This window comes from Podarcis muralis, chromosome 5 (assembly GCF_964188315.1).
Source record: "Podarcis muralis chromosome 5, rPodMur119.hap1.1, whole genome shotgun sequence".
In the NCBI taxonomy this organism is placed as follows: Eukaryota; Metazoa; Chordata; class Lepidosauria; order Squamata; family Lacertidae; genus Podarcis; species Podarcis muralis.
Genome location: NC_135659.1, coordinates 70,044,273 through 70,505,622, shown reverse-complemented (window position 1 = coordinate 70,505,622; position 461,350 = coordinate 70,044,273). Strand labels below are relative to the sequence as shown.

General features: G+C 42.9%; 14 protein-coding genes, 1 long non-coding RNA gene and 1 pseudogene across 42 annotated transcripts; 4 read left to right on the top strand and 12 right to left on the bottom strand.

Annotated features, from left to right (window-relative positions):
* Window positions 1-3,663: 3,663 nt before the first annotated feature.
* Window positions 3,664-28,688, bottom strand: LZTR1 (leucine zipper like post translational regulator 1). Of its 4 annotated transcripts, none has more exons than XM_077929133.1 (20): window positions 28,413-28,683; window positions 28,232-28,294; window positions 25,309-25,365; window positions 24,271-24,350; window positions 23,613-23,721; window positions 22,719-22,802; window positions 21,844-21,901; window positions 20,282-20,421; window positions 18,469-18,670; window positions 18,169-18,279; window positions 17,119-17,211; window positions 16,183-16,278; window positions 15,405-15,585; window positions 14,963-15,132; window positions 14,587-14,743; window positions 12,417-12,543; window positions 10,389-10,538; window positions 9,422-9,527; window positions 7,831-7,984; window positions 3,664-4,827 (listed from the first exon to the last, which is right to left on the bottom strand). In XM_077929133.1, exons 1-19 carry the CDS (start codon window positions 28,577-28,579, stop codon window positions 7,832-7,834), a joined length of 2,304 nt encoding a protein of 767 aa, XP_077785259.1. In that variant the 5' UTR covers window positions 28,580-28,683; the 3' UTR covers window positions 3,664-4,827; window position 7,831. The 4 variants fall into 4 exon arrangements, with proteins under 4 accessions (XP_077785259.1, XP_028590563.2, XP_077785260.1 ...); XM_028734730.2 differs by having other exon boundaries at window positions 7,904-7,984; window positions 28,413-28,678; XM_077929134.1 differs by lacking the exon at window positions 10,389-10,538 and having other exon boundaries at window positions 7,904-7,984.
* A 3,594-nt stretch (window positions 28,689-32,282) lies between these two features.
* On the bottom strand, window positions 32,283-66,737 carry IPO9 (importin 9). The gene is made up of 24 exons (XM_028734728.2): window positions 66,492-66,737; window positions 53,786-53,847; window positions 52,348-52,434; window positions 51,932-52,133; window positions 50,727-50,815; window positions 49,403-49,489; window positions 48,069-48,188; window positions 47,231-47,331; window positions 46,464-46,522; window positions 45,882-46,033; window positions 45,524-45,622; window positions 44,987-45,093; window positions 44,135-44,274; window positions 43,577-43,736; window positions 43,096-43,322; window positions 42,184-42,332; window positions 40,443-40,571; window positions 38,677-38,952; window positions 37,969-38,135; window positions 37,588-37,721; window positions 36,768-36,887; window positions 35,720-35,824; window positions 35,345-35,421; window positions 32,283-34,328 (listed from the first exon to the last, which is right to left on the bottom strand). The coding sequence occupies exons 1-24, from the start codon at window positions 66,640-66,642 to the stop codon at window positions 34,218-34,220; spliced, it is 3,111 nt and encodes a 1,036-aa protein (XP_028590561.2). The 5' UTR covers window positions 66,643-66,737; the 3' UTR covers window positions 32,283-34,217.
* Window positions 66,738-73,201: 6,464 nt separating this feature from the next.
* On the bottom strand, window positions 73,202-121,698 carry KDM5B (lysine demethylase 5B). 4 transcript variants are annotated; one of them, XM_028734724.2, is made up of 28 exons: window positions 121,173-121,686; window positions 110,948-111,025; window positions 107,997-108,119; window positions 107,485-107,655; window positions 104,336-104,392; window positions 102,021-102,155; window positions 100,645-100,747; window positions 100,062-100,171; window positions 98,809-98,967; window positions 97,417-97,557; window positions 96,048-96,206; window positions 93,988-94,169; window positions 93,605-93,767; window positions 91,763-91,882; window positions 90,916-91,110; window positions 89,131-89,312; window positions 87,388-87,512; window positions 86,452-86,602; window positions 84,252-84,366; window positions 82,879-83,234; window positions 81,287-81,425; window positions 80,808-80,987; window positions 79,195-79,353; window positions 77,977-78,462; window positions 75,674-75,785; window positions 75,325-75,479; window positions 74,351-74,668; window positions 73,202-74,050 (listed from the first exon to the last, which is right to left on the bottom strand). In XM_028734724.2, the coding sequence occupies exons 1-28, from the start codon at window positions 121,308-121,310 to the stop codon at window positions 73,913-73,915; spliced, it is 4,650 nt and encodes a 1,549-aa protein (XP_028590557.2). In that variant the 5' UTR covers window positions 121,311-121,686; the 3' UTR covers window positions 73,202-73,912. The 4 variants fall into 4 exon arrangements, with proteins under 4 accessions (XP_028590557.2, XP_028590558.2, XP_028590559.2 ...); XM_028734725.2 differs by having other exon boundaries at window positions 97,417-97,536; window positions 121,173-121,677; XM_028734726.2 differs by lacking the exon at window positions 104,336-104,392 and having other exon boundaries at window positions 121,173-121,698.
* On the bottom strand, window positions 83,767-83,836 carry LOC114600010 (U6 spliceosomal RNA; annotated as a pseudogene).
* A 15,419-nt stretch (window positions 121,699-137,117) lies between the features above and the next one.
* LOC114599454 (tubulin alpha-1C chain) lies at window positions 137,118-146,326 on the bottom strand. Its single transcript, XM_028734723.2, has 5 exons — window positions 146,217-146,326; window positions 141,776-141,998; window positions 140,635-140,783; window positions 138,747-139,427; window positions 137,118-137,635 (listed from the first exon to the last, which is right to left on the bottom strand). The coding sequence occupies exons 1-5, from the start codon at window positions 146,217-146,219 to the stop codon at window positions 137,342-137,344; spliced, it is 1,350 nt and encodes a 449-aa protein (XP_028590556.1). The 5' UTR covers window positions 146,220-146,326; the 3' UTR covers window positions 137,118-137,341.
* On the top strand, window positions 146,286-158,587 carry LOC144327829 (uncharacterized). The gene is made up of 2 exons (XR_013392986.1): window positions 146,286-146,905; window positions 156,224-158,587. It is a non-coding gene; the product is annotated as an uncharacterized LOC144327829 (long non-coding RNA).
* Window positions 158,588-162,445: 3,858 nt separating this feature from the next.
* RABIF (RAB interacting factor) lies at window positions 162,446-165,879 on the bottom strand. The gene is made up of 2 exons (XM_028734722.2): window positions 165,676-165,879; window positions 162,446-164,447 (listed from the first exon to the last, which is right to left on the bottom strand). Exons 1-2 carry the CDS (start codon window positions 165,826-165,828, stop codon window positions 164,202-164,204), a joined length of 399 nt encoding a protein of 132 aa, XP_028590555.1. The 5' UTR covers window positions 165,829-165,879; the 3' UTR covers window positions 162,446-164,201.
* A 2,060-nt stretch (window positions 165,880-167,939) lies between these two features.
* KLHL12 (kelch like family member 12) lies at window positions 167,940-190,334 on the bottom strand. Of its 7 annotated transcripts, none has more exons than XM_028734717.2 (12): window positions 190,185-190,308; window positions 188,181-188,420; window positions 186,717-186,870; window positions 185,069-185,286; window positions 183,185-183,334; window positions 182,039-182,153; window positions 179,264-179,370; window positions 177,673-177,868; window positions 177,335-177,493; window positions 171,111-171,209; window positions 170,136-170,322; window positions 167,940-169,618 (listed from the first exon to the last, which is right to left on the bottom strand). In XM_028734717.2, the coding sequence occupies exons 2-12, from the start codon at window positions 188,361-188,363 to the stop codon at window positions 169,492-169,494; spliced, it is 1,695 nt and encodes a 564-aa protein (XP_028590550.1). In that variant the 5' UTR covers window positions 188,364-188,420; window positions 190,185-190,308; the 3' UTR covers window positions 167,940-169,491. The 7 variants fall into 7 exon arrangements, with proteins under 7 accessions (XP_028590550.1, XP_028590549.1, XP_028590551.1 ...); XM_028734716.2 differs by having other exon boundaries at window positions 189,971-190,275; XM_028734718.2 differs by lacking the exon at window positions 188,181-188,420 and having other exon boundaries at window positions 190,185-190,334.
* Window positions 190,335-198,551: 8,217 nt separating this feature from the next.
* On the top strand, window positions 198,552-218,790 carry SHISA4 (shisa family member 4). Its single transcript, XM_028734714.2, has 5 exons — window positions 198,552-198,710; window positions 211,948-212,119; window positions 213,823-213,956; window positions 215,560-215,739; window positions 216,939-218,790. Exons 1-5 carry the CDS (start codon window positions 198,653-198,655, stop codon window positions 216,983-216,985), a joined length of 591 nt encoding a protein of 196 aa, XP_028590547.1. The 5' UTR covers window positions 198,552-198,652; the 3' UTR covers window positions 216,986-218,790.
* A 1,475-nt stretch (window positions 218,791-220,265) lies between these two features.
* Window positions 220,266-225,232, bottom strand: LOC114599450 (uncharacterized). The gene is made up of 2 exons (XM_028734713.2): window positions 224,267-225,232; window positions 220,266-221,001 (listed from the first exon to the last, which is right to left on the bottom strand). The coding sequence occupies exons 1-2, from the start codon at window positions 224,700-224,702 to the stop codon at window positions 220,463-220,465; spliced, it is 975 nt and encodes a 324-aa protein (XP_028590546.2). The 5' UTR covers window positions 224,703-225,232; the 3' UTR covers window positions 220,266-220,462.
* Window positions 225,233-229,168: 3,936 nt separating this feature from the next.
* Window positions 229,169-254,856, bottom strand: LMOD1 (leiomodin 1). The gene is made up of 3 exons (XM_028734712.2): window positions 254,420-254,856; window positions 234,600-236,279; window positions 229,169-232,064 (listed from the first exon to the last, which is right to left on the bottom strand). Exons 1-3 carry the CDS (start codon window positions 254,678-254,680, stop codon window positions 232,038-232,040), a joined length of 1,968 nt encoding a protein of 655 aa, XP_028590545.2. The 5' UTR covers window positions 254,681-254,856; the 3' UTR covers window positions 229,169-232,037.
* A 3,938-nt stretch (window positions 254,857-258,794) lies between these two features.
* Window positions 258,795-266,132, top strand: TIMM17A (translocase of inner mitochondrial membrane 17A). The gene is made up of 6 exons (XM_028734711.2): window positions 258,795-258,952; window positions 260,733-260,832; window positions 261,258-261,321; window positions 262,889-263,017; window positions 263,470-263,580; window positions 264,962-266,132. Exons 1-6 carry the CDS (start codon window positions 258,927-258,929, stop codon window positions 265,030-265,032), a joined length of 501 nt encoding a protein of 166 aa, XP_028590544.2. The 5' UTR covers window positions 258,795-258,926; the 3' UTR covers window positions 265,033-266,132.
* Window positions 266,133-266,863: 731 nt separating this feature from the next.
* LOC114599446 (alpha-1,6-mannosyl-glycoprotein 4-beta-N-acetylglucosaminyltransferase-like) lies at window positions 266,864-295,965 on the bottom strand. Of its 8 annotated transcripts, none has more exons than XM_077929128.1 (6): window positions 292,398-292,504; window positions 278,976-279,410; window positions 278,367-278,400; window positions 277,173-277,419; window positions 274,275-274,422; window positions 266,864-270,478 (listed from the first exon to the last, which is right to left on the bottom strand). In XM_077929128.1, the coding sequence occupies exons 4-6, from the start codon at window positions 277,272-277,274 to the stop codon at window positions 269,334-269,336; spliced, it is 1,395 nt and encodes a 464-aa protein (XP_077785254.1). In that variant the 5' UTR covers window positions 277,275-277,419; window positions 278,367-278,400; window positions 278,976-279,410; window positions 292,398-292,504; the 3' UTR covers window positions 266,864-269,333. The 8 variants fall into 8 exon arrangements, with proteins under 8 accessions (XP_077785254.1, XP_077785257.1, XP_028590538.2 ...); XM_077929131.1 differs by having other exon boundaries at window positions 277,173-277,352; XM_028734705.2 differs by lacking the exons at window positions 278,367-278,400; window positions 292,398-292,504 and adding an exon at window positions 295,698-295,965 and having other exon boundaries at window positions 277,173-277,352.
* Window positions 295,966-304,233: 8,268 nt separating this feature from the next.
* Window positions 304,234-312,485, bottom strand: TMEM183A (transmembrane protein 183A). The gene is given in 9 exon segments (XM_077929127.1): window positions 304,234-304,524; window positions 304,744-304,899; window positions 305,106-305,180; window positions 307,660-307,840; window positions 309,455-309,614; window positions 310,390-310,542; window positions 312,070-312,159; window positions 312,255-312,327; window positions 312,330-312,485. Coding segments are annotated over 9 exon segments (1,101 nt in total). The 5' UTR covers window positions 312,360-312,485; the 3' UTR covers window positions 304,234-304,341.
* A 3,451-nt stretch (window positions 312,486-315,936) lies between these two features.
* Window positions 315,937-424,394, top strand: PPFIA4 (PPFI scaffold protein A4). 9 transcript variants are annotated; one of them, XM_028734699.2, is made up of 32 exons: window positions 315,955-316,054; window positions 321,732-321,818; window positions 351,873-352,751; window positions 371,018-371,119; window positions 372,850-373,014; window positions 373,647-373,721; window positions 374,630-374,731; window positions 375,136-375,357; window positions 376,425-376,571; window positions 379,368-379,502; window positions 380,408-380,491; window positions 381,368-381,499; window positions 385,157-385,219; window positions 386,119-386,210; window positions 391,130-391,271; window positions 392,936-393,141; window positions 394,852-395,092; window positions 395,457-395,492; window positions 399,143-399,276; window positions 401,144-401,310; window positions 402,151-402,244; window positions 402,828-402,909; window positions 403,881-404,081; window positions 405,404-405,466; window positions 407,038-407,064; window positions 408,206-408,381; window positions 409,348-409,445; window positions 410,058-410,233; window positions 410,947-411,015; window positions 419,635-419,812; window positions 420,664-420,760; window positions 423,182-424,394. In XM_028734699.2, the coding sequence occupies exons 3-31, from the start codon at window positions 352,515-352,517 to the stop codon at window positions 420,720-420,722; spliced, it is 3,705 nt and encodes a 1,234-aa protein (XP_028590532.2). In that variant the 5' UTR covers window positions 315,955-316,054; window positions 321,732-321,818; window positions 351,873-352,514; the 3' UTR covers window positions 420,723-420,760; window positions 423,182-424,394. The 9 variants fall into 9 exon arrangements, with proteins under 9 accessions (XP_028590531.2, XP_028590535.2, XP_028590534.2 ...); XM_028734698.2 differs by lacking the exon at window positions 321,732-321,818 and having other exon boundaries at window positions 315,937-316,054; XM_028734703.2 differs by lacking the exons at window positions 315,955-316,054; window positions 321,732-321,818 and adding an exon at window positions 353,135-353,308 and having other exon boundaries at window positions 352,616-352,751.
* A 1,376-nt stretch (window positions 424,395-425,770) lies between these two features.
* MYOG (myogenin) lies at window positions 425,771-432,725 on the bottom strand. The gene is made up of 3 exons (XM_028732041.2): window positions 432,053-432,725; window positions 428,962-429,043; window positions 425,771-426,695 (listed from the first exon to the last, which is right to left on the bottom strand). Exons 1-3 carry the CDS (start codon window positions 432,605-432,607, stop codon window positions 426,574-426,576), a joined length of 759 nt encoding a protein of 252 aa, XP_028587874.2. The 5' UTR covers window positions 432,608-432,725; the 3' UTR covers window positions 425,771-426,573.
* Between the last annotated feature and the right edge of the window lie 28,625 nt (window positions 432,726-461,350).

Here is a 461,350-nt window from a genome sequence, read left to right as displayed (position 1 = left end):
AATGAGAAAAAAAAGGCTGAAGGGCTCCAAGATGCTCGCCAAAGCATGGGGGAAAGTATCAGCAACAGAACGGGCTCTAAAGTTCTTTTGGCGCGCAATCCTCACCATGCCTACTTGGAAGTCAGTCCTTTTGAATTCAAAACAAAAAAAATATTCCTTCCAGTAGCACCTTAAAGACCAACTAAGTTAGTTCTTGGTAACTTAGTTGGTCTTTAAGGTGCTACTGGAAGGAATATTTTTTTGTTTTGACTATGGCAGACCAACACGGCTACCTATCTGTAGCTTTTGAATTCAGTGGCGCTTGCAACCTTAGATATCAAGTGTCTTGATTGCAGGTGGTCACCGTGTGAAAGTTCCTGATGCTGTTATCCTGGATTATTCAATCTGAAATTATCCACCACTGGCTACCCCTTTAAAGCGTCTTTGGTATTTTATTTTTATTTGTTAATACATGCAGACTTGAATTACAACCCAATTCTATTAAACACAATGACTAAGTAACATTGTATAACGGGGCTAACTTTCAAGTGGTTTCCCCCCCATTATTATCCTTTTTACTCCACTCTCGGAATCCCTTCATTTACTAGTAAATTTGCTTCAAGGTGATGCTTATCACTTCCATCTCCCTAATTATTATGACCAGTGTCCCCCCCCTAGAAAAAAAGGTGCAGTGCTGGTACTGAGTACCCTTGAATACCCCTTGGAAAAAAGCACTGATTGTGACCCAACACCTCCCCCAGAGGTTTAAGTGTATTGAGAGGTAACCTAAGTAATTTTAAATGTGCAAACTTGTGGCTCTCATACCAAGTGAGAAAGCAGGGGTAAACCAAGTTCTGAGAAATATCGTTTAGCTTTTTCATTGTAGATATGGAATGCTAAATTAGCAGGTTAGAGATCTATGATGACTGTGACACAATGTCATGGTCTGGTTGGACGCAGAGGAATGGTGGGAGGAATGAGCTGGAGAACCACCATGGGAAGAAGGCTCAGAGCCCAGGGAGGATTGATGGGACCACCACTCCAGTTCTCCTATTCCCTTAAAGGTGGCATGCAGGGCCAATTGCGCTGAAAGAGAGAGAGAGACCCTCTTGATGTAAGTGCAACCATGATTGCTTCTCTCTCAGTCAGACTCTGCTTGCAAGCAGCATGACCTATTTAGCTAGTACCTGCTCTTCTTAGAAAAAGTTACAGTTAACCTGACACACTTTGTGGTTGGAAGTTTACTGTCAGTGTCAAAAAGGCAATGTCCAAGGAGGTGATAGAAACCTGTGGAAGCCTGCTTTTTAGGGACCTAAGCCTAGTCCTAACTGAATGCTGACCAGAGTGTTTTTCCATTTTGATACCCATGTCGAAGATGGATGCTAATTAACAAGGAGTTGAATGCTTGTTTTTAGACAATCATTTATGTATTTCTATGATCACGCATGTATGTGACCATTAGGTATCACGGTCACACTTTTTTTTTTCCATGTAACAATGTATTGGGACCTTAAAGGTACCGACCAGGCACTCTGAGGAGTTTTTGGGTGTTAAACCTATTGAAATAGATTTAGAAAATCAGTTTCCTCCAAGAGCACATGGATGTGGTCTGCAACCACCCACTCAATAACCTTGCCCAAGGAGGAGAAATTGGCAACTGGCCAGTAGTTACTTAGATTTTCCAAGTCCAGGGTTTCTTGAGGAGTGGTTTTACCACTGCCTCCTTCAAGCAGGCAGGGATTACTCCCTCTCACAAGGAGTCATTCATCACCTCCTTGCCTAGCCAGCTGTGACCTCCCTGCTAGTTTTCAGCAGAATCACTCCAGAGCCAGTCACCTTGGCATGGACGACACTTAGTCAGATCTAGTGGAAACCCCACTATTAAAAATAAGTGCTTTGCTCAAGTAATGGTTACAATTGGATAATAAGTTATCTCTCTCACAGGTTGATGGGTGGGGTTATCCGGAGGTTCAGAGTACGTTGTCAACAGTATGCTGATGACCCTCAGCACTATTTCTCCTTACATCTGCAGGTGTGGCAGTGGAAGTTCTGGACCAGTGTCTTGCCTCTGAAATGGACTGGATGAGAGCCAATAAACAGGAACTCATTCCAGATAAGACTGAGGCACTGTTAGCGGGTGGTTCCTTAGACCAGATAGGTGGGAGATCGCCTGCCTCTTGATGGGGTTACACTTCCTCTGAAGGAGCAGGTTTGTAGCTTGGGGGTACTCCTGGATCCATTGCTGTCGCTCGAGGGTCAGGTGGCCTCAGTGAGCCAGAGTGCCTTCCATCAGTTTCAGCTGGTGGCCCAGCTACACCCCTATCTGGACAGGGATGGCCTAACTACTGTTGTCTATGCTCTGGTAACCTCAAAGTTAGATAACTTCAATGCATTATACATAGGGCTGCCTCTGAAGATGGTTCAGAAACTTCAGCCTGTGCAGAATTAAGACGGTTTGAGCATATTGCACTGAAGGGTTTCTGTGTAGCAAGTTTAAAACTGACTCAACCCCCCCCCCTTTTGTTCTTTCAAAAGAGAGCACTTTTAAATGCGTAAAACTTGAACTGTTGAGCAAAAACATCATAAGGACACAGCTGCATAAACAAGCTCTCTCCTTTATCAGTCACGGCAAGGGATGGCCTAGGGCAGGGGTCTGCAACCCGCGGCTCTGGAGCCGCATGTGGCTATTTTACATCTTTGCCGCGGCTCCGGGGCGGATACTAGCGAGGGGAGGAGGCGCATTGTGTGCCCCGACACTCCTCACTGTGGCGGGCGCTGTACTGGCTGTGACGTCGCATGGGGGCGGTGCGTGCATTGGTCACGCACCGTCCCGACGTCACCTTCCCGCCCGCTGTCAGATCGCGGCTCCGGAGATATATTTGTTTTAAATGTCGCAATGGTTTTGCGGCTCCCAGTTGTTGTTTTTTCTTCGGAAATGGGTCCAAATGGCTCTTTTTGTCTTAAAGGTTGCAGACCCCTGCTCTAGGGGAACAAAGAAAACACGTCAGAACTTTATCTTATGTGCTGACCACAAAATACACGCAAGACCAATGTCCGGGAAAAACGCCAAAAGCGTGTTCCCGGAGATCATGACCTCTTCCCAGATAAGTGTAGGAAGAGGAAGATCCTTTTATGGTCAGAAGTACAGGAAGGAAGATCCTTTTATGGTTGAGAGTACCAGAGCAGGAACATATGTGATGTCAACCTGCGTATATAAGCTGACGTAGCTAGGGAAGGGGGAGAGGATGCCTGGAGGATATATATACTGCATGAAACTTGCCATTTCTTTGGACTTGCTGTGGACTCACCAAGCAAGTGCCTTCTGCTATCCGGAGAGCAGAATAATCTCTTTCTTTGAACCAACTCGGTGTCATTTTGACTTCCTTCCTCCTCTCCCGGAGCAACGCCGACCCAATCGGTGAACTCCAATAAGGCTACAGCACCAATCCTGGTCTGACTGCACTGGATACCAATAAGTTTCCGGGCCCAATTCAAAGTGCTGGCTTGGACCTATAAAGCCTTAAACGGCTCAGCACCACAATACCTCAAGATACCTATTTCCATATGAACCTACTCAGACCCTGAGATCACCTTCTGAGTTCTCCAATATGGCATACCTGTGCATGCCTGTTACTCAAACTTGTAACTAACATTTTGATTCAACTGCAAAACATGCTCTATTAGTTAATTGAAAGGTCTGCTTTATTCAGATACATTTTTGTTTCCAAAAGCAGTACACAGTGAGAGTAGAGAAGCAAGCAAAAAGAAAGCAAGCCAGCAATTCAGCTACACTCCCTTTGTGGGCAGGGGCGGGGGAATGTTGAGGTTTCTAATGAAAACACATATTTTTTTTAAAAAAATGCAGACAAACAAGGAGACAACTTTTATTTGATCAATTTCTATGTGAATGTTTCAAGGTATACTGAGAACTTAAGTGTGCAAAATATCAGGTATTAATGTTCCCTAATTAAAAGATTGCGTCAAAGGCTTTCGAGAGTACACCACATTCCAATATACATTTACATTTCTTTGCCACTCTGCTTTTCAGAAAGTATATTCAACCTTTAAACTACAAACAGACACAATGAAAGGTATAACATTGTTTTGAAAAGAGTCTTTGGTGACATCTGCTTAGACGCTGGGAAAGGAAAAACATCTACGACTTAACAAATATATGCTGGATGCACCTTGTCAACAGATGCTCCATGTAGTGACTTGTTACACTGACGGAGAAGCAGAACACAGTTTTGGCTGCTCTACTGCATTCATAATTACCTGAAACCATCAGGCACTGAATCGTTTTTCCTTCAGCTTCTGTATCTCAGTCCACCTGATTGAATGTGCCAGGCATCGGAAGTGTACTGATGGGAAAAGGAAGCAACTTCTGTGTTTGGATAAAACCATCTTGTCGTGGTTCAAATGTGATGCTCTCAAGGACAAAGAATCAAAGAGGCATTATCAGTAATAAAGTTAAGTAAATATTTGTATCAGGCTTGTTTCTTAGTAGTGCCAACATGCCTGAGAACTGTCGTATCGTCTTCTCTTTGCATCCCTGTGGTCAGGTTCAGGTTCAAATTTACCTTTCACACATTCAAAGGTTTTCATGCTTTGAGGACGTTCTTCACCAGATCAACGTGGAATGGTAACAAAGGTTAGACAGAGACTGGTGGTACAGGTAGGAAAAGTGCCATCTTTTGAAGAAAAAGTGCAATATGAAGAATACGGGAAATCTTAGATATCTGAGCCAAGTTCAGCACATTGCTTGTCTGATATGTGATTTGCTAATGATTCTATGATGTCAAGTAAAAGAGGCTGACCGAGGGACCGAAGGTTTGGCAATTTCGAAACCTTCAAGAGGAAAAAAAGAGGGGGAGGGAATTAGTTTTCACTGTAACACAACAATGTTTGAAACACATAGAATAATAAAAATGATATTTGTTTATTTTGTAGGAACCATAGCCCATGCCCATCTGATGCCCTACAAATGTTTTGAACTACAACTCTAATCAGCCCAAGCTCACACAGCTGTGCTGGAACTGATGAACGTCAAGGGCATATGGGCAAGTTTTGCAATGCCTTCTTTCAGCCTCATTGTATCCTGTTTGTACAGGTACATTTTTATTATTAGTTTATAGCATTTTAATATAATACAGCACTTAATTTGTTCAAAAACATACACACAAGAGCACTAAGCATTGTGTACCAGAATATTTACATAGTCAGGGATTAGGTTTCCAAACATCTCAAAATTAAATATTGGAAGCAACATGAAAGATTCTGTAGGGTTGTTGTTGTTTTTAAAAAAGCAAGTGTGCACCCTTGTATTTTGAAACTTTGTATTCTTTTCCCTACTTTAAAAAGTCCTCACATTGGTGTCATTTGTAACCAGTTTCAAAAGACCACAGCACTTGCAACAGACTTGCTTTTAATTGACTCCTTTTAAATTCTGAGCAACAGCAATACTTTTCCGAGTAGACAGTACAATCTCACTTCTAAAGTAAGCAAGCAAGCAAGCAAGCAAGCAAGCAAACAAACAGCATCAAAAACATGTTGCATTTTTATTATGTGTCAATACCTAATATTCATAATAAAAGAGTGTGGGTATGTGTAAAGTAATAACACATTCTGCTTTTCAAACTGAAATCACAAGTGTCTTAACTTGGACTTTGTTATTTAAACTCACATGCAACTACTCATTCTACTTGCTTATTTTATAGCTTTGTTTTTCATCTTTTAATTTTCTTCAGTTGTTATAATTATACTGTGTTTTCTATACATTATAATAAAAAGCTTTACCCCAAAAAAAACCTGCCACTGAAATCACAAGAAACTCATAATACCCTCTTGACCATTAAGTATTGCTAGTTTCATCCACCAATTTATGCATCAAGGGTGGAAAAGGCTTTTCACTAAGATTACAATACATTGGCTTATTCATATATAAAAATTCTATTTCAGGAATCTATTATACCCTCAGCATATGTATTTGACTTTAAAGGTCCCCAAAAAGGGGACAGTAGCATTATCAAAGAATAAAAGAGAGTAGTGCTGTTAACATTGGTGGAAATCTGCCATTTATCAAGGAGGAAAAAAGGTACTGCATTGTCCTGGACAGTTAGGTCTCCAACACAAAGAAATAACAGAACATAAAACTCCGGCGGGGGGGACGGGGGACGACGACATGATTTAACACTTACTAAACTCTGAACAAGATTTTGTAATGAGGCGTAAAGCTTTATTCTTAAAAAACCAACCTTTCTTTAGCTTAATAAAACTGATCTGTTCAGGAAACAGAATTCCAATAGAATGAAACACTTTTTACTTGTTAAGCAAGTGGGTTTAGTGAAGATGGAACCTCCACCCCCCACACACAAAAGCATCTCCCTTCGTCTCTTCTAGTTTTCATCTCTCTGCGACTAAGCAGAGGGTGTTTCTGGAACTCATTTTATGATATTTTTCAGAAGTCAACAGAAAGAGGTTTTATAAATATTTCAAAACACTGTAAAAATGTAAATAATTCAAAGAAAATGGCCAACCTACAGAGAGCTAGGTTTCTTTTAAAAATAATAATAATACAAGGATAGTCTGAGCCACAGTGGAAGCTTGGGTTCTTGCTGGCTTTGCAACTGAGATGACAGGTGTGGACCAACAATGTTTATCCAATAATTTTTAATTTAAAGTTAGAAGACAGGCTTTTAAATATATATATAATTGGCCTGCGGTTGGACAGGCAGTTTCTTAGTGACATCACAGACACTAGCCCATCAGCCCAATGCACAACAGCTTCTACTACAGCCCTGCAGATTCTCCCCCAACAACAACAACAAAAACAACCCTGAGAAAGGAAAGGCATGTTTGGATTAAACACTGCAAAGGTACTTCAAATCAGCTTCACTGCTGTTAAATGCTATGCATTTCTTCATCCTTATTGGGCTCTTGAAATGGGCTAGAGGTAGCAATATGGAATTTTGAGGATTTGTTCCTTTGAGCAGGTGACCTTTCTATGACATATCACATTCCCTGCATTTCAAGAGCAGGTTGTCATGCTGTGTGTCTGGGGGTGGGTGGCAGACCTCCTGCTTGTGAAACACATATCTAAAGTCTCCTTAGATTATCAGAATATTTTCAGAGATTATTTTTTTAAATCTTGACCAACACAAAAGTATATTGCAATTCCATGAAAATAGCATTTTGCAAAGTTGCAGAAGATCTTTTCCCTGGAATAGAAAACTGAGAGTTCTATTTACATTCATTAAAGGTACCCCTGCCCGTACGGGCCAGTCTTGACAGACTCTGGGGTTGTGCGCTCATCTCACTCTATAGGCCGGGAGCCAGCGCTGTCCGCAGACACTTCCGGGTCACGTGGCCAGCGTGACAAGCTGCATCTGGCGAGCCAGTGCAGCACACGGAACGCCGTTTACCTTCCCGCTGGTAAGCGGTCCCTATTTATCTACTTGCACCCGAAGGTGCTTTCGAACTGCTAGGTTGGCAGGCGCTGGGACCGAACGACGGGAGCGCACCCCGCCACGGGGATTCGAACCGCCGACCTTTCGATCGGCAAGTCCTAGACGCTGAGGCTTTAACCCACAGCGCCACCCGCGTCCCTATTTACATTCATTACCAGAAAGTAATTTTTATGCTATATGGCCAAATGAAACACATGGAAACAAGGTACATAGAACAGTCAGTATTTAAGAAGACAACAAATAAAAGGTAAAGCGGCACTGAAGAAATGGAAAACACAACCACAAACATGTAAAAATCATGTTAGTGACTATATATTTATCAGACAAGTTATAAAAGCATAGCACACAGTCCAAAGGGAGGAACAAGAATGAAATGGAGGACTACCTTAAGCTGTTTTCAACCATGGCAGTGAAAGGGGACAGCAGATGCCCAGAACCCAAGAAAACATCCAACCAACCTTGGTGAACTGGTGAACAATGATATGCAGGCAGTGTCTCTTCATATCCAGAGCCTGGGTCTTGTCAGCTGCCTCTAAAATCTGAAACAGAGTTTCTACATGTTTACTATATTAAAAACAAAAACAAAACAAACCATGCTTAATTGTTTAAGAGCAGTCTTTATAGATTAATGGTGCAATCCTATTGTAAGACCCACTGGGGTGAGCAGGATTAGGATCCAAAAGATCTCCAGCTGTGCTGAGAGGTTCCCAGTACAGACAGGCTATACTGGCTTCCTCATCCTCAGCTCAGACACAGAGACACCAACAGAACTCCCCGATCTTGGCTGAATCAGGACCCAGCTGGCTGAGCCAAGCCCAGTGACTCTTAAGCCAATGTAAGCCCTGAGAAAGGGGAGTTGCATACAGCTCAGTCAAGGAAACTGGCAACTGAGTGTAAATTAGGCCATCAAAAGGGTGCTGTAACACACTATTTTAAAAGCTTGTTCTCCCTCTGCTAGGCTTAGGCTGCCTCAGCCAGCTGTACCCCGACTCCTGAAATGAGTTTGAATCGTAGTGTATTTGCACCAGCTTAATTTACACCAGGCTTGCTTTATGCCAGCTTCTTGTGTATAGGATCGCTCCCAGGATTTTCGTGTTTTCTTGTATTTGAGGCAGAAAACAGCATAGAACTAGATACTGATTATGCACCCTCCATTTTTAACCTTATGGCAGTCATAAAGTAATTGGGGCAATTCCATAAACCTTAACAAACAAACAAACAAACATTTTTTTAAAAAAACCAAAACTTTATTTAAAAAGTTTTCATTTAGAAAATAAAATAGTAATTGAGGCAATTCCTATGATACTGCATCAGCTCAAGTCTGTTGTAGAAATATATTAAGGATTTAGCCACTTTGTAGGGTGTCTTTACACCATGGGGCCAGTAGGATGCAATCCCAACCTATGCACCATTTTCTACGGGACAGAGTGCATTTAACCCTCTTTAGGCAGTGGCCATAGGGACGCAGGTGGCACTGTGGGTTAAACCACAGAGCCTAGGACTTGTCAATCAGAAGGTCAGCGGTTCAAATCCCCGCGACGGGGTGAGCTCCCGTTGCTCGGTCCCTGCTCCTGCCAACCTAGCAGTTTGAAAGCACGTCAAAGTGCAAGTAGATAAATAGGTACTGCTCCGGCAGGAAGGTAAACGGCGTTTCCGTGCGATGCTCTGGTTTGCCAGAAGCGGCTTAGTCATGCTGTACACCGTCTCCCTCAGCCAATGAAGCGAGATGAGCGCCGCAACCCCAGAGTTGGCCATGACTGGACCTAATGGTCAGGGTTCCCTTTACCTTTAGGCAGTGGCCATAATGTTCATCTGGGAATGTGAATTCATCTTACAAACCTCCAAGACAAAAAATTATGGGCCTTTTATTTGACAAGTTTCCACAGGAAAAAAAATATGTTAGGAGCTAATTGCAATTACAGTTATTAATTGTAATTGTAATTACAGTTAGTTCCTGATTAGGTGGTAATAAGTACCTGGAGCACGTTTTCCACAGTAACATTCATTTCTAGGTTCTGCTTACAATATGCCTGGAGTCGGTTATTGTAGAATCCATAATAATAAGGGGCAGCAAAGAGGTAGCTAAAAAAAGCCAGTTAAAGAGAATTCATGTTTCAAGTTGCAAGGAACAGAGGTACCATAAACCTAAATGGAATGGCAATAAGGATGAACAGAGATTTGACCTCTGTCTGCTGCATTCTCTCTAATGTGTTATTGTTATAATTGCTGCTGGCTGCCTCCTTGAAAGTTGTCTTTGGCTCTGGGCCATGCATAGCACTGCCACATCAACCATGCTATATATGCAGCAGCTGTTTCCAGGTTTTCTGTGAACTCAAACATTCTGGAGAGACAGAATAAGCAAAAAATGGAACAAAAAAACAGAACTGGTGTCCTTGAAGAGGCTCAATTCTTATAGTAAACTGCCAACCAACTGGCTTCCTAAACTGAAACTATCTGTTTGTCTGTCCAAGGATTTTGGCCAGGAACAGCACTAAGGAATATCATAAACTATACAAAAGAGTCTGGGAAAGATGCCCTGGGAAAACTACCCTATATTTTTACACCAGATGGGAGAACCAAAGCAAATATTCAGTGATTCTCCAGTCTTAACTGTGTTTGGAATATGCTGAGACAAAAGAAAAATGAACTCATCTGAGCTTTTAGTTTAATGCTCACAAAAAACATACTCTATTTACTGTTCCGTTTGACTATGCAAAGCTAGCCCTTTCCCCAAAATCCTATTACACCCTTTAAGATTCATTCAAAGACTCAGCCTAAATGTACAATATACTGATTGACAAAGAATTACTGTTCACCTTAGTATGGTTTTTGCATATTTATAGCTGAGGAAATTGTGTGAACTGGAAACACTAAAATGTTAAGTACATTTTTATAAAAGTATCAAGGAAATAGATCCAGCCTATATAGTCAGATAAAGGATACAGAGAATCTTCAGGAGGCATGTTCACTTCACCATAATAAATATATCTTAGCATAGACTCAAATGCTTGTTTGCTTGGAACCATCTCACCTATTGAAATATTAACTTGCCCATCTTCTGGCATAAAAGAACGAAACATAGCTTCAAAGTAACTGGAAAAAATGCAAATGTGGTGATGCAAGAAGAAACAGGGTCAGCCAAAATAATTAAGGCATTTTTCTGCTACTGTCTGCTTTTCATAAGATTGTTTCACTAATTTTTAGCCAGCAAGAAAAAAATTGGATGGTGGGAGGCCTAAGGCATTTCTAAATGCCTCTTTTATATATTAAATTGCTTAAGTCTAGGCTTATCAAAATGCAGAATTTTAACAAGCTTTTTCAGAAACACATCCCATATCATGTCTTGAACAAACAATGATTAATGCGTACCAACTAACTAGCATTCCTAAATTTATTTCTTAATAATCTATTTCCCTATACTTTCCTTCAGCAAATTTGCTTTAGGATTATACTACATGCATCTATAAAGTAGTCTCTGCTCTATGAAAGCTTACGCCGTATTACAACTCTTCAATAAATTCAATGCTGTCCCTTGTAGCTTGACTTCAGAAAGTGGGTGGTTTCAAACTAAATGACTGCATAAGCAGAATGACTTCCACTTGAACAATGTGGCTTGAACAATGCCCTCATCCTTCCCCTGTGCTGTCTACAAATCTGTTGCTCGACTCATGCAATAAGTTATTTAGTGTTGCTTTAGATATAACCTTATGGATTTTTATCACGATGTGTTGATTATCTTACCAGTGCCAGGATGTTTGTGTTATAACCAACACTGTCTTGTCAATTGCCACTTTATCCATTTTGCTTTTACATAATTCTTAATATTCTTTTTGCATTTGGTTCCCCTCTAACTTCACTCTTCCCCACATGTGTGCACAAGCTGACCAATTTACATCAAACACCCGTTGAAGTGGACTCAGGTCCAAAAAAGCTTTCGCTATACAGTGGTACCTCCAGTTACGAACTTAACTTGTTCCAGAGGTCCATTCTTAACCCGAAACCATTCTTAACCTGAGCCGTGCTTTCGCTAATGGGGCTTCCCGTTGCCGCATGACTTCTGATTGCATCCCGGGAAAAAGTTCGCTAGCGGGAGACCTACTTCCGGGATAGTGGAGCTCATTACCTGGAGCATTCATAAGGAGGATGGTACGTAACCCAAGGTTCCACTGTAATAAATATGCTAATCTTTTAAGGTGCAACAAGACAGTGTTGTTTCCCCTGCAACACACTAAGTTGCCTAACCCAGAGAAAAAAAATACTTTTGCATTTCTCATTCCCCAGTAATTTCTGCAACCTCTCTTAGCAAAACATTCCATTAAAAGTTGATAGTTTAAGTGTGGTAGTGGCACAGGTATCCAGTCAAATTTACAATCAAAGTTATCTATGCTTTCCAGAGAGGTAGCCTGGTTAGTATGTTGCAGCAAAAGCAATAGTCCTGTGGCATCTTAAAGACTATGGTAAGATACTATCTTTCTTAGCGACTGTTTGACATTACTCCTGATTGTGAGAACAGGAGCAGATTTCAGCTTTTTATACTCCCCCCCCCCCAATCTCTGCATATAAGCCAACACCCAAACCGGGGCAGAGGGCACAATTATTTTAACATGGATCTCCGATGTTCCTGGATATCAAATCTGTTTTGCACTGTGTATTCAATATCCATAACACATCAAGGGAGATTCCCATTCCAACAGCAACAGAATTCCACTCAGGAACTCCCTCCATTCAGGAACTTGCCATAAAAAGAACAAGGAGAACAGAAAGGAAACAGAAACCTAAGAGAAATGAAAGGAGAAAGTAAAACCCCAACAGCTGAAAGTATAACTCTGTACCACTGAATGACTGATCTAGCAACAATAATTAATAATAATATTATTATTTGCACCCCGCCCATCTGACTGGGTTGCCCCAGCCACTCTGGGCAGCTTCCAGCATATACAAAAACATAATAAAACATCTAAGTGAACATACCTGGAGCGGGCTGCAAGAATAGCTTTATGAGCTGGCCTTGGGTGACCATCTAAGAGTAGAGTTATATCACAGAATTCTAGTCCAGCACCTTCCAGATAGGCCTTCATATCCTGAATCAATGAGGTTCCTGAACATGAACATGCAGAGAATAAATGTAACACACAAGTATGGATCAATGTATAGTTCAAATGAATATGAATCTTTGATCTTTTCTGTGAACCGCCCTGAGACCTCTGGGTATAGGGCAGTATATAAAATAAAATAAATAAAATAAGTAATAATAATAATGAGTCATAGTTGTATACTGCTTTCCTTTGAGGGAGGAAGTAAGCAAAATATCACATTATTAAAGGAAAATTTAGTCCAAAATTATTAGTACTTATTTCATTTAACTACCCATGAAGCATCTCAAAGTGGTTTCACCATACAATAAAAACCACATATAAAAACAACTGCACGTATACAAACAGTAATTATATATGTAAAACAGTTTCAAAGCCAATACAGACACTGTCTGGGATAAAAATCTCCACTTAGAAGGTTTTTTGAAAGAGGAAAGTTTTCAACAGGAACTGAAAAAACAACAACAAACAGTGCCTCTTTGATATGGGGGGGGGGGGAGGAGTTCCAAAGGGTAGGTGCCACCAGACTAAAGGCTGGATTTCAACGCTGGGCAGAACAGACCTCCTGATAAGATTGTATTTGCAGGATGCCCTCATCTGCAGATCACAGCGACTGATTGGGTATGTAAGGAGTCTTTTATGTATCCTGGTCCCAAGCTTTTTAGGGCTTTGTACCAGCATCTTGAACTTAGCCTGGAAACTAACTGGCCACCAGCGAAATTCATTCAGAAGTGGTGTAATATGATGGCAGGAAGCCACCACATTTTGCACGAGTTGCAGCTTCTGGGTCAACCTAAAGGGCAGCTCCATGTAGAGTGCACTGCAGCAATCCAAACTGGATTTTCCAACACGTGGATGTCAGACTACCCCATTCTAGAAATGGTTGTAAATGTATTACCAGCTGAAAGCAGTAAAAGGCATCAAGGTCACCCGGGTCTCTAGTGACAGAGATGGATGCAGGCACATCCACAGTTCCGGAATCAGAAACCACCCTACCAACAGTGTTTCTGTCTTGTCAGAATTCTGACTTAGTTTGTCCAGCTCACTGCCAAATCCGGGTGCCAGTCCAAGGTTTGCCCAGCCTCTCCCAAATCAGATGTTAGAGAGAAAAAGAACTGGAACCATTAGCACACTCATGACACCTCACTCCAGATCCTCTAATGACTACTCACAACAGCTTCATGTAGATATTAAATAGGAGAGTACACTGTGATCCCCCTTAGCACAACTGCTAGGGGTGTTGAGCGATAATCACCTCAAATCAACCAAATTGATCACCATCAGGAATGAGGGGGACTTGCGCGGCTTAAAAATAGAATTTGCAAAGAGAAAAATGGTATCCAAGAGTTTCACTCTGTTTGCCTGTGCTGAGGAATCGTTTCCTATCCTATAGTTTGGTCAAATGATTCTCTTCAGCAAGCCACTGAGTTTTATTTTAAGGACGGCCCTCTACCAGCATTATGCAATAAAATGCTATGGGACTAACTATGTATGCAGAACCAGATACTGATAGGTACTCCAGTTCTCAATCTGGATAAAAGTTACACTATTACTCAACCCAGCTACTAAGACCAGCAACAGGGTCTCTGGTCTTCATGACCCTTTAGTGGATGGTAACCTCTTGTCAGACCATCAATAAGAGCTAGCCAACAATCAGATTTCCATTCTCTCCCCGCTAAAAACTACGAAGTGCCACTACACTATTATTGTTGTTAGCCGCCCTGAGCCCGGCTTCGGCTGGGGAGGGTGGGATATAAATAAAATTTATTTATTTATTTATTTATTTATTTATTTATTAATTAATTATTATTATTATTATTATTATTATTATTACACTATCCTCTTAAGATACATTTTATTTCAAAATAACTTTTTTACTGAATTTTGTTCTACATCCCTCTATCAACTCTTGAAAGAGTTAAAGTAGTTGTGCAAGCAGAACTAAATGACAGCAACAACTGGAGACAGTCATGTTCAGGATCTGGGTCATTATTTACATTCACCAAGAGCCACAAACTATCTTTCATTCAGGAAGGAAGGTGCGTTACCAATATCAAGAGGCTGATCGGAATGTGTTCGAAGTGGAGGTTGCTGTTTTCTTCGTACTATCTCCACGATCAAAGCTGAGGAAAGGTGTTCAAATTCTTTCATCATTATTACTTGATTAAAGTGGGATTCTTTTACTACAAAATTCAGGCAGTGTTCCTAAAGGAAACAAATAGTTGCTTGTCATCTGAAGAACCACCACCACTTTAAGAAAAACACAAGCCTGTCATATTTCTCATGCAAGTTAACTTTGAAGAATCTACCAGCAAGTCTTTTCTCCCTCAGAATGTTCTAGAATGGGATTTAACCAATTAGGTTGGTTCTATTTGGACTAGGGTTTTTTAATGAAATCTTATTCATAGTCTTGCGCACACCTACCTTTAGCTGATCTAACTGAAGTTTGTTCGCATTTTCACACACAACAAGCACATTCTGCAGATCGACTGAGGCCTCAATATACTGGACACACAGCTGTTCCAATCGTGAGAGTTTGAAGTTAAGGGCCAATTTGTACACATCCATAATTAGCAATACATCTTGCACATGCCCTGTACAACACAAAAAAAATGTATATAAAATAATTCAATTTCATGTACTGAAGACAGAGAGAAAAGTGTGACAGCAGGCAGGGAAAGGTTCCCTGTTCCAATATTAAGAAAATTGGGCTCTACTAGCACAGTATGAAAATGCCCTTGAAGCACAGATAAATAACAACGTGTTTATGATTGAAACTACATAGTTATTATGTGAAGAAACTCTGAAAGAGGCTGAGACAGAAAATGTACGCTTCTTCTCCTAGGAAGCCATTCTGCTACCCTACCTCTGCGTGGGTATTTGATTTTGTCGGTGTACAGGAACTGCATGAGCACCTCAAAAGGCTGGGCTTCAGCTTCCCGGATGGTCACCTCCAGCAGCGGCTGCAGCTTCAGCTTGACATTGTTGCCTGCTGTCTCCATCTGAGGTGTCCCTTCTCCTTCTTCATCAACATCTTGCTTAGATTTCTAACAGCACAATGGGAGCAAGGAAAGACTGAACCATCTGGGCAATCTTACAGCACAACAGCACCCCAAAACCATTCATGCATTTAACCAGGTACAGACAATATCAGGCAAACCAACTTTTGTTTTTAACATAACTTCGGTACTAAACACCTAGAATGGGGTCACCAGTGTTGTGCTCTCCAGATGTTGTTAGGCTAGAACTCCTATCAGCCCCAGCCAGGATGGCCAATGTGCAGGGATAATGACAGTTATAATCCAACAGCATTCAGGTTATCACGCTAGCTATCCCTGACCTAGAACATCCTATTTCTTAAACAAAACAAACAATTCTGACATAGGTGCGCATCCAGGTTAACAGAATCCAATCACAGCCTCTGTCTTTCAATTTACCAAGACAAACTTATGTAGGTACTTAGAAATAACGTGTCACCGTTTTTGATAGATATTGCTGTGCCATGTCAATGAAACTGCAAATCTGGAAGTCATAAGATTAACCACAGAATCAATTCTTCAAAATGTTTTTCAGAATGCATGCCATGACAATGACGGCTATAATAGCTAATCGTCCCACAAGGAAACCTTCTCAGTAAATCATACCTGCTTCAATCTCTCTCTTGCCTGTGTAATTTTCTTCCTGAGCCACTTACAGCGGGCTGTGACAATGGCTGTATGTCCTCGCACTCTTTCTTCCTTCTGTCAAACAGTTGAGAGAAAAAGAATTCTTTGAGTTATAGGATTTGACAGATAGCTGAATTTTAAAATCTTTTAACTTGCTGGAGTAACAGCTGATGAGAGGCAACACAGCAAAAAAACCACCCTTATTTTCATTTTAAATACATGCAATTCCCCATTTACATGGGAGTTATGTTCCAAGGCACCGGGAAGCCTGTAAGCTTGCCCCATGCTGCCCCTTTGCAGTGCCAAAATGGTGCATGCATCAGCAGTCACGCACATGCCAACTGTGCGAAATGGGGAGGTACCTGTACAAAATGAGGAGATTGCGACTGATGTGCAATAGCTAGTATAAACCTAACATTATTTCAATATTTCCCAACATCAATATTACACCATCCACGTTGATATCATACAAACGTTAACATATTCTTGCTGGCAACTTTAAAATCCTGAAACTAGGGGTACAAAAAGTGACAAGCAGAGATAATAGGCAATATCCAGTTAAGCATACTACAAGTTAAGCATACTACATACTACATACATCCACAGAAATCAATGAATTTAAGTTCAATGGGTCTACTCTGACTGGACCTCACTCAATGTACTACTCCATTTCCCTATTTCCTAAATAACAGTGGAATATGCAACTATCATACCTACCCCTATAACCTATACATAGAGAAAACTCTTCAGTCAAAAAGCACATAAAAAGCCAATATGCAACATCTGTTTCTCTCCCTCTCCATCAAAGTACTGTATATAATTAAAAGTATCTGATGTAGTATTGTATCACAACTGTATCTCTTTAGCCAGGAAGGAAACAACTTCTGCTCAATATTTCCATTAGAACACACTCACCTCTCCAAGAACAAATTCCAGGTCACTGAATTGCCTGTTTTCCCACAGTCTTCCATAGTCATCATGTAAAGTGCATTTGGGATAACAAGAAAACTGAAAATGAGAGTTGAAGTTCTGTTAAAAGTCTCAAATGGAAAAGTTCTGTTGTTGCGTTGCCGTATTACAAAAGTGTAATTATTAAAGTTGCCATTGGAACCAATGTATTGTTGCAGTATATAGCAGCCAGCTGTAGAATGACTTACAACATTTGAACAGGAGCAGTGCGAAAGAAGCATCCAGGCCTAATTCACAGGTGCCAACAGCGGTGTAGGTGGCCACTTGAAATATAACCAAGTGGGGGCAACTCTACATGGAAAGCTATCTGAAATGTGTGTAGTATTAGTGAATTTCAACATACATCAACACAAATATACAAAAAAAAATCAGGAATATATGAATAGCTAGAATAAAAGTATATCACATGAACAGCTTGTTGCACTGAGCCATCTCAGAATAGCTGTGTTCAAGCAGCCACCCACATCACTTCTTATATTTGCAAATCAAGTTTTCGCTAAGTAGGCAGAGGAGAACACATTTCCATGATGTACTTGTGATTCTATGATGAGATGCCCCGTGCTCAGGTAGAAGGATATATGCTCTGGCAGGGAAGTTTGCATATATCAGGCAGGTGCAGCAAAAATTAATATGAAGCTCCTGTTACATTTAAGCATCTTTGTTTTATATTTATATGGGTGCAAACTCATACTGGCAACTATTTTGGAGAGCTGCCTAAGGCTATTGTTATGGATATGAATGCTGACATAGATGTGGCACTCTCTTCCTGGTCACAGGGCCATGCTTCAAGATGAGTTATTTAAAGAACATTGTTTGAAATGTTGATGAAATGGTTGAACTTACATTGATTAAAGTTTCACGTTATAATTTAGAATGAAGCCAAATATATATATTTTTTAAATAAATTGTTCTTTGCTGTTAAACTTGGTCATTGGGAAAAAATAATATTTATCGTAATCTTAAATGAAATGAACACCACTGGTTTTAACGTGTTACCTGAAATCTGTACATTTCTCCACTCCTAATGTTGTTATCCACTGTTCCACCAAAGATGTACATTGCATCACAGATGACTGCTGCAGCATGAAAAAGTCTTCCAGTTGGTAGCTAGAAGGGGAGGTCGGGAGGAAGACACACAACATGAACAGACATTGTATCTGTCAAATATATAAAACAAGAGATTTTTCAACCCAAAGGCCACATTTCCCTGATGGCAACTTTCTGGGGGTTTTTTCAGCAACATCTGGAGGGCTAAAGGTTCCCCACACCAGATTTAAATCTTAATCCTTTTTTTACCTCGCTATCTGGGCTTGGCTGGATAACTTCCCATGTCTGAGAATCTACATCATAGCAGTGAAGTTCATTAGGCAATGTGTTGTCCGCAGCGCCACCAAACACATAGAGATGGCGATCAAAGGCAACCATTGTGTGACCATATCTCCGCTGTGGGGGAGGAGGAGAGCCCCGTAGTAAATGCTCAGTCGGAATTCTTGTCCAACTGAAGTAGAAAACAAAAGGTTTTAGTGGCTCAGTCCCTAAAGGCACACATGAATCCATATACACAACTATGTTATCTTTCATTCTCATAGCATACCACAAGCTGTAGTATGATATCAATTCTATAGCTCTTTTTTATGTGTATATTATGTGTTTTGGATCTGTTGTCTTGTCTAAGATGCAATACTCACTCAGACTGCAATCCTAATGACAATCCTGAATACAGTGGGAATATTTCTGAACAGACATAAAGGTAAAGGGTAAAGGGGCCCCTGACCATTAGGTCCAGTCATGGCTAACTCTGGGGTTGCGGCGCTCATCTTGCCTTATTGGCCAAGGGAGCCGGCGTACAGCTTCCGGGTCATGTGGCCAGCATGACTAAGCCTCTTCTGGCGAACCAGAGCAGTGCACGGAAACACCGTTTACCTTCCCGCCGGAGCGGTACCTATTTATCTACTTGCACTTAGACGTGCTTTCGAACTGCTAGGTTGGCAGGAGCTGGGACCAAGCAACGGGAGCTCACCCCGTCGCAGAGATTCGAAGCGCCGACCTTCTGATCGGCAAGTCCTAGGCTCTGTGGTTTAACCCACAGTGCCACACAACTATGTTATCTTTCATTCTCATAGCATACCACAAGCTGTAGTATGATATCAATTCTATAGCTCTTTTCTTTATGTGTATATTATGTGTTTTGGGTCTGTTGTCTTGTCTAAGATGCAATACTCACTCAGACTGCAATCCTAATGACAATCCTGAATACAGTGGGATTATTTCTGAACAGACATACGATTGTGCTATTTCTTTTAAACTTTAAATGCATTGGTACAATGAATTTTGTTTGTAAGCAATAAATGTAAACATTTGCAACATATGGGAAAGAAGTACAAGCTTTTGTTTGAGTAAGTGACTTTAGTAGGTGCATATATTATAAGTGCCCCAATATACATCAAGTGAGCAGAAGAGCAATCTGTAATGACAATCCTTGCCTTTCATGGGCGAGGAGAGCTACACTGCTTTGGCTTTCTGGCTCCAACCTGGTGTGTCAAATGCATCAACAATGCATGATGTCATCTCACAATATTATTATACAAAAGCAGGGATGGCTACTCCCAAACTGGGGGCCTAATTCAGTACCCAAACAAGTGTTTATACTCTCACGGTCCCACTAACTTTGATGGGAGCAGAAAAAATATAAAAGCAGACACAGTGCTGGGGTAGGAAGAAGAGGCTTAAAACTGCTCCACCCAGTCCAAATGACAATCAGCTGCAGTTACAGCCCCCTTTACATTTTTATTAGAATTTTCATACTTTTTCCTATTGAATTGAACCCCCCCCCCAATATTTTTGTGGGCACATTATAAAAATCACATTAAATACTTCAACTGCTTCTATTTCACAGTACAGGCAACCCCCAATTTGAGTGGGGGTTTCCTTGTCACATGCAATGGCAGAGCACACATAAGTCCGCCCTGCCTTTTACAGCCTCGTCTGGGTCCAAAAATGACACGCACATGCACCATCACAAGTGCTTTGAACATGCACAAAATGGTTGTTCCTGTATTATTTTTAATTCAGCCACAATGTGGTTTGGGTTGGGTATTTTGATACTCACATTTTTTCCTTGAATTCAAACTGAAACAGATTATTGGTGATCTTTGCTCCGCTCTGACCAGAGAAGACAAACATCTTCTCTTTGCAAACAGCTACAGGAAAATTGCAACACGAAGGAGGAATCTCACCCGTTTGTTTAATCTGAAAAGCAGCAACACAAAATAGACCATATTTCATCTTGAAATTAAGCCAAAGGTCAATTTCAAGTTTGGACTGCTCACTCAAAACATATACATATATAAAACATATACAACAACTATGCTGTTAGCAAACCATGCAATTGTTAACATGCCCCAAATGTATTAAAAACACAAACCTTACTAATATCTTGCAATACAATCCTATACATATCCACTAAGAAATATGAGCCACTGAGGTCAACGAGGTTTACTCTCATGTAAGCAGGCATAGGACTGCAGCCTTGTTTACTCAAGGTGCAATCTACCAGGAAATACATAGGTGGAATCAAAGTAACTGCACACTTAGTTATGAACATTGGTTCTCTACTATCAGTGTCACATGATGAACTAAGTTTGAAACTTTGGAGACTTCAATAATAAGATATTGCCAATAACAGTTTTTGCACTGAATGTTAGTGATATTGTAACAATGACGCATATGGATCAAGAATATTCTTGGCAAGTTCAACTATTCATTGTTTACTACTACACCAAAACATATAAAATTCAGTCATTATTTAACTTAAACTACTGAGTTAAGTAGTAAAGACATCAACTGAGAAGGATAGCAGCACAGGTGTTCGGTTGTATGAAAATGTAAGAGTTTAGGTCATGCAAATATGAAGGAGTAGATTTCAGAATCCTGAAAAAGTTTTAAGCTTTGAAAACATTCAGCTTTAGTAAGTTCAGAGCCCTTGTTATTATGAAGAAATGTTGAAAGTATGTAAGCAATATCTATTGGTGGCTCAGGCTATTTGGGTCCATCTGAATGCATCTCCCCTTTTATTAAAATTAAAAAGCATGCTATTCCATATTTTCTCCAACCTGGGAATGATCCAAACAGCCTTCTGTATCCATGGTTCTCTAGCAAGAACCCTTGCTCAGCACTAAAAGACACCTCCCTCTCCACATGAAGGAGGCAGGGGAAGAGAAAGGCTTCTCATGCTGTGCTGCTAAGCTCTTGATACAACAAGCTCCCTCTTCCCCAATTCTCTGGCAAGTGCAAAGAACTTGGAAGAAGAGAATGGATGGCCATCTCTCCTAGATGTTTAGCTGAGATTTCTGCGTTGCAGGGAGTTGGACTAGATGACCCTTGGGGTCCCTTCCAACTCTACAATTCTATGATTCTATGAGAAGGCTCTGTGATAACCCAAACCAGTCCACAATTTGTGGACCCTTGGATTCAATAAAAAACGTGTGGCAAATGCTCCATTATAAATGTATATCAAAGCCATCAGGGTGTTCTGGAGAAATGGTTAACCTTCACTGTTACCGAGGAATTTAATTTTGACAAGACTAAGCTTTTCTAGATCAGATAAGTGACACAAACTATATCAAGCATTAAAATGAATAGTTACATTTATAAAATATCCATTCCTCTTACCTCTTCCCAACAAGTTAAATCCCTGTCTTGTAAACTAATGGTCCACATGTCATTGAGTCTGCATCAAGAGGAAAGATCAATTTTAAAATACTCTTTAAAAGCTGATCACAACCAGACTGGAGTATATTTTACTCCTTTCACATATATAATAAGATTCCTTCCAATTTGGAGACTGAATAAAGACCAATCTAGACATTACAGATACATGCATGCAACAAACCTCTCTCACCTTTCCCCCTACAAAAAGCAGCTGTGGGGAGAGGGGAATATGAAATGGAGAGACAGTATGGGAATTAGCCACTTATTTTGTGCTGCTCCCCACACTCCTGACGTCAGCAAGCCTTTTATTAGGGACTGAGCCTTCAGTGTGGCAAGCCCTGTCCTGTGGAACTTATACTCTCACCTCATTTTATGAGTTACACTGCCTTTCTGTATGTTATGAAAATGTGGTTTCTAATGTTTAAATAAATAAAAGTGCTTAGCAAGGCATTTGGCACAAAGTATATTACTTCTAGTTTGTTCTTGTCTGCACAAGAGGCTCTAAAGGATGGGAATTATTAATTCCCAACAGTGAACATATTTCAAGACTACTTTAAACATGTTATTTGATCTTCCTTCACATCAGTTTCAGTTGCTCAATAAGCTGCACACATGCCAGATCAGGTCTTATTAACTACAAGTTTCTAGATGTCATCATGGTCCGACTCTAAACTTAAAATACTAATTAAGAAAACAGTAGGACCTAGCACAGATGTCCTAAGAGAGAAGAGTTTTTGTTACAACTCAGAAAGACAAAAAACCCTGTTTCATATTTAGCAATACGGAAGCTGGATTGTTGTGTGTGAATCAGGAGAGACCAGAAAAATGCTACCTACCGCGCATTCCCATCATATCCTGCAAAGATCCACAATTTGTCACTATAGACTGTTGCACCATGAGCTGACCGGGCAACAGGTAATCTGAAATAAGAACAGAACTATCACTCATTTTACATGACAACGTGAACACACATTTATAATAAAGGCAATACGTGGTATTCAACTAAGTTTTCCTCTGAACATACCCACTGAAATAAATGAACACCTCTGAGTTAGATCCATTATTTTCAATTACGTAGTTCACTCTGAGTAAACTTCCAATGAATATCTCGCCACCACCCAATATTTGCCTTGATGCCTTAGTAGTATCTAAACTTTAAGAACTGGATCTAGAGAAATGCCAGAAGAAGGGAAAAAGTAACATTCATGCCCCCCTACTCACAACATGGCAGTCCCCACATAAGGCTCTCAAGGGCAGTGCCAAAGTGCTGTCTACCGGCACCGGGTGCAGGAGCGTGTGCTTGCCCCCCCCCCAGCAGGGATGGAGCGCACCAACACAGCCCTCACCACTGCTAGATCAGAGCAAGGGCACAGAGGGTGAAGAGCACTCTCTGCACTCACCCTGTCAGCTGACGGGCGGGCATAGGGGCATTGCCCCGCTGGGGCCCCTACACTATGCTACTGCTTGATGGTCGGGAACCCTGCTGAATGGGTTAGGCTGTGGTGCATAACATTGGGGGTGGGGTCCTAAAAACTCCATGAGTGGAGTTTACTGACTTTAAACAGTGCAAAAATTGTTGTTGTTTATTGGCTGACTAGCACTGATGCTTTTTTTTTTTTTTAAAAAAGGACAATAAATTGCAAGAATCTTTGCAGGCTTTACAATCATATTCACTATGGTATAATAACAATCTCCTTTTAAAAGGTTTACACTGATGCACAGGCTTTTACCTTCCTTCAATCTTCCACTCAGTCCATTGACCAGTTGCAAGCTTGTATTCAAAAAGGTCATTTTTATTCTTCAAATTGGAATTGGAATAAATGTCTCCAGTATAGCCACCTAGATGATGATAATGTGATTGCAGTAAAAGGGATATTAGGCACAATTTCAGATTCAAAATATTATTTAATAAAATTATGGAGCTGAACAAGGCAAACCAATTGGGGTGTAGATCGCTATATAGCTATCAGTAGAGAACACAGCCCAAAATTCAACTTTGATGTTTTTTTTAAACACACACACACACACACAGTTTTGATCTACTGCATCTGTATGCTTTCAAGATCATCTATAATTCCCATTGCTCAATACAGTATTATTCATATATTTTAGTATCCTGAATACTGTACATAAATTATCAAGAATTAAGCTGTTTGTTTGGATATCCATATTCATGCTACCTGTTTGAATTAAGTTGTGCGCCCTCTCTACAAAACTGGCAAATTGGCAATTATCTACTATACGATGACACAAACACTTTTATGATTCCACTTGTCAATTCTTGCACTAGTATTTGCTGGACAGCACTTTCACAAATCCAGCAAGACCTCAAACCTATATTTATTCAGACTTGCTCACAGATAATGATGTAGCTTACTAATAACTTACCAAATACAAACATACTGCTTCCATAGACTACTGCTGAATGGTGATATCTGGGTGCTGGAGGGGTCCCTGTAGTAAAAGCCCTGCACAGTGTAACACAAAGCAGTACAAATGCAAGAGTACTCATTAATGTGACAATATTTTATTTGTAAGGTAAAGGTAAAGATACCCCTGCCCGTACGGGCCAGTCTTGCCAGACTCTAGGGTTGTGCGCCCATCTCACTTAAGAGGCCGGGGGCCAGCGCTGTCCGGAGACACTTCCGGGTCACGTGGCCAGCGTGACAAAGCTGCATCTGGCGAGCCAGCGCAGCACACGGAAACGCCGTTTACCTTCCCACCAGTAAGCGGTCCCTATTTACCTACTTGCACCCAGGGGTGCTTTCGAACTGCTAGGTTGGCAGGCGCTGGGACTGAGCAACGGGAGCGCACCCCGCCGCGGGGATTCGAACCGCCGACCTTTTGATCGGCAAGCCCTAGGCGCTGAGGCTTTTACCCACAGCGCCACCCGCGTCCCATTTTATTTGTAAGGATATTTAAATATTCATAGTTTGGTGTGCATTTTAAGTGCATTTTCTATTGCATTATTGACTCTAATCTGATTAAATAATTTGTTCATTTCACACTGTTACAGATGCATGTAATTTGTGGCATTTTGAGAATTTTCTTAGAACATTTTAGAGTCTTCGAACTGCAGAAAACAGCAGCCACTAGATATATTTTGTTTTACTTTAAGAAAGCATTATTGTAAATATAGATTTTTAGCAGACTTCCAAGTTTAGGATTGCATCCTAATTTTATAAACAAAGGGTTGAGGCCTTATTACAAGTTTCAAAATTGCCCTTCTTTCCCCATCTATAACACTTCAACGTAATTTGATTACAAACCCACAGTAGATAGTTATCAAGTATACATTAGCCATTAAAAAAATGCCGCATACCAATAATATCTAATTTTGTCAGCCATTTAGAAGGTCTAATCGGTTAGGCTTTAAAATGGATGCCAAAATAATATATGAAATATTCACTAGAAATATAGCTGTACCTGCACCAAGAACAGTCCTTCACGTCAAATCTCAATAGGTCATTCAACATGGTTTTCCTTCAGAATAAGGGAAATAATATATACAGTTATCTTCAGATATAACATGAAATATACAGGCATAATGCCGACCTCCACATTATTTAGTTTTTAGTCCCCAACCATTCCAAGCAGCAGACAGTACAAACGAGATGCTTTGTACCCAAAACAAATGAGAGCAAACACAGTAATTCACACTGGCCTGGTTCACTCACAACACAAAGCCTTGGTTTGTTTAACCAAAGTATACTTTGTTTGAATATTTGAACCAGCCTATGGGCTTACCAGGATTTGTTTTCTGGCAACAAGCCAAAATATTGAACCATTGTTTGTTCGTGGGTTACAAATCTTGGCTTTTTTAAACTATGGCCTATCTTTATGTCTGAATACAACCATCTTGATGAACATTGGTTTGTTTGGCTACTCTGTCCCAGACTTGGCCAAGCTACAGGGGCATAAGACAAGAGCAGACAAAACACAAACCAAGATTTGGTGAAACAAGCCATAGTGTGTTTTCTCATCTGTGAGATGGCTTGAAGTTTGCTGAACCATTGTTAACCCAAAAAATGGCTAAGCAATATATGTGAATGTTGCTATTTATAGCACTTGTTTATATTACAATTAACTATACCAGCTGTTACACTGATTTGCTAAAATATTACACATTTATTATTTGCTGAAACCGTGCTGGCTATGCCTATCATAATTTGGATTTAATTACTGTTAACTAATTTGCCACACACATATAATGTGCATTTGTCTCTATTAGTAAATTGCTTTGAGAAATTATACAGATCTGCCATCCCTCAACATGGACTAAGTCAAGATTGCAATTTTCTCCCACAATAATTCTACCACTTGCTTTGAATCCCACAATCAAGATCCAATTTTATAATCATAATGTTTTTAAATATAAATTTCTTCCAGCATATCCACTTCTAATATCTTACCGAGTTTCAGAAGTTACGGGAGAGATATGACAACACCAGGACAGAGGGTTATTTTGTTTGCAAATGATTTTTCCTAGCTATCTTTGAAGACTTTGCCTTCTCTTTATTACAGTGGAAATAATGACAGCTTATCATATGAGACACTGAAGGAAAATTCATGATTTTAGTAATTTGCAGGCATCATCCCCAACCCTCGAGCATTTTATAGCTGAGGTGCCACCACAGAGCGGGCCCTTTCCCAGCTTCCTGCATAGTAGACTTCTATTCTCCCCCACCAATGATCTTACCACATCAGCAAGTCTATATGTAAGGCGATGCTCCAAATACTTAAATCCCAAGTTGTACAGGACTTGACAAGTCATCACAGTACTAATACTCTGAATGTGGCTCAGTAGCAAATTGGCAGTCAGCGCAGGATCAGTGGAATACAATCCTGGTAGGCTAAACCACTCAACAGCCTTGCCAACAGTTCTTGCTGAATACTATTGGACAGCTATAGTCTAGATTGTGGATAAAGACGGCATAATGCTGGGAATGGGCTAAGAGGAAGCAGCTTATACAGTTCAATATTATTGTCCCCATGAGAGTGGGGAATGATGTTGGAGACAAGGCAATACTCAGTTTTTACTGTTAGTTTTATATGCTGCCAGTAACTTTGTGTTGATTGTTAATGCTATCCATTATACTAACACTACCCTTAATAACATTGTTATTATTCCCATATTGCCTAGATTTGCTCTAAAACAGAGATTTTAGATACCAAACATAAGAAACCAAAAGATAATAAGTAGGCTTTTGGTTTTTTGCTTCCTTAGTGGAGTTTGTGTCAGAACTTCTTTATATTCAGCAGAAAGCAAAACTAGAGGTTGATCTCTGTTAACTGTAATTTGTGAAAACAGTTTCTAAAATCACACATAATTTGAGCTTTTGACAAGGACTATTTATTTATTTATTGAATTTATATACCGCCCTATAACTGGAGGTCTCAGGGAGGCTCACAGAACAAAATCAAAATATAAATCCACAAAATATATAATCAAAATAAAAACAACAATCCAGTAACACCCCCCCTCCCAGAACCTCTAGACACTTATAATATGATTTGGCATTCTTTTATGACACATACAGAGGAACCATCATTTTCAGGGCAACCCCTTTCACAAGCCTGGCAAAGCTGGAAGGATGCTTGATGATCTGATAAAGTGGTTAAGTCTTTATTTGTTATTTTAACTCACATGCAACTGCTACATGCCTATTTTATAGCTTTGTTTTTCGTATTTTAATTTTTGTCTGTTGTTATAACTGTTCTCTCTGTTTTATATACATTATAAAATGAAACAATAATGTGTGTGTGTGTGTGTGTGTGTGTGTATATATATATATATATATATATATATATATATATATATATATACTGTATATATCTTTCCCTACCCTCACCCCCAAATCACAACAGCAAGCAACAGCAAATTCAGCTCCTCTGGGCTGCTCTTTGTTTTTCCCTATTTCCTGTTTTAGATACCAAACATCAGAAACCAAAATATTTTTATTTGCATGCGTAGCTTTTGATTTCCAAGGCAAATCTCTCCGGCAAGAAAAAACACTTCCTCATCAATCACTGCACACTTTCCAGTTGGGTTTAGGGTTGCCACTCGCTCCCCCCCCCCCAGCGGGGTTCCCCAGCGAATAAAAGCGTGTGACAAGCAACAATTCCACAGGGGAGCTTTACTGGTAGGGAGGCAGTGATGGGGAAGGCTGGGGAGTTTGTGGAAACCCCCCCCCCCCCATCGCACTGCTAAAAGGCACAGAGGGAAGGGAGAGAGAAAGCGACGGCGGCATCAGCCTCGCCTACGCGAAGGCGACCTGGGATCAAGACCTGGGGATTATAAACTGCCGCCTGCAACGGGGTATCCGCGATTCCCGGCAGGAGGACTCACCCATTATCCCCGCCGAAGACGTAGATGGCGTCTCGATAGGCGACCACGGTATGTTTGCTGCGGCTGAGAGGACGAAGAAGAGAAAACGGCCTTATTTATCCCTCTGATAACCCGTCAGCCGCCGCCGCCCCCTCAGCGACAACCCCCCTCCCCTCACACCGCCGCCCAGCAGCCTCCTCACCGAGCCCCGACGAACTCGTCGCAGGGCGGGAGGCGGCGCCACCGGTGCACGGCCTCGAAGGGCCCGAAGTTCAGAGTCAGGTATTCGACGCTGTCCGAGCAGCTGTGGTCGAAATCCACGCTGGGAGCCACTTTGGAGCGCCCGCCCGAGCCGGCCGCATCCGCCATGGCCCGGGCAAGAGAGGAGGAGGAGGGCCAACGACGGCCGGTTGAGGCCAGGGCGGAGCAGAAACTACACTTCCCGGCATTCCCGTCTCGCCTCAGAGGAACTGATGCTACCCAGGAGCGCTTTTAGTCGTCATCGTGGCCACGTGAGACTACAATCCCCAGCATGCCAAGCTCGTTCCGAAGCCGGCGTTCGGAGGGCTGGACCGTAAACTACAACGCGGAATGAAGTAGTCGCAGAAACGTCGCCTGGAAATGGCCTTTTTTGCCTCTGTCGGTTTCAGAGATGCCCCAAAGAACAGACGCAACGAAGAAAACCCGGAGCTTAGACGTGCAGCACTTTCTTCCCAGCTCACCAGACGAGACCTGGATGTTTGCCTCAGAAATGGGCATAAAGATAAATAAGAGTACAGTGGTACCTCGGGTTAAGAACTTAATTCGTCCTGGAGGTCTGTTCTTACCTGAAGCACCACTTCAGCTAATGGGGCATCCTGCTGCCGCCGCGCCAACAGAGCACGATTTCTGTTCTCATCCTGAAGCAAAGTTCTTAACCCGAGGTAATATTTCTGGGTTAACGGACTCTGTAACCTGAAGCGTATGTAACCCGAGGTACCACTGTACTGTGCTGGAGAGTTAATGCAAGAAACGTAGCTCTTGGTAAACGGTGGCATTCAGCCACCAGCATTTAAAAGGGCGTTAGCCAAATTCATGGAGAATAGGGCTTTCCATGTACTAGTATCGGAGGCAGTTTAGGAATCGTAAGCTGGGAGAGAAGAGCGCAGCTGGCTGGCCCTTGTGAGCACAGGATGCTGGACTACAATGCGCCTTTGTTTTAATTCAGCCGGGCTCTTCGAACGTTCTTAAGGATTTAACCATCTTTAGCAAACAGAAAACTCTGCTCTGCTCTATAAGCCCCGAGAAAGACAGCTTGCTTTCCACACTGGTGCTACAACCCTTAAGAAGCAAATCCAGAAAAACCAGTCTTAACTTGAATTTTCTCACTAAGATTCAGGTAGGTAGCCGTGTTGGTCTGACACAGTCGAAATAAATTAAAAAATTGTCCAGTAGCACCTTGGAGACCAACTAAGTTTGTTCTGAGTATAAGCTTTGGTGTGCATGCACTCGGAAGCTTATACCCAGACCAGGTGCTACTGGACAATTTATTTATGCTCCAGAAAGCATTTAACTAGTGTTTATCAAGCTTCCCTATGTCCAGTAAGGCAAAAGAATAACATGAAACAGGTATCAAGTTCTTGTGAACAGAGAGGAGATAAGATTAAGAGCTGTTGGAGGCTGTGCGCCTCCTGCAGCCTTGTCAGGTTAGAATGCACAGAATCAGAGGACACACCTAATCAAGTTGTATTATTTGTAGAACTGTTATCAAGAGCATTAGCTAACACTAGGCAAAATCTTGATGATGTAGCACACTCAAGATTGGAATTTTGAATCTAAGAAAGATCAAGATTGGCAAGCATTTCCCCTGCATTAGAATAGTAGACCAATAGTTCGCCCCAGACTGGTTTTTAAAAGGGCAGGCAGATGCCCTGGGAAAAGCTTGCAAACCAGGCATGATAGCTAGAAATGTAGTGCTTGCCAAATATTGTGGGTGTATGGCAACAAATAGATGTAATTTTTAGGCACCAGTGCCACACCTTCTAGCATCAGCTAGCTAGTAGCCGGTAAACCAGGGCTGAGGAACTAATGGCTTTCCAGCAGTGGATCATTGGCCATGGTGGTTGAGGTTGATGGGAGATACATCTGGAGGGCAAGATCCTTGCATTTAACAATTTAATGGCAATTAAATTCTCTGATAAATACATCCTTCCAGTTATCTTTTCCTGAGAGTCCTTATATAGCCTGGATTATATTATACTTATCCCTGCCAGGGCTAAAGAACATCAGGAACTAAGGCTGCAGTCCTATGTACTTAGTTGGGAGTAATACGCATTCAATGCAGGACTTCTGAGTAAACATGAATAGAATTCCACTCTAAATTGCTTGTTGTTATGGTTCTTTACCTGCTAGATTGATAAGGCAACATGCACATGTACAGATGCTGGCCAGACAACAGTGCAAAGTTAACCAAATGGTAAGCCTTGTTGTAAAACTAAATACAGAACATATCCAGGGTTAGTCGTCTGAATGCAGGCAGGCAGTTCTTGCATCATTTAAGCAAACAGATGCATATTAGCACAGGAAGGCTTTTGTGTAGAATAAAGCAGACACTGAACATTTGTAGTGTTTATTAAATTTTATCTACACAGAATCAAGACACAAACAATATTTATGGATAGCTTTAGCTCAGTTTCTAAAATTGCATTTGACCAGATCTAACCTCTGTTCAATTTATATGAAGCTCTGAGAGTTCCTCAGCAAGATAAATACATATAAAAAGGGGGAAGTTGCTTGCATTTTCTTTCATCAAGGAGATGTATAGCAGGCATTCATTTTAAGAAGCAATAAAAACATGAGGTACTCAAAGTCCATCCTTTAGTGTGCAAAGATAGTTTAAGATTACAGGATGATATTTTAAGGGACAATGAATGTATGAGACATAAACTGTTTCTAGTATCCTAAATAATAGTTTAATATGCTATCCTGAGCTATTAACTCCTGAGTATACATTTTAGCTTTATGTACTTCAAACACAGGATGTTGTGATTTGTACAGTTCTCCTATGTAAAACACATTTTATAGACATACCTTAGAAAAGGAAACAGAAGGGAAACCATTCAAGTGGATGTTTCACACTTGGGGTAGAACCAAACATAGCACTAAATCTTGCACAATGGAACCTCTTCTTCCTCTCCCCACCCCATGTGTGCCCCCCTAAATGTACTCTGGAACATTTTTGGGGAGGAGATTCCTGTTGCACAAGCAAAAATCCTTGTGCTAGCAGGGCATGGTAGTTGAATCCCATCCGTGGTCTTTAAAGTTGGTTGTGTCACAAGATTGTTCTCGGCTAACTGGTCTTTTTTCAAGTTTCCTAACTTGCACAAAAAAGCCTTAAGGCATTTCTTTTTTACAGTTCAACGGAATATTTTTGGCAAGACAATAAAAACAAAGATTATTTTTTAAAGAATTGCAAATGTCGTAGCTTTCGATACTGCCCTCTTTAAGAAGTTGGCGTCACTATTTGACACCATTTCCATAAAATAGTCTAAATTCAGCTTCAGTTTAGAAATGGTTTATAAACTATTAAAAAAAATATTTTCCTCAGCTATCTCCAGTCTTGCCGCCTAGATGGCTGTTACAGGAATAAGTAGAGGAATACCCCTCACTGTACTTAACATATATAACTAGGTTTTTATTAGGAAGACATTTAAGATGGCTAACTTCACAAGAATGTCAGCTATCTATATGTTTTGTCTTGGCACAGTGGTCCTAAATTTGTGGAGTGCTATAAATTGCATTGTTTTATGCTACCCTCTCATATGCCACTATGAGAGAGATGACTCAAAGTTCAGACCATTGCTTTCACTTCAGCTTCTTTGCCCTAGCCTAATATTTGCTTGGTTAACTGCTATTTTCGCAATTTTCTGGAAGTGGATCCATAGCAAACAGGTTATTTTTTAAAATCTTCTTGCAGTAAGCATTTTTTTAAAATCATGTTGTGAGGTAATAGATTAAGTTGGTATGGACTGACAATAAGAAAGTGAAGTTATAGCTTCTGATACTACAAAGAAAATTAGACATTGTTGCTCTGTAGATTTTTTAAAAAGTTTATTATTTTGTAAAACTCTTGTAACTCAGGCAACAGCCTCTAATGCAGAACAGAACTTCAATGAGACTGCTTCTTACTGGCAAATTAGGCTTGAGTATAAAAATGCTGTCAGCAAACAACTTGAGTTGGAGAGACATGCATCCTACATATTGCATCTCAATTAGATTTAACAAAAATACAAAATAAACTTACCTTCAATTGTTTTTTGTACTGTTCTTAAAACTATTTTAGCTGGTTTTATGGTATAGTTATAAATTGCCTTAAGGCATATGCAAACAGCAATTCATTGATGAATAAATAATAACCTGGTCCAAATGTGCTCATACATTCCAATTGAATTACGGGGAGGGTGGAACTACAGTTAATATTGGTCCCTCAATTAACAGTCTCTTTTTGTACACTCAGCATGCAAAGCTAAGCTTGGCCCCAGCACGTTTGAGATCTTATTTCCCTTGCTGAACCCCTACTGCTTTTTCCTCCTAGGCAGTGTACTGCAATTACGCAGCTGAAGTCTCAAGTTGGGGCTGAAAGCTGTTAAACTGACAGCTGTTAAACTGAAACACTCCCCAAACCTCCAGCTTCTCACGATTCATTAAATTTTATCCATTGAACATTAATAAAGTATTATAAATCCAGTTTTCAGACGTGGCAGCCATCACTCTCCTCCATAATACAGTATATCATCCAAACTGTTGTAATACACACATGAACTGTCTCTACTGTATTTTTATAAAGTTGATAGATCATGACATCATTAAATTACATCATTAAATTTGGGTTTAATTTTGTAAGACTCATATAACCTTTAACATAAAAACCAGTGAAACAAGCTGTGCAAGACCTCAAATTAAAGATACCTATACCTGGTTCAATGCAGTGGCAATTAAAGGCTGGTATGCTTTTCACATGTGAATTTTAAAGAGATTACCAAAGGATGCAACTTTGTTACCTGGATATTTTAAAAAGAATGATAACAATGGAGGTTTGAACAGTTTTATTTTTAATTTCTTTCCCAAAAAGGGAGAAAAAGGCAAAGAGGTGTTGTGAGATGCATCACTGTACTTGCAGATTAGCCAGTAAATGTTAATTTTATGGCCCTATAAAAATACACATACTAATTTGTGGACTACAGCTTAGCCATATTGTGTGATTTGTGCATGTGAAGGAAGCAAAAAGTATATGAAAGCTGTATTCATGGAGTAAATAGACAAGTTAAATACAATCAAGATTTTGTATAAAAATGTTTGGTTGCAAAACCAGTCATCAGTAACCACAGGAACTGAGTTTTTAGCAAGCCTGCTCAGAATGGGTGCATGATAGCTTTAGTAAAGAATCATGAGAATAACGGAGCTCACATAGGAGTCGTTTACTTCTATATATGAACGGTAAACAATTTTATTTTTCAGGTTTTAATCCAAGCTCTTGTATTGTAAGTGGATTCCATTTCCACTCAAGTGTCGGTAAAAAGATGCCATATGGTAAGATCAAGATAATTTACCCTGTGTGACAGAAGTGCAAAGTGGGACAAAACTTCCCAGTTTCAATACACATCCGAACGAATGGCGATGTCTTCCTCATTTCATTAAGCTGTGCTGTGAAAAGTCAGTGAAGTGCTTTTTCAGTGGAGGAGAGAAAGTTGGCTTCAGGGCACGATACTTAATTTTTCTCCTGAAAAGCTGATCTGAAGAATAGTGTTCCCATTGTGCAAATCCAGTGTGCAAAATTCTATGCACATCTGCCTCTTGTTGCCTTCAACAATCCTTCTCTTAACCCTACATCATGATAAGATAAGGAACAGTTCCTCAAAATAAAGATAACCACATCTGGTGAATAATGGAAAATGTTTCATGTTTCAAGTCACAAAACATGAAATAAACCAGAAAAATATTTTCCAGATATGTTCACAATGCTCAGGATTTATAAGCCAATGGTCTGAAGAACTCTTCTTTCATTCTCATTGAGGTGGTCTGAGAACATTGCATAGCAAGGCTGCTGTGCAAACTGACATAAGAAGTTTGTAAGGTAAGCCTATAAGGAAGACAAATAGTTGTCAATTCATTTCCACAGGATACTGCACAATTATTTATACGTGAAATTATTCTATAATACAGAAGAACAATATATTAATGCAAGAGAGTGATAACAATATAAAATGCTCAAGACCTTAGTTTAAAGGTGCCAGGCAAAATACCTTTTTATTTTTCCACCTGAATTGCTCCCTGTCAGATACTAATACTAATACTAATAATCTGTCACTGCTTTGCCTTTATTGCTTCTGTTGTTTTAGTTTATTTTGTTTTGGTATGATTTTACCAGTTATTTTAAAATAAATGATTGCATTTTAACCCCAAAGAGGAGTTTTATTGAATTCTAATTTCAATTTTGATGTATTTCTTTTTCTTATACATCAAACTCAGTATTGTATAGCTCTCCTGCTGTTAAAAGAAACTTTCCTGAAAGATGAACCTTCCTCTCCAATTACATACCCTCCACTGACTAGAACAACTGTATGGCATTACTCATCAGTTACAAAATTTGTGTTGGGATAATATAACAGCAAAGCAGTTTGGGAAGGGGGAAAGAAGCAGAACGTTTTCAGTCATTTTCCCACTCAAAATTAGAACTCCAGATGCTTCCTGTCCCAAGATTTAAAAAGCTTTTCTCTTTAAAGAACAGCAGCAGAGCACTATTACATCCCAATATTCAGGACCACTGGTTGGCAACACAGAGAAATCTAAATTGTTCTTTCTGAGTCCCCTTATTTACTGACCACCAGATGGATGTACTGATTTTTGTCTACAGCCTTATGTGTGGTGCTATGCATTACTGTGATATAAAGCTTTCAAAGTTAATTACAGTAGCTTCATGCTGTTGTGAAGGCATGTTAAACAGATGAGAATAAATATTCAAGTCAGTATTCAACAGTATTAACTGTATTCCAGGTATCTGAATTAAGTATTTTAAAAGATCAGAATAAGTATTTATTAGAAAAAGTATTTAAAAAGATTAGTAAACAGCAATAAAACCTTGATCATTCAACCTACCTGTAGGTCTATCTGATACAAAGGATCCTTCAGTGCATCTGGATCGTCTTCATCATCATCTTCATAATAATCGTCATCTGTAAACAAACAATGTGATATGTGAGCCATCATATTGGCAAGAAAACACCAAGATGCACAATTACAGAAATCTGTCTTTTTTGCATACACTTTTTGCACTGAAAGGAACTACAACACTTTTATTTAGACACTGAATACATTTGAAAGAAGAAATAAATTGGTGTTATTTCAGTTCTTATACAAGTCACATTTGTAAACAACACAGTGAAAGTGGTTTGTAAAATACTTTTACTAAAGGTTTGGGTCTACCGCTCCCTGCACAAATAATCTTCACAAGTTTAGAACTGCTTTGCTCACCATACTTGTTTGTAGCAAGAATATCAGACAATAGCTGCCCTGTTAACCCTTCCTCTTCCTCCTCCTCTTCCTCTTCTTGATCTTCCCACATATCATTGGATTCCTCTGTTAATTAAGAGAGAAATAGTTTTGCCATGAGGAGTGTGTTTTTTTGTTTTTGATGTAACGTTGATGTAACGTTTTGCTTTGATGTAACGTTCACCACCTGGACATCACTTTTTAACTAGGAGGCATACTGGAAATTTCAATTTGGACAGAGCTGTACATTTCTGAGCAAGCAGAATATTACCAAGGAAGCTGCAATTCTCACCAAAAAGAAAAATAAACTGAAAGTGCCATGGTTGACAATGGAATGCTCTATATGGGTACATAGAAAGCTCAATTCTAAGCACATATACCTACAATTAAGTACTATTTTAAGATTGTATTTATTGCTAAGTAAATTTGTTATATTATTTTGGTTAGTAATTCACATACTTCTAATTGAAAATATTTGTTTCATGGAATACTTAGTATTTCTAGTCACTGTGGAAAATTACATAGAATTGGGGCATATAAAGGGGGCAGAGCTCTCACTGCTAAGTAAGAAGACCTATTCCCAGGACTTCTATTCTCTAAACACCTGAGCTCTCATGCAGCTTAGTGCAAATCTAAGATTGTCCACAGCATGTGAGCATTCTCTATGATTTATGGGTTAAAAAAATTAAAACCAAACACCCCCCCCCACACACACACACCCAGCGGGCATAGTTGACATTTTGTGCTACAGAAGCAGCAGTCATATATTTTAATGTATTACATTTATATCTTACCAAGGAGCTCATTGCAGCATACTTGGGTCCCTATCCCTCCATTTTATCATCACCACTACCTTGTGAGGTAGGCTAGGCTGAGAGACAGTGACGGGCCCTAGTGTGAGATTCATGTCAGAATGGAAACGTGAACCTGGTCTTCCTAGGCCTAGTCTGAAACTCTTTACCACTGCAACATATTGGATGGCACCAAATGATAACCACCATAAAGACTGAAAGCCACATCAGTGTTGTACCTTGACTCCATTCTGCAGCAGTTTGTCGAGAAGAGCTTGCTTCCATTGCATTAGAAAGTTCATTTATTATCAATTTTAAGATTTTAACTAACAAAGGAATGTTTGTCCAGCGTTCAGGATCTGAGAAGAACAGAGGGGGGGAAATTGATACATACAGCTAAGAATTTAGGAAACTCGATGCAATTACGTAAACGTTCACAACTGTCTGAATGGGCATTCCAAATCTGTTAAACTCTTCAGTTTTTAAAGTTGTCACAAAAAGCAGCAGTAGTCAACTTTTTTCAACACTATATATTCACTATGATCCCATGAGTTTGACCAAGCTGCGGGAGGTAGTGGAAGACAGGAGTGCCTGGCGTGCTCTGGTCCATGGGGTCACAAAGAGTTGGACATGACTAAACCACTAAACAACAAATGATCCCTTTAACATTGTTTTCCAAACTAATGACTGAGTATACATCCTGTTGAGCAGTTACATTTGCAGCATCAGGGAGAACTGGATGACTAAATGCCAATCCTTTGCACAGTCATCATCACTTTATCTTATTATTTAAAAGGTGGCACTCTTCTATATATGATTGCTATTTGTAAGTCAGCAACTGTTCAGTTTCTGACCAACATGCATTTAATATTCAACAACTATCAAATCTCTTATGTCTGTGTAAGCCTTGCATTGTACATTAGTCTGAAAAAGACCAGAAAAATTCTCTATCAGTGGCACTTAAGTCCCACTGGTTTTGATGGGAGTTGTAGCATATTTTAATGGACTTTCTATGCCTCTTACTTCTGGCTGATTCAATCTTGAAAGAATAACACTTACTTTTAGCTGCTTTTGATCGTGTGCGTATTCCTTCTTCCATATTAAATATTTCTTCTCCCTTTACCCTGATATCCTGCAGTCGCTTGTCATCTGTATTGATACCATGCTGGAGGAGTTTACACAGGGCTACAGAGCTGAAAATTTTAAGAGGCACATACTTGAAGATCAGCTCCATTCTTACTGTCATCCTATTTACAAGACTTTAGAACTAGTTTTCCCTTATCTACAAATTTGGGGCAGAGTGGTTTGTTCAAAGAGCAGGTTATTAAAGCAAAACCAGGAACAAACAACTATCTACAATGACATAGGATTCTTTTAAAATGAAAGGTATGAGCATGCTCAAGTATTTCAAGGCATACATGTGATCAAGGGACACCTTACCTGACCTTGCCTTCATATTGTCCATAGAACAAATGTTGTCGACTCATCCACTCTGACATTACAAACTCCAGGGCAGGCTTGCCTGTTGGCCCAGGTAGACTACAAAGAAACTCTAGTAGTGGTTCAAGTTGAGAATGAACCAAGTGAGCAAATACCATGATCAAAGACTGCAAGAGAGACAAAGTAAGATAGACATTTTGACTTTCATATTTTGGGAATTTCAGTGGTTTTACCAATGCTTGAAACTGAACTCAACAATAACATCCTGCAAAATCAAAAAAGGATTGCAGGATCAGTCACTGAACTTGACTGAAAAAGTTACAAAGCACCTAGTCCCCATGAACCCTGCTAAGAAGCTTAGCCATCTTTCATGATGCATCTCAAATATAATTTTAGAATTTTAGAAGTTCTCTGCTTAAGTAGCAGTAATGAACACAAGTTGTTTTGTACGCTAATACAATATTTGTGGTAATCATAGGGAATATACTGTTTCATAAGCAATGGATAAACAAACTTGTGAGTTCAGTTCAGAACACTCACTTACAACTGGAATACCATCCTGCCAGGCATTAGTGAACATATCCCTCACCAAATTGGCTTTGCTCTAAGCCAGGTCATCTTCATGTATAAAACTACAGTATAGCTAAATACATCAAGGGGTTTGGGCAAGGCAACTCATTTTATCAACTTAAGTTTTGAGCCTCTTACCTGCATTACAGTGAGTGTTTCTGCTTGCTGCATTTTACTAAGAATTGCTCTCAGAATCTGGTCGAGATTCTCTCCTAATTCACTCCCTGCTTTAGAAATCAACGTGGAAACTAATCTGCCTACAAAGGCAGCTGTGAATTCTGAAGTGCGTGGATCAAGAAGCTGGCTCACCACCTGCATCACATACCACAGTCCATTGTGGCCTTGCTCATCATGCCACTGTGCAATTTGCTCCAGAGCGACTGAAATGTATGCACGTAGACACTCACCCCCATTCTGAAAGAACAAAGCACATGAGAATACACACTTTCAACCTACCAAGTGCTTCAGACATTTAACAAACAGTATTATAGGCCCAAAGGAAACAAACTAACTGGCAAGAGTTTGTACGAGTCAACAACTGTATGTGGAGTATCTTTTTCATGCAAACTTGCTCCTTTCCTTTTATGCCAGGGCTAGGAAATAGTCCTGAGTGCCACCAAAACATTTTTATCTGGCAAAACTTGCACTTGGGAATAATCTGTTATGATGACAATATTCTGAGCTCATGCATTGAGAGAATGCTATGAAAACACAGGATGCATTTCTGGTCTTGTTAGCTGCTGCATAGATGGGAGACAAATCCTGGAACTGTATCTGAATATAAACATGATCTACAGCCAGCCAGCTGTGAAAGACTCAACTGGGGAAATGTTACTTATTAAGCAATAACAACTTACCTGTATTGCAGGCACAGTAGTACCAGTGCCAACAAAGACATGATGGAAGGGACCCCATAATTCATTAGTTTATGCTTTATGAGTTATTGTTTTGGATTTGAATGGGAACTACCTTTCCTAGGAAATCAAGGTCAGTGAAGCTTGCCTCAAGTACATGCAAACTCTATTACGTATTATTTATTTTATTTATTCATCACTTTGCTCACAAAAGTGACCTACTTAAACCAATTACAAAAGCACAACCAAAAACTATTTTAAAAATCTATACAAACAGAAGACAGGTCTTAAAGATCCTGCCCCACTACAAGAAATCGTAAGTACTTAATAACATTCAAATTAATGCTCAAAACTCCATGTAAAAAGGAACGTTTTTGCCTGCCACCTAAAAATAAATAAAGATGATGCCAGGCAAGCCTCTGGGGAGCATTCCACAAACAGGAGCCACCACTGAAAAGGCCCATTCTCATGTTTCCACCCTTCAGAATTTCTGTGGAAGGGTTACATTGAGAAGGGTCTCAGATGATGATCACAATGTCCAGGTTGGTTTATGTGAGGAGCTTGGACTTCAACTCACAACCTCCTTTCAAATATTCCTCTGTGAATAGAATTCATCTTTAGGTTTCTTGCTTCTCTCCAATTCAATCATATAATTTGAGTTGTGTTAATAGTCTAAGAATAGACAGTCTCCTATGAAAAGTTATATCATTCTACAATAAAAAAGTTACTAAAAAATATTCTTAAGGTACTATCAAACCCATTTATTTCTCTTAATTCATCCTATGATAGATTACCAAAAGAAAAAGAGAGGAGCATGAGGTACTCACTCGCTCTAGTATTTTGGGGGCTTAAGCAAGGTAAATTTCAAGTTACTATGACCAAGAATTATAATAAAAACAAGATACTTATGCTTTCAATAACAGATCCAGTTGCAATTTCCAGTCCATAAACCTAAACATGATATGCAGTATGAAGTGGCTGGCTTCACCTCAGAAGCTTACAGACAATGCAAGATCTAACAAAAACTTCCCTCTTCCAAAAAATGATTACCTGCATGGTAGCATGGTCATCTGTGTGCAGACTACACTGAGCCACAGCAGGAAAAGCTTGGCAGATTAGGAGCTGTGAAAGGGGAGGTTTAGTATTCCTCACAACAGTTGTTAATATGTCTATTGAAGTCTGAAAAAGAAAAATTCAGATAGATGGTGAGCAGTTTTGGAATAAGGAGACACAGCACAACGTCAGGAAAGGAGCAGATCAATTTGCAGAAAACATTTTTGTCATTGCAAAATATTCTTGCAGAGATTCTTCCAGATGGTCGCATCAAGAGTAGTCAGAAGAGTGGTAGTTTTAGTGTGCTGGCTAGAACCAAATTAAGATGTTGAACTTAGGTCCCGTTGAACTCGAAGAGTTACATTAGTCATGACTAGCTCTCATGGAAATAAATTATATTTAAATTCAACTAACGTGCCTGGTCCAAACACTGTGAAAAATCCTCTCAATCTGGTTAACGGTTCAGTTTTTACCAAGAAACAGTTACTGAAATAACTAACTGTGAGACCTAAAGGACCAAAGACAAGGTATGTGGACTGTTCTCAAAATATATATGGTGGGAGCACATCTTACATGCATTCTATTTATGCAGATCCAGCTGCAGTGGGTCTTCCTCAAGTGGGGAGCGAAGGGGGGGGTCCCGTTTCAAAATGGTGTTCCCATCACTTCTCCACAAGGAATATCCCCCAGTGGAGTGGAAAAGGGCACCTCAGGGGGCTTCCCAGTTAGCAATGGCCCACCCCACCTGGCCCCATAACTCCTATCCCTCTCCACATGTGCCTTGGCAACAGAGGTGAGGTACCACTGCTCTCCTGGCTTCCAAACATAGCATGTTGCTTGAATGGGAGGGAGAGGCACAGGGAGCTCGGCACTGTGTAGCTGTGTAATGGCAAAGAGTAGAGGACTGGTTCCATTTTATTGTACAATACTGAACTCACAGCACCTTATCTCTGCCTCACTTCCTCCAGTATGTGCCAGCAACATGCTGTGCTTGGAAGGTGGGAGAGCAGTGGTGCGCAGCCTCTACCACCCCGCTGGCTGCCAATAAAAGAGAGGGTGAACCCAGCAGTGCTGTACTTCTTGAGGCCATTAGGTAGCTGGAGGTGCTAGGGTTCATAGTGGCAGGGGACAAGAAGAAGAGATGAAGAGGCAGGGCAGATCTGCAAGTGCCAAAGAAGCTGTGAAAGGCCGCTGGGTTGTAGCAGCAGTTGGCGGGCTGCTCAAGTGCTTGCTGCTGCCAGTGAGAGGAAGAACGACCTGTTGCTGCTGGTGATGGAATTTCTTCTTCCTACAGGCGACTCTCCATTTACATGGGGATTATGTTCCGAGCCCCTGTATGCATAAGTGAAATGCGCCTAAGTGGGGAGCACCCTGGAGAGTCCTTGTGGCTTGCAAAGAGACCATCCCCAGAGCCCAAAGAGGCCGATCTTTTGGGGCTCTGGAGTCTCCCCGTGAGTCAGACTTTCCAGGTCTCTTCCACAACTTTCAGGTTCCTGGCACTGTGCATGTGTGCAGTTGTATGTAAGTAGATTGCATGCAAGTTGGGAGTTGCCTGTACACAATTTTGTGTATATGTGCTTTGTCAGAAACCAAACCCACACATAAGACATGATCCAACTGTATGCCCTTCTCTTCCATGACTATGTATTTTTCAGTAATAAAAAATATTTCTGTTTTTATAAACCGCATTAGGCTATATAAAGCATTTCACGTTCTGAGAAGATACCCTCATACTTACTGCACAAAGCCCTGCTGGAATCTTATCAGCAGGAGCCTGCATGATGCTGACAAGGGTTGGGATCAATCGCATCTGCATTGCATCTTGGCAGGCTTCTATTTGCGCTAATTCCTTAAAGATATCTTGAGCAAGTGAGGCCACAACAGGATCTAAAGCAAGGAGAACACCCAATTACCAAGAGTATAAAATTACATCAAATTATATTACTGAAGTAAGGAAATGAGGCATGCTAATTTTAAATCCTCCTAGATCAAATATGATGCTCTTCCATTATATGTGGCAGGGTTCCTCCTTTCTGCCTAAACAAAGCAGTTTATTTTAAATTATAAAGGTCAGAAAGAAAGTCACAGCTGTGATGTTTGCCTTTGGTGATTCATGCACTGTATGTGGGGATGCCTTAGCTTGACTCATCTGCAGTCCCAATGTCATGATATCTGGTTAGAAGTATCAACAATCAAGAGTAAAATACTAAACAGTGGGAAAGAATGCTTGATTTCCACATACTTAAAATATGTCCCTTGCTCCTAGCTACTAACAGTAATTATTAAATGCAAAGGGCGGAAGAGGTGCTACCAGAACTGGGTGAAGAAAGATGCAGAGATTCTGATCAACCACACCTCAAAATTTCTGGCATTATTTACGAGAAAACAGGATTGAAATAATATATAGCTCTAATTATTATAACTACCAAGTTCACCAAGCTCTAGCTGGGACATTTTCACGGATTAAGAAATGAGAATGTCAAACACAATTTCTTGATGGATTTTCCTATCCACGGAAATTTCAAAGTTGTCTTTCACAACAAGGCATTGGGAAAGCCAACACATACATAACCCTGTTAACTGAAGATAGTTTCATGAAGATTATCTGTATCCATAATATGATCATTAATAGTTTTGCCTGAGCACATACCATTACTATATTTGAGAAAGATGGCAATGGTAAAGGGGCAGATCTTGTTCTCTACGCTTGCTGTAAAGGCTGGATCTACTGTGCAGACAATGCAAAGTGTTTCCATCACAAGATTGAGGACCTCAGAACTAAACTGAGCTGCTAAGTGAATTAGTCCATCAAGGATACTGGGAAGGAAAGGCTGCAAGACGTGGGTGCTTTCAGATATCTTCAACTGGTCACAGTACCTAGGAGGGAAAACCCAAAAAACATCAACAGTAAGTAATATAGTAATGGTGTCCAATATTTCTTTCAGGCTGCAATCCTATCCATACTTATCCAGACATAAGTCTGGTTAGGGCTTATTTCTGAGTAGATATGCACTGTCATAATCACAGAGTCAAGGTTACAGCTTCAACATTGTCACAGAAAGAAATTGTGAACATTTCCTTGTATAAGCCTACAATCAACTAATATAGGTTCCATTTCTTGACCTACTTACCCCCAAATAGCCCTTACTGCAGAAATTCGAACAGAAGGGGGTTGAGTTTCATGAAGACCACTAACTGTGGCTTGTAGGAACTGCTGGATGAGCTCTGGAGACATTGCGACTGTGAAACGACTGGCAGCCCAAAGAGCACGACCAAGGAGGAAAGGAGACACTGGAAGAAGGAAAAAAGCATTCGTGCATTTCTCCCTCATTACCATTAAACAGAAGGATCCAATATATTATTGAGAAGAGCTGTATACAGAGTTACAGAATGGTCTTCAACTGTTTACTCATTGTAACTTTACTGAAATTAATGGACTTAAATTAGTCATCTTCATGAATTGCAATGGGTCTACTCAGAGTAAAACGCCTCTCCCACACTGAAGCTCCTGCTATTTACATTTTATGGACTTCATTTTAGCAAATGTCTCCCTCCTGCGTTAATATTTTGATGTTAATGTTTTAGGCTAGTTTATCTTTTTAGAAATCTATGGGTAACAATTTCTCCAACACAGCTTGAGTTTCAGGTTATTTTCTAGGAACCAATCAGTAAACCAAATGATGAAGTACCTGACAGGTTGAGGTCTGCAAGAACTACATTTGTTAGAAATCCATGCATATCAAAGTGTATTCTACCATTCTTCACACTGTCTGTGATAAGAGATTTGACAGAACCTAAAGCCAGCATGCAAGCTTCATGTATCTTCCACCTGCAATAAATAAATAAGTTAACTTAGGTCTTCCAATATTCATTTTTCTAATTTACTTCTGGAGAAATTATACAGATATGTTTTGTTACCCTTAATAACACAAAAGGTAAATATTTGTATATATGAACTGTAAACATGGAGTACTGTATAATTAAAAAGAAAGTGGAAAAGAATTTCTATAAAATGCTGTACTGGGGGGGACTGGGGGAAAGTTAAGCCATTCAGAACTGCTGTAAATTGTATTATGAATGAATTTATGCTTTTCTATTAATCTGACTCCATTAACAGATTTAATCAGATCAGTGGTTTCCAATTAGCTAAGTACTGAGGCCCCCGTTTTCAAGAGTCAAGCCACTGACCCCCTACTTTTGAAAATTTTGATATCTCGATGGTAGCTTTTGTTATGTGAATGGTGTCACAGACCCACTAGGTGTATTACACGGACCCCCAATTGGGAATTTAGATTATAAAATGCATAGTCCCCCCCCCAAATCCTACAATAATTTGGATAATCTAACTGGCATTCGAATAGTACCAATATAGTGCATATGCACTATAAATACAATTTTAACAGCTGGAAACTGGAATAGTTAAGACTTTCAGTTAATATAATTTCTGACTACATCAATCAATAAAAATGATTTGTTTTCGTTGCCTGCTAAATAATCTGAGATAGTACCATCAAATGAATAGCTGCCACCCAGAGTCTTACCAATGCTCAGCACCACTGTTTTTAGCTTGCTCAGCTTCCTGTAAGTGTCTTGTAGCTGCTGCAGCCAATGCTGTTGCACTCTCATTCTGGAAATCAGTCGCAACAGCCTACACAGAAATATGACAATAGGATACATTTTGCAGACAAGAAAAAAGGGAACTCATTTCACACTACACCTTGTTGAAAATCAAGCTAGATGTTTAAGTACTTAGTCCTAGAACACAGAGAATCTGGGCATGATAGAAATGCCCTCAACTCTTCATTCTCTGTTTCAAATTGACTTTTTCCAAGATGCTTAGTGGAATATCCAAAGGGAATGAAATCACAGAATCATAGAGTTGTAGAGTTGGAAGGGATCTTGAGGGCCATCTAGTTCAACCCCCTGCAATGTAGGAATCTCAAATAAATCATACATGAAGTGGCTCTAAAGAAAATACTCAAGTACTACGTATATGGGTTTGTATTTGTGTATAAGCTGCATGTGAAAAATCACTACTATTTACCATTACTGCAAAAACACTGCATATTATTTCTTACCAGCAGTAAGTCCTGTGCAGCAATCCTAACTGTGTAGGAAAATGTATCATCATCTTCATCTTCAACAAACTGTTGTGGGTTTGCAGTCCAGACTTTTATCTAAGAAGGAGAGCACAATACGTCAGTAACTTATAAGAAACCCTTAGCCTATTCAGGAATACATGCAACTAAATTAACCAATACATGCAGAAAGGTTCCAATGTTATTTTTCAGATCACTGGAGACTATTACAAAGGAACTGATTCAATAATCATAAATATTGTATTTTCTATCACTAAGTTCTAACCAGCTTTAAAGGCTGTATACGAAGCGTTAAAAAATCATTTTCTAAATAATAATGTACAGTAAATATACTTACCTGCTCTTCTGTAATCTGCATATAGAGAATGATGTAATATATTAGCTCTGGCAATGCTTTCTTCACTGTGCTTTTAAATTTGTGGTTTTCCAACAGAGCATGAACAAACTCAAATATGCTGAATACTAGGTTTTCAAAGCCCAAAACTTCACCTAAATTTGAAAAAAGTAAAGATTGTTAAAGTCAAACTTTTTCTGTGATACGAAAAATTATGAATAGTTTCCAAAATTAATTCAACTTATTGCATGACAGTCAAACTATTTCTTTTTTTTTTTACACAGTTTCAAATCTTTGCCAACAGCAAGGATCTTGTTGTTTATGTTGCTGTTTTAACATTTAAAATCTCAACTCTAGTTATATAGAAATATATTAAAAATTATTGGCTTCACCTAAGTTAGTCAGTTTTAAATTTTTTCCCAAGGTTTCCAACAAAAAGTACTTAATCTTATAATATTCGCACAGCATGCTTTTCAAGGATGACTTCTTTCTTCTAGAGATCCATGTGCTGTGAGTGTCTTACAGATGTTTCTTATAGATGTTTAGATAGAGTTTCGATCACACCTGTAACAGTGAGTTTCTTACCATCAGAATCCACTGGGTCTTCTACTTCTTCTGTGTAATTTACTTCTGTTCTCACATAGGTATGTTAGTTAAGGAGAAATAGATTCAGTTGACATACTACCAGATCATGGCACCTTTTTTTAAGGACCAAATCCTTTGCAATGAAATTACTATACTTCAGTCAGCCTAAGTGAGCAACAATACCCCTTGAACAGGAAATCAATACCATATTGTGGCTAATTCTTTTTTTAAAAAATAGACAAACTGGCTGCATATCACAGCCATCTTTATTACAGACATTAAAATGATTTTTTTCTTGCAACTGTTGATTATGTGATACTTTTTTCTCGGGGTTGTAAGCCACTTAGAGAATAATCGTTTTGTGAAGAGGTGGTATACAAATAAAGTGATAATGAGATAATCTAAGGTCCAAACAACAAGTTATGACACAGATGCATCCATGTTCTTTCTTAGAACATGCATCCATGTTCTTTGAGGAGGCCCATTCTGTATCAGGCCTAGGTTGAGGGTGTCCCCTCAAAGCTGCTATTTGTTCCAGTAGCCAAAATATTCATGCATGCCTTCACCTTCTCATGTCAATCTTCTCAGTAAGATATATTATTCAGAAATGCCACAAAACTAATTCTTTCAGCCTCAAGTCATTTGCTTGTGAGTAAAATGCTTGTTGCATGTTCAAATTTACACCACCACTGCTGTTTACTTTTTCCTGCCTTAGTACATCTTTCTTGAAAACCTGCTCTTATTTCAAAATGCAGAAAAAAGGATATAAGGCTGCACTTTCTGTAAGTGTATTCCACACAATAGGAAGGATCTGTTGCATGGAGGAAATCATATGCCTTGGGTAGTTTTTCACTAAGGCTGTCACTGCCTGCAGAAGGAAAGGATCCTTAGAATCATTTTTTTTTACAAAATTAGTAATTTCCCCTCTAAAAACCACTATATTCACATTTCTCCATCTGAAGAATAGACTTGTCTGATATATATGCAAGTGAATGCTAATACTGAAATGGGTAATTAAATGAACACAAACATGAATCTATTATTCTCTGATTCTATGATCCATAGACACAGTATGACCCAAAAATTCATTTATGTCATTAGGAGGTAGCAGCTGACAATTGATGGGAGAGCTAGAAAGCCATGTCCATCTTTAAGAACCCAACCGGAAACATATTACTGTCTTACGAAAAGCTAATTCAGGGGTTCTGACAAAGGACAAACATTATCATTATATAGTTAATTTATCATTCTAGATAAATTAACTATATAATAAAATATCCTGGAGTAATTTCTAACAAGGCATTCATACCACTTCTCCAGGAGCAGCATTTGTAAAATGAATACTTATTTTTGATCCCTAACAGAGCTATTTTACTCCTATGTAAGGGTTTCTAAAGAAAGATATTTCCTGAAACTCTGTTGTGTTGTATTTTGTTTACCTAAATTGAATGGCACCTGTTATTAACTGCTACATTAGTATTGTTATAATGTCACATACCATGTAAATAAAAACAAAGCTTAAGAACACAATTTTTGTTGCCCACTACAGCAAGACTTTCAAAAAAAGGTTCTCTGCTTACATGCAGGTGTATTTTATATACTTACCTTTAAAACCTCCATTTTAAGTCCACTATCTGATGTAGGTCCATCAGGCAGTTGTAGGGCCTGAACAAAGGCTTCAGTGAATTGCTGCACCACAGGGAAAATAAGGACTTTGGCTGCTCCCTACCAGAATAAAAAGTATCATTTGGTTTTCAGTTACAGCAATGTGTAAACTGCTTATCCCTGGAAAAAACAGTGAAGGAAACTTGTGACTCACATGCCCCAAAGCTCTTCATGGTCTCCCTCCTCCTTAAAAACAACTAACCGGTTCTAATTGCTGCAGATTTTAAAGCTACACATAATCTCTACATCTCATTTATTTGTCACTTAGTTTCCAAGCTTTGTATTCAACTAAGACTTACAGTAGACCCACTGAAATTAATGAACCTATGTTGGTTGAATCCTACCCAAAATGGCTGCTTGCCCTTGGCTTCCCCCTCTCTCTTAGAGTTCCAGCAGCTGCCTTTATAAACCCTCAATTACTTGGCTTCTCCCTATACCCCCAAACACAATACACTCAAATATTGTCAACCAATTGGATTGCATATTCAGCAAGCCTCATTTGAATCCAACTACTCTCAAGATGAAGGCACGCAGGTGGCGCTGTGGGTTAAACTACAGAGCCTAGGACTTGCCAATCAGAAGGTTGGCGGTTTGAATCCCTGCCACGGGGTGAGCTCCCGTTGCTCGGTCCCTGCTCCTGCCAACCTAGCAGTTTGAAAGCACGTCAAAGTGCAAGTAGATAAATAGGTACTGTTCCGGTAGGAAGGTAAACGGTGTTTCTGTGTGCTGCTCTGGTTCGCCAGACCTGGACCTAGCCACATGACCTGGAAGCTGTACACCGGCTCTCTCGCCAGTAATGCGAGATGAGCACTGCAACCCCAGAGTCGTCCACGACTGGACCTAATGGTCAGGGGTCCCTTTACCTTTTTACTCTCAAGATAGGCTCTAAAAATGGACTAAGCATACCAGCTTCCATTCCTGGGAGACTGCTGGAGGTCTCCCCTTGCCACACATTATAACCAAGTTAAAGGTTCATGACTGTCATGCTAAAAATTATAGAAATTACCATTCTCTCAGTTTGGCAACACATTTCGCACCAACAGGCTACCTTCCATACACTCTAGTCCTATACAATGCAGGGTATAGATTGGAGGGTTTGGACATAAAAATTCACATTCAAATCTCCTTTCAGTCATGATGCTAGAAGAAATTTTTGATCTTGTCACCTCTTTTTTAACCTATCACAGTTAGTACAACCCTGTGTCAAGTATAATGGAAAGAATATTATACTACTACAATCAACACAACTCATAAATAAGGAATCAACAATTTACCTTTTCTAACTCCTCCATGTTACAGATCATATGGGCACAAGTAGTGAAGATTTCCACAGCACGTGATCTTGTACGAATACCGTAAACCTAACAGGAAAAGCAACTTGTCAAAATATGAAAACGACTAGTGTTTGTTAATGTGTTATCAGCAGTTGCCACCCACAATACTAGTTCTTCCTGCTTCACAATTCTGCAGAATTGTATCTAGTAAAAAGTAGTTAGCTTTCTAATTTTTCACTGTGCAGACAACCTAAAATTAGCACGATTTTCACTGATATTTTAAGATAGAATAATATATACTTTCAAACTAGCCTTTCAAAGCATTCCTAGCTGAAATGTTCTGACATTTAATTTTCTGTCACACATACTTTATTAATCTGTTTCTACTGAGAGAAAATCATTTCCTTGTACAACCAAAATAAGCAAAGCACTCATTTTTGTAAGAAATTTTCCTTTTGTAAGATATTCATCTAGAATCATCACATAACTGGACTTTGGATTTGATATCCCACTTTATCACTTCCCTAAGGAGTCTCAAAGCGGCTAACAATCTCCTTTTCCCTTCCTCCCTCACAACAAACACTCTGTGAGGTAAGTGAGGCTGAGAGATTTCAGAGAGAAGTGTGACTAGCCCAAGGTCACCCAGCAGTTGCATGTGGAGGAGTGGGGAATCGAACCTGGTTCACCAGATTACGAGTCCACTGCTCTTAACCACTACACCACTCTCTGTGAGAAAAATACTACGATCACTGGGGCATTAACAGAATTGGCTTAGGAGGCAGATAAGCATTGAAGAAACCATTATATACAACATGTGTTGGTGTAATCCTTGATATAGCATGTAGCTAGTAGTATATTTATAAATATCACTCTAGACCTGGAAATATGAAAACAAAGCCCAAAGGCATCTTCTCTGTCTATATTATGCAGATGCTACCACATCGGGGCCATCAGCTTCTTGCAGCAGAGCCAAAAACACACCTAGAGGATAGTTCTTGCCACACACCATGAGCGTAGTCAAGGGGGGACAGGGAGGGGCAGCTGCCCCCCATCAATAAAAATACATAGCTAACTGAGGTTCTGCCCCCCCAACAAAAGGCCTGCCCCCTCTAACAAAAATCCTGGCTACACCCATGCCATACATCCACATTTCAACTTGTCTAGGGATCCTCTAAGTACATATTTAGAAGAGAAGCTAGAGGAAGTATGTGTTAACTATGCAAGAGCATAGTAGATCTAAACATATCAGTACTTAGTAGGATGGTTCCTCTAATGAAAATTTTGTTATTCCTACTAGATGGAAGTCATCCATTTTCACCCATACCTCTGCCATTGTAAAAATCTTGTACATCTCTGGAAGAATAACAGGAGCTACAAGGGGCATCTGTGTATCTGTCACCTCCCGAGTAAACTCTAGAAAAAAGAAAAGTAGCAAAGTACTTATTCAGAGATTATTCAGAGTAACATCTCACTTCCATATTGTTCACACACATTCACAAATGGGCAAGGGTTAAGTTTCCTTTTAGGATTACATAAAGCAGAAGTCAACTTCCTTCTGAGGTGTTAAACTGCATGTGGGTTGTATTGCTTCAGACTACAGGCAGTTGCTCACATAACTGAAGAGTCCACCATGCATAACAAATATTTGTACACAGAGGACTAAACTATGAGGCTGAAGAGTTCTAGCCTAGCCTTCTCCCCAACATCTAAACCAGCCATAGTTTTACAACCTCAGTGAGAACTAGGCTTATATCCAGTACAGGAGTCATTCAGAATTCAGCATTAATTCTCTCTCAGGAGTTACATGCAACTGTTTTGAAATTATCCACTTAACATTCACCCTAATTCTCACATTGTATAGCCAAGGCTCAGGCTTGATAGAACTACAGAGGTTCATTATGAAAATCCACAAAAAGAGGATGGTGGTGTCCATGAACAGAGCAATCACTGATTGCCTTTTGACTAAACCCAAAGTATCTAACATTTCACTCAACAGTTTCAAGAATTCAGTGTAGTTGAAGTGGGGGACTACAAGATTCAATTTGGAACAAATTTGACAAAATACTGTTAGCCTGATGCTATATTACAATCTTCTGTAAAAACCCAACCCTGCAGAGGTAATAAAAAATAAATCCCAGTTCTACTGGATTTTTTTCTGTTTTGATTTAACATTTATGAACACCATAGTTATATGTACCCTGCTAGACAGATGAACTAGTGACTACGTGCAAGGAAGATGGCTAGAGTGGATTATTTGCTGAAGATTTACTGGAATCAACAGTCTCATCTACAACTACACCTAAATTATTTTATCATTACGCAGCTTCCAGAAATTTGTACAAGGAGAGGGGGAGCTAAAAGTATTTCCAATATTACAAGCTGCAGTATGAACAATGTAATTTATAAGGCAAAGAAAGAAGGCAACACCAAGTTTCCTATCTAAAAAAAAGTCAACATATTAAAATGGTTTGGAAGCCCCAAAACAAGTTGCAAGAACTACTCAGTTAAGACGACACAATCCTCACATACCTGTAAGCACTCGCATAGCTCCATGCACTGCATTCAGATCCCCACTGACAAGCATTTCCATCAACAGATTGAAAAGCTCAGGCCAAGCTTCAGGCCAATCCCAATGAGCTATTGCTGAAACGGCATACGCAACACTTGAACGTACTTTGCTAATAGATTCTCGCAACCCATTGGGAAGCAGTTCCCTAATGGCAGCTTTTGCCTGTGGAAAATGAATGGTGGAGGAACTTAGCAAGGGACACCAATCATTTGCACAACACAGTAGGATGTTCAGATGATATACTATTCCAAGTCACGTATCAGTAAATATCCAGTTCTCTATACATTTATAAATGGCTTTAACTTGGAAATCAAGGAAACACATCTCTCTTCCAAACTTAAGCATTATGTAACTGAGCAATTAATGAAAGTATTACCCTTTCTGTAGTCTCAGGAGGTCTAAACTTGTCTGACTGGGAACACCAATGAGTTTCCACATATTGTTTCAAGATCACAGAAGCCAGCTGCGAAGGAAAGCAAGGAAGATAAAACAAAACTGAGCTGTTGAAATTTAGGTCTTCAAAGGTTCTTTTTATCTCTTAGATTGCCCACAGAAAGGGCAAAGCTCTCAACATTAGATAAACATGCTAATTAAGAAGATGCCTGCTTCTTTGGTGTCAAAGTACAAGAAAAGGAATGTCAACCATCATAGATACCATCGATTCCGGCGTATTAGGCGACTGGGCGTATTAGACGACCCCCCCCAAATTGGCAGCTGCAATTTGGGAGTTCATCTTATAAGCCCAGCACCGGGAGAAAGCCACCCATCACGGGGCTGAGCCTGCCGCCCATTTCTGCTGCTTCCGAAGAAGCAATGGGGGGCGGGATCCGCACCAGGCGGTTTTCTCCCGGCACGGAGCTGAGACTGCCGCCCGCTGCTGCTACTTCGGAGCTGCCGCAGCAGCAGCAGGGGGCGGGCTCCTCTCCGCGCCGCCCATACCTGGTGTATAAGACGACCCCCGACTTTTTAACCTCTTTTCCAGGGTTAAAAAGTTGTCTTATACACCGGAATCTACGGTATGCGCAAAGAGTGAGGATTTTGTTGTGGTCTGTGCTTCAGTAATAAAACAATGTAAACATTCAGAGGCAAGGCAATAAATGCACTTTTCAATAGACAAAAAGAACACTTTTTACAAGGACATCATCCTGTCTTACACGATACCATGTTCAAGAGTTAGCTTTCTTACATTCCTCACTCTGACAAGGGAGATAAGGACTGCCATTATCAACATTCCAGTGAAGTCACTTCCTTTTGGATTGGCATGATCCTTCCTACGTTAAGCACTTTTGTTTTCAAGGAGAGAAATTTAAGCATGTACTCTCTCTCTCATTTGATTTAATGGGACTTAAATGTGCTTAACTTTAAAATGTTAAAAATTTAATGTCCTTATTCATGTCAGTCTGTCTATTTTAAGAAAGGCATCGTGATTATACCAGAAAATGTGACATACTTCAGCAGTAGCTTACTATTTTGTAATATGCATGTTCTGCTTCTATCTCAACATAGCTAATGCTCCCTTCTTGGGCAAGGTTCTGATGACTGCATTCTTCTGCACTGGCTCTCTAGGATGAAGACTGGGGCACTGTTTTACAGTGGTTCCACTCCTATTTGGGCAGCTGTTTCTAGAAAGTGGTGCTAAGGGACTCCTACTCAGATCTGCAGTATTAACATCTGTGGAAGGGGCAGGGAGAAGTGAGTCATAATACATGAAAGTGAACATCCTCTGTACCAAAATAATTGCTCACCTGGTTATAGGGATAACAGGAAGCGGCTCAGCAAACAAATACTTTAACTTTAAATTATTTGAGACTGACCTGACGAATGGCCAGTGCTCCTTGGGGATCTACAGTCAATTCTGCCAAGTGAACACCAAATTCTGAAATTAAAAGGAAAAAAAGTAAACTACTGGTAACACAATATCTTGTTTCAGAGGTTATAACGCTTGGGAAACTACATTGTCATTTTTCATGTGTGACCCTTTATTCCTTGCACAGTCCATTCCCTATACTAGTTCCTGCCCTATTCTCAGCTTCTCTCCACCAACCTTTTAATTCAAAAATCCTATGAACAAAAGGTATTTTCAATGAATGGGTTATAGCAGAAAGTCGGAGAAAAGAGGGGACATCTAGAAATCTGAACCATTTGAAGAAAATAACACTTTGTCATTACTTTGCCACTAATACGCAAATATAGATGATAAAAAATAATGTCTGGTTGGACCAGACATTGCAACCCAATGATTTACAAAGCAAAAAGGTCATTACAAAGCAAGAAGCTCATACAATTTGAAAGTGAAGCTTTAAAATTACAATCCTGTGTGTATCTAAGCAGTAAATATTTTATTTACAGTATTTTCCCCTCTATAACACGCAGATTTTTTCTCCTAAAAAGGAAGGGGAAATGTCTGTGCGTGTTATAGAGTGAATGTGTGGTCCCTGGAGCCAAAAAATCAGGCAAAAGTCAAATTGGGAGTCACGGAGAAGGGAAACCTGAAAAGAGGAAGTGGCTGCTTTCCTGCATTCTGCCTCAGGGTCTTACTGCCCACCCTTCTCTGTTTCGTTGCTGTGATTGCTGAAACGGAACAAAGAGCAGGGAAAGCCCCTCCCCTCCAGGCAAGCAGAGTGTCGTTCTTTCTAATTCCTCTCTGTGCTCCGGTGCTGCTGGGGGAGAGGGAGAGAGAGTGGGGGAGGGAGAGGGAGGGGGGGAGGGAGAGAGAGGGGGGGAGGGAGGTAGGGAGGGAGAGAGAGGGAGAGAGAGAGAGAGAGAGAGATGGCTGGCTTGGGGGGGAACTTTTGCCTTTCTTTCCTCCCACCCGTTAAATCCCTCTCCAGCATTCTTAGCCAGCTGCTTCTCTGCACAACCCTCTCATGTCCCTTCTTTGTTTTTCCTTCGCTCCCCACTTAAAATGTGGTTACAAAGCATAGATCAACATGGATCCTCAGGATCTTTGCATTGGGTCACCCCAAATTCACCATCAGATCACATAGCATGTCCATGGCTACAGCCTGCCCCCCCAAAATCACGCACCCATTGTTGCCTGGGGCTGCAATGGTGCAAAACGTGGTTTAAAAGCATGGATCCACATGGATCCTCAGGATCTTTGCATTGGGTCACCCCAAATTCACCATCAGATCACATAGCATGTCCATGGCTACAGCCTGCACCAAAAAAATCACGCACCCACTGTTGCCTGGGGCTGCAATGGTGCAAAAACGTGGTTAAAAAGCATGGATCCACATGGATCCTCAGGATCTTTGCATTGGGTCACCCCAAATTCACCATCAGATCACATGTCTGTGGCCACAGCATGAAGCACAAAAATGATACATCCACTGTTTCATTCAGAATGTTTTTTCCCTTGTTTTCCTCCTCTAAAAACAATGTGCGTGTTATGGTCAGGTGCGTGTTATAGAGCGAAAAATACGGTATTTAGATCAGAGACAGCAAACTGCTTTCAGGTGGAGGGCCACATGCCAGTAGTGAATGGGGCTAAAAGCAGAAGTACGTGGAGCAACAAACATGACCCAGTCACACAAAATGCTTAAGTTTCCACAAGCACATGCATATATATCACCTTTCTCAAGCATCCATCAAGATAAACAAGCATTCCAGTCAAGCATCAACTCACAAGGAGGAAATGGAGCATGGTTGCTAAGCTATGTGGCCCAGGAAGAAATCAAAGGGCCTGGAGGGTCACATGTGGCCTTGAGGTGTGAGATTCCCCACGCCATTTTTTTTATTTCTACCTCCTTTATAAGGTAAAAAGCTTTCACAAAGGAACTTATAACTACGCTAACATAAATATGAGTTTAAAACTATAAACATTCAATTAAAACAAATAATTCCTAATGTCTCCCAGTTCTATGGCTAGATTCCAGTTCTGCCAGTTCTATGGTACAAGAGAAGCTTTTGCACTTGGACACCATTGCTTCCCTGTTTACCTATCCACTTCTTGCTTTGGCTCCAGCATTAGACAGGTTTTCCCCAAAAGAATGTGACCCTTGGGGGGCAAAAAAGATTTCCCAACGTCAAGATTGGCCTCATTCCCACAACCCTGCATGATAAGGCAGTGTGCAGCCCATGGGTTCCATGTCAAAGTAATCTTGTAGCCCATTTGGTATGAAAAGTTGGACTGCCCTGCCTCATATCATTATGTCAGGTGACTGACAGCCATCAACATTCAAAATATGCTGACCATTATGCAGGAAGGAGGGGTAAGTGATCCTAAAAACTGAGCACCTTTTCCTCTGCAGAGAACACCTTTGTATTCAAAGCACTTCTTCCAGCACTCTCTGAATACAAGGCTTTCTGTGCAGCTGTTTCCAGCTGAATGTATGGGCTGTATCTGTGCAGGGCTCTCTCCAACACCAATATATTAACTGATCATCTGTGACTGCAGAGAGCCCTAAGCTGTGCTTCAAACCCCAACAATCAGCTGATAATTGGGACTTCAAAGCACCACGAAGAGGGCTTTGCTGGCACCTTTCTGGTCCATCGGTGACTTTACGTGTCCCACATTTGACACCAGAAGGACAGATAAGCATGCATTGATCAAAATTGCCTGGCAGGACATAAGGGGAGGCCCATGGGCTATAGGTTCCCCATCCTGATATAGAAAATGCAATGAAAAATTCAAAAGGCGTCCATCTTTCTTTCTTGCTCCTGAATTTTTATGGGGCACAGTTCCTATAAAAGCAGGAGCATCCTAATTAAAAGAAGAAGCAATGTTAAATGTTTCTCTTGTTCAGAAATATTTTCTCAAACTACTTGTGGAACCAAAGCCAATACTAGTAGTAAAAAACTGCAAAACTGGCCTTTATCCAAGTACAGGCTCCATCAGCTAGGCTCAGTGAACACCACATGCTCAGGACTGAGTCTTGATCCCCGAGGGTTCTCCCTTCGCAGAAGAACATTGTTTAGGCTATACTGGAAGAGATCCAGAAAACCTCAAGTGAGAATAGGAAAGCAATTTCCCCCTCCAGTTCCAAGTTAATGGAATCATTATATGACCACTATGGTCACCTAGTCATAGAATCATAGAGTTGGAATAGACCACAAGGGCCATCGAGTCCAACCCCCTGCCAAGCAGGAAACACCACCAGAGCACTCCTGACATATGGTTGTCAAGCCTCTGCTTAAAGACCTCCAAAGGAGGAGACTCCACCACACTCCTTGGCAGCAAATTCCACTGTCGAACAGCTCTTACTGTCAGGAAGTTCTTCCTAATGTTTAGGTGGAATCTTCTTTCTTGTAGTTTGGATCCATTGCTCCGTTTCCGCTTCTCTGGAGCAGCAGAAAACAACCTTTCTCCCTCCTCTATATGACATCCTTTTATATATTTGAACATGGCTATCATATCACCCCTTAACTTCCTCTTCTCCAGGCTAAACATGCCCAGCTCCCTTAGCCGTTCCTCATAAGGCACCGTTTCCAGGCCTTTGACCATTTTGGTTGCCCTCCTCTGGACACGTTCCAGTTTGTCAGTGTCCTTCTTGAACTGTGGTGCCCAGAACTGGACACAGTACTCCAGGTGAGGTCTGACCAGAGCAGAATACAGTGGCACAATTACTTCCCTTGATCTAGATGCTATACTCCTATTGATGCAGCCCAGAATTGCATTGGCTTTTTTAGCTGCCGCGTCACACTGTTGGCTCATGTCAAGTTTGTGGTCAACCAAGACTCCTAGATCCTTTTCACATGTACTGCTCTCAAGCCAGGTGTCACCCATCTTGTATTTGTGCCTCTCATTTTTTTTGCCCAAGTGCAATACTTTACATTTCTCCCTGTTAAAGTTCATCTTGTTTGTTTTGGCCCAGTTCTCTAATCTGTCAAGGTCGTTTTGAAGTGTGATCCTGTCCTCTGGGGTGTTAGCCACCCCTCCCAGTTTGGTGTCATCTGCAAATTTGATCAGGATGCCCTTGAGTCCATCATCCAAGTTGTTGATAAAGATGTTGAATAAGACCGGGCCCAAGACAGAACCCTGTGGCACCCCACTAGTCACTTCTCCAGGATGAAGAGGAACCATTGATGAGCACCCTTTGGGTTCGGTCAGTCAGCCAGTTACAAATCCACTGAGTGGTAGCATAGTCAAGACCGCATTTTACCAGCTTCTTTACAAGAATATCATGGGGCACCTTGTCGAATGCCTTGCTGAAATCAAGGTAGGCTACATCTACTGCGTTCCCTTCATCTACCAGGCTTGTAATTCTGTCAAAAAACGAGATCAGGTTAGTCTGACATGACTTATTTTTCAGAAATCCATGCTGACTATTGGTATCACAGTATTCCTTTCTAGGTGCTCACAGACTGTTTGCTTGTAACTATGGTCTTGTAACCATAGGAGTAATCTGAACTCAGGAAGACTGAGGAGGATTTAAAGCACTGCTTGGTGTCAATTTTGGATTGGCAGTGAGCAAACAAGCTGCAACTTAATCCAGACAAAGTGGAAATATTGTTGGGTGAGGAGGTTGGAAACTGGGAGGTAGATGTAAAACTTGTTTTGGATAGGACTGCACCACCCTGAACAACAGACTCAATACTGGAGTGCTCCTGGATTCAGCTCTGTGCCTAGAAGCCAGATAGTGAGGGTGGGTAGAATGCATTTTATGGTTTCAGCTGGCACATGGCCTCTTTCATTCATGCTGTAGTAAATGGGCAGCTACACTGTGAACCAAGGCATTAGACTCACAGTTTAGATCATCTCTCTACAGTGGTACCTCGCAAGACGAATGCCTTGCAAGACGGAAAACTCGCTAGACGAAAGGGTTTTTTGTTTTTTGAGCTGCTTCGCAAGACGATTTTCCCTACGGGCTTGCTTTGCAAGACGGAAACGTCTTGCAAGTTTGTTTCCTTTTTCTTAACACCGTTAATACAGTTGCGACTTGACTTCGAGGAGCAACTCATAGCACGCGGTGTGGTAGCCTTTTTTGAGGTTTTTGAAGACTTTGGTGATTTTTGAAGCTTTTCCGAAACTTTCCCGACACCGTGCTTCGCAAGACGAAAAAAATCGCAAGACGACAAAACTCGCGGAACGAATTAATTTCGTCTTGCGAGGCACCACTGTATTATCATCTGATCTCCATTGGTTACCAATTTGTCCCTGGGCTAAATTCAAAGTTCTGCTTTTGACGTTAAACAGCATAGGACCAGATACTAAGAACAGTCTTAAGAATCCAGCTGAACACAGAAGTCATCTTCAGAATCCCAACTCTATGCCCCTCTACCATAAGAAGTGAAGCTGGTGGGCATTAGGGACAGGATCTTCTGTTGTGCCGCAAAGATACTGAATACCCTCGCCAAAAAGGTATGTACAAAATATGTAAACATACATCCTTACAAAAGACTTTTTGGGTGCTACACTTTAGTCATAGGGTGCTGATACTGCCATTTAAAAAAATACTGATTCCTGATATTTTAAAATTGTGGTTACATTTGTTTTTTAATTTAAACGTATACTTCAATTTGATTATATTTTGTTAGCAGTTGAATATTTACCTAAGACAGAAACACAAGACAAAAATATTCTGGAAAAGGTATTTGTTTACAGTAAAGTTCCAACTATGCTATCACTGCAAAGACAAACATCTATAATGAAGCAAAGACATAACTACTGAGAAGCAATACTGCATTCAGACTGTTTTTTAAATGGAACCAGGTACTTTAACTTATTCACATAACAGCAGAAGATGACATCCTTAATGCTGATTGTTGACATTCTTGCATGGACCTTGATCTAATCCAGCAAAACCTAGCTCAGTGGCTCATGGTTTGGCTTGCAAGCAGAAAGGCCCAGGTTCAATCCCTGGCACTACCAGTTAGGATTGAGAGAGACTCCTGCCTGAAATCCTGGAGAGCCACTGCCAGTCAGTGTAGACCATGGGTGTCAAACACAAGGCCCGCGGGCCGAATCCGGCCCGCCAGACCTTGTCATGTGGCCCGTGTAGCCACCAGCCTGGCCTGCCTGCTTCCCCCTGCGAGGCGGCACGCTGTGGGCGGGGATGGGGGGCTGGAAGGCGGGCTGTGGAGAAAGCGAAGGCGCTCCCTTCCTGCACCGTTACTCGGCCGGCCTGAGAGAAAATTTCTGAGGCGGCGGCGGCCTTCGTCCAGGGTTGGGGGGCCATGGCGGGACTTTGCCCTCCCGGCGGCCTGGAGCATCTGGAGCTGGGGCGGCTGCGGGACCCGCCGGGCAGCAGCGACGGCGGCGGAATCGTCATCGGCGCTTCTTCTCCTTCTCCTTCGTCTTGCTCGCTGTCGCCGCCGCTCTTGTCTTGCTCGAGGCAGGCCTGGAGCCGGGACAACCCGGGCTTCGAGCCCGAGGAGGAGGCGGGCAAAGCGGCCAGGGCAGCTGGCGGGAGCGCCGCGGCGGGGCCCGTGCTGCAGATGGGCGTGGTGGAGTGGGGCTGAGGAGGGGCGCCTTCGCCCTCGGAGCCTGACAAGGCCTGCCGAGAGCGGGAGGCAGCGGAGGCGCAGGCGGTGCGATGAAAAGGAGGAAGGCGGAGGGGAAGGTTAAGGCCAGCAGCGTTGCTCCGCCGGAGGCGCCCCGCCGCCACATTTCCCTCACGAGGAGACCGGCGAGGAGGTCGCCAAGCAGCCGTCGCCTCGCCTGGGCCAAAGGCATGGCGCACCGCCTGCGAGGTGAGTCGCCGCCCGGCCGGGCCCTTCCGTCGCCCTTCCCGGCTCGCATCTCTCCTGTTTCACCTTATTACTTTTATGTTACTCGCAAGTCTTCTGCTCTGAAGACAGATGCAAATAATCCGTTCAGCTCCTCTGCAATCTCCTTTCCCATCTTTAGCACACCTTTGATTCCCTTGTTGGCCAAAGGCTCTACCACAGACATATCCAAAGTCCATTTTGGGGGCCTAATCCGGCCCCTTCGGCAGTTTATGGGGTAAAATCCTCAAAAAACCCCTCAACAACTTCAACCCTAAAAAAAAAAAAAAAGCTCAACAATTTCAATCCTAAAAAAAGCGCAACAACTTTGGTTGGCCCTCACGGCCCTTCACTTCATCAAATCTGGCCCTCCTTGAAAAAAGTTTGGGCACCACTGGTGTAGACAATACTTAGCTAGATGAAATAATGGCCCAATCGTGGTATAAGGCAGCTTCTTATGCTGTCATAAAAAGTGCATACTCAGGATCATCTAGCACAGATTAATTATGCACACTTGATTTAGACCAGAGGTGACTAACCAGTAACCCTCCACATGGCTTTGGACTCTCAATTCCATTAGCCTCAATCAGTATGGTCAATGGTCAGGAATGATGGAAGCTGTAGTCCAACAACCTCTGAAGGATCTCGGGTTAGCCACCCTTGTTTTATACGTTTAAAACATATTGGTGATTTGAGGTGAGGCAAGACTGAGGGCAGTCCTAGAACCTCTCCAGGGAAATAGGGATGGCCAGCTGTGGGGTGGCCACTGAGATACATCTCATGTGACATGCTCTTTCACATAATTTAAGTGCCCTGACAGTGATGCTGTCATATGCTATCTCAACTGAAGCTTGCAAAACTCTTCCTGAGCAACACTATGTAGAATGCTTCACACTAGCCTATTCTCAAGGTTATTACTTAAAACCATTAACTATTTTCACTAAATCGCAATCTCACAGCCATTGCTTTCCCATCAAATGGACTCTGTGAAGAGGTATCTTTGGCTGTGATATGGGTCAAAAATGCCCCCGTTTTGAAACCTGAGAGAGATTCAGGGCCCATCTCAGCTAGCAATAGGTTCACAACTCTTAAAATTCAACTCAGAGCCCTCTGGATAAGAAATAACTACCTGAATAATTGTTAGGGTGGAAAAAAACTACTTCAATAATTGCTAGGGCAAACTAGTGTTAATTTGCCCGTGTTTCCAATTTCAGCATAACAAAATCTGCAGGTTCTGCCAAATACTACTACTACTTTTAAAATAAATAACCTATTCAGAAGGTGCAGTATGAAAATGTGATAGTTGTGAATGATGTATGTAAGGTACAACACATCAGAGGGCCCAAAGGTGGTTGCTCACCCCATACTGTACCATTACATGATCATATAATGCAACAGTCTGGGCTTGCTGCTAAAAGTAGAAGTGTGACATGTTCCCAAGCTTGCTTGAAGCAGCCACTCCTAGAATGAGCAATTCTCATTTGTTCTGTAACAGGAGGGCTGACCTCAGATCTTCAAAGCAGCTATCAGCTCATATTTGATACTACAAGCTGCATATAAATTTTCCCTGTAGGTGCAAGCACCTGACACTTGGGTTATGTAAGAAATAGGTTAGGAATCGTTGAATTTGTATGGGGAGGAGGGTAAGAGTGTGTGTGAACAGGCCAATACTATCTTTTCAAGAGTCTGAAATCCTGCACCTCTGTCAATTTGCCTGTAGTCCCTGAATATATCCTGAGTTTAATTTTCAGTAGTACATCCTCAGATTAATCCTTTATTTACAGTGGGTCAGCTAATCTGAAGTGGCTTGCCTTACGTAATATAAATTTAGTGCTGTTGAGGTGGACCCAGCGTCTAAATAAATTTATGATCAGCCGTCACTATCATCAGGAGCATTAACTCATGATTGGGCCAAATGACCATCAGCCCTCATTAAGAGGATGGTTTATATTGGTTAAGTACGTAATTCGTTCCGGAGGTCGAACCGAAACTGTTTTTAACCTGAAGTACCACTTTAGCCAATGGGGCCTCCCGCTGCTGCCGTGCCGCCGCTGCACAATTTCTGTTCTTATCCTGAAGCAAAGTTCTTAACCCAAGGTACTATTTCTGGGTTAGCAGAGTCTGTAACCTGAAGTATATGTAACCTGAAGCGTAGTAACCCAAGGTACCACTGTATAATGAACTTTTAAAAATGTTAAAATATACATTTGTAAAGAAACCAGAAGCCTTCCTATTGGGTATTGTAGATAGAGAAATACATAAGCAAGATAAAATATTGTTTTTGTATGCAACAACTGCAGCAAGAATATTACTGGCCCAAAAATGGAAACAGGAAGAGATCCCAACAAAAGAAGAGTGGCAGATGAAGTTAATGGACTATGACGAGTTGGCAAAACTAACTGGGGAAATTCGGAACCAGCAGGACCAGACCTTTTCAAAAGACTGGAATAAATTTACATTGTATTTGAGAGACAACTGTAAACAATTGACATCTTTAGTAGGGCTACAAGAAGTTTTGTAAGATTAGAGATATAAATTATTATCAATATGATGTTAGTTAAGGAGGAGGGAAGTCTCAAGCCAAGATGGCGAAGTGGTTTTTATATATCATATGTAAGATGGATGTTTTGTCAATTTTTTAAATTTTTTTTTAATAAAAATTATATATATATATAAAAATAAGGTTCCATCAACAGTGTTTTGAAACCGTTCAGCCAGGTGACCACAGATGCTTTCTCTCTGAATCTCTTTTCTAGGTACTCTGAAATATCTAACTAGTTAAGTCAATATATTGACTTAGTTCATTTTAAGTCTCTCTGTGTGTTTTTGCCTTCCCTTTTCTTTTTCCCCACCTTTCACCAAATAAAATTTCATATAGTTTGACATTTGGCTTCAATTGTTTTAAAAGGCAATTATCTGGAATGTCTCATAAAACTCTTCCCCACATGCTCAACAATATGGTTAAGTTTTGTGTTTTAAGGATAGTTTATGACTTGGTGTACTCTAAGAATTGGAAAAGTGAGTCAAAAGCTGCTTCCCGTTTAATATTTTTACGAGCTCTCAAAAAAAATGAGGCAGCCTAGAGTTTTCTGCAGGTTAGTATTATCCTGTTGTGATGACCTATGGCACTCTTATACTTTCATACACAATAGGGTGCTGTAAATTCTCTTCGATCCAGCATTCCTTAGTGCAATCAGCTCTTAAAATATAAGAATTAAGCAAAAAAAGTGGGCTGGCTTGCAGGATAGGTACAGATAAAGCTAAGTTACAAAGAAAACATGCGCAACTTACTTCTGATCTTAAAATATACATCATTAATGCTTAATCCTATGTGAAGAAGCCTCATGGATAAGCCTTCTCAGAAGGCTATACAACTGATTTCTTTTATTGCAATAATTAGTGACACTTTAATAGTGCCATCTATGTCCTCTTTGTACGATTAATCTTTCTGCCCTCTCCACCAATACCTCAACACACATTTGTACTTTGGAGCAGACATCTCCAATTAAGTTGTGCCAGAGACAGAAGTTCATCAACTGAAAGAAACCACATTGGGAGAAGCTTCAGCTGGGTTGGGTGTCTGAAGGAAGTTCCCTTTGAAGTGACATAATCAAACTGCTTAAAACAGATAAAGACAGAAAATATAGTACAAATACGCATAAATATTGGTACTTCTCCTTCAAACAATGACAGCTTTCAAACAACAAGGACAGCATCACAAAAGTGCTATATTGTTCATGACTTGCTTCTGAAAGTTGGTAATCATGCCTTTACCCCCTATAGCTCCACTTGCCTGCACAACAATGACCAAGGAGCAATCCTATCTGCCCACAACACATTACAAACTACAATCTCAGGAATTTTCTTCTCATTAGTCATTTAAGTTACCAGACTGGGGGTGGCAAGAGAGGGAAAGGAGATAAATTTCTTAAAGGCTTATTTAACTTGAATTTGCTATGGAAAACATTGTTTTTAAATATTTTAACAGAATATTCCTAACGCATAAGCACATAAATAATTCAAAAATCGATAAATAAAGCTAAAGCAGATTTTTTTTCTATTGTGGTATTTTGGCAGGAGAAACTAATTTCCTTAGCACAGGGTTGGGGAACATGGTGTCCATCAGCTAATGGTTGGAATACACGTCTTATTACCCCTGATGACTGACTGTCCTGGCTGAGACTGGTGGGAGTTGGATCTAACCACATATAAGCACACATCTGTGGGTAAAAGCCTCAGCGCCTAGGGCTTGCGGATCGAAAGGTCGGCGGTTCGAATCCCCGCGGCGGGGTGCGCTCCCGCTGCTCGGTCCCAGCGCCTGCCAACCTAGCAGTTCGAAAGCACCCCCGGGTGCAAGTAGATAAATCGGGACCGCTTACCAGCGGGAAGGTAAACGGCGTTCCGTGTGCTGCGCTGGCTCGCCAGATGCAGCTTGTCACGCTGGCCACGTGACCCGGAAGTGTCTCCGGACAGCCCTGGCCCCTGGCCTCTTGAGTGAGATGGGCGCACAATCCCAGAGTCTGTCAAGACTGGCCCGTACGGGCAGGGGTACCTTTACCTTTTATGTATGTATGCATATGGGTATATATCAACACATATAACACACACACAAACAACTAAAAACCACACAGAATTCAGATCTTATTATAACTCTCTACATTAAACTGAAGTAATTTATTATGCTTATGGAACTGCTATGTCTAAATCTATGGAGTTTAAATGGGTTTTAGAGCACATTTAAAAAGCCTAATTTGGAAATGATGGAGTGAAGTATCAGCACGTTCAGACTCTGCAATTCAGACATGCAATGCTTCAGCCCTTGTTGATCTGCACCAGTTCACATGGTAGATCACAATCTGTGTGGGAATATTTATATACCAGGCACTCCCACGGCTAGCTTATCACAGTGAGCATAACAATGCTCCAGAGGAGAAGTGGGAGAAAGACAGTATACCCTGTGACAGTACTGTATACACCTAAGCTAGTCTTAAGTAGGGGAGAACGCCTTTTTGAAACATTTCTGCAGAAGGCTTTAAGATCTACATCTCTATTTAATTCTATTACACTTAATGAGCACAGCTTTTTCTCATTAAAACCCGGCTGTACGCAACCCTTTAGGCCAACCAATTTTACTACAGAGATATTACTATCTCACTCAGTTCAGTGCTGCTCTTTAAAGCCTGAATAATTTAGCTTGGAAACCCTTAAGGCTGCTTTATAGGCGAACTTCAGCAAGGCGCCCAGACAAAGCCCCCTCCTTCCCCATCACCCAACCTCATCCCACGAGGAACCCTCTTCAACCTTTTCTGACCAAGGACCCGCCGTTAGCACAAAAGGGAGGGAGCCACTTTTTAACTTCACCCTATAGTAGTTGTGTGGCCGCACCGCTGCGGCGACACTTAGGGTCAGGCCGACGACACTTACCAGACGAAGGCCGATTTATGCCTTACATACACAATGGTCACAAAAGGAGAAGCGGGGCCGCCGGAGGCAGCCCACTCCGAGATATATAAACTCCGGACGACCTGGAAAGGAAGCCTCGGCATCTCCGGTGCCGAAGAAGAGGCGAGACTGGGGCAGGACCATGAAGGGAGCGCGGAACCGGTGGCAGCAGAGGCAGGACACGAGTTTCCCCGCCCACCTCGAGCTCTGCGAAAAGTCCCTTCCAGCCCCTGCCCCACAAAAGGCCCCCCCCCCAAAGGGGTTAATCCAGAACTGGGAAACCGAGGAGCAGCTCCATCTCCTTCTCTGCCCATCGCCCTGGCCGGGGAGACCCGAGGCCCACAAAAGGGAAGAAGCGGGAGGCTCCGCTCCCCTCAGAGCCTTCCCTCCCGCCGGCGCCCCGTCGGCAGTTGCTGCCCCCACACTCACCCTCGGTGACCTCCAGCACCTTCACCTGCTCCTCGGCAGCTGCGCGAACCCCTTGCACCGGGCACAGGATGCCGTTCAGGGTCTCCACCAGCGCCTCCTTCAGCCCCTGAGCCACAGGGCCCGGCCCCACGCCCGACGCGACGCCCGCCATCCCGCCGCGCCCCTGAGGAGAGCAGCAGCAAAGGCGAGGGAGAAGCTCTGCGGGGCTGGGGGGGGCGGGGAGGAAGCGCGAGGCGGGCGGAAAGGCAGCAGCGGGTGCGGGTGAGGCGGCACTAGGCGGGCTGAGGGCCGCGGCTGCTGCCGCCACCGCGCGCCAAACGCGCACGCAACGACGTGCTCTCGCGCGGAGAGCGGCGCCGGCGAGGATCCCGCCGGAACCGATTCTCGGAGAGCGCCCCCTGCAGCACGGATGGATGCATCGCACCCTTAGGCTGACAACTTTTACTTTTTTTTTTTTTTAATTGGAGGAGTCCTTTATTACAGATCAGGCAGATTAAAAAGGTAGACTATGTAAAGCAGAAGACTGAAAGAAAAATGTACCCATTTAACCGTTTCAAAAAACCATGTACGGAAAGAAGCTGAAGGAAAACACCCGAGAAGAGGCAGGTGTACCACCGTTCCCATTATACGCTGGGCTGGTGGAGCCATTTCTCTTGCTGGTCTGCTAAAGAGAAATGTTGACAGCATGCCATCTCATTCTGCTGGTACTTAATGGGACAGGCTGGCATGGGTCAGAGGCACCATCATGACAAACCAGAAAGTGCTGGATGAAAAGTGACTCATGGTCAATGGTGACAGAAATGCCATGCCATGGAATGGCAGGAAGTTGCTGTTTCTGCAGTAACAAGAAAGATAGCAGTGAGCCCCACCAAATGTCTGCTTAGCTTTGCAGACAGCAGGGCTGCTGGACTGGCTGCTACAAGTGAAGGACAAAATCTAGGTGTTCATCAGAATTTAGTAAAACCCCATTTTCAGTGGCAAGGCATGGTTTCCAGTCCTAAAGGTTCAGCAAGGTCAAATCAGGAGAATTTCCCATCCATCATGTAGTAGTGATACATCAGTCCCAACACTATGGCTCCCAAAACAGGATCAGATGGACTGTCCAGAAACTTCATTCTTTCGAGGGAGACTTGTTTGGAACCTTGGAGGCATTAGGATTACTGTCATATGGATGAACCTCTCCTATAAGGCATTGGTCAAGCATTTCTCGGGCATCCAAAGAGTGGCCAACATCTTCAAATTTCTCAGTGGCATCTCTACCAGCTTGTTTGAGCAGAATCTCCTCTCCACCTGGATGCTCACTGAGGAAGCGGGTGACGTCATAGACACGCCCACTGATGACCAGTCTCCTAGTTGGTGTTTCGCTTCACCACTTTGTCCAGGGTGAAGACCCCTTTCGCGGGTCTCCAGCATGTCCTCCTTTCTTGCTCCCCATTCAGACTCGCCCGCCTCGACCGAACAGGCTGACTTTTGAAATAAAAAAATGGACGGTGGGATCCATCCATTTTTGGCTGGCTTAGGGGTCCAGCTCAATAGCTTTTGCTGGAAACAGGGATGGGCAGATACAATACAAAAATTGACTGTTCACCTACATCTTAAAGCAGGGGGTGGGGAATGTTTGGCTCTTGCTGGACTACAACTTCCTTCACCCCCTGACCATTGGCTATGCTGGCTGGGAATGGTGGGAATTGGAGTCCAACGAAGATCACATGTTCCTCCCAACTGGTTATTGGTTTGTTTGTTGATGAGGATGAGGATGATTATGATGTGTTTTTTGTTTTCATTTTGTATGTTGCGAACGGCCCTGTGATCATCAGATGAAGGGTGGTATACAAATTTAATCAATAAAATTTAAAATAAATAACAAGACAAAAGACAGGGAGGAGAAATGACCTTGCTTCTTGACTGTCGAGGGACTATACGAACTTATTTCTGACCAATTAGGGAACCCTGATTAAAATGGGCTTACTCTCATGTGTGCTTAGAATTACATTCTTTACATTCATTCTGATTTGGTCTGGCCATTGCAAAGCTCTGGACAGTCAGCTGAGCAGTGGTAAAATGTGGAGATGTACTGAAGGGGCATCTGAAAGGACTGCAAGCTCCCACTGTCTGGATATTAAGATAATCAGAGCTCCTTCTCTGGGTGTCCCCGATATCAAAAGTTAGGTGGGTGGTGACCAGAAAAATAATAATTGAGATGGCACATGGTTGTATACATGTCATGGGCCCCTGCTGGATAGCATACATGATTGCTATTAATGAGCAGCCATCACTGTGCATACACAATCTTGTGTCTCTAAAAAAAATAAGCATTTTTTTCTTCTTATTGCCACCATCAGAATTAAAATGCCTTCCCACTCACCCATCCTTCTCAGTAGTGAACTATGAGATAAAAGTAAGCAGAGCTGTAGCTTCGCATCATTCTCCTGGCTGTACTTCAAATAGGGGTGAGGCAGTAAAGAGAGAGAAGATTGCTGAAAGCCCAATAAGGGCTGCTTTCTTAAGCCAACTGCTCATACAGCCCTGGAAGAACAGGAGAACTGAAGGGCTACACTGTGTTGCCACAGCTGACTTCCCTTAGATGGATTGGATGGGTGCTATGGAGGATACAAAATACAAAGGCTGCACCAAGAGGCCCCTAAGAATTGACCAGAATTTGGTTGCATTTATAAATTTTATGTCTGTCCTGGTCTATTGTCTGCTGATTTATTTTGTACTGTGTGTTTTTTATTGTACATTGCCTTGTAATTTCAAATCGAAGTTGATATATAAATATAATGATGATGAGAGGGGACTTTTATTAATCGGAGCTGAAAAGGAAAAAAAAAATACTTGCAACTTCTACATGCCTGGAGGGCTTGCCTAAACAAAAGATGTTTCAAACAGGCACCATTAAGATTACAGTGGAAGTGCCTACTACCTGACCTCATTCACAGGAAGTTCCACAGTGTACATGCTGCCACACTAAAAGACAGATTTATTACAAGTGCAGAACAAGTATTATGTGGCAGCTGTAACAAATGTCCTGCAGCATCAATACATAGTAAAGTTCTTTTTCCTCCACCCCCACCCCCCAATTGTATGCTGAAGCAAACTGCTGAATGGCTTGCAATGCTTTTCTTAAGAGTGGCTGAAATGCATTTAATTAATCATGCAAAAACCACAGACAAAAATGTGTGGATTTTTCACAAATCCAACATGTCCTATAAATATCCCATTGTTTGTCTTGCAGATGGATGCATGAAACCACAAGCATGGTCTGACTATAGGCATCTTTCTTTTGAACTAGCACATTCTGAGGTAAAGTTGGGTTGCAGCCAGAATTAAATATGCCAGTTCAGATCTCATGAGCAGGCAGTAGTGAGACATGTGTCATGCCAGTGAAGTGCATGCCAGAGCCTATAAACATCCAGATGATCAGAGACATTATTATTTCTGGCCTATTACCAATACAGTATTTGTACTAACCCAATTTCATTGTTGCTATTTTAAGACAAAACTCCCTAACTGGCTTTGTTGTGCAATGGCTTTTACTAAAGAGAATGCCTGAGAGGACGCTTTGCATAGATCAACACGGTGACAATTTAAATGTTTCCAGCACTGCCTTGTTACATCAGCACCCATGTGTTCTAGAGTAAATGCTTGAGAACACTGCTTTGCATAGACCGGCATGGTGAGAAAACAATCCTATTTAAGTGCTTCCATATGAAAGATCACACTGTTTTCTTATACCTTGTGTTCTAGATCTGACTCTGTCAAAATGATGGCAATCTCTCTGTAATAACCTCACTATTGTACAGGAAACCAACCACACCACTGTATGTAACCCAATTTCATGCTGGCTGTGCAGTGGTGATATGATAAAGTCTGGTTTTTTGTTTCCTTCCCACAATGCAGTGCTTTCGAAGCCGAGGGCCTTTGCAGGAACCTGGCAAAACAATGTAATATTGGCCACTCTTTCTCACACTCCCATACAATAGGTGCTCCCCTCTCCCCAAAATAAAAACACTGTCATAGGCCAATAATGTTTTTACCTTTAAACATGCATCTCTCATAAGGGGAAAAGGCTGGCAGCACTGGCTCCAAGGTAACATTGTTGATTGAAATGAGATGTTTATTGGTCTGAAGAGGGTACATTTCTGAAAATCTAAGGGCTGAACAGTCTACAAAACTTTTGTTACTACTATATTGATGCTGCTACTTTCTGTTTTTATGGTACAGTGGTACCTTGCGTTAAGAACTTAATTCATTCTGGAGGTCCATTCTTAACCTGAGGTACTTTAGCTAATGGGGCCTCCCGCTGCCGCCACGCCACAGCCGTGTGATTTCTGTTCTCATCCTGAAGCAAAGTTCTTAACCTGAGGTACTATTTCTGGGTTAGCGGAGTCTGTAACCTGAAGCGTCTGTAACCCGAGGTACCACTGTGTAACTTGGATGAGTTGTGCCAACTCAAAGATACGTGTAGTTCTTAAGCTCACAAGAGGACTTTTGATTCAGTAGGTGCTTCTGCTAAGCCAATGGATGATCACAGAGGGGGTTGTTCACCATTTCTTCCTTGCCCCCACAGGTACAAGCATTTCCCCAAAATCAGAGCGAATGTTGAGGGATATGAGAGGTGGCATAGGTTGACTACAGCAGGAAGAGCTAGTCTGCAAAAAGCACGTTCCCTCAGAATCTGCTAGCAGAGGTGTCCACTGATTTCCCACCCAAGCAACACAGCATTTTGGAAAGGAACACACCTAGGACAGTATTTCTCTCTCACACAATCTTTTTCTACACAGTTCTGGAACAGGTTTCTTCATAAAGGAGCAAAATATTTTTTATTCTGCTCCTCCGCCCAAGTGTTGATCAATATGCTCTTTATTTATTAAAATAAATAAATAAAATAAAATAATAAAATAAATAAATGTGGCACTAGGATTGTTTTGGGCATGGCTTTCAAGGAAAGGCTTTCCCTCAGGTAGCCTTCCTCAGGCTGGTGCTCCAAATGTTGAGACTCCCAACTGCCCTCAACCCCAGCCATCATGACAATGGGTAAAGGATTATGAGAACTGCAGTCCCAACATTTGGCAAGTGCCAGGCTGGGGAAGGCTGTCTTAATATGCTTTGTTCTCAAATAATGGGAATTCTGAAAGTGCTACTGGTCAGTGCACCCAACCCATTGCAGTTGGGACAATACTATTATAAAACACAGTTTCAATTGCTATTCTGGAACCACTACAAGGGCTGAAGGTAGACAGAAGAAACTCCTGGACTATAGCATCCATAATTTGTACTGCTTGTACTCACTAGCTGTCAGATTTAGTGCAAGTCTTAAGAACTAATCCCATAGCATATTCCCACCACTAATTCCAGAAGTTAAAATGAAATAAGAAGCCTGTAAATAAGAATTCCATCGCCATTCAATTTTTGATTTTTGTGTTACAAATATGTTTTATGCTTTAAATGTATTGGCATTTTTTAAAAAAGGTAACAGCCAGCCAATGTTTTTTCGTTCTGCTAGGAAGTTACGTTTTAGGCCAAATGTATGTCAAGAGTCTCATTCTCTGCTGACTGAGCTATCATCTAACATAACATTGATTATGAACTCAGTTGGACTTGTTAGAAATGGCAGTTATATAGAGATAGAAGCAAGAAGCTGCTAGGAATATTTCTGTCCTTTTTCTCACTGGTCAAGAGTTCCAAACTGTATTCACATCACCCATGAATTGGGAAAGAATGGCATCTGGTTGTGAAGACTGCTGTCCAAAAACTTACCGAAGTCAGAAGTGAGCAAATATATACCATGAGGAATTAACACAAAAAGGAACACCAGTCCAATACACAAGATAGCCGTGGGCAGGGCTTGTGCTGACAGAGCTCACAGATGAATCCTGACTCTCATACTGAATCAGACCATTAGTCCATCTAAGCTCAGGTACTGGCTGGCAGTGGCACTCAGGGTTTAAAACAGTGGTCTCTGCCACCCATATCTAGAGATGCTAGGGATGGAAGAAGACATTTATGTCCATTCTGCTGCAGTTTGTCTTCTGACACAAACTACATTATTAGCCTCATTTTCCAATTTGGCAGAGTTTTACATTAATTGCTATTATTACGTTATTACACACCATTTCAATGCAATGGTCATTCATTTCAATACACAGGGAACTCAATACAAATGGGGAAAGAAGCAATCAATCATGCACCACTGGCGAACTCAAAACAAGAGCGGATACCAATCGTATTCACTAAATTGATTTCTGTTCCAGACATGGGACAAATAAGTGAACATCGGCATTTTCCACACCGATTTCCATCAGAATTCTGTGACAAGTCTAGAGATGCTGAGGACTGAACCTGGGATGTTTTGCCTGCAGAGCATGGACTCTACACGGAGCCAAGGCTCTTCCATCATTTATGTCATCTGAGAGACCTATGTAAAACATATCTACAAAAGTTACTACCTCATAAAACCCACTTGCCTACACATTCGTGGTCTTGGAAAAGAAACAGATTTGTTAAGTTTCTATGCCTATTTGCCACAGGTAATGAGGAAATAGGTTTTTACAAGGCAGATCTAGGCTCTGTGGGATTAAGGAGAGAAAGATGTCTGAAAATGCAATGGCATGGATGCTTTTAAAAACATAACATGTGAAAACATGCATCATAAAAGAGATCAAGGTGGGAAACAGCTGCAATGCAACATCTTTGAAGACACCAGCATGGAATTTTGTAACATAACCAAGGGTTTATTCCACAATATAAACTGCAACATTTGATACAAGCTACCAAAAAAGAAGAAAAAGCCAAAATACAGCTGTGGCCATTACTTTACAGAGCTTTCTTGTCTCCTACATCACTAGTCCATCAGTGACACTAGAACCTAAACATTTGCTTTCTGTACATTAACCAATGCTAAAAGCACCACACGCTGTTCAGAAATAGAATTCCAGTCACTGAAACCAGACACAGAAGTTATTGCTCAGATAAATAAACCTAGTCTACAAAATCAAAGGGGGGGGGGGGGAATCTAAAGTTTTCAAAAATGTTCAAAAGAGTAAACAGGGATTTCTTCAAAAAGAGGAATTATGGGAATTCTTAGTGCAGTGTTTTGCACCTAAACAGAGTTGATTAAATGTGCTGGTAAATTTCAAAGAGGTAATTTAATGCTATACATGAAAAGGTGCATGTTTTGATGCCTTCAAACTGGCTAAAAACCCCTGTCTGAACAGTCAGCATTTCAAACCTCAATAACCACAAACAGCTTAAAGGATAAAAATACAAAAGTGTCAAATTGTTTTAAGGTCTGAAAAATGATCCCATTAGGATAGAAGTAGCACCATTTGCAACTTGGCTCTAAAACCAGCCCAGTGGCTTTATGGAGGGGAAAAAAAAGCTAATCTTCTGTTGTAGAGTCCTTATGTTCATCAGGCATGTTACTTTCGATATGGGGAGTCCTTTCCCGTACAGCTCACACATATGTAGTCTTCTTTTTCTGCCATTTCTGGAGAGACACCCACACATACTTGATGGAACCACTGATTGCAGCAGCCATCACACTGGACCCAGTCCACCTAGACACAAAGAGAGAGTTAAAAGTCTTCACACAACAACAAATATGGTACATCACTTTTATATCTGTTTGCTAGCAAGTTTTCTGTAGCTACGTCTAGCAGTCTACTAGTACCATATCCTGTACTGGGCACAATACTTTGAGGAGATAAAAAAACTGGTGTTCAGAAAACAGTCTTAGGGTGAAAGGCTGAAAGAACTGGGTTTGTTTGTTCTGGGTGGCCTACAATGCCCCCTCCAACTCTATGATTCTACCAAACCATGCATTTTTACATCCTTTACAGATATTTCCTTCAACTTACCTCATCACCTTCAGGCTGCAGGCAATTGACAGCTGGGCAGATGGCATCCTCATCTTCAGATTCTTCTTGTTCAGAGAAGGACATATCCGAAAGAAGCAACTGGCTTTCACCAGACCGCTGTATGTCAAACAACCGGTTTCTTTCCAGCTTGCTAGCACCCAGCTCCCTCAAATGAGATAATTTCAGTTTTTTCTTGTTGGGAGCTATTTTTCTGACTCGTGTTCTCATCTCACTGCAGAAATCTCCTCTCTCAAAATGTCTCTTCAGCTTCCTTTCCACAGAGCAAATTCCATCTCTCTTCCCTCGACAAAAATCAGTCTACAAGAAACATGCATTAGAAGATCATAAAGTACCATGTAGCCAGTTCCTTATACTTCTGCATGCTATGCGGTAACCATCCACACATTTAATGAGAAGCACATATTAAGCATAATACTTCAGCATCTCTTTCTTATAGCACTTAAGAATGAGATTTTTTTGAAAAGTTTTACCATTTTTTCAACACAGATACAAAAAACCTCCTTTCTTCACCTTTTAAGTGCAAGGGAATTAATATTGAGAGCACACATATTGGCTGTGAACTGCCACAGCATGCAAGCTATCTCTAACCACTTTTGGAGCTCGTAAGCAATGTCACAAAGACCTGCACATTAGAGCTTTGGTTTGGCAAAGCTTATGCAACAGAACATTTGTAAGAATTCCATTGCAACTGCACATCTGGTGTGTTTTTTGGGGGGAAGGGGTACAGAGAAACAACTGAGCTGGATTTCTAGTGCGCCCTCTCTATCATCTCCTGGTGGCTGATGTTGAGGGAGGGGAGAAATAAAAGTGATACACAGGAAAATGCTTCTGTGTGTGCATGTGTACTGTTGATGAGAGGGGGGAAGCCTGTATTTACACTACAGCAATTAAAACAAGATTTTCAAAACCAGCAGATTCCCTTTCTGAGATGGACCCCAGTCCTAAATACTTACCTTTTCACTTGTTGGTCCTACTGGTGACCTCTGTTCTGTCTTTGCAACTGGGCTTTGCTTTGTGAATAAGATCTCATACAGCTCTTGTATTTCGGGTAGTGAAACCTGTAGTAGTTGGGCTTCCATCATCAGTTCATTCAGCTCTGTACTTATGGCTAGAGTGACAAACACAATAATTTTTAATTATCAGTGGTGAAGTTACATAGCTTTAAAACTTTTCTTTCCAAAGCACATCAAGCAAATTGAAATTATTTTTACAAATTCTCTGCCTACAAGACCCTACACAAAGGAGCTCATAATGTTATGTTTAGGATTTCACACTGATGAATGATAAGTACAGCATACTTACCATGAAGGGGGATGCAGTTTTGTCCTGTAGAGAAAGGAGAGTGTAAATGCATGGGTCTGTTATTCCAGTCATGTGGCAAAGAGAAAGATGTAGCACCAATTGTCTGTGAAACCTAATTAAAGAGAAGCAATTAAACACCACCTTATTTCTTTAACATGCTGTGAACTTGAATGATTATGGTGTTAAAATGTAACTTTAAATTAACAATTGATTAAAATGACATGCCCGATATCTTAGTTTTAGAAAGTTCTATTATTATTATTTCAATTTATTACCCACTCTTCACCATAAGGTTCTATGTCTGGCTACAACAATTTAAAACACAATATTATAACCATCTAAAACAAACTGAAGTCACTGGATTAGGTCCTCTTTTGGACTGGAAACTGATTAAGGAACAGGAAGCAGAAGTGAGGAATAAACAATTTTCCACAACAGAGTAATGCATGTAGGCAATATCAGTATTGGAGCAGGTGCTATTTAATTTAGTCATAAGTGATCTGGAGTTAGGGGTGATGTAGGAAAGTTTGCAGTAAATACAGTACCAATTTATCCAGGATTGTGAAAACTCAACAAACATGTGAGGAGCTCCAAAAAGCATCTCACCAAACTGGGTGGACGGCCAGCAAAAAGTAGCAAATGAAAAGCCAAATGTGAAGGGGCAAAACATTCTAACCACACATTCAGTAATAGGGTCTAATCTGTCTGTGACTTGGGGGGGGGGGGGAGAGTCTTAGGGGGTTAAAGAGACAACTAACGAAAAATGTCAACTCCTGTGTGTAGAAGTAAAAAAAGCAAATTCCATAGAAAACAGGGAAGAAAAGGGCAACCAACATTGTTAGGAGCTGATCACCTTCCTGAATGGATTTGGGGCTTTTTAGATAAGAATAAATGATGAAATGGGAATGTGACAGAAGTTAACAATGTTATACTGTACGTTATGGAGAAAGTGAGTGTTTTATTTTTTACTCTCTCTTATAACATCAGAACTTGGGGTAACTCAATGAAACTCCTTGGCAGTAGATTCATGACAAACAAAATTAAGTACTACCTCAACACACTACTGGATAAATAGTAATTTAGAGGGCTTTTAGAGGGCTTTAAAAAGACACCTTATGGAGGTGGTCTATCAATGGCTATAAGCCATTATAGCTTAAAGGAACAGTTGGGGGGCAGGGTAGTGGGACAACAGTGAGGCTATTCTCCCGAAGGTATCTGGTTGACCACTGTGAGACACAGGATACCACACTAGACCTTTAGTCTGATTGAGCAAAGCTTATCTCACATTGCTATACAAGATGTGCCTGTCCTTTGCAGACAAAAGACTGTCACATTAAGGTAGGGGAGAAAGGAGCTTCATTTTCCATGAGAAACACATAACCATTTCATTTGGGGAAGTCACTGGAGGGGTCAACATTTACACCACTTTAAAATGATGGCAAGTTATTGCCTTCTCTCCAGTTTGGCTTTGTGATACCACATAGGTAAAGGGGCCCATGACCATTAGGTCCAGTCGTGACCGACTCTGGGGTTGCGGCGCTCATCTCGCTTTATTGGCTGAGGGAGCCGGCGTACAGCTTCCGGGTCATTTGGCTAAGCTGCTTCTGGCGAACCAGAGCAGTGCACGGAAACGCCGTTTACCTTCCCGCACTTTGACATGCTTTCGAACTGCTAGGTTGGCAGGAGCTGGGACCAAGCAACGGGAGCTCACCCTGTCGCAGGGATTCGAAATGCCGACCTTCTGATCGGCAAGTCCTAGGCTCTGTGGTTTAACCCACACGCCACCCACATCCCTTGTGATACCACATAGTCAACTCTAATTAGACCTTGGGGGAGGGGGGTCTTTCCCTCCAAGACAAATAGTCAAACAAGTTTCATCCCAACCCAGCTAAACAGACTGTGACATCAGATCAGCTGGTCCACAAGCAGATTGGGGGTCCATGACAGAGTAGCTGATGAAGGGCCAGAGACGCAAGACTGATAAGAGAGCCCTCTGTTAACAACTGAGCAGGAAAGCAGGGGTACAGGAGGATTTACTTTATTCTAAATGATACAGTTTAGGACAGGAACATAAGGCAGCTTAAATCCACAACAAGGCTACGTATCAAGGAGGGAGAGTAGAATTCATGGCCTAATAGGATAATCCATTAAGTAATAAATGTGTGTGAACCAAGGCTGGGGAATTAGCATGTAATTCCTTAATAATTTACCACAGTATTGTTGGCTCAGAGTTTAGATAAATGTGTCAATTGGATGTTGCACAACACATCCTGGTGAGCTCCCCGTATCAAGGAGAACCTTACCTTACTTGTCTCTTGCAACTGGCCTGCCATGGTTTGCCATCTGCTGTACAGTATACCTGAGCCCACTTTGTCTTGTATAAGTTTTATATTCCCTGAGGACAACATCTGCTGTGCTCTATGTTGCCAGTTCACGGTTCTCTCTATCATATACCGTAAAGCATCTCCCTCAGGCAGTCTCACTCGAATACGCTGCAAGGAAGCCAGTAAAGGTAGAATCTTTTCTAAAGGTGGCTTTTCAGATCTATGACAGTGAGGGCAGAGCCACACCCGAGGTTCCTGCAAAGTTCTGGGCACTGAAACACAGCTGGTATGGAAGACCGCTCTGCATAGTTCACACTGTATCATTGGTGCTGCGGGCTCACTCTGGCAGAGACAAACTTTGATCTCTACATCCTGTTCAGTGGAGAATATTTTTTTTTCATTTGCTGCTCTAAGTGAATGCAGTGCTTCCATCTCCTTTAAGCGGGCTTCACCAAGTGTGGCCATCTGGAAGAAAATGACATGAAAACAGTCAAATTCCTCAGAGCAAGATTTTTAAACTGAAGGGCTTAACTATAATTTTCTCCAAATCTTGCAAGAAAGCTTTAGATGATCCTCAGGGTCCCTGCCAACTCTACAATTCTATTATTCGAACTAGGGAGTCAAACCAGATGCGTTCTTTTTGAACCTTTTTTTATTTAATGGCACATTGTCTGACACTTCATCAAATGTTAAGGGATACACTTACATGTAGAGTAAGAGGCTTGACTTTCATTAACAGAAGATCCATCCCAAACACATATTATCTCAATCCTCAGAAAGTCCAATTTTTAAAATGTATTAAAACATGCCCTCTTTATCTGGGAGAGAACACAAAAATCTATACAGTCATACCTTGGGTTACAAACGCTCCGGACCATGCTGAACCCGGAAGTACCGGAACGAGTTGCTTCCTGGTTTCGGCACTTGCGTATGCGCAAAATGACATCACACGCATGCGCAGAAGCGCCAAATCACGTCATGCACATGCACAAATGCAGCGCTGCGGGTTGCGAATGTGCCTCCTGCATGGATCATGTTCACAACCCAAGGTATGACTGTACTAGACAAAAAAGGATTACTGTGCATCTCCATACCGAAGGAAATGGAAGAAATGAAGCATCATAAAAGAACAAAGCAAGAAAAAAGCTTAATCTACTGATCACCTATTTCCAAACTCATTTCTAACAGTATACATACCGCAGCAGCAGTTTCCTTACTCTCAGATAAAGCTCTTTCCAAATCATTTAAACTCTCTAATTTGGTGCTCTTCTTTTTTCCATTTGGGACAGGCTCTTTTAATTTCTTCATTTTTCTTTTAAATCCCAATGTTCCAATATCACATCTTGGACACAACACCTGGTGAAGAGTCAGAACAACCATTATTCATCCTGGTGTAAAACAGCATAATCATATCTTCCTTGTAAATGGCCAATCCACAGTAGCTGTGTTAGTCTGTTGTGGCAAAAGCAATAAAGATCCATCTGAATCAGGATATTCTCAGCTATGCAAGGTCATGCTGTCAAAAAAGAGAGATGCAACAAGACACTGACCTGTTTCACAAAACACAGCAAGACAAACTTCTAGGCTCCTGGAGAGGAGCTCACAATAATTTTACTCCTCCCAAGTACTTTTTACTACTGTGCCACACCTAGTTAAACCAAGGTTTGGCTTAATGCTTTACCAGAAGTGCTACTCACGGTCCAGGGGTCCTTTACCTTTACCTTACCATTTACTCATGGTTAAGCTAACTGCTCACTAAACATGAGCTGTAGCCAAGAACAAACATGGGAGGGGGCATACGCTACTCAGCAGTGACCATCTATGAGAAACAGCCTGGAAACAGAAGACTGCACATACATCTTTTAAAATCTGATAGTCATCAGTCACCTGAACCTTGAGGGATGTAAGTTCCAGCACTTACTTCTTGTATAACCCCACTTCCCATATCATAGTTATTTGGGAATCTCAAGGGCCAAACTAGTTACTGCACAGAGTCATGTATAACATCGTCCTGATAGACCTCTCTGAACCATGAAAGTCACCTTTTGGAGGGATGATTAGGATTAATGTGGTCCAGTTCAGGACTTCATGGCTTCCATGATAACCATGGATCAGTCATAAGTTTGTCACTGGCCTGACACAGAAAGCATATACTTTTGTCTTTGCCTTGGTGAGGAACTTGTCAATATGGATTCTTGCATTCTAGGTGAATTCCTGGCAGCTTAAGATGTGGAGGCCTTAGTTTCACTGTGGAATGGTGAGAAGTAATAGGCCACTGGCACGATGGAGCCTGAATGCCCCTGTGGTTTTCTGTGGAGCTTCAGGCCAGACAATGGCTTAAGCACAATAGGCATGAGGCCTGCTGCGAGGGTAACTGAACATTTACTACTAGAACACATAATTGTGCCTACTGCGTAGTGGTGAAGGCAACAATGAAGGTTTAGTTTGCAGCCTCCATCAAATCCTCGAGTAGCTGCCCAGCAAAGCTTTTGAAAGAGGTGAAAGGTTTGCTGATATCTGCCACAGGAAACAGTATGCTGGAACCCTCAGAAGCCTGCTATGGGAATTTTGCTAGGCAATTTTAGGCCAAAAGTCTTGATTTCATAGTGATCCAAATACCATAGTTGGGACAAATCTATGTCAGGTGTCTTGTCCAGTTTTGTGGGATACTTTCAGTTGATTTACCCTGTGGATGTGAACAAGATACTTGTGGTATTTCAGTCAACCCTTGACTCTTAATTTCTATGTGGTGGGTGTATATCACAAATACTGAATTGAAAGCAAACATGTATACACCATAAACTGCTTACCTCAAGAAGAGAATACGGTGAATTCTCAGTCAAAAAAGTATTGCTTGCACACTCTTTCCAAGTTTGAACCTCAGCAACTAATGATTCTAATCTTGGCAGATATTCAAGATGTACTGGAATAGAGCGACTTCTAGACACAAGTTCCACAAGTGTATCTAACACAGGCACACGTCCACCAACCTAACAGTGTAGAAACATTATTTTAAAAAAACATTAAAGTAATTGCATTATTCTGCTGCATGCCTATCTAAGGCAGATAAGGAGAACTTGTGGAACTACTGATATTGCTGGACTACATGCTGGCTGGGGTTGATGGGAGTCCCAACAAGATCTGAAGGATCACAGGTTCCCCATTCCTACCCTAAGGAAACATCAGTTGTACAACTTAAAATTTCTGCCAGCAGTTGAACACCACACAGTCTACAGAAACAAATGAAGTTAGAGTGAAATCACTGTTGAACATCACTGATGATTCCTACCTGCAAGCCCTCCACTTCCTGTAGCCAGTCTCTGGCCTTTTTTACAGCCTCTTTCAGAGCTATGCCATTTGGAAGGTAAGCAGGAATTTCCTCAATCTCCTTCACTGCTGCTTCAAGACTACTTAATGACTGCCGTGGTCTTAAAATAAACAAACATATATGATCAAAATGTTGTATTATTACTCAAACGCTAGTGCCAAATTGCTATTGGCCAAACAATTATAGTATCATAAGGCACTTCTTGTCAGTATGGGATGTCAACAGACAAATTAGAAGCATATATAATTCAGTTTAAATTACAGGCAATCCCCCATTTATGTAGGGGTCACATTCCAGGTCATCACATGTGTAAGCCCACCCTGCTTCTCTTCCAACGCTGAACATGCACAAATTGAGAATTGCCTGCATAAGGTTCCCATATCTTGAAGGCCAATAAGGAGGACGCGGGGGGAGGGATTCTGGGGAGGTGGGGGATCCTTTAAACTTCTCCACTGGGGGTATGCAGCTGCCCGCCTCTCAATGGAGAAGTTTAAAGGAGACCCCCACCATGCCTCCAGCAGACCAGGTGAGGGATCCGTTAGACTCCCCCCCACCACCACCACCAGGCAGCAGCAGATGAGACAGGCCAGCGCACTTGCCCCATCCAAGGCCGCCTTGGCGCATGGGTTGGGCAAGGCAGAGGCAGAGGTAGCCCAGCATCTGCATCAGAGAGCCCTGAAGGCAGTGCAAGGGCTCTGTTGTGATGCTGCTGCTGGGCTGCCACTGCCTTGCCCAGCTGGGGAGCAGGAGCAAGCCAAAGCAGCTGTCTCCTTCCATGCTCTCTCTGCCTGCATATGCTGCTTGCAAGGCAGTTCAGCAAACACATGCATACACACACAGACTCCGTTCCCCCACCCCAAAACGCTTTTTTGCTAAGGAAAATATCCCCCACAGATACATTTTTTACATTTTAATCAGGGGAATAGGGACAGAGAGTTGGAGGATCCTCTCAGCCCGATGGTGGTAACATAAAAATAAGAGGGAGGAATTCAACATTGCACTCTGCTGATCTTTCCTCCTCCTATGTGCTGCTCTGGGGAGTATTCCTGACCCTTCTGAGTGGATTTGGGGAAGTGGGGAAGGAGCAAAGCCCATATACACTAGTGAGAGCCCTTGTGCTGATCTTCACTAGTGCGCATGGTTACCTGAATCCGGGGCAAGGTTCTAGCCTGGTCACTTTCCTGACAAGTTTTTTATGTGCAGAGACTCTGTATGTACATACTGTACATACATACAGAGAAGCATTGAGACACATAAGGCTCCATCTTGTAGTCTAAAGTGGTACAGGTCAGAAACAAGTTAATGCCTGTAGTTAAAACTAGGCTCAATACATTATTGTAGGACTCATCGTCACCCAAATGCCTTCAAGTGGAAGATGGGTTAACCATTTCCTGCCTGCTGGGACAGAGAATATACCATCTCACTCTCTTTCCTGTACACAGAGTGCTACAGACTCACATTTCCTCATTTTTGTGAAAGTTTGGGAAAATAATTACTTGAAAGCAGTGTGTGGTAACTGCAATAGTTCTGTAAGAGGAAGATTCAGTTTTTACCTGGCTTTTATCAGGGTTCTAGCCTTGTCATCCCAGTGTTCAGATACTGTCAACAGCTCTTGCAGCTTAGCCATTGCCTTCTCAACAGCAGGATGAGGAGCGAGCCCAACACCAGAGTCTATAAGTCTTCTCATATCATCCAGAGTAAGAGAATTTTGGTCCAAGCAAACATGCTGCACATCTTCCAGCCAGTGGGCTTGCTCTAGGCGTATCCGTAATTCACTTAGCTGGGGAAGATCAACATCAAAGTCAAAACTGACATCCAACAGTTCCTGTATTTCTGAAGCACTGGGAATTTCTTCAGAGAGGAGTTTTTGGCTATACTTCTGAAAGTCTTCCACGCGATTAAGAAGATCCTGAAATATAAAGCAGCAAAATATGTCAAGGGTTTAAAACTCTCCCACCAAAATATCATGAAATCTATTCTGTCACTTTCACCTGAACAGCAAGCCACCTAGCAGGTTTTTCAGAATGCCAGGCATATTTGTTTCCAAGAAGTAAAAAAATAATAATTCCTCAGATTTTAAGATTTCTGAACAAATCTCATTTTAAGAGCTTATCAACTTTGCCAAGATCTGCTTAAAAAAATAATGACCAAAAATTCTGATGCGTTTCAGAATTTTGTATGAGTTAACCAAGTCAACTTTATTAGATGTGGATTTTGGTCAGGGAGAGCTCCAATCTGAATTCATATTCTTCCTGCTCTTAGGAAGTGACAACTCCCTGGGGTAAGATTTCTACACCAAGAAAGCATAGAAAATTAGTAATGCAGACCTGCCAATTTACATTCATTTAAAACTATGTTCAAATACACACACCAAAATATGATATATGTCTGGTTTGCACAAAACACTAACCCATGGTTTATTAAACCCACTGTTGGTTTGATTGCACAGGGGCCATGCTAATCTCCTCTGTATCGTTCCAATTTTAGTATATGTGCTGCCGAAGCGAGCACGTATTACAGGGGAGAGACCAGGAGCTCACCAAGACAGTAGCTGAGTTCCTCTATTTAATTTTTTGTCGCTGAAGTATGCTACAGGATCCTGCCCTTGTTGGAAACCCACAGAGATGAGGCAGATTGCTCGCCTCTTCTGCCCTTTGGCAGGTGACTGTGCTGTTGGGGTGGTGACGAGATCGTACTGGCCTATCTATTCTGAATGTATTCTGAATGTTCTTATATGATGCCAATAAAGGTTACGTGACTTGACTGTTTGATTGCCCAAACCCTGCCCAACAGCTTAACTACTGTTTGTTTATTCCCATTAAGTTGTTGGCTCTAGTGCCATTTGTTTCTCTATCCAAATTCTTGGAACATTCAGAAATCTGAGTCTGTTTTCTTAGTATTTATTATCTGGAGCACTATAATTTACCTTCAGCAATGTTGTTTGGCTGATGACACATGGTAAAGCATAGAGCTGCCTAACAAATAAACGGAGTTCATTCACAGTCAGCTGATTTTGAGATTTTCCTCCTCCAGACCGATACCTGCAATCACACAGACATAATTACAACATGCTTCCAATTATTTGCATAATCAGAAATGATTTTTTTAAAGGGATTTCTGCCCCGCTGTTCAATGACATTCCTACAGCAGATGGAATTTTGTTGCAACTGATACTTTTTCACCTGCTATTTAAACTTCATATAAGCTAGGGGTGGGGAACAACATGTGGTCAATGCCAAGTGAAGTGTGAATGTGGCAATTTTACTCTTCTGAGAGAATAATGAGGCCAACACAAGTTTCATACAACAATGGCAAATCTTAAAGGTGCAGAAGAAAATGGTCTAATTTTTTTTACAAACACACTGCAACGCACGAACATTAGAAGAACCCTGCTGGATCAGACCAAAAGTCTTTTAGTCCAGAATCCTGTTTCCCACTATGGCCAACCCAATGTCTATGGGTAGCCCACAAGGAGGACATCATGGGGAAAGTTCTCAGCCACTGTTACCCCACAATTATTAATATTTAGAGGCATGCCACCCTTGGAACCTGCAGACAGCATGCAGCCATGAATACTAGCCATTGCTAGTCTTGTTGTCTATGAATCTGCCTAATCTCCTTAAAAAGCTAAAGTGATGGACACCCTCAGATCCTGCAATAGTGAATTCCAAGGTTTAGCTATATGAAGCACTCCCTTTTATCTGTCTTGAACCTCCCATCATTTAGCTTCACTGGATGACATCTCTCCACTTTCTGTACACTAGAGGTGGAGAACATCCAGTTTGCAGGCCAAACCTGGTACACTACTGAGTTAAAACTGGTCTGCAAGGCCGTTTTCTCTAAACCACGTCCAACCGCCCATCAGCTGACATCACTGGTCACGTTTTACTTAGTGCCAATGTGCGTTACTTTACACTTACATGCACTGAGCTGTATTTCCCATTTTAATCCCCAGTTAGGAGACATATCTTTTATTTTTACTACCTTGAATAATTTGGTGTCTCTGTTGGCCATCTTACTGCTTACCATGCTCATTCCAATTGTCTACCGCCACACCAAACATAAATTCCTCATTCAAAAACTGAGAAGCTGCTACAGTTACTGAAAGAACTGGTGCACTCAAAATACATTAAGTGTAAAAATAGAAAACTTGAGTGATTTTGAAAGAAAGTATTTTCTTCAGCACCATGTGATGCTTGCCTCTGTGTCTTTTCCCACTCCTGTTTTGCTCCTTCTAATCTCCTCTGGTGTTTACCATTGTTAAAAGAAGCCTAAGAAAGTTACACTCTGTTCCTGCCAGCACCCCTCCCGTCAAGATATGGGAGATTGCCACCAAGGTTCCTTTGATGATGCAGGAATGTCTGCAGCCATTTCCTATTAATTAGGTCAATGTGGCTATCTGAGAACAGCAGAATGAACAAACAATTACTTCATTATGTTATTTGCTGCAAACATGCACGCCTCCCAAAGGGAAATTGAACATTGCTCAGCTCTCTTATAGCTCCACGTAATGCCCATCACCAATGAGGGTGGCACTGTGGGTTAAACCACAGAGCCTAGGGTTTGCCGATCAGATGGTCGGCGGTTCAAATCCCCACGACGGGGTGAGCTCCCGTTGCTCGATCCCTGCTCCTGCCAACCTAGCAGTTCGAAAGCACGTCAAAGTGCAAGTAGATAAATAGGTACCGCTCTGGCGGGAAGGTAAACGGCGTTTCCGTGTGCTGCTCTGGTTCGCCAGAAGCAGCTTAGACATGCTGGCCACATGACCCAAAAGCTGTCTGCGGACAAATGCTGGCTCCCTCGGCCTATAGAGCGAGATGAGCGCACAACCCCAGAGTCGGTCACGACTGGACCTAATGGTCAGGGGCCCCTTTATCTTTAATGCCCATCATCATAGTAACTGATGATGCCAAGCACAGATATGCACGTTTCTATTCACATTTAACCTCAATAAAAATATAGGTAATTTAGCTATTTTCAGCACTTTATACTGTAGGGTTGTATTCAGCATTTTTAGAAGCAAAAAATGTTTAAACACTCACAATAATTTAAAGACATGAAGCAAGTTTTCCTAATAAACCCCGTGGGAATTTGAAATCAAGCTACAAAACACATATTAAACATACCTAGTTTGCCGTTTGCCATTAAGAAGCTGTTGTGCAACTGAGGCACATTTCTCTGCATCCTGAGTAACTAAACGAAGGTGTCGCAGCAAATCATTGTCTGGAAACTTCCTCATTTCAGATTCTTCAATTAAAGCTTTGAAATTCATGAGACCTTTGGGAGAACCAAAATTTTTGGTAATTAGAATAGTAAAGTGCACTATTTTGGGTCTGTACTTTTATAGTAAACTATTATACTTACTTACTTACTTACTTACTTACTTATTTTAAATACTGCAAAGTCTTAAAAATATATCCCATATTTTTCTGTCTATAAGATGCCCCCATGTATAAGACCCAGATTTGGGGGACCCAGATTTATAAAACGCCTAATTTTTGACATTATTTTTTAGGAAAAAACCTAGTCTTATACACGGCAAAATACGGTATATCAAAGCAGTTTACAGCAATAAAAACCATATAAAAAGTATAAAACAGACATTAATTAAACACTGTGGAAAAATGTATTCTTAGTTGCCTACATGGCCTGGTGAATCTCTATTAGCAGAGTATTCCACAGGATTGGGCCTTTGATATTTGTGAAATGAGCCTTCATTAACTTGGGGAACGACCAATGGCATTCCTGCAGTTGATTTCAGTGACTGAGCTGGGGGGAAAGGGTTCAGGAGAGTTCTGGGGTACCCTGGACCTAAGTTGTTCCGGGCTTTGTAAATTAATACAAAAAGCTTGAACCTGGCTTGGTAACAGATGAGGTTGCTCATCTTCAACCTATACAGAACTAGGCTGCAGTCATATGTACATTTAGTGGAAAGTAAGTATCACTGAACCTAGTGGAATTTCTGGATACATGTGATAAATAACAGCCTGATAATATCAAACTAATAACAACATTTGACAATATGTAGTCATAGCACAAAACAAAAAGGTAAAGATACATACTTTTTTTATTGTTAACTTTTGCCTCCAAAGCTTCATTTACATTAGAAGCCCATTCATTGTAGGATTCAGCCCGCAGCTTAAGTGCATTCATCATTGGATAGAGTTCATCTAATGTGTAACGATATCTGGAAATAGTACAGAATTTCAATAAATACTTGCAAATTTGAAATTCTAAGTGAAGCATTTTGGCATGTACTATTCCACTACAATCTGCACAGTATGCCGAAATGTTAGGGAGACTGTAGCCACTGCCAAAGGTAGCAGCCTCACTTCTCCCCTTTCTAACAGCTAAGAAACAAAAATGAATGAAGCAATGTCACTGTGTTTTAAAGCTTCCCCACCTCCACAGCCAGAATTCAATAATGTGAACTGGGGATCACTGAGCCTGTGATGCAGTTATGTCATATTGACACATTTTTATTTACTAATTGTTGGGGGAGGAAAAGGAAAGGAGAAAAGATGTGGGGTTGACACATTCTGTCAATTCCCTATGGGGAAGGACAAGTTTTAAAGTGCAGGAAGACAGGGAACTGAACTTGCCTGTAGTTTCCCCCATCTATTCTTCTCTCATTAAGAGTTACTTCAGGCCACAGAAGTGGTCCAAAGGTCCAGACAGTTGTGGAGAAGTGATTCCGAAAACAATGGGATGGGGAGGGATTTGCCCTCCCTGTGGAACACCCTCCCATCAGATGTCAAAGAGATAAAGAACCATACAACTTTTAGAAGACATCTGAAGGCAGCCCTGTAGCAGGAATTTTTTTAATGTCTGACATTCTACTATGTTTTTATATGTGCTGTAAGCCACCCAGAGTGGCTGGGGAAACCCAGCCAGATGGGTGGGGTATAAATAATAAAATTATTATTATTCCATGCAAATGAGATTATGGCCATTTGCCTTCAGTAGCAAGTAAAGCTCTACTGGATGAAGTACAATTGCCTCTGGTCTATTTTTTGAAAACTCTGCTACATGTTTAAGTTTTTCCTCCTCCAGAGATGATGCATCACTCTACTCTTTAAATTTCTCCTCAACCCCTGCTTTAGAAGGAAGGGATAACAGGTAAATCAAATGGCAGGGCTGAAGTGTGATAGCCTGAAAAAACCTGAAGTGTGATAGCCGCAGCAACAGGTCTGTAACACAACCATGTCTATATAATACACCCCCCCCCCAAATAACATACACAGTGGCAAACAGCAGCATGGAAACACTTCCTGGTAGTTTGTACCTGCTTTTCAGAGATACAGTATTTTAGAGCAATAAGGATGGGGAAAACTTGGGAAGGAAGTCATAAAATCAACTACATAGAAAAGGTATACATAACTTAAGTCACATAAGATAGAAAGGACCAAGCATATCATTTTTTCAATCCAACAGCTACTTCCAAAATAATGTATTACAATATTAAGGTATTTATTAGCTAAACACTGAGGGGGGAGCAAATCCAAAAGATACACTGCCTGTCCCCAAATGAAACTGAAAATGCAAAGAATTCACCTAGAACTACCCCAAAAAAGCTATGTAACTTCCCTCCCTCCTATATACAACTATGATCTGTTGCTGTTTATTTAAAAATCTAACCTATTATAGGCTGTGATAATAAACCAAACAAAATTTGTTGTTTGAGCTTCTAAGATGCAGTCTTTTATTACACACAATATTCAGCAAAAGCAGGAAAAAGAAATGCAATTATACTTTAAGAGAAACATTTCTATTCCTCAGAATAGATTTTGCAAACAAAATCTTACCCCATTTTGTATTTATAAGCGGGACATGTGCAGAGGTCCTCTACATGATACAGGCATGCCAATAAGTCAGGATTACAAGAACAGTAGACTGCAGACATGTAACAAGTGGTTTTACACTTTATGCACTGTCGTTCATCATCGGGCAATATTTCCAAATTCACTCTCTCTAAATCAGTAACCCCCTGTAATAATCAACAGTCATTCACTTCATAGGACAGTAAAAACAAAACAATTCATGGATGTAAGTAAATTTCAAGAATGGCAACGTACCATCCTGAGAGATTCAGGCATAGCTACTTTCCATAAAAATAAACCGATTCACTGCATGTAAACTGTACATTTATGAGTAAATTACCCCATCATGTAGATTATCAACAATTATTATTTTTTGGAATTGAGGATTTTAAATAGTGAAGTTAAACAGTTAAGACATTAATTACCTTACCAAAGTTAGTAAACAAACAATAAAACTTTTCAAAAAAATAAATGTTACCTCCATTAACGACCAAACATTCTGATTGTTTTTTCTAATACGGACTATTCATGAGGCAGCTACCATGCAAGGAATAGAAGTAGGAATCTCTCTCCTTGCTAGTTGAGAGTACAGGACATAGAAATTTAGGAAGCTGCCTTATGCAGAGTCAGAACATTGATCCATCTACCTCATTACTGGTTGGCATGTTTGAGAGAAGGGACATTCCCTGCCATACCTAGAGATGCTGACATTGAACCTGGAAGCAGGGCCAAAGAGAGAGGGACCTAAGAGGGCCATTTGCCCCGAGGACTCAAGTTCAAAGGAAGCCTCAAATTTAATTCAACACTTGTTATTTTGGGGGAATTTGATAAGTTTCACAACTTGTTTTTATATACATTGGACCAGATTGCGACACACCCTCCCAGCTTAGAAATGCAAATTTAAACAAATGGATGATTTGCTAAAAGACACCATTTTTGTTTAACTGATATGGATTTCTGTCATTTGCTTAATATCAACTGCCATATTACATGAAAGTACCATTTTACCTCAGTAATTTATGCATTTCCACAGGAAAAGGGTAGAAAAGCCTAAATTTAAAAAAAATCAAAATATGTCTATTTTTTTGTTGTGGTTCCTTATTTTGTTTTTGTTTGTTGTCATGTTTCATAGTTATTATGGCTGGGGCAGTGGAGCTGTTAGGGCAACCAGGGCTTAAAACACCAAGTGCTTTTTAACACCCCCAAAAAATCACAAAGGCACATTTTTTCCAGTTCCATATATCCTTCCACAACCAATTTAAACTCTGAGAGAAGTGTGTATTCTCCAGGAGGACCTTCTCCAGCTCCTGTTCACTGGCCTATCAACTCTCTGCACAACTCAGTCACTCAGTCCAAAAGTACTGCTATGGCCAGGAGGTCTCATCCATCTGAGCAGTGTTTTTAACCCTTTATCTCCCAAGTCCCATTCCACTCAATATTCAACACCACTTTAAGTATTGAAGTGAATAACTTGGGAGGGGAAAAAAATTCCCCATAGCTTGGAAGTTCATGGGGGCCCTTGTATGGCACCTTTAACACTAGCGGTTTCAGGCTGCAATCTTGTACATACTTATCAGAGAGCAATTCCCATGGAGCTCAGTGGATCTCAGAAGCAAGCCACCACTGGCTAGGGGGCATGAAAAGTTGTAAGTGGCCCAGGGCTCTGAGATGGCCTGCTCGGAGAGACCTGCAAGCAAAGTAGGTGGCTACCACTGAGCTGCTTGCTTTGAGACAATTTCACTGCTAATCGCTTAACTTCATAAAACATACCAGTTTACACACAGCCTCCCGTAAAGCCTTTTCATCTTCAATCATAATAGCCATGTCTTTCTCAACAGTAGATGCTACTACTACATCAAGAGTCTCTGCTTTGGCAGCCATTCTGCATATCATTTCATCATGAGAAAACACACAATAGCGGTTTAATAAGCGATAGTGCTCCACACATTGACGTCCCAATGGCAACTAGAAGAAAAAATACAATAAACGTATTTTCTTAATGTTCTCAGGAGAGGTGAAGCTGTATAAAGCAACAGGTTCTTGCCAATACATCACTGGCCAAAATATTAAATTAATGCAGTCCACTTGATCCAGAATAAACAAGGTAAGCACAGCCCATTCTAGGACCCTGTACAAATAAATATTTAAAACCATTCTCTGCAGAAAGGAATTCAATGCTAATTAAGATTGTACAAAACTGAAGCATAACCAGAAACTTGACAGCACACTTCCAGCTGAAATGTTTCAACCATTCACACAATTTGGAATACATCGGCAGAGATATATCCATTTTACTTCAGTGGATTCAGTGGATTGGAAGATCTCGGCAGTCAAGAATGCTATATGCACAATGAAGCCCTGGTACAAAATTTTGAACCAGAAACAAAATGTATAACATTCGTTTGCTTCTTAAGGTGAGATGATGACAAGGTGTCCAAAGAATACAGCAAGATCTTTTAAAACCGGATTTCATATTCTAAAAAAAGAATAAAACTCATGCTATCCACACTGTGATCCAACTCACAGAAGTGTTTTGAAGGTTAAAGGAAACAATGGCCACACCTTCAAATTTCAGAATATGCTTTCCAACAAGATGGCAATAAAATGGAAAACTTACCCAGTCAACAGTGCAAAAATTAACAGCTTCAGCAAAGTTGAAACCTTGATTAAAGCCACTATGATAGGCTCTTGGAAACGTAATCACAAATTCACCAGCACACTGGTTGGTACGGTAAATCTATGGCAAAGCAAAGCAAACCAGAAAATGCTGAAGTTGAAAATTTAGAATTTTTAGGAATCTTTTAAAAAGCCATCTAGATCAGACCAAGCATCCATTTGGATTCTAACCATAGTTAATCATTTGCATCCAAGAAACCCATAAATGTGGTGTAAAGGGAGAAACAACCCTCCATGTTCTTTGTCCCCACCATCTGGTATCCAGGAGTATGGACTGCTTCTGTACATTTACCTATCAAATATATTTGGTGCTGATAGAAATATCCTGTGAGTTTGTCCAAGCCTTTTTTTCAAGCTATCTATGATGACAGCCATCATCATCATCATCATCAGAAAGAAGTCACTGCTGTTCGCAAAGTGGGACAGCTGTCGAAACCCATGGATACTGAGGGGTTCAATTATCCAGGTGACTCAGCCTCTAACTCTAATACGCTCCCTGTCACATTATGTTGGCAAACATAAAGGGGCTAAATATTAAGGAAGCTATTCAACTAAGCTTTTACTCAGCGCAGAGCCACTGAAATTAATGAACATGACTAGCCCAGAGCTAGTCATTGCAACAGGTTTGCTCTTTTTTATTTAAACATATTTATTAAAGTTTTGTAATAGTACAAAGAGAACGTTCAAGTAACTAATCAATGTCTCTGCTACGAGTAAAACCAAGTTGGACACAACCTGTTTTACCCAGCCTACAACCTGTTTTCCAGTGACAGCATGCTACTGGTGCTGCACAAGATGATGCAAATTAAATGGGATGCGTAATGCTGTGGAGCTGCTTTTGTGGCGAAAACATGAATGCAACTCTCAAATGTGATCAGGAGAGTTTGGTGCTTTAGCTATTTTATATTGTTTTGATTTACCTTTTGTATATTTCTTTTGTACTACTATGTCATTCACTGCTTTGGGGGGTTTTGAGCCAAAAAGTGGTATGTAAACAACCCATAACTCCACATCTTTTGGCACCAGGCCAAGACTCCTCGGCATTTTATTGTAAAATGTTTTCTCTTGCTACCTGAAGAGTTTTGTTAGCTCCATATTGTAATGGTTATCTTACTGTTGCAGCAGGGGAAGGGGGATTTCAATAGCTCATAATTGGTATATAATCACTGTTATAAGGATGCTTCCATCTTCACATTAAGCCAGACCGCTGGTCCATCTAGCTCAGTATTATCCACACAGATGTTTTGTTGCATAGAATGTTTATATCTTACTTCTGCAAGTCACCTTTAAAGCTTTGTAGTATTGGGAGAAGGAGAGGGAGAGGAGAAGAAAAACTAATAATAACTCTTTCCGTTTATATTTTGCATTCTGATGTAACTTTCCACCTTTATTCCTTTATAGGAATTACTCCAAAATAGTGCCCTTGAATAAAAATCATTACATCATTTTACAGTCACAGAATTCCTACCTGGAGACTAATTTGCACAAAAAGCAAGCAAAGTGTAACAAAGGAATTAATAATCTTCCACTGTGGAATTGTGCTCATTTTTTGTGCACAATAGGAGCTTGGAACAGCAAACAAAAATTGGTTTTGATAGTTTCAAATTAATTATTGAGAAGCAAGGACAGTATTGCTCTTTCTATAGCTATACCTCATGAAACATCACAACTATTAGTGTTTGCAAAAAAGCTTGAAGTTTGTCAGGTACTACAAAACAACTGCTTAAGCTATGAACTTTGCACTGGAAGGGGTAGGGGTGAAAACAAAAGCTCAATGACATACAGGCACACCATGAGACATTAATGTATTGGGATTCATAATTGTAACCAGCTGGTGTAAAAGGTCTGGCTGAGATTCAAATAGCTCAGGAGCCAACTTCTTCATTACATCTTCCAGTTGCTCAGCTGCATATCCTGGGGCTCCATACCATGTTTTAGGCTCCCCCCTGCAAACATAAAAAAGCAGATAAACTACAATAATCAACCATTTGCAGGTTTTAGGATCATAATTATGTCCTATAAGTGGGGAGACAATTTAGGTATGCAGAGATACAAATACCTAGATATTAATGTTAAAAGGAAAGGAAACATTATAATTTAGTCTGGTGACCTATATATATCAGGTTGCACAAACATATCTATATGTTCCATTCCCTATAAACTCACCAGTGCAGATAGTTGATGGAATAGCTCCAGTGGTCCTCAATATGCCAGCAAAATGAAGAAAAGCACATCCCTACATATAGCCAAGGCAACTTCATTCCACATATATCTGCAGTGATGTGAGCAAGTACAGACTGTTCCATCACAGGCATATTGTTCAAATTCCATCCACTATCAAGATACTCCTGAAAGCAAAGCAAATGGGAGAGTCCACAGGTTTAACACAAACCACATTTAAAAAGCAGTTTTCTATTTGAGGAGGACATTTTTCTAATTTGATAACTTTAAAAAAATGCCACAGAATATTGCATGGGTACTTTACCACACGAAGTCTAGCTATTGCTTTAACATTAGCTTTTCCAGTAAAATAAATTTATATTCCTATTAAGTTCTTATTGCACTTGTGTCCTAATACATGTATTACAGATCACCTGGGCTGCTTGAAAATAGGATGTCTTAGCATTGCTGAGGTATAATTCTCAGCTGTAAAATAAAATAAAAATAATGGTTCCATACTGCAGTTAATACTGTTGCTTCATTTCCATTAGCATCCAGGAATGCTCACCCGTATGCTGAAGGGCCAAATGAAGATGGGTACATGTGGATGTCCACACACAACTGTAATTTTACAGAACTTATGAAGAGAAGGGGATGCAAGAAGGGTTCATCCAGGAGCAGGGAATTTGTGGTTCTCTGGACTCCAACTCCCATAATCCCAGGCCACTAGCCATACTGACTGAGGCTGATGGGAATCCGATAACATCAGGAGAGCCACAGGTTTTCCCACCCTGGATTACTCCTCCCTCCCACATTTCCTTGATGTGCTGAACATCAGAACAGTAAAATGTCTCTCAGTGCAGATGGCATGGATTTCCCCCTGCCTTTTCTAACTCACATGAAGCTGCAGAAATCAGAAAGCAACAAGAGATCCTGCTGCTTTCCATCACAGCCCAGTGCAAGAGAGAGCGAGATCTTCCCTTCTCAGCCTTGAAAAGCAGCAGGACCTCTCACTGATTTCAAGAAACAAACAAATAATATTATTATTTATACCCTGCCCATCTGACTGGGTTTCCCCAGTCACTCTGGGTGGCTCCCAACAGAATATTAAAAACACGATAAAACATTAAACATTAAAAACTTCTATAAACAGGGCTGCCTTCAGATGTCTTCTAAAAGTCAGATAGTTGTTTATTTCCTTGACATCTGATGGGAGGGTGTTCCACTAACTCCAGTGCCATATGAATCAGAGAAAGGAGGGGGATTTCATAGTGTCTTTGAATCATTTGCAAAAGGTATTTCACTGTTTTGCAAACCTCCCCAGCTTTATGCCACACAAAGTCCTCTTCCTTCAAATTGGAGTCTAAGGGCAGGGGGTCGGGTGGAATTATGACAGTAATTCTATTCCAGTGCAACAAGGAAGGGTGGGTGGGAAACCTGGGCTAGAAATGTAATGAAGGGAGGTATGGGACTGTAGGACAAAGGTGATATACACCAGGGCTACAATGGTCTTCTGATTCCCTCCCCTTGCAATAGTTGGAATTTATGTGCTCCAAAAAGGAATGAGAGACAAACAAGACAAAGCCAAAACAACAATCATTTGATGGCCAAATCATCTGGATGATTTGTTAAAAATATAGTATGTGAACAAAAGATTGTGATTTTGGACTAAATAGCTAGTTTAAAAGCTTCCATGGTTGAAATAAGCATAGAAACTCTGAGCAGCTAAGTAATTGGCTTCAAATTATTCCCATCTGGGATATTTTTGGCTTATTTTACCACATTGGAAAGGAAGTGCTTGATCTGGGGGAGTATATTGTTGTTCCAGAATCTCATTCACGTCTAAAGTGATAGCAAAGTGCTTTCCTCCCTCCTCTTGGAGAATCAGCAAGATGGCCATTTTGGAACTGAAAAATACCATAACAACCACCTAATTCACAAGCAGAGAAACCGCCAAAAGGCTGAGGCCAGTCCGAGTTGCTCATTTCTTACTTTGAATCCATGAAATTTTATATATGTTTCTAAACAGCCTACATGCCAAATATAAGTTAATAATCAAATCTTACCTCTTCTTCTGGTTTTAATTTGATTTTCCCACCTCTCACAGGAAACCCACTGCCAAACTCCTTTGAAGCAATATCAGCACCATATTCCACTGTAACATCCTCTTCAATTGTGCTAACAAGACGCCAAAACTCTTTCTCAACCAATTCTGTAGGAACCATCTGAACAAGAGGCAGGTAAAAGTTACTCACTAACAAAAAATAAAACAGCAGCATGTTATAAATATAAAGGGCCGAAACGGAATTGTGAGGTGGTGAGGGTTAAGTGTTACTATCCCTAACACAGAATGCCACCCCCTATCAAAAAACAGGGGGAATGTAGCAGGTATGCTGCAAATATAACTAGGAGAGGCCACAATGAAATGAGAGCTAGAAAGGAACTAGAAGTGCACTTTAGTGGTGAAAACTATGAAAACAAAGGAAAATACCACTTTCATACTTTCCCTGGACCAGTTGAAGTGAGACATAGAAAGAAACTTGGGGGTCCTTGCATGAATAGACATGCCAATGAGAAAGATGAGATGGACCAGTGGATGATTCAGGTATCTCAGGTTAATAGTTAAAATATTTTAGGTTGGGGAAATTCTATTCCTAGGGTCATAGATTTAATAGTCTCTAATGGGCATCAATAAGAATTATACATGCATGCAAGTATCACTGGTCATTTCAACATTTTGCAGTGGTCAGTACTTGCTTTCTGTTACTACAAACACATGCAGTTTTAGGGAGACAGTAAATTTTTTTTATTATTTACACTGGTACTGTTAGAATATATTGTACTCCACAACTCAGTGTTAAACCCTTTTAACAAATGCATTAAATCAGAATAAATGCTAGAGGAAACATTAGAAAAAGTGACAAGACAAGTTTGTCAGGTAGTAACTAATACCAAAGGACTTAGCTTATGGAAGTGTCATGGCAAATAAATAAGTACCAAGCAGGATATAAATCCTTTCTGGGGCCGTCAAGTTGTTAAAGTAGCCACCTGTTCATTAAAATGTAAGTTACACTGAACTCCTTTAAAATGCCAGGATAGCAGTGGGAGAGGGAAGCAAGAATCTCTCAACACCTTAACTCCTTCCCCACACTGGTTCTGCCCAGAGTGTCAATTCTGAATCTTCAACTTTATCACGTAAAAAACCAAATGGGAAACAGCTGCCATTCTGTCTTATAAATAATCGCATTGCCACCCACTTTATAAGGATGAGATAGAAACCCTACTGCCAGCGTTTAGTTTCCCACTCCAAATTCAAAACTAAATTCTCCATTTTTGTTTTCTAGATACCAACACAAGAGTTTCCCCCAAATGCAAATTTTAATAAACCCAATAATGAAACCCAAGTTAACAGACTCATTAGAAGTGTGAACATACATGCACTGGCATATTGAAATAATCTGACTTGAAGGCATCTGCCATTTCTCCAAATGTGCGAAGTGTGTAGTCTCGTGCTGCCTGTTCAAAACCAAATGCTTCTTGTGGTTTATTACACTCCTGTGTAATTAAAATACAGCACTGAATTAACAAAGAGAAAACATACCATACACAAAGCAAGTATTTTTTTAAACAAACAACAAAATGGGCTTCATCTAAGATGGAGTAGCATGGATCCATTTTTACAGGTTGACAAAAGGAATTGCAGGTTACACTACATGGATAAACAAGGAGTAGAGAAATGTAGATGGTGCTCTTCAAAAGCCCCACCACCTTTTTCTCAAAATGAGTACAAACCATTGGGGAGAATGCTCATTGGCAGTTTGGGGGACAGAGGGCTGACAGTGGGAGCTTCCCATCAATCCTGGGTCACAGGGTTCAATCACTCACATCTAATTATCTAAACCAAAGGTCCCTGTGAGGCATGTATTAAAAACTGACCATAACTGGATGGAGTGCAGCATGGTGGCAGTGTACATTTAGCATAGTGGTAAAACAAATCACCTGAGTAAGAAAAGATGTCAAGCATGCACATATTCTGTACCCTTCTGACAATATAAAAGAGTGTGGCCGGGGTGTGTGTGGAGAGAATGAGGCTGGACCAGGACACAGAGCAACTGACTTTGAAAGTTAATAGTAGAAGGCCACTCTTAACATCCCAGACCCATAAATTACCTTGAAGAGGGAACTGCCTAAAAGGTAAGTGGGAAAGCTACTGATAAGAGGAGTGAAATTAACTTCATAAATACAGGACAGTATTGGAAGGGGTTTTGTAACAAGACCCAGGCAGACACACACTATATTAGATATGTGTGGGTGCCCTGTGATGAGAAGAATCTTAAATTGTTTCCAGGAGGAACAATGGAGCCACCAGAACCCTATGTTGAATGATAAGAAGGGTCTGGGGCTCTAGGAGTATGCTGAATCTAAACAAACTCTTATACTGAATGAGTAATTGCACCATGGGGTTGGGTAGGATGAAGGTGTACAACAGTGGATTTGTCTCCAGAGTAGCTTTAAGTTGCAGTCCCATCAGAAGAAGGATTACTACTTGGATTACTACTTGTGCAACAGAACTCCTCCCCCCACACCTCCATACACCCTGTACAGCAGATCTGGGGAAGGCGCAGGCCACTTGTGCAGATATAGTACCTCTGGAAACCCTTGTGTTGATGGGACATATTACTTGGATACCACTCAGTGACCTCCAAGGTAGAGTAGAAGTCAAAGAAAAACAAAATTTTGCTTAATGTATATTAGTCTACTTGGGTGCTGACCTTTTATATTTGTGAGCCCTAGGGGGGAAATATTTCACCCATATTTTATTATTACCTGAGCTAGGCATTGGGGGCATCTCCAGTCCCCCTTGGGAACATCATGAAGAGGTGGTATTAAGCAAAAGGTATGGTAACTGTCATCACAGCCATCACATAGGAGCAGACGATCCTCATCATTACCACTGCCGCACAAGAGACAAACATACAAATCCACCTGTACAAAAAAAATTGCCAAAGTGAGGGATGGGGGATTGGTCCCATCATTACCTTGCTTACTTCTATGCATGGTTCTTGGTAAGAAAACACTTGACAGATAGATATGATGCAGGCATGTCATGTGTATGCAGAAACACATTTCATTTCTTTATTCTTACAACCATCTCAAGCTAGAAGCACTGTGATCCAAACGCCCTTTGAACTGGTGAGAAGATTCATGAACTGTATGTTTGAGAAGAAGTATAACCTACTAGCAGCACTCCACAGAAAGCTCCAAAACAGGGCATTCTGGGGGAGCAGGTGTGTTGCCCCAGGACTTCACTGCTGTGACTTGATGGCACTGGGCCCAAGCCTGATAGCTGTGCCGACTCCGGACTGGTGCAACCTTCAGTCCTGGGCAGCTTGAGTGGCAGGGATACAGAAGCATCCTGCCACTTCATTAAACCCTACTGCTGCCAGGCCAGGTTTGGATTGCACCATTAATGTCCCAATTGTTTGGAGTGCGTTATCTATGAATAGATGGATAGAAAAAAAGAGTAAAGAAAACATGGTGTGCTACCATCAAAAACACCCTTATTTTCTAATAGTTATCCCACCCTTCCATCAAGGAGCATAATGGGATGCATGAGCCACCTCATTTTATCATCTCAGCTGTGGCTGCTATAAAGAAATATGCAGTCAGTCTGTCTCCTAGAAGAGAAAAAGGATCCAGTAACAGTTACAAAGCTTCCTGCATCTCAGCTTTTCAGAAAAAGCAGCTTTCCCATTGCATAGCAAGATGGAGCACATGACACAGATATCAGATGGAATTTGCCATATGTCTACTGGACAGCTGAATGCCAAAATTGAGATCTCATTCTAAATGAATGAGGTAATTGTAGAACCTCATTTGGATCAACTTTTTGCAAAAACATGTTACAGTTAACACATCATATTTTTTCTATCTTAACCAAGAATCAAAAGTATTGCATCACTGTATTTCACAATACAACATACCAAGAAATTCTTTTTCTACTGACTACTAAGTTCAAACTACAAGCCCATAATTTTCTACAATCAGCATTAAAGGGGGCGGGGGAGAAGAGTACTCACTGCATTAAAGCTTTTCTTAGAACGTCCCTTTGGTTTTTCTCTTTCTGTTTCCCAGATGGGTTGCTTTTTTTCAACCGTTTCCCGTTTCACAAGGCCTTGAGACTCTTTATCTGATTCAGCAAAATACATTTAGAAAATATTACTCAAAAGTGTTTGAGACAAAATAGAAATGCTTTTAAAAGATTTTAAATGGGGCTGTCACCCACTTAAAGAATCCTTAAGTGATTAAATTGTGTGAATATTTATTAATTTATTAAATCCGCAAGTCAGGTAAAAACAAAGAGAAAGAGAATAGGTTCTTCTAAGATGGTGCCTACCACCTACTTACAATTTGTTAATTTTTTTTTTACAGAAGTTACATTTTAAAAAACCAACAGTCTCAGCAATGAATTTTCTCTTGTTAAAGTTCAGCAAGTTCATAAATTTCAAAGCTTTATTTTAAAATAAAAGATTTTGCTTCAAAGCCACCACAATTTTGGCAAATACTACATCCAAATGAATACTGGTCAAGCTATAACTTGGATGTTAAAAAGCAAATGCCTACTATTTTATTCCCCCCACCCCACCCCATTGATACACTTACCACTTTCAGGCTCAAGCTTTGGAGGCGTGGTTCCCATTCTACGTCTCAAATTGTGAGTTTTGGTTTCTGTAGCTTCCTCCAAATCAGTTTTAATATTAGTAGCCTAGAAGGGAGGGGAATTAAGCTTAATCTTTATTTATTCTTCCTTTTTGTTCAGTACAGAATTACCTGTCATGAGCTTATAATATGCAACAGTAGACCGCTCCTGGAATAGTTATTTGGATGTGTTCAAATGTATAGTCTGCCCCATAACTTATTGATGACAATAGTAAGATTATGCAAAGGTGAAAAGGAAGGAGTGCTTATGACTGCTTCCTCAACTGCTGGCATTTCATTTTCTCTTATGGAAGCACAGTAACGACAATGCTGAGGAATGTTTGCCTGAAGTATCCAACACCTACAATTAATATTTTACTGATAAACTAGAAGAATGAAGTCCCATTCATAGACATTTTGTTCCCTACTAAAAGTAGGTAGGAGTTTCATGTGCTGATATTGCTCCTGCACAGCTGTAGGTGGATGCCTAAGTCAAAGTCAAGGCAATTCACACAATCCAGGCTAAAGCTGCATCCTAGACTATTCAGAAAGTTTAGATTCAGCTGCTTTAAAACAGATGTGCTAGTATATGATTAAAATTACAAAAAAACCCACACCAATTCAGACAATTGATAAGTCATCTTGGTGGTTCTCCAGAGAACTGTAAAGCTTCAGGGATGCTACACTTAGTCTAAGACACCCAAATGGAAATTTTTCCTAAACTAGATTCTAGTAGGAATTCAAAAGAATGTTATGTTGCTTAAGGCCTTCCGTTTTCAAGGGCAACCAAAATTGTGCGTGACTCATGATTTCTGGATAGTCAGCATTTCTCAGCCTCACTTTACTCAAAAGTGGAAATTATGACATATATTCTACAGAGCTGTTGTATAGATGACTACAGGAGATTCTAAACCCCAATGTGTATAAGAAATGTTGTATGAATATAAACTGCATTACTTAAGATGTCAACAGGTTCAGACAATATGAGGAAATGCTAGTGAAATCTAGACCCTAGTTTCAAATCCTTGTTAAATGGGAACCCTGGTTATCCAGTTGCTGTTAGTGCCAACACAAGACTTCACTGTGGTTAAGGCTGAAAGATTTGTTCCCACAAGGGAAGGCAGTGTGATCCTACAACCCACTCATAATCTCTTAAAGAGTATGTCTGCATCAGTCCATAAATAAAACTGTATGTGCTTCTCAGAACCATAGGCAGCGATGATGTGGAAATATTGGAACTGCTGTTTAATTTCTGGCAAGGAAAATAACTACTTATAAAGTACTTCTGTGGCTTTGAATTATGGCATTTTAGAAATCAATACATGAAAAGTCAATCCTACCTCTGCTCTCATGCGTTTTGCTCGACGAGCAGGTGGACAAGTTTCAGACAGCTGAACAGACTGTCTTTGAGGAATATCATGTGGTTTATATTCCTTGTCCTTTGTGCCACTGGTAATATCTGGCTTCTGAAGACACTAAAAAAACAAGCAAAAGTGATTTTTTCCTCTCTCTATTTCCTACCAAATATTTCACACATTTTTTTAAAAAAACAACAACCCCAATGTAAAGTATTTTTAGTAGCTAAAATAAAAAAACCATACATGATTATATTCACTACAGATGGATTGGAATGACCAATCTGTACTTTCTGAAATGGTTTAATAATGGCAAATTTATTTGAAAATAAATCTGTTACAAGTTTTGTGTTCTATACGGCATTCCAACAGTAACTGCAGAAGTAAATCTGGATCCAACAATCTGGCAGTTTTGCAGTGGTGGCAACTAATGACAGTGGATAGAAGAGAAGTAGATTGTGATCATTTACATCCAAGTTACTCTGCATGGGACCTGCAATAGAATTCTTGACAATTTCACCATTTCTGTGGATTGCTATTGATAATAACACTTGAGTTTTCTGGGCAGCGGGAAGAAAATACCAAATCTGCTATGAATATACTGAAGTATTACTTGTTTTTTTCACCCTTCATTCCTAGAGAGAAGGATAGTGCACATTTATTCCCTACCATGCACATTTTATTGTCACAACAATGCTGTGAGATAAGGTTAAGAATAGAGTGGTGACTGGCCCAAGGTCTCCCAAGGAGTGTCATGAAAGAGAAAGGAATCTGAAATTGGGTCAGTCCTGGTACAACATTCTGACTGCAGCCCTCCAACCACTGGCTCTCATGTAGGCACAAATCATTAAATGTTTTGCTGAAGAAGCAAAGAGCACAAGTAGTTACCAAGCATAAATGTTTTACTGCTAGGGGAAAAAGAGAGCAATATTTATATTTATGTATTTATTTCACTAAAGTTATACACTGCTTGATGTAGAAAATACACTTTTTCTCCATGCCCACTTTTTTAAAAAATAAAATAAATCTTGATTGCTATTCTAATGGAGGGAAAGATTAAGTCAATGTACATGTACCTGTACCTTCCCCCAGCAGGATTAGCAGCAGATTTGCAGCAGGCGGATATTAAACAGAGAGTGTTGCTTTTCCCAGTATTAAAAAAAAAAAGGGGGGGGGGAGAATTGCACATCTGTTTTGACACCAAGGTGCTATTGTCATAAAAAGCTAAACCTGAATTCTTTGTAGATTTAACAGACACAGTGAGAAACAGTTCTCAACCTTTTGATCATTCCTCTTCTGCCAGCTGTGCATTGAAATATGTTTCCTAGCAAATCTACAACTGAACCTACAAATCTACAATTGAACTGAAGTGTTGCCTGATCAATATGTGGTACATAGGTAAACACCACATGGTGGTAGAACAGGGATGCCCAGACAAGGAAAAGGCCAAAATGGCCTGGATGCATCTGAAAGTTCTCTCTCTGCCTGATCATGCCTTTTAAATAACCAGAATTTTAATCGTTCACCAAACTACTTATATAAACCTCTACATGCACAAAATGGCTTTTAACTCTTTTTCCACACAGCTTTCAAGAATCCAAAAGTTACAGAAGCACCAATAAAACAAAATTCCATAGAAGGTTGTCAATTCTCATCACAATGCTAATTGTTCTCCTGAGGAACATTTAGACTTCAAACAAAAAGCTATGAAGATACAAGTAATAGACAGGGGAGAAGAATAATCATAGCTGCTAAAGAATCATTTTGCATCCAAAAACAGCACTTGCTTGAAGGGTAGAAGCTTTATATATGAAAAAATAAAATTTTAAGTAAATATTTGCAAAGGTGTATACAACTACAAATACCACAATACTCCATAATATCACAAATATATAGCTGCTTAAAAATGAAAGCAAGATATTAATAAGAGGCAACTAATTTTTTATACAGCATTTGCCTCCAGTTCTCCCTCTCTGTATTATACACTAACACACAATCACGGAATACAGGAAATACTGTCTGTGTTAGGCAATGAACACTCCACACTAAATTAAAACCCAGTGAATAGGCCTGAGTCAATGGATCAAGGATAAACCAAGTTAATGTAACATGCTTTTATAGAAACATTATTGAAAAGCATATAATTGAAATCCTGTGCCCAAAACACAGATTCACACAATTCCTTGATGCACTTCACAGAATATAGAACTATTTTGCACAGGTGGATATAGAGGAAGCACCTAAAACAGCTTAGAAGAGAAACGGGAAAGGATCATCATTTAAAAAAATGTTGAACATACCTTTTCCAGAACTGCATCATCCACTAAACACATCAGTTTGGAACAAATGTCTGGCGCCTATTGCAAGAGAGAGCTTGGAGAGTTACAATTTAAAGAATTGTGACCCTGTGAAGTGGGGTCACAAGTAGCTATTTGAAAGTCATTTCCTTCTAAGTGGTCCTTTTCTGAAAAGCTGCAAGTTTTCATTTCAGGAATATAAAGACACCTATACCAGGACTAGATTTTCAGTAAGTACATGGGCATTAAGACAGCCCTGTTTTAAGATGGAACAAAAAGATCCTCTTCTGTAAGTTCCTATTACAATAACTATAAAAACCTGATTACACAAGGCCAAAGCAGCAGATCTTCATAAGATGCTACCATGACTATATAGCCTTTAGAACAAAACACAGACTGCAATGATTTACTGGCTTCTACTGGACAAACAATAGGAATGTATTAACAAAGATAATGACAGAAACACTAAAATCGCTTTTCTGATACAAAAATCTAGTATTTTTACTTCAAAGGTAAAAATCCTTGCATCATTAGCATTTTTACAAATAACCAAAACATTCAGAACTTTGAAAAAACACACATATATACTTAATTGAGAAAATATGAGTTTTATTTTTACAACCTACAATACACCATTATGGTTATTTAGTAGAAAGAAAGGAATCTACTTTCTATGAGTTAATTAAACCCTTTTAGCTCATCAGCAGCTATGTTTCAGTTGGCCTATTACAGTCCCCCCAGAATGAGGTGGTTCTATGCATGTTGTGCAAACACAGCCACTGTAAGTAAGCTTATGACACAAAGACCATTAAGTTTAAAGGGCCTGTCATATTGCAGAATGGGATAAAATTAGTAACAACAGCTTTCTGCATGATCCTTGAATATGAAGAGATCCCTGTTATTACAGACACAGAGTTTGATGGCTATTTTGATCACTACCATACATCCATAGCCTTTACTGTGTAGGCTAACTTAGTGAATAAGCACCACAGTGCCACACAGACCTACAGATAGGTTAGTAAATGTCTTAAAAGACAAATTCTAAAAAACAATACTATGGATATTTAGAATGACCTCTAATGTGCTGTCAAACAGCACAACTACTATGAAGAATAAACAAAGACTAATTCAAAGTATGCTATGCTCAAGATGGGAGGTAATGCAAGCACAGCCTTTTAATTGTGATAAACAAACCTTGCACTAAAATGTGCAGCTTTCTTTGCAACTTCAGACTTCAGTTTAAAAGCCTATCCACCTTCTGAATTTATATCAAACCAAATAATTTCAACTTATTTTTCTTTTTTTTAAGGAGAAAGAAAACAAGATCAGTGTAAAAGAAAGGATGGAAGGGTATAGAGGAGTCTGTACAGACAGGGATACAACTTCTCTCAAATTCCAAAATAAAAATGCCTTTTAGCAGACCAAACTAGTTTTAAAGCTAGTGTTACATATATAATTTGGATCTCTCTTTTTGCTCAAAATACTTCAATTATTTAGAAATTGCCAGAAGTGATCTGTAAATCTTTAAAACTCCTGTATTTGTGGGTAAGGGGGGAACCCTTTATGTTTTTCATTTGACAAGAGCAAGAGAGAGAGAGAGAGAGAGAGAGAGAGAGAGAGAGATGTCTGGGAAATCAACCTGGATCATGAAGTTCTTCCCATTCTGTTCACTTATTTATCGGATAAATTTCTACCCTGCGTTTTAGGGCTTGCAATAAACAATTTTAGAACAGAACTGACATACAGCATAACAAAAATAGCATTTGATAAAGTTGATGGGAAGGGAACAAAAAATCAAAATCTAGACAGAATAAATATTTAGGACCCAATTAAAGAGTTCTAGGGAGAAGAAATTCTACAAGGGTAGGGACATCACTATACAGGCCATGTCCCTGGGACCTGGCTGCCTGAATAATGGGGCTGAGATAGGACTTTAGAAATCAGTACCAGCATTTAGTCCAGAAACAAAAAGGTAAACCAATGCAACCAATACAAAATTAGTATTATATAATCAAACTGCCTAATCCTCACAAGCATCTGGACATCTGTTTCCAGACTGTCTTCAGAAACAACTCTACATACAGAAAATTACAGTAGTCTAGTCTGGATGTACCCAGTGCATGTGTAATGAGTTCTTTGCCATAAAAGAACTGCAGTTCAGTGAAATATAGCATCTGCTTTGCAAGCAGAAAGTCCCAGGTTCAAAGCCCAGAATCTCCACATGGGGCTGGGATTGTCCCGTCAGAACCCCTGGAGAGCTGCTGCCAGCTGCTGTAGTTAAGTGGCCCAATGACTTAAGTATAGGACAGCTTCCTATGTTTCTATAGATCAGCGGTTCTCAACCCATGGGTCCCCAGATGTTGTTGGACTACAATTCCCATCATCCCTGAGCTCTGGGCTTGCTAGCTAGGGGTGATGGGAGTTGTAGTTCAACAGCATCTGGGGACCCACAGGTTGGGAAAGGCTGCTATAGATGGTCTAAACTGGTCTTTGATCATATGAAGCCTATCCTATCTACATACATTTCTACTCTTTCAGTAAAGCAGTGTCATGTCTTTTCAGACATACCAGCTTTCTATATACCAACTGCACAACTATCTCAGATAAACTTTAACCACTTTGAGGTCCAATAAAGTAAGAAGCTTACTCCCATTCAATGGAAGTAATGGGGAATGAACCCAAGCAGGCTAGAACTGCACAACTGTAAGCTAAGAAGATTAGCACACTGAAAATGTGTACTGTAAAAAAAGTGCTGCATAGAGCCCTCAAAGCAAAGTACAGCTTTAGATGTGGTTCAAAAGCTAACTACCTTGTTTCTAACTGTGAGGAAGGAGCAAAGCAGTCCAAACCACTTCCTTTCTACTAGGCAAGAATAGCCATTGTAAGTATCAACTTCTTGATCAAGCAAGAAGATAAAAACCCTAAAACACAGCAGCTAATATACAACTATGTCTTTGTGTTCAGTGAAACTTAAAAAATATATTAAAATTTCCATGACTCTGCTGTAGTAAGTCTTTTTTAGAACTCTAAAAGCATTCACCAAGAAAGAAAATTGAAAGCAATGTTGAAACACTGGAGAACTCTTTCCCACAATGGAAAAACAGTCAATTTGTAAAGAAGTACACAATCTAGGAAAAGTAGTCAATACTCACCAGCAGACTAGCTCCAGTCTGAAATAAATTGTAAGGGTAAAGAATGCGCTCGTAATGAGCACGAATATGTGAGCCCACAGCTTTTCCAGGAGCAAACCCCATCTTGGTAGCTATTTTAGTCCATTTTCTGTCCTTACACACCAAGTCAAATCCACCTTCTTCTGCAACTAGCTGCAAATGAAAAGGATTGCACATCAAGATTTACAAATTTACAGGGTCATTTCCGACAAATATAACTCAGAAAAGGAAACTGCTTAACTCCAGTGAGCAGGTGCTATCTTATAAATAAATGTCAGATCCAGAGGAAGTTATTACCTTAACACAATTACTTAGTGTGTCAGACAAAAACAAAGCTTTAAGTAATTAATACAACTACTTAATTCCCGTTTATCTAGATGCTACATTCTAAAATATTTATCAACTCAAGGGCCTTCAGGACCAAACAAGTTTATTTTTACTTGCTTACTACTGAAAATTAGCATGACTTCAGCCTAAAAGCATGTGAAACTTACCCTATTAAGCTGGAATAAATCCAAGATCTTTCTTTCTACATGTGGAATTTTCAGTGTGCATCCCTGAAGTTCCCAAAACTTTGCAATCTGGTCCAGAAAATTCAGTTTTACGCGGGTCTGAGCCTGTTCAGAGTGTGGATTTATTATACAGTTTAGTTATTATTTTCAAGTAATAATTTAATATTCTCCAATCTATTATGCATAATGAACAAAGATAGTGAAAATAAAGGTGCGTCAGGTTAAGACGCACTCATTATCCTGTGACGCAAGCAGCAGTATGGAGGAAGAATCTGCTATGCTTTTAAGCAACCATGTACACTACCCAAATGTGAGTTCTTCTCGGTGTAAAAATTAGCATGTAAAAACTACATCTGGTGGGACTTGAGCTCTACCTACCTGTAGCAAGCAGAATTTGCTGTTTTAAAATTCTGAATGTTCTAGAGCTCTAGTCCTTTCATGAAGCTAGATCTTTGGAGAGCTAGGAGCACCATGTGGATTCCCATAGATGGGTGGAATCTATGGTGAGTGGGAGAACATTTGAGCAAAGCACCACAAAGGAAATGTTTGACATATGGATGAGAAAGGACTGGTGACTGGAGCTTTAAGGTATTAGGTTTGAAGCCCGTGCTCAAACCGGCTTGAGGTAATAACAATTCTGAGATTCCAAGCTTTTTTGTGTGTGCAAGAGCCCTTTCTTATTACACCATTTAGATAGCACTTTCCAAGTGCTTTGATATATCCAAGGAAGAAGGATGCTGGAGGTCAACATGGTATCAGCTGCTGGGAGAAGGGCCCAACTTGATTGAGATACTTCCACTCAGTCTTCAAACATGCAGGTTCTGCCGCACTGGAACTGGATAATGAAGCTCTCCCTAAGTCAAGAGGTTGTCATGCAAAAGAAGAGTCCATGGGAATGCTATCCCCATCTCGGAAAACCATGGCCTTTAAGGCCAGTATCGGGCCACAAAGTGAATTGAACCCTCTCTTCTCTCACCTTCTTCAAGACTTGGGAGAGTAGGAATGGGGGGAAGGCATAAAGCATTCCTGGAGGCCATGGTGAGGACAGAGCGATTGACTAAGGAGGTGAAGAGGTCCACCTGGACTGTCCCAAAAGTGGGACACAATTTTTCTAAACACCTCAAGATGAAGCATTCATTCTCCACAAAGGAGGTGCTCCCTGCTCAGTCAGCTGGCTTCAGCATTTTCAATCCCTTTGACTGTCCAAGGGGGTTGTCTGAGAGGGAATCCCTGGTGAAGGGAGGATTTCTGAAGCCACCACTGAAAGAGTGACACACCAATCTTGGCAGGGAAATGAGGATATGTCACTTGGCAGCTATGGAACTTTGATGAGAGAGCAGCAGCCACTGAAGAGGTCAAGAATGTAGTATTGCCATGAGACCCAGAATTTGCACCCTGAGGTTCACTCATGATTTTGACAGAACTGAGTGCCGCTTTGACCTTGCCTATCCTCTCTGGAGACAAGGACATTGTTCCCACAACAGAGTCCACCAGGGCTCCCAGATGAAGAATATGCTGCAATGGAAGGCTTGAACCATGCAATCAGAAGAGGTCAAAAAAGTGGCGAGATAGAATTTTAGACTGGGTCCATGAGAGAATTAACGCTCTAGAGCATTCAGAATTTTAAAACAGTGAATTCTGCCTGCTACCACTAGGTGGCATTTAAGTCCCACCTGATGTCTTGCATGCACAGGAAAAGACTTCTGATCAAATGCAAATACTGTATAGCATTTTAATACACACTACATATATTTATTTAAATTACTCCTGCTTCTTTAAAATGACAAAAATAATAATCATCTGATATTTTTGGTAGAATGGAATGTTAAAAGTAGTCAAAAGGAGCTTGCAGAATGAGCAGAACAAGCTTAATGACTGTTCAAAACAAAATAGCTGTCAACACACCACCAAAATGCATCAACTGGCACTTCTGAAGCACCTCCACATCGTAACCACTGGAAAGGGGTAGGCATGACTCAATGTCACATAAAACATGTAACAGCCAAGATATTTAGAGGAAAAGTGGTAGAAATACAATCTAAGATTGACTTCTCCTGAAGTCCTTGCCAAATGAACCTTTAGTGTGATTTTTCCAGGCTTATGAAGTACCCCTTCTTCACATTTCTTCACATTTGAAACTTTCCACTTTTCTGTATCTTATTTCCTATCTCACTCCTACACGGATACTATTTTAGGATATCCTCATGTTCATTACACTTAGATGAGGAGGCCCTCTTGGTTGCGCTACACTTTAGAGACGTGAATTTGGCAGTAACCAGGAAGAGGGCCTTCTCTGTAGCAGCACCTTCCCTATGGAACTATTTACATCTTCTGCAGACCAAAACTAGTGTATTTCAGCACTCATAAAAAACATACCAATGCCCCCAGGCTTTTGCTGGTGTTTGATTCCACTATAGGGTATCAAACTTTAATTTTCCTTGGATCACTTTTGTATTTTTAATATTTTCGGAATGGATCTTTACTGATTTTAATTGTTCTTAATTGTTTAATCTGTTTATACCTTTGTATACCATGAGATGCCAAATGAAAGAAAGCATACTTAAATAATATATCCCTGGGAAGCTGAACATTAGGCAGAAAAATATGGTGTATACTGTCTCCAAAGAGACATCTTTAAAAGGTCAAAATGTTTGAGACGCCAGCCAGAGAGCTAGCAGCTGAGGCTCTCCAGCTAGAATTTATGTCTTTGTCAGATCCTCAAACTGTTGAGGGAGAAGTAGCATTCTAGAACTTCTCTATCTGGCCTTACAGATCACAACAGAATGGTGGCTAATCACCACACCTGTTTCCTCTTTTTGTCTGAAAAGGAGATCTGATATTTTAATTTAAAATACTGCATTTTTCTCAACAGTTTTAAGCACCCAATCCATCAGTGGCCACTGGGAAGTATTTACTTTTAGTTAATTCATTACCTCCAACTCATTCAGCCTTTGGATCCGTGGAGTAAAGTGAAGTTTATCAACATCACATGCAAATGGAGGCTGCCAATCCTAGGAAAGGGGGAAAAAATAATTCAGTACAGAGAATTGTTTGACAAACCAAAACTGATATACAATTTAAAAGATCTTGTTCACTTTATTTTCAGATGTAGAAAAATCTAAAAGAAAAATATAGTTCACAGTTACTTCTTACTGGCATTAACCTTCATCCAGCTTTGCAGGGTAAGAAGACACTTACTGCAGGCACATTTCTCACTGTGCAATTTACTCACACACATAACCACACACAAATTGTCAGCTGTACAGCATTCCCAAGTTTGAGCCAGTTACCACTTACTGATTTAGTAGTGTAAACAAAAACCACCTGCAGCATAAAATGGCCCAGAAAAGCATTGAATTTTGCCACTGGGGTGTGTTTATTACTCCAGCCAATTTAGTGGATTGGGGTAGTAAAACACTTCACTGTTTTTTCATAGACAAATGGTCATGGAAAGGTCAAGAAAATGTCAGTTGGTTGGCACAAACTATGTTAACACCGTTTGGGGGACCTTTCTCTAACCAGGAAGAGTTTTCTTGTAGGTTTCTAAATGGGGTAAGAAAAACATTCCCCCCCCCCAAAACCCATTAATGTTAATTCTCAGTTGTAATTTCTAGACATTTTACAGCATTTTCTAGACATTTTACAGTATTTCCAGAGCATTTTTAAAATATAGTTTTTGCACTTTGGAATTGTTTGCAATTTAAAATAAAAACATTACTTTCTTGTTTATACAATATCCCATGAATATGTTTTCTAGCTCTGGGTGTTTGGGTTCTGCTGAGCACACTTCATCCGATACAACAAACACAAATATTATATGGGGTAAAAATGCTACCTCACACCATACAGTGCAGATCTCATTGGCATTAGAAAATGCACGCCAAAAACCACTAGTGCTGGAAATCTAGTCAAATACAGTAGAATGCTGTCATCACCAATATTACTACCTTTTTAATCTTTTCAAACACTGGAATTAATCCAAGTCGTTGCATGAGCAGAACAACTTTAGCTTGCATAATGGAACCTCTCATCCTTCTCCGACCACACACCACCCCCAAATCTGTTCCAGGGGAAGGCCCAGAACAGGTGCGGGTGGGGGAGGGCATGTGGAGAGAGGAGAGGAAAGGGAAGGTGCACCGTGTGAGTAGAGATTGTTTCACTTGCAGTGATTAAGATGGATACAACTCACTGTTTCCAGTGTGGTGTAGTGGTTAAGAGCGGTAGACTCGTAATCTGGTGAACCGGGTTCGCTTCCCCGCTCCTCCACATGCAGCTGCTGGGTGACCTTGGGCCAGTCACACTTCTCTGAAGTCTCTCAGCCCCACTCACCTCACAGAGTGTTTGTTGTGGGGGAGGAAGGGAAAGGAGATTGCTAGCCGCTTTGAGACTCCTTAGGGTAGTGATAAAGCGGGATATCAAATCCAAACTCCTCTTCTTCTTCTTCTTCTTCCTTGTTTTAATTTTTTTTTTATAATACTCTCTAAAATTTAGTAATAAAAATTAAAAGGAAAACAATCTGTACCAAGTCAAAGTAAATATGTATTTATATGGAAATATTTTGAAGTATGGAAATCTATATAGAGAACATAGATTCTATGAGTGTGGGTGAATGTGTGCAGCTGTAGGCTGACTGATGTACAGAGGAGTTAGCAGATGTGGATACTGAGAGAGGATAAGTGTACTGAGTGAGTGCAATTCTACATTTTGGAGCTTGATCTCTTATATTTTCTTATATTGTATTATTTATAGATTTTGATATTTCCCATAATGTATCTACTTTTATTGCATTTTTTGCTTTTTCTTTGCATACTGCTTTGTGATCTTTTCAATGAGTGATGGAGCGGTGGATCCACTGCTCAAGCAGCCAAAAGAGCCTTAGGGTTAAACTCCTCAGGGAATTTGTGGACCCAACCTCAAAATACCTCATTTCAGAATGTACTGCCTGCTTCTGCCAATGGGAGAACTATCAAGTGGGAGCCTTCCACCAGGCTGAACACAGCTACCTCTCCCACTAACTGTGCTTCACTCTAATGTCAGAGGCCAGCAGAGAAGCATCACAATCCCATCTTAACCTTCTCCAGCCATAAATATGGAAGGAGGAGGAAGTACAGTTAGCCTCTGTTGTCATCCAGAAAGACAAGGCAGCAGAAATTTAAATTTAAAGAGAGAGTTACACAACTGCCATACTAATATGTAAGGACTGCCTAAACTAGAAATCAGAGGTGGATCTATTTAAACTCAAGATGGCTACATCACTTATGTTTCTCCCCCGCCCTCTGTAAAACAGCTACAGATTTAAGAATTAATCTAATCCCATACTGGTGAAAGTGAATCCAACACCTACCACTTCTCTGCTACAGCAAGCATACTGACATTAAGGGCTAAAGTATACATTCTCAGGAACAATAAGGTTCCAATCCCAAATGTTCTGATAGAGTGGGGAATGCAGGAAGTGCTGATCAGAAAGCAGAAAGGAGGGCTATGTAATCTCTCTAGGACCTGCCAATTTCTCCTACAAATGCTACCCACAATGTAATTTTCTCCTCCCCCTCTGCAAGTCCTAAAATCATAAATCAGAGAGAGAAAGTAAGTGCCCAGACAGTACCTACAGGAGAGAACCGATGGGTAAGAACACCCCACCCCATACACAACAACCCACTAGTTTTCTTCTGCAAATATTCCCCAGCCCACGTTGGAAAATACTGGGAAACTAACTAGTTTTTCTCCCATAATATCAGGTTTGACCCATTTCACACAGGACATTTTTTTCCTATATAAAGATGGCTTTCAAATGGTCTAGTAGTTCACACATCACATTAAGCCATAGTTCAAAGTTAACTATGGTTTAATATGAATGCTCATCATGCTATCACATGCAGCTAAGGATTTCTCACTCTACCTTCCCAGCTCCTGCCAGAGTCTGGCTTGTGATTATATCGAAACAAGGATTCCTGGTTCTTTCAAAAGCACAAGCAGTGGCCAACATTTGTTTTGGGAAAACAAACCTCGAGCCCAGGTCTGGACACCAGGACAAGCCAACGTTGCTTATTTCCTAATGGTACATCAGGAGGCAAGGAAGAGAGCAAAAACTTTCCAGTGGCATTCACTACAGTGCATTCATTAAAAAAATTTTTTTTTGAAGTGTGGTTTAATGTGACTCGTGAAGCAGACGTATAGAAAGTGGTCCTGATACAAGCCCACTCTGGAAACTCTCTCTGTTCCCTGTTAAGTGTATGTTCTGAAATCTCATAAAGTTCTCCAATTCTGTAGACTTCAAGTGCTATTTTTCTCTGCTACATAACCTTTTCACACATGTTACCACACTGAAAATTTAGCAAACCTATCATCCCTTTTCCTGACTTGGATTTTAAAATATTGCTAACTTTTCCAATACTGATTTATGTTAATTTTCTCCACATTTGTTCTCCCTTTTCTCTTCACTTATGCAAAGTAGCTGTCACCCCAACTACTCTGGAATGAGTTATAAATCAGCTACAACAATATTGTGTGTATAATTTCTAGCTCATCACAAAGCCATGAAATTAATCAAAAATTTGCTTGAGTCCTTTTCCTTAATATAGAAGGATTAATGATAAACTGTTGTTTTCCTTCACAGAACTGAGTCTTGCTGTATGAACATCAGACAGAGAGGGACTGTGGTACAGTGATGAAATTATTTTTCTAGTATGTTCCTTCAAGATAAGAAAACATGAAAAGACATGGTCCACGGTATAAAACAGTGGTGTGCCAACTTAAAGATAATAATAATAAGGGTAATTACTGGTAGGAATATCTAAAAAATATATTTGATGGCATGCTCTGGAATTGTTTTAATAGCATTGAAAAGGGTCAATGAAGTCTTGAAGACTTAACATAAATCCATAAATCCAGCATTTCAAATACTAAATTTGCCATTTTTTTTAATTGCCCCACACAGATAACCCAAAAAAGCTTGATCATACAAAAAGTACTTCGTATTCAACTGCCATCTTACAAGTACTACCCAATTAGTGCTTCATACTGAACTCTCCAGCCCGGGTTGTTTTAAGGTGTGTGTGTGTACACCAAGCTTCTTAGTTTGTGCAGTACACCAACTCCAGGCTGTGTTCACTGCCTTAGGTGCATTCACTTGTCTCTGTCTGGTTCATAACACATTAGGCATGCCTCAGCATGCCATAGTTCATACAAATAACCAGATTGGTTTCTACATGTTTCTACAGGGATGTGATAATAATGCACAGGTTTTGCACAAGAAATCACTTTGATCTATGTATGCCCTTTTAGCAAGACTTGTGTATTACCAGTTGAAGTTTCTCTTGGGAATGAAATTGCAATATTAAATTACATTAATATAAATCAGACTTGTGAGGTATAGTCTCTGTAAAATTCACTTCTAGGTCTCTGAGAAAGAGGGGAGGACTGATGCTCAATAAGGCATCACTGATCAAGCCCTAGACCAAACTCCTAAAAGTTTTTTATAGTTAGACCAAGATTGGGGATATAACCTGAAGGTAGAGGTTGGCTAGAATTTCTTCAGGTAGGATGTTGGGTTTATGAGGACTTTCCAAGGGCAAGAAAGCAATTGGGAAAAACCTCCTTCACCAAGAACTGCAGATTTTCACAACCAGTCAACCAAATTGAGACTACTAAGAAGCAAGTTCAGAGAAGTGGTATTTAGCAAATGAATTGCAATGCAACTGGTGATCCTTTACTAACAATGGCTTGAAAAGAAAACTTAAAAGGACCATGTTACAAATTTTCTTAGAGAAACAGAAGCTACCATTTGAAAAATTGCACAGCCCCAATTTTAAGTCATGGAATGTAGAGTTGGTTCCCACATCCCTCTGTTGGACCTCCCAAAAATAAGAGTGTACTCTTGAGACCAATAGCATGCACAAGGAAAGTGTTGAAAACTATTCCAGAATTACAAGTTTTTCATCTGATTGTGCCATCCCAACTGGAGAATATGAAAACTAAGATACAGATTAGATTTAAGGTAATGTCCATCATCAGCAGGTAGGTCCCTGCTTCAGATTTTCCAAATGTGCATATTTTGAAAGGCATATATTTTGAAATTAACATTTATACCACCTGAATGTATAGACACAGGAAACTGCTAGAATTTAATCAAAGTACCAGTGTGCCAAGCTTTGGCAAGTTTAGGTCTGGTGAAAGTGTTTTTCTTGGCAAAGATCATGCCCTTTTGACAGCAAAAATCTAATATGCATGACCTCCTAACTCCATTCCAAGAGAAGCACCTGTTGAATTCAGTTTTTGCTGTCAAAGGTACAATGTCTATGCCAGGCAAATACAGTCAAGAGGTCACAAGCTTGATTGAAAGCTATCGTCTTATGGTAATGCTAGAAGACTTTGTCAGGATTCTCATTACTCCATGTTGCTATAGATATGACACTTCATACAGAATAGTAAACAATACTATCATAACCTCATTTCATGAAGCAAAATGCCTAAGAAACAGACTAAGTTTCACCTTTTTATGAAGGTATGTATATTAAGTCTTCTACAACTGGAAGGAATAAGGCATGTGATGTTGAGAGTGATTCTGCTATCCCAGTTAAATAAAAGTTGTTCACATCAAAGGATCGCTTGATAATAAATAAAATTGGAAGCAAGATGCATATTCTTTATGTTCAAAATAAGGGCTTCATCAGGGGTAATAAAAAAACCATAGTGTGTTGTTACATGAACAAGCTCAAACAAATCTTAGGTATGTGCACTTCCTTTCCCCTTCATATAAAAAAAGAAAGATGTAAAGCTTCTATTCCTGGTTAGAAACAAATTGTGGTTTGTTGGGTTTACAAACTTGGCAAATGGTGGTTTGTTAATAAGTTAGGCTCAAAACCTGGGTCTGATCCAAGGCTTGTGCCAGCTCATTCAAGTAACAACAACCTACTTCAGTGCCGCCACCAAGAAGGCAATGTCAAATGCTGAAATGTGCACATTTAAGCCATTTTAACTGTCTTTTTTTCTATGAAATGAACATTATTTGAATCCAAACATTCCCGTTTGACGATTTCTGGTTGGGCTATTAGGAAAACGAATTCTTAGTCCAGAAAGGAGGTTTTCGGTTACATTATCAACATTGCCTTTATAGTTCTGGTGCAGATGGAAAAAAACATTTGGAGATCTGGAAGTCATTTTACCTGCCTGCTAGACATCAACACAATTACAGCTGGGAACAAGCTTTAATTTTCAGAACATCGCTTGCTACAGCACCTTTTCCAGGGAAGTCCTGGGAGTGAAGATTCATCTGCCTTCTGGATAGAGCTCCAGAGAAACAATCATCCATCCCACTTAACTTTACAGCATCTCTACAACAAGTAGGCATTTAATTTAGCAGATGGTGTCCACAAAACCCACTATCCTTTGGGTGGCATTTTGGACTGGTAATTTATGGTGTGGGCATTTCTTTTCTTTTTAAAAAAAATATAAAGGTTACCGCCCCATTTTTTCTTTTTTGGCTTCCTTTATCACCCCACCCCCCCTTGGTGTACAGGATTTTAAGTCTGTAGATTTAATTCAGTGCACAAGTTGCACTAATTTCAGTGAGACTCAATTATCCGTAACAATCACCCTGATCAGAGTTAGGAGCATCTAAACCCTTTGAAATCCATGGTCTTAGGCATGCCTAAGCACACAATCAGGCTGTGTGCTGGACTGCAGCCTATAATATTAAGTATTCTGAGACCAGTGCAAAAAAAATCTTCAGTTTAAAAGCAGATGGAACCTACAGTCCAGAGTTTAATTTCACATCAAATACAGCAATATGAGGTGTTGAGTAGCATTATTTGGCGACATTAAATTCCATGGGCATTTTGTGTGCTTCATTATTCAACAGCTTCATTTGAAAACATACAATTCTCACAAATGTCCCTCTTTTAAAAATATTTGTCTGCTCATATAACCAACAAAAGTTGGAGTAACAAGTTTAAAAGAAACACACTCAAAGAACATGGTGGTAGAGTGTACCTCATTCAAAATGGCAGCAGACTGCATCTTGAGTCAGAACAAAGCATTAGTGTTATGGGTTGGAGGGATTATTACATACATACAATTCTCATTGCTCCCCCCCCCCCCCTTTTAAAAAGCTCTTCAGCAAGGCAACAGAAACAAAAGGGATGTCATTTTGTCTCTGTAGAGCTGGAAGCAAGAAAGCAGGCTCCTATAAACAATTATTTGCTACCAAGCGCTGCCAAAATTAAATGACAAAAAACAACAACAGGCAAACACCCAGCAATGAATCCTTTGGAACAGAGATGGCCAATTTGTGTCCTTGAGGGTCATATTATAGTCTAGATACTAATCCATGGGCCATCAATATTTTGTGCGCTCTGACCCACTCAGGGATGAGCAGGCCCTTTTATAAATATGGTGTCACCTACCAGCAAGGATCTCAAACGTATGGGACACAATGCTTTCATATGATAAAAGGCCTGTGGTATGTGCTTCCTTAAAAAATCACCTCAAAGGGCAGCCTGGCAATACTTTGCCTTTCTAGAATGCACCTAAGCCTGAAGTAATTTCTGTGAAATGCATGTCTCATGACTTATTTTCCTAAAAAGTAAATCTTGATTGGTAGGACCACTGGGACCAAACAATCAAGCCAGGCCATCTCAGCATTAACAACATACATAACACACACACTTTACCTCCACCCTATTCAAAGGGGCTAAAATAAAACTACAACCAACCACCAACAATAATTTTACAAACACAGGGATTTAAAATGGATGTCATGTAGGTAGGAATGATACACAATCTTAGGTGCAGTTTTTATCTTGTTCAGCCACAGACTTTTTAATGCATACACATGTACAATTAAAACATAAAAATGAAACTGAAGAGAAACTTTAAAACATCATATATTAAATGGAGTTACTTTCAAATCAAAAGGCTGTCCTACTCAAGTGTATATGTGAGTTCCACCCACCAATCACTCTTTGCACACAAACCTTACAGAAATAAATGGAATTTAACAGGAACAAAGGTTGACAAGATTTCACCTAGTAGAATAAGAAAAGTTCCTACAAGCTACTTTCTTCACTCAAGGGTCAATCTTCAGTTATGTTTTCCAGTTAGGACTGAAAGTCATACTGAAATGTAACTGGATACAGAGAATGAATAAAATTCAAGTTTCATTGCAGAACTCAAGTTCATCAATATGTCTCATTTATACTCAGCTCCAAATTAACATTTCTAGTATTTTAACTAGAATGTAAGTTGTTTGAATCCATATTTACCAATACATCTCCCTAAATGAAGATTGCCTTCTTTTTAGTGAAAGTAGTGTATACCCCTTGTAACAAACAAATCTTTGTTTCTTCAAATCCTTCCTCAATCACAGTTTACCTTTTTTAAAAAGGAAGTGCAAATAACTGGGGTAATAAAGCTGAAGCAAATTATACTGAGAAACAATTTTTTAAAAACTGAATTGAGTTAGTGGCTCAAAATCACCCCTTCTATAGCCCTCTGTAGTGTCTGTTTATACTGGTAATGATGAAGACTTATCACCCTTCCCACTATGTATCGCACTCTAAAATGGTGGCCATGTCTGCCTAGGATTCTGAAAGAAAATATCTCTGAAAACTCAATGGCTTCTATTTATATATTCCCAACTTTAAAATATGGGTGCCAGTATTAAAATTAACCCAGATGGAACTAAAGTGGCCACAGAAAAGCTTTTTGTGGGTACAGAAAACATGGAAATAAGAAAATCCACAGTCCTAGCTCAACCACAATGCCAACATGGAGGGCAACACCCAAGCAGCTGTCTCAGGTTTTAACACAGTGACTGCTATAAAGTATTTCTCTTGATATTAGTAGCCCAGTCCCCAAGAATTTGACAATGCTTAAACTTTGTTAGACAAACCATGTGGAACAAACACTTATTTACCTTCAAAATACCCTACTATAAAAAAGGTAAAACTGTGACAATGGCTGCCTCTTTCTAGCCATAAAAAAAATCAACTACTTCTGCTGCATTAAGTCTTTAGGAAATAAATAATGTCTTCTTTCTTCACTGTAGTTGCCTGTGAAGTAAAACTTGTTCCCTCAATTTAAAAGTGGGCTTGCAAGGCAGGTTTTGAGCCTTAATAAAGTTTCTTCCACCTCCCCCTTCCTCACTCATGCTAAAAGCTACACTCTTTATTACTTAACTAGCTGCTAATATGTGCAGAGAAACAAAAGCCTCAACTGGGTCTTGAGAGGCTTTCGCCACTGGAGCTACCCTAGGACGAGTCATCCCAAAGGAAGCACTTCGGGACCAACTTCCCCGTTTGATTTGGAAAACTAGCAGCTGAAGAAACGTGCCTCATTGTGTGAACGGTGTGCGTTTCTTGCTCCCCCCCCCCAACCCGCGGGATAAGACACACAAGGCAACTTTATTTGGGTCGTGGTGGAGGAGGAGATGGGGGAGCCGCGGGAGGCGAGCTCCCCGAGTGGAAAGTGAGCCAGGGGCCAAAGTGAGAGAGCCATAGGGGCGAGAGAGAGGGAGAGGAAAGGAGGGAGGGAGGCGAGGGAGAGAGGCAGAAAGCTCAGAGGCAGCCATATTAGAGTGGGTCTCCCTCGGGGAGCCAAACCTCAAAAGTCCGCTGGGCTGAAGCGACACAAGAGGGCCATTCTGCCCTCCAACCCATGACCCCCTTTCTGTGGGGTAAACGCCAGCCTGGCCTCCAAAGCGAGTCCATATGGGGACAAGGACGCCTTTGAGGACTCTCTCAGAGCTCGTCCACAAACCCAACGCTTGCCCATCATTCAAGGGTCAATGGGTGGAGGTGGGGGGCTCTTTCCCCCCATGAAGGCGTGCAGTGGGGGGGCCAATTCAAGCCCCCCGAGACGCGCTGAAGATTAAAGGGGGGAGGGGGACCGACGGAAGATGTACAAGTTTACTGAGTGGGGATGTGTAAAATGATACCTGCCCCCCCCCCCAATGCAGGGGTCTTGGGACCGGGAGTTTTTAGGAACTTGGACGGCGTGGGGGGGCAAAAGGCTCGAAGAGGGAAGAGATGTTGTGGTTGCCCCCAGACTCTCTGCACGCAGGCGCCCCCCCCCCCCGGTTCCTGCTCGGCCGTCCGCGGCGTCGCTGCTGGGGGTGGGGGGTGAAGGCGGCGCACAGGTCGGTCGCCCGGGCTCACTCACCGGCGGCGGCCGCACCTTGCAGATCCCGGTCTGCTCGGCTATAGGCCGGATCTTGTGGATGAAGGCGAAGGGGTCGGCGAACTCCTCCCAGCTGGGCTCGAAGACCGGGCACTCGGGCGGCGGCAGGAACTCGGCCATGGTCAGCCCTGGGTCGCCGGCAGGACGGGCAGCGCCGAGTCAGGCAGCCGTTCCGAACAATCCCCCAACAGCCAAAGCGTCGCCGAGCGCCGCTGGAACGGCCCGTGTGCCTCCGCCAAAGCGAGGGCGGGGGGGAGGGGGAGAAAAAGAGTCCCGAGGAGGAGGAGGCCCGGCCCTATGGAAAGTGCCTCCTGAGGGACCCGCCCGCCTGCTCCCCCACGCCACATGGGGTGCCAGCCCCTTTTCTCCACCGCACCCCTTTGTTCGGGTTGGCTCGCGGACGCCCAACTCTCTCGTCCGAAAGAGCTTGCGCAAAACACGGGTTGGTTGGTTGCCTGCGTGCGGGCGTGCTCGCTCCTCTTTGCAGAAAGGGCTCTTCTGGGACGGCCGAGTATAGGGCCCGTCTTGGCTACGCCCATGGGGCCCATATGCGTGAAAAGTAATGGGGCTGCAGCAGGAGCAGAGAAAGTATTGCAGCCGGGGCTGGTTCAGCTGTGTTTCTTTCCCCCTCCCCCAAAGGGAATGTGTCTGTTTTGGAAAGAGGGAGCGTGTTCTCCCTACGAGGTTAGGCCTTCAGGCCCCATGGCAGGCTTTCATTGTTTTGGTGGGATCGATCCAGTGATCCAGGAGTCCATTTGGACTCCTGTTTGCCGACAAAACGGGACTGAGGAAAAAGGAGCAACCTTTGCAATTCGCTAAGGATCTGGGCGTTCTTCGTCTGGGTACCCATTATTTTGTTTCAGGGTACACAGTACACTCAACATGGTCACTCCATTTTGTTTCTCTGACAAAACCAGGAACCCTTAACAATCATCTTCATTACATGCCTTCCACTCTAAAATCTGTATTTATAACTTAATTTCATCGTTTTTCCATAATTAATAACTAATAAAATGATTCAACTAGCTGTGCTTTAAATATCTCTTTCTGACTTACTCGGCACCGATTACGACAGAACAGTTTGTCCATAACAGGAAAATGTCCATTTTTATGTGATAACACCCAAATGTGCAAAGATTGACATTCTGATTATGAGCATATTTTCTTGCTGGTTTTAAGTGAAGTTGCTTTAATTTTGCCAGCCCCAGGCACTTTTAAAACAAAGCACAACATATTTATGCATTTAAAATAAGTTTGTTTCACATATGGTGGGATGAAAATCACATTTTGTTTTATTAGGATGCTGTATTCTCACATTGATACTGCCAAATGATTAGCAATTACATAATTCTGAAAAACTTGTAAATGTTTTAAATGTGCTATAGCTTAATGTTGAAATACTTAAATATGCCTAAATATGCTTCACGTGTTTAAATATGCTTCAGTAGGCAGGATTCTTACCTTTTTTATTTATAAACAAACAACAGATCCACATGTGTTTTCAGATGCAGTAGTTAATTCTACAAGAGAATAATGCACATGCAAGGAAGATTAGGACTCCGTGGTTTTCATAGAATCATAGAATAGAATCATAGAATCATAGAGTTGGAATAGACCACAAGGGCCATCGAGTCCAACCCCCTGCCAAGCAGGAAACACCATCAGAGCACTCCTGACATATGGTTGTCAAGCCTCTGCTTAAAGACCTCCAAAGACGGAGACTCCAAAGACGGAGACTCCTTGGTTTTATTTAGCCATGCATTGTTCTAAAAATACTTCATTGTCAAAAATATATTGTGTCTCTGCAAGGTACGGTATATGAAACAAATAATAGTCTGACATTTAAAACTGAGTTTGGGTTTGCTTTATATTCATACTGTTTCATAGATAGAATTTTGGTTTCTTTATGTGCAAACCATTCCTAATTCAAAATGGAGATTGAGCCAATAGGGTTAGCAGTATGTTTTGTCTCACATTAGTTTTATTTTCTTTCTTTCTCATGCATTTCTAATATTACCTTTGCTTTTTTCAAATTAAACCAAATAACAGCTGATTATATTGTATGTAGGCTTATGGGTAAAGCCCGCCAACTTCAGTTAATTGTTTAATTTTGTAACTTCCCATAATGCAATTATTTCTTGATCTTGGCCTCTAAAGCCAGAGCTTTCCAAATTGTGTGTTGCAAAACGTTAGTGTGTTGGCTGCAGTGTGTAGGTGTGTCCGCACAAACGCTCCCAAAGCTTCTGCTGGGGCTGGAAAGGGGTTAGTTTAACCTCAGGTTTGCTAGGAAAACTGGATCACTGTGTCACGAAATGATGCATGTCTAAAAAGTGTATCACCAACATGAAAAATTTGGGAAGTTCTGTCTAAAGCTATGATCAAAATCAGGCGGTTTTGTATTGATTCCAAGAGAATGCTTAAGGCTGCAATTATAACTTACTTACTTGGGAGTAAGCCCCATTTAACTCAGTAGGACTTCTTTCTGGGTAGATACATTTATGCTTGCTTTTTAGCTCTAATAGTGGAGGGGGGGATACCATGTGCACTGAGGGAAGTTTATTGTGTGGCTTGTACATTTTAAGTCATGCACAGATTATGCATTCGATCACCATAGTCAACATCACAGGATATAAATTGTGGTTGGCCTTTCAAGTAGGTATGGATCATTTTTAGTACCATGCATTTTGTTACAAGACTGAAATCTTCAGTCCATTTCCTTCAGAATAATACTGTTGTTTTAAATTTAGAACTAATGAGGAATAAAATGAGGATACATATCTATCCCAAGTGTGTGTGTGTATGTGAGAGAGGACTCCATTATTAAACCACAAGAATTATTTTATCCCTAAAATATTATGTTCTGTATAAGTTAATGGCTCCTCAACCAAAAGATAAAGGCCTTTTCCAAACTTCTTATTAAATTAAGTAGAGCAGGAGTACCGCAGCATTGGCAAAATCTCCTCGTTTAGTCATGTTGTGCAAAACTTTAGGATTTGTCTTTGTGGCGTGGTTGTGGGGACCTACAACGTGACTGCTGCAATGACAGATTCCCTTCAGTTTCGCCAGCAACAGGGGATCACTAGAGGCCTCTAAGCTAATGAGCTCCATGCAGAGAACGCCAACCACATGGGTCTCTACTCTCTAATCCACCTTCTTCGCCTTTATGATCTATGTTTACATGTGCGGAGGGATCCTTCACAGCTGACAGCCACCTCAGTGCCGGCACTTCTTTTTTTAAAGAGCCTCTCTATTCTCTGGGATAGGCCAGGGCTTGGGGGGACGTCAGAGGGGGAGGGAGGCCGAGCTGTTTCATTGTCTGCGCCTGGCTCTGTGCAGTGGGGAAGCCTTCCCTTTCCAGTGCAAAGCAGTGCGTGGGGCAAGGGGGGGAACCCAACTGTAACGCTGCTATCCCTGTCGCTTCTTAGCTCTCATACAAGACTTGGAGGCCCCTTGGTTCAGAGGGGACTGTAGGCAGATCACTGGAGTCCCCAGGACAATGGGAATTAATGGTTGGATGGGAGGAAGGGGGCGGGCATTGCTCGGCGCAACTATCGTACAATCCTACCACGGGTTTACTTAGAAGTAGGCCCCACTGAGCTCAATAGGATTTACTCTCGAGCGTAAGGCTGCAGCCTTAACGTCTAGGCTATTTTGATAAACGGTGCCACGCTTCAGGGGGAGGGGCGGTGATCCACCGGGGAGCTGGCAGTTGTTAACAGTGCTCCGCCCACTGATCTGTTCTCCCTGGTGGGGCTTCTCCCCCTCCCCCCAAAAAGGTAGCTTTGTCGCTGCTCCTCTCCCCACACCGGGCCACAACCTTTCCCCTCCCCGCCCCATACCTTCTCCATGAGATGAACCATCACCCCCCGCCCCCCGTTTTATAATCCTTCCTTCCCCAGCAGAACCCCTTCGCTTCCAGCAAAGACCGGGCTCCCTTCCAAGGGGGTGGGGTGGGGGAGATATTGGAACTGTTCCAAAAGTTGTGCACAAAAGAGGTTCCTCCTCTTCTCGCCCCCCCCCCAAATGGAGCCACTGACAAAGGTTGCTGAAGGGGTCCGCTCCACAGTGTGTCCTCAGAGGTGGGGGGGGGGGCGGCGGTGGATGTACTTAAGAGAAAACAGATCAAGCCATCTTCTCAACAGTACCCCAACACACACACCCCAAATCTGGACACGCCCATTGTAATCTCTTCCCACCCTGAACTCCTTAGTAGTTCTGCCTCCGTCCTTTAGTATTGCACAAAGCTCGTGCGTTCCGCTACCTACCCCACACCTACCCCTGTATCACTTCCAGCAATTCTGCAGCAGCTGTCCCAACCCTCCGGATGAGTATCTCCCCCCCCCCCCCCGTGTAGTCTTCCATGCTACTCTAATCCTGCCTCCGCACCCCCAGTTTCATTACTGGGAGAGGATGAGGAACTTGGGGTTCGGCCGGGTGATCCTGGGGGGTGAGCAGCCCTAAAGGCGTGCAGGTTAACAAACAGACACCCCCTCGGGCCCCTACTCCGGGCCACTGCCCCCGTCGAGGCCGCTGAACAGGACAAAGGGAAGGGGCAGCCCCCTCCAGTGTCAGCTTCTCCAAGGGAGGCACAACCCACCCCGGACGCAACCCAGGCCCCCTCCCCACCCCCTCCGCATCTGGCAGGGGTCTGCCTTATGGAGGCCGGCGAGGGGAGTCGAAGGAAGCGCCTCCATTGGTGAAGAAACACATCGAGCATTATTACCAAAGGGAGGTAGGGCGTGTTGGGCTGGCGGAGGGGGGAGAGGCATGAGGCTCCCCTCGGGGGTCGACCCAGCCAAGAGGGATGGTGGAGCCAAAGAGCCGATCGACAAGGCAGCCACCCCACAGCACCCCACGGAGGTGGCTCCCCATTGAGGAACTCTCTAGGACCCAGGGGAGCAGCGGGCGCTGCACGTAGCACACGTGTATTCGCTCCCGCATTTCTGGGCCAGCCTGCTCCTCCCTCCCGCCCCCCTCCGCCGTCCAACCTTGCAGCCTTCACTCCTCTTTCTCCGCGGTCCTGACACCGCCCCCTCTATTATCCCGACTTCTCCATTGCCCCGCGCCCTTCTCTAAGTATGCGCTAGGCAACTTCTCTAGCATAGCAACAGCTTAAGGGGAGTCTTTGCCGTCGAGCCACATGGGATCAGGTCTTTTAACTTACAGCGCCACCCTGAATTTCGTTTCCACACTGTGGAGTGGGGGCAGGTTTGCCAAGCTCTAAAGCGTGGGCCTTTTATCCACGCGAGTCATCTTCACGAGGAAGTTACTGAGTTACGGAAAGCAAGGCGTTGCCCCATCTCCCAGTACACACTGTGGGTGAAGTTCAGCACAGCTGTAATCTAAGTTAGTTGCTGTGTCTACAGAATCAGGGAGTAGTATTTTTTATGATGGATTAATAAAAAATAGCAAAAAGGGCATGTGTATATTAAAAGCTACAGTGGAGCACAATCCTTTGTATGTTTACTCAGAAGTAAGGGCCATTATGCCCGAAAGTAAGGCCCAGGTAACAGCACAATTCTAACCTCAGTGTGATTTCAGTGTGGCTCATTTCCAAGTGAAAATGCACAGAATTAAACAGATGTAAAGAAAGCTTTCATCAAATGCATTATGCTAAGAAGGCCTTTGTATGATCATGATAAAGGTCAAATATATGTGCCTGCATTAAAAACAAATAAACCCACAGCCTTAAAATCCCATTCCTCCTCTGTAGACCTTATACTGTACTGATATCCAATGCTCAGCACTTCTGTATACAATATTTAATGCTACTTGATATTTGGCATTCAATATTTATTAGTTAAGATATTTTAGGCCGTCTTTTAGGACTAGGATCATGACAAAGCAGCTTCCATTAGACAAATACAGAATCATATTTAATAAAAATACAAAACCACCATAGAACATCTGAAAACAATAGGAAAGCCGCAGAAAAAGCAGCAGAAATAATCAATAACTGTAAAAGAGCAACAAAGCAAAATAGTGACAAATAGCAAGGTCAATTCAGCACATGCTAGTCACACTTCCTGAAAGACTCTCTTTTACTCAATTGTTTGTAGCCCTGTCTTCTTTGGCAATTGGCCACTCTTGAAAGGGCTAAGGTGGGATTCAGGAACCAATCAAGAAACATTGCATTGCCAGTAAAAAAAAAAGCATGCCCCCCACAGTCTAAAGCACTCACATTTTGAAATAAAATTTGAAAATCAAAGCTGAATTTTTAAATTTCAACAGCCATTGACATCTTGAGAAATTCGGTTTAAGCTCTCTTGCAAACATCTTCCTAGCTGACTCCAAGGCTTGAATAATTCCAAGGCAACCTCCTCCTGCAATAAAAAAACAGCAAACAGAAATGGCCCACATATTATTGATAATCCACTTCCCCCACTGACTGGTTCCCTACAACTCCTATATAATGGACCAGACATGGCCTTCAAATTCTAGCCAAACTTCTTCACTCTGTTCTGTGTCCTTAGACCAGGATGGGGAACATAAGTAAAATGGGGCAGAGCAATGGATGCAACTCTTAGCTTTACACAAAAGGCTAAATGGCAACCACTAAAAAATCAATGGTATCTCTACATACGTCTCTCCACCTGTCCCATTTTGCTGCCTGAGGCGAAACAGAAAGGTGCCACCTCCTGTCAAGGTCATGCTTACTGAGGTTAAGCGGCAGTGTCTTCTGGTGAGATCTTGTGAGGTGGTAGGCCAGGAGTTTGCAGTGATGCCACCCACAGGATTCCGTCGCCCGAGGCGGCTGCTTCAGTCTACCTCATGGGCAGGCCAGTCTTGCCATCTACGCATGCAAGAGGCATTATCACAGTTCAAGGACACATTCCATTCAAGTTAAAGCACGCAAAAAGGGCCAAAGGGAAGGCCAGTGAATGTCTGACATTATTTTATTACATTTCTGTCCCACCTTTCTTCCATTACAGAAATCACAGCAACGTAATGGGATGCGCAGGCAGTCTCCTATCCAGGCCAGAGTTAGATCTCACCAGACTGAGATGTGCAAAAGATCACCAAAGAGGCTGTGCCATATGCCTTCAGACCAAATCCTGGAAGGATGCTGGGTATTAAGAGTAAAATGGTGTGATTATTTTATCTGTATATAGATATTGGTTCCCCCAAGCATACATGCCTACTCATAATCTCAGACTCATGTGTGGATGGTGCTATTTTGGCTACTACATAAAGATCCATCCTAGGAGGACGAATTGATGCTTAGAAGTAGGATGCATGGAATCTGAAACCAAAATGAAAATAATCCAATCTTGATTTCTTTGCAGATTTGGGGTTAGCAACGGCCAGGCAACAAGAATCCACAGGAAACCATTTGTAGTGTTTATAGTAAAGTGACGATTTCTGGCAAACTAGCCAACTCATCATATAAACTCCTCATATACCAGATCTGTTCTTATTCACATGTTCCACTAGATGGCAACATATAAAACAGGATGCTTTTGCCTCTAATGGTCAAACGTTAGGACACAAAAAGTTTGCTTCAGAATACAGGCCAGCGCAAAGCAAGCTGAGTGATGAATGGGGTGGGATGTTAGGCAGTGAGAGTTTTCTCTCTTACACACACACACAAACGCAGCAGCCTCAGATTGGGGGAAGAAAGAATTTTCAATGGCAATAAGAAACAAAAATCTAAGAATCAAACAAGCCACACATACAGAGGACGTCCTCTTTCACATGCTTTTATCAACAATTGGATTTGTGGAGGGAGTTTTTACTGGCAGCCAGATATGTATCTACCCTGGCAGGACACAAGATTCACTTTAAAGCTCCTGCCATCTGCAACAAGCTATGCAAACACATCTATATTTCTGTTCTGATATCTCTCTTGTAACAGCTCAAATAATCTTCCCCTTAAAGTGGCCTCTGCTTAAGAGAGGGATAGGTTATCTATTAGGAAAGTTTTTGAATGTCTGGAACTTATTTTCTGGCTATGTGATTCAAGGAATTTATTTCCCTTTCTCATTCTATGATTCCCATAATGCTTGTTCTGCTTTGGCAGAAAGGTGTGGCAAATAAATAAACTTAACATCTTAAATGCTGCACTATAAATATTAGTATTTTAATATATATTGCATTTCTATTTATTTATTTTTTGGCAAGGGGGTTGCTAGTTATTGTAGAGAAAACAGACATGACATTCGCAATGTAGGTTTGCCAATTAACCAGAAAAGAGCTGCCAGGGTTGCATGTGTACCTTCAACAGTAGCCTGATCTGTTAAAACCAGCAGGTAAAAGTTTTACATGGGGCCAGCTAGCACAGCTGATGGGAGCTGTGGTTCAAAACATCTGGAGGGCACCAACTTGGAGAAGGCTGTGAGATAGCAATTAATTCCGGTAACCGGGTATCTCCCTTCTGCAAACCCCTATGCTGCGAACAAAGAAAAAGAGGCCAGATCCCACATAGTATTCCACAAACATTCTGCAATATAGAAAGATTGAGATGTACCTTTACACAACTAAGAAAACACACATTTTGTGACTACTTAAAATTGTGACTGCATATATGGTGCTTTACATGGGAGAAGTCTTTTGTTTGTAGCCAGTTAAATTACCAAGTAGTTCCAGCAACTGCACCATGTCTCTTCACATCATAAGAGACTGTTTGCATTGGCTATGTGATGGCAAATAGCTGATTTATCCAGAAAATAAATCAGAAAACCATCAGAAAATAAAATACTTGTTAAGCAGAGCAGCCTTCATGCAGGAATTTCAACCAACTACCAAGTAGCTGATTGTTTGTATGAATGGAACCCAGTTATCTGAGACCAAACATCAAAAGTATTCTCTCTGTCCACTTGGGGGCTTAAATAAATTTGCAAGTAAGGGCATTCAATTGCTGCAATGCACATGGAATTTTAGAAAACTCATTCTGCCAAATAGCCTCCTGGGAACAAATGAATTTAGAAATGGAGAGCATCTGTTTCTGATCAGGCCAGACCAGTTTTGCTAGGCACACAACCTACCTACACATGCCTTTTCTCACATAGCACTGAGTCATCAGCTGTGGCATAAGTTTCCCTTGTACTTTCACCATCTATAATACGGAATGGCTTAACAGCTTTCATTTCAGACTTTGCACCTCAACAGGACCTCAGCTTTTAACTTCTAAAAGGATTGGATGAGTTTTATCTAGAAGCATAATCTGTAATTGTTGCACAGTGCACTGATACCTCCCTGGCACCTTCAAAGTCTGCAAACCCCAAACATAGATAGCATCCAGAGACTTCACAATCAACCAAGGAGCCATGAGCCATGGCAAGATATACTATTGAGACTGGTGTTAACCACTGGTGGAGGAACAGGGGTGCGGGGGGAGCGCACCACCCCCGGTGGCACAATCCTGGTGGGGTGTCATTGCAGCTTCCCCCCCCCCCCGCTGGGTGCCATGCCCCCGCAGGTGGTGTGGCACGCCACACCACGCCCCAGGACACATATCACGCCACGCCCCTGCCTGCTTTCCTCCCCCCTCTCTAGAGCTTGAAGCTCTGCCACTGGTGTTAACACCCATATTAACCTCTGGCAGAAACCGTTGCTCTGGCCCAATCACAGCTGAGCTGGTAGTTGGTCCCCTAATAGCTGATTGTGGATCACAAGGCGGCTTGTGGTCAGAGTTTGTCTGTTTGCATGGCTTTCTGAGGAGGTTGATCGCACTGCGCCAATTCAACAGTTTCTACAGGCAGCACTTTAGGCACTCTGTCGTCAGTTTAAGGCAGCTGAAATTATTTTTTTGCCACTCCTCTTTTTTCTTTAAGGCTGCTGCAGCTTCAGATGTGCATTAATGAAACACGTATGCTGCATAATTCAATGCATACATGCACATGAAGATGAGAGAATTTCTCATTCCCCTCTGTAAACTGATGTAGTCCCACTGAATGAGGATCAAGAGCCAAAACTGGCTTCTGGCCTTGTACTAGAGCAGCCTTTCTCAACCTGTGGGTCCCCAGATGTTGTTGAACTACAACTCCCATCACCCCTAGCTAGCAAGGCCAGAGCCCAGGTATGATGGGAGCTGTAGTCCAACAACATCTGAGGACCCACAGGTTGAGAACCAAGGTAAAGGTAAAGGGACCCCTGACCATTAAGTCCAGTCCTGACCGACTCTGGGGTTGCGGCGCTCATCTTGCTTTATTGGCCGAGGAAGCCGGCATACAGCTTCCAGGTCATGTGGCCAGCATGACTAAGAACCACTGTACTAGAGCTTAACTGGGTACTGTATCCCCCCCCCCCAATGTATTAAAAGGTCTGGATGCATTAGGAGGTAGACAGCAAGTGCAGAGATGCAAAAAGAGAGCCAGTGTGAAGTAATGGCTAAAGTGATTTACTTAGGCAAGGGTGACCCAGCTTCACATTTCTTCTCAGTCACAGAGCTCATGGGGTGCCCTTGGGCCCAGTCACTCTGGCTAATGGACTCCAGAGGGTCATTGTTGTGGGGAGTAATGAGGAAATATCATCTTCTTCTTGTTTGGCGATCACTCGTAGCCGAGTAAGATTGTCTTCCATAAACACAGTTTTAACAGTGAGTCCGTCAGTGACTGTGGAGGCCAATTCTGGATCCCTGCACTCCTTGGAGTAAGAGGATAAAAAAAGGAGGCTCACAGGTTCACCAACCCTGCTTTAGTCATTTGTATGGCAAGAAGGATTAAGTTTGCAATTTCCTTTCCTTTCCCTCTTCTAGTTCAAATTCAGTTTCTTTGTTAAGCTCTGACGACTGATGTTTAATATGCTGGTCTGGGATTCCAGACCTTCAAAGGAACCTTAATGCAGCCATTTATCACCACGGCACAAAACTCTCTTGAATTAATGTGGGCGACCAGAAACCAGACCACATGGGTCATGGAACAAGAAGCAACAGCGGCAAAAGAAGACTTGACGGGAAATGATCAACGCAGGAAGGAAGTCCTATCATGCTTTTGGCAGCACTCTGTAAACAGTTATAAAAAACAACACAAAACAATGTCCCAAAAGGCCTCCAGTGTGAGTATTTGTGTGTTTTAAATAGTATCAACATTTCTAAAACAACAGTCATTACCTTTTGGAAGTAATAATTGGGCTTCAGGTTTGCTTCAGCAGATTTTGAAGCTGTAAGGATCACCACTATACACCTTTACCTGGGAGGAACCCCACACGGTGGCACATACTTCTGTGTAGACGTGCCGAAATCTACACTGTTACTACATACTACTATCAGTATGCAGATGATACCCAGCTCTACCTCTCTTTCAAATTGGAACCAGTGAAGGCGGTGAAGGTCCTGTGTGAGTGTCTGGAGGTGGTTGGAGGATGGATGGCGGCTAACAGATTGAGGTTGAATCCTGACAAGACAGAAGTACTATTTTGGGGGGACAGGAGGCAGGCAGGTGTGGAGGACTCCCTGTTCCTGAATGGGGCAACTGTGCCCCTGAAGGACCAGGTGCGCAGCCTGGGAGTCATTTTGGACTCACAGCTGTCCATGGAGGCACAGGTCAATTATGTATCCAGGGCAGCTGTCTACCAGCTCCATCTGGTATGCAGGTAGAGACCCTACCTGCCCGCAGACTGTCTCACCAGAGTGGTGCATGCTCTAGTTATCTCCCGCTTGGACTACTGCAACACACTCTACGTGGGGCTACCTCTGAAGGTGACCCGGAATCTACAGCTAATCCAGAATGCAGCAGCCAGACTGGTGACTGGGAGCGGCCACTGAGACCACATAACTCCGGTCTTGAAAGACCTATATTGGCTCCCAGTTCATTTCTGAGCACAATTCATAGTGTTGGTGTTGACCTTAGAGCCCTAAATGGCCTCGGCCCAGTATACCTAAAGGAGCATCTCCACCCCCATCGTTCTGCCCGGACACTGATATCCAGTGCTGAGGGCCTTCTGGTAGTTCCCTCACTGTGAGAAGCCAAGTTACAGGGAACCAGGCAGAGGGCTTTCTTGGTAGTGGTGCCTGCACTGTGGAACACCCTCTCATCAGATGTCAGAGATAAACAACTATCTAACGTTTAGAAGACATCTGAAGGCAGTCCTGTTTAGGGAGGTTTTTAATGACTGGTGTTTTAGTGTGTTTTTAATCTTTGTTGGAAGCCGCCCAGAGTGGCTGGGGAAGCCCAGTCAGATGGGCGGGGTACAATTATTATTATTACAAACATAGGCCCTAGGACAGGGTGGGCAGCTTGCAACATGTGGCCTAGTTTCGTAGAGTTTGTATTTGATATCCCGCTTTATCACTACCCTAAGCAGTCTCAAAGCAGCTAACATTCTCCTTTCCCTTCCTCCCCCACAACAAATACTCTGTGAGGTGAGTGAGGCTGAGAGACTTCAGAGAAGTGTGGGTAGCCCAAGGTCACTCAGCAGCTGCATGTGGAGGAGCGGGGAATCGAACCCGGTTCACCAGATTACGAGTCCACCGCTCTTAACCACTACACCACACTGGCCTCAAAAAGGGCTGGAGTGGTGGTGGTGGTGAGCAGGGGCCAAGGCAAGGGTGTCAGAATATGTTGTCAGGTATGGGCCAATGGGCAGCAGTCTGGAGAATACCAGAAGCCAGGAACAAGAGTCCAGTGTCAGATGACTTACCAGGATCCAAAAGTGATCAAGTGGCTGAGCTGGAAAACAAAGTAAGGAATGCTGAAGAAAAATCAGGATCAGAGATCAAACCACAAGACAGAAGGGCTTTGCTAGAGCAGCATGGTGAGAAATGCAGGACATGCTAGAGCTCTGGTAGGCCTTGTTCAAGAAGGAACATAACAGTGGACCACCCTTACTGTGGCCAACTTGATGCCTATAGGTCACAAGCAGGGCTTCCCATGAGCTAATCCAACTGGAAAAGGAAGTCCTTTGGCTCCTCTTAGGCTGGAAAGAGTCTAATGGGAAGCCTGGGTTGAGAGAACCAGGTCAGAACTAGAAGATTATTCTCAAAGAGGCTCACAAAGCTCACCGCATAGGGCCGTGGCCAGCAGTTATTGAGAGAAGGGGTTGGCCGGCTTCCCTTTGGCTCTGACCCCACCTTTTTTTTTTGCTTAGGACCCACCTACTCAGTGTTGGATTTCTTTTCCTTTCACCGTGCAGATATTGTGTAGAATTGGCTCATCACATGTCTGTGTTATGCATTCCAGCACCAATTGTTGGAATCAGTGGAGCAGATGTTGACTGTACTCTGTTTCCGTTTGCTTTTGCTTTCACTTCTGACTTCTCTCTGAGGAAGATGAGCGAGAGAGAGGAGACATGTTTTTCTTTTGTTCTCCCTAATGCTTAATACAGTAGCTTTTAGTGCTCACAACTCCAGCGGAGATAAACGCAGACAGCTAAGCTGGACTCTGAATATGTGCTCAGTGTCTCCAGGACTTGAGTCATTATAAATCGTCAGGGAAGGCTGTAGAAACTCCCTAGAGCTGCACGCTGAAGGGAGAGTCAGGCTGGAAACATTCCTGTCGTATGCCTGGGGGTCATCCTAGCCCCCAGCTGACCCAACACTCAGTCCCAGCATGCTTTACTTTACAGTGGTACCTCGGGTTAAGAATTTAATTCGTTCTGGAGGTCCGTACTTAACCTGAAACCATTCTTAACCTGAGGTACCACTTTAGCTAATGGGGCCGCACGATTTCTGTTCTCATCCTGAAGCAAAGTTCTTAACCCGAGGTACTATTTCTGGGTTAGCAGAGTCTGTAACCTGAAGCGTCCGTAACCTGAGGTACCACTGTATTGACAAGTGTAAGGTAAAGGTAAAGGTACCCCTGCCCGTACGGGCCAGTCTTGACAGACTCTAGGGTTGTGCGCTCATCTCACTCTAGAGGCCGGGAGCCAGCGCTGTCCGCAGACATTTCCGGGTCACGTGGCCAGCATGATGACGCTGCTCCGGCGAACCGGCACCAGAGCAGCACACGGAAACGCCGTTTACCTTCCCGCTATAAAGCGGTACCTATTTATCTACTTGCACTTAAGGGTGCTTTCGAACTGCTAGGTGGGCAGGAGCTGGGACCGAACGACGGGAGCTCACCCTGCCACAGGGATTCGAACCGCCGACCATGTGATCGGCATGTCCTAGGCACTGAGGTTTTACCCACAACACCACCCGCGTCCCCCATTGACAAGTGTATTGCCATATAAATAATTTAGGGATATCATGCCTCTTTGATCTGCAAGGTTTAGGAACAAGATCCTGCAGTATATGCCAATTTCAATGCTCCCTGTGACAGAGGAGCATCTCTCCCCATAAAATAAGCTAAAGGAAAAATAAAGATGCCTACAAGATTACTACAATCATGAACTCCCCATAGCTTTCTGCAAAACGTCTGTTACTGGTAGTCAAGGCCAAACATACAAGGTTAAACATACATCAAACCTATTCTGTTCCATGCCTCCACTGAAGCTTGGGCAAATAAGAGCATGACCTATTTTCGGGAGTCTTAAGCTTTTTTCTTTTTGTGCCAGGAACAGCATGTGACTGGAAAGTGACATATTAAAAAAGGCCTTGCCTGCTTTAGGCAATGACAGAAAATTATAAACAGGGAACTCAGACTGTACCCACACCATCACATCATAGCTCTGTGAAATGTGGAAATATAAATACACACCAATAGCATGATGCGTTTACAAAAGTGGATCTGATCAGAAATGTAGTTTTCTCCTCCCACAACCCCCATTAACAAATAGTTTTTAAAATATTCCATATTTTTTAACATCAGGAATTGGTCAGCAATAGTAACAAAGACCAAATTTATTAGATTACTGGCACATTGCCAAACAGCAACCAGTGGCAGAACTCCACAATTTAAGTGATCTAGTAAATATATGTGATTTTAAGGCCTACCTCCCGCCTCCTCAGACATTTTATATAACTAAGTAGAATTTGAGCAGCCATGTGCCACAAACAGACCTTCGATACTATCAGATTACTTTAGATTGCCACCTGTAGCTAAGCAAAACTCTTTACAAATACATAGGTAGGCTGCTGAAATATGCCATCTTCATACAATACAAACAGGCATCAACTGGTTCACATAATTAGGGCAGCAGCAGTTGATACAGTATATCCAAATTTTCATTTCATCCAGCAATTCCATCTTACCTGGATTCCTCTGCAGCTTCTCTTCCCCTTTTCTCATCTTCTAGAATTGATGCTTTTGAATTATGGTGCTGGAGGAGACTCTTGAGTCCCATGGACTGCAAGATGATCAAACCTATCCATTCTGAAGGAAATCAGCCCTGAGTGCTCACTGGACGGACAGATCCTGAAGCTGAGACTCCAATATTTTGGCCACCTCATGAGAAGAGAAGACTCCCTGGAAAAGACCCTGATGTTGGGAAAGATGGAGGGCACAAGGAGAAGGGGACGACAGGACGAGATGGTTGGACAGTGTTCTCGAAGCTACCAGCATGAGTTTGACCAAACTGCGGGAGGCAGTGGAAGACAGAACTGCCTGGCGTGCTCTGGTCCATGGGGTCATGAAGAGTCGGACACAACTAAACAACAAACACCCTCTTTCATCCTATTGCATGTGGTATCTTGTTCTGGAGGTGTATTTTCCCTCCAGTGGGTGGGCAGGTTGTGAGGGGCTAGCCATTTATTCTTTTGTTTCTACTTTTAATTAGACCAATTACAATATTTAGAAGTTTTTGTTATTTAGCATTTTGCAATTCCAAATAAGCATGTCTAGGACTGGAGTATTTCATTAGCTACAAGTCGAATTTATATGCACTACTCACAACAATGATTAACATTTTCAAGCACATTTGAAAACATATTGGCTTTTTGTTTGTTAACAACTACTTGCTAGTGCAGGAGCAAGCAAACTGACCACCGAAGTTTGTTAGTGGCTAAGCCACCAACGTAACCCAACTTCTTCCCAATGATCTATCTCCTCTCCCTAAAATCTGCCTGCTTCAAGTGTTTAGGGCATGTAGCAATGAGACAAGTACTCCATGTTAGTAAATAGCAAGGTGGTTTTATTTGTTTGCATCCAGCTGGATGCTTTAATGTTTGCATCATCATCATCAACTGGCAAGATACCTCATTTAAAAAAAGTGTTTATTCCAAGCGCTCTGGCATGGAATGCCAGGTGTTCTGTTTACATTTGAGATTTGCTCCCCATTTACTTTATTACAAAGCAGCAAATGGTAACAGCCATACAATAGACATGCGTGCAAGTCTAATACTCCTCGCCTTCGTCGTCACCATCCAAGGAGTCTGTGCCCACTTCTTCATAATCCTTCTCAAGTGCAGCCAGGTCTTCACGGGCCTCCGAAAACTCCCCTTCCTCCATTCCTTCTCCGACATACCAATGGACAAAAGCACGCTTGGCATACATCAAGTCGAATTTGTGGTCCAGGCGGGCCCAGGCCTCCGCAATGGCTGTGGTGTTGCTGAGCATACAGACCGCACGCTGGACTTTGGCCAAGTCACCACCAGGAACAACCGTCGGAGGCTGGTAATTAATACCCACCTAGAAAACAATAAATAGAAATGCAGACAATGTAAATTTTCCTATATCACAATAGTATCTAATTTGTGTGCATTTGCAAGTCAGAAAGGAGCTGCATCTGTACACAAGCCAGCAAGCTCAAGGTCAAGGTCACCCTGCGTTAAGAACACCGGGGCTGGGAGTGTAGAACTTCACATTTGTTCTAAAAACCTTTTGCTCTGGGCTCCTTTCCCACATTGATTTAAATGTAAGAGATGTCTAGTTATATCCATTTCCTGAGGGGTATCCTGATATGTTCCCCACAAAGTAGATTTGTGTTATGGTGAAAACTTTTACCCATTTGCAAAGTGCAGTATTTTGCACCGCTATTCTTCACAGCTAGCATAGTGGGCAGCTCTTATAACTGACACATGGATGGGACTTTCAGATACCCATTAGAGCAAAGGGGGGGGGGGGAAATATCTTCTTCCAAAGGCTGCCTGTTCTTTCTTTCACCCTTTTCTCCTCAGCCAGTGGGAAGGATTGACAAATAGCTCTTGCCAGAAGTCAGAACAGAGAGATTTTCTACCTCCTCCCATTTCAGCTTTCCTTTGTTTCCCGCCCACTTCTCTCACGTGGCATCTCTCACGAGGGATGCAGGTTTCCCACTCCTACATTAGAAGCTGAAACATCCTTAGTCATCAACATAATTCTCTTTTCTCTACAGGCCTACATCATTTTATAATTTTGTTAGGAGCTAGTGCTCCCATTTTAAACTGCCCCCACAAATTGTACATTAATCTACCATGACTAACGTTAGAAGGCATTTTTATATTGAAAAGTCCTGATCGTCAACGTTCCAATCAGCTTTAGTTAGTTCATATATATGGCAAGCTGAGTATTGACTGAGTATTGACACCCTCCTTCATGTAGGGTCTGCAAAAGCAGGAAATGGTAGATACCCTTCCACCAAGATTGTGATCAACCATCCAGTTCAAAGGATGGCTGCATGCCTTTAGGTCATCTTAAGACTGAATCACAGTTAATTAAGCCTGCCTACACCATTTATAAAATTATATACTTGAGATGTGCTTATTCAATCACCTATCTTGACATGAATCAGACCATTTTGAATGCAATCAGCAGCGCTTACCTTAAAACCAGTAGGACACCAGTCAACAAACTGAATGCTACGCTTCGTTTTGATAGCGGCAATAGCAACATTGACATCCTTGGGGACAACATCTCCACGATACAGCATACAACAAGCCATGTACTTGCCATGGCGGGGATCACATTTCACCATCTGGTTGGATGGCTCAAAGCAGGCATTGGTGATCTCAGAGACAGAGAGCTGCTCATGGTAGGCCTTCTCTGCTGAGATAATGGGGGAATAGGTTACCAGAGGGAAGTGGATCCTGGGGTAAGGCACCAGGTTTGTCTGGAACTCTGTCAGATCCACATTTAAGGCACCATCAAATCTGAGAGAGGCGGTGATTGAAGAAACAATCTGACCGATGAGGCGGTTGAGGTTGGTGTAGGTTGGGCGTTCGATGTCCAGATTCCTACGACAAATGTCATAGATTGCTTCATTGTCAACCATGAAGGCACAGTCAGAATGTTCGAGGGTGGTGTGGGTTGTCAGGATGGAGTTATATGGCTCAACAACAGCAGTTGAAACTTGGGGCGCTGGGTATATGGCAAATTCCAATTTTGATTTCTTTCCATAGTCGACTGAGAGGCGTTCCATAAGCAGAGAAGTGAATCCTGACCCAGTACCACCTCCAAAGCTGTGGAAGATCAGGAATCCTTGCAAGCCAGTACACTGGTCAGCCTGGGGAGGGGGGAAAAGGACATTATAGCAGGCTAGTAATCCTAACATTTGAGAATGGGTTTTGCCCATTCACTTTTCTACCTTCTAGTGTGGTATTCTGCCCAGCAGCAAAAAGTTCATTTATCATTCAACTCAACCACTAAGCAGTTGTAAGAAAAAAGCAGAGACCAAATGTAGAACTCATCTGCAGGAACTGTGAGCAGTTCCCACACCAACCAAACAGATCTGCCAGTTGGAGGTAGATATTTCTTATTACATGGAGGTCACAAGCAAATTTTGCAAGTTCATTGACTGAGCAGGCCATATGTAGTTTTATTTATTTAGAGTATTTCAGTCACCCAATAACTTACATTCTCTGGGCAATCACAGCCTAAAAAGATTTTTTAAAGTCACAAAATAAGCCCCCCCCCTTTCAGTTCTCTAACCCAATACTATTTTATACATAAAAATAGAGAAAGCTAAAATCTATACCAGACCAACAAAAATTGCAATCTAAATATTTTAGAGTGTAAGAAAGTCATAGCCCCCAGAATTATCTTACTGTAGTTATCTATAGCCTCATTCTTCTTTGACTCAATTCTAAAACCATGAGAGACGGGACCAAATCCATAAAAAAATGGCAGAAACGAATGTAAAACATTGTATTAGTTGCCTTACATAGGCCTCCTAGACAAAGAGGTAGTACAGTGGCTAGGGAAGGAAGAGGGTATGTTTGCTCAAGTCTTATTAGTTTAACCCATGGGTAGGCAAACTAAGGCCCCGGGCAGGATCCAGCCCAATCGCCTTCTAAATCCGGCGTGCTGATTTAGTGTGTTTTTACATGAGTAGAATGTGTCCTTTTATTTAAGATGCATCTCTGGGTTATTTGTGGGGCATAGGAATTCGTTCATCCCCCCCCCCCCCATATAGTCTGGCACCCCACAAGGTCTGAGGGACTGTGGTAACCACACCAAACCTGTCACTTCAGGACTGCCACATGGTTTTAACCAGAGTAAAAAATACATGAAGCAACAGTCCGTGTTCTAGTAGCATCAAAAGTTAAATAACCCCCCCCCCAAAAAATTAGATGGAGCTACAAAAGAGCTCGAGGATATTTACATTTTGACAGGCACAGATTGACGGGTGAACACTTGTTGACAGAATTAATTTTTAAACAGGGCGAAATGTTTCAATGCAAGTTTGACTGTGCAAAAGCAACAGAACTTACCAGTTTCCTGACGCGCTCCAGTACGAGATCAATTATTTCTTTGCCTACAGTGTAGTGACCTCTTGCATAATTATTAGCAGCATCTTCCTTGCCAGAAATCAGCTGTTCTGGGTGAAAGAGCTGTTTATATGTCCCAGTCCGCACTTCGTCTGAAAACAAAACCACAAGTTATTGTACAATAAAAATGAAACAAATAAAATTTTGCTTGTGCTTGAAGCACCCTAAGTAGTTTTGCAGGTTTATAGAACTTAAAGAGAACTTTTTTTTCTACTGACAGGCACTGCTAGCGATTGCCTAGAACAGGTTTTATTAGTACAAGAACAACTGATTTTTAAACAATATACATAGAAGTATAAACAGCTGGCAACAGTATCCAGTATGTGGGTTAAAATGTTTTTCCAGCTACAATTTCCACAGGGTAGCCATGCTAGTCTGTTGTAGCAGAGTGGAACAAAGTCTTCAAACATCTTAAAGCAGGCATGGCCAAACTTGGCCCTACAGATGTTTTGAGACTACAATTCCCATCATCCCTGACTACTGGTCCTGTTAGCTAAGGATGATGGGAGTTGTAGTCCCGAAACATCTGGAGGGCCAAGTTTGGCCATGCCTGCCTTAAAGACTAGGAAGTATGTTAAGTGTTTTACCCATTACACGCAAAGTAGACCCACTGAAATAAATGGGCATGACATAGTCCATTAATGTAAATTGGTCTACTCTGAGTAATAATTACTTGGATATAACCTTTCACCTTTTAAGATGCCACAAGAATTGTCCTGTCCCCTCATCTGTAAACACTTTCTTGTAAAAACTTAGGCAAAACTCCTGCAATCCAGTATTTCACATACATTTGACAAGTGACATCTTAACCCAGGCTTCACTTCCATCCAAGTCACAGCAAAGTACTACCTAATTTCTCAAGGATTACTGTATCTAAACTTAAATAATAATAAATATGTTAACCACATGTTTAGAAACACTGTGCCTTGCTCTGTCTACAGTTAAGGTCATGCAATGTCTTTTATACAGAATCTAAATTACAACAGGGAAAAACTGAAACCTCACATTCCAGACTTTTTATTATACAACTGTCCCACATCCCATCTCACATCCATTCCAACCACACAGGCTGTATTTACTTTACCTATCACTGCTGGCTCCAAATCCACAAATACAGCACGAGGGACATGTTTCCCTGCACCAGTTTCACTGAAGAAGGTGTTGAATGAGTCATCTCCACCACCAATTGTTTTGTCACTTGGCATGGTACCATTAGGCTGGATCCCATGCTCCAAGCAGTAGAGTTCCCAGCATCCATTGCCGATTTGCACACCAGCTTGGCCAACGTGAATTGAGATGCACTCACGCTGTGGGGAAGGGAGACAGACAGAAAAGGTTAATGCCCAGTTTCCTCCTCTTTTGTTCTTTACTGAAACTGAAATGCAAACTGCCACCAAACCCATTAAAAGGGGAATATGCACTGAAAGAGAAGCTGCCAAGCACAATTAAATTTACAGTTACCAATGTCCTGTGGGATTAAAAAAAAAAAGGATTCAATAGTCTCTGCGTCCCGTAACTGCCAACCTAGCCACTACTGAAATAGTACTGATAGCAGATGGCCCATCATTGATTGCATATACGATATATTAATTATTCAGTTGAAAACAAATAAACCCATCTAATTTAGGTTGAAAACTCAGCTTGCCAATAACCACCTCTCTAGCTGCTGTATAGCTCAGTCGGTAAATCATGAGACTCTTCATCTTAGGGTTGTGGGTTCAAGCCCAATGTTGGGCAAAAGATTCCTACATTGCAGGGGGTTGGACTAGATGATCCTCATGGTTTCTTCCAACTGTCCAATTAATTAATTTTGAATTTATATACTGCCCTATAACCAGAGGTCTCAGGGTGGTTCACAGAAAAGATCACAATGTATATAAAATGAAAATAATAACCCAATAACACCCCCCCCAAAAGAGCCACATTTTAAAAGGGTATAGGATGTCTACTGCTCGAATTATTTCCCAGTTACTATCTTGCCCAAGAAGGAAGTAGAAAAGGTCCATGGCCATCTAGAATCCCTGGCAGCACTGCTTTTCTAGAACCAATCAAGAGAACAATATTAGAAACCCAAGATGCTTGAGCTTTGTAATTAGATTCCCATATACATTCCTATAATGCACTGTGTTATTAATTATTAATAACACTGTGTTATTAATGCACTGCATTAATAATTATTTATTGTGAGTCACCCAGGGAGTCTTGACTAAAGAACGGTATACAAATATGCCAAATAAAGCATAGATTAGTTCATTTAAAGAAAAAAGTGGTCTTTTTCCAAGGAAGTTGTCATCAGTTTGGATTGTGATGTTCATGTGCAATCATCAAGCCAGATGGTGATATGTTACCATACAGAAATTATGTTTCAATTGGGCTAACACAAATCCTAAATCTACCCTAGTTAAGGTTTTCCCCATTCCAGTTACACTTTTTTTCAAGGTCCTCCCCCCAATGTAATCTAAATATTCATCTCTCATACTACTTGTTGACTGATGCTTTTTCTTAGTTTATTGATTTTTAATGCAAAAAAGAAGAAGTTAAGCTTGTCCTCAAAGTATTCTTTATCTAGAAATAATGATAAAGCTAACTCAATTAGCAAGCTATTGGTGCACTTTTAATTAGCTGTCCTACTTTGTTAACCTTACTCCCTTGTGTCTCAAAGCTCAGGTGATCCTCTCTTGTAAGACCTATTTTGAGATATCCCTCCAGTTCTTACATTTAGATATTTCTCTCATCAATTAGCCATACTAGGTAATTTTCTTCTACCATGGAAGGATAATGATCTAAATTATACAGCTCACAACGGTATTTCAGTTTTAGCTTAAGCAGCAGTTAATAACTTAATTGTATATATTTTTAATGTTAGTAAGTGCCTTAAATCTCGTTCTGCTCTTTTCCCATCAAAACTTGTCTCCCCTTTCAGAAGGTCTCTTTCTTTCCACCTTCCACCTTCCTGACACCTTCTTAGTGGTTCCTGGATAAATGGCCAAGGATATAGTGCATGAGGTTTAATGCCCCCACCATATTTCAAGGTGAGTATTTGCTTAGTGTGAAAAGTGCCACAGGATTCTCACTTCATTTCTGCAGCAAGCTGGGAGGCACAGAACAGGAACATCCAGTCCTTGGCTTGCCAACACTGAGAAAACAGCCTCATGGCTGATTCATGTTCCTGCTATCTGCCTTTCATCTCTTAAGCAGTGCACTTCATAGGACACCCATCGAGAGTGGTGGCGGCTTACTGGGCAATCCAGCAGTATTGTCAGGATTTGCAGCTACAACAAAAAATCTGGAGATTTAGTTCTCAGACATCTGTGCACATTCAAGGGTTGTACCCAACTTAAGTTTTTATGTGAGTGGAACTAACATTGGTTTACAACCCCAAGTCTTTTACTGCACACCCCCAAAGCCAGGGACAGCTGTCGATGGAGCGCAGGCACACCTCAGCTAAGGCAGAATGAAAAATATGAATCACAGACAGAAAGATGCTGTAATCAAAGTAAGGGAAATAGGTCCACAGCTAGCTGGCAGTGGCTGTAGCTATAGTGGAAACCTGCAAACATTAGTTCAGTCGAAATATCATACACGGGAGTTAAATCCTATCAAAACTGCAACCCTGAGTGTGTGTGCTTGTGTATGAGGTTTACTGGCTTCATAATGGAATAAATTCTCAAGAATATTAGGACAGCAGATGAAATCTTCAGTTGTTGATTAGAGTTTCCTTTGCCTAAGGAATCATGAGGAGGAATGATCAATAATTTCTGCTACCTGTTACACTGCTCCCTGCTATTTCATGTCTGGAGGGGGGGGGAATCACATCCTTTCCTGCAGTTATTTAACTGGCACAATCGGAATTGTTGGCAAGTCACTCTTGATGCAAGATATTTGTAATCTAAAATTCAACTAAGGCCATAATTTTGATGGACAGAATACAGGACTTTAGCCAGATGTTAAGAAATGCCCTCTAAGACAGAATTCAGGTCTCTGTAGTCATTTCAAGATTTAGTGTCTATCACTATTACAGCAATGTTTCTCTTGCCTTTTGGATTTTTTTGGTGTGTGTTCACAAAGTTGTACTTGGAGAACTCACTAGCAAAAAAGGATGGAACGTAACAGGAAAGCCCTGGTGCCAATTTTAAAAGAATGAAGTGTGTACTTGTGCATGTGTGTACGTGTACACACACACACACACACACACACACACACACACACACAACACAGTCAGTTTGACAGGATGGAGCAATTCACATTAAGGGATAACACAAAATAGCAATGTGAACTTTGGGCTAAAAATCAAAGAGAAAGACTTAAAAACAACAACCCTAAAACCCCAGGATGTTGAAATACCAGGGAAGGGAAGGACTGAGAGAGGCAGCCATCTTCTTTAAAAACTTCCCACCATTTTGCAGCAATGCTGCTTTATAAACTTGTAAAAAGGGGAGTGCAGTGAGTGGCCAACACAGCATCAAACTAGTTCTGATACCCAAGAAAGCTTCCAGCACTCTTAAGAAAACCACAAAAAAAACCACTACCTGGTCAAAAATAACCAATTAAGTCTTGAAGGACTTAAAGCGGAGGCAAGCAGGACAGAGGGTGGTGGATCAAAAACTCTCGCCCCTGCTGCCCCTCCTTCCCATTCCAGACAAAGGAAGATGTCAACTCGAAGTCTCCCAGACAAATGAGTCATGCCCAAGCCATTTTAAGTCTCAGCTTCCTTTTTGTTGGTCCTTTGATTTGATTTGAGGGCATGCAGGCATCTCTTGCGTATCCCCAAATGCATGTCTAGGCCCTGAGACGATGAAGACCGAGAATCTCAGCAGCGGAGGTTTCAAGAGGAGCTGGCAGAAAGGACAAGCGGGGCAACTCGAGGTTGAGGGACAACGAGACACTGAATCGGAGAAAAGAGTCCAAGGGCAGCAGCTGTTGGCTGGTCTCCCACGCGAGGACTTTGGACACTGACCTTTTGCAAAAACCCGAAGCTCACCCCCCCCACTCAGCCTACACCAGCTGGGCGCGCGACTCGGGGGGGGGGACCAGGAAACGAAGAAAGGCCCGATCCTGCCTTACTAGCTTCACAGAGGCCACCCTTAGGGAAACCTGTGGGCCTTCCGAGATCGACCCCCGCCCGCTCTGAAAAGTCCTGCACCTCTGTCGTAGCTGCTTTCTATAGACGGCATGGGCTGCGGTCCTAACCGCGTCTACTCAGAAGTAAGTCCCGCTGCATTAAGCAGGGCTTACTCCTGTGTAAGCGGGGATAGGATCGTTGTCTTAGCAAAGACTTTCCGCTCTGTTAAATGCGCATTACACACCGATCTACAACCCTCTTTCCCGCCCCGAAGGACGCGGAGAAGCCCTTCGACGCCCCCACACGCCCCTAGCGCGGCACAGAAAACGGAAAGGGAGATGTTGGAAAGCCCGACGGCATGACATTACGTAAGGCAAAAAAAGACATAACGCGCGCCTTTATTAATAGGCACCGAGGGGGAGAGGCAGGAACCGGAGGGAAGAAAAAACCAAGCAGCCCTCACCATGTCTCCGACAGGCTACGAGGAGTCTGTGAGGTTGTCGGTGCTCTGGCTTCAGCAGACGCGCTACGGGTCTGATCAGCACCACGAAAACAGCTGCTCTGAGGTCCGGGCATCCCTTATATAAGGGGCTCCGAAGGAGCGCTTCTCCCCTCGCAGCCGATTGGACAGCGCCAGAGTCCCCTTGCCCCGCCCCACGCGCCCCATTGAAGAGGGAGCCAAAAGGAGACGCCCCCGGCCCGCCACCATTGGGCAGCGGATATGAATTTGCCCATTTGCGGACAGCCATAGGATAATTCGTAACGAGGCAAAACTGGGAGACGAGTTCCCGCCAAACCAAAAATGATCGGAATAGGAGCGAACCCCGCAATCTCCCCCTCTCTCGTGCTATTTCCACCACTGGCAGAACCTGCTTTTATGTCAGGTTCATATACCTGGGCTTGACTGCGGCCTTGCGGAGTCCAGCACAAGGCGTTGCTTCCCTGATTTTGGAAAATTTCCAAGTGCGTTGTCCCCCGAGGCTGGGGGTTGGTCAGTTGTTTCTGGACGTGTCCCTTGAGCAGGCAAGCCTTCCGCCCACCTTGTGCCGAGCCGCTTGCCGGAGAACCCTGCGCTCCTGTTTTGGCTGCGCTTTTCTGCACCACTTGGCGACATCCCGCCAGCTTGCAAGACGGATCAGGTTGAAGAATGAGGTGCGTTGGACGTGAATCCGACGGGTGCCAAGAGATGCACTGATCGATTCCTTCCAGACACACTTCGAACCATCGATGCGATGGGAAATAAATCCACTTTAAATTAGGTTGAACCCAGCGCTCTATATGGTTGTGATGAACTTACTTCTCCAAGAGTTGCCAGGTTTGGGTCCCTTTTGGGAGGAGGTTACTAAAGGCTCACTGGAACTTTGTAACATTTGCATTTGGGGACAAATATGCCGGCTGCCCAGTTTAAACACTCCAGCAGGCACAGAAAGGCCGCTGCTCCTGTGTGAGGTCTCCAAGAATGAGAGCAGGGTGGGTGGCTTAACTCTATATCAGCGACCATTAGGAAAGAGATTAAAAACTGCCCTTGATGGAAATCCATGGTAGAGCCACACTTCGAATACTGCATATAGTTCCCATTGCTGCATTTCAAAAAGAAGTTTGCAGAGTTGAAGGAAGGGATAGCCAACATGATCAGGGAACTGGAGTAAATAGCCTAACACAATTTGGAGCTTTTTTTTTAGGTTGGGAGAAAAGAAGAGTAAGGTGTGTGTGTGCTGGGGGTGTGTGTATATGATAAAGGTGTATAAATGTATGCACAATGTAGAGAAAGTGGATAGAGGGAAGTCTCTCCCCGCCAACCCGATACTAGAAGCTGGAGTCAATCAATTAAGCTGAAATGTGGAAGATTTGGGACAGACAAGAGGGGCTACTTTTTCCGCACAGTGCTAAACCATGGAATTTAGCTACCACAACTATGGTGATGGCAACCAGCTTAGAATTTTAAAGCTCTCTACAAGTTGTCTTGTGGACAACTCCACCAGAGAATAAAGCTGCCATTGGCTACTAGTCATGGTGACTATAGTATTTCTCCCTAGAATCTGAGGCTTCCTGCTTTTCAGTGTCATTCACTGGGGAGCCCAAGCAGAAGATAAAGATTGTGCTTTCCCCCTGCTTGTGAGCTTCCTCTGGGCATCTGTGGGAAACAAGATGCTGAACTAGAAGGTATTTACTCTGATCTAGCTGGGCTCTTGCGTGAAATATCAAGCAGGGCTCCCACACTGTTAATAATTGTGTAGAGATTTCAGCAGGTTGGGCTTGTCATGCAAGTTACACATGCCAAAATTCTCTCTCCTACATAACTATTAAAGGTGTTGGAGTCTTGTCCACTCTTTCATCTAGTAAGACAGGTGGGGTGAACCTTCAGCCTTCCAGACGTTCCTAAGCTACGATTTCCATGAGCCCCAGCTAGCACAGCAAAAGGCCAGGGAGGGTCAAAGGTTCCCTACATCTGTAGCAGGGAGGCAGGTGTAGCATCCTAAAATACTGATAAAGCCCAAGCTGAGTTCTCTGTATATTTCCTGTTTTTTCTCAAACTGCAGTGTATGTTTACACATAGATTAACACATCCTTAGCTAGGAGGGGGCTAGTACCTTCTCTGATAGTTGTCCAAATCAGTAATCAGTTGGCTAATCATTTATTAGTTCCCATGCCAACACATTACTAGCACTCTTGTCAGGTCTACTTATTGCCTCAGGCGAACCCAGACAGCTGACAGAAATCTGATAGAAAACAGATACAATATAACTGAGGTTGTGCCAATATGTTACATACTGTGAATTGTCATTCCAAACACACTAACTAGTAAATCCCATTGAGTTTGGGGATACATACCTGTCAAAGTAAACATGTATAGGATTCTGTTGATAGTTAACTAATCATAGATAAACTATTATTTCCAGGAATGATAATAAGAGAATGGATTTTTTGGTAGTAGCTCCCTGTCACCATTTAGTAAAATCCTGTGATATGTAAATATTAGTTAGGGTAGTTATGTTTTATTATTGGACTTTGGACAAATTGAGGTTCATTGGCAGCAGCAGGAGGGGGTCTGGATAGATCAAGGGCTCTTGGGTATTGAGTATCTCATGAAATAGCTTCCAGCTGCTGGAGATTTACAGCCCCTCATCTCAAGGCTGGTACCCAGGTTTCTAGGACACCCACCTATTCCCAACTAGTAACATCTTGCAGCTGGGCCTGTTATGGGTTTTTATCTCCCGACTAATTCTGGAATGGGCATGTCTGTATTAGCACAGGGCCACCCAACCCATCCACCCAGGTCTCAGTTAAATATGCCAAGTCTGCCCCTTCATCCACAAACAAATCATGGATGCTTGATGTTTTATTCTGGACAGGCCTGGCATTTAGCAACAATGCCACCAGTTTCTGCACCATGGCTATGGAGGAGCCATAATCACTGTAAATGATAACAGCAGTATTTAAATATCATGTTTCAATGATATTTAGCACTTCCCATACATGATCTCAAAAATCCTCCTTACAATAACCATCTTTTGGGAGATCAGAATTATTATTCCTATACCGCAGAAGGGATTTGTACAAGAGGCTAAGATAATAATAGATTGTTCAAGATAGCCTAATGAGGTCACAGCAGAATTTGAATGCAAGACTTCCAAAGACACTGTTCTTGATTGATTGTTTGTGTGTGTGTGAGCAAGCCTCTTTCTCATTTAAAGCAGCCCAGCAAATGTAACCTGGTTTGTCCTTGGCCTTTTCCCAGTAGGAGACTCTTACTATAGAGAATTTAATTATTGCTTCATGGTTTCTGGAAGGAAGGAACATGACCAGGAATTAACATGGTATGTGTGTGTGCAAGGGGAACGTGGGCTGGTATTCGTAAGAGAAACACAGGAGGAGTATTTACAGCTCTGGGAGTTGCCTGCCTGCTGTAATTGCTGTATGTGACTTACTTATTAACCAGTCAGACAGGCCAGGCAAGATAGACCAGGGATTATTTTGCATTCTTGAGTGTGTTAGGTAAGGCTGAGGGATTTTTAAACACCCACATAATACATTTCGGTGGTTTTTTTCCCTTTCATGTTCTTTAAATACTTGTGCTTTGCAGCAATCCACATAGCACTAGGGTGCATCACACACTTGGTTTCAGAGCCATTGGGTGAACAAATAAATCTAATTTTTGATGGCATTTGGCTACTTTTTTGGCTGTAGATTTTACTTATGAGTCTGCTTGACTCCGTGCATGGTGTTTTAGAAAAATTGGGGTTGGCTTTTGCAACCCAAATTCCCTTGGGACTTAGAGTCCCCTAAGTCCATGATCGGTCAGAGAAGAATGGATGGAGGCAAAATCCAGTGAAAGAAGGAAGATATTTATTTTTCTGTTGCAATGAGTCCTCCCCCCCCCCTTTGCAAGGAGGTGAGCAAGCAAGAACAAAGGTGTGCAAGCCCCTTTAAAGACTTTTGAAATTGCCCAACCCCTTAATCAAAGACCACCCCAAAAGCACCATACATCCATCACAGGAGGCTGTCTATAGCAGAAATTTGAGTACATGCCTTCTCTCCTGTCTGTCAAGATAACCTATAATGTTTTGCTGATTGCATTACCTGGACAGCCTGACCATGCTTTTGAGATGGCAAATACTTTAGTTCTTGAATCCAGGTAACAGGCATACCCTATTCATACACAAAATATGTCCTCAAGACAGGATTTGAAGGATTTGTAAGTGAAAGAACTGTTGGGAAACATTTCCCCAATGTATTTCCGTCTGCAGAGGAAATATTTGGAATCATTAGGAAAGCCAAGATGGATTTTTGGGATTGTTCTGCCTGCTAAAATAAAGTAATTTTTCTAAGGGAATATTCTGTGTGTCTGCTGTGTGTGTGCACCCTAAACTTTTATAGCAATGGTAACTGGTTTTGTGAGCAGGTTTGCCACCACATGTATGAATAACTGATGTGCCTCTTTTGAACTGCGTGAGCTCCCAATACATGGGTTTGTGTAGTACAGAAGATTCAGCTGGGAGTAGATATTGGCCAATGAAATACCTTTGAATATGTCTTACTGCAGAATTTCCCAACCTGGTGCCCTCTGTGTGTTTTAGACTACAACTCCCATCAGCTTCAGCTAGCATAACTGTTTAATTTTTCTTCCTACTTTTGCTATTGCAGACCGGGAGGTTTGAGTTACCTTGATGCTAGACCCAGCTCTCTTCTCACATTCTTGATCAGCCTCTGGTACAGTGGAACCTCAGTTTTTGAATGTAATCTGTTCTGGAAGTCCATTCGACTTTTGAAACGTTCGAAAACTGAGGATCAAAGGGCTGGCAGCAAAAACCATTGAAAAAATGGAGAAATGTGCCTCAGAAGACATTTGACTTCTGAGGTGCATTCGAAAACGGAAGCATTCACTTCTGGGTTTTTGGCATTCGGCAGCTGAGACGTTCGGAAACCGAGGTTTGACTATACTCTGCAATGTGAACTTTACACTTACATTGGGCTGTATCCAGCTCAAACTTGAGAAATGTCCCATGGCAAAAACAGGGCCCCAGGGCACTCTTGGCTGAATCTGGCTTCTATCAAAATCAGTGCTGAATGATTCACCAATATTACTGGGTTTGAGTTGAAACCCAGAGCCAGGCAGTATAAAGATCACACATGCATATGGCAGAATAGCTGGAAGGAGCTCTGGATGTTGTGTGTACTTCTAGGCAGGGCTGTAACTAGGGGGTGGTGAGGTAGGCCCTTGCCAGGGGTGCAGGTGAGGGTGAGGGCACAAAATCAGCTAGAAGTATGTCAACAAATATGTCTATAAATAAAAATATTGATTATTGCCTCATAAGAACATGTTTTAAATAGAGGGTGAATTGAATGGGTGGAAGAGAGGTGGAAAAAAGAGCTAATTTGTCAGTGTCTAGGGGCCGCAATCTGGACGGTTCTGCCAGGGGTGCAAGATCATCTAGCTAGGGCTCTGCTTCTAGGCAGGAGTGAGGAACCTTTTTCGGCCTGAGAGTCACAGGCCCTTCTGGGAAGCCTTCCAGGTGTCACATGCCAGTGTAAGTTTTAGGGTTGTACAGGAGGCTGTTTTCTACATACACTCATACACCCCTCTCTTGTCATTTATCCAGGCACACAAGAGGCAATATCAAGAGTACAAGGACATATTCCTTGGGAGAATTCCTAGGGTCAGGTGAAAAGGCCTGTGGGAGGCACATTCAGCACCCGGGCCTAAGGTTCCCCACCCTGTTCTAAAGGGATGCGTTTTCATAGAAGTGTAGCGTTGGAAGGGAACATAGGGGCCATCTAGTCTAACCCCCTGTAACGCAGTAATCTTTTGCCCAATTCAGGGCTCGAACCCCTGACCCTGAAATTAAGAGTCTCATGCTCTACCAGCTGAACTATCTCTATTCCCCTTTGCTGTGATTCTAAATGCCAGGTATTTTTACTGAATTGCACAAGGCTTGAAATTTAACCTCACGGGTTTCATTTTGCAAATAACAAGATGAATCTGGGGACAGTATCAGTAAAGGATAGTTTGCAGTGTTGTCCTTGACTCATCATTTGTCACTCAAATTGGAGGAAAAGAGGATAGGAAAGCTGGCACTTTTAACTGGGGTGGGAAAGTCCACACAAGGAATCACAGAGACAGTGCTGTTTCAGCTGCTAAGGTTGATCCCATAAATGGTTTTGCAGGACAGTCTTCCTCAATTAATCATTGCAAGAGTTGATATAATAAATGTGTGATTTATGAGGTGTAAACCAACAATGCTGGATTGTTATGGGTTTTCTATTAGTTCACTATGAATGGGTTTTTTGTCCATGTGAGTTGCCTTGAAGAAATACCTGACTAGCCTCTTAGATTTGACAAGACAATTGATAGCTATATTAAGATGGTGTGTATCTGTGTTAACTAAGATAGCCCAAGAAAACTAAGTGAGCCTTGGGAAATTTTATTCCTTTTAGTCAAGGGAAGCATGAAAAGGTGTCTCTCTGTGAGAAGAACAGTTGACTACAGTTTTGAGTGAGACCAGAGTTTTCAGAAAAGCCCAGAGACACAGAACTGCTTAGCTTTTGGACTTTGTGAGCTGGCAGTGTTTTGGAGTGCTAGTTTTTCCCCCTGGCTGGAGTCCTGAAGTGAGAGCATTGAACTTTGGCTCTCATGTGGAGTATTTAAGCTATGATTCAATGTGGACATTTCCTCTCTGCATATATAATATTTATATATCACTATCGAACACCTAATTTTATCTTTTTTGTCAGCTGAAAATCAAAGAATACAGACAGCTTCTCTTTAATTTAAATTTTAATGCATGATTTTATGAGATTTCCACTATATTTAAAAATGAGACTTGCAACCGTACCATATTATTTTGCATACCAAAGACTGCAGAACTTTATTTCTTGTTTAACCTGTTAGGAAGGAATCGGGCCTACGTAATTGCATCATAATATTTCTTAATCCATTCATTACCAAATGTCTTTTTAGTCTTTCATCCAGTACAAAAACTCCATAATAATAATAATAATAATTTATTATTTATACCCCGCCCATCTGGCTGAGTTTCCCCAGCCACTCTGGGCGGCTCCCAATCAGTGTTAAAAACAGTACAGCGTTACATATTAAAAACTTACCTGAACAGGGCTGCCTTAAGATGTCTTCTGAATGTCAGGTAATTATTTATCTCTTTGACATCTGATGGGAGGGCGTTCCACAGGGCGGGCGCCACTACCGAGAAGGCCCTCTGTCTGGTTCCCTGTAGCCTCACTTCTTGCAATGAGGGAACCGCCAGAAGGCCCTCGGCGCTGGATCTCAGTGTCCGGGCTGAACGATGGGGGTGGAGACGCTCCTTCAGGTATACAGGACCGAGGCCGTTTAGGGCTTTAAAGGTCAGCACCAACACTTTGAATCGTGCTCGGAAACGTACTGGGAGCCAATGCAGATCTCTCAGAACTGGTGTTATGTGGTCCCGGCGGCCACTCCCAGTCACCAGTCTAGCTGCCACATTCTGGATTAATTGCAGTTTCCGGGTCACCTTCAAAGGTAGCCCCACGTAGAGCACGTTGCAGTAGTCCAAGCGTTAGATAACTAGAGCATGCACCACTCTGGCGAGACAGTTCGCGGGCAGGTAGGGTCTTAGCCTGCGTACCAGGTTGAGCTGGTAGACAGCTGCCCTGGACACAGAGTTAACCTGCGCCTCCATGGACAGCTGTGAGTCCAAAATGACTCCCAGGCTGCACACCTGGTCCTTCAGGGGCACAGTTACCCCATTCAAGACCAGGGAATCCCCCACACCAACCCGCTCCCTGTCCCCCAAAAACAGTACTTCTGTCTTGTCAGGATTCAACCTCAATCTGTTAGCCGCCATCCATCCATCAACCGCCTCCAGGCACTCACACAGGACCTTCACCACCTTCACTGGTTCTGATTTAAAGAAGAGGTAAAGCTGGGTGTCATCTGCATCAAATGTATATCAGAAAACCTGCTCTTTTAAATATGTCTTAATCCCTACAACAATGTTAACCATAATTAGGAATGAATTGCAACATTTAGGGTACAACATATATCACATGACTGCTTTGTTGCAGAAGGAAAGCACCGTTGTTACGTGGATCTACACAATACTTTTCAAGCGCATTCAATGCAAATTTAAAACACGTTTGCACCTGAAGTTTGCACATTCCCTAATTAATTGGCAATATAATACACTTGAGTGAATACGTGACAAAATAGCTGCATGGGCTCTCTCAGTGAAATTGCCGCTCTTTCAGAAGAACGTGAGAAAAGCCTGCTGGCTCTGGCTAATGGCACATCCAGGCCAATGTCTCTGTTCGCACAGTGGCCAACTGGATGCCTAGAGCAAACCTAAAAACAATATCTAAGCCATGGTTAGGCAAACTAAGGCTCGGGGGTTGGATCCGGCCCAATCGCTTTCTAAATCCAGCCCGCGGACGGTCTGGGAATCAGCGTGTTTTTACATGAGTAGAATGTAATTTTATTTAAAATGCATCTCTGGGTTATTTGTCGGGCATAGGAATTTGTTCATTCCCCCCCCCAAATATAGTCTGCCCCCCACAAGGTCTGAGGGACAGTGGACCGGCCCCCTGCTGAAAAAGTTTGCTGACCCCTGGTAACCACACCAAACCTGTCACTTCAGGACTGCCACATGGTTCAGTAACTGGCATTCAGAGGCATACTGCCTTCAACAGTGGAGGTGGCAAGGAGATATTGCCTTATCCTTCACAAATTTTAAGCCTTCCAAGCTGGTGGCCATCACTACTTCTTGTGGGAGCGAATTCTATAGTTTAACTATTATCCACACTTAGCTTTTGCCCTGCTCTTTCCAGGCACAGGCCCACGCTTAAAAGCTCAGTGTCCAAGTTGGCTTGTCCCCCTACCCCGGAGCTTTCCCCACAAAAATCTGCCCTTTAGTGCTTAATCAGAGCAAATTTGGGTTTTCTGTGGATTTTCGCTTGCTCCGATTGAGCTTTAAAGAGCAGGTTTTCACGGGGAAAGATCTAGAGTGGAAAAAGGGTGCTTAGGCACAGAGCTTTAAGGTGCAGTCTGTGCCTTGAAAACATGGATGAAAGTTAAGTGTGGATAAGTGCTATGTGTGTGTGAAGAAGTGCTTTCGTTTGTCTATCCCGAATCTTCCAACATTATGGGATGTCTCCAGGTTCTAATATTACAAGAGGAGGGAGTAAAGCTTTTCTCTCTCCATTCTCTCCAGGCAATGCATAATTATATACTTCCTTCTGCAAGATAGTGATATCTTGCAAAGGGCCTCTTTCTGTTCAACCAGATGTTCTGAGTTTGCAGGAAGAATGATGAGGTGAAATTCTCTGGCGTATATAGTAGTGGAGATATGCCTGGGTCTAATTTTTACATATGATTTGCATTTATTGTGCCAAAATGGTGTCTAGTTTCATCAGTGGGTTTTAGGAATCTATGACAGATACAGACATCACTCCATAACAAATCAGTGCTTCCTCTGTATTTTTAATTATTTAAAAATTCCCCACTTTCCCCTTAAATAAGGTAAGGGTATAGACATTATAGATTTCTAAAGAAGTTGATCATTGTAATTAATGTTTCTGATGCACAATTTTCACAAATGGCAAAGAATTCTGAACAATAGTATAAATATTTTATTAAATTGGTAAAGTAAATACCTGATTTTTGAGTGAACAGAGATTTACCTCCCAATCTACTATATACTTTGCAATGTTGCCTGCTTTGCTATGCATTTAGATACATCTCAAGATATAACCAAATTTTGCATAGAATTGTGGAGAGCAAGGAGCAGGTTTTCAAATATGTTTTGATGCAATGGGGTGGCAGTTTCGATCAAAATAGCAGACTGAACTTTTCAAACCAGCACTGATGTTTCGGTTTCTTAGAATTACTGAGCAACAGAGGACACAATGCTGCGAGCTGTAAATAATATGTCCGCGGGTCTTTCATCTTTCCTCACTTTTTTCCTTTCTTTGTTATTACAGAAAAGAAAACATTATCCCCAAAATCTCTATATAGACATCAATAAATTAAGGTATATTGTCCAGCTAATAAATGCAATGCAAAAATGAATAAACATTTGAGGTATTGAAGTATGCAGTAAACTAGGGGTGGCTAATTATATTTGGCTAACCTTGGGCAGCCCTCCAGGGGCTGCATACCAGCAATGATGTCCAGTGACTGACAGGTGGGTAGCCATGTTCACTAGTCAAAGCTGGTCTGCACAGGGGTGGGGTGGGAAGATAAAGATCTGGTTTGCCAAGCCAAAAAAAATCTTCACCCTGGCTTAGAACTTGGATACCTGAGGGAGCACCTTCTAACTTATGGACCTGCCTAAGTGCCACACTTGTCAGGGATTGAAAATGCTGCAACCTGAGGAAGGGCACTCTGGTTATTCCTCAGATAGAGTTGGTGTCTGGTTTTACTGTATGTTGATGGCTTGCATGGTTTTATGGTATTGCACTTCCGCTTTGGGATAATTTTGTAATAAAAAGCAACATGTAACACATTTTAATAAATAAATACCATATGGTGGTACTTTAGCTGAATCTACTTCTTACTGAATCTGATATTCTTTATGTGCCAACACGAGAAAGGGCCTTTTTGGTGGTGGCTCTCCATTTGTGGAAGGCTCTCCCCAGCGGGAATCACCTGGTGCCTTCATTACATATCTTTAGGCACCAGGCCAAATTGTTCCTCTTCCGTTAGGTCTTTGCCTGATTAAACAATCAAAACATGGACCACTTATAAACTCCATCTCCAATTCCTCAAAAGATTCCATCAACGGTGTCTCTGAAAAATTTTACACATCTCTTGGGAATGCTGGAGAACTAATGACAATGTACTGGAAGAAGCAACGATCACCAGTGTTGAAGCAATGATTCTTCAACATCAACTTCGTTGGACTGGTCACATTGTTCAGATGCCTTCCAAAGCAACCACTCTACTCCCAACTTAAGAATGGAAAGCAAAATGGACAACAAAAGAGGTTTAAAGATGCTCTCAAGGCAAATCTTTAAAAATGTACGGTAGTTTAAACACTGATAACTGGGGAACACTGGCCTGCAAGTGCTCCAATTGGAGAATAGACTTTACCAAAGGTGCCATGGACTTTGAAGAAGCATGAACTCGGGGCAAAAAGGAGAAAGGAGCTAAGAATAAGGCACTTTTGGCAAACCCTCAGCGGAAACCTATGTCCCCACTGTGGAAGGACGTGTGGATCCAGAATTGGCCTTCACAGTCACTTACACACTCACTGATAAGACCATTTTATTGGAAAACAATCTTATTCGGCTAGAAGTGATTGCCAAAGAAAGATGGGCTTTTAAATGTGCTTGTAGGAGTGGTTTTTATGTTGTTTTTAATTTTTATGTTATAATGTTATGTATTTTGCATTTGCATTTTGCATTTTTATGTTGTACAGTAGACAGTATAGAACACCCCACTTTTTTCTTATCTGATAGCATGATTCAAGTATCCCTTCTAAATTTAATCCTACCAGATGTTCCCCACATATACCTATTGCTTAACAACTCCTCTTCTTCTTCTTCAAATTCAGTATTGTAATAGGTGGCTGTCAAAGGAGACAGCCCAGGAATTAACATGTTCTTGGATTTCTGCCAGTTCACAAATAGAGTGCTAGTACACAAATAGATCTCTGTCTCTAGGGGTAGAATTTAATAGTTAATAAAAGTTTTTGATTGCAATACCATAATGCATGCTTTAAATTTGCTCTTATGCCTTGCTGCTCCAAGGTCAATAAGGAACTTTCTCATGGTTTTTTGCGTTAACATGCAACTTGGAAGCTTAACTGAAACACTGTTGAAGAAGCACACTTTACACTGAGACTCTTGAGTTTTGAATATAAGAAAGCTAGGCTTATTAAAGGAAACACATTCTTGATAGGAAAGATCCTAGTTCTCACTCAGGTGGAGATACATGGAGCTATGTTTGCTCACTGATGTCTGCTGGAGAGACTCATGAAGATGTCTCATCTCCCAGGATGAGCATGAAGAAAAGGAAGTAGGAAATGAGGCCAGGGGCTCTGAGAGTATCAGTATAATACTGAATAAATAGATCAGCAAAAGGAAGACTGGAGGTTCCTCCCTATTTACCCTCCCCATGCCAGTCTACAAAGCAAGGTGAGTTGAATTCCAACGCCTCCCTCGGACAAAAATTTAAAATGGGCTAGCATGGCTACTTTATAATTCCACTTTAAGCCGGGGTCAGTGGGGCTTCCTTTTAAGCACTTAGGACTGTAGCCTGTCATAAATGGATGTATATGCAATGGTTCGTGAGCATATAAAAAGTATTGATTAAAAATATGATAAATATTGTTTTAAAGGAAAGCTGCTTGATATTTGATATTCCTTTTTTGTTGTTGTTGTTAAAGAAGAAGTCCCCAGTCTAGCAAACGTTAGTCATGAGTTAAAAAAGGTAAAGGTACCCCTGCCCGTCAGGGCCAGTCGTGACCGACTCTAGGGTTGCGCGCTCATCTCGCCCAAGAGGCCGGGAGCCGGCGCTGTCCGAAGACACTTCCGGGTCACGTGGCCAGCATGACGAAGCTGCTCTGGCGAGCCAGCACCAGCGCCGCACACGGAAATGCCGTTTACCTTCCCGCTAGGAAGCGGTCCCTATTTATCTACTTGCACTTAGGGGTGCTTTCGAACTGCTAGGTGGGCAGGAGCTGGGACCGAAAGACAGGAGCTCACCCCGCCGCGGGGATTCGAACCGCCGACCTTACGATCAGCAAGTCCTAGGCACTGAGGTTTTACCCACAGCGCCACCCACGTCCCATAGTCATGAGTTAGGTTCCACTGAAAATAAGGGAAACTTGGTTGATTGGGAGTAAAACTCCAATTCTAAACATGCTTCCCACTGAACTCAAAGTCCCATTGTGCTAGCAGGAGTCCTGGCACTGGCTCCAGCTGGCAGACCTACTTAGTTGAATCTGGCCCACTGCAATGTTCTTCAAATCTAGTTCCCTTTATAATAACCCTCCGCCTGCCAAATTTTCCTATGGTACTCACTGCCTAAAGAGCCAGTCCTTCATTGTCTTCTTCAGCTTGTCCTAGCAGAATGAGCCAAGTCATGATCCGCACAGAAAGGAGAAAAAGGAATCATTCCATAATGAAGGAAAGGCAAGAATTTCCTGGCGCTCCACACATCGAAGGAATGTTCTCCGGCTAGCACTAAACAGTAGCTAGGGGCCTTTTGTTCCATCGCAGGACGGTGCTGCCTGAAGCAGCCTCCTCTGACAGGTGCTTGGGCTGAAAACTGTTGATGTGGCATCCTTTTCCTGACTGTTCTTAGAGGCAGCTCTCTTGGCTGGGGGACAAACACACTATGGTACACCAGTCCAGGTCAGTTCAAACAGGAGCGGCCAAACAGCTTCCTCTCAAAGGCCACATTTCCTTGAGGGTAGTCTGTCACTGGCCACATGTTGACTATGGGTAGGGCTGAACAAGCAGCTGGTGGGAGGCCACCCTGTTCTTTCTCTCTCCCACTGTTGCATGTCCAGCAGGCTGCTGTAAGAGGGGCACATCACTCTTGTCAGAGGCCTGAACCAATTTGCTTGCAGAAATTGAGCCAGATGGGTGGAGTATAAATAATAAATAAATGATGATAATGCTGATGATAATAATAATAATAATATTGCCAATACAGTGGTACCTCGAGTTACAAACGCCTCAGGTTACAAACGCTTCAGGTTACAAACTCCGCTAACCTGGAAGAGTTACGTGTTGAGAACTTTGCTCCAGGATGAGAACAGAAATCGTGTGCTGGTGGCGCAGCGGCAGCAGCAAGAGGCCCCATTAGCGAAAGCATGCTTCTAGTTAAGAACAGTTTCAGGTTAATAACGGGCCTCCGGAACGAATTAAGTTCATAACTAGAGGTACCACTGTACAGTGGTACCTTGGGTTACATACGCTTCAGGTTACATACGCTTCAGGTTACAGACTCCGCTAACCCAGAAATATTACCTCGGGTTAAGAAGTTTGGTTCAGGATGAGAACAGAAATCAGGCAGCGGCGGCACAGCAGCAGCGGGAGGCCCCATTAGCTAAAGCGGTGCTTCAGGTTAAGAAGAGTTTCAGGTTAAGAATACACCTCCGGAACGAATTAAGTACTTAACCTGAGGTACCACTGTAATCCATTTATCCTCCAAATGCCTACTGAAAGAGGTGCATCTTAACCAGGTGCCTAAAACTATAAAGAGTTGGGGCCAGGTGCACCTTTGTAGGAAAAGTGATCCACTTGCAAGGCACCACCATAGAAAAGGCCCTTGCCTGGGCCACTCACAATCTTGCTTAGGGACCACCAAGAGGGTGTCACCTGCTGATCTTAAAACACAGGTAGGTTGAGTTGAAAGGAGGCATTCCTGCAGCTATTTGGGTCCCACGCCATTTAGGCCTTCAAACATCAAAGCAAACACCTTGATTTTGGCCCAGAAAACAACTGGCAACCAGTGTAGTTTTTTCAAGATAGGAGTAATGTGCTTACGGCCTGCTGTTCCAATTAACATTAGTACTGCAGCATTTTTCATTAGTTGTGATTTCGAGAGAGTTTTCAAAGACAGCCCCATGCACAGCAAATCAGGTTGTAGCTTATCAGATTGTGAATAACTATAGCCAAGGTATTCCTATCCAGAAATGGTTATACAGTGGTACCTCGGGTTACATACGCTTCAGGTTACAGACTCCGCTAACCCAGAAATAGTACCTCGGGTTAAGAACTTTGCTTCAGGATGAGAACAGAAATCATGCTCCGGCGGTAGCGGGAGGCCCCATTAGCTAAAGTGGTGCTTCAGGTTAAGAACAGTTTCAGGTTAAGAACGGACCTCCGGAACGAATTAAGTACTTAACCCGAGGTACCACTGTATTGGTACATAAGCTGAAGCTGGACATAGGCTTTCCTAGCCACGGCCACCTTGGCCTTGAGTGACAAAAAAGATTATTTCAGGAGTGTCCCCAAAATACACACACTTCAAAAGAAGTGCACCCTATCAAGAACAGCTAATTCTGCCACCTCCTGGACACCCATAGCACTTCTGCCTTGTTTGGATTCAGCTTCAGTTTATTTATATTACATTTCTATCCCATCTTTCCTCCAAGGAAATCAAGGCAGCAGATATATTGGTTCTCCATTTTATCCTCATAACAACCCTGTGAGGTAGGTTAGGCTGAGAGACAGTGAACTGGTCCAAGGCTACCCAGTGAACTTCATGGCGGATTGGGGATTTGAGCCCATCTCCCAGGTCCCAATCCAACACTATAACTACTACACTACACTGAAGATGAATTATTGGGCCAGATCTAGCTCATTACCACCTCCAGGCACTGACTGAGCAGTTGCAGTGCCTTGCTTGGTACAAGTGGAAAAGAGAACACTGTGTGTGATATCAGCATACTGATGACTTGGTGCTCTGATGACCTGATGGCTGCTTCCAGTGGCTTCGTACACATAGCATGGACAATTAAGACTAAACCATGTGCGATTCCACAAGAAAGCTAGCTCTGGCCCAAGCAGAAGTCACCCAGGGCTATTGTCTGAAGCTGCCACAGAATATGAATGGAAGCCCTGCAAAGGAGTGCTTCCTACCTCTCACAGATGGCCCAGAAGGATAACATGGCCAGTGGTATCAAAAGCCACTGGGAGGTCAAGGAGAATCAACCACTTAAGAAAATGTAGTAAAGAGGTATGAAGGAAGCTGCTGCACTGGAAATAACCACTGCTTTAACAGAGACACATTCACTTATTTGCAAGACAAGTGCTGGATCCCAGAAGCCAAAGAATCCACACTACAGCCCTGAAGCAGTGGTGCCACCATGAGGTGTACATTTGAAATGGAAACGTCATCATGCCCTCTGTTTTACTTTCCAGGTCATTTCAGATGCTTGCCAAGAAGGGCAATGGCTTCTCTGGTGTCCCAGAGGACAGGACAAGATCTAATGGGTTTAAATGATAGGAGGAGAGACTTTAACTAAATTAGGATAAATGTTTTGATGGTTGAGAGCACGTCAACAATAGAACTAATTCCTTAGAGCAGTGTTTTTCATCCTTTTTTGGGCAAAGGCACACTTGTTTCATGAAAAAAATCACGCGGCACACCACCATTAGAAAATGTTAAAAAAATTAACTCTGTGCCTATACTGACTATATATAAAGTAATTCTCTTGAATAGGAATCAAATAAACACAAAGAAAGTATTTTATAATTACTTTATTATGAAATAGTAAGTAAACAGAAATATGAAAAATTATAAAATACTTTATTTTTAAATCTTTCGAATTTTTCAATTTTTCCCACGGCACACCAGGCAACATCTCGCGGCACACTAGTGTGCCGCGGAACAGTGGTTGAAAAACACTGCCTTAGAGGGCTAGAGGGCTTCAGGAGAGGTTGGGGGTGCTCTAAAGCTGGGTTTTCTCAACTAAGCAGGATGTTGGCACGAGAAATCTACTCACTAGACAGGGGTAGCCTAAAATCCAGGTGCTGCTGGACTCCCAACTGCCACCAGCCCCTGCCAATATGGTCAGCAGTCAGGGATTATGGGAGTTGTAGTCCAGCAATAGCTAGAAAACAGCACATTGGCTATTGCTGGTCTAGAATATTTTTGCCTAACAAAAGCATTGGACATTTCTCTTCATGAAGTCCTTTAGCAATGTTTTGTAGCTCTAATTTACAAATAGTTCCTTTGATCTATCACAGAATCATAGAAATGTAGCACTGGAAGGGATCCCGAGGGTCATCTAGTCCTACCCCATGAAATGCAGGAATCCCAACTAAAGCATCCATGACAGATGGCCACCCAATCTCTGCTTAGAAACCTCCAAGGAAGGAGAGTCCACAACCTCTCGAGGGAGTCCTTGCACTGTCAAACAGCTCTTACTCTCAGAAAGTTCTTCCTGATGTTTAGTTGGAATCTCATTTCTTGTAACTTGAATCCATTGGTTCAGGTCCTAGCTTTGGGAGAAGAAAACAAGCTTGCTCCATCCTCCATGTGACAGCCCTTTGGGTATTTAAAGATGGCTATCATCTCTCCTCTCAGTCTCCTCTTCTCCAGGTTCAACATTCTCAACTCCCTCAACTATGCGGAGAAGTGGAAGTAAATCCAACTGAAGCATTCTTTCTTTGTCAAGATTTGCTGTGTTTTTAATTAGCTAAGATTCATTAGGTTCATTATCTCTGGCAACATTTTATAGAAAGATCACAACATACAAATTGAAAAGCTTGGTTTACATTTAATTAAATACAAATATTTGTAAAGGATTAGAAGGTTAGCTCCTCCAATGACATTTTTTCTTGTACTTTTCTTTCTGCACTCTCAAAAGCTTCGTTTTATTTTCCCACATTTAAAAAGTCCCGCAACCAAGACTTGGCTTTCAATAACAGTTATAAGATAGAAATTATAAAATGTCAATTATAAAATGTCAATTGACAGAGATATAGCAGTCATGTCTGTAAACATTAAAGTCAAAAGTATGCACCCTTTGGTCCAAAATACAGCAGAAAACTATAAATCTGGATATGATACTGCCCAAAAGCACAAAAAAAAAAAAAAAGGCTAAGAATTCTTCCAGTTGCATTAATATGCTCACTTTACAGGGGATAGATGGTTCAGTGTATCTCAATATTTTTCTTTCACTCAATAATTAAATAAAGCGAGGTCTTTGCTTCAAATTACACCAATGTAATCTGCAAGATTTTAGACAAGAACAGGACTCAGGGCAAGAATTAAATGGGGAAGAAGGGGTTCAAGGGAGTCGTAAGTCACTTGACAAGCAATATAAGCAGACACTTCTTTCAATGCAACATGTTAGGGCACCATTCTTGAGCCGTTTTCAAGGCTGCATGTTGGCATTACAAAGTAGACATTAGTCTGCTAGAGAGAAGAGTAGCTGTAACATGTCTGAACCAGCCGACAGGAAGATCATTGATCTTTTGGTCACCAGCCAGCACATCATTCATGGGACACACGGTCCAAGGCCACGTAAAAACTCTTTTTGTCATCCAAGCAGTGCCAGCCAATAGGCCCGATTTCACAGTCTGCACAGATCAGGAACTTTATATTTCCAACATCCTTGGTGAAGCCAACATTTTCAAAAGAGAACATGTCATCAACCAGCCAGTGGTCCTGTAGGACATCCCCATCCAAGTCACTGTTACCCACCAGGGCGGTCTTCTTCTTCATAGCAGGGAGGAAAAGCTGTCAAGCAACAAAACAAGCAAGTCAGCTGCTTTTATTGTGAAAGAAGCAACATGGCTGGCATGATATGCTGGTACTTACTATGGGATAGTTAGAGCTTTCTACAGTTTCCCAAACACACAACTCCCTGTCTCTTCACTCTTACAGTGGTACCTCGGGTTAAGTATTTAATTCATTCTGGAGGTCCGTACTTAACTTGAAACTGTTCTTAACTTTAGCTAATGGGGCCTCCTGCTGCCGCCGCCGCACAATTTCTGTTCTCATCCTGAAGCAAAGTTCTTAACCTGAAGCACTATTTCTGGGTTAGCGGAGTCTGTAACCTGAAGCATATGTAACCCGAGGTACCACTGTACTTTGAATATGCATCAAGAGTGGTTAACTTGTGGCCCTCCAGATGTTGTTGGACCACAACTCCCATCATCCCTGACTATTGACCACGCTGGATGGCGCTGATGGGAATCAGAGTCCAATAACACTGGTTAGCCTCCCCTAGCATACACAAGTTGACTAGCTGCAAACAGGGGTGTACCTGGGAGCTGCCTAGGTTGGCCCCTGCAAAGGGTGCAGGCCCAGGGTGCAAAAATTGTGCCTCTCCACAACAATAGATCTCCTTGCCAAGGGTGCAAGGGAAGACAGGGGCGAGACAGCTCACTGCGAAGAGTGCAAAGGAGCCTGGGTACGCCTCTGGCTGCAAAGTAGGCTCTCCACCTAGATTTTGGATTCAGGGCTTCATTTTAGGCAAGACTTATCTCCATAACTGTAAAGCATGTGTTAATAAGAAATATGCCTCTTAGGATCTGCAGGGTGTCTTCACAGTCTTCCCATTCTGCAGCCAGACAAGTCGCCAAGCGTCTTTCTAAATGTCTTTCCTTTCATAGCCATTATTTTCACTTATACCCCGGACTATAACAAGCTCAACATTGCAGATATCAACCCCCCTCCACACCCGCAATATATCCCATTTTTAACTCGCAACCTCCCTGCAATGTAGCATTAGGCGAGTCTGAGAGAATGACTGGCCCCAAATCACCGAGGGATCTTCAGGGCTAGGCAGAGATTTCTACCTCTGGCTCTTATTAATCAAAGCACCACCGGAGGAACGGGAGATTTCCGGGGAAGCTCCTCCGAAAACCCCGCCCTGGCCTCGGCAAGCCGGTCTCGCGGCGCCCGGAGGCTGGCCGAGGACGGGCGTCCCAGCAAGCCCTTCTCCCGCCCGCCCGCTGCCTACCTCTCGGCGGGTGAAGGTGGCGGTGCCAGGCAGAAGCACGCGGGAGCTGCAGCGCTGGCACAGGACGGCCTTGCGGTTCCGGCCCCGCGCGCACACCAGCTCCTCCGGCCCCGCCGCGCCCGCCGCCTCCATCTCCGAACCGGGCGCCGCCATAGCCACGCAGGCGCAAGAGGGCGAGGGCGGGGCGACACCAGCGGGGACGAGAGAGGCGCCCCGCTTTGTTCCCCTCGGCCGGCTCTGCAAGGCGCGCGCGCAAATTACGCGGCGGCTCTGGAACGGGAAAGCGGAGAGGAGACCGAGCGAGCGGCGCAGTCCAGCGCTCCTCAATGCTAAAGCTCTTTGCTTCCTTTTGCAATCCTGCTATTGCACCAGTTCGGGGTTTTTTTAGTACTAATATAATACCGAACGGAAATAGTAAAAGTAGACGCCGGCTGAATTCATCAGCTACGAACCCAGTAGGGGGAAAAAATATGAGCAAATGGCTCTGCGCCCTTGTTCACAGTACCGCCAGCTTGCAAGTTGCCAGGAACACGTCTGCGTGAATGGAAGACAGCTTCCCGTTATGCCAGGAAAGGTGGTAGCGCCCACATCCCACTTTCGTTTTGGGAAGAACGCCCTGCTAGTGCTGTTTCTTCTTTGTTCCTGTTTGCTAACTGGGGAATTATTGAAGGCTGGCATAGATGCCGTAGTGTTAGTGTTAGTGTTGTTAGTGTGTGTGTGTGTGTGTGTGTGTGTGTGTGTGTGTGTGTTTAAAAAGGTAAAGGTACCCCTGCCCGTATGGGCCAGTCTTGACAGACTCTAGGGTTGTGCGCCCATCTCACTCAAGAGGCCGGGGGCCAGCGCTGTCCGGAGACACTTCCGGGTCACGTGGCCAGCGTGACATCGCTGCTCTGGCGAGCCAGAGCCACACACGGAAACGCCGTTTACCTTCCCGCTAGTAAGCGGTCCCTATTTATCTACTTGCACCCGGGAGTGCTTTCGAACTGCTAGGTTGGCAGGCGCTGGGACCGAACAACGGGAGCGCACCCCGCCGCGGGGATTCGAACCGCCGACCTTTCGATCAGCAAGCCCTAGGCGCTGAGGCTTTTACCCACAGCGCCACCCGCGTCCCTGTGTGTGTGTTTAGGCGGGTGGAATTAGAGTAAGTAACCGAAAGTCGTCCCAAAATAAAACGTGACTCCATTCACACATGCGGCCATTGTGCCTTCCAAACAACTCATTGTGCCCATGGTTTCTCTGTTCAGACTACTACTCAGTTTTCTCTCCTGTAATGTATTTCACTGAGTTCGATTAAAATGCAGTACTAAAGAGGAAGAAGAATGTGATGGCTTCTTGTGTAAGGAGATTGATACCTGGCTAAAGCTCCCTGCCTCTGTTTTATGATAAGATATTACAGAGAAAAGTGGAAGAGCTCAAAAGAGTAGGAAAACACACAGAATTATTTCTTGGCAACTTCTTTACCAGATGATGAGATGCATTATTCATTTCATTCAGAGCCTGCCTCAATAGATGACAGCTCCCTCCCTGAAAGGAGCAATGGGGTCATACTATAATGTAAGCAAGAGTGGAAAAGGAGATCTGAAGCTATGCAAGATTAAGAAAGCAGTTTCTTAATGCAGTTTGCGCATCAAAGTAAAAATAATCTTCAGTTAGTTAAGAGTGTGGTGCTGATAACGCCATACGGGACAGCTGCATATTCCTGCATTGCAGGGGGTTGGACTAGATGATCCTCAAGGTCCCTTCCAACTCTACAATTCTATTATTCTATAAACATTTTCTTAATCCCCATCACTTTACTTTCTCTTTAAGAAATAAGCTGTAAAAAAAGAGATGAATTTAAGAGAAAAGTGGGCAAATGTAGACTCCACCAATGCCCATTTGGCACCTCTTCAGAAGAAGCCTACATAAAAGGAGCACTTCACCAACAAATACTTTATATTTTTAGTTACAGATGGGTAGCCGTGTTGGTCTGCCATAGTCAAAACAAAAAAAATTCCTTCCAGTAGCACCTTAAAGACCAACTAAGTTAGTTCTTGGTATGAGCTTTCGTGTGCATGCACACTTCTTCAGATACCATGCATGCACACTTCTTCAGATACATCTGAAGAAGTGTGCATGCACACGAAAGCTCATACCAAGAACTAACTTAGTTGGTCTTTAAGGTGCTACTGGAAGGAATTTTTTTTGTTTTATATTTTTAAAAATGGTTTAAATAATAAATGCTACTGCAAAAATAAAGGCAACCTACTTGGAGAAACCAAATGTTCACATGTACCAGAGATACTTTTATTAAAAAATACGTAAGAAATGAATCACAAACACTGATGTGATAGGACAGGACTTATAAACTCAGTGTTATTCGAAAGTGCATCATTCTCCCATGCTACCATATCCCCAAAGCAAGGAGTCACTAACACCCAGCAAATAAATACATTCACCCCTTGGCTCCCAATAGAGCTGTGTGACAGGAAGAGGCTCAGTGGGTCATGGGAGAGAGAGAGCTCCGGGATCATGCTGAAAGTTTAGGGCACATCCATGAGGGGTTGGAGGCACATTATCCACAGGCTCAGGTGTCCATTTCAGCAATGTGGTGTGAATTCACATATCTAGTACAAGCTGCATAACACACCAGAGGGGTATTAAAATAGGCAAGGAGAATCATAAATATGCCATGAAAGAGATGCCTTGAGCAAATGTTCCAGTTCACGTGAAATGCCTTGTTGTAATTGGGTCTGGAGAGAAATGACACCAGGTAAAACTACAATGCACTGTAAACATTAGTGTGCTCTTAACGAAATAGAACGTATCATGCTCCTACTTTGGTGCTAAAGCAGAAGCACAATAAAAGCTGAGTGTAAGACAACCTGTGCTGACAATGCTCATGCAGAAGGCCTGCACAGGGTATCAGGCTTAAGACCAGTGTGGGGTTGAGAAGAGATGTTCAGTGATTTGTGGAGATTGAAGGGACATTCGCAAGACAGCCTAAGTGGCCTGGGCAGATGCACCCTTTCCAGAGCACATTATACTCTTTCCTGCCAATATGTCAAGATTTCCTACTTCACTGCTCCACCAACACTAAAAAAAAACTTGGCTTAGATAGCAGATGTAAACAGGTTTTTCTTCACAAGTACTAGAACACACACCCTCTCTTCAGGTAAAAACACGAAATTCAGTATTTTCTTCCTGTCTGCTTGCCTTTCTTCCCAGCAGATAAGACTGAATATTCCAGCAGGCTATAGTCTCCGCTGCCCCCTTTTCCGTTATGGTGGAAGGCCAGATTGCTTATACCAACACACAGAGTCTCTATCAGTTGCATGCATCAGCCTCTGGCTCTTCTCCCCAGCACCATGGGCAAGTCTGTGCAGAACGTAAAAAGCGTCCAAAAACAAAACACAGTGTGCCCACACAATGCTCACTAACAGTATGTCTGCACTGCAGCATATTTGGTACATGGAAACATTCAGGCACAAATCGTTGGTGCCATTCTCAAACTTCCTTGTATGTGCCAATGTTCTAGAGATGCAGCAGGTCAGAAAGCATAGACATCTTTACTGCTTTAGGCAACTCACTTTCACAGGGTTATCATTACACGAGCATGTGATTTCTCTGTTTTCAGTTCAAAGTGCCTTGTGTGTGGATTGTTTTTTAAATGGAATCAGTAGCTTTGAAGATGAGCCTGAAGGTCTGCAGTGCAGGCCAGATAGCAATGGTCACTGCATCCACAGCTACAAGAGCAATAGCTGCAAGTGAGCCAGTACTTTCTCCCATAGTCTCTTAGTTCCACAGAGGTGCTCTCGCAAGGCCTTCCCCCTAAGGTCACTTCTCACGCAGCACACAAACGCCAGCATCACACCTTTGGGTTCCCAGTGATGTCACCACTTCCCAGCTGTCAATGATAGGGTCATAGCACTCAATACTGCTCAGAAGCGAGTTCCCATCGTACCTACACGTGAGAGAAGATTACTGATGAGAACATGTTGAAGCCTGGAACTCTTAAAAAGGAGATGACTTGATAATAGTTTGGAGACGTGGCACACCCACCCCTATTAAGTCATACGACGACAGAACTCTTGTATTTTGTGAGAGGTCAGTGCAAGGAAACACTTGCCATGTCCATCTTTGAACATGTTACCACAAACCCACCCTATGGACCAATCTACAGATTACAATTTCACAGAAGGAAGACTCCCGCCTGGTATGCCAGTAGCTCATCTATTTTGGCATCTTGTTCTCACAAATACCTATAGGGAGGCTGCAAGCAGGGCCTTAGCGCAACAGCATTCATCCCTCCTGCATTTTTGATCTTGATCATGTGCCTCAGTGTGCAAAAACAAATGCTGTATCAGATGGGCCTTTTGCCTTGTTACTGGGCATCTAATACACTTATAAAAAGTATAGCCAGACTTCCCCAGCTATGCTAGGGCTTAGAGGTATTTCTGAGTGAAGCTTGGCCCCCTTACCCTGCTATGGCATAAAGTCGCCCCCTCAGGACTGTTGCTCCCACATAACAGCGGGGGGTTGTCATGCTGGTCACTGTGGTCCATGAGTCTGTGCGAATGTTATACGCCTCTACAGAGGAGAGATGTGCTGTTCCATCAAACCCTCCAACCACATAGATATGATCATTCAGCAAGGCTACTCCAGCTCCTGGGAAAGAAAAACCATGGAACGTGGCACCAAATCCCACAATAAGGCATGCCTAGATGGATATAAGGCATATCTGGATGCCTCTTGCCTACTGAAAATGAACAAGCCCCTTGGTGGGTGAAGTTATCATAATGCCTGCCTCTTTTAATAGTCACAGTCTACCACTGCAAAGGCGACAGGGGGAAAGTAATCTTCCTGGAACTGTAATGTTTGCACAGGATGTCAAAGCTGCTTAAAGATATCCAAGAAAAGTATACATTTATATTCATTTAAAGACAGTATGCAAACTGTCTTAATTGTATGAAGGAGTGAGAGAAAACAGATGTTTTATATTGTGAAGGCTATTCAGATATTATGAATTGTATCCAACAGTCCTCACAAAACAGGCTTGTGCAGTGTAATAGGACATCTTCTCTAACCCTAACCCTAACCACCACTACCCCCCAAAAAAAAATCTGCTCCAGGAAGCTGGGGGACTGTCTGGAAGAGATGTTGGGAGCATGCAGGGAGAGGAGAAGGGGAAGTCACATTGCATGAGCAGAACTCCATGCACTGTTTGATACAACCCTGTGGTAGTTGGAGAGCTGCTGGGAAGAGAGGGCTGGTTACTGGTGTCCTTGGCAATTTCCAGATTCATTATTTGGAAACTTCAGGAGATCTACTCTGTAAGAGTACAGTTGCAGGGAGAAGCAAGAACAAAATTCTCACTCTAATCAGATGGTCCCTATTAAACCACCATTACAGCTGGTATACTGCCAACACCTCCCCACCCTGATCAGGACTCTCACCTGAGCGCTTTGTGGCCATTGGAGTGACATTTGTCCAGTGCCCAGTGTGGGGATCATATCGCTCCACAGAATTTAAGATGTTCAGACCATCATAACCACCTGAAAACAGAGGAACCCATTAAATTACTTGTATTACTTTTATGAGGGGCTATTGCCCCTGTTCGCTTCACTTCACTCACCAAGCCAACCTCTGCACCAAAAACACCCACATCCCCTTAAGAGCTCACCAAAAGCCTTTTACGATCTCCCCGATCTCCCAATTGCCGCCACTTCTCCTTTGCCTCTCCTGATGCCAGAGGTGCAAAGGAGGAGTGCAGGGAGGTTCATGAAAGGCTTAGACTTTCTTGTACTGTTGCCAAAAAATTTAGGATGAAGAGTCAGACTGGCAGGAGGAGGACTGCAGGAAGAGGAAGGCAGCAGCAAGCCAGCCTAGAGATTGGCGGTGGCGACTGCAGCAGTGGATTATCAGGCCAGCTGTCCACTGCTTCTACCAACTTTCCTTGTTCCCACACTCCTCCTGTCAGACTGACTCCTAACTGGCCAGCTGGCAGCAGTAGAAGCAGCAGATCCCCAAGCTGGCTGGCGAAGTAAGGTGGCCAGTAGTGGCAGTGGCTGGCTTGGGCATCTGGATTCTGAAGGCAGAAGCTTCAGGGTGGTAGGCTGAGAAGCCTGTGGAGCTGAGGGCTGCTGCATCTACTGTGCTGAACAACTCTTAAGCACCTACTAAGGATTTCTTTGGGATGGTTTCTTAAATATTAAGTCACCTCTTTAAAACCAAAAGATACAGGACCGATGCAATGCAACAATTTCTGAGCTCTGTCCTGCAAAATTCATTGCCTTTGCTCTGTTTCTATGTTTATATTCATGGAACTTTGGAGTGTCAGGCATAGCCCTACTGGCTTTAGCCCAAACGTAGCAGAGTTTTCCTGCACAGCGAGGAAGCTAGTTGCGGCGGTAATGACTAGTCAGCTAGACTCAGAATAACTATTTACAGGATTTATTAAAAGGAGAAAATAAAACCAGCAGAGTTTCTGCATACAAAACAAAGCAAAATAAATCCTCTCTTTCTCTCTCTCTCAAAACCATACACAGCACTTCTACTCCTAACAACACCTCAATTCAAACTGAGCTAGCAATCCCTTGATAACAGAGCAGAGTGCTGGTCGTTAACCAATCAGAGTGAGTAGTTTCTAGGTCAAGCAGACCTGGGCTTTCTGCCAAGAGTAAATTGACACCAGCTTGAGTTAATTGTGCGAAGCTAGAATCTGCAAGTTTCCCACGAGAACCAATTAACAGAAACTGAACACCCCCTCACAGATTCTGCTGAACAATTAACACCAAATACACCTATGTAGGAGATTATTTTTCCAGCAAACCTAAACCCTTGCACATTCGCTTGTTCTTTATCTTTGCCAATGGTTTAGTTAACACATCTGCTACATTTTCTTCACTTGATACATAAGTACAGGTGATTACATTGTCTTGTACACAGCAACGTACATTTTGGTATTTTACAGAGATATGTTTGGAACGCGATTTGAAACCCTCTGTTTTACTTAATGTTATACAAGCTTGATTATCAATGTAAACTTGTACTGGTTCTCCACAATTTACATTTAAATCTGCTAACAAATGCTTGAAATAAATCACCTCGTTGCACAATTCACTCAATGCGGCGTACTCTGATTCCGTTGATGACACACTTACAACGTCTTGCTTGCGTGACCGCCAGCTGATTAAAGCTCCACCGACCATTATGACTAGTCCTGTGACAGATTTTCTATCCGGCAAATTTCCCCAGTCACTATCACAGTAGCAACTCAACATTTCATCCTCTGAAGAATTTAATTGTAACATATAGCCAATTGTCTGTTTGAGATACCTCAGAACTTGTTTTACCCCTTTCCAGGCATTTAGTGTGGGTTTTGAGACCAATCTACTTAATATGCCTACTGCGTAGCTAATATCAGGTCTGGACCACTGTGCTATATACAATAAACTTCCAATTACAGAGTGATATACATCAGGATGTTCAAATTCAGGACTCTCATCTGTATGAAGTGTTTTTATGAAACCTGGATCCATAGGCACCACTGCCCCTTTGCAATCCTGCATCCTGTATGTAGTCAGTAGTTGTTTAACTTTGCTCTGCTGACTAATTAGGCAGCTGCCATCTTGGGCCCAGCACACTTCCAACCCTAGATATGTCCTAACCGGGCCTAAGTCTTTCACTTTGAACTTACTGGACAATTGCTTGGCAAACCTTTTAGTTTGTTTATCTGTTTTGCAGGCATACAAAACATCATCTACATAAATCAGACAAAACTCTTGATCACTGCCTGTACCACGTACATAAACACAATTGTCAGCTGTACTCTGCTTGAAACCAAATGATACTAAGGCCTCATGGAAACATTTGTTCCAAGATCTTGCAGCCTGTTTGAGACCATATAGAGCTTTGTTTAATTTTAACACTCTATTGGAACCTGTCTCATAACCAGGCGGTTCGGCTAGATACAGGTCTTCTGATATTGATGCATGTAAATATGCAGTCTGAATATCAAAATGGTTTAACAGGAGTTTTCTCTTTGCTCCAAGCGTTAAAATCAGCCTTACACTGTCCCCCTTAGCAGTAGGGGAAAAAGTCTCGTCATAATCTTTTCCAGGCCTCTGAGAGTATCCTTGAGCCACTAAACGAGCTTTGTATTTGTACTCTCCTGTCACCAGAGGTTTAAGTTTGTACACCCACCTGCAGCCTACAATCTTTGCCCCCTCAGGCGCTGCTACTGGTGTAAAGACCTTGTGCTCATTCAGAGAGGACATCTCTTCCTCCATTGCCTGTTTCCAGCGCTCTGCCTCCTCTTTTGGTAACTTTAACACCTCCTGAAAACTCTTGGGTTCTGCACTTACACTAAACACATTTGCAGTATCTGGGGAAAAACGCACCGGAGGCACTCCTTTGTTTTGTCTTTTAGATCTTCTGGGAGAAAATTTTTCTTCTGACCCACTTTCCTCCTCAGAACTACGACCTCTCTTTTGTTGCTTAGCAACTGGTCTTTGGCTAACTCCACTTTCTTGAGAGCTCTTATCTGAACTTTCCTCCCCCTCAGACTCTGATTCTCTTTGTTTACCTTCAGAGTCATGAAGCTCCTGGGAAGGTTCAAACCAAACCTCAGTATTGGCATGTAGTCTCTCCCAGCCACTATGTTCACAAAAACTGGCATTCCTGGAGATCACAATGCCATTTGTCCCTTCAGCAAAACGGAAACCTTTTCCCAGCTCCTGGTAACCCACAAACACTAACTGTTTGGTCTTAGGATCTCCCTTCTTCCTCATTTGTTTTGGAATTAATACCCAGGCTTTTGATCCAAACACATGCAAATGGTCAATTTTGGGTTTTTTCTGAAACAATTTAAAGTACGGGGTTGTACCTATTGTTTGATGAAAGAGCCTGTTTTGGAGATAACACGCGGTGAGCATGCTCTCCCCCCAATAAGACATGGGCAAATCAGCATCGTCAAGCATGGCAAACATCATATCTTGTAAAGATCTGTTTTTTCGCTCTGCAACGCCATTCTCCTCTGGGGAAAAAACGTTCGTTTTTCTATGCCCAATGCCACGCTTTTGTAACCAATCTTTAAAGGCATTTGACATAAATTCACCACCTCTGTCCGTCTGAATCCTTTTAAGTTTAATGGACAGAAATCTTTCCACAGATGCCACCCAGCCTTTAAACTTAGTGAACACATCACCCTTATTCTTCATGGGAAAAACCCAGGAGTAACGCGTGACGTCATCCACAATTGTTAGTGAAAAGCGCGATCCACCCCTGCTTACAGCAAATGGACCAATTACGTCCATGTGAACCAGCTGTAGCGGTGACTCACTAACTCTGTCACTTCTGGGGTAAGAGACTCTGTGGGTTTTAACCTTTTTACACACATTACAATCAAGGTACTTGTTACAACTCTTTAAATTACCCCCATCAGCCAATTCAGACATTTTTAGTACACTTTTCCAGCAAGCATGCCCCATTTTCCTATGCAATAAGTGCACACAGTTGTCATGTATAGCTTTGTTATTCACTGCAGGCTGAGATTTACTGACTACTGCTGCAACTTGAGATCCTGCTTTAAGCCAAAACAAGCCTCCCTCTGACTTAGCAGTGCCTAAAATCTCACCAGCCTTCTTAATAATGCAACTGTCTCCTTCAAAATACACTTTAAACCCAGCTTTTAGCAAACAATCTACAGACATCAGATTGCTCCTTAATGACGGCACACAAAGTACATTTTGCAGGCATTCACGAAGACAAGGAACAAAAACTGCACCCCCCGAAATCACTTCGGAAGTACTTCCGTCTGCTAGAGCCACCTGGCTGCGCTGTGCTGAGTTCTTGGAAACAAACAATTCATCTGTATTTACGATGTGGCGAGATGCTCCCGAATCGACCACCCAGACCGCTTGTTTCTCATCAGCAATCTTGACCTCGCCGGTCACCAGCTGAGCCGACTGTTTTTGTTTGAAGAATTTCTTTTTCCGCTGCTGCTGCTGATCTCGTCTCTGCTCCTGCACCGGCAACTGAGACTTGACCAACTCCGGACATTGCCGTTTTAGATGCGCTGAAGACCCACATCGGAAACAACGCCTAACAGCAAACGCTGACTCCTCACCGGTACGCTGCTTTTGCTTCACCTCTGGCATGGCATGAGAACTCCTTCCAAACCGCCCGCCTGTAGAAGCCTCTGCAGCCAACGACCTTTCTTGCCGCTTCTGCCATTCTTCAATCAAACGCCCAGTAACGTAACTGACTGATAAATCATGCTCCTGCATGCCTTCTAGAGACAAAACTAAATTATCCCAGCTTTCCGGGAGAGAACTCAAAATAATAGCCACCTTCTCCTGCTGGTCTAACGCACAGTCTCTTTCCTGTAGCGCTGCAAACTTTAACTGTAAACTGTGTAGGTGTTCCTGCATTGTAACCCCAGGCTGTAACATTGCCTTGTACAATGCTTTGCGAATGAACAGCTTGGAAACCGCTGTCTCACGCACATGGAGTTCTTTAAGTGCTTGCCACACACCTCTAGCTGTCTTGATTCCCCTCACATACGGCAACTGGGAATCTTCCAGCCCCAAGACAATTGTGGCCCTTGCTCTTTGGTCTTTATCGAGGTCTTCATCATCAGGCTTCGCAGGAAACTTACTCACCACTTGCCAGAGACGATCCCTCTGCAGCACTGCCTGCATGCGTTCCGACCACAGCAAGTAATTGGAGTCATTCAGACGCTCAAAAGCCATCTGAACTGGTTGTGAGGCCATCTTGAGAGCGATGTCCCTGGAACCCGGAACCAGCTACTCACGACCACTGAGAGAGAAAACAGGAACCACAGCACCCAGCACTCACACGCTGCAGCTGTTGTCCTTGTGTCCACTGCGTCACCAGCTCACCACGGTCAGGAACCAGCCAGGAACAACAACCTCTGGAACTACTGGAACCAACGCCGTTGATGCTGACACCACCGCAACTCAGGCTGGCAGCACAATGCCCATAACCTCATGGAACTTTGGAGTGTCAGGCATAGCCCTACTGGCTTTAGCCCAAACGTAGCAGAGTTTTCCTGCACAGCGAGGAAGCTAGTTGCGGCGGTAATGACTAGTCAGCTAGACTCAGAATAACTATTTACAGGATTTATTAAAAGGAGAAAATAAAACCAGCAGAGTTTCTGCATACAAAACAAAGCAAAATAAATCCTCTCTTTCTCTCTCTCTCAAAACCATACACAGCACTTCTACTCCTAACAACACCTCAATTCAAACTGAGCTAGCAATCCCTTGATAACAGAGCAGAGTGCTGGTCGTTAACCAATCAGAGTGAGTAGTTTCTAGGTCAAGCAGACCTGGGCTTTCTGCCAAGAGTAAATTGACACCAGCTTGAGTTAATTGTGCGAAGCTAGAATCTGCAAGTTTCCCACGAGAACCAATTAACAGAAACTGAACATATATATGGAGCCTACTGCTTTCAGATATTGGAATTCTGAATTCAAAGGCTTTCCACGGAAGAAACCTTTCATACTTGATGGGCATTCCAGGGCAAAACAGAACTTACAAATGCTGTGAAATTTGCAAGATCACTTCCTAATTACAGCTTCTTGCATAGTCTTTTTACCAGACTGCAGCTGAGGCACTACCATATAAAAATTTGTAAATACACTGAGGTTACCTACCAAGACAATAGATAACATTATTAGCAACCACCAGTCCTGCTCCTTCTCGAGCTGTCTGCATATCTCCCAACATACTCCACTGATCAATGTTGGGATCATATCTTTCCATACTGGTGTGGCGCCGACTTCCATCAAAACCTCCAGAAACATAGATCATGTCTGTAACACAACAGTTAACTGAATTAAACAAATCACAGTATTTGAAATCAGTATTTTACAAATATGCATTTATGTTGGTTGAATAAATGAATTAATTTCCCCGCAAAATCAAAGTACTTAAGATTGTTTCCAGCAATGATTATCAGTAGGGGAATTAGAATACGTTTACCAATACATACCTCCTAAGGTTGTGGCCCCTGCTAGCCCCCGTCGAACGTTCATGGGAGCCACAGAGTACCAGATACTGTCTTCATCAGATGTATAATCTAAGCATTCCACAGAACTGAGGCGAGAACGACCATCATAACCACCTATTACATATATCCGATCATGCAAGGAAACTGTGGCAACATAGCGTCTTTTACGGCTGATACTCTATGCATAAAGAAAAAAAATGGAAGCAATTTTTTTGGGTATCTTTAGGTATGATGGGCACCTGCAATTTCCTATTGATTCCATACAGAGATAGTGCGATCAATACAGACAATGCTGCACTAATGTGTCAGGGCTTATCATTTCTATATATCCTGTTTATCTACAACAATATGTTCAATATATTCAATTTCACATGCTCACGTCTTCAGTATGCAGCACACTTTTGAGGTTCTCTGCATGAGACGATAAGAACCTCAATGGAATGCAGTATCAAAAGGTTTTGACATACAGAAAGCAAACAGCTCACCAGGGGATTTAGAAAACATTAATTTAAATTTCAGATGGCTCTGTGAGGCATCATCCAGAACCTCCCCAATTCTTCATCTCAGACTACTTTACACAAGAGGCCTTTCTAACATTTATATATGTACAATGCTTTCATGGGTTCAAATAGTTTCACATGCCTTCTGGACAATCCTTATAATAGCCCCATTAAGGCAAAAAAAGGGCAGTATTTTATTAAAAGCCTATGCCACTCTTCCTCCCAAAGGAGTTGAGGGTGGAAATTATTAGGGGGGTGTTGGTGGGAATGGAAGAGCGTGGCTTGCCCAAGATTATCCAGTAAATTCTAGGAAGAGATGAGATTTAAACTGGGGACTTCTGACTTGCAGTCCATTCTTGGTAATTATTATCCTAGCATGTGTGCAAGACTATGTTGCCACCCACATACTTGGTGTGAAGTCACCATTCAGCTCCTCATCAGAAACACATGTATTATTGCCCACAGATGATGCTGTATGGCTGAGCTGGCTAACCCTTTTTTTTAGCCAGATGTTAGCCAACTCCATGCCCCTGAGACACACATGTGAGATACACACATTGCAGAGAGTTAAACACCTCTCAGCCCAGTGCTGCAAGGGATGGTAAGATTTTGCCAATGTGTGGTGAGCTACCTGCATTGGTTTGGCAGGCTGAATCCAGCCCACAATTTCACAACAGTGATACTACAGGGTTTATCCATTTTCCTACGAGGAGAAGATGCCTGCATTAGAAACATCTTTGTGAAGCCCTCCCTGCAGCAACTCTTCCAACCACAAGGTTCAAAAGAAGCATTTCCAGTTGCAAACGTATGTCCACCCCGCGGAGGAAAAGCAATCACAGGAAAAACAGAGGGCAGGGAGATGGTAAAGCACTCCCAGCTGCTGCTTCCCTGTTTTAAATCCCCTCATCTCTTTTTTAAAAAAAGGTGTTGAGGCACTGTTACATGCATCAGCTAGTAAGTGCAGTTAGCCCCTTAGTAAGCTTAATCAGACTGGTCAAACATGTGGTTATTAAAGTATATACCTGGTATTTTACTGTTGCAAAAAAAATGTGATAAAGCAAACAATTACATACTGGTAGGAAACTCCACTCCTGTGTCTTCGGATCATATTTCTCCACCACATCAATAGGTGACTGCTGACTTCCAAAGCCCCCAATTACTAAGAGAACCTCATTGGCACCTGAATAAAAACGGACCACTTTAAGGTGAATATCCTAGAGTATATACTTTTTACTTCCATTATTGGTGTACCGATCCTCTAACTCTAAGTAGTGGGTCAAGAATAGTAGAACTGAGTGGCACACTAGGTCAGCCTTGAAAATAAAAGCACAAGTGTTAATAGCCTTTATTTTATTTTTTGATAACTTGGCTAAAAAGCTAGTGGCCTGCATTTTCATGCCAGCTGTGGAGAACAGAAGTCCATCACCTGTGGTTGGCATGCAGGCTACTAAAAAACTGCAGACTGGTGAAAGGATAGGTGTTTCATTCTGCCACTGCATTTCTGTGATGGTTGTGGAGGAAGAGACTTTCCTTCCTCTGTTGCTAGACTGGAAACCAAGTGGGGTGGCTGAGGAGGATGGAGTAATCCATCTCTCAGTCAGGCCTTTAACGCATCTACATAGAATTCCTATGGCTGCTAGGTAAGTTGTTAAATACAAGGCTACATACTCTTAAGCTACTCTTGACAGATTGCCTAATGTTTTTAAACTCTCCAGCAAGAGACACCTATTTTATTAAGCAACTGATTTCATTGCACTTTGTAGTCTTAGTAGTCCCCCACTCCACTTGCCACCCCTGAATTATGCCTAAACACAGGACACAATTTGCAAATCATGAAGCTTAAGCATTTAATTTTTTTAAAAATTTCAATAGCATGTAAGCAAACCTATCTATGAGTTGGTGTATTTCACTGCATTTTGCTTTTTCTTACATGATTGTGAGGAATAGTTAATCCTGTTTTAACAACAGCCTTGAGATTGCTATTTTGCCCATCAATGTACTAAAGGCTAGATAAGTGTGACAATAAGAATCTAGTTTTGGTTTAACGCCAAACTGAACTGTATTAATATCCTATGTCTGTGAATCCAAGCCAATAACCCTTGCTCTTTTCTTTTCAACACCACCACCACACAGATGACTCATGCTTAGCTTGTGCCATATAATCTTCATTTCTCTCTCTTGACAACCTTACAGCCCATTTTGCAGCTGTGCACTTGGGCTTTGTTTCCCAACCATATTTGCCCTTGGCAAGTCCATTCTATTAATTTCCAATTAATTGCTCCAATCCAGAAGATAATAGTGAAGCTTCAAGGATATTTGTCATACCACATGAGAAGTCTTTTAGCTCACTTTCCAGAACATCCTGAACATGTTGTCTTAAAAAAATATGCTTTGAATTTCTCCCAGCATCATCAGTTTGTCATTAACAAATTTAGGTTGAATTTTCAGCTTTATACAGAATCTAAGAATAGTATCTGTATGCCTGTCAGGCAAAGGCTTGAGTATCTGAAAATTACCTCTGAGCCGTAATATTATCTAATAACTTACTTCCATTTTCTTCTAACAAGCCTTCTTTACACAATGCTTCAGTTGAGAGTAATATTAAATACCATACTGCAGCAGAAGTATTTTTATATGCTTGCTTATTATATACAGAGGTTCTCTCTTGCTTGGAACACACGTTAAGAATTATATTTATCATTTATACCAGGTTTGTAAGATGCAATTTATATGGCTGTCTTTCGTGATTAACAATAGCTTCCAGGCATGCATGCAAGCAAGCTAGTATTAACCAATTTCATTCTCTTTTAAGTCACATATGCTATGTGGGCAAGTATGGACAGATAGCAAAATTTTCTGAGGCTAGACAGTTTGCAGAAGTATTTGCAAGGCAGTTAACATCCATCTATACTGCACACACAGACACACTAATCCAAGTAATTAAAAGACCTAGCTAACAATTATTTGTTTTCTGAGCATTGTTTATGTTTGTGCAGGACCTAAGGTATGTAAATGAATATGTTGGCTAACTACAGGTAGCTTTCAGCAATTTTACTTCCTCAAAGGTGTGTTAGGGGCAACAGCTGCTATTCCCAGTTTTTTCTGGGGATATGCAAGGATACGCATACCCCTAAACATTTTGTGAATCTTTGTACTTTTGTCCATTTACTGTGTTTATTTTTCCCAATTTGAACTATAAAATGGTGATTTTCTTGAGTCAAAATGAGAGTACCCCTAAACATTTTTTTAGGAAAAAAAGTATTGGTTATTCCTATAAAGCAGTTATTTAGACAAAGCTGTGAAGGTGCTTCTTTTGTATCACACAGCTAATGTCTGGGTCCTTGTACCCACATGTTTATTATTATTAGGTCTGTGCAAACGAGCAGCATCCCCCCACATCCTTCCCTATATCTCCAGGGATGATCTGAAGGCACAGCTTTATTTATTTTTAAAAATCATATCCTGCCCTTCCTCCCAAAAGGTCCTGGGCGGCAAACATTTCCATAATAAAAACATTATTAAACATAAAATAACATATTTAAAACATTTCAAGAATGGTTAAAACATCTAAAAGCAATAAAAGCATAACAAATTAACAACAGATTACATATCAAAATTATATGTCTGGATAGGCCCACTGAAACAAAAGTTTTCAACAGGCACCTAAAGGATTACAGTGACAGTACCTGTGTAATGTCAACAGGCAGGGAGTTCCAAAGTTCAGGTACACTAAAGAACAGACCCCTTATAACCATGAAGCATTGCTTCATTCTAAGCTGCCAAATGGCAGAAGACATTAAACCATACCCTTTCCCAGCCATTTTGATATGCACTTCTCTGATGCTTACCCAAACGTGCTCTGGTTCTGGGACCTTGCATCTGACTCCGAAGTTCAGGTCTTAGATGAAACTTCTTTGCTTCATCTACAAGGTCTCTGCATTGCAAACTACATCGAATAAAAGGCTGCAGAAGACATACAGGCATTATTTTCACTTTATCCAATTCTTTATACACTTTTACAATTCTTCAAAATACCCTATAGCTAGTAGAAGAATGGAAATACTTGCACATTATGACCCACTGCAAAAAAACCCTAATATTTAATGAAATTAATCTAAAATTAGTCCAGTTACATTAATTCAAGTACTGTAATATAAAACATGGAAAAACCATGCTGGCGGAGCATGCAACAGAAATCTTTATTCAAATACAGTTTCCAGGATTAAAACTTAAAACACTGGTTCCAGAAAACCTTTGCAATAACTTAATTGGTTTGAATGTAAAATTATATACTAAGGATACTGATTTGTGAATTTGATTTTGGCCAATTCTTTCTTCCTTTAGCAAAGCCCTATGCCTTATCCCACACCACTCAGGAAGGTCCCCTTTTTGAGGCAATGCAAAGGACAGCCTGGGGTAGGGTGGCAGGTAGCCTTCTGTGAGCTTCCTTCTATTGTCCTAATTTTCAAGGATACAGCACAGAAATTCCTTCCTCAGTTATTAGAGGGAAGAACCCATTGGCCAAAATTGCAAAAATCTTGTTTACCTACTTGCTAATACTAAAAAGAAGGCTACTCTAAAAGCAGCCTAACTTTTCTATGGCAGCTGCAAATATTTGTCCAAGGAACCTTGACTTGTGTAGTAGACTGCAAATTAGGTGTATTACATTTATTAGAACTGATGTTATTTTGTTATATTAAGCCATCTGAATAGCTAAGGCCTGTGACTAAATAACTGAAAATTATGGGTTGGTTTTCTTTACATGGATGCGGAAATTAAAAATACACAAAAGTAGATGGGTTTGAGGTTAGAGTTCCTCTTAAGGGAGAATTGCAGGGGCACTAATCTTTGTTCCCATATTCTAACATGTATATATGCAAAGGATCAGCTAGAACACATTACAAAGTTACTATTATGAGTGAGGTTTTCCTAAATACAGCAGTTGTTCTGCAGGACTTATTCCATGAGCTGCATAATAGGGCAACTGGTCCTACCTCAGTGTCTATGACATCGGTAATGTAGCGTGGAGTGAGTAGTGGCATGCGCACATACTGCAGAAGCTCTGGCAGGGATGCTTCCCGTTCCTTCTTTGAATGCTTTACCCAATTAATAACAGCCTCAAAGACAGGCTCTTCAGAATCCACCTATAAGAAAAGGCATGGAATTAATCAGTCTTTTGAAAAATAGATGGCTACAACACGGGAGGAGGGATTACTTTAAGGGGGGGTGTAGCATAGATTGTACTTCTGGTGTGGGGAAGCTGCATTTGCACAGAAAATTATGGTGGTTGGAAAGCAAGATCCACCTTGCAAAGCAAGCACAGGCAGCTCTCTAGAGGGGGAAATGCGTAACCTTGTCGTGTAACTGTGAGAAGCATAGAATGTGCAATGTCAATGATGTGATATGCATCCTTTTATTTGTATGCCACCTTTCCATAGCTAAAACCATGCTCAATTTGTTACAGCATGAAACAAATTACATAGTTACAAATATAACCATAGCAGTCAAAAACAACAGACACATCAAAAAGTACACAACCAAATCGAACAATTTCCACATAAATCACAGCAAGATTTAAAAATAAGGGTAGAAAAAACAATCAGTTAACAGCAACAAACACCCCTGCAACCCTCCCTAAACAGTACCCTAACCCAAGACCAGCACACATTCCTCACCATCACCATGCAATATTTTTTCTTTTGAAAAGCATTTTCTCTGAAGAAAGTGCAGTCCCTTTTATTGTTATTCTTTATTAAATTTCTATACTAATCCTCTGTCTGAGGATCTCGTGGCGGTTTACAACATAAAAACACAAAAATCCATATCAAAGTAAAAAACAATAACACACACACACCCAACTCAACTTTGGGTTTGCTCTTTTAAGAGCAATTGGGTTTTGTTCATAAAGCAAGTATCTCCCATAATGTTAACCTAGGCAAACATATATTTAACAAGATAGGGTTAGCATGAGTGTAGAACAAAGAGGGCTCTTTCCCACTGATAAAAGGGTGATCATATTTACAAGCACAAATGTGCTTAAGATCTGGGTGGTGCCTTACAAAATGCTTTCAGAGTACATGCCTTACAAAATCTTTCAGAGTAACTAGCAAGACTGCACTTCGCACTTTAACATTCTTCAATGGCTTCATTCATTTACTGCCAATGATTTTGTAGCACAAAATTAAGTATTGATTTGTAACTCTTTAAGAGCATGGACCAACTGTTAAAAAAACCCACACCCTGTGCCTCAAAAGCCTTGTTTGGACATTCAGAATCTTGGTTTAACACACATACATGGTGGGAATGGGCATGAGCTCTGGTCACTCCCCTGTTCCTCTGAGAGTTCAAGGGCTACTGTTTGCAACAGGAAACCTCCTGTACTTGTGGAGACACCTCCACATTGTGTCACAGGGAGCATTCCTGGAGAAGCAAGTAAGGGCTCCTCTTGAGCGCAGAGCTCTTCTCTAGGTCTTCCAGGGACTTTCCTTGTAAATCTATATTGATTATTCCAGACTTCCATCTTGTACATCCTCCTATACCCTGCCCCCCTTCTGCCATAAATTCTGAATTTTAGCCTTGCATCCATTCTAACCCCTTTTTGTTCACATTCTCTCTTTTGCCATTGCTTCTTTAAACAGATCTTGGTAACTGTAAAGGCTACCAACTTGCTTTTATATTGAAATGAAAACTAGGATTCTCAGAATTCTAGTGAGATCTAACAAGTGCTCGTGGATTGTAAATTGCTAACCTCCAAAGTATGAATTCCATCGGTCAGCTCCACAGTATTTTACTGGTTAATTCCTAGGTTGTGTTTGGTTCCTGTATCAAATACTAGAACTTAATAGCATTGCTTTGGACAACAAGAAGGAATATTTTACCTGAATCTCATCACATTTTATTAGCTTTTCCACTTCTTCTTGATTTAGGAGAATAAATTCTTCATGTTGAACTACATCTGGGAAGTGCTTCTGGCTAAAAACTTCGGCTGCCTGCATTAAGTCCACACAATTGTGTGTTTCAGCAAAATCTCGAATCCCCAAACAGTTGGAAGGATCCAGCTGGCTTTCCAGGAACTCACAGCAAGCCTGCTTCACTCCTGTGAGAAATGACATGATTTGCACTTCAGAGGGCTAAGTCACTGTTCTGAAAAGTGTTTAAGAGGGAGGAAAACTGTGCTTAACAAATACATCCATTTTCCTAACAAACACTAAATCTGGTAAATAAAAAGCCATCTCTTTTTATCTTAACCAGCCTGCCATTTTCCTTGGTAAGTAATATTGAGATTCTTTTTGGTGGTAATAAATTCTAAAAATGGTGTGACATCAGTAAAATACATTCTTAATTAACTATTGTATTTTATCCATATTACAAAAACAATATCTACCCTTTCACAAAGACAAATATTTTACTACCCAGAAAACGCTCCCAAACTACTGTACTAATCAACAGCTTTTACAGTTTTACAATTTTATATTTTCATTTGTTCTCAGGATTGCATTTCTCCCAGAACTCAGATAACTGAATGTTCAGTATCTTAGTATATAATAAAATTGTAAGCTAAAGTCTGTGTGGCCAATGGGCAGCCATGCAAATTGTGACATAAAAGGGAGGGGGTTTGGCCAGGCTTAAAAGGAGGGGGTTGGTAAGGAGCAGTGGGGCTGGCAAGAAGTGCTAGCAGGGATGCAGTTCCTAGTATGCATATAATTTCAAGTTTAACAATCTTAAAATGGGGAGACTCTCTCACTAAAGAGTCCCAGTATGAAAATTTGCAAAAGTATATACCTTTTACTATGGTGTAATGTGGGTTTTAATATGATTTTATATGTAGTGCTGATAGTATAATTTTCTGTACATTGCCTCTGAATGCATTATGATAGGCAGTTTATAAATTTCAGTTTCTATATAAAAAGTGTGGCACTAGAGAACAGTTCCTACTTGCTGTCCAATTACAAAATCAATGCATGAGGCATGAAACCACAGAAATACCACATCCCCACCAACATCACCTGATGAAGAATGTTTTACTGTGCTTGAATAAGAACAGAGATGTTTGTGATCCTTTTATTCATTATGGTAAAATTTCTACTTTTAAAAAGGAACCCTCCTTGACTTTTATATTGTTCTTGGCTTTCCTTATTAATCAAGCTACACTTCTGGTGAATCCTTGGAGCACCTTCTGCCCGCTGAGAGCATGGTTCAAGATATTTCTTCAGACCCCAGCCCACTAAAGTATCACCCACTGGTATCTGCAATGTGGCATTTTCAATCATATTACCCAAGTGGTTGACACACTCATTTGAATAGGTTCACTCAAGCTACAATGCTTTTGTTCATGTGGGCTTTTAGACAAGGTTAAGCTCATGTTGTATTAGAAGCTGCTGGTTTTATATTTGTTTATTAGTCTAAATATATTTGTTTTCTAATTGTGTTCACCACTTTATAAATCTCTTAAAAAATGGGCAATACAGATCAAGGATTCTCAAAAGCTCTTCGCTCCTGATCTACACTGTATGTTTTTGTCATTACCTTTCAGCTGAAGCAAACAGGCTGCTGGAAGCAACTCCTGAACATTCTCCACTGTTACATGAACGGTCTCTGTGTATACGAAGTCCAGCAATATTTCCATAGTTGAAGCTGTTAGCCCTTGAATATCCACATAGGGTTTATCCTTCTCTGAAAGCTGCGAATTATAAACAAGGGAAGTACTTTTTTATTCCCTGGGTTTTACAGGGTTCCAAAACATAACCTGGAAAACTACAGTGGGGGCAATGGGGAAGAGATACAAAGCATTAATAATCTCACATGAATATTTCAGCAAATGGAACATATAACAAATACCCTACAGACCTTTTGGTGCAAGGATAATACTTTGAAAAGTTCTAGTTACAGGTAGGTAGCCGTGTTGGTCTGCTGTAGTCGAAACAAAATAAATAAATAAAAATTCCTTCCAGTAGCACCTTGGAGACCAAGTAAATTTGTTACTGGTATGAGCTTTCATGTGCATGTATCTGAAGAAGTGTGCATGCACACGAAAGCTCGTATCAATAATAAACTTAGCTGGTCTCCAAGGTGCTACTGGAAGGAATTTTTATTTATATATTTTGTTTCGACTTTGAAAAGTGTTATTTTAAATATCAGAGAAACAAAGACTTATAACATGCTGTCAAGGGGCAGGCAAATTAATTCACCAAAAGTAATTAACATGCACCTCTACATATAAATTACAGCAATGTCCTTATTACACTGAGTTCAGGGTTGAGAGGAGAACATAGTAATGCCTTTCTATCCTACAAAAATTCTGCATGGCTTGTTTACCCATTATGTACTTACATGGGTCACTTGCAGCCAAATTAAAAAAGAACCACCAACATTTGTAAAGCTTCCTTCCTGGTAGACCAGAAGACAAAACACATTTGCCAGCCAGCTTAGTAACAATTTAAAAGTGTGGATTTGCAACAGAGATAACATTTTTTTAAGCCTAGTTATCCAAGAAAGCTAAATTGTATATAAAGTTGAAACATTAGGAAGCCTACAATTTAACTTTTCTTATACTGTACTGGGATGTTGAGATCTGCTAACAAGACTGCCACCATATGATTCTTGTGGCAGTGCGGGAGAGGGCCAATTCTATGGTGGCCCCCAGGCTGTGGAATGCCCCCCATCCAAGGGGCAAATGGCCGTGTCTTCGTACGCTTTTTGATGGCAGGTGTCTAGATCTTTAGAGGTACAGGATAAGACCTGATGTTCCCTACTGCAGTGCTGTTGTTGACCTTAATTGCAATTTAAGATGGATTTAATTGCTGAGTAAGTGAAAAGCATTACATGGCTTTGTGCATAATGTGCATTAGGGCTGCTTGGTGAAGAGCAAGCTATAAATGCATACAGAATTGCAACCTTAATGACATTTTTGCACTTTTAAGTTGTATTACAAGCTACTTTCTTATTTGCATGAATAAAAACAAAAATGTGTGTAGTCTGCATCTTGCCTACCTCACTGGTGAACATAGCACAGAAGTAGTCACTGCAAGCAGCTAACACAATACGATGGGCTGGAAAGTCTTTCTGCTCCACACGAAGGGTCACATCACAAAGTGTGTTACTTTTTCGTAGAGAGTTCATTGCATTGAGAATGGACTTGGCATGAGAATTAGTCATTATATCTTTAGGAGCCATAGTGAATTACTCCAGTCAACAATAGCGTTGAGAAGGTAGGTTCAGAGTATGAGTAACCTGTTAAGAGAAGAGTCTGCTTCACTAATGGAATCAAGCTTGAAAGAGGTGGAGAATGAGGATCTTGGTTTCTGCCGGTTCTCTCTTCTATCCCATGGGCCTGTCGTCTACCTTGATTCACTTCTATTTGCGCTACTCAACTACATTCAGATGACCACCATCCCTACCTAACAGAAGCATAGGCATATCATAAAACATAGAAATTCTATGTTTTAATGCAATAAAATCTCAGAACAGTACACATTTATTTGCAGTGAGATGTGTGCTAGGCAAATTGTAGAACATCAAAGCATCTCAGAACTACAGACTAATAAAGACAAAGACAAGATTAAGTGCAAGGACAATGGCGGAGCACCACCTGTCCAGGAAAGCACAACAGTGTGGCCAAAGTTAAACCATATATTGCCACCTATTTAACTTTCCCCCATGTCAATTACTTCAATTTTATTTGGAAGTTAAAAAAGAGACAAATATATGAATATTTCCTAATGTAAATCAATAGAACAAGACTTCTACAATCAAAGCCTCTGCCTTTGTTTTATAAAGTGTATAAATGTATATTAATTAACCTTCAAGAACTTACTATAGCAGATACTCAAAATCATTATCTGCTGTAGTAATTACTTAGAAGCAAGTACCACTGAATTTGATGGAACTCACTCCAAAACAAGGGTGCACAACTCAGAATAGTAGCCTAATCTTTCTTGTTTCAAAGGTTGTTAAGGCTATACCTCCTAGCCACCCCTAGCTTATCAATGTAATGACAGGTAATTTACTGTACAAACAAGTTTTACTTGGTGTTTAGTTACAGCAACTGAAGTAATGGTTCAAAGACAAACGCATTTGCAAATAATTTGAGCAGAAAACATCCATTTTAGAGCTAATTCTGCTCCCTACCACAAACAGTTGTTAACTGAAGAGATTCATTGATCATTCCAGTGGCATTCTAGTGTGTGATAATATTCTCTTGGGAGTTGAATTCTCCAACGAACCTACAGAACTTCCCTCATAACATTGCAACTCTTGGGCATTCCTAAATGAGATACATAGACCTCAGCTCAAGCAATGGGTCCCATTACCTAGCACATAATTGGGGAATCTCAGCCCAGAGGCCAAATGCAGTTCCCCAGGGCTCTCTCTGTTGGACCTTCAGGTGCCTCCCCATGCCCCACCTGCCAATTCCCTTGCTTCACACCCAAGTATTTATCCTAGTTGGAACTCACCCCTGACCTCTGACCATGCCTCACGCTTTTCCGGGTGGAGGTTAGAGAGCCGTGTGAATGTGTGTATAAACTAGCCTAAGAGTACAAAGGCAAAATTTAAATTTGCTTCTTTGCCCCCTTTGGCCCCAACCACCACAGGCATGCGGCTCCCAGAAGGTTGCCCAGAAGGCAATAAATATGGCCCTCCGACTGAAAAGGGCTCCCACTCCTGACCTACCACAACCATCAGTGCTTAGGAGGTGGTTTAGCTACCCAATTTGGTACTATTCCCGGTGCGGTCGCCAATACCCACAGCAGGGCAAGACCTCTATTTTGAAATACTGGTACCTATATATTTGGCTATTCAGCAGCAGCTGGGATGGGAGCTGTGGCTTCAGCGAAAAGGGAAGCTCTCCTTCTCCCTTCTTCCCCAGGGCTTCATGGACTTCTTCCCCTGGGCCCGTGGAAGCCCTCGGCGGGAGCGGGGGTTCAGCAGCACATGGAAGGGGGCGGGCCGCGCAGCATTTCTGCCCTCGGAGCCTCCTCCCCCGTCCAAACTCACCGCCGCACCCTCCCCGTGAGGGGAGAGATTCCCGGCTCGGCTCCTCAGGCCCACACGTCTCCTTCCTCCTTCGCATCTGGCGCGCCTCGATGACGTCACTATGGTGGACGCCAAGCCGCAGGCTTCGGGAACCATCTTTTAAATAGGAAGAAGCGCGGCGGCGGATGGATTCTGCTCGACCTCGGTTGCTAGGCAACAGGGATTCACAACGAAGCCGCGCGATGTCAGCTCCCGCCCGCTGGATAACTCCGCCCGAACGCTGCAAAAGAAAAAGGAAGAAAAAAGGCTGTTCTTTTCTTGCCGTCGTTGGACTGCCATACGCTCTGAATATTCCCGGACATAACCGGTAATCGTCGAGCGGAGTTTTGGAAAAGCGGTTAACATGTCCGGTAAATCCATGGGCGTATGGCAGCCCAAATAAGAAGTGTTGATTTTTATTTTTTTTTGCGATTTCCCCCAAAATAGGTAAAAAACTTCATTTTGGGGGAGATTTTGCAAAAAAAAGCACCCTCAATTTCCGGGCTGGTCAGATTGCATGCAGAGGCATGGAAAAAGCCACGACTACTGTATTATTATTACTGTTATTGTTGTTGTTTTAAATAAATGAATCTTTCAGGTGTTGCAGGGGAAACGATTAATCTAGCCCAGTATGATACACTCTCACTATGCAGGAGAGAAGATAATGGAGAGTGCAGTTGCCATTGTTGGTGAACCGCTAAGGGCCTAACCTGCATACTAAGTGTGCATTTAAAAACAATATTCTCAGACCACTTAAAAAAAAACAAACTGTGTGGATCCCACTTAGGATTCGGATAATGGAGATTTCACCCTTTCCTCCGAATGCTGTTTTCCTGCTGCCCCATGCCTTTCCCCAGTGACTGCTTTTTTTGGTGTTTTGGTTTTCTTTTCTTTTTTCTTTTTGGGAAAGAGCACCTTTGGGTGTTAGCAACAACTGGGGGACCTTTTAGTGGGAGAACAGTAAGTGGAGGGAAGAGTAGGCCCACTCCTTGGCTGTGCAGCATGGTTCTGATCTGGATCAGGGCTTCACGTGACTCATTTTTCTAGACGTGTACTTTGATCCTACACCACATATTGCTGGATGGACGTTCATGACTGATTTTTCCTTGCAGGATCAGATATATGACATTCGAAAGTAGAGACAGAGTTCCTGAGCGGGGATGTGCTTATTACCACCCCCATTGTACTTATTTTGCTCTCTATACATTGGAGGGGCAACCTATGTAATGGGGAGCCTGCTGTATTCATTGGGTTATTAGGATTCTAAATCATACAGCAGTAGAATAGCCTCCCCAAAGCAGAAGTTACCCTTCAGACACATGGAGGGTAATGGAACATGGGGAGCTGTCTTATACTGAGTCAGACCACTGGTCCATTAAGCTCAGCACTACACTGACTGACAACAGCTGACAGGGGCTTCAGAGAGTCCTACCTGGACCTGTGACCTTACGCATGCAAATGAGATGCTAATTTGATGGAGGGAGGGAGCTAATCAGCATGTTCTGTTCTGTCACATCTTCCTAATTGGGAGGCCGAATGATTTTTGTTTGTCTTTAATTAGCCACTCTGTTATATATTAAAATTCAAAAGCAAGCACAGAACAAAATTATCACAGAAAACAGGTATGAAATTTGAAAAAGAGACAAAAAGCAGGCCAGAAACATCAGTAACACATTCCAGACTTTTTATATAATAGAAATGATAACAAGTCACACCGTCCTAATTGTATTGTTTTACTACTTTGGTGTGGGCTCCTCTTAAAGAAAGAGCAGGATAGAAATTAAACAAACAAACAAACAAACACACACACACACAGACTCCCCTACCCCCATGGACCCACACTGATAGTGCCACAATACTGTTGTTTTTGCTGCAACATGCTACTACTGTATTCTGGAAATTACCAACTTGGGAATCCTTTTTTCTTCCAGAAGATGGCAGACTTTCCTAATTGTTTCACATTTAGCTGTACAAATTTAGCAAAACACTTTCATGGTTGATTGGGAGAGGGAGAGACATTGTAGACAAGAAGGAAAGGAAGAAAGGGAGAAAGGGAGAAAGGAAGGAAGGAAGGAAGTTTAATAACATTTGTGCTATTCCAGGCAAGTTGAGATAGTGGTATTTTTAGCCATTCAATAAGATTACTAATACAATATAAATACACTATAAATAATTCCAGACTGTATCTGGGAAAAAAGCTTTGGTCCTATTCAGAGCTTTACCTCTTCTAAGACAGGATCAGTAGTGGGACCTCTACTTTTTAACTTGTTCACAAACATTGGGTTGTCTCACACATTTTGCTTGCCTAGGAAATGCCAGCAGCTTTTGATAAAGAGCCAGAAAATCTGGGCATTAGAGGCTGTTAGTTACTGCAGCAGTCGCTGCTCACAAATTGACAGTTGATACTGCCTATAAACTGAAGTAAACTGAAAGAGAACATAATTTTGTGGCATACAATCATGGTAATGCATACTTTCTGGGGGGGGGGAGGTGCTAGGTTCAAGCCTAGTTGGGAATGCACATATGCACAAGTCTGTAATGTCAGATTACACTGGCTAACAGGGCTTATTCATTGAAGAAGGAGGGCGAGAGCACATTTTGCATGTGTGCTAAGTCCCCTTCTTCTTGTCTGACTGTTGGCTTGCTATGCATGCCCTGCTGCTGTTTCCAGGACGGAGCACTAGTTCCGTTTAAGCTCCCCAATTCTGGCTCATGACACCTCTGGCATGATCCTTGGGTGGCCAAGGATTTCCCCTAAAAATAAAAACAAAAACTTTTATGATGCTCTCCTATTGTCTCGTGTGGCACTTCGCTGCATTTCCCAGAGAAGTGCTTTGGGGTGCATGCATGAAATAAAAAGCTACTATAACCGACGTGAGATATGCGAGGCGATTTGAAGGGGGTCCGGGTCCTCCACATGACCTCGCCCCCTCTCGCGCCCCAGCAGGCCTCGAGGAGAGGCGAGCACTTCTGCACATTGGACCTGCTCCTTCCCTCGTGGACGGTATTCTGGAGAGGGCGGAGCCAAACCAGGGAGCGTCGAGGCGGGGGGCGGAGCCGAAAGGCGCGGAGGGCGCAAGGGACCACGTCGATGGCGGTGGGGAAAGTGGAGCTAGCGAGCCGGGAAGAGGGAGAGCAGCTCGCGGGTGCGAGGATCAGGAGGAGCCTCGGCAATACCTTTCTCCGTCCCTACGCTTAACTCCTCGACAGCTGGCTGGATGTCATGGCCTTCCCGCCCCCCAATCCCGCGCTGCTATCACGGCAACCCCGTGGCGGGATGGAGCAAGGAGAGATTCGCACCCGTGCCAATCTACCTACTCCTAGGGGCCGAGGTCCCTCCAAATAAAACTTTGGGACGCCCTCCGCCCCAAGTTGATGGGCATTGCCATTCAAATAGTGTGCATGTGCCGCATCATGTGATCGATTATGTGGGGCGGGGCTTACCTGTCCCCCCCCCCCCCCCAATATCGCTCACACACACAATTTTTGTTTATTTTCCATGTAATAATATACGTTCACATCATTACGCTCCACTTTACGTCCCTGGCTCTTTAGGGCTTGTCAGCTTCCTTCCCTCCCGCCTCATGACTTTCAAAATTAACCTTTATATCATTGCCTTTTTTACCTTTTCCAATTCTAATTACACACATTACAAAATTACTCAAAATTTAAATGAATATAGAAAGGTAGAAAGCTTCTATTATGTAGCCTTTCTAGGCCTTTTTCATGGGTAGGAAGAGCATTGCGCCCGGGAGGGAAGAAGGAGCCAACACAGACACCGAGGGGTTAATTCAGAGAAAGAGCTTTATTCTGCCATCGGGGTACCCTTCTCCCCCTCCTTAGGAGCCCTGCCTCATGAGTTTACACATGAATGTTGGCACAAACAATCTTCCATATAATTGTTTCTTTCTCGCTCTCCTGGCGCCGTTCCCGGAAGAAAGTTGCAATTGGTAAGACAAGGCCACTGAAAGCCTGGGAAGCAAAAAAAGCATTGTTTTCTCAGCCTTTTTTGTTACAGCAAAGCTAATGCTAGCTAACGCTTTTTTAGCTACTGAACCCTCCTCAGAGAAAGTAATTTAAAAGTCTTGAGGCCTGCTTGGGGTGTGTGTGTGACTACACAGGTTTTTGGGTAACCTAACCTGTCCCCTTCAATTACAAGTCTTCAAACAACCCTGCTAGTGATGTTAATTGCTTACAATAACCTTTCAAATATCGTATGAATTTACTTCAGTCCTTTTGGAATACTTGATCTTGCTGGTTTCGGATTTTTCCTCTCAGCTTTGCCAGTTCTGCAAAGTCCATCATCTTCATCTGCCACTCTTCTTTCGTTGCTACTTCTTGTTGTCTCCATTTTTGGGCTAAGAAGAATTCTTGCTGCAGTTGTTGCATACATAAACAGTCTTTTATCTTCGCTTGATATCTCTTCACCCACTAAACCCAATAAAAAGGCTTCTGGTTTTTAAACAAAAGTATTTTTAAACATTTTCTTTAACTCATTATATATCATTTCCCAGAAAGCATTTACCTCTTTACAAGTCCACCACATGTGGTAAAAGATACCTTCCTTTTCTTTACATTTCCAGCACTCATTAGTTCTTGTCCTATACATTTTGGCAAGTTGAGCTGGTGTTAAATACCATCTACACATCATTTTCATAACATTTTCTTTAAGTGCGCTGCATGCAGTAAAATTAATACCTTCCTTCCATAAACTTTTCCATGATTCTAATTGAATATTACCGTATATCCAAAATCTTTAGCCCAGGCATAAGCAACCTTGGGCCCTCCAGATGTTTTGAACTACAATTCCCATCATCCCTGACCGCTGGTCCTGTTAGCTAGGGATCATGGGAGTTGTAGGCCAAAACATCTAGAGGGCCAAAAGTTGCCTATGCCTGCTTTAGCCCAATGTATCATCACAACTCCTCCCCAATATTTTATTCAAGTTGGCACCCCTGGGCCCAAACCGCTTTCAGCTCCATCACGTGGCGTGGCAGTACGTAGCCAGCAGAAAGGGTGGTGTAAATCAAATGCCTCCGAAATGGAATAGGGGCTAAATTGTGCCAGTGCAATTTATGCTGACGTAATTGGCGCAGAATTCCTATAGTTAAGATTGCTCTGTTGCAAGATGACTCCTGTAGGAGTCTGCTGTGAAATACTGGGTGCCACAGCTGGGAAGGTGAGCCATTGTTTATGGGCTCACCTTCAAGTTTTGCACTAGTTCTGCATCAGTGTGTGTTCCTGCCTCTTGGACATTTTATGGGCCAGGAAAGCTTCTGGTCTTACTATGAGGTTAAGAAACAAAGGAGCTTCCTAGCTTCTCAACCTTCCTGTGGTTTACATTGCCATTCCATTTCGCAACATGTAGAAACCAAGCCTGGGGGTGGGTGCATGAGAAGATGCTTGGCTCAAAGTACCATATTTTTCGCTCCATAGGGCGCACCGGACCATAGGGCGCACCTAGTTTTTTTTTGGGGGGGGATTTATTCCCTCCCCAAGCCCCAAAGAGCAAAGAAGCCAAGACAGCGAGCGGGATCCATCCCGCTGGCTGTCTTGGCTTCCTCTTTAGCCACACGCAACCTCTCCAGCTGGGAGAGGCTGCGCGTGGCTTTCGCAGAAGCCAAGACAGCCAGCGGGATGGATCCCGCTCACTGTCTTGGCTTCGTTTTTAGCCGTGGGGCTGGGGAAGGCTCAGAAGGCTTGCGGATAGCTGCCTGAAGCCTGGAGAGCAAGAGGGGGCGGTGCACACCGACCCCTCTCGCTCTCCAAGCTTCAGCGAAAGCCTGCATTCGCTCCATAGGACGCACACACATTTCCCCTTCATTTTTGGAGGGGGAAAAGTGCGTCCTATAGAGTGAAAAATACGGTACTGTATATCCATCTCAACAATGTTTTTGCACTGTTCTTGCTTTTTGAATCTGGTTACAATGTGGATTATTTTAACAGCAGTTAGAGATGTACATGGTGTTACTTTGGTTGAAACAATTTTGTATATAATTCTGGAGTGGGGGATGTGTGGGTGATGTTTCTGGTGATTTGCCTGAACATCAATGTTTTTTTTAATTCCCTGCTACTCTAACAGTACCTTGCTAGCAAAATCCCACCCCGGTAAAATCATTGGAATACAACCAAAACTCACCAATTCATGCTGTCTAAACCTCCAAAAGGACACCAATTTATGCTCCATCCTTAACCCAAATTCATTCCATTAACTTTCCAGGTCAAGAATTAAATTCTTGACTTCTATTCTCCCCCTCCCCAATCAATTTAATACATTTAACTTCCTCTTCCCTCTAAAAGTTATTTAATAAATCTCTTCTTCCAAAATTCATTTCCTTGCCTTCAAGCTTATTTGACAGCAGTCCAACTGCCCCTCCCTGCCCAACACCATTTGTTCTCCATTACAAAGACTACAAATCACAACACACAATTTGCTCACCAGTGCTTATTGTTAAGTGCTAAAGTGGTGCTGCTGGCTGCAACTGCTTGTCCCCACTCTGATGTATTCAGCAGAACTCTGGACAGATTGCTGAAGGTCCACACTTTGGCTGCTGACAGCATCGCAGGCAGCTACTGAGTAGTGCTGTGTTTATTTTTATCTTATTTTGTGTGGGCGCATGCAAAAGAATAGAAACAGTACCAAAAAGCAGCAACAACAGATGTAGATGGTGCAAAGAAAATATTTGGACTGTTTCATTTATTGAACGCAGTAAGTATCACTGCTAATAGTGCTGCCAGAAATTAAGGCAAAGCTTTCTTTATAACATGGAACTATAAAGAGCTAAAAGGGAGCCATTTTGGGGGTGTATTTAGAAAATTACAGAGATGAAAATTACCCATATTATACCCAAGGGTTCTTGGGGAAACCTGGGAAACCCCCCCCCCCAACCAGCACCACTGAATTTGCCACCAATAAATGTTGGGGGTCCTATGGGCCACGAAAATTACCGTATCTTGGCAGGCCACATACTGCCCATGAACTAGCCATTTCTGCTTTAAGGGCTAGCTATATATTTTTAAATAAAAGTTGAAATTCTCATTTTACCCAGAATAAGTATCTGGGCTTTTGTAGTATGATCAAGGAACTGTAGAATTCATTGTTTTGGATGATTTTGCTCACAGGCTTAGTACGTGAATGAGAATAGGTTTGGTGGAAGCTTGGTAAGGTTGGTTCACCTGGATGACTTCAGAAGCTCCTTCTGCATCAAAGGGCCTTGCCCTCTGATAACTGAGCTGAATACATTTCTTTCAGGCCAGGGTGAGATGATACTAAGGAACATAGTGGGGAGGGTTTTGGTTGTTCTCAAGTCTGATGCTCCCAAGTATGTACCTGGGGACCAAGGTGTATGTGTGCCACACAGGTGACTCTTAATCATGGAGAGATGCTATTGAGTGGCAGAGGAGAAAGTGGAACTGCTCAAAACCTGCTTTGCCTCTGCCTTTGCTTTGCCCAAAAAAGAAAACAGTGCTCAACAACCTGGTGATGATAGAATAAATTCATAAAGGGAGCTGCAGCCCAAGAGGTGATAAGAGAACACCTAGCTACTTTAAATGAATACATATCTCTAGGGCCTGATGAACTGCTCCCAGGGATACTAAAGGAACTTGCACATGCAATTTTAGAGGCTCCGTCTATATTCTTTGAGAATTCTTTGGGGTTCCTGTGGGCTGAAGGCAGGCAAATGTCCCTATCTTCCAAAAGAAGAAGAAGAAGGGACGACGACCAAGCAACTACCAACTGGTTAGCTTGACGTTGGTACCAAGAAAGGTCCTAGAACAGAGAATTAAACAGTCTGCAAGCACTTAGAAAATGATGCGTGGATACAATTTCGGCGCATGTTAAAACTCTCCCTTGTTCAACACAGCCTTTTCCCGCTGTTGATGCTGGCAGCTGTGGAAATGTTCAGCATGTTGACTGGACTCGACCGTAATTGTGTTAGTTTTGTATGGTGTTTGATGGTGCTATTGCACGTCGCCACGAAACGCCCAACTAAACGCACGACGCGCAAAAATCGCAGTAGGTCTAAATTCTGCAGTGGGGGGGGGGCATCCTTCCCGTCCTCTACGGCTCTCTTCTCTCGCATACCTAGCAAAACGTGGGGCTCTAAAAGCCCTCCAGTTTCCAACCTCTCGCCATCGATTTCCAGCCGAATAGACTAGTCCTCCTTTCCCTTCCCGATCTCGCCCCGCGCCACCAGCGGCGCCAAGGAGACGCACCGAGGGGAAGCACCGCGGAGCAGCCTCCCGTCTGGCTCCCCAAGGCCGGCCGTCGTGCTTGCCAGAGGGGTGGGGTGGGGTGGGGTGAAGATCTCCGCCCTTCCCGGGAGAAGAGGAGGAGGAGGCGTCGCCTCCGCCCCCCCCCCCCGGATCTGGTTTCTCTGCTCCCGCCCTCTCCCGCAGCGTCGCCCTGGGGCGCGCCGAGCTGGTCTGAGCCGTCGGGAGCTGCCGCGATGGGAGCCTGGGGCCTGGCGGCTATGGTGCTCTGCAGTCTGGCTGCTGCAAGCTTCGGTGAGGCGGTGGAGAGGGGAAGGGAAGGCAAGGGGGCCCAGGCGAGGTGGGGAGGGGGGCAGGAGGATGGGCCGCCCCAAGGCTACACGCTGCCCCGCCCGAGGTGCCTTTCTCCTCCTCCCGCCCCAGGAGAACAACAGGGGCGCTGGGGGGCGCGCCTGCTTCGGGCCCGATCTGTGGATCCAACAGCCCTGCCTTGTCCTGGCGCCCCTTGGAAATATGGGTCACGGGTCAGGGCGCGCCTCTGCTGGGAGGAGGAAAAGCTGGGGGGGGGGGAGATCTGTTTCTTCCCCGGAATTCGAACCCGGGGCAAGTTGTTCCCCAGATTGTTTTTTTCAACCTGAGAAGCCACGCCTCTGAGCATGTGCAAAATGCCCCGGGGCCCCTCACACAGCTCCCATTAGTTGGGAAGAAGCGGATCCCCGCGTGGTGCCTCTGTCCGTGGGCACTTTGCTGCTGCTTGCTTGTGAACTGGGGGCTGCCCCCACCCCATATATTTCTCAAGGTTTTCTGCCTTAGGAGTTACGTCTTAGACTGAAGCTAACCAGAGGTGTGCACGGATTTTTCATGGTGTGGCGAGAAAGTGGATCGAGAGAAGTTTCCTAACCCTGTATAGGAAGCTGGGTGGTGGGAGATTCAGGACAGAGAGGAAGCGCTTTTTGAAGGTGCAGGTAGTTAAAACTGGAATTGATTACACGCAACCTTTCTCAACCTGTGGGGCCCCAGATGTTGTTGAACTACAACTCCCATCACCCCTAGCTAGCAAGGCCAGAGCTCAGGGATGATGGAAGTTGTAGTCCAACATCTGGGGACCCACAGGCTGAGAACCGCTGGTACAGGTAGATGTGGTGATGGCCACCAACCTGGACTGCTTTAAAAGGGGGACTAGAGGAACAATAGATAGTAGTGGATAGATGGCTACTAATGATGACTATCTATTGCCTCCTTTGTCAGAGGCAATAAGCCTCTGAAACTCACTTGCTGGAGAATTAGAGCCCTGGGGAAAGGGCTATCACAATGCACTCATGTCCTGCTTGTGGACTTCCTATAAGCATATGGCTGGCCCCTGTAGGGGCAAAATGCTGGACTTGATGGGCCTTTGGTCTGATCCAGCACAGCTCTTCTTATGTTCCTATATGTGATGTGATGTTTGTAGAATTTCTCTGGATTTATTCCTATGGAGGTAGACACCCTATGGAGAGTATCACACCCAAACTGGTCTTTGACCATATGGATTGCCTAGAAACAAACCCAACAGGAATCTACTAAGTCTTCTTAGAGTTTTGACTTAAAACTATGTATTCCCTCAATTAGTAATTTTCATTATTATTATTTAAAATGAGGATCTTAAACCACTTTTAGATATAGTGAGAAGCTACATTATACCAAGCTAGAACATTGGTCTGTCTTGCTCAGTATCATCCACACTGTGGATCTCCAGGACTTCAGACATTCCCAGCCCTATCTGGAGATGCCAGGGATTGAACGAGGCACCTTCTGCATGCATAGCAAATGCTCTACCACTGAGTTACATTCCTTATTTTTTATTATTATTTTTTATTAAGTGGTATGTAATCTTCCCAAGTAAACAAGTAGAATTCATGGATTGGTTTTAGGAGCCAGAAAAGAGTCAAATATAAGAAACTTGCCATACTAAACATTGAAAATTTCTGAGTGTGCTCCATTGAAGTGAATGGGAGCCGTGCAAGAATGGGAACATTTATCTCTGTGGAGTTTGTGCAGGGAAAAACTTTCAATGGTATTTGCACTTTGTAGGTATTGTGATCACTGCCACCGATCCATGCATTCTGTTGCTGCATCTTGGGCACCTCTTGGAAGCCACTGAAAAGGCACATACCAACGCCTACCTGCTGAACCCTTTTTCCATTTCCTGCCACGTCCCCATTGAGTTCTTTGTGGGTAATTTTTGTCTGTGGCTAAGGAAGGATGTTGAACCTGTAATTAGAGGGGACCAAGAGAATTAAATGTCTTATCCAGTGTGAGTTTCAAAAATAACTATGCCTTTCTTTTTTTAGAAATGTGGATTTGTGCATTGGCTTGAGTGCATGCAGTAACTTATCCCTGGCAACTGAACATGCTGCTGTCTGACTCTCTCAATAATTCCTTTCTATTTCCCCAAAAAGTGGGGTTATCTGACTATACTATAGAAAGAGCCAGAGTGTAATTGCTAGTGCTCTTTTAATTGACTATTCAGATTGTTGCTTTGCAGTTTGAGGTTTGCAGAGCTGATTCAAATACTCAGGGGAAAAATTGTGACACAGGAAACAGCCATATACTGAGTCAGACCACTGGTTCATCTGGCTCAGTATTGTCTACACTGACTGGCAGCAACTCTCCTAGTTTCAGACTTGGGGAGGGGGGCGTCTCTCAGCCCTATTTGGAGATGCTAGAGATTGAACCTGTGGCCTTCTGCTTGCAAATCAGACTCTGAACTGCTGAGCTGTGGCCCTTCCCAGTGCTACTTACCACATAAGGATATACCACTTCAGAAGGTAGAAGTGGGGGACCGCATATTTTAATACACTCCCACACTGAAAGCTTATGAAAAGCTAACCTGTTAGATGTTATGGAAGAACTGGGAGTGAAACATACTAAGCGTACTTTTGTGCGCTTGAAACGCTGAGCATTTTCACATTAGGCACCTCTGTGACCATATGAAGCTGCCTTATTCAGAGCATTGGGCCATCTACCCCAACCAGGGGTGCCAACTTGAATAAAATATTGTGGGGGCCCAGGTAAGGTAAAGGTAAAGGGACCCCTGATCGTTAGGTCCAGTCGCGGGTGACTCTGGGGTTGCGGCGCTCATCTCGCTTTATTGGCCGAGGGAGCCGGCATACAGCTTCCGGGTCATGTGGCCAGCATGACTAAGCTGCTTCTGGCGAACCAGAGTAGCGCACAGAAATGCTGTTTACCTTCCTGCTGGAGTGGTACCTATTTATCTACTTGCACTTTGATGTGCTTTCGAACTGCTAGGTTGGCAGGAGCAGGGACTGAGCAACGGGAGCTCACCCCGTTGCAGGGATTCGAACCGCCGACCTTCTGATCGGCAAGTCCTAGGCTCTTGATCACATGATGCCATGCAGACACACTATTTGAATGGGAATGCCCATCAACTTTGCAGGGACTTGGCCCCCTAAAATATTTTATTGTGGGGGCCGAAGCCCCCATGACCCCTAGGAATTGGCTCCTATGACCCCAGTACTGTCTATTCTGACTGGCTGCAGCTCTCCGCTGTATTAAGGCAGAAGTATTTCTCCTTAACTGGAGGTGCCAGGGGTTGATGAGGCTTTCTGTGTACAAGTTGTGTGCTCTGTCACTGAACTAAGGCCCCTCCAATAATTTGCTTGTAGTTGCTTTTCCTTAAATCTAAAGCAAATGGAAAGCCTGTATTGGCCGGAATGCCCTTGTTGTTTCTTTTACACATTTTATCCTATGGTAACAACTATTGCTATATGTAACAAGAAGTACTAGAGAGCCTCAAATATATTTCTGCATGTTTTATGAAAACAGTATCTGTATGGAATCTATAAACTCTGTCTCTCTTGTGGGGTGCCATTTCCAAAATAGTGCTGATAACTACGATGGGCCTGTGATTAACAAAGTAAATGCCAGCAATGATATTTACAAGAGAGAGATACAGAATTGATTCCTCAATCCTAAAAAATAGTATCTCCTCAGAGTGTTGTCCCAGACTGCTGTCTCAGATTAACTTAATATAGATTACTTATCCCTTAACATACCCATTAGAGTTATTACTTGTTTGTTACATTTACGGTATATCCCAACTCTCCTCCAGGGAATTAAGAGTGCCATACATGGTTCTCCCCCTCCCCATTTCGACCTCACAACAACTCTGGCCCATGGTCCCCCAGTGAGCCTCATAAATGGAGATATGAACCCTGATCTCCTGGGTCCTAGTCCAAACCACTGGACTCAGTAGTCTAAACCACTGAGTCTCTTGGGCTTGCCAATCGGAAGATCAGCGGTTTGAATCCGTGCGACGGGGTGAGTTCCTGTTGCTCTGTCCCAGCTTCGACCAACCTAGCAGTTGGAAGGCACACTAGTGCAAGTAGATAAATAGGTACCTCTGTGGCAGAAAGGTAAACGACTTTTCCGTGCGCTCTGGTTTCCGTCACTGTGTTCCGTTGCGCCAGTAGCGGTTTAGTCACACTGGCCACATGACCTGGAAAGCTGTCTGTGGACAAACGCTGGCTCCCTTGGCCTGAAGCGAGATGAGCACTGCACCCCACAGTTGCCTTTGACTGGACTTAACCATCCAGGGGTCCTTTACCTTTTTTTTTTACCGTCCAACCACCAAACTTACTTACTAGTAAGTCACAATTTCCTGCTGATTTCAGACACTGACTTCCACCCAGCTTCTTTATTTACTTCCATAACAGTTCCTAGAGACAGAAGAAAGCTTATTTTTCTTGCACCCCAATGTTTATTTGTCCTGTTTTCCTACTGAGGAGAAGAAAAACCCTTTAGTCTTGAAGCTACAGTACTCATTGGGCAGAAAAACCTCTCCAGTGCTTTGGCAGATGGAGTGTTAGGGGCTCTTTCTGTAACAGTTGTAACAGTGTTTGGTCTGTGGCAGTAGTTCTGTTCAGTAGAGGAGTAATCTAAGATCTATCGCAAGTCAGATGACTCTGCCTTAGATCTAGATATAGGGTGGAATTCAATGGAGTCATTGCATGCATGGAATGAGCTCTGCTCATGCAGTGGGATTTCCCTCCTTTCCTATCTCCTCTCTCCTCTGCCCCTTATATCTTCTCTGGAGGGTTGGGGGGGAATCCCAGAACAGATTTAGGGGGTGTGCAGGGGGAAATGTCCCACTGTGTAAGTAAACCTTGTTTCCTTTATTAGTGCTACATTGAATTGAGCTCCACCCACAGTCTCTGCCCCACACTTGAGATTAAAAAAAGTTTTCAAAGCAGTTTTCAATTTGTGACAATTAAAAACACATACAGAAGTTATGCTGCTATTCCCAACACAAAATACAGCTGCAAGGTTTTTTAATTTTAAAAAATTAAGGAAAGGTTCTGGCAAGAGCAAGTCAGTGTGGTAGGAGAAAATGTGAGCCACAGATCTAAGTAACCGAGGTTCAAACTACGCATTATGGTGGCAGAACTGCTAGGTTGGCAGGAGCAGGGACCAAGCAACGGGAGCTCACCCCATCTCGGGGATTCGAACCGCCGACCTTCTGATCGGCAAGTCCTAGGCTCTGTGGTTTAACCCACAGCACCACCCACGTCCCTAATCTTTCATTAGAACTGTGCTTTTTCTAAAGCAAACATTCTTCTTCTATTCACTATCCCACAGATTTCAAAAGTAGCTGTTCCATCTTTTCCTTACTAAATAACTATTTGAAATACTGCATAGAAGTTATAGATTTGAGATCCCCCCTGTCAGATACATTTAAAAGCTGGTTAAAGAACTCAGCCTCTGGAATTATATGTACAATGCAGTGCCACTTGGGCGGTTTCCTGTTTTTTAACAAAGATTACTTTTATTAAAAGATTTTCTTGGATAACAAAAGTACATACAGCGTATCTGTTTGTAATTCATAGAGTCCTTTCTCAGGGGCGCCGACTTATAAAAAATATTGGGGGGGCCCATACCGGGGTCCTGCCCCGGGAAGTTTTCTAAGTTCCAATGTCAGCGGCGCCCGGCAGAGCAGCCCTCTCGGCCAGGGCAGCCCGGCTCTCCCAGCCCCCGGGGGCCGCCCTCCTCCCTCGCGCACCCGCAGCGTTCCCGCCCGGGGAGGCGGCGCCCCCAGGAGAGGCGGCGGCGGCGGCAGCAGCCGTGCGTGGCCCGGGCTCCCCTCGCCGACCGCGGGAGCCAAGGCGCGCGACGAGGGAGCCAAGGCGCGCGATAATTTTTTTAATTATTGGGGGGGCTCCGCCCCCCAATAAAATTTTTGAGGGGGCTCGGGCCCCCTCAGGCCCCATGGAGTCGGCGCCTATGTCCTTTCTACAGATTGGTTGTCTGGGTTTTCTGTTTTGTTTTGATATTGGTTTATTTCCCCCCCCCCTCATTATCTGTAGCAACACCAAAAAAAAATTGAAAGAGAAGGAAGAATTAGAACAAAAACTTGGAATTCTTGAAATACAGATGTTCTGTGTTGTCCAAAACTATCTGGAAGATAAGAGACTTCTAGTCATTAAATGATGCCTATGTTCTTGCAGCTGAGCTGCTCCTTGTCACCTTCTTAGAGGATCAAGGATGGACTCACTTGCTGTTGGTGTGTGTGTGGGGAGGGAGAGAGGGAGTTGGTGGCTTCAGAGCTAAATGCTTTAATTGAGGATAATCAGAGGAAGATGTATATCAAACAAATATTAATCAAAGGAAGACAAGATAATCCCATGGTGGAGACAGCAGAGGAAATGAATCTACTTACAGTAACAAGAGTGGGTTCTTTTGTAGCTAGCTAAATGTGAAAGACTGAATGACAAATTGCTGGTGATGGTGGTGGTGGAAGCTGGGAGAATGAAGTCTGGGAACCCTTAAAGGGAAGGAAATCCTGACAGCAAGGGAGGAAAAATAAAGCATGGGGGGAGAGGCACGGAAGAAGGCAGATATCTGTTGGCAGAGCACGAAACTTTTAATCTCAGTGTTGTGGTTCAAGTCCCACATTGGGCAAGAGATTCCTGCACTGCAGGGAGTTGGACTAGATGACCCTTGGGAATCCTCCCAACTCTACCACTCTATGCTTCTAAGGGGGAGACTGAGCAGAAATATGACATTTGAGATCATGGCTCATGACAGAAGCCTTGTAAGAGGTCAAGTGCTGAATTGCCTTAAGAAGGTTGCCACTGTCATGAGTTTGGTTAAATTTATCTTCTTTTTTTCTTTTAATATTTTTTATTAGTAATTTCAACATAACATTTTATCAAAAAACATATTATCCTTAAATCCCCCCTATTTTTCCCTCCCCCTCCCCCCCCAGACATCCCTCAGCTCCTCTCTCTGGTTTATCAACATATGTTATTTTCTGCATGTTACAAGGTTGAATTTATCTATCCATCCATCTGCCAATCATATAATGATTGCCAGGGTCCCTTGCTCATTACCTCAGTACAGTGGTACCTCGGGTTACAAACACTTGGGGTTACAAACTCCACTAACCCGGTAGTAGTACCTTGGGTTGTGAACTTTGCCCCAGGATGAGAACAGAAATCGCGGTGCAGCGGCAACGGGAGGCCCCATTAGCAAAAGCGCACCTCAGGTTAAGAATGGTTTCAGGTTAAGAACGGACCTCCAGAATGAATTAAGTTCGTAACCCGAGGTACCACTGTATTAGGTTTAATGTGAGTTCCAATTGTACATCTTGGTGGTGCTGTCCATGGTACCATCTGTGGTACCATTTTAATGACCAAGTTACAGTACTGTGAGGTATTGCTTCAGAGCCAACATGGGGCAACTTCCATACTGAGATTCCTACTCCCACCCCCACATTCTGTGCACTTGTGATCTGCAAGCTATAGAAGCAGAATTTTTTATCAAGTTGATTGGATCTTAGTCTTTGGGTGGTTGGTGAAGACCTTTTTATTCTGAAAAACTTCTGAGTGGATCTGGTTAGATGCTTCTGTTAAAAATGTCCATCCCTACACTTATCTTTCTATAGACATTTGTTTCTGTCTTGGATCTGTGTTGCTTATGACCCCGATAATACTAGGAGAGTGGTTTTTCCTTTTTTCCAGTTTTGTATAAGGAAGAGATGTTTTTACTGCACTAAAGGAGTTGGTGCCAGAAACGTTAATTATTCAAGCTCTGTTGCAAGAGTGTTTTTTCCATGCTTGGCAATATCTCTGCACAAAACACTAAAGAGTGATTAAACTCAGTAAATCGACTATCTAGCCAAAAACAAGTCTGTTGTACGAGCGTCTCTAAGATCATATTGAAATAGACAGGGAGGTATACGATTCAGATTTCTGGTTGGAAGACACTGAAGAAATTCCGTTCCGGTGTCCAAATCTTCCTACAGATGGATAGCTTACATGTTAGAAGGCTACGCTTGTATTAGCTTGCTTTTCTACCTTTCCATCCTGTCACCGCAGAGCTATTCCTACTGCATGCCTCAAACCCTATAGAAGAAGTAACATGAGAGTGTTAATGGTGGCTGTGCACACCGTTTCTCTTTTCTGGGCTTCCAGTGCCAGGGGAAAGAGTGATGCTGTGGTCTGCAGAGAAAGGGAGGTGCAGCTGGTCCTCCTACAAAAAAATAAAATAAAATAAATAAACTTATATACAGTGGTACCTCGGGTTACATACGCTTCAGGTTACATACGCCTCAGGTTACAGACTCTGCTAACCCAGAAATAGGGCTTCAGGTTAAGAACTCTGCTTCAGGATGAGAACAGAAATCGTGCTCTGGCGGCGCGGCGGCAGCAGGAGGCCCCATTAGCTAAAGTGGTGCTTCAGGTTAAGAACAGTTTCAGCTTAAGAACGGACCTCAAGAACGAATTAAGTACTTAACCTGAGGTACCACTGTTTTGCCTATCCTGGCTGCTAGTCCAGGCTCAGTGAGTGAGCACAGCAAATATGGGCCCTTGATGAGATTGTTTTTCCTGAGACCCAGTATATTTCCATTCCTTTTTTTGGACCAGGTGGCTATGACCTTTAGGTGTCTGTCAGCCTTGTAGTTTTGTGGTCTTGTGGCTGTTTTTCAACTTTCTTAACCCACAAAGCCCTGCAACTTCTAGCTAATGTTTCTCAGTCAGTCTGTATTGTGGGTGGGACAGTGGGGACTGTCAGAGAAAGGGCCTTTTCAGCAATGGCATCCCAATTGTGAAACACCCTCGAATCTTGCGTGGCATCTAGGTCATGTTTTGTTTTATTTCCCCATGTTTTGTTTTATTTCTATTTTGTTTTATTTCCCCCCAGACATTTTGAGATTACTTAAAGATTTTTGATATTTTTAACTCTGTTGTTTTCATATATGTTTTGCTGCACCTGGTTTTATGTAATTGTTTAATTTTGTAGTGCAGGTTTCTTTCTGTTTAACTTTTAGGGTTCTGGTTTTTTAAAATGACTTTAACATTTATTGTTGACTGAGAGGGTAGTGCTAATTGGGTGCCTTAGGGTGAAGGGCAGTTAATAAAATAACAACAATGACAACAACAACAGTAATAATAGAAATGCAAAATATGTTCGTAAATAATAAGCACAGTTTCCATGGACTGGGGGACACTGAGCACACTCAAGATAAAGGGAAGTCAATGTACCAGTATTTATTAAAATGTATATATATTTTATTGATTCATTACAAAGAGAAAAGTGCAAACATAACAAAAAGGAAGAAAACAAAGAATAAAAAATGCAAACCATAAAGCATCACAGCCTGGAAAGACAAAAGTACAAAGACAGAAGTCACTGTATGGGAATCGTATTTATTGAGTAATCATCAGATCATTACTTTTGAGATTTGCCTTAATTTTGTATTTACTGCCAGGGATTACAAACACATTTCTAGATTGTGTGGCATGGTGAGAATACACCTTCTCTGTAAGGGAATTGCTTGCATGGTGGGGAGGGTCTGCTTTTAGAATTGCAGATGTTGAAGGGACTAAAATTTGTCAAAAAATATAATGCTGTGTTAGTGGTTGGTGTTATGGACAAGGGCTGGTTCGGAGCTCCACTTGGGCATGAGTGTGTGATGTTGTAACTTAACCTGTCTCACAGGATTGTTGTGAGAATATAGTGGTGGTCATAAGAATCATGCACATCATTTGGAGCTACTTGGAGAAAGGACAAAATATTATAAGTAAATAAAATAGCTTGTGTACGACAGACGGTTATGACAGTTTCTTCAGAAGTTCAGCATAGTTTGAAAACAAAATGTATTAAAATAACTTATGGTTTAAGTACTGGTCATTATGATGGCACTGAAATTATCTTGAACTGGATGGATTTGCCGATTTGCCCCATCATCGCCCAAAAGTACTAGATAGTTTCCTCACTGCTAAAATACAAGCAGACCCTGCGTGCTCTATGCACCTAGTGCATCAATACAGCTTCCTAAAAGATTTGAGAGCTTATGGCAGTTGCTATGGCCCAAAGGTCACAGGCAGAATGACAGGAGGGTGGGATTCCTGAGTAAGGAGCTGGACCTGGCTGGATAAGGCAGGTTTCATGAATCAAAGCAGCGCTGTGTGTATAGAGCAGGGCATGCATCATTTCCATCCATTCCAAGGCGGCCGATCATGTTCCATATGTGGAGATTACATTTGGAAGAGAAGGGGACTTGGAGCGTGAGTATGAACTTCCAAAACATGATACTCTAGGTGGCAATATAAAACCACAGCAGCTGCCCAGTCTACATGTCTCAAAGAGCGGAGGAGTTTCAGTTTCCTGTTCCCCTGCTGCCCTGACTCACGGCCAGGTCTGATGTAATATGATCTATGTGTGCCTGATTTTTCTCGCCTGCGAGAGGCTTTATATATGCATGCTCATCTACATTTCCAAGAAGGAAGGACATGCATGCGACTTCAGCACCTGCCCCCTCGTCTATTTATTATAAAAGCAGAATGGCTACATGTGGACCATGTTGTCTGGACAACAGGAAAAGTAGTTTTGTCCTACATTTTGTTCAACTGCAGATAAGGGGTGACAATGAGTTAATACAGCCCATGAAAAGAATAAAAGAAGAGCCTGCTGGATCAGGCCAAGGCCCCATCTAGTCTACAGCACTCTTTCCCCTCACTTGCAATGCTCAGCAACTGGTATGCCAAAGCACACTTCTTCTGATATCCATAATGGCTAGCGAGCATTGCCATAGACTTGTCTGCATGAATTTGTCTTATCTCCTTTTAAAACCATCCAGACTGGTGGCCACCACAACACCTTTCAACAGTGTGCCGTTTAACTATGTGCTGTGTCTGTCCTTCCAACATTTGGCTTTATTGGAAGGTCCCAGTGATCTGTTACTTCTCTTGCTCAGGACATGTATCTACATAGGGAATTGGAGGCTGTCTGGTTAATTGTTTCTGCTTCCGAGGGAAAAGGAGAAGGGAATTGAAGTAGGACTTGAAAAAGTGAAGAGGGCGAAAGTGTGCCAAAAGCTTACATATCCCCACTGGGAGATGTTTACTCTAGAACAGGCATGTCCAACTCCCAAGAGACTGTGATCCTACTCCCAGTATAAAAAAAGTGGCAGTGATCTACCAAAGGTGGCAACTAAATGGGGGGAGATTTGCCAAGGGTTGTTCAGCTTTTTGGGGGGGGGGGGGGAGAGGCCAAAGCTGTTTCTCAGTGATCACTTCCTATCGTCCCACGATCTACCTGGAGCACCCTGGTGATCTACCGGTAGATCACGATCTACAGGTTGGACATCCCTGCTCTAGAACAACAAACTTGTTACCTGGAGGCCAGGAGCTCATTGCACCGAGCACCCACAATGCCTGTCCAGCATTCTGTACAATACACTGAATAGGCCTGACATCCTTGCTTCATCATTCTGATATTATGGTTTGTTATGCTAATTTGTTTTGGAGCTTGGGCTTTGTTACAGAGAGAATAGCAGGTTGGAGAGAATAGCCTGCCCTGGTCTCCTTGCCCAGCTTCCCACCTCACTTGTCACTTTGAAGCTTTGCCACTGGGCCCAAGATGCTTCATCAGATGCAGTGTGGAATAAAGACTATTACCTTTACCTGGTTTACAAAGGAGAGGAGTTCATGTGAGGTTTAGTGCATTTATTGCAAAGGACACTACTGGCATTAGGACTCTTGATCACTTGATAGGTGATACAGCGTTGCTTTGATTGGATTAGAAACTGGATGAAGATTAAGCATTAGCTATTTTAGGAGTCCCAGCCGATGTATAGAGGGTGTCAATACTCCCTTGTCCATTTAAATAGAGGGCTTCAGTAGAAACTTTCAAGTGCATTTTATCTTGGCCTGCTATATCTTTACTAGCTCCCTTCAGTGGAAATGGAAGTTTTTGGTTAAAGTCCCCTTGATGGTAGCTATTATGTTGCACACCACTTCTATTTATGGGAATTCTTTAGCCACAGAGAATTCGAAAGTATTGCTGTCTCACTTAGTGTGACCCAGCTGTTCTTACTTTGGTAGGGAATTTACTGTGAAATAGCCTGCTTTAGTCACTTTTTAATAATAATAATAATAATAATAATAATAATAATAATAATAATAAAATTTTATTTATATCCCGCCCTCCCCAGCCAAAGCCGGGCTCAGGGCGGCTAACAACAATAAAACAGTACAAAAGTACAGCATAAACAACACTCTAAAATCATTCATTATAAAATTAATTAATTTTTAATTTTATTTTAATGAAGGCATCTACACAGTGAACAAAACACCCCTATCTCATATTCTGTCCTGTCTGTTCAGTTTCTGGTTTGTTTCCCTCCCAGCAGTCCTAAAATCCAACTTTTAAAAGCTCTATAGAATAGGTGCATAATTTCCCCACGTGTAGATGACCTGCTGGGTGGCTATTTCGGCCAGTTATGGCCTGAATAGATTGCCCTAGTCATTTTCTTCTCTGTCAACTGTTCCATCTCTCTAGGAATAAACACTATCACATTAACCCCTCCATTTCTATGCTGGAGAGGCAATCATGATTGGCAGTGCAGTGAATGGGGAGTATTTAACCCTTCCTTCACACATAATGGCCCCAATGAAAATGGCCCCACTCCAACATTTGGGCTGTGGAAAAGCAGAGTGTCCCCTTGGCTGAAGAGTGTTAGAAGTTTGGAAACAGATTTGCTGTTCTACTTCGAGCAGCAGTGTTTTGTGTGCTGCTAAATTGTCCAACTCGCAGAGAAAGAACATAGAATTGTGATATGGAATTGCGATACAACTTTTCCAATTGTATGCATTCATGCAGGAAATTTATATTGCATTTAGAGGAAGATGTGCAGTATATCCTGATATCCTGGTCCTTGTAAAAGTGGATCTTGAGCAGGGAATAGCTAGATGACAAAGACTGCATCTTGTATTATTGGATTGCATTCTAGTGCGCTCCTTAGGCTGTATTCCAGTGGTGAAAGAAAATAGATGGTTCCCCCCCCCCCCCCCGTATGAATGCTAGCAGTGCTAAAGTTGTGCTGTTATATGGCATCACTGTCATTTATTTTAAGCATGTGGGTAGGGAAGCAGACAGGCTGCAGTTGACAAGTGGTGAGGGAAATGTACTCTGCACATGCTCAGAGGCAGGTAAAGACTAACGAATGACTTATTTAACCTTCTCACAGTCTCAGCCGATGAGGACTGCAAGTGGTACATGGACCGAAATGGCTCATGGCATCCCGGCTTCGACTGCCACTTTCCCTCCTTCTGCTGTGGTGACTGCTATCAGCGTTACTGCTGCATGGACCTCAGGAAACTCCTCACTGAACGGCAACAAAAGCACTGCATAGCATTTGGGTAAGAACAGGCAAGATGTGTGCCAAGAAAGGGAGGGACTGGGAGAAAAAGAGAGAGAGGAAGAAAGGGTCAAGGTTGTGCTTCAGTACTTGAAAAGGCTAAACCAGATGGAGCTGAGGAAGAAAGAAGTGAGCTGACTTATTATTATCCCCCACTCCTTTTTGTTCCTGATATGCAGCCATGGAGGGGTTGCAAATTTGATCAGATCATAATAGTGGCTGTGTGGGGGCAGGGGAATAATTTCCTCTGAGTGGTTTTTATAATCAAAATTCCTGCTGTGCAGCTGGGAATGGCTTTCACCATGGAGATGGACCCTAAGGGATATTGGAAAATCCTGACAAAACAGAAATGGGAGTGGGATTTGCCAACGTTCATTTCTTTGCCCCATGTCCAAAATAGACATCCATCCAGTGAACACGATTGTTATTTCCTGCTGCTGCTTTCCATCCTCAAACGATATGCAATTAATTACATCCCTCCCCCTATTTGCATTGCATCTCTTTGCATTGAAATGATCGGGGTGGAGTAATGCAGTGACAAGGTAATGGCATAATTTACTTAATTAATTACATAAATGATGTAAGTTACATAAATGTGCTACAATGGACAGCGAGATGAATAACATTGTTTTTGGCAGAAGGTGAGATGCAGCAGAATGGAAACAGTTCTGCATGTTGGGAATACAAGGCAGAATGAAAAACGCTGTCTTTTCACATCCCTACTGCAGACACATGCATGTATACACACACTGTGATCCACACACCTCACTGATTTGAGCATAAAGTACAGAGCTCATACCTCAGTTAGAAATCATGGATATTATAGGTAAGATCAATCCCTAGTGAAGGTGAACCTCATGGGATCTCCTACTCCAGGGTTGGAAAACCTCAAACCCAAAGGCTGAATGTGGCCCTCCAGGCCTCTCTGTCTGGCCCTCAGGTCTGCTCCATGTCCTCCTTAGGTACTCCTGCCTAGCTGGAACATATCCTTGAATTCTGGTATTACCTCTGGATTGCCTGGCTAGAAGATGGAATGCTGTGTGAGCAACTTCTGACATTTGTGCGGCTGGAGTGCAGCCTACTATACAAAGGTTGCTCCACCCATTTTTAGCCTCTGACCCCACCCACTTTTGTCTCTACCCCTGTCCATCAATGGCATGTGCCCTGCTCCCTCCAAAGGGTGCCCAGGAAGGATTGCAACCTTTTGACTATAAAATGTTCTCCACTCCTGCCATAGTCTCTCTACACACATATACGGTATATTAAAATTGTCTGCCCCAAAGCTTGTTGGATCCAGTAGGTTTCCACTCTGCCCTCATCAATTTCCAGTTAGCTTATCAAGGCTTCCTGTTGATGCCCTGGTGAGTTAACTATTTATTCCATTTACCTCACAATCAGGGTAGCTAAAAACTAGAAGAGGAAGCATTTGACCACACATTCAATGCAGACTAATTCATGAAACTGTTATTCTTAATCATGTAATTATAGGTATGGGGTAGAGGGTGGTTTTTTTACGTACAGCTAAAAGTAATCTTGTCACTTAGCTCATCTATATTGACAACACAATTTCCTCCTGTTATTATTAAGAAAAACCCATTTATTTCTACCTCAATCAAGTCTACTTCTGGAATCTCCGGTGTCTGGTTTGGTATCAGATGCTATTGTATGCACAGCTCATTTATCACCTCTGTCTGTATCCTATAGCCCCAAAACCATTGCTGGCATCGCTTCAGCTGTGATTCTCTTTGTGGCTATTGTTGCCACAATTGTCTGCTGCTTCCTGTGCTCCTGCTGCTACTTGTACCAGCGACGGCATCACCTTCAGACACCCTATCAAGGTAGGAGAAGTCCTGGTGATGTGGGCCATGACCTTCTTTCTCACAAGTAGCTCAGGATTAGAGATGATATGAATCTCCACAATCTGCAAATTCTTATGCAGATACTGTTTATATGCTTTGATGGAAGTGTTCTGGTAAGCTGCAGGTCTGATAATATCAATGTTTTATGATTTTCATTTTTCTTAAGGCAGCAATTGGATGTGCAAGGTCATCCAAAGCAAAAACAAATCAAATTTTCTTTGGTTTTAAACCTGTTCTGGATAATGATATATTCATGTCTCATAATGCAGCATATAACATGCAGAGAGGGTTTCAGCTGGGGATCAGCCCATTTTCTATAAAATGCATTCATATTTGCAATGGGACTTCTATAGTTCAGATGTGCTTTCCAATGGGGAATCTTTCCTGTGGCATTTGACTAGCTACTGTGGAAGACAGAGAGTGTTAGAGTAAATGGAACTTTGGTCAGATCCAGCAAGGCAGGCCTTACAGAACATTTGGCTTAGGCCTTGATGTTCTCTGTCTTGGAGATGTTAATCTATCTATAGCGTACTGTGTTTGTTGCCCAGTTAAATATGCTATATAGCCTCTTCTGCAAGGATATTTATCAAGACAACTGACCTGTAAGAGTAGACCTACGCATTAATAGATTGGGGCACTTAGCTGTGGTTTTCTTTGCATGTGTGGACTATGAAAGCATGCTTGTTGTTTAGTCATTTAGTCGTGTCCGACTCTTCATGGCCCCATGGACCAGAGCATGCCAGGCACTCCTGTCTTCCACTGCCTCCTGCAATTTGGTCAGACTCATGTTGGTAACTTCGAGAACACTGTCCAACCATCTCTGTTGTCCCCTTCTCCTTGTGCCCTCAATCTTTCCCAACATCAGGGTCTTTTCCTGAAAAGCTTATGTGAAAGCATAAACAACAGCAAATGAAGCTATGGGGATTAAATGGGACAGCTTTTGTCCCCCAAAACAAATAACTCCAAAATGTGTGTAAAATGATGAACATCCTACATTCATGTTTACACCGATATGGTCTCAGCCGGCAAGTGACTGACCAGGAAAGCTCATTGGCTCAGTATGCCACTTTAATAATAATAATAATAATAATAGTAGTAGTAGTAGTAGTAGTAGTAGTAGTAGTAAATTTCATGTTAGGAAAGCTTAGGAAAGGGTTTGAAAACAAGCCTGCTGATATCGTAATGCCTTAATACAACTCCATAGTGAGATCACACTAAGAATACTGTGCACAGTTCTGATCTGGGCACTTAAGAAACAATACAGGACATCTCAAAAAGTTGCAGGACCAGACTCCCAAAAGACCAGAGGCTAGAACATCTCCCCTAAGAGGAAAAGTTACAATGTCTGGGGCTTAGAGGGGCAGTTTAGAGGGGGCAGGGAAAGCAAGTTAGGGGAGGCATGGAGGTGAATCTGTGGCTCTTCACATGTTGGATTCCTGTCGACACTAATCAGCATGCCAAATGTGAAGGGTTGAAGGGAGCTGCAGTCCCACCACATCTAGAGCATCACAGGTTTTCCTTGCCTGACTTGTAGACTCATCAGCCCAGCATATACTCACAGAGTCTGTTTCCTTTGTCCCAGGTCAAGAGATCCCACTTTCTGGCTACCCTGCCCAGCCTCCAGGGCCTTACCCTATGGATCCCAAAGCTGGGCCAGCACCATATCATCCTGGCTATACACCAGTTGTTTCCTATCCTCCCACAGCACCAGCTGCACAGTATCCTCTATACCCACCTGGGCCACCATACTACAACCCTGCAGGTAAGAAAGGAGGGGGAAATCAGACTTGAAGACACGTGGGCCTTAGTTAAAGCTTTGTCTTATCCTCTCCTTCTGTATAGAGAACCTGCCTTAGGAATTGAAGTGTTACATTTCATTCAGCCACCAAATGGGGAAAGAAGGGGGCTGGTGTTGGGAACCTTCAGGTTTTGTTAGACATAAACTCCCATCTCCCCCAGCTACCATGGACAATACTCAGGGATCACGGGAATTGTGGTCCAGAAACTTCTGCAGGTTTCTGAGATTAGCCACCCTGTTCTAGACCAACATCTCCAGAACAGAGGTTACTACCGGGAAGTGGAAGATGGTCCAACAGGGCGAATGGTGAACTCTTCTACCAACATTGGCCAGCCTCTGCCTGCCTTCTTAACTTACATTCATTCCAGGGGGTGGCACTGTCTCCTTCCAGGTATCAGGGTTGCTATTGACTCCTACATCTGTAGAGTAGGCTGCATTTCAGCCATTGCCAACTCAGCAGGGAGGAGTATGGGGAGGTGGGAAACTCAAATTAGTTGGCTCTACAGTAGTACCTTGGTTTTTGAACAGCTTAGTTCTCGAAAGTTTTGGCTCCCAAACGCCGCAAACCCGCAAGTGAATCTGAATGTCCGATGGGGCTTCCACAACTTCTGATTGGCTGCAGGAACTTTCTGCAGCCAATCAGAGGCCACGCTTTGGTTTCTGAACATTTTGGAAGTCAAACGGACTTCTGAAATGGATTCCCTTCAACTTCCAAGGTACTTTGCTCTGGCTCCATGTGTTGTTGGCCTCTCTGCCTTCTGTCTTACCAGTCCCAATGGGCGCACTAGCCATCACTGCTACCTGGGTGGTTTAACGATAAATTCCTCTTCACAGAGAGCTCTGGGAATTGTAGCTCTGGAGGCAGAATCTGGGTCTTCTCATAACTCTCAGCACACTTCAACTCCCAATATTCTTTAGGGAGAGCCATGCCTCTTTAAAATGGTATCATAGTGCTTTAAATCTGTGGTGTGAATGTGGCCCGAGAGCTTCTTCTGGTTGTTCCTGAGATGTGGGGGGATAACACCTCCCTTATCCTTGTGCACTGTGCAGCATGCAACTGCTGAGGGATGACTTTCACACCCACCCCTCCCTCTGAGGCTAGTCTCACTTTAACCTTCAGTGCCTCTAGCCACATCCTGATTGCCCCTCTCTTTCTGCTGCAGCTCCCCCACCCTACATCCCACCACAGCCGTCACAGCCCAGCACCTGAGGAGGACCTTGCAGAGACTATCCAAAGGAGCCCTTTCTCTCTGGGTCTGCCGTTTCCACAGAACCTGTATTGGGTTTCCCGCTGCACTGAAACTCCAGCCCAAGCTTCAGCAATTGCCAGTGTCCCTACTAGTTACCTTTTGCTCTGCATGGTAGGAGGCATCATGACTCTCTACGTCTTTGCCTGCGCACCCGCCACCCCCAATTCTCGCAATTCCTGCCTGTCTCACTGTGGGGAAGCTGCTAGCCCTCCTTGCCTTCCACCTGGGCTCAGGAAAGAGCATGCGTTAAGATCGCCACAAATGCCACACGTGTCACTTCACTGTTCCATCGACTGTGCAGCTGAGCCTCTTCGATGGGAAGGGAGGAGGTGACTGTCTCAAGGTGGCAATGGAGAGCAAAGTGCAACAGTCTGTATCTCACATAAGGACTTCGGTCCACCCTGTTCCCTGACAAAGCACAAGGATCCATTACGCCTGCTGTTCATGGCCCCAGGTTGAAGTTTTGTCTCTTAAGGAAGTCTTGAAACTTTGGAAAAGGGGGATGGGAGGATATGCAAATATCCCAGGAGCCTGATATCACATGTGGCTGTTATACATCATTAAATTTACTCACCCAGTGTCCCTCCTTTTTTTACAAATAGCTAAGCTGGGTACTTGTCCAGCATCCCTTACCCAAACCCTTTCCACTTCAGCTTTGTCTGTGGCCTTTGAGGGGTGGGTGGAGGTTAGAGCATCTACTTTAAATGAGGTTCTTTGCAGCATAGCTATTATTTCACATTTCCCCCAGGAGGTTATTGGGGCTCCCTGCAGCTTTGCCCGTATTCTGGCTGCATGGCTCTTTGTCTTGGCTGAGCAGCTCACCAATCTGCTCCTGCAGGCTTAAACCAGCCCTTCCTCTCAAACGATAGGAATCTTCGGTCTGTGGAGATGAGGATGCAAGGTCCAGGGTGATGTCCCTCTCCGGATGCATTGATGCCAACCTTTGGAGCGGAGAGTGTTGGAAACTGACTCTTACATTTTAATTCTCTGGAGTAGAATCATGGCACAGGGAGCAAGGCAAGAGTGTGGAACAAAGGCACAATATACCAGTCAGGGTACAAAGGCAGTCATTGTGTGCAAAAAGGAAAATGTTGATGTCACAGCAGTGAAGCAGTTCCCCTTGAGCTCATGGCTCTTAGGAACAGATGAGGCCAATGGGCCCATTGTAAAGAGGGAAAATGCACCATGCATGTGATCTTTACTGCAAGACCAGAGCACAACTTTACATGGTGTGTTGCTGTCTTATGGAGCTGGGCTGCCGAGAACGTTGTCTGGGAGTACATCTCAGGAGAGAGCTCAGACCTCTGTCTCTAGGGTGGAGAACCTCGCAAATATTTATTTGAAGTATGGCACAGTATAGAAATAGCTTAAATAAATAACCTGTGCCCCCCCCCCACTGCTGGACTCCCATCAACACCAGCTAACATGGCTAATAGGCAGGGATGATGGAAGCAGTAGTCTAGCAACATCTAGAACAGCCTGCTCCCACCTTGGGTCCCCAAATGTTGCTGGACTACAACTCCCATCAGCCAATGGTCAGGAATGATGGGAATTGTAGTCCAACCAGCTGGGAATCCAAAGTTGGGAAAGGATGATCTGGAGGACCCCAGGTTCCCCACCCCTACCCTAGGTCAAGCCTTGTTCCCACTGTGTGGGGGGCATGGCCCTGCTATTTTCTGGGAGCTCATGTCATAGTCAGAATGACAAGTGTTGGCATCACAAAACGTTGGCTAAAATGTGGATTAAACTTGTAAATACTGATAAAGCAACTGTTTTACGTGTGTGTTCTTCCTCTCTGTGAGGCATACAGGATGGTACATAAACCTGAAGGTGATTCTGGGAGAATAACAACACCTAAGAGCGCTTTTCTCACTTTCGGAAGGATTAAGAGCTTGATATGGGGAAAATACGAGTATGTTGGAGAAAGGAAGGAAAGTGAGTTGGTGTGATTCTGCACTGAGGTGTGCACTCACAGGCCACTCTGACAATCAGAGTAATAATGTTTACAAACAGCTGCAAAGGTAAGCTTCTCCCACTTCTAAAGTGTAAATTATCAAGCAAGCTGGGGGGAAGATATAGGCCAAAGTAGCCCCGCTGATATAAAATAGCTAACTAAAGCTTGGCTGCCATGGTAACACAGGCTTGAATTTGGAACAGTGCTCTTGGTGTACAAAAATATCACTACAGCCGTTTCCCTGAACTGCAGCCCCATGTTTTAATTACAGCACAGTTTGAGAAACCTGTAGACCTTCGGATGTTACTGGACTGCAACTCATCCCTCTCCCCAGTTGGGCTGATGGGCGTTGACAGTCCAACAATAGGTGAAGGCACTCATGTTCCCCATCACGGAGGTACAGGTTTGCTTTCCTCCTTGAGCCTCAGAGCTTTCTCTTTCTCTCTCCTTGAAGCATTCCGTTCCAAATGGGCACACATTTTCCCCATGTAACTGACTTCATTTGCAAGTACAGTGGACACTTGGGTTGCGAACGTGATCCGTGCAGGAGGCATGTTCGCAACCCACAGCGTTCGCAACCTGCAGCGCCGTGTTTGCGCATGCGCGGGTCATGATTTAGCGCTTCTGCGCACATGCCCAAACCTGGAAGTAACCCATTCCGGTACTTCCGGGTTCGGCACGGTGCACAACCCGAAAACACGCAACCTGAAGCATCTGTAACCCAAGGTATGATTGTACAACCACTTAACAGATGTTTTAATTTTGGACCAAATTTTATCATGAGAAATCTTTCTTCTGCCTCTGAATGGCATCTTACCCAGCCATAGGAATCTAACTGGATCTCTGTATTCCTGCCACTGCCACTTCAGCCTGAGGCTATAAGCTCAAAAGTACTGTATGTATGCTAGAGGATTGCCATCTTGATCAACAACCAACAATTCTGCTGTAGTGGGCACTGTTCTTGCCCCCAGGGCAACCATAAGTGGACTCCACAACAAGTTTTAGCTCTTGGTGATTTTCAGCAGGGCAAACCAAGACCCTTCTGCTGGTAACTGTGATAGGCAGAGGGGAAAAAAGAGCAGTGTGGAGGGGCAGTTGGAGCAATAAGACCAAGTAAGTAAAATGGAGGTAGAAAAATCAGGGTTGTTCACCCCTTAGAAAAAGGACTCTGGGTTTTCAGTGGAGACAGAAGCAGGGTGACGCAGTGCACAAACTACTGTTTAGCTAGATGGTCCACCAATACCACAGACATGCCCTGCTTGGTAACTGATTCTTAAGCAGAGATATCAATTTCACAGTTTTATTGAGCTGGGAATGGAAGGAGAATCCAAAGGAAAACCTGTCCTGAAAACAAACAAACCTGTAACTCTGCAATAGCTGAATAAATTCTTCCCCATATTAGTCACTTCTGGAGTAGCTGGCACCTTTCCGCGAAAGGGCATTTGCACCCAGAGGTGCTTGGCATCTTCTGCCGGTGGATCCCTCATTGCTTGGGTACCACCTGCTGGCGGAGGTAGAGGTCCCGGATCTCGGACAGGCTGCTGCAGACGCCACTCAGGGCTTCAGCAATGCTGTGCAAGATGGAGGCCGTCTCCCTGTGGCTCTCAGCATATTCCTGCCGGAAGGCACGCACCTCCTGTGCCAGCTGCTCATTTGACTGGACAATCCGCCTCTCTGCTAGGCTCAGGCGGTTGCTTTCTGACAGCCCTTCCTGAATCGGCACAGTCTCAGGAGCAACCATATCTCCTATGTCGCTTAGGTGCCCAGGTGGTGGTGACTTGTGGTCAAATGTGATGCTTGCATAATCCGAACCCAGGGCCTCTGAGAGCTCAGTCTGTGAGGAATTTGAGGGGCTTCTCCTCCAGCCCTCACACGGATCATTGGGGGCATGGGCAGAGCTCCTGAGCAGCTGCGTCTCAGCCCCCTGGCTCCCATGCTGGTGGATGGCCTTAGTGGGAAGGGAGTGGGATAGCTCTGACTTCACATCTACTGGTTCTTCCTTCTCTGGCTCCTCCTTCACACCTGCCCAGAGCAGAGAGGACAGATCAGGTTAACTCAAAGTAGCAGCCAGCTAGAACCACGAGCCCTTTCAGGCCCTTCCTGCCATCCAAACATGCAGTTAAAAAGAGAGAGAGAGAAAAAAGCCAACTTCAAGTTGTCCCAAGAGCCTATATCATAGGGCATCATACAGAAATGTTTTGGTACAGGGAGACAAGAAAGTGGAAAAGAAAAATATGCACTGCAAGATGGAGTATAAGAAGATGCCTTATACCACGTCAGTGTCAGCATCGCCCTTGAGCCAGTGCCACCAACTGGACTCATCCACTTCAGCCCCGACTGGGCTAGGCGACCTGGGTAGCAGACCACCTTCTGCACAGGAACAGGTCAAAGTGCTGTGGACTCACAGCTTAGAGTTGTGAGCACCGGAGTCACTTCAACAAGAAGACAGTCGTTGCACAGCAGAGTATAGCAGAGCATAGACGACTCGGAGAGCAGCTCTGTAGAATATCTTCTTTTATTCTATCTACAACTATAATACACAACTATGTACAGAGCTAAATGGAGTCTAAGCGGAAATGCTGAACTGCACTGAGTGTCTGCAGCTGCTCTTAGCAGCAATCTTATCTATACACACAATCTCTCTCTAACACTCATTCTCTCTCCCTCTCTTTGATGTGAGGCTGGAGCGGAATAAGTAGAGAGCAGAAACCGCCCCCTCCTCTCTGGAGAATCAGCAGAGAACATCAGCAGATTCTTGGATATGGGAGGGGTGAAATCTCCTCAGTTAGACCATTGGTCCATATACTAGGTTTTTTTATTAGGCAGTCAAAGGCAGCTTGAAAGAGGGATTTCTAATTGTATGCATGCCCTTGGGCCATTTTTACCTCTGAAAAAAACAACGCGAGCTTTCCACTATGTCAACAACCTGTAAAAATAGTTTGACAAAAATATGTGTACATAGCCATAGGAAGAAATGCTTTCCCCCTCAGTCTAAAAGGCTCTTGTCTTGCTGTATCTAACTTCCCTCATCCTTTGTTGCTGTGAAGAAATACCTCTCCGCACTATCAGGATGCCACTCTCTACTACATTGTATCATCAGTGCAACTTCTTCCTATCTTGTCATGTGATATGCATGGCAATGTCAGCACTTCAAAGACCAATCCATGCTGTTAAAAATAGTGATTTTGATAAAAATGAACCTAGCCTGAAGGCCAAGAGGGCAAAAGAACAGGAAACACATCAAGGCAGAGGCGGCGGCGGTGCAAATGAACAGAAAGCTGAGAGAGCAGGCTATGAAGGCAAATGCTGGCCATATTTGCACCATACATTTAAAGTGCTACGGTGCCACTTTAGACACACCAAAGAATTCTGAGAAGTGTAGTTTGTTAAGGGTGCTGCAGTTGGCAGGGTGGCTAAACAATCAAGTCCTCTTCCCAGGGTATTATTGGAATTATAATTTTGTGAGGGGAATAGGCATCTCTTAACAAATCTCAACATCCCTTAACAAATGACGTTTCCCAGGATTCTCTGGGGGAAGCCGTGACTGCTTATAGCGGCATGGTACCGCTTTAAATCAGGGTGTGGATGTGGCCTCTGTTTGGAAAATAATTGCCTTCGCCCAACATCACATTACTATCAAGTGCAATGAGGCTTCCAGAGTTCACACTCCAGCAGTAAGAGTATATATATGTATATATACACACATATTAGTGGCAAATGTGATAACAACTTGCTAGTTAATTATGGTTCTGTTTCCCCAAATGCCTCCAGTTTGGTAGCCTTTGTGTAAGCAGAGGTATTTAAATGTGTTATTCCCAGTGCAGCTTAGCCCTTTGATAGGGCTTTGATTTCACACGCCTCCCCACAGTGTCTGCAAGCAGCAATAACAAATTTATGTTGGGTGTGCAATAATGGAACTACTAAAGAGATTTTGGATTGATTTTTATTGGACAAATGGATACATGGCAAAATATATTTGCTTCTCTAATTTCAGCAACTGTAAACCTATTATTGAAATACTTCTCACCGCTAAGTGGAGGCTCGTGTTTCTTAGCTATACCAAAATCTTGTTTTGCTGGTCCAACAAATACACCCCAGGTGACTTTTTACATCAGTGGTCAGGTGCCTGTATGCCCAATTCCTACCAGCCTCAGCCAGCAATGTCATTGGTGAGGGATGATGGGAACTGTAATTCAATGTGTGGACGCCTGCAAGCTCCCCATCCCTGTTTTAAACCCTTCCAGGGGCAATTCCACACCATACATTTAAAACACATGGTTCCTGCCCCCAAAGATTCCTGGGAATTGTAGTTTTCCTCCTCCCAGAGTTAAAATTCACAGTGCCCTTAAACTACAGCTCCTAGCATTCTTTGAGGGAAGTCACGTGCTTTAAATGTGCATTGGATACATGTGCCTTACGGGCATGCTGTGAGTATGCTAGCCCAAACGGAGCTAAGTGCTGCTAGAGCGATGCCTCAACTTCCATGAGGCTGCTGCATGGATGGTGCCAGAGAGGGGCAAGGGGGCAGGGCAATCACCCTCCAAACAAGCCCCGCTCCCATTGCTGGACTCTTGTCATCAATATATGCTGTTAATTTTCTTTCAGTGATCTTAACCTGTGGGTTACAACTTGCCCATCTAGAAATATTCTTTGCCCCTTCTGTGCCTCCTACCCAGAAACGTTTTTTCTGGTGCCACTGCTGGGTGGATGAAAAGGGTCACTGGTTAGTTCAGAGGTGGGGAAGCTTTGTGGGCCAACCTTCTAAGGAGCCACATGTCAGTGGTGGGTGGGCCAATGGCTGTGATTTCTAGTTTGAGTGGAAAGCTACATTCTAGAGATGAAATCCAGAGGTTTACACACACACACACACACACACACACACACGCGTCCCCAAAGAATCCTCAGAACTCTAGTCTGCTGAGGGTACTGGGAATGTGAGGTTTGTGGGTGGGAAACTATAGTTCCCAGGATTCTTTTTTTTGGGGGGGGGGAGCCATGTGCTTTAAAAGCGCACCACATGCACTTTTAAGTGCACAGGCCGGATCACACACTCATACATCCATTCAGGCAAGCAAAAGGCGTTTGTCACCCCAAAGGACAAACATTCCAGAAAGCCATATGAGAAGTCGTGACAGGGTCCGCGAGGGGCGTGGCCTACGGAGGGGGCGGTGCTAAACCAGAGCATTCCGCGGGCCGAATGGCATCCCGCGGGCCAAATGTAGAGGCCGCATTGGGTCCCTGCGCCTGAGGGTTCCCCCACCTTTGGTTGTGGGCGGAGAACACTCACCCTGAAGAGCCACAACCTCCATAGCGGCAGGCGACGGCGGCGCATCTGAGGGGCGCACGCCGGGCGAGGCCCACTCGGGGCCGAGCTCCGGTGAGCTGTGGGGCTCGCTGCTGCTGCTACCGGAGAGGTGGGCGAGGCGGGGTCGCCCCCCGGCCTGCGCCTGGCGCTGCAGGAGGCGGTGCCGGGCGATCTTGTCGTTGGCGCGGCGCCGCAGTCCCCGCCAGCGGTTCTTGACCTCGCCGATGTCGCGTTGGTTGCGCCCGGCCGCGTTGATCTTGTGGGTGATGCGCCACCAGATCTTCTGCTTCTCGTAGGCGTTGACGGTGGCGGCGCCGAAGAGCAGCTGCTCGTAGCGGAGCACCTCGTTCATCAGCACGTCGATCTCCTGCAGCGTGAATTTGGGCTTGCGCTTCAGCAGCCCGCGGCGCCCGGCCATCGCGCCGCCTCCGCCCGGCGGCGCGCACGCCCCACACACATCGCTCTCCGCCGCCGGCGGGCCAAACGCGCGGGAGGCGGCGCGGAGAGAGAGCGAGAGCGCAAGAGCCTTTTGTCTACTGCTGGCTGCGCCGGGCCAGCCCGTCTCTCGCCTCCTGGCGGAGGCACTTGGCGCAGAGAAAGGAAATGGGCGGCGTGGGAATCGGTGTGCGCGTGTTTTTGCGCGCGTGTGCCTTTAAAGGAGCTGGACCCCGGCCCTGTCCCCCTGCACGGCTAAATCTGATCCATGTGGAATCCCCGCTCTTCCACCCGGCAGAAATTATCCCACATGGCGGGCAGAAGTTCAACAGGTGGTGCTTTTCACGGAGAGGCAGTGATGTGAAAGGTGCTACCTGCTGTAATTCCTCTTGCACGTCACACGTGTAGCAAAAGGCCCAGAATCCCATCTTAAAGACTAATCAATCTATTGTGACATAAACTTTTGTTGACTAGGGAATCCCACTTGTCTGGTGCGTGGAGATGAATTTCCTTCCGCTTTAGGTTACCTGGTGCCCTGCAGTCGCCACTGTTTTGGGTTTCACTTCCCATCAGCTCTAGCCAGGAGCAGGCTGGTTAAGGATTTCCATCGTCGTACATTACGTGTATTAGGGCTATCACTTGGTTCAATAAATCCCCATCATTTGCACAGTTAAACATGTGCTTAATGGGACTTGAAAGTCCTTAATTGTGCCTGGATTGAATCCCAAAATATTAAACACAAAATACCTCTGCAAACCATTTTTTTTTAAAAAAACAAACCAAACCACAAGCCTTCAACCAATAGCAATGTGCCTTTCCTTGAGCATGTGAGGCAAGAATCCCACCACTTGAGGGCAGGGCTGCATCACCCAAGCGGAAACTGAAGTCCCAGACTACCGGTATTTCTCCATCCTTTCAGTGCATTCTGATTGGTGAAATCAAAGTGTCGGGGTTGATGATAGTTATTCAAGATGAACTAACACTGAGTAAGACAGTGTCCAGCCTTGATTAAAATCCATTGCTCTGCCCCTGCCACCTGTGTTTTCCCCCTAAGTGTTGTGTTCCACAACTTGTGATAATGGTTACTACTACTGGTGCTCTAATGAAAGTGGGATCTAAGGACCCTGATCTTTCTACTGATCCTTTCACCAGGAGGGGAATGTGGAAATGAAGCTGAACAAGAATTCCCATATATTTCTTTATTTCTGACCTCTTCCCAATAAAAAGCAGGCCCCTTTACAGATGATTCCATTTTTACTGCCCCCTGCAAAAAACAAACACCCCCCCCCCCACTTAAAAGGTGTCCAGCAGAAAAAACAAATGCACCTATTTGTCTGGAATTTGGCAGACAATATTCACTCAGAAAGCGCTGGTAACCCTGCACATTTTAATCAATTCTGGAAAAAAGAAAAGAAGTGATAACTGATTAAACAGTGCGCTAGCCCCATTGAACTTCACCTTCCTCTCCATGGGCGTAGTCAAGGGGGTTGTATTGGTAATACAAATCTGAAGTTTCCCCCCCTAACAAAAATCCTGGCTAAGCACATGTTCCTTTCCTCTCCCTGCAGCCCTCTGTGTGCCCTCAAAATTTGGTCTGGAGGATTGGGATAGCTCAGTTAGTAGAACACGAGACTCTTCATCTGAGGGTCATGGGTTCAAGCCCCATGTTGGGCAAAATATTCTGCATTTCAGGGGGTTGGACTAGATGACCCTTGTGGTCCCTTTCAACTCTATGATTCTATGAAACAGATTTTGGATGCACATTGGGGGGGCTTCACTTGGGAGGACAGAAGGCTTCCTGGAATGCAGGTTTCTGCCCACTGTTTTTTTGAATCAGTGATTGGGCATCAGAGATGAGACATGGTTATGTCATGTTGAGCTCCTGAGACATTGGGAGATCCATGATCCAATAATCCTCATTCTTTTTAAAATTTAAAAATTGTGCATGTGTGTGGACTGGGACAGTGGTGTTGGAAATGATAACTCCTTTCCTCCTACTGTTTTCATGATCAATCTTCCCACTTCCAAGCTATATTTTGCATCCCAGGGAACTTGCAGATATCCACCCAGAAAAGGGGCAGAAGAGATTGTCACTGATCAAACCAAAGAACAGGATCTCTTTTCCAAATTAAATTGCCATTTAACTCCTACCTTTGTCTCTGTGTGTATATATACCCAACAACTGAGGACCACTTGCCCTGCATCTGATGATGTGGGCTGCGGTTCATGAAAGCTTATGCCGTAATAACTTTTTTTTTGTCTTTAAGGTACCTTTGTTATTTCTGCTGCAACAAACCAACATGGCGAATCCTTTGGAAATCCCTCTAGTAGTCCTGGTACAGCATAAATCAGTGCCATAAATAACAAAGGGTGCTAAAGTCCCCCGGTATACTTTCCAGCATTAGGTGGAGAAATCCAGTGTGTTTACTGAGGAAAGACAGGCCATCCATTTTTCATTATCTTCAGTGGAAAGCAGAAGTTCCATAGCTCTGAGTGGCCAAGGGGAAGTGATGGTGCTATGACCCCAAACAGCCTCATTTTATGCATTACAGTGCAGAGAGAGACCACCAAGGGTAGAGAATTGTCCTCATCTCAAGGTATCTTAAAGTATGATGATGATGATGCCATTTTTAATATTAGAGGGAAGGGAAGAGCACAGAAATTCCTCTTTAAGTGACTACAGTTGCTCTATTCAGGGATTGCGCCACTCAAGCAATTAGCATTTATGGTTTCCCATAGCCCCGAGACATTGTTATCTGGCTCAGAGTCACTGCTGGAATGGCTCCCTCATAGATGCTCATGTAAAACTGTTTTAAGTGTAAACATCTTCATTTATTAAGTTCCCAAGTTCTGTGCAGATTGCAGACACAAATGCTATGGCACAAGTTATTTGGCTTGCACAGACCGAAAAGTCCGCCCCACAAATAATCAGTTAGGCAGCCCTCTTTTCCTTCACTACCTTTCTCAACATTAGCCACAATTTTTCATGGTTGTTTTGTATGCAAAACAGTGTAAACTCACTGATATAATAGAAATATAAGCAATTTCATTTATGAAACTGTATGAAAAAATAAAGTCTGGGTCTGCAAAGAGGAACACCCCATACGAGTGTTTAAGCCTGGCTTACTTGCAAATTCCTCATGCCACCGAGATCTCAGTCTTCCACTTTATGTTTATTGAAAAACCTCAGTATATGGCTGGTGGTGTGCACTGAATCTGTTTCTAATATTGTGGCATTTTCTCCAACTTCACCTCATTGGCTGGGACAATAACAGACAACATTTTGGTCTTGGATATCACTGTAGCAGTGTGGGAGAAACGGGAGAATTTGTGGGACACAATGAAATTCAGACCCATACTGAGGATTTGCAGGGGGGGGGGAATTGCTTTCTAGGTGGGTGGGAAATGAAGTCTTTGTGACTTCATCAGCCGGTCATTTTAGGCGGGTCATGCAACCCAATAGCATGAAAGTAAATCTCCTCCTTTGCTTTCACATCACTTGCCCTTCTTTTCTATTTTCATCTGCCACCTGTGGGACTGTTTGCAATGTGGCACTGACTTACAGAAGTCAAGGGGCATCTGTGATAGGATAGCAGAGCCTGCCGGGTGCTCTTATGACTGAGGACAACTGTGTGCTGATGGCAAAGAACCTGGTGGCAATGACAGGAGAACCACAGGTGGAAAAAGCACCAGATGAGGGAGGACCGCAGTGCTGCTGTGAGTGTAGCTTGGTAACCAAAGAAGAGGTCCTTGTGAACTAAGCCTTGTTTTCTCTCCTCTTCTTGGCTGCTCTGGGCAGTTGGAAGGCTTCCCACTATTAGGAAGAGCAAAGGAATGAAGTTTTGCTTGGGCTAGTCTATGCAAAATGCCCAAATATAGACATTTCTCTGGACTCTTGAGGAGCAGTTCAGCTGCTTTTGGAGTCAGCCAGACCCTCGTCAGCAGTGATTGACTTCTGCACAGAGCTGGCAGGCAACCCTCTGAATTGGCAGCAACAGGAGGGAGAAGCTCCTCTCTGGCCCAGTGCCCAACACACTCAGGCTGCACGGTGGGCTTCTTGTGTTTGTACACAAAGAGAAATGTCCTATCCCAGCTGTGGATTTCTGCAAGTTCCTGACATGCTCTGGTTAGTTTTTAAAAAGAACAGAGAAAAGGAACCAATTATCCACTTATTTTATCACCTATTTTGAGCCGGATCCGAAACAAAAATTCTGGACTCTGTGATCAGACCAACTACAATTGCAAGAAAACCATTGCTTCTTAACCTCAGTTGCCCACATGTCAAGTGGGTAACAGTAATAAATGAGTTCATGGGGTATTTGAAACATGATTCTGATGCCAGATGCCAGTTGACACACCTACAAAGCTGCCCAAATCTGCACGTACTTGCATAAGTCTAAAGGTATTCACTGCCCACAGCCTCAGAATTTTCCACTACTCGCCATCAGCAGCATTTTGTGAGCTTTATTAATGAAAGTGTGGGTGATTTTGTACATATTTCAAATAAGATTTACACTCATGAGTTGAAACTGAAAACTGCAGCAGCTTCTGCACCCGAGATCACCTGCTCAAGTGATTTGTCTCTTGTTATTTCTCTCTCCTTCTCCAACATTTGTCCAAAATGTGCTACAGATCTAAATCCAATACTGCTTTCTTTTTCAGTAAGCAAGCACAGATTCCCTCTCCAAAGACTGATTAAAAAAAAACTAAAACCCACAAAGAACAGTTCTCTTTCAAGTGCTACATAAACCCCCTCCCGTATTTTACCCTCACTTCTTAGGACCCCTCTAACTGCAGAGTTTGCATGCTCAGCTGGATAAGAGAAGAGGCAGGGAAAGCCTTTTTGCGTTGCGAGGATCTCCATAGACACATTAACAGGAGTTCCACTTGTCCTTCATGGAAGGATGAACACATGTGCAGCTTGCGGGGGAGAGTATTCTATACTACCTGTTCCTGGGTGTTCCTTGCTGGTTTTTCTCCTACCGCAGAGGAACCATGAATGAGTTTCCTGATCTGGAAACTAATTTAAACAGACCAGTAAGCAAATCACTTCCCAGTCACTTGCACCTGCATCACTTGGCACCATCTCAGTGCATACAAGCTTTGGCAGTTTGTGTGAGAAATAAAACTCTGCTCCTTAGAGAGGAAATCTATTAAGATATATATCCATCTGTCTATATATTAAACTCTTACAGCCATACAAATGCATAGATATAATCTTTCTTTCTTTATGTACAGGCTGAGCAGCAAACTAGTTAAGCTGCAAGGAACTGAACTGGGCAACATCCTTGTAGCTGAACTGGTATACCGCTATTATCCATCACTCACTCCATGCAGGAGTAAGGAAGAAAGATGATGCCATTGGTTACTCTTCTTCTTGCAGGCCCCCTCCATACATTCTCTTTGTGGCACACTTGCTACTTCAAAAGTGCTTCCATGTGGTTGACCCAAATGAACATCAGCAGCATATGGATGTTCCTGCACACTACACAGGGAGTCTGAATTACATACATGGGCAGTGCCCCTCCACTGGAACAGCTGTTGCTGGCGTGGGAAATACTCCTGCATTCCAGGCTATCTGTGGAAATGCAGAACATCCACATGTTACCAGTGCATAATGGGAAGGCAACCGCAGGAGAGCATTGGGCAGCTACCATGCTGCAAAGGTAATGTATGAGCTGGACTTTGCTTGCCTGCAAAGAGAAGAGACAAGACACAGAAGCTGAATCTGACACATAGGTTGGTTGGAGGACATAGTATCTTCACATAGCCACATGCTATGGCTTGTTGACCATAGTTCAGGAGACACTGGTCAACAGGCCACAAATGCTACTCCCTTCGGAGTGCCTCTTTCACTTCAAATGAGCAGATGTTGAACTATTTTGAAAAGTTCTGAATTGGCACAGAAACCTTCTGGTCCCAAAAACAAGCCTTATGCTGTTTCTGTAGCAAACGAGTGAAGCAGGAGTTCTGTACTCTCTGCTAGGTTACTGTCATCTTGACCAGGCTTCCTCAACCTCGGCCCTCCAGATGTTTTGAGAGTACAATTCCCATCATCCCTGACCACTGGTCCTGCTAGCTAGGGATCATGGGAGTTGTAGGCCAAAAACATCTGGAGGGCCGAGGTTGAGGAAGCCTGATCTTGACTGTCATGACACAGGTGCTGCCCAAGTGCGAGAAATATATGAATGAGAACTTGTGTGCCCTGAGCACTGGAGATTCTGAATGAAGGTTTCCCAATGCAAGCTTTCAAGGCCCCCCTTCTGTCATACACATAACAGCCACTGCTTGCGTTTGCCATCACCTCCATTACATGGCCAACCATAATGTGCTCCTTCCCTCCCATCAGGCCTCTTAAGATTAGGCATCACAATAGTAGTTTGGAAGATGCTGCTTATGTCAGAGGTTCAAGCACCATGTAGCTCCCCCCCTCCCCCCATCATGGCAGCACAATCCGTAATCCTTTCAGAGCCATTGCCCACGCGTGTGCTTAAAGGTTTGATTGCAGTACGGTGAGAAGCCATTTACATACACACACATTCAAAACACAGAAACATGCAATGCTTTTCATGCTTCTTCAGGGAACAAACCCAGCCTTTGCATGATCATCTATCAGAGAAATGGAATCCTTGAGATCACAGAGACATTAGGAAATTAGATTTGGCCCAGTGATTTCTCCTCCAACCTTCTGCTTCATAATATTCCAGGTAGAGTGACATTGGTGCTACCAGTTAGATTTAGCAGCAAATGGCAAGAACATGCTGCTGCTTTGTGTGTGTGCATGCGCAAACACACACAATTTTGGAGTCATTTTGTGCTGAAGATGAGCCTGGCAGTTTTCTTCTTCTGTGCTGCTACTCCAGTGTGGCTTAACTCTTGTATATATTTCTAGTGGCAAGTGATTGCCATGCTGTCTTAAGATAAGCAGGGATGCTGCAAATATAGGCTTCTTCAATACTTCCCACTTTTCTTTCAAAACTCCGAAAAGAGGGGGGGGGGGATTGGACAATTAACCCAGCTACATAACACTCTGAGCGTCTGCAGACCTCTCCTCTCACGGGGGAAAAAAAAGTTTCGTGGTTGAAAAGCTCTAAAAATAAATATTGCTTCTTCCTGACACAACGTCTCCTTGGCAGCTCATTCAATCCTTTTATCCAATTCAGTTCAACCCCGTAGAGAACACTGCTCATTTGGGACTGGAGCAAGGCAGCTTCCTGCTCCTGCTGAGTCCTTCTCATGTAAACAGTCACCTGAGAGACAAACATAGTGATTCAGCCTTGGCAATCTCATCCTTCCAGGGAAATCTGGATTCTGCTCCCTATTGCAGTATCTTGGGAACCTCCACCTGCCAAGATAAAAGGTGTGCTTGTTAATGCAAGATCTAAAACCAAAGGAAGCTATCGGTGATGCAAATAGCAGCTTGCAGGATGGGGGAGCAATTTTCATCCAGACCTGCAATCCTAGTACTGCTCCCCATGCGCACCACATCTGCTGTTTCCATTACAAAAATGTGCCTGTTAATTGCATCTATGTGAATCTTGCTTCACATATGAAGGGCCATTCATTTTATTTTTCTGTCTGTGTTTTTTCCTGCATGGATCTACAAGCATTTACAACATATATTTAAGAACACAGTCTCTGAGGTCTATGCCATGGATATGCTCCCAGTATGTTTCTGAGCACAACTGAAAGTGTTGGTGCTCACCTTTAAAGCCCTAAACAGCCTCGGTCCAGTATATGTGAAGGAGCATCTCCACCCCCATCGTTCAGCCTGGACACTGAGGTCCAGCGCTGAGGGACTTCTGGCGGTTCCCTCACTGTGAGAAGCCAGGTTACAGGGAACCAGGCAGAGGGCCTTCTCGGTAGTGGTACCTGCCCTGTGGAATGCCCTCCCATAAGATGTCAAAGAAATCAATAACTATATGACATTTAGAAGACATCTGAATGCAGTCCTGTTTAGGAAAGTTTTTAATGATTGATGTTTTAATGTATTTTTAACCTTCTGTTGGAAGCCACCCAGAGTGGCTGGGGAAACCCAGGCAGATGGGCAGGGTAGAAATAATAAATTTAATAATAATAATAATAATAATAATAATAATAATAATAATAATAATAATAATATTGATTTGGTTGGTTAGTGGTCAGAGGTATTATAAGCTGCTCTTCAGTTAAAACTCCCAGAGCATAACTAAACCAATGCAGTATTTTTTGAAAGTATATATAGCATCATAGCAGAAAAAACATAGTGTTAACAGGGCATGATGGTCTAAAACATTCTTAAACTGTTTTAGAATGTTATAATAAAACCTCCACAAGGCCTAGGTAAATAATTGATTTTCCCATACAAAGAACATGAAACTTGGTTCAAGGTAATATTCACCAGGAAAGCATTCAAAACAAAGGGAGCCACCACCTGATAGTTCGGATCCCTGTTTGGTGGGGCACCGTGGGGGGGCACCTCTTATTTTCAGGGATTATCTTAATAACCAGGAAGTCCATGTGAGTGCAGGTGGTCATTTGGGAACCCAGGTTCATGATCAGGTAGGGTTTTAAAAATTAAATATGTCCTGGAAATGTTTTAAGAAGCCTATTGGTGAATTAGCATCACAACATGCATAAGACTGGCAAAGTAGATACATGTGGTTCCTCATATTTTAGTTTACATATTTTGTACAATGACTCAGTTCAGGCATCATACCAGATCTGATTTGAACATCCCAAACCATGGTCTGAGCTTCCAAATGTACAGCAAACCATGGTTAAGAAGTATTTGTCTGCTTTCATTTTCCATTCTCTAAGCACCTAAGATCCACAATGTCACTCTTATCTCAACTGCACAGCAGTCTCTGAAGACAGAACTACCACGGTAACTATAGCTTGTCAATTCAACCCTTGTTTGCACAAAGTATAGTTTGTCAATTCAGAAATTTATCATTCTGTTTCTTTTGTCAATTGCAAACAATGGTGTTCAAACATGGCAAGCTATAATTAAGCTTCCTTTAGCATGGTTTGGCGTGTCGTCTGAACTAGGAAGCAATGTAGGAAGTGTGTAGTGCATCAATGGTGAAGTATGAAAGTATCTATTTAGCCCTGAGTTCACATACTGGAAAGCTGAGCAGATGCATAGATGTCACAAAACTGTCATATGTGTGTACATATTTTGTGGATTTTACATCAATGCAAGAAACGTTTCATGTATCAAAAGGGGATCATGTTTGTTTCCAGTTCTCACCTCTTTCCTTCTTCCTTCCTTTAAATTATTCAATGAAATCAGCTCCCAGTGTGAACCTGATAATCCAGCTATCATCCTTGCAAGGACCCCAGAGAGGCTCATTTCCTTTTATTTTGTTGCCATTTTGGTACCTTTTAATTTTCCCAGGCCTTTTAAGCTGTCTTAGCTTTAAGGTGTTTATTCATCTCTGTGAGAAGCATTTTTACATAGCACAACACTGTTAACTCTGACTTGTTCAATTGTTTTTGAGTTTTTAATGGCTTTATCTTTAATAATAATTATTATTGATACCCTGCCCATCTGGCTAGGTTTTGCCAGCCACTCTGGGCAGCTTCCAGAATAATATAATAAGTTGTGAGCTGCTTTGTGGCCTACAAATACTATTAATAAATAAATGCACATGCTATTTAACAGCAATGAGCCATTCTGGGCTTCGTACTCCTTGGGCAGTTCTCAGCAACACTCTGTACTTTTTTAGAATGCAAGTGATGGAAAACATGCCTTTTATCAGACACAGGAGATTGGGGTGGGCTAGGGGGAGTGTGTGTATGTAGCACTAATCCTAGATAGCATTATTAAGAGTGTAGCTTCCATGAACCCAGCAAGGACTTCACCCCAGGATGCTTCCCACATTTGCCCTTTGCTTGCCTTCTTCAGCTGTTTGACATTGGTGGAACGAATGGCTGCCAGAAGCTGGTCTCTGGAGTTCTTCTCTTGCGGAGGGAGAGCTTTTTCTACCATCTTCCTCTGAGATGCCGGAGAGAGTGACAACCGTAAGTTTTCATTGATCAGGGGAGGAGCCAGGAGAGGAGCCAGAGGAGGAGCCAGAGGAGGAGCCAGAGGAGGTGGAGGTGGTGCTTCTGGGGCTCCAGCTTTCTTAGGGGAAACTTTAGGGGACGTTTTGTGGGATGGCTTTGGTGAGGCCTTAGGTGAAGAAGCAGCTGGCAGGCCTCCTGCCTTTGGCACCTCCAGCAAGTCCTTCTTCTCCCCTTTTCCCTGAGCCTGCTTCTGCTCCTGCAGGCGCTTCTGCCGCTGCTTGTCCATGTTGCGGCTCAGCAGGTTGGTCACGGTCATCCGGGGTCCTGCCAGCTCAAAGTGGTAGCCCAGCTTCAAAAGGGTGGTGTTCTCCTTCAGCAGTGTGGCTATCTCCATCTCCGTCTTCCCTCCGCAGATATGCCTCTGGTTGTGAAAGCGGAGCTCGGTCAGAGTGTTGTTCTGCAGCAGAGCACGGAAGATGGCCAGGATCCCTTTGCCCGTGATGTGATTGGAATCCAGGTTGATGCTGGTTAGCGTCTTGTTGGCCTTCAGCATGATGGCAATGGCAAAAGCAACATGGTCATCTGCCCGTGTGTTGGCCAGGGCAAAGACCTTGGCGACGGTGTTGAATTCCAAGGCCTCGGCAAAACGCACCAGGATCTCGTTGTTGATGCAATCGGAGTTATTGACATTGATCTCTATCATCTCTGGGTCGTTATTCTTCACTTTCTCCAAGGGCTCATCAAAGATGCTGGTGGCTTCCTCTTCCGTGCCCTGGCTGGAAGAGCCGTCTGCCAGTTTAGAGGGGCTGCTCTCAGGAGCCTCTGTTGTCCCTTTCTCTTGCCCTGACATTGAGGTTTTCCCCTCAGAGGTTCCTTTGCTATCTGTTGGGGATTTTGCCTCACTGCCAACCTTTGATCCTTGCTTTACAGCTGAACTTTTCTCTCCATTTCTCTCTGATTCCTTTTTGTCTTCTCTCCGCCTATCTAAGCCTGACTTTAAAGTGGAACCCTTTTCTCCTGTTTTTTCAGATTCCTTTTTATCGTCTCCCTTTCTGTCTAAGCCTGACTTTAACGCGGAACCTTTTTCTCCAGTTTTTTCAGGTTCCTTTTTGTCTTCTGCCTTTCTGTCCAAGCCTGACTTTAAAGCTGAGACCTTTGCTCCTGCTTTTTCGGGTTCTTTTTTCTCCCCCGTCTTTTTGTCCTTTTCAGTCCCCCTCTTCAGCTCCGTTGCCTTTTCTTCTTTCCTTTTTTCCTCAACTGCTTTGATCTTGGCTGCCAGGCCCTTTTCTTCCCACCTTCCTTTAATTTCATTGTTGTCCACTGAGATGGCTTTGTATTTGTCTTTGGGTAACTTCTTTGCCTCCTTCTTCTCTTCATTGACTGGCCCAGTGTTCTTAGTAGTGTCCAGTTCATCCTTCCCTTTCTGATTAGCTTTCTGGACATTTTCTTCTTTTTTCCCTTCTTTTCCGAGATCAGAAGATTGGTTTCTTTTCAGATCTCTACCATGGGTTTCCTTTCGTTTTTCCTCAACAATCTTCACATCTTTCTTCCTCTCTGCTGCTTTCTCTTCCTAGAGCAGGGGGAGAAATAATGCAGAAAGAAAAGTTTGTTGAGACAATAGCATGCTGATGATGCAGCAAAAATGCAGTTTGCTCCCAGAGGCTATCTTTGTCATATTGAATAGGGGAAAATGACAGTGGTTAAGGAGAGCCTATCCATTTTCTCCCCAAATCAGCTTTAATTAGAATTGAGAAGAAGAATAACCTAGATGCATTTTAAGACAGGAATGTCTTATTAACACTCATTTGACTCTGACGTGGATCCATGATCAGCTCATGCCAAACCCTCCACATAATGAACTTGCCCTTTGGGTCTCAATGAGCATTTCTATAAACATCAGGTCTTATGAGCCAAAATCCTACATCTGAATCTCTTTGGCTTACACGGATTTCATTTCTGGCATGGCCAGGACCCAAACTTTCTAGAATCTGCATATCCAGCTTCAACACGCCCTCTAGCTAAAGGACATCCATAGAAAAGGCTATCTTTTATATGACTTTGGTCTAAGAAATCTGGAAAAACAACAACCCAGGACATAGTTAAAACAAATTTGCCTTAAGACATTATTTACATTATGGCCATAAACAGACTCCCTTTTGAGAAAGCAAGGATCTCTGTATTTAGTTAAGAGATTACGAGACTCATTTGAGTCCAGTATCTAGAGCTGCCCTTCCAGGACTGGAACGCAAACAAGTGGACCAAACCCTCAGACATGGTTTGCTGCTGGGTCAGAAAGGCAACCTATAGCCCTATGCCACCTAGAAATGCAACAACAGACCTTTCTCTTGCTAGCCTTTGCAAATATTTTAAAATTTAAAAACAATAAAGGAAATTGGCATTATTATTTTTTTTGAAAGGAATTAACCTAAGTGAAAAAGCAGAGAGGGACAAGAGGCAAGAACCTATATTGGTAGCTTTGACAGTAGATTAAACAGTAATTTATTATGTTTTTATATAAGTTGGAAGCCACCCAGAGTGGCTGGGGCAACCCAGTCAGATGGGTGGGGTATGAATTAATACAACTGTTGTTGTCGTCGCTGAAAAGGACGCCCCTATTTTCATCGGAGAAACGCTGGAGGCTATGCAATTCACTTGCAGCCCTACCTCTGACCTACCCTCTTATACCATCCCATGAGTGGACAAAATGTCTCCCTAGTCACCATGCCTTGCAGCGATTGGCACGAACTTATTATGCTCTGACCCTGGCCTTTCTTTAAAAAGAACCAGCCTGTTGCTTGCGCCGATTAATCACAAATGTTTTGACAAACTAAAGCGCTTCAAGTTCCTCCTAAACATACTAAAATGAGCATTGCTGCTGCTTGCTGGCAATTACTGTTCCGCAGCCCCACTCAGATGTTTCCTTAAAAGGAAAAGGAGACTTGGGAACTTCTTGTTTGGAATCTGGGCATTGAGGCACTAATGATCCCCTCCTTGGTCCTCTCCCTGGTGCAGCTAGCCTCCTGGACTGGTGCCCAGGGGTGGCTGTGTGCAAGGGGTATTATTCAGCAGGTACCAACAGAGTGACTTAACTGAGCTGCAGAGCTTGGCAGGTGTTTGGCAAGGGATGTGAAAGGCACACTTGGGTTCAAGGGTTGTTAACAGCCAATACTTACTAAGCAACATCTCTGCTCTTCAGCCTTGCAGAGAGTCAGTAACAACGACTATGTAAGTATGAGTGCAACCCCTAGCAGCAAATCTAGATTGGTCACCAAGAAGAAAAGATTATTTACATTAAGCATCCAGTGGAAGACAGTACTACGCTAAAACAGTCCTCAATAACCCTCAAGCAATTATCCTTAAATCAAGGCTGTGGACGCAGGACCAGCTTAAAACACAGCTAGGTAGTTCTTTCTCTCAATTCGGATTGATGCTGGTTTGAGGAAGAACATATAAATATGCAGTTGCAGATGGGTAGCCGTGTTGGTCTGCCATAGTCAAAACAAAAAAAATTCCTTCCAGTAGCACCTTAAAGACCAACTAAGTTAGTTCTTGGTATGAGCTTTCGTGTGCATGCACACTTCTTCAGATACACATACGTGTATCTGAAGAAGTGTGCATGCACACGAAAGCTCATACCAAGAACTAACTTAGTTGGTCTTTAAGGTGCTACTGGAAGGAATTTTTTTTGTTTTGAATATAAATATGCAGTATTACATAAGGAGTGACAGGATAGATGCAGGATAGTATAGATGCAGGATTGTGGCTAACACTGTGTGTACATTGCTTCCCAGACTAGCAGCTGGAGCATAATGGATGCAGAGTATAAAAAAAAGAAGAAGTGTGTGTGTGTGTGTGTGTGTGTGTGTGTGTGTGTACACAGTCCAATAAAGGGTTTATACATTAAGTGGCTTAAAATGCAGTGAGGATGTTCCCTCTGGCTGCATTTAAAGTTGCATTTGCACTTGCTGTACACACCAGAGAGGGAGGGTCTTTCACTCGATGTACATTACCCTATTTGTTTCCATGTGCCCCAACACCCTCTGCACTCCTATTCAAGGAAGCCATCATCTGCACAAGTGTCTGAACACAGCTTAAGCATGTCTTGCATGTTCAAATCAGATTGAAGCCACAATCCATTAGGAGCATTCCCCTAGAAACTATAACTATATGGCTTGTGGCCAAGGTCATGGGTACTCAACTTTAAACACCAGTGGTGGGAGCATGTGGGAGCCAGAATAAATGGTAATGTGTACACAGCCTAAGCTGTAGCCTGAAAAGACATGACCTTGGCAAAATTCTGAAGGTCAGGAAACCCAGAATCCCAGGAGCCGCCAGCTCGGCCCACATGGGACAGGAAATAACTCATAGGGGTAACTATGGCAGGCTTCAAATCTTGCCAATGATTCCTTTACTCTGAGAAGTGCCTGCACAGGGATGGTTGAGTAGGGATTTCCTCCCTCCCAAAAGCATTACTATTTCTGGAATGGGCGTGTGCACATTAAACATATGTCTGGAAAGCATGAATCTGATCTCCTTCCTTGTCTTCATTCCTGTCTTAAATTGGGCTTTCCACATTGTTGCTTGGCTTACAACTGGGATCTGAAGTAGGCACAGGGCGAACGTTTGAAAGTGGGGAGCTCAAAATGGTTTCCTCAGATACAGCCCACAGTTGTGTTGGGTTGCGTGGAACCCTTTGAGCAAGAGGCATGCACCCTCTACCACATCACCTGCTACTTATTACCTACTGGCACCATAGGTCAGCGCATCTGGCTATTAAGCAGAATGCTGGTGGTTCGAGTCCACCCAGGGATGGCTGTGGGTGGGATTCCTGCATCGCAGGGGGTTGGACTAGATGGCCCTCACGGTCACTTCCAACTCTATGATTCTTCCACTTCTCCAAGCCAAAACACCTTTGCAGAGGGAACTATGGGATCAATATCGATCGTCATGTGAAAGTTACTGCAAAAACTAGCAGTGGGAATGCACTGATGTGGAGTAATGTGAACATACCTTGACTGACCTGATCCAGCCTAGTCATTTATCAGAGGACTATAATCAGAGGAGTGACGTGGATGGCGCTGTGGGTTAAATCACAGAGCCTAGGACTTGCCGATCGGAAGGTTGGCGGTTCGAATCCCTGCGACGGGGTGAGCTCCCGTTGCTCGGTCCCTCCTGCTCCTGCCAACCTAGCAGCTCGAATAGGCAGGAAGGTAAACGGCATTTTTGTGCACTGCTCTGGTTCGCCAGAAGCAGCTTAGTTATGCTGGCCACATGATCCGGAAGCTGTACGGCGGCTCCCTCGGCCAATAAAGTGAAATGAGCGCCGCAACACCAGAGTTGGCCACGACTGGACCCTTTACCTTTACCTTTTTATAATCAGAGGATTTATAAGAGCACCCAAGGAAAAAATGTATGCTGTCACATATAAACATCCCCCAACAAGCATCTCTGTATTCCACATTAACCCTCTAATTATGTATTGATAATAATAATACCTATCCCAACCTTCTCTGCAATGCAGACACAAGGCAGGCACCAATCCTAAACAAGAAGAAAGGTCCCTCTGGACATCTTTTTATTCACAATGATGGTATGGAGGTGGTTATATGGGATCCTGCTTTCAATACCATTTGCATCTGCAAGTTTTGGGGCAGACATACTACTTTGTTTCCAGTCAGTGCATGTGTACCATAGCTTCTTTCTGAATCCCTGGAACGTTTCATACCACAAGTGTTCCAGAGTGAGTTCGTTGTCTCTCTTTGTTGCATTATGGTGCAAGAGTGTCCCTCTCAACTGCAACAATATGGTGACATTGGCAAAGCATCACGGAACAACTAATAAAGCAGAATGATGTGTGGACAGTCCAGTATAAATCTGACACTAATGCACTATGCTTAGGACTGCACCCAGTTTGAGATTCTATTCTATTTCCTTTGTTAAATATTTTAAACAAATATTTCCAGTTGCTATTAAAAATGTGAGGTTCGCCCCCCAAAAGGGCGAGCAAATAAGAATAAGTCTTTTACAAAGGAAAAGATTTGCTTTTAACAGCTGTAAGACCAAAACTCAACAGGCATTTTCTCAGCATAGACAGAGATGGAAAACTTCATTAGCTGCAGGATATTTTTTTTCTAAAGAAAAGGATTTGTGAGGAATAATTCAGTAAAACAATCTAAATAATCCAAAGAAGTAAGCCAGTCACACACCACATGGCACAGCAGAAAATGAAACACCACTTCACATTGGGAAAAGGGGCATGACACACAGTATCTCAGGATGTTCATTACAGGAGGACTCCAAGGAGGCAAGTGTATCTAGTCATGAAAACTAATTCCATAACTCATCTTGGTCTATGTACAGTGGTACCTCAGGTTAAGTACTTAATTTGTTCCAGAGGTCCGTACTTAACCTGAAACTGTTCTCAACCTGAAGCACCACTTTAGCTAATGGGGCCTCCTGCTGCTGCCGCGCCACCGGAGCACGATTTCTGTTCTCATCCTGAAGCAAAGTTCTTAACCTGAAGCACTATTTCTGGGTTAGCGGAGTCTGTAATCTGAAGCGTATGTAACCTGAAGCGTATGTAACCTGAGGTACTACTGTATTTTATATGACTACTCACAATCACAACAGATCTCTCTAATGCTATTTATGAACATTGCTAACAAGAAAGTGCAGCTTATTCTACTTGTTTGAGAAGAGATGCATTCAGAAGCATGACTGTGGATAATGTTGACCACAGAACTAGCTCCGTAACACCCAAAAGCCTATTTCCATGAAGAAACATTTCAGTTGTGCAGCATCCAGCTAAACTATAGCATCAATACACTCCCATCATAGATGAGTTGGTGGTGCCAAGCTGCAGAAAGATTATGCAGTTAGCAACAGCTTATGCAGTGCCAACTGCATCTCTCAACTTGAAGGTGTCAACAGTTCCTCAAATGTCAACTGATATTCAATTACCTTTCAGTGTGAACCGTTCAGACGGTGTGAAAAAAAGAATATGACTAAATAACATTGTTGCCCCAAAACAAACTTGAGGGTGATCAACTTGATGTCTTCATCATTTCGTCAGGTGCAAAATTCGCCTGCTGGTTTTTGTGCTCTCTCTGAATCCAGCTGTTTACCCCTATTCAAATACTGTAACTTGCTCATTCTCTGCCTGAATGACTTTGCAGACAATGGATATTGTGAGAGAGCTAACAAAACAACTAAACCTGGGGCAGACACCTGTCACTAGGAACACAAGAAGATCCTGCTGGGCCAGGCCAGAGGCCCCTCCAGTCCAGCATCCTTCTCTCATAGGGAAACCCTCAGGCAGGACCCAAGCACAGGGACAATTGTGGTTTCCACCAACTGGTATCCTCCAAGCATACTGCCTCCAACAGTGAAGGCAGAACAATGCCACTGCGGCTGGTAGCCATTGATTCAGAAGCATGACTTCTGAAGCTTTACCAGGTTGGCATCTTTATTGGGGTGGCCACTATGACCCCTAGGTCTCATTCCCAGTCAGTCACCACCATGAGTATATATGGGAAATCAAGATTTTTGGCCTTGGCATGAATTACCTACACTTTCTTCTCCTTCTGCATGAACTCCTACATAGGCTCTATAAGCAACAACCTATTGGACAAGGAACTGATAAACCCCTTCCAGATTCCTATACGCTACCACTAACCTCAATTGTCCTTTTTCGTTGAGAAGTTTCCTTTTATGGTCCTTCTCCACCCCCCCCCCCAAACAAAGCAATTCACAGGCTCCAGCTGACTCATGTCTTTGGACTTTCTGGCTGGACATAGTGTGACTCTGGGAATGGTGAATTGACATTGGCTGCCACATCAGCATCAGCCGGAGATGTCACAGAGGTTAACTCTGTTCCTCATTCTGACCCTGGTCACACACAACAGAATATGCCTTCGGGTACCACTCTTGGCTTATTTTTCTGGATTGTAACAAGTATTAGAGAATTACTTAACTACTTTTGTAAATTCTTATGTTCACTGGTTCCACAGAGAAAGGCTGTTTAGGTCCTGCTTCTAATCAAATATTTTCCTTTTGTTTCTCCAGTTTGGGCTATATGCCTGAATAGGAACTCACTGCCTGAGTTTGCTATTAGAGGAAATAATTAGAACAGTGCTTTTCGAACTTTTCATGTTGGTGACGCACTTTTTAGACGTGCATCACTTCGCAACACAGTAATTCAGTTTTACTAGCAAACCTGAGATTACACTAACCCCTTTCCAGCCCTGGGAGGAGCACGGGGAGTGTTTGTGCAACACACCTACACACTGCAGCCAACACACTAACGTGTCATGACACACAGTTTGGAAAGCTCTGGTGTAGATGCTACACAACCATGATTTTGGGCCATGATTTTCTTTGCAGATCTGAGAGTTGTTATGGTCCTTTCCTAGAGAGATGTTTTGCTAAAATTGGGGCGTGAGTAGGGTCAGGATTCATCTCTAGAGAGATGTCCCTGGCACCATCATCATCAACTTTTAGACACCAGGCAAATACATTCTTGTTTACTGTAGCATTCAGTTCTTAACTGGGATCATATGGTATGTTACTCTAGTCTGGACCAGTCTTTTAATAGGGTATGGCACAATTCACCTTTTATTGCAGGATAAGCTCTTTTACTAAATAATTTTATCATGTTCCTCCTTTAGTGGGTTGGGGTAGATTTGTCTTTTTATAACATTGCTGGGTGAGTTTTATCTTTTTGATGTTTTAAGTTTTGTATTCTGCAGATGTTATGAAATGAAGTAGTAGACCCACTAGAAGTAACAGACTTAATGTGCTTTAATTTTAATGGGTCTGTTCTGAGTAAAACTTCATTGATAACTAGGTAAGGTAAAAGGTAAAGGCAAATGACCCCTGGATGATTAAGTCCAGTCAAAGTCAACTGTGGAGTGCGGTGCTCATCTTGCTTCAGGCCGAGGGAGTTGGTGTCTATCCACAGACAAACTACCCTTGATGTTTTCACAGTGAAAAGGCTTTGAAACATTTTATGTAGTTAGTGATGAATAAACACAATTATAATAGCACTCCTTTCGCTACCAATAAGGTTAATTGATGCCCCCTGAGCTGTGTGCATTTGGCTCTTTGAGTATGAAGAAGTCATAGAGATGCTCATTTCTATTTTAGGTTGTTTATAAACAGCTTCCTAGTTACTTACGGTTGTCCTAACCATCAGAGAAAAAGAAGACCTCTTATTATGTAGTCAAAGTAGTTCCAAATATAACTTGCTCTTCTGAGATTCAGTAGAGAACCAAGATCATAAATGCCTGCTACTTTCCCATCCCTGATAAATTCCAAATGAACCTCATGGACCTGGCTCCTGTCTTTTTCTCTCATTCCAGGAAAATGATTGGTATTTACCATACAAGGTTAAGCAGATGCAAAATCACCCCCGTTCCTCCGCCAGCTCAAAGGAGCAGAGTAGGTAAAGCTGTCTAGGAGGAATGGACATTGGGTTAGCAATCTCCAGCACAGCTGGCAGGTATTGGTTTGTGGATGTCTGGTCTGATCAAAGGTACATATTTTAGATAGCAGCAAAGTCGTAAACTCCAGATTAGTCAGTTTACAGTGAAGTATCTCTCAGCCCTTCAATATTTTGCCTTGTTAACCAAACACCATCTGAAAACATCACAATAATATATGGGGTCCCTTCAACTCATATACCTACACAGAAGAAAAGGCTGCAGACTGACATCCAGCATGGAGGTGGAAACATGAGGCAAACAGAGGAACACAGGAAGCTGGTTTCTACTACATTAGACCATTGGTCCGTTGGATTGTCAACACTGACTAGCAGTGTCTCTTCAGGGTTTCAGACAAGGAGTGTCTCCCAGCCCTACATGGAGATGCCAGGAATTGGACTTGGGATCTTCTGTATGGAAAGCAGTTGTTCCACCACTAAACTATGGCCCTATGTGCACTTATCACATAGACTTTGGTTACTTGAAGATAGAGGCAAAGCGTGTGGCTATCCTGAGTTGCGGAAGAGCTTTATTCCCACCTAGGGCATCTCCCTGCTTGCAATGAACTCATCTGCCACAAGCAGAAGCTGCCTCTCACATGTGGTATGGTTCTTAGCATGTTGGACTAGGTTGGGGGAGCTGTCAGCTCGAATCCCTTCCCAGCCACAAAACTTGCTGTTGGTCCATCATTATATCTCGGCTTAACCTACCATCCAGATCTGTTGTGAGGATACAAGCAGGACCGTCTTACCCATTAGGCTTAGTGGTGCCCTGCACCATGGCACCCGCCCATCAGGTGCGCCCAGCAGCGGGTGTCTGGGACCGACCGGGAACAGCTGCGAGGGCATGCTGGCCGGCGGTGGCTCTTCCTACGGCCAGCCACGATCTCTCGCTTCCTGCCTGGGAAAGGAGGCGGTGGCAGCGGTGCGCAAAGCTATGTGGCACCCTTCTCCCTCCTGCCCACCCCGCGGCAGTAGCGGGACTGCTAAGGAAGCCCGCGGGGAGGATGGGGAGGGGGAGGGGTGCCAAGAATGTCGCCCCACACCCATTCTGCACCACGGCGCCGGATATGCTTAAGTCGGCCCTGGATACAAGCAGGGACAAGAAGGAACTGTACATGCAGGGACAAGAAGCCCTGGGCTCCTTGTAGGTGCATTGCCTTGCAGGGTGTGATAAAAATGTAATAGGCACATTATAAATACCACCCAAAGGCCTGTCAATTGTTGGCATGCAACACTGAATATGCAAGAACTGCCTTGATGGATCAGATCAAACCTCCACTTAATCTCACACTCTGTCACCAACAGCACTAGTAAGATGCCTTTGGGGAACTTACAAGCAGAGCATTTAGAGAAAGATTATTGCAGCATAACTGGAGGCTCTGCTCCTGGCAAATCAATGAGGCAATATCTGCTTCGGGCAAATGCATTGCCACAAGTAGGGATTTGCATGGGCTAAGAGAAAAGGAAGTAGCCATGAACTGGGCAGCTCTATGGACCACCCCTCAGCTCTAAGGATGCTTTGAGTCTCAGCCTGAGCACTGTCACCTGCTAAGCAGGCCTTCAACCAAGCCTTCACTCTGGTCTTCTACATCTGTTTCATTATTGTATTAATTCACTTAATCAGCCATGGAGAACCACTGGGCACAGGACTAAAAGCTCTATGGTTTGACATATTGCATTTCCATGAGGTAAGAAAAACCGATGGGGAATCTGTGGGTCTCCAGTCAAGAGAAATGGGATGATGATCTCAGTGTGTGAGAGATCTTCATGTTATTACAAACTATAGAACAACTATAATGTTACATGTGTTTCAGCTATAGGCAAACTATAATGTTACATGTGTTTCAATATATTTCAACTACAGTGGTATCTTGGTACTCGAATGGCTTGGCTCCTGAACAAATCAGCTCCCGAACACTGCAAACCCGGAAGTAAGTGTTCTGGTTTGCGAACGTTTTTCAGAAGCCGACTGTCCGACATGGCTTCCAATTGAGTGCAGGAAACTCCTGGAGCCAATCGGAAGCTGTGCCTTGGTTTTCGAATGGTTTCAGGAGTCGAATGGACTCCCGGAACGGATTAAGTTTGAGAACCAAGGTACCACTATATTGTTTTTAACTAGTTTGTTTATACTATAGTACTATGTATTTTATAATGGTGTTTTAAAATGCTGTGAGGCACCTTGAACTCCAATTTGGGAGAAAGGCAAGATATGAATACAATAAATATATAAACAAACAAACAAACAGCTGGAGGGCCACAGGTTGCCCATCTCTGCTCAAAATATAGTCCAGTGTCTCAGATGATCATGACAGAAGTCACAGCATTAACAAAGGCTGATTCACATGTTATTCTTGTATAACCCAGGGGAGATGGGAGGTGCTGCATACCTGGGGTGGAGCGAAGGGTGGGGGGAGATGATAGCAACATGCCAAATAGTGACACTAGAATCTCAGCTGTGACTAGATTGAAGTGACCCAGAATTAATTTCAGCCTTGAGAAAATTCCAAACTAACAGAACTTAAAAAGTTCCAACCATTCAAAAGGGTTCGGTTGAAACAAGAGAATGCTAAAGTCACTACTCTACTTATGGAAGAACCAGAGGAGCACAAGGAAGACTGCATTCGGATGATGATCTTCTCAGCCTGTGAGAGATCTTCATGTCATAAGAAATTTGGCCCTGGTTTCAGGCCCGCTGCTGCTGGGATCTGGGGTTTCAGGAGTGTTAATCCCCCTATTACTAACAAGCCCAAGGAGGAGGAAGGGATTGGACAGGGTATTTTTTCTTTCTCTCCGGGGATGGAAAGAGAAGAGAGTCAGCTAGGCAAGCTCTTATTACTGCAACATGATCTAAAGGGGCAGATTTACCAGGCAGCTTGACCACCAGCATAAGTTCTTTGTCTTCTACAGTTTAGCTCTGTAGTGCATACTTCAAATTAAGCAAGTTGGTAACTCTTTGAAGATGCCGTTCAATATTTTAAAAATGTGTATTTGGGGCCTTTCTTTAGCTTGGTCCATGAAATCACGATTCCATGAAATCTACTCTTTGCAGAACTTTGCACTACAATGGAAGTAAATCCAGTGAAACTGGGTATGCTATTTGGAAATTTGCTTTCTTTCAGATACTGTTATTAAATGGATTTTAGAAAGCAAAAACTTGGAAATCCGATTGTGCCATATTGTAAGGTTAGGTTTTTTGTTGTTGTTTTTTTAACATAACATGCATTCTTTTCTTACTAGGCTGCAGATGTCCTCTGGCAAAGGATATCTTAAGGTGAGGTTCCCAGGCTTTTAAGAACAATAAAACAAATCCAAATGACCAGTTTATTTGATGGCATTTAACCTTACCCTTGGACTCCAAAGAAAAAAGGAACAAAACCATATGATCCAAAGGCACACCATATCATTTCTTAGGAACAAACTTTGGGGCGGGCGGGCGAGGAGGGAACATTGTTAAAAATAACAAATAATGCTTCACTGACCTCTAGCTTTGATAATCTATATGAGGATATTGGGGTGGGGAGCATCAGGTGTGATCCTGTCCCCATCCTCCATGTGATGATTCAGTACACATTTATATGGCGTTATATTATTGAAGGTACCATGAAGGCACACATGTGCTGTCCACATGGGGACCTTAGTAGGGGCTGTATCCAACTAAGGCTATGTATGCATTAGTGGCCTAAAATGCAATGAGGTTGTTTCCTTTCACTGCGTTTCAAGTTGCATTTGTCCATTGCTGTACACACTGGAGAGGGGGTTAGGACACTTTCACCCAATGCACATTATCTGTTTGGTTTCGCTGCACACAAAACCCCAAACTCCTATTCACAAAGCTGTCATCTGTGCATACACAATGGCTACCTCAAATGTGCACACCTCAGCTGAACTGAGAAGTGAATGTGGCTTACATTTTCAAATTGGATGGAAGTTTGAGAGAAAGGGCACCAACCAGCAGTATTTCTCAAGAAACTACAGCTTACATATGGATGGCAGCTTACGTTGTATGCACCTGATGACTCCAAACACCAGAGGTGGGAGCGCCCTTGAGCCAGATTTTTTTTTTTAATGTGTACTGATTGTCCCACTCAGAGTAGATCCAGTGAATTTAATGGAACAAAGTTAGTTGTGTAATGGGTCTGCTTTGAGTAGCATGGACATTGGATGCAACCCCCAATTTCTCTCTTACTTCAAAAGCTTTACATTTTACACTTACCTGGTTAAGCTTCAGCAAAATTTAGCTGTCATACCTTAAATAACTTGCTGAATAGTTGAAGTTTTGAAAGGAGCCCTTCTTATACTGTATTACCTAACCCCTTGAGCAGCTTATTTTAATCAGTATTATTACTATGAACAAAACCTCAATGAAATAATAAGTACAGTGGTACCTCGGGTTAAGTACTTAATTCGTTCCGGAGGTCCGTACTTAACCTGAAACTGTTCTTAACCTGAAGCACCTCCTGCTGCTGCCGTGCCGCCAGAGCATGATTTCTGTTCTCATCCTGAAGCAAAGTTCTTAACCTGAAGCACTATTTCTGGGTTAGTGGAGTCTGTAACCTGAAGCATATGTAACCCGAGGTACGACTGTACTTTTTGTAGGGCTACACATGAAACTGATTTCATCAAAGACAAACCATGGAGCAATAAACAGGCAGGGAGGTTGATCACCTAAAGTAACAAAAATCCACTAAACAAAGATTAGCTACAATTGGCACTTTTTAATGCCTTTCCGCTGGCTCTTCTAACTCCCTTGTTACTTTCACTATATTGTAAGTATTTATTCCTTGGACTTTGGTTGCTTTACATTAACTGATTCTCTACAGCTGGCTCTTAAGTCCAGAACAATGTTGAAACCAATCCTATGTTCTTGCTTCACAGCAACAGACAATCACAGAGCAAAGCTTATGACTTCCCATGATGGCATCATGGTGCACATATGAAAAAGTAACACTGGGGTAGCACCAACCATTGACACTACAGCATTGATTCTAGGGGGACGTCTCTGTGGTTCAGGAGCTTTAAAAAGGCATGGAGGCAAATTCATGCTAGTCTTGTCAATAGCCATTAGCAAGAATAGTTAAATGGAACCTCAGTATTCAGATAGGAAAACACGAGGGGAAGGCTATTGCATTTATGTTCCTAGAAGCATCTAACCTGACTAAGTATGGGGAACCTGTGGCCCTCCAGATGTTGTTGAGACTTCCGTCAGGCTCAGCCAGCATGGCCAATGGCCAGGGATGATGGAAGTTAGTTCAGCAACATCTGGAGGGCCACAGGTTCTCTATCTCTGGACTAGTCACTGTGAGAAACAGGATATTGGATCAGATGGACATTTGATCTGATCTAAAAAGGCTCTTCTTCTGTCCTATGTGTGTTTGATTTTTGACCAGGTCGTGGGCAGGTAGAATAAGAAACATTTTGAACCCAATCATGAGAGCTGATAGCAGCCTCACAATCTTGGCACCAACACAAGCTGGTGCTAGTAAGGAAGTTCCCTGTGCACAAGTGTGTGTGTGTGTTTGTGTGTGCATGTACACACACAGAGACACTGACCAATGGGAAACCAGCTGGGTGTATGTGTATGATAGTGATCACAAAAATGGCCTGTAGGAAAATTATAGAATTGTAGAGTTGGGACGCGGGTGGCGCTGTGAGTAAAAGCCTCAGCACCTAGGGCTTGCCGATCGAAAGGTCAGCGGTTCGAATCCCCGCGGCGGGGTGCGCTCCCGTTGTTTGGTCCCAGCGCCTGCCAACCTAGCAGTTCGAAAGCACTCTTAAGTGCAAGTAGATAAATAGGGACCGCTTTATAGCGGGAAGGTAAATGGCGTTTCCGTGTGCTGCGCTGGCTCGCCAGATGCAGCTTTGTCACGCTGGCCACATGACCTGGAAGTGTCTCCGGACAGCGCTGGCCCCCGGCCTCTTGAGTGAGATGGGCGCACAACCCTAGAGTCTGTCAAGACTGGCCCGTACGGGCAGGGGTACCTTTACCTTTACCTTAAATGTTGGAAAGGACCCTGAGGATCATCTACTCCAATCCGCTGCAATGCAGGGATCTCAACTAAAGCTATCCAATCTCTGCTTAAAAATCTCCAAGGAAGGAGAGTCCACCACCTTCCGAGGGAGTCCCTTCCAGAGTTCTTTCAGGACATTGTTAGTGCTGTGGCTGTGATCAAACTTCCACACACACACCCCAATCTGAATGATGAATTTCACTACAAACAAAGAAACATGAGATTGATAATTTCCATGGAGCTGAACGCTGGAGAATTCAGGGCAGATAAAAGAAAGTACTTCATTACTCAGTGCATAAACTGTGGAACTCACAACCACAGGAAGAACTGATGGCCACCAACTTGGATACTTTAAAAGTAGATTGGACAAGTTGTGGAGGTTAAGGCCTCCTTAATGGATAATTATTGATAAATGATGACTGTGCTCTGCCTTCATGGTCAGAGGCAGTAATGCTTCTGAATACCAGATACTGGAACCCGTGGAGGAGTGGGGGAGACTGCTCTTGTGCCTGGTTCTGCTCATGAGTTTCCCACAGGTGCCTGGGTGGCCACTGTGGGAATAGTGATGCTGGACTTAAACGGGTTACTTGCCTCCTCCAACAGGCTCCTCTTAGTTTCTTACCATCACAAATCTCCTAATGTCATGCGTAGTTTTAAGGAGAGGCAAGTGGGACAGAGCTGTCCACCTGCCCTGTTTGCCTGGCAAAGGATGGCACAGCTGCTTTAGCAACTGGGTGGAAGGAAATGTTTGGCTACAATGATGGGAGCTTTAAATAGGATTGAACTGCTTGTGCACTCTTCGCAGCACACAACTTGGCAGTACAGTGTTCATGAAGCTCCTCGGCTAAAGAAACACTCTCTAGGAGAGATGTATTTTCTCCATAGCATTCAAGTCAACCCTGAGCCACAAATAATAATAATAATAATAATAATAATAATAATAATAATAAGGGTTAACAGTGTCTTCAACTGTCTACTTCCTATTATGGAGGGGTTTTTTTTAATCATCCTGCATGCTCTAGTTAAACTCATTGTTTATGCAGATTCCCTTATACTGGATGCTTACAAAGAATCGTGCTGCATACACAGTGTGCTTAACTTTATCTAGTGGGAAACCAAAGAAATAAAGAGAAACACTGCATAATTATTTGCAGGACTGGAGCTATAAAGGAGTCATGAACTATGCATACATGAAAGAGGCTGTGACTCACCAAGAGACAGCCAATCAGCCCCCAGTCCCAGGGGCTCAATGAACTTGTTGCTGCTTCCTGGGACTGAAAACACACAGGGGTTTTATCAAGCACCTGGCTGACAAGGATGGCTGGTGGGCTAGATTGAGTCTGGTGGGTCACAAGCCATGCAAGGCCCCATCCACAAGCAGCTATGTTTTCCGTTTGTCTCACTGGTTTTCATCAGCTTTGCAGTTCAGAATACTTCCTGGGCGAGACTGAAAAATGAACTGTCAAGAATGACTGTTCGTTGAAATACCACAGTTGTGTTGTTGTTGTTGTTCTGGCCTTCGTTCAGCTCATCCTGGAGCAGAAAAACAGGCATGCATTCCCAGTTACATGCTCCAAGCCCCTAGGCTGGACCAAATAGCCTAGCAGTCTAAATACAAACAAATACAGAACCTGCACTTTAAAAGCCACATTTTTCTTGGTGCTAGTTTCATACACATTACATGTTGTAGTTTCCAAACAAAACAGCCAATGCAAAGAAAAACACATTTTATATATTTCGACACTCGAAATCAATTAACTATTGCCAACTTTATTGGCATGCACGAACACAGGGTCCAAGTTCAGTGGAAGAGGACATCCATTCTTTGCATGCAAAAGCCCAGCCTAGGAGGAATGACTGCTGCATGGAGCGCAGAGAGAAGAAACGCCATGGTGCATCTGCAGCAGCACAACCGAATGCCTTCTTCTGCCCCAGCTGCAACAAAGCATGTCTTTCCCCCATCAGTCTCTACAGCCACAGCAGGCGCTGCAACCTTCAAACAGTTTGACTTCACCTCCAGTTTCAAACAGTTTGACTTGCACACTCCTCTATTGTCTCCCGAGTCAGATAGATGCCAACGAATGTCTGGGTTCTCCAGGAAGGGCTGGGAAAGACTCCTGCCTGTACAGTCACTGCCAGTCAGTGATGACGATTTCAAGCTATAATACCTGTCCATCATGGGCACTGAAGATCTGTGGGGAGAATTGCTCCCTGTTGTCTCAAAACAAATTCAACAGAGACCAAGTGACTGAAAATGGTTTTTTAGATTTAACCCCTCTAAGTTGTCTGTTACATTTTGTAAGTTTTTCTGTTGTTGCTTTTAAACAGAAAAAAGCACGCGGTATTTCAACGCGGTATTGTGTCCCAAATTACAAACAGAATTTCGCAGGACTGCTGATGTTAATGTTAAAGATAAGCCTATGCCCCTGAAAGATCTTACAATCCCCCCCTTCCCTCGCAAGTAACTGAATTCTTTTGAGCCCCCACAACCACACGCTTGTGTAGTGAACACTTAATTCTGCAAAAGTGATCAGTCTGTGTGCAGTGGGGAGAGATCAATCCACTTTTTCCAGCTCCATGGCAGACAGAAATAGAACAGGTTCCGCTTCTCTAAGCATGGAGGTTCAATTATGGGAATTACTTAACCTGTTGAATTTTTGCCTGCTATGCAATTATATTAAAAAAAACAAAAAACACAGGCAACCCCTGCACAGACTGGTAGCAACCCCTCCAAGACAAAATATTGCAACTTTTCAATTGTGTGAAGTCAACATTACTGTGACTCTGATTTTGTGAAGCAAATCACCACTGATAATAAACACATCTCCTTTCTCCAGCTTTTCTTGCTCAGTGGCCTATGCTACCCACGTCAAATTCCAGCCTCAAAGCAGCAGCAGCAGGAGGCATCCTATCAGAATATAGAATTGGGCAACTTGCAACTTGTGTGCTGCTGCTATGCACACAATATTATCTAATTTTATAAAATACATCAAGAATAATGAAGGTAGATCATTTATTTTACACCAGTTTTTATTCCTGCCCTAGCTTCCTGTCTGTTCTCAAATTTCTTCCTCTTGCTGTCAAACTCCTCCATGGCCTTGCTTTCCCTTCTCATTTTGCTGTTTTATCCCATTTATTTACCATTTTAGTGTGTATGAAATTGGGTGTCGCTGCAACTGCACTGCCTCCACCCTGCTGTGTTGATGCTGTCATTTGCCAGGACCAGGATGAGGCACAGCAGTGGTAAGGATGGAGGGTAGCAGTGCTGGCAGTGGTGGGCACAGATGCATGAGAACCTGCCACCTCCGCCAACTTGGGGCTTGTGTCATCCTTACCACAACATGCTCCATCTCATCACAGTACCAGAAAGTACCCGTGTGCCATTGCCTCAGTTTCTGCTCTCAGGCACAGCTGGTACAACCATTGAGGAAGAAAGGCTAGATTCCCAAGGTCAGTATCACAGTCTTTGGTAAGGAACCCCAGTCAGGCCTGAGACAGAGTGGCCTCCTGACCCTTATATGTTCCTGCCCCCTGCTGGGCTGGAGGACACAGAGCGGCAGAGTCCAAATGGCAGAAACAAAGATACTGTATTGTGACAGTGACTTATATTTCATAACTCTTGGGGACATATTTGCGAGAGTGGAAGGCAACAAGATTCCCCTGACACAATCATAAGCATCCTTTTGGCACCAAGTTAAAACTCACCCCTTCTCCCAGGCATTAGATGGATTGTTGCTATCTATTGACGGCATTTGTATGTTGCTGAATGTTTTGCTGCTGTTCTATTGGATTTGTTTTATAGCTTATTGTACGCCTTTTATTGTGATGCATTGTTCTTTCCTCGCTGAGCTTATGTTACGCTTTAAAAATTCTGAAGCCACTTGGAGACTCTTTATGTGTGAAGCACAAACTAATACAATGAAATAATATTAATAATAGAGGTAGCAGTTAGCAGTAAAACACTGACACCTTGATGTTCCCTGCTGGCTTTCTTGATTATCCCCTTTTGGAAGAGCTAACACTTAAAATTGTATTAATTCTGCTGCATCTTACCATGCTCATTACTATTCTCTAGGAGGGACAGTCCTCAGCTATTGCCTCATAGATTTGCTAGTGACCCTTAAGTGGTTTTCATAACAGATAAGTCCTGTTCCTGCCTCCCCACCCCCCAAATTGCACAAATACTCCCTTTCCCAACACTCAGTAAGATCAACAACTTACATCCATTGATTGTTCCCTCTGAAGAATTTTCTTGCTCTCCTTCTCACAATAATTGAGCATTGCCTCTCGATTGTATTTGCCACTTGGTTGCTTGTCAGTTTGGTCTCTCTGCCGCAACCCCACAGGAATGTTTGCATCTGTATCAGAGGCATCCAGTTCTTTTTCTAGCTCTTCCATCTCCTCAGCAGAGAGCGTAGACAATAAGTTGTCAATATCTGGATCCTCACTGACTTGACTTCGGAATCTTGCTACCCTAGACATTTTGGTAGCTTGCAGATGAAGTGCAGTATGTCTATATATTGAAAAGGGAAAGTGCCAAATTAATAGGCTTTCAGGGGAAACAGTCCAGTGAAGCCAGGTTCTTCTTTCTCTTACTTTGGAGGTGTTGAGATGTTACATGAAAGCAGCTGTGACTTCCCCACAGCCTTGAGTATAATGGATATGCAGTTGAAGAACAGTTGGCCAATGAGAGTCAAAGCGGTGCGGCCTGGTTCAGATAGGCCAATCAGACATGGCAGGAGGCGGAGCTGGTGTCTATCAGAGGAGTTTGAAACCTGAGGACATTCCAGGGAATCTTCAAGTGCTGCATGACCAAATTTAGTCCTGCACATTTAGCTTTTTAAATGGGAAAGAAAGCATGTAAAAAAGAAAAAGAAGAAGAAAAAATCCCCACCCCCAAACAAGAGATTAAACAAACGCTGCATGAAAAGTATCAGAAATGTTTGCAGGACATCCTGTACTTCACCATCACATTTATTCACAAAGTATTGTTGGCACTTAGCATCCTTTTAATTAACAGTCAATTTGCAAGAGAATGTAGGAGATCCAGGACATGCTTGTGGCTTTCATTTTCACTAAATGTTTCCATTTTAAAAAGAATAACACATGCTCTGCTCTTTATAGTATATGAGCATCTGGGTCTTCCTTTGGAATGTTATGCAACACAATGTGCTTCTATGAACGAAACAAACAATTGGGGGAGGGCCATAGTTCAGTAGAAGAGCCTCTGCTTTGCATGCAAGCTTTTCCTCCTTCAATCTGGCATCTCTAGGTAGGGCTGGGTGGGACCTACCAGTAGGTCTAAAATCCTGGAGAGCTGCTGCCTGTCCATGGATGCTAAGCTAGGAGGACTGATGGATTCAGTATAAGGCAGTTTCCTCTGTAGAAAATGACAGCCATTTCTGTGCTATGTATGGTATGGCACACTTTCAAAGCACTGCAAAGCAGACACATACTCCACCCAAGCATGCAGATTAGGGGTGTAATATTAGATTACACATTTCTAGCTCATTGTCACTATGTGCATGTGAAAATACAAATTAGATCATTCAGTCTTCCTTTGAACATGGTTTAATTCACATTGTCAAATGTATTTTGATATGGTTTTCTGATCTGGTGAGACAAAGAGCAAATTAAATGGTGCATCTCTTCTACCCTGCAGGTTGCCGGGTCTTAAGCTAACCTAAGGTGCCTATGCCTTTAAATCAGGGATGGGGAACTTGTGGCCCTCCTGATCTTGTTAAGACTGCAGGTCCCATCATCTCTGACCTTTGGCCATGCTGGGTGGGGTTGATAGAATTTGGAGTCCAACAACATCTGGATGGCCACAGGTTCCTCATACCCCATTTAAAAGCTTTTAGAGAGCTTCCTGTCCAATTTCTCCAGAGTTTCCTTTGCCTGTCTTCCTGTTTTGCCTGCTGCTGTGGGACAATACTGGAGTCCTACTTTGCTACTACAGCAAGCAAGAGGAGAGGGCGTACAATGAAGAAGGTGTGACAGTTGCATCTTCTCCTACTGCCTCAGAACACAGAAATGGTTTGGATGATCTGCAGTAGTGGTCAAGGGAGTGGGGCAGTGGCACTTACCTGACCTCCTGTCACAGGCATCCGTGCAGGATACCAGTAGGAAGAGGGGCAAGACAGTGGCAAGACTGGTGTGGTGCTGACACACCAGTAGAATCAGTCTGGAACCACTGGTGTGTTTTTACTGTACTGACCTTGCACTGCTTGGCCCCTTTTGCCACCAGTAAGCTTCAGTGATGCAGGAGATGGGAGGTTAGGTCCTCCTACACCAGGGGTCTGCAACCTTTAAGACAAAAAGAGCCACTTGCACCCGTTTCCGAAGGGGGGAAAAACTGGGAGCCGCAAAACCGGGAAGGTGACGTCAGGACAGTGCGTGACTAACGCATGCACCGCCCCCATGCGACGTCACGGCCAGTACAGCGCCCGCCACAGTGGGGAGTGTCAGGGCGCACAATGTGCCTCCTCCCCTCGCTAGTATCCGCCCCGGAGCCGCGGCAAAGGTGTAAAAGAGCCACATGCGGCTCTGGAGCCACGGGTTGCAGACCCCTGTCCTACACCAATCACAACTGCAGATCATCCATCCAATCTGTTTCTGCATTCTGAGGCTCTTGGGACCTGGTAGTTGAATCTGGCTCATTACATTTGTTATTTAGATTTACAAAGGAATTATAAAATCATAGAACTATAGAGCGGGAAGAGACCCCAGGGGCCATCTAGCTCAAGGCCCTGCAGTGCAAGAATCACAGGTAAAGGTCCCCTGTTTAAAAACCTCTAGTGAAGGAAAAAGTCCCCTTTCAGGAATGGGAAAATATTGTTACAGTCCATCCCAATCTCTGCCAAAATTCCAGGGGTCTTGGCACTTAACCAGGGTTTGTGTTCATTTGGAACGAGGCACCAAGACTAGTGTTTTTAAGAAATATGGTTATTTTACTCATATTTACACCTGAAGCCTTCAATGGAGCAGGCACACAAAATTACACCCCAAGCATGCTCCTCTCATAGTTTCAGCAAGCTTGGGTCCAAAGCAGCAGCCAGCTATAGTTCCTGACCTCTTGGTTCAGCCTCCCTCACCCAGTGCTCATGGAGTTCTGCTTACTTCTCCCTTCTGCTAAATTTGCTTTTGCAGTTTTCCAGTTTTCTGCAAATCTTTGCCATCAAAAGGTTAAGCTCCTGACCAGTGAAAAAGAAATTAACTAAATTCTCAGCACTCACTTTTAGATTGCTGCTCAATATTTTTGGTGTAGAACTTTGTGGTTTGCTTGCGCAGTTTTCTGGTTTTGTGCAAATCGGAGGAATAAAAAATAAAAATCCTCCATTCAGGAGCATACTGGAGATAGTTATGAGCAAAGCCAGAAAAGAAATGAAAGCACTGAGTGGGCACAGAAAGGGGAGTAGCAGAAAGTGACAACTAAACCACTAACTCAAAACACCAAAACAAATAGCCTGCAATCTGTAGTAGAACAGTTTAGAGCCTGATTTTTCCCCTCCTTATCAGATTATTCCTGTTTTGAGTAATCCTGAATTTTTAGGGGCAAAGCTGTCAACACTGGTGTTGCTTGAAGTAATGTCATGTAGGCTACACAAATTAAACGGAAAGGCAAACAGCTGCAAACACTCATTAAATTCCAGTGTGGACTAGCCCAGAAGCATTACAAACTATGTGCCCCATCTGCTGGCGGCTTTTGTTATTTTTTGTTTTCATTATTGTTATTTTATTTTTTCTTCTGAAAAAAGAAGCAAACAGAAACCCACTGGACCCATCCACAGCTTTTTATGATCATTTGAGGATACCTGATTTGGCTCGAAAAGTATTTTTGTTTTTGTTTTGCTTTGTTTTAACATTGCTTTTTCACTCAACTGTTTCGTGAATTGCCAGGTAGTTGCTCCTGTTTGTGCTTTTCTTCCCTCCCTCCCTCCTCCCGCACCGTCTCACTTTCTACACTAACCCGCCCCATGTATTTAGGCGCCAGATACTCAGGATAACTCTTCCTGCATCTGATGAAATAGGCTGTAATCCAGGAAGGTTGATGCCATAATAAATGCGTTAGCCTTTCCGGTGCCAAAACATCATTTGTTGCTTTTTGTATATTTAAAGCGGCGCACGAAATGAACTCCCCATAAAAAACTGCCGACATTGACTCAGAGTTGTTCTGCCGCAGCATCTTTACCCTCGAAGACTTCTCTGCTTTTGCTTTGGAAGAGCGAGTGGGAAACCAAGGAAGAACACATCTATACTATTTCTAGTTCTATGGTGGAATTTCAAAAGAGCCTCCGCGTTATCCTCTCGCCCCCACTTTGCCGTCTCTTCAGGAGGCGCTCCTCGTTTGTAAACATAGAGATATAAATGCAGAGTCACGCTCTTTCGCACTCTTGCTCTCAAATGGAACTAGTGTCCCACTCTGCAAAGTACAGAAAGTTCCTCTCTTGGTGTACCACAAACGTGAGCGACACCACACTTGCCAGAATCATGACCGTCCACCCCGCCCCGCCCTTCACCAAATATTAACAGTACGTATCCTTCTACAGTGTGTCGCTCTCTTTCCCCCCTTCTCCTCATTCCTATTGGCTTGGCTCCTGGAAGCCGGACGACCAATGGCCGTGGCTCAGAGGAGTCTCGCGGGGAAGCGGAGGTGCGGGGGCCCACGTGATTCACATGCCGGCAGCCGGCTGAGCGAGCGCGTTAGGTACGGAAGCCGGGAGCCAAGATGGAGGAGTACGCGCGCGAGCCTTGGTGAGGAGCCGCATTTCCGCCTCCCGCTTCTCCCGGGAGAGACGAAGAGCGGGACGGAGGGGCGGCGGGTTTGGTCCTTAGCAGGCAGGGCTGGCAGACCCGCTTAGCCGCCCTTTCTTCGGTACCGGCGGCGGGCAAGTGACCTTGGGGAGCCGCGAGTGGGTCAGCCGCTGCCGCCTGACCGGTTGCAGGGGCTGGGGAAGCCTCTCTTGGCCGCGGCGGCGGGGAGCGCCTAGCTTCTGCCTTGGCCAGCTCCCTTGCGGGTGGATGAAGTACCCGATCCCAAAGGATCCCAGAGACGCGGGATGGGCTGAAGCTCCCTGTGCCTGGGCAAAATGGGCAGGTCCATTTTGTCCTTTGGCGGAACGCAATTGCAGAAAGGAGGGCGTCTTTTTGCTAAATTGGAAGCTCCTCGGAGTGCCCTTTTAATCTCCCATGTGGCAACTCGGGTTTATAACTGCCTATAAGAGAAGGTGCTCTGCAGGTCCATGGGGACAATACTGGCCAGTTTCTCGTGCGTCCTTCACCCATAATGTTTCCAATTTGCTGAGGCTTTGTAGGAAATTGCTGGACCGATACCACCAGTGCATTATGTGTATTCTTCAGCAACATGGTGCATGCTCAGGTTACACTTAAAAGCAGGTTGGTTTAAGAGATGCTGAGTGTACACTTTTGCTTTATAAGATTGAAAACACATTGTAGGACTATGCAAACAAAAAATATAATACTGCAGAACAGTGGGATCAGCGCACACCTTGCCAGCACTTTATGGATGAGGTTGCTAGATCCACTGTACATGGGTTGGGGTGGGGAGATGGCTTGCATTTGTAAATCATTCATGAGGAGCATGCAGCCTTTGGCCTAGTATTGGAGGGGAGAGTAGGAGAATGGAAGGGGGACAATTGAAGTGCTTGGAGCAATGTAAGAAGGGAAACCTTTGCAAGTCATCAGTTCTGACCTGTGTTAATGAATGGGGGGGACGGACCATAGTGGATGGAGAATTGGAGAGACACAGGGTGCGCAGACAGACATCACCTTCAAAGACCTTCCCTGGCACCCACAGGTTTCCCCCCTCTTGGAAAAAAATAGTCCTGAAATTATAGCCAACATAATACATGTGTCTGCTTCGTTGTGTGTGGTGCCCACTGCAGCTTCTCTAGTTTACAGATGAGTCCAAACTGGTTGTTGACCTCTGAAGTATAGTTTAAAGCTTAAGTGTTCCAGACCCAATAATTTTCTGCAATGGCAAAAAACGGAGGAGAGATTTTGAGTATATAGTTAATGGGAAATGGCTGTTATACTTTTACAATGTCATATGTCCTTCCTTCATTTATTTCCATTTATGAATAGCTTCCTATTAAACATAACAAAGCAATTAGCAATAATAGCATCAACGTTTAAAACAGATACCAGACCCGGGGGGGGGGGGGAATCTCCACTTAAAAGGATTGTGGAAAAAGAAGAGTCTTCAGCAGGTGCCAAAAAGATAATAGAGACAGCGCCTGCCTGATATGTAATGGGAGGGTATTCTAAATGGTGGGTGCTGCCACACGAAATGGCCGATTATGACATTATGCAGAACAGATGCCTTGATGAGATGTAATCTGCAGTAGGCCCTCTCCTGCAGAGCACAGTGATCTCTTGAATATGTAAGAGGTGAGACAATCTTTTAGGTTTAGTGAATAAGGTAATAAAATAATAAAGTGACCCATTTGTTTCTTTTACTATGATGTGATGTTTGCGAGAATGAGCACATTAATGTATGTGATCTTTCATTTAGCCCTTGGAGAATAGTGGACGACTGCGGTGGCGCTTTCACAATGGGAGCCATTGGCGGTGGCATCTTTCAAGCTGTCAAAGGATTCAGAAATGCCCCAGTGGTGAGTTAAAATGATTTATTGTGGGTAAGGTTTATGATGATATTTTTTTAGTGATAGTGAAAATTAATGCACTTATTTTTTTTAAATGGAGACAACTCTATCAAGGTCTATTTCAGGATGTGGCAGAATCAGGCATAGAAGGGCCTTCCATGAAAGAGAAAATTAGATGCTTAGAACCTCTTGAGCTTAGCTCAGAAGATGAAACCAATGTGCAAATAAAAGCAGGGTTTTTTTAAAAAAAAACAACAACAACAACCCTATTTGCTGTGAGTTGCTATACAGAAACAAGAAACTGACAAAACAATCAACTTGCAGCAAACAAAATATGAAGTGTGTTGTTTTCAGGCTAAATGCATCCTAAATTCAGTATGTGAAGAGCTTCAACTATTGAAATTGTTCCAATTTCATTCTTTTATCTGTTGCAGGGTGTAAATTATCGGTTGCGGGGTAGTTTGACAGCTATTAAAACCAGAGCACCACAGTTGGGAGGTAATTGCACTATTTACACAATCTTTTTCTATTCTGTTTTTAAAGGGATATTGGTAACAGTTCTCACTTCCCTTCCCTTATGTACCTTCAGTACATAATCGTTCTTAAATGAATGTGATGATGAAACATTTCTGTTCCAAGAGCACATGCGTATTGATTCATACAACTGGTTTCTTATGGACTATGTTGTTTTCTGCTTTCTATTTTCCCCCTCACTGCTTCCTCTTAACATTTCCCTTTTTTTTGAACACAACCTATATCCAATACCAGTTTTTAGCTCTGTAAGCCTATCTTGGGCTTTAAAATAGCTTTCTCTCCAACTTTATGAGGTACTTAATAATATGTACTGTTGCACAGTCTGGAAAAGTGCGGATGAGACTTGTTCAGGGTTATGCTTCCATTTTTTTAAATGAAAGCATCTAATGTGCACAGGTAATTGTACGTAGAATCTATGGAAATCAGTGGCACCTGCACACATTTTAAGGATGTGTGCAGGATTGTGGCCCTGACCAAAATATTTACTTGGTGCTTTTCTGAAAATGAGCAGGCTGCCTTTTCTCAAGTTTGTTTGTTTGTTTTTAAAAATCAACTTCTCAGTGTAACTCATGCATGTCATGCTAAACTGTGGTTTAGTGCAACGTGCAAGCACAGCCAGCACCACGCATTTGCTCCTGTTCTCCTGCCACTGGGCAGGCAGCCAAATAAGACAATTGACTTGTTTCAACTGATTTTGTTTTGAAGTGCCTGTTTTTTAACATACTAATTGCATTTTATTAATATTGCCAAGCTGTTTGAGGACTTGCACAGAATATAGTGCTCCAGAGCTTTGAATTGTTGATGAGAAGCTACTGGTGGCGGACAGTAGATTCAGTTGTAGAGTGCAGTGAATAGAGTCTGTTAGGAAAGGAGAATCTGGATAGTGAGAGACTTTATTGTTATTTCGGGATTTTTAGTTAACGTGATAGGAATTATGGGACGCGGGTGGCGCTGTGGTGTAAACCACTGAGCCTTGGACTTGCCGGTCGGAAGGTTGGCAGTTCGAATCCCCACGGCGGGGTGAGCTCCCGTTGCTCGGTCCTAGCTCCTGCCAACCTAGCAGTTCGAAAGCACGTCAAAGTGCAAGTAGATAAATAGGTACCACTCCGACAGGAAGGTAAACGGTGTTTCCATGTGCTGCTCTGGTTTCGCCAGAAGCAGCTTAGTCATGGTGGCTATATGACCCCGAAAAATTGTCTATGGACAAACGTCGGCTGCCTCGGCCAGTAAAGCGAGATGAGCGCCGCAATCCCAGTCGTTTGTGACTGGACTTAACTGTCAGGGGTCCTTTACCTTTTTAGGAATTATACTTATGAAGACATTTGTGTATTGTCAGCTTCCTGAATAATTATTGGCAGATTTTGTCATGAATTTGCCTTTGCTTCTGTTGTGGGCTTGAAGCGAAATATCTACAATAACCATTGTCTTTGCTGGGAACATGAAACTAATATCCAGAAACCCAAATAAAGAAACTGCTGTTAAGTACTGTTTTCGCCAGTTCTGAACCCAGATATCTTTCCCCTTCAAATAGGTAGTTTTGCTGTGTGGGGTGGTCTCTTCTCCATGATTGACTGCAGTATGGTGAAAGCAAGAGGAAAAGAAGATCCTTGGAATTCCATCACTAGTGGTGCCTTAACCGGAGCTATTTTAGCTGCAAGAAGTAAGGACACCAGTTTGGAGTGAATGCTTATTGGAAATATTTCATTGAAAATATTTTAATGTCAGTTTTAAAAAATGTTAGACAGTCTTATGTGCACATATGTGCTTGACCATTCTTTCCGCGGTAAGGGTTGTATTGTTTATAAAAGTAAGAATTTATAATGAACACAGGATTGCATCAATATTGCTAGGATAGGAACTTCGACAATTTTAGCATTGAGGGGGGGGGGGAATTGAGTTGTAAATTCACTCAAGAATAGAATCATTGAATGCCTTTTATTTGGTAAACAATCTGTACTGCTATTTCTTTCCTGTATTAGCTCAATTATTCTCCCAGCAAAGATGCACACATAACACATAGCTGACATTTCCAATAGTGTTTGTGAAATAATCTGGTGTACCATTATAAAATATGTTTAAAAGCAACCTTTTTCATATTCTACCTCTTTTCAGATGGGCCAGTTGCCATGGTTGGGTCTGCAGCTATGGGAGGAATTCTTCTCGCTTTAATTGAAGGAGCTGGTATCCTATTAACGAGGTTTGCGTCTACACAGTTTCCAAATGGTAAGATGCCTATCACAGCTTGGGATGCAACACAAGATGTTAGTCATGATTCCTTGAGACTTTACACTGTTTAGCCATTTGACTTCTGTTTATCTGAGGGAAGGCTATTCTAAACTATATAAAGATCTTTAAACCAAATGGTTTGTTAGGGAAATTAAGATGGTATAATATTGAGGAATCTGGGAGACCAGGAGTGTGACAAGATGGGCTTTCTTATGGATTAATCCATAAGATTAATATCTTGATATCTTCACAGAATTCGGAAATGCAAACTGATATAAACCAACTATTAAGAATAGTTCTTGAACCATATATGGATTAATTTTCAGTGAGGTGGTTGCCTTTATGCAGCATTTAACACCATTAAACTTTTAATGATTTACACTAAAGCTTGGATTATCAACAGAAATGGTCAGGAAAAAAATATGTTTCAGTTTTATCCTAGGCTTTCATGAGGATACAGTGGGATAAGTGGTTGTGCTTACAATTGACGGGAAGATTCCCACAATGCCATATGCGGTGCCTATGAAAATCAGTAATGGGATCTGTTTAGCCAAAGCAGCAAAGATGCTTTGGAAAGATATGTATGACGAATAGCCTAAATTGCCCAAGTATGCAGATTTACCCAGGAGTAGTCCAGTTGATTTCATTGAGTCTTACCTGCTGCATCAGGACACTGAATGTTTCCTCGGCAATTTGCAAATGTCCATGTGCTTTTAACTTCCCTCTGAAATATACAGCTTGTAGCTGAAAGTGCACTAACCTCCTGCACTATATCCCCTTGACTGTAATTCCCACCTTCAGAATCCTTACTATAAGCTGATAGGGCATATGTGAGCAACCAGTAAGTTGCATGTACCCCTCCTGCTGTGTGGCCTGCCAGTTCCCCGTTGCTACCATTACTGCCATACTTGCTGCTGCTGCTGCAGCCAAGCTCAACATAAAAGGACTTCTGCTTGCTTGCCCTCCCACTCAGAAGTTTTAGGGGTAGTTTTCCTCCACTTCATTGCTGCACTAAACTCATATTTGATCCTGCTGCCCCGTCTGATCTTCCTGTTTCCAGCCATAGAGCCTGTGCCGTAGATCCTCTGGATACTTTGTGGGCTCTATGGCCTGGCTTCCTTTCCGTCAGCTCCAGTGTTATTTTACAGTGCTGAGGAGCTAATCCACGCCCCTTTTCATACTCAAATTCTCCTATTGCACAGCACTGGGTATGAAACAGATTAACCTCAGTCTGTGTTTGCAGTTTATGTTTGGTCCTAGTAGGTACTTAAAACAAGTGTATAGGGTAAGTTACAAATTCTTGATCTGAAGACATACCCACTGTTAACATGCTGCAGAGCATTGAATACTTAATGTTTGTTTTGTGTTTCAAATGCAGGCCCTCAGTTTACAGAAGACCCATCTCAGTTGCAGCCCTCTCCATTTGGGGACTATAGGCAGTATCAATGATTTTGTGTGTCCTCCTGTTTTGTGCGGTACAGCAAATTGTCATCCTTTATGAACGAGCAAAATGCTGCGTTATTTGAAGACTTTTCGTTGGATGTGTGCACCTTGGTTTTCTGTACTTTTCACAATATTTAAAAGATAATTATGAATAGTAGGATTCTATTATTGCAAAGTGGACATGAGGTGCTTGAAAAACTCTCTAATTAAGCCTTGTGGTAAGAGGATCAAGCAATGTATTACAGAAAGAAAGGAACCTGTGGCCTTTACAGTGTAGCATTTATCACACTGGTGCCAATTTTAAGGAAAAGAACAGTCATTCTGCAACAGAGCTGCCTAGCCCAAGATCTGATGTCTTCCACAAGAGTGGACTAGTATCAGGGCAAATGAGGCTGTCTGCTTTCAGTTTTATACTAGACAATTGGAATTAGGGACAGAAATGAATAGGGAGTATTTATTTTCTTCCTCCTTACTATCTTTAATGCACAGACAGGTGTGAGAGGTGGTAATTATTTTTCTTAATACAGTGGTCCAACATAAGCACTCAAAGGGATATATTCATAGCAGAACTACTGAAGATAGTTCATAAAAACTCTACCATTTCTTTGCAGAGTACCTAAGGACTTCAGTTTGCTTTCTCCAGAGTTGTCCTGGGCTACAGGACACTCACGTTTGAATGGCCATTTTGCATCCTTTACAATTAGATCTTGTATGTAATCCACATATTAATGTAAGAGTGGAATGTTGATCATTTTATGGTGTAATTTGCACGTTGTAGGGTCTACTTCTCAAACGAGAGAAGTATTCAGAGTAAATCTATTACCCCCAAAACGTATTCAACACTTGCACAGCCTGAATATCTCTTTAACACTTTGAATGGACTTTCCACATCCAAATATGAATTGACAATATATTACATCCACAGTCTTCTTAACTAGATCAATGATGATTACTTTTGCCTAAATTAAAATCTGTTTGCAGGTGTCTATAAATGTGGAAAATTGAACAAGCTGAAATACTCCTGCTATTCCAGTCATTCAGCATTGTTCAGTGTTCCTCGTCACTGACCGTGCTTTTCCATTAAATGTGGTTATTTATAAATGTCATTTGTCTTTGACCTAATTATGTGAATGAAGAACTTGAACGTACAAGGTGAAAGGCTTCAGAAGCCAAGTCAATTAGAGGTTTGTTTTGGCTCTCAGCAAGTGCAGAGATACAAATTTGGGGGCTGGGGAGGGAATTGGCATCCCCCCCCACACTTTGTGGCTCCAGCATTGGGAGGAAACCTTGTGTGGATCTCACTCACCAGCCTGCCCTTTGGCATGGCAAGAAGGGCAAGCAATATTGTCATATTCTCGTCCCAGATAAGTCTACGTGCCTTCCAGATAAACTAGTCTTTGGAAAGGGAATGGTAAAAACGATAAGAGCGGATTTCTAAAGAGACAACACAGATCAGGCAAGAGCAATCCATATAGGCCCATAACTAGCCCCAAACCTACAGAATAGCTATGCAATGGATTGCCTGCACCTGAGAAAATCGTGCAGTTGTTCCACAGTGTTGAAAATGTTGGCTTTTATGAGCTCTGGAGAAAACTGAACAGGGAAAACAAGGGAGAGGGATGTTTTTGAGCACAATGTCATGCTAATGCCTCATAGAAGTGAGTGAACAAAGTGTGGCTAATCCACAGAAAATGGCTGACGTGGAAGCAAGTGGCACGAGTTTGGCCTAGAGCACTAATGGCCAACATGATGTCCTCAATACATTATTGGACTATCCCTCCCAATTACAACTTCCCTAAGTGAGAGTAAGCTCCTGAAGGAACACTGGATACTTACAGCATGTTGGAATATTTGCTTTATTCACAAAAACATAGATGTAGTAGAACATAGATGGATACAAGCACCACTGCATTCATAGTCCACTGTCCCACATCAGATCCTCAGAGAGAGGCACACTGCACCTCAATATACTCCTAGGTTCTTTGCTAATTCTCTGCCTTTTTCTCTTTGCTCAGTTGGTTGAGCATGATTCTCTTAATCTCAGAGTTGCGGGTTCAAGCCCCACATTGGGCAAAAGATTCCTGCATTGCAGGGGTTGAATCAGATGACCCTCCTGGTCCCTTCCGACTCTACAATTTTATGATTCTGTGAAACGGTTTGAAACAGAGAGACCTTCCATTAGCCCAGGGAGGGGGCTTTTGCATTCCAGAGTTGATATCTGCTCAACCATCATAGATACAAATAGCAAAGATCTCTGGGTGTGGTTCCATATGTGCACAAGAGAGGTAGTAGCAGGTTTTGGGTGTGCAGAAGTACAAACAAGTGTATGGGGAGTTCCAAAATGGTGCCCAAAGGCCACACAATGCTGAGTGGTGTTTGAGGGGAATAGGAATGGAAATCTGGAAGGGGGGATGGAATGGAGCTCCCTAGAATAGGGCAGGATTGGCTGGTTGGCATTGAGCAGGAACACTCCATACTTAAACGTTTTGTTTCAGGTCCCATGCATTCTAAAAATTTAGCAGTCATTCTGTGCCATTAGCATATATTCTTCCAAAGGAAAGTCTCCTGGTTACCAAGAGTTTTTTTAGATATACGAGACTGAAGTATGTCCTTTGTGGGAAGGGGTTTCTCAGATTTACAGTACAATGACATAGATTTAAGGTACAATGACATACTATTCCATGTTGATCAAAACTGGTAGGGGCTTAGTTCAGGACTGCATTTTGAGCACTAGTCGAGCAGATGAATTAAAAGGCAGACAATATGATAAAAGTAAAAAAGTTAAATCTAGTTACCCCACTGAACAATAGAGCCTATCTGGCTAAATAATGGGAAATCTCAAATACAGCAAGGATAACACAGGTGAACAAACATGGCTGTTTAGGGGAAACATCTTTAGAGACAGAACTTTTGCAAAAATGTGCTTCAAGTCATTTTGATGAGAAGTACGATACCACTCACTGCTACTGTCTTTCTTGTTGCACTGTCATTTGTAGGGGCGCTGTGCTACGTTTATGACCCTAGTACCTGTGAGGTTCAGGTGGCAGAATCAGAATAATCTTTATTTGCTTCAGCCGCTAGCCATAGCAATAAAGTAAAGACAATGTACTGAAGATAGAGGTAGAAACTTAACTATACAAAATACATTCTGGAGGTTTGCATCAATAGTCAAATAATAGATCTTATTCTGTTTGCCCATGGTAAAAACTTGGCAGTTTTTGCTGTCACCTGATTATCTTGATCTGCTGGAAGAAGGGACACAATAGCAATGATTGAGCGACCTGGTATGGATAGTAGTAACCTCACTCCTAAAATCTTTATAAAGAGTGCAAGCTAGAAGCACTGGAGCTACTGACTCAATACTGCCATCTCCATATGGGCATAAGTGTTTTTCCACTCACTGAGAGAAGTGAGGTTACAGGGAACCAGGCAGAGGGCCTTTTCGGTAGTGACATCACCCTGTGGAACGCCCTCCCTTCAGATGTCAAAGAGATAAACAACGACATGACTTTCAGAAGACATCTGAAGGTAACATCTGTTTCAGGAAGTTTTTGATGCTTGATGTTTCATTATGTTTTTTATATTGGAAGCCACCCAGCGTGGCTGCAGCAACCCAGTGACATGGGTGGGGTATAAGTAATAAATTATTATTATTATTATTATTATTATTATTATCAGAGTTTGCATTCTTGGTCATAATAAGCTGCTATGGTAGTTACAAATCTTTGCATTCACCAATAATGCAGTATTTTCAACTGCACCCAAAGAGTGATATTCTCTCCTTAAGTTCTCTGTGTCACCAGATTGGCACAGCTTGTGCCCATCTTCATATTCATGATCCCATTGACATTCCCTTTTAAAAAAAAATGTGTAGCCGCACATAGAAATGTTAACATAACTGGAGGATGAAACAGAGAAACCACCTCACAGGACTTTTCTTGGCTTACTGCCACCCATAGCTACTCTCCCTGGGAATGAAGTGAGCTGTGATTTTGCAATCACATCTGTGCATTAGGGAGGCAAAAGAGTGGAGGAAGGACACTGTCCACCAGTTCTCTAGCTCTAGTACTGTCCATCATGTTGACTGCCACCTGAACATCTAAGTTCCTAAGGCAAAAAAATCTTTGTTCCATCCTGTGTTCCAAATGCTTCTTTGCGCTTGGAGGCTAATCTCCCGTCTGTTGAATTACAGATTTGGTGTAGGATGTTTAATTACTGGCTTCGGCTAAATTAAAACCCCACCAGTCTACCACCCTTAGTATCACAAGATTGTCATGAGAGCGCTTGAACTAAAATTGTCATCCAATTCAGGGACCAGCCTTTGTCCAGATGCTTATGCTGCTTATGATCAGCCATTCACTCTGAGTCGTAGTCACTGTAATGCGCACACACTCGGGGGCAGAGGCAGTCCTGCCCTCCAGGCCTTGCTTGTCAAAGCTTCCATGCTCAAAGTGTCCAATTGGGGTGTAGCTAGTACAGCGCAAGCCACCCCGGCCCTTCAGGGTGCCCAACTCCACAATCCCCGCCCGGAGATAGTCTCCTGGGCGCTGTTTGGAGCCTGTGAGGATCTGGATGCGGAAGATTTGGGTAGCTTGCTTAAAAACAATTGTGAATGAATTCCCAGCAGAGGGGTCCTTGCCCCAGAAGTAGTCTTCCATGTTGCTGTAAGCCTTGCTGGGAAGGTAATTCTCAAACGTCTTAATATCTGTAATCATATCTGCAGGGGGGTTGTCGGGGTGTGTGGAGAGGTCCTCTTCAAAGTCTTCATCCTTCAGCTTGTTTACTGTGCCCTGGAAGGAAGAGTAGTGGCCAATGTGCTGAAAGAGGGACGGCTTGAAACGGATCGCGTCCTTCTGGGTAAGAAGGAGGCGGAAATGCACGAAAAGCCAGTCGCAGGGCATCTCTTGGTAAAAGAGCAGAAGGAACTGAGCGAGACGGGGCAGGTCGCTGGAGTGGTAAAGCTTGCCAATGTAGCCAAGCTTGGAGAACTCCAGGGTGACCCAGGGGGATCCTCCCCGAGATGCCACAGACTTCCTGATGGCCGTGGAGAAGGACTTGGAACAACGGACGTCATCCTCAATCATGAGAAAGTAGGTGGAGAGGTTGGCTGCAAAGTGCATGAGGTAGGCGTAATCCACATTCTGCTTCGATCTGAATCGCACACGGTCTTCGGCATCGTTGAAATTCCGTTTCAGGCCTTCCAAGGGAGGGTAGTATTCAGAAGGAGCATGGATGACTAGCAGGCGGCCCAGCAGGACTTGCGGAGCAAACCTCTTGGCAATTTTCTCCAGTGCTTGAGAATTCCACTCCTGGTCTGGATCAGCTAAGTGGACCACCACCACCATCTCTCTCAGCTCTTCACGCGTTGATTGTTGAAAGATAGACTGCAGGGTTTCCAGAAGGTAGTTCTCTCGCTTCCGCTTGACAGAACACAGCCCCACAGTCAGAAACTCTGAAATCAGGAGCCAAAGGGGAGACACCTCATGAATGCAAGACAGGCTGGCAGCAGATTATAACAGGCATATTGTTTCCAATCAATAGGAAAAGCAGTTCCTTGTATCTACACAAATCCGCAAGAACATCGCTAAATCAAAGTGGCTGGCAGTAAATTCAAGACAGACAAACGAAAGTGCTTTTTCCCTGAAGTAGGCTTCTTTCAAAGCATGCATTTGTGAATCCAGGATTTTATTCTGGAAAAATCTCTAGCTAATGTCAGACCAACATTTAGCAAAACTGTTGTTTAGAGTTGCAAAATAGAAAAGGCTAGGCACAGTGTTGTTACTGTTTGATGCAGAGTTATTCAGTTTTTGCTAAAATGTCATCTCAGGACATTTCTGACCATAATTTTTTGCTGAAGTTGACAAAACACACTTGGAATATATGAAGAATTCTAGGTCAGTTTAGGATATTAAAAATAAACTTGACCATTAAAGGGTTGCATGTCTGTGGGGATAATTTTTCCCACCCTGTTAGCTTTATGAGTTTGAATTTCAAACTCTGCCCACTCAACATGCGCCTGGATTAGGCCAACAAATGACCTCCTCTACATCTTCAACTGGCTTTTATGTAACTCATCTGGAGATAGATTCCTCTGTTAATTTCAGAATGTTCTGAAATCCCATTTAGATAGGTCCTGGCTAACATAGACAAGCTTGTTGCACAAGTCCTATTCACTAGCAGCGAGAAAGTGATTTTGTGCACTTTTGACCCATAAGATGGTTGTGTTGTACCAAAGGTGAACGGCTCTGGAAGCTGTGCTTACATCATCTTGGCACTCATGATAGGCCTACAATTAATTGGTAGTTGCTGTGGCTTTGAGCTCATATATGTTTACACATGCCTGCTTTGATATCCTAATTGGTTTGCTTTGATGGAACCCTTATCAGTGGGAACTGGGATGTTGGGCTCAGAGCCCAGAAGAAGAACTACCTATCATGTTTTGAGTATTGGCTATCTGCAACTTGGTCAGGTGGCTGACACAGACTGCCCTGCTGTATAAATACTGTATATAGCTTTGCTTGGGTGTGGACAAGCTGTCTCCTTGCTGTAGAGTCTGTCCCACAGAAGGCTTTGAGCCAGGGCAAGGGGAACCAGCAGGCTGCTTTGCTGTAAGCCCATACCTATCTTCAGTAAAGCGTCAGAACTCTGCACTCTGGTGGTTAAGACTCTTCTTGGAACTCCTGCTTCTCATGAACCCCCATACGCTTTCCTCCAGCTCGGGGTCTGCGGCTTGGGTTCACAATGACATTGTTGAGTGCCAATGGGATTTTAAAAATCAGAATGTTTTAGGAAACATGACAATTACAAGTTTTGAAACCAGGTTGCCTGGAAGATCTGGGCAATCTGAGCAAAAGTGAAAAGAATGTGATATACTCCTTTGCTCTCTTAAAAAAACCCCCTGTGAATTTTACCTGTGGTACAGCAGCACGAATGTTTCTGTACCTGTCCCAGCATCCAATCAGAAAACATAGGAAAAATCACCCCCAAATGAAGTGACAGCAAAGCACAGGTGAGCATAAGGCTGAGAGGATGGCCCAGGCTTGTTCTGCTATCATTTCCATTTTCTGAGAAGGGAGGTGAGGGACCATCATGCAGGGCATAGGTTGCCTTGAATGTGCGTGCACACAAAGAGGACATGAAGGTGTTGTTGTTTGTGCCCATGCACACCTGACTACTTTTGGTGCATTGCAAGCCAGAGATCCTCCCACACCGAGGAGGATGGGAGAAGATATAGCTGCAGTGCCTCATACCCCTTTCCACTGCCTCTCCCTCCATTTCCTTCCCCACATCTGTGGTACTATAGGAACCCAGTGGCCTCCTGGATACAGTGGACAAGGAAGGCAAGTGAGCAAAAATATGGTTTTTGGATGGGAAGGAAGATTTTCCATTGTCTGAGCCACTATGCCTCTGAATACCAATTGCTGTGAATTGCAGGTGGGCAGAGTGCTGATACACCCATGTTCAATTTACAGGTTTCCCACAGGTCAGCCACTGTGAGAACAGGATGATATTCTAGATGGGAACAGGCCTGATCCATCAGGCTTGCCTTCCGTTCTTATGAGATGCATCAACCACATCCTCACCTGTTGCCTTGGAAAATGAGCAAATGGACAGAAGGGGGAATTGCCCCTTTCCTTCTTTCCCTGATAGCAAGCACAATAGTTGAGGAAAGCTATGCGTACACTGTAAGCTTCCAGCTCTATTTCCCCACTGGGTGGCAGTGTAAGGCTAGAAATGGACAGAAAACCCAACCAGGTAAAGAAGGAAGCAGCCACAAGGGGCTCTCTTCTGTCTCAGATTTACAACCTTGATGGCAGAAAGTAAGGAGGAATTAAAGAACCTTTTAATGAGGGTGAAAGAAGAGAGCACAAAATATGGTCTGAAGCTCAACATCAAAAAAACTAAGATCATGGCCATTGGTCCCATCACCTCCTGGCAAACAGAAGGAGAAGAAATGGAGGCAGTGAGAGATTTTACTTTCTCGGGTTCCATGATCACTGCAGATGGTGACAGCAGCCACGAAATTAAAAGACGCCTGCTTCTTGGGAGAAAAGCAATGACAGGCCTAGACAGCATCTTAAAAAGCAGAGACATCACCTTGCCAACAAAGGTCCATATAGTTAAAGCTATGGTTTTCCCAGTAGTGATGTATGGAAGTGAGAGCTGGACCACAAAGAAGGCTGATCGCCGAAGAATTGATGCTTTTGAATTATGGTGCTGGAGGAGACTCTTGAGAGTCCCATGGACTGCAAGAAGATCAAACCTATCCATTCTGAAGGAAATCAGCCCTGAGTGCTCACTGGAAGGACAGATCCTGAAGCTGAGGCTCCAATACTTTGGCCACCTCATGAGAAGAGAAGACTCTCTGGAAAAGACCTTAATCTTGGGAAAGATGGAGGGCACAAGGAGAAGGGGACGACAGAGGACAAGATGGTTGGACAGTGTTCTCGAAGCTACTAACATGAGTTTGACCAAACTGCGGGAGGCAGTGGAAGACAGAAGTGCCTGGCGTGCTCTGGTCCATGGGGTCACAAAGACTTGGACATGACTAAACAACTAAACAGCAACAAAGGCAAACTAAGGCCCAATTGCCTTCTAAATCTGGCCCGCAGAAGGTCCAGGAATCAGCGTGTTTTTACATGAGTAGAATGTGTACTTTTATTTAAAATGCATCTCTGGGTTATTTGCGGGGCATAGAAATTCGTTCATATTTCCCCAAAAAAATATAGTCTGGCCCCCCACAAGGTCTGAGGGACGGTGGACCAGCCCCCTGCTTAAAAAGTTTGCTGACCCTTGCCCTAGAATTAAAGGCAGAAACATGGTTCCACTGCAGAAGTCTGAGCTTAGCAAAAGATGAGGTCCTAGTAGTGAGCCCACAAAGGCACCCCACATTCCCAGTTCTCTCTGATCACATCCGCACCGTAAATTTAAAGCACTCTCATGGAACTTTAGCTGTCATGACTTCCTCCAAAGACTCCTGGGAGCTGTAGTCTGTTAAGGGCACTGACCACAAAGACCTGCAGTTCCCAGGATTCTTTGGGTGAGAGCTATGACTGTTAAAGTGGTACAAGAATACATAAAAGGCATGGTGCCGACGTGACAGATCTGTGCATGCACAGTCCACATTCTCTTGCGACAGCCTGAAATGCAAATTTCTTCTATGCAAACATGGACTTCTGAAATGGACCCATTGCCTGCTTTGCACCTTCTAATTTTGATCTGCCCTTTGGGAGGTGTGCTGTACTCACTTTTCTGGGGTGGGGGGATGCCAGCAAGATAGCGATAAGAGATGTTCGGGAAGTTGGTGGCATTTCCTAGCTTTTGGAGGCTACGTTGGTTCCAGTCAGTGTGCAATTGCTGTAGCCCCACATCTTGGGCCCACTGTTGTACTTCCCTCTGTGAAAAAACAGGACAACAATGCTTAGAAGAAAGTATATGTTCCAGAGCACATCTGTGGACCAACACAATGGGCTCTACATCTCTAGATACGGAGACAACAAGCAAGGTAGGTTCTTGGCAACTCCCAACGTTACCACCATCACTGCTCAAAACAGGGTAGCTGAGTGCCTATCAGTTTGGAAGCAGAAAGGGGATGGCTATTTATTTATTTATTTATTTATTTATTTATTCATTCATTCCCTGCCCTTCTGGCTGGGCTTCTCCGGCCACTCTTAGCGGCTTCCAAGAAAATATTAAGCTTCCCTAAACAGGGCTGCCTTCGGTTGTCTTCTAAAAGTCTGATTGTTGTTCTCTTTGACATCTGGTGGGAGGGCGTTCCACAGGGCAGGTGCCACTACTGAGAAGGCCCTTTACCTGGTTCCCTGTAACTTGGCTTCTCGCAGTGAGGGAACCGCCAGAAGGCCCTTGGCGCTGGACCTCAGTGTCCAGGTAGAACGATGGGGGTGGAGACGCTCCTTCAGGTATACTGGACTGAGGCCATTTAGGGCTTTAAAGGTCAGCACCAACACTTTGATTTGTGCTTGGAAATGTACTGGGAGCCAATGTAGGTTTTTCAAGACTGGAGTTATGTGGTCTCAGCAGCTGCACCCAGTCACCAGTCTGGTTGCTGCATTCTGGATTAGCATTCTGGATTAACTTCCGGGTCACCTTCAAAGGTAGCCCCACATAGAGCACATTGCAGTAGTCCCTATTGCCCAACCTCCAGAACATGCACTCAGAGAACTGGATCTTCCCAATAGGACACCTGGTGCAAACTAATGACTTCCTAAAAATCACTGCAACCCCCCCACCCCACCCACAAGGCCTGGGTTGCTGTGCGTAAGAGAAACCTGATGGACAAGCAGCAGCTAGGACAGGCCCATCTGCTTCATCCAACCAAGTCTCTGTTACACATGCCAGGTCAAGTCCTTCATCCACGATCAAGTCATGGATCACAATGGTTTTATGGATCATTGACCTGTCATTGCACAGCAGCACCTTCAGGTCGTGTGGGTATCCCTTGCTGATTTCAGTAACCGTCCGGTCAAGACCAGACCTGGAGGCAGGGATAGTCCTCAAACAACGACTAAGCCTGCCTCCTCGGTAATGATGTGGTCTGGTCTTAGCCTAACTCCTCCTCCTACCCGTGATCACTGAGATCGGTTGTCCCAGTGCATCCCCCCCTGTGGAACCTGCCCCAGCCATTTTGTTGGCTGGGACCCACTCCCAGGCATCCCTGACCCCTCCCCTTAAAATCAAATTAAAACCTATACGACAACAACAAAACAATAAAACAATAAAAACCTAAAACAGTAAAAGATACAAACACACCAAAATTAAACAAATTCCCACACCCGACTAAACATCCATCCCACCCCGAGGCCTCCTTGGAGCCTTATAACCTGTGGTGGTGAGTATGGGACCTGCCCCCAGGTCCACGGTGGAAAATGGGCTTCATACTCAAGGGACTCCCAAGGTATGTGGAATGATGAGTTTGTAGAATCATAGAATTGCAGAGAGGGACCTGCCTTAAATGTATGGTGTGTATGCAGCCAGCATAAACGCCTGTTGTTGTTGTTGTTGTTGTTGTTGTTGTTGTTGTTGTTGTTGTGTAAGCATACTTGCTTCCTAGCCACAGCTACATGAAAACCCCGGGTTTCTCCATTATCTGTAATGAACAGCTGATTATGTGTGCCTATCAATGACATAAACCACCAAGGGAAGTCGACACACATAATAATGTTGGGTGTTAATTTTCAGAGGGGTAGGAAGAAAATGAGTAGCAGAGGGAATGGTTTGTTCGAGCTGCTTGCAGTTGAGAAAGAATGCTGGAGGAGAGGTTGTTGGGTACAAGCCTTCCCTGCAATATGTTGTGGCATGTTTCAGGAGGGAGAAAAGAAGGAAATGACACCTTTTGCCTTTCCTAGTCTTTAGAGCCAGTCACACTCCACCCGCTGCTATTTAGCAATACAATGTGAAGTTTAGGGTTGGCAGCCTCCCCCTCCCCCACTGCCTGTCCGCTGCAACCTGAGTCCTCTAGAGGACTCTACATAACACAGGTGGATGTAGGAGTCTCTTCTACCTTTCAAAACCTCCCCCTGTCCCAAGAGGTCTGAGCAGCCCTGAACAAGAGTACTTTTCTTAGGGGGTGGGGATTCACCACAATGTATTTTTGTAGGAATCACTTGGAAGGATTAGAATGAGGAATCAGAACTCAAGATATATATGGTGATTTGATGCCTGTCACGTTCAATCCATGTTCCTGCTATCAAGTGAGAGAATGGGTGCAAGACCGGTTTCTGAGGAAAAGAGGAAGAAGATCCTACATCTGATTTCAGGGTACCATTACAAAGGCTTAACATTTCAATCCCATCAGTTATTATTAATTTTTTATCCCCAATGAAGCACCTTTTGGCTTTTCTGCCTCAGTAGCTGTGTCCACAGCTATCTTTGACCCCCTCTCCCCAATGAAGGACGTGTCACCAGTTAAATGTAAGACTCTGGATCCCCACCCCCCTGCAAAAAAAGATGGAGGTGGGGGTGAGGAGTCAGGTCCCTATGTTCCCTGAAGAAATTTTGCAGAAATGTCTCGACAGAATCCCTGGCTTCTAGCCAAACAGCAGAACAACAGGATGGGAGTAGCAAGGCCTGTTGGGTATCAGTTTCCTTCTTTTCTGCCCAGAACATGTGGTTTATGCTATACTCACCGTCTCAGAATCCTCTTGGGTCCAAGGAGACAGACTTACGAGGAGCAGGAACACAAGCAGGGAAATAGCTGCTGCAAGTGAACGCCTTAAGAAGAACCGCATGGCAACTGGAACCCTGGATATGAGGGCTCCTTCCCAGAGGCTGGCAACTCCACAGGCCCTGGGTCCTCACGCTGTTACCTGGGGGGTGGTGGTGGTAATGAAGATCTGAGTAGAAAGGCTGAGATCTGTATTCTTTTCTTTTCTTCTAAATAAATAATAATAATAATAATAATAATAATAATAATAATAATAAACCTTGTCACACCACCTGTGTGCAGTGAAATTAAACAAGCCCCCCCCCCATACACTCAGTGTTGTTCACGCTCTGTGTGCTTGTCGGAAGTCAATTACACCACTATTTTTTCTCTCCATTCAGCAGCCCAACAGCCCAAACTGTTCTTTAACCTGTTGGTGCGGCTGACTATACTTCTGTATCTCCTGCTCGAAGGTAAGAGATTAAAGACGTGCTGGCCAGGGTGTGAATCGTCCCTAAGAATTTTCCTCGCTCTCCTGAGGCAGCGGTCCCCCACGATGTCATCTAGCGAACTCTGAGGACAGCCCATGATGTCATGTGCTGTATTCACCACCCTCCACAGGGACTTCCTGTCCGTGGCGATCAAACCAGCATACCACACTGTTATACAGTATGAAAGGATACTTTCTATTGTGGCCCAGTAGAAGGAGATCATCATTTTTTGTTTGACATTGTTCTTTTGCAAGACCCTGAAGAAATGGAGTCTCTGTTGGGCCTTCCTAACCACCTGGGTTGTATTGATTTTCCAAGTGAGGTCTTCACTAAAGTAAACTCCCAGGAATTTAAAGGAACAGACTCTCTCCACACAGACACCCCTGATATACAACGGGCTAGTTCCTCTCTCTTCCTCCAAAAGTCCAACACCATCTCCTTTGTCTTGCTGATATTTAGGTGCAAGTTCTTCTCTAGCCACCATGTGGAGACTTTTTGAACCTGCTCCCTATACGCTGATTCATCTCTACCTGTAATTAGACCCATTATGGTTATATCATCTGCAAACTTAATAAATGCAGTGGATGGATCAGATAAAATGCAGAATTTCACATTGCCATATATAGTAACCCTGAAACAACGTAAGTTTAAGGTTCTTTTACCCAACTCTCTTTATAAATTTCTACCTGAACTAGTATGTGGCTGACACTGGGAAACCCCCTGTAAAGAAAATAAACAGAAGGGAATGAAAGCAAAATAGGTTAGACCACAAACGAAGTATATGGTAGAATATTTTCATTTATTTTATTTTTTCTATAAATTGATAATCTGCTCATTTATAAATATGTAACAAGGCAGAGTACAAAATATCAAGATAATGTCAACAAAATACTAATAAAACAGCCATAAAACATCCAAAAATATCAATTAATTCTGATTGACCTAATATCTGCACCTCAACTTTTAAAGTGATGCTAGAGAGGTTTAAGATTATAACTCTACACCCCCTTTCAAGTCGGGAGGAAGTCCCACTGAATTCAACGACTCTGCTTCAAAGTAAAAAAAGCACAGGACAGGGCTGCACATCTGCCCACAATACTATTCCCTGTGCAGCCAACAGTCACACAAGGCAAGCTCTCCTTTCTTTAGTAAGATCTCCCAGCCCGAAAGCAAAATCAGTGCTGCTCTTACCCAGCCACTTCCTGCTCAGTGCATTTGGCAATCAGACGTTAGTGTTTCCATTTAGCACCAAAATGAGATGCAAACTAGCATAGCCCAAGCACTACTCAGCCTACCTTTTCACAGACCTTTGTCCCCTCCCAGCAGGGCAGAGTGCACCTCTCTATTTCTTCATCCAGTGGGTTCCTTTCATGGGTGTGGCTGAGCAGGTGGCTGGAAGTGACAGCAGCAAAAGAAGGAACCTGAAAGTCATGCTCCATTGAGAAGTGATGTATTGTGAAGGACCCCAGTCTTCAAAGTCTCCCAGATAGGTTGGCTATAGAGAAAGGCATCATCCTAGCCAAGGGAGGGACAAGTGCTTTCCAGCAAAGCACAGGATTCAGAATGGTCTTCCAAGAGCCGAGTGATGCAACCAGACTTCCACAACCATCCTTTCCACTGGCAGCTGGCAAGGACCCAGGTATTTTCAAGATTCTCTCATCATTTGCTCTCTTCTCCACATCAGGTGGCTCTTTGCCCCAGTCTTAGGCAGATAATACGAGGGGAAATGCCTGCGGAGAAAGCAAATGTTTGTCTCAGAAACATTATACACCTATAGAGCTCTCTCCATATATTATTTATACTACGGAGTCAGCACAGCTAATGCTCTTTCCACTTAGCTTTTATTGCTTAACCACTTCCCGGCAGTTTCAGCAGAGACTATCCATGACAAATCAGTGAATAGATGTGTGGTCAGAAGCTTCCCCATTGGCCCAAGGCAGAGCCAGTCAATAAGGCCTTTGTTGTACATTGAAGAAAGGAAAGCAAATACAGAAAGAATTGGAGGAAGCAACTCTCAAGACACTGAAACCCAGAGCAGGATAAACATCTGCAGCCTGCACTTGTGTATTTAGAAGAACACGATCTTATGCATACCTACTCAGAAGAAGTAAGCCCCACTGAATTGTGTGAGATTCTGGCCAATCCAGTTTATTGAGCACTCATTCTGATTCATTTGCAGGGATATTAAACAAGCAAGTTGTGGCAAGCAAGTGCTGTCCTACACTTCCTTGTGCATTGCTTCCCTGTTTGCAAAAAGTCTGATTCTGGGTGGGTGTGGAAAGCAGGCTTGTTGTGCAAGAACACCAAATCAACATCAATTGTGCAACGTGAATTTGCAGTTGAATCCCAACAGAAAATAGCAACTGTCTGAAAGTGTCCTTACTCCCAGGTGAGTGGGCATAAAATTCCATCCTCCATAAATATGGACAAAACCGACATTTGGAAGACATAACTGTAGGATAGGAATGGTTTGCCTTGTGGGTGAGTTATTGCAACAGGAATGGAGAGATGGTCCCTTCTGCAACATGCAGCTTGCAGGTCACTTAAAGAGCTATCAAAACTCCAAAGGCAATGAGGTAGTGAGATCTGAGCTGAGCGATCAGATCTCTGGGAATTTTGTTAGGTGCGTTGTCCATACCTATTCAGCAGGTATTGAGGAACATGGGTTACAAACTAGGTCTGTGTAAACACCATACATTTAAAGTGTGCACACACCCAATAATTCTGGGACATGTAGCTTGTTAAGGATGCTGGGACTTGTAGCTTTGTGAGGGGTAAGCTACATTTCCTAGGACTCCCAGGGAGGGAGGGTGTGCTTTAAATGTACACAGATAGCTCTCAAGCCATATTTTTGAACCACTGACAGATTCTTCCAGGGAAAAGATGAAAAGACACTGATCACCTGTGCCCCCAATTTCCAGTAAAAAAAAATCCCAAAGTGGAGCAAAGGTTGCAGCATTTGGGACCTTTATATAAAGGGTGAGAAAGAGATGACAGGATATAATATTATAAAATTATGCGTGACATGAAGAAAGTGGATAAAGAAAAATTCATATGGGCAGAGGCAATCCTTGAGATATTGCAGTCCTGAGCCATTTAAAGCTTCATAGGTCAGTCATGCTGGCCACATGCCACAAATGCCGGCTCCCTCGGCCTGTAAAGCGAGATGAGTGCCGCAACCCCGGAGTCATTCGCAACAGGGGTATCTTTACCTTTACTAGGCCAAAACCAGCACTTTGAATTGGGCTGGGAGACTGATTAGCAGCCAGTGCAGTCAGACCAGGATCGTCTTGCCCTAGTGAGCAAGCTGGCCACTGAATTCTGCACCAGGTGAAGTTTCTGAACCATGGGCGTAGGCGGGGGGAGGAAGCTTCCCCCCTAAAATCAAATCAATAATAAAAAAAATACTTTACTAACTGACCAATAGAGTTGCAGATAGCTTGGTTCTGCTCCCTCCCCGTAAATCCTGGCTACGCCCATGTTCTGAACCATCTTCAGAAGTAGCCCCAAGTAAAACACATTGCAATAATCTAACACGGAGGTTACAAGAGTGTAGACAACAGGCTACCCCTATCCAGATGGGGGCACAGCTGGACCACTAGCTGAAGCTGATGGAAGGCACTCCATGCCAGCAAAGCTACTTGAACCTCAAGTGACAGCAATGGATCCAGTGGCACCTCCATGCTACTCCTTCAGAGGGAAACCTCAAAGTTAGATAACTGTGATGCGTTATATGTAGGGCTGCCTCTAAAGATGGTTCGAAAACTTCAGCTGGTGCAGAATTCAGCAGCTAGGTTGCTCACTGGAGCAAGACGGTTTGAGCATATTACACTGATCCTGGTCCAACTGTACTGGCTTAGTTTCCAGGCCCAATTCAAATTGCTGGTTTTGACCTATAAAGCCTTAAATGGCTCAGGACCACAATACCTCAAGGACCACCTCTTTCCATATGAACCTACCTGGATCCTGATAATCATCTTCTGAGGCACTCCTTCATGTGCCGTCTCCTCAAGAGGTCCAGAAAGTGGCAACACAAGAACGGGCCTTCTCTTCAGTGACTCCCTGTCTGTGGATTGCTCTCCCCAGAGAAGTTCACCTGGTGCCTTCACTATACACCTTTTGTCCCCAGGCAATAATGTTCCTTTTTAACCAGGCCTTTGGTTGACCTGATCAACATCCCATACCCTTTTAGATGTGGCTCTTTTTTTGGGGGAGTATTACAGTGGTACCTCGGGTTAAGTACTTAATTCGTTCCGGAGGTCCGTTCTTAACCTGAAACTGTTCTTAACCTGAAGCACAACTTTAGCCAATGGGGCCTCCTGCTGCTGCCGTGCCGCCGGAGCACGATTTCTGTTCTCATCCTGAAGCAAAGTTCTTAACCTGAAGCACTATTTCTGGGTTAGCGGAGTCTGTAACCTGAAGTGTATGTAACCTGAAGCGTATGTAACCTGAGGTACCACTGTATTGGTTTATTGCTTTTATTTTAATTTTATGTACTGTGATCCTTTTAGGTGAACCTCCCTGAGACCTCTGGGTATAGGGCGGTATATAAATCATCATCATCATCTGAGCTTCAGTTTGCTGGCTCTCATCCAGTCCGTTACTGAGGCAAGACAACAGTCCAGCACATCCACTAGCCACACTTGCAGATGTAAAGGAGAAGTAGAGCTGTGTGTCATCAGCATATTGCTGACCAGATACTCCAAAACTCTGGATAATCTCACTCTGTGGTTTCATGTTGATGTTAAACAGCATGAGGGATAAAATCAAACCCTGAGGAACCCCACACTGAAAGCTCCACAGGGCTGAAGAGAATCCTCCTCTGGAAACGGCAATTTAAGCAGGACCGGAACCACCACAAAGGGAGCTGGCCACTTTTTGTAATATTTATATAGCGGCAGGTGAGTGGGTGAATAGGACTCAATTCACCTGTCCAGCACTTGTTTACTCTTTCTCTTATTTATCCATCTGCCTCTCTCACCATTTTTGTTCAATCAAGCATCTGTTTCTGCTTCCTCCGGACTCCACTTCTTCCTGAGTGATTAGCCCAGCCTGAGCCACCCACTGACTGACTGCCTGCGCTGTCCCCAGGACTCCTGCTACCATCCTCCTCTGTGGAGGCAGCCATGCTCTGCGTGTGCTGGGAGGAAGCCCTTTTGCTCACAGCAGGGTTGAAAAGGTGGGGGAGCACATCCGAAAGCAACAATTTAAAGAGCAGTTGCTACTTTCCTGGCCTGCCCTCAAGACCACAAAAAATATGGGGAAGGAGATCCTTCACCGAGAGACAAATGATAAGCTGGTCTAAAGCAAGAAGAAACTGCTTCTCCCCACACTTGCATTTCCAAAATTAATACTGCGTATATTGTTTAAAAAAAAACAGCATATATGTGTATATGAAATTTAGCATAGAAATACTAACATTGTGCAAGGAATAAATCATTTTAAAACTCCAAATCACTCCTAGATCCCCTCCTATAAAATTACTTCAATGGGTTGCCTAATTCTCTTCCATGTGGGCAGCTGCCACTCTGATTTATGCAAGCTGGGGGGTTCAGGCTAGGCTAATGGGGGCCAGGGACAGGGTCTGCTGTAAATGAACTTTAGATATATGGTGTGTATTTAAAGCCCCATCCCAGAGAATCCTGGGAACTATAGTACACCACCCACAGAGCTACAATTCCCAGCATCCTTAACTACAATTCCCAGGATTCTTTGGGGGTGCTTTAAATCAACGGTGTGTGTAGACACTGGACATAATAGGAGGAGACTCTTTAGATGCTGTGTTTTGTTTTTCTTAAACGGTCTTCACCCCCCCCATGGTAATGTGTATACGTGTATTACATCACTTTCTTCAAAGTGTGATGAGCCAGTCTGCTGTGTACCTTGTTTTGAGGACCCTCCTACGCATTCTGCGGAGTGAGGCCCCTGGGCCTCTGCCACAAAGCCATGGCACTCCTACTGCCTCTTGCATTCTGATCTGACACCTCTCCTGAGCGCCAAAGGCAGCTCTTTTCTCATATGCTCTGTGCAATTTCATGGTTATCCAAGGTGCATTTCCAGGGAAGGATCCCTCCCTACCCGCCTCCAGCGATTCCTTTACAAAATGTTTGGGAACAAATACAGTTCTTGTTATCTCACCGGAAAGAAGAAGCGGCAGCATGGAAAGCAAACGTGGGCTGGTTGAGAATGTGAGTCACAACTTCCATTCTTGAGATGAATGAGTGAAAGCGAGGGAATCAGAAATGTCATGAGCGGTAGTAGGGCCCTGTAGCATAATGAGTAAACTCTACTTATTCTTTCAATCTGCTTACGCTGGGAATCTGCTCTAAAGCAGATTCTTGTTCTGGGTTGAGATTTCTATTCCGGCTGACAAGCATTCTTTGTAATATTCCAAGGGCTGCACAACTTTCCACTAGAATTTGTTTTGTTTTGGGACAGAGGTAACAAAGCTTTCTAGATCAAACCCATTCTTGTGGACTAGTTTTATAGCTCACTAGTCTTTTTTCTTTTACAATGCTTTGGGGAAAGGCTGCAGCTCAGTTGCACAGCACAGCTAGGCTTGCAGATGGTACCAGGTCCAGTCCAGACTAAAAAGACCACAGAAGAATGGAGTATGCACACTATATATCACAAATGAAAAGTGGCAGGTTTGCAAGTCTGTGAGCAAGCGACTTGCAAGTGACTTGCCCATGGTTTCTCAGTCTGCTCATTAGGTGTTAACCATTAATGAACAGCTTCAAGACTCCTGCTCTTATCTTTGTTTAGCATTGGAGCTACTAGGCAGCCCTTCCAGTAGATTTCTGCTGGAGTCTGCTGATTTCTGCTGGAGTCCAAGGCTGTGGCTATGGGAGAAACAAGACCCTTTGGGGTTATTGATGCTGTGAACCCCTCCTTCGTAGGTTCAGGTTATATATATGTGTAAATAAACCATATTTCACAAAGACACCCCAGTTTCTGCTGTACCTCCCAAAAGGCAACACAAACCTTGAGTCTGGAACCCCTGAAATCTTGCACTACTCAGAGACGGAGGAGGTGTGCCACAGTATGAAGCTTAGGTGGTGGTGAGGAAATCCAAGAAAGTGGTTTGAAAAATTCTATTTCTCTCTTCCTGCAGAGCTTCTGGCACTGTCTCTTTGGCATTGCTACAGGATTAGGGTAGGTCTGAGTAATCTCCCAGGTACCTATTCCAGCTTGGTGGCTCTTGGTTCTACATGGGGTAACCTTGTAGTTCAAAGTTTCCTCAACGCTGCCTATTCATAAATTGACTTTCCTGTGAGTCATGTCAGCAAAACCAGCAAGGTCAATTTATAAATGAGGAGCATGTGGTGGTGAAGAGATCCAATTACCTACGTACATAATCCAAAAGGTGAGCAATATAACAGAAAAACAAACGTCTGAATTAGTTGCCAAGCAACCACAAAAAACTGGCACAGTAAGTATTTTGTGCTCTTCCCCCCCTCCGCCCCCCCAGCTCCTGTCAACCAGCTTGAGGCCATTTGTTAGGAAAGGAGGGGACAAGGCTGTCCCCCTCCCCACCCCGCTTTATAGCAGTGTTTAAAAACAGATGTACATTTATGGTAAATATGCACCTTTTGTGCTGGATTCTTCAAAGTGCTGCCCAAATATGCTAGAGACGTGGGTGCTCCTCCAAGGCTCACCAAAACTCATTGGGCTGTGCCCTCAGACCCACCAAAAGTAGCTGTAAAATCTACAAATAGGCAAAGACCTTTATAAGGACCAACCAAAATGCCTCAAATGGTGGTATGTCTTCAAGTTCTCCAGAACAAGCAACATCATGCACAAAGCAGGAAATTTGAGGTGGGGGTTTTTTTTTTTTTAAAAAAAAGCATTCCTTCCTTACTTCCTTGGTCCTCATCTCCACATACCACTATTTCATGACAGTGATACAGGAAAAAGGGGGGGTGCCCTCCTTCACCCCTCCTTTGGCACGTCCGAGGCGATGACCTCAAGGGCGCCCACTATACATTCAACCCCTCAAACCCCTCACCGTCGCACAAGCACCACACCATAACCCAAACCCCAAGTACACGGGCGAAATAAGCCCAAACTCTCAAGCCTCTTTCTCTCCCTCTCGCTCCATCTTTTTCATGAGTTGACCGTGTCAAACTGCGCTCCCATTTGTTTCAATCTTGCTCCATCTTTTTCATGAGTTGACCGTGTCAAACTGCGCTCCCATTTGTTTCAATGGCCGCGCTTTAGCCAATCAGAACCATGCATCCGCTCTGCAGAACCAGCTCAGTGAGCCTTTGCACGCCTCATTTAACCCCCTGACAAGCTACTGACGGCTCCCCGCTGGGGGAACAATGGAATCAAAACTCGTGAACTCATAAAAGTGTCAAATCTTGCAACAATGTATCTATTTTGTTTCTGACTTCAATTACTGACATAAGAATGGACCAGAACGGACTAAAACTTCTAAAATTCATATAAAATCAACCACATCTCCGATTTCCTTGGTTTTGGTGTCAATTAACTCAGTTCCTTCTGGACTCCATGACACCTCCTCAGACTCCATAATCCCTCGAGCGAGGAGTCACGTACTCAGGAAGACCCTAATCCGGCCAAATCACTCTGCCCAACCTTTCCTCTGGGCAAGGCCAGGTGATAGACTTTGCATACTTGGACTATCGACTGTGCATACTTGGATTATTGTCTTCTCATCACCGGTACTCAGGAAGCGCTTATCCGCGCATATCTCCGACTCTGCATATTCCCCCCACCCTACTGTATATGTTAATCTGTGTAACCCAACCCCTCTCTAATGTATTCATGATGTCACCTGTGTAACCCAACCTATCTTTAATGTATTCATTACGCAATGATGATGTATCTTGCACTGTATTCTGGGACATGGAGGGAAGTTTCAAAAACTCCTGTCACCCCTTTCTCGGGGTTCAATCTCGTCTTGAACCTGTTGCGCAATAAACTCGGATTCTGTGCTGGTCCCAGGGGAAATAAGGTACTATTACCGTAGCCCAAGATCAGTCCAGAGTCTCTAGCAGGGCAGACGATCACTAGATGAGACGCGAGGTCCGAGACAGGGAGCCGGGCGGGGTAACAGGAACGCTGGTAGGGCAGAAGCAGGAAGCCAGGCGAGGAACAGGAGCACTGGTAGGGCAGAAGCAGGAGTCCAGGCGAGGAACAGGAACACTGGTAGGGCAGAAGCAGGAATCCACAACGACGTTGCTCCCGCAACCTGGGACCGGGCTGCCTGACCTTTATCTTCATCTAAGGCCGGGGGCGGTCCCGGTCCCCAGAAGCCCCGCCTCTCTTGGCCTTAAGGCGAGCACTCCTCCTGGGAGACACCAGTTCCCTTCGCCTCTCTGCCCTAAGCCTCTGCAGTTCAGGAGAGGCCGAAGGGTTACTGGGCCCCGGGGGAGGCTCACCTGTAGCCACTGAGTCTTCCAGCACCTCTGGGGCCAGAATGGTTTCACCTGGTGCCTGCTCTTGAGTTTCCTCAGCATCTAGGCCTTGCCCCAGTTCAGCCGGCCCTGGAGGCGGGGACTCCTGTGCCGGCTGGGATTCCTCCGGATCGCTCTCAGACTCGGAATCCCAGGCCATCACAGATTCTCTGCCGTTTGCTCCTGTCTCCGGCTGAGCTTATTTCTTCCGCAGGGACCCGCGGACTTAGTCCGACGAGCTGGGTGGCAGAGTAACCCTGCACCCAGATTTTTCCGTAACAGTTGGCGCCCAACGTGGGGCTGGCGGTTCTCCCGAGTTGCTGACCGGGGCCCCCAAAATCTTCAGCCGGCTCCGGGCCATTTTGCCTGGGAAGACCCTTTTGGACCTCCGGCCATCTTCCGGGCGGTAATCGAAAGCCCTAGGAGTTCAGCCGGGGAGCAAAGAGAGATCCAGCCGGCTTATTCATCGATCCCGGGATCAATGTTGAAGACGCGTGAGTATAGGAAAAGAAATCCAGTGCACTGGTGGGTAGGGGTGGAAATCTCCTGGCAACTGAATTCTCTGCCCTTCTCTCTATCGCTCCTTCTTGCCTTTCTCTTGGTCCGGTTAGTGAGAGAGACCGTGGACCACTGCTAGGCCCGAAAGGGGGGTTCTGAGCTCTATCTCTTTCTCTAACACCCTCCAGCTAGCCGCACCAATTGGGAGCCCAAAAGTAAGACGGAGAGACCCGACTTGAAAGATAGTCGACTCTCCGCAATGGGCATCCCAGTTGAAAGCAAGGGGTTGGAGTTCTCTTTCCGAACTTCCCGAGCATCCTTGCTAGGGGGCAGGAAGTGGTCTTGCTTTCTATCCCAATCCCAGCCGCACCGGTCGGAGCTACGTACCACGTGTATTGTAAGCCCGCTTCCGAAAGCAAGGGGGATTTTCGATTCGAAATTCTATCCAGGGATCACCCGATCTGGCACCGCACGGCGCGGGCGTCCAGTAGGGCCCCTTTTCCTGAGATTGTGACGATAGGTAGGAGGTTGCCAGGAGGGATAGCCCATGAGGAATTGGGCGGGACCGGCAGAGTGGAAAGGGACCCCAGGTTATTGAATATGAAACAGGGAAAAGAATAGGAAATAGGAAAAGGAACAAAGGAACCGGATAGCTAGAGCTCACTAAAAACCGCAAGAAAGTTGCCAAGCAACCAGAGATCCCTCTTTAAAATATATATATAAACCCCTATACTAGGTATATAAACCCTTACCGACCCCCCCCTCTTTTCCTCTTCTTTCTATCCAGACACGCGTGAATCATAAATGGGTACCCAGGCTTCCAAGCACGAGTGGGCTCACTCTGGGAGGAAGGCTTCTAAAAAGCCATCCCAGTCTCAGAAGGACCCTGACTCCCCTCTTCAATTTGTCATCACGTATTGGAAGTCGATTCCCGGCCACAAATTGTTGTCAAAGCAAAAATTAAAGGACCTCTGTTCAGAAATCTGGCCCGCCAGCACTGCCTCCGCCAAGCCAGAATTATGTTGGCCGACAGGAGGTTCGTTTAGTGAAGACCGTTTGAAACATCTAAAGAAATATCTGATGGAAGAAAAACCCCGTCAATTAGAGTATTTGGCCGCCTTTGAGACAGTAAAAGGACTACTCCAAGCCTCAAAGGGAACACCATCTTATCAGCTGCCCATATTAAATCCCGGAAGGCAGACTATGCCCCCCCCTTACGAAGGACACTTCGCAGATGATACTACGGAACAAGCCCTGATTCCCTTTTACTACAGAGAACCGACACCACCCGCCCCTAGTGACAACTCAGATAGCGGTGAGGAAACAGGGGATGAAGGGGTACGGGGGGGGGGGTAAGAATCAGAGACTCACAAGATTACAAGCCAAAACTAAGAAAAAACCTGCCTCAGGACTCCGTAGTCCTGATGAGGACTCTATAGAGAAAACTGAGGAGACCCTGGGGACCTCTCGCCAAGCGAGTTCTACAGCGGTCCAGATGGCCCTAAGGGCCTTGCCGATTCCGCCTCTCCAACCCAATGGACCTCCCCGGATGGTTTATACACATCAGCCCTTCTATACTGCTGACCTTGTAACCTGGTCAAATCAGATGCCTTCTCTGAGAGACGATCCGGATAAATGCCACCGCCAAATCAGCACCATCTTTTCCACCCACAACCCCACTTGGCCAGATGTCCATGTCCTTCTAAACGCCCTTTTCAATGAAGCCGAAAAGGCGGACATTCTGACCAAAGCCGGAGAGGCTATAGAATTACCCGACTACCAGAGGGGACGCCCCGAAGGTTTAGAGGCTCTCTCAGCACAGTGCCTGCATGTAGAACCTACCTGGGATTACAATACCACCAACGGGATCTGGTGCTTAAATCTATTTAAGAAAGCTATTTTGGACGGCGTAAAGGCTGCCAGACAACGCACCGTTAATTGGACGAAGGTCCAAACAGTACTACAAGGATCAAACGAGCACCCATCAGATTATTATACAAGGCTGGTTTCTGCCATCAAGACATGGGGAGGGATAGACCCGGAGAACTCCCAACATGAAGTAATCGTCAAGGGCTTTTTCAAAGATCAGGCCAGCCCAGATATCAGGAAAGCCCTAAATCTCCAAATAGGATATGATGGGGAAAGGAGACCAAACCTGAGATCGAACCGATCTTAGCACTAAGTATGGAACCTAGCCCCAACCGAGGTAGAGGCTTCAACCGAGGAAGGGGGGGTCCGGGGAGGAGGACCTCCCAATCCCTATAGGCAATGGGGACCCACCACCAGAGGATGTTACTACTGTCAGGAAGAGGGACACATAAAAAGGTTTTGCCCCTACTTGAACACACCAACCTACGAGGGACAGGACTCCAAATCTTTTCCTGCTCGGACCAATTATCCTCCTTTCCCCCCACATCCCAACATAACTCAGGGGTACGCAAACCACCCACCTACGGCCTATACTCCGCCAGCACCTCCGAATTTAGTACCCCAAAGCCAACGACCCCAACCGGATCCACAGACTCAAATGCCTGCCATAAATCCACCTACTCAACCTTGGATAAATGCCACCGCTCCTCCCTTACACCCCCCAAATCAACCACCCCCTGATGACCAGGACACATATTGACAATTAAAAGGGGATCCCAGTCCAACCCAAGCCATCTGCCCCGTCCTAGCATTATCACCGGAAGACCCCATTTGTACTATCGAGATCGACAGGCACCCCTATCAATGTTTATTAGACACAGGAGCCACATACTCTACCCTAACCGGCAGCCACCTAGAACCAGGGTCAGAGACCAAGAAAGTCATGGGACTGGATGGGATACCCCGCACTTGTCCACTCTCGCAACCAGCCAAAGTCACCCTCGGACCCCTATTGGCGGAGCATACCTTCCTCTTAACTAGCAGCCCTGTAAACCTCCTCGGCAGAGATCTGCTCTGTAAACTCAACGCCACCATAAAATGTTCTGCAGATGGCATCTACTTGTATATGCCTGAAGACTCTGTCCCCACGTTTCAGTTTGCTTGGTTTTAATAAAGGTACTGCTCAGCTGTAGGTTTTGGAGGGTTCCTCTCATAAGCATAGCCAAGATTTTTTTTGGGGGGGCAGGACTTGGGGGGGGGCAGAACAGAAGTGATTGGTCAGTTAAGTATTTCTATTGTTTTACTTGATGGGGGGCAGCTGCCCTCCTGCCCTCCTTGGCTACATGCATGGTTCTGCTCCCCCCCCACATGGACCAACACTGCTGCCTTTACTTTTTATGTGCCTTCAGAAACAACTCTGCTCACTAGCTCCACCCCAACCCTTCACCAAACTCTGCCTAGGGGAGCTGAGAGGGCTGACAACACCCCACCCCCCCACATTGTGTTCATCCAGCCATCTGATGCAGTTGAGGAAGCCATTATGTCCTGTGCTCAGTTATTCAGCAGAATATGTCCAACCAGATCAAGTCTATAGCATAGAGTAATGTAACGTTTGTTAAAATTGAAAGAAGGCTCAGGATTGTTTGACAAGCCATGGCAAAAACTGCACACGGGTTGCTGTGAATTTGCATCAGAGACCTGGAAAATCTATTTCTGCAAATATGCATTTGCACCCTCTTATCGGTTATATCACTGAGTGCACCTTCAGTAAACTGAATTAGGTACAAAGCATGGGTGGGGAAGTTTGTTTCAAAGGAGGCAGCTGTCAAGTCAAGCACAGCGGAGGTAAGAAGTGAGGCGATTTTCATCACGAAATCATGAACATAATGTAGAGACTGGCAAGAACAACAGTCAGAACGAGGGACAGCATAAGAGCAAATGATATCAAATGTGCTTGTTTTTTTTAAAAAGGCTTGACAATTAAGGAAGTGCAGCACAGTGACAAATCAACACCACATCATGCAAAATCCTGCTTGAGTCCCATGTGCACACTGCGTGCTCATCACCAGCAACATTGACCCAGTTGGGCTTAAACTCTTCTTTTTCACACTGGAGTTTGGAGGTATCAGGATGAATAAAGAATCTACTTCATCATCTTCCTGACAGAATCAGGCATCCTTCATAATTCAGAGCCACAGAATAAATCAGCTTTTTGCAAACCAGCAATGCCTGCCACACCTTTTAAATTATTGTATATATTGTTTAAGAGCTCTGTGCCACCCTTCTGGTGTCTATACACCACTTGGGGCAATTAACAACTACTTAAAAGCACAACACAATTATATATTTTATATATACTTGTTGGGTCTCTGGACCGTAATAAAGATTGATGATGATGATTTTATACACACACACACACACACACACACACACACACACACACACACAGCAACAATAAAAATACAGGAAATATGCCTTGAAAAAGTTTAAATGACTGAGAATACACTTAGCAGGAAAAAAAACCCCTACTGACATAAAAAATGTATTTCCTAGCCAGAGATTCGGAGACAGGGTTTAAAGGTTTTTTGTTCTCTTTGTGTGTGTGTGGCATTTGATCTATGTTGCAAAAAATCAGACTTCTTGTGACAGCTGGTGCTGCTTTGTAACCTAGCAAATACCTTAACTGTTTTTTTAAAAAAAACCCAAAAGTGATGTAGTTCCATGTTGAGTCTTATTTCTGTGTTGCATCCCCTTTTGTTGAATCGTTTCCCAGGGGAAGCTGTGTTAGTCTCCTGGAACCTAGCAGATCACTTCATGACTCTGAGGAATTGGGCTGCAGTTCACAAAATTTATGCCATAGTAGATCTGTTGGTCTTTAATGTGCCACATCAGTCCTTGTTGCTTCTCTTGAATGTAATTGTAACTTACCTGGAAAGGGCTTGTCAGTGTCTTGTTTTGGAATGCCTGCAGGGCTGATCTCTTGCTGTGTACTGTATTAAACTTCCTGACATGAATTATTTTAGACTCACCTCCGCCCCTTCCTTTCGTGATATTACAGGCCTGAGAACTTCCTTTCTTTTACAGCACAGGAGCAAGTGGTGCTATTCAATGACTGTGGCGTTAGTGCCGCAAGATCTTTCCGGCCATGCAGCTTTTGTTGAAATAAACTTCCCTTAAACTAGATGGGTGTTTAAAGTCAAATGTCACAGAGATGACAGTTGTTTGTATTTCCAAGTCTCCCTAACTGTACTCAACAAAACAACAGAAAGAAGGGGAATCTTTGCTTTAATTTCTGAAACAGTGCGTATTTAATCTTCACAAATATGCAGGAAATCAAATGTGATCACTGTCCCCCACTTGTGTGGTTTTAAAAACCAAAGTATAAATCTATTAAAATGCACGCACACACAAAGCCATTATTAGAAAGGTAATTTATACATATCAAGGAGGCTGGCTTACCCTTAAACATTTCCAGCTGGCCATCTGCTGTTGCCTAATGAAACTGCCTTGTCTGCTTCACATGACCCAGTTGCCTGGACAATTGAGAGGAAGCACTTACTTTTATGTGAACAGAGTCACTGTAAAACCAAATTGCAAGGATCAGTTTACAGCACTAGCTCCTGGAAAAACACCACAATGCTTATGCCCTATGATCGTCAGACAAGAATGAAAGGCCAAAGATATTCAGAGACAATTAAGCAGGCTAGGTTGGCAGCCTTGAACTGTCCCAGTCTCAAGTGCTTCTGAAAGCCTGTATGACTCTAAAGGACTTTTTAACAGGGTTTTCTTCCTGCTGGTTGCAAAGAGGAGCTTGCAAATGTCACCTCAGATTATAGACTAAACTCGCCTGGAGCCAGACAGACAAATGGATAGATTGGTGAATGTATGAAAAGTCACTTAAGCTGCACAGTCACTTAACATATGCACTCTATATATTACCTGCCTCGTTTTTAAAAGATGTTCAAATGACTCTGAATACTTAGGAGTATTCCTTCCAGCCCCAGCCACAAAGCAAGATTGAGTAATGGGTTGTGGTTCTATATTGCACAGCTAACAGAGTGGCTGCTACGTACTTAGCTGAAGCAGTCGGAGAACGAAGTCAATCCCAAGTGATTGATTATTGCCCCATTCTTCCATGCAAGCACCATCTCAGATAAGGAATATATTTTAAACGACTGTACTCGAGTGGGAGAGAAGCAGCAATGCAGAGACCCAACTCCACACAGACCTCGTTGCTTTATGGCTACTTGCATTCTCTGAAAAGTGGAGCGATATCTTTAAGAGATCCCAGGAGTAACCAACTGTATCCCACAACTTGCATTTGTGGGGACAGCTGTTTCTCAAAATCACCCTGGCACGACTGTGGGTGAATCCCAGGGAAGATCCAGTCCCTTGTGGAGCTGTGGGTGCAGGAGACACAGATTCAAATCTCCACTCAGCCATAAAGCTCACTGGGCAACCTTGGGACAGTCACTGTATCTCAGTGTAACCTACCTCACAGGGTTGTTGTGAGGGGAAAGGGGTGTGAAAACACCTTGCGTGCCACATTAGCTCCTTGGAGGAAAGGTGAGAAAGAATGAATGTAAATAAATAGGTTTTGGGACAGCAGTGCCCTTTGGAGACTCTTCTTCCTTTGGCTCTTAATTAGATTGGCACAGGAGATGGAGTGGGCTAACGATTTTAGGGTCCTTGAGTCCCACAGGACCTAGGCTCCTCCTCCTCCTCCATGCCTGCCCAACAATATACGGCAAAGTAAAAGAGATAGAAAGCCATGTGAGGGAGTGTCTCCATGCAGAGTTGTCACTGAGGAAGGGAATTTCCTCAGTGAGACGAAATTCTATTTTTCATAGTAGGAGCAATGGCGCCATCTTCCGGAGCAGTATTTTGCCAGTGATGCCTGTAAGATTGGCATACAGGACAAGCTGTTGCTGCTGGAGGAAAATGTGCCCCCTCACAGCCGCCACCTCCTCCTCTGCTGTGCACCACCTGCCAACTGCAATGGATACTCAAGGGAGGAAGCAGTGGTGGGTGTACAGATAAGGGTGCGTGTGCAGAGGAGGAGGTGGCTGACATGTGCAGGAGATGGATCTGCCACCTCTCCCAGTTATCTGGAGCCTGCAGTCCTGAGGCAACAGCTTCACCCCGTCACTCATGGACGGGGCTGGCACTGCTCAAATGCTTCGTCACCAGTGCAATGCAGCAGCACTGCATTATTATAATCTTCTGGTTTGCACGGATAACATTTGCTTCCAACTTCTCCAGTTCTCCTCCAAACTGCCAAACTGAACTCACGGAGGATGTGCAGGCATGCTTCATGCAGGGTCTATCAAAAACTGCAGAAACAAGCAGTGCCTGGTCCGGTGGAGCCCTGCCGTGCACCTGGTCTCCCTGCAGCAGTTTCTGCTGCTTACCAGGAGGGGCAAGGTGGAGGGAATGGTGACCAGATACACTGGTGGAGCTCATTTAGTGCTCTAGTCCATGTGCTTGCACTGCACCCCTCCCTGCTGGACGCTGCTAGTAAAAAACTATTCAGCCTTGGTGAAGGTGCAGACCCACTTCTTAGAATCATAGAGTTGGAAGGAACCCTCATCCAACCCCATGCAATGCCACACAACTGTCCCTTATGGGGATCGAGTCTGCAACCTTGGCATTACCACCACCACCACACTCTAACCAACTTGATTCTAACACCATGGAGTGATGGATTTCGCATGGCTGTCTCAAGTCTCTAAAGACCTACATTGGCTCCCAGTACATTTCCGAGCACAGTTCAAAGTGTTGGTGCTGACCTTTAAAGCCCTACACAGCCTCGGCCCAGTATACCTGAAGGAGTGTCTCCACCCCCATCGTTCAGCGCGGACACTGAGGTCCAGCACTGAGGGCCTTCTGGCGGTTCCCTTGCTGTGAGGGAACTAGGCAGAGGGCCTTCTTGGTAGTGATGCCCGCCCTATGGAACGCCCTCCCATCAGATGTCAAGGAAATAAACTATTGTATCAGACTTTTAGAAGGCATCTGAAGGCAGCCCTGTTTAGGGAAGTTTTTAATGTTTGATGCTTTATCATGTTTTAATATTCTGTTGGGAGCCGCCTAGAGTGGCTGGGGAAACCCAGCCAGATGGGTGGGATATAAATTATAAATTATTATTATTAATAATAATAAATTGTTTATTTGTGATTTATATGCATGCATGCATGCATGAGTGGATCATGCTTGCATTTTGGGACTTACCTTTGAAGCGCAGCTATGAAGGCTGCCACGATGAGCTCCTGAACTTCAATTTTTCCCACTGGGCTATTGGGTGTTGCTGCTAGGAATGTTAAGAAATGCAGTTCGGCAGCCTCCAGGAATTCTCCAGCCTCCAGGGCTGTTTTGGTATGCATCACAGGAGCAGTTTGAGTGAGTGACGGTTTAGAGGCAGCATCATGTTGCAGCCCCAAGCACTCAGTCTGCTCCTTCACTAGAACTCACAAAGACAATAGACTAACCTGATCCCACAAAAGTAGGGATAAGAGCAGATAAGATGAAAGCTGGAAAGAGACTCTGGAGGAATGCAGCACCCTTGAATCAGGTTACAGCTGACCTTACCCCTATCCATTATTCAAGCTCCCCAGCCTGTCTAGGAGTGCAGTCAGGAGAATAAAATGAAGGAGTACAAGGTAAAGAGGAAGAAGACTAGGGCAGGGGTCTGCAACCCGCGGCTCCGGAGCCGCATGTGGCTCTTTTACACCTTTGCCGCGGCTCCGGGGCAGATACTAGCGAGGGGAGGAGGCGCATTGTGCACCCCGACACTCCCCACTGTGGCGGGCGCTGTACTGGCTGTGACGTCGCATGGGGGCGGTGCGTGCGTTAGCCACGCACCGTTCCGACGTCACCTTCCCGCCCACTGTCAGATCGCGGCTCCGGAGATATATTTGTTTTAAATGTCGCAATGGTTTTGCGGCTCCCAGTTTTTTCCCCCTTTGGAAACGGGTCCAAGTGGCTCTTTTTGTCTTAAAGGTTGCAGACCCCTGGACTAGGGAATCCTAGGCATCACATTGTCCACTAACCCAGAGAAAGTCATGACCAGGAAGCACATTCTAGGCTCCTCCATTTACAGGCCTGACCTTCAGGAGTAAGTTATGTTAGGGAATGCAAGATAATTTGGTGCGTTTTCTAGATGGCTAAGCAAGTGGTTGTTGGTTATTGTCCCCCCCCGCCCCCCCCCGCTGCAATGGGTTGTTTTGAAAAAATCTCTCTCTCTTTTAAATTAAGTTCCTTCCCAACTATATTGCTATATGCCATGAAGCTCCCTAGGCGACCTTGGGCCAGTCACTGTCTCTCAGCCTAACCTACCTCAAAGGGTTGTTGTGAGGATTAAAGGGGGAGGGGAGAACCATATACGCCCCCTTGGGCTCCTTGCAGGATAATGTGGTGTATAAATTTAAGAAATAAACAAAATAAAACAAAACAGGTAGTGCTAGGGTCGCCATATCCGGTGCAAATCCGGGCACAAAAGTGTAAAATTGCAAAAAAAGAGAGAGAAGTTTTTGAGCTATTTTAAAGGGAAATCGCCAAAAATGACACTGTCAACGTGAGTTGCCATGCATCCAGATTTTCCCGGACATTTTTTGAGATTTCCGCCTGGACACTGCTTCCGACTGCAGTATTCCAGCTATGTCAAGGAAATTCCGGATGTATGCCAACCCTAGGTTGTACCAAATGAAGAGAGAGAGACCTTTTGGGTTTTTGTATACTTGTTAACAACCAATGACCCATCAGAGTAAGCTTTATGCCTAGTCATTGGTCCATCTAGGTAAGTGTTGTTTAAACAGACTGGCAACAGTGCTCTTAATTCAGATTTCCATTTACTACAGAAAAACTGTTAAGCAAAAATAATCTGTGATACATCTGCAGTAGCTGCTGGTGGGGAAACCTTTAGCACATTTGGGGGGCGGGTTGATGGTTTGTCATGTGTCTGGTGATGTTTCAGTGGGTGGTCCCTCTCACCGCACTCCTGCTGTATTTTTGATACAGCTGTTTTATGCAAGAGCAAAGCAGCTGTTTCAAGCATAAGATATATACAATGAACATATTTTCAGGGATGTTGTTGCCAACCCCCCCCCCCATCTCTAAATCTCTTGCACCAGGCCCCAGAACGTTTGCTGCCTTTTAAAAACATGTTGTTTATTGATATATATTTTAAAATACTTACAGAGCTGCTGGGCATGCTGCAAAGCTCAGTGCCAGTGAGAACTGAGCCACTCACCACTTTAATTTGCAGAGGTCCCCATCCACGTACTGGGAGCAGAAAATCCTGTTCATGTCCCATAGTTCAGGATGAGAACCAGCATCTGTCATCCCCTGCCCTCCCTGAAAGCCTAAGTTCGCATCCCTGTTTACAAATTGTGCCAGGTTCTTTGACGTATCTAGCAACACCCCTTCTTCCTTCCTTTCACAATGCCAATAACCATCTTTTCCTTCATGTTTCCCAGCAAGCATATTCTTGGCAACAGAGGAAAGAACGGCAGTCTTACAGGAAATTAAATGTATGGGGAACTGATAGTACAAATATATTTCCCTCCCCGCTTCCTTGTATGTTTGTTCAGCATTAATAAAGCATGTGGGTGTTAAATCTCACAGGAATCAAGTACAAGGGCAGAGAGGCGGCCATTTAATCCATGATTTCTGCTTCCAGTGTCAGGGCTGTGCTGTTTAGATCTGTATTGTGGCTCTGAAATGATACAGATGTCCAAGCCACCACAAGATTGGACAAGCGTTTTACCGTACACAATTTGACACCAAGGCAAAGCAGAACTAAGCAGTAGAATTCTGCTATATTCAGAAAGGTACACATTATTGAGCAAATGTAAGGGTTATTAGTAGTGTGTGGGAGGAAGAAACAGATTTCTCTACAAGAAGCAAAGTCAGCGCTATTGGCTTCCGCTACTTCAGGCAGTGGGCTGTTGCTATTTTAGGCTGGGCTTCAGCTACACAGAATGCACAATTATAGTTATTATTATTATTATTCAGTGCTTTTTTCTGGGGGTACACAAGGGTATGCAGTACCAGCACACACACACCCGGCAAATGTTAAAATGCACTTACAGTGGTACCTCGGGTTAAGTACTTAATTTTTTCCGGAAGTCTGTTCTTAACCTGAAACTGTTCTTAACCTGAAGCACCACTTTAGCTAATGGGGCCTCCCGCTGCTGCCGGAGCACGATTTCTGTTCTCATCCTGAAGCAAAGTTATTGACCTGAAGCACTATTTCTGGGTTAGCGGAGTCTGTAACCTGAAGCGTATGTAACCTGAGGTACCACTGTACTGTAACAACAGTACTGTTGTTGTTGTTGTTGCTGTTATTTATTCCATTTATATACCGCCATTCATCAAAAGATCTCAGGGTGGTTCACAAAGAAAGACCCTTCTCTCTGCCTGAAAGAGGAGGAGGTTGGTGATCAAATGAAGCAGAGGGGGCTGGTACATGTGGTGTTTGTGTGTGTACGTGCAGAGGCTTTTTAAATAATGGGAGGCAGTGTGAAAATATATATATCAGTGGATTGGTAATGGTCCAGCAAATTCTTTCAAAATCATGGGAGAAACTCATCCATTTGGGTGCCTTTGCTGCTGTCCCTGAAAAGCAGGCATCCAGGTAGCTTGAAGCTGTGAGCCATTGGGACATGGAACCAGTTGCATTTTCCCACTTGCAAGAGCACTAAAGGCAGAGCTCAGGTGGCCTGACTCAGCTGCAAAATAGATGTATCAGAACATCTCTGTTGGATGGTATGTTGTTCTATGCCTGGAAAACAACAGGTAGGGTTTTTCTTTTTGCTTGCCAAGGATGCACGATGATCTTCAGGTACCGGATAAGCTCCCTTCGGAAGGCAGATTGGGTGCAGGCATAGAGATACATATTGGCAGCAGTGTTGGTCATTTCCAGCATGGTCCCTATATCTGCCACAATGTTTATGGTCTTGGAGTAATCTTTCCTTTCTATGTCATAGTAGGTGGTCTTGATGATGATTTGGGTAACAAACCTTGTGGTACAGAGATAGGCAAATGTCATTGAAACGGTCACCAGGAGGATAACGGACTTCTTTTTTGGTTTCCCTAAGTGGGTTTTAGGTGGGGTTCTATGCAACATCTCTCGAGAGAGACAGTGCACTTTGTTATGGCGCATTATCTGTCTTAGAATGAGGCTGTTCAAGGTGATGATGATGGTGTATGGGATAATATAGAGCAGAGAAGTCTGAAACCACACAAGTGCTTCAACATATGTTCTGGAGAGCGTAGGGTTATACTTGCAGATAGAAAGTCCTGTAGCATTCTCCACCGCCGAATAGTTGGACCAGTAATGGGGGATGGCCACAAGGTAGCTGCAGACATGGATCACACCAATAGCATACAGTGTGTTCCTGGCAGAACAGATTCTCATCTTTAGCCTGAAGGTGTTGATAGTGATAAAGCGCTCAGTGGTGAAGGAGACCACCAGCCAGACAGAGGTGTTGACTGCACCGTAACAGAAAACATCTCGCAGGGTACACCAGGGGTCACTGTACCAGAATGGTCTTTCACTGAAATGTTCTGTGACCATCTCAAGGAGGACGAAAAGAACAAGGACCACTGTGTCCGAGAAGGACATGGCCATGAGGTGGTACCGACTGGAAGGGGCAATACGACAGTTCTTTCGCCACAAGATGAACAATGTCATAATATTTGCTGCAATGCAAAACAAGAACCATGTAACCCAAGAACCAGGACTAAATTCTGTAACTGGAAGCCTGTAATCAATAAACCGTATGCCTAATACACGTCAGTGTAGCCCTGACCCCACCCCCTTTGTGCCTTGGCCCTGTATTTTCACAACACTTTTGTCTTCTTGTGTCCCCTCCACTCTGCCATTCCCTAGACCTGTTTCCTCCGCTAGCCCTTATATCTGCTTGTTCTGTTTATTCCTTTAGCTACCCTGTCACCTCAACTGAGGGACCCTCCTCTCAGTTTAGCAGCCCATTTACTCTCCACATACCTCCCCAAAATCTGTATGAAGTATGGATCCCAAATATACAACATCATAGATGTTGGGCTACAAACATTCTGTTGCGGTTTCCTTCTCCCTGAGCAATTCAAATATTTGGAAACACTGTCAAATCAGCTCACTCAATTGGCTTCCCCATTGCAATTATTACTGCAAATAGGTCCATCGTACATGTTGGGTAAACTATTGCTCAGTTGGCAACCAAGGATCAGGTTCGAAGAGAAAATAAAGCTAATAGAGCTTCCTCATTCATGGCACTATGCTAAGGGGTTGTATCCAGCATTTGGCATCCAACCGGGTAAGCTTTTCACTAAGTTCTCCACAACCGTAGAGTCGGAATATAAAATTCTGTTGACTTACTCCACAGATGTAGAGTCAGAATATAAAAGTGCCTTTCTGCCAATGTACTCACACAAGGTATCTAAAATAAAGATACCAAACCACCTTGTGTGAATACATTGGCAGAAAGGCACTTTTTATGTTCTGACACTACAACTGTGCAGTAAGTCAACAGAATTTTCTCAGGCCATTGGTGGTCCTTCAGGAGCTAAATTCTACCCTATTCTATCCCCTGCAAATTGGGAAGAAGAGTTATTTAGATTATCATTCAGCATCCTAAAACATCTATGACTGTTTCTCTCGTATTATTTTTAAATGGTTCCAGTGCTATCAGTGTAAACACATTTGAAGTAAATTTCAAGACGGTAGCAAGTCATGATATGTCAGCTGAAGATAACCGAGAAATAAGCTCAAAACAGGCTCAGCTGGAATACTGATTTGTAAACATCTCTAATGGCTGTCAGAACATGGAAGAACTGCATGAGCATCACTTGCAGACATTATGCAGGCTGTCAGAAATCCCAAGGACACAAGAGGGAGAGCAGCTTCTAAAGCACCACCCAGCTTTAAGGACTGTTTTTCTCTCCTTATTCAAAACTGTATTCTTCTTCTCCCCTTTCAGTGAGAAGCCGCCCCCCCCCCCCCGCATCGCTGACTGTTGCTCTACCAGACATTAAATCTTTGTTGCTTCTGTGGTTGTATCCCTTGCTCAGGAAGACAGCCCAATTTGGGAAGACATTTCTAATTGCTGCTTATGTCCAGCATACTTACATGGGATCCCGATTATTGCTAGAAGCGGATAGAACACTTTATTTAGTGTTACCATCCAGTGTTCTGACGGCATTCTGAAATCCAGTTCTCTAGCAAATGTCTTGTCTGCTAGTGTTAAAAGACAGTCCAATATTTCCTTATGGCAGGACTGTCCTGTGTTTATCTTCCTAATTGCTATCTGTTTAAATAATCAGTAACTTAATTTAATTTAGCACCTACAAATCTCAGGTTAATTATTATCAGGATAGTTATGAAAGGAGAGGATATGCACAGAGAGAAGATTATGAGCACAAAATTAAACATGATCAACTAAAGTGGTAGAATAAGGTCATGGATATATGCGGAAATTCTCTGATGCAGGCAAAAAAAGGATGGATGCTGCTCTAGGTTCATGATTGAATTTTAGCCTTATTTTGTTTTAAATTTGCCCTTGTCTCTGATTTTACTCTTTAACATGTTTCTTGCTATTGCAACTTTGATTGCCTTTCATATGACAAGAATTTGCTTTTTGTATTTCAGTTTTATGGCTCACGAGGAAGGAAAAATTTAACTCAGAAAATGCCAAATGCCACTTGACACCAACACCTGAAATGTTCTTCTGTTTGGAAAGCCAAACACACCGATCTTCCCAATGTAGAAGAAGTACGCACCAAGCAGAAAGCCTCCCACTATTAAGGTGATAATCAGATAAAGGTCCCAGGAGAACTGAAACAGGTGTATCAAATACAAGAAAAGGAAATGTGAGGAAACCGTGCCGTTGCAAAAACTCATACAAGACCTAATAAATGCAAGAGTTGTAGAAGTCAAAACCACAGTGAAGAGAAGCAGCAAGTGCAAGAATCTCTTGAGCCAGTCACCAGTTTCACCTCAAACCATGTTATGTGTAGTTTGATCTTTATAATAACAGAGTTTTAACAGTATTCAAAGTAGGATTATATATAGCTGTTATTTCTGTTTACTTGTAAGCCACTCTGGCAGTTTTTCTATAAAATAGCATTTGGGCTATAAATGCTTTGAATGAATATATAAAATGCCCACCAAGTGTGCTGTGTGTGTATATAAGGAGAAAAGAGCTGTACCTGAGTGGGAGGGATAGTGCAAATTCAGGTTCCCTTTAAAGCTAGCTCCCACACCACTTTCTTTTCCTTAGCCTGTGATTTTCCCATTGGTTCCTTCAATTGCATACATCTGCTGCTCTTAGCTGTTTCCTATTCAAATAGAACCCCCCTTCAATTTGTTAGCAAAGTAACTACTGCATTGTCCAAGCCTTAGATAGTACTTCCAGACAACAGCCATCTCATTTGAATGCCCAACTTCAATTCTTTATCCTTTGCTTTGTGGCTTGTTAATGCAAGTCACACACCCCTTTCCTTCCTATGCGTCACCTGTTTGATACCTAAATGGGTAGGAAGTGAGGGTCAGGTGTAGTGTAATGACTATGAATATGAAAAGGCAGGGTCTCCCTCAAGTAGCATTTAGCAAAGGAGCTAAATAGACAGGGGGAAGACACTATTTGCCATATGAAAGGCTGCAGATTTCCTACATATTTATTGTCTTATCTTACTTCCTCACATCTTGTCAATGGGCTCTTCATCAGCCTGCGCTGTTGAATAGCTCAAGAGGAAGAGGCAACACTTGTAGAGGTTTAATAATTTCTACAATTAATGGGTGGTATTAAATTAAATAACTGTGCAAGCCCAAGTTTCACCTGGGCAACAGGACTTTCCCTTTCCCTCCCCCTCCCCCCACGCTAACCAAAATATACTCCAAAGTGTTGGGGAAAGCCACAGAACATATTTAATTGGTGCACGGGGGGAGAAGGGGAAAATGTTCTGTGAATACAACCCAATGACATTATGTTAAAACTTGTTTTGCCCAACTGTGTACCCTAACACTACAATTTGGTGACCATGTATCTTCTTTCTATAGCTAAGAAGCATGGAGACTTATGAGCAAGTTGCTTATAGAACTTTCCAGTATTTTGGCTAGTGTATTATCCAAGTCAGAAGTGACTTTGTTATAGACCAATTACTCCAAGAAATCCTAATAAGCTAGCAAGGTAGTAAGCATTCCTCCAGTTACTGCTAAATGGAAACTAAGATAATTATACACTTCCCTGAAGTACAGTACACAGGGAAGTAGTTATATAGCATGTGCAAGCAGACCCAGCTAAAGAGAACTTTCTACTACAGCCAGTATCTTCTGAAGACACACATTTAAGCAAATCAGCTCTCAGTTCTACTTCACGTTTGTTCTACAAAGATAGTCTGTGAACCGTTATGGCCAAGGCATAGAGTGAGTAAGTCCTGCTAGGAGTAATCAAGACTGGTGAGGATATATAACCCTGCAGACCTTGTAGTTTCCTTACTGAGCACACCGGTCCAAGTATGCTGTAGAGAGATCACCAGAAACTATCACTTTAACTTGGATATACCACTAGTACCTGAACTGTCATTCTATATAGAAACAATAGGCTTTTCTCATATAGGTGGTGATAATTTTCATTGGCACCAGACAAGTTTTAGCTGAAGCTTCCCCCACACCGCCCCCCCCCCCGATCATAAAATGCCTTCCATAAGTGCTTCTGCAACCTTATCATAAAATATTCCTTCCACTGCTGACCAAATACAGAGACTTGACTTATCAAGTTTAGTCATTTATGGAGATGGTATATAGAATATAGTCTACAAATATAACCAGGATTCTTGAATTGTTTTCCAGTTCATATGACAAACTACTTGAGAGTTTTCAGGTGTATGAAGAAGGGAACTGTGGGTGCCACCAATCAAAAAGGCGCACACTGTGCACAGGGTCCATTACAACTTGCACTCCATGGTCAAATCTGTGTTTCTTGCCACTCCAAACTGGAGAATCGTGGAACACCATTTTCACTCTGTGATGCCTCATGTCGGTGCTCACATTTATCGTGAACTGCAAAAAAGATAAATCAGAAACATTAAGATCTGGACCTGTCAAATATGAACGCTATTTACTATAGGATTTGAATGTGCAAATTTTAAGAATAAGCTTTATCATTTGAGGAAATACTTCCTCACAATATAATAATTTTTCTAGCAAAACTGGTAGAAAGATTGCACAGGACATATTTTTGAAGCTATGGTTGAAAAGTACAGAAGTTCTAACACTTACCAAAGTAACTGTCATGCCCATGACTATAGGAATATATATGAAATCAAGAGTAGTGATCTGCAGCAGACAGCAGTCTTGGTCAGGGTTCATGTGGACATCTTTGTACCGGATGGGTGGTTGAAGATGTTTCGAACACTTATTCTTGAAAGACTTATTCTTGAAAGAAATATGCCCATTAGTTCGCTAGAAATTGATTCCATATCTATTAACTTTCATAACTGCAGACTATTCCTGAAATATTTTCGATTGCTGCTTTCTATGTCTGTTTTTAATTGTGGTTTAATATTATAAGTTTATTATTTTACTATATTGTGGTATATAAATAACATCCATGAAATTGCTAAGTTGTTTAGTTTTCATACCTGCCTTTGGAATTTGAAGCTGAATTCCCACAGTGAAGGCTGTCGACCAACTTTTTTAGACCAGAAAAGCAGACACTGATGCAGAAAAGAGAAAGGTTTCTTTTTAAAACAACAAGAACAACAACAACAACGCTATAGCTTTAAAGCAGTTTGTACATAGTCAAATTAATACACTTTGCATTGCCCATGAATCAAATTGTTATTTTTTTACAGTGCTATGAGGCAGCATAGAACTTGCTAAAAGCTTAAAACATGCTTCTGCCCCAAACATTACATGTGAAATCTGTGTCAAACATGACACAAACCAGTCATGTAATACAGCTATTTGCACATAGCACTCACACTGAAACACCTGAAAGTAAAGAAACCAAGAGCAGAAAAGTAACAATAAGATGAACTAGTGGTTTATTATTAGTTGAAGCTTCAGGGCACATAGTTGTGCATTCAGGTTAGAGGCATATATTCTGTAGAGAAGTTTATAATCACATGGGACACTTTACAGTTATCAAGGTACAGTTGGTGCAGAATGATTGCTGACAGGGCTAAAGACTCGTCAGCATATTAACGCTCAGAGATCTACAGATCGTAGATTTGCTAGTGGGCCAGGTTCAAGATGTTATTATTGGTATATAAAGCCCTTAACAACTTTGGACGAGTTTACCGACAAGATCACCTAACCCTACATGCATCCACGACTGCTTTGATTGGCAGAATTGACCCTTCTGCAGGTGCCACATATTACCTGTTCTGCATTTGTAAGAACTTGATTGTTCAATGTGGTAGAGCCTGCACTTTGGAATTCCCTGCCCATTGAGATCAAGCATATACCTTCACTACACTCTTCTGGTGCCTGGTAAAAACATTCCTGTTTATACAATGGTACCTTGGTTGTCGAAAGACAACCAAGATGCGAAGAGCAGCCTGCAAAGTCAATGGAGAAATTTGAAAAAAACAATGCAGCGGAAGCCTTACGAGGCATGTTTGAAAATGGAAGCAATTACTTCCGGGTTTTCAGTGTTCGAAAACCGAAATGTTCGGCTTCCAAGACCCTCGAAAAGCGGGGTACCACTGTACAAGCCTATCCAGATGCTTAGAAAGTTGAGGTAATTTTAATATGTTATGTATTTTAACTTGTGTATGTTTTCAAGTTGAGTTGTATTTTTCTTGACTTTACTGTTTTATCTTTTGTAAACCGCCGAGTTTTTATTATTATTAAACAATCCCCTCCTAAAGAGAAAAAGACCCAAGTCCAAAGGCAACAATTGCTGATTCACTCTTCTTATAGACAATAAGAGGGAGACACTCTTCTATTCAAGGGTGATTCTTCGTTTGTATAGATAAGAGCCTACACTAGTAACAGTCTATCTATTGTAAGCAACAAACCTTCATTCTTTATAAAGGAGACATGCACAAGCCAAATTTTAGTTAAGTTCAGAAGCATGCAGCAAGGAGCTTTCATGCAAACTTGCCTCTCTTCATAGCTTGTCAGAAGCATGCTCCCCTGTTAACTATCCCACTCCTCTGAGCAGCCTTGGGTATGAGTTACAAGGAGGAAAGTAGTTTAACACATGAATACCTCCTAAGGGGCTGAGGACGTCATCCACATGTCAGCTGCCCTACCCTTCAGATGTGTACCATGTGGCCTGCTGCTCCAAACAGTGGGGATGTCCTTAAGGGCAAACTTCTGCTGACACCACAACGGCTCCAGTGTCCCACAGAAGCTACACTGGGAAAGAGAAAGGGAAATTAAATACAAGATCTGGATTCAGTAACCAAAGGGTCCAAGTTCCTCTGCCTTGCATGCTCAATGTGGTCATCTCCCGTAAGAGAGAGGAGACTCTAAATGAGGAATACCCAAATCAAAGTGTAGAGGCTCTGTGGCTGCACAGTGCGCAAACACACTGCTATATACACAAATTCATAACTTGCATTTCAATAATGCAAAGGTGCAATGAAGTAAGATTGATGGCAAATGGCTACGCTTGCAGAATTTAAGCAAAACCATAACTGTTACTGCAACACAGATTTTTGACATTTAATTTCCTTTTATAAAGTTAATTTACAAATACACGGGGTGTGGATTGTTAGTATGACTGCACTATTAGCTGTGGACACCAAAGCCGTTGTGATGTGAACACGAAGAATCAAAGATGTCAGTCCTTCTTTTCCATTAGATTGGGAACTGGCTAGCTTACAACCTCCTATGAAAGAAAAATTTGACAAGGGAGTACAAGCTGCTTTGAAACAGATTTTAGTTGTGCATACACATTGCCAATGGACAAGGAAAATGTTAATCTTGTATTTTAAGAGTAAACATCTTAATTTCTGCTTTGGCAGGTCAAAGATCAGGCACTCATAGAATAAGATGCCCTTAGAAATCCAGAGCCAAGGCTTTAATAAACAGTAAGTAAATATGCACAAATGTGCTGCTGGCAAAAACAAAGCCTGTCCAAAAATGTGAGTTGAGAAGTGGGCTCAAACACATGCATTTCATTGCTTCAACAGAAATACAACACCACACCACTTGGATAAGAGCACATTTCTTCAAACTTACTTTTGAATTTTTGAGAGTGCTTGGTGTAGTTTCTGGGATAGCTGGATTCCTGGCTACCTGAGAAACAAAAGGTCTGTACATGTGGTACAAAGACCGAATTACACATGCACGAAGGCAGTACAACTTTTCCACTGACTCTGGCTGTAAACGGGCTGGAAGGGATGCATTTCTGTTGTAGTGCCTAAAATGCAAACAAAAATTCATGTAAGACAAATACTAAATTTCATGCAAAGACTACTTAAACCAGTGTTTCTCAGACAGAGTTTGCTCCCCCTTTTGAGATGGATTCTGTTTTTGGCCACACCCTCTCCAAATCCAGTATCAACTATCTGTTCCACATAATGTCAAGCATAGATTCATTTGAAGTTATGTTCATGTAGCCTGGTTGTGTGTCAGAGATCTATGGATTGGAGCACTAAGCCAACACTGGAATTAGAATGAGAACTCCACAAGGCATCTTAACATCTCCTAATAAAAAAAGTGGAAGAGCAATGACCCTCACTAAAACTAATGTGAAGAGCGCATGCAGCCCACTCATATATCTTAGTTGGTGAGGGAAGGGAGGTTCCATCTGCCTCAGCATCCCTGCCCTTTTAGGTAAACCCAGAAAAATAGTAAAAATGGCAGGTATCTGACAAAGTCAAACTAAGATTTGACCCACTGAAATCAATGGACTAAAGTTAGTAAAGTTCACCATTTTATTTGGTCTGCTCCAAGTATGAAAGTCATATACCACCCTATAACACCCCCCCATCACATTTATTTAAAATGTTCGCCACCATGGATTTTTCTCCTGTACTATTCGTCAACATATGCATAATCAAAGTCCAGGTTTATAGTGGAGAACCAGATAGTTCAGCATTCTAAAAATGCTGATCATACCTACGTGAAAAATCTTGTTACTGAGATTAATATAGAAAAAAATTGAGAAGGAATACTAGCTGAATGTACCAGGTCATTATGCCTTTTCCCATTCTCATTCATCCACTTATCATATACATCCGATAACCAGACTGTTGGAAAACAGCCTGCGGGTGCCCCTGCAGCCCCGAACTCCAAGCGTCCTCCGGTATGTGCAGCTCTGGAAAAGGCATTTCTCTTCTTCTCTAGTGCGCTTCAGCGACATATATCAAATGATATATGCACACTAATCTTCTAGCTTAACCCAGCAAGAAGCGTGAGACAATGTAGAGCTAACCTACGTATTTATTTACACACTACGTACAGACAAAGGATTCAGGCGTCCTCTCTCTCCAGCTCCGAGAGAAGAACAGGCAGAAGTAAAAGCAAAAGTACAGTACAATAGCTAATACAGCGGAAGAGATAAGACTGTCTAAGCGTTGCTCACCCATATTTTAATACCATCCCTCACACAGTTAAATACAAGTGCAGTCACATTAACAGCAATTAGTATATTTACAGTTACAGTTACTTTAGTAGAAGCTGAAAAAAACGAGTACTACACAAAACACTGAGCTGGTCAACATAGAGATATAGCCAATTATGCCTCTTTCCTGTGATGCAGACACTGGTGTGCTCTCTTGTCCATCGTTCATAAAGCCAATGCAAAGCTTTGTGTCAAAATCCAGTGAGCCATATAATATCTCCCTACTGCTGCACAAGAAAAGAATTCCATTAATTTGACCTCCATGCAGTGTGCAAGTTATATGTTATGCACATGGGAGGACTGCAGACCACATCCTGCACCAAAACTAGCCTACTGTTCAATTCTCCATTCTTCCTGTATGATGAATTACTACAGACAAAAAAAAAAAACAGTTATAAATTGTCATACCTTCTATAAAGTCTGGTCCAAAAGGCAGCAGTACAAGTGACAATCCAGGCTTTTCTACAGATAAGAGAAAAATTCACAGTATCTTCTGGACGTATGTAGGAAGCCAGCACCAACCAAATATCAATGGGATAGTCTTTGCCTATCACCTCATCAGAATCATCTGAAGGAAAGGGGGGGAAACTGTTACTGACAGTCATCCTATCAAGTTTTCAAGGCTAGCAAGAAATGGACATTGCTTTGCTAGAACTAGGCTCCAAAGTGAGATTAACAACACCTTGCATCATGATGTAAAGTTGGCCCTCTCCATTGCCCCTTTTCTTGGTTGATTATTAATGGCTACATTATTCTGGCAGGCTTTTGTCATATGTGGTTAATAAATGTTTTTATGCTTGCTTTTAATTGTTGTTCCAACCTCCTTGGTTGACTATTTAATATCATTTTTAAACTACTGATGTTTTAAACTTTGTAAGCCATCCCAAGTGGTGCTTTTGTACCAGGACAGGGTATAAATGTTTTGATTGATTGATTACATGTATGGGGAATTTCTTTAAAACACTCAATTTTTAAAAATCGTCTTCCACACACGTCTCAAGGCAATGTATGTTACAATCAAGAACCTGGCAGTTAGTCTTTGCTCCCCAGCAAGTGCTAGGAAGTTATCAGCATAGTCAGCTGGAATATAAAGAGTTGCCCATTCAAACAACTTCATCTTCTAAGATCGTATTTCAGGTAGCCAATTAACTGACTCAAGTTCAACCAGTAAGCTTCATAGCTGGAACATGTCTACAATGGCTTTTGGCTAAGGTTTTTACCAGCTACAGAGGTAGTAAAAAGGAAGCTTGCATGCCAAATAAGGATAGAAACTTGAGAAATTATATAGCTCTCTCTCACACAAAGTAATTACTGTGACACATGGGAATCAACTCAGCTCTTACCTTTATGTCTCTTGCTTTTCTTTTTTCCAGACAATATTGAATCATTGGCGATATCCTTAGAATCCATTTCATCACAACTATCACAAGATTCTGCCACTGATAACACTTCATCAGTAGGCACGTATGAGGCTTCCAAACCACAAAGTGATTTTGCTAAAACCACAAAGAAAAAACATATTAAGATACAAGAGCTGGCAAATATCTATGTTGAATGTTATCCTAGTAATCCAACTGTTAGAGGAGAAATAAATAACCAACTGGTAGTTTCAAAAACAACATGGAGCCTATTTTACCAAGCGTGATTTGCTATCTGCACTGGTGGTGAAATTTCCAATTGCTGGAAGTAGTGTGGTAGCACAAAATGTTCAGCTTCAAAGTAAGCTAGTTTACGGTCCAGATTCTCTAAGGAATGGAAGTTACCAGTTTGGCTCTGATTAAAACTTTACACAGGAGAAGGTTAAGAGCAGGGAAGCTATGATGGGAATTAGGCAAGCCAGGACAGGGAGTCCAGAGGCAGCGGGTCTGAAGGAAGGGTGCACAGCAAGCAACAGACTAAGTAAGAGAAATCTGAACATATGGTAAGAGAGAATGGGGCTTGAGAAAAAGTTCAGAGGGGACAGGGAAACTGATACAAGAAGAATCAAAGAAAAGTTTGCTTAGTATACAGAGGAGTTTTAGGAAGGCTAGCTCATAACACATTCTGGTTACAGAAAGCAAGCAAGCGAGTAGTGGTCTGAAAAGCAGGAAACTTGAGTCAATGGATAATTGAAAAATGGAGTTGGGGAGGAAGAAATAAGAAAATGGGACTGGTACAATGCTATATGTTTGTCCTACACCTAGAGGAGAAGCTGATTTTATTTGTACTCCGCCTTCCCATAGTTAAAACCACGCTCAAGGCAGATTACAACAAGAAAATACATAATTACAAACATAATTAAGGTAGTCATAAGCAATAATTGAACAGCAGAAAGTACACAACCAAATAAAGCAGTTTCCAGTTAAATCATAAGATGTAAAATGGGGAAGGGAGATTTGGAGGACTGTGGACTCGGGACATAAGAGGGGATAGCACTACTCAATCTAGACTGCACACAGAAATTCTGTCATTTGCATCTTCAGCTGTTTGTGCATTTAGAGCAGTAACGGGTCTGAAAAGCAGATATGATAAAAGCAAGTAGTTGAATTTTATTTATTGATTTATACTAACCATCTGGTTATTTGACTACAGGGCTCTAATAGTTTATTAGCCTATAACAGTGTTTTCTAAGTTTCTGATAGCGAGCGTACCATTTCTTCAGAATGAAAAGATTACAGGGATGTGCTCACTCTTCTGTTCTAAAGGCCCACATATACATGCATCAAGGATACATGGGGGGATACTCTGACAAGTCTACAGTGATGAAAACAATTAATATAGTTGCTTAGGGTCTTGTCCCGGTGGGCAATGTGGTGGTCCCAGGTGCCCCGATTAGACCACACCTTGGGACCTAATTCAATCCTGCAGTGTTTACGAGATTTTTTTTGGGGGGGGGTAGAGGAAGGCAAGAGGGCACCGGAAAGCGTTGGACACCAAAATACAGATTGCTAATTTTTTAATGCCAATATGTTCCCAGTGGCTTCTGTAACGACTCTCCAGGTCGGGGAAAAAACCCTCCGTGGGCCATTCAAGCCCGAATTTACCTTCCTGCTGCAGCGCGTTGGCCACAGCCTTTTTCACGCGGCCGGATTTCACCACGGAGGGGTCCGAATTCGCATAATCGGCTACGGTCACTACAGGAAGAAAACGAGAGTTTAAGGATCCGGAACAATAATGGCCTACTCCGCCCCCCCCCCCCCGTCACTAACACTGGGCCTCAGCGACTCACCGCGCTCCAAGCAGACGTCGCCGGCCCGAGCCTTGAGACGTTTCCGGGCCCCGCGTTTACGCATGGCAAAGTGGACGCGGTTACTGGCCGGTCTCGGGGCGCCATTTCCTCGGCGACAGCCAGGCCGTGGAGCCTCGCTCGTCGGCTCCAGGCAGCTCCTCAGCCATCCCCGCTGCGGCCGGCCCCGTAAACCGACGTTACCGGCAACTCTCGCGACATCCAGAAGCGCCCCGGCGCGCGAGACGGACGCAATCGGCCGGCGACGCCGACCCGTTACGTCATCAGCCTGCGAAAGTCGCGACGGCTCGTTGAGGCGCGCAGGTTTTCCATCGCTTCGCTTGCCTCGTTTCTCACCGATGGGAAAGTGGTTGGGCGCCGCCGCGCTTTCATGCGATATCTCTTCTTGAAAACAACACCACGGGTCCTTCCTCTTTTTAAGGCTTTCCCACGGTCCTGCGCCCCAAGTGCGCCCCTTTCAAAGAGACAGGGTGGCACCGTCTAAAGAACTGAGATCAGATTTCCGTTCAGCTTAAGCTTAAATCACTCTCAGGCGACCCCATTTAACAAAGCTGTTGAGAGATCTTTTTCAGGCTGAAACGCCAATATATTGTGAATTGCCTTCTGGGCGCTTTCCCCATCCAATAACTTCATACCACTCACTGATGAAAGAAATGTTGCAAACTTCGTTGATTCCTCTAAGTAGCGACTTTTTAAAGTGTTCTGCAGCATCATAGGCAAGATAATGAAATGTACATCTTTTTATTACTCTTCTCTACAGAAAGTTAAACAGAGTTCCTCCAAGGCAGGCATAAGCAAACTTGGTCCTCCAGATGTTTTGGGACTACAACTCCCATCATCCCTAGCTAACAGGACCAGTGGTCAGGGGTGATGGGAATTGCAGTCTCAAAACATCTGGAGGGCCGAGTTTGCCTATGCCTGCTCCAAGGTCACCCCCACGGATCAGCAGAGTAGCTTTTTTTACATACAACAACCCTTAAAACACATGGGGGCAAACATCCGCCCCCAGCTATGCCCATGCTAGGTAGTAAAATGGGTGATACAGTGGTGCCTCGCAAGACGAAATTAATTCGTTCCGCGAGTTTTGTCGTCTTGCGATTTTTTTCGTCTTGCGAAGCACGGTGTCGGGAAAGTTTTGGAAAAGCTTCAAAAATCACCAAAGTCTTCAAAAACGCATGTAAGTAAATGTATGTAAGTTGCCACTGTACTGTACTTCAGTTTATTTCAACCTTCCCCATTCAGGTTCTAATAACTTTTACATTTTTTCTCTCAAACAGTTGCCTCATCTTTTCTCCCAAGTTTCCCCAACTGAATTTGTATTATAATATCAAAGGATCACACTCTAGCATAAACCTGAAAGCATTAAATTCTGATATATTGGCCTAGTTCACTTACCATCAGCTTTTTCTAGGAGAGGAATCAATACTCATTTCTTCTTTCACACAACACTTACAGTTCCTCCTCCCATCTTCTAAACAGCTATAGCTGCTCCTGCTGATAAAATCATTACTTCCAGCAACTTAGCCAAGAATTACATATTTAGAGAGCACTAGGCTGTGATTTTTTTTGTTATGCAGTAACGAAATAACTTGATTTATATAGACTAAGAAAGCCTATAAAAACGAAACCAACAGAGCAGAATTCTTTATGCAATTTGCCACATTGGGGGGGGGGGGCATAAATATGCTGCAAACAGATAAGGGAGGGGGGAAAGCTTAGCTTTCTCATAACTGCAGATTGTTGATCTACAAATATTAGCAAGTGAATTTTTTTTAACATCGCCTCCTGCTTAATTGTAGATCAAGCTGCTGTTAAAGGCGCAGCTGCAGGAACTGATTAAAATATAGATGTGTTGCCAATCTCAGAAGATCTAACAAAAAGCCCATTTTGGTTCAATCATGGTCTGCAAAATGTGTACACAGTGATATATTCAGTGTTAGAGGACTAAAGCCATTCATGTTTAAAGTTAATTTTGGATAAATTAAGACTGCAGTCCTAAACATGCACTTTCTGAGTAAGCATGCATAGAATTGTGACAAGGTTTAGCAGTTATCTCACATGGGAAATTTAATTATTCAAATTTAACTGATGATTTGCTATGCAGAATGCAGCAAGCTTAGTGGTCCAATGTCTTGATGTAATCTACACCAGAACTTAGACACTAGGAAGCTGCTTTACTTTGTGCTCGTGTGCATCCTAAGGCCTAATTAGATTTAGGCTGCCTGTAAGAAACTCCTTTTTAGATTTAAAAATACTGTAATGGTTTTTAGCTCAAAAGGTAGTAAAGGGATTTAGCAACAGCTTAAACAGCTACAGAGAGTATGAGAACTACACCATTAAGGAGGTACTTTGTAGTGAATATAAATACTGTGTTCATCCTCCTAGACTACCTTTATGGTCTGCTACAGTGGATTGCAGCCCTAAAGCCGCAGGTCTTCATCCCTACTGCTGTTCTTGTGCCACTGAAGAAAGTACAGAAGGCTGGGGAAAAAATTGAAGTACTGTATTGAATTCAGTGGGACTTAATCCTCAGTACCTTATGTCTATGTATTATACACTGTGCTTTGATGCGCTCAGACCATGATGTCAGATTTTTAAAAACAGGTGTTGGCACTTTCTGTGAGCTTGGACATTATTTTTTTGCCTAACATTAACTGGTTTCCTCTCCTATTTCACCTTTCTCTGCTCCAGCTTAGCCTTGATGCCAAAGGATATCTCAATATTTCATACTGCATCATGAATTAAATGTTTATTTATGGAAGTTGGCACTGGCTAATAATTCAGAACCTTCCTTCCTCTCCCAAGTACAGCTAGAAGTCATGTCTCCAGCAGAATAGAGAAAACTTGGAAAGAGGCCCATTTCCTAGCAGTAGTACATACTCAAGCCTAATAAGCTCCTTAGCTAGACTCTCCTTTAGATTAGCACATGGAAAATGAGTTTTTGAATCTTTTTACTTGGATCGTATATGTATGTGCAGGACCTTCTCTCAGAATTGAATAGCAATACTGTACTGTGCAACTTGCACCCCAGTGCTATTTACTGGGCTCTCAGATAGGCGTCCTTATGATCCCATTAATTACTGTGTGCTTTTAGGTAGCTCCCACTGTTTCCAACGGACATTATTAGGACGGCATGATCTTATGCGCCTTTACTCAATAACCAAGCCCCTTAAACCTGTGTTCCCTCACTTAGCTTGTGGGGAAGCCCCACTGAGCTCAACAGTACTTCAAACACGAACAGAATCGGGCTGTTAAATGCAAGCAGGTGGGTGTGCTCTGCTATGTCCCGCTGAGCATGAGCATCAGGACCCACTTCCAAGGGGCAAGGACCATTCTGACTCCAAGCCAGCCAGCCACTCAACTCAAATGCTCTGATCCTCAGTATGCTTTGGAGGAAATCCATCCCTCTGACATCAACGCGACTCCTTTTGCCAGGCAGCCGCTTTCAGGCTCTTCGTTTAGCAAATGACAAGGGACGTAAGAAAAACTCCGTACCGCCAGCGCCGCTTTCTCCTTTTCCGCATGCGGAGAGGCGGGGCCAGAAGGAGCGGTCCTGAGAGCGCGGGGTAAGCGAGGGGGCGGGGCCTCGTCCTATTGAAACGGCGCTGGGAAATAATAGTGGAATAAAAAGGGGGCGTGGCCACCTTGGCAAGAGGCCGGCGCGGGGGCGTGGCCTCCCGCGCGCAAAGAAGGGTGAGGCGGCATGGGGGGCGGGGCCTTCCGCGAGCAGGGACGCTGCCGTGGTAGCGGCTGCGGTGCGCGAAAGCTCCTTTCCGAAGCCGGTGAGTGGCGGTTGCTCCTGAGGGGAACGAGATGATGAGGGGGGAGGTGGGGAGGGGGGAAAGAGAGCGCGGGGTGCTGCCTTCAGGTTGGTTACCTCAGCGCGCCTGAGGGCGACTTGCCCGGATGGAAGCGGGAGCAGGGGAAGCGAGGGAGCCGTTGTCTCGCTGAGGGGGCTTTTTGCCGTGGTCGGGAATGCAAGGCGGCGGGGCGGCGGAGAAACGTGGCTGCCCAGTACCATCTTCGCCTCGCCGTTCTGAGGCGCTGCGGCTCGGCCGGGGTGGAGGCGGCTCGGGCGGGCGAAGCGAGCGTGACCACCCGCTCTTTCTCTCCAGGCCTCTGCCTGCCCGTCCTTGCCGCAGCGTGTCAGTCAGAGAGCCCCCCTCGCCTGTTTCGCTCCGCCGCCGCTGTTGCGGGGGGCGAATGAGGTCGCGAGCAGGTGCCCAGCGTGGCGGGCGGAGGCGCATCCATCGACGCCACCGTCCCTTTGGCTTCTCGGGCTCGCGTCATACCAGGGATGCTGGGAGCCGGGCAGGGTGGGAATGCGAAGCGAGGGTCTTTCTCAGCCCCTCCAAACCATGGGGGGGGGGGAGTCTTCTGAGCTTAGCTTAGCATATATCGCCTGCCTCTCTTTTCTTCTTCTTCTGAAGCTACTTCGCTTCCACAGCATTGGAGGTAAAGGTGATGGGCGTAGACGGCGGTCACTCAGGGACCGCGACGCTTCAAGCGCTGGGAAAGAGTACCGTGCTCGTGTAGCCAAGCCTGGCCTTGCCAGTTCGTCCGGTGTATTGATACTGATGATGCCCACAGAGTGCGAAGGGGGACGTGCGGGCCTAGTGCCATGTTTGCTGTGGCTTGTGGCTTTCATTGTGGAAAAGTAAAAAAAGAATAAAAAGCTCCTGGTGGTTTATTTTCATTTTAAACCTTGGCACCTGCTTCTAATAGGAGTATGAATTCTTTCCCCTGTGTCTCTTAGGTGTTCAGTTTCAGCTGCTTTTGTGTGGATCAGGGAGGGGTTATATTCAACACTTGGAAGATTATTATTAGAACACAATGTATTTAGCTTAGAGATGGATTCTTTCGGTTTTGTAATTTGAGGCACAGATAGACATCTGCAGTTGATATTCACTGTTTTACAAAACTGCGACTTTGCTTTCAGTTGGCAATTAGGGTGTCATGCTATTGCATAATTATTATTTGCTTGTTGGGTGGTGTATAATAGGCTATTGTGAAATCCATCCCATGTCACAGGGCTGTATTCCTTCCTAAAATATGAATGATATGCTTTTTTTGTATATATGATTCCTACACCATGGAAGCACTACACCATGGAAGATTTGCATACTCTAATTACTTGGATCCCTCTCTTCTCAGCATTGCCATAATTTTCAAAGGTGATATGCAAAATGGCCCCTCCCTCTCCAGTACTTGTCCCGAAAATCTTAAAATGAAGCCTGAAATAAGGAGGAACAGATGGATGTGACAAATGGTTGAAAGAAACACAAGGGGAGAGCATGATAGTACAGAACAAGAGAAACAGCTGTCATAACACACCAGCTGCTGAACCATTCTTGAGCATTCTGTAAGCATCATGGCTGCTTTTTAAACTGTATGTATGTACACACACACACACACACACACACACACACAGAATTAGACAAAATAAGTGATTTCATCTACACTCAGATGTCACAAATGAATGCCTAAAAATGAAACTATGCCCCTTGCTTTTTAGTATCAAGTAATAAAATTCAGTCCTACATAAAATAAAAATGACAAGGTTGCAGCCTCCTACTCTAGCTCTTTAATCTGAAGCTTTTTTTAAGTGCTAGGAGTGTTCTTTCTATCCATGCACCTAATACTTGCAAGCTATGTGGGGTCTATTGGTGATGCCCCTGTTAATCACCATAGCCTAGTGTGAATGGATGAATAGGGTTGGCATAGGTAGCAGAGACAAATTGATTGTAGCACTACCCAGCAGTGCTTACTGCAGTGGTTCTCAAACTTTTGTTTCTGGGCCACACTTTCAGAATAAAAATTTGTTCATGCCACAGTGAATATTTTATTGATAAGAAATAAATGGGAAAATAAAAAGAAACGACTTCTAGTAATGATTTATAACATAGAACATGACTACTCTGGGGCATCCAGACAGTATAAAACAATGCAGGTACTTAAGAATCTTAGAGTTGGAAAGGACCCTGAGGATCCCCTTCAATACAGGAACCTCACTCAACATGTGGTCCCCCATTAAGTTTGAAACAATATCAGACTGCTTAGCTTTGCAAATGTGCTAGCAGTTTCATTGCTGCACCACTAAGAACATGAATCATTCCCAAAATATAATATTGATTGTCCTTGAATCTTCTCACCACACTTGCCATCCTCTCTTGCCACACCAGCATGATGCTTCACACCCTTTGAGAACCAATGGCTTAGTGTCTCACCTCTGCTTCTAGCTTTCTGCTACAGCCAAAGGAGAATATGCTTTCTAGACAAGCTCTTGGTCTCCTGAAGTCAAGAAACAAATGGGTTGAGCTGCTTGTAAAACAACTCATCTGTAATATGTACAATAAAGAAAGACAGACTGTCTTTTCTGGCAGCGCATACAGTACTTTTATTCTAAACATGGACTTGGTAAAACTAATGAGTGGAGTGGGCAGTCTTGCAATTGTTACTAGACAGAAGGGAGATTGTACCTTTTGTCTTCCATAAAGAGCACACAACAAGGAGAAGAACATCCTAGGCTCAGTTTTCAGAGAATGAGCAGCTGCAAGGACCTTATTTCCCTCCTCAGCCAAAAGACCACCTCAAAAGTCTTATGCTCATAGGGATGAAGGGACAGATAATACGATTAAAGAACCAAGGACGTCTGAGTAGTTGCATCACCTTAATCTTAGCAAGAGCGTCAACATATTAATCTAACTCCCAACTGCCTATTAAAAGTGTACTCATTGCTTTCCCACTATCAGACTGATAGCTGTCACAATTCACTCTTCAGCTTTGTGGGTCTGTTGTTTTAGATTGCAAGTCTGTATTCAGTTTGATTTATGGATAACAACTATTTAATGGAGGCTCTTTAGAAATAATAATTGGAGAAAGAATGAAGTAGAGGTGTTTCTTTGGGCAGAGTTTTGTATATTCTGGGCTCCAAAAATCCAAATATTACATATTTACACTCAATTATCTAATGTATACTAAGAAAAACAGAATTTAGTTTTGAGTTTTTGTTAAACATGACTTAAAACATGATCCTAAGCATGTTTCTCCATTAGTAAATGCAGGGAAATGTACCTTGCAATATTTACCTCACAGTGTGTTGCCAAACTTTTTTTGGAAACCCAGCCACCTGAGTTGTGCCATATGGGTCTCCCTTTCTATTCTGGGTGTTAATTTCTTTGCCTTATTCACATTTATAAATAAAAAATGGATGGTTGTACTCTTTAAGATATTGGGGACTACTAGAACTTAGTTTCTGAAAAATGAGATGGGCATAGTTCGGTGGAAGAGTACATACTGTGTGACATTTCAAGGTGGGATTAGGAAAGGCCTGTGTTTGAAACCCTGAAGGGTTGCTATCAGTGTAGAATATGGGTAGGCAAACTAAGGCCCGGGGTCTGGATCTGACCCAATCGACTTCTAAATCCAGCCCTCGGATGGTCCGGGAATCAGCATGTTTTTACATGAGTAGAATGTGTCCTTTTATTTAAAATGCATCTCTGGGTTATTTGTGGGGGATAGGAATTTGTTCACCCCCCCAAAAAAATATAGTCCGGCTCCCTACAAGGTCTGAGGGACAGTGGACTGGCCCTCTGCTGCAAAAGTTTGCTGATCTCTTGTGTAGACAACATTGTACTAAATGAACCCATGGTTTGATTCACTATTAGGTAGTTTCTTATGTTTCTGTGACTTGTAACACATGTGCAAAGCTTAGAAAGGCACCATGTTGGCTACCTCTGGCTTAGGCACAGCCCTCCAGATGTTACTGGACTCCTGTTCCTTTCTTGCCTGCCTACCACGAGTAAAATAAACAAGTTCATAGTGAATATACAGTGGTACCTCTGTCTATGAACAGTCCTGTTAATGAACTATTTGGACAACAAACGGCGCAAAACCGGAAGTAGGTGTTCTGGTTAACGAACTTTACCCCGGAAGACAAACAGAAGCCGAACAGTGGAAGGGCACCAGTGGCAGGAAGGAAAGCATGCCTCGGTTTAAGAACGCTTTGGTTTAAGAACGGACTTCCGGTTTGTCGACCGAGGTACTACTGTACTTTGGATTCTCATATTTATTTTTGTTAAGGTGATTTCAGTTAAAAGAAAAAGTGATACAGAAAAAAGAAGGAAAAGTGAGAGGGATTCTAGCCTTATGTCTGCATCCTTGAAATTTAAATTCATTGGGCTGGATCCAGACTAAGTTAGGTGAACCATGACAAATATGTCAGGACTGATTTGTTCCATTGATTTGAATAGCAGATTTTCAGTTCACTTAGTCTGGGTTCCCCTCATAGTTTTCTTGTCTCAAGACAATTCTCATATCTTTCTTGAGAAGGTAGTATATTGAAATCAAGGCTGAAGGTTGTATCTAAAGCAGTGCCAGCAGAGATCTGGTGGTGTAGTGATATTTCCATTTCATTTTTTTTCTTTGTGTTCCACCCAAAATATTCTCCAGAGGGTTCCCTTTGGAGCTGATTTTGAGGGCACATGTAGTACAAGTTCTGTTCTGCTACTGCAAGTCTCTTATGCTAGCAGAATGGAAGCATTGGATACCACTCTATATTGGCAGATTTCTTGGAGGAATTAATCTGTACTGTAATCTGTGTAGCTAACAGTTTGTTGGACTTCCAAGACTTTAGGATAATTCTTTCAAACTAGTTTTTAAAGCCATATATTTACATCAGATTATGAAATAATCACTAAGTCAATCAAAATAGTAACTGGGGTGCTAAATCTGAATGTGTAATCAATAGAAGATGGCTAGCTTTCTGTAGTGAGAGAGCTGCACATAAATCCTTCGTGCTTAAGAAATTATGTCAGATTTGTTAAGTAATGTTAAATAAATCAATTCTTGCTGCAGTTCTCCTTTCACAGCATTTCTAAGGTTGGAGAAATTTTCAAGATTTTTCATGTACTGACTTTCCATAATGGCGTGTTTAGTTTATTTCTATCTGTTGCATCGGCACAGAAAATGAATGCAGTTTAATTTCCTGCACCATGAAATAGTTCTTTGCAGTATTTAAGAACCTTCTCTGCCTGTTTCCAATGTTAAGCATTCTTATGTTTCTAGGAATGAGACATTGCTTTCACTGAGACATTATGCTAGTGTTGAAATTGCCTGTACTGCAGATTCTGGCCAGTGAATACATGTACACATTTCTAGAGTTGCCTAGCATATTAGGAACCTAAACTTCAGACTAGATTTCATCTTTGTCTTCAGTCTTTACTGTATTAGTGTTTGCCTTTGTACCACATCAGCATTCAAAAATACCAGAGATAGGGAAATTGTGGCCCTCTTTATGTTGTTAGATTCTAACTCTCCATAGCCCAGGAATCATAACCAATGGTCAGGAATGATGAAAGTCGTAGTCTAACAGCATCTGAATAGTCAGAGGCTTCCCATACCTGATACGGATATTTTAAAATTGGTAATAAAGGAAACTTTCTCTCCCTTTCCACACAGCATTTCAACAAACTTTTCTTTGAATACATGTTCCACTTCTCAACACCATGGAACGTGTTTCCTGGCAGGTTTGCAGCTAGCAGGAGGGTGAGCAAAGATTTTTTTCTGTAGCAAGGCTGCTGCCCTGCAGCAAAACCTCTCCTCTTCTCTGCATCATACGTGCACACTCCTGCTTGTTTCATGAGTATGGAAATCATTATTTTAGTAGTCTTTTCCACTAAGCCAGTAAAGATGTATAGCCTGTTTGTTTGTTTATTGCTATTTTCTCTTAGATATTAGATAATTGTTGTTTTGTATATTTACTTCTATAAGTAACTATAAGTATTGCATGTTGTTGTTATTGTTTAATTTATTATCCACCCTTCACCAGCAGGTCTCAGGGTGGGCTACAACAATTTAAAATTCAGTATTAAAAACAGTTAAAATTAATTACAGTCACAGAAATAGGGTGGGTTTTGAAAACACCACCTCATGTTTCAAAGGCCAGTGTAAAGATTTGCTAAAAGCTGTATAGTGAAGGGACCAGACACATCTCAATTTAGGGACTGCCGCAGAGAATGCATTCTTCTGGGCCACCTCGTTTCCAAATATCTAGGGATTGGTAACTACCAAGTGGGCCCTCTCTTCTGACCTTAACATCCAAGGAGGTCTGTAGAGAAGGAAGCAGTCTCACAAATTCAGGGCTTTAAACAGTAACCAAAGAACCTTGAATTGGGCTTTGAAATGAACTGCCAGCCAGTGCAGCTGTTTTAGAACAAGGGTTATATGAGTTCTAAAGGTAACCCCAGCCAGTAATCTGGTCGTTGCAATTTGAATCAGTTGAAGTTTCAAAGCTGTTTTCAAGGGCAGCCCCATGTAGCCCTATTGCAATAATCCAGTCTGGAAATGACCAGAGCATGGAGTACCATGACCCAAGGGCTCGTCTGGACTGCCTTTTATGCTACCTTTCTAGGTACATGGCCAAGCTTTAAAGCTCCATGTCCAGGCAGTTTTTGGTTTTTTGTCCCAGTACTTTCCCCAGGAAAACCATGTTTTACCAATGAATCAGAACAAACAACATTTTTTTAAATCTCATAGTTGCAGTGTAGACTAGTGGAATTTAATACAAATTAAACAAAAAAATTAAAAGATAAATTAGAGTCTCTTGAAATCACCAGTTATTTAGCAAGCATATGAAGCAAAGAGAATTCTTTGTTGATGAATTAGTAGATAAGGGAACTGATAGATATTACTAAATTTTATACATTGAAAAGAGTTTAACTTGCTGATGGTAGTTAAGAGAACTATGTAGTTATGAGATCATTTTTTGAGACAAGGGAACTTCAAAGTAAGTGTGATTTGTATGTTCTATTGAAAACAGTGGGAATTCTAAGAAATGTGTGTACGATTGACATTATTTGGTGTCAAAAAAATACTACAAGTTATGCTGTTAGGCAAGACCTGGGGATACAAGTCTAGGACCCCACTCAGCAAAATGAGAGATGTACTAGGTCAGTAACACCAAGGCTCCCTTGGGCCTGGCATATTCTGAAGTATTTGAAATTATAGAAACTCATCTAAAGAGCAGGCTCTTGTGAGTCTATTTAGTCAAGAGACTAAAATTACCTAACTAAACCATGAATATATGCAATTAATTGTATTATGGCACTCATTACCACAGAATGTGGTTGAAATGAGGCTCTGGTAAATTGGCAAGAGGGTTGTTCTCTGGCACATAATTGAGTTCTGAATATTTCAGAATATTATTCTGATAATAAGGTGTGTGCGCTCTCTATGTTGAAAAATAAATCATAATTCTAGATCAAGCATAATTCTGTGGCCAGAATGAATTATAGAATTTAATGTCTTTCTGCTTATTTTCAATAACGTATTTTGTTTCCAACATTTATGAGATGAGGAAGGAGCTTGTAGGACACTGAAGTCCTGTTGCTGCCCCCTGTCTGCAGCTTATGGTATTTAACCTTGCAACAACTCTACTTCTAGCCTACCATTAATATTTTGTAAGGGCTAGGAATGGGCTTTTCTAAAATTTGAACTTGAGAGTCTCAGTATGCTAGATTCTCTGTTTAAATATCATCTTCAAGAGCATATGTGTTATACATCCTGCTCAGATAAAATTATTTTTCTGTGCTCCTCTATAATGAAATAACAGCATTCAAGTGAGAATTTGGCACCTAGCACAAAGTTAGATGTTTCATAAATAGCAGCTGGGGCTGAGGACTCTCACAGTTGGTCATGGTGCTGATCATATATGGCATTACCTATATTCTATATAAAATGCATTGTCTCAAAGCACCCATTTCTATGTTTCAGTTCCTGTGTCAATCACAATTCTCCACCCAACTGCTTTAATTAGTTCTTCCCCAACTGATTGTATTTGAACTGTCTTGCAGTATTGGGAAGATCTTACTTGTCACCACTGGGTTTTGATCCTGGCCTCATTTAAGTGGTTTAAACAAGAGATTGGCATTGCATTGCACCCCTTATGGGATGATATAGTTATGCTGATTATTTTGTCACCATTTGATTTCCCCAGTGCGTTGTGTTTTCTTTAGTACTGTCTTTTGTGAACAGTTCCCACCTTTCAATTCTAATTCTTTCTGGTAAGGGAGTGTTAATGAAGCATTGAGTCACACATGTGCTGCTCTGCAGCTGTATTTATGCTTGATCCCCCCCCCCCCCATTTGAAACTTTTCACTGGTTCTATTTCAGTTTGGAGAGCATAAGTACTGTGTCTGCTGATCATTATGTTGACTCTGGCCTGGCTTTGATGAATCAATGCTGTTTCCCATGACGCTGAAACACTATTTTCCATACCTGCCTGCCTGGGTCTTAAGATCTTCAGTTGAGACTCTTTTCCTATGTATTCACAAACAAGAGAGTATTTCCTGTTGTAATATCCCAGCTTTGGAATACCTTCCCCTAAGAGGTATGACTGGCACCAGTCAAGAATGTGTATACATTCTTTTTGTATACACAGAAAGCCAAGCAGAAATCTGTCTCACCCCTGAATGGATATTAATGTGCAGAGCAAAAGGTTTGTGGGTTGTATGATGAAATATATCGAATTACACTGCTAGGTGGTATAAAAGCTATAGTTGCAAATTAATACTAAAGGGTTACTAAGCATACTTATTCTGGAAACACTTGACTTTTAGAATTGGACACTTGGTTTAAATGGATTCACCCATTCATTTACAGTTTGATATGCCCTAATCCACCAAGCTGTGGGGGGCATTCTCTAAATTATAATGATAATTCTTTTGATAAGAATTAGTTTTGTATTTCCCGATCCATGGAAATAGTATGCTTTTGAGGTGGCTAAAACTGGATTGGTGGAATCGTTTATATAGTTAGATAATCTTTGCACAAAGGTTGAATAGTTGCAGTATCCCCACATGTTTGTAAACTAATACAGTTTGAGGTCTCACACTATGTTTTTGTGAATTGTAGAGCAATGGTATTATGGTAGTGGGAAATGCTGTAAGATGAGGATAGTGGGTGGTGAAATTACAGTCTTAGTAGGGGCTACTGTTATGTAAGTCCAGGTCCCCAAAGAATGTATGGCAGTAGAGCTGAACAAATAACATTGTACGGTACCTAAACTTTGCTAGTTCAGCCATGAAATACTACATTGCAGAAGTATTGCTTTGAAGTCCTAGATATTATCTTTGCTTAATAACAGTTGCTGCCCTCAGTATCACTGAGCTCTGAATTAGTTGTTGCTAAAGTGCAAATCTTCATGATCTAATTATGTTTATGAGCAGACAGATAGTCCTGCTCATATTCTTCTTTCCACACTTCCTTTTACCAGTGTTTTGTAGCAGTGGTTTTGAAACTTAAAACACATTATTTATTTAATTTAAAATAATTTATATGTTGCTGTTCCTATCTGGGGAGATCAGAGCAGCATACATTAAACACAGTAAAACAATGTTATAGCCAGTGCCAAAACTCATGGCCATTGTACCTTTTCATTGTAGTTATTTTCCTGAATGTTAGCTCCCTTACCTTGACGGATAACAGTTTCTTCTCTAGCACAATTCATAAATAGCATTGCGTTCCTTCTGTTTAATTAAAAAAAACAACACCTCACCCCTACTTTGCACTGCCCAAGCTGTTCAACTCTAGGGATTTTTCAGGCAGTTACTTAAAGAAATTACAGCAAAATATTTCATACCCTCAATAGGATTATTTCTAAAGTAAAGTGGAGAACAATGCTTTCTTTCTTATGCTATTCATTAATATGAAAAGCAATATCTTTAGAATATATTTCTCTGTAATTATCCACATAAGATCTGCAGCTAAAGTAGTCACTTGCTTATAAAGGGGTGTTTTGTAATGGTTTATTATTAGTATCTGGAATTAGCAGTGAGAGCTTTTTCAACCATGCTTTCCATCCAGTACTCCTCAATTAAAAAATAAAACGCATGACTGTGACAATGGGTAGATTCTTTGGCACCAAGACTGACTGGGAGACAAAGTTGTTCTTAAAACCAAGTATTCTGATTTAGCTGGCTGGAATATGAGGGGATAGGGTGTTGTTCAAACTGCTGAAGAGTAAATGTTGGCTGCATCCCTACTTAGCATGCATCTGCAACCGTGGACGAAGGAATGTTTAAGTTCTGAAGTGTCTCAGACTTCAGCTAGTGTCAAAAACGTCAGCACGGAAAACTGACAAGCATAAAATCTGTTAGCCAGTGGAGATTGCCTAGAAGGCTAGATCATTTGGACATTGTTCAGCAACCCCAAAGCAGCATTGGTAGGTAGAGCAAGCATGCATGACGAGGGAGCAAGACTGATAGTAGTAGAGTGCAGTTTCTTAACAAGTATCTGACTCGCTGGAGTTTTGAAGAATTCATAGTAAATTATTGCCATCTGAAAATTAACTTGCTATTTTATTTGAGGGTATGGATGTAAACTCTTAGCAACTCATTTTAGTTTCTCTTGTTATTTTACTTATTGTCTGAGGTCTTTCCTCCCAAAGCCTTGACTTTTATTTCTATATTGCTGAACTGATCAACAGAGAGCTCCAGTTGTGTGGAGCCCATGCAGTGTGGAGTGGGCTTGTACCTGCTATCTCTGACCACTAGGGATGCCTGATAGACGCATTGAAGATAATGTTGGGAAAAGGCCTATGCACATACTCCAGTATGCACAGGGCTGGTATATATTATGGCTGAACACACACTTTGATTCTGAGGGGTAGCAATCATGTGGATTGGGCCTGTGAGTACTGGATTTATGTACTTTCAGCATTATTACTATTTTGAGTCAGATGGCTGTACATATGAGCTGAGAGGCCAGTGGACATTGTTCTATACTGTGTGGGTTTGACACACTTTTATGACTCTTTTTATTTTTTGTTTTCTGATGGAAACGATTAAAGCCAGTTTTGAATCTTAACAGCCACCAGATTTTTGAAATTCATTGTATATATTCAGTAGGGAGAGATACTTTGTCTCTCTGAGTTCCAGCATCATGTTAAGCATTTTGGTGGGCAGATGCCTAGAATATTTCAAGCCCTGCACATGTTCATGTCTTTGCATGCAGTCAAGAGTGTGTGCCATTAATTGGTGTCTTGGCTAGAAGAGCCAGTTGAGCACTCTTCTTGGTTTTTTGCTTGCTCATTCCAAGACTTGCCTGCATTGAGAGAACATGTTCTGTTCTTGCTATGTACATTAGAGAGAAATCTACAGTTCACAAATGCTTAATGCCACATTTGCACTGCTAAGCCTTGGTCTGTCAAATTGCTTGTAGGTTACGTTAATTTTTCAAAATTGTGACAGATTCTTCAGTAGCGATTTTGAGATAGAGGGTTCCAAAACAAGTGGTGTTGTATGCCAGTGAGTATCTTATTATTAAATAATAATCAGCTGAACATTGGGGATGTGAAGCTGCATTTCCCCCTTGTGCCTTGACTTAAATTTGCTAAACATTTTACTGATGTCATTATTTGTTTCAGACACCATAGGGAAAACAAATTTTGAGTTTTATGTACAGCAAGAGGTATTCTTTTCATCTAACCATTTACTGGTTTTGGCTAGAGGACCTGAGACACAATGTTAAATGTCTAGGTACCTAACAAGTGACACACTTTATCAGTACTTTTTCTTATCAGCCAACCCTCAAGTCTGCTGTTGAATGCCTGGTTGGCTCTGAATAAGATATCCCTCATCCATGATCCGACTGTGGATGAAGAGCTGATCTGCTCTGTATCACTGAGACCTGGGTGGATGAGCAGGGTGGAGTTGGTCTCATCCAGCTATTCCCACCTGTGTATATGGTGCAGCATCAGGGCAGACTTGAGGGTTGAGGAAGGGGAAGTTGCTGTGGTCTATAGAAATTCAGTCTCTGCTGGTTTACTGCCAGCATCACTGCCCAGCAGTCGAGCTTACAGAGCTGGTCTCGACGGTGGTGTTGAGGACTCAGACTGATGGTTTTGGGGCACTTCCATGCAAGGTGGTTGCAGTGACAGCAGAAACCACAAGTGAATTTCCTTGACAGAATCTAAACTTTAGATCTATCACCTGTCATCTTGGTCTGTAAGTTAATGAAAACAAAACAAAATACTATTCTACATTACCTTTATTGAGTCTCATCTAGAGAATAAGAGAGGCAGTTCTGATCTATGATGCTTGCCTTGGAGACTACAACTTCATTTTTTTCTTGGCAAATGATTCTAAGATTCTACACTCATGATAAACTGATGTCGATGAGACAGAAGATAATGACACTGACCAAAGCATCTTTGGGGCACAGGTAGATTTTTACGGTGCTAGGCACAATGGTCTTCTGACATGGGATCAAATTCTATGTGGCTCTTTCTGCTTTTCATTCTTGTGATCACAGAGCAAATGTGCCTGTTGTTGGCAGGGAGGGTCATGGAGTATTTCTAAAGTTTATTCAGAATCTCCTCCTTTATAAGTTTGTGTCATAGATTCCTTGCCACCCCGTTCTTCATCCTCAAATCTACTTCTCCAACTATCTGTCCTTCATGTTTGCCGTTCAATCCGTTGCTTACTCTATACTTTTCTCTTTGTCTTTTAGCCTCACTATGTCCCACATAATAAAAAAAAATCCTTCCAGTAGCACCTTAGAGACCAACTAAGTTTGTTATTGGTATGAGCTTTCGTGTGCACGCACACTTCTTCAGATACCGCTCATACCAATAACAAACTTAGTTGGTCTCTAAGGTGCTATTGGAAGGATTTTTTTTATTTTGTTTCGACTTCGGCAGACCAACATGGCTACCTACCTGTAACTATGTCCCACACAGTACCTCTTTTCCATATGCAACTTACCCTGTATGTGGCTTTGAAAACTAATCAGTTTGACAACTTTGCATTCTCTCTGAAAAGCCAGGCTGCAGTTTTCTTAGTTTCCCTTTTTAATTTCCCAAATATTTCACACCATTAGCCAAACTGTTCCAAAGGCTTTAATGCCACAAGTGTACGTAATACAATATACAGTGGTACCTCTGGTTAAGTACTTAATTCGTTCTGGAGGTCCGTTCTTAACCTGAAACTGTTCTTAACCTGAAGCACCACTTTAGCTAATGGGGCCTCCAGCTGCTGCCGCGCCGGTGCGCCACAATTTCTGTTCTCATCCTGAAGCAAAGTTCTTAACCCGAGGTACTATTTCTGGGTTAGAGGAGTCTGTAACCTGAAGCATATGTAACCTGAAGCGTATGTAACCCGAGGTACCACTGTAGATTTTTAAAAATGCTAATAAACCAGCATGTGTTAATAGAACGGTTCAAGTGTCATGTTCCTGGCTTCATAAACCATAAACTATGGTTTTGAAGCCAGGAACAAGCAATGTTCATGTGGTCTCTTCTCCTTGTTCACTAGTGTTGCCTTGGAGATCTTCCTTTGTTTTGGATTACATGCAGAACGGGGAACTTTGTTTTAAAGAAACAGGATATCTGCACCAAAGCTGGTGCACAGTGGCAGGACTCTCAGTCCTGTTGAAGTTAGAAACTTCATAAACTGTCTTCCATGGATTATGAAGTTAGGAATATTATGTCTGAACCAGCCCCTTATTATGTGTCTTGTTGAGGCATCAAAAGCATGTTAATACATTGTTTGTTCTGTTAAAACTTTAAGTGAGCTGTAACACCCTATAGTTACCAGTCCTCAAGGAAAATTTGTGTGAATAAATATGTTTTGACAGAGAATGCTAATCTGTGTTAGTAACACTGTGTACTTTCCTAATATAGACAGTCCCCCACTGCTGCTGCTTCCCAGCAGCTCTTTTCAGAGTTCTCATTTGCAACCTGTATGGCACCATAGAGAATTCTCCACAGTATTTCTGGCGTGGAGCATCACGGTGCTCCTTTGTATTTGCTTTTTACTCATTAAACATATTTTAATCAGGGTGGCCTTCCGCAAATACTGTGGAGCAAGAATTGACTACAGTTTCCCCACCTAGTCTTAGAAGCCACATTATCTTGCATTAACAACATATGTGTCTCTTTTTCCTCTGCTGGTGAGGAAATGTGCATGCCTGAATCCACCATAGTGACTCTGGAGACCTGCAGATAGTACAGGATTTTTTCCTGCAATAATCTGGGCACAGTTCCATGTGAACAGACCACTGTTGTACATCATCTGTTCCCTCAGTGTGGGTAACAGAAGATCACAATCTGGTCTGTGAATACTGCATCCAGATAATTTTGAATCCAAATTCATCGCCTGCCACAAGAATTCAAACTAAAAATACTGTTAGCAGTGCTATTAAATAATTAAGAGTAATCATGCTGCATTCATACAATGAAATGGTTTCATAGCCCCACATCACAGCCTGATGGCACCTGGTGCAGCTCTGTTTCTAAAGCTAAGTAAATTGAAGCCAAGCTAGTCCTTGGTTGGAGACTAACTTGGAACCCCATGTACTCTGCTCCGAACTCATGTTGGACATACGCTAATTGCATATGAATAAAAATAAATGTGAAGTACCGTACTTGAAGAACTTTCTGTGGAGTCAGCAGCACCTTGTAGCATCTGACTCTTCATACAACTTCCTGTGTGCATGATCAGCTTAAGTGTAGATCTTCTACTCTGTAATGCACACCATTTTAGCAGAACACTAGCAGCTATGTGTTCTGAAATTCAGTATAGGACTTCAAATTTTCTGAAGTAATATTTATTTCTGTGATCTGTAAATGATTTAGAAATGCATAAGGACATTTTTTTTTGGCCACTCTGAACATGCTTAATGCACTCAGACTTCTAGGGATATTTCCCCTTTTTTATTTTAAATAAGTTTTATAAAGAAGATACTGGTTGGGCCAGTTACTGGAAAATATATGCTTTGAATTCTGGGGAAATATACTTGTGGCCCTCCAGTGGTTAGTTGAATATTAACACATGTTTGGACATGGGCATGCATACCTACACCTTCTAAAACTAATATGCTAATCCTGAAGCAAGCATATTTGCCTTTTTTTCAGCTCACTTGCATTTAGCATGGTGTGGCTGCCTTATATGAAGGACTGTGAACTAAATAATTCGTAAAGTTTAAAACAGGTCCAGTCAATCTATTTAGTACTCTCTTGGCACAGCAACCTTTCAGGACATTGCTGAAGATGGCCTTAGAAGCTGAATGCATGTTACTCATTAACTACTCCAATAATTGCTTGATGTTGAGAGTGTGAGGTGGAAATTGGCTAATTGGCAGGATCAGCACTTCTGCTGATTTCTGGAAATCTAATAGTTAAACTACATCAGCAGAATCTGACTGGAAACAGAACTGCTACCTGGTGTGTAATTGGAGCTTTTTTGAATATAAAAGTGCATGCTACAGTGCTGGGAGTTGACCTTCTATTTTTATTTGTTACAGGAGCACAATCTGTAAGCATGTAGCCAACACTAATATCTTAGAGCATCTCTCTTTCCATGAGTTCTAGAAAAGATAAGCATTAAAGTTCCCTGTGTGAGTTATTTCCCAACGAGGGGTTGGCTATGGGGTCTTGACATGCAAATCCGCTCCACTTCCCAGTGGGGAGGAGTTGCAGTGGATTGCGTGGCCACCCACACCCCACCGGGGGCGGGGGACTTTGTCCCCCGTTGCCCGGGAGATCCTGGCCATGTCAGAGCCCGGCCAGCCAATCCGCTGGCCGGGGGGGGGGCGTGACCGGGTCCGTTTAAGCTGAGGCGCAAGCCGGAGGGCTTCCTCTTTGGCTTGCTTCCTCAATCACCCGCCCTCCCTCCCTATTTTGCACGTTTTAGGCACTGGCCTTGCTATGGACCTTGGTTGGTCGCCGTCAAGGGGCCTGGTAGGAATTTTTCCACATGGCAAATTGGCACTGGCCATTTGGTTTTCGCCTACCTCGTAGCAATCGTCACAACTTGGTTAGGGTTGCGGTAAGGCACTGTATGACTTTGTGGTGGGGGAGGGGAGGTATGGCCATCACCTGCCCCTCCAAGCTTAAGGGTATTTCGTTAAAGGAATCCAGGGGTGTTGATCTTGTCCGAAGCCCGGGTCAGGGGCTAGAGCCATGACACGACCCCGACGGGAACACCAGGGGGAGCTCGAGTTGGTATGCATCGACAGGGCTCCCCCTTCTGGTGGTTTACCCTTGCCGGACTTCCTGCGCATCGGGCAGGAGTCAGATATAGTTGGGTCCATTCAATGCCTAAGCCAATACCGCTCACAATCTGTAATCAATAAACTTGCGGGCGTGGCTACGGGGTCTTGACACGCAAGCCCTATTGTCCCTTCCATCTTGCTGTTTTATGATAATGGTATATATACTTCAACCTATGATCGTCATCAAGCTTTTGAGTTATCCTTTGGCAAACATTACAATGGGGAATCCTGAGAATGTCACCGCACAGTGGTACCTCGGGTTACATACGCTTCAGGTTACATATGCTTCAGGTTACAGACTCCGCTAACCCAGAAATATTACCTCGGGTTAAGAACTTTGCTTCAGGATGAGAACAGAAATCGTGCAGCGGTGGCGCAGCGGCAGCAGCAGGAGGCCCCATTAGCTAAAGTGGTGCTTCAGGTTAAGAACAGTTTCAGGTTAAGAACAGACCTCCAGAACGAATTAACCCGAGGTACCACTGTACTGCTATTTCTCATTGCCCCAGATCCCAAAGCTGATCAGCATGTAAAGCTCAATTTGCCTCTCTTAGTGCTTTTAGCCTAAGAAGTTTTACTTCTTTAAGCATCTCAGTGTAAGCTTTGCTTTTTGGGTGGAAGTCTAAAGATGTGGGAATAATGACTATTTTACACAATTAAACTATTTCCAGGGGTGGACAACAGTTATCCTTATGAGTAGTTTTCACACCTGTGATGAGAACAAATGTCAGAGGATATTCAACCTCTAGATGCTGTTCCTGAGATGGCAGAATCTAAGAACAGCCTCTTGATTTACAGTTAAGCACATCTGCGTGAGAAATGCTCTCACAAATGGATTTAAAATAACACAGGACTTAAAAGACTTAAGATGAGAAAAACTCTGTAAGATAATGTCATCTAATGAGCCCTGCAGACATAACATAATGGAGCCTTATAAGTCCAGTAATTTACTTCTTCAAATATTAACAGTAAGGAAGTTTTAAACCCAACATTCAAAAAGTTTATTTATGTTCCTTGGAGTGAAATTTGCATTGTCATTTTAGCAAATAACAGAAAGAGCAGAGAAATGATTCTGAAGGATTTCTTTTGAGATAAGTCCACCTGTTCATTTGATAACTGTAACAGTACAAAACCAAATTCTTGAATATAAGATTATCTATCTTATTTTAACTAGTTTTAAGCTTTCTTTGCTATTTGTCACCACTGTATTGCTTGCTGACTACTAGGGTTGTTTTGTTCAAATTAATTAGTCTTCTATTCTTTTTAATTTCCCAAAATTAAATTTTATTTTCTTATTCACCAGTCATAATTGTATCTCACAACAACCCTGAATGGTAGGTTAGGTTGAGAAATGGTTACTGGCCCAAGATTGCCCAGCGAGCTTCATGCCTGAGTGGGGATTTGAACCCTGTTCTCCCAGGTCCTACTCCAGTACCCAGACCACTATACTACATTGGCTTTCAAAATTAGGAAAAGGTTTGCAGCTGATGGTAGAAGACTAGTTAAGGAGGTATATGGGGAGGTGCAGGGGGGTTCAGAAGGAATGGTTTGGGGGTTGCTGCTGCCCCCAGTATCTACCTCTGAGGCAGCTAACTGGTTTACACTACTTACATAGCAACATATGAAGCGGACTTATACTGAGTCACCATTGGTTTGTTTAGCTCAGTATTGGCTATGTTGACTGGTAGAGGCTCTCCAGGATTTCAGACAGGATTCTCTCCTAGCCCTAACAAGAGATGTAGGGGATTGAATCTGGGACCTTCTGCATGCAAAGCATTTCCTCTATTACGGATCCAAAAGGCTTGACATTGCTTTTTGGTGTCAAGACACTGACAGTTGGAACATTTCTGCATTTTTGTGTGGATTGTCTGTATTATACCTTGAAGAAAACAAATGTTTATGTGCGTATTTATAGAAAACTAGTTTAAACTCAAATATGCAGCTGTGACATTTGTGATCTTCTTTAGTGAAGAATGTTTCTCAATCCAGACCACTGCATATGTTGGTTTTCATCTGTTACACTTATTAAATAGTCAAACCATGTCTAGATCTGCTTCTGCTTGTGTTGGAGAAAAAATGTTCCTTGAAAGAAATCACTTTTGTTACAACAGAAATAAATCTTCTTGTACCTTTAAAAACAACAGATTTATTGTTACTTCTTAATTGTAGACCAGAGCCCACTTAATCAGAGAAAAAGTGTTACTCTTGGCAGGCAGAGATGAGATAAGGGCTATAGAAAAATGGGACAAAAAAGGCCAGGACACATAAGAGATACATAAGATCCTATGTCTCTTTTGACTTTTGGTGTATCTGCTGCACTTACGTAATGTTAAAAATATTAACTCCATTTAGGAATGTAGCAGCTAAATTAGTTTGCGTTGCTAGGAAGCAAACAGCAAAATCTGTTATGTAGGTCTCTGAAGAGAATTAACAATACACAACATAAAAATCAAATAAATAGGTGGTTCTTTTCATAGTCATAGAATTCGTTTTCCAGATAGGGAAGAAATCCTTTTGCTGCTACAATTGTTGCTGTTACTAACCTATCTATGTGCTTGGATTTATTTATTAAATTTATATCCTGCCCTTCCTCCCATAGGATCCCAGGGTAGTTGCATGATGCTCAGGACACTGGTGGAGGAAGAGGCTTGCGGGAGGAGTGCACCGCCCCCGGCAGTGCGATCCTGGCGGGGTGCCATTGCGGCTGCTCCCCTGCCCGCGCTGGGCGCCACACTCGTACGAGCATTGCGCCACGCCCCTATGACGCACACCATGCCCCTATGGGTGGCGCGCCATTCCCCCGGGACGCGTACCAGCCCCGCCCCTGCCTGCTCTCTGTCCCCTGGTGCCAGAGCATGAAGCTCCGCCACTGGCTCAGGAGTGTAAATTCTGATTTTGAAGTGGACCTTTGATGGCCTAATGCATTAAGAATAAACACTCAAAGCCTCATTTGGCTTTGTTCCACTTTTATGCTTAAGAGCATATTGTGCTACCAAGAACAGAATTAATTGAACAGAGTACTGTACTTCTGTGCTACTAAGGGAGCCAAACATCTGCTAAACCTTAAGGGCCAGAGGTAGGAGAATCTTATGACTCATTCATTCCTCCTTTAGCAGACAAGAATGTGGCAGGTTGTCAGTCTGTGTTAAAGACAACTCAGAAAAACTCAGACTGGAGAGACTTGGGTCCCAAGGAGTTAATGTTCTATAGATTATTCCTGCATTTCCAAACTAGTTTTGGGTTCTGTAGTGGCAGCTCCTGCCTTATCCATGTAAAACTTTCTCTCCATAGTGGCTTTTTGTCAGATCTTGGAACAAACACTCTATGCCAGGGAGATTAATTACCATGACCTCTAGGAAAGTAGGAACATTATAATCTAATAGCTAAGAGTGAGGGTTATCTAAGTGTGTATTAAACCTCTTGGGTAGTTAAGTGCTTATAATATGTTATATACAGATAAATGTAGAATGAGCCTTCTGGTGCAGGAATTCTTTGGATGTCAAGGGGTAGGCACATGTCTCTTGCTGGCTGTAATACAAAAAATATATTCATATGGTGCAGTTTCCTCATGTGAATCGTCTAGTACCTACTGTCCTTTCCCTGGTTGAAAGTTATGATATTGGCAAACGAGGCTTGTGTGTTTTGTCCTCCGCCCCCAAAAGTAATAATTGTCTATTGATGCTTCCCAAACTTAATTCTTTGTTGATAAAACCAAAATTTCACACGTGTAAATGAAAATAGTCACAGTGCTGAAGGGTCTTCATGACTTACAGGCAGCCAAGTTTAACAGAATAGCAAAAGTAATACCATTGATTTGATACTGTAGTTTAAGAGAGCCAGTGTGGTGTAGTGGTTAAGAGCGGTAGTCTCGTAATCTGGCGAACCGGGTTCGAGTCTCCGCTCCTCCACATGCAGCTGCTGGGTGACCTTGGGCCAGTCACACTTCTCTGAAGTCTCTCAGCCTCACTCACCTCACAGAGTGTTTGTTGTGGGGGAGGAAGGGAAAGGAGAATGTTAGCCGCTTTGAGACTCCTTAAAGGGAGTGAAAGGCGGGATATCAAATCCAAACTCCGCCGCCGCTGCTTCTTCTTCTTCTTCAAGTCTTGCTGTCTGTCTTTTGAAAAAATAAAAATATGTTCAGCAGTGATGTGGATTGTAGTACTCATTCCCGCAGGGTTTTAGAAGTGAAGACTTTGTGACTCTGTATTGGTTCCAGGAAATTTCATTATGTATGGTGGACTGAGGCGCACATAAATTCCCAAAGCGCATTGTAGCCTCTGGGCAATTTGGTATAAGAGGAGTACCATTCAATCTTTCTCTGTGTTCATAATATTGTGATAACCATAGATATCTTGTTCAGCTGCAGTGTTAATGTCTAAAGCCTTCAGTTTTGCAGTCCTTGAGCAAAATTCTGCATTGATGTCATGCCTCTGCAGTCCTTTTCTTCTAGACATTTGTAGTGCTGCTACCTGGATTATAATAAATTCAAGTTTATGTAACACTGCATGATTAACTTGGTTCATAGATTTGATATAAGCTCCTGAAATTTATATTTATTTTTTAAAATGCAGAATCACATGAACACTGGCAAGGGATGAGAAATCATGTTTCATTATACCTCCAATGCCTCTTAGGCTTTTTTTACCTTTTATTACAACTACAGTGGTACCTCCAGTTATGAACTTAATTCGTTCTAGAGGTCTGTTCTTAACCCAAAACCGTTCTTAACCTGAGGTGTGCTTTTGCTAATGGGGACTCCCGCTGCCAACGCACTGCCAACATGCGACTTCTGCTTGCATCCCAGGGCAAAATTCGCTACCAGGAGACCTACTTCTGGGTTAGTGGAGCTCATTATCCGAAAGGTTCATAAGGAGGACTGTATGTAACCCGAGGTTCCACTGTATGGGGAATGTTTCGTCCTCCAGATACTGCTGAACTACAACAGTCACCATCCCTGGCCATTGGCCATAATTGCTGGGGTTGATGGGAGTTGTAGTGCAGCAACATCTGGAGGGCCAAAGGTTCCTCACACTTGTTTCATTAAGATGATTTGGGGTTCTTTGCAAACATGAGGAAACAAAAACATCTTGAAACAAAAACTTGTTATCATATAGAACAGTGTTTCCCAACCTTTTTTGGGCAAAGGCACACTTGTTTCATGAAAAAAATCTCGAGGCACACCACCATTAGAAAATGTTTAAAAAATTAACTCTGTGCCTATATTGACTACCGTATTTTTCGCCCTATAGGACGCACCAGCCCATAGGACGCACCTAGATTTTGGGGGGGAAATAAAGGGAAAAAAATTATTCCCCCCCCCCCAGACGCGGGGCTGGGGCGGGAGAAGCCCGAGCTTCCCCCGACCCCAGCCCCCAGAATGGGAGCCAGAGTGGCTCCCGGAGCTTGCGGGACTGGGGGTGGGGGAAGCCCGAGCTTCCCCCGCCCCCAGCCCCCAGAAAGGGTCCGAGAGCGATGGCAAAGGTGAGTGCACCTTCGCCATCACTCCCAGAGCTTGCGGGGCTGGAGGTGGGGGAAGCCAGAGCTTCCCCCACCCCCAGCCCCCAGAAAGGGTCCGAGAGCGATGGCGAAGGTGAGCGCACCTTTGCCATTGCTCCCGGAGCTTGCAGGAGCTGGGGGTGGTGGAAGCCCGAGCTTCCCCCGCCCCCAGCCGCCAGAGCAGGTCAGAGAGTGATGGCGAAGGTGTGCGCACCTTCGCCATCGCTCTGGGACCTTGCACGGGCTGGGGGCGGGGGAAGCCGGAGCTTCTCCCGTCCCCAGCCCCCAGAGCGGGTCGGAGAGCGATGGCGAAGGTGCGCGCACCTTCCGCATCGCTCTGGGACCTTGCGCGGGCTGGGGGCGGGGGAAGCCGGAGCTTCTCCCGTCCCCAGCCCCCAGAGCGGGTCGGAGAGCGATGGCGAAGGTGCGCGCACCTTCCGCATCGCTCTGGGACCTTGCGCGGGCTGGGGGCGGGGGAAGCCGGAGCTTCTCCCGTCCCCAGCCCCCAGAGCAGGTCGGAGAGCGATGGCGAAGGTGCGCACACCTTCGCCATCGCTCTGGGACCTTGCGCGGGCTGGGGGCGGGGGAAGCCGGAGCTTCTCCCGTCCCCAGCCCCCAGAGCGGGTCGGAGAGCGATGGCGAAGGTGCGCGCACCTTCGCCATCGCTCTGGGACCTTGCGCGGGCTGGGGGCGGGGGAAGCCGGAGCTTCTCCCGTCCCCAGCCCCCAGAGCGGGTCGGAGAGCGATGGCGAAGGTGCGCGCACCTTCCGCATCGCTCTGGGACCTTGCGCGGGCTGGGGGCGGGGGAAGCCGGAGCTTCTCCCGTCCCCAGCCCGCAGAGCAGGTCGGAGAGCGATGGCGAAGGTGCTCGCAGCTTTGGCATCGCTCTGGGAGCTTGCGCGGCTGGGGGGATAGCTTCCTTAAGCCTGGAGAGCAAGAGGGGTCGGTGCGCACCGACCCCTCTCGCTCTCCAGGCTTCAGCGAAAGCCTGCATTCGCGGCGATGGGATGTGGGAGGGAGCTTGCTCGCCGCCCCGCGTGTGCTCGCCGCCGCCGCCCCGCCTCTCGCCGCCCGACTCGCCCGCCTCCCTCCCACGGCACACTAGGCAACGTCTCACAGCACACTAGTGTGCCGCGGAACACCGGTTGGGAAACACTGATATAGAACAAGGACCAAGAATTTAAAGAAATAGATTTATCCTTGTATTGCAGAACCAGTGCTGCTAATGCTGCTGTTCTTCTACAACTGTGCACTGGATTGGCCATTTTTTTAACTGGTTGTTGAACGTTTGGAAAATACTGTAAAATGTGCTGCATAAGGGACTTTGACACATGCCAATTATTGTGATGCCAGATGATTGACGTGGGGTTTCCCAGCTATCTGTTGAAGGTGGCCTGGGAGGGAGGAGATAAGCATCTGGTCTGCCAGGTCAAAAAAGATCCCCACCCCACCTTGGCACAGTGTCATAAGACAGCAGGTTCTATCAGGCTCTTCTAGTCTTCCCTCTGATGGGTCAGGAAAAGTAGTTTGGACTTCATCCCAACTTTCTTCTGTTTGTTTGGCCTAGAGCACCTGTGTGTACCCTATTGCACCTAGCAAGTGGAAGAAATGTTTAGATTCCTGTTGAAATATATTGCAATATACAAGTTAAATAAATAGAACTTGCCCGATGTATAGGTCATGAAAATCAAATGGAATATGCAGACATGTATCATGAGCCCTCTTTAACAATCAGAAGAAGGGAGGTGTTGATGTTGTCACACAATGATTGTACCTTGGCCAAGTCTCCAATACCCCAGAGGATAATTTATAAATAATGAATGCTTCCTGACTGAAATATTTTACTCTGTTAACTTTCTGGCAATTGGTTATGATTCCTGGATCAAGAATATCTAAAGGAAAAAAAATCCTTATGTATGGTCTGATTTGAAAAATCTGGAGCTATCAGTTGATGAAACTGATGATGACGGCAGCCTGACCGTTGTCTCTGAAAATCCCCAAAAGTGAACCTTGAACTCATGACTGATACTTTAGAATAATATAGGGCAGACATGGCAGCAGACTGGGCAAATACTGTAAAAGCATTTCAGCAAGAAATTAAAGAATTAGCTGTATGGGTTAAGGATACCTCCCAAATTGTCACAGAGGCTAGGGATCTTTGAAGCATAAAAGGCCATTAGAAACCTTGTAGAGTAACAGCTAGGTATAAAGAGACAAATTGGGGGGGGGGGGAGGTGGGAAGGAATGCTGCTGCAGACAACCTTAGGGTAATTTTGATGATGAAAATAATGCTATAAATTGCTATACTGATCTTCTTGTATGGCTGAATGGTCTGTTTCCTGAAATGGAGCTGACAGAAAGTGATATTGACAGAGCTCACCAACCCCTTTACCCTAAGCCCAGGGCAGCAGACCGACCCGGAGATGACATTATAAAATTTCAGAGATGCTGTAAAAGACTTGTTTTATTACATATGCTGCAAAAAAGGACAATGTTTTCAATCTCCCAACTGTAGTTGAGGACTTTTGGTTGACAGAGAATAAAGGGAGGGGGTGGCAGAGAGAAAAGGTGACCCTACCTACTTTGGGCTTAAGCCCCACCCACTGTCTGTATGCACCCCCCAACAGATTATCCCCCAGGGAATGCAGATCTCAACAGAAAAAAGGTTGCCTACCCCTGAGCTAGGGGGAGCCAAGGTTCTGGATTTTGAAATGATTCAAGTAATATATTTGCAATATTTAGGATTCCTGCATTCTTCTTAATCACACAAATGGGATCTGTATGTATGTGCCTGTGCAAACATTCTCCAGAATGTTCCAGTGCTCTAGATAGGGAGCTGTCACTCCCGCTCAGGAGGACAGTTTCAGCTCTTTGTGCATTCCTTGTGGCTGGTGCCCATTTCCATGTGCATCACAACAGGCTGACAGAGGGCAGGGTGTTTGACCCACACAGCTCTGTCTTCCCAACATCTCCCTACCACTCCCCATCCTCCAGCATCCGCAGCCTGAAGCGGTAGTCTCACTCTGTCTAATGATAGACCCTGACTGACGGTCCATTCTGCTCACATCTGTAAAGCACTATTGTCCTTGTTTATGTGTGCCATTTCAAGCACTGCCTTTGACAGTGTTCTTTATACACTTTTCTCATAGGTACATTCCTTCTTGTGTTTTAGCCCACTAGGCACACTTACATGAGACTGCAAAGACCCAAGAAGAAAATACATTGCTTACCTGAAATTGGCTTCCTTTGCTTGGCCATAAGTCTAGTCCCACAATCCATCGTCATTTCCTGCTTTACGTGTGTCTTGCTCTTAGAAGGTACTCCTCTTTTTGTGGCAGTTGTGATGAAAGTCAAGATGCTGAGGGTCAAAATGCTTTTCCTAAGAGGGTGGGTGGGCAGGAGCACCATCTCCTTAGTTAAAGTGCTAGAAAGTTCCATGGATGGCTCTGCACATGTTCTGATCCTGTATGTGTGGCAGCACTAATGACCTTTAACCCCAGTTACAGGTAAGCAACTTGTTTTTCTTCCTCCAGGGTCTCTGGGTTTTCAGACCTGTGGTGATACAGATGTTCAGCCCATTTTCCTATTTCCCAACTTCTTTGGTGGCCAAAATTAAGCTCTATAATTGAGGACGTCCCAGTTGAGTAAGCCAGCAGGGAAGCTGTTAACTTGAATATGACTTAATTAGTGTTGGTTTAAGAGACCCCAAGTGGGATTTCTTTTAAATGCATGCCCAGGAGGACTAAAGCTCAGTCAGAGCCAGTCAGAACTCGCTTTGGAGGCAATTTCATAATTGCCTGCCAGTGTATGAGCTTAGCCATGAAATGCTAATTGGTTCTCTGACATTGCATCTAAATGGCCTTGCTATTGTGCTGACTACTTTTCTTGTCTGAAATAAGTGGATAGTGAAAGTAACCATTAACAAGCTTTTTAAACTGGTGGGAAAGCAGAAGCTTGTCTGATTAATTCCTGGAGCTTTGAATCTTGAATGATTGGACTGAGCACACACCTTATCTTCTAGTGGAAATAAAAAAGTAAAATCTAGGAAAGCATGTGAACAGAATCTATGCAATGTTCATCCAGGAAGCTCAACACTAACAAATTGTGCATTCGTGTAAATGATGCCAGCTTGGTTCCTTTTATGAGAGTATTTATTCTTAAATTCTGTTTTGTGGCAAGAAAAAGCACTGCTATGGACAGGTGACTTTGAAACTGGCTTTGAAAGTGATGGGTAGAGATGAAGATAAATGCATAAGGGACTTTTCACTGGAAGCTACTGAAGGACAACAAAATGCATATAGTATTGCTGGGCATGTACGGTACTGAACATGACCTCTGAATGTTAGTTGCTGGGAATCACAAGTGGGTAGAGTGCTGGTGTGCTTAGGCTCTTCTTTGGGGCCTCCCATAGGCATCGGGTGGTCATGGTGAGAACAGCACGTCATTGCAGAAGCCACAGTTTAGCCAGAGTATCCTCCCCTCCTTTAAAGATTGGACCTCTTTAATTGAAGAGGGATATTTTTGTAAAGCAAAGCTTGTGATTGTGACAGAACTGCTACCCTTAAGCAGCATTACAGCTTTGCTCTCCTATAGCATTTTAGCCATGCCACTTTAGCCTTGCCTGGTCAGTGTTCACATCAGGACAGAGGGGAGATGATGATGAGACAGATGGAATTCCCCTCAGAGAGGTCAGAAATACAGCAATTCTTGACAATTTGCCTGTACACACAAATGCTCAAAGTGTTTATGAGGACAACAGCGCACTTGCAAGCTCCACCCTCAGTGTCCCCATGTGCTTAATCTTCCTTGTGTCGCATGCCTTAAATATCTTGGGACCCAGGATACTTGAAGGAGTGTTTCTCTCCCTTTTGGCCTGCAGAATTGTAACAATCCACTGATGAGGCGCTCCTGGTTGTGTGGCTGCCTATGGAAGCATGGTTTGTAGCCACTAGAAAGAAGGCTTTTTCTGTGACAGTGCCTGTACTATGGAACCACCTTCTCCCTCAGTTTAGGTGAGCACCTGCATTAATGATGTTTGGGCACCTTTTAAAAACACATTTCTGCTTGCAGATCTTCACTGGTGCCTGATTTCTGTATATTATAATTTTAATTCTGCCTTAGTTTTTCAACTGCATTTTCTTCCTGTATTTAAAAAGCACTGGCATGTATTTAAATACTGTTGAACACACCACCTTCGAACTTGACATGGGAGGTGGTATAGAACTGTAATGGGAGCAAATTGTGCAAATGGATTGATTTTCATGAATTTCCTTAATTCCTATGCTTTGCTTTGGTTGCAATATTAGGTTTTTGGATTTTTTGTTTATAGTCATATTGTACTAGTGGAGAGAGAAGCAGTATGGACTGGCAAGCACTGTTGAAGCACCTAGTGGAAGGAGGTGTCTCTAAGACAGCTGGGGATATCTCAACTTCTTGCACTGCTTGCCTACATTTTAAAGCAGATTATGAGGGGTTGTATAGGGACTTTCACACATTCCCCCTTTTTCAAACCCTTCCCCAGTTATATGCATATGTTCCCATTTGTAGCCACAGGAAAATGTAGTTGGGGTGGATCTGCTGTTTTGCCAAAGAGTTGTCTTTAAAATCTACAATAGAGTGGGATGCCTGCTACAATGAAAAAATCCTGTATATAGGCATGCAGATTGTCTTCTGGAATGCCCATGTAATCCCTTCCTGAAGGTCTCCATCTCTAAAATTTCAATGTGCCTGCTTATTTTTGCCTCTTGATGTTTTGTCACATGCTAACTGCTAGTATCCAGCTGGCAGGGCTTTTCCTTCTAGTCTGAGAAGCCTGCTGGCACACTTAGATAGACATTTATGTTAATTGACAGCATAGAGACACATTTGCCTGTCTTTCAATGCAGCTGGGACATGCCCCTTCTTTACTTGTTTTAGTTCTGGGGAAGGCCTGTAGAGACAGATTCTGTGTCTTTCGCTTTCTATGACACCTTTACTATACCTGAAGGTTACACATGAACCATTTCTGGTGCAATTTCATGTCAGTCTCAGTGGTTGGTAAAACAGGCTATGTTTGGCCCTTTCAGCCTATCTGAAAATCAGTGTCCTGGTCTGTCTGGCTAAAATATGCCAGCACTTGTTTAAAAAGTCATGTAATTGGCACGGCATGGTTGATGGGTTAAATTAGAAATAAAAGATGTAATTCAGTGCTGTGTTATGACAAATGTTCTGTTTGTGTGTGAGAGTATTGTGGAAGACGAAGCCTCTTTCCCCAATGTGCTGTTCTCAGGGTTCTCCTTTGCCCCCCTGCCAATTCTGAGAGGGGTGTAGGAGGAGGAGAGTAAGGTGAGGAGAGTAAGGTAAAACCCCATTGCACAAGCAAAAGTTCTTGTGCAGAATTACCACTGACAGTGCATTAGATGAATGCCACCCAATACGTATAGCCTGCCTTAGAACAGGAATTTGAGTGAGATATTATCTGCATGTTTTTATAATGATGCTTTTTGAATTTTGAGCTCTTTGTTTGGTTTCTCTGGCTTGCTTTGGCATTTTGTGAGTTCCATGGAAAATAGGTTCATATTTTGAGGCTGAGTAGCTGCTAAATTGTTGCAGTCATTGCAGACCAATGTGTTCTATTGATACAGAAAGAGGCAGCTGGTGGCAAATGCTCTTACTGATGCTGGCTTTTTCATTTTCCAAATAGAATGGGCGGCCGGACCCCTCCTTCTCAAGAACAGTTTTCTTGTCTGTGATCTAGAGGTGAAATCACTCCCCACTGTGACTTGGGTGCTAAGGCAGGGGGCGTGATATGTTAAAGCTTGCAACTGATGAAGAGCAAGGCATAATTATTTGTTTCATCAAAGCTTTAGTGCGTTATAGCATAGACTTCGGCAGCGCTGCTCAGTGCTGGTGACTCTGAATAAATTAGCACTTGTTGTCATGATCTCAGTAATGCAGAGGAAGAATTGTGTGTTGAGAAAGCAGTGACTGCTTTAGCTGCAGAGCTGCTCCATTTCCACAGTGATACTGATAATTACTCACTGATATATTGGCACTTGCATGACACTGGGAGCTCCTTCTGCTTTGATGTCTGAAAGGTGAATGGTAAATAAGTGCTGGCACCACTTCTCATTTCTGAAATGAGGAAGGCTTGCCCCCATTTAAAGCTGTGCATTTGCTTTGTAGTCTCTGAGCTGCAGCTTGTGGATTCCTATCCAGAATCCATGGTAGAATGTTGAGTTTTGATTAGAACATTGATCTTTCCTTTGGCTGGAGTAGCCAGAAAAGCAGCAGCTTGGACTCTGCAGCATCCTATCATTTATTAGTGGTCCTTGGTAGTTCTGACATTATTTAATCAATAATTCTTTGAAACTGTGTAGGCTTCAGCTTGGAAGCTTGCTTGTACAGTAAATGATTTTTTATATTTAACCCTCACTCATTACCACGTGGTACTTCCACTTTTCATTGGTTCACCCCAATACAGAATACTTTCTCAGGCTTGCAAGTCAAAAGAGACAAAATGTTTAGCTTGACTGCTGAAGCATTGTTTAGACCAGAGACACACACAATGTAAATATTTATTGTAACCCTATAAGAGCCATATTGCCAGTGGTGGATTTATAGGTATGTGTAGAATTAGACCTCCCTATAGCTGATGGCCACCCAAAGTTATTTGTATACTGTACATTGTTAACTGAGACTGTTAACATTTGAAACATAAACCTATGAACCATGAATTGCCATGGTTGAATTCTGCTATTTCAGTTTATTTCATTGCTTCCACTCTTTATTTGTACTACTTCCTGATTAAAGTGCTTTGCAGGGGGTTGGACTAGATGACCCTGGGGTACCTTCCAACTCTACAACTTTATGATTCTAAAGTTTGTGGAGGCTTGTCAATTAGGACAGGGGTTGCCAACCCAATTCCTGCGTTGGCCTTAATTGGTGCCCCAGAATGGGTCCCCAGGCTCTGAGCTTTCTTTTTTCTAAATTTAAGTTTCTAGTCCTTCTAGAAAGAAATAATGAAGTATAATGTGCTGTTTTTGTTAAATGAGCCAGACTGGCAGCTCCTGCCTGTCAGTGTTTTTAGCCAATGAGTGAAGTCAGAGTTGGGACTGGGAAGTGCTTTGTTTACCTGTTGCTGGAATATTGCCAGAGAATGCTGTATCTTAATGACTCTACCTTAAATTAGACAACAGTATATGCTTTGCTGTCTGGTGAAACTGTTTCTCCTATTCCTATTTCTATAGCTTGGGAAGTAAGTGGTGGTTGTTTTTATCACTGGAGAGATTTTTTACTTGAGCTGCAATTCAAATCCCTAATCTTTCGCACTTGTGGTGGAGGATGGTGGCAGAGGGCTCATTTCACCCAGCCCAAAACACAGCTGGCATGAGTTTCCCTGCCTACCACCCTGGCTGGCATGAGCAGCAGAACTGTGGATGTGGTGGCGGCTGCACCACACTGCCATGTCCATCAGCCATCTGGCAGGGGCTAGGATTGGTCTTTTTTTAGTCCCTTTTTATCATTTGCAGAAAGCTGATCTTAAAAACAACATGTGTATCACATTTTACCCTAGTCAGTTGTTTTAAGTGCATATATAAATAAACATTTATAACACCAGTGGTATATACAGTGCTGTATTTTTGGAATCACTTGGCTATGGAACAACTGTTAAGATTATTCTCTTTGTTTTCTTTAGGAAATAGTATTTCTACAAGATTGCTTGAAGCATATGGCTTTCTGAAAAAGCAACTGAAATATATAGTTTCCTTTTTCTGATGCTCTGTGTGTGTGTCACTGAATTATGTTTTAATTGAGCATATGAATGTGAGCTTTGCTGAAGTATTCAAAGTGCGCAGGATATAAAATAAGTTTGTTCTGGGTATAAGCTTTCATGTGCATGTTCGAAAGCACGTCAAGTGCAAGTAGATAAATAGGGAATGTAAACGGCGTTTCCATGCACTGCTCTGGTTCGCCAGAAGCAGCGTAATCATGCTGGCCACATGACCCGGAAGCTGTCTGCGGACAAACGCCAGCTTCCTCAGCCTATAGAGTGAGATGAGCGCTCAACCCCTTAGTCTACGACTGGACCTAACGGTCAGGGTTACCTTTACCTAAGGTGCTACTGGACATTTTTCTTATTTATTTAATTTGACTGTGTCAGACCAACACAGCTACCTACCTGAATCTGGATGTAAAATAGTTTGAGCTCTTCTTTGCTTCCTCCTTTGGCGCAGTACAACTGAGCCCCTCAGCTCTTTCCATTGCTGCTTATGTCATCCTGAGCTGTTACTCATACTTTCAGGAAAAGTGACAGCTCAACTGAGAAGAACCCTCCAGTGTAGAATTATCTTCACATGTGAGCACACACATTCCCATGGGGTCTAGGTAAAAATTGGATCCAGTAACCTGTTTCCTTGTGACTCCTCTATATCAGAGAGATGGGACATAATATGCTAGCTGATTACTTGTTGATTTACACATTTAAAAAACTCAGCTGGCCTTTCTCCCCTATAGAAAATTATGGTACAGGATTATTGGCCAGAGAAGGATCTTCTTCCACTAACTGTCATTTCATTATCTTATACAGAAGAAATTATTTCTAGAGTCTCTCCTATTTTGCAGGTTAGGGGGGAGAGAATATTCACATTGAAGGTTCTGAAGGTGCTAGCACTTTACACAATATCTCCCTCCCTGTGGAACACCCTCTAATTGGATGTCAAGGAGATAAAGAACTATTTGACTTTTAGAAGACATCTGAAGGCAGCCCTGTATAGGGAAGTTTTTAATGTTTGACATTTTATGTTTTTATATGTATTGGAAGCCACCTAGAGTATCTGAAGAAGTGTGCATGCACACGAAAGCTCATACCAATAACTAACTTAGTTGGTCTCTAAGGTGCAACTGGAAGGAATATTTTATTTTATTTTATTTATTTTATTTTGTTTCTACTATGGCAGACCAACACGGCTACCTACCTGTAACCAGCCAGATGGGCAGGGTATAAATAAAGTATTTCATTTATTTATTTATTTATTTATTTATTTATTTAATTGATTTGCACAAACCCACTAAAATCAATGGTATAATAAAGATCTTACTGAAAACCAGACAGTTGTGTGAATGGCTTTAAAAAAGTAAATGGTATGTGTTGGAATTCACCATTATTATTTTTCTAGGCATTTCTGATTTCTGCTGTGGGGAGTGCGGAAAGTCTAAAGGGATCAAAAGCTGGACCAATTATGTGGATCTATAATTTTAGTCTATGTGTGAGGGCAGTAGAGATGCAGAATGTTAGGAGGTCTGGTGAAAACAAGAAAACAAAAAGGGGGAAAGAGAAGAAAATTGCCTGCTTTACTTCCTAACCAGTTATTCTGGAGTTAAAGTGAGGTCTGCTCTGTCCTAAACATCCAAGAATGCAAGCTAGCTCTAGTTTCTATTCCAGGACAAGATGAGAAGTCTTGAGGTTTGCATTCTTGGTCTGCTGCTGTCATAATTATTTATTCTGAATGTGTGATGCAAAGAGAACAAAATGAAATCAGTTTCTATATTTCAGCCTCTTTGTGGTTACAAATTGTGCAGCTCATAGCTGAAATGCATTTCATGTCATTGGATCTGACTTGAATCTGGCTTGAATCTGAACCATTGTATCCAAGGAAGAGTTAAAACTGAAAATATTCTTGACCAATACTTATAACCCCATTCTTTTTTGTCACAAATAATGTGCACTGTCTTAATAAGTGAAACACCCCATCTTCATTGTGTCAAATTTCAAACATTTGAATTGTTAAGGTGCCTTGATAATTATTTGATTGAAAGGCAAGGTAACAAATAATACTGTATTTACAGCATCCTTCTTGGTGGAATGGCATATACATGGAGGTTACAAGAATATTGGGGGTAGTACCAGTAGTGATGTATGGAAGTGAGAGCTGGACCATAAAGAAGGCTGATCGCCAAAGAATTGATGCTTTTGAATTATGGTGCTGGAGGAGACTCTTGAGAGTCCCATGGACTGCAAGAAGATCAAACGCATCCATTCTTAAGGAAATCAGACCTGAGTGCACACTGGAAGGACAGATCGTGAAGTTGAGGCTCCAATACTTTGGCCACCTCATGAGAAGAGAAGACTCCCTGGAAAGGACCCTGATGTTGGGAAAGATGGAGGGCAAAAGGAGAAGGGGACGACAGAGGATGAGATGGTTGGATAGTGTTCTCGAAGCTACAAACATGAGCCTGACCAAACTGCGGGAGGCAGTGGAAGACAGGAGTGCCTGGCGTGCTCTGGTCCATGGGGTCACGAAGAGTCGGACACGACTAAACGACTAAACAACAACAACCCTGACTTGGGAACACCCTCTCCCAAGAGGTATGCTTGGCAGCAGTTTTACTGGCATTTTGGTGCCTGGATAAAACTCACCTGTTCATCTGGGTATTCATTAGTGGACTGGTGATGACTGCATATTATTTTTTGGGTTTTTTTTTTTTTGCTTATTGTAGGCCATTTATGTGTGGCTTTCTGTGAACAGGGAAAGTTATCAAAGTTGCCATTGCGTCCATGTTGGCTACCCCAGCTTTAGTAGTTAAGGCATGGCTCACTCATTCAAGAATGAAACATGGTTAAGGTTTAAGAGGCAGGCAGCATGGTTCATGAAAATCTTCCTGTTATAACTTATGATCAGGAAAGCATACTCTGTGAAATTAAGGGTTGTATCCTTCACAATAACAGTGTTTGTAGAATAACTTCTGCTCACATGGTGGAATTTCCCCTCAATCTCCCCACCCCCACTCCCACTCCCCACAAAAACCTCCCAAACCTACTCTGGTGGTACTGGAACAGATTCAGGTCCCCTCTTGCCATTGTTTGAATCATAGAATCATAGAATCTATAGAATCATAGAGTTGGAAGAGACCAAAACAACCTTTCTCCCTCCTCTATATGACATCCTTTTATATATTTGAACATGGCTATCATATCACCCCTTAACCTCCTCTTCTCCAGGCTAAACAGTTTGCCAGGCAGTGGAAACTTTTATTCCAGAAGACTTTTGTTTTCCCAGGCACTAGTTTATTTGCTGAGCCTGTCCCTGGTTTCCTTTATACTCTTACGTGTATTGTGTTTGTTTGTTAGATTGTTTTAAGGATAGTAAATCATCCTGAGTAAACATTTTGCATTATAATAGTGAGATACAAATCTCTTTGTAAATAAATATTGCTTCCTTTCCTCTTCAATACTTTCTCTCCATCAGCAGAAAAGTATGTCATTGAAGCATACTGACTTCAGTCCCTGGAAGAAATGACACAAAAATGCTGTGTTAGTGATGGTGCTGTCTCCAACATTCTGCTATGTCAAATATGAAGGCCACAAGAACTTGGGCTGATCAGGGTCCTCATGCAGCTCTAGCATTCAGTAGAGCTTGGCATTTGAATCTATATTTACATACTAATAAATTGCAGACTGTTTTTTTCTTTCTGAGAATGTATATTGTCTTCTACTGGTGGCATCTAGTACCCTCTTTCCGGGCAAAGTGGTGCGGTGCTGAAAAACCTCTTCCCAGAAATGCTTGACATTTATCTTCTTGTAACAGAAGCAGAACTGTTTCAGCTTGAATGACTCTAACAGTGTGATAAATTTTCCCCTTGAGTGTATTTTTCATCAAATTTATGGCTAGATTCTCCTTGCAACTCCTTCCTTTTGTTGTGTGGATAATAATTCCTTAAAAGATAACTGATTTCTTAGCTTGTTACTGATTTGAGTTTGATGCTAAAACAATTCATTGCACTCGTGTAACAGTGCCTGAAGTTGCTAGCGCAGGAATTACTAAATCATAGGAAAGGACAAAAGTCTGCTTAGTCCACAGGCATGTGTGTGTCTATATATGTGGGTATATGAGCACCTACACACAGCAGAAGCACCACATACCTGAGTCTGGGATCGGGGCATATGGTTGAGTTGTGTTATCTGCACTGGTTACTGATGTGTTTCTGTGCTGGTTATTCTCTTTAAAGCCCCATACAGTTCAGGAAGTCTCCTAACATGAATCTGCCCACTCTCTTATAATCTGGAGGGTCCCTATTGCTAATAGTTATGACTCATCTAGCAGGAATGTGAAATAATGCTTTCTCAATTCCTTCCTTTGTAGAGCTGGCTGATAGAGTTTCTATTAAGCCATAAATATGGCATAGAAATGCTTTAAACAAATTATTATACCTTTATTCCTTCATTTCCCCAGAATGGCAGGGTATAAATACAAAATTGTTGTTGTTGTTGTTGTTGTTGTTACTACTATTATTATTATCTCTGTCCTCCCTGTTTTTGCATATTTCTGGTTCTTTCTCCTTTTAAAAAAAGCTTTACATTTTCTTTTGTTTAAATCAGTTTCATGTCCATTCATTAGCTAGTCCTTGTACCTGCGGTGCATTATATATCAAAGCATGATCATCTGCGTCTCATTGATTCTTACAAGAACATTTTAATTGATATAGTGTATCTTGACTTTATTGTTTTTACCCCTCCACTTTTTTTCTTTTCTGTTTATTTGAATTAAGCTTTGTGGCAGGTCCTTGTATTTTTATTCAGCTTGTATCATACCTACTTACTATAAGTGCTCAATAAATAATAAACATTACTGCTTTTTTATTGTACCTGTTATCTGGTCATGCAGAAAGGCCAATAACTAAGATAGCAAATAGAAATAATGTATACAATATTCTTCTTTGGAAACGTGGTGGAATGATGCTAGTGAACGTGATACTTTAAGACACAACCTTATAAAAATGGGCTGAGGAAATGGAACCTCAAACAAGATAAAAACAATCGAAATGAGGGGAAGTGGTTCATGGCATCTAGAATCTATACATAGAAATATCATGTCTAAATTAAGGGTGGTAACAAGAAACAGATGGTAAACAAGTTAATTGAAACCTGTGGTGCAGAGCTTGCTGTAAAAACACCCTCTTTTGGATTATCTCATGGAAATAAAAAAGGCAATATACTAATCTAAGTTCTTGAAAGGAAAAGAATTGCAAAGCAATAGATGGACACTTTTCTAATGAATAAATGTTCTTTCTCCACAGATTCTAGATCAAGAGCGAAGTACGACAGGAGGTATTTGGCAAAGGCGTAACCTTGCTTGGAGAGTGATCTGTCTGCTCTGACGCCACTCAAGACTTCACAAGCCATTGGCTGATCTGTCCAAGCTGACTTCCTGCTAACGATATCAAGGAAAATGAAATATTTCATGGACTTCCTAATACTTCTGAATCTTTCAAGGCAGCAAATGTGTGTGTATATGTGTGTTGAAAGGGGACATCCTATTTTCTGAACGACAGAGAGCTCTGCCATGGCTGGTGACCATCACTGGAGGGGTCTCAGGAATATATGCCAGAGTTATCTGGAACAACCCTCACAGGATTGCCCTTCAGTCCTGGGGTCTTGCTGGTCTTAATTACTTTATGTATTTGATGTTAAAAATGCTCTGATGACCTTTTCAGACATTGATAGATGTAATGTAAACTTCAGCTGTTTGCAAAGAGAAATGGAGGGTTTACGGACCTTACCATGCAGCCTGCATTTGACAGTTGCCACAACCTGCAGTTGGCTACAGTAACCATGTGACCTTAGCTTACTGTTTATAGAGCCTTAAGAGGCATCCTGAGGAGGAATTCCCTGCCAGTCTCTGATCTTACTGTAACGCGGGGCATTTGCCAAGTATTGCCATGATGTGTGAGGTAATGCCTACCATCAGCGAGAGTGACCCCATGGGGTCACAGCCGGGCTCTGATTCTGATGCCAACTTTGAACAGCTGATGGTGAATATGCTTGATGAGAGAGACAAGCTGCTAGAGACTCTTCGGGAAACACGTGAGACTCTGTCTGTGACTCAGGGCCGGCTACAGGAGACCGTGCATGAGAGAGACCAGCTGCAGAGGCAACTGAACTCTGCTTTACCTCAGGTAAGATCAATACACAGATTTTGTGGAAACTAAAAGAGGGCAACAGCAGGAAAAGTCATGGGCAAAGATACTGGCATGCCAGGACAGAGGGCATGGCTTTCTTAGTCTAATTTGAGAGGATATGGCTAAAGTTGGACATGAATGTAATGCATAATGCATTGGTTTCTCATCACTGTAGGCACTTGCTAGGGATGGAGTTTTGAAACCTTTTCTAATTACCTTCTAAATTAACTGCATAGCTGCTTATAGCGGGTACTATATAATACGACATTTTCTGCTTTAGCAAGGTGTTGGACTAGGTGAACTTTGAGGCCCCTTCCAGCTCTAATTGCAGCAATCACTTTCTCAGTGTTAATACTTTCTTGCTCCCAATATTTCAATAGCATTGACAACAGTGTCTTTCTGGACTGACTGGCACAACTCTGCAGTGGTTTTGCTCTGACTAGGAGATAGTGCCAGAAGACCACCAGTTGGCTCCACTGAAATTCATCTTGTTGGATGTAATAAGAGTCCAATCTTGCCGTCTAAGAAATTTAACATCCTTATGAAACTTGTGGGTAAGAACATAAGGGAACCAGAGGTGACATATCAGTGATGCCTAACTCTTTTTATCCTTGTCCTCGGATCCAGGTGTGTCTGGATTCTCTGAGCTGATGCTTGAAGTTGGTGGTGGGCTAGATGAGGTAGAAAAAGCTTAAGTGTAATTAAGATATGATGGGAGCTGATAATGCATGAGCCAGTCAGCCTAGGAGCAGGTGGGTTGCCTCTTCTGGAGGGGGTGCAGTTCCCTGTGAATGAGTAGGTTTACAATTTGGAAGTGCTCAATACAGCTACTTTTCCAGCTGATCGTTTGCTGGAGAAAAACTAGACATTGTTATACATGCTGTAGTAACTTCATATATACAGTCATAACTTCATATGTCTATCTATCATGATTGCAGGCAGTTCCAAGCAGGATTTGTGGGGCTCAGGAATTATAGGCCTAGGTCACAAATGGCCATAACTGCACCCATGTCTGATTACGATGGAGCTTAATCTCTCCACATGTCCAGGAAGGCTGTTCTGAAAGCTTGTGTAAGGAACATAAAATCTGGTTCTTGGGGAATTGGCCAGCTGCCACATGTAAAATACTACATTTAGCAACTGAATGTTGGTCTTTTTTGTAGCTATTTATTTAAAACTAGAGACTGCCTCAGTGCCCCAGGCTAAATTCCAAGGAAAAGAACTGTTCAGTCATAATTGTTTGCAGTTTTATTTCTAGAGTTGTTCTAATTAATTTCTAACACCTGAACTAATAGTGTGCCAATAACAGATTTCCTCTGATCTTCATAGTCCTTTTAATTTTGGTTCTCATTTCTTCCTAAGTCAGCTTGTATAGCTCAGTTGTTTAGAGCGTTATGCTGATAATGCCAAGGTTGCAGGTTCAATCCCTGTTTGGGACAGCTGCATAGTCTTGCATTGCAGGGGGTTCGACTAAATGATCCAACTCTACAATTCTGTGATTCCCTCCTGACTCAGCTTTCATGGAATTTGATGCAGCAGTGTGCTACCTGTTGGATGGGGCATGATGTGTATGTACATGTAGTGAAGGTTACTCTGTAACTAATTAAATGAAGTACAGGTAACTTGCATCTTATGCTTATTATACTGTACTTGAGTACAGCTTTATGCTAAACACCATTAAATAATTAAATAAATTTTGTGCATGGGGGTGGGAGGAGGCAGAGTGAGGAAAAAATGGCCAGCAATCCGTCAGTCTTTGGGAGAGTGGTTGAGAGAGTAATTGGAGTGTGGAGAGAGAGTGGAGGAGATAGCAGAGAGTTTGGGAGGTGGTTGAAGAGAGATTGGAGGAGGCCAGAGAGACTTGTGGCGGAGTTTGGAAAGACATTGGGGGAGGTTGGAGTGTGGAGGAGGTACTTGGAGAAAGTTGCAGACTGCAGAACAGCCCCCAAACACAAGGTATCATTGTCATCAGCTACTGAGCTCCCGTTGCTCGGTCCCTGCTCCTGCCAACCTAGCAGTTTGAAAGCACGTCAAAGTGCAAGTAGATAAATAGGTACCGCTCCGGCAGGAAGATAAATGGCGTTTCTGGCGCTGCTCTGGTTCGCCAGAAGCGGCTTAGTCATGCTGGCCACATGACCCGGAAGCTGTACGCCAGCTCCCTTGGCCAATAAAGCGAGATGAGTGCCGCAACCCCAGAGTTGGTCACGCCTGGACCTAATGGTCAGGGGTCCCTTTACCTTTACCTTTACTGAGAAACCAAAGAAGCAGAGGGTGGCTCCCATGCTGAAAGAGAAAGTGGTTGTGCTGGACTGTTTGAAGGATGGCATGCCTGTGTGTGCTGCGGCATGCAAATATGGACAGAACAAGTCCAGCCCCTGTGCCATCAAGGTGCGTGAGAAGGAGATTTGTGGCAGCAAGCACATCACAAAGGTGACCAGCCAGGTGTGGGACAAGGCCTTGGTGAAGACAGAGAAGGCACTGAACTTGTGGTTGGAAGACAAGAACTGTAAATGTGTTCCTGTGGAGGGCAGCATCTATCTCCAAAAGGCTCTCAGCCTCTATGACCGCTTCAAACCTTCCACCACAGTTGTGGAAAGCCAGCCCAGTCTGGCATAACAGCTTTAAGGTCCACTTCAACCTCATGAATGTCCAAATGACTGGGGAAACTGCAGCTGCAGACAAGAGGCTGCAAAAACATACCACGTGCAACTAAAGATGCTGATGTATGACAAGGTATATCTTCAATGCAAGTCTTCAGTGCAACAAGATGGTGCTGTTCTGGAAGAAAATGCCTGAGGTGACAGATTGCCAAAGCTGAAAAACAAGTCCCTGGCTTGCAAAAGATCCAGTGACTGTGCTGCTCTCTGGCAAAGTGGCTGGACACTTAATAAAGCCATGCTTGCTGTACAGGTCTCCTTCCTGTGGTTTGGCAATCCAACGAAAAGGCCTCGATGACTTTTCCATAATTTCTGGACTGGAAGGAACTGAGAGAGTCTCACCTGGAGTTTAAAGTGATGCTGCTTGTGGATACTGCTTCTGGGTAGCCCAAGGCACTCTGCTTTGGACGTAGTTCCCAATACGACTTCCCTCATTGAGCCTCTGGATCATGGTGTGATTCACTGCTTCAAGGTTGCTTACATGAAGCTCACCTTCTCTTGGATGATCAATGTGATGGATGTTGGAAGTCCTTCAATATTGCCCATTGCATCACCTACATCAAACAGACAGTGAATGCAATCAGGGCTGAAACAGTGAATGCATGCTGACAGAACACGTATTTGCATGATTTTGCAGGATTTCCAAGCATTGCCACTGAGCTTGAGGACATTGTGCCAGGCAAGTGGGTGGTGATAGCTTTGTTGACCATATTTAGGGGAAAAGCTAATTGGAGGCCAACAGGTATTGACTGTTGAAGAGCTTGAGGAACTGGTCAGATCAAGTTCAGAATGTGAGGATGAGGATGGTGAGTGTGAGACAGCAAGCTGGAACCTGCATAACTTTAATAAACTCATATCTGAAGTATGCATGCACACGAAAGCTCATACCAAGAACAAACTTAGTTGGTCTCTAAGTGCTACTAGACAATTTTCTTCTTGTTTTTTATATATATTTCTGCTGTGTCAGACCAACACAGCTACCCACCTGAATTTTATAAACTCTTTCAAGTAACAAAGCACGCAAAGAATGCAGCCTCAAGATCATCCGTGACATTACAGACCCTATGAGACCATAAAAGGAAATGCTTGACAAACCCAAGAAACAACAGTGGCAGTTGCCAATCACAATGTTCCTGATTAAGAAACCACCAGGAGCAACATTAGATGAGCCCACGCAACCCACCTGTGGTTCTAAACCACAGCCAAGCACTTTTTCTCGTCCGCACATAATCCCCCAAAGCATCAATTAGCAAAGAAGAGGAGGAGGGAGACTAAGAGCTGCATTTGTTCCTCATTGGTAAGCGCAGCAATGTTTTTTGAGGTTTCAAGAGGTTGCTCTGGCTTTACACAATTTTGCTTATACACTAAATGACCAGGAGCATAACCCTTGTGTAAGATGCGAGTTACCTGTATTACTACCTTTTACGTGAGGGAGAGCCAAATGTGAAGTTCTAAGCTAGCACATAGCACTGTAGGATATGAAGAATTTACCATCTTTTTGCAGTATGTTTATAAACAGATTGTCAAAAGCAGTGCTACAAACTCTTCCCAGCATGGACTTTGTGTGTGCCCTTAGCACAAGTACCTAAACTCATGAAAGTTTTAATAAACTTTTTTGACACAATAGTTGTATTCTGTGCAAATTCATAATTAGCATTTTTTCTACAGGTACTCTAACATTAATACTGTGATGCTATAGAGTGTTTATTCTCATGAAAATCCATCCCTGATAACCGAGGGGAAGCTGAACAGGTTTGGTACAGTGTTATGGCATGGTAGTACCAGCAGGTGGTGCTGAAATCTAGGGAAGACCCATAGCTGGTGCCCAAGGTAATGTTTTATTTATGCTAGCTTCCACCCCCCCACCCCCTGATTCAGGTGGAATCGGAGGTGTTCATTTACAATGCTACAGGAACTGCTTAATCATGCCTTTGCCTGTTTATTTTCTCCCAAACTGTTCCATTCTGTTACGCGTTTTAATAAGTTAGGCACACGCACAATAACATACTATGTGTGTTCTTCGTTTATAAGAGAACTTGGATGCCTCCAGTCACAATTCCAAGTATGAGCATTGTATCTTATCAACATCATTTGTTGCTTCTTTCGTGCATTCTTTTCAAACCCAAACATTTATTCCTTGCTCACACCATTTACAGTTGATTCATATTATATCAAGGGCATTAAATACAGATTTACACTGGGAAGACAGTTTATATAGGGAAAAGATACAGTGTTTATACTTGGAAGCTTGACAGAAGGCATTCAAGTTCTCTTGCAGAGGAACAACATACATACATATGACAATATTTGTCATAGGGAAAAATATGTGTAATACAGTTCCAGGGTGTGGTTAATGCCTCTGTCTTAAAGATGGCCTCCCTGGATCAAGAGGTCTTAGAAAATTACTGTCCCCTCTCTAGTATTCCTTTCCTGAGCAAGGTGATTGAGATGGTGGTGGCAAGCCAGCTGCAGGTACACCTAAAGGAAGCAGATTATCTAAACCAGGGGTTGGCAACCTAAGGCCCATGGGCCACAAGTGGCCCACGGGGGTTGTTTTACCAGTTCACAAGCTGCCCCCGAACCAAGCCACCCGCTCAACGAGTCCCCGCGCATTGAACTAAACTGGCACAGTGCAGTGCCACAAATTGCGTTGATGCAGACGCTGGAAAACACATCTGTGCAGATGCTGGAAATTGCGGGCGTGGGCGCTCATGTGCACCCACTATCCGGACCATGGAGGGATGAGCCCAGAGAAAATAGTTTGCTCAATCCAGCTTCACACGGTACTTAAAAGGTAAGAGAAGACAGAAAGCCCTGTCCTTAATACCTTGTTTTATCATAAATCTTGCAGACTTCTAGGCTGCGGAAATACTCTAATAATGGGTAACTATTGTGCTATTACATCATCTAGCACAGTAATTTTCGATGTTTACTGTAACAGCCTAGGAAAAGGCATACCTTACCCAACCAAAGATGCTGTGGGTGGAACACATTTTTTATTCTGACAAAGTCCCACTCGATTGAGGGTCCCTGTCAGCAGCTGTCGGTGGCTGTCAGTGGAGGAGGAGGAGGAACAAGCAGCCTAAAAGCAGCCCTTTTGGGCTTTCCCCCCTCCTCCTCCTCCACCTTTGCCGCTGTCGGCAGTGGAGGAGGACTGTATACTGTCAAAACAGGTGGAGGTTGTGAAATTCCCCTCAGAGAGGCAGATCTTGCACAGAGCAGGTCTCTGGGGCCATGGCCTTTTCATTGCCTACCCCATTAGCTGGTAGTTGAAATCCGGGCACCATAATGGGTGTCTCCCATATATTTATTATTTAAACTTCAGTGCTTAGAAGATTTCAAAGGGGATATATTTGGTCTACTTCCCACGTTACTCCTCCTGGAGCTGAATCTAGAAGTCATTCATACAAAATCAGAAAGTGGATTTTTTTTTTGCAAGTATTTGAGTCATACAATGGTGTACTAAGCTGCTCCTGAATTCTGGGCACACCACTATCTATCTCTCAATGAGATGTGAGTTAAGTATTCTACCCTTCCCACACACATTATAATTTTACTCAAAGGATGCATAAAATCCAAGCCAAAGTTTGACATTGGCTTGAATCAAAAGTAATCCATATACCTAGGTTTATTTATGTTTGTTTATTTCACAGCTAGATTGCAATAAAACCTCCAAGTGGTTTACAGTAAGAATTATCAGTAAAGAAAATAGTTGAAAACAACTATTTAAAACATTAAAAAAAAATCAATTCAATTACAGTATATGCTTAAAAGCCAGGTTAAAGTGCATGTCAACATTTTACATATTGGATAGGCTTGCCTAAACGAAAATGTTTTTAGCAGGCACCAAAAAGAGTGCAGTGAAGGTTCCTTGCCACTAGGAACAGCTGCAGTTTTAAAGCATTACAAAGATTTTGCACAAAGTCCAACATTAACTGACATGGACTTTTATTGTCTAAAGCAAATGCAGACAATGTGATACCCTCCTGAAGTTGTTCAACTATAATTCCCATCAGTCCCAGTCAGCATGGCCAGTGGTGAGGGTTGATGAGTGTTGTAGTCTATCAACATCTGGAGAGCATTGTGTTTGGCTACCTGTGGTCTTAGCATTCTTATTGAAGAAAATTGGTAGGCATGACACTGTGGCACTTGGCAGCTTCCAGGCAGGAGGATAATAAACCAATCCTAAATGTAGTTGTCACTGTCTCCTTGTTTCAAGGAGATGATTGAATGTGTATGTGTGTGGAGTGGGGATGGTTGAGTTTAGGTAAAGGTAAAGGTAAAGGTACCCCTGCCCGTACGGGCCAGTCTTGACAGACTCTAGGGTTGTGCGCTCATCTCACTCTATAGGCCAGGAGCCAGCGCTGTCCGCAGACACTTCCGGGTCATGTGGCCAGCGTGACAAGCTGCATCTGGCGAGCCAGCGCAGCACACGGAACGCCGTTTACCTTCCCGCTGGTAAGCGGTCCCTATTTATCTACTTGCACCTGAAGGTGCTTTCGAACTGCTAGGTTGGCAGGCGCTGGGACCGAACGACAGGAGCGCACCCCGCCGCGGGGATTCGAACCGCTGACCTTTCGATCGGCAAGTCCTAGGCGCTGAGGCTTTAATCCACAGCGCCACCCGCGTCCCTCATGGTTGAGTTTACCTTCAGTAAAATGCAGACAAGATTATTTGAAATCAGTGCGAGTGGCTGTTACTAATATTGTGTGTCCACAGCTCTGAGTCTCATGTGCATATCTCTCAGAACAGAAGAGAGCCCAGGGTTGGGATTAACCTTGGCAGCCATGTTCTGAGGTGATTATTTAGCAGGTCAACCATGAACCCCAAACTGAGACGCTAGGCCCTGCAGCATGCTGCAGAGCCTAGCCAAGGGTATGACAGCTCACTTTCTGGCTTGTAGTGAGAAGGGGGAGGACCTGTATTTTTAGAAGGGGGAAAGAAACTCAAATATTTCTTGCATTACGGTACTACCAACCCCAGGGTACTTTACATTCAGCTGAGCAGCAACTGCAGTCTGCAAGAACTTGGCAAGGGAGGGAGAGCTAAGCACTCAGCCAGACAGGCTGCTTACAAGCCCAGTATGAGCACCTTCTGGCCTTGACACATTTTGGTCTTTCTGCTTCCTCACTGAGCTGAGTGACCTTCTGCCCTTGGCAAATTCCCAGTTGGGTCAGCCAGATCCAATAAATTCCAAGCTGGTCAAAAGGTACCATGGCCCTAAATGGGCTCTGCCGAAGCTGATTTTCAGGCACACGCCCCTTTGTGGCCTCACATGCTCAATGCCCACGTCTTGGATTGAGAGCCACAGCTCTGGTGTCTGCACTCATCCATGTTGAGCAGCTGGGCAGAGAGCATGCCAGGTCAGCCAAGGGAGGGTTACGCCTCTCGGGCTCTGCAGCCGCTTGGATTAAGGGGCTGTGCGGATTTACTCTCTGCTCTTGCTTCAATTCCTCTCCCTCCGACGTTCTGTATAGGGAACATGCAAGCAATGCAGAGCAAACTAGGTCATTGCAAAGGGACTTTGTGCATCTGTGAGATCCTCTGGGGGAGGCTGCTGGCTCTCCCGGCTCCCAGCTTCTGCTTGTAGCATTTTTGCCTCCCTTACCAAGCCGCACTGCTGCCTCCCCTGGATCTTGAAAAGGGATGTGATTAGCACAGGCAGCAGATGGGGAATTTCCATGAGCTCCAAATGCCTCCTCTTGACAAGGGCTTCGCTGACACTATTCCAGTGCCCAGTTCTCCTCCTCCTCCCGGACAGACAGATTCTGCAAGAAGCAACTTCCTGCTGGTTTGAACCTCAGGCACCAGGGTCTGCAGCAGGACATGGAACTTAGGCTGCCTCTACCCTTCATCTCTGGATTTAGTTCCTGTTCTCCCCTCGGCCTGGCAGAGCCATGGATTTACAGATCAAGCTGGCTATGATTCCTCAGCATGAATACAGGGAACAAATCCATAACCATCCATCTGTCCAATGGCATTAATTTCAGCATGTACATGTATCAGGTAAGCAGGATACCCCTTACAGTGTCTGCCCACCATAGCTTTTCACCTTTTCTTGGTAGATGGAAATACTCCAGGCTCTTAAAGCAAGTGTTGAGGCCTGTCCGAACCTCCACAAGCAACTGCTTTTCTTCTAGTTCTACTTCTTTCAGGAGTTGTGTTGCCTATAGGCGTGAACTTTTGTTCATATTTGTTTCTTTTAAGAAATGGAGTATCAGTGCCATAGGCACTGATGCCATAGGCACAGTGCCATAGGCATAAATGTCTTGAGGGGGAGAGGGGGAAAGAGCAGTGTTTTTCCCCTTAAAAAATGTTTAGGGGTACTCTCACTTTCCTATTCATATTTAAATACTGCTCCTCAATAAGGCCAAACTTAGATTCACAAAATGTTTAGGGGTATGCGTCCCCCCATGTCCCCCCAGAAAAGAAGCACCGGGAAAGAGTATTGGGCACAGTTAGTGCTATCAGGTGATTCCCCTGACAGATAAGACAAAGAATATTTGCTAGAGAGTTGCATGGAGCAGAGATTTCCTACCAAGCTGAACCCTTATATGAAAAGTTCATTGAGTACAAAGAAAAGAGCAGTTGACCTTTGGGAGCTTCTGATTTATAGTGATCTGTTTACCCTAACACGCTTGAACAAACAGAGACCTGCAGATTTGGAATTTAGAAGTGGGAAATGCCTAAGTATGAACATATAGCCTGTTGCTTTCCCCCTGCTGTTTGAAGCTACTTTGTGAGCTGCCCACTGTACATCATGGTAAAATGGCCAGATCTTTGCTTTATTTTGAAGGGTCCATGTGAACTAGGGTCATACTTTCAAAGGGCTGAAGTTTTTCCTTCCTGGTGGACGATAGGTGATTTACCTTTTTTGGAACTAATTGCCATAGCCCCAAAGGCACTTCCCCAAGCCCTCTATGAGGGCTGAAAAAAATTCCAGGGAGTCTATAGTCACCAGACTCCTAGAATTTTGATTGGTAGCACCATGGAACTGGACAAAACACATGGCATGCATGTGGGATTGATACCTAAAAATTCACACCTATCAAAAAATGTGTGAAATTTTGTTTTCCACCCTCAAACCTGCCTACTCCTTCCTTTCATTTGTGTCTTTATGTATGCATACCTCTCAGGTAGCCTGTGAACAGACAATACATTTTCCTTCAGGAGCACGACCAGTGTTGCTGCTGCAACGTATTTGTATTTATTTTCCTGTGACCATCCTGGGCATCTATTGGATATGCCCAAGAGGAATAATAAAGTCTCTTTACCTGCTCTATATGCTTGACTAGTTTTGGAATTAGGCTGTGATTAGCATCGTGGATTGCACCTGGCAGTCTCATTTTTATTCTCACCTGATATCTCTCAGAAAGGTGACTGCATAATGGTCTATCTTACATCTCGTCATTTTCTAGCCCGACCTAGTGGCTTTTCCCCTGACAGTAGGATTGTAGGAAAAACCAATCTTTTAAAAGGGAATTAGATCAATTCATTTACAATAAAGCTACTAGTCATAGCGGCTACAAGCAGCCTGCACAGAGCCAGCAGACATCTGAATACCAGCTGCTGGGGACTAACCATGGAAAAGAACTATTGCCCTTATGTCCTGCTTGTGGTCTTCCTCTGAGTATCTGGCTGCATAATGTGGGAAGCACAATGCTGGACTAGATAGGCCTTTGGTCTGATCCATCAGGAGATGGGTTCCTTAAGTCCAATACTGATTCATTTGGACATTCTTTTTTCTTCTTTAAAATTCTCCTATGTGCACATTGGACTAATTATTATCTGTGATGCAGTTAATAACACTGATTGCTTCTGTATCTGTTTTGATCCACTATGCCTGGCACAAACAGTTATTCCAATTAGATGCCGAAAATGTGACTTACATCCTAAGTGGACCCAATTCATTCCTTGAACTCTGAGGCAAATCAGTAGGGAAAAGAATAATTGTCCTTGCATCTGAAAAAAATGTTCCACATTCTCCATCATTGCTGTGTTTGGCTCTTCCGATATTAAGAAAATCACTTTACATAATTGATATGCTCTTAACATTTAAAATCACAAGTTCTTTTGTTTTTGCTCAAACAGTTGAGGTGTGACAGATAACCCCTTAAGGTACCCTGTGCCAGATCCACTTAAGGCTATAAAATTAAACTTGATACCTTCAGCTACACTGGAAAGCAAACTAGAAGCAAGTATAGGTTTTAAATCTCTGATATAAAATGCATCCAATAATTCATTGCTTTTGAATACTTGAACAATTACATTTGGTGTCTTCTGACGTTTCTCAGTAGTCTTAAGTTTTTAAGAGTTCTTAATTGAGCCAAGATTAGGCATCCGTGTTTCACTTTCTAATCCATTTATAGGTGTCCCTGCCTAATCTGGAAAGCTTATGGCTATGCAATTTACCATCCAAGGGTTGAGAGAAAAAGGTCTGGCAAGGTCTAATCTAAAATGTCTGTTGGAAAAAGTATAAGCTTATAAGGGATTTCAGTAACTTGAGGATGAAGGACTTGTTAAACTTGTACACAAGACAACCATCTTCTAACGTAGTTCCAAAGTGACTAGGCAGCATAGGACTGAAAGGTAGTATTTAGCTTAACATTAGAATAAATCTCCCAAATCTTCATCTAATTGAATGAAAGCTCATGCCATAATAAACCAGTTAATCTCTAAAAGCTGCAGCCTTTTTGTTTTCTTGCTTCTATGTTAGGCGATTAGAACATCCTGCCTGGGGATACTGTAGAGACATTCTTCCTCAGTGGGATCATTCCATATCAAGTGATCCAACTTTTAAATCTCATGTCATCTAATTTTCTTAATATTTTGTACACTTGTTGAATAATCAAATCTAAAATTTTATTTTTTTATCTCATCCCATTTTTGAGTTATGAGGGTTTGAAATTTAAAAAATTTGACAATTTTGGCCTTCCCAGACCTACACAAAAACCTTAAAAGCTTAGCCCAAGATTGAGATATGTCAAGACCTAAAACACCAATCTTTCAGATCTTCATGGGCTTAAATATATGTCACATGATGAACTTACTCTAAATTTTAAATTTAAGTTGCAAAATTTTAAAGTGATGAAAAAAATTAATATGATTTTAAAATTCCAAATATCTGTACTGTATTGATCATTTAATATTTCTAAGAGCTACCTGCAGAATTTCATCCTGGGATCTCAATGGGGTTACATTACAAAAAAAAATATTTAAAAAAAATGTTAATACTTGTCTGCCTTATTGGGTTCTATTTAGGATAAATGGGTCTTCTCAAAGAAAAATATAACAGAATAAACAAGGCCACAACCATAATATTAGTTGCTTCAGGCATTTCGTTATAAAGTTATTTAATTAAAAGGTGTCTGAAAAGCTAGTCAGGCTTTTCTTTTAAAAATGTGTTCCAAAGCTGAGTGATAGCTTGCTATTGCATGATAGAATTAACACTTTGAAAGAAATATTGTTAGTACTTTAGTTCATGAAGCACAACAAAATACATATCAAACAAAATTATGACACGGCTGGAACTGTTTAACTGGTGCTGAGATAACATCCCTTCGATCCAGTTCTTATTTTCAACAAATGAGTACAGAAAAGAAGAAAAGTTCCTGAAAGACGCTTTGAAAGAGTGAAAGTGATCAGGGGAACACAAGGATTTCATTGCTACATCCAGTACAACAGAAATTGTGACCAATGTGTACTCCTTTAGCAATGACAGTGAGAAGTTTGACAGTGAAAGAGGTACAAAATCTCTGGATGTGACTGAGATAACTGGGTATGTGACCTGTGAATACAATAAAACATGTTGCTTAACTTATATGCTGTTGGTGGACTATGAAAGTGAAGAAGCAACTGTGACCTCCTTAGACCCGCCAGGGCCAGCATCATCATTTGTTTACCCATCTAGTCAGGATGTACTTAAGGTAGGGCGAGCACAAGTTCCAACAAGCGTTGAACCAAGGACTGCAACTGGCCGCACTCACATTTTGACAAAAAATGAAACGTGCAACCAGTGCTCTTGAAAAGCATTTGGTGTAAAGTATAATGTTTTCAGCCCCATTTAATGTGTAAGAGTCCCCCTCTCTAATTTTGTTTGATAGGCATTTTGTTGTAGCTCTTATACATATTAAATAATACATTTAACAAAAAGTTTATTAATTTTTTAATCATATTAATGTGAGTGGAGGCAGTGAGAGATTTTATTTTCTTGGGCTCCATGATCACTGCAGATGGTGACAGCAGTCATGAAATTAAAAGACGCCTGCTCCTTGGGAGAAAGGCTATGGCAAATCTAGACAACATCTTAAAAAGTAGAGACTTTTTAAGTACCAACAAAGGTCCGTATAGTTAAAGCCATGGTTTTCCCAGTAGTGATGTATGGAAGTGAGAGCTGGACCATAAAGAAGGCTGATAACTGAAGAATTGATGCTTTTGAATTATGGTGCTGAGCTCTCAAGAGTCCCATGGACTGCAAGAAGATCAAACCTATCCATTCTGAAGGAAATCAGCCCTGAGTGCTCACTGGAAGGACAGATCGTGAAGCTGAGGCTCCAATACTCATGAGAAGAGAAGACTCCCTGGAAAAGACCCTGACGTTGGGAAAGATGGAGGGCACAAGGAGAAGGGGACGACAGAGGACGAGATGGTTGCACGCTGTTCTCGAAGCTACCAGCATGAGTCTGACCAAACTGCGGGAGGCAGTGGAAGACAGGAGTGCCTGGCATGCTCTGGTCCATGGGGTCACGAAGAGTCGGACACGACTAAACAACAACAAGTATTAATTTTTAAAATTGCCTTTTAACTTTTTAAATTTTATAACTTACATTTTATATTTTGAGTAAGTCCACCATGTGACAAATCATATTAAAGTCCTAGTCCAACACTTTAAACACTTCTAGCACATAGCTCATTTTCAGGCATGAAGGCAATCAGTAGCAAGCAACATTCCTATAGGTGGCGGTGCAGTCTCTTGAACCAAAAGATAAATGCAACTGAATTTAAGGAAATGCTTATTTAACTTAAAAAAAACAAATAAAGTTATTAGCCAAAAAGTAAAGTACAAGTCAGATGCTCTACATGCACTAGTGTCTGATCACAGGGTTGATGATTAGGGCGATTTTCATTTTGGTTACAGGAAATTTGTCATGAACAACTCTTTGACGGTTTAAACATACAAGTTGCACAGTCTCTTTGTTTCCATGCAAGGCCCAGAGAAAGAGTTTGAATTAAAATTTGTCACTTGCCTTAATCCCTTTGTGTATACATCCTTACCAAATTTGGACTTCAGAAAAAAGGTGTGGAAACATTTTTCTTTCTTTCTCCTCTTCCTCCTCCCAGTTCACAAGGAGACTTCACATTCCCAGAAATTAAGATGATACAAGATGGGATATTGATCAGTTTAGGGGACATGTCTGTCTGTCTGTTAGACTAAATCTTAAAAGCAAGCATGCAACATTCCATCACACTTAGGGTAAAGAAACTGAAACCAGGATATGATTATGCAGGAAGGAGTATGGTTTATATACAGTATGTGTGGTGTCACTAGGGAGGAAATTAAGTTAAGTGATTGCTGGTGTGCTCCTAAGCGATCAACAACTCTGGCCAATCCCCCCCCCCCCAAATGACAATGGGTAGATCACTGTCAGGTTTTTTTATACTGGGAGTAGATCGCAGTCTCTTGGGAGTTGGATATGCTTGTTCTAGATAACAATTCATATCATTCCTGACCATTGGTTGCTCTGACTGGGGCTGTTTAGAGTTGGAGTCCAACAACAGCTGGAGGGCACCAGGTTGGGAAAGGCTGCTTTCACAGGACTTCCAGCCATGTTAGCTAGTAATTCCTCCAGAGTTATCAGAAAATGACCAAGATCCATCAAAATCCAGTGTTTTATTTATCAATACCTTGATGGGAAACCACTGGAAATGTAATGAAAGCTGCTTGGGTCTTTCCAAGAAAGATGATAAAATTATGTATTAAGTTTTAGTGACAGGCCATTCATGGGATGGCTCATGAATTTTGGAAACTGGTTGCAGTGCATATAGTCCAGTTCTAGCAGACTATTATATCTTCCTGTTTCTGTTAATGGAGCTTGCTACTATAATTCTTCTCTAAAAGCACTATTATTAATAACTAGCATAATGCCTGTCATGATGATTGGTGTGTGCCTGCAAAGGAATTGTATACTGCATACTTTCTACATGTGTGCCTTGTGGGCAGCAATTCACTTGTATAAGAAATGCACATGAATACCATTGGAGAAGGGGCTGAAAATGTACCCTGCTTCTCAGTGGCGTGTGGTGAATTCTTTTCATAGGGGACAGTTAGGGCCAGAGGCACCAGTATGTGAGGCCGATTCAGGGGGTCAATGTCCTGATGCCCCACATGTGGGCATCACACCTCCCTCCTTAATCTGGGCAGAAGCTTCCTGGACTTTGGGAAGGAGGCACTAGGCTTTAATAGTCTAATATACCAAGAACATCTAGCCTAGTCCCCCTAGTCCATTGACCACACACCACTGCTGCTTCTACTGACCCAGCGTTGAGAAGCAAGTGTGCTCCTGTATCTAGCCCAGCACCTTCGTTTATATAGTTTCTTTCTGGACTCTGTTTCTTGGTCACTCTATTTTTTAAAAAAAAATATTTTAAGTTTTTTCAAAAAATTAACCGACAAAAATCAACAAAAATCACAAAAACAACAAACATCAGAAATACAAACAGAAAAACAGAAAAAAGGAAAATGTAAAAAAAAGAAAATTTAGCATAAAAAGAACTCTCTTTCAGATTAATAACCTTCAAAACCTTATTTTCCTTACTTCCACCCGCCTTCCTTTCTTGTATTCCACTTTAGAAATTAGTTCAGCAAGATCATTCATTATTCATTTTCATCCTTTATCCCTCCCTTTATAGTCTTATTTATCTTAATTACTAGAACCCCTTCATTTCATTTTCAATGCCCTCAGCATTCATAAATTTTACAGTATTTTTGTAGATAGACTTTAAACTTCTTCCAGTCCTCTTCCACCTGCTCTTCTCCTTGATCTCGGATTCTGCCGGTCATTTCTGCCAGTTCCATATAGTCTATTACTTGCACCTGCCATTCTTCCAAGGTGGGTAGATCTTGCGTCTTCCAGTGCTTTGCAATGAGTATTCTTGCTGCTGCTGTAGCATACATAAAAAAGGTTCTTCTTGGTCACTCTAAAAATATGCTGGAATGTTGTGAATTGGGTTTTCTGCATATGCAAATGATGAAATCTTAGACTAATTTCCACTCTTGAAAGTCAGGAATATTAAAATTAACATGAAGCTTATTGCATCCTTTCCCATTAACTTGTCTGAATCCTCTTACAGACTGCCACATCTAATATGCATGTATTCAAGCTAGGCCTCTAGTGTCTCAGTGAAAAATCAACATGCACACAGGAATTTTTCTCCTCCTACTACAGTATCTTAATTTGTATGCCGAACTACAAAGCAGTGATAATTCAGGGTGACTGCATAAATGCTGTTCCCTTGTTTGCATTCTGAAGCTCAGGAAACATAGCGACAGGCCCACTCGGTTCCCTTCAAGCTATTTCAAATGCTTCATCAAGTGGGTGGGTGGGCTCCCGGCACAGTTCTTATTTTGGTTGCCTGTTTTGAACTCTACTTGGTTCAGCCTTGCCCTTTCAGAAGTAATCCCTGCAGCTGTTAGAATTTACCAATTGGAATTTACTTTTGTAAGGCCTCCAGTTTAGAGAAGGGACAATGAGGAAGGGCTGGCTGGCTGGGAAGTGTCTGCTGTTATTTTAATTTCCCTAGCCGCCTTCCTTAACTACCTGCTTTGTTGTGCATATCTTTGTGTTGCCAGGGAGGTTCTACACCCTCAGCACAGACATAACCACAGCAGCTTCTGTAACAAATGAGTCCATATATGTCCCTGTTGTTATAAAAAGCAAAACAGTAGTTATTGAATACTTTTGTGGGAAACATACTTCATGCTCATTGTGAAGATTGCATTGACGGGCACCTTTGACATTGCTCCCTGGCTGGGACAACAATACTTTGACTTACTTCCGTTTTTTTAGATGTGTAGCCTGCCTCATACCAAATGCTCAGGGCAAATAACAGTATTTGTGTTTTAAATAGTTCAGATACTGTTACTTCCTAAAATCATTTTTACAAGGCATTGGGTATAGCAGAAAAGGTGAAGAAAATCTATTGAACATCGAATAAGTGATAACCTGTTTCACTGCCCTACTTCATCCTGTCTTAGGGTATTTTGGGTCAGGTTTAGCCTTTCATTGGTTCTAATTAATGCAAGGCTCATTGGTGTGTGACCCACACCAGTTCCTTAGGGATGCTGCGTGGAGTACCGTATGTGTGTATCAGAAGTATCAATAATCTATAAAGAAACATTGACTAAGAAGTTATCTGATGCTGAATACATAGATCTTTAGAGGGCCAAGATAAACAAGGAATTCTCCTTTACACAATCACCTTCATGACTGAGATAGTTTGTATTAAAACTATTTTACCCTACCTAAAGACCCCCAAGCTTAGGACTCTTGGAAGCTGAATTATTTCAGGAAAAGCCCAAAATCGAAGCAAAAACTAATCTGAAAGGAAACAGTAAGAAGTGCCTGCAAATTTCTTTGTTGTGTTTAGTTTTATGATGTCTGAGTTCTACTGCTAAAAAAGTAGATGCCCACATTGCTTATTTTTAAAGAGGGTATTCTGAATTTTGCTGGATGTGGGAGAAAAACAAAACAAAAAACTATATCTGCACTACTGTGATTCACATATGGCAGCAGCTGGCATGTAAGTCTCAAGCTGTTTTCTGTCCAGAATATACACTTGATTGCTGGCATGTTGCACTGCCTTAACTGATTGGAATGAAATGCTTTACCTGCTGTTTCTACTTTCCTTAATTGGTACAAAGGGGAGCAGGTGAGAAGCTCTTACCCAGGGGAGAAGTTCTGGTGGAACCAGTACTGCCTTATTAGAATGCATGGGGTGGCAGTTTTGATACTGGCTTTGCAGATACATAAGCTGGCTGGGTGACAGATTAGTCTGAATATCATTTATTATATAGTGGTACCTTGGGTTACAAAGGCTTCGGGTTACAATCACTTTGGGTTACAAACTTCACTAACCTGGAAGTAGTACCTCTGGTTGCGAACTTTGCCCCAGGATGAGAACGGCAGCAGGAGGCCCCATTAGCAAAAGCGCGCCTCAGGTTAAGAACAGTTTAGGGTTAAGAACGGACCTCCGGAATGAATTAAGTTCGAAACTCAAGGTACCACTGTATGTCAAAGTACTGTAATTCACTAAGCAGAGCCTTTGCTTACCTTTGAAGTGTCACAAATGCCCACCAAGGAGTTCCAGAATGAAAAAATTTAATACTTTTCTGTTGTTGTTAATTCTGATTGTTGTTTTGATGACTTTTGTCCTCTTTTGTGTGACAACCCATTTTTGGTAATACAAGGGGATCCTCTTGGGTGCATGTGATGCAACCATGTTTTTTCATGCAGATGCTTCTTTTTCTTCATAAAAAAGCTAACTTGAAGCTGGGGAATCTGAGGAAACCTGGCTCCGCATGATTGTAAAAATGTAATTGCTTTGCAGGAATTTGCAACACTGACTAGGGAACTCAATGCATGCCGAGAGCAGCTGTTGGAAAGGGAAGAGGAAATATCTGAACTGAAAGCAGAGCGTAATAATACAAGGGTGAGTAGAGAAGCCCAGTTGGCTGCCTGGTTTGAAAGAAACACCACCTCCACCTTCAAAGGGAGCGTTTTTTAAAACAATCAAGCTGTGTATAAGTTTTATGAAACAAACACAAATAGATAAAAATTCTTGGTTTGACCTAGGCTCAAGGTAGACCAGCATAGTTCAAGTTCTCTTGGCTGTGCCAGAGGTATCCAGTTTGCCCTCTCAATAAGGTTTAACAGGATAGGAGGCTTTTTTATGGAATTTCCCACCCAGTGAATAGAGTTTGATAGGAGACTTGTATTCTTGATTGAATGGGGAGGGTTTAGCATAATCTCTGTAAAATCCAATTTAATTTCTATAGAATGTTGCTGTTTTTTTATTCTTATTCCAGTACAGCTTATGTTTATGCCTGCAGAGACCATTCAGTCCTCTGTCACAACTATCTTTGCCCTACATCTCAACAATCCTGAGCCTCCAGGTGTGCTAAGAAACCTCAACCTGCAGCATCCCCATTACTAGTGCGCAGATTTAAACTTGCCCCTTCTAGGGAAATAGCTTTGTGTACACTTCCAGAATTTGCCTGCTACTGGACCATTTCTGCATAGCGCCCACCCGTTACTGTTCAGATGCTTTTTCTGGCATGCTCTTGAAGTGCTGCAGAAATCAAGTTTTGTGATAGCCCTAGGTCTGGGATTATAAGGGAAGGGCAAATCCTTGACTGGCAAAAAGCCCCTGCTGATTGCTATACTCGACTGTTTTTGCCTGCTGAACCCACATCTCACTGCATCACCTTTTTTTTTTTTTTTTTGGAACAAATGTGAACATCACTGATTAGATTCTTGAAGCAGGTAGGTAGCCATGTTGGTCTGACATAATCGAAATATATATAAAAATAAAAAAATTGTCCAGTAGCACCTTAGAGACCAACTAAGTTTGTTCTTGGAGAAGTGTGCGTGCACTCAAAAGCTTATACCAAGAACAAACTTAGTTGGTCTCTAAGGTGCTGCTGGACAACTCTCTCTCTCTACATATATATATATACACACACACACATACACACATATATATTTACATTCTTGAAAGAAGAACCACATAACATTTATTAATTTAGCTGTAGTAATCCAAGACATGGAATCTTACTCATCGGACACTGGCAGAAATAATGTTTTGTTACTTAACAAAATGATCTATGTAACATATTTTGCATGCTGATATTCTTTAATGACATACATCACACTTGTTCCGAATGTACATCATTAATTTAGTTTAAAGCAGCTTGCTGCTGATGTTAGCTGGAGATAGCTGTTTTTAAGAGAAATGAAAATGACTTGAGAATGCATTGCTTCCTATGATGTGTACATACATTTTTTGGTCCAACTTTTGCTTGTGGTACAACAGGGTGGTTTTTTATTATTATTACAAAAACCTGATTATCTAAGGCAAAGGTGACAAGGGAGTCTCTTTCAAAATGCTTTCAGCTCTGGGGAAAAAAGTCATTTGTGTCATCATAGTTTGTTTGAGCAATGTGTCTATGAGTGCTTTTTGTTAGAGATCCTGGCAAAGTTATTTCAAGTCATGCTCATGGCAGAAATTGCCTGCTAGTAAAACATGGCTACTTTTTTTGGGTTACACTCTAATATTTGTTTTTGCTATACTCTGAAATCAACAAGAGGACAGATAACGCCTTTTCTTACCTCACATTGACTTTGAATGAGAAATGTCTAGAGCTGTTCCTTGCCTTGCAGCTTTTGTTAGAGCACCTGGAGTGCCTGGTCTCAAGACACGAACGCTCCCTGAGGATGACTGTGGTGAAGCGGCAAGCTCAGTCTCCTTCTGGTGTCTCCAGTGAAGTTGAAGTTCTGAAAGCACTGAAATCTTTGTTTGAACATCATAAAGCATTGGATGAGAAGGTAAGGCTGTTTTGGGAAGTGATGCATAGCTAAAGCAAAACCAGCTATTTATAATCCACGACCTTTAAGTTACTGGTCTCTAATGGCCCAAAGTATTGCTTTTGGTCAGTGCTATCCTGCAGATCTCCCATCAACTTTCTGGTTATGAGTAATTTCCAGCCTGAGCCAATCATTTACCCTTTGAAGAATGGTCCCAAAAATTACTGCTTTGCATCCTAGAAATATGTTAACAGGATTGAATCTGTGCCAATGCTCCTTTGAAGGAGTATTCTGGCCTTCCACTCTCCCAACCCCAGTTCAGCTCTACACCCAGTGAGTGTTAGTGTAGTAGCTCTTCCAAGTCAGGCAGATCTCTGCTCAAGATTCCAGGCTTTTGCCCACTTCATCATACCTAGTGTTTCTTGTTGCTAGCAAATCTAGCTGAGATGCCGGGCTTCTGGAGCCACGTACTGTTCTTTTGTGCCCTTTCTCATGATGAGGGGAGTGTGGCTTGATTGAATTATCTGTGTTATGAACTAGATGTCCTGATGGTTGGGAGCAGGGCTGGTGGTGGTAGGCCACTATACTGCCTGAAGCCTCTCTAAGGGCTGTGTATCAACTCTGCCTTTGAAAATATATTTTTTTCCTTTCAGGTGAGAGAGCGCTTACGGGCAGCACTGGAACGAGTAGCTACACTAGAAGAACAGCTTTCTAGTGCTCACCAACAGGTAAATATTGGATTTTAGATTGTACTGTGGATTTCACTGAGGTTAAATCAAAGAAACTAAGTTTTCAGAAAAAATGTATCTGCAGCACTATGTGACATGTGATCTTTATATTTTTGTTTCAGTTGTTGGACTTGTGACACAAACTCCTGTATATTTCTGTCTTATTTTCTTTAGACAAGAATCCCTTTTTAAATACTCCTCTAAAGCTATTTTATACTGATCTAAGGAATTTTGGTAACAACCAAGGTAAACTTGAAGCTATTGTTATGAGAGATAATTAAAATAATTGTGGAAAGCTACCCAGGCTACATGGGGTTTCATAAATAGAAAAAAAAAGGTACAGGAAGGGGGAGGAAGGACCAATTGCTAAGAAGCACACATTGCAGCAGCAAACATATGTCGAGAGAATATTGCAAAGGGGGGGAAAAACACAAAATAATTGCGGTAAGTAATGTTACTAGGTAGCAGAAAGAAAAAAATATGTTACAAGATTAAAAGTGAAAGGAAGATACAGGATACACCCCTGCATGTCCCAGACCTGATCAGCTCATACCTCACGGCTTCTACTTGAAAAACAATAATTGGACACATTAAATGTATTCATGCTTTTACAATATTGTGTGGTTGGGCCCTTACTTTCCAGGCTAGTCTTACACAAAAAGAAGTCAAATTACCTGTTACAGTGCCAGTCAGTTACCTATGCTCCCACACAAAGTTATTGAATCACTTTGCATAGTAAAAATCCTGGCTTTTACAGAACTCTCCTTCATAAGCGTGCGCAATGACAGCTTCTTAACAGTGACAGCAACAATAGAAGGTGGACGAGAAGCTCTGCATGTTTTGCATTCTTATTTTTCACACGTAAGGAAACCTTAAGTACAAGTGTTTATTTAAAATGTATTTTGCAGGTAAGTGCTCTTCAGCAAGGGCCCTCCCAGAGGGAAGCACCTGTAGGAGAAGATGATAAAAGGACTGAGGGAAAAGAATCTGGACAGAAGCTACTTTGGAAGGTGAGAGCCATCTTTCTTGGAAGTGGAGAGTATCTAATGTAATATTGAAGTACTATGTGTTTACAGCTGTGGGTCATTCAACCGAAGGTACAAAATGGGAACCCTTTGCTGACTGATAAATTTTATGTTCCCATACTATTTTTAAACTCTGCAATAATAGGCCCGTTGAATAAATGTCCAGTGGCAAGTTACAGCTACCTCAAAATGCCTCCTTTTCAGAAAAGACCAGTGTTACAGTAGCAATCTAGCATCTCTTGCATACTGTTAGAAAGAAGAAAAACTGATAGTTCATTTGGTGATCTAATTTATTGAAATGTTGCTCAGTGGCATTTGTTTGGTACTGTGTTTGACTGGGTAGTGCATATTCCTTGGAAACATAGTTCTTTGTTATATGACTTTCACAGAGACTTCCTAATGGTTCTATACATCCGGATGATGAGGCAAGCCGGACTGTGGAACTGCAGGAACTTCTAGAGAAGCAAAACTTTGAGGTAGCGCAAGCTAAAGAACGAATAGCTGCTTTGGCTGCCAGTGTTGCTGAGCTAGAAGAAGATCTAAGTACAGCCAGGAGGGACCTAATCAAATCAGAAGAAATGAGCGGCAAGTACCAGAGGGACCTAAGAGAGGTGAGAGAGTTCTGTTCCAGCAGCATAAACTATGTTATCAAGAGAATCTCTGAAGCAACTTTAAAAGCCATCTTATTTTTTCCAGGTGTAGCAAAAATAAAATAGTCTGAGCATCTGCTTGCAGAAAGTTATTGCTGTTTCTAGCAGTGAGCTTAGTTATTCAGTGTCAAAGTAAAAAAAAAAAATCTATCATAACTAGAGATTTGCGACCCTGCCTCCTCTCAGTTTGCCCAGATAATTAATTGGGCTTTCAGTGTTCTAGCAGAATACTTTGGGGTGGTGGGACCAGTTTTTCAGGTGTTCCCTGTGAGTACAGTGGTACCTCGGGTTACATACGCTTCAGGTTACATACGCTTCAGGCTACAGACTCCGCTAACCAAGAAATAGTACCTTGGGTTAAGAACTTTGCTTCAGGATCGTGCTCCGGCGGCGTGGCAGCAGCAGGAGGCCCCATTAGCTAAAGTGGTGCTTCAGGATAAGAACAGTTTCAGGTTAAGAATGGACCTCCGGAACGAATTAAGTACGTAACCAGAGGTACCACTGTACTCTAAAAGTACAATTACCATTTTCCTGCCACTTTCCCTTCCTTGCCAGCTCTCTACTTCATCAAGCCAAAAACCCTGGGGAAGAGAAAGACATGACAGATAGTGGGAGGGTTCTCAACAACACAGGAAAGGCCTTGTGGCTGCAAATGGTGCATAGAGCATTATTTATTGCAATCATGAGGTTTGGTTGTGGTGGGAGCCTCCACCACCATTTGCCTTGTCCCTCAAGTTATGGTTGTTTTGAGGGGCAAAGCCGGATGAGGCTGTTGGGCAGGGCTGGAGAGTGGTGGAGGAAGTGTGAGCCCAACTTTCATTTGGAATCAGCTTAAATGGTTCCAATACAACCTTTCAAAATGGGGCCGGCTTATTAATGTGGAGAGAGTTTGCATTTTGAGCTTCAGTGTAGTACCTCAATAGTCATAACAAGCCCTTCTCATGCTGTGGTTCAGGTAGATTTTTCTATCATCATGAGGGCCATACAACCATAAAGTTCGTGACTTTCTTCATGGCTCATCCTACCAGGCTTTGGCACAGAAAGAAGACATGGAGGAGAGGATCACCACCTTGGAGAAGCGCTATTTGGCAGCCCAAAGAGAAGCCACCTCCATTCATGACCTCAATGATAAACTAGAGAATGAGCTGGCCAATAAAGAGTCTCTCCATCGCCAGGTAACAGGCTTTAATGGCATGCCATCTGAAAAGCCAGCTTCCTTCCTCTGAGTCAAGGGCAAGTGTGGCTACAGTCATAGGTACTTCAAGACCCTCCTTTGACTCTCTTGAATATATATATATATATATATATATATATATATATATATATATATTTGCTTTCGTAGATTTTCACGGGTATAGGAATGCAGGTTTTGGTGTCCTCGGGTGTCTTCCCGTGTAAAAGTTGGGGTGTCTAGGCGACGTTTCGACGAGGTCTCACTCGTCATCTTCAGGCTGGTGCTTTCGGCTTCTTGTTACTGGAACAGAGCAGGATCTCAGTGTTTGAGTTCCTATAAATACTGTTGAGGAGGTGTGGTGTATAGCCTCCAATGTTCTGGGCCGAGAGGAAGTTCCCAGGCTAGTGTGCCTTTTCTTCTTTTGTTCCTTAATTGCTTGAGGGATATCTTGAGTGATTTCTTGAGTGATATCCTGAGTACCACTTAGGTGGGTCATTAGGTGTGGATTAGTTGCTAAAGCCTTTGTGTCTTGACCTCTTGAACTTTGTGAAGAGTTTTTCTGAGAAGATGGCTGTACTGCACTTAGTTGTGCTCTGGCTTGGCTTCGTGTATAGGGGCGAGCTGTGGTTTTGTGGCCTGTGCCAGCCAGATCTGTGTAGGGATTGTAGGGGGGTGCAGCATCCGGAGGTGCCACCATGGTTTGGCTACTGGAAGGTGTCTGTAATTTATCTGTGGAGAGGGTCTGGGTTTGGGTCTGGTGTGGTTGATTGGTGATGGCGTTCTGTGTGCCTCTGGATCTGGTGTCAGTTTTTGTGGGGAGGGCTAATTTCCAGATGTCTGGCAAGCGGGATGTGTCGCCACGCTTGTTCATGTTGTGAGGGTGTTTCTCTATCTCGATGGCTTCCATGATTATTCTCTTGTGGTGATGTTCCATGTTAGAGAGCAATTTGGAATCTGCAAAATTAATTTCGTGTCCTGTTTCTTTCATGTGTTGGAAAAGAGAGGAAGTTTTTTCTTCTTTTTTGACGGCATTCTTGTGTTCTGCGATACGTGCATTTATTCGTCTGTTTGTTTGTCCAATGTACGTGGCTGGGCAGACTTTGCAGGGTATTTCATAGACCCCTTGGTTTTCCAACTGGAAAACCAAGGATAAAATCCAGTTGGAAAACCAAGGGGTCTATGAAATACCCTGCAAAGTCTGCCCAGCCACGTACATTGGACAAACAAACAGACGAATAAATGCACGTATCGCAGAACACAAGAATGCCGTCAAAAAAGAAGAAAAAACTTCCTCTCTTTTCCAACACATGAAAGAAACAGGACACGAAATTAATTTTGCAGATTCCAAATTGCTCTCTAACATGGAACATCACCACAAGAGAATAATCATGGAAGCCATCGAGATAGAGAAACACCCTCACAACATGAACAAGCGTGACGACACATCCCGCTTGCCAGACATCTGGAAATTAGCCCTCCCCACAAAAACTGACACCAGATCCAGAGGCACACAGAACGCCATCACCAATCAACCACACCAGACCCAAACCCAGACCCTCTCCACAGATAAATTACAGACACCTTCCAGTAGCCAAACCATGGTGGCACCTCCGGATGCTGCACCCCCCTACAATCCCTACACAGATCTGGCTGGCACAGGCCACAAAACCACAGCTCGCCCCTATACACGAAGCCAAGCCAGAGCACAACTAAGTGCAGTACAGCCATCTTCTCAGAAAAACTCTTCACAAAGTTCAAGAGGTCAAGACACAAAGGCTTTAGCAACTAATCCACACCTAATGACCCACCTAAGTGGTACTCAGGATATCACTCAAGAAATCACTCAAGATATCCCTCAAGCAATTAAGGAACAAAAGAAGAAAAGGCACACTAGCCTGGGAACTTCCTCTCGGCCCAGAACATTGGAGGCTATACACCACACCTCCTCAACAGTATTTATAGGAACTCAAACACTGAGATCCTGCTCTGTTCCAGTAACAAGAAGCCGAAAGCACCAGCCTGAAGATGACGAGTGAGACCTCGTCGAAACGTCGCCTAGACACCCCAACTTTTACACGGGAAGACACCCGAGGACACCAAAACCTGCATATATATATATATATATATATATATATAATTTTTAATTTTTAGATGATTTTAATACTAATCAACTGCAAGTAGGTATCAGCATGGTGTACAGTATAAGGCCAAAAAGGTCATACAACCAAAAGTGCAACCATGAAATGAAAAACAATAACATACAGTCAAAATACACAAATAAAATGCCTGGGGAAACAGAAACGTTTTCACTTGACACCAATAAGTTTGCACCAGTTGTATCTCTGTGTTGAGGGTGCGACAGTTGGGGTGCCATGACGGAAAAGGCTTAGCTTGGTTGACACACTTGTGTGTAGAAAGTACTTTAAGAAGATCTTAAGATACAGGCAAGCTATATAGGAAGAAAAGAAAAACTTTTAAAGTTTTAAAGATAAAAACCAACACATTTATTTGAGGCAAGAAGCAAATAGGCAGCCCAAGTTGTTCTCTTGGAATTGGTGCAATAGCATCCCCTTAGTCAATGCCCATTAACATTCTGGCAAGCACATTCTGCACTAGTTGAAGCTTTGGTCAGCTTTAAGGACAGCCCCCATGTACAACTTGTTACAGTAAGCCTGTGAGTAACTTACTAGAGTATGGACTACTGTAACCAGACCATTCCTGTCCAGGAACGGATGTAGGCTGAAGCTGTGTTTGGTCACCCCCTTTTTCATGACTGCCATTCTGCATTGTTCTACAGTGTGAGGAGAAAGCACGGCATCTCCAGGAGCTTCTCGAACTGGCAGAGCAGAAACTGCAGCAGACAATGAGGAAAGCTGAGACGCTGCCTGAGGTGGAAGCTGAGCTGGCCCAAAGGATAGCAGCACTCACCAAGGTAAGTACGCAACCAGAAGCTGGCTTCAAAGCCCAGGGTACAGAAAGGGTTTAGTGTTTCTCCAGAACTTAGAACTTTCCTGGGATGGAGGAGAAAGGTGGAAGAAAGAGGAGCTTTATAATTCATGTTACAAGTATTACTTTTCCCTTCCTGCTCTGTATTGTCTCTTCTGCAGTAGCTGTCTATCATGAGCCACCTCTTTGGATGGTGACCTCTCCTAAGGAGGGTTTTGTTTGTTCTAGCAGGTCATGCTGCGTTTTTAATAGGTATGTTTTAGGCACCCAGAATCTGAAGGCAGGGCTTGCTTCTCAAGAATGACCTAAAGTGCATTCTTTTCAACCAAGAAGCCAAGCACTGCATTGGGCTAGGCAAACTTGAACAAGTGCTTGAGGTCCATTTACCATTCCTGAGTCTTTTACCTCAGTGATTGCTACCTTTATACAGGCATTAAAAAAATGGGACAGGAGCATAAATCTCTGTTAAACTAATTGTGCAGCTGTTAAATGAAATAGGCATTGCGAGGAGTGATATGGACCAGGAAGTTGCTGTGAAGTTTGTACAGCAAGATTCAGAAGGCCCATATGGCACTTCCTCCAGCTTAGCTTGATGCAAGGTTATTTTAGAGCTGAGCTCAGTAAGAATCTCCAGTGTATTAATGTGCTAGTGCTTGAGAGAGACCTTTCCCAGCATCCCTCAGCTTATGTTTAACACCCACCCAAATATCTCATGAGAACAAATCCACTATGGTCACATTCCTATATTTTTGGGTAGTACTGCACTCTGCCTGATTGCTGTGTCAGTATGTTCTTATGTAAGAACAGGTATCTCTTATCCCCGCTCCCTATCCCAATTCCCAGAGCTTGTAAGAATTGCTCATTCCTTTGGGACCGTCTTGTTCTGTGTAGGCAGAAGAAAGGCATGGCAGTATTGAAGAGCGACTGCGGCAGCTGGAGACTCAGTTGGAGGAGAAGAACCAAGAACTAGCAAGGGTAGGTTGATTTCTGTAGAGTATATAGCACTGCTTTTTATCATTTTTAACACCTTATTTACAGCACCACAGTTTAGGTCAGGATCCTGTTGTGGGAGGGAGAAAGATGATTTGGAGTTAGCTTCTACATTTGCTACTAGGATTTCAGTGTTTTTTCCACAAGTGTTGCATCACATGGTTGCTGCAAGTCTTTGACTATGCTGTTACAGCCTGCTTCTTTAAGGTTGAGTTTTGATGGCATGGTTAAAGTTGTGACACCCAGGCACACAGGAAACTCCTTTATAATTCAGTTCTGCTTAGTGGAACAATCGTATCACAGATGGTGGTCAGCACTTCTGAATTCAATCCAAGTTCTGAAATAAAATGGGACTTCTTATAATTTCACTCCTACCAAAATCTGTTCCTCTTCCTTCCTGATAGCCCTATAATGTATACTAACAAAACATTTATTTTGTTTTGGGTTGCCATTTCAAAGTTTTAATACTAATTTCAGCAAGCAGTTTCACAATAGTAAAATAGTTGCAAGGAAAGGGTTTTTTTTTGTCATTATTGTACACAAGAATAAATCTGTACCACTGAATGATATAAAATCATTTCGTAATTTGCAGTGTAAATAATATTCATAGGAACTGGGCTCCCCACTGGTATAAGCTGATGTAGTGGAACCAATAACAGTTTGGAAAGTGGATTCTCAAATCTTTCAATCAATATGGTGGACATAGTACACTTGTGAAAACTTTACTACATTAGGTTGTTAGAAAGAAGGTTATTTTGGAGGAGATTCTTCAATGATTAGGGCTAATTTTACAGCGATTTCAAGGCAAATCCTCTTTGAATTACTTGGTTGATCATGATTCCCCCCTTAACTCCTAAACAGGCCCGTCAGAGGGAGAAAATGAATGAGGAACACAACAAGCGGTTGTCTGATACTGTGGATAGACTGCTGAGTGAGTCCAATGAGCGGCTTCAGCTTCATTTGAAAGAACGGATGGCAGCCCTTGAAGAGAAGGTATGTATGTATTAGACACCTCATAAAATTAGCTCTATGGGTGTCATACACAACTGGCTTTTTTGCCATGGTATGTTTAAGATCGAAAAGATAATTTTGCTGACAGTCAGGATTTGACTGGAATGTTGGGGCCATCCTAAAAAGAAACTAAGATCATAGCTATTCTTGATCAATTAATTCCAAATATTGAGCCAGGCCCAAGCTTCTTTTTAAAATGAATGCTAGCAAAATACTTTTGCTATAGAGTAGAGCAGTGGTTCCCAATTGGTGGTTGCTGACCCCAAGGGGTCCGCATAACCCATCCAGAGGGTCTGTGACACTACTCATGTGTAACAAAAACTACCATAGAGATAACAAAAATTTCATAAGTAGGGGGTCCATGGGTTGGCTTGGCTTAGCTAACTGGAAGCCACAAGTAGAGGATCTTAGAGACTGGTTTTGCAGAGAAGGCCTCCTTCTTTGTTGCCTTGGGCTCTGCTGGTCCCTTTGCATCTTCCTTTGGGCTTAGTGTATTCTAACTAATTCTAAGGGATAGAGGATTGCACTGATGGCTTCTTGAATGATTTGTTGGTACAATTTAACTGGCTGCTGCAATAAATGTGGAACAAAATTTTGGGTTTTAGGATGCTCTTGTGTGAGATCAAGTCTCAGCTACCTACATCTTCATGTATTGGCATCTAAATATTTGTAGTGGTATCAAAAAGCCATTGTTCATTGAGGATGGATGGGTAATTGGTTGGATGGGGGGGGGGAGATTTTTAAAATGTTTTTGTTACTTTACTGTGCCAAATTATTACCTCATGTGCATGGTTTTGAAGGGGCAGTCTAGCCTGTACTTTTGAGATCAATACTGCTGTAATGGCAAAGGGTCTATAAATATTTGTTAGTAATTTGGATGGCACAGATATCAATTCACTTCCTACCTCATACCTCAGCTGAACCGTCTTAAGTGTCCCTACCACTTTCTTTTCCTTCTGCTAGTGTGTAGCAATTGTAATATCTATACTGTGTGAAGTTGGATCTTCAGTGGGCCAACTTCAATGAGAATAATCTCCGTAAGAATCAATCACTCCTTTCTCTTCTAATTATTATGTACTTAGAATGCAATGATGATCAGCTGCATTGCACATGCCAAAAATGTGATAAAAAGAATGTCATAAAGAAAATAATCTTCGTTTGGTCTAGTTGTCTGTTGAGCTCTGATTGTGTTAGGCCAGGGGTTGCAAACCTTTTTGTACCCACAGGCACATTTAGAATTTTGAGAGTGTTCTGGAGGCACCAGTCAAAACTTGCCTTCTGTGGGTGGTGTGGCATAATGCAAAATGGATGCCATGAAGAGTGGCATAACAGAGACAGCCACTCTGGACAACCTTATGCTTATCATAGAAAGTCAGCTCTGTAGTATTGGTTTTGATTGTGGAGTTCACACAATATTTATTTTATATATGCACACACTGATGCTGTTGCTGTCTAATAGCAACAAGGAGCAATTCTCAGTACTAGAAAAATACAGAAGATAGCAACACCACTCTCATTTCACAGAGTTCAATTCGTAGGTACCTGCACATTTTGCCCCATAACTTTCTGTCCAGGAGGGGTTGATACTTACCTAAAAATGAATAAATAAATAAAAGCTCAGAATGTGGGGCACCTGTCCAGGAGCACCAGCAAAATCGTTTCCAGATGTTACGGTGCCTGCAGGTGCTGGGTTGATGACCCCGGTGTTAGTCATTCCATCTCAAAGGGTGGTTTGTTTTTTTAAAATGACTGTTGTGCTGGATATTCAGACATTAGTGACTTTGACAAGCTCTGCTCAAGGGCTATCAAAAGTATTCCTCTATGCATTTACAATCCATGGACCTGATTAGAACACCTATGCATTTTGAATGCTAGCTTCAATTGTCTCAGTTCTCCTGTAACTAGAGTTGTTTAGCTCTTGGGGTGTGACAGGTTCCAAATTGCACAACCGGGGGCCATAAACAGCAGTCAGTGAGGCACAATTGCCTGGCTGAAATCTGCTAGGGAAAGACAGGGTCTTCTTCAGTACAGTACATTTTCAGGGGTGGAATGCAGTTTTGAAGCCTACCCATTTTCAGCCCTAGCTCTGCTATGTTGCCATTATGATAGAGACCTGACCAGGGCCGTCTTTAGCAGATGTGGTGCCGGGGTGCAAATATCCGTTCAGCGCCCCCAAATTAACCATGGATAGTGTGGGGGGTGCGAAGCTGCGCATTGCCAGCCATGGAAGGGGTGTGCAACTCTCCCCCATGCCGCTGCGGGAGAGCAATGGGAGGGAAGCTGTGCGGCCGCCAGCCATATAGCTAGTGGGGCGCAGCTTCCATCCTAAGCCTCTGCAGGGATCGCTCTCCTCCCGCGGAGGCCTGGGAGGCAGGCTGCACGCCCACCAGCCATATGGTTGACGGGGCGCAGCTGGCGGGCATGCAGGGAAAGGGGAGGCTGCTGGCAAAGCTGCACAGCTCCCCCACTGACTGGGGCGCCCCTGAGAGGCCGGCGCCCTGGCACAACGCACCACTAAGCCGTATGGGAAAGACGGCTCTGGATCTGACTCACACCTCTTCATATTTTTTTTAAGGATACACTTATTCTCTTTCTCCCCCCCTCCCCGCATGGAAAAGGGAACAGAGGAAACTCCCATACAAGCAGCTAGGTGTATGGTTAGGTAGCACACAAAGCAACCATTTAGACTGAGTTCATCTCCTCTCTGAATTGCAAAAAGATCCACCATGTAGTGATCTGCTCTATGGGAGCCAGCTTTTCTTCCTATCAACAAGGATAGCACTCAGTGCCATTTATAGCAAATACTTCCTCTGTAGCTAATGAGCCCAGAATTTAGGGCACCAATGGGTCATTACCTCTTCCATTATCTCATTTCTACTGGTGCTGAAGAATAATAATAATAGCATTTTGCATGCTCTGCATCCAGGTGTAAGTGATTTTATGTGAGTTTAGGGAGTAATGCTGTGGGCTGAAATCCTAATTGTTTGACCATCTGGGAACCCCTCCTGTTCTACTGGTCTCAAGTTTAGAAACTTGGCATAAAGAACTTTCATTGGTTCAGATTTGTCACTGTCAAATCTAAGTAGCCTTGTAGGTTCCCCAATACCATTTGCCTTTATGAATGCTAATAAAAATATTAAGTGCTTAATTTGTTTTGTAAATTGGCACACTGCTGCCTTTGGAAGTTAATTTTTGGCATCCTCCCTAGAGGCTCATGTGAACTCTTGTGGAGGGATCACTTCTACAATTATCTATTGGACAATGCAGATGTCTGTTCTGATATATGGCTTTCAATCTCAATACTCAGAGTTCTCCAGAAAGCCACTTGAACATCTTTACTTAGAGACCTATATCTTTGGTCCCTTGCTAAATGAGCATTCAGCCTGATTGGTTTGTGGAGAGATGAGACAACGTTGGTTTCTTAATGAGTGTTCAGTCTGATTTGTTTGTGGGAAGATTAGGTGAATTGCATCAAGAAAGTGTTAACCCACACTTTCCAGTGCATTTTTCCTTCATATTCCTTACCGCAAAAAGTTTGATCATTTGGGGAAGTGGATTTGTTTTCCAAGAGCTCCAATTTTAAGTCAAATTTGAAGCACCCTTTCTCTCTCTTGTAATTACTCACCTTTGCTTTTTAAGAACACATTATTACAAGAACTGGAAAATACCCAAAAACAAATAGAGGAGCAGCAGCATGACAAGGTAAATGCCACTCCAGGGAACTGTGAAAGGAGTGGCAAATATATTTGTTAAGTGCATTTTTGTTGCCTTGAAATTGCATGATTAGAAACTGTCAAATGATTGTATCATGATCACTATAAATAGTTTTATAGATCTCTATAAATAGTTTTTTGCTTCCCTGCTGGGTCCTCTTTTAGAAGAGAAGCTGATCAAACTCTGTTCATTTCCAGTGAGCAGGATGTCCTCATAGAGGACTGAAGTGGTTCTGTTCTGCCCACAAACACTGCATTTGGGGCAGAATTTTAGTAGGGATAGGATCTTAGCTAAAAGGTAGTAAAGTAAACTGCAAATAACTCCCTTTGGAGTCCTGTCTAGTGTCATTTCAACATTTTAACTGGAGACCTTTCCAACCCCATTGCCCTCGCCAAAGTTCTTGTGTAGCTTTGCTGGCAGGGCGCATTAACCCTTTGTATGGATGTAGCAGGATTACTTCACTCCCCTACCTTTAATATGTGGACAAAAATTGCACTATATTGCATGATCTTCTTGTTTATGGTATTGAGGCTTGCATTCAATGATTTTTAGGATCAGCCTTGGCTTTTTGGTCACTTCTATCTACAGCTATAGATTTCTTGCTGTTTGCTAGCATGACCAACTACATTCTCTGAGCAACAACAGGAATACAATTAGTGTCCTAGTAGCATTCACTTGCTGCATGTAACAGCCAACAACCAATAAGTGCCTGCTTTTCCCGCACCCTCTTCCCTGCCTCTTTGTCGCCTTATTCTCCCCTGCTCTCCCTTCAGCATGATAATCTACAATTGCTGCATGACTTTTGAATTCACAGATGGTATGAAATGTATGTGTTACCATAGTTGTATTGGCTATAGAGAAACTATTTCTTATTTTGTTGTGAACAGAGAAGGCTGTCAGATGAAATTGACAAATTGAGATTAGAAATTGACCAGTTAAAGACAAGAAGTGGATCTTTTCTTGACAGTGTACATACAAGGTGAGAATATTATTTATTTTTCATGGCAAATACCTCTGTGACAATTGGTTGTTGTTGTTGTTGTTGTCATCATCATCATCCTAATCATTTATTAAATTTGTATACCTCCCTTCATCTGAAGATCCCAGGCCAGTTCATAACAGAAAAATACAAAATACATAATAAAACAAACACAAACGAATGACCCCACATACTGATGGGAGGGGGGTTGTCTCTCTGAACCAATGCCTCAGCCTGTGTTGCTGGTATCTGCAGACTTTTCATTGATGTTTCTCACATCCCAGAGTTCTTCACATTGAGGCAGAATGTGTAATCAGGTGGGCTGCATTTACTGAAACTTGTAAAAATGTTCTTGGCAAAATTTTAGTTTTGGCCTCTGTAACTTTGAAAGATGCTGCTGAAATTAAAGGGCTACCAGAGCCCAAGTGGCTGCGTCACAAATTGTTTTCATCTTAATGGCAACTAAAACATAGGTCTTCTGCATACCTGATGGTTGTATCATAGCAGAGCCTGATTTCTGGTGGTCCAATTGGGTTTTAGCTGCACAGTTAATAGAATAGAACTGTAGAATTGGATGGGACCCTGAGGGTAATCTAGTACAACTGCCTGCAATGCAGGAATCCTTTGCCTGACATCTGGCTCAAACCTGCAACCTGAGATTAAAAGACTCATGCTGTTGGGCATCCTGGAGATCCAAACAGGAACACTGCAGACTGCTATGTTTTGTTGCAAGTCCTTCTTGCAAATAACGCAAAAGAAGCTTTCCCACTATCTTCTGCCTCTTCAAATGCTGAACTGGCCTAATAAAATTTATCTGAAAGCAAAATCTGACTCTTTGCTATCACTGTGTGATCCAGTAGAGGGTGCAATTACACAACAGGCCAGCAAAATAGATAAGACAGCAAGCACCTGCAGTGCTCTAGCTACCAACGTTTTGCTTCTGTTTTGGAGCCTCACTGGTAAATAGGAAGGATGACCTCTCCAATGGGCATCTGTTCTCTTCACACGTTACATGTTTCATATGTTGATAGTACTTCAGTTTATAAAACAGGGTGAAATTCAAACCTGTATTTTTAACAGGGAACTTTGGTGTGTTTCATTTTGTACCTGATTATCTTGCTGACTAATGTATTTAGTCAGTACATTGTGGTCTTAAATGTTTACCTGTCTTAAGCCTCTGTGATTGAATCTAAAATAAATATTGATCCTCAGGTATTGTCTTTTGATTGCAACCTTTAATAGGTTTAGTGGGCACAGTAACCTTTAGTAGGTTGTCTACGCCATTGTGCTAATCCTGCTCTTAGTAGACACTCTGCACCTTTTGTGGTGGCCCATGGCTCCTTCCATCCTTGGCATGTCCAATTAAAGATTCTCCAATAAGCAAGCTGTTGAGAGAACTCTTCCTGAGATGCTGAAGATAAAGTAGTATTGGGCTAGATGGACTATTGGTATGATTTGGAATAATGCAGCTCTGAATGGAATTTGTCCTGTCTTTGACAGTCATGTGATTGCTACAGTGAACACATTGTTGCAGTTCAGCCCACATTTACCCTGCTAGTATGTAACCCGTTTTTAAAGTAGTTTGACTGTGGAATTATCAAATCAGCATTACTGATGCGAGAGCTGTGTTTAACCATGACTATTCATGCAAATTGACTTACAAGCTAGGAAAAAATGGGATGATGGTGAGAAAAGAAAGTTGAACCCGTATTGTAAAGGGAAGCCATTGGAACTGTCGTGCCGAGTCTTGATAACCCTTGTAATCCGTAATCTGTGAAACTGTAATCTTCAGAGAAAAACCCCAAGCCCTGTAATGTGCTGTGTTGTCTGATCACAGTTTCTGGTAATAAGAGGCATACAGACATAGTTGAGTATGTGGTTGTTATGTACATATATAATGACATGTTCTGCTTTTTTATGAGATAAGGAAGAAAAGTAAGATGAAATATGAAATATGAAATCATGTCACTTCACTCCTAATCCATCACTTGTGGCAGTCTCTTCACTGGAAGAAAAGAGATGATATCCCTTCCATGTACACTTATCATTGCTTGTTCAAACAGCCTATTGACAGATCCCTGACAGCATAATCCTTTGCATATCTATTCAGAAGTAAGCCCCACTGAGGTAATTGGGGCTTGCTTCCAGGTAAATATTGTGTAGGATTGCAGCCTGAATTCTCTACACTGTTCAGCCATTATGGATTGAATTCAGCCTCTTTTGTCTGAATCATGCCTAGTTTAAGGAACACCTGACAGGTTTTTCTTTCCCCTGCTTTGCAGAGGTGGATACTATGTCCCCCTACTGGTGTCTCCAAGCAGAACAAGAAGGTGCATGTACTATAGATACTGGAGTTTGAAGGGGAAAAGGGAAACGCTATTGTCTTTCGCCTTCTCACATCAATTACTCTTGAATATGTTCCTACTAATGGTCCGTTTTTGTGTTCAGGTTCCATACACTCTGTAAATTATTCATTTAGCCACAGGGGTCTGCAGTCTTACATTACATGTATTGTACTATGAGGGGATTTTACAATGATTTCTCCCCCCCCCCCCATGGTTTCTCACAGGCCTCTAACTTCTTCAAACACCATTGTTTGAATACCTGGGGTTTCAATGATGATTTTCATATTCTGCTATTAACCTTAGCAATCTAGAATAACTTCTTGTTTAGGGATATGCTGCAAAATAAACCATAACAGTCTTTTTGAGCCAAAGGGTGAATGGAAGGGTAGATGGGACTGAAACTGACTCTGTAGGTTTTGCTACAGGATGTGTCTTTGTATTTCAGAGGCAGATAATTGTGCTGGATTCTCCCTCACCCCCAGATATCCTGGAACACTGGAGTGCTCAAATGATAGGGCTGGAAAGTGCTGCACCCACTGGGGATCTCAGCTGTCACTTTCACTTTGATCTCCTTCTCTCCAGACTGAAATGAGGCTCTTAGGCTCAGCCAGTGTGATGAGAGATGGCTTGGTAGCCTGTATGTGAGCCTGGTGTGGCATGTGATAAGCTTGGCATATAAACATTTAAAATATTACTCGAGTATGATTTTAAATTTCAAAAGTGTGTGTGTGCACTGTCACACACATGTACTTTAATAAGAGACCCTGCATTTCAAGCTTGCTTCTAAAGAACTGAAACTTAATACTCTTTCAATTGACCTGGTGGGCTTGCATTAAACTTTAAGTAAAAAATTATGAGCTGCTTATTACTTGCTAATCAACGGAATGCTTCTTTAATATTCAGGGTCAAGTTCTTCAAAGTTTGGATTGTCACATCCTGCACTCTTAAGTGCTTGTTTAGCTATATGTATTGGCCTCTGTCCAACAAGAAGGGACATGGAAATGGGTGTTGCACATGTGTTTCCCAGCAATGAATAGATTCTGGAGCAAGATCTTGAATGCCACTGATCATCTATTTGGAGGAAATGGAGTTTTCCTTCCTTGACTGATGACTGGCAGCACTCTAACCCCAACTTAGTGATTGCTATTTAAAGTCTGTTGTGGCATTTGTACTTTTATTGTTTTAAGCTTCTTGTGACTACTTTAAATTATTTTGTTATAGAGTAAAAAGCATTGCGTGGCAAGTCCCCCTCCCCCATGTGAAATAAAGACACGGGACACGTTATTTAAGGTTTATGGGCATAAAAAGGCCACAACTTTATTGATTACAGAATTGAAAGGTATTGGTCTTAGGCATTGGCTCCTATCGACTACCTGGCATGGAGACCAGGAAGGGTTATCCACAAGCCGTGGGGGTCCTGTTGAAGTACGCCAACTAGGATCCCACGGGTGTCACCTCTCGGGGGCGTGCCGGAGGCCCTTACCTCCCTAGGTTTCGGACAAGGCAACGCCCCCCAGAGTCCTCTACCGGACTACCCCTTTTCATTGGGGGAAGGTGATGGCGCTTCCTTCCCCCCTCATTTGCATAACAATTACCCCTGCCAATGCCTAACCGCCAATACCGAGGAAGTTGTGACGTTTGCTACGAGGTAGGCGAAAAAACCAAAAGGCTGGAAGTGCGCCAAGTTGGAAAAATTCCTACCAGGCCCCTTTCAGCGACCAACCGGAGTCCATAGCAAGGTCATACCTAGCTAAGCCTAAAGGGTGGGTGGGATGGGAAAACCGGTCAGCTGGCACGGGGCAAAGAGGGCGGTCCCCGGTCGTTCCTGGCCTTAAATGGGCTAGGCCATGCCTCCCCGGCCCGCCGGTTGGCGGGCAGGGTTGCAGGCACGCCCGGGGATTCCCCTGTTCTCGCGGGGGCAAAAGGCCAGCCCCCGCGAGTGGAGTGTGGGAGGGGTTAGCCCGCAACCCCCTCTCCTCTCTAGTTCAGAAATGGCTTTGTAAAAAAATGAACTCCTGGAATGTTCTTTTCACCATTGGGAAACACTCATGCAGCACCAGTGTCATCTTGTTGAATCAGAGTGCTACTGAATAGCTTGCTTTCCTGATTTTACTGAGGGAAGGTCACTGGTTTTCTTTAAAAGTAGAACTACTAAATTCAAGGTGTTTCATTTACCAAGGGATGGACCTGTGTTGACCAGAACTGTACCCTGTTCCCCACCCAGTTTGGACTTCCCTGGTACTGGCTATGGACCCACATTGCTGTCTGAATCTCAGTTATCCAAAACTACATTCACTGTTCATCCTTGTATGGACTTCCTGTTTTTCCAGACTTACGTTTAGTTGAATATTTTTGGCTGTGAGACAATGATAGCATACTGTGTTTCTCAGTGTGTGTTGTATTATACTGTCAGTATCTGAAATTACGATCTATTTTTAGCCTGGTGGTTAAAAAAACAAGTAAAAAATATTAAAACTATTTATTATGGATTATCCCCATTAAACAAAACTAAATTATGCTATTTTTATTTACTTAGGACTTTTCTCCTCTCCCGCTCTTTATTTTTTTTTGTAGGTCGCTTGTTGGAAGCACTCCAGACCTCAGGTATCCCCTGAGTACTATTGTCCATGCACCAGCCGAGCCCTTTGGAACACCTTCCAGTCTTCACCGGGCACCAAAGAGCCGATTTACAGCTCTGCGGGAAGACCCCTCCAAGGTAAAGCTCCTGATGTTTGCCTTGCTCCAGCTAATCTTTAGCGGGCAGCTCCAGTTACGCCTGTATCTTGGAGCATATCACAAAACCTTTGTGATGGCAGCAGCTGCAGCAGCTGTCCTGCGCCTTTAAACGAGGGGCTTTGGCCTTTCACTCGGCAGTAACAGCTGCAGACCTAAACCCCTTCTGAAGGAAAGAGACTCCCTGTTGTGCAGAAAGGCCACTGGATGGTGGCCAGGATAGTACTTATTTGATGGGCTTCTGCAGAGGATGGTGAGATGAAGTTTCAAAGGTCTTTGCTATGCTGTGAAATCTGGGCAAGAAAGAAGCCTTATGCCTTACTGCTTAGTTTGAGCGTATGCTTGTATTGTTATACAGTAATTACACTTAGAAGCCACAGGACTTGCTTGAATACTATAGATGTAGCTACATGTTGAGAAGAATGAGAATGTGTTGCATATCATCCCTTTAAGGCCCACTTTCAAGCTTGAGTGCAACTTGAATTCACTTAAGTTTTGTTTTAGTGGACGTGGCTCAATTCAGTCCATTTAAAACAGGCAAAAGTCAAAGTGTGAACACCTTGGTGAATTTTGTTTGTTTGTTTCAAGGGTGGATAGATGTAGTATCTGCCTTTTTTCCATCAGGAAACTCAAGTTAGTGAGTGTATTATTGAAATAGTTCAAAGGACCAATTACCGTAGTTGTAGAGTATAGGGAACAAGGCTTTTCTTGTTAAGCTCTAGTGCATCTTTCCTCAACTTTGGATCTCTAGATCTTCAATTTCAACCCCAGCCCAGTATTTCCAATGGTCAGAGATGATGGGAGTTGTAGTCCTACATCATATAGTAAACCAAATATGGGAAGACACTACTTTAGTGTAATGAATTTACAGCTCTGTATGGAGCTCAGAAATACAGTTGGAGAATGGGCAACTATGAAATTAATAGCAGAGACATGGATACTGTAGAAAAATTAGTTGCTTATTCTTTTGGGAGCAAACTGTCATATTTATGCTGAGGTATAAGTACTAGACCATTATGTGTATTGTATATCAAAATGCTTTATTGACACTTAAAACCATGTTTTGCATGATGTTCTGGCAGACTATAAATTGTGTTTTTGTGCTTTAACAATATGTGGTCCAGACAAAGCAACATACTGGTGCTGCTTGCTTACTTTGAGATGGTTTAGTAAGCCTACTGAATGTCTTTCTACACAGTTATTTAAAGGCATGCTGCTGACCTGTATCAAATATGGCAACTCCACTGCTATAGCAAGCCATTCCCAGACTGCATTAAACAAAAGAAACTATGTTTCTCTTAGCCATTTCTCTGGCCTTCCATTTACACTTTGCTCTATTGCAGCCAAGTGAATGCCAATGAAGGCTGCTTAATCCACAAAATAATTTCCTTAAATCCTCCTGATGCTGCTATACCTTTCAAAAGTTGGAGCTTTTCAGAGGAACAAACCCAAACTCCCATAAGTTCTAGTCTCAGCATAGTTCTGTCAAGGTTGGCTAGGTGAAATCACCCATAGCCCAGGATAAATGAAGGTCCTTCATTTCAGAGTACAGCTATGGGAAATGGCATTCTCCCCTTTGGCTCCTTCTTATTGGAGTTTTAACATGGTGGTGGTTGCATGAGTTATTTTGTGGTTTTATGTATTCAGGACTGGGACCTTGCTCAGCCAGGTGGGGTCCTTGCCGCTACATCTCACACCTTTGATAGTGACCCAGAGATCTCTGATGTTGATGAGGATGATCGGGAGACTGTGTTTAGTTCCATGGACATGCTGTCTCCAAGCGGTCACTCTGATGCTCAGACCCTTGCTATGATGCTGCAGGAACAGCTTGATGCCATCAATGAGGAGATCAGGTATGGAATGGAGCAGTCTATCTCTTGATATTGACTTGAATCTATATTTTCACAGTGACTCTGAAAAAAATCTAAATAATTTTGTTTGGACTACCTCTCAGAAAAAGTGAACTGCTTTCAGTCATCTCTAATCTCAACCTTCTGAAGATCTCAAAGCATTGTATAGATGAAATAAAAAAAAGATACAGTAGCCTGCATAATCGATAAAGGCTGAAGACATACCTTGTAGCATTCTCTCTGGAAACCTTAACAAAATAAGATGGGAGGAAGAGCTGAACCTGGGAGGGAGATGAAGACTTGAAACAACCAAGTTTGGTTGCTGCAGAGTAACCTAGCCACATGGAGGCACATGATTAGTTGCTAATGTTGTCTCAGCACTGGTTTGAATGTAGTACTAAATAGAAGCATATTCTCATCCAGTTCTCCCATGCTCTAAGAAAACTCAACATTGCTATATTAATTAAAGAAAAATGAGTAATCTTCCATCTGTCCCCAACTCAACATCATAGTTGCAAGTCCAAAGAAAACATTTTGTTGTGATTCTAATGCCTTCAAGTGAAACTGCGAAGTTTTTTGTTTATTTTTTAAGCTTAAGGAAACTAATGTGCAGGAAGCTTGGCGATTTCCATCAAATCTTTTCCTAGATTCTGCAAAGTGTTAAAATAGGAACAGGGTGGCTTCTAGTTCCTGCTTTAATTTTCTAATTTAAGGGAAGAATTCAACATTGAGCTATGTTTGGCAGACAGAACACGCCCCCCCTCCACTCTTCCCACATGCACTGTTCTGGGGGTTCTCACAACTCCACTCCAAAAGCCAGGGTGTGTGCTAAGGGAGGAGAGGAGGGGACAGCTCTCTTGCGCAAACAGAAGTCTTCATGAAGAACTTCTACTGATGGAACTACTTAGGTGAATCCTACCCCAAGTTACCTTGCATTTATCATTTGTCAATAAATATGCCAAAGGAGCTTATGGATTGAAGCATATGGAGGTCAAGCTTAACTTGCAATAAAAATATTAGTTTGTTAGCCCTATGGATTTTGAAAGTATTACAAATGTGATCCATATGTAAGGGATACAGAGTATGAGCTTGAGAGCCCGGCAAAACAGTTGTTAGGAAATAGAAATAGTGAGTGAAATATCAGAAGCTGTGTTCTAGTTCAGAGTTCTTCAGTCTTGGGTACCCAAGGTTATACAGTACTGCAGCTCAGTACTTTTCTACTAGATAAAAGGTGACAGTACTCAGCATGAAGTTGTTACAGTAAGTGCCACACCTTTAACCAGTGTTTTTCTTCCAGAAAAACGGTGTAGGTGCTGCATATCTTTGAATACTCTCAGAAAAAAGCACTGATGCAACTCCCATAATCCCTAGCCATTGGCTAAGATGGTGGGAGATGACTGGAGTTGTAGTTCAGCAACATCTGGAGATCCCAGGTTGAATAATTCTGCTATAGCTTGTTGAGTCATGTAGATGCATAAACCATGGAGTAAGTCTTGAGGAGGCCCTTGGGGAGATGGAGGTAACTAACACATCAAGGAGAAGTGGGGTAGATTGCTGCCCTCTGGGTGACATGGTTCTGAGTTGGAGCCATTGAATACCTTTATATTTTTCTGCATAATACGAGTAAGCGGATAAGAATTCCAAGTGGTGTTTGTCTAAATAAATGTTTTAAAATGCATTGCAAGCGGAGCTGAAATGCCTGTTTTCCTTTAGAATGATCCAGGAGGAGAAAGAATCAACTGAGCTGCGGGCTGAGCAGTTGGAGAGCCGTGTCACCAGTGGTAGCATGGAGGCCCTGAATCTAACACAGCTACGCAAAAGAGCATCTATCCCCACCTCCCTTACTGCCTTATCCTTGGCCAGCTCATCTCCTCCTGTCAGTGGGCGCTCTACTCCCAAGCTCACCTCTCGCAGTGCAGCTCAGGATCTTGATCGGATATGCAGCATGACCCTGGTAAGCAGGGCAAGAGGAGGGGTGATAATGCAGATAGACAGGTCAGCTGTTTGATTATATATGCTTTCCTTAGAATTGTCTTGTTGCTTCTGAATATCGTTTGTGCAGACTGCAGGACTTCTGGTCTTTAGCATTTCCACTTGGGTTCTATTTATCGTGCATAGGTATTTACTTCAATGACAAAATTATATGCCGTTTTGTTTGTCTTCAGGAGGCCTTGTCTATCCTGGTTGATGCCCACAATCTTGTGATGTTCTCTTCAGTCCAAGTTGTAGCAGGCCTTTTACAGCATCAAGAGTTTGCTTTCTCCTTCATACTGTTATTTTAAACTAATTTCTCTACTCTTGTGTCTTGTTTTTCGTAGCCCAGTGACTTGAGGAAACACAGGAGGAAGCTACTTGTGAGTGTATTGGTTTATTTTCTCTTTTATGTGTATTCTTGTTCCACTTCTGTAACCTCGTTGCCCTTCTGCTCCCTCGCTAACCCTGTCATAACTATTGTCAAGCAGGACTAGTGCACTAGCATAGTGGAGCTGGCTTTATTGTGGGAAACCTGTGTATGCTGAAAAGAGAAGTGGTGGAGGTTACAAAATATTGAGTTGTTTTAGGTAGGGACTCTTAACTTGCTTATACTACCTTCATTGCTTCCACAAAATGTTGTTGGCATCTGTCTCAGGAGACAATGAAGGAGTGCGCCTTTGGGGGTGAAGTCAAACCATTGGAGAGTTATAGCACCTGCTATGGCTGTAGAGACCAATATGGGAGAGACCCATTTTGTTGCAGCTGGGGCAGATGAAGGCGTCCAATTTTGCTGCTGCAGATGCACCATGGTGTTTCTTCTCTCTGCGCTCCTCGCAGCCATCATTCTCCTTCTAGTCACTGCTGTGGCTACATGACATAATAACCTGTCTCCAGGCACTGTGGTCTTCTGCAAGGGATTCCCACACAGCAGGGTTGATGTTGACAGCCTTCATGTTACGTTTGCACACAAAAAGCAGAGAACTGGCTAAATTCTTCCTTAGGGCTGCCAAGTTGCAACCTGGAGAATCTGATTTCACTTTTGTCTTCTGTGTACCTTCCTCCTTTGTGTGCTGTAATGGAGTATTACAATCTTCTACAACAGGAAGATCAGAGGAGGAATCGTCAGAAGCAGGGCTGCAGGACAGTTTCCCTCTGCTAATGCTGTTAATGATAAATGTAAAATCAAATTTTTTAGATTGCAACCTAGCAACTGTATTCATCTGTAAAATATAGTTACACTGAAAATGCTTTAAACAAGAATCTTTGCATAGGAAATTTCAATTATTTGTTGTTATAGTTGGCTTAAGGTGAGACATTCAAGATGCTGATGAAAGTTTATCCTGTAGCTGTAGTCACAGGTACTATTTGGTTCTCCATGTAAATGCTATATAGATAATTGTATGCCAAGCAGTAAATACACTGCTATTACTGAGTTTGTTGCTGAGGATCCAGTGGTCTTCAACCAAGATACCCTGCACTCAAACCAAGATCTATTGAATGTGCTTTTCTGCTGGAACATATATTGCAGTTTATAGAGTGGTGTAGCTATGCAAATATCATTGTAGATTCATATTGGTCAGTGTCTGTAACATCACTGACAAACATCATAACTCTACCCACCATGACTGTGTCATTATTTATTCTAAAAATAAAGTGCATAAGAGGACCTTAATCTATGATAAGTCGCTATGCTGTGCTACGCATACATTGCTAATGTAGTTTTCTCAAGTCTGTGCACCTCCTCAAAGTACATAATGGTTAACCTATGATAGATTAAAAATGTGATTTCTGGGCCGTGCACAGGCAACATCTTCAGTTGAGAAAGGAAGAAAACCTTGCCATCTATTAATTACAGTGGATACAAACATTTCCACTCAAACTTTGTTTCCATTTCCCCAATACCTAAATTGTGCACTTCAGACAGTTCCCTGAAACTGCTGTGCTGGTTGTATGGCTGTCAGAGGCACTAGATTAGAGATTGTCAGGTTGAGGCTAGAACTGGTTTGTGGCCATAACTAAACCTGGAGGATGTATTCTCTGGCTCAGGGGTCCCAGACATCAGTAGTCCGAGAAGAAGAAGAGAATTGAAGCCTGAGGTACAGTAAATGGAATATACTATTTTGTTCAATCAAAGGCAGAAGTCCTCCCATCATCCCTAGCTAACAGGACCAGTGGTCAGGGATGATGGGAATTGTAGTCTCAAAACATCTGGAGGGCCGAGTTTGCCTATGCCTGGGCAGAGACTGATGCACACCCCTGTTTCCCTCTGTAGCCTTAGCACAACCCATGGAACTTCACTGGACCAGTCTCCAGCCTTGTACCCTGAAGTTCCCAATTCTAAGCCTCACAATCCTTAGCATACAGTAGCTATGGCATTACTGATGACAAGGAGCTTGTGGGGGAATGTGTGTTGAATTTAGTTCTTTAAAAATAATTCTTCTCAGGAAGCACTTCTTCATTGCAGTGTTGCAGTGCTTGTGTAGAGCTTAAAACATGGAGAACCAAGAAAAAAGAACCAATTCTCCATCAAGTAAAAAACGTATTGGTGGGAGAAATCCACAAACCCATTTTATTTTGGCAGGATGTGCTTGCCCTGTTTAACCTTCTTAAATGGTGGCAAAGTGGCTCTTCCTCATAATGACCCCCCCCCACATCCATCTAGCTTGGCCAATTATTTTCCACTATTGGTGTAGGATTTGGGCTCTATCTTTGAGTGCCCTTAACACAAGGAAGTGTTCCTTTTGCTTCTGAAAAAATATCTCCATACACAGCTTTAGGATTCTAAAAAACCCCCCACAAACTACCAATTTTGCATTCAAAACCCACTCTACATGATGAATAGCATAATTGCAGCCTGGCTGGCTATGGTAGTGTGCAGCAGCATACCCCTAACATTCCCCGCATGCTTTCACCCGCTTCTTCATTTTTATCTGTCTTTGTGTTCAGCTTCAGTGCCTGCCTGTGATTTGTTCAGTGCAAATGAGTTTGGAGATGACTCCTGTTTAAACAGTAGCGTGTATTCTCTCCACCCACCTCCTGTCCCAGTGGCTATGCCTTATGTCTCTAGAAGCATGTTTACTCCCTCTGTTTGGGTGCTTAGATCTTGCTTGTAGTGTCAGATTCTATTTACTTTAAGGAGAATGCTTTGGGGAAGGCAAAGCAGTTTCCCTTGACTTCCTGTTTATAGTTCAGCATGATAGAAATGGAAGTCTTAAGAAAATCATAATATTGAGAATTGTGTCATATTTCTAAGAGACCGTAAGAGGCTGCTTTGCTGCACACCAGGGTCTGTGAGAACAATACATTATTTTGGCACATGCTTAGCTTATGTTTACCACTTTTCTCTCACCTTGACTTAGTGCATGCAGTGCTCTTTAAGCCTGCCCCTTCAATTGCTGTTGCAAAGGAGGCTTAAGCAGGGTACATGTTCACCCTCCTGTCAATCTTTGGATAGTGCTGATTGAGGATTGTTCCTTGGCTTAGGCAGTAAATTGCCTGCTCCCAGTTGTGGACAACATACTATGGAAGGATACTTCAAGGATGACCCTTATAACAGTGGGAAGCTACTTTGGACCCGATGGTACCAGATGGAAATATGATCATCTAAATGATGACAACACATACCTTCTTCAGAGATCTGTGCAGTTTGAATGGTCAGACTCAAAAGCAGCTCTGTATATGTGTTGCTTCTAAGTTAGAGCATAGGCCTTGGGAAGGCAGAGGCTGCTTTCCTTGTTGCTACGATGGTGATGGGTCACAACCTGTCTCCTCCTTCCTGCTGTTATTGGGCTCCATTCCCTCCCATTAGGGCTACATCACTCCAAGTGACACTGATAATTGTCACTCAGACATCCAGGCCTTTGGATTAGGGCATGCAGTGAGCAGCAGCCCCCGAAAATGCATGTGACCCTGTTCCACCTTCTCCTTTAATTGAACTGGCAGGTGAGCTATGCTGATGGTGAGTGAGATAGAGATGGGAGGGAGGTGCTTGGACAGGGATCTGCACTCTGACCTCCCCTTATTTGTTCAGTCACCAGCTGGTCGAGATGAGAGTCGAGAAGATAAAACCACCATAAAATGTGAGACTTCTCCTCCTTCCTCACCCAGGACACTGCGGCTGGAGAAGCTTGGACATCCTGCTCTGAGCCAGGAGGAAGGCAAGAGGTATAGGGGGCTGACAAGAGAGGGGAGGAGGGGCTCCGCCTATTGTAGGTAGCCAGTAGTGTACTACTGTATGTTCAGTTACATTGACAGATGGATCAGAGGTTGGATTAGAGGTTATGGAAAGGTAATCCGAAATCTTTTCCAATTCAGTTAGGAGAGTGTCACATTGGTGTTGCAGAATAAAGTACATACTTGATCAAAATCTACAAAAGTTTCCTGTGTCTAAAGCTGATTTTGTGTCCCAATTCTGATGAGAAAGGTACCAGAATTAAATGTGTATTGCAATCTGCAACTAGCTGTTAGAAACCCAAGCATGCACTTTTCATTCCTTTGAGCTCCTTCAAAGATAGATGGCAATAGCTCTTCAGAATGTCCTGTAGATGATCTGACCTTTCCTTTGTGGAGAAAACTCCTAGTAAGGGATTGATGAGGCATAATTGGAACATTGAAGGCACAAAGAGAAGGGGACGACAGAGGACGATATGGTTGGACAGTGTTCTCGAAGCTACCAACATGGGTTTGACCAAATTGCCGGAGGCAGTGGAAGACAGGAGTGCCTGGAGTGCTCTGGTCCATGGGGTCACGAAAAGTCAGACACGACTAAACAACAACAAATTGGAACATTACATCTAATCACTGAAATGTCCATTAAATGACAGGAATGGTCATGAAAATGTGGCTATAACATCAGCTGTATTGAGTGGTTGGGTCAGTGATATATCTCACCCTTATATGCCCACAACTTTGTTCTTGGCCTTTTGCTTTCTGGCCTGTTAGTATGTTAGTTCTTTGCTCCTTGATTGCATGGCATGCAAGTAGGTGTGAATTTGAGATGTGTGTGGTGATTGTTTTAATGACTGCGGATGTCACAAAGGCAGTGAGACTTCCGAAGGCAGTAAGAGTCTCTGTTTAATTCCTAAGAAGGGTGGGGATCTATGCCAGGTGATAGGTTGGCTCTTCTCCAGACTGTTGGCTGTTATCTTCTCTTTGTTCCTCTTAACTTCCCATGAAGGCAAAGTTGTTCAGAAATGGAAGACTGATGTTTTCTAAGACTTGTCCATAGGGAATTTCTAGGGTCTTTCTGATAACTATCATTCCCTGTATTTGAAAGAATAACACATCCCTTTACACTTGGGATGGGGGACTGGATCCAACTAGTGAGCCAGATTCCTAATTCCCATACCCGTGCAGGCCAACTTTGACAGTCGGACATAATGATGTCTGGTGGTTGACAGCTGTCAGTGTTCAGAGGAGGATGCTGTAGCTGGCAGATTCAGGGAGCCCCTTTTGGAGGAAGCAGAGGAAAAAATGCTATATTTGGAGGAAGCAATTTGAATGAAAACTGTTTCCTCCCTTGGTTATGCTAGGGAATTTCCAATAGGGAACTCTCTAGTGTAGCCAACCTGATAGGGCTCCCTGTCAGAGCCGTTCAGCCCTGCTTGCAGAGCTCACTTGGGAGCTCACTTTAAATTTCTGATCCTTCTTTTGTAGGCATGTCTACATCCGACCCACACCTGATGTCACATACAACATCAGGTGTGGGGCAAGTGGCCATGGGGAATGGCTTCATGGCCAAATAGGGACATGTGTCAGGCTTAATTAGGTCTGTGGAGGTTCACCACCCTTCCATAGACAGAACTCCATTTTCTGTCTTTCTCCCGTTTTCTTATCCCCAGTCATTTGGCACATGTGGAATCTGACTGCTGTCCTCCCAAACAGGGAGTGACTGAACAGTTCACTGTGAAATGTATAGGGGGTGTTTTTTGTAAAAAGAAGAAATGGGACTGACTCCAAGAGGGCAATGGTATTTACTTCATTGTAGATGCTGACAGACTGAATATATTGCTGTTTCTTCCACACCCTTTAGCTTTTTAGAGGACCAAGCAAGTAATCCCAGCAGCAGTAACAGCAGCCAGGATTCTCTGCACAAAGGTTCCAAAAGGAAAGGCATCAAATCTTCTATTGGGCGCTTGTTTGGAAAGAAAGAGAAAGGACGCTTGATCCAGCTCAGCAGAGAAGGCGCTACTGGGCAAGGTCTTTGACTCTCTTCACTCCTTCTAAAGAAAGGTTTCTGGGGCAGCTGACCATTTTGGATAGGGTGCACTCCTTTTTTCTCTCACCCACCCTTAGTAAAAAGGAAAAATAGATGTCAGCCTGGATAGCTCAGTTGGTTAGAGTGCAGTGCTGATAACACCAAGGTTGCAGGTTTGATCCCCGTATGGGATAGCTACATATTCCTGCATTGCAGGGGGTTAGACTAGATGATCCTCAGCATCCCTTTCAACTCTACAATTCTATGATTCCATGATTTTAAGTGATAAGATCAGGACGCTATGCCAGTTATACCTTTTCCCTGAATTATTGTAAGACTCAGATTATATTTCCCTTTAGTACTGGTGTGGATCATCTTTATATGGTGCCCATGTAAGTAAGTAAGTAGCACAGTGCAAATAAGGGAGGAAATGAGGACAGGTGAATCAGTGGGGATGAGGAGCAGGCAGCACAAAAACTGTGGAGATCCATACAAGGCACTAAAAGCAAACACTGCAGCCCATCTGAATTTGGGCTGCTTAAAGCATATGGAAATCAGCGTGATTTTAGCAGTCCAACTGTGTGTAGGTTTGTAGCCAAAGTGGATTCTGGAGATGCGGAGCAGATAATAAAGTTGATGGCTTGATGATCAGTTGAAACTGCCTGTATTCACATGTAACACTAAGTCATAGTTAAGTTCTTGGTAGCAAAGGAAATGCAACAACTGGGAAAATGATGCAAAATATTTGTTGGGTAGATAAATTAGCTTATTTTTAGCTTTTGGAGGCCCTATCACTTGTGAGTCACAATCTAATCTAATTCTTTATCTATTGTGTTTCTCAGTTATGTTGACAGATTCAGAGATAAACATACAGGACTCTCTTGGTCTTGGCAAACTAGGAGCTCAAGCAGAAAAAGACCGACGGCTCAAAAAAAAGTGAGAATGCCTGCTTTAGTATTGCCTTCAGATATGTTGTTTAAACATACTACTTCAGAGAACATTTATTTGTACATTGAACACAGAATCTTTGTGTGGTGCAGAGGATTCTGGGAGGTATGCCAGGGTAAATTCTTATGTGGGGCACCAGCCAGCCCTATTAGAACGATCACACTTGGTCTGTAAGTGACTCTAGTTACTTTCTTGCAGCTACACTCTGCAAGAGAGTATTGTTTATCTTTTTAAATCTATGGTTTATTAAGGTAGCTCATGGAATTCTCTCCCAAGGGAGGTAAAACTAGCCCCATTCCAGGTGGCATTTAAATGGGCAGTGAACACACTCTATGTGGTTTCTAATGGTGTCTAATATATGACTGGAGGTTTTCATTCTTCTCATTTTTATTTCAAGGTTTTAACTGTATTGTTTGCTACTTGATTTAAAAAAAAATGTAAACCACTTGTTAGGACTGAAAACAGTGTAATTTTTTAATATCAGTTTATAAATTACTGGCTCTGAACTGTTGAGTTCACAGCTAGCTAGCAAGAAAATGGTTGTATTACTGCTTACTGCTTCTCCTTCCAGACATGAACTTTTGGAAGATGCTCGAAGAAGGGGCATTCCCTTTGCTCAGTGGGATGGCCCAACTGTAGTCTCCTGGTTGGAGGTAAGCCTGCCTCAAGCTCTTCAGATGATTAATGGTATCTAGTAGATGACTTTGGCCTTTTGTAGACAGGCTATTTACCATTTATTTCAAATATTTGACTTAGTGTTTTTTCAAACAACCAGACTCTCTACCACACATTGAAATTAATTTTCGCATCTTCTTTAAAACTGTGTCCCTAAATTAGAATATATTTTTAGCTAACCTATTTGAAGTTGCATATCAATGGTACAGTATTGTGTTGTTAATTTAAAGCAGCTGCCTTTTAATTTCCCACCAGGAGATAAATTGCAGCCTGGTTCCTATCTTCAATAATGGCTTCAGCCTCCCAATTATTCATCTATTTATTTGTTGTATTTGCCTCTGCCAGTTTCAGCAGGTGTGTTGCTGAGAAAATTTTAATTAGATTTGCAATGCATTCTTAAACATGTCTATGCAGAATTCCCAATGAGAGCTAGCTTCTAAGTAAGTTGGTATACGATTGCAGCCTGTATTTGTTCTTCAAAACAATTTAATGCTACCATGTGTCACATATCAGGGCTTTAGATCTTTTCTGAGACACAGAAAGTCCATTTGTTTCATGAAAGCATAGATGTATAGTCTTTTAAAACAGAAAAAAGCACCTGAAGTTCACTCTAGAGTGGTGAAATTGACTAGACCAGAAACTGCTTGAGTCAATTTCATCACTTTGTTTGTATTGAACTAGGAAAAGCAGCCACAATTAGAAAGATGGAATGGAAAACTTTCTTTTTTCTCTTGCAGAAAACCTGCCCTTCCCTCTTTCTCTATTTTGTTTATTAAGCTACCAATACTGGACCAAGGCTACTGTCACAATAGTGAGAAAACACTCCTATTGCTCCCAATCAATACTCTCAGACTAACAAAGTGGTTTAACAATAATTCTGCTGTGGGGAAGGATGAGTATCTGAGTAGAGATGTAAACATAAGCTCACCTGTGACCTTCTGTGTTGTAGCTTTGGGTAGGCATGCCTGCCTGGTATGTTGCAGCCTGCAGAGCCAATGTAAAGAGTGGTGCTATCATGTCTGCCTTGTCGGATACAGAGATCCAGAGGGAGATTGGCATTAGTAATGCTCTTCACCGATTAAAACTGCGTTTGGCAATTCAGGAAATGGTATCACTAACAAGCCCTTCAGCTCCACCTACTTCAAGGACAGTAAGTGCTTCATATTGCATTCTTGAGATTAACAAAGTGGCCTAGAAAACTGCAGTTGCTCATTCTGCATCCAACGTAAAGGGATAAAACCCAAGCCTAAAGCCTTTTAGTGAGAGGCAGAGTAGTGCAGGCTGTTGCTAGCATATTGTATTCTGGTAACATTTGTGGTCAGAGTTTGGTAAATCTTGTGCCTCAGGTGTAACTGGTAAAATTGATCCAAGAAGGCTTGGCCCTTACTTCACCTTGTGAGAGCCAGTGGCTTTCACTAGGGGTTCATTTAACTTAACATACTTATTTGTTGGCTGTAGTGGGAGCCTGTAGCCTTTCTGTCAAGATGGCAGGTAAAATTGCTCAAAGGTATTGTACCTTGCCCACCTGTTTTGTCATTGCCAGTAGACAGTTCAAAACAACCTTATCTCTGGCTTGTAGCTGTTCTAGTGCTAGGTGTGCTAGACTTGTACCTGTAATTAGTGACAGTAACTTGTTCCTGTTCACCCAGGTTTGGGAGGGCTGAAGAATACTAAAACTTATTGTTTTTGGCAACCTTTGATATATTAGTTGTGATTATTTTAGGTTTTGTTTAAAAATATTAAAATTGACTTTTTATTTTCTTGTTTGCTGCCCTGAGCTCCTTTTGGAAGGAAGGGCCAGATAAAAAAATCTAATAAACAAACATTATTTCCAGGGCACTAGCTGGATTGGTTGTATTTGAAGAGTGCTTGGCTCTCTCAGAAACTTAATCACGTTCTTGCTTTGAGTTCCCTGCTTACTGGGTGAGAAGTAGCAATAGGTAGAAATATAAGGACTAACTAACATATGCTGAGAGATCTCGCCTTCCCCCTTCTTCTTTTTCTGAAGAAGCAAAGGACATGGTGACTTAATGCAAGAATTTGGCACAAGCAGGGGAGGTGGAAGGAAATGGGGCAGAGCAGACAGTAAGTGGGGCAGTGAGGCACAGGAAATACGGGGCTGCAATTACAGGTCTTCTAATATGGTTGAAAACTCTAAAGAGAACTGCATATTCATTCAGATGGCTTGGTACAATGTCTACCATTTGGGAAGAAAGGAGGTCTTGTTCTTTAAAAGCCTCAAATATTTTTCTGAATGAACTTAATGTACAAAAAAATCAGGATCTTTTTCTTTAATGTAAATTGATCATGATTTTTCATAGCATTATTGTCATTTCCACAGCCACTGAAAACTATCTTCACCCATACATTAGCCATGGTTTAATTTAAGATGACTTTAGATTAAAATGCTTTACTGACAAGATCACAGTTGTTCCTTCCCCTCTCATTAATTTATTTCATCTTTCCCCCTAGTCATCTGGAAATGTTTGGGTGACACACGAAGAGATGGAAACTATGGCAACTTCAACCAAAACGGCAAGTTTCTTCTGTGTGATAGTTTCCTTTGTATAATTTGTCCTTCAGTGTCTGAGATCCCTGCCATCTCATCCTCATAAAAACAGGCAGGGAAATAATGTTGCATCTAATCAAAATTTAAGGTTTTTTCAGGACTAATACTACAGTATACCTATTTCAGCATACAGTCGTACATCTTCTTGCAAGTGCTTCATGTTGCGTTTTTTTGGGTTAAGAACATGGCAAACTGGAAGTGTTTACTTCCGGGTTTTTCCGCACGCGCAGAAGCGTTCTACATGGTTTGCGCATGCGCAGAAGCATTCTGCACACTTCGTGCATGCACAGAAGCACTCTATCTTGCTTCACACATGTGCAGAAGCGCTGCTCTGGTTGCAGACTTTTCGGGGTGCGAATGGCACCCTGGAACGGATCGTGTCCACAACCAGAGGTACCACTTTACTTTACTCATGATAAGAGGTTAGTTCAATTTTGGCTAGGTGATTCACTTCTTTGATAAAAATACAAAATGTATTGTTGTTCAGGATACTGTTCGTATTGTTGAGGCTTCAACAATCTTTGAGCCATCTTTGGTGTTTACCAGAGGTTACCAGAGCATAGACAACAGAGGTTAGGTTATCCCAGATAGGGGTGCAGCTGGGCCACCAGCCAAAGCTGATGGAAGGCACTCCATGCCCCTGAGGCCACCTGAGCATCAAGTGACAATGGATCCAGAAGTATCCTCAACCTGCGTACCCACTACTTTAGAGGGAGTGTAGCTTCATCAAGAACAGGCCACCCCCCCTCCATCCAGTTTAGGGAACCATCTACTAACAGTGCTTACGTTCACACTGCCCATTTTAATAAGTCTTTTAAGAATGGATGCTAATGTTTTTGTTACTATGCAGTGCACTTTTGTGTTTTTATTTTGTAAACTGCCCTGTGTGAATGGTGATATAGAAATTTAATAAACAATGAATCCATCAATCTCCAGGAAGTTTCATCTGCTCCTTCCTTTAGTGCAGCATCTGTTATTTATCTCTTGAGTTTTGAATATGCCACTCTGTTTGAGTCATGTAACATTATGGTGGCATGTGCAGTATAATATGACTCTTCTGCTCATTATTGAGAGATTCAAAATATTGCCTACAGTGAGATCCCTCATGTTATGCGTGCTGAAGAATGAGAGCCTGAAAGTGAAATCATATTTGTGCTTGTGCCATGTGTGTGGTCTGTGTGTGAAAGTATCCTGATTATTTTGTTTTACACTCATTGGAGAACCACCGTGGTGTAATGGTTGGAGTGTTGGATTATGACCTGGGAGACCAGAGTTCAAATCCCCACCCACTGGGGTAACCTTGGATTGGTCACTTTCTCTCAGCGTACTCTACCTCACAAAGTTGTGAGGATAAAATGGAAAGGGAACAACCATGTGCTGCACCTTGAGCTTTTTGGACGAAAGGGTGGTATGTAAATGTAGTAAATGAAAATATAATAAAGGAGTCTCTGCTTGTATCTTAAATATTGTCAGCCCCCATATGGTGATAACTTACTTTGCCTGTTGTTTTGTTGACATGCTGCATTGTTACATTTAGGACAGTGAGGAGGGCAGTTGGGCACAGGTGAGACTTGTATATTATCTTGCCTTTTTCCACTGTGCTTAGACACACAAAATTATGTGAATGGTCAGATCACATCAAAACTGATTCCACAATGACACTTAATCTGATTATATCACCTTGCTTTGGTTTTGTTTTGTTTCAATAAGCTGGGAAGACTTTTCTCAATGAAGACAGATGAAGAATGCTCTTAACCCTGCTTACACTTTCTTGATTACTAATGCTATACAGTTTTCTCCAAACAGAAAAAACTTTCCATAATGTAAGAGAGCTCTCATTTCTCACCCCCTCACCTAGTTCCATTACACCTTTAGTTTTGCAAACCATACAGATCTACTCTATTGATTTACTGCTGTTCCCCACATTAATTTTAGTATTCCTTGTTCTCAGCCAGATTTGGAACACCTCTAAATTCCTATGCAAAGGGAGCAAATACCTGTGGCCCTTTGTTTCCTTATCAGATGTGTCCTCATTTTGCCAATAGAAGGCAGACATAATAAAATTCTGGAATGCATGACTAGGCCATCACTGCTTCCTTTCTTTTCAAATGTTTCTTCCCAATCACTGGAAAGTCTGAAAGTAGATAATAGGGTAGAGATAGATTCAAACCCTTCAGTTTATCCAAACCCTTCAGTGAGAACGGCTTAACTGGCTTCAGTGGGAAGCATGTATAATAGAGCCCACTGCCCTAGGTCTTTAGACTTAATAGCAGGATCCAGAAGCCACTGCATCCAAATGAGCTTGTAAGGAAGGATCCCTGCACAGTACTTTGCAGCTTTGTTCCTTATATTTTGTGGTATATTTCTTCCCAAGGGGCTGAAAATGGAGCACAGATTATGTATGCTTTATTCATGATTAAGGTTTTCAAGATATGCAATATTTAGGACACTGGTTGATCCAGACAACTTGCCAATGTGGTATCACCAACAATATGAGAATCTTTCATCTTTGTGATAATCATTATCACACGCAATAGTGTATATATATTATCAAGGCATCAATGAACAATCAAGATAAATCCAAGACATGAGATTACTGTACCTTTATTAAATTATTCTAAATTACATTTCTGAGACTTCCCAATAGGATTCTGTTAATGCTTCTGAGGGACCTGCTCTTACATTCTTCTTCTTTACTTTCAAAGACATTGGCTTATGGGGACATGAATCATGAGTGGATAGGGAATGAATGGCTTCCTAGTCTGGGTCTCCCACAATATCGCAGCTATTTCATGGAGTGTCTTGTGGATGCACGAATGCTGGATCATCTGACTAAGAAAGATCTTCGAGTGCACCTCAAGATGGTGGACAGTTTCCACCGGTAAGCAAATTCTTGGAGGGTTATTGTTTCATCCCAGGAAACTAGAATTTCTTGCAACCAATTTAAGAATGGTTTAATGTGCTCATTCCCTGTCCCACCCCCATCTGAATTTATCTCACCTAAACATACAGTTTATTCTTTTGGAGTGAAGCACACTGATGAAGTTGAGGTTGGTTTGTGTGTTTACTATATGTATTAGAAATTGCACGTTATAATATACTTAAATCAGAAGAGGAGATGAGTGCAGTGGTTATCATTTGCAATGAAACTTCAATATATTGCTATGCATATTTGCCACAGACTTAAAAAACAGCAACAAAACCTTTGGAAATAGATGTGAAGAGTTTCCCCTGTTAGCATAAGTAATTGGGGAGGGGGTGGACAGAAACACATTTTGCGTTGTGTGGTTTATATAGCGATCTGAGATGGTTACAGTGCATTCTCAAGCCTTATTTGTGTGGAATTAGATGGCACAGTTAGGATTATCCCTGCTGAATAGTCCAGAGCACTGTCTTAGGCTTCCTTTTGATTTTTAGGATTTGTGGTTGCCACCCTCCTTAAACCTGTCAGGCTTTTGGAAATCTGCAACACTCACACAGAAGGAGCTACTCTCTTCTTTTCCTGACTATGCCTGACTGTGCTCTTAATAGGGCCAGATGCTGTGGGGCTTCCCCTGCATCTGCTTCTTTTTCCTCTCCTTCCTTCCTTCCTTCCTTCCCCCCTCAATTCCACACCTCTCCCTCAACAGTTGTGCTTTATCTCTGTCCACTGGGAGAGGAGACAGACCTTCAGACCTTGCTTATCACTGGTTGAGCCTTCAAGGACTCACAGAGGCATGGCACAAGTGCTGCAAACCTCCCCACAGTGTGTTATAATTGCTGCAATTAAATATAATAAATGATGTTTCAAATAGTAAGATTTTGGTTTGAAATGCATTGAAATAAGTGCTGTATTGTATCATTGCAGCACAAGCCTGCAGTATGGTATCATGTGCCTGAAAAGACTAAACTATGATAGAAAAGAGCTGGAGAGGAGGCGGGAGGAAAGTCAGCATGAAATCAAAGGTAGGTAACAATGAAGAGATCTGCTTCTGGCAGGCTTCAAAGGAACAAGACAATGAGACTGAGCTCTTGATGCCATTTTGCCTTCCCTTTCTTGAGGCATCATCAGCGCTGTTTTACAAACTCAACATTTGTCTGTTGCAGAGAAGGGGAAGCTGGCATCTCCTCTACTTCTATTACTTCTAGAGGCTTTTCAGCCACTGAAAAACTGTTTCAGTCAGATAGTACCTGCATTTCTTCATTATAGTTTTCTGTGGATTTATCTTTATTGGTTGGCTCATGTTTACTACGTGGTTGGGGCACCAGCCTTCTATGTTCTGCATTTTAATTTTGTCCTTCTGGGGTTTCTTCCTTCAATGCTAGAGCTCTGACCATTCTGTTTTTGGTGTATGATAATGTGAACAAATGAGACTGCTACACTTTGGGCAATGTGACTGATAGGTGCAAGCTTAGGAAAATGCTATAACCTGTCTGTTTTTAATCTTGTGGCTTCCATTGCAAATTTTAAACAATATATCAGTCATTGTGCTTTTTTTCTATTTTTTCTTAACCAACTTATGTGGACTTAAATATTGTTGTGTTTTGTCCTGAATGTATGGCTTCACTTCCTTCTAGATGTGTTGGTTTGGACCAATGATCAAGTAATTCACTGGATTCAGTCTATTGGGCTTAGAGAGTATGCAAACAATATTGTTGAGAGTGGAGTCCATGGAGCCCTCATAGCATTGGATGAAAATTTTGATTATAATAGTCTGGCACTTGTGTTACAAATACCCACTCAGAATACTCAGGTAGGAAACTGATGTTTTTAGGATGACCATTATATGTTTCTTTTTAAAGAGATCTGAGTTGGATGTGTTTTTATTAGTGGCAGCTGGCATCTCCAAAAAATAAGGAGTCTACAAGTTTCCCTGCTAAGTTACTTCCCCTACGTGCCTCATTTGGTATATTTTCCCCAACACTGTTCCTACTGACTTCACCTATGGAAGACCCCGGCCACCCAGTTTATTGGCCAGGCAGAATGACATAGTGCTGTTGTCTTCATTCCCTGTTTATAAGCTTCCCAAAGGCATTTGTCAGTGCACTGTTAAAAACAAATTTCTGGAATAGATGGAGACAAGTGATTTGTCCTACACCACAAACTAAGTTACAGAGCTGGGATTGAAGTAGCAAACATCAACCACTTGTTTGGCCCTACAATTGTCCAGCAGCACAACATCTATTTCACTGAAGGCAAACTAGTGAAGCTGAGAAATGAATGACTTGCCCCAAAGTGCATACAAGGCAGAAAGTCTATCTAGTCCAACATCCTTTCCTCCACAGTGGTTAACCAGCTGCTTTGGGAAGACTACAAACAGGACATAAAGGCAATAGCCCTTTCCATGGAGAGAAAGCAACTTTCAAGAAATATTTCATTTACTATGACTGGAAATTTGGCAGCACTGTTAGTGTTGTTTTTGTTTTGATAGACAATTATTGTTGGCTTATCTAATGTTTTTTGCAGGCACGACAAGTGATGGAGAGAGAATTCAACAATCTGCTTGCCTTGGGCACTGATAGGAGGCTTGACGATGTGAGTACAAAGTACTATCCTCTGACTAAAACATGCTGGGAATTTGAGAAATTTTGGGCCCATACTGTTGGCTAAGAAACTGATGAAGCAAGAGAAGTGTTGCAAGTAGGACTGCCAGTGCAGTTATCTTCTGTAAAGGAACATTGTAAGTGCTGAAATTCTGTTCATGAAGAGAGCAAGTGGATTTGGTAAGCCAGAGAGATTTCAACTTGCAGACAGGTATAGGATCCCCTGTAATGAAATTGTCTGCTGTGAGAATTGCTGGAACCCAGGCTGCCTTCTCACTTCTTATGTGAGAAAGGATTGGTGTTAGCAGAGCCTATGCTGTTTACTTTTTTTTTTTTTTTTTTTTGTAAATCTGCAAGGAAATTCTGCTTGCCATTCATTTGTGCATTGGCTCCAACAAACCTGCTCTTCTTTCCTTTAGGAAATGTAATACCATCCCCGCATGAATGTTCCTATTTCATTTTACCATAAACCATTTTCAGTTGAATAGGACTGTAAACTAAAATCTGAGCAGCAACATGGTTGCATACATTTTAAATCCATCCCACTAGTCAAAATGGTGTAAGTATGTTGATAGACAAAAGCTCAGCCTGTGGACTATCTGAAATCTACTCCCTTAAGTAGTAGGAATCATGTTTTCATACTGCTCTGGACAAAGCTCTGAAGACCAGTGATGTTGAAAACACTCCTACCTTCAGCTGGGACCTCCTAGCCCTCCTTTGTCATAACTTCTTGTGAACCAAACCCCATGAGGCGAGGAGCTGCTCTCCCTGTCAACAGCATGATCTCGTACTATTGTAACAGAAGTGAGTTTACACAGACACACTGCTCTGTGGAGTACAACCTTTTTGTATGCTTTGTGAATCACTGTCACACTGCTTGGTGTACCAAAGTTATCTGTATTGGTCAGTCAATAAATTATAAACACTGGACTGGAAATATATTGAAGGGTTTCTTTAAACTTGGGGATCTGGGAACATCTTGATGTAGTTGCCAGTTCTGGCTGAGCCTTTTAAATAATCATTATAAGATCGTATCAACACACATCTTGCAGACATAGTTGAGGGAGGTATATGGGAGGGAGGATGGAGTATCTTCTGGAGTGCTTAGTGCAACAATAGAAGACACTAACTGTTCCCTCAGTGATCCTAGCGCAAAGCTATAGGTGACAGTAGTGCATCCTAACACAGGTCATGCCAAATTCTTCTAAAGCAAAGGACAGTAGGGGGAGTTTTAAAGTGCAGCATGGGGAGGCAGGAGGGAGAGCGAAACACTTACTTGCCCTCCCCTCACATCTTCTCCCCAGCAGTTTTTCTACCAAGAGGAGTTACTTTTGGCCGGAAATTAGCTATTTCATGGGGAAAGCGTGAGTAGTGCACAGGTATACTTCTTACGGAACTTGGATTGATTGCAGCTGCTTGTTGAGTGTAAGCCTGAGGGTTTTCCTCAGTGTAATGCATGAAATGATCCATTCATGCGAAGAAACTCTGAAGTGAAGCATTATTCTAGGAAAAGGGTAAGGTATGGATATCGCCAGCAATCTGTTGCATTTTCAGGAAGGGAATGTATCAAGTGAAAAGAACTGGCACACACCTGAGCATTGCATGCACATTTACCTCACTGAAATGTTGGTTGTATAGGAATACTATTATAGATAAACAAACAAACATACAAACATCTGGGGACCCAAGGTTGAAGACCACCGGTTTAGATGATGAATATTACCACCTAAAATTTCAAAGTGGAATAGAAATTATTCAAATGGTTCCCCAAAGCTGAAAACTCTATTTTCTGTTCAAGAAGAAAAATCTGGTATATATACGTACTGGTTACCTAGTATTATGTCAACCTGTTTCTCTTGATGGTGCATCCTTATTATCCATAACTGCATTCGGCTGCTTTAGGATAAAATCTGAGGTACGCTCAGTTATCTGTATGTGAGTTAGGCAATATATCCTTTTGTGACTTAGTCCTCATAAAAATCAGTAGCACTAGTTGCAGTGTACCACTTCCTGCATGGGCTGAATATTCTGGAGTACTTTGGAGTTATTTTTCAAGTGATTCTTATTCCACTTCAACATTTACACTCATAAGATTTTGCAAGCTATTCTACTTTCTCATGTAGAGTCATCTTGACACTAAGATTATCACATAGACTATCCATAAAACATGCCCTGAGGAATGTATATGTGTTTTTGATGCTTCTAAAGCACTCATAATGTGCAAATTGTAGGTCAAAAATAAAAACCCTTGTGAGGATCTACTCATTCTAAAGGGGTGATCCACTGTTTACAGAGTGAGGAAATACCAGTGGCTTTAAAGCAACATTTTTCTACAGAGAGATAATCTCTGTGCAGGTAATATTTATACCATGTACACCACAATTTTGGAAGGCAATAGCTTTATTTTGTCACAATTACTCATGATGGAAACTGGTGTACAGATCAGATTCAATGTTCATGTAACTGAAGCAAAATTGAGTACTGTGCCACTTTCAGACATCATTACTATGCACACTTTTATTTTCACCAAAGTGTCAGTTTTGAAGGCAGAAAATCCAAACTTCCTCTAGTGGGTAGATGTATAATAAACTATATCATCAAGAATTTACAACCATTTAATGAAATTACACAATCTACTACCTGAGGTTGAGTGCAGCCTAATGGCAGGGCAGGTGATGTTAAGCAGATCATAAAGTAAGAAGCAACATTCTCTAGGAGAAGAGAGGACACATAGGATGGTATGTTCAACTTTCCACAATATAGGGAAGGTTCTGTCAATCAGATGCAATGGATTCTGTACCTTCAAATCTTTGGAGATGGAGGAAGTTTCTAAGTGATATACAGGTAAGCACACAGATCTCTGTGAGCTTCAGTACTGGTAAGTATGTTGCAAATTACAGTATAGAGACCCATAATCTCCACTTCAGAAATGAAATCAAATAATCTGGCTATCACAGCATAACTAATACACTTTAGCCCAGAATAGGAGCACGTGCTTTGTATGCAATATTTGTAGTCCAGCCCGAATTTTGCAATTGGGAGAAATTCAGTATTACGAACTTTCTGTCTATGCAAGCATTTCAGTTTGCCAGATGGAACAATAGCCCCTCCCCTCCCATGCTGTTTCAGAGGTTCTCTTGACTGCCCTCCAGAACTAATTTTGGGGGGAATATGGAGGAAAAGCCCCTTGCACATGGTTAGGTGAACTCCACCCATTACCTTTTTGGCCCCAGGAGGAAGTTTTTTTAAAAAAACAATAAATTAAAATAAAATCCCAGGCTTTTAAATGTATTTTTAGTTTAGTATGCTGTGACTTTGATCTTGCATTTTATCTCATTTTTGTCATTTGGCATCATTGCTGAAGGGTGGTGTATAAACCAACAAGCCTTCCCCCAGTGTCTCAGGCAGCATATATGGGAAGTATGCCACTTTATCTCTTTGCGGTGGATTAGACAGAGGATGTGTGACTGGTTCAAAGTTACTCAGTGGTTTTCATGGCTGAGCTGGAATTTGAACCCAGGTCTGACCACATCACATCCAACATTCAGTCCTCTGTGCTACAATGGGAATGGGCTAGAGGGGAGAGATCCCCCAGATACTCTGATCTCCATGTACCCAATTTCTACTATCTGAGGTGGAGTGATAGTTACAGGCCAAAGGCCAGGTTATAGAGGAAAGGTTTTGCCTGGCATTTAAAGATAGATAATGATGGTGCCAGGTGAGCCTCCATGAGGAAAGCAGTCCACAAATGAAGAACCACAGAAAAAGCCCAATTTTGTGTTGCCACCCTCTGGACCTCTGGTGGAGGTGGCACATGAAGATCATGATCACAGGGTCCCCGTCAGTTCATATCAACAAGGTTTATAGACCATTCAATTAAACATTAAATAAATCTCTCAGAGGTTTGCATCAAATAGTATAAAATACTCATAAGAAACTGCTGAAAATATCAGCAGACTTTAAAAACAAGCAGACATAATAAAATGATCAAATTATATAAATAAGATCTGAGTTCACATAATGAAAATACATGTCTGGGTAGGCTTTCCTAAAGAAAAAAGTTTTTAGCTTGTCTTGAAAACAGTATCACTGAGTTGCTTGCCAGAGCTTAGGCCTCAGTAAAAGACTAATTCATCGCAAGTGTGGAACAGACATTATATAGCACATATAAAAGTTGGGTGGTCAAATGGGCACAAATGGGGTAAGGTGATCCTTCCAGCAAACTGGTCCTAAGCTGTTGGCAGCTTGATATATTGCCAGTAATATCTTGAATTTGGTCTGCTAACAAATTGGCAGCCAGTGCAGATCTTTGACCAGGCTTATAATATACTGATAAGGTCTCCTGTCAGTAATCATGCTGCAACATTCTTTGCTAACTGTGGCTTCCAAATTCAAGGACAAAGGAAGTCCCATGTAGAGTGCAGTGCAGTCACCCAGTCTTGAAATTACCAGTGCCTGGACAACTGTGGTCAAGCTATCCCAGTCCAGCAATGGCAACAGCTGTTGTACCGGCTGGAGCTGATAAAAGGTGCACTGAGGCTGCCTACGACTCCAGTGACAAAGCTTACATCCCCATTAGACTACGTAGTTTCAGAGTACAACCCTCTCTACAGCAGGCAGTTGACTAGTTTCTCAGAAAGCCTTCATCTTTCTGGGACTCAAATTCAGTTTATTTTCCACAGCTAGCCCACAGCAGCATTCAGGCACAGAATCCCCTAATTCTGATATGAAGAAGCTGTGCTTAGTATCATCAGCATACTGATAGCATCATGCCCCACATTGCCTCATCCTCTAGTATTAGAGCTAAAATAGTAAAATGCAGCACTCCTTAGCATAACTGCCTGGCGTTTAAAAAGGACTCTTCTAATGCTGGTCTTGTAGATAGCGCTGGAGCCATTGTAACACTGTGCCCCAATCTCATCCCATAGAGCTCGTCCAGTAGCATGTATATGTCCTAATTTGGAGGAATAAAACCCCTGCTCTAGCCCACTTAGCACAGTGCTGTATTGTGTTTCCTTCTCAAGGGCATTCCTAGGAGACTCTGCTGGCACGGAATAGTTTTCTCTTTTGCAGCACTGGAGCTGCAGACTACTCTGCTCATCCATAAAGGACTCTGCCTAGGCAGTAAATGTCCCTCATCTGTCCTCAAAATCTAGTTACCAACCTTGTGGCTTCCTAAGGCACTAATGCTTCTCTCCCCAACTCTTGACTGAACTGTCTGTCTGGGGAGAAGAAATGTATTATGTACCTTGAGGGGCATTTATTAATCTACTTAAGGGATGGGCAAACTCTTTTCTGTCAGACGCTGCATTCATGTGAGGATAATTGGGAGGGACTGCATGCTGACTTTCTGGGCAGGGCTAAAGCCAGTGATGAGTGAGACCAGAGCCAAAAGTGGACAAGGCCACATTTTTTCTCTGTTTCTGACACACTCCCCTTTCTACTCAGTAGGCTGCTGGGGAGAGACAGATCACACTTTCCAGAGGCCTGAACAAGTCACTTGCACGGGGCTTTTGAAATTAGGCCTATGATTGCCCACTTCTGATCTACTTCAAGGTTTTTAAGGTGTAGAACATGAGTTCTACCATATTCAAAGCTAAGCACCCATAATTTTAAGGAATAATTTAGTGAAGGAGTGGGCATTGCATTTTGTTTGGTCAAGCCACCCAGAAAGCTGTTTTGCTGTTGCCATTTTGAATACAGCTGAAAAAAATGAGCATGGAAGTTTTGAAGGGAGTATGGCAATGCCATATACAGAGTTTGGTTTAAAGTTTTTAAGTGTTTTTAAATGTTTAAGTAGCTAGAGAGAGTACATTACGGGGACTTCCTTTTGGAAGAGGGAGAGAATGTATCTCGCGTAATATTGCATCTCATAGTACTAGTCCATCCCATAATAACAACCAATTTTGTGGTATTTTCAACTGGAGATGCATTTAAATTTTAAAACATTTTTTCTAATGCAGCTAATTAAAAAGGGAATACACACACAGTAAAAAAAAGTTACAAATACAATGAAAACATGGAATGCATTGTTATTAAAAAGAAAAGCAGCCAATGATGAGCTGGTAAAACCATAAGAATAACCACTGAAATTAGTAAAGCAGGTTTCATTTAAGCCACTAAAGATATAAGAAAGAAGGCTTTCACACTGGGGTGGAAGGCCATCAAAGAAGCAATGAGGCAGACTTACCTGGGCAGGGAGTGTCAGAGCCTGGACTCAGCCACTGAAAAAGTCCGCTCGCTCCTCACAGAGAGCAGAAGGACCTCTGTTGATGACCATAATACTCAAGGATGCTTGTATTGGGAAAGGCAGGTCTTTGATTTTCAGAAAATAAAGAATGATAAGGAAATGGTAATTTTGCTCTGAACTTGTGAAGACCCTGGCCTGTATTTATTTATTTAAGCTATTATATACTTGGCTTTTCTGGCTAAGTTTCCCAAAGCTACTTACAGCAATAGAATAGAATATCAAAAATCAAATAAAACACTAAGAATACCCAGTAGCTTTAAGAACCAACAGAAGGCAATAAAAATAGAGTCAATCATTGAATGCCTTCTAGAATAAACATGTTCTTGTGCCTTAAAAAAATGGGAACACCTCTGATCTCTCTAGAGGGAGAATTCCACAGGTGTGGCATCACCATTGGTATTCACCAGTCAGAAATTGGCTAGTGACAGGCCAGGGGGAATAGCTCTGGATGCTGAACTGTGAAACCTGTACAATTTATGTGAGAGAATATTGGTCATGATTGCTAAGATTTCATCAGCTTAACATTATTGACTTCTATTGTAAAAATGCATTTTGGGAGTCATCAATGCAAACACAGAACTAGTGTCATGTGCTTGGAGTCTAGAGAAGCTAGCAGTCTGTTTCCTAGGCTCTAAATGATTTTAGAAATGGACTAATTCAAAGCCCAGTTATTGGCCCCATCCCATTAGGATGAAGAGATTTTTAGATTATTTTTTTCCATTTTGTGTACAGCATTCCAGTTGCTTTGATTGCCTTAAAAATGAATATATTTCTTTTAATGAGGTGTTTTAATTTTACCTCTGAATTTGAATCTTCAGCAGCTATCTATGTACTTAAACAACCTATTTACCATTAGCAATATGCAATATTTTTGTTTTAGAGGTCACAATGAGGAAACTTCAAAAGGAAGAAAATAAGGGGCTATGAGGAATGATGACGCTGGGCAATCTTCTTTGGGTTGTCACACTCTGAAATCATCTTTTGTGATGAATTTTTAAAATTTTAAGAGGGAAACATCTGGGTTTAGAAAACTCAAGGCAAACATTTTAAAAAAACTGATACTGAATCAGAAACTTTGACACCGGATTAGAAAGTACTTAAGAAAGGGATTTGGTCATTTCAACTAAACAACATCTACTGTTGTTATTCTGGCAAGTCAACTCTTATTTCTACTTGAAGCAAATTGAAGTAAATTTGAATTCTTTCATATTTCTGTTAATCACCATCAGCATCTCAGTATTTGTCAGTGAATGAAGGAAAGAATAAAGCCCCCAAGGGCTTCTCATTAATTTTCCATAACTGTGTTCTGCTTAAGTTTCCTTGTATCTGAGATAGAATTATCACTTGACCAAGACAAATGCTGGTTTAAAACACTATTGGTATATTGTTATCGTCATTATCCCACTTTGTAGGATGGCCAAATTTCTAGATGGTTTCCATAGGGAAATAAAGCCAATTTCTGAAAAGTATGTGACTCAGTTAGAAAATTAGAATATAATCCTTGAGAGATTTCTTTCTGAATGCGGAGGTTTTTGTACTATTTGACCCCATAAAAAGGAGATTGAAGGCCTATTCACACAATTTCATTGAGCTGATTTGTGCTGTGTTCAGCATGAAATATAGAAGTGAGTGATTATTTCATCCAAATCCTAGCTTGCAACTGAATCCAAATTTATTACAATACCACATTTTAACCCTTTGCATCAGTGTAGTCTATGTGAGTTGAGGTGGATATATAATGAAGCAATCACACAACCTACTTTATCAACATGCCTATTTGGTAATGAAGATTCAGCCAGTGGACAAAATGTAGAAGAAACATGGGTTCGGCATGGCACACTGAGCAAATTAAGAACAGATATACACCAGTATGTGGAAGACTAATTGCAGGAAACAAAATGTGCACTGTGGAGTCTGGTCTTAAAGTTTCAGGGGAGGCCAGTTTGATGCCAGGGTACTCACTGATAGCACAGAAGTTGTGTGCCAAAGAGCAGGATCATGGCAAAATGGGTAATCCAGTCAGAGTCAACTCTGCTTGATCCCAGCCAGGAAAGCGGGACAGAGCAAAAGGCAGCTTGTCAGTACCTTGGACAGCTCACAGTGGCCAGTGCTGCTAGCTAAGATTCAGAGAGATGTTGCCTCAGAGGCATGCCCAAACCCAGGAAAACTAGCTGGTCTGAACCAGCCCAGCTCCCTTCAATGAGTTCTCTGTCAATGTTTTTCAGCCGATCTTCCTGTAGCATAAGAGACCTGCACGAGTCTTTTCCTTTCCACAAATGCCAGTACTTACTACTTCTCCCTGAGGAAGGCCTACCTCATTGCTTTGCTTGGTATGTGGTATAATCTTCTCTTTCCTTACAGGGTGATGACAAGACTTTTCGGCGAACTCCCTCCTGGCGAAAGCGCTTCCGCCCCCGAGACTTTCACAGCATCAGCATGCTCAGCGGATCAGCAGAGACGCTCCCAGCAGGGTTCCGAGTGACCTCCTTGGTGCCCCTTCCACCTCCTTCAGCACCACCGAAAAAAATGCCACCAGAAGGTAAGGTCCAGCTTTGCTCTTGTTCATGAGAGATGAATAAGACAGTTTCAAACCACCAAGTGTTTGGATGCTGCATGGTGTGTGATCTTTGATGATAAGAAGCCCAACACTCTGTTTTCCTGAATAAGATTGTAACTACTAATTGGACTTCTAACATGGTTTGCCTGCCCGGACTACATATGGACCTTACTTTTGGTTCTTGTACTCCCTGCATCTGATGCTGGTATCAGAGAGTTTAGATAGGCACAGAAAGTTCTGAGAACAGTTGATGTCCCATTGATCTTGCCAAGATTATCCCTTTCTGAATCCCATGCAGGGGATTTGCTTAGTTGCTTTAGCCCAGGGATGAAGGTATGAAAAGATAAATGAGAAAGCTATTTTGTATATTTTGATGAGTTTCTAATCAGTCTGGAAGAAAGGACCTTTCAAGGATTTGACCTTGCAAATTGGGTATGTTGTTCTGTGGTGTCCAGCTGATGAGAATTTACACCCTCACATAATAGAACAACTCCTCTCCCTCCAGTTCTGCTCCATGAATAGCATCCTTGGCTGCTTTAGACTCCTGTCTATTTAGTCATTCAGTGGTCTGAAATTTTATTTCTTATTGAGCTCTGAAGCCATATACCTCTGATGCTAGGCAGCTACACTTTCATGCCTTTTAAAAAGCATTAGTTAGTACTTTTTAACTGACTAAACTTGCTTAATTGACTTTAATTGCTCCTGACCTTTGTAATAAGCCAAGCTAGGCAGTCAGGCAACAGGGAACCAAGGGTTTAATGGTGTGCTTTGCATGAGAGCTCTGATCTCACTAATTGCATGCTTTTTATGTGTTGTTGCTAAATGGTTTGCAGTTGGTGCATCTGGGTCCCAAAGGCTGGAGACATCCACAGTTCGCACATATTCCTGCTGAGATTCAGTTTCCAATGGGACCATTGGCCCAGGGCCCAGGTAAGTGTAGAAATTAGGGTAGAGCAGCTATATTCTCAGTAGTCTAGAGAACTTCCAGAAATAAACCAGAAATCAATTTCTCTGCTTTTAGGCTTCTAAACACAATTTTTGTTGTCTGCCTTAAATCACTTGCAGGGAAGCTTCCTGTATCACCAGTTCAGCTTTTTGTGCTATATGTGTGAGAGTCAGTATCACGACAAAAGAAGTTGCACAGGAGATTGTGCTGTATTCCCATGTTTGAACTGCAGCACCCCACAATTTCCTCTAGTCCATGTCAGACCAGAGGACCCAGCATAGTTGTTATATATCTGATGGGTGCCAGATTTATTCATTCAACAACCCTAGTCTCAACAACAACAAACATGGGCTTCAACACTTTAGCTCTGTCTTGGTGTTTGCAGGAGCAGTTGTTAGCACAGCAATAACTTCTAGCATGTGTTATAGGTGATTTCTCAATGCACACCAAACATCCAGTACTGCTTTAGTGGCCTCTCTTTGTAGGGCAATAAGGCACAGGTACATTTTTCTTCAGAGATATTGCAATCCAACATTTAAATAATAGAAAGCAAAGACAAGTGGACAAATGGAGCCCATAAAATAAGCCATGAAGAAAGAGAGGAGAGACACCAAGCTTAAATCTAGCTTGATTTCAGATTAAACCTCTGAATCACCAAAACAACTTATAGCAATTTTATCTAACTCCTCCCCCCCCCCATATATATAGAGAGAGAGAGCAGCCAGTGCATAGAGGGCCACTCTGTGTGTTATGAAGCTATTATTGTCTCTCAAAAGAAACCAAACATTTTCTGCCAGAAGAGCCAATCCCTTAGTTGATACTTATTTCAGGTCAATGCAGAGCTTAGTTCTGGAAGAGAATAATCGTCTAAAACATATTGACAAGCTGTTTTCCAGAGTTGGTTATCACCTAATTCTATATAGCACAGTGCAGGAAAGAACTTAATTGCCATAGTAGCTGTTCTTTTATTATACTTGATTGAGTGCCGTCCACTCTTGGCTTAATTGTTGGCCACCCAGGTTCTGTACGAAGAAGAACGGCTGATATTCCTGATGGTAGAGGGTATAGCTTCTGAAAAAAATATTGTGCACAGTTTCTAAAACTTTAATGGAGTTCACACATTACTTTTAGATGTGTTTGATTCAGCAGAGAACCGTATATTGTTGGTCTATGATCTGGAAAACCTGTCTGTAATTCTGTGCTCAGCTCTGAAGCTCTCTGAATGACTTTGGGGAAGTCACTCTCCGTCAAGCTAATTTGCCTTACAGGTTTACTGTGAAGTTAAAATGTCGTTCTGAGTTTCTTGGAAGAAAGGAAGAATAGGATTATAACATGAATGTTGTTGCTGTTTAGTCGTTTAGTCGTGTCCGACTCTTCGTGACCCCATGGACCAGAGCACGCCAGGCACTCCTGTCTTCCACTGCCTCCCGCAGTTTGGTCAGACTCATGTTTGTAGCTTTGAGAACAGTGTCCAACCATCTCGCCCAACACTATTTACAGAGCCACAAGTTGCCTACATATGAATTTTAGGTCAATATATTCAGCCCGACTATCAAGCTGTTATTCCAACAGAAGCTTCATTTTGTTGAAACTGCTTCCCTTTTTAAAAGGCTGTCCTCCAAGACTGGTTTAATAGTTACGGTGTTTGTAGGCAGGGCCCATTTACTGGCAGAGAAATTGCTATAGTTGAGCCATTTGGATACCTTCTCCTTCAGATTATTATAGAAGCCGTTTCCTGCCTAGTAGGAAACTTTCTAGTCTAGTTGCATGCTGTAAGCTCAATAACCAAGAAATTCCGGTGACTGAAGTGTCGGCAAAACCTTAATGGATCATACTAACAAAGAGGAGGAGGAAGGAGGAATGTGCTGAATAGGGGCTGGAGAGGCATCTATAGAAATGAAGGGAACAGCTGTTGGATAAAGATAGCAAAGTTTATCCCTTTCTCCCCAAGGCAACATCAGCACTGACGATTCCAGTGACAAGAACAGACTTGGCCATGTTCATTGTGGGTCTCACAGTCAAAATCCATGGATCAGCCATGACTGTGTCTAGCTGATCCGTGTGGACTCTAAATCTGTGCTAAAGCTGGTGAGCAGCAGTTTGCCAGCATCAGGATTCTGAGGATTCTTGAGCAAGGCAGCTTCAGTGGGATCTCCTGACCTGGCAGAGGTGGGGTGTGCAAACTGCGGATTCTCTCAACCTTTCTCTGACCCTCTTAGGTGCTCCATGCCAACAGGTGCTTGGAGCATTGGGCCTTGTTGCTTCTGTTGGGGCTTTGTTGAATGCCTAATCTTTCACCCGGTCCCTAGCGAATAGTCATAGGAGGAGCACAGGCACAGAGCAGATTTTCCACAGCACCGTATCCTTCATGTTTAATGTAGACTTTGTACCCTTTTGTTTTGCAGCACATTCCCACTACTTGTATGGTTATACACTGGCTGCTTTCCGAGATTAGGCCAGAGACCAGACTGTGCCTGCTCCTTGGCTCCAAAGAACAGAAGCTACAGGCCAACCATTTCAGGCCACATGGCCAAAAGAAGATTCTTCCTCCTGCTTGTACACAACCCCTGATCTCCTGTTTGGTGTCCTTAAACCCCAATTATATCTGTGGCTTCCCATTTATCTCCCCCGTTCCCTTGGCTTTAGACATGCTCTCACTGAGAAAGAGAACAGACATCTCTCTCCCCACTGTGTGTGATGCAGTGATCTTGATGTAGGTCTGGTAAGACATGGAAGCACCTTAATACTGGTCTGCAGCAGTCCCTGCACCATTTTCTGCCTGTGTTTCTTTTTGCCAATATGCCTGAGAGCAGCAGTAGCTGCTTGTTCCCACCGTACAACTCGGACCCCAATAAGACAATCGCTAAGGAGACCAAGGCAATGATGAGACTATGGGAGACTCCAGCTCTGAACTCTCCCACAAGCGCAGTAGCAGGCATTTCTGCTGGGACTGCCCACCATGCCACAGGCAACAAGGAACATCTGCCAATGGGCAGTATTGTTCCTCTGATGTGAAAGGGCCAGGGCTGAAAGTGGGGCATGGAGGTGCTTGGTGGGAAGTAGAGAGTACCTACCAAACAAGTTTGTATGTCTTCCAGGTCCCTTTGTCATGTATGAAATGAAATCTGATGCTGGGACTACAAGTGATGTCCTCAGATCTCTGTTGGGTAAACAGTAAATGCTCTTATCTTTCCCTGTAGACAAACAGAAAATCTCCCCTTTCTTCTCTTTGCATTTACAGATAGCCTGTGATCCAAAAAGGTTCCTAGCTGTTTCTTCCTTCTAGGGTAGGATCCGTTTGTCTCCTCCTGCTGCCTTTTGCCTAGTGTGGCCCTCTTATTACTGACGTGGTATTTCTTGGTGGCTGGAATGCCCTATACTCATACCGTGCTGTTTGGAAGTGCAATATCCAAGAGACTGTACAGTTGCAATGTCTTTTTGGTGTACGACTTGCCTAATACAGTATTAAATATTTTTTTAATTTAAAGAGTAAGTGATCCCTTTATATCAACAACCTCTTTCTTTTGTCATATTATTGGTACTGCATGGATTCCAAACCCTGCAAAAAAAGTCAGGAATGGGTGTATGTGTGTTCCAATAAATCTGATTTTAAAGCAAGGCTCGGTGGATTCATAATTCTCTTCTGCATTAATACGGATTCTCTGGGCACGATGTTTGTGGTAACTGGTGGCGTGTCAGCCATTATCTGGCATGATGATGATGATGATGATGCTTAATTGGTCGACTAGTTGACTGAACACTTCCTATGGCTTGATGGAGCATTTTAGCACCATCTTACATCCTTATGGCTGGGCGGGATGAGAAGTAAGGAAAAGCCCAAAGCCACCCACCTTTTCACTGTAGTCTCCTTACTTGAATAAGGCATGCCAGTCAGCAGCTTTTAGACCAGTCATCTGGCAGGCCCAGGGAGTGAAGATGTAATGATGCTATTCTTTTGGCATCTGCATCAGGGGTGTTTCAAGGGCCTGCGTGCACAGAACATTTTGGGGCCTTGGATGCGCCGATTCCTTTTTTGGGATTTCACAAGGCGCACACCCTTTGTGTTGATCTTACATATGTAGATCCTGTAGCAGTACACATAACAGACATGGGCAGTTGACCCCTACACATCCAATAGCTGAAGCACATTTAAATACAGGGATACTCTCAAAAAATGATTTACTTGAGGAAAGTGTATGAGTTACAGGGCTCCCATGCACATCAGATTGGCTACTGTGGAAAAGAGATTGCTGTACTAGGTGGACCTTTGATCTGATGCAGTATAGCTCTTAATTTTATAATTCATGCAGAGAAACAAATGACAGGGTGGGCAATTTTGCTGGTTGTTTTTTTACACTGGGTTTTGATGGATCTAATCGTATCCAGTACAGGGATATGAGATAATTACAACACAGGTTGAATGGCAAAGTATCAAGAAATGAAATAGGATCAAAGAGGGTGATTCTTTTTTTGGTAGACAAATGCACATAGCAAGCCCAAAATCCAATCACTACTTTCTCGCATAGAACCAGGGTATGCTTGAGCATTTATGCTCTTGCAAGAGGTAGCACTGGAAATTGTGGCTGGACTTCCCTCCTTTTGCAGGGATCAGCTTTTATGTCCCTGGAAGTTCTTGAGAGTTCCATTTTATGAATGTAGAGGAACAACAAAATTCAGAATGGTTGCTGGAAAAAGGGAAATTTCCATGGCTATGTTCTCCTTCAGCTGTCTGTTCAGGTAAAGTAAACCTTGAGCAGTTTGTCACAGGGTCCACGACAGTAGCGAATACTTGGACACTTGGGATATATGTGTACTGCCCCTTTGGTACAACACAGCATATTTTGCTTTGTTCTGATGGAATGAATGAGGGCAGGCATCAACTATAGTAAGAAGGGGGCAAAGACCACAAAGTTATATTGCCCAATACATTTCAGTTACTTCGATTCAAGACTTCCATAGGAAACCAAAACTCTTCCACACAATCTCAAAAGAAATTCAAACAAAAAAATTCCTTTATTTTTTTTTAAAAAAAGAAATTCCACAATAAGTTAGCAAAAATACAAAAAAATAGCAACTTCACACAGTAGAAAAGACTTCAGAGGCAGCATTTTATATGGCTTCTGGGCCTGGAAATTGCAGACTGCCAAAAGAAGTTGGTCAGACAGTATTTTTAAAGTAAAATAAAAAAATACACACTTGCACACACCCACATTTCTTTAGAAAAAAGACCATTGGCCCCCAAAAGAAACAAAACTTCTACAAAAACGGAAGAAAGAATAAAGGCCACACTGGAATCCTTCCTTTACACAGGAGTGTAATTTCTCACACATTTAGTGTTCCCAGTAATACATCAGAATGCTTTGATCAGTCAACTCCAGCCCAATTTCCAGAGGAAATGAGATCCATAAGCTTATCAGTAAAGCCATGATACCCTTCCTTTCTGGAAAGCAAGCAGACTATGAAAATTACTAGGCCCCTCTCTCATTAGCTTGCTTCTGACTGGGGGAAAGCAGAAGAAAAAAGAACCACTTTTCAAGTGTATGGAATTGGATAAGTGGCTTCAGTGGTTAAAGTCTATGACTTTGGCATGGGAAATAAAAAAAAAAATCCAGTGTTAGTTGGGAAGGAGAACTTTTCCCCTTTGGAACATCATCCAGTGTTAGTGAGGAGAGCAGAGAAACTTCTCTTAATTGTAAAGTCCTAGTATCATGTTTCTTCTACCCTACAATCTGCGGGTAATGACTTTCGGGTTTTTTTGAATAAAGAAAGACTGAGATGGACATCACTGTCTGGATCCTCAGTTCTGAGCCCTCTCCTCTTGGAACGCAACGGCCACATCCTCCACAGCAATACTGTCCACAATCGAAGACAGCGAATGAAGATTGTGGTCTTCGGAAGAATCATCACTCAGCAAATGATCTGCGGAGGACAAGAGAGTGACCATAAGCAGGTGGCTTTCTCTGAGAATTTGGTTGCTGCTGAACAAGGGTAGAGGGAATCCTAGGTGGGGGGGAATAAAGGCTCAGACTATTTGTGGAATGTAGCTTAGTGCTGTGTATGCCTCTCTCTGTCTGAAGGATGTGTCCTCTCCCCCCTACTCCACCCCACAACCTTCATACTAAATTTAAAGGTAAAGGTACCCCTGCCCGTAAGGGCCAGTCGTGTCTGACTCCAGGGTTGCGTGCTCATCTCGCTCAAGAGGCCGGGAGCCAGCGCCGTCCGAAGACACTTCCGGGTCACGTGGCCAGCGTGATGATGCTGCTCTGGCGAGCCAGCACCAGCGCAGTGCACGGAAACGCCGTTTACCTTCCTGCTATAAAGCGGTACCTATTTATCTACTTGCACTTAAGGGTGCTTTCGAACTGCTAGGTGGGCAGGAGCTGGGACCGAATGACGGGAGCTCACCCTGCCGCGGGGATTCGAACCGCCGACCCTACGATCAGCAGGTCCTAGGCACTGAGGTTTAACCCACAGCGCCACCCTTTAAATTTAATGATACTCAATTGCAGGCTAAAGCACACCAACCCCATTTTTTGTACAACTCAGCATCCACTGCACCTGCAAGAAAGGATTCTGTTCCAGTTCATTTGAATTTCCTCTGATTTCTAATTACAGAAGAAACTCTATTCATTTGTACAATGGCAGGAATTTAAGAAGCATGTTATTAAACATGGTTATTAAAAAATTTCATTTTAAGTTAAAATGTTTTTAATTTTAATATAAGGTGCGGAAAGATCCTCTGCCCTTGATGACATTCCACTGCATGGTTACAAAAATGAATCCTGGGACTTTTGGTTTGGGCTATTGCTCTGGTTTTTTAATTTCCTGTTGTACTTTAGCAATGGCGTACAACTGTATGAATACTTTTGCAGAGCTTTTTATCCCATCAAACTGTTGGTAGACACCTTTGAAAGTCCGTCAGAATGATATGGTATATTTTAATATAGAACAGACAGGTTCCAAAAAAATATGTGCTCTATCAGGGGACAAATGGCGTCAAGCCCATCAGCTTGTCTCTTCCTAATCAAATGGTCTCTCAATTCTGATTTTTTTTAAATCAAAGCTGATTCAGATCAGAGGGAGAAAGAGATGAACTTTAACAGGGAGAAATGTAAAGTATTGCACTTGGGCAAAAAAAATGAGAGGCACAAATACAAGATGGGTGACACCTGGCTTGAGAACAGTACATGTGAAAAGGATCTAGGAGTCTTGGTTAATCACAAACTTGACATGAGCCAACAGTGTGATGCGGCAGCTAAAAAAGCCAATGCAATTCTGGGCTGCATCAATAGGAGTATAGCATCTAGATCAAGGGAAGTAATAGTGCCACTGTATTCTGCTCTGGTCAGACCTCACCTGGAGTACTGTGTCCAGTTCTGGGCACCACAGTTCAAGAAGGACACTGACAAACTGGAACGTGTCCAGAGGAGGGCAACCAAAATGGTCAAAGGCCTGGAAACGATGCCTTATGAGGAACGGCTAAGGGAGCTGGGCATGTTTAGCCTGGAGAAGAGGAGGTTAAGGGGTGATATGATAGCCATGTTCAAATATATAAAAGGATGTCATATAGAGGAGGGAGAAAGGTTGTTTTCTGCTGCTCCAGAGAAGCGGACACGGAGCAATGGATCCAAACTACAAGAAAGAAGATTCCACCTAAACATTAGGAAGAACTTCCTGACAGTAAGAGCTGTTCGACAGTGGAATTTGCTGCCAAGGAGTGTGGTGGAGTCTCCTTCTTTGGAGGTGTTTAAGCAGAGGCTTGACAACCATATGTCAGGAGTGCTCTGATTGTGTTTCCTGCTTGGCAGGGGGTTGGACTCGATGGCCCTTGTGGTCTATTCCAACTCTATGATTCTATGAGACATCTTGATAGACCAATGGATTTTTATATTGGATGTCAACTGCTTATGGAAAAGCAATTATGGATAGAGGTTTTGGGGACAAATTGGTTTAATGATCAACCAACATTGTGGGATACCTGTGCTTAGAAACCCAGAAGCTTAATCACTATGTGTGGCTTTCCTGCCTCTAGGACCTTGGAACCAGGCATCAGGAACATGCCTAGAGAGGTGGAGGGGAGAGAGCAGAAAAGCCTGGGAGGAGCACTTGAGAGTGATGGTGCTGGCTGATGGCAGGGCGGAACCTCCAAAGAGGAATTGGTCATTGGACAAGGCTTCCAGCTTACCTCCAGGATGAGTGCTAAAGTCTAGCTGGCTGCTCCATTCAGGGCTGCATGAGGTGCTGCTGGATCCATGGTCACTAGTCACCTGAAATTGGAAGATGGAGGCTGTTAGGATTGGTTACATTTAAGGATCTCCGTTAGGAATGTGCCCTTGCATTTGTTCCTTCACTAACTCTCAAAAGTTATTTTTGTCCTTTTAGCATCCTGTATGGAATTTATTTGTTATTTTGCCAGGAATGGTCTCTCAGCTGTCTGATTGAAAATACTGACAAAGTCCTAAAGGCAGTGAAATGGCATTGTACACAGGATCCCCCTGGAATTTAGATTGGGGTGTGTGCATGAGCTTATTGTTTGTGTGTGTGTTTTAGTGTGTGAGAGAGATGATGATGTAGTTTATAGCATGTGGTACTGATGTTCCCACTGTTCTTTTTGCTTTGTGTCTGCATAATTAAAGAAGTGCCATAAATGTGTGTTGGGGGGGGGGGGGAGTCCTGTAACCTGAATTCCGAGCCAGTAGTACAGTAACCTATCCTCATTCAATGGCAATGTGTGTACAGCCATGCTGTGTGCATGTGGGTTGGGGGGGGCAGGTGGGTAGCATGCAGCTGTTCATTACTCTCTCTTTAAAAAAAAAATCAGTCTGGATGAGCATTCCAGAGCCGGCTTTGTGCTATATGGGAGCATGCAGCCTACAAAAAGTAAAGACTCTTGAAATGATAAGGTAGCTTGAAAGAAGATGGGGTAGCCATGCTGCTCTCTGACCTTAAAAATACTGTAAAGGAAACTACTGCTCACGGATGAGTGTTTAATTTACTCCAACAGAGCCAGAGGGCAAGTTTTGCAAAGTGAGGCAGATATGAAAGGGGAAGTTCTGTTGATTTTCACAACATATCCCACACAACAATCAAGTTATGCCTGGCCACCACATTCTTTGTGTTGCAGTAAGGAGGATACATTTGCATGAGTGGAGAATTTTCCAGGTATGAAACATAAGGAATCCTTCAGGGCTAGTAAACAGAAGTGCAGCTATCCTCTGTTTGCAACTAATTAACAGCTGGGAATTTGCTGGGCTTAAAAGGTGACCATGCAAAACACTAGTTTTCTTATTCTTAAAGACAATATAGACAATATAGAGGAAATGGGAGTTTCCTATTTTAAAAGGAAGACTTCACCCTGCTTTTTAAATAGAACTGTTAGATGTTGCAAAATACCTCAAAAATTCTCTAGTGCTGTTCCTCCCAAACCCTTTTTGAAATTGATCAACAGACATCAAAACACTGGTTACTGCTCAACACAATGGAAGGGGAAGATCAGTATAAGCTGCAACCAGCCCTGAAGTTTACAGCTTTGGTTTCAGAGTGCAGCTAGTGTGAAACAGCTTTCAGAAGACAGGAAGAACAATTGCTTTCACACATTTCTTTCTTTTATCAACAGCTGTCTTCCTGATTTCTCTATTATTATTTTTTAAGTGCAGACATAGCAAAAATAAAAAATGTAAACCATAAAGTGTCACAGCCTGGAAAGGACAGTGCAGCTCCAAATGAATAATAGTATTAACGCATGCAATGGTCACATTTACAAATAATAAAACTGTAAAAATAAAAATATTCTCCACCTCTGCATTCCATAATTATTGATGTTTACATGTCAATGCCAAGAAGACCATGAAACAAAATGTGTAGCAAGATCTAGATCCTGAAAAGGATGCCCTGAAAGATGGAGCTAAGCAAGTCCCTCAGCTACAGGGAAGCTTCAGAAGAGAAACTCAGTAATGTTTCTAAAGCATTTGTTCACCTTTTAATCGCCTCTTCTGTCCCCTTTGGACTGTAGGTCCAGGTTTGTACCCAAATGCCCTTGTGCATCTTTAAATGGACATTCAGTAACCCATCTGAACTCGACAGGTGTCCAGCTATCAAAGCTCCCCCCCCCCCAGCCATACTTTCTCTTTGGCACATATGCTAGAACTCGCTTCTGAATTGTCATCTGTTGAATAAAGTCCTGTATGCTGGTCACTTTGGTTACAAGGGGTTCACCAGTCATGGTTCTGCTCTTTATTCCCATCTTCTATGTGCACAATAAAGGGAACATCCTGTTGGTATCAAAAGCATCTAATGCACTTTAAGTATATTTCAAAATTGATTATTATTTTTTATTCAACCCAGCTTTGACTACCACGGTTCTATTGCAGCCTTTTAAATAGCTGAATGGTACTTAATTGTAAGTGGGATGTAGCAAGGTAGCCACAACTGCACTTTTGGAGAAACACAACGAAGAAATATAATATATTCCTGCAGGTTATCCACTAGCACTGCATGCTGAGAACATGAAGGCTATAACTCAACCAATGTTAGATGGCAACATTATACTAAAATAACTCTTTCCCCCACTGTGATAAATTCACTTGGAGGGGGCGGGTGGAGTCTCCAGTCCATGCTGACTTTTCTGCATCAATTCTCAGGCTGGCTTTACAGTCGCCTTAGGCTGCATAAATGGTGAGAACCAGTGCAATTTTTCTAGGGAAAAAGGTTCCAGAACTCACCACGAACGCCTCCTTTGTTCTCTTTACAATGGCAATAGTGCCCACCTGAGAGCTGCTGGAACTGAATTCCGGTGGAAAAGCAGCCCTGGTGAAAACATGTAAGGAAACATGATGCCTGCTATTCCCTGCGAAGATACAGCTAACACAAAATATATGTATTCTATGCAAGATAGGTATGGTGTAGGAGCCAATGACTGAAACTAGAAAAGCTGGCATTCACTGCCAACTTAGAAATTAGGAACATCTTGCTGGGTGCTCTTGTGGAAGGGCCATAGTTCAGTTCTGCTTTGCATGCAGAAGGTCCCCAGGTTTTCTATGTAGGGATGGAGATGCCCCCTGCATGAAATGCTGACTGTCAGTGTAGACAATACTGAACTAAATGGATAATTTATCTGACTTGGTATAACTCATATATTCCTATGTCCATGGGCCGAAATAGTCATTCAGTAAGAGCGACCAGTAGAGTAGTCATTTGGCTCCTACAGTCGGACGGTGGCGTGGGTGCTCTTACGCTTGATGGCGACCGCTCGCTCGTACCCTTCCCCTGCCACTTACCACTGCTTGGGTGCTGGAGTTGCAGTAGCGCAGTTCTCGCTGGTCCCTCTCCTGCTGATTGAGAGTGCTGAGCAGAGCTTGCAAGCGCTCAATGTACTGGATGGCGCTGCGCAAGATCTCCACTTTGGGAAGCCGCTGGTTGGGGTTCAATAAAGTGCTCCGCTTCAGAGCTTCAAAGGCCTCGTTGACTTTCTTCAGCCGGCGCTTCTCCCTCAGGGTGGCAGCCCGGCGCCTGTCGATGGAGACGCTTTTCCTCTTGCACACTTTGCACGCCCAGGGCAGACACTGGCCGGGACTGTGGTCCGGCAGGGATGAGGCCTTCTCCTCTAAGCCAGCCCTGACTTCGGGGCACAGGGTCATGGCTGCTCGCTCTTGGTAGGCTGTCTGCTCGTAGCCGTGCAAGCGAGGGCTCAGGTAGTTTTCCCCGTCGTAAAACCTCTGGTCTGCAAAAAAGTAAGGGTTGGTCTCAAGGAGTTCCATGGTGAGCGTCTGGCAAGGCAGAGCCTGCGTCAGGGAGTGAAACTCTGGCTCCGCGCACCAACTGCTTGGTGGCATTTAAACCCCGTGCGGGCATTAAATCATGGAGATAAATATAGCAAACCTCCAGGAAACCTGAGCTTGCCCTAAGCTGCTACTTCGCATCAAAACTTGTCCATCTGATTTCATGTACTCTCCCTGTGGGGATTAGTCTGTTGGTTGGGGTAGTGCTGTGTGGCTGAAGGGGGTGGGGGGTGGGGGAGCTGGCATGTGCTCCAGAGAAGCCCAGCCGCCTCTCAAACAACGGCCCCATTGGATTTATTTTCACTTGCTCTCCTACAATGATCTTGATGATCAGTCGGCTCCCTGAGCTGGCAGCTCTGCACAGCATTCCTGCCTCATCTGCTGCTTTCAATTACTGCTCCCTGCCAGTCCCAAGGCCTCTTGGCCCTCCTGAACGGCAGCAACGCAGGGACAGGCACAAAGGCAGCTCCAAAGCTGCTCCTGAGCTGAAGAGCCATTTGCCTGCCAAACACTTCTGCTTCTGCCTTGGCTCAGGTGGCATAATTAGCATTGCACCACCTGTTTATGAATAGAAACCATGTGTCCTTAACACAGCGGTGTGAAAGGCTGAAAGTCAACAGGTGAAGTCCCTTTCTGAACACTGCTGGAGAAGTTCCACTTGTTGGTTTTCTGTCTCGCAGGTAACTGTGAGGGGCATGGATTTTCTGCCTATAGAGATGGCCACCCTAATCATGGCACCTGGGTCAAAGCTTGAGGTGCCTGCGTCCATTGGAAAAAGGACGCAACCCAGCAAGAAGAACAGATGAACAGCAACCCAAGGCAAGAAGTCATTAACGCCCTTGTCACTAACAGGGTTGGGATCCTGTCATGTGTTCTCTGTGGGGCTGCCCATGGATGTGGCCCAGAAACTTCAGCTTCATTGAACAGATATATGGAAGAGGACCCTTCTCAGTAGTGGCAGCTAGATGACAGAGTAGCCTCTGTGGGGAAATATGCCTGAGGCAGTATCACCTCATGGTAGGCAGTGAAGATGTTTGCAGGAAAAGCACTAATACCTCATTCTGGTGGTTTATATTGGTGCCGCTAGTATTTCATATTGGCATTTGTTTGACTACATTGTGATTGGTTCCTGTTGTTTTTATGTGATGCCTTAAGTGGCTGCCTCATGTGCCTGGGACCAGGGTTATGTGTTTCAGCATCATTTGACCCTCCCCTTGCATCCATGGCTCTTAAGACATTGCAGTTATTTATTAATTTCCAACCCAACCTATATGAAATGATCTTAGGGAGAGTTACAATCCATAAAATGACAACATACAACCTTACCATCACAAACATTCATACTACATATTTATGATGGTGATTAGATTATAAATTTAAATTCCAATCCTCAGCAGTAAGAATCAACATAAGCAGAACAAATACAATGGAAGTCAATGCCACCCAAATACTTAAGTCAATAGCATGGTATTACCTTGGTGCTGGAATGATGTCAATGGCAGTGCCAGCTGGGCTTCAGAAAGAATGTGTGTGGTTCTCTCATTTTACCCTGTGAGAGGTAGATTAGGGCTCTTTGTCCACTAGTGCAAGGGTTAGTGAACAGGTGAGTTTTTATGTGGCACAACAGAGGAATCCAACACAACACTAGCACTAGCAAAAACTCGTTGTGCAATGATAGTGCAATCTATTGCACAATGAAGCTGCCAGCAAACTGCTTATGCATTCTCTTGCACAAGAACGTGCCACTGGTGCAAATAAGTATACTAGTCAATGACTTTAACTTTTGGATATAACCCTTAGCCTACAAGGCAACAAGTTGCACAAAAACCACTCAGCGACCTTCACAGCCATGCAGGAATTTGAACCCAAGTCTTCCCCCCTCTTTCAAAAGCCCAGCATTCTAGCTGCTATGCTACAATCATTATTCCATTGACCACTTTCAAAGTCTGTGGCTGCAAGCCTAGGCATGCCTACTAGGAAGTCTGTCCCATTGAACTCTGTGGGACTTAACGTCTGAGTCAACATGCATAGGAGTGAACTGTCAGAGTTTCTCCTGTCTGCTCATACATCTGGGTACAGCCTTCCCTTAGGCCAAATACCAGCCAAGGGACTGGTCAATGGAAAGAATGTCAGCCAAAAATGTGATAATATTTTCCCTTTCAACATCCCCCTACCAGTAGGGAGGGACTTTCTATTTTATTCACATTTCTCAGCCCACAAGCTCACTGGGGAGGGACTTGGGGCAGATGGCTCGCATGTTTCAAGTTTGCCTCTTCACAGTTAGACATCAAACCAGCCTATGATTCATCTGATAAGTCTGGGCCCCTTTTGGAAGTTCATAGCTGAGCTGCCAAACAAAACCAGAATCTTAGGTTTAATTTTAAACAAAGCACAAATATCCTTGGTTTGAGAATGCGTTCTTCTCCCTCGCTTGAAATTTTGGCTGTATTCAACCAAGGAATTTCAACAAGTGCAACCTATTCATGTCATCGCGCTGCAGGGTGACAATAGTGGCAACCTGTCTCTTCTATACAGATATGGGAGCTCTGGCCTTCCCTACAAGTCACCATCATCTTGTGTGTGTAATTCACTGGACTTTGCTGTCCTCTCAGGGCCAGCCTGGATACTAAGGGAGAGTGAGGCAGATGCCTGGGGTTGGAGGAAGAGTGGCAGCAGTCCCCCCCTTCATATTGTTCATAGGAACAAAGCAACATACCTTTTAACCAGGCTTCCTCAACTCAGCCCTCCAGATGTTTTTGGCCTACAACTCCCATGATCCCTAGCTAGTAGGACCAGTGGTCAGGGATGATGGGAATTGTAGTCTCAAAACATCTGGAGGGCCGAGTTTGACAAAGCCTGCTTTTAACCATACATTGGTCCTTTACCTTTACCTTTTACCTACCAAGTCAAGACCATTGGTCCATCTACCTCAGTATTGACCACACTGACTGGCAGCAACCCTCCAGGATTTGAGGCCAAGATATTTTCTGGCCCTACCTGGAGATGCTGGGGATTGAACCTGGGACCTTCTGTACGCAAAGCAGATGCCCCGCCATTGAGCTATGGTTCTTCCACTGAACACACACGCTCACCTCTACTGGAGGGCAGAGTTGCATATATCACCCAGACAGAGCTTTGAACACTCACTAAACTAGCCTGCTGCCCTGAGGTAGGGTGGGGGAAGCTGTCCCAGTAACTATGAAGCAGCTATGAGAGATGAGAGAAGTAGCTATTGAAGTAGCTATGAGAGATGCATCTTGGCCGGTGCCGGATTTACGTATAAAGGGATACGGGTGGCACTGTGGTCTAAACCACAGAGCCTAGGGCTTGCCGACCAGAAGGTTAGAGGTTCGAATCCCTGCGACGGGGTGAGTTCCCGTTGTTCAGTCCCAGCTCCTGCCAACCTAGCAGTTCGAAAGCACGTCAAAGTGCAAGTAGATAAATAGGTACTGCTCCGGCGGGAAGGTAAATGGTATTTCCGTGCGCTGCTCTGGTTCGGCAGAAGCAGCTCAGTCATGCTGGCCACGTAACCCAGAAGCTGTACGCTGGCTCCCTCGGCCAATAAAGTGAGATGAGCGCCGCAACCCCAGAGTTGTCCATGACTGGACCTAACGGTCAGGGGTCCCTTTGCCCTTTACCTTTAAACATGCTATAGCTTAGGGCCCCACTCTCTTGCCCCCCCCCAAATTTCACTATTAATATACTTCTTCTTAATTGTACTTCAGTTCAACAATTACTTTGATAAAATACATATTTTGTTATGTGCAAATGGCTTTAGATACCTATTAGGCTCATAAATTACCACATAGCATATATTCAACACAAAAAACAGTGACAATTTGTTGTTGACAAAGGACAGCTGGACATATAAAGGGCCCCATTACCTTCAGTAGCTTAGGGCCTCATCAAACCTAAATCCAGCCCTGATCTTGTCCTTTACCTTTGGCAGCAAAGTGTCTTGGCTAGCCATCTCTTCTTCTGCCACAATTCACAGGCTAGGTTTGGACAGTCATCTAAACCAGTGGGGAGGAACCTCAGATCTGTAGGTCAAATATAGCCCTCCAGGCCTCTCAGGAGTCTTCCCAGGCCACATCTTTCACTAGTTCTGTCCCACATCCTCCTAGAATACTCTTGCCTGGCTGAAATGTGTCCTTGAACTGTGATGGTGCCACTTGCTTGCCTGGACTGAGGATGGAGATGTGTGTGCATAGAAATCTCTTACTTTGGCATGGCTGCAGTGTAAACCATGTTATGCTACCACCCTGACATTCAAGGTGCCAGCTTTATAGTGGTGCAGGTGGTTCCCCTACACTGGGCATCAAACCAAGGGGGTGCAAGATACTACTACTACCTCCTATATTTATACAGGTACCTACTAAGAAGATCTATAAAAAGCAACTTTACCCAAAGGAATTATGAAATTAATATTTAGCCCCCTCCCCAACTTTGTCCTCGCTCAGGGCACCAAGTTACCAAACTCTGCCCCTGCTATCTCTCATTTCTCTAGTGGAGTGTGGATCCCAGTGGGCTGAAGAACACAGAAGAATCACTAGGGTTTAGCTATGGAACGGGAGCAAACCTTTTGTCTAGGGCCTTTGTAACCCAATCCTCAAACTGAAATCCTCTGTCTGCTGAAAAAGCAGCACTGTCTGATACCTCAAGACAGACTGTTTTACAAGGTATGCAAAAACCACTGGAGGGACAATATAAATTTTAAAAGCCAGCTCAAACACCACAGTCCGTGCAGGAAGAACGCTCAACTCAACGTTCCCAAGCAGTTCTGCTAAACTCAGTGGGACTACTTCACAGATGTGAAATTTGTCCCTTTGGTGCATTGTGATAAATCTGCTTAGAAAATTTAGTAACAAAGGTATAACTTTGCAGTTCAGAATTGAATATGAAAATATTGGGTTGTATGACAGCATATGTTAAATTGTGCATGAGGTCCAATGGAAGGTTATCTATAGGTTTCCTATTAAGACCATGTTCTTTCTTGTTATTTAGGATCAATATCTGCTCTCTATAAAACCATGTAAAATTGAGACTGACTGCAGCTCCAGTGTTTCAAGGGAGGAGCTTTTCCTGCATGGCAGCCCCTTTAACTACTGTTTTTAAAAGTAAAACAAAATCCTTCCAGACCAAGTTTGTTATTAGTATGAGCTTTCGTGTGCATGCACACTTCTTTTTAAAACCTTTTGAAAAGGTTACAGTGCGGCTCGGTCTGGCTAAACCAGCAAGGGATCAGGAGGTGAGGTATGTGAATTTCCTTAAGGACCTCTTCCCCAACCATTTACTCCATAATCTCAGCACCGTTAACTTTTGTTTAGAACCATGCACAGCATCTATAAATAAAGGACCCCCAAGAAGGGAGTGCAAGAGGGCCTTGAAGTTTCTCATCCACAGCGAGCACTTGGGCAGCAGATGGAGCAAGCACACAGGTCCCCTAGCCCCACTCTTCCCTACTGTGGCGAGATTTATTCCGTTCCTATTTAAATTAGGATATTTCTAAATTTGCCTCTATACATATGCAAATCTGACCTCTTTTGGCAACATGTCACCCCAGTAATGTTTTTGCACCTGTGCCTATTTTATTGTTTTAGCTCATTTTAAAAACATTGCTCTTGTTATTTAGTCATAAACCACTTTTTTTTAGTGCTTTGGCGTGAGATGGCAGGGTATAAATATAGTCCGTATAAATAAATATGTAAAAGCGCAGAAGCCAGGGCTAGTTTGTAGCTGAGTCCTACACATGTTTCTTTGGAAACAAGCCCCGTTGCATTGAATGGGTCTTACTGGCTTGTAGCCAGCTAAGTTTTACTCAGAGTAGACCCATTGGTGGAGCTAAATTAATCATGTTCATTAATTTCAGTGAGGTGACTGTTTACACAGAGTAAGCCTCACTAAATCCAGTGGAGTTTAATTGTGGTAACTGTGTCCAATGGGATTTAGTTCCCAATAATCCCTGGTAGGTCCTTAATTCAGTGACAGAGCCTCTGCTTTGCCTGTAAAAGGTCCCAGATCAACCCCCAGCATCTCAAGGTAGGACTGGGAGAGAAACAGATAATAGAATCATAGATTTGTAGTGTTAGAAGGCATCGTGAGAGTCATCTAGTGCAACACCCTGAGATGCAGGAACCTTTTTGTCCAAGGTGGGGCTCAAACCCACAACCCTGAGACTGAGCTGTTCTGAAACCCGGGGAAACTGCTGCCAGTCAGGTTAATGCAATGCAGCTTCTGTTGCCAGATTGTGTAAACAGTATGGAGCTAGATGGACCACAGCTCTGATTCCATATAAGGCAGCTTCCTATGTTTCTATTAATTGCATCCCCATCCTGTCTCATTGCTTGATTGTTTTATATAACTTTTGTGAAATCTAAGTTTTGCACATTTTGAGCTGGCCTGAAGGGTGGGGTGATAGACAAAAATCCTATGTATTCAGAAGGAAGTTCAACAGGACTTAATCCTATGTAAGTGTGTATAGGATGGCAGTCTCAGCGTGGCATCTTGCCATTAGCCTTTCTGAATTTTCCAGGCAGAGCTTTCCTTTCTTGCTCATTGCCCTTTCCATTCATGGCTCTCGACAGCATTACCCTACGCCACAAACCAGTCTTACCTATACCATCTTGAATCAGTCATGTAACATCACACCTCCCTGGGGATATGGCTAATTGCAAATTATTTGTACTTGAGAAAATCTAAGTAGCTCATGCTGTCTACACCTCGTTGCCAGTCCTGATCAGCATGTGCCTCCTGAGTTTCTTATCATTAAAGTTAGAACTTCTTAAAATGGATGCTAATCTTCCTGCAATGTTTCCTGCACTTGGGGTGACTAAAACCTCACATTTGTTTCTTATTCCACCATTGCTCTGTCATATTGACCTTGTCCTGCACTCCACAATGACAGCATTCCTCCCTTTATAAATAAACAAACCAGGTTTTGTACACATTCACCATTCTCTCATTTCAACAAATACTCTTTCTGACCTTGCACAACTCCTGGTCCACCAATGGTGCCTGCCTGCCTACCTACCTCTCTCAATGAGAAGCAGGGATAGCTTTCAAATTTTACAGAACATTATTCTTTCTTTCTCACCACACTTTGGAACTCCCTGCGTATTGAGATGTGGCAGGTGGTACTCTTTTTGGCACCTGATAAAAACAATTTTGTTTAGTCTATTGATATTTTAACATTTCAAAAGTTTTTAATTATTGTTAATTTTACTTTGTGATAACCTTATTTTATAAACCACGTCAAATTTTTTTAACAATCAAGCAGTGTATAAATTTCCTGAAATTTTATTATTGTCACTATCATCATCATCATCATTAATAATAATAATAATAATAGGTAAAAAGTTAAAAGTAAAGGGCCCCTGGATGGTTAAGTCCAGTCAAAGGTGACTGAGGTGTGGCGCTCATCTCACTTTAGGCCGAGGGGGGCGGTGTTTGTTCACAGACAGCTTTCCAGGTCATGTGGCCAGCATGACTAAACCACTTCTGGCACAACAGGACACCATGACGGAAGCCAGGGTGCATGGAAATGCCATTTACCCTCCTGCCACAGTGGTACCTATTTATCTACTTGCACTGGTGTGCTTTTGAACTGCTAGGTTGGCAGGAGGTGGGACAGAGCAACAGGAGCTCACCCCGTCGCAAGGATTCAAACCGCCGACCTTCCGATCAGCAAGCCCAAGAGGCTCAGTGGTTTAGACCACAGCGCCACCAATAATCTCTTGTTCTTTGAGGACAATGTGACCGAGACAATTTAAGCCAAGCGGTCACATGATCCCATACTTCAGCACTCACAACTGCCTTCCTATGTGCACATGGCAACACACATACCTGCCAACGCTTGTGCAGACCTGTGCAAGTAAACTGCCTTATGTGTAGCAGTCTCCTTCATTTGTCCACTTGGCAGGGCTCTCCAGCCCTCAACTTGTCTGAAAGCAATTGCACTGAGTGCAGCCTGGGGACTAGCAAAGCTTCCCGACTCAGGGGCTGGTGCTCTTTCTGCTCTCCCTCAACATTGGGAGGAGGCTGCTGTGTGGAGGTGGCTTCTGTGGCCGCGTAATTCCAAACTGGCCTGAGGGATTAGGGTTCTGCTGCCGGCTGTCAGGTTAGACCATGATGGATGGTCACTGATGGTAACAGCACAAAGGCAACACTGTGTGTGCAAGAGGCGAACGTGTTCCAATCCGTCATGGGCTGACATTTTTGTGTTAAAAGGAGGAGGGCGGGGGGAAGGCCCTTAGCGGGGGCAGCTCACAATCAAGGAGGAAAAGGAGTTGCAGGGCAGAGATGAGCCCTGACTTTAAAAAACACACAACATAAACCCACTGGAAAACTTTTTGAGGAAGCCACAGGAAGAAAAGTTCTGTCCTGAACCCCTGGCCTACCTGGCAGCAAGTCAGTATGTCAAATCCCCAGTCTAGAGTGAACCCACACGGTCAAAGTCCAAAGCGCAGTCCTGCAGAGATTCTAGAGCATCCAAGCTGAGGTCCATCAACACAGGTAGTTGACCTTTTATATTTTGCCTGCTGGCTTGATGAGGCATGTGACCTCCCCTGTTCCAAGCCTACTCCAGGTGAGGAATCACACACCTTCTCCCAGAGCTGTGAACCCCACCTGGCTAATGAGCTGGGCTGTGGGCGTTTGCCTGCCTCAGCCTCCTGGAGAAGCCTGCCTACTGCTCTCTATGCCTCAGAGCAAGCATAGGCAAACTCCAGCCCTCCAGATGGACCAGTGGTCAGGGATGATGGGAACTGTAGTCCCAAACATCTGGAGGGCCAGAGTTTGCCTATGCCTGCCTCAGAGCCTGCTGTGTTCATGGGGACAGGAGCCACTTTGGCTCTGGTCTTGCAGCTCTGGTTCCTGTGCACTGACCCCCATCCCCTCATTGCCCTCCATCACTCCATGAGTACTTCTTACCCCAACCTCTCCTTCCCCATCTCCAGTTTGCCCCAGTCTCAGCTACACCCCTCACTGGGATTCTCTTCCTCTCCCCCCCCCCCCCCATTGTCCTGCCAGTTCGTGACAAGTTCTGCATTTCCACTATGGTGGAAATAGGAGGGAAATGTTTTTGGAGTTGCTAAAACTTTAAACACACACTTTAACCCCCCCTATTTTTTAAAATGTCGCAGTAGTGCAATATTGCTATGGGCAATTCCCATATATATATATATATATATATAAGGAGATTTTGCAAGGTGATAGAGAAACAACATTCCACCACTGTGACGCCCTTCCCGCCCCCCGCCCCCCGGCTCTAGGGTTTGCAGTTGCTGGTGGTGTTTGTTCCTAACTGGGTTGTTTTTTTGGGGGGGGACTGGGTTTCATACTATCAATCTACCCCTGCTGCATCATATTTCACAGATGTGCAGTTGCTTCATTGCTGTTTAAATTTCTAACCTTCAAAAATGGGCAATGCATCTGTTCCATCCTCCTGAAATTAGGAAAGCTGAATTTCTGCATGGGTTTCAACTGAATTGGGATCCAACAGGCGCTGAAAGCGCAGGACGATTTCAGAGCAGAACCATTCCGTTCCACTCATTCCCTACTGTAAATCAAAAGCCTTAGCGTCATTCGCAACACTGTCTTTCTATGCCAAGTTATCACCTTACCAGGAGACAGTGGGAGATTTAACAAGCTTCACACTAAATTTCCTTGGCTGCCGCAGCATACAACACTCCATCATAGTTACAAGCAGCATTAAGGTTGTCAGCATTAAGGTTGTCTGGAGTGTCCCAGACTCTGAGATTTCAGGTACCAAACCTGAGATCTAAGGTTGGCGCAAGTGATGTTGCAGGGTGGAACCCTGTGATGTCATCAATAATGACTCATTAATCATTGACAACAGTCACTGGGAGCATGTCCTTCAAATAAAAAACACAAAGTCTAATAAACCGGCAACCTGAGCCCTGGAGATGGAAGTTAATTGGGAAAGGGGAGGAGGGCGGATTCCCCAGAGAGGCAATGCAACCATTTGCAGCCAGCCCACTCAGGGCATAGCTCTCAACGTTTCCCTTTTTTTAAGGGAAATTCCCTTATTCCGAATAGGATTCCTCGCAAGAAAAGGGAAAATTTGACAGCTATGACTCAGCGTAGTTTAAGATGTCGTAAAATCTAACAAAGTAAGCAAAGATTCAGTCAGACAATAAAATAAAGCAACACTAAAAACAGCAGAAGAGCAAAAATAAAACAAACAATTAGAAGAGAATTAACTTTAAAAATGCATCCTGGACAACTATAGTCTTCAGTGTCCAGAGGCTAACCATCTCTCTGTAGATTTTCTCAAAATCTGAGTACTACATCTTTATCAGCTGAACTTCGGTCAGAGGAGGGGATAGCAAGACGGCCTCAGAAACTGAGTAATCCCCACCCCCCTTAATAAATAAACAAATAATAATCTTGGCACTTTGAGCCCAGAAACAAATTGAAGTTGACATAAAACAAAACCTGGCATAATATGATTCAATCTGCCACTTAAAAGTATTTACAATGGGCCCACAAACCTTTCACCAATCTCTTCCTTTGTGTCCCTGCTAATTAAATACAGTACAATCCAAATGATTTACATGTGAATTTCATCTGTGGCCAGAGTCATGTCTTAAATAACTTCTGGGGCCAGGACTGACAGAAGTCTTTATAATGAGACCAGATAAAAACGAAGACTAGGATCTCAAACCTTTAACCATGGGCTGGACTGAGATTTCCTGCAACACACAGTGTGGAACTCTCACACACAGGAGGCAGTGATGGCCACTAGCTTGGATGGCTTTTAAAAAGGGGTTTGACAAATTCATGGAGGATAAATCTAACTAGTCATGATGGAGGCAATGCATTCCCTCCGTGGTCAGTGGCAGCCATGCTTCTGAATACCAGTGGCTGAAAACCGCAGGAGCAGAGAGGGTTCTTGCACTCAGGTCCTGCTTGCAGGTTTCCCACATCCTATTGTTGTACTGTGCGTTTTGGGTCTATGGACCGCAATAAAGCTGTGTTTGTGTGGTTTCCCACAGGCCTCTGGTTGGCCACTGTGAGAAGAGGGTGCTGAATTAGATGGCTGTTGGCCTGATCCAACAGGCTGTTCTTGGCAAGGACGACAGTCTCAGAGGTAATATGAGGTGAAAACTCAGGACTGCAATACCTCAGGGACCACCTCTTTCCATACAAACCTACCCAGACATGGCAGGGGACAATTTACCGTATTTTGCGCCCCATAGGACGCACCGGCCCATAAGGCGCACCTAGTTTTTTTTGGGGGGGAAATAAAGAAAAATTTTTTTATTTCCTCCCCAGGTGTAGGGCTGGGGCGGGGGAAGCCCGAGCTTCCCCAGCCCCCAGAACAGGCTGCTCTGCGCAAGCCGGGGGAGGGCTCCTGCGGCTTGCGCAGAGTTTCCTGAAGCCTGGAGAGCGAGAGGGGTCGGTGCGCACCAACCCCTCTTGCTCTCCAGGCTTCAGCAAAAGCCTGCATTCACCCCATTGGACACACACACATTTCCCCTTCCTTTTTGGAGGGGGAAAAGTGTGTCCTATAGGGCGAAAAATACGGTACATCATCTTCTGAGACCCTCCTTCATGTGCCTCCTCCTCGAGAGGTCTGGAGGGTGGCAACATGAGAACGGGCCTTCTCTGCAGTGGCTCCCCATCTGTGGAATGCTCTCCCCAGGGAAGTTTGCCTGGTGCCTTCATTATACACCTTTAGGCATCAGGCAAAAACTTTCCTTTTTAACCAGGCTTTTGGTTGATCCGATTTACATCCTATGCCCTTTTAAAATATTGTTTTTTTTGGGGGGGGGCAGTTGTTGTTGTTTTTATTGGGTATTTTGTGGTTTTACATCTTGGTTTTATTCTGTGAACCACCCTGAGACCCCTGGGTATAGGGTGGTATATAAAATCTAATAATAATAATAATAATAATGATAATAATAATAATAATAATAAACCTGAAAGGTATATTTACCACTCAAATCCCTTCAAAATTGTCCCCACTGCTCTGGAATAATTGCATCTGTCTTCCTGACTGAAAGGCCTATTGCTTTTAGTCTATCAAATGGATCACCGACTGTACCCTTCCTACTTCTCCCAGTCTTCAAAGAATCACTCAGCCTCTCCCCACCTGGGCTTTCATTTACCACCCTTCTCTTCTTCTGAAGATCCAGGTCCCCTCTTCGTTCCACCCACTTAGCATATATTATTGCTCCTTTGACAATGACAAGTTGTAACATATTTTGGAGCAGCTGCTCTTAGCCTTCCCCAAGATGCTAGGCTGACTCCACCCACCCTCAGACCCCCTCTTGCGGAATGTGGAACAGGCCCCTTCCCCTGTGCTGACATACAATATTTCTATCTGTGCTGGTTCAAGGGGAAGCCTCAATGGAGCCTGAAGTGAAGGGAACAGATGCTCTGCCAAAATACGGTTGGAGCAGCTACCTCTTCCTGGGTGCCATTGGTCCCAGATGACAGCGTTTAAAATCTACATGGAGTTACACAGCATGGGACAGGGTAAAAACTTGTAGTCACCTCCCAGAATGCACACAAGAACAGCCTCTGCAACTTATCACATGTGATCAGCCTTCTGTGGATAGCCTGGGTGTACAAGGAAACTTTCACTTATGAAAATTATATTTTATTGTTGCGTTTTGATGTTTTAGGAAAACAGTTCTGTAATGTGCCCTGAAAGACACACCAGAAATGTATTGAAACCAATAAATGTCGATCAGATGTGCATTCCCTGTGAAGAGAAATTGATCGGTCAGTCACTCTGGGAATTGTAGCTCTGGTAGCCTCCTTAACAACTCCCAGCATGATTAACAAACTGCAGATGCCAGAATTTTGGGGGGGAAGCTATGACTGTTTAAAGTGGTATCATAGCGCTTTAAATGTATGGTGTGGATGTGCTCCAGATAGGCCCACATTTTATGTTCTTAAAATGACTTGCTTTACTTACTGTCACTGGAACTGGCCAAAGGCTAAACAGTTTCACAGAACTGTTGTCTACATGATTATATAAGATGGGTTCCATATTCTTTTGCACTTTCTGTGCCGGTGCAACCCCCCTCCCCCAACAGTTTGGCTCTTTCTGTATATGTGGAAAAACAGTGATGACACAGATTTCTTTCTTATCTGGAGAAGGCAGTGGGTGATGAGACAGGTGGCTGTTCTGGGGCAGAGCTCTGAAGGAGACGGATTCTGAGCGATAGGCAGCAGCAACCAGAAACCAAAGGAATGACAGCTGTCTGAGCATTGAAATGATCTAAGGAATGGGGATGATCTAAGGAAAGAAGGAGGGCTTGAAAATGGCCTGTAAGGATCAAACAAGCCAAGTTTAGAAGCCACTTCAAAATTTATGTTTTTAGCACTTACTTTACTGCACACACTAAAGAGGTGGTGCTTAACCCACAATCCTGTGCCTGCGTGTTTAATTTGGCCGCATCACTTCACAGTTGCTCCCCACTTGCCACAGCACCCTACGTCGCCATGCAACCATACTGTGAGGCCTGTGTTTTAGGCCAGGTCTTTTGAAGTGGCCCTAGCGCAGACTTCGTCTAAGCCTCTGCCACTACATTGTGTGATAGCAAGTTCCATAGTTTTACTGTGAATGGATGAAGAAGTGTTTCCTTTTGTCTCTGCTGAATCTTGCAACATTCAGCTTCATTGAATTCTAGTATTATGAGAGAGGAAGAGTAACTTCTCTCTGTTCATTTTCTCCATACTGTGTATAATCTTATATCCTTCTATTATAAGGTAAACGTAAATAATAATAATAATAAATTTTATTTATATCCCGCCCTCCCCAGCCTTAGCCGGGCTCAGGGCGGCTAACAACAATAAAACAGTACAAAAGTACAGCATAAACAACACTCTAAAATCATTCATTCTAAAATTAATTAATTCAAGCCACTGGCAGCCATTGGGCCAGAGCTCCGCGAAGATTGCCGAGGGAGGGAGTCAGGCTGTGCCCTGGCCAAAGGCCTGGTGGAACAGCTCTGTCTTGCAGGCCCTGCGGAAAGATGTCAAGTCCCGCAGGGCCCTGGTCTCTTGTGACAGAGTGTTCCACCAGATCGGAGCCACAGCCGAAAAGGCCCTGGCTCTCGTTGAGGCCAGCCTAACTTCTCTGTGGCCTGGGACCTTCAAGGTGTTTTTATATGAAGACCGTAAGTTTCTCTGTGGGGCATACCAGGAGAGGCGGTCCTGTAGGTACGAGGGTCCTAAGTCGTATAGGGCTTTAAAGGTTAAAACCAGCACCTTAAACCTGATCCTGTACTCCACCGGGAGCCAGTGCAGCTGGTATAGCACCGGGTGAATGTGATCTCGCAGCGAAGACCTCGTAAGGAGTCTCGCTGCAGCATTCTGCACCCGCTGGAGTTTCTGGGTCAGTCTCAAGGGCAGCCCCACGTAGAGCGAGTTACAATAATCCAGTCTGGAGGTGACCGTCGCGTGAAAGGGTTTGCAATGAAAGGAGGAGCCTTGTCTTTCTCCTTTCTCCACAACCTTTCCTTATCCATTCAGCCAATTTCTTCTCATGGGGCAGCTGCATCCCTGACCCTCCCCTCATACAGACCCAGCTCTTCGGAATGATAACTAAGCTGCCGAATGTGAGACATGCGTTGGGTTCTGTCCCACACAACACGGTGCATTGTAAACACACTGAGTCATGCCAGGATTCTCAGCTGTTGGGTTGCTGAATGTGGTGCCAGTGCCAAGGAAAAGGCTACCAACCTGGATTCTAACATATGTTATGGCCCTGGTCACACTCATGTAATCCCACAGGGTCAGGGCACTATCCGCTTGGCAAGATTTCTTTCAAATAATTGGCCTGCCAGCTTGAAGGGTTGTGCCATTTTCAACCTGTGTGGGTCACTCTTCAGTATTCCCTTTGTCCCTGATTTCTTTGCCTTTGATCTCTCTTTGGGGGCATAACAGGTGCCCAGCTTAACGTCTCAAACACAGAGGTTTTGCAAATTCTCTTGCACATTTTTTTTACTGTGTTTGCAATGAAAAAATGGCAAAGCCCCCTCAGGACTTTAAGGGAACTGCAGTCTTTAGAAAAGGCTGGAACTCTTCTGGCGTGATCAGTGAAACAACAACAACATTAAATTTCGCCTCTGATTGTTTTTCCACAACTCAAAATCCCCTTCTGCTTTCTTGCCACCTGAAGTGGAAAAGATATATACTTTCTGCTAAGTGGAGAAAAACTGCTTGTGTGTAGGAGAGGTTTTCTAAAGCAGAAAGTGGGTAAGGGTTAAATACCTCCTCCCCTACCTTTTCTGTGCTTAGAACAGCTGGTTTATTTATTAATTAAAATGTCAGGTGTCACAGAAGCCTCTTTAAAACAGTAAGAGAATTGAAGGAAATGAATTCCCCCCGATCTAATCAAAAGCTTATAATCACAAACCTTTAAAAAGTTCCCTAAAATCATGACACAGCCACAATCAGCTATAGGCCTCTGAGAACACATGGCGATTTGCAGAATGGTACATTAGTTTAAAAGTGAAATTACTTAAAAGTTAAATGTAATTTAATAGACATCTGGTGCTTGTGTGTGTGTTGGGGGGGTTGGATTGTAAAAACAAAATAAAAAACAGGTTTGTAATGAATCACTGTTTATGACTAATATATGTTCAAATGAAGGAAAACACAAATAATAAAAAAGAAACAGCTACAGTCACAAGGATGCTCTTAGAAATTTTGGACAGTCAGCCTGGGAACCAATAGTAATCGTCATTTGCCAGTAGTGTCCGAGCCCTGTCTGCTAAAAACTGTTTTTTCCTCTGAATCTAGCAGAGTCTTTCTTTATCTCAGCCTGTGATGCAGGGCAGTTATCAATTTGCAGGCATTTGAATGAATTAACACATGTCATTTTTAGCATGGCTATAGCGCAAAGCAACTTTAAATTAGCATACATTTATTCAGAGGAGTTGTAATGGTACAAGTGGGCAGTAGAAGGTGATGCGCATTCCTTTCTGCCCTTCTCAGAAGCTCCTTGGAACTAATTCTACACCCGAGTACCAACAGACACAGTAATGGAAGTAGAGAAAATAAGCAGTCAATTTATAATCCATAGCACCCTCTAGTGTGAACAACATGTAGGAGTCATCCCAGTTATATACGTTCTGGTGCTTTGTTTTCATGTATCATCATTTTATTTTATTTTTAATATATGGCTAGGGACCTCAAAAGCTGCTGGAAGTAGACTTGGTATCTCTGGAGCTCTGAGAGGGTCTAATTCAAACAATAATAACTACAGATACAAGTCACATCACACTTCCTGCAAACCAAACTGTTCTGTTTCTCTTCCTCATTTCTTCTCAACCTGGTGTCCTCCAGGTATCATTGGACTACAATTAACCAGTGATCAGGGATGATGGGAGCAGCAGTCCAATAACTTCTGGAAGGCACCAGGTTGGAGAAGATTGATATACTTTAGCTAATTTTGACTGATTGATAAATCTATAGCTCCAGAATGAATAAAAGAAAACCTGAAATAATATCTTTGAATGCAACACTCCTGAATAAACACATCTTCAGAATTGATTGGGTCTGAAATGTATGAATAGACAGTTGTGATTATTAATTATTACAGTTATTCATTGCTTACAGCAGGTAGTTGGGATTTCCAGAGATATTTGGGAGCAAAATTGTCCACCTACCTTCAATAATGATTGAATGTACTATAGTTTATAGTACACTTTTAAACGATATTTAAATAAAGATTGACCCATCTAAAACTGTCTTAGTTTCCTAAAGTAGTATCCCCAAACAAAAGAGAACATGTCTCAAATTGCTGGGGGGGAAACGGATTTTATTTTCTGAGCAGCCTGAGTAACCCAGAGCAGTAGCCATTAAGACAGCAGTAGCTTCCAGAATTCTGCTTCTGTGATTTGTTTTTTTGTGCACTGTGCATAGAGTGAACTAATAAACAAAAACTGTCACTGATCCTTAAGGGGAAAGACCACATTTAATATTTTCTTATCTGCCAAATTTGGGAATATTAAATACATTAATATGAATTACATTAGCATACCAGTGACTTCCAAAATAAACAAGTTCCAGACTTATCAGACACCCAGATTTGAAAGGCACAGCAAGGTTGATTTCTGCTGTAGTTGCCTGTAGTTCTTATCAGAATGAGCAAAGCCATAATAATAGAGCCCTGAAAAATCAACTATTGACTCTGGATATTAAGTAGAAGTAAAAGCAATATTCAGCATAGAAGGAAGGGCACTGATGTATTTTAAATCTTTGTTGGAAGCCGCCCAGAGTGGCTGGGGAAAGCCAGATGGGTGGAGTACAAATTATTATTATTATTATTATTATTATTATTATTATTATTATTATTATTATTTCTGTGACCTGTCCTTCAGGATTTCTGCCTGTAGTCTATTACCCACACTACAAAAGGGACCAATTTTAATTGGTAGTAAAAGTTGGCCATTCACACCTGATACATTGATGAGCATGGAATTTGCATTTTTTCCACTGGTCCGACATCTTCACTGAGGTATCCACTGCAATTCTAAGGTCTCATCTTGCAGTAAAATAGCTTTCATGAGGGTGTCTAGTTTAGTGAAGCTATGCAGCACCACTAACTTCCCAAAGTAGCTTGGATCCAGCTTATTCAAGTCAGAACTATGCCTTAATTAAATCTAATTTGAATTTGTTGCTTCACATCTGGGAGACTGTGTTCTTGTTAAGCCAAAGGTGTAAATGCATTCTTATAATAATCCTGCCGCTTTGGAAGTGAGAAGAACTATGACTGCTTCACAGTGAAAACGCTGATCGAGCGCCTTCCCAGTGTAGCAAAAGATGTTTATCTGGTAGCAAAGAAATCGTAGCTTCCCTGAGTTTAATTTCAGGACCTCAACCTTGAGCCTGCGCACACCTTTCCCTTCATGTCAAAGAGCAGTATCCTGTGTGTGGCATTCTCATGCTCTTGAAGCAAAGCTACAATGCTTGCATTAAGCACCCTTAATTTTCCCTGCGGCCACCATTAACCGATGCTATTCTGTAAAGAAGGCTGATCGCCGAAGAATTGATGCTTTTGAATTATGGTGCTGGAGGAGACTCTTGAGAGTCCCATGGACTGCAAGAAGATCAAACCTATCTATTCTGAAGGAAACCAGCCCTGAGTACTCACTGGAAGGACAGATCGTGAAGCTGAGGCTCCAATACTTTGGCCACCTCATGAGAAGAGAAGACTCCCTGGAGTGCCTGGCGTGCTCTGGTCCATGGGGTCACGAAGAGTCGGACACAACTAAACGACTAAACAACAACAACAATTCTGTGTGTCCTCACAAGAGGGCAGCAGTGGCCTATTGAAATTAATTGAGGGCAATCATCTGTCTCTGTCCACATTCACTTCTTGTGAAAAATTCAGAGCCTAATCACACCAGCACTTTGTCACATGCAATAGCCACATCGTGTTCAGACAGAACCTGAGAGTTCAGTATTTGTATACTTAAGCGAAAGGCTCATCACTTGGGGAAGGGAACTCCGTTCAGGGGAAGATGACAGGATTTCCATCTCAAAAGTCCTAGGTTAAATCGCTGTCATCCCCTATTAAAGAAAAGCAAGTGATGCAAAAGAGGGCAGAGCCGGCCCGCCCTTGAGATGAGTGAGGCAGCTGCCTTGGGGGGCAGAAACGCAAGAGGCAGTGCTCCTGGGGGTCTCCCACCCAGCCTGCTGCCACCAGAGGAGCAGCTGTCAGTGCTGCAATTGCACAGCGGCACATTTTCATTTCACCTCAGGTGGTGAAAATGGAGTACACCACTCCTGAAAGAGGAGTTGGACAAATGATCGAGGGACTGGAAGATCTCCCCAGTGATGATGATGTTGATGTTGTTGATGATAATTTATTATTTATACCCCACCCATCCAGCTGGGTTACTGCATTCAGAGTAAAAAGGGTACGGTAAATAAGAGGGGACATGGTAGAGAGGTATATGAGTTTATGTGGATATGGAACAGTTTTTATCCCTCTCATAATACTAGAACTTGGGGCCCTCCAATGAAGCTGAGTGTTGGAAGATTCAAGACAGACAAAAGGAAATGGTTCTATGTGGAAGTTTTTAAGCAGAGGTTGGATAGCCAACTGTCACGAATGCTTGAGTTTAGATTCTTGGTTATACACACAGTTCATAGTTAAACTGTGGAGGTTGCCCCTACAAGGTGTACTGGTGGTCCACCGATTTCTATGGCTTTAAAAGAGAATTAGACAAATTCCTGCGGGAGATGGCGATCAATGACTATGTTCTACCTCCCCTGTTGGAGGTAGTATGCCTTTTAATATACCTTTGCAAGTGGGAAAAGTGCACTCAGGTCCAGCTTGTAGGCTTCCCATAGGCTTTGCTAGGCCAGGATGAGAAGGTAAAAGGTAAAGGACCCCGGGATGGTTAAGTCCAGTCAAAGGCGACTATGGGGTTGTGGCGCTCATCTTGCTTTCAGGCCGAGGGAGCTGGTGTTTGTCCACAGACAGCTTTCTGGGTCATGTGGCCAGCAGGACTAAGCCACTTCTGGTGCAACAGAACACTATGACAGAAACCAGAGCGCATGGAAACACTGTTTACCTTCCCACTGCAGTGGTATCTATTTATCCACTTGCACTAGCGTGCTTTCCAACTGCTAGGTTGGCAGGAGCTGGTACAGAGCAAGGGGCGCTCACTCTGTCACGGGGTTTTGAACCGCCAACCTTCTGATTGGCAAGCCCAAGACGCTCGGTGGTTTTTTTAGACCACAGTGAGCATGTCAGGATCAGCTGGAGGTGACCAAATATACCTGTTCTGGACTTGAAAAGATAGTTAACCTAAGAAGTCAACCTAGGAACCCATGCTGGTGTACCACATACAGTGTGTTTAAAATATTGTTACCCTGTTCTTTAGCTGGAGAAAGGCTCCCAAGAGTGTCTTACAATTCCTGTCCTCAGGTTTACAATCTAACTGACATGACATTAAAGGATTGGGAGGGAGCAGGGGGGGGGGGATCAAACTCATGCACTAGTTCTTAAATGACAGATACAGATAGGTAGCTGTGTTGGTCTGCCATAGTCAAAACAAAAAAAATTCCTTCCAGTAGCACCTTAAAGACCAACTAAGTTAGTTCTTGGTATGAGCTTTCGTGTGCATGCACACTTCTTCAGATACACAGTACTTCAGTGTATCTGAAGAAGTGTGCATGCACACGAAAGCTCATACCAAGAACTAACTTAGTTGGTCTTTAAGGTGCTACTGGAAGGAATTTTTTTTTTGTTTTAAATGACAGAGTCCTTGCAATGACCAGCTGGAATGGAAAAGGTTCAGGCAGAGGAGGAGCCACAAGCTACAGGAGAGTCAGGGTCCTGTAGTCCCATCTTTCCCTCTCCTAACATATTATCGTACTTGCTTTTGGAGACGGACAAGTATTCCAATGAAACATGTTGATATTCTGTCCTGATTGTTGACTCCTAGGTTTGCTCCCGCACAGGCGGAGTTCCAGAAACAGCACTTCTCATGGCCCTGTTTCTCACGGCTGCATGATCCACAGGGTCCTTTTGCCCAGTGCCCAAGACACAGCTGGTCACTTCTGATCCATTTGGTTAATTGTTTCATTGAAGAAACTGCTGATGGAGACAGACATTTTTGGCAAGCCAAACAACTCTCAAGGTGGTATTTTAGGGCTGCATTTGGAAATTTGTGCTCAGCTTGTTTCAGGGAATTTGACTTGACCTCCCACTTCTACGGAAGGTAAGGATTTAGACAAAAATAGGCAAGTTTCCATTCCCTTCTGCCCTCTTCCCCCTTAATCTTTCTAGGAGGGCAAAACCTCCCAACTGCATTGCTTATTTTCCAATATATCTAATCGGAATGATTGACTCAGATGACAAGAGCTAAGGCTGCCTTCCTAAGGTCTTGTACTATTTTGAGCAAGTGTACTTGGGGCCAGGTTGTCACGAGGAAGGATAGCCTTGCAAAAGGTCGGACGGCCCTCCTGCTAATCTCTCCATTTGAATGAGGGGTTGATGAGGGCGGGGGGGGGGGCATCGGAAATGGGTTACTCTCAAGACAAAACCTGAAGAAAAAATACTTGCCAGTTTTGTTGGTGGCAAACAAATCAAGGCAGAATCTCAAGATGCTCTGCATTCTGCCTTAAGATGAGTGCATTTTGCTTCCTGGGTGAGATCCTGCTTTTCAGGGTCCAGCTAGTGTGTTATGGGATTGACTAAGCCCTATGAATGCTTACTCCAAAGTTAGTTCCACTCTGTTCAGTGGGGCTTATCAAAGTGTGCATAGGATTGTAGCCTGAGTTCAGACTCCACTGAATTTCAGAAAGTTTGGGGGCCATTTTTTACAGGTGAATCATGGGCCATAGTCTGAATATTCAGACCAGCTTGCTGATTTGCATTAAGTGGATATATGTATTGAAGTTTTATATCGCAATATGAATGGCCCTTGTTGTACCAGTTTGTAAAGGTAAAGGGACCCCTGACCATTAGGTCCAGTCGCAGACGACTCTGGGGTTGCGGCGCTCATCTCGCTTTATTGGCCGAGGGAGCCGGCATACAGCTTCCGGGTCACGTGGCCAGCATGACTAAGCCACTTCTGGCGAAACCAGAGCAGCGCACGGAAACACCATTTACCTTCCTGCCGGAGCGGTACCTATCTACTTGCACTTTGACGTGCTTTCAAACTGCTAGGTTGGCAGGAGCAGGGACCGAGCAATGGGAGCTCACCCCGTTGCAGGGATTCAAACCGCCGACCTTCTGATCGGCAAGCCCTAGGCTCTGTGGTGTAGCCCACAGTGCCACCTGCATCCCTATTTACCTAAGGACTGAAAAAGAAAAGGTTTGCAGTAGGGGGGGGGGGAGAGAGAGAGAGCAGTATCAGTGGCCAGCTGAGGCCAAGACCTGATTTTTGGACAGAACAGACACCTAACAAGCATCTGGAGAGAGAAAATATACTTCTTTTGCTATCATGGCTGCATCGTTTTCTATATCCATCCTGGGAAGCCTCCAGAAATAGAATCCTTTGTCAGAAAAGCAGTTGTTCTGCAGGACATTGGTGTCCTCCTTTTGCAGCTCATCTCCCCTCCATCTGCAGCGGATGAAACCATCTCTTTCTTCTCTCAACCTGGGAGACCTTGCCAACTTCATTCAAGCACAGATTTGGTTTGGAACAAAACTGCCTTTCAAGAGTCCCTGGGGGGAAAACAGGTCAGCATCCACTATGTATCTGCTCCTGCTCACGTCTCACCAAAGGATCCCACATCAGCTACCATAATTCCTTTTGGAGTATTATAATAGGGGGGAAACCCATCCTCTTTGCTCTGAACACACACAAAAATCTCTCCATTTTCTAGAGGATGCCCACAGGATGCTGCTGCTGTGTGTTCTTGCAGCCAGAAATGCAACATCTGAACTGGGACATGCAGATCAGAGTACATTGGAAGAATTTCAGTGAATGTCTCAGTAAGTCTAGCTTAGGGATGAGCGGATCTATCAATTCCAGTTTCTCATTTTCTCAGCCTTAAGTTCTGTTCTCCACATTCCTGCATCAGTTTGTGATCCGCCCCCCTAAAGTCATAAAATTAGCATTTTAAAGTGATTTCCCCCTAATATACACATTTTTCTATCCAATTTTACTTAATAGAAACATTTTTACAAGCCAGCTTCTCCTAATATGATGCATTTTATGCTATCTTCACCAATATATGCCTTTTAAAACACACTTTACCTAAGTATATGCAATTTTTAGTATATGATTTGGCTGAGGAACTGAATTTCAAAATTGGGAGGATGTGAATTTTGAAGGATGGCTTTGTTTCAGTTTGAGTTTTGTTTTGGAAAGTGTGAATTAGGTAAGTTCCCCTTTAAATGATACCTTTCAAATGAAATATTTTGTTGATTTTGCAAGCACCAGTATGATAAAGCCAACATTTATAAAACAAGCAAATGTAAGTTTCATGTGAGTTATTATTGCAGGTTTGGCTTGGAAAGGAATAGCAGGTGTGAGAATCAGGTATGCGTACGTGCAGGACAATAATCTGATATAATCTCCCGGAACCAAGCCTGGGTACCTGAAGGTCATAAACCCTCAGGAGAAAGACAGATAAAGGTTAAGAATGGGAAGCACACTGTATCAAACTGGCCAGACTGGGCTTGACCTTTGTGCACCAGAAATTAACCTCTCCACAAGGGCAAGATGCCAAATACGTCTGTACCAGTTACTGAGTGAAAAATCAGAGGATGTTTTCCTGCCTCCCACAGTCATCGATCTGACTGCCACTAAGAGAAATATAATAAGGTCTTTATGAAGCAGTTTTGGCAAGTGAAAATGGAAAGACGTGCTAAAGGGGCTGGTTTGGGGGCCACCTGATTAGTTAATTGAGAAATGCAGCTAAAGACTAAGAAGTGCTAGAAGCATAAGGGCAAAACCACCACATGTGGATGGATGAACCTGACACATCCCCAGCACTCGGACAATGAGGAAAAATGGATAAAACTCAGTTTTACTGAAGTAAAGTACCATCAATGAATCAGTTTCAAGAAGCTTCTCTCACCATGGCTGATATTACCTTATGGGAAGCGGGCATAGGTTCAAAGGGATCCCCTCAGGTCTGATTTTCAAACATTTTGCTGCCCTTGGAAACTACCAAATTTTGCATTGCATCTGATATCGTTCTGACACCGGACCCTTTCTAAGTGTGGCCTGGGGAGCGTCTCCACCCCTATCGCTCTACCCAGACACTGAGGTCCAGCGCTGAGGGCCTTCTGGTGGTTCCCTCACTGAGAGAAGCCAAGTTACAGGGAACCAGGCAGAGGGCTTTCTCGGTAGTGGCACCTGCCCTGTGGAACGCTCTCTTACCAGATGTCAAAGAGAGCAACAACTACCAGACTTTTAGAAGACATCTGAAGGCATCCCTGTTTAGGGAAGCTTTTAATGTTTGATGCATTACTGTATTTTAATATTTTGTTGGAAGCTGCCCAGAGTGGCTGGGGAAACTGAGCCAGATGGGAGGGGTATAAATAATAAATTCTAATTATTATAATTATTATTATATTGCAGTCACTTAGATCCATGCATTTAGCAAAACTATGAGTTTGCAGTGCTGCTAGCCAGTGTTCCCCACCCCACCCCGAATCAAGTATAATGCTTAGCAGTCATTCCAGGAGTTTTGAAACCCCTTCCTGAAACAAGTCTCCAGATCTCTCCACTCCAGCCTTCTCCTGTGTGCCGAATAGATTATCACATTCCAGGAGAGACAACCCAAGACGGTCTAGAAAAGGGTGCAACAGAGAGGAAAAGGGAGCCAAGCACCCCCGCCACCTCCACCACATCTGCAGTGGAGTAGAAAGAAAGGGCTTATTTAGGCTCCAGAAGCACCTGAAGTGAAAAGGAACCAAGAGAAGAATCCTCCAGTGAAGGCCAGGATACCTCTGCACTGCGTTTAATAATTGGGAGAAGTTATTTAAGTTGGCAAGCCTTCTGGTACCGTCTAAGTTGAGGGTTCCCAAGCTCCCTTCTTTAGATTTTGTATACAGGACCATCCTGCTCACCCTCACTCTCTTCCTGCTGTTAGAAAAACCATCAGTGTACTGTAGCCAAATTTGCAATTGGGAGGGGGGGACACAAGGGAGGTCCTGAGTCCCAGTGGCACAATCCTAAACACGTTTCCTCAGAAGGAAAGAGTTCCAAGTAAGTATGCTCAGAATCAAAGCTTCAACAGGCCCTGACACTGGCTATCTAGTTCCTTTGTGGCTGAGTGTGGATTTGAGCCCAGATCTACTCACAAGTCAGTGTTTTATCTGCACCACCAACTGGCTCTCCAGGGTCTCATGGCTTGTGGGGATCAGAGGACTCTAAGCCACGGCATTGCAGAGCTGAAGGGCAGCACACTCTGGCCTCTGCCACCAGCCAGGGGACCAAGAGCCACTGCGAGGCTCACTGCTTCCTCTGCCGCCCAGGAAAAACATTGTGGCAAGTGGAAGACCAACCTGCCATCATCTATTGGCAAGAGCTGCAGGGAGCTTGCTGGGGGCAGGGGGAACTACTCTGCTCCAACTGCTGGTTGTCCTGGGGCTTCACAAGCAAGATGGGTGGAATGAAGACATTCTGGCCCCATCTATTAGCCAAAGGCAAAGGAGCCACCAGCTGCTCTTCAGAGGAGAACACCAGCAAGGGAAGATCAGCTTGGTTAAAACTGGATTGAAATACTTAAACTCAGCACTTTGCTCCGGTCCTGAATATCTTTTATCTTTTCCCTCTGCTCTCCTTTCCATGAGGCCGTGAAGTAAATTACAGTGAAATATAAAATATAGTAAGTAATTAAATAATAATAATCAGAGTACTTTGCATGAAAGAGAGCTTTCATTTCCCTATACATATTCTTCCCTTGTAATTATCAACAAATCACAGAGATTGACTTAACCTTTCGTGATATTTTTCTTTCCAAGGGATTGCGTCACCCCTACCTCTCTTTCCCAGGGAAAACTGTTCCATTTCAGGCTGAAATTCAGAGAGCCCAGGACCCCTATTGCATCTAAGCCTTGAGGTCACCAGATCACTGGTTTGCTGTTTTACACTCTTCCGCATTTAAGAGTGCACAGGGGAGAGAAAAGGCTGAGGGAATTGATCTTATTTATTCTATCAACTGTGACATACTAATGTTTTTGATGGAAACGTTTGGCCCGCTCCTGTCCTGCGCCAAACATTAGATTTGTTATAAATGGTATTAGGAATTACTCTTGGAATGTTTCCCAGGTTGATAAAATTAATAATGTGAACTCTTTCCAGTGATGGCTGAGATAAAATGAAATAATAATAAAAAAAGACTCTGTGAGTGGATGCAATACAGTGAATTGAAATCAGGAGGATTCTATATAAATTCATCTCAGGCAGAAAATGCTGACTTCTGCAGGAGTTTCATTCCCAGTAAATACACTAATCTGATTCAGGGCTTCAGAGTTCACTGCTCAAGGATTGTGGGGATGGGAAGGAAATACCGTAATGAGTGGGGGAAGGAAATAATGTTTTGCTGTAGGCAAATCAAACAGAACAAACTCGCCCCTAGCCGATTCTGGAAAGGGCAATGCCAAGGGTACTGCAATTTCTGGCACTTTGGAACCTCACCTGTTTTGCATTAATTTGGCAGATGTTTCAGTGCCTGCTTACAGAGTCTTTTTAATACTGTGTTTTTCCTCCAGTTGCAGTTATGTGACTAGCACCAGTATTTATGCAAGCCTTCCCAACAGAGTTGCCTCCTTTTTTCTGGTGGGCAGAAATAAAATAAGGGGCGTCACATCATCTGCTTGCTCTGCACCTGGTTTAATTATTTTCCAGGCAGGTATTAAATGCAATAGCATCCTCTGTCTGCTCATGCCCTGCTTTGATTGCCAGGCTGCAGACTCAGCGGTGTGAAGGCACCTTCCCCTGACATGAACTACAAGAGGTCTCAGGCCCAGGCCCAGGTCCCCAAAGGAAAACAACAGAAAACAAGTGGAGATCAGCCACCGCTCTAGTGAGAAGTAGGTCAGAACCCATGAAAATCCTCTAACCTTTCCTTATGGAATAGAAACATCCATAATCAGTATGCAAGGTGATGAGCTATCTCTGCATTCATAACAGCTCTGCTGCAGTGTGACATCCTTGCCTCACAAAGGCCTATTATGCACCTTCCTTATTGCATCTTGTTTGTGTTCGGCGCCGTGTCAAGTTCATGTCAATCATTTATTTTGCAAAACATTATCGCATCACCGAACCAAATGTTTATTCAACTGCTGTAGTTCCCATCTTAATTTAGTATTTCAGTCACAGAGAGAAGAAGCTTCCAAACAGGAGTGCCGGGAAAGATTTTGCAAGTGCAGAAGTGAGAGATCTGGTCTCTTTCCCTCCTAGGATCATCAGCTGCCTTCTTACCAGTAATTTCTTTTGGCACTTGGAGCTCAAAATTCTCTCCATCAAGGTCCGCTTGCCATTTGCAGAGGCAAGCGTGTATCCCCAGGAACAACCTTTTGGCTGCTACATAACACCTTCTGTTACTCTAACTTGGAGCAGCCCCATGTTTTATCACACAATTTACCATGAATTGGAAAGCAATTAATTTGCTTTAATTCCATTCTTAAGAATTTCCCAAGATTTTTTTTAAAAGAACTTGTTACTGCTCCAAATCCCAGAGTGGGGATTGCTCACTCCATTAGACTGGAGTACCACCTTTTTTTGTATTGTGTAACCACCTCCACTTGCAAGAGGTGGCAAGAGCAGGCATTTGAGAGCCTATTGCAGCAGTCTGAGCTGTTGGGAAAACAGCTAGAGAAGACTAGTTTGCTTTGAATGCACAGGACATCAATAACATTGAAGAGGGACAATACAAAATGGAGACAGGGTCATGCAGGGGCATAGTGTGTGTGGGGGGGGGGGGCGTGGCTCATGGTGCACAATTTTTGAGGGGGCATGAACCAGACAAGCCCCCCCCCTGCAGGCAACCCCAGCCTGGCCTGGCCCTGTGCTCCCTTCCACCTCCAAAGGTCCGCATTGACCAGCCAGACAAGTGGCTCAGTGTGGCCCTGCTTTGCTCCAGTGGGGGGTGGGGTTGCTCTGGCAGCATCAGTGATGAGGGCTGGGCTGCCCCCCCCAGCGTGTATGTGCCCCCTCCTCAGGCGCCGGCAACTGACGCTACACTGCTGGGGTCTTGTGCATGGTGAGGCAACTGGAGGCTCAAGACCCTACTGTTGCACACCACCCAATCTCCATGAGCCATGAGAGATTCCAGGGGTTTCAGGTACACTTACCAGAGTCTGTGTTTCCTTTGGAGATAATAAGGCACAGCAGAGTCTGGTGTCCTTATGATATATGTGTCAGGGAATGGTCTGAAGCTGAGGATTGGGGAATGCATTCTATGGCAGATCAGCTTCTCTCAGAAGAAGAGCACCCCTCATCCACAGCATGTTCAGAAGCAGAGAGAGAGAGAGACGGAAGCTGAACAGCGTAGACAGGAGTTATCCAGCTACGAGATAGGAACAAGGGAAACAGAAGGGAGGGAACAGATAGCTGAGATGTCATTTGAGAGTGTGGGGGACCCCCCCTCCCTATGGACTAGAAGGTCTGGACATATCAGAGAGCAAAGAAGGCAGAGAAGAGGAGGAGCTTCCCGTTGGCGTCTTGGATGTGGCGGAAGGCGGAAGATTTAGAGTAGCCAGCTGCCCTCCTTCTGGATACCTGTATATTTGTGCTTGCAACATGATGCCGTAATAAAGGACTATAAATTATAAACTGCTGGTTAATTCTTATTTGTGAAATTACCGAAGAGAGAGGAAGATTCTCCACGCCTGACAATATGGCTTATTTGCACATATATACAACCTGATATTATAATAATAATGATGATAATAATAATAATAATAATAATAATAATAATAATAATAATAATAATTTATTATTTATACCCCACCCATCTGGCTGAGTTTTCCCAGCCACTCTACAGAGTATTCACATCCCTAAAAGGTTCTGTTCCTCCCATTGCTGCAGCCTCCGATTCCTAGAGACTCCACATGTCATGTCTGACCCTCTCTGCAGCATAAAACAGACTGCCCGCCTCCTTCTTCTGCCCCCTCCTCCAGCTTGCATAAGGGACACTTTTTTCCCTGTTCGCTTACTTCGTTGTCCACTGTAATCTTGGAAACTTTCCCCTCCCAACTCTGGGATTGTCTTTTGCTTATTACCCAGTGCTCAGGGTAGGGTCTCTCCCCCCCACCCGTGTGTTAAAGAATGTATGTTGCCTCAGCGCGCCATCATTTATTCTCTTAACCACTCTGCCATTAGGGCTGGTTAG

What these genes read in the sequence shown, in the direction of transcription:
- LZTR1 (XM_028734730.2), bottom strand. Translation starts at nt 28,579, where the DNA reads ATGGCGGATGCGGCCGGCTCGGGCGGGCGCTCCAAAGTGGCTCCCAGC. An exon ending in AAGCAGTATGTTTGTATTTG is followed by an intron (nt 23,722 to 24,270) that starts GTAAGTTATTAG and finishes ATCATCATCTAG; the next exon opens with GTGGCTATACTGGAGACATT. An exon ending in TTTGAATTCAAGGAAAAAAT is followed by an intron (nt 18,671 to 20,281) that starts GTGAGTATCAAA and finishes TTTCTACTTCAG; the next exon opens with TTGGACAAGAATTCCGACTG.
- IPO9 (XM_028734728.2), bottom strand. Translation starts at nt 66,642, where the DNA reads ATGGCGGGCGTCGCGTCGGGCGTGGGGCCGGGCCCTGTGGCTCAGGGG. An exon ending in TGCAGATTACAGAAGAGCAG is followed by an intron (nt 45,623 to 45,881) that starts GTAAGTATATTT and finishes TCTCCTTCTTAG; the next exon opens with ATAAAAGTCTGGACTGCAAA. An exon ending in CAATATGAAGGCAAGGTCAG is followed by an intron (nt 37,722 to 37,968) that starts GTAAGGTGTCCC and finishes TAAAATTTTCAG; the next exon opens with CTCTGTAGCCCTGTGTAAAC.
- KDM5B (XM_028734724.2), bottom strand. Translation starts at nt 121,310, where the DNA reads ATGGCCGAGTTCCTGCCGCCGCCCGAGTGCCCGGTCTTCGAGCCCAGC. An exon ending in ATGATGCAGTTCTGGAAAAG is followed by an intron (nt 102,156 to 104,335) that starts GTATGTTCAACA and finishes TTGTTTTTTTAG; the next exon opens with TGTCTTCAGAAGCCAGATAT. An exon ending in CACCGTATTCTCTTCTTGAG is followed by an intron (nt 79,354 to 80,807) that starts GTAAGCAGTTTA and finishes ACTCTTCACCAG; the next exon opens with GTGTTGTGTCCAAGATGTGA.
- LOC114599454 (XM_028734723.2), bottom strand. An exon ending in TTTGGAGCCAGCAGTGATAG is followed by an intron (nt 140,784 to 141,775) that starts GTAAAGTAAATA and finishes TTTTGTTTTCAG; the next exon opens with ACGAAGTGCGGACTGGGACA. An exon ending in GGTGTCCTACTGGTTTTAAG is followed by an intron (nt 137,636 to 138,746) that starts GTAAGCGCTGCT and finishes ATTGTTTTCTAG; the next exon opens with GTGGGTATTAATTACCAGCC.
- RABIF (XM_028734722.2), bottom strand. Translation starts at nt 165,828, where the DNA reads ATGGCGGCGCCCGGTTCGGAGATGGAGGCGGCGGGCGCGGCGGGGCCG. An exon ending in CCACCTTCACCCGCCGAGAG is followed by an intron (nt 164,448 to 165,675) that starts GTAGGCAGCGGG and finishes GTTGCTTGACAG; the next exon opens with CTTTTCCTCCCTGCTATGAA.
- KLHL12 (XM_028734717.2), bottom strand. Translation starts at nt 188,363, where the DNA reads ATGGCTCCTAAAGATATAATGACTAATTCTCATGCCAAGTCCATTCTC. An exon ending in AGGGGCCACAACCTTAGGAG is followed by an intron (nt 177,494 to 177,672) that starts GTATGTATTGGT and finishes GTTGTGTTACAG; the next exon opens with ACATGATCTATGTTTCTGGA. An exon ending in AATGGCCACAAAGCGCTCAG is followed by an intron (nt 170,323 to 171,110) that starts GTGAGAGTCCTG and finishes TTTCTTTCCCAG; the next exon opens with GAGCTGGAGTAGCCTTGCTG.
- SHISA4 (XM_028734714.2), top strand. Translation starts at nt 198,653, where the DNA reads ATGGGAGCCTGGGGCCTGGCGGCTATGGTGCTCTGCAGTCTGGCTGCT. An exon ending in TCTGGCTGCTGCAAGCTTCG is followed by an intron (nt 198,711 to 211,947) that starts GTGAGGCGGTGG and finishes ACCTTCTCACAG; the next exon opens with TCTCAGCCGATGAGGACTGC. An exon ending in AAGCACTGCATAGCATTTGG is followed by an intron (nt 212,120 to 213,822) that starts GTAAGAACAGGC and finishes TGTATCCTATAG; the next exon opens with CCCCAAAACCATTGCTGGCA.
- LOC114599450 (XM_028734713.2), bottom strand. Translation starts at nt 224,702, where the DNA reads ATGGCCGGGCGCCGCGGGCTGCTGAAGCGCAAGCCCAAATTCACGCTG. An exon ending in GGAGGTTGTGGCTCTTCAGG is followed by an intron (nt 221,002 to 224,266) that starts GTGAGTGTTCTC and finishes TGCTCTGGGCAG; the next exon opens with GTGTGAAGGAGGAGCCAGAG.
- LMOD1 (XM_028734712.2), bottom strand. Translation starts at nt 254,680, where the DNA reads ATGTCTAGGGTAGCAAGATTCCGAAGTCAAGTCAGTGAGGATCCAGAT. An exon ending in AGAGGGAACAATCAATGGAT is followed by an intron (nt 236,280 to 254,419) that starts GTAAGTTGTTGA and finishes CCCCTGCTCTAG; the next exon opens with GAAGAGAAAGCAGCAGAGAG. An exon ending in ATGTCAAACAGCTGAAGAAG is followed by an intron (nt 232,065 to 234,599) that starts GCAAGCAAAGGG and finishes TTATCTTGGCAG; the next exon opens with GTGGAGGTTCCCAAGATACT.
- TIMM17A (XM_028734711.2), top strand. Translation starts at nt 258,927, where the DNA reads ATGGAGGAGTACGCGCGCGAGCCTTG. An exon ending in CAGAGCACCACAGTTGGGAG is followed by an intron (nt 261,322 to 262,888) that starts GTAATTGCACTA and finishes CCCTTCAAATAG; the next exon opens with GTAGTTTTGCTGTGTGGGGT. An exon ending in GTCTACACAGTTTCCAAATG is followed by an intron (nt 263,581 to 264,961) that starts GTAAGATGCCTA and finishes TTTCAAATGCAG; the next exon opens with GCCCTCAGTTTACAGAAGAC.
- LOC114599446 (XM_028734705.2), bottom strand. Translation starts at nt 277,274, where the DNA reads ATGCGGTTCTTCTTAAGGCGTTCACTTGCAGCAGCTATTTCCCTGCTT. An exon ending in CCCAAGAGGATTCTGAGACG is followed by an intron (nt 274,423 to 277,172) that starts GTGAGTATAGCA and finishes GTTTTTTCACAG; the next exon opens with AGGGAAGTACAACAGTGGGC. An exon ending in CATCCCCCCACCCCAGAAAA is followed by an intron (nt 270,479 to 274,274) that starts GTGAGTACAGCA and finishes TCCTGATTTCAG; the next exon opens with AGTTTCTGACTGTGGGGCTG.
- PPFIA4 (XM_028734698.2), top strand. Translation starts at nt 352,515, where the DNA reads ATGATGTGTGAGGTAATGCCTACCATCAGCGAGAGTGACCCCATGGGG. An exon ending in GACAGAAGCTACTTTGGAAG is followed by an intron (nt 374,732 to 375,135) that starts GTGAGAGCCATC and finishes TGACTTTCACAG; the next exon opens with AGACTTCCTAATGGTTCTAT. An exon ending in AGGAGCAGCAGCATGACAAG is followed by an intron (nt 385,220 to 386,118) that starts GTAAATGCCACT and finishes TGTTGTGAACAG; the next exon opens with AGAAGGCTGTCAGATGAAAT.
- MYOG (XM_028732041.2), bottom strand. Translation starts at nt 432,607, where the DNA reads ATGCCACCAAGCAGTTGGTGCGCGGAGCCAGAGTTTCACTCCCTGACG. An exon ending in ACTCCAGCACCCAAGCAGTG is followed by an intron (nt 429,044 to 432,052) that starts GTAAGTGGCAGG and finishes TTCCAATTTCAG; the next exon opens with GTGACTAGTGACCATGGATC. An exon ending in CTTTAGCACTCATCCTGGAG is followed by an intron (nt 426,696 to 428,961) that starts GTAAGCTGGAAG and finishes TGTCCTCCGCAG; the next exon opens with ATCATTTGCTGAGTGATGAT.